This window comes from Pinus tabuliformis, chromosome 1_2, assembly GCF_031772625.1.
Source record: "Pinus tabuliformis cultivar Carrire ecotype Pingquan chromosome 1_2, CPIR1, whole genome shotgun sequence".
Classification (NCBI taxonomy): domain Eukaryota; kingdom Viridiplantae; phylum Streptophyta; class Pinopsida; order Pinales; family Pinaceae; genus Pinus; species Pinus tabuliformis.
This window is the reverse complement of record NC_142298.1, coordinates 513,898,184-514,474,899: the sequence shown is the minus strand read 5'-3', so window position 1 is coordinate 514,474,899 and position 576,716 is coordinate 513,898,184. Positions and strand designations below refer to the sequence as shown.

Sequence of the window (576,716 nt, the reverse complement as noted above, 5' to 3'; positions counted from 1 at the left end):
GCCTTGAATGGGAATGTATTGTCAATCTTTGGTCTGGAATATTTTGGTGGATGAATGTTTGTTCGTTGGTGTTGGTTATATCATTGAATTGTTGGTACTGAGAATGGAAATGAGTTTGAATTCCCTTCATCTGGTTTTTGCAGCCTTCTTCCTAAGGTGACAAACTTACCTTGGCTTATCTCTGTATATCGATTCACCTGGGATCGGGGAGTTTAAATACGGTATTGTACATCGGTGGTGGTCTTTCCATTCACCCCTTAGTTTCTTTGAAAGGCTCGAGCCTAACATATTCTACATCTTGATTTCATGTCATGTTATTGTGTCAGGGCTTCAAAAATTTTGTAAATACCTTGACTGTGCGCATACAGTTTGGTTCTGGATCGTGGTTCGTTTTGTTCGGTTGACAACTTGGGGTTCTGTTGTTTGGTTGAAAAATCCTATGGCTCGTCCATCCCCCAGTGCCATTTCTTTTGGAAGAGGTGGTCGAGGCCGCAGTGGATAGTCGCGAAAATGAGGAGGCAGTGGCCCTTCCTCAAACCGACAACCAAGAAGAAGGGGTCGTAAAACTAATGCTCAAATCATCAGGGAGGCAGCCCAGGCCTATTAGATAGGCACTTCAGTCCAAGATAAGCAATTGATTTCTACATGGGAAGCCGAATTGAATCAACAGGCAGAAGCGAAAGTTCAAATTGAAGATTGGCGTGACTTAGTCCCTGACCTGAGACATACCAGAGGTCGCACCACACAATATAAACAAATTTCCCATCTCTATTGGCCAATGAAGAATATTGTAACCAAAGATTTCATGACCTCTCCAGCAAGATCTGTCAAACCCATAGTTTTAAAAGTCAATCGACATGAACCAGACACCGGTCAAACCGACCAGTTCATTAGGAAACCGAGTCGAATTGGGAAAAAACCTCAGTTTAAGGGTTGACTTCACAAAAAAATCACAAAAACTAGACCAAACCAGCCATTTATGGAACCAACCATTTTATGGTCAAACTGGTCCATTCCACCATAAACCGGTCAATTTATTACCAAGCCAATTGCAGACGCCACAAAATGCAGTTTTGCGAGTTTTGAAGTTGTTTTGAGGGATATTTGGGGTTGTTTTCCTCCAAAAACAACCGCTCCAAGAAAAGCATGCCTACCCTCTCATTTCCATGACACGTCTCAACCCTAACAATGTTGGCAATTAATGGTAATGTTAAATTCTTAAAGTGAAAGTGACATTTCCTTTATTTTTCATTTTCATCTTTTTACTTAAATTTTTAACATTACCATGAAATGACACAGGATGTTTGAGAATGGTTTCGACCTCATTGGATTCAATATAGAGAAACTAAAATTTTAGATTTCACTCAAAATTCAGCAGACTTAATGGTTTTCAGGATTTCATGGTTTGGGGGTTTGAATTGTTTCCATTTTATTCTATCATGCATGAGGGTATGAGATTGAAATTTGATCAAGAGCATGAAGCCCTTTAAGAACCTTGATGTTGGTGGCATTGATTGTTGAACTTTTTTTATGTTGGTGGTATTGATTGTTGAACTCCTCTACCATGGCCTTAATAAGAATGTACCCTTCACTCAAAGGAAAACAACTAGTTAGGCATGCTAATCTTTTTCTACCATATTACAAGGTTGAGGAGATGAACCCTTCACTCAAACCAAAATCATTGATTAGGCATGTTAAAATTTTTCAATTTCTACCATGTTATAAGGTTGAGCAATCCAAATCTGAAGACTTTGAGCTAAATGATGTTTATGTATCTCTTGTTGATGATCCCATTTCTAGTAGCGTTGAATCAATGATGAGTTTCATGAGTGACCATGTTGATCAGAGATTTGTAGTTTTGAATCTTGATGTCTATTTTTGCTACTACTACTACTACTAAAGTTGTAGAGGAGTTTTATGAGTCCTCAAACTCTGAGCCATATTATTTATGTAGCTCATGTTGATGATCCCTTGTCTAGTAGCGGTGATGAGTTTGATCATGTTGTTGGTCATTGATATGTAGACTTGTAGTAGGTTAGTGGCCCCATATATTAGAGCATTGTTTTCGGACTCTAGAGGCCATTGAGAGCCTCATTGATTATGTATTATATTGCTGATATGTATTGCACTTGATGCCATTTTGATATATTCACCTTTGCATGGTATATAGATGAGCAAAACTTGCATATTTTGTCTCTATTGGTTTGGAATCATGGTTTTAAATCTTAAGAATAGTTTTTTAACTAAAAACTAATTATTTCATGTATTTTTTTAAAGACTGGTTCATTTAGATCTGACCAGTCCCGGTTTGAAACTCGGTTTATTAGGTGGACCCATCCGATCACTGGTTTCGGTTTTTAAAACTATGGGACTCAAAACTGATCCAGGTAATCAGAAAATTCAAAAAGAATTTCAACACATCCAATTCCAAATTCAGCAATTGAATGTTCGCCTTGGCAAAATTGAAAAACACATTCTGTGTCTTCCTCAGTTTGAATTACCAAGTTCCAGTGCAAAGGATCCAGCTCCTGTGGAGTCCTCTAGTGAGTAGTAGTTTGTTTGGATATGGCAGTACTAGTTTTTGTTTAATTTTCTATGATGTATATGTCGACTAGTTATCTATACTATAATTATTTAGGTTGTAGATGGTTTCCAAACATTCAGCCCTATAAGGCACTCTTAGACTGACTCAAACAATTTCGTTTTTTGATGGCATATAATGTTGTTCAGTGGCCAACAAACTTGGTTTCCCAATGGGCAGGTTGGGGCCACTAAACGTCTTATCTATGGTTGTAACCTGCTTTTGATAAAAATAAATAAATAAATAAAATACTGCCAAATTTACAAAATTAATAAAAATAAATAAATTCATTTTTTAAATCAACCCCATTCGTTTATAAAGTATCTAATTTCCTTTAATAAAATATAATTAAAAAAAAATAACATCACCCTACACTCTTATACATATTGAATTTCTAAACATTATAAAGCATCTAACTTCTTTTAAAATATAATCAAGAAAAGTAAATGAATTCATTTTTACTTTTCCTACATACTATATGCATATTAAATTAAAATCTAAATTTATATGTATAATTTTAAAGTATTTTAAAATATTATTATTATTTAAATTATATAATATTATTATTTTTTTAATTATAGAATACAAACGATATTAATATAAATTTATATTTATAATTTTTAAATATATTTTTTAATTATAAACTACACACCACATTAATATAAAATAATTTTCACCCAGATGCGGGTGTTAATTCCAAGCATTAGAATGACAAGACGGCAAGGCGGCGGACGGGCTGGCCACATGGCCCCTTGCAACTTCCCCCATGCCACTCTGAATGGCATTCATGGCACCCTACAAAAACCATTAAATGACTGCACAGGCCGAGGCAGAGCCAATTCCCACATAGCCCAGGTGAGTTTAACCATTGAGCCTGCGAATTTCTCTGTTATTCCTCCCCCCTGGTTCATTGTGCATGTCCTCCGCAGGCGGGCGAGCCTAATGTGCGCATTGTCACTGGTAGTATATGCTAGCTTTTAAGCTGTATAGATCTGGGTAATGGATTCCACCATTCCCACACCAACCTCTGCACTCTTGCTCAGGACCATAACTCCTTTGTAATTTCCCTGCACTGCTCCTCTGTAAATTCATCCACTATCCTTGCTGCTTCTCCCCCTGTCACCATCCCTACCATGGTCCGCCATCGTATGCGCAGTAGAAGAGGAGGCACAAGAGGCGGCAACTCGCGCTATCCTGCAATGCCTAGTCCCAACTCGGTTTCCCCTGCCTCCTCCGCCGACAACCCCAACCCGATTAGTTTTGCAGGGCGTTATCCTAAGACTCAAAGCGGTAGAGGCAGAGCCCTGCTCCATGGCTCTGGTCATGGAGATGCTTCTCTCCGCACTACTACCTTCCCCCTTCCTCCGCACCCTGCTACTCACACCACGCAGTTCCACTTTCACAGTCTTCTGAATCGCCCAATTATCGTCGCCACCGTCTCAATTACCTTCGCGGAAGAAATTGAGCCGCAAGCTCCTCTGCTGATCATGCTGAGGGGGACACCAGAGCATAACCGAGCAGCAGGAGACGGGAATCTGGCAGTCAGCATGTTGAGGAAGGCAGGCTCGGTTACACGCAGGCCTCTGGTTGTTGCAGCAGAGACACGTCAGGCCCACATGTTGGAGCATGCAGCACTGAGGGAGGCCAATTGGTTCATGGACGTGGAGGAACCAGCCCCGGACGACCCTTACAAGTACGCGTGTCCGATTGTGGAGGAACCAACCCCGGACGACTGAGTGCCATGTGTCGCGTTGCCAGGTGGACGTTTTGTCATGTTGATGGTTCAGTTACTGTTCAGTCTTATGTGTCTCTTGGTCAGGATTATGTTTTGGTTCAACTATTTTTGTTATGTTGTGGTAAAACTAGTTACCCCTGTGTGGGCTATTTTTGGACTCATACTTTTCTGGACTGGTTTCCCCTCTGTTGGGGCAGTCAAAAACAGTTATTATGGATGTGTGATGAATTTTTCTAGGATCCTCTGTAATCGAGCCTCACTGTAATCCTTTTTTGTATCATATTAATAGATTAAACTTACTTAGAAACAAATATATATAAAATAATTTTCTCAATTTTTATTTTTTAAATATATTTTAGTTAAGTTTAATGTATGTTTAAAATGTTCTATATTTTTTTAATACTCATAAATAATTTTGTTTTTTATAAGATTATAAGCTATAAGCTATATTAATCATATTAATATAAAATAAAATCTCTAAAATTGCATTGCCTAAATATATCCTACTCTGGGCTTATACTTATCTTCTTTACTCTCAATCATTATTTACATATAAAATAAAAATTTCTAAAATTGCATTGCCTAAATATATTCTACTCTCTGCGTATACTTACATTCTTTACTTTCAATACACTATTTCTCAAGATGGATTTAGTTCATTTATAAATATTTATTATTTTCCATTAAATCAATAATTATTTATTCATGTGAACTTATCATTATAAAGTTTTCCCAAATAATGTTAAAGTATTAGTTACTATATTTATAAAATTGTAATTTCTTCTTTTTCTTAAAATTACCAATTTACCCATAATTAAATTATTCTTTTACCAAGTATATCTTTAATCTTGATCACATACACCAACTTTATATGACCTAATAATCATAAATTAATTTTTATTATGTTATAAATTAATTTCTATTAACTTGAGAAAGCAACTTACATCAAATTCAAAAATTTTCATAACATTTTTGGTGTTACACACTATAATTGTTGATGGATCTTTTTTGTTGTTGCCTTTTTCCCTACCAATGTCTACCCAACCAACAGTTTTATCATTTACAATTGAGGAGTAGACCCTATCCTCATTCTTTAGACAGAGCTCCATCACTTTTGTATCTGTCAAACATGGAATGTCTTTATCACTGTCTGAATGGTCGGACTCATGGGTTCGTTTATGCTTGCTACTTGCCGACATAATTATTATTGATGTTGTTTCCTTATTCTGAGCCTGAAAATTCTCATTTGCTGAGTAATGAGGTGGTGTCGCAATTGATTGCTTTGAATCTTGAGAAGCAGAGGAGGTTGGGCGTGTCGAGTTCTTACCACTTGAAGCGGTCTTCTAGTCACGCCAACCTCTATTGGGTTTTCGCTGCACTTGGGTGCGAGGGTGACCCTTTTGACGAAGGGAAAGCCTTCTGCAAGTTCCTTGGATGGTGACAGTTGCGATACCTAAAAGTTGTGTTTTCATAGTCCAACGATTGAGATAATTGCTTTCCCTCCCACTTGAGAATAATATTATTTGGCAGTCCTTCAGTTAGATCCAATTCAACACATATACAAACGAATTTTATGAAACCTGAATCCAATCTTTCGATGTTTGTTTTGTTGCAAAACGTCTAGTCGAATCCATTGTAGGGGTAAGTTTGGGAGCCTTACCCATACCAGTGTAGCGAAAAATTTCATGGAAAGAGGGTTAAAGTCCGGAAACCATGGTTGGAGTGAGAGACCTGCTCTTCCTCAGAACCATGGTCCTTGGTCAAAAACCCTTTGTCAGTCATCAAAATCTTTGAAGACTACCACAAAATATCCTTTTGAACAAAACAACAACTCTAAATTTTGGGACTAGTTCTGATGAACCCAATCCCAAAGAGTAGAAGTTGGGGACCAAAAACCATTGAAATGGCATATAGCAACCTGCTCCTTATAATCTGCTACCTTCATCATTGTTAACATGTCATCCACCTCGATTGATGGTGTGTTTGCTGAATGTTCCACTACGAAAGCCTGACCTGAGAGATTTTTTGGTGTTTGATAGCTAGAGTTTGGATTTAGAACATCTTTGAAAGATAAGGGTTTAGTTGTCAGAGATGCCTCACCACCTCTGGCCCCTCCCCTCAAGCATGCCACTACAAAGATAGTGCCATCCCTCATAAGTCCATAATCTCTGAGAGCATTCCCCAACTTCAGTTGTCTCCCTTTGTAGAGAAGCCTCACTTCTTCCTTCAGGATACCCATCCGCAATTGTATAATGTTAGCCAAAGCTCTCACAACCTCTGATGCTAAGACCATAAAACACAGGGAATCCCTAGATATGGATTAGACAAAAATTGGAAATTTTTGTTGTTCCAAGTCTCCAACTCCCTTCATTGTTTGTTCCAACACTGACTAGGGGGTTTTGTCAAACACTTTGTATGCTTTACCAAACCCTCTTTGAGAATTTCGTTCAAGCTTTTCAACAAACACTTTGCTGACATCCTTGCACCCCCAACACTCCATGAACCCTCCACCACCAATAGTTGACAGATCAAAAAAAATTCCAACTAAAGTCGCCTCTAAAGCTCCATTACCAAAGTCAGGGTGAGCTTCACCACGCTAACCATTATTCTCCACAAATTTTAGTATAACTAACCTGTCGACGTAATCGACAAGTCATGTTGCGCTAAAATGGCTCCCTCGCACATTATTGTTCGTTGACGTCGCTCTTGTCCACCTCCATTTCCTCTCTTGGTGGGTTTTCCTCGACTCTTGCCTCAAAATGTTAAACTTGGAAACAAGCTTAGGTGTTATAAAAAGAGACTTCGCAGTTGTAGGGGAAGAGGGTCTGTCAGTATAAGAAAACCACGGATCCTAAGCGCAAGAGACGACAACAGTGAAGGGCAAATCCTAAACGTGAAAAACAACAACATAAAAAGGTTTCAAAACATCATTATTCGTCATGATGATGCTCATTATTCCAATTTATTCATAGACCTTTAATTATATTCACATACACCACCTTTACATGACTTAAAAACCATAATAAATATTTAATTCTAATCCCATACACCACCTTTATCTCAACTAAAAAATCATTATTTCTAGTACAACCTCAATTGAAATCCAAATTCATAAAATATCTCACTCGAAAATAAGTGAGAAGATTACATATTATTCTCCTTATATTAATTTCCAAATCTCACCTTTAGCCAATTCCCTTGCATAGAGTTTTAATAAAATCATCGATGTCATTTAAAATTATCTAATTTAAACTTTCTATAGGTATGTATATTTAATTAAATAAGAATAACTTGTTATAAGGGGTTTGATTAAGTCTCCCACCATCATCATTTTTTATTTAAAGTTCACGAAAATCTAATTTGTACTTTAACTTAAACAAATAAAACGTATCAAAATAATGAATTTAGCAGTAACGTTTTATATTTAAAATATATTGAAATTCAAAAACATATTATATTTTTTTGTGGTTGTAAATTTAATATAAATATTTTATATCTTAAATATTTATAATATTAAATAGAATTTTAATTAAATTTTATTGATATATTAAATAACGATATTTAGTTTTATTATTTTAATATAAATAATAAAATTTAATGTGATATATTGTTTTATTCATAAAAATATTTGACTTTTCAAAATATTGTTAAGGAAAAAAAATATATTATATTTCCTTTCGCATAAAGTGTGGAGGTGAAAGTGGGAATGGAGAAAACATAAAATGTAATATTATTTTGTAAATAATTCTCCATTATTGTTTTTATCCATTAATATTATATTTTTTAATAATTTTTTTGGTTATTTTTTTATAAAATAATATTATGTTTTTCAATAATTTTTTTATTCTTATTTTTGTTTTTTTGTTTTCATTGCATGTAGAGACGTTCTCAGTTTAATATGGAAGAGATGTTTAATTTATTGTTTTATCCAATAGACATTTTAATTTGGTCAAATTATATAAAAATAAAAATAAAACTAAAATAATTATAATTATTAAGTAAAATATTTTGAGATCAAATTACAATTAAAATAAATAAAATTAATAATTATATTTATTAATTATTAATAATTAAATCAACGTAGATCCATCTTAACTTGGAATCTACCAAGGGCTGAGAGCGATAAAATCTCTTGAGGTGCAAACCTTTTTTAGAGTAAAAAGAGATTTCATCTCTCTCCACCCTTGCGAGATCCCAAATTTAAATGAATCTGGGCTAGTTAAATAATATTACATTTTTATCGGGGTGCTTCTTGGTTCCGCAGAGGGTTCTAGGGTTTAACTAAGAGAGTGACAAAGGGCAACAGGTACCCATGGAGGCACAGGGAGGAGGGAGCTCCACTCCCTCCTATAGTAATGTGGTTTCAAACAGAGGAAGAGGAGGGAATAAGAACAAGCCTACACAACCCTTGGAGGTCAAGACAAAAAACACTAAAACTCAGAAGGCGGAAGGCAGCAAAACCCATGCAGATCAAGGGACCCACGAAGAAGACCGACAGGAGGAGAAAGCGGAAGACAGAGGTCAGGGAACAGAGAACAGAGCCAAGATGGGGCCCTGTAAACCCAAGACCATAACTAAACCTCGGGTTATTCTGAATGATCCAGCTCTGCAAGCACACAGGGATCACATGGCAAACTATGCCATCATATGCAAATTTATGGGAATCTGGCCGTCAGAGAAAGCGTTGTACACCTGGATAAAATACAACTGGAAACCAAAGGGGGAGTTAAATATACATCTTGGATCCAAAGGTTTTTTTATAGTGGTGTTCACGAACATGGAAGACAGAGACATGATTTTTGAAGGAGGACCATACTTCTTTGTAGCTGTTGGTCTCTATATGCGGCCATGGACAATGAACTTTGTGCCAGAACGAGAAACCTTCACTTCGGTACTGGTATGGATTAGACTCTACTCCTTACCTTTAGATTACTAGATGCCAGAGTCTTTAAAAGCTATAGGCAATAAATTAGGTCATTTCTTAAAAAATTCAGAGGCAACTCTACAGGGAAAATATACCTCCTATGCCCGTATATGCGTGGAGATGGACCTATTAGGAGCCCTTCCAGATGAGGTCATTCTTGAAGTCTGTGACGAGGAATGGGTTCAAACAGTTGACTATGAACATATCCCGTTCAGATGTCACAAATGTCATGAGCATGGGCACCTATCTAGAGATTGTCCTCTTAATAGAAGGGAGGAATACCTAAACACCAGCAAAGGGAAAGATCAGACAGGTTTCACCAAAGTAGGAGGAAAAGGAAAAGGAGGGGGAAGGAAGACACAAAAGAACCCTATTGAGAATGATAACAAAACAAGAAGTTACAACAGTTTTGAGATCTTAGGAGAAAAAGAAGTAGATGGAGGTGATCAAGAGAGTACAGAGAATCAGTCAGCAAGGGGGAAAGGAAAAGAGACCAGCATGGAGTTCACTCAGGAACAGAATGAACACACGACGGACCCTTTGAGTACCATGGAAATAGAAAAAGACCAGGAAATGACTCAAAGTGAAAGTGGTATAGAGGACCAAGACTTACAGGAGATCCTGGAAAGGGAGAACCTAGAGCTGGAAAAGTTTCTAGAACAAGGAGGAAACCTGGGAATAAACTCCATCCCTCAAGAGGATGTGGACAAGGTACAATAGATATTCCTTAACAAGTCACATCAAACAGCTGCAGGAGTCAAAAGAGGACATGATAACCAGGAAAATAAAGGGACTTCCTCAATAGGATTAATAACAGGAAAACTAACAAAAAATCCAGGCAAGAGGAGGGGAAGAAAAAGACAGAAAGAACTACTGTTGGAGTGTGGCAAACTCATGATTGACTCAGGAAGGATGAAATACCTTTCCAGTTACTCCTTTAAAACCCCACCTCAATTAAAATCACAACCTAGAACATTAGAGGACTAGGGAACAGAAGAAAACAGAGGAATCTAGGTAACAGGATCAGAGAGGAAAAACCTGACATAGTATTCATACAGGAAACAAAATGCTCAGTGGAGAAGATCTGCGAAAAACATAGCAAATGGTTAAATAGATATGAATACCTTGAAGTTAAGGTAAATAAATCTGTTAGTGGCATTCTTACTCTATGGGATCCACAAAAATTTGGTGTGATTGATGTGAAGGCATCCAAACATCACCTTTCTCTGATTTTCCAACCGATGGGTGATAGACAATGTTACATGATCACTAATGCCTATGGTCCGCAGCCAATGGAGGACAAACTTTGACTCCTCACAACACTGGAGGATATGAAGAAGAGATACCCAACTCTACCCTGGATTCTTGGAGGTGATTTTAACATGACAAAATCACTCATGGAGAAGAAAGGAGGAACTAGAACACTTGGTAGAGATTCAGTTGCCTTCTATAACTTCATCACCAATATGAAATTCGTTGATATGGAAACAAGCAATGGAATCTTCACTTGGAATAACAAAAGAGGGGGCCCTACCCAAGTAGCCTCAAAATTGGACAGATTTATTATTTCAGAGGAACTTCTTCTCATGGGAAGCAGCATGACTACGCTCATTCTACCTTTTGGAGGTTTAGATCACTGGCCTATCCAATTAGAAGCTTCTCTTTTTGGTAAACCAAGAAACTCCCCCTTCAGGTTTGAGAACGCTTGGCTCACACATTCATATTTCCTCACAAACATTGAAAAATGGTGGAAGGAAGAGCTACACCTTCAAGGTACAAAGATGTTCCTTCTACACTGCAGACTCAAAGAGTGGAATAAAAAGGAATTTGGTAATATCTTCAAAGCTAAAGGAGATGTGGAAAAGAAACTAAAGGAAATAAACCATATTCTTATCATAGAAGGCTATACAGATGAAAGGAAAGAGATGGCAGAGTCACTTCAGCATGAATGGGAAAACAGATGTCTACAAGAGGAAATATTCTAGAGACAGAAATCCAGAGTACAATGGATTAAGGAAGGGGAGAGAAACACCAAATTCTTTCACAGATCCACCATAGCTCACAGAAACAACAATAGAATTGTGAAACTTACAGATCAGCATGGAATAGAAAGAAACACTCATGAAGAGATGGAAAAGGTTCTAGTCCAGCATTTTTAGAAAATTGCTAAGGAAACCTCACAAGACAGATATTAGTTTATGAAAAGATTTACTCAATACATCCCTAAATTGGTTTCTAGAGAAGATAATTACAATCTCAACAGACCAGTAATAGAGGAAGAAATTGAGGAAGTCATTAAAGGGATGCACAATGGGAAAGCACTAGGCCCGGATGGCTTCAATGTGGACTTTTTCAAATCTTGTTGGAGGATAGTAAAACAGGATATCCTGGAGGTAGTGGAAGACTCTCGACGATTTAAGACAGTCTTAAAGGCGCTCAATGAATCTTTCATAGCCTTAATCCCCAAACAGGAAAAGGCCACCTCTCCAGACAGATTTAGACCTATAGCATTATGCAATGTGGTATACAAAATAATATCCAAAGTGATTGCCAACCGTCTCAAACCACTCCTCCCAACCCTAGTGTCAGAGGAGCAAACGGGCTATGTGGAAGGAAGACAAATTCTTAATAACATAATTCAAGCACATGAAGTGGTTCATTCACTCATTACCAATAAACAGGCAGGGATGATAATTCAGCTGGACATAGCAAAGGCCTATGACAAACTTAGCTGGTCGTACATAAGAGCAATATTAAAAGCCTATGGCTTTGATTGCAATTGGATTAAATGGGTTATGGCGCTAGTTACCACTACCAGCTGTTCAATTCTTCTCAATGTCTCTCTCTCCAAAACCTTCAAGCCTTCTAGAGGTCTCAGGCAAGGCGGTCCTCTTTCTCCTTTCCTTTTCATTCTAATGATGGAAGGGTTAGGGAGAGCAATCAGAGCTGCTAAGGAGGAAGGGAGAATTCAGGGTCTGAGACTCACTCAAGGTGGGGACACGGTGACACATTAGCAATTTGTGGATGATACTATGCTTCAAGGCACACCCACTGTCAAGGAAGCCAAAGTATTTAAGCAAATTCTGAGTGAGTTTGCTAGGGCAGCAGGCACAGAGGTAAGTCTTACTAAATCAAAGATTTTCTTTTTCAATACGGATATTTCAATACAAATAAATCTTTCCAGAATTTTGGGCTTTCAAAGGGAGTCACTACCTGCGAAGTACCTGGGAGTTCCCCTCACCAACAAACTGCTACACAAGGATATTTGGGAGCCTGTTCTAAATAAGCTAAAAGATAATATTAGCAAATGGACAAATAGAGCACTAAATCTAGCAGGGAGATTGATTCTAACTAAGGCTATCCTTCAAAGTATCCCTATCTATATGCTATCAGCCATTCTGGCACCAACTGGTGTAATTACTAATATAAGAAACATTCAGAGAGACTTTCTCTGAGGGAAAGGTGAAGAAAAGAAGAAATGGGTCCTTGTGGCATGGGACAGGGTATGCAAACCAAAGTCCCATGGCGACTTGGGTCTTCATGACCCAAGAATTCTTAACAGAGTTCTTGGTTTCAAAATATGGTGGAGATGGCTAAAGGAAATACAAGCCCCCTCAGCAAAACTATGGAAGCAAAAGCATGCAAGAGTTTGGCAAGAGAAGAACCTCATCAGAATGACAGGACAAGTAAAAGGTTCTGCAATTTGGAATAGAGTATGGGAGAACAAGGCCCTAGTCCAAAATCACAGTTTCTTGGAGATCAGAAATGGAAATATAGCCTGGTTCTGGGAGGATAATTGGCAGTAGGACGACAATCTCTGAAGTGAAGAATTAGCAGACATTCACACCGATACCATCAACAAAGGATTAAGGAGGGTAAGTGACTATTGGGAACAATGGGAAATGGAGAACATGGAAACTTCGAGATTACAGTGGAATGGGCATGTTGCATACTCAAGCTATAGCCCTTAAAGGTCTTTTAGACCAGAGGCAAATCTTAAACTCAACCTTGGATGATCAACTAAGATGGGGAAAGAACAAGGCTGGTCTCTTCAACCTTAAGGAGGCCAAAAGGATAGATTCAGGGCTTAACCTTACAAACACTGATAAGACGTGGAAAGAAATTTGGGATAATCCTCATTGGATGAAAGTCAAAATGTTCAAGTGACTGGTTCAACAGGGCAAGATTCTAACATGGGATAACCTAAGAAAGAGAGGCTTTGTTGGCCCCTCAAGATGTCACTTATGTGGACAACAGGAAGAAACTACAAATCATCTCCTGAATAGATGCACTTTCACTACAATACTTTGGAATTGGGTTGGAGAAGTCTTCGAGCAGACAGACAAAAATGTAAATGACATCATTGCTACTTTGAAAAAATGGCGGAATTTTTTTCGGATAATGAGATCATTAACTCCGCCTGGACGCTGACCCTAGGATTCATAATCTGGAATGTTTGGAAGGAGCACAACAACAGGATTTTCAAGGATAAAGCGAGTCCGGTGAGCAGCATCCTTAAGCTAATCCTTAAACAACTCAAAGAGACTGTTCATATCCTGGGAGGTGTAGCTACTGGCAAACCCATCGGACAAAGAGAGGCCAGAATACTGGAGAAGTTAGAGCTCAAGGTTCATCCCCCTCAATGTTCTATGCAGATCAACAAGAATACCTCAGCAAAAAAGGCTTCATGGCAACCCCCTTCACATGGCTTTTTAAAATTTAACATAGATGGGGCCTCAAAAGGGAATCCGGGAGAAGCAGGTTATGGAGGGGTCATGAGGGATGAGGAAGGAAACATACAAGTCATCTTCCACAGTTATCTAGGAAAAGCAACCAACAATATGGCTGAGCTCATGGCGATGGAATTATGCTTGGAAATACTGCTCAAGTACAACATTCACAATGTCATCATTGAGGCTGACTTGGAATTAGTCATTAACTCGGTGAAGAGGATAAATTCTAGCGCTGCACCAGAGAAAATCTCAGGACACTGGCGTCTTCTGAAAGTCTACCAAAGAATCCAAGTACACCTGAGAATGCTGAGAACTCTTAGGTTGGTGCATGTCCGCAGGGAAACCAACAAAGTTGCGGACTGGCTTGCCAATGAGGGGGTTCGAAATAAGCATATCGACTTGTGCTGCTGGTAGGAGGAGGTAACGGATGACAAGTTGAAGGAGGAATGCTCATCCCGGGCCCTCAACGACAGACAGCAATATCAGGAAAAATCAAGAGAAATAATTTTACTTCATGAAAACGATGGATAAGTTCACTTCAGACGGCCTATCGAGACAGAAGATATCTATTCACAGGAGGAGTGATTCCATGGGAGACGAACGCCAAAGAGGCCACCCTTCTAGCTATGTCTTCCTTGGGCAATGCGTCAAAGGAAGAGATCACTGGGGTCAAAAACTGCCTGAGACATACCACCTGCTTCGAGTGACCTCTGACCCCGGAGAAGTTTTCCCGAAGGACAAGCGATGCCATTCAACAAGCGACGCGTGGAGGTGGATGGAAAGTGATTACGGCCTTCATCGCTGGGTAATCCGCGAGCAGTTGTGTGGTCCGAAAATATAAAACCACTAATGGTTTACCACCTTCATCGGGCGCCTTCCAAATCAAAGACGGTATTAATGAAAAGCTAGTGATTCCACTTAGGAAGCAACACATGGCGGAGGACCGAAAAAGCAAACCGCCTTCATCACGCGGTATTCAGCGGGCTTTTTAAGCCGCGTGATATGGACTCCAGTCGTTGGATCAGAAGGAAAAGATCAACGGTCAGCGTTGATCGTGCAACTTTAGGGTTTTTTGGGGGCTTCGCCCCTGCGCGGGTTGAATCTTGACCGCCAGATTGTTAGAAGACAGATCTTCTGTTGGTTTTGGGGAGCGGACTTTGGATCCACTTGCCTGCTCTTGGTTCCAGGGCAGTCTAGGCCTTGTCTCTGTTTGATTTTTGGAGGGTTTTTTGGGTACTTTGGGTATTTTCACTCCCCCTTTGTGGGAGTTAGCACCTCTGGGCATATGTTGTAACATGTGTAAAATATTTTTTTACCTAAGTTAATAGAAGGACCATCTCTTGCTTAAGCAAAAAAAATATTACATTTTTATCAATAGTTTTCCCTACTTTCTATTTAAAAAAAAAAAAAACTTGTAATATAATTATTTTATTTAAATAATGATTGTAATATAAATGTTAATAATATTTAGAATTTATTTTATTTATTTTTATCTATATTTATTATAAAAATAAAAATAAGAAATTAAGCTTAGTAAGACCTTTTATTCATTCATAAAAAGCAGATTATAGCCATAATAGACATTTCGTGGCCTCAACCTGCCCATCGGGAAACCAGGTCTGCTGTCCATCGAAGTGCGTTATATGCCATCCAAAATCTGAAGTTCTTAAGTCTGTCAAACTTAGCCTTATAGGCCTGAATGTCTAAAACCTAGTTCACTCTTAACCTACTAACAACAATACTACTTAATGACATATACAACATCAAAATTTAACAACAACCACAAAAAAAGAAGCATCTAGAGCTAGTCCTCCGAGGACTCCACTAGAGCTGGGTCCTTTGCACTAGAACCCAGAATCTCTAACTGAGGCGGGCACCTGATGTGTCATTCAATACAACCCAACCGAACATTTGGCAGTTGAATTTGGAATTTGACAAGTTGGAATTCCTTTTGGATTTCCTGAAATCCTGGATCAGTTTTAATGAAACCTGTTGTGTTCATAATTTCCCTGGCCACTATATTCTCCATCATCCAGTAGAGATGAATTGTTTGTTTAAACTATGTAATCCTACCACGAGTATTATCGGGATCCAAAATCAACAACCTCCATTCTTCCTCTTATATCTTTTGCTCGACACGTTGGTTGAGGTCTGCCTCCCAATCTATAATCATCTGTCTCACCTGAGCAGGGTGCCTATGACATAAGCTTGATCCGCGACACTGATATGTCGAGCCTGCGATTTCCGGCCAGTCCACCTTGGTGGTTGCGAGGAGGAAGCTCCTCTTCCCTCCCTAAGTGTCGCAGTTCGGCAACGCCTGCACCAGGCTCATCTATCATTTTCTTTTTTCACTACAGTTGGTCGAGCCATATTCGCCAACTCCCACATAACAACAAAAAAATCTTTGAGCCAAATCGCCAGTCGACCGGAAGCCCCCAACTTGCAGACTGGGCGGGCTTTCAACCTACTAACACCTGGGGTATTAACAAAGAACAGAAAGAGGGGACATATAAAATTAGGTTTATTTCTAATAAAAATACAGCGGAATTGGGCGTCCCCCTGCCATTTTCACTCTTCCCCATCTGCTAGCACCTCGTGCTCTAAAACCACATTGAAACAATACAAACCATGGTGGGTCGATCTCCTTCCGAGGAAGGGATTGCTAGCCCACTCCTCAGGCCATTTTCCACATTGAAATTCAGAGTAACAGTGAACCAAAACCAACATCCTAAAGGTCCTAATTGTAAGCCAATTTGACCAAATATAGAAACAATCATGCCCACCATGATAGATACCCTTCCCACAAAGACAGAAGGTCCATACTACGCCATACATTACCATGCGAAGTAATTAAATACAATACAGGATCGAAACGGTTTAGAAACAACATATTCAACCACATTCCCATCTAACGAATACACCATATCGAATAACACAGTCACCCATCCATGGGAGGGAACTAAAATCTTACGAACTACTGTCACATTCTTAGTATGTCTCTGGAAAGGGTTAAAGGGAAGAGACAACACATACCCTAGAACCATCGCCATGAAGCTTGTGCCGAGACCCTTCCACAACCGAGGCCTATAATACACCACAACCTAATTGCATGCAAAGAACTGGCGATATCCTACACCACCTGGTTGTTTAATTCTCGCCACGCCTTGCCGCCCAGCTTGCTCTCTCTCGCGCCTCCTCACATCACCTCATATCTATCATACACGTTGCGCATTTTCCACGGCCGCCCTCCCACATTAATAACCATAAGATCATTCATGGCTTGGGTCCCAAGTGGAACGATCCTCTTGCACGGACCCTGATCAGGGGTATAATAAAATTAATTTAATGATTAAAAGGTTATTAATATTATTAAATAAATCCCACTGGGTGTAGAATAGATGGTGATGGGTTGCACTGCTTATTTACTCAGTGATGTGAAGGTCACCAGTTCGAAACTCTGTGGGCAAAATTCAATCGTGTTAAAGGTCGGTGTGATCTCTAGGTGATTTTGACGACTTAGATGCCCCTGGGTCATGTTTCTCAAGCCAAAGGTCAAGCCTGTAGCTGTCATCTTAGAAAACTTGACAAACAAACAAATATTATAAATTAAAATTTGATTATTTAAATTTTTATTTAAATTTTTCTCTTGAGGAAATATCTCGCAGATCCACCCGAAGGAATCACATCTCGTAAGATTATTAGTAGAGCCTAACCGCAAAGGTGTCGAAGATAATTAACCTCGTGGTGTCCCATTAAAAGAATGCTTCAATAATAGAAACACAACCAATTAAACCAACCTTTCCATTTTTTATTTATTATTATTTAAATTCAATTAACATTATTTATTATTCATAGAAAAATAAAATTTTCAACAATTTAAATTTTTATATAATTTCAAAAGATTTAGATGGGGAAAATCTCTTATTCCTAGTATGATAAAACTTTACAAGCTAAAAAGATACTTATATTAAATACAGTTGATTTATCCCATTAACAAATAACAAGGCGACATAGTTAGCGTTCCCTAGTGCTTAGTTCAATTATTGAATTTTTAAATGTATGAACTAACTATTGTATTTGAATAAGGGCTACTTGTAGATATTCTTGCTTAGTTTAAGTATCCTTAAATTAGAGTAAGAAACAAATAAGACATACATGAATGAATGAATAAAGTGTTTTTTAGTAGCCATGAAATATTGCTAATGACCTGAGACTTAATACTTGAACGTTGAAACCAAAATTCTAGAACCATACTTCCAAACAAAAAAATGTTTCTACCAAAAGTGATAAAAAAAATATTGATATCGAATGTTGAAACCAAAATTCTAGAACCATAATTCCAAACTAGAAAACGTTTCTTCCAAAAATAGTAAAAAAAATATTGTTATCTTGCATTGGAAATCTCCTAACTAAAACTGCTAACATATACATATATATGACCTCTCATCAAATTCTATTTTTAAACAAATATTATATTTATAGGAATACATATGAATATGCTCAAGATAAACATCACAAATATATATGAATATACTAAATATGAACAAAAAGTATATGTTCTACACAAGTAAAACACTTAAGTAGAGATTTTTATCAAACACAATAAATGAACTAATAAGTTAAGAAAATATTGACGTCGTAATGTTTTATGTAGTAAATACACAATTACATTATTAATTTTAGGTGATATAATTTTTAACAAAATTATGATATATGTTTTTTTAATAATGTGTTTTTGAATGCATAATAATTTAAAGATATTTCAATTAATTTTTATTTCAGTTTACCCAAAATTCACTAGTGACAATTTGACCATGACTTACATAACTAGATTCCAATTTATTGTAAAAAATATAAAAAAAAATTATATTTGCATTAATTACCTTATGACATTTCAAAATGAATAAAGTATTTGGCAAAACTGATATTAAAAATGTCATTTAAACAATATAAAATTATAATTTAACTAACCACTATATCAAAGACTTTGAAAATAAATATGATTGGAATCTTTCTCGGTAAAAAATGGGTATTTCAAGGTGTATTTCAAGAACTCATAGATTAAAAGTTATTTACTCTAAGCAATGTAAAATAATAATTTAGCTAACTATTACATTTTTAATAATTTCTATATTTCTCAAAATAAAATGTATTCTTTATTATTTGATAATTTATTTTTTATATGATGTAATTTGTTATTTTATATGATGTAATATGTTATTTGATAGTGTATATATGACAATTTTATAATTGTATCATTTTAGAAATTGAAATTTAATATAAATTCTAAAACGCAAAACAATTAAATAAAAATTTAAAGATACAAAATAATTAAATACAACAAAAACTAAAAATATAAGGTATTTTAAAATTTTGATTTAAAAAAAAAAAATCCAATTTAATCATTAATGATTAATGTTTACCATTTTGTATTATTGGTCAAAGAGATTTTCAAAAAGAAAAAAAATAATTAAAACTTATGATTCAAAAATATTTAGGTGCAATTTGTAAAATAAAAAAATTATAACACCAAAATAAGAATAGAAATAAAGAAAAAATAATAATTTAGAAACCCTAGAAATAAAGAAAAAATAATAATTTAGAAACCCTTTATTTTAATTGTTGAATCGTATTATTTTAATTGATAAATCATATATGAAGAATTATTAATTATATACTTTCTAAAATTTTTATATTAAGAAAATAAAAATAAAAAATTAATTCAACCATCCATAATTTTATATTTTAAATTTTAACCATCGGAGTAATTAAAACCTTACCAATCCAACACGCAGAAATGACTTGGACGGGGCAATTTGGTAAAAGTTATATTGCGTACTCTAATTTATGAAAGGCACGGGATGCATTTAAATGGGATGCACGGCTTTGGAATTTTCCTATAAAAATAAAACCCAAATTCTTTTTGTAGAGTGTTCGCTGACGGTTGCATTAATTATGATTCTTATATTGCTGCGCAAATAGTGTGTCAGTATGAAATCATTATAAAAAAAATAAGAGCTTCACCAATAGATGAACAGAAAATTCAAAATTCAAAAAATCAAAAAATTATTTTTATAAAATTAATTTTAAACAAAGGTTTTTAATTTTTAATCAAAACATTACTAATTGAGTAGTCAATGGTTTTTTTTAATACGTTATACACCTGTCGTGCCGCAGGGATAATAAATCAATTTTATTTTATTTTAATTTCAGCCAAATAAATAAATGAATTCTATTTTATTATAATGTCATCTATATATTCAATGCATATAATATTTTTACTTTATAATTTTTAGATAAAATGTAATCCACAGAAGTAAATGAAATCATATTTGAAGTCACCTTTGCGGCCGGGATAATAGATAAATTATATTTTATTTTAATTTCATCCAAATAAATAAATGAATTCTATTTTATTATAATGTCATCCACATATTCGATGTGTATAGTATTTTAACTTTATAATTTTTAGATAAAATGTAATCCACAGAAGTAAATGAAATCATATTTGAAGTCACCCCACTAGATGGATATATAATTGCTCACTTAACATTAAAAGGTATGTAACTTCTTATGATAAAATGTCATTAAGAGAAGTAAATGAATTCAATTTAAGATCACCCACACACACTAGATGTATACAATATTTCTCACCCAATATTATAGAATATCTAATTTCCTTGATGAAATGTAATTAAGAGGGGAACATGAATTTAGTGGAAGGTTACTCACATATTAGATGAATATAAGATTTTCCATTCGTTATTATAAATGATCTAATTTCAAAAGTAATTAAGAAAAGTAAATGATGGTTGACTTTTGTGGATCTTAGATTGTCTGGGATGTTGGCCGAAGAACAAGACTTTTTTATAAAGGAATTGTACATTAATAAAGTCTGTTTAAAGGACACAAAAGATTCGGTAGTTTGGAGTTGGGATGTTTTTGAAGGGAAAGTGAAAGTTGAGTTAGTATATGAAGCAACTGCTCAATCTATAGAAATTTTGGGAAATAAATGATGGCAAAACTACATATGGAAATGGAATGTTCTAGACAAGTTAAAGTGTATTTTTTATTATCTCTCTAAAATAAAAAATAAAAATTATTTTGGAAAAGTCTTTACAGAAGAAGTTATTTCGGGTCAAATCAATGCGGTTTTTGTAGGATACAAGAAGAGACAATGGATCACTCTTCAGTAGTTGTTGCATCTCAATGGAAATATGGAAAACAGTGCTCCAAACATTAGGGATTAAAGAAACCTTCCCCCATTCCTCTTTTGAAGACTCCCTCCTCCTCTGGGTGGATAAGCAGAAATCCATTTGTACCCTTTCTAGTTTTGTCTTTTGGGGCATCTGGACTCTTAGAAATTGAGTCATTTTCAGAAATGAAAAAATAAATGTGCTCCTTCAATCCTCCAAAATTGTATCTCTTTTTAGAGAGCATCCTTCGATTCAAAATAGGTTACAACAAACAAGGATCATCTTCCCCTCCATCTCTCAAGACATGTTGGTGGGCTTCTTTGATGGAGCTGCCCAAGAGCATAAATGTGGCAGTGGAGGACAGATCAAGTTTCCTCGCAACAAATCTACCTCATTTCAAATCAGTCTAGGATTTGGAACCAATACAAAAATAGAGCTTATTACAGTTTGGGCTCTATTCTTGGTAGCATCTCGAACAAACATAAATTGTCTACAAATTGTGGGATAATCCAAATGCATTATAGATTGGCTAGTTGGAAAAACACACATGAAGGTTCTGAGCCTAATTAATTGGAAAAACAAAATCGATGAAGTCACAAAAAAATAAATAAAATATCAGAATTTAAGTTTTTTTCACATCTATTGGGAACTAAACACTTCTGTGGATCAAGTATCCAAACAAGGCCAATCTGGAGCCAGACCTCATATATGTTGAAGAGAGTGAGGGTAACTCAATCCAAAGTGGCCATTGGATGTGCATAATTTAGAAGGCCCTACAATCTTCTCCAACAATTCACGGAAGGCATTTATTGTTTTATGTTTTTATCTTTCATAAATCTATCTCAGAAAAGGCCAATTTTGCAATTTTTCTAGGAAATCTTTGTTAGAAAAGCAAAAAACTAGCTACAAAAAGGATGTATCTTCTGTCATAGTTTAACTTCCAGATCATCCCTCTTTATATGTTGTTTTTAAATCGGAATAGAGAACAACTAAAATCTTTCTCGAGAAATCTGTACTCCTTTAGCCAACAGAAATTTCCCATGTTTTCTCTCTGGCAATTTTTTTGTAAAAGATCAAAAATATGCAACTTCCTTCTGGAAACAATGCTCTAGAGTTGGGTTCTCTCTGAGAGTTATTAGAAATGGTGAATTGACAGAACAAACAAGATGATCTTGTACCTTTTTTTTATTCGAAAGAATAACAAAAAAAATATTTTTTTCCTCAAGAAGAAGAAGAAAGAAGAAGTAAATGAATTCAATTTTAACTTCATTCACATAGTAGATGCATATGGATTTTTTTACGCAACATTATGAAGTATCTAAGCCTGTCTCATGAAATGTAATTAAGAGAAGTAAATGAATTCATTTAACTTTACCCACACACTCGATGCATATAGAATTTATCACTTAACATTATGAAGTATCTACCTTCTTTTGATTAAATGTAATTAATAAAAGTAAACTAGCACAACCATATAAATTAAATGGCCAGTAAATGTTGATAGACATCAATTTGTAATAAACATCAAAACACTTGTTTCATGATACATCTCACGTTGCTTAAAAAAAGAACTAAACTGTAACTTTTTACATATTATTATTATTATTAATGAAAAAAAGTTAATATATAAGTTAAATATATATACATTTAAAAAAATAGTTAACAAGATTCTTAACCATGAAGATTCACCTCCATATTATCACAGAGATATCAGGCTTTGTTACAATACCATGGGCAATACATGGCTTATCAATACCACATGCCCAAAAAAGTATATCTCATTTCATATGACACTTGTTCATATCATTTTTTTTATCAATCAATTTAATTAAAAAGGAAAAAGGACATAACTCCTAGATGGGGGTGGATGTACATAGGGATGCGGGTTGGGGGGGAGGGGAGGTGAGTGTCGACCACGCAAACGTTACCCATGACATTTAAATGCAGGATGACATGGCACTCTATTAACATGCAAACACGTGCAAATGATATAGTATTGAATATGAAGTATGATGGTTATTTAATGGTGACCTTATTGGTTTGCAATGCCTTCACACTGTGGTGTAGTAGTGAGTCTGGTTGTTGGATGTGGGGACTTCAAATTTGTATGAGATGGGTGGGGGTGTACTCCTAATTCACTTGTGATTGATCAGGAGGTGACACGATTTGGAGCTAGTCGTCTGTTCACCCTACAAATGCCTAGGAAGGGACATAATTGCGATGTTTGGGATGATGGAAGTAGCGAGTTGTCGCCCTTGATATCCTTCAGTTGGGATCCTAGGATAGAATTGTGGGTTGGAGCTGCTCGGAGTAGTCATCAAGCAAAGTTTATCAGCCCCCATTGTTGGTTCAACAATTGGTTTCTCTCATTTTCTTTGTTCCCCCCCCCCCCACATTTGGATTTAGGTAATAATTCATGTGCTCCCTCTTTGGCTGGTCTTTACTACTCCAATAGTTAGTGGTTACAATGGTGTTTTTCAGGGTTGCGGGCTGTGGACTATAGGATTTGACAATAGGTACTTGATGTTTGATTTTTGGGTCTTTGGGGCATTGGTTTTGGTCTGGAGGGATGAGGGGCTTGAACATCGCATTACAAGCCCACTCTTTCCACCACTTGGTTGAACTCACTCTCAAGCCTTCATTGGTGAGTCCTTTTGGAATTTCTAGGTGTGGGGTGCAGAGAGGTTAACGCTGGCTAATTGGGCTTCGATACTGTTTGAATTGTATATGTGTTGTAGACTTGTGAGGTTTCGTGATACATCGAACCTGTAGTGGGTGCACCAAGCTCACTGGGATTTTACATTGTGAGCCATGCATCACCAACAAGGACATGTGAGAAGGGGTGTGGGCCGAAGGGGCCATCTTGATGCTCATGAAAGAGGAGAATGTGGCTTGGGCGAAACAGTGGATCCTGACCCTCAATTGTCTCTGGGTTCTGTAGAATTTCCACCTCCTCTAGACACTTTTGACAATAAACTCAAACAATACCATTCTTCTAGATTAACTTAGTTAAGATTGCCACGAGGACTAGAATGCAATTATTAACTTCATGAATATGTTACAAAGCGATTAGTGGAGAATGCAAGATAGTCTTGCCATCCTAGTGAAAGGACAAAGGAGAATGATGGAGAAACTGGAACGCTTAGAAGGAAGACTAACTCACATGGAGGCACACATTCACTCCTCGTTCATTCCTCCCTCCTCACCTGGTTCCACGCCAAATAACCTCTCTCCAGTTCACTCTTCAAACCCTTGATGGTTGTTGGTTGTTTCTTGGTTTTAAATGTCTTCTGGTTTTACTGGTCTTTCTGTTTCTGGTTGATACAATTTTAATTTGGTTTTATGTTTTGGTAGTTTTCTCCCGGTTAATAAATCTGGTAGGGGTGAGGCAAGAAGAATTATATGGAATTGTACTTAGCGATGTAATCTCCTTTTGAATTAATATAAGTGCTTAGATTCACAAAGAAAAAAGAATGAAAAAAGACATAACTACTTTGGAGATAAATCTTAACCTTTGATTTGTGAATACTAGTCAAAATATTCTATGTAGGTTAAATTTGTACCATCCACTTAATTATGCCAATATACATGTCTATTTCGGAATAGGCCTTCCAAAATTTTAAATTAATTATCAATAATTATTAGGTGGATGTGGATATTTAACCTTCATAGAATATGCTAGAATATATATATATATATATATATATATATATATTGTAGTGTTCACGGTTGTGCTAATAATTATTGATAATTAAATTAAAATTATGGAGCTCCTATTTCAAAATAGACATACCTATAGGCATAATAAATTTATTTTTATTTTTACCCCTAGCTATAATGCATATAGAATTTCTTACATATATATATAGATGGATTTGTAAAGTTGATATGTTTTGTAATGCCAACTAACAACAATTTTTTTTAAGAAATATCTATGCATATAGAGGTCATGCAAAAATCTTCAAGAAACCAAATTAACACCTTTTGCTTAAACCTCTAGGCTAGCGATTAAATGCTAGCTCCACACTTTTGTCACTATCCCTCTTCAAAACATACCTTATGTGATATATGTTGCATTGGTCCAAAACATAAAAAGCAATATAAACATTAGAAATGCCTACAAAGTGTACAGGCTAAGGTGCAACTGTGAATGAATGCAATGGGTTGTTTTGATGTTCAAAGCTACATGAGAAAGCATATATAATAGAGATTGCATCTGATTAGTATTTGCCTCTTCTTAGTCTATGCAAGAATTATTTTTAAGGAGTCCCTAAAAATAAAAAGAAACACAAACAAAAAGTGTGAGAGATTTAAATAATCACTTCCACAACCATAGATGTGATCAACTCTATTACTAGATTCACCACACTAAGGTGGAAAAACCATTTCTGATCCAAACCAACAACATGGAATTGCCAAATGGCACAAGAAATCACACTAGAAATTGCACCATTTCCCCAAAAACTGCAAGCCAGAAAAATAAGTAGAAATAGACCTCACAATTGAAAGTCAATCAATAAGGGAGAGGCGAACTTGAGGACGCGCAGCTAGGGTTACAGAGGGGCTCTAAGTTTGCTCCCTATGGAGCGCAGCAGAGGAGGGAGCTCCACTCTCTCCTACAAGGAAGCGGTTGCTAGCAGAGGCAAGTCACCACTAGGTAATGTCAGAGGTTCTGGTGAAGGGGGGGAGAAAAATAATGAAAAGGAGTCAGATGGGGCCAGGTCCAAGGAAAACAGCAACACAAAGGACAAAGAGGAAGAAGACAAAAGCCAGGGAACAAGGGACAAATATCAAAAGGGATCCTGTAGACCCAAAACGGAGATTTCTCCTAGAGTAGTGTTGAATGATCCTGCTCTACAGGAGTACAGGGAACATATGGGGACTTACGCGATAATCTGCAAATTCATGGGAATTTGGCCCTCTTAAAAGGAATTATAGACATGGATCAAATACCACTAGAAACCCAAAGGTAGTATTGATCTCCATCTGGGGTCAAAGGGTTTTTTTACCGTGGTATTTACTAACATCGAAGATAAAGACAGAATACTTGAAGGAGGACCCTACTTTTTTGCAGCAGCAGGCCTCTATATGCGGCCATGGAAGATTAACTTCATTCTAGAAAGGGAGACATTCACCTCGGTACTTGTTTGGGTAAGGCTCTATTCCCTACCTCTCGGTTACTGGCAAAATGTTTCGCTTGCTGCCATTGGCAATAAACTAGGTTGCTTTGTTAAAGCTTCGGAAGCCACAAGACGAGGTAAATATACTTCCTATGCTAGGATTTGTGTAGAAATGGATCTATCAAGCGCTCTTCCGGATGAAATAATCCTGGAAGTTTTTGATGAGGAATGGGTCCAAATGGTGGATTATGAGCATATCCCGTTCAGATGTCATAGATGCCACAAACATGATCACTTGATTAGAGATTGTCCTCTTAGTAAAGTAGACAACAAAGGAAAACCTAATACAGTGAAGGATACTGAAAACTTTCAGAAAGTGGTAAGTAAAGGAAAAGGTGGCAGAAAGGTATCAAAGCAACAACGCAGCGAGGGGCAAAAGATCAACCTGAATAGGTTTCAAGTACTGGAAGAAAATGAAGAAATGACAAGTGTAGATCAAACAATGGAGGAAGGCCCTAAGGAAAAGGAGAAGGAGGAAAACTACAACATAACACAAGAGATTGGTAATAGGAACGAAACTATGATTAATGAGATTGAACTAGAAATGGATATCGAAATGACCCAAAGTGAAACAGATCTGGAGGACCATGAACTACAGGAAATTCGAGAAAAGGAACACCTAGATCTGGAAGGGTTCTTGATGCAGGGAACCACGGGAGGGATAGATTCACTACCTCAAGAGGATTGCAACAAAATACAACAATTGTTTTTATGGAAGACTCAGGAAACAGGGTTAGAAACAGGAATAACCACTGACAAGCTAGAAAACAAAGGAGTGAAAACAATGAAACCAACCCCAGGACTAGCTCCTAGAAATGCTGGTAAGAAGAGAGGCCGGAAAAAGCAGAAGGAACTCTTGATGGAGTGTGGAAAGCTAATGATAGATTCGGGTAAGATGAAAGACCTAACCAGCTACTCCTTTACAAGTCTTTAAATATGAAATTTACATCTTAGAATATTAGAGGTCTAGGAAGTAAAAGAAAACAAAGATTGCTTAGTTGTAGAATGAAACAAGATATGTTGGATATGATTTTCATCCAGGAAACGAAATGTTCCATTCAGAAAATAAGACTCATACACAGCAAATGGCTCAGTAGATATGAGTTTCTAGAGGTTAAAGCTGAGAACACAGCGAGGGGTATTCTTACTCTTTGGAATCCCCAAAGGGTCAGCATTATGGATGCAGAGGCATCAAGAAATTATCTATCAGTGGTCATTCAACCTGTGGGGGTTTCGGAAACATTCCCAGTCACAAATGTTTACGGTCCTCAAAAATTAGAGGATAAAATCAAATTGTTAGAAGCCCTTGTTGACCTTAGGAGCAGACAGGCTGGAATGCCGTGGATCATGGGAGGAGATTTTAACATGATCAAATCTCTCTCTCAAAAAAAAAAAAAGGTACCAGAATGCTCAACAAAGACTCCTTAGCGTTCCAATCATTTACAGACAATATGAATTTGGTGGAGTCAGATTCAAGCAATGGCTTTTTTACATGGAACAATAAAAGAGGAGGAGAGGTGCTAGTAGCGTCTAAGTTAGACAGGTTCATGATATCAAAGGAACTGATGCTTCTAAATAGAGAAATAACAGCTCGAGTGCTTCCTTTTGGAGGTTTAGATCACTGGCTGATTCAATTGGAAATCAAGGGTACAGATTCTCCTAGGAATAGACCCTTCAGATTCGAAAATATCTGGCTCTCCCACCCGGATTTCATTAGTAACATTGAAAAATGGTGGTCTGAAGACTTGCAAATCCAAGGATCTAAGATGTACCTCCTTCATAAAAGACTAAAACACATTAAGTTCAGACTTAAGGAATGGAATAAGAAGGATTTAGGTAACAATTTTGAGGAAAAGCAATCAGTGGAAAGCAAAATTCTAGAACTCAACCAGGCTCTGATAAAAGATGGATTTGACAAAGCCAAAAGTGAGCAGGCTGATAAATACCATCTAGTTTGGGAAAATTTATGCAAACAAGAGGAAATATTTTGGAGACAGAAATCCAGAATTCAATGGCTCGAGGAAGGAGAGTGAAACACCATACGTTTTTCACAGATCCACAATGGCTAACAGAGCTCACAACAGAAACTCCATGATTAAGGATGAGGAAGAGGAAATTCGGACCACTCATAAAGATATTGAAGCTGTGCTTGTCCAACATTTCCGGAACATCACTCAAGAAACCACTCCAGACAGGGATCAGTACATCAGGGGAATCACAAGGCATATCCCTAAACTGGTGTCTAGAGAGGACAATTTTAACCTCAATAGACCAGTTGAGGAAGATGAGGTCAGCGAGGTTCTCAAAGACATGCAGAATGGCAAAGCACTAGGCCCAGACGGTTTCAATGTGGATTTTTTTAAAGCTTGTTGGCATATTGTCAAAGAGGACATTTTGAATGTGGTAGAGGATTCCAAGAGCAGCAAAACTATCCTGAAAGCTCTCAACACCTCCTTCATTTCCCTTATTCCCAAACAGGACTCAGCTCATACTGCAGACAAGTACAGACCTATTGCCTTATGTAATGTGGTTTACAAAATAATATCCAAATTAGTGGCTAATAGGCTCAAACCTCTCCTTCCCTTGCTAGTGTCTGAAGAACAATCAGGTTTTGTGGAGGGAAGACAGATTCTAGACAACATTATTCAAGCACATGAGGTGGTGCACACGCTAACCAGCAGAAAACAAGTGAGGATGATCATGCAATTGGATATTGCCAAAGCGTTTGACAAGGTGAATTAGAATTACATCAAGAAGGTTCTCACTGCCTTTGGGTTCGACCACAATTGGGTCAAATGGGTTATGGCGCTGGTGACCTCCTCCAGCTTTTCCATTCTGGTAAATGGCTCTCCCTCAGAAATCTTCAATCCTTCTAGAGGCCTCAGGCAGGGAGACCCTCTCTCTCCCTTCCTCTTTATTCTCATGATGGAAGGGCTCGGGCGTTCCATTAAGCAGGCCAAGGCTATGGGTAAAATTAGGGGTCTTCAAGTTTCAGAGAATGGTTTTGTGTTGACTCATCAACAATTTGTTGATGATACCTTACTGCAAGGAATTCCAACAGTCAAAGATGCTTTGGCCTACAAAAAATTAATTAAATATTTTGCCCTGGCTACAGGTATGGAAGTCAATCTCTCTAAATAAAAAATCTTCTTCTTTAACACTAACATTGCTATCCAAAGAAATATCTCAAGAATTATTGGCTTCCAAAGAGATTCCCTCCCCTCTAAATATTTAGGAATACCTATTACTGCCAGACCCATGCATAAGAGTATTTGGGAAGTGCCTTGAACCTGGCCGGCAGGTTAGTTCTGACAAACGTTGTTCTGTAATCCATCCCGGTTTTCATGTTATCATCTCTCCTAGCTCCCAAAGGTGTCTTAGAGAAAATCAGAGACATACAAAGAGATTTCCTGTGGGGAAAGGAGGAAACTAGAAATAAATGGGCCCTGGTTTCCTAGGAAAAAATATGCAAACCCAAAATTCATGGGGATCTTAGCTTGGACGATCAAGAGATTCTTTGTAAAGCTCTAGGAGCCAAACTTTGGTGGAGATGAGTGCAGGAACCAAAAGCTCAGTGGGCCAGGATATGGAAAGAGAAATATGCCAGCTCTTGGTACACAAATGATCTCATAAGAATGTCTGTAATTATAAGAGGCTCCTACATATGGAATAGAGCCTGGGAGAACAGAAGCATAGTTCAAAAGAACAATTTCTGGGAAATTAGAGCAGGAGATATTGCTCTTTTTTGGGAGGACAAATGGCAGCAAGAACCTGCGCTGTTAACAGAGAATTTTGAAAGCCTCAAGCAAGAAACAGATGCCAAAGGGTTATTCAGAGTTAAGGATTTTTGGGACCTTTCTCATACCTCCGAAAAGTGGAGAAGCTGGAGAAAAATTGAATGCAGATAGGACAGCCCCCTAAAAATCAAAGCAGAGGCTCTTGGGGACTTGCTCAAGCAAAGGATGATCTTAATATCACAGGGGCGGGATCAATTGGGATGGGGTAATAACAAGAGAGGAGCCTTTAATCTCAAGGAAGCAAAAGGTTTTCTACTTGGGCTGGGTTCTAGTGTTCCAGTCAAGACCTGAATGCATCTCTGGAGGTGGCATGGTTGGATGAAGATCAATCTTTTTATGTGGTTGGTTCATCATAAGAAAATATTGACTTGGGACAATATTAGGAGAAGGGGAATTATGGGGCCTTCTAGGTGCCAGCTTTGTGAGGAGCAAGAGGAGACAATGGAACATATTCTCAATAGCTACTCATACACAACCTGGCTGTGGGATTCATTTTCTTCAATTTTCCACTAGTCTGATAGGGACAGAGGAAGTATCACAAATACCCTGAACCACTGGAGAAGCAAATTCACAGAGAATGAATTCCTAAATTTGGCCTGGGCCTTCACATCCTGCTTTATTATCTGGAACGTTTGGAAAGAAAGAAATAAAAGAATTTTCAAGAATGGAAAGTCTTCAACACAACATCTACTTGATATTATCTTGAAACAGCTCAGAGAGACAGTCAGCTCTACTGTTAGTAATATCCCCACGAATCCCCCCTCAGATGAAGAGCAGAGAATTCTCAGGCAACTGGGATTGCAAGGGATAACTCCTCAAGGTATAAACAGAAAGGATAGAACCATGGTTACAGAGAAGGACCACTGGTAACCTCCACCGAAAGGCTTTCTGAAATATAACATTGATGGTACCTCCAAAGGCAATCCGGGAACTGCTAGTTATGGAGGAGTTTTAAGGGATGATGAGGGAGATATTATCTTTATCTTCCATTGTCATTTAGGTAGAGCACCAATAACATGGCGGAAGTGATGGCTCTGGAGCAGTGTCTAGAGTTTTTAGCACAGAACCATCACTCAAATATCATTGTAGAAGCGGACTCTGAGATAACCATCAACGCTGTGAAAAGAATCAGCGGTGGTTCTCGGCCGGAAAGAGTCTCGAATCATTGGAAACTTATCCAGGTTTATCAAAGAATCCAACTGCATCTACGGGGCCTTTGAACCATAATTTTCAACCATGTTCGACGTAATGCCAATAAGCTGGCCGACTTACTGGCCAATCAAGGTGTGTGTAGTGCAGAATGTAGAATGGCTATAAAGTGGCAAGAAATTCCTCCAAGTTGTCTAAAGGCTATCTGGGAGGATCAAGCTGTTGAGGAAAGGGAGGTTTTCCACTTTCGGGCTAGGTTGAATAGCACGAATTGATGTCGTCGGGGTGTCCAACCTCAGCCCAACAAGATAAGCCAGGAAGGCTAGAGAGTCAAGTTAGGTCTCACCGTCTCCCGGAGCATTTCAACCAGTATCCCCAGGTTTCAGGTTGGCACTCTGCGGATTCAACTCCCGAATAAAATCGGGATCGGTTTCAGGTTTCACGGTTCGAATAGGTAGAACGGGCAGTTAATGGTGTTCAGCAGTTGGCTTCCTCTTTCCGCTTTCGAGCTTGAAATCCTGGCAATAGACGGGTTTCCGATGATCGCACGTCTGCAAAGTGGAAAGTGGTTTTGCATTTTTGGGAGCGATCCCATAGGGCGCTCGACACGTGGCATGGTGGTAGTTACAGATACCGCCCTTCATCGCTCATTAAAGTTTGGTTGGGTTCGGTGCAACGATATCGCTCCTGGCCGTAGGATCCGACATCTTTGCTGGACGGTTCGGATGGTCCGCGCTGTGTAAGTGGGGCTCGTCGGGCCACATCTCCATTTACCGATGGCACGTCCTGTCCTTTCCTTCCTTTATGTTCATTGGGAGGTTGGGTATGACCGCTGACGTGGGTAGGCTCCGAGGGGGTGTTTTGACCAGTTTGTTGTTGTCCTTCTGGGTGTTGTCCTTTAGTTTTGGGCTTTTGAGTGTTAGTGGGAGGGTCCTTGTCCTTGGCAGGATTACCTGTTCTCTTGTGATCTAAATAGATAGGTTTTTGTACACTTTGTATCTTATCTTTTGAATTAATGAAATAAAAGGTTTGGCTCTTGCTTCAGCAAAAAAAGAAAGTCAATCAATAAGACTTTAAGCAACTGGGGAGAGAGCGGAGCGCAAACAATTAGAGTTACAAATTGTTGAAGAGTTTTTTCTCCATGGAAGGGCGCAGAGGAGGGAGCTCCACTCCCTCCTACAAGGAGGTCGTGGCCAATAAGGGCAAGAAACCTCCAGAAAATGGAAGAGGTACTGTTGAGGAAGGAAGAAGAAATAAGGAAGAGGAAATAGAAGGAACCAAAATGAAGGAAAATAAAAGCACAAAAGACAAGGAGGAAGATGAAATAAAATAGGGAACAAAAGACAAAAGACAGAAGGGACCGTGTAAATCCAAAGCTGAAATCACACCTAGAGTAGTTTTAAATGATCTAGCGCTGCAGGCGCACAAGGATCACATGCAGACTTATGCAATCATCTACAAATTCATGGGATTATGGCCCACTGAAAAAGCTTTACAAACATGGATCAAATACCACTGGAAGCATAAAGGAAGCATTGATCTACATCTGGGGTCCAAGGGATTCTTCACTATGGTGTTCACTAACATTAAAGATAAGGACAGAGTGTTCGAAGGCGGGCCCTACTTCTGTGCAGCAGCAGGTCTCTATATGCGGCCATGGATGATGAACTTTGTATTGGAGTGGGAAACTTTTACGTCAGTCTCTGTATGGGTAAGACTCTATTCTCTACCACTTGATTATTGACAAACGGAATCGCTAGCCACCATAGGCAATAAATTAGGTCGGTTTGTCAAAGCTTCTGAAGCCACAAGGAGGGGAAAATACACCTCCTTTGCAAGGATATGTGTGGAGATGGATCTATCCGGAGCTCTTCCGGATGAGGTTATCTTGGAGGTTTTTGATGAAGAATGGGTGCAAACAGTAGACTATGAGCATATTCCATTTAGATGTCATAGATGCCATGAACATGGGCACCTACTAAGAGACTGCCCTCTCAGTAAAGCAGAGAACAAAAGCAAAACTAACACAATGAAAGACACTGACAGCTTTCACAAAGTAGTACATAAAGGAAAAAGCGGCAAAAAAGGGCCAAAGCAACACCAAAATGAAGGACAAAAGGTTAGTCAAAACCAGTTCCAAGTTCTCGAAGAGGATGAAGAAATAACAGTAGAAGATCAAGCAATGAACGGAGGTCATGAGAAGAAGGAGAAAGAAGAAAACCATGATCATACACAGGAAAACAAAAAACAGAAAGGGATCATGATGAGTGATACAAAACTGGAAATGGATCAGGAAATGACCCAGAGTGAGATGGAAATGGAGGACCATGAGCTATAGGAGATTGTTGACAAAGAAAACCTAGATCTAGAAGGGTTCTTGATTCAGGGAACAACTGGCAGGGTAGAATCACTACAGCAAGAAGAGTTCAATATAATACAACACTTATTCTTATGGAAAACTCAGGCAAAGGGTTTGGAGGGAGAAAAAAACATTGAAAGACAGAGTAATGAAGGTGTGAAAACGGTAAAAACGACTCTGGGATTAGCACCGAGAAATCCAGGAAAGAAAAGAGGCAGGAAAAAGCAAAACAAGCTGTTGATGGAGTGTGGAAAGCTTATGATAGACTCAGGTAAGATGAAATATCTAACCAGTTACTACTTTACCAATCTTTAATTATGAAGTTCACAACTTGGAATATTAGAGGTCTAGGCAGCAAAAGAAAACAGAGAATGTTGAGCAATAGAATGAAACAGGCATCTCCGGATATAATTTTCATCCAAGAAATGAAATGTTCCATTCAAAAGTTAAGGCAAATCCATAGCAAATAGTTCAGTAGATTTGAGTTTCTAGAAGTTAAAGCAGAGAATATAGTAGGGGGTATCCTTGCTCTCTGGAATCCCCAAAAAATTGGCATAATTGATGCGGAGGCATCGAGGAATTATTTATCAGTGGTTATACATCCTGTAGGAGATAGGGACACTTATCTAGTCACGAACATTTATGGCCCTTAAAGGATAGATGACAAACTCAGGTTTATAGAGTCCCTAATGGATCTCCGGGTCAGACATGCAGGAATACCTTGGATCATGGGAGGGGACTTCAATATGATCAGATCTCTCTCGGAGAAAAAAGGGGGTACAAGAGCTCTAAGTAAAGATTCTTTAGCCTTCCAAATCTTTTCAGAAAAATATGAAGCTTATTGACATTGAGACAAACAATGGCCTCTTCACATGGAACAATAAAAGAGGAGGGGATTCCCAAGTAGCCTCCAAGTTAGATAGATTCATGATCTCTGAGGATCTCATGCTTATAGACAAGGAAATAATAGCAGGAGTTCTTCCTTTTGGAGGCTCAGATCACTGGCCAGTTCAAATGGAGATCCAGGGCATAGGCACCCCTAGGAATAGACCTTTCAGATTTGAGAATATTTGGCTTTCACACCCAGAATTCATCAGCAATATTGAAAAATGGTGGGCAGAGGATTTGCATATTCAGGGATCAATAATGTTCCTTCTACACAAAAGATTAAAGCACATCAAGCTGAGGCTAAAAGCTTGGAACAAGAATGAATTTGGCAATATTTTTGCAGGAAAGAAATCTGTGGAAAATAAAATTCAGGAACTCAACCAAGCTATGATCAAGGAAGGCTTTGATAAGAACAAAAATGATCAAGTAGAGAAGCATCATCAAGAATGGGAAAATTTGTGTAAACAAGAGGAAATTTTTGGAGACAAAAATATAGAGTTCAATGGCTAAAAGAAGGAGAGCGTAACACTAAATTTTTCCATAGATCCACCATTGCGAACAGGACTCACAACAGGATCTCTTCGATCAAGGACGAGGATGGGCAGATACATCAATCCCATGAGGAGATAGAAGCAGTGTTAGTTCAGCACTTCCGAGGCATAGCTCAGGAAAACAATCTAGTAAGGGAACCTTTCATCAAGGACTTAACCAAACATATACCTAAGCTGGTATCTAGAGAGGATAACTTTAATCTTAACAGACCTGTGACTGAAAAGGAGGTCAGTGAGGTCCTCAAAGAAATGCAAAATGGCAAGGCTCCAGGTCCGGATGGATTCAATGTGGATTTCTTCAAAGCTTGCTGGAATATTGTTAAACAAGATATTTTAAAGGTAGTGGAGGATTCCAGGCTGAACAGAACTATTTTGAAGGCACTCAATACCTCCTTCATCTCCCTGATTCCCAAACAGGACAATGCTCAAACACCAGAAAGGTATAGGCCCATTGCTTTATGCAATGTAGTATACAAGATAATATCCAAGGTAGTGGCCAACAGACTCAAACCTCTACTGCCTATGCTTGTTTCGGGGGAACAATCTGGTTATGTGGAAGGCAGACAAATACTAGATAACATCATTCAAGCTCACGAGGTGGTTCACTCGTTAACTAGTAAAAGGAAAGCTGGTATGATCATGCAATTGGACATAGCCAAAGCTTATGATAAAGTGAACTGGACATATATCAGGAAAGTGCTTACTGCGTTTGGATTTGATCATAACTGGGTCAGATGGGTCATGGCCCTGGTGACTTCTTCCAGCTTTTCAATACTAGTTAATGGCTCTCCCTCTGAGATTTTTCTTCCTTCTAGAGGCCTCAGACAGGGAGATCCGCTCTCTCCTTTTCTCTTCATCCTCATGATGGAAGGACTGGGTCGGTCCATCAAGCATGCTAGAGTAATGGGCAAAATTCAAGGACTCCAACTATCGGAGAATGGACAGGTTCTGACTCATCAACAATTTGTAGATGATACCATGTTACAGGGAATTCCCATAGTGAAGGAGGCTCTACCATGCAAACAAATTTTGAATGACTTCGCTATGGCAACAGGTATGGAAGTTAATTTTTCCAAATCAAAAATATTTTTCTTTAACACCCATATTTCCATTCAGAGAAATATCTCCAGAATTCTTGGCTTTCAAAGAGATTCCCTCCCCTCTAAGTATTTGGGAGTTCCTCTAATGGCTAAACCTTTGCACAAGAGCATTTGGGAGCCGTTAATCATTAAGATGCAAGATAAAGTCAGGAAATGGACCATCAGATCTTTAAATCTGGCTGGTAGATTGGTGCTAACAAAGGCGGTGCTCCAAGCTATCCCAGTCTTCATGCTATCAACACTCCCAGCTCCAAAAGGAGTCTTACAACAATTTAGAAATATCCAAAGAGACTTTCTCTGGGGCAAGGAGGAAACAAGGAAAAAATGGGCTTTAGTCTCATGGGAGAAGATTTGTAAACCCAAGGACCAAGGAGGCCTAGGATTGGATGATCAAGAGATTCTCAGTAATGTTCTAGGGGCCAAAATTTGGTGGCGGTGGGTCAAGGATCCAAAGGCTCAATGGGCAAGCATCTAGAAAGAAAAATATGCCAGCTCTTGGCATTCTTCTGATATCATAAGGATGTCTGGAAATATAAAGGGCTCACCCATCTGGAACAAGGCTTGGGAGAATAGAGGTGTTGTTCAAAAAAACAGTTTCTGGGAAATCAAAGAGGGAGATCTAGCACTATTCTAGGAGGACAAATGGCAACAAGAACCAACACTATTGAAAGAGGAATTTTTGGGCCTCAAGCACGAGACAGACACCCAAGGATTAGTTAAGGTAAAGGACTTTTGGGAGCATACTCACAATACAGGAAAATGGAGAACCTGGAGAAAAATAGATGGCAGGGAGAAACTAAACATGAGAGCAGAAACCCTTAAGAGAATATTGGATCAGAGGATGATTTTAGTAACTGAAGGGCAGGATCAACTAAGATGGGGCAACAACAAAGAAGGCAACTTTAATATTAAGGAAGCAAAAGGTATTCTCCTTGGGCTGGAGTCCCATGCTCCGGATAGGATTTGGCAGAATCTATGGAGGCACCAAGGCTGGATGAAGATTAAACTCTTCATGTGGCTGGTTCATCACAAGAAAATCTTGACCTGGGATAATATTAGAAAGAGGGTTGTGCTGGGACCCTCTAGATGCCAGCTCTGTGAAGCCCAAGAGGAGACAATGGAACATCTTCTCAATAGCTGCATTTTCACCTCCAGGTTATGGGACACTTTTGCCACCATCTTCAAACAGTCTGACAGGGACAAAGAGAGTATCACTAACACCCTAAGCAGTTGGAGGAAAAAAATTTCGAATTATGAAGTTCTTAACTTTGTTTGGGTTCTTTTTCCAAGCTTCATTATATGGAATGTGTGGAAAGAAAGAAACAAAAGGATCTTCAAAGAAGAGAAAAATCCCTCTCTTCGCCTGTTGGAGCAGATCTTAAAATAGCTTAAGGAGACGGTCGGCACCATAGTAAGGGATCTCCCCAAAAATCCTCCCTCAGATGCTGAAATAAGGATTCTCAAGCAGTTAGGCATGCAGGGTCTCATTCCACAAGGCCTGGACAAGAAAGTAATCATGATGGAAACGGTTAATGAGTTATGAAATCCTCCTCCAAAAGGTTTTTTGAAATACAACATAGATGGAGCTTCAAAAGGTAACCCAAGAACGGCAGGCTTTGGAGGAGTTCTTTGGGATGACACCGGAAACATTCTCTTCCTCTTCCATTGTCATTTAGGGAAAGCCACCAACAACATGGCAGAATTAATGGCTTTGGAGCAATGCTTAGAATTTCTGAAATAGGATAACTGCCTAAATGTGATAATAGAAGCTGATTCAGAGTTAGTCATTAACTCGGCCAAGAGAATTAGTCATGGAACAGGGTCGGAGAAAGTTTCAAAACATTGGAGGTTGATACATGTTCTCCATAGAATACAGGGTCATCTTCAGGGACTACGCACGGTTAGATTCAACCATGTGCGTAGAAAGGCCAACAAATTGGCAGACATTCTGGCCAACCAAGGTGTCAGCTGTAAGGATAGCAGAATTTCGATGGAGTGGCAAGTAATGCCTCAGGGCAACCTAAAAGTACTTTGCCACAACCAGGCGGAAGAGGATAAAGAAGTGTACCAGAACAAAGCTAAGGAAGCTAAGTCTCAATGAGCAGTTCTCTGCATGATTCACAAATTTTGGTCAGACAGGTCTATGGTGGGAGGCTGGCCACGGTCGGCCTCAGCAGCAATGGTAATTTCAACTCCAAAAATCCTCGGTGTTTGTCGGGAGGTTTTCTCAGTCCAGCGAAAGGTTATGAGAAAAAAATGTGGGAATCATAACTTTTACGGCGGCAACATTATCCAAATTTCCATAGTCGGGAGACAAAACCGCTTCCCGAGTGGTTTATGGTTGATCACACCGCTCTCAAGCAAAAAGTGGTTTTGGAGATTTGGCAGCGATGCCATACAGCTTCTGACACGTGGATGAGGGTCGGGACCAAAAACCACCCTCATCGCACACTAAAGTTCGGTGACTTTAAGTCGTGCGATATTTATCTCATCCGTCCGATTTCGCAAGGCTGATCAACGATCAGGAATGATCGTGCGGTTTGGTGGGGTCGGGGGGTTAATCAACATGCATCTTCCAGGGGCGATATGCATCTCCGGTGTTAGATTAAGAAAGGAGAATGGATGGCAGTGATTAAATAGGCAGGTTTGGAGATCGATTGCGCGGGTATTTGTGGGGATTGTTCATGTGCCCTGCTATTCTCGTAGCATAATTTTTGTATGTACTCTAAAGGGTTTGGAGCGTACATTTATAGGGTTGGATGGCTTTGTTTCAGGCGGGTAACTTCCTGTTTTGCTTGAGTCCACAAAGTCTGTTGAAAATTTGTATATTATGTAAAATAAGCTTGATTCAATGAAATAGAAGGTACGACTCTTGCTTTAGCAAAAAAAAAAAGTCAATCAATAAGTAGAAATTGACCCCACAGATTGAAATCCTTCAAACTATGGGTTCGATGATAACTTGTAAAGTTTCACTATTATGTTTATTTGAAGAAAATTGTAAGTATCAACTTTTGGATTTTTCTTGGCATGGAAATCTTTACTTGAAGATTTTCAAATTCATGGCATAACTCAGATAAATTGACTGCTACTAGTTACATGGAAAACTAAAGACAATTATGAATTGACTAAGATGATGACAAGGCAACAACACTCTCTACAAAGACCATTTCAGGGGAATCACCACATTGAGCCAAGTCACGGTAAACAAACCTGTTCATGTCCTCACAATCACATGGTTGTTCTAGTCAATTTCCAATAGCTACGTGACTAGCGTGGCTTTTAGCCTTATGCTTTGGTGTTGATGTTATATTAGAAGGATTATCTGTAGGCCCTACATGGTCATGGTTAAAATGTGTAGTAGCAAATTTTTGGGGTATCACACTCCCAGTTCTTAAATTTGGGACAATTGCTACAATTGCATGAATAATTCACATATTTTGGTGATAATTCATTCATGATGTTGTATTTATAACCACAAGAGAAACTTGCTACTTCAAGCACAACGATAAAAGACAAATCTTCCCAAATATTGGCAAGATGATCAACAAACCTAAAGATGTAGTGAGAGAGTGGTCATGTTGATGAGAAAAAAAGGATGGAGTCGATGGTTTGAAGTTTAGTGAAGGAGTTAGCATGTGATGAGAGCCCTAGTGGTGTGATAACACCTGTGGTTTGTGAACACCCTAAGGTTTTTGATCAAAGGTAGGTGTATTTTTCTAGGAAGTTATAAGACCCATTGTTGAGGCATGCATGTTATGTATCAGAACGAAGTAAAGCCTTAATATTTTGATCAAGCGTACATTAATTGCAATGGCGCATGGTCATCAAGTTGTGGAATAGACCACTTGTATAGGTACTAGGGTGGCAGGTGTACTGGTATCCTAGCTTGAGGGGACTAATGCGATATCTCATGTCAAATGGTTAATGAATGATTGAGACATAGTTAATCTCCTCGAGTCAATTTTAAGGTTGGGATTCTAGTGTGGTTTAGGTAAACAAGAGGCTTTCAAGCTCTAGGTTTATGAGAACCCATGGTTTTCCCCATGATATTAATCTCTAATGTGACCTATTTAATCCCTAATTTATAATTATTTATAATTTTTGAGAGGAATCGAATCTCTTGAGTTGTAATTTTTTTTCAAGATTTTCACTCTAAAAAAAGTTAACGGGTCAAAAAGACTATAAATATATATATATATAGGATGATAATATTAAGAACCTCATACCTTGCACTAACAAAAATTATAAGAGATTGTTAATATGGGCATGTGTCAACTCGATATTTTTAGAGTTTTTAATTAAAACTAATTAAATATGTATATTAATTTATTTGTTTTTTTTAATTACAAAAGACATTACTTCTTTATTTAGAGAGTATATTATTTTTAATTAAAACTAATGAAATATGTATATTAATTTATTTATTTTAATTATAAAAGACATTATTTCTTTATTTAGAGAATATGTTATTTTTATTAGTCCCTGCCGGGGACTATAAGCGATCGATAGATCGCTGACTTTGGGTTGACCGCGGCGATATTTGGAAATATTTGGCGTTTTTCCTAAGTCGAATTAAGGTTTACGGGGCGGAAAGGGTTGGGGGTCTTATTACGCGCTTCGCATGGTTCGAGGCGAATGGCACGTGGCGCGCGTGAGGGGCACGTGGTTGCATGCGGTCTGATGGTGTGATCGGCGGCCAGGTGTCTGTCCTCGAGATGCTGGAACGTTCGGGGTGTGTTTTACTGTCTTCGTGGCATTTGGGTTGGTATTGTTACTTGCTTGTTTGGTCTGCGGTAGAGTTCCTGCCTGCCCGGGTATTGTTGCTTGCAGTCTGTGCGATTTTTCGTCTGCGGTGGAGTTCCTGCCTGCTCGGTGTGCCTTTGGTGAGTTCGGTTACTGTGTGGCCTGCATGCAAGAGTCGATGGCATTCTGGTTGAATACTGAGGGTTTGTCTTCTGGTTAGATACTGAGGGTTTCTCTTACGTGCATGCAAGAGTCCATGGTTGGTTGAACATTATAAGTTAATGGCATTCTGGTTGAATACTGAGGGTTTGTCTTGGCTGTGGTTGGCATGCGCTATGGTGGTCTGATCGGCGGCCAGCTGTTCCTGCTCGACATGCTGGAAAGTTTGGCTTGGGTTTTACTGTCTTCGCGGCCTTTGGGTTTTACTGTCTTCGCGGCCTTTGGGTTTTACTGTCTTCGCGGCCTTTGGGTTGGTATTGTTACTTGCTTGTTTAGCTCTGCAGTCTGTGCGATTTTTCGTCTGCGGTGAAGTTCCTGCCTGCTCGGGTATTGTTAGTTGCTTGTTTAGCTCTGCAGTCTGTGCGATTTTTTGTCTACGGTGGGGTTCCTGTCTGCTCGGTGTGACTTTGGTAAGTTCGGCTACTGTATGGCATTCTGGTTAAATACTCAGGGTTTCTGTTACCTGCATGCAAGAGTCCATTGCTATTTGGGTTTTACCCTGTTCGCGGCCTTTGGGTTATTATGATTACTTGGTTGTTTAGCTGCGCGGTCTGTGCGATTTTTCCTTTCTATTTGTTCTATTGTCTGCGGTGAAAACACAATGCGGTTCCTGCCTGTTGTGTTAGCTGCATGCAAGAGTCCATGGTTATTTGAGCATTATAAGTTAATGGAATTCTGGTTGAATACTGAGGGTTTGTCTTAGATGCATGGGTTTTATGCAAATTTGGGTAAATGTCTGGATGAAGCTATGATTCTTAGTTGTATTGTTTAGAGGTTAAGTTCGGCTACTACATTATAAGTTAATGGCATTTGGATTATTATTGTGAATACTGAGGGTTTATCTTCTAGTTGAATACTGAGGTTTTGTCTTACGTGCATGCAAGTGTCCATGGTTATTTGAGCATTATAAGTTAATGGCATTCTGGTTGAATACTGAGGGTTTGTCCATGGGTTGACGGACGCGATTTTTGCAAATATTTGGCATATTTCCTAAGTCGAACTAAGGTTTACGGGGCGGAAAGGGTTGGGGGTCTTATTACTCGCTTCGCATGGTTCGAGGCGAATGGCACGTGGCGCGCGAGGGGCACGTGGTTGCATGCGGTCTGGTGGTCTGATCGGCGGCCAGGTGTCCGTCCTCGAGATGCTGGAATGTTCGGCTTGTGTTTTACTGTCTTCGCAGCATTCGGGTTGGTATTGTTACTTGCTTGTTTAGCTCTGCAGTCTGTGCGATGTTTGGTCTGCGGTAGAGTTCCTGCGGTAAATGTCTGCGTGAAGCTATGATTCTTAGTTGTATTGTTTAGAGGTTAAGTTCGGCTACTGCATTATAAGTTAATGGCATTTGGATTATTATTGTGAATACTGAGGGTTTGTCTTCTGGTTGAAAACTGAGGTTTTGTCTTACGTGCATGCAAGTGTCCATGGTTATTTGAGCATTATAAGTTAATGGCATTCTGCTTGAATACTGAGGGTTTGTCTTAGCTGTGGTCGGCATGCGCTGTGGTGGTCTCGTCGGCGGCCAGCTGTTGCTCCTCGACATGCTAGAAAGTTCGGCTTGGGTTTTAGTGTCTTCGCGGCCTTTGGGTTTTATTGTCTTCGCGGCCTTTGGATTGGTATTGTTAGTTGCTTGTTTAGCTTTGCACTCTGTGCGATTTTTCGTCTGCGGTGGAGTTCCTGCCTGCTCGGGTATTGTTCCTTGGTTGTTTAGCTCTGCAGTCTGTGCGATTTTTCGTCTGCGTTGGGGTTCCTGCCTGCTGGGTGTGGCTTTCGTAAGTTCGGATACTGTATGGCATTCTGGTTAAATACTGAGGATTTCTGTTACGTGCATGCAAGAGTTCATGGTTATTTGGCTTTTACCCTGTTCGCGGCCTTTGGGTTGTTATTGTTAGTTGGTTCTTTAGCTCTGCGGTCTGTGCGATTCTTGTTTTCTATTTGTTGTATTGTCTGCGCTGAAAAGACAATGCGGTTCCTGCCTGCTCTGAGGATTGCTGTTACCTGCATGCAAGAGTCCATGGTTATTTTAGCATTATAAGTTAATGGCATTCTGGTTGAATACTGAGGGCTTGTCTTAGCTGCATGGGTTTTATGGAAATTTCAGTAAATGTGTGCGTGAAGCTGTGATTCTTAGTTGTATTGTTTACAGGTTAAGTTCGGCTACTGCATTATAAGTTAATGGCATTTGGATTATTATTGTTGCTTGGTTGTTTAGCTCTGCGGTCTCTGCCATTTTTCCTTTGTATTTGTTGTATTGTCTGCGGTGAAAACACAATGCGGTTCCTGGCTGCTCGGTTAACTCTATCGCAAACGTTTGGTTGCAGTTGTGTTGTTCCAGGTGCAGCTTGTATCGCTCGACTGTGTGCTGTCGCTTTGGTAAGTTCAGCTACTGCATTATAAGTTAATGGCATTCTGGTTAAATACTGAGGGTTTCTGTTACTTGGATGCAAGAGTCCATGGTTATTTCAGCATTATAAGTTAATGGCATTCTGGTTGAATACTGAGGGTTTGTCTTAGTTGCATGGGTTTTATGGAAATTTGGGTAAATGTCTGCGTGAAGCTGTGATTCTTGGTTGTATTGTTTAGAGGTTAAGTTCGGCTACTGCATTATAAGTTAATGGCATTCTGGTTAAATACTGAGGGTTTCTGTTACCTGCATGCAACATTCCATGGTTATTTGAGCATTATAAGTTAATGGCATTCTGGTTGAATACTGAGGGTTTTGTGTGCAGAGTTCGTTAACCAATTTCGTCATTTGCACATTTTCTCATGGTATTGGCATAGGTTGCGTTGTGCATGCATATGGTCTAGACAAGAAGCAATTCGAACGCTCGGCTTCGTTGCAGGTACGGTGTTATTCTACTCATTGCTTTTTGTCAATTTTTGTATTACTTGCTTTTTTGTCAATTTGTTAGTGTTTTAATTTTTGCATTGTGTAGGTTTATGGTCCAGTTACTCTAGGTTTATAGTCCAGTTACTCCGTGATCCCTGCTGGGGACTATATGCGATTGATAGATCGCTGACTTTGGGTTGACCGATGCGGTTGCTGGCTGCCGTGATACTCTGGGTTTCTGTTAGCTGCATAGGTTTTATGGAAAATTCTGTAAATGTGGGTTTCAGCCACGATGTGACTTCGTTATCATTTGAGCCGAGTGGACCTGGACGAAGCTATGGTTCTTGGTACAGATTGAGTCGCAGTCTTTTGTAGTTTGAACTGTTTTTGCACATGAAGATCTAAATAAATTGGGGATTTTGAATTGTTTGAAATGTTAAAATATTAAAGATTGCAGTCTGTTTTGTAACTGCACGGTTTCCTATCTTAGGCGTGTATTCAACGTTTTTCGCTCGTATAATTTATGTATATGTTTACTTTGGTCCATAATGTTTGTTCAAGTTTGTAATTATGTTATGGATGTATGAATATTCGACTCTGATATTACTCCTAGAACAGAAGGTTGCTTTGTTAACGACTTTGTTAAGTTCATTTAGTTAGTGTTAAGTTCATTTGCTTTGTTAAGAAGTGCTGAATTGAAGGTTTGCTATATTGGTACTAGATGTTGTTCATTTGTTGTTGCTTATATATTAGATGAAATGTTTCGTTTGCGAAAATTATAAGCTTTTCTGTGATACTGAGGGTTTCTCTTACTTGCATGGGTTTTATGGAAATTCCCGTAAATGTCAGCTTCGAGCACCATGTGACTTCCTTGTCATTTGGGCCGAGATGGCCTAGGTGAAGTTGTGGTTCTTGGTACAGGCTCTGTTGTGCATGAATATGGTCTAGACGAGAAGCAATTTGAATAGTCGGCTTTGTTCCAGGTACGCTGTTATTCGACTAATTGCTTTTTGTCAATTTTTCTATTAATTGCTTTTTGTAAATTTGTTAGGCTTTTAATTTTTGCATTGTGTAGGTTTATGGTTCAGTTACTCTAGATTTATAGTCGAGTTACTCTGTCATTGTTTTAAAAAACATAGGTATTTAAGCTGTATTCAGTCATTTATATCTTTTCTGTCATTCAATTATATTGGAATTCAAATCTGAAATTGTCATTGTTTATTTTGTGTTTACATTAATATTAATATTAATATTATCAATTGTTATAATCATAACAACAATATTATTTGAGATGATCCCAACAAGTAGAAGTTGAGTAATGCATGCAACTAGCTCCGTAAAATAATGAATCAAGACATTTTGTCTATTTAAACCTTAGATTAAAATGTCATGTTAGCTAGTTATAACCAGATTGGTTCTCATATGATGTTCAACTACCTTATTCTGCTCAGACAGAAAAAATTATTTTATTATGAAAACAAAATTACATTTATTATATATGTTCCTGCATTTCACAGATATGCTTAAGCATAGGAAGTGATAAAAGTATTGCTGGGAACATATCTTGTTTCATAAACAGTTTCCAAAAATGTCAATATGACAGCTCTATCATAGTCATTCTAACATATATCGGAGCTTTGAAGCGAGTTTTATCTCATAAGAAATTAGCTGCTAGATATGTCCATAAACAGTCCCATAAAAAAATATAGATATAGAGATATGCTTAAGCATAGGAAGTGATAAAAGTATGGCTGAGAAGATATGTTGCTTCATAACCAGTTTTCAAAAATGTCAATATGACAGCCCTGTCATGGTCATTCTGACATACATCAGAGATTTGAAACCAGTTTTGTCTCATGAAGAATCAGGTCCTAGATATGTTCATAAACAGTGGCATAAAAAATTATACATAGATATTGGCATTTAAAAGACATTCCATCAGCTCTCCTTCCACTCTCTGTTGAATGAGCCAAGCTCATGCTACCAAGTGTAATCTTGCTTTTGACAGTCCATCAGTTTCCATGTTCCTGTCTTTGTAAACATGTTCAAACATAATGTGTTAAATACTCTGTTTAATGAAGTCGAATCTCCTGAAATATAGGTTGAAGTTTATAATTATCCAATCAATTTGTTCCATTCATCGAATTCACCACAATTTGTGAATCATCAAAGATCTGTAATTTTTGGGCATCTTCTTTCACATGCGACAATTGCCAATAGTCTTGGGACAATTTGCTTAGGCAGATTGTTGCTGTGTTTGCCAAACCTGCCCTTTGAATATATTACATGTTCATCATTTATATGGATCATACCTGCAGTGTCCCATAATGATGGATCTTCTTGAGAAGCGTTATGGAATTATGCTTATGCACTACTCGTATCTGGTTCTCAATGCCTTGTTTGGGTTCCTTGGTCCTTGAATTCTGTTTAGATCCATATAGTATAACCATATCCAAATGCCATTAACTTATAATGCAGTAGCCAAACTTAACCTCTAAACAATACAACTAAGAATCATAGCTTCACGCAGACATTTACCACAGGAACTCTACCGCAGACCAAACATCGCACAGACTGCAGAGCTAAATAAGCAAGTAACAATACCAACCCAAATGCTGCGAAGACAGTAAAACACAAGCTGAACATTCCAGCATCTCGAGGACGGACACCTGGCCGCCGATCAGACCACCAAACCGCATGCAACCACGTGCCCCTCACGTGCGCCACGTGCCATTCGCCTCGAACCATGCAAAGCGCGTAATAAGACCCCCAACCCTTTGTGCCCCGTAAACCTTAGTTCGACTTAAATGGAGACTTCAAAATTTTCAATTGCATCTCAAGTTGCATTAAGCATGAAGTAATGATTTTGATAAAGGAAAATATCATTATCCTTGAGCATACCCATTTTGAAGACTGCTTTGTAGAAGCATTGTTTGCAGAAATAAAAGTTGACAGATTAGAAATTGCAATACTCAATATATATGCATTGCCACATGCAAACCTAAACAATATCCTCAACGTCATTGCAAAATCCTTATACCAGTTAGATCTAAACAATATCATAGTTATACTAGGGGACTTGAATATTGATATGGTGCATTGCAATCAAAAAACAAAGCAGCTAGAAACCTACATGCAAAACTACAATCTTCATTTCCTAGTTGACAAAACTAATAGCATGCACAAATCATTGATTGACCATGTTTGGGCAAATCTAGGCAATATAAACTATAGAATTTTCGTATTGGATGCATATTGGTCTGACCATGATATAATATCTGTTGTCCTTGACCTATGATATACACATGAAACAGTTTACAAAATTCCAAATTTTGACATTTTTGCAATATCTCATTGCTTTTACCATATCTATGTTACTAAAGCATACTACAATATCTTTTTGTGGTAAACGAAATGATAACAGCATACATACTATGCATTCTATTCTACATTTACATATATGGCGTTCTGTATTGATCAATGCAACTTATGCCAGAGACAGCTTTTTCAATTAATCAACAGAACTATCCTATCATAAATTTGCAGATATGACCCCATCTATTTATGCATGCAGATTCTGCTAGTAAAACCCTTTTCAATTGAACAGAACAACCAAGAAAAAAGAACAACAACATGCAACATAAACAAACACAGTATATTCTTTTTGCCTTTCCTTTTCTATGGATCTTGTCTTCTTGTTCAAGTTTTACTTTCATATGTTCTTTTGACTTGTACTAAATATGTCTTGGTATTCTATAACATAGCATAAAACTTGAAAAAGGAAATGAAACAATTGAAGAAATAGAATGCATAAGCCAATTAGAAAGCGCAAACAAACCACTTGTTTTGCAAAGGTATGTCTATGAGAACTACACAAAAATGGTAATTTGTATTTAGAATATTAATGTCTACTATATATGCATTCTATTTTTATTTTTACATATGTATGGTTCTATGGTTTTAATGTTCTTGTTCAGTTTTTACTTCTAGTTTGCACTAAATATATGTTACTATTCTATAACATAGCCTAAATCTTCAGAGACGAAACGAAACAATTGAAGAAATAGAATCCATAACGCAATTAGAAAGGGCAAGCCAACCACTTGTTTTGCAAAGGTATGTCTATGACAACTATACAAATATGCTGATTTGTATTTAGAATAATAATGTTCAGCAAGGTATGTCTATGACAACTATACAAATATGCCAATTTGTATTTAGAATGTTAATGTTTAGTATATATCCATTCTATCTTTACATATGTATGGTTCTATGGTTTTAATGTTCCTTGTTAACTGTTTACTTCTATATGCTCTTTGAAATTGAACTAAATATATGTTCCTATTCTATAACATAGCATAAATCCTGAAAAAGGAAAACAAACAACTGAAGAAATATACCACATAACTCAATTAGGAAAGGCAAACCAACCACTTGCTTTGAAAACGTATGTATGGCAACTATACAAATATGCTATTTGCTATTTAAAATATTAATGTTTACTATATATATCTCCTCTTTTTACATATCTATATTTAAATGTATATATGTCAGATCAGGCCACCAAACCCCCCTGCAGCTTGTCAACGCCAAAGTCTTTCCCAAAGAACGATCTCCCTTTTTCAACGAAACTGCGAATGTTTGCATTGGTAGTTTTGTTGAAAAAGGGACATCGTTCTTTGGGAAACACTTTGGCGTTGAGAAGCTTCAGGGGGGTTTGGTGGCCTATCGATGACAGTCATGTTCAGTTTTTGCTAACTTCATTAATATTTTTTGCAAAGCTGTACAACACAATTGCAAAAGCCAACTCTGGTAAGCAATTGCAAATAATGGAAGAAATAATAGATGTTGACAATTACAAATTCAGATTGCAATGCATTTTGCCTGAGAACATTGATATTGTATTAAAAAGAAATGGTCTTTTTAGACTAAATGCATTTTCATATATTGTAGGAGATTGTCTATTTGACTCGTTCAAAATGCTTCTACATTTTCGTTATACTTCAAATGAATTGCGAAATGCGTTAATAGACCACTTTCTTTTTTGCTTAAAGAACAATGACGTTGAAGCAATACAGTCATATCAATATGAACTAGCACCTGAGTTCCTATACTAGTTACATCATGTTAATGATATTGGTACATATCTTCATAAAATGCGTTATTCTGCATCTACAAATATAAAGGAGTCTGAACGAGGTTTATGGAGTGATACCTTTTGCATACGTTGGTTAGCTAAATGGCTAGATATATCAATTGCATTAATGTTGGAAACCACTTTTATATCAGTTTGAATCTTCTGCTGCATTGTTGACGTTCTGTTTTACTTGGTGGTGCATCAGAAGAAAAACAGCTTCAATCAGGGTAAAAGGAGGCTCAAGTTAGCGTGAATCTGAAGTTTGATTGCAGATACAATTCTGTAACCAGCAATAGCATTGCATACGATAAAACACCTTTCAGCAGCTTGATCTTATATTGAAATTGTGTTCTTCCCTGCTCACATAAGGCAAGTGCAATCTGCAACTATTTGATGCTTCTTTCTGTTTGCAAGTATTTCAGGTTTTTTTGCAAATACCTTATCCAGACATCTTTGTTTTATTTATGGCTCAACATATTATTAGATGCAAAATTGAGTTGAGATGTTTTAGGTTACACTTCCATGTTATTTCAGTCTTGCATAATTTGACTACTGTTTTACCTCAACTAGTTTATTTGCATGAGCAAGTGCACTTGATGATACAAAGTGCAACTCGTCACAGAGCATCATGATAATGTTACATGTGTTTATTCTTTCCCAAATATTTTTGTTAGCTTACCTAAGTTGTCAAATTTTTCCATGGCATGGAGCACCGCATCAAATTCTGTTGGATTCAGATATAGATATAAATGACTTTTTTGCAATTCTTTATCTTCTAAAACAGAACCGCTCAGAGTTCAACGTGAAAGTACGTTTATTTTCTGCTTCACTTGCTTTTACATATATGTCTCTAAAACTTTGCTACGTCTTAGTCTGGATTCTGTGTGCATTCTGTTTTAGTTTAATTGCATTCATTTGACTCGAGAATAAAAAAACAAAGATCATGACACATAGTTATTAGTCCCTGCCGCGGACTATAAGCGATCGATAGATCGCTGACTTTGGGTTGACCGCGGCGATATTTGGAAATATTTGGCGTTTTTCCTAAGTCGAATTAAGGTTTACGGGGCGGAGAATAAGGTTTATTTGGCGTTTTAAAATAAGCATGATAAAGAATGTCCAAGCAGTAAGTTTACCTCAACCCATTTCATTTTTTATATCATTTGAAGTGCACTTCACACACAGTGTTGTGTATGCAGAAGCTACCTTTGGAGTACTTCGGCGAGGGGACTTAAAACTTTTTATGAAACCCGTGCCTAAAATTTCTAGTCGGTTCTTTGCATTTAATTGCCTACATCCTCAGCATTGTGCAATATTTTCAACCAATGTTTCTATTAGACCTCATTAAAAAGCACATGCTACAGGCCTTGTTCCAAAAGTTTATGGCTTTGTAGCCTCACACTTTTGATCTCTCCTTCTGCATTCTCATGTTTAGCTAGTTAGCATGAATCTGAAGTTTGATCGCAGATACAGTTCTGTAACCAGTAATAGGATTGCATATGATAAAGTACGTTTCAGCAACTTGATCTTATTTTGAAATTGTGTTGTCTAATTGGCAGGGGTGTTGTACTGACTTCTGATATGAGGCACACAACACCTGCCAATATTAGAATATTACAAAGAGAACAACTTCCTCGGTGTGCTTTGGAAACTGATCAATTGGTTGAGGTATGTACAATACTCACTTTCTAATAAATTGTTTTTGCAAATCAAAACAGATGTCGTCAACATTGCAAAGCTGCAACAAGCCATCTTAGGCATGTGTTTTAGTCTTATACAGCTTTAGTCAACAAAGCAACCTTCCGTTCTAGGAGTAATATCAAAGTCGAATATCCATAGATCCATAACAGAATTACAAACTTAAAAAAACATTATGCACCAAAGTAAACATACACATAAATTATACAACCGAAAAACCTTGAATACACTCCATAGCTTGACTCAGGTCGCCTCGTTGCAAATGCCGGTCGAAACCGACATTTACAGAAATTTCCATAAAACCCATGTAGCTAAGACAAGTCCACAGCATCACGGCCGGCAGAAACCGCATTGTGTTTTCACCGCAGACAATACAACAAATACAAACGAAAAATCTCAGAGATTGCAGAGCTAAACAACCAAGTAACAATAATAACCCAAAGGGCGCGAACACGGTTCGATTCATACCAACGTTACACAACGTCTTGGGAGTCATCGGACCACATGCCCTTCACCTCCAACGATGCGAGGCCCCCAATAACACCCCAAAACCTTTCCACCCCCAAAACCAACCTTTCCAACCTCCAAAACCTTGGTTCAACTTAGCTTATATCGCTCACAAAAGCCATGCAGGTAAGAGAAACCCTCAGTATTTAACCAGAATGCCATTAACTTATAATGCTCAAATAGCCATGGACTCTTGAGGCAAACGAAGAGACAATACTGCTAGACCTACGAAGCAGGCAAGACTGCACAGTTAAACAACCAAGTAACAATAATAACCCAAAGGGCGCGAACACGGTAAAACCCAAGTCGAGTAACTTTCCAGGATCTCGACGAGGGACAGTTGTCCGCCCACAAGACCACCACAGACGAAAAATCCCACAGACTGCGGAGCTAAAAAAGCAACTAATAATATCCAAGCAACCAGGAACTCCACCACAGACGAAAAATCACACAGACTGCAGAGCTAAACAAACAAGTAACAATACCAACCCAAAGGCCACGAAGACAGTAAAACCCAAAGGCCACGAAGACAGTAAAACCCAAGCCGAACTTTCCAGCATCTCGAGGAGGAACAGCTGGCCGCCAATCAGACCACCACAGCGCATGCCGACCACAGCTAAGACAAACCCTCAGTATTCAACCACAATGCCATTAACTTATAATGCTCAAATAACCATGGACTCTTGCATGCTCAAATAACAAGCTCAATTGTTGATGCCTTGCTATGAACACACTTTATTTACTGATCATGTTTTCTTTGTATGGTCAGATTTCTCATGCCAAAGTTAATCTTCTTGAAGTTAGACCAGGAAAATCTGAATCACTGATTGAAATTTCAGGCAATCCACAGCAAACAAGTGCACCAATTTTGTATGCAGTTCTTGATCTCCCTCCGACATTTTCCAACATTTGCCAACAATTCATCTACTGTCCCTCTGTTGCTGCTTTTTGATTTTGATTTCTTAGAACAAAAGCAGATTCCTTGATTCAATTAAATTTCTATTTAAGATAATTAACCATAAATCTGTCTGCAAACACGAACCCCTACCGTACTAACTATATGCTTTGTTTCAAAATTCAGTCAAATCGCAATATAAACAGTATTGGCAATTTCTCTGAGTTTGAGGACCCAATTCTTTGTCAACAGACTTATGCCAGATTTGAAAGGTACACAACATTTGCAAAATTTTGTCAATTGCTACTATCATAGTGTTTTTGTTGATCAGTATTTATGTGCTAATGTCCTTGGCATTGTATATCACCTTTGGCAGTGTGACAGCAGCTGGTCAGCTTATCACAAAAACTACAGTTGAAGTTGTAACATCTGAACGCATAGTTGCAGCCATTCTAGGAAAGTCTGGAAATGATCTTGTTAAAATTCAGCAGTTAAGCTAGTATAAAGAAGCATAAATTTCTGCAAATTCCATGGGATCCCCTTCAACTGAAATTTTTGAAACATGCAGACTTGGAATGAAGTGCTGTCATTGCTGGCAAAATGACATTGTATTGACAGAATGGCAAAATGTTACAGCACAAATCCTATGTTCTTAAATGATCATCTTGTATGTGAACATTCATCTAGTGGAATGTTGCATTAATTATTAGTTAATAAAAATTGGCATTGGCAGTTTTTATTTTGTCTCTATGGCTCTTGATTCATTATGCTAATGTTTAATGCATTAATTATTAGTTAATAAAAATTGCATTGGCAGTTTTTATTTTGTCTCTATGGCTCTTGATTCATTATGCTAATGTTTAATTAAATTTCAATATCTCTGCTCCAATATTTTTTCATTATGTCAATGTTTAATGCATTAATTATTAGTTAATAAAAATTGCATTGACAATTTTTATTTTGTCTCTATGGCTCTTGATTCATTATGCTAATGTTTAATTAAATTTCAATATCTCTGATCTAATATAAAAATATTATTATTATTTATTTTTATTTAATTGTAATATCACACTCTATCTTGCATTGTTTAAATAAATAATGCATTTTATAATTTAAATTACCCATATAATATTAAATACTGCTTATCCATTCATATTTAATTATAACTATTAAATTATTTATAGTTTTAACTAAGTATAAATTCCCTATAATATTTTTATTATTCAGTATTCATAATGGAAAGACTACACTTCCAATCACAAAGAAATAAAATTCCTTGAATAAAAAGATTCGCACATTGAAATGAACTGTTATCTATTTTTTATTTAAAACAGTAGTAATTGAATATGACTTTCATAATTTATACGATGTAATATCATTTCTCCCAGTTGTATTAACCTGCAATAATTAGCTTATGGCAAGGCAAGCCATTCTTGTCACCAGGTATAAAGTTTAATAACATAATAACTTTTAAAAAATCAAGCTGTCAAAACATTATTTCTAACTAATAAATAGTTTCTAACTAATAAATAAAGTAATTTGAAGTGTCAAAACATTATTTCTAACTAATAAATAGAGTAATTTGAACTGCTATACTCAATCTCCATTCTTTTATTATTTTCAATTATCCCAAATTTCGTCATTCTATATCTCATCATATCTCCTATGCTTATGTTATGTCAAATAAATGAATTATATTAAACTATACTCCCTAATTAAGATAATCACAAAATAGAAAAACAACTATGTTTAATGGCATGTGTTTATCTGTGATGTAAGTGCCTTCATTATACTTTGAAAAAATTTCAATAAGAAAACTAACTTGCTTAAATGGAACACAGATATTGCAAAAAGCAAGAGTATACAACACCAAAAGATAATGAATTTTTTCTTGCAGGTCATGATCAATTTACATTTCAACTCGTAGAGTTTAAATGTTTTTTTAATTTTAATCTGTTTATTTTAGTTTTTAATTTATAAAATAAACTTATCAAAATTGCTTTGCTATTGTACTTAGATACTATATTTACTAACCCAAAACTATAAAAAAGACCAAAAGTCATGTCCTTTTGCATCACAACAAATTACTAATTAAATGCAACAAATTACTAATTAGAAATTAGATGCAGGGTTTATTTTCTTTGCTAATTAGTAATTGGACAAATTTAAAGTTCACACTAAAGTTATCATAAACAATATTTTTAAATAAATATATCTTTTGTTCTTTTGACCATGGAATAATTCCCCAATCATTGACAATAACCCCAATGGAATCACTTATGTCCAAACATGTTACTAGATATCTAATCTTTCAATTATGGGTTCAAGACTCCATAATTTTTAAATGCTTAAGTTCTTCTTTGACTTTCGACAATCATTTATCTAAATATTGAACACTCTCCACCACGGATTTAATTAACAAATTTATATTCATAATAATGTTTATTTTCTCATTATCATTTTATGAATATTTCCATAATATTCAAATGTAAACAAATAACAAAATTCTATCTTTTATGCACCATGAATTCATTATTATGCATTTAAATATATTTTATACCCCATGCTTATTAAAATACATTACTTACTTTAACACTCTCTAATTCTTCATACATTATAATGCATTATTATTACCTTTTATAGTTTTTCCCCGTCAAGGTTTCCATGATTCACTCTTAAATTTTATTACATTTTAATTATTAATCTAAACACTTTCTAAATCATGACACATTGGAAAATTACGTCTAAAACTATTCTTACATTTATCACAATTCTTACTTAACAAACGCAAAGTTCATTATATTTCACTCTTTGCATAAAGTCAAAAAGTCCATACAACAATTCGCTATCCAATTCACTAAATCTTAATACAAATAAGCATGCCTACAACACACTAGTAATGCAAACCAGCTCTGATGATAATGCAAATTAAACACCTATTAAATCTCATCATAATAACTCACCAAACCCTTCTATTAACCGGCAGGGACTAGCGCCACAACAGTGGCTCCTTGTTTTAATATGGACGTGATAATTGGAAGTTGAGCATAATATGACTTACACATCTCTCTCTAGAATATTCATTTGAACATAATAACCAAAACAAATTATATTTCCATATTCTTGCAAAAGGATCAAAATGACTAATTCTATTTCTTTATTCAAAATGTTTGATGTCGATGTTGATTAATTTGGTTGTTAATTTTTGTTTCTTTGTTTATTTTCTTATATATGTGGGCTATTAGGCAAGTTTATACATATCTTTCTCACACTGAATTATAGTGGAAAATGTCTTTAGGCCAACATAATTCTTTAAAAAATATCCAAACATCATTTTTCGATGCAAACTCTCTAAAATGATGTACATTATTAATGTTATACTTTATTATTGTTTTACATTGCATTGCATTCCTGCAATTCTTGATTTCGTTATGTAGTGAAATTAAATTGCAGTTTTACCACCAATAAAATGATGTGAAAGATACCATAATAAAAATAAATAAAGAAAATCATCCTTGAAGAGGCCGTTCTCTTCTGGAAACTTCTATCCTTGCTGGAGAGGAGGCAGTTCTGGAAACTTTTGTCTTAGCTATAGTCTCTGGAACCATCATTGTTCACGATTCAACCAAATTTTGTCACGCTTATTATTTGTGTGAGTTTGTTTGCTTCATGTCAATGCAAGCGTTTAGTCTTTTGTTTTGATTACTAAGCTTTGCTCGATTTCCCTGTAACGATAAAGAGTCAAAAAATGCCACTGACTCCTCTCTTATGTCGATCTACAGCCGACAGGCTGTGGGATCGCAAGAGTAACTTGTTCGAGTCATGACTTCCTGTGTCTCGAGTATGGGACGCCTTTGATTTCAACACTACACTGGACACCCCAACCTTTTCTTTCTCACGGGACATGCAAGCCATCGCCAACAGAAGGTTTGACATGTAGATCCTATTATGCATCCTTGATGACCAGGAGCTACATATTGTGGATGGGAAACATTTACCAGTCCTGCACGACGTACACAAGCTAGGAGGGAAATTTACAGAGCATTGTTAGCTTGCAGTGTGTGACACCATTCTTTGGCAGATTTAACGATGGAAAACAAAAGTAAAATCAATGAATGAACAATGGAAAACAAAAGGGTTGACGATGGTTGGCAGTGAACAGATTCAAAAAGAAGCATCTTCGATGTAAATATTTAACTTTTATTTCATGAATTGTAACCAATAAAAGTAAATGATTCATTTTTAATATTATTTACAGATAAATTCTTGAATATAGATATCTTCACTTAACATGATAAATTATCTATTTTTTTAAATGTAATTAAACCAACCTAGATCCATCTTAACTCTGGATCTATCAAGTATCGAGAGGGACTAAATCTCTTGAGGTGCACACCTCTTTTTTTGAGTGCAAAACTTGAGGAAATGTTTGCACCTCGAGAGATTTGATCCCTCTTGGCACTTGATAGATCCGAAGTTAAGATGGATCTAGGTTGGTTTTAGTCGTGTGTGGACAAGGAAAATCTATCGAAGATATGATTAATTTTATCAATAATATGTAAATACATCAAATATTAATATAATCATTTTAAATATGTTAAATATGTCTGAGATTAATCTAGTCATTTTAATTTTAAATTTGCTTAGTTACCTCAGTTTGTTGAGAGGATAAATATTGTTAATAACTTTAATGATGAAAAATGATGAAATAAAAATTTTGAATGCAAAGTGACAATGCAATAGTGTTGAATGATAGAAAATGTGAATAATAAGAATGTAGTCAATTACAAATAGTCTTCATTGTGATCAATCTCAAACTATTTTCTTTTACTATTCTTATTGTCACCCTTGTTAGTTTTGTCATCTTTTCATATTGATTATATGAAAATGACAGTTGAAATCGTAAACTATTTAAATCTTTAGCTCAAGTTGTTGTAGTAAACATCATACATTATCTCTCTTGCTCTCCAATACTAATAGGTTGAATTACTATAACACAAAAATCAATGTACATTGCCAATAATTTTTTGTTCTTACACTGAAATCAATGCACATTGTTAATCCAAACACTTTAAAATTAATGTACCATCACAATTACATCAAATCAAAAATCAACATCTACACTTAAATCAATGCATCTAATGCAAGCAATCAAATAAGATTAGAAAACAACTTCTACACTGAAATCAATGCATCTAATGCAAGCAATCAATTACAATTAGAAATCAACATCTACACTCAAATCAATGCATCTAGTGCAAGTAAGCAAATAGGATTAGAAATCAACATCTACACTAAAATCATGCATTTAGTGCAAGCAAACAAATAGGATTAGAAATGACCATCTACGTTGAAATCAATGCATTTAGTGCAAGCAATCAAATAGGATTAGAAATCATCTACATTGAAATCAATGCATCTAGTGCAAGCAATCAAATATAATTAGAAACAAACATCTACATTGAAATCAATGCATCTAGTGCAAGCAATCAAATAGGATTAGAAATCACCATCTACACTGAAATCAACGCATTTAGTGCAAGAAATATTCTTCCATATCTCCCCCCAATCTATAAATATATCTCCCTCCATCTCTTATTTGTCTCTCTATCTCACCCCCCAAACACACACGCTCTCTCACTCCATATCTATCAATCTCTCTGTCCCTCCCTCCCTCTCTCCATCTCTCTCTTCTTCCTTCTCTTCACCTTCCATCAATATCTATATCTCCCTCTCTCTCTATATATATCACCCTCATAACATACACTTTCTTTCTCCAATCTATCTATCTATCCCTCCATCCTCCTCCTCTCTCTCTCTCTCTTGCTTCTATCTCTCTTTCCTCCTGCTCTCCTACTCTCCCTCTCTCTCCATCTTCCTTATCACTCCCCCTCTCTTTCTCCACCCTTCTCTCTCTGTCTTTCTTCTTACCTTCCTCTCTATCCCCCTCCAACTTCATCTTTATTTCCCTCCCTCTCTCCGCTCTCTCACATCCTATCTCTTCCCACCTCTCTCTCTCTCTCTCTCTCTCTCTCTCTCTCTCTCTCCACCCTCCAACTATATTATTATATCTCTCACTCTCTCCTTGTCTCCCCACTTCTCTCCATCTCTCCTTCTTTGTCTCTTTATCTCACCCCCAAACATACACTCTCTCTCTCCATATCTCCCTTATCACTCCTTCTCTCTTTCCACTTCTCACTCTCTATGTATTTCTTCTTCCCTCCCTCTCTCCCCCTCCAACTCCATCTCTCTAGCCCTCCCTCTCTCCCCCTCTCTCTCCCTTTCTCTCCTACATCCCTCTCTCTTCCCCCATCACTCTCTCTCACACACACTCTCTCTCCCTCCAATCCTATCTCTTCCCCCATCTCTCTCTCTGATACTATCTTTCCCCCCATCACTCTCTTCCTTTCTCTCCCTTTCTCTCCTACCTCCCTTTCTCTTCCCCCATCACTCACTAACTCTCTCTCTCTCTCTCTCTCTCTCTCTCTCTCTCTTTGCCCTCCAATACTCTCTCTTCCCCCATCACACACACACTCTCTCCAACTATGTTACTATATCCCTCCCTCTCTCCTTCTCTTTCCTTCTCCCCCCCCCTTCTCTCCATCTTATCCCTAAACATATACAACACTCACTCTTCCTTGTCATTCCCTCTTTGTCTCCACTTCTAACTCTATATGTCTTTCTTCTTCCCTCGCTCTCTCCCCATCCAACTCCATCTCTCTATCCATCCCTCTCTCCTCCTCTCTCTCAAGTCATCTCTCTCGTCCTTCCTCTCTCCCTTTCTCTCCTACCTCCCTCTCTCTTCCCCCATCTCTCTCTCTCTCTCTCTTCAATCCTCTATCTTCCCCAATCACTCTCCTCCTCTCTCTCCCTTTCTTTCCTACCTCCCTCCCTCTTCCCCCATCACTCTCTCTCTCTCTTTCTTTTCCCTCCAATCTTCTTTCTCCCTCTCTCTCTTTCCCTCTAATCCTCTCCCTCTCTTTTCCCTTCAATCCTCTCTCTTCCCCCATCACACACACACTCTCTCTCTCCAACTATGTTACTATATCCCTCCCTCTCTCCTTCTATCTCCTCTCCCCCCTTCTCTCAATATCTCTTTCTTTGTCTCTTTATCTCGCCCCTAAACATACACACTCTCTCTCCATCTCTCCCTTGTCACTTCCCCTCTCTCTCTACTTCTCACTCTCTATGTATTTCTTCTTCCCTCCCTCTCTTGCCCTCCAACTCCATCTCTTTATCCCTCCCTCTCTCCTTCTCTCTCTAGAGTCATCTCTCTCATCCTTCCTCCCTCCCTTTCTCTCGTACCTCCCTCTCTCTTCCCCCATCTCTCTCTCTCTCTCCGCCCTCCAATCCTCTCACCATCTCTCTCCCTCTCTCCTTCTCTCTCTCCCCCCTCCATCTTTATGTCTCCCACTCCCTCTCTTACCCTTCTCTACCTCTCTCACTCATCTCCCTCTCCCTCGCTTCATTCCTCTTCTCCCCTCTCCTTAAGTGTATCTCCATCTCTCCCTTGTCACTCTCCCTATCTCTCCACTTCTATCACTCTATGTCTTTGTTCTTCCCTCCCATATATATCTAGAGTTAATATATATCATGATATATTAATATATATTATAATATAACAAATTTAATATTGTATTATTCCAAAGTTATTAAATATAATAATATTAATTATAATATATTAATATGAATATTAGATATAATAATATTAATATTAATATTAATATTTTAATATTAATATTAGGATTAATAATGTTTTTTGCATGGTATTAATAATAATTTGGCCCATAGGCTTCACCTAAATAAAACTTTTTTTAAGTGTTCGTACATATAAAGAGGATTATGGAGTAAATATAAAAAGAAGTTTTATTTATTTACCATACCTCTTTTATTTTTTTTCCAATGGAAAAATCGTAATCTTTCATTATGTGGAAAAATTACATGTAGTAGATGTCCAAGGCATATGCAAGTCTGTTGGCCCACGGCCATTTCAAAAAACTGTATCAAAAAATATAGATGGCCAAGCCATTTCCTATAGGTTTGTTCGGTGTGATAAAAACATGTACATATTCCTCGTTGAGTATTCAGTCTGTTGTCTATATATCATCAAAAAAAAATATACATGGTTTTTTGAGAAGATAAACTAAGATAAAGCAGCAAAATGTATATATTTAGGGCCTTCCCACCCTATGGAACTCCTGATCTATATTTGGCCTGTGGTGATATTGATAGAAATCTGCTCCCATCTGTTCAAAGATCATCCACAAGCCTTGGGGTAGTAGCGTGCCCTAATTTGGAAATCCTGTCATCTTCATTATATTCCCTGTATATATGATTACAAGAGACTGTGTTAAAAACTTCTTTGAAAATGTTGACTTCATCCAAAATATTTCGAAGTGAAATAGCATGACATTGATTTTTATTGTTGAACCAGTTGATACTGATTTTTAAATCCCCAAATATCTGAATGGTAGAGAAGTCATTAGCTAGCGCAAAGTGGAGCAGATGTCTGAGGGTGATTAGCTCGGCATAATTGTTTGTTCCCTCCCCCAGTCCTAATTGGACCTTATAGAAGTGTTGATAAGAGATATATAAAATGAAACCCCCTCCGCATCCATGAGGTTGGGTTGTTCCATCGAAAAATGCCCATGGCCTAGATTTGTCAATTCGTCTGGGGGCAATATTTCTACGAATGTGGGAGTTTTCAAATTCAATGATGTCATGATAGGTTGCCATAGCCTTTGCAATGATAAAAGGCCATCACGCAGTTGCATCATTGAAAATTATATGATTCCGGGTGAGCCATATAGTCCAACAGAGGATGAGAGGAAGGCATTGTTTCTTTGAGCCCTGGTGTGTTGCGTTCCAAGTGTTATAGTCTTGTAGAATAGAGGTACCCTACCATGTGTTATGGATAGACAGTTGCTGAGTTGTAGATTTCCAAAACTTAGCGACTGTCGGACAGAGCAAAAACAAATGCTCGTTAGTTTCAGAGTATCATTTAAATAATACACACCAGATCAACCCATGTATGGATCTGTGCAATAGGGATTCACCTGTGGGGGTTTTGTTGCTTAAGACACTCCACATGAATAAGCGCGCCCATGGAGGATTTTTTAGTTTCCAAATCTATTGCCACCATTCTTTTGATTTCTCGGGTTTGTGATCCGAGAGAAGGTGGGTGTAGCCCAGCTTTGGAGTATATTTTCCATGCTCAGCTAGCATCCATACTAGTTCATCTGGATCGTCATTTATACGCACATGAGCTTCAGTCAATGCCGTTAGATATGTTTCCCAGGACTGTTGCCACTGTATAGGAATGCCCACTTCAGGGGCTGTCCTCCATTTCTGGCTGAAGACAGTGTTGCGCTCATGATCAACAATATGTGCAATCATTGTGGTATCTCTATGATGAAGATATTGTATCAGATCAGGTGGCAGCTGATACCTATTTCCCCCCCTATCCATGGATCAATACCAATGCGTACTGAGTTACCATTGTTTATGTGTCATGCCAATCTAGATCTGATGAAACACGAAAATTGTAGGATTGATTTCCAGACTATAGAGATGCCCAAATGAGGCCAATCTGGTAGACGAGCACAGTCCAAGATTTGTTGCGACCAGATGTATTTATGGTATGACATAGTGGTCCAAAGATTTTGTGAAGTGAGGAGGGTCCAGCTCATCTTGGCTGCAAGGGCTTATGCAAAAACAGATAGGTCTTCTACCCCCCCCCCCACCCCCATTTTTTTGGCAAAGCAATTTTCTTCCAACTCACCCAAGCAAAAGTTGTCCCTTCCTTTTGTCCATTCCATAGATATCTGTAGCATATTTGTTGAATGCGGCCGAGTATTCCCCGAGGAATCCAGGCGAGTGACATCCAGTATACAGGTGTGGCTTCCAGTACAAATTTTATAAGGACTAGGCGCCCTGCTCTTGACAGGAATCTGTGATTCCAAATTTTTAGTCTCTTCTCAATTTTAATCACTAACCAGATCCAGTCAACAATCTGGTAGCTGTGGGGTTTGATCCAAAACCCCAAGTATTTCAGGCCATCCGAGAGATTATGCAATTGATAATGGAAGAATTGGAGAGTTGTTCTATCCTCCTGAGGGGAGGTGTGAGACAGAGTGATAGTAGATTTGGACTGATTTGCGACCATACCAGTGGCTTTTTCAAAGAGTGCAAGGATGTCATGGAAAGAGGTAGAATCCTTGATGCTGCCATCTAGGAAGATCATAACATCATCAACGAAAAGGAGGTGGGTGAGGTGGAAAAGTTCATTCATTTTCAGTCCTTTGAGTCTGCCTTCCCTTTTTGCAGTGCCAATGAGCCTACTGAGTCCCTCCATCACTATAAGGAACAGAAGGGGAGAAAGAGGGCATCCTTGCCGGAGTCCTCATTCGGCATGGAAGAAGTGGGATGCAGATCCATTTATGAGTACACTGAAGGATGCCGAGTTTATGCAGCACATGATCCATTCTATGAAAGCGAGTGGAAATCCTAGATGGATCAGAATCATCTTAATGAAGAGCTAGCTGACAAGATCAAAAGCCTTTGCAAGGTAAATCTTGAGGATAATGCTTTTCATATTTCTTGTTTTGATAGAATGAATGGCTTCCTGGGTAATGCGAATGGCCTCATGGATCTGTCGATTTTGAAGAAAGGCGAATTTCTCTAGAGAGATGTGATGGGAGAGTATAAGATGGAGCCGATTAGCTATGATCTTTGCGATGATTTTGTATACGGTATTATAGAGAGAGATTGGTCAGAAATCAATGAAGGATGTAGGGGAGCCAGATTTTGGTATAAGAGCAATGAAGGTAGCATTGATAGCCTCATACATCTTTCTAAAGTTCCTGCACTCTTCAACTACATTGAGAAGGTCATTCCCAATGAGGTCAAAAAAGGCTAAGTAGAATTCAATGGACCATCCATCTGGGCCAGGGCTTTTATCATTGTTGAACCATTTTAATGTCCCTTCAAGTTCATCTTTGGTAACAGGTGTAGTTAGCTTAGCTGCCGCATCTGGATCTACAAAGCTAGGGAAGTTCCCTGCTACTTGAATGATATCTGCAAGGTTTGAGGATGGGGGCTCCTTATATAGGTGTTTGAAGTGTGAAATACCCAACTGAGATAGTTGATTGAAAGTTTTAGCAATACCTCCATCCTGCGAGGGCATTTTCCAAATGGTGTTGGAGGATTTTCTCCCCTTGGAAAAATTCTGAAAGTAACTTGTGTTCTCATCCCCTGCTTTGAGCCAGAGCGCTCTACTCTTGAGTCGCCAGGTTTCCTCTCTTTCCTTCAGAATTTTGACCCTTTGATTTTCTAATTCGATCAATTGTGACTTGGCTTCTGTGTTTAAGAAACCCCTACTTTGGTCATCCATAAGATGGGCCAAGGATAATTCAACAGAGGCAAGGGTATGGTCATCCCTTTGGGTTTTTTCTTTTGTACATTTGATAGCTAGTTTCTTGAGATGCAGAAGGTTATGACAGAACCCTTCAACCTGGGTGAGACCTTGAGTGGGAGGGTTTTGCAGCCAGAAATCTAAGACCAGTTTGGAGTAGGAGGGGTCCAGAATCCAAGATGAATTGAATTTGAAAGGGGCTTTGGGCTTAATAGGAAGGCCAAAGATTTATAGATAGATAGGCGAGTGGTTAGAGATACCTCCGAATCCGACCCACTGCCTATAATGGGATAATCTCTGTAACATCGAGGTTTTAAGGATGAAACGATCGAGTCTTCTGGCTAGTGTCGCCTCACCAACTCTTACGTTCCTCCATGTGGGCAGGGGTCTATTCATAGGGATATCCGAGAGATGTGCTTGATCAAGTAGGTTTTCCATGGTATCAGAGAGCAAGTCAATTTGTGCTGATGAACCCCATGACTCACTAAATCCAATAGAAAAATTTAGATCACCGTCCATAATGAGATTGTCAAATAAGGTAATAGAGAGGTTTAGGAGCTGATTCTAAAAAGCCTCCAGCCTCTAAAAAGGCCCATAAACATTCATGACACAAAGATCCATTCCCAGCTCAGCAGAAAAGATGTCGATACCAATGAAACCCTTTCCTCCCCAGGTCGAAGTTAGGTTTATGGATTGTGGATTGTACCCCAGAGCCAATCCACCAGATTGCCCGACTGCATCTAGGGCAAGGAATTCCCATCCCAGGTTCAGACTCCTCAGAATACAGATAATGTGTTGAGCTTCGCCAAGGGTTTCTTGAAGGAATATAATGTCTACAGGCTCAGAATCAAATAGCCTACAGAGGGCTAGATTTTTGGGCGAGCTAGCCATACCCTTGCAGTTAAATGATAGACACTTCATGGAGGTAACATGTCAAGGGTGTTCTTTGCTCTAAGAACCTGATCTAATGAAGATTCCCTTCCCGAGAACACCTCAGCATCAGCCGGAAGTATAGCATGTAAGCAATAAGATTTGCGCCCACGAAGGGGTTTGATAGACATCGAGGAGAGGGACAGACCGAGACCAGAGTGTATTGAAAGTGAACCCATAGAGGGGGGGTAGGATCACAGGTTGTAAGGGTGGGAGGGAACCATGGGAGAAGGGGACAGGGAGGAGGATGCCTCCGGAGGTAGGGATGGGGAGGTAGTAGAATAAACCAGGTGATGAGAGAGAAGGGGGCAGGGGATAGATGTAGGAGAGGTAGATCGATCCTATACAGATGAATTATGCTGATGATGTGCAGAAAATGCATAAGTAGAAGATAGAGCAGGGAGAGTGGGGAGAGAAATACCCGTAGTACAAGCCGCTTCAGCTACTGCCTTGGCTCGAGTCAGAGGTGGAGATGGGGGTCGCAAGGAGAAGCCTGTAGATTCCTGGACTGGCTGAGCTGGGGTCGGTTTCCGGGGTGGAGTGGGTGCTGCTGATGGTGCCTTCCTGGGGGTATATGAGGTATCCCTTCCATTGCCACCCTCTTTTTCCATAGTTGCTTCCGGGGGTTTTTGGACCAATGGGCATTCCTTATACAGATGCCCGACCTTGTGGCAGTGACAACATCTAAATGGCACCCCATTGTAATCTAGGATTTGAACCCTAGTAAAGTTATGCCATTGCAGAGTAATCTTTTCCTCCAAGCCCTCCCGAGTATCCAGATGCACTAGAATGCGAGCTAGAGTGCGATTCTTGGAATTTATTATGGATTTGTCATAATCCAAGAAGGTTTCGAGGGTATTCCCAATTCGCACAAACACTTCTTCTGACCAGTACTGGAGAGGTAAACCTGGTATCTGTACCCGTAAAGGTCCAGCTCCTATCTATTCCCTTTCAAGATCGAAGAGAGGGCTCCATCGTTTGAGCAACACAGGAGCCATTTCGATATGCCAATATCGTGCGAGTGCCATGTTTGTGTATTCTTCAAGGGTAAAATGAAGCACAAACCATCCTCGAGGGAGAATCTGTACATCTAGAGGTTGCATGAATATCTTCCCCCAGATTGCTTTAACCCACAGCCTCAATCGCTACGACGTGTATGTTCTTCCATGAACCCTACCCACTAGGACTTTCCCTGCCTTGTTTGCCACTTCACCCATGGTGAGTCCTTCCCCAAATTTGATGGTGTAGTCCTTGCTGGAGGCCTTAACGCACCTTGTTTTCCTTTTCCCTATTCTTGGCACAGTAGGATGATCCAACAATGGATCCAAGGAGCTTTTTATTTCAGGATGAGGTTGTTGCTCCGCCGATCTTGCTCGAATTCCTAGAGTGTCGAAACAACTAGAAGGAGGAGCTGAGACCTGGGTCGCCATGCAATAGACGGGGTGCCGTGGACCTTCTGAGCCTCTTCTGCCACATCATACTCGTTACCGAATGAGAGGGAGGGTTTTTAGAGAAGCAATGATCTGCAGGGGGAGAGGGGTCGAAGAGAGGGGATGAGCAAGCGGCCAGACGGTTTAGGGTTCCGGGAGACAACGGCTGACAGTCTAGGGCAGGTGAGTCAATGGAGAGAGTCCCAATGTGAAGGGTGGAGGCCGTAAGCCCAGGGAAGGAGACAACCGGTGATGGTTTCGAGCAGGATGACACTGAGGATGGAACGGGTGCCGATTTAGGGTTAGGGTGATAGAAAATAGGTTGCTCCGGGTAATGGTCCGGCGAATAATCCACGGCGTCCAGCTCCATTCCTTCCATGCTGAGCCTAGGAATGGTAAGCCATTACCATTGACAATTGGGAGCAGGTGCAGACGAAGGCACAGGTTGCGGAGGTAGCCGCGGAGGTTTATGGCGCCTGCGGCTCATACCGCAATATTTGTTAAAAAATTATATATTACAGAGCAATGGAACACATAAAATATATTGTAGAAATATAAACACATAAAACAAGAGAGACACAGATATACGTGGTTCACCCAATTTGGGCTACGTCCACGGAGAAATAGCCAGTCCTTCCTTTTATATTATCCAGTAAAATGAAGAGATGCAACCTACAGCAGATTCACTGTAATTCCCTCTTCTCTCTCAATATCCTTTCTCGTCCTCGCTTAGAATACATAACTACATAAACGTAATACAATTCCCTCATAAATAGCGAGGGTATTCCATCTAGGGAAAAAACCCCTAAATTAAACATAACTTCTACTGTCAGATCTCCACCTAATGAACGACCCTGATTGATTACGAAATTAAAACATTTTACAATGCAATTTTACATCTACTTTTAGCTTCGAGATCCCCCACCAAGGGGGGATCCAAATAGTCGTCGTCCCCCCCCCTCCTTGACTGCCTTGGCGGCGTTGCTGCCACATTACGAATTGGGGTCCAATGTGATGATACCTCTAAATAAAGAAGATAATTAAGCTCCACACCCAACAGTATTTGGGTTGGTATATAATTAGATATTGATTTCTAATCCTATTTGATATATTTTTAATTATTTGCCATATTTATACCTCTTTTATATTTGTTTATTTACCATACCTCTTTTATAAATATGGTATTTGGCCCATATGCTTCACCTAAATAAAATGTGATGTCCCCAGAAAATTGTAATTATTTATTTACTGCAGTAAAACAAAAATTGGATTTTATTATTATTTGAATTTATGCATTTAAGATTTTATAAGTTACGAATGAAACAATAATGGACTGTTAACAAATGTTGTAACTCTCACATGTCAAGAAGAGGATTAAGAGGGTAATTTTTGGTACCTGAGATAATAGAGGAGAAAGGAGAATGAAGGGAAAGTCTTCCGTGTTGATATGTCAGACAGTTCAAGAGCTAAGTCTGGTGGTGACCAGATAGCTGCAGATGGTATCACTGATAAGTCCTACAAGAAAATGGCTATCTTGTGAGCAAGAGCTTGGGGGGGGGGGGGCTTGGCTTGGAAGCAAGTCTCACGGTTGGGAAGAAAATTGTCAATGAATAGTTGATATTGGTTCAGGTGAACCATAGTAAAAGCAAATCTTCAGGATAGAGATAAGTATTAAACTCTAAAATATTCAATGCACTGTTAAGAATAGGACTCTATATTTCTATCAGAATTTGATGGATTGAAGTGTTACAATAGGGTTATATTTTTAATTCTGCAATTAAATTAAGTAATCTATTAGATAACCAGAGAATGAACTTCTGCCGAAAGCAAGGAAAAGGGGGCACTACTATAAGTAGTTAAGTCAGAATTTAGACATGTTAGCCTACTATAACTACTGAAGGAAGTAGGTGCAACTTCCCTAGCAAAATAATGTAGGGGAAAAACCGAAAGAAGAGCTAGGAATTCATTACGAATTAACACAAGCATGAAATACTCTGAAAATATATTCACTGTAGAAAAGAATCTTCTATTGAAATAAATGAAAGCTTTCAAGAAAGAACATTAGCATAGATTTATTAAGTTCTTTTCATAAAAAAATAAATAAAAATAAAAATAAATAAATAAATAACCCCGTAGGGATTAAAATTTCTCATGTCTAGCTGAGAGTAAAAGAGACAAAAATTACTACCTACGAGCCTATTACATTTCCATTGTTGTAGAATTCGAAAACAAAACCTACCATTCGGAAGTTGGTAAATTAGCAAGTAGCCACATCGTAAACTCATGCAAATATAACCATAGCAGAGTCAATTTGCAATACGTAAGCGGAAAAACAAGTTTGTCGAACCATAAAATACATATACATCCTTGATTATAGTTTGGGAAAAAAGTGAGGACTATCATAAAAATGCCAAAGAGTTAACTCTAGCAAAGAAAATGAATACACATGAAGACGAAATGCTAAATCTGGGTAAACATCAATCTCAAGATAGCAACATAAAGTATAGATAAATGAAACTGTCCAACTAGAAGAAGCACGCACCGCTTACCATTTAATAACACCTTAACACTGAGGGTATCATATATATTTCTCATTATTATCAACCAAACATAACCCCATAAGAGGGATAATATTAAAGAGGCCATAAACAGCGTATATTGTATCAATAATTACATAAAAACTCAAAAATATCAGAACCTTAAAAACGTTTGATTCATGAATTTACCCAAACTACATATGTATTTCCATAGAAAAAATTATATCCTTCATGGGTAGGCAAACCAACTAGGTTACTCAATCAACAACGACAACGACGGATCCGAACCAGAGGAATACATGCTATTGCCATAAAGTTTAAATACTCCGTGCAGTGTTCAATAAAACATTACGACGAACAAGATTCTTAGATAAGTTCGTTACATGCAATGAAAGCCCAAGAAACCAAAGACCGGAGCTCTGTGAATCTGAGCATACATTCATCTTACCCGGTAAGAGGAGGCGGCCTTAGAATGGTAAAGGAGCTGACCAGCTTTGCTTGGAAAGAACTTGATTGAGAAGGCCCTCTGTGCCCTGGTCGCCACCCTCGGCAAACAAATAGGGAACAAAAAATCTATGTTAGCGAAATTCTAAAGCCTGGAACTATATAACAAATCCTCAAGCCAAGAAATTGAAGCAAGAAAGAGGAATATGTATTAACCACTGCATACTCAATTACTCTTATAAGGGAGCCATGCAAAAAACCTCCTAAGATTGCTAATAGAGCCACCTAAAGCACCAAGCAACCAGCTAGAAGCTAGAGGATTCCGGAGCGCGTACAGGGAAGATGAGCCATCAGAGGGTTGGGACATGAGAAAACCAGAAGGGAAACTAGAGCCGAAAGTTGGAGCCACGATAGAGCCTTGCTACCGAAAAGAGAAATGTCGCAAATGCCAAGGAGTTCTTCGTTCACTAAAGAAAAGGAAGGAGTCGACGACCGTCCGATGGGGAAGGCCAAGGAAGACCGTCGATGGGGCACATATTCCCGTGGAATGGCGGACAACTGGAGAATAACTCGAACCCTCCGGAAGAAAACTCTCACCAGCCCTTAGATTGGGAATCCAAGCCATGAGTTAGTTTTTAATGCGGATAAATCATACTATGTACATTTTGTAATCATAATAATTGTGATTGCAAATAAACGATAATAGGTTAAGGTGTAATAGATAATAGCCATAATGTGTATTATGTCGTTGTAAGTTTTAACTTATTATTTTCATTTTCATTTTTATTTTATATAGTAGGAGAGATGTGACAAGTGGTATCAGAGCGCTCAAGTTACAAAGTTGAGGCCTTTAGAAACAAATGATTAACAATGTTTGTGATTTACACAGTGGAAGAAGGAAGAGCAGCTAACATGAGGAGGACAAGAAACACACCTCATAGATCCATGACAGGTTTAGGACCTGCATCTTTTCAAGAAACCAACCCTAAGGTATGGGTACAATTGGGAGAAGAACCATGCAACACCAACATTGCAATCCTAGAAACTGTGCAAGAGTTAAAGGATGAGATGGCCCGGTTGTGGGAAGATAACAAAAGGATGATGCAGGAACATGAGAAGATTATGAAGAGTCTGTCTGATAGAAAAAATCAGCGACAACCAATTCCCAACCCAGAACATGGGCATATGACTGGAGAGAAAGAATAATGGACATAATATTTAGAGATGAAAGGAGGGGAAGAAAATCAAGAAGAAAAATCTGATAATGCATCAGAACACAAAACGCAAAAAAGAAAAAGGATAGAACTGCAAGGAGAATTTTGGAAAATAAAACCGCCCCTCTTTGATGGTGAGCAGGAAGAGGCAGCTGAAGCTTGACTTATTAATATGAATAAGTACTTTCAGTTGTATGAATACGATCATAATTTAAAAGCTTGCTTGGCCATTTTCCAGCTGCAAGGAAAAGCCACCCTGTGGTGGGAAGAAGTAAAGACTGTGCGTGGAGTGAGCGAAATGAGCATAACGTGGGAAAATTTTCAAAGATATTTTAAGGAAAGATATTTAACTGAATGATTTCATGACGAAAAGGCAAAAGGGTTTCACGATCTACAACTGGGACAACTAACAATGGATGAGTTCATTACAAAATTCACATCCTTACTTCGGTATGTTCCCTACATACGGGAGGAAAAGGTGAAGGTGCATCAATTTATTAGTAGTCTGTTGTTGTTCATGAAGGAGTGCCTTGAATTCGATAACCCAAAAATCATGGATGAGGTTATACGGAAAGCTCAAATATGCTATCAACAAAACAGACAAAAGGGAGATGTGGGGAAAATATGGACTGACAAAAAGTGAATTAAGATCCCTGTTGACAGCAAGAGAAACAAGTTTATAATCAATAAAGGACAAGTAAACAGAAATCTGAATCATAGGAAATTTTAGGGGCGAATGTTTGCCCTTTGGCGAAATTAAGGGGTTTTAAATTTTTAGTGGGCGAATATTTTGTATCATAGTACATTTTTACAAATCACCTCAAATAGCCCACCTTATTTTAAGGGAGAGGGTAAAAAAGGTAAATTTAGCCCTTGATATTAGGAGTTACAACCTTCCATTCGCCCATTTTCAAGAATAGGTTTATTTAAGTGAATCATATGGGCCAGAGGCCCAAATACCATATTTATAAAAGAGGTATGGTAAATTAATAAAAATATAAATAAATGAAAGGTATGGTAAATAAATAAAACGTCTTTTTATACTTACTCAAAAGGTATGGTAAATAAATAAAAATATAAATAAACTAGACGCATGGTAAATAAATAAAACCTCTTTTTATATTTAGTCCATAACCCTCGTTCTATTTATGAAGGCTCAAGAAAGAAGTTTTATTTAAGTGAATCCTATGGGCCAAATACCATACTTGTAAAAGAGGTATGGTAAATTAATAAAAATATAAATAAACGAGAGGTATGGTAGACAAATAAAATATTTTTTTATATTTACTCCATAAGTCACCTTACAAACACTCAAAAAATGCGTTCTATTTGGGTGAAACCTATGGGCAAAATACTATGGGAAAAATACCATGGACTAGCTTGTTATTAATACCGTGGAAAAAAAGATTATTAACCCTAATATTAGTATTAATAAAAATAAAAATGGCACATGGTATTGACCCATGGTATTCACCTGGAATGTAGCCTATTTAAATGGGGGAATTAAACCAACATAGATCCATCTTTACTCTTGATCTACTAACCTCGGAGAGGTATCAAATATCGTGATATGCAAACTAGCATAGAGTGAAAAAATATTTGATCTGATCAAGAGTAAAAATGGATGTTGTAATTTAATGTATGTTAAAGATTTGAGCTTGGTTAAAATAAAAAATAAATAAAAATCAACTATTAATTTTATTAATTACTAATAGTAATTTTTAAGCTCCAGGTTTATGATAACCCATGGTATTGACCCATGGTAATACCATGGTATTCATGTGAGCATAGACTATTTAAAGGGGAAATTCTATCATCTTAGATCCATCTTAATTCTGGGTCTACCAAGTGCTCAGAGGGATAAATATATTTCATCCCCCTAAGAGTGGTAGATGTGGAGTTAAGATGGATATAGGTTGGTTTTTATGATAATGAAGATATTAAATAGACTTAGGAAATTATATTGTAAAAACATCTTAAGGTGAATGGTTAAAGCATAGACATTGGACAAGTATAATTGTATACTTCTGTTTTAAACTGAAACAAATCCAGGGCTGAAAAGAATAGATTGATCGCACTAGTCATCCTTCTATAACTTTCCAACATATGCTAGAGTAAACATATTGTAATTTGGGTAATTTTTCTAATTTCAAACAGGAACATACTTGTGTATAGGTAGGGTGGTTACGAGGTCCCTAGAAGTGATGAATTTGATTTTTTCTTGGTTTTATATATAGTATTAGATTTTTTCTCATACTTTCTGTGAATGGAATGGGTGAATTTTATCCTACACCCACTAGGTTATCGATATGTAATTTTGGTAATTTTGATTTCAAAAGATATTTTAAAGAAATGCAATGATTTCATTTGTGTATTCAATAAACACAACATTTTATAATTGAGTAAAATATTCTCCATGCCTGGTGAGAGATTCACCAAAAAATTATATATACATATCATATTATTGATAAAATCGCCTTCCATTTTTCCTATATACCATGGAGATTCGCCCATTTATTATACATGTAAATTTAGGGGGGGGGGTTCTTAAAATTCCCCTGATCTGAATAGAAACCAATCCAGGTTTAGACTTCCTAATGAACCCAAAACCAACGAGCAGTCAGGCAAAACTGAAGTTGAAATAGCAGCAAGACCCCCAGTACAATGTTGGGGATGTGGAGGACCACATTATGTCAAAAATTGTCCCAACCGCAAGGGTACTGATCAAATTTCACAGATTCAGGAGGCATCCACCATAGGAGAAGTGGCCAGAAGCATCCCAAAAATCAATGCTGCCCTTGAAGACCATCAGGTGGAATACCAACCAACCATGGTGGAATTCGAAGGTAAATTTTTTGACCAAACTATATCTATTTTAATTGACCTAGGAGCTACATTAAGTTATGTTAGTCCTAAGATAGTAGATCAGTGTTGTTTACAAGTTGTTAAGTTTAAAAATCCCTGGTTAGTACAACTAGCCACAGGGGCAAAAAGACGTGTGTTGGCCAAGGTCAGCGACTGCCCCTTGAAAATAGCAGGTCAGACCTAAATGTATTTCCCCTAGGGTCATATGACGTTCTAATAGGTATGGACTCGTTGGAAAAACATTGGTCCCTCATAAACTGTAAAACCAAAGCTATTTGCTACCTGGATGAGGAGGGAAAGAGGCAGGAAATTCAAGGCATATTAAGGCCTCTAAAATTAAGACCAGTAACCGCCTCTCAGTTAGCAAAGCATATCAGAAAAGGGTGCCAAATCTATGCAATTCAGGTGGGATATGCCAACACAAAAGAAAAATCTGCTTACTTAGAAAGTATACTTATAATACATGATTTTCCAGACGTATTCCCTGAAGAGATTCCGAGACTTCCTCCAAAAAGAGATATAGACTTCAACATTGAATTGATATCGGGAGCTGCTTCGGTATCCCGAGCTCCTTATCGCATGGGCATACAAGAGTTAACATAATTAAAAATGCAGTTACAAGAACTGTTGGATAAAGAATACATCCGCCCAAGTGTATCACTTTGGGGAGCCCCAATACTTTTTGTTAAAAAGAAGGATGGAACCCTGCGTATGTGCATGGATTACTGCTAGCTAAATAAGTTGACTATTAAAAATAAATACCCTTTACCCTATATAGACGAGTTGTTTGATCAGGTAAGGGGTACAACAATATTTTCAAAGATCGACCTACGTTCGGGATACCATCAGATCAGAACTAAGGAAGAAGACATAGCTAAAACAACCTTTAGAACTTGTTATGGACATTACGAGTTCGTTGCACTACCCTTCGGGCTGACTGATGCTCTCGCGACCTTCATGTGTCTCATGAACAATATATTCCATTAGTAGTTGGATAAATTTGTGTTGATTTTTATTGATGATATATTGATTTATTCTTGAAATATAGAAGAACATAAGGACCATCTCAGAATATTGTTGCAAACTCTCAAATAACATCAATTATATGTTAAGTACAACAAGTGCGATTTCTTTAAAGAGCAGATTCAGTATCTAGGACATATCATTACCAAGGATGGAATTGTTGTGGACCCAGAGAAGATAAAGACTATAATGGAGTGGCCAGTTCCAAAGGATGTGGCAGATATAAGGTCATTCATGGGTCTAGTCGGGTACTACAGGTGATTTGTTGAAGGATTTTCCAGAGTAGCATACCCCATTACCTCCCTACAGAAGAAAGGAAAAACCTTCAAGTGGACAATAGAGTGCCAAAAGAGCTTTGACCAACTTAAGAATTTACTAACCACTGCGCCTATCTTGAGCATCGCAGACCCAAATAAGGACTATGTGGTTTGTACAGATGCCAGCAAGGAAGGAGTTGGTGGCATTTTAATGCAAGAAGGCAGAGTGATTGCCTATGAATCTAGAAAACTTAAGGAGCACAAGCAGAAATATTCATCCTATGACTTAGAGCTAACAACTGTTATTCATGCACTAAAGATGTGGCGACATTATCTAATGGGTAAGAAATTTCTCTTAATGACTGATCATCATAGCTTAACTAACTATTTTAAGCAGCCCACTTTGAATGCCAGGCAAGCCCGTTGGATCGAATTTTTAAGTGGTTTTGACTTTGAGATCAAGCACTTGAAAGGTAAGGAGAATTGGGTTGTAGATGCTTTGAGTCGGAAGGTACACTGTATTTATGAAGTCTCTTATAGTGAGGTGTAGACTACCTTCAATGAGTTGATCAAAGAGGCAGCCGGGCATGATCCAAAATATCAATTTTTATGGCAGCAAGCTAAAGTTTCAAACAACCATGAACAACAACTGGGATATGAAATAAACCATGAAGGTATGTTGATTTATAAAGGAAGAATGTATGTGCCTAACCAGAAAAGTATTAAAGACTTAATTTTGGATGAATATCATAAGATTCCATATGCAGGCCACCCTGGATACCAGAAGCTGATTACCACGCTTAGAAAAGAATATTTATGGCCTGGCATGAAGAAGAATGTAGCCAAGTATTTGACTCGCTGTCTGGAATGTCAGCAAGTGAAAATGGAACATCAACATCCAACTGGATTACTGCATCCGCTACCAATTCCAGAATGGAAATGGGAGACCATTTCCATCGATTTCATTACAGGACTACCTAAGTCCAAAAAGAAAAATGATTCAATAATGGTGGTAATGGATAAGCTGAGAAAATCTGCTCATTTCATACCAGTGTAATCAACCTACAAGGCTATACAGATCGCTAACATATTCATGCAAAATATTTTCAGATTACATGGATTACCGAAAATTATAATTTCTAATCGTGATGTAAAATTTACATCAGTTTTCTGGAAAGATTTATTTGAGGGATTGGGCAAACAACTGCATTGTAGTATGTAGAAATTTTGAATAATATGACACTTATTCACAGAGATTATCCCGATTATACACTATTGCGGAATACATGCATAATACATAACCTCCTCTACGTTGATCATCAATTTTGAAGAATTAAAAACAATGAAACATCAATCGCATGCGCACATTAACACAGTATGTAACCCGGGGAAAGCATACAGCTGAAAACCCCACACTATCTGTATATTATAATGATATAGAACATGTAACAATACATAGTACAATACTCCTTACAAGTAATCAGTACTATCTCCACCTGTTACGCACAAAACTAGCTTAGATGTGAATCAATCACAGGTTCAAATCTCCTCCACTGCTTGCCTGCCTCTACTGCGCAATCCTGCATGAGAATAATGATGAATGGCTGAAGCAAACTCGTATTTCCTTGGCTGAACCACGGAATCCTCATTGGCATTACTCAATCCATTGATTGTGCAAGATCTCATGCACAACTATAGTCACAACTGATAGCAATATCAACCTCTAACACTTGTCTCCATTGAACTGTCCATGCACTGAGTTAACTGATGTATTCTTTAGTTGCTTTATGAGTTAATAATTAGTGAATTAATTAACAATTAATTCACATCACTCATCACTAGTGTATTCTGCAGTTATACTAAATACAACTAGTTTAACCAAGTCAAACTGAACATAACTCCATCAACTCCTCAATCAACTCCACCAAACTCAACCACATGAGTTCTAACTGAAGTCCACCATGCAATAGCTCAACTGACTCATAAGAAAAGCGTATTTCCTTCTGACAGCTGCATGTGCCACATCTGTAGCTCAAACTGAAGTGCTCCAAGAGGATAAGATAATGTTTATAGTCCAAATATTATTATGAGCTAATAATATTCGACTGTTCTATTTTTAGCCTGGCAGTCTAAAAATAGAAACCGCCCATATGTCTAAAATTAGAAGTCCATCTATTTTTACCAACATGACCAATCATCCACAAATAGCATCCTACAACTCATAGACCATGATCCATATGTCTAAAAATAGACTTTGCGCCAAAAATAGCCTGCGGGCCCACTTAGTGAAGGCGACTTCTTTCCACTAAGCTCCATCATCTTGTTGCATTCTCAACACAGTACATCATACCACCCTCAAACGAATGGGCAGACCGAGCGAGTAAATCAGGTAGTGGAGGACATGTTGCGAACTTACGTAATGCAGCAACCCTCCAAATGGGAGGATTACATACATTTGGTAAAATTCCTTATAATAACGACTATCATGCGTCATTACAAATGAACCCGTTTGAGGTTTTGTATGGATGCAAGTGCAGAACACCTTCGAGTTAGGGAGGGTTAGAGGATAAGTTGATGCTAGGATCCGAGGTGTTAAAAGAAATGGAGGAGATGGGCAAGAAGGTTTGTTCCAATTTAAAGGCCGCTCAAGATTGAAAAAAGAACTTCGTTGACCAAAAAAGGAATTTTCGGGAATTTCAAATTGGAAATCACGTCTCTGTACGGGTTGATGAGCCCCAACAATGTACAATTATTTGGGCTCATTCAACCTCCTAATTTGACTTAGTCCACCATTCTCATTTGTTTATTGCATGTTTTTGATTATTTTTATGTTAATAGAGTGAATTTGGTTAGTCATTATGCCAACAATTCTAATGGGTGCTTTGTGTAGCCTTGTTGGTCAACTTGGAGACAAAATTGAAGGTCTTAATGAGCACTTGGCAGCCAAATTCGTGGAAGAACAAGCTAGAGGATTTGTAGGAAGGTGTCCCCCTCATTTATGGGCCCTTACCTCGAATTCTCCACCATCAGCACGGAGTTCAATGGCCACCGAATCAATCAGCTCAAGGGCAGCCAAGCAAGTCAAGTTGGACTGCTGTTAACTCCAAGTCTTGGGCAGCCAAGTCCCTAACTTTTAGGAGGACTGTTGGGTCCTCAAAATTGTATAAATAAAAAGGCTTGGGGCCTCATTTTGGTTAGCTAGTTGGTAGCCATTTTTGTAGCTAGTTAGTCATTTTGTTTTAGCCATTAGTTAGCTAGCTTGTAGTTCGATTTTTAGGCCATGGATTAGCTTTGCTTTCAGCTCATTCTCAAGCTCTCCTTATGGACAGTTTTGATGTACCTTTCATTTCTTGATTAATAAAGATGGATCCAGCTTTGCACCAGCTCTAACTCTCTCTTGGGAGGCTGTAGTTCTTGGGGTTGGGCCCATCTCAAGCGCCCAGTACCTCCTTTGTTTATATTTATGTGTCTTTGCTGCATTCTCATAATAAAATCTGCTATTTAGATTTAAATATTGTGTTGTTGTTTAGGTTGCTTTTGATGATTAGAAAAGGTTTTTAATGTTCAGATTTGCTTGATAGGTTAATCACAGGGAATATATTCAGAAAAAGGCTACCAAGTACTTTGGATCTCACCTTCCCTTCAGTGGAATCATGAGCTGGGACCAATGTAACCTTGCTGCCAACGAAAACACTTTCTTTGCTTCACCATGCAATCATTAGTGTTTGAATCTCATTTGCAGAACTTGATATCAGTTTGGATGCATGTTTAGGTTTATAATCACTCAGTTTCATAATTGTTTCACATGGTTTCACTGCAAATAAACTTCTGTTCATTTCCTTTGCTGTTAGGTCAGATTAGAGTAAAGTAACTAGGTCATAAGTTTCCTAACTAGATCTTTGATTTCTTGCATGTCCTTGTTGGTTCAGTTGTAAACAATATGCAGGGCACCTTCATCATCTCCTCAAGTTCTATTTAACCTCTGTCTCACTCATTTACCCTCCAACTCTCTCATTTCCCACATAGCTCCATCTCCTTCAACTTTCGTTGGTTCCATCCTTCCAATCATCAAACCATTGCATACACTCTTCCTTCATCTGATTTTCCAGCTCCTGAGCCATCATCAGGTCCATCTCCATCTCACTTAGCCTCCCACACCACTCCAACACTCCATCATCTCCCAAAACCTCCACAGCCAATCATCCTGTAGAATTGCACCGCCTTCCTGTAGAAACCTCTGAGTATCCTGTAGGATCCCCTGCAGACATCCTGTAGGAGGCCACTCACTCGGTTGCTGAGCTTCTGAACGTGAGGAACCTCTGTGGATGGATGCTAAGGATCCCTAGGGACCTCTCCTAACCTCCCCAACCTTTCCCATGCTTTCCTTCCTTCTCCATCCCATCTGCACAACCAAACCCTAGTTAGCACAAAATCACAATCATTCCATACACTAAAAGGAAAAATACAAAAACATGTCTTTTATGATGCAAGTAGCTTAGATCCATGCATTTTCACTTATTAGAGGTAATGACAGCATTGGTAGAAGTTTTATTCACATTCTTTGCATTGTAGAGGTTAGACTAGTCAAATTAGGGTTTCCTAGGTTTACATGCTTTGATTTGCTTTCAGTTCATTTTTGTCAAGTAAAGTAGCTTTCCTTTGAGAATAGCTTTCGTCCATCAATTAGCAGGCTTCTTCTGAGAGCCTATAGAAGTTGGCTTGAGCCCTAGCGGACTTGTGCCAGCTGACCAAGTGACAGCTGCGACAAGAGCTAGTACTTGTGCATATAGCACCGCCGCTTCCAAGTTTGTATGAACTACCGGGTTGAGAAAATTAAGAGATAGGGAGCTCCAGGAGTTGTAGCATTATTGCTACAATACTGGAGCCCACCATCTTTTTGGCGCCGTTGCCGGGGAAGCGGCAGAGTATTGGTGATTGTTGCTATTCTTCTATTTTCTACTACAACCTTCTGCTAAGTAGTTTATTTCATTTCCATTATGCAAATTCATTTATGCAAAAGTAGATTAGCATTTCTTGCTTTCATAGATTAGCATTTCAATTCCGCAATTTCATTTCTGCAAGCGTAGATTAGAATTTCAATTCCGCAAGCGTAGCCTAGCATTTCATTCCTGCAATTTCATTTGAGCAAAATAGAATAGTCATTTCCTGCTTTCATTTCAATTCCGCATCTTCATTTCAGCAAGATAGTTAGTTGCAGTTCAATCTATTTCAGTTTTGCAAGTAGAAGTAGAAAAAAGAAAAAACAACCAAAAAGATTTCATTTCATGCTTTGTAGGAGTAGAGATAAGTTAGAAAAATGATTGCACAACCCCCCCACTGCTTCACATAGCCAACGTTCTTCTTCGATGGCTGTGATGAAAGAACCCATGGGTGGACATCAAGACATATCTGAAGAACCTCTAGGGGAGAAGAAGGAAAAAACACTCCTCTAAAGCAAATGGCTACAAGCAGAAATGATTGGAGCAGTCCCTTGTCCAAAGATGAATATGAAAATCAGATCGAAGGTTTCAAGAGTGATATGAGGCAGTTTCTTGCCATGCAACTGGATACCTTGCGGATCCAAAAGAAGCAAGAAGAAGCCAAGAGGGCTTTGGCCATTTTTTGTCCTAGGTGCACTAGAAAGCATCCTTGGAACGAATGTCCAATGCACTCTCTAGAAGTGTGTTTCATCTGTGAAGAATACCATCCTACAGATCAGTGCCCTTCCTTGCCCATAATCAAAGCTACATATCAGAGAGCCAAAGGAGCCACTGAATCACTCTATTATATGAACCAAAGGAGGCCACATGGACCTAGATCTTACCAACAGGAACTGCAAGGGATACCCGAGACCTGTTATGACCCTTATCAAGCCACTTTCATGCCTTCTTGGGATCCCCCTGCTCATCCTTCCTGGTCTACACCTCCTCCTTGGTCATATTCTCCTTGTTCCTTCATAGATCCATATTATGCCCAACCAGTTGCTCATTCATTTCACTCTTATGCTCAGCCACAGCCTCAGTGGAATGCACCTTATCAGGAGTGGAGGCCCCAGTACAACTCTCATCCCACTCATTTTCCTCCACCACCTGCTCATCCACAACCATCGCCTCCTCCTCCACCAAGGCAACCCCAAATGCCTACCCAACCACAATGCCATCCATCTCCATCTCAATTTCACACCTCCACTCAACTACCCGTACCATTTCCAAAACCAGACAATGGAGCAGCTCAACCCCATTGCAAATCTGAGGCACAACATATCCAAACAACTCCTCTTGAGCCCAATGATCTTCACCAAAGCTCAGGAAGAGTGTTGCAAAGCAGAGATTATCTTGAAAGCATTGAAGGACCACATCCGGAAAAACAAGATTCAAAAGAGGAGATCAAAGAACCATGGGCTGCACTTGGTGAAGAGAAGAGATCTAAATCAGAGATCGAGAGAGTTCCCTCATGGTTACCATCAAATCTTCCATGTATTCAAGAGAGAGATCAGCAAAGAGAGGAAGATGAGAAAGTCATGATAGAAGGTGACATGAAGAATGATCCAAATCAACAAGATGACCAAGGATATCAAATCTATATTGAGATATGGTTTTAGAAGGTCACTAAGTTGCAGCAGTACTCTCCTCCTCAGCTATGTTTTGTACTTTCAAAGTCAGATCATGTTGTCTTTGAAAGTTGGATAGTTGTCAAAGCATGCATTCCGAGCCTTTACATCATCTTGTCTCTAATCTCGATGTGCACATGGCTCCATTGGAAGTATTCTTATACTTGAAAATGATTTTGTTTTTCAAGTAGGGTAGGGTAGAAAAAAAATGAAAAAAAAAAGTAAAGAAATGAAAAAATGGAAATAAGAGAAAAAAAAAAAAACAAAAATCTAAGGTGAAAACCTCCTCGGAGGCGCCTTAGATTGGCTCATTGATTGAAAACCTCCATGAGGCGGTCAATGGGTTGGGAAAAAATAGAGAAAAGAGAATAAGATCTCTGGGTGAAAACCTCCCTTGGAGGCGCCCAGGGCAGGCAATTAGGGTGAAAACCTCCATGAGGCGCCCTAGTTGTTTTTCAAAAAAAAAGAGAAAAAGAAAAAGAAAAATAAAACTAATCTCCATTTCATGTTGCAGCAATGACATTGCAGGTTAAAGAAGGACGTTTCATGACAGGAGGAGCACTCAAATCCAAGACAAAGGAGTTTTTGTGCCTTCTACAGGAAGTTTCGTATCTTCTACAGGAAGCTTACAAAAAAGCCAAATTGATCTCCGAGGAGGACCTGAAGGCTTGGAATATGTCCATGAGGCCTACCCACATCCATGTTTCCATTCTTCACCCCTTTTTCATCATTTTTTTCATGTCATTAAGCTTCTTTCCTCAAAACTGTGTCTTCTACAGGAAAGCTCTGAATTTCTACAGGAAACATCCTATAGAACCTTTGGACGAGCCAAATCCAATTTCAAAAGTGAATCTGATGGTGGGAGTCTATTGGTCAGGCCTGCAAGCACTTGTATGTCCATCCCTTGCCTTTCTCCATCATTTGTCCACCTCATTTGCTTCTCATTGTGCTTCTACAGGAACTTCCTGTAGAAATTGTGGGAAACTAGGCATACATTTCAAAAAGTGGTTTGGCGAACATGCTAGCTTCCTCAAGGGTTCAGAGGTCCTCATGCAGTCTTCCAACTCATCCTCCATCATCTCCACACCTGCATCACAGCCAAAATTCATTTTGTCATACCATGCAACCAAAATGCAAAGTGCCTTGAAGCAAAAACACATAGAGCAGAATTTGTTTTTGCCATAACTTGAAAACCATGCATCCATTTGACAAACCGTTTTATGGGGAATTGTACAAGGTTGATGACAACATGCCTGAGCAGTTTCATGCAATTCCGATGCACGGTTTCCAAGAAATCAGCCTCCATCACCATCAGCCATTTTTGCATTTTCTCCATAACCGTGCATCCGTTTCAAAACCTGTTTCATGGGGAGATGCACATGGATGATAGTAGCCTACCCAAGCAGTTTCAGCCGATTCCGATGCACGGTTTCCGAGAAATCGACCTCTGAAATCTTCAGCCATTTTCCATTTTTCTCGAAATCCGTGCATCCATTGATCACGAATTTGCTATGGGAGATGCATAATGACGATAGAAACATGCTCAGCAAGTTTCAGCTCGATCCGCTTTGGCGTTTGGGAGAAATGTCGAAAACAAGTTCTGGTTTGGTGAAGATGCAGCAACAGCAGCTTGGACGTGCAGATATGAATGTGGAAACAATTGTCTGGAGCTTGGATCCGGCCAGAGGACGCCTGCACAAGAAAAAAACAACCATGAATCATCAATCAAGCCACCATGCAACTACATCAACACATGCATGCAGCAAATGAAGATCAACACAGGCATGCAACAAAGCAACCACGCACGACTTGCAGGTACGTGACTAAACTTGTTCCTCTGTTTGCATAAATCTAATCTAAAGCATTGCATGAATGGATGAGATGGTGAGATTCAGTTAGAAAGGTAGCAAGACACCCAGTTCTCTAGCACTCAAGGAAAAATCACGCAGCATACGTGTATGGTCATTCATGAAAATTTTGAAAAACACAGTTAAATGGAAGATTTGTTGAACTTCAGTGCACAGGGCTTCAATTGATTAACAAATAGAAGGAGACATACAGTTAATAAATAGAACTGCAGTCTGCATGTGGCCACGTACACCTGGCCACTTCACTCCCTCACCAAGAATCACGCAGCAATGTAAAATGCTCGGCTGAACCTCACACCACCTGCTGTCCATTTGCACTTGACTGAAGTATGCATCCTCCGATTCCAAAAGTGATGAACTAGTCATCCTCCACTGGTTTCTACCTGTTTTCAAAATTATCCCACGTATCAAGCTCGCTCAAAGGCGCAGAGACTCTACAGGCGTTTCTACAGGGACGCAGTTCTACAGGAACGCAGTCTACAGGAAGGCGTTCTACAGGAAAGTACAACAGAGCCTCCTAGAGCAGAAAAGCTTGGATTTTTCTTCGACAAATTGGAAATCCCGAAAGTGGTAGGCTTGAAGAAACACTCCTCCATGCATGATACATCTGAAAGGTGGTGAATTAAAACTATTTTTGAATAAGAAAGTATGAAAGAAATCTGTCTGTGGGTCAAAATAGCAGTTTACTTGTGGTTTCATGAAATTTCTTCGTTGGTTCTGCATCAATATTCTCCTCCATAGTTCCTGTTACAACATTTTTTCTCTTGTAGAAAAGATAAATCACTGTCAGGGCTAACCTGTGTGAAAAATGTGAATTTTAGAAGGTTATATGTATGATGGTGGGTGTGAAAATTAAGCTATACACTCTGTTTGTGAGAACCATATTTCATTTTAGCCGTCAAGTTTTGGGCAGCAGCAGCAATATAACCAGACAGACCACCACCGGAAAAGCCACAGGTAAAGCAACAGGAAAAGCTAGAGGAAAAGCAAGAAAAACGATAAGGTGCTGAGGCCAAAGCTATGGGTGAAGTAAAAACACAAACGCCAAAGGAGAAGCGGTTGCAAGCACAAGCAGAGAAGACTGAAAAAGGCCAACCAAGTGAAGACAAAACCAAGGCAACCACAGCAAAATTAAAGAAGAAGACACCCCCAGCCATGCAAGCCAAATCAGGAAGTGTAAAAAACGGCTTCTACAGGAAGCCAGAAATCAGCTACAAGACTTTCTACAGGAAGTCCTGAAAACACTATTTTGGCTTGGTTCTGATTGATTGTCTTGTGTCTCCTTATTTCACTGATGTTTGTGAAATTTATAAAAGAGGAAGGTGTTTTCAACTTGGGACTTGGGTGTGTTCGTATATTGCTATTTATTCCATTTACTAATATGCTTAAGCACAATAACCTACTTACCAAAGCCTTTGAAAGTGGGGTGATTTGGTGATGGCTTCATTCTGCTAACTGGTCCAACTTAGCATTTGAGGAATTGTTGGCAAGGTGTTCATCTTTGGTGATTTCTGTGAAGGTCTTACTTTGGAGCTGAGAGGTGATAGTTTGATGGTATATTTGCTTTCACACAAAATGCTGGTAAATTGTCTTTGACAGAGAAGAGGGCACCATTTCTTCCATACGATTGCATAAACTTGTGCACTCATAACAAGGCTGAGGATTCACTAAGAAAAGCTAGCAGACTGTTTCTACAGGAAGACAGAGACTGTTTCTACAGGAAGCCAGCGAACAGTTTTCTACAGGAAAGTCTGAAAAGCGGGAAGCCAAAGGAGAAATCGGCCGAAATGCTAGCCAAGGAAGTCACCAAGGCCATCAAAGACAAGGGGAGAGATTTGGTTGCTCAGAGGATGAGCAACACTTTCAGTAGGGGGGTGATGATGAGCCCCAACAATGTACAATTATTTGGGCTCATTCAACCTCCTAATTTGACTTAGTCCACCATTCTCATTTGTTTATTGCATGTTTTTGATTATTTTTATGTTAATAGAGTGAATTTGGTTAGTCATTATGCCAACAAGTCTAATGGGTGCTTTGTGTAGCCTTGTTGGTCAACTTGGAGACAAAATTGAAGGTCTTAATGAGCACTTGGCAGCCAAATTCGTGGGAGAACAAGCTAGAGGATTTGTAGGAAGGTGTCCCCCTCATTTATGGGCCCTTACCTCGAATTCTCCACCATCAGCTCGGAGTTCAATGGCCACCGAATCAATCAGCTCAAGGGCAGCCAAGCAAGTCAAGTTGGACTACTGTTAACTCCAAGTCTTGGGCAGCCAAGTCCCTAACTTTTAGGAGGACTGTTGGGTCCTCAAAATTGTATAAATAAGAAGGCTTGGGGCCTCATTTTGGTTAGCTAGTTGGTAGCCATTTTTGTAGCTAGTTAGTCATTTTGTTTTAGCCATTAGTTAGCTAGCTTGTAGTTCGATTTTTAGGCCATGGATTAGCTTTGCTTTCAGCTCATTCTCAAGCTCTCCTTATGGACAGTTTTGATGTACCTTTCATTTCTTGATTAATAAAGATGGATCCAGCTTTGCACCAGCTCTAACTCTCTCTTGGGAGGCTGTAGTTCTTGGGGTTGGGCCCATCTCAAGCGCCCAGTACCTCCCTTGTTTATATTTATGTGTCTTTGCTGCATTCTCATAATAAAATCTGCTATTTAGATTTAAATATTGTGTTGTTGTTTAGGTTGCTTTTGATGATTAGAAAAGGTTTTTAATGTTCAGATTTGCTTGATAGGTTAATCACAGGGAATATATTCAGAAAAAGGCTACCAAGTACTTTGGATCTCACCTCCCCTTCAGTGGAATCATGAGCTGGGACCAATGTAACCTTGCTGCCAACAAAAACACTTTCTTTGCTTCACCATGCAATCATTAGTGTTTGAATCTCATTTGCAGAACTTGATATCAGTTTGGATGCATGTTTAGGTTTATAATCACTCAGTTTCATAATTGTTTCACATGGTTTCACTGCAAATAAACTTCTGTTCATTTCCTTTGCTGTTAGGTCAGATTAGAGTAAAGTAACTAGGTCATAGGTTTCCTAACTAGATCTTTGATTTCTTGCATGTCCTTGTTGGTTCAGTTGTAAACAATATGCAGGGCACCTTCATCATCTCCTCAAGTTCTATTTAACCTCTGTCTCACTCATTTACCCTCCAACTCTCTCATTTCCCACATAGCTCCATCTCCTTCAACTTTCGTTGGTTCCATCCTTCCAATCATCAAACCATTGCATACACTCTTCCTTCATCTGATTTTCCAGCTCCTGAGCCATCATCAGGTCCATCTCCATCTCACTTAGCCTCCCACACCACTCCAACACTCCATCATCTCCCAAAACCTCCACGGCCAATCATCCTGTAGAATTGCACAGCCTTCCTGTAGAAACCTCTGAGTATCCTGTAGGATCCCCTGCAGACATCCTGTAGGAGGCCACTCACTCGGTTGCTGAGCTTCTGAACGTGAGGAACCTCTGTGGATGGATGCTAAGGATCCCTAGGGACCTCTCCTAACCTCCCCAACCTTTCCCATGCTTTCCTTCCTTCTCCATCCCATCTGCACAACCAAACCCTAGTTAGCACAAAATCACAATCATTCCATACACTAAAAGGAAAAATACAAAAACATGTCTTTTATGATGCAAGTAGCTTAGATCCATGCATTTTCACTTATTAGAGGTAATGACAGCATTGGTAGAAGTTTTATTCACATTCTTTGCATTGTAGAGGTTAGACTAGTCAAATTAGGGTTTCCTAGGTTTACATGCTTTGATTTGCTTTCAGTTCATTTTTGTCAAGTAAAGTAGCTTTCCTTTGAGAATAGCTTTCGTCCATCAATTAGCAGGCTTCTTCTGAGAGCCTATAGAAGTTGGCTTGAGCCCTAGCGGACTTGTGCCAGCTGACCAAGTGACAGCTGCGACAAGAGCTAGTACTTGTGCATATAGCACCGCCGCTTCCAAGTTTGTATGAACTACCGGGTTGATAAAATTAAGAGATAGGGAGCTCCAGGAGTTGTAGCATTATTGCTACAATACTGGAGCCCACCATCTTTTTGGCGCCGTTGCCGGGGAAGCGGCAGAGTATTGGTGATTGTTGCTATTCTTCTATTTTCTACTACAACCTTCTGCTAAGTAGTTTATTTCATTTCCATTATGCAATTTCATTTATGCAAAAGTAGATTAGCATTTCTTGCTTTCATAGATTAGCATTTCAATTCCGCAATTTCATTTCTGCAAGCGTAGATTAGAATTTCAATTCCGCAAGCGTAGCCTAGCATTTCATTCCTGCAATTTCATTTGAGCAAAATAGAATAGTCATTTCCTGCTTTCATTTCAATTCCGCATTTTCATTTCAGCAAGATAGTTAGTTGCAGTTCAATCTATTTCAGTTTTGCAAGTAGAAGTAGAAAAAAGAAAAAACAACCAAAAAGATTTCATTTCATGCTTTGTAGGAGTAGAGATAAGTTAGAAAAATGATTGCACAACCCCCCCACTGCTTCACACAGCCAACGTTCTTCTTCGATGGCTGTGATGAAAGAACCCATGGGTGGACATCAAGACATATCTGAAGAACCTCTAGGGGAGAAGAAGGAAAAAACACTCCTCTAAAGCAAATGGCTACAAGCAGAAATGATTGGAGCAGTCCCTTGTCCAAAGATGAATATGAAAATCAGATCGAAGGTTTCAAGAGTGATATGAGGCAGTTTCTTGCCATGCAACTGGATACCTTGCGGATCCAAAAGAAGCAAGAAGAAGCCAAGAGGGCTTTGGCCATTTTTTGTCCTAGGTGCACTAGAAAGCATCCTTGGAACGAATGTCCAATGCACTCTCTAGAAGTGTGTTTCATCTGTGAAGAATACCATCCTACAGATCAGTGCCCTTCCTTGCCCAGAATCAAAGCTACATATCAGAGAGCCAAAGGAGCCACTGAATCACTCTATTATATGAACCAAAGGAGGCCACATGGACCTAGATCTTACCAACAGGAACTGCAAGGGATACCCGAGACCTGTTATGACCCTTATCAAGCCACTTTCATGCCTTCTTGGGATCCCCCTGCTCATCCTTCCTGGTCTACACCTCCTCCTTGGTCATATTCTCCTTGTTCCTTCATAGATCCATATTATGCCCAACCAGTTGCTCATTCATTTCACTCTTATGCTCAGCCACAGCCTCAGTGGAATGCACCTTATCAGGAGTGGAGGCCCCAGTACAACTCTCATCCCACTCATTTTCCTCCACCACCTGCTCATCCACAACCATCGCCTCCTCCTCCACCAAGGCAACCCCAAATGCCTACCCAACCACAATGCCATCCATCTCCATCTCAATTTCACACCTCCACTCAACTACCCGTACCATTTCCAAAACCAGACAATGGAGCAGCTCAACCCCATTGCAAATCTGAGGCACAACATATCCAAACAACTCCTCTTGAGCCCAATGATCTTCACCAAAGCTCAGGAAGAGTGTTGCAAAGCAGAGATTATCTTGAAAGCATTGAAGGACCACATCCGGAAAAACAAGATTCAAAAGAGGAGATCAAAGAACCATGGGCTGCACTTGGTGAAGAGAAGAGATCTAAATCAGAGATCGAGAGAGTTCCCTCATGGTTACCATCAAATCTTCCATGTATTCAAGAGAGAGATCAGCAAAGAGAGGAAGATGAGAAAGTCATGATAGAAGGTGACATGAAGAATGATCCAAATCAACAAGATGACCAAGGATATCAAATCTATATTGAGATATGGTTTTAGAAGGTCACTAAGTTGCAGCAGTACTCTCCTCCTCAGCTATGTTTTGTACTTTCAAAGTCAGATCATGTTGTCTTTGAAAGTTGGATAGTTGTCAAAGCATGCATTCCGAGCCTTTACATCATCTTGTCTCTAATCTCGATGTGCACATGGCTCCATTGGAAGTATTCTTATACTTGAAAATGATTTTGTTTTTCAAGTAGGGTAGGGTAGAAAAAAAATGAAAAAAAAAAAGTAAAGAAATGAAAAAATGAAAATAAGAGAAAAAAACAAAAATCTAAGGTGAAAACCTCCTCGGAGGCGCCTTAGATTGGCTCATTGATTGAAAACCTCCATGAGGCGGTCAATGGGTTGGGAAAAAATAGAGAAAAGAGAATAAGATCTCTGGGTGAAAACCTCCCTTGGAGGCGCCCAGGGCAGGCAATTAGGGTGAAAACCTCCATGAGGCGCCCTAGTTGTTTTTCAAAAAAAAAGAGAAAAAGAAAAAGAAAAATAAAACTAATCTCCATTTCATGTTGCAGCAATGACATTGCAGGTTAAAGAAGGACGTTTCATGACAGGAGGAGCACTCAAATCCAAGACAAAGGAGTTTTTGTGCCTTCTACAGGAAGTTTCGTATCTTCTACATGAAGCTTACAAAAAAGCCAAATTGATCTCCGAGGAGGACCTGAAGGCTTGGAATATGTCCATGAGGCCTACCCACATCCATGTTTCCATTCTTCACCCCTTTTTCATCATTTTTTTCATGTCATTAAGCTTCTTTCCTCAAAACTGTGTCTTCTACAGGAAAGCTCTGAATTTCTACAGGAAACATCCTATAGAACCTTTGGACGAGCCAAATCCAATTTCAAAAGTGAATCTGATGGTGGGAGTCTATTGGTCAGGCCTGCAAGCACTTGTGTGTCCATCCCTTGCCTTTCTCCATCATTTGTCCACCTCATTTGCTTCTCATTGTGCTTCTACAGGAACTTCCTGTAGAAATTGTGGGAAACTAGGCATACATTTCAAAAAGTGGTTTGGCGAACATGCTAGCTTCCTCAAGGGTTCAGAGGTCCTCATGCAGTCTTCCAACTCATCCTCCATCATCTCCACACCTGCATCACAGCCAAAATTCATTTTGTCATACCATGCAACCAAAATGCAAAGTGCCTTGAAGCAAAAACACATAGAGCAGAATTTGTTTTTGCCATAACTTGAAAACCATGCATCCATTTGACAAACCGTTTTATGGGGAATTGTACAAGGTTGATGACAACATGCCTGAGCAGTTTCATGCAATTCCGATGCACGGTTTCCAAGAAATCAGCCTCCATCACCATCAGCCATTTTTGCATTTTCTCCATAACCGTGCATCCGTTTCAAAACCTGTTTCATGGGGAGATGCACATGGATGATAGTAGCCTACCCAAGCAGTTTCAGCCGATTCCGATGCACGGTTTCCGAGAAATCGACCTCTGAAATCTTCAGCCATTTTCCATTTTTCTCGAAATCCGTGCATCCATTGATCACGAATTTGCTATGGGAGATGCATAATGACGATAGAAACATGCTCAGCAAGTTTCAGCTCGATCCGCTTTGGCGTTTGGGAGAAATGTCGAAAACAAGTTCTGGTTTGGTGAAGATGCAGCAACAGCAGCTTGGACGTGCAGATATGAATGTGGAAACAATTGTCTGGAGCTTGGATCCGGCCAGAGGACGCCTGCACAAGAAAAAAACAACCATGAATCATCAATCAAGCCACCATGCAACTACATCAACACATGCATGCAGCAAATGAAGATCAACACAGGCATGCAACAAAGCAACCACGCACGACTTGCAGGTACGTGACTAAACTTGTTCCTCTGTTTGCATAAATCTAATCTAAAGCATTGCATGAATGGATGAGATGGTGAGATTCAGTTAGAAAGGTAGCAAGACACCCAGTTCTCTAGCACTCAAGGAAAAATCACGCAGCATACGTGTATGGTCATTCATGAAAATTTTGAAAAACACAGTTAAATGGAAGATTTGTTGAACTTCAGTGCACAGGGCTTCAATTGATTAACAAATAGAAGGAGACATACAGTTAATAAATAGAACTGCAGTCTGCATGTGGCCACGTACACCTGGCCACTTCACTCCCTCACCAAGAATCACGCAGCAATGTAAAATGCTCGGCTGAACCTCACACCACCTGCTGTCCATTTGCACTTGACTGAAGTATGCATCCTCCGATTCCAAAAGTGATGAACTAGTCATCCTCCACTGGTTTCTACCTGTTTTCAAAATTATCCCACGTATCAAGCTCGCTCAAAGGCGCAGAGACTCTACAGGCGTTTCTACAGGGACGCAGTTCTACAGGAACGCAGTCTACAGGAAGGCGTTCTACAGGAAAGTACAACAGAGCCTCCTAGAGCAGAAAAGCTTGGATTTTTCTTCGACAAATTGGAAATCCCGAAAGTGGTAGGCTTGAAGAAACACTCCTCCATGCATGATACATCTGAAAGGTGGTGAATTAAAACTATTTTTGAATAAGAAAGTATGAAAGAAATCTGTCTGTGGGTCAAAATAGCAGTTTACTTGTGGTTTCATGAAATTTCTTCGTTGGTTCTGCATCAATATTCTCCTCCATAGTTCCTGTTACAACATTTTTTCTCTTGTAGAAAAGATAAATCACTGTCAGGGCTAACCTGTGTGAAAAATGTGAATTTTAGAAGGTTATATGTATGATGGTGGGTGTGAAAATTAAGCTATACACTCTGTTTGTGAGAACCATATTTCATTTTAGCCGTCAAGTTTTGGGGCAGCAGCAGCAATATAACCAGACAGACCACCACCGGAAAAGCCACAGGTAAAGCAACAGGAAAAGCTAGAGGAAAAGCAAGAAAAACGATAAGGTGCTGAGGCCAAAGCTATGGGTGAAGTAAAAACACAAACGCCAAAGGAGAAGCGGTTGCAAGCACAAGCAGAGAAGACTGAAAAAGGCCAACCAAGTGAAGACAAAACCAAGGCAACCACAGCAAAATTAAAGAAGAAGACACCCCCAGCCATGCAAGCCAAATCAGGAAGTGTAAAAAACGGCTTCTACAGGAAGCCAGAAATCAGCTACAAGACTTTCTACAGGAAGTCCTGAAAACACTATTTTGGCTTGGTTCTGATTGATTGTCTTGTGTCTCCTTATTTCACTGATGTTTGTGAAATTTATAAAAGAGGAAGGTGTTTTCAACTTGGGACTTGGGTGTGTTCGTATATTGCTATTTATTCCATTTACTAATATGCTTAAGCACAATAACCTGCTTACCAAAGCCTTTGAAAGTGGGGTGATTTGGTGATGGCTTCATTCTGCTAACTGGTCCAACTTAGCATTTGAGGAATTGTTGGCAAGGTGTTCATCTTTGGTGATTTCTGTGAAGGTCTTACTTTGGAGCTGAGAGGTGATAGTTTGATGGTATATTTGCTTTCACACAAAATGCTGGTAAATTGTCTTTGACAGAGAAGAGGGCACCATTTCTTCCATACGATTGCATAAACTTGTGCACTCATAACAAGGCTGAGGATTCACTAAGAAAAGCTAGCAGACTGTTTCTACAGGAAGACAGAGACTGTTTCTACAGGAAGCCAGCGAACAGTTTTCTACAGGAAAGTCTGAAAAGCGGGAAGCCAAAGGAGAAATCGGCCGAAATGCTAGCCAAGGAAGTCACCAAGGCCATCAAAGACAAGGGGAGAGATTTGGTTGCTCAGAGGATGAGCAAAACTTTCAGTAGGGGGGTGATGATGAGCCCCAACAATGTACAATTATTTGGGCTCATTCAACCTCCTAATTTGACTTAGTCCACCATTCTCATTTGTTTATTGCATGTTTTTGATTATTTTTATGTTAATAGAGTGAATTTGGTTAGTCATTATGCCAACAAGTCTAATGGGTGCTTTGTGTAGCCTTGTTGGTCAACTTGGAGACAAAATTGAAGGTCTTAATGAGCACTTGGCAGCCAAATTCGTGGGAGAACAAGCTAGAGGATTTGTAGGAAGGTGTCCCCCTCATTTATGGGCCCTTACCTCGAATTCTCCACCATCAGCTCGGAGTTCAATGGCCACCGAATCAATCAGCTCAAGGGCAGCCAAGCAAGTCAAGTTGGACTACTGTTAACTCCAAGTCTTGGGCAGCCAAGTCCCTAACTTTTAGGAGGACTGTTGGGTCCTCAAAATTGTATAAATAAGAAGGCTTGGGGCCTCATTTTGGTTAGCTAGTTGGTAGCCATTTTTGTAGCTAGTTAGTCATTTTGTTTTAGCCATTAGTTAGCTAGCTTGTAGTTCGATTTTTAGGCCATGGATTAGCTTTGCTTTCAGCTCATTCTCAAGCTCTCCTTATGGACAGTTTTGATGTACCTTTCATTTCTTGATTAATAAAGATGGATCCAGCTTTGCACCAGCTCTAACTCTCTCTTGGGAGGCTGTAGTTCTTGGGGTTGGGCCCATCTCAAGCGCCCAGTACCTCCCTTGTTTATATTTATGTGTCTTTGCTGCATTCTCATAATAAAATCTGCTATTTAGATTTAAATATTGTGTTGTTGTTTAGGTTGCTTTTGATGATTAGAAAAGGTTTTTAATGTTCAGATTTGCTTGATAGGTTAATCACAGGGAATATATTCAGAAAAAGGCTACCAAGTACTTTGGATCTCACCTTCCCTTCAGTGGAATCATGAGCTGGGACCAATGTAACCTTGCTGCCAACAAAAACACTTTCTTTGCTTCACCATGCAATCATTAGTGTTTGAATCTCATTTGCAGAACTTGATATCAGTTTGGATGCATGTTTAGGTTTATAATCACTCAGTTTCATAATTGTTTCACATGGTTTCACTGCAAATAAACTTCTGTTCATTTCCTTTGCTGTTAGGTCAGATTAGAGTAAAGTAACTAGGTCATAGGTTTCCTAACTAGATCTTTGATTTCTTGCATGTCCTTGTTGGTTCAGTTGTAAACAATATGCAGGGCACCTTCATCATCTCCTCAAGTTCTATTTAACCTCTGTCTCACTCATTTACCCTCCAACTCTCTCATTTCCCACATAGCTCCATCTCCTTCAACTTTCGTTGGTTCCATCCTTCCAATCATCAAACCATTGCATACACTCTTCCTTCATCTGATTTTCCAGCTCCTGAGCCATCATCAGGTCCATCTCCATCTCACTTAGCCTCCCACACCACTCCAACACTCCATCATCTCCCAAAACCTCCACGGCCAATCATCCTGTAGAATTGCACCGCCTTCCTGTAGAAACCTCTGAGTATCCTGTAGGATCCCCTGCAGACATCCTGTAGGAGGCCACTCACTCGGTTGCTGAGCTTCTGAACGTGAGGAACCTCTGTGGATGGATGCTAAGGATCCCTAGGGACCTCTCCTAACCTCCCCAACCTTTCCCATGCTTTCCTTCCTTCTCCATCCCATCTGCACAACCAAACCCTAGTTAGCACAAAATCACAATCATTCCATACACTAAAAGGAAAAATACAAAAACATGTCTTTTATGATGCAAGTAGCTTAGATCCATGCATTTTCACTTATTAGAGGTAATGACAGCATTGGTAGAAGTTTTATTCACATTCTTTGCATTGTAGAGGTTAGACTAGTCAAATTAGGGTTTCCTAGGTTTACATGCTTTGATTTGCTTTCAGTTCATTTTTGTCAAGTAAAGTAGCTTTCCTTTGAGAATAGCTTTCGTCCATCAATTAGCAGGCTTCTTCTGAGAGCCTATAGAAGTTGGCTTGAGCCCTAGCGGACTTGTGCCAGCTGACCAAGTGACAGCTGCGACGAGAGCTAGTACTTGTGCATATAGCACCGCCGCTTCCAAGTTTGTATGAACTACCGGGTTGATAAAATTAAGAGATAGGGAGCTCCAGGAGTTGTAGCATTATTGCTACAATACTGGAGCCCACCATCTTTTTGGCGCCGTTGCCGGGGAAGCGGCAGAGTATTGGTGATTGTTGCTATTCTTCTATTTTCTACTACAACCTTCTGCTAAGTAGTTTATTTCATTTCCATTATGCAAATTCATTTATGCAAAAGTAGATTAGCATTTCTTGCTTTCATAGATTAGCATTTCAATTCCGCAATTTCATTTCTGCAAGCGTAGATTAGAATTTCAATTCCGCAAGCGTAGCCTAGCATTTCATTCCTGCAATTTCATTTGAGCAAAATAGAATAGTCATTTCCTGCTTTCATTTCAATTCCGCATCTTCATTTCAGCAAGATAGTTAGTTGCAGTTCAATCTATTTCAGTTTTGCAAGTAGAAGTAGAAAAAAGAAAAAACAACCAAAAAGATTTCATTTCATGCTTTGTAGGAGTAGAGATAAGTTAGAAAAATGATTGCACAACCCCCCCACTGCTTCACATAGCCAACGTTCTTCTTCGATGGCTGTGATGAAAGAACCCATGGGTGGACATCAAGACATATCTGAAGAACCTCTAGGGGAGAAGAAGGAAAAAACACTCCTCTAAAGCAAATGGCTACAAGCAGAAATGATTGGAGCAGTCCCTTGTCCAAAGATGAATATGAAAATCAGATCGAAGGTTTCAAGAGTGATATGAGGCAGTTTCTTGCCATGCAACTGGATACCTTGCGGATCCAAAAGAAGCAAGAAGAAGCCAAGAGGGCTTTGGCCATTTTTTGTCCTAGGTGCACTAGAAAGCATCCTTGGAACGAATGTCCAATGCACTCTCTAGAAGTGTGTTTCATCTGTGAAGAATACCATCCTACAGATCAGTGCCCTTCCTTGCCCAGAATCAAAGCTACATATCAGAGAGCCAAAGGAGCCACTGAATCACTCTATTATATGAACCAAAGGAGGCCACATGGACCTAGATCTTACCAACAGGAACTGCAAGGGATACCCGAGACCTGTTATGACCCTTATCAAGCCACTTTCATGCCTTCTTGGGATCCCCCTGCTCATCCTTCCTGGTCTACACCTCCTCCTTGGTCATATTCTCCTTGTTCCTTCATAGATCCATATTATGCCCAACCAGTTGCTCATTCATTTCACTCTTATGCTCAGCCACAGCCTCAGTGGAATGCACCTTATCAGGAGTGGAGGCCCCAGTACAACTCTCATCCCACTCATTTTCCTCCACCACCTGCTCATCCACAACCATCGCCTCCTCCTCCACCAAGGCAACCCCAAATGCCTACCCAACCACAATGCCATCCATCTCCATCTCAATTTCACACCTCCACTCAACTACCCGTACCATTTCCAAAACCACACAATGGAGCAGCTCAACCCCATTGCAAATCTGAGGCACAACATATCCAAACAACTCCTCTTGAGCCCAATGATCTTCACCAAAGCTCAGGAAGAGTGTTGCAAAGCAGAGATTATCTTGAAAGCATTGAAGGACCACATCCGGAAAAACAAGATTCAAAAGAGGAGATCAAAGAACCATGGGCTGCACTTGGTGAAGAGAAGAGATCTAAATCAGAGATCGAGAGAGTTCCCTCATGGTTACCATCAAATCTTCCATGTATTCAAGAGAGAGATCAGCAAAGAGAGGAAGATGAGAAAGTCATGATAGAAGGTGACATGAAGAATGATCCAAATCAACAAGATGACCAAGGATATCAAATCTATATTGAGATATGGTTTTAGAAGGTCACTAAGTTGCAGCAGTACTCTCCTCCTCAGCTATGTTTTGTACTTTCAAAGTCAGATCATGTTGTCTTTGAAAGTTGGATAGTTGTCAAAGCATGCATTCCGAGCCTTTACATCATCTTGTCTCTAATCTCGATGTGCACATGGCTCCATTGGAAGTATTCTTATACTTGAAAATGATTTTGTTTTTCAAGTAGGGTAGGGTAGAAAAAAAAATGAAAAAAAAAAAGTAAAGAAATGAAAAAATGGAAATAAGAGAAAAAAAAAAACAAAAATCTAAGGTGAAAACCTCCTCGGAGGCGCCTTAGATTGGCTCATTGATTGAAAACCTCCATGAGGCGGTCAATGGGTTGGGAAAAAATAGAGAAAAGAGAATAAGATCTCTGGGTGAAAACCTCCCTTGGAGGCGCCCAGGGCAGGCAATTAGGGTGAAAACCTCCATGAGGCGCCCTAGTTGTTTTTCAAAAAAAAAGAGAAAAAGAAAAAGAAAAATAAAACTAATCTCCATTTCATGTTGCAGCAATGACATTGCAGGTTAAAGAAGGACGTTTCATGACAGGAGGAGCACTCAAATCCAAGACAAAGGAGTTTTTGTGCCTTCTACAGGAAGTTTCGTATCTTCTACATGAAGCTTACAAAAAAGCCAAATTGATCTCCGAGGAGGACCTGAAGGCTTGGAATATGTCCATGAGGCCTACCCACATCCATGTTTCCATTCTTCACCCCTTTTTCATCATTTTTTTCATGTCATTAAGCTTCTTTCCTCAAAACTGTGTCTTCTACAGGAAAGCTCTGAATTTCTACAGGAAACATCCTATAGAACCTTTGGACGAGCCAAATCCAATTTCAAAAGTGAATCTGATGGTGGGAGTCTATTGGTCAGGCCTGCAAGCACTTGTATGTCCATCCCTTGCCTTTCTCCATCATTTGTCCACCTCATTTGCTTCTCATTGTGCTTCTACAGGAACTTCCTGTAGAAATTGTGGGAAACTAGGCATACATTTCAAAAAGTGGTTTGGCGAACATGCTAGCTTCCTCAAGGGTTCAGAGGTCCTCATGCAGTCTTCCAACTCATCCTCCATCATCTCCACACCTGCATCACAGCCAAAATTCATTTTGTCATACCATGCAACTAAAATGCAAAGTGCCTTGAAGCAAAAACACATAGAGCAGAATTTGTTTTTGCCATAACTTGAAAACCATGCATCCATTTGACAAACCGTTTTATGGGGAATTGTACAAGGTTGATGACAACATGCATGAGCAGTTTCATGCAATTCCGATGCACGGTTTCCAAGAAATCAGCCTCCATCACCATCAGCCATTTTTGCATTTTCTCCATAACCGTGCATCCGTTTCAAAACCTGTTTCATGGGGAGATGCACATGGATGATAGTAGCCTACCCAAGCAGTTTCAGCCGATTCCGATGCACGGTTTCCGAGAAATCGACCTCTGAAATCTTCAGCCATTTTCCATTTTTCTCGAAATCCGTGCATCCATTGATCACGAATTTGCTATGGGAGATGCATAATGACGATAGAAACATGCTCAGCAAGTTTCAGCTCGATTCGCTTTGGCGTTTGGGAGAAATGTCGAAAACAAGTTCTGGTTTGGTGAAGATGCAGCAACAGCAGCTTGGACGTGCAGATATGAATGTGGAAACAATTGTCTGGAGCTTGGATCCGGCCAGAGGACGCCTGCACAAGAAAAAAATAACCATGAATCATCAATCAAGCCACCATGCAACTACATCAACACATGCATGCAGCAAATGAAGATCAACACAGGCATGCAACAAAGCAACCACGCACGACTTGCAGGTACGTGACTAAACTTGTTCCTCTGTTTGCATAAATCTAATCTAAAGCATTGCATGAATGGATGAGATGGTGAGATTCAGTTAGAAAGGTAGCAAGACACCCAGTTCTCTAGCACTCAAGGAAAAATCACGCAGCATACGTGTATGGTCATTCATGAAAATTTTGAAAAACACAGTTAAATGGAAGATTTGTTGAACTTCAGTGCACAGGGCTTCAATTGATTAACAAATAGAAGGAGACATACAGTTAATAAATAGAACTGCAGTCTGCATGTGGCCACGTACACCTGGCCACTTCACTCCCTCACCAAGAATCACGCAGCAATGTAAAATGCTCGGCTGAACCTCACACCACCTGCTGTCCATTTGCACTTGACTGAAGTATGCATCCTCCGATTCCAAAAGTGATGAACTAGTCATCCTCCACTGGTTTCTACCTGTTTTCAAAATTATCCCACGTATCAAGCTCGCTCAAAGGCGCAGAGACTCTACAGGCGTTTCTACAGGGACGCAGTTCTACAGGAACGCAGTCTACAGGAAGGCGTTCTACAGGAAAGTACAACAGAGCCTCCTAGAGCAGAAAAGCTTGGATTTTTCTTCGACAAATTGGAAATCCCGAAAGTGGTAGGCTTGAAGAAACACTCCTCCATGCATGATACATCTGAAAGGTGGTGAATTAAAACTATTTTTGAATAAGAAAGTATGAAAGAAATCTGTCTGTGGGTCAAAATAGCAGTTTACTTGTGGTTTCATGAAATTTCTTCGTTGGTTCTGCATCAATATTCTCCTCCATAGTTCCTGTTACAACATTTTTTCTCTTGTAGAAAAGATAAATCACTGTCAGGGCTAACCTGTGTGAAAAATGTGAATTTTAGAAGGTTATATGTATGATGGTGGGTGTGAAAATTAAGCTATACACTCTGTTTGTGAGAACCATATTTCATTTTAGCCGTCAAGTTTTGGGGCAGCAGCAGCAATATAACCAGACAGACCACCACCGGAAAAGCCACAGGTAAAGCAACAGGAAAAGCTAGAGGAAAAGCAAGAAAAACGATAAGGTGCTGAGGCCAAAGCTATGGGTGAAGTAAAAACACAAACGCCAAAGGAGAAGCGGTTGCAAGCACAAGCAGAGAAGACTGAAAAAGGCCAACCAAGTGAAGACAAAACCAAGGCAACCACAGCAAAATTAAAGAAGAAGACACCCCCAGCCATGCAAGCCAAATCAGGAAGTGTAAAAAACGGCTTCTACAGGAAGCCAGAAATCAGCTACAAGACTTTCTACAGGAAGTCCTGAAAACACTATTTTGGCTTGGTTCTGATTGATTGTCTTGTGTCTCCTTATTTCACTGATGTTTGTGAAATTTATAAAAGAGGAAGGTGTTTTCAACTTGGGACTTGGGTGTGTTCGTATATTGCTATTTATTCCATTTACTAATATGCTTAAGCACAATAACCTGCTTACCAAAGCCTTTGAAAGTGGGGTGATTTGGTGATGGCTTCATTCTGCTAACTGGTCCAACTTAGCATTTGAGGAATTGTTGGCAAGGTGTTCATCTTTGGTGATTTCTGTGAAGGTCTTACTTTGGAGCTGAGAGGTGATAGTTTGATGGTATATTTGCTTTCACACAAAATGCTGGTAAATTGTCTTTGACAGAGAAGAGGGCACCATTTCTTCCATACGATTGCATAAACTTGTGCACTCATAACAAGGCTGAGGATTCACTAAGAAAAGCTAGCAGACTGTTTCTACAGGAAGACAGAGACTGTTTCTACAGGAAGCAAGCGAACAGTTTTCTACAGGAAAGTCTGAAAAGCGGGAAGCCAAAGGAGAAATCGGCCGAAATGCTAGCCAAGGAAGTCACCAAGGCCATCAAAGACAAGGGGAGAGATTTGGTTGCTCAGAGGATGAGCAACACTTTCAGTAGGGGGGTGATGATGAGCCCCAACAATGTACAATTATTTGGGCTCATTCAACCTCCTAATTTGACTTAGTCCACCATTCTCATTTGTTTATTGCATGTTTTTGATTATTTTTATGTTAATAGAGTGAATTTGGTTAGTCATTATGCCAACAAGTCTAATGGGTGCTTTGTGTAGCCTTGTTGGTCAACTTGGAGACAAAATTGAAGGTCTTAATGAGCACTTGGCAGCCAAATTCGTGGGAGAACAAGCTAGAGGATTTGTAGGAAGGTGTCCCCCTCATTTATGGGCCCTTACCTCGAATTCTCCACCATCAGCTCGGAGTTCAATGGCCACCGAATCAATCAGCTCAAGGGCAGCCAAGCAAGTCAAGTTGGACTACTGTTAACTCCAAGTCTTGGGCAGCCAAGTCCCTAACTTTTAGGAGGACTGTTGGGTCCTCAAAATTGTATAAATAAGAAGGCTTGGGGCCTCATTTTGGTTAGCTAGTTGGTAGCCATTTTTGTAGCTAGTTAGTCATTTTGTTTTAGCCATTAGTTAGCTAGCTTGTAGTTCGATTTTTAGGCCATGGATTAGCTTTGCTTTCAGCTCATTCTCAAGCTCTCCTTATGGACAGTTTTGATGTACCTTTCATTTCTTGATTAATAAAGATGGATCCAACTTTGCACCAGCTCTAACTCTCTCTTGGGAGGCTGTAGTTCTTGGGGTTGGGCCCATCTCAAGCGCCCAGTACCTCCCTTGTTTATATTTATGTGTCTTTGCTGCATTCTCATAATAAAATCTGCTATTTAGATTTAAATATTGTGTTGTTGTTTAGGTTGCTTTTGATGATTAGAAAAGGTTTTTAATGTTCAGATTTGCTTGATAGGTTAATCACAGGGAATATATTCAGAAAAAGGCTACCAAGTACTTTGGATCTCACCTTCCCTTCAGTGGAATCATGAGCTGGGACCAATGTAACCTTGCTGCCAACAAAAACACTTTCTTTGCTTCACCATGCAATCATTAGTGTTTGAATCTCATTTGCAGAACTTGATATCAGTTTGGATGCATGTTTAGGTTTATAATCACTCAGTTTCATAATTGTTTCACATGGTTTCACTGCAAATAAACTTCTGTTCATTTCCTTTGTTGTTAGGTCAGATTAGAGTAAAGTAACTAGGTCATAGGTTTCCTAACTAGATCTTTGATTTCTTGCATGTCCTTGTTGGTTCAGTTGTAAACAATATGCAGGGCACCTTCATCATCTCCTCAAGTTCTATTTAACCTCTGTCTCACTCATTTACCCTCCAACTCTCTCATTTCCCACATAGCTCCATCTCCTTCAACTTTCGTTGGTTCCATCCTTCCAATCATCAAACCATTGCATACACTCTTCCTTCATCTGATTTTCCAGCTCCTGAGCCATCATCAGGTCCATCTCCATCTCACTTAGCCTCCCACACCACTCCAACACTCCATCATCTCCCAAAACCTCCACGGCCAATCATCCTGTAGAATTGCACCGCCTTCCTGTAGAAACCTCTGAGTATCCTGTAGGATCCCCTGCAGACATCCTGTAGGAGGCCACTCACTCGGTTGCTGAGCTTCTGAACGTGAGGAACCTCTGTGGATGGATGCTAAGGATCCCTAGGGACCTCTCCTAACCTCCCCAACCTTTCCCATGCTTTCCTTCCTTCTCCATCCCATCTGCACAACCAAACCCTAGTTAGCACAAAATCACAATCATTCCATACACTAAAAGGAAAAATACAAAAACATGTCTTTTATGATGCAAGTAGCTTAGATCCATGCATTTTCACTTATTAAAGGTAATGACAGCATTGGTAGAAGTTTTATTCACATTCTTTGCATTGTAGAGGTTAGACTAGTCAAATTAGGGTTTCCTAGGTTTACATGCTTTGATTTGCTTTCAGTTCATTTTTGTCAAGTAAAGTAGCTTTCCTTTGAGAATAGCTTTCGTCCATCAATTAGTAGGCTTCTTCTGAGAGCCTATAGAAGTTGGCTTGAGCCCTAGCGGACTTGTGCCAGCTGACCAAGTGACAGCTGCGACGAGAGCTAGTACTTGTGCATATAGCACCGCCGCTTCCAAGTTTGTATGAACTACCGGGTTGATAAAATTAAGAGATAGGGAGCTCCAGGAGTTGTAGCATTATTGCTACAATACTGGAGCCCACCATCTTTTTGGCGCCGTTGCCGGGGAAGCGGCAGAGTATTGGTGATTGTTGCTATTCTTCTATTTTCTACTACAACCTTCTGCTAAGTAGTTTATTTCATTTCCATTATGCAAATTCATTTATGCAAAAGTAGATTAGCATTTCTTGCTTTCATAGATTAGCATTTCAATTCCGCAATTTCATTTCTGCAAGCGTAGATTAGAATTTCAATTCCGCAAGCGTAGCCTAGCATTTCATTCCTGCAATTTCATTTGAGCAAAATAGAATAGTCATTTCCTGCTTTCATTTCAATTCCGCATCTTCATTTCAGCAAGATAGTTAGTTGCAGTTCAATCTATTTCAGTTTTGCAAGTAGAAGTAGAAAAAAGAAAAAACAACCAAAAAGATTTCATTTCATGCTTTGTAGGAGTAGAGATAAGTTAGAAAAATGATTGCACAACCCCCCCACTGCTTCACATAGCCAACGTTCTTCTTCGATGGCTGTGATGAAAGAACCCATGGGTGGACATCAAGACATATCTGAAGAACCTCTAGGGGAGAAGAAGGAAAAAACACTCCTCTAAAGCAAATGGCTACAAGCAGAAATGATTGGAGCAGTCCCTTGTCCAAAGATGAATATGAAAATCAGATCGAAGGTTTCAAGAGTGATATGAGGCAGTTTCTTGCCATGCAACTGGATACCTTGCGGATCCAAAAGAAGCAAGAAGAAGCCAAGAGGGCTTTGGCCATTTTTTGTCCTAGGTGCACTAGAAAGCATCCTTGGAACGAATGTCCAATGCACTCTCTAGAAGTGTGTTTCATCTGTGAAGAATACCATCCTACAGATCAGTGCCCTTCCTTGCCCAGAATCAAAGCTACATATCAGAGAGCCAAAGGAGCCACTGAATCACTCTATTATATGAACCAAAGGAGGCCACATGGACCTAGATCTTACCAACAGGAACTGCAAGGGATACCCGAGACCTGTTATGACCCTTATCAAGCCACTTTCATGCCTTCTTGGGATCCCCCTGCTCATCCTTCCTGGTCTACACCTCCTCCTTGGTCATATTCTCCTTGTTCCTTCATAGATCCATATTATGCCCAACCAGTTGCTCATTCATTTCACTCTTATGCTCAGCCACAGCCTCAGTGGAATGCACCTTATCAGGAGTGGAGGCCCCAGTACAACTCTCATCCCACTCATTTTCCTCCACCACCTGCTCATCCACAACCATCGCCTCCTCCTCCACCAAGGCAACCCCAAATGCCTACCCAACCACAATGCCATCCATCTCCATCTCAATTTCACACCTCCACTCAACTACCCGTACCATTTCCAAAACCAGACAATGGAGCAGCTCAACCCCATTGCAAATCTGAGGCACAACATATCCAAACAACTCCTCTTGAGCCCAATGATCTTCACCAAAGCTCAGGAAGAGTGTTGCAAAGCAGAGATTATCTTGAAAGCATTGAAGGACCACATCCGGAAAAACAAGATTCAAAAGAGGAGATCAAAGAACCATGGGCTGCACTTGGTGAAGAGAAGAGATCTAAATCAGAGATCGAGAGAGTTCCCTCATGGTTACCATCAAATCTTCCATGTATTCAAGAGAGAGATCAGCAAAGAGAGGAAGATGAGAAAGTCATGATAGAAGGTGACATGAAGAATGATCCAAATCAACAAGATGACCAAGGATATCAAATCTATATTGAGATATGGTTTTAGAAGGTCACTAAGTTGCAGCAGTACTCTCCTCCTCAGCTATGTTTTGTACTTTCAAAGTCAGATCATGTTGTCTTTGAAAGTTGGATAGTTGTCAAAGCATGCATTCCGAGCCTTTACATCATCTTGTCTCTAATCTCGATGTGCACATGGCTCCATTGGAAGTATTCTTATACTTGAAAATGATTTTGTTTTTCAAGTAGGGTAGGGTAGAAAAAAAAAATGAAAAAAAAAAAGTAAAGAAATGAAAAAATGGAAATAAGAGAAAAAAAAAAAACAAAAATCTAAGGTGAAAACCTCCTCGGAGGCGCCTTAGATTGGCTCATTGATTGAAAACCTCCATGAGGCGGTCAATGGGTTGGGAAAAAATAGAGAAAAGAGAATAAGATCTCTGGGTGAAAACCTCCCTTGGAGGCGCCCAGGGCAGGCAATTAGGGTGAAAACCTCCATGAGGCGCCCTAGTTGTTTTTCAAAAAAAAAGAGAAAAAGAAAAAGAAAAATAAAACTAATCTCCATTTCATGTTGCAGCAATGACATTGCAGGTTAAAGAAGGACGTTTCATGACAGGAGGAGCACTCAAATCCAAGACAAAGGAGTTTTTGTGCCTTCTACAGGAAGTTTCGTATCTTCTACATGAAGCTTACAAAAAAGCCAAATTGATCTCCGAGGAGGACCTGAAGGCTTGGAATATGTCCATGAGGCCTACCCACATCCATGTTTCCATTCTTCACCCCTTTTTCATCATTTTTTTCATGTCATTAAGCTTCTTTCCTCAAAACTGTGTCTTCTACAGGAAAGCTCTGAATTTCTACAGGAAACATCCTATAGAACCTTTGGACGAGCCAAATCCAATTTCAAAAGTGAATCTGATGGTGGGAGTCTATTGGTCAGGCCTGCAAGCACTTGTGTGTCCATCCCTTGCCTTTCTCCATCATTTGTCCACCTCATTTGCTTCTCATTGTGCTTCTACAGGAACTTCCTGTAGAAATTGTGGGAAACTAGGCATACATTTCAAAAAGTGGTTTGGCGAACATGCTAGCTTCCTCAAGGGTTCAGAGGTCCTCATGCAGTCTTCCAACTCATCCTCCATCATCTCCACACCTGCATCACAGCCAAAATTCATTTTGTCATACCATGCAACCAAAATGCAAAGTGCCTTGAAGCAAAAACACATAGAGCAGAATTTGTTTTTGCCATAACTTGAAAACCATGCATCCATTTGACAAACCGTTTTATGGGGAATTGTACAAGGTTGATGACAACATGCCTGAGCAGTTTCATGCAATTCCGATGCACGGTTTCCAAGAAATCAGCCTCCATCACCATCAGCCATTTTTGCATTTTCTCCATAACCGTGCATCCGTTTCAAAACCTGTTTCATGGGGAGATGCACATGGATGATAGTAGCCTACCCAAGCAGTTTCAGCCGATTCCGATGCACGGTTTCCGAGAAATCGACCTCTGAAATCTTCAGCCATTTTCCATTTTTCTCGAAATCCGTGCATCCATTGATCACGAATTTGCTATGGGAGATGCATAATGACGATAGAAACATGCTCAGCAAGTTTCAGCTCGATCCGCTTTGGCGTTTGGGAGAAATGTCGAAAACAAGTTCTGGTTTGGTGAAGATGCAGCAACAGCAGCTTGGACGTGCAGATATGAATGTGGAAACAATTGTCTGGAGCTTGGATCCGGCCAGAGGACGCCTGCACAAGAAAAAAACAACCATGAATCATCAATCAAGCCACCATGCAACTACATCAACACATGCATGCAGCAAATGAAGATCAACACAGGCATGCAACAAAGCAACCACGCACGACTTGCAGGTACGTGACTAAACTTGTTCCTCTGTTTGCATAAATCTAATCTAAAGCATTGCATGAATGGATGAGATGGTGAGATTCAGTTAGAAAGGTAGCAAGACACCCAGTTCTCTAGCACTCAAGGAAAAATCACGCAGCATACGTGTATGGTCATTCATGAAAATTTTGAAAAACACAGTTAAATGGAAGATTTGTTGAACTTCAGTGCACAGGGCTTCAATTGATTAACAAATAGAAGGAGACATACAGTTAATAAATAGAACTGCAGTCTGCATGTGGCCACGTACACCTGGCCACTTCACTCCCTCACCAAGAATCACGCAGCAATGTAAAATGCTCGGCTGAACCTCACACCACCTGCTGTCCATTTGCACTTGACTGAAGTATGCATCCTCCGATTCCAAAAGTGATGAACTAGTCATCCTCCACTGGTTTCTACCTGTTTTCAAAATTATCCCACGTATCAAGCTCGCTCAAAGGCGCAGAGACTCTACAGGCGTTTCTACAGGGACGCAGTTCTACAGGAACGCAGTCTACAGGAAGGCGTTCTACAGGAAAGTACAACAGAGCCTCCTAGAGCAGAAAAGCTTGGATTTTTCTTCGACAAATTGGAAATCCCGAAAGTGGTAGGCTTGAAGAAACACTCCTCCATGCATGATACATCTGAAAGGTGGTGAATTAAAACTATTTTTGAATAAGAAAGTATGAAAGAAATCTGTCTGTGGGTCAAAATAGCAGTTTACTTGTGGTTTCATGAAATTTCTTCGTTGGTTCTGCATCAATATTCTCCTCCATAGTTCCTGTTACAACATTTTTTCTCTTGTAGAAAAGATAAATCACTGTCAGGGCTAACCTGTGTGAAAAATGTGAATTTTAGAAGGTTATATGTATGATGGTGGGTGTGAAAATTAAGCTATACACTCTGTTTGTGAGAACCATATTTCATTTTAGCCGTCAAGTTTTGGGGCAGCAGCAGCAATATAACCAGACAGACCACCACCGGAAAAGCCACAGGTAAAGCAACAGGAAAAGCTAGAGGAAAAGCAAGAAAAACGATAAGGTGCTGAGGCCAAAGCTATGGGTGAAGTAAAAACACAAACGCCAAAGGAGAAGCGGTTGCAAGCACAAGCAGAGAAGACTGAAAAAGGCCAACCAAGTGAAGACAAAACCAAGGCAACCACAGCAAAATTAAAGAAGAAGACACCCCCAGCCATGCAAGCCAAATCAGGAAGTGTAAAAAACGGCTTCTACAGGAAGCCAGAAATCAGCTACAAGACTTTCTACAGGAAGTCCTGAAAACACTATTTTGGCTTGGTTCTGATTGATTGTCTTGTGTCTCCTTATTTCACTGATGTTTGTGAAATTTATAAAAGAGGAAGGTGTTTTCAACTTGGGACTTGGGTGTGTTCGTATATTGCTATTTATTCCATTTACTAATATGCTTAAGCACAATAACCTGCTTACCAAAGCCTTTGAAAGTGGGGTGATTTGGTGATGGCTTCATTCTGCTAACTGGTCCAACTTAGCATTTGAGGAATTGTTGGCAAGGTGTTCATCTTTGGTGATTTCTGTGAAGGTCTTACTTTGGAGCTGAGAGGTGATAGTTTGATGGTATATTTGCTTTCACACAAAATGCTGGTAAATTGTCTTTGACAGAGAAGAGGGCACCATTTCTTCCATACGATTGCATAAACTTGTGCACTCATAACAAGGCTGAGGATTCACTAAGAAAAGCTAGCAGACTGTTTCTACAGGAAGACAGAGACTGTTTCTACAGGAAGCCAGCGAACAGTTTTCTACAGGAAAGTCTGAAAAGCGGGAAGCCAAAGGAGAAATCGGCCGAAATGCTAGCCAAGGAAGTCACCAAGGCCATCAAAGACAAGGGGAGAGATTTGGTTGCTCAGAGGATGAGCAACACTTTCAGTAGGGGGGTGATGATGAGCCCCAACAATGTACAATTATTTGGGCTCATTCAACCTCCTAATTTGACTTAGTCCACCATTCTCATTTGTTTATTGCATGTTTTTGATTATTTTTATGTTAATAGAGTGAATTTGGTTAGTCATTATGCCAACAAGTCTAATGGGTGCTTTGTGTAGCCTTGTTGGTCAACTTGGAGACAAAATTGAAGGTCTTAATGAGCACTTGGCAGCCAAATTCGTGGGAGAACAAGCTAGAGGATTTGTAGGAAGGTGTCCCCCTCATTTATGGGCCCTTACCTCGAATTCTCCACCATCAGCTCGGAGTTCAATGGCCACCGAATCAATCAGCTCAAGGGCAGCCAAGCAAGTCAAGTTGGACTACTGTTAACTCCAAGTCTTGGGCAGCCAAGTCCCTAACTTTTAGGAGGACTGTTGGGTCCTCAAAATTGTATAAATAAGAAGGCTTGGGGCCTCATTTTGGTTAGCTAGTTGGTAGCCATTTTTGTAGCTAGTTAGTCATTTTGTTTTAGCCATTAGTTAGCTAGCTTGTAGTTCGATTTTTAGGCCATGGATTAGCTTTGCTTTCAGCTCATTCTCAAGCTCTCCTTATGGACAGTTTTGATGTACCTTTCATTTCTTGATTAATAAAGATGGATCCAACTTTGCACCAGCTCTAACTCTCTCTTGGGAGGCTGTAGTTCTTGGGGTTGGGCCCATCTCAAGCGCCTAGTACCTCCCTTGTTTATATTTATGTGTCTTTGCTGCATTCTCATAATAAAATCTGCTATTTAGATTTAAATATTGTGTTGTTGTTTAGGTTGCTTTTGATGATTAGAAAAGGTTTTTAATGTTCAGATTTGCTTGATAGGTTAATCACAGGGAATATATTCAGAAAAAGGCTACCAAGTACTTTGGATCTCACCTTCCCTTCAGTGGAATCATGAGCTGGGACCAATGTAACCTTGCTGCCAACAAAAACACTTTCTTTGCTTCACCATGCAATCATTAGTGTTTGAATCTCATTTGCAGAACTTGATATCAGTTTGGATGCATGTTTAGGTTTATAATCACTCAGTTTCATAATTGTTTCACATGGTTTCACTGCAAATAAACTTCTGTTCATTTCCTTTGCTGTTAGGTCAGATTAGAGTAAAGTAACTAGGTCATAGGTTTCCTAACTAGATCTTTGATTTCTTGCATGTCCTTGTTGGTTCAGTTGTAAACAATATGCAGGGCACCTTCATCATCTCCTCAAGTTCTATTTAACCTCTGTCTCACTCATTTACCCTCCAACTCTCTCATTTCCCACATAGCTCCATCTCCTTCAACTTTCGTTGGTTCCATCCTTCCAATCATCAAACCATTGCATACACTCTTCCTTCATCTGATTTTCCAGCTCCTGAGCCATCATCAGGTCCATCTCCATCTCACTTAGCCTCCCACACCACTCCAACACTCCATCATCTCCCAAAACCTCCACGGCCAATCATCCTGTAGAATTGCACAGCCTTCCTGTAGAAACCTCTGAGTATCCTGTAGGATCCCCTGCAGACATCCTGTAGGAGGCCACTCACTCGGTTGCTGAGCTTCTGAACGTGAGGAACCTCTGTGGATGGATGCTAAGGATCCCTAGGGACCTCTCCTAACCTCCCCAACCTTTCCCATGCTTTCCTTCCTTCTCCATCCCATCTGCACAACCAAACCCTAGTTAGCACAAAATCACAATCATTCCATACACTTAAAGGAAAAATACAAAAACATGTCTTTTATGATGCAAGTAGCTTAGATCCATGCATTTTCACTTATTAGAGGTAATGACAGCATTGGTAGAAGTTTTATTCACATTCTTTGCATTGTAGAGGTTAGACTAGTCAAATTAGGGTTTCCTAGGTTTACATGCTTTGATTTGCTTTCAATTCATTTTTGTCAAGTAAAATAGCTTTCCTTTGAGAATAGCTTTCGTCCATCAATTAGCAAGCTTCTTCTGAGAGCCTATAGAAGTTGGCTTGAGCCCTAGCGGACTTGTGCCAGCTGACCAAGTGACAGCTGCGACAAGAGCTAGTACTTGTGCATATAGCACCGCCGCTTCCAAGTTTGTACGAACTACCGGGTTGATAAAATTAAGAGATAGGGAGCTCCAGGAGTTGTAGCATTATTGCTACAATACTGGAGCCCACCACGGGTACTGGCTAAAAAGAGTACATTACAATGGAGCGAATGTGCTAAGTTGGCACCCCAAGATTTTGTGGCCCTTTCCAGATCCTGGCGCAAATTGGTCCAGTAGCCTACCAGCTCACCTTGCCCAGCCATATTTTTGTGCATAACGTTTTCCATGTTTCTCCGTTAAAAAAATATGTTTATGATCTTAAGCATATAATCTATTGGCAAGATATGCAGGTAAAGTAATTTTAATAAATCTTTTTAAGAAGTATTAATGGTACAAGGGACTGACTAATTTTTTTTGTAGGTCGAACTGGAAGGCGAGTTCTAGGTCGAACCTATGGTTATACTCGATAAGAGAGAAGTAATGCTGCGAAAACGAGTATCACCCAGGTTAAAGTGCAATGGCAATGCTTTGGGTCGGATGAGGATACCTGGGAGGATGAGCGGGTTATGAGGGAAACTTGTTCGGATCTGTTTGCAACAAAAAACATGAGGACGATGTTTGATGTTGGGGGGGAGATGTGATGTCCCTAGAAAATTGTAATTATTTATTTACTGCAGTAAAACAAAAACTGGATTTTATTATTATTTGAATTTATGCATTAAAGATTTTATAAGTTATGAATGAAACAATAATGGAGTGTTAACAAATGTTGTAACTCTCACATGTCAAGAAGTTAGGATAGGTAGTTACCTAACCCTATCTACTATCCTGAATATGAATTCTCCAAGAAGAGGATCAAGAGGGTAATTTTTGGAACCTAAGATAACATAGGAGAAAGGAGAATGAAGGGAAAGTCTTCCGTGCTGACATGTCAGACGGTTCAAGAGCTAAGTCTGGTGGTGACCAGATAGCTGCAGATGTTGTGACTGATAAGTCTTACAAGAAAGCGTCTATCTTGTGAGCAAGAGCTCGCGGGGGAGACTTGGCTTGGAAGTAAGTCTCACGGATGGGAGGAAAATTGTCAATGAATAATTGATATTGGTTCAGGTGAACCACAATAAAAGCAAATCTTCAGGATAGAGATAAGTATTAAACTCTGAAATATGCAATGCACTGTTAAGAATAGGAGTTTATATTTCTGTAAGAAATTGATGGATTGAAATGTTATAGTAAGGTTATATTTTTAATTCTGCAAGTAAACTAAGTAATCTATCAGATAACCAGAGAATGAACTTCCGGTTGAAAGTAAGGAAAAGGGGGCACTACTGTAAGTAGTTAAGTCAGAATTTAGACATATTAGCCTACAATAACTACTGAAGGAAGCAGGTGCAACTTCCCTAGCAAAAGAATGCAAGGGAGAAACTGAAAGAAGAGCTAGGAATTCATTATGAATTAAAACAAGCATGAAATACTCTGAAAATATATTCATTGTAGAAAAGAAGCTTTTGTTGAAATAAATGAAAGCTTTCAAGAAAGAAAATTGGCATAAATTTATTTAGTTCTTTTCATAAAAAAAAATAACTCCATAGGGAGTAAAATTTCTTGTGTCTAGTTGAGAGTAAAAGAGACAGAAATGACCACCTACGAGCCTATTACATTTCCATTGTTGTAGAATTCGAAAACAAAACCTACCATTCGGAAGTTGGTAAATTAGCAAGTAGCCACACTGTAGACTCATGCGAAAATAACCATAGCAGAGTCAAGTTGCAATACATAAGCGGAAAAACAAGTTTTTCGAACCATAAAATACATATACATCCTTTATTACAGTTTGGCAAAAAAAGCGAGAACTGTCATAAAAATGTCAAAGAGTTAACTCTAGCAAAGAAAACAAATACACAGGAAGACAAAATGCTAAATCTGGGTAAAGCCCAATCTCAAGATAGCAACATAAAGTATAGGTAAATGAAATTGTCCAGCTAGAAGAAGCACGCATCACTTACCATTTAATAGCATCTTAGCACTGAGAGTATCATATAGATTTCTCATTATTATCAACGAAACAGAACCCCAAAAGAGGGATAATATTAAAGAGGCCGCAAACGGCCTATATTGTATCAATAATTACCTAAAAACTCAAAAATCTCAGAACCTTAAAAACATTTGATTCATGAATTTACCCAAACTACATCTGTATTGCTGAAGAAAAAAATAATACCCTTCATGGGTAGGCAAACCAGCTAGGTTACTCAATCAACAATGACAACGACAGATCCGAACTAGAGGAATACATGCTATTGCCATAAAATTTAAATACTATGTGCAGTGTTCAATAAAACATTACTATGAACAAGATTCATAGATAAATCTGTAATAGGCGAGGAAAGCCCAAGAAACCAAAGACCAGAGCTCTGTGAATCTGAGCATACATTCATCTTACCCGGTAAGAGGAGGCGACCTTGGAATGGTAAAGGAGTTGACCAACTTTTCTTGGAAAGAACTTGAATGAGAAGGCCCTCCATGGCCTAGTCGCCACCCTCAGCAAACAAATAGGGAACATAAAAACTATGTTAGCGAAATTCTAAAGCCTGGAACAATATAACAAATCAACAAGCCAAGAAATTGAAGCAAGAAAGAGGAATATGTATAAACCACTGCATACTCAGTTACCTGTATAAGGGAGCTATACGAAAAACCTCTTGAGATTGCTAACAGAGCCACCTGAAGCACCAAGCAACCAGCTAGAATCCGGAGGATTCTAGAGCGCATATAAGGAAGATGAGCCATTAGAGGGCCGAGACATGAGCAAACTAGAAGCGAAACTAGAGCCGAGAGTCGGAGCTGTGACAGAGCCTTGCTACTGAAAAGATAAATGTCGCAAATGCCAAGGAGTTCTTCATTCACTAGAGAAAAGGAAGGAGTCAGTGATTGTCCGATGGGGAAGGCCAAGGAAGACCGTCGATGGGGCACATCTTCCCGTGCAACGACAGATAGCTAGAGAACAACTCAAACCCTCCAGAAGAAAACTCTCGCGAGCTTTTAGATTGGGAATCCAAGCCATGAGTTAGTTTTTAATGTGAATAAATCATACTATGTATGTTTTGTAATCATAATAAATGTGATTGCGAATAAACGATAATAGGTTAAGGTGTATTAGATACCATCCTCCATGAAGTACAATAGATATTTAATCAATGCATAAATGATTAAAACAACAAAAGATTAGCCATAATGTGTATTATGTCGTGGTAAGTGTTAAATTATTATTTTCATTTTGATTTTTATTTTTTATAGTAGGAGAGATGTGACATAAAACCTCTTTTTTGAGTTTTCTTATATACAAAGAGGTTTATGGAGTAAATATAAAAATAGGTTTTATTTTTTTACCTTTATTTATATTTTTATTTATTTACTATACATCTAGAGTAAATATAAAAAGAGGTTTTTATTTATTTACCATATCTCCGATTTATTTATATTTATATTTATTTACCATATCTTTTTTTTTAGTGTTAGTAAACCTTTTATATTTTAAATTTATATTGTGTTTATACATAATAATAATTACATTGATTTTTAAATAGGGCCAACATTAAATTAAAAATGTTAAATGTTAAACATTAAACATTACATGTTAAATGTTTACATTTACATTTACCTGAGATCTACTCCATAATAATTGGTTTTTAATGTCTCCTATACACACACTAACACATTCTATCCATGTAAAATTTATCTTCGATACACCCTCAATACATAGTTTATCTCCCATACACACACTCGATGCATATAGAATTTATCTACTATACACACTCATGCATATAGAATTTATCTCCTTGATACATATAAAATTTATTACTTAACATTACGATAGATATTATAAAGAGTATTTATGAAATTTTATTTATACCATATAAACTTTATTACTATAAAGTATCTAACTTTTTTTAATCAAATAATTACGCTATACAGTGAGAAATTTTTTGCCATCTTTAATTTTTACTTTTATCTTTTTAATTTTAATTTTTGAATTTCAATACAATTAAAATTTAATAATATAAAAAATAAAAATAAAATTTATTTTAAATTAATTTAAATATAAACAAATTTCTAATGAATATTATTCTCAATACCTAAAACTTGAAACATGATAAAATTTACAAAAACATACTCTATATATTCTTTGGTGAAAGAGTTCTAGGCTCGGTGAAAGAGTTAAACACGTACTTTATATATTCTTCGCATATATTCTTCGGTGAAAGAGTTCTGAGGCTCGGTGAAAGAGTTAAAAACATACTCTATATATTCTTCGCATATATTCTTCGGTGAAAGAGTTCTGAGGCTCGGTGAAAGAGTTAAAAACATACTTTATATATTCTTCGCATATATTCTTCGGTGAAAGAGTTCTGAGGCTCGGTGAAAGAGTTAAACACGTACTTTATATATTCTTCGCATATATTCTTCGGTGAAAGAGTTCTGAGGCTCGGTGAAAGAGTTAAAAACATACTCTATATATTCTTCGCATATTTTCTTCGATGAAAGAGTTTTGAGGCTCGGTGAAAGAGTTAAACACGTACTCTATATATACTTCGGTGAAAGAGTTCTGAGGCTCGGTGAAAGAGTTAAACACATACTTTATATATTATTCACATATATTCTTCGGTGAAAGAGTACTGAGGCTCAGTGAAAGAGTTAAAAACGTACTCTATATCTTCTCCGCATATATTATTCGGTCTGTGGGCTGCGGTGGGCAAGGGTGATCTGCAGTCAGGTTTGTTGATATCAGGTGCACACATTCCTTATCTTTTTCTTTTTCTAATTCATATTTGCTCATATAATTTCAAGTATGAATATTTCACCACAGTTACCAAAGATTACCAAGGGCAGACCTAGCATAGTTACTCTACAAGGCCTTTATGAGTATATAGAGTCTTTAGATAAACGTAGAGAAGAAAGAGAAGCCAAGCTACAAAAAGAGTTAGAAGCCATGCTGGAAAATAAATTTGTATCTCTTGAAGACACGATCCAAAAACAAATAGAAAATAAAATAGAACTACTGGAAAATAAAATGGAGGCAATGGAGACTAGATTGCAGGTTATAGAAAAACAAAACCAAGATACTAACCAACCATCCCAACAAGGAGATGCTGATACTTTAGAGAGCCTTAAAATGAGAGACATGATTAAAGAACTAGAAGAAAAATTTAATAGCCGCCTCACCCTAAATAATGTGGTAGTTAAGTTAGATATCAAACCAATTAAAGATGAAATGAAAAAAATAATAGAATTAGACCACGAACGTAACAAAAGAGCCTTGAACCTTATAATCTTCGGTTTAAAAGAGGAAGTAGATGAGGATACTTTAGCCTTAGCCCAGACAGAATTACATAATATATTACAAATTGAAACTGTGTGTCTCACAGAAGCAACAAGGTTGGGGAAATTAACCGAGAATAAAGGAAGACTAATCTGCATAAAGGTGAGCTCCACTGATCATAAGTACGACATACTTAATAAAACCTCAAATCTAAAAGGAACGGGAATATTCATAAATGAAGATCTCATTCTAGAAGATCAGGCATGATTAAGGAAGGAGGTTCAAAAGGTAAAAGAAGCTAGAAAGGAAGGAAAATGGGCAATAATAAAAAATAGAAAAGCCTTTATTTCAAGATAGAAACCAGAAAGATAGTAATCAATAGCAATTAAACATGCTCTGGATCCTTTCTTGGAATTGTCGGGGCTTCCCATGGAACAAATGCCCCAAGCTAAGTTGGATTTCAAATGATGTTGATATTATTTTGCTTGTTGAAACTTGGGAGCACGAAGAATCTAAGGTCCCTAACATAGATGGCTTTACGCTATGGTCTACCTAGAAAAAGCGATCATGCCGTAGAGGCATTGGGGGAATAACTCGTTACATTAAGAAGAACATCTCCCCCCATGCTAGGATTTATAAAAACGACCCTCACAACCAACATAGTTGGATAGAGATCAGAGACATTAATAATAAAAAGTCCTACATAGCAATATGCTATTTTCCCCCCATCAATTCTAACTTCTATAAGAAGAAGAATCTAGATAAAACTAATCCTTACAATAGTTTATAGAATGATATTTCTAGCCTAAGGAATGATGGTAATATCCTTTTAATAGGTGACTTTAATGCTCGAACTTCAAACAACCAAGCTATTATTCTAAGCAATCATTCCAACCCCAATCCTCTTTGGTTAGACGAAGACCCTACTCTGGCTAGTAGGTACAAAAGGAGCTCTGAAGACCTTGGTGAAAATTTATTTGGGTCGAAGCTAGTCAAGCTTTGTAGTGCTCAGGATCTCATAATTTGCAACAGTCTAAAGAAGTGGCCCAATTCCAACAAGATGACCTGCATCCATGGACTTGGTAGCAGCATGGTAGACTACGTTATTTTCGATCTCTCATTATACAACGAAATAATAAATTTTGACATCTTAAACGACCACAAACCTAACTCTAATCATAGGCCTTTACTTATAACTATCAATTTTGTCATGCATAGAGTTCCCACATAAAATAATACTTACAACCAAAAGAACCTAATATTTGATAGAAATAAAAATGATCTCTTTCTAAATGAATTAAAAACTAATTTGCTTCCTTTATCTAGTATAGACAACATAGAAGACCTCTATCATAATTTTACTATAACCCTCTCATATTCTATTAACAAGTTCTCAATTGAAGTTTCAAATAGTAAAAGAAATAGCAAAACCAATCCATGGTATGACAAAGATTGTAAAAGTGCGAGGAGAGCAATTAAGAGAGCTGTTGATGAATCTCCTAAAATGGACAAGATAAAAATATACAAAGTCCTAACTAAAAGGAAAAAGAGGCAGTACATTCGTCAAAGACAAGAGAATCTCTTACACCTCTCTAAGGCAGCTCCTAAGAAATTTTGGAGGCAGATTTTGACTAGGAAGACTAAAGATAATAATAAAATTGCTCTTCACGATTGGAATTCCTATCTTAAAAAGCTTTATGAATCTCCAAATTTCATGGATAATTTGGAAACCCTGCTCACAACGAAAGAAGTTTTCTCTTTAGAAGACATTAAGTTTGGGGTTAATTGCCTCGCTAATGGGAAAGCTAAGGACATTGAAGGTTACCAGGCGGAAATCTTAAAAATTGGAGGTCCTGTCCTCATCCCCCACATTCACAAGCTTTTCAATCAAGCAATCAAGCAAGGGTTCCCTAAACCTTGGACTGAGAGCCTCATTATCCCTATATTTAAAAGTGGGGATACAAATAACCCCTCTAATTATCGGACAATTATGATCAGCCCTCTCTTAGCCAAGTTGTATGGTAGTATTTTGGAAAAGAAGTTAAGCATTTGGCTTGAAAGTGAAGGTAAGCGGGCTAAAGGCCAAGCAGGTTTCAGAAGGCATCACTCAACAACAGACCACCTCGTTACGCTTAGGATCATTGCGGAGGAATGTCGTAATGATAAATCCAATTTATTTTGTTGCTTTGTGGACTTTAGAAAGGCTTTCGATACGGTTCCTAGATACAACCTTTGGAATAGATTAGAAGAGCTAAAGGTTCCTTTCGAGTTGAGAGCTGCCGCTATAAGGTTATACGAGAATGTAATTGCCAAGCTAAAGAGCAATGAGGGGTGGTCAAAAGATATTAAGTGTAACATTGAAGTTAAATAAGGTTTCCCCCTCTCCCATACCCTATTTGGCATTTACATCAATAAGCTTGAAGGTTATTTAGAGGAAGCAGGATGTGATGGCACGATCTTAGCTGGGACAGTCGTCATCCTTCTTCTCTATGCTGACGATATTGTTCTTTTGGCAAGGTGGCCATCTGATCTTGATAAGCAACTCAGGCTTCTTAAGGATTTCTGCTCTACCCTGGGTATGACTATTAATACTGACAAAACAAAAGTTATGATTATCAAATCCAAGAAGGACACTTATGCTAATTTTATGTATGACAATAATAACTTGGAGGAAGTGTATTCTTACAAGTACCTAGGAATTGATATTCATCACAAGCTCAACTGGAACCATAGCATTGAGAAAAGGATTAATGGGGGGTGGAAAGCTTATTTTGGTCTTGAAAATAATTGTAAAACAACAAACCTCATAATGTGGGATAAAAATAAGTTCCTCTTTGAAACTTTAGTCACTCCTGTTATCTTATATGGCTGTGAGGTTTGGGGTTGTAGCATCTTCAGAGAATCATGGAGAAAGATTGAGCAAATCCATAAGCGTTTCATAACTTATAACCTGAAAATTAAAAGTAATACACCCTATCCTATTCTCCTTATAGAAGCAAGTCTTTCCCTTATTGAGAGCCTAGCTATGATTAGGTTTCTGCTGTACAAGCACAAATTCAATAGCATAGACGATCATAGACTTCCTAAGCTAGCTTTAAATTCTAGCCAAAACCACCTAAGGCTCAATCGGGGGTGGCATAAAGACACAAGGCCCTGGTTAAACTATTGGGAGATCAACGAGAATGATGCATTGAAAAACATAAATAACATTAAAGATATTGTTACTTCTAAGTTCAAAGAAAAAATGTGGTGTGAGAAAGATTTAGCAGCTAAAAGAAAATTAAGTTATTATAAGAAGGTCATCAACCCCACCCTAGAAGATCAAAAGTATCTCTCTATTTTAACTAACTCAAAGAAGAAAATTAATGTAGCAAATATTAGAACGAATTCTCATGAGCTCCATGGTGAAACAGGGCGTTGGGCAGTTCCTAAAACGCCATGGATGGAAAGGATCTGCCATATATGTGAGAATAGGAACATCGAGGATGAAAACCACTTCCTCTTACAATGCCCCGCGTACAACCACATTAGATCTCAGTTTCACAATCTTTGTTACAATACTGACCTTCCTAGCCTTTTACAATGTCAAAAATATAGCGAGCTCGGGAGGCTTCTCTCCAAGCTTTTTGAGCATAGGAATAAAATCTTAAATCAAAATAAATAATTTGTTTCTTTAGGTCCGATAGACCAATGTTTGGTCTCAGTGGACGTTAACCATCATCATCATTATCATAATCCCATTAAGTATACTATATATTATCACATATAAATATAATATTGTTATAAAATATAATATAATATAACAATATGAAATAAAAGAATCTATTTTTAACCTTATATATAAAATTTCTAACTCAACATTATAAAATATCTAGCTGCTTTACACATAGATATGATAATTTATTTATTATTTTATTTTAATATATTTAAAATTAAAATCTAAAAAGTAATTTATCAAAAAGAAATTATTTTTGAAAAAACATTATAAATCACAAAAGTTTATATTCCGAAATTTTATTAATTTAACACATTTTAATATTATTAATAATTAAATTTAAATTAAATATATTTTTAAATAAAATAACATTAAATATATTTTTTATTAATTTAACACATTTTAATATTATTAATAATTAGATTTAAATGAATCATAGAGTTGTGCAACGACACTGCTGCGGATCGGAGGTTCGAATCCCGCAGAGGGCATCCTTCGCGCCTGCAGCCCAGGCGCTAGCCATTGTCGCAGAGGTCAAGAAGGCCGTTGAATCCTTAGACCGAGGCTGTTGTCAATCTCTCGCAGGAAGACAACGACAGAAACAATAGTATTTGGGTTAGGTCAAAATTTTATTTGGTTAGAACCGCATCCCCGCATGGAGGCGCTGCTACTGACCTAGCAGCGCCAAGCTAGCCCTTTTCACTTCGTGCGTTTCAGATATGGATCCTGGTGGGGGCTCTGTGGCTACCCCCCCAATACCTCCAGAACTAGAAGCGTTCAGATCCCTAGTTGCAGCATCTGGGAAACGGACGACTGGCTCTCAGTCCAAGTTTGTCAAAAAACTAGGAAGTATTCCCACAGTGACACTGCCGGTGGAAGAAACATGTAGAACAACGTTGAATCTTGCCGAAAGAGGCCTTATCGGTCAGTTCACAGGGTTATTGCCATCCCCGAAAGCTGTTGAGGAATGGGTAAGGCGAAACTGGACACCTCTGGTCAGAGAAGGTATAAAAAGTCATTTCGTTGGCAAAGGTTTCTTTGTGTTTGTGTTCGAAAACGCTGAGGATAGAAGTCTGATATTTAGAAACGGGCCATACTTCATGGGCCCTCAAGGGTTCTATTTGAACAAATGGTCTCCTGACTTTGATCCAGCTCAGGATGTGCCCACGGCGGTACCTGTTTGGGTACGCCTTCCACATCTCCCCCTCCACTGCTGGAGTCAGAACTCGTTGCAATCCATAGGTAATGCTCTTGGCAGATACATAGATCAGGCGCCGAGGAAGGATCAATACTCCTGTGCCCGCATCTGCGTTGAGGTCGATCTTGAAGTTGATTTACCCAAAGCCATCAAACTCTCAGTAGCGGACTGGACCCATATCCAAGAGCTCGATTATGAGCAGTTGCCTTTTAAGTGCCAACACTGTCATGAATATGGGCACTTTGCAAGATATTGCAAGAAAAAAAAATGAGGAAACTGCAGAGAAAGAAAAAGGAGAGCAATGGAAACAGGTAAAGAAACCAGCAAACAACAGGCAGAACAACAAAAACAAAGGCAAAGAGAGAGGAAACAAATCAGGGCAAGAAAATGGAAGCACTCAAAACGCTGGAAGCAAGGAAACCATCAGCATAGAGGAGGACAAAAATCCTTTTGAATCTCTCATTCCATCCTCAGATCCTCCAGAGGCAGAAAGGGAAGAACCTCCCCAGCAGAACAACACCAAACCATCAGATCCAGGTAATACTTCAAATCCGAACCCATGCAATATTTCATCCCCCTCATATGCTGATATAATCAAACAAAAGAAGAAGAATGTTGAAAACGAGGGCTCATCGGATGAAGAGACCCTAGAAAGGACATCAAAGCGAGCTGGAAGGAAATCAAACAGAGAAACTAGGGAGGAAGAATCAGAAAGACAAAAAACCTTGGGAAGCCAAGCCACTATAGAAATGACTCTCGGAAGGAACACCAGACCAAGGGTCCCTAAGGGAGGTGGACCTATCCCAACAAGTCATAAATGATGCAGCTGGTCTCTTGGAACTGCAGGGGTCTGGGAAATCCCACTAAGGCAGAGGCTATCAGAGATTTACTGAGGATGGAAACCACAGACATACTCATGCTCCAAGAGACAAAAATAAAAGGGGAAACCCTTCTTAACACAAGCAATACAAGATGGAAATTTGATTCAGGAAAGGTAGTTAGCGCAAGAGGTTCGGCGGGAGGAATAGGCACATTCTGGTCCAAAAAATTCTTCTCTTTAGAAAGCTCCCATGTGACCCAGCATTGGATATATATATAACTGCGCCACATAGCAAGTAATTTTAAGCTTGCCCTATTTAATTTGTATTTACTTGTGCATAATGATGAGAAGAAAGATTGCTGGAAAACTCTCTTGGACTATTTGGAACTACATAATCCTTTGAATATAGTTATAGGAGGAGATCTGAATATAATCTTAGACCCCAAAGAAAAGAGAGGAGGGACCAATCTGAGAGACCCCTTCCTCGCCACAGTGGAAAACCTCATCCAACAATGGGACTTAGTAGATTTCAAACCAGTAAAAGGAGAATACACCTGGACTAATAATAGAACAGGGGAACACCACATCTCTGCAAGGCTGGACAGATTTCTCACCAGCAGTTCTATTATGCTGAATAAAAGAATAGTTTTCTCTAAGATTCTTCCGAAATTAACCTCAGATCATAAACCAATCTTATTATGTCTAAAGCAAGAAGAAGATCTCGGCCCTCTTCCATTTTGTTTCAGTCCTCTTTGGGCAGAAAGGGAAGGGTTCCATGAAACGGTTCAAACTGCATGGAGAATAGAAGTTTCAGGTTCCCCAAGTTACGTTTGGGAACAAAAAATGAAAAACATAAAGAAGGCATTAAAAGAATGGATAAAGAAAGTCACAGTCACTCCCACCAGCCAGAGAAAAGATGCAGTCAACCAGTTGGAAGATCTCCAAGTGGAAATGGAAGAGAAAGATATCTCATCTATGGATCTAGATAATGAAAAAACTGCACAAAGGAAAACATACAACTCTTTTAGAATCGAGGAAGAATATTGGCGCATCAAGTCATGCAACTTGTGGCTCAAAGCTGGGGACAAAAACACTAAGTATTTTCACAGACAATACAAAGCTTGTCTGTTGCGGAATCACATTGCAGAAATCATCACAACTAGGGGTCAGGTATGCAAAGGATTTGATCAAATCAAGGAAGCCGCTGTGAACCACTTCCAAAACCTACTCAGTGCAGATAAGGACGGGAGTGAGAAGGATATTGAAGAATTCCTCACAAATATTCCACAACTAGTCAGCGCAGATGACAATAACATTCTTTTGAGCCCCGTCACAGAGGAGGAGATTGGAAACATTGTCTGGTCCATGGAGCCAGAAAAAGCACCTGGGCCTGATGGTTTTTCAATCAACTTCTACAGAAAATGCTGGGATCTAATTAAAACTGACCTCATCAGAATGGTGCACGGTTTCATGAGGAAGGCAAAGATTGGAGGAGGCATAAATTATACCTTCATTGCCCTAATTCCAAAGGAAGCAAGCCCAAGCTCTTTTGACAGATACAGGCCAATCTCCCTGTGTAACTCGTCCTATAAGATTGTGGCCAAATTATTGGCAAATAGAATCAAACCCCTTCTGCAAAAATTAATATCCCCTGCCCAAGGGGGATTTGTGAAAGGAAGACACATTCTGGACAATGTCATTCAAGTCCAGGAAGCTTTACACTCCAGCCACTCACGCAAAGAACAAGGTATGCTCATAAAACTTGATATGTGTAATGCATTTGACAGAGTGAATAATTCCTATTTGTACATGGTACTTTCATCATTTGGCTTCAGTTAGGACTTCATTAATCTTATCAAGGCATGCCTGGAGAAGATTTGGATTGCGTCCATGATAAATGGTAGACCTGCTAACTTCTTTTTAGCCACCAGGGGCTTGAGATAGGGCTGCCCCCTCTCACCATTTCTCTACATTCTGATGGCAGATTTCTTGAGCAGAAAACTGACCCTGGAAAAACAAAAGGGTTGTCTACCAGGGATCAGAATTGTGAAAGGCATAGACCTAGTGAATCATGCTCTTTTCACTGACGATTCACTATTGCTTGGAGGGGCCTCTCCAAGAATAGCTAAATCCTTCAAAATCATACTACAGAAATATTGCAGCATCTCGGGAGCACTCGTAAGTGAGAGGAAAAGTGCTGTGTATGGATGGAACACAAAGCAGCACAAGATTGAGACAATTGCAAACGAGTTGGGGTATACAAGACATGCAGATTGGGAAAAAATAAAATATTTGGGCCTTCCAATAACACTGGGATCCAACATAAATCAACTGTGGGAGGAAGTTATCTCGAAATTCAAAAGGAAGATCACTACGTGGGGAGGCTTTTGGCTAACCACAGGGGGCAAATTGACGCTCATCAGATCAGTCCTCTCTGCTCTACCCACATTCCAAGAGTCTCTTATGCTGGCTCCAAAACTAATCTCAGATCAAATTTCCAGACTCATGTGTAATTTCTTATGGAACGGTGGGAGAGGAAACACAAATAGATTTCATTTAGTAAGCTGGGATATGGTGAAACGTCCGCTGGTAGAAGGCGGACTTCAAATCCACGACCCAGTCCACGCAAATTTAGCTTTGGGCTGTAAGCTGTTATGGCAGCTCCACGTAGAGCCGTCTCATACAGCGAGTCAGATCTTCAAACTGAAATACCTGAATAATGAGTCATTAAAAACATACAATATGGAGAAATCCCCAAAAGGAACGCAGGTCTGGAAGCTGTGTAATAGAAGCATCGATTTTTTCAGATCCCACTTGTATCGAATCCCCGGTAATGGTAAAAATACAAAGCTTTGGAGAGACAGTGTTATGGGACATTGCCCTCTAGCAGAAAACCATGAGATTGCAGAAGTAAGAATTTGGCTACAGTCTAAAGGTATAAGGAAAATAGAGGATATCTCCAGTTGGGACAGAAAAGGGAACTGGTGATGTTGGACTTTCCCCAGAATCCCAGAACATTTAAACGCTCAGTTAGACGCTCTTCAAGACGCAATCTCTGATTTTGCCCCAATTCACAAAGAAGATGAGGATGTTTGGGGCTAGGGTAAGACCGGGGAATACACAGCTAGCCAAGGATATTATCAGTTGCAGAGCAAATAGGATTCACTTCACCCGAAATCCGTGTGGAAGCAGATTCGGGACAGCTTCAGCATTCCCAAAATCAACTTCTTTTTCTGGACATTGTTCCACAACAAAATTTTGACAGGAGACAATTTGTGTAAAAGGAATATAGCTGGACCACATAGATGCGTCCTCTGCAAAAGAGACTCGGAAACATCAAATCATTTGTTTTTAGGCTGCGAATTTACAAAGGCGATCTAGTCATTCTTTCTCACCGGGCTGAATGTGCCTCCTCCAACTCAAAACACGATTGACACCATGTTCTCCTCCTGGAATGAGAGATATCCCTTCAGCATAGTCAGCAACTCACTTTGGCAAAAGGTGTGGATAGCTGTACCAAAGTATGTTTGCTGGAAACTTTGGTTAGCTCGGAATGAAACAATATTTAACAGCACAGAATTGCCCGCAACAAAAGTGGCAGAACAGGCAAAGAACCTCCTGTTAGAAACGTTGAACCACTCCTCTGTCAAAGACGACAACTCCTTGCGAACCGAAGAGAGGGTGTGGTTGGATGCTTATACAGGAAAGGCCAACCTACCAGTACCCAACCGCACAATGCACAAAGGAAAATGGCAGATTCGAGAATCAGAGGACAGCTTTCAGCAATGATGGAAATCACAGGCCAAGTGCACCATTTTTTTCGATGGAGCCTCAAAAGGCAATCCAGGGAGGTCTGGAGCAGGAGGGGCGATCTTCTTTCAAGACGGGAAAAAAGACGACTTCAGTTGGGGCCTTGGAATGAAAACCAACAATCAAGCTAAAATTCTCAGCCTTTTGAAAGCCTGCCAAATGGCCAGAAAAGGAAATCCAGAAGAAATTCTAATCTTTGGTGACTCCGAATTGCTGATCAAAACGATGGTAGACAAGAAAAGACTCAAGGACCCGGTGCTAAACAAACAACTTACAAGAGTGACCAGAATTCTGAAAGAATTTAAATCGATCCAATTCTTTCACATCCTCAGAGGATTAAACAAGGAAGCAGACAGATTGGCGAATATTGGATGCACTTTACAGGAAGGAATGATCGGCATAAATGCAGAAACAACCACCATGGATATCATCCCTTAAGCAGAAAAGAGAGCCAATGTAAATTCTAAATATTGTAATGGTTGATTAAGCTCTGCCCAACCTGTTATCTTTCAATAAAACATAATCGTTTCAGTTAAAAAAAACAATTAAATTTAAATTAAATATATTTTAAATAAAATAATATTTTAATTATATTTAATTTTGAAAAAAAATTATAATGTGAAATGCTTTTTTATCTTAACCTACTCCACATTTTAATATATAATAAAAGATATGGTGAAATGTACTACAAAATTACAATGAGTGTAAGTAAAGTTATAATTTACTTAGTAAAAGATAACTTTTTTTTTTATAAAGATAATCATATGATGTGGCAATTTAATATGAAATGTTTTTTATTTCAAAATATAGAATATATATATTTTAAGTAATGAATTAAATAAAAGCTTCACTTTTCCCAATATAATAATTATGCCCCCTATATTAATTAAATGAAGATATTTTATTTTTAATATATTAATTAATAGATAAAAATGAAGAAAGATATTGAGGTGGAGAAATTGTTTAGATAATTAGAAGTGGTTGAAATCTGGATAGCAAAATTATAAATTTTTTTGTAATATAGTGTTTGAATTATGTTTTTGATAGTGGAAATAAATTGAGCACCATAAATTTTTTTAAGAAGGACCCAAAATCTTGAAATTTTACAACTATAACTTGGATTTGCAAAACTCTAACAAATTTTATAAAAATCTTACCAAATTTTCCATAATTTTGAAAACAAAAACAAATAATCATTTAAACTACTATATCAAATAGAAAGTAAAATTAGCCAATCTATGCATTGAAAATAGAATTAATTAATTAATATATAATTTTTATTTTTATTAATTATTTTATAAAACTATAATATATAAAATATAGTTTTATGTCACATTTTTCAATGCAATAATCACATCTTTCAATGCATTACCTTTTTATTTTGATATTATTTTAATTCTTTAACTCATAATGTACATGTGAAGGAAGTTTTAAAAATAAAATGTCGATCAAAATTAAAAAATCAAATTTTATTTACTATATGAAGATTTTGATAATAAAATTTTATTATTTTAAAGTAATCATGAAAAATTTAAAATTTAATTTTTTTAATATTAATATTTGCATTCATTTTCTTTATTACTTAGTATTCTTAGTTTATTTAAGCTTTCTATGAAAAATCGGCGTTAAGCGTGAGCGCTTGATTTTTATGATTTGTTAAAATAGGGAAATTATTTCTGAATCATGACGTGGAAGATTGACATTAATTAATAATGTTAAAGCCCACACGCGAGCTTTCATTTCCGATATTATTTTATTCCCATTACTCCTCGTAAACATTGATACTTTCAATAATCATTTATTCCCTTGTCACCACCCTCTAGGTTAGTGTCATGTTCAAGGGGCATCACTCCTCGTCCACATTGATATTCTCAAATCATTTATTTCCTTGTTACCACCCGCTAGCTTAGTGTCATGTTGAAGGGGTATTTATGGTACAAATGCCTGCTCTGTGTTCATTGTTACGGTTTTCTCACTCAGCTGCTCTTTTTCTGTCTCTGAATTCTCATGAAATGGTCACACTGTAGTCTGCCTGCGGTTCCAATCCTTGGACGGGTTCTTTTTAGTACATTTCCGAGCTAGTTTTTTGGAATGTAGAGGCAGCTTTTTGGTTTTGATGAGTGTTGCTGCATGGGCTTTCATACTTCAATTGATGGAGCTTGAAACCCAAAAAGCTTGCGTGTAAGGAAACTGTTGTTTTCTCAGAGTGGTTTTGAGGTTACTGAGCGGAGCGTTGTAGACATTGCGGAGTGCTAGAACTTGGTTTGAGCTGTACATGCATGCTTGCTCTGAGAAGTTAGTGATACATCTACCCCAGCCAATACATTCTCCAAATGAAGTAATTCAAGCTCGCTGCATGGGGTAATTCTTGCTAATTTTGTCTGAAGGCAAGCCTTACAGTAGAATACCATATATTCCCTCTGCCGTTTGCTGTACATTGCGTCCAGGATGGCAGAATCTTCTACCAAGAAGAAAAGAAGCAACAATGAGGGCTACCTTGGAGCTGTGCCTAGGAAGAAGCTCAAGTCAGAGCCCGAAGTGAACAAATATATGTTCAGGGTTTTACTGCCAAATGGTCTTAACCTGACACTAGAGTTGGAGAACGCTGACGAGACTATGTCGGTGGCCGAGTTTGTTAGGACCGTACGACGCCAGGCTGAGAAAGAACTAGTCGAAAAGGGGTCAAGAAAAATACACTGGGGACCCCAGGTATATGTAGAGGATGCTATGGGGGAGCGAATTGAAGATGGCAAGATCATCGGCCAGGCTTCTCGCAACAAGACTATGATTGTAGCCCTGCAGGTTCGGCTCTGAACTTCCTTTAAGCTATTTTTTAGTGTTTTTTTTTTATAACTAAACCAAAATGTATTTATTTGTGTGCTTTGAAAAGAGTTCTGTGTTTTGTCCAAACTGCATTCTGGTATAACAAAGACTTCTTTGAAGTATTTAGCAGCATTATCTTTATATGGTAAGCATACATGACTCTTTCCTCTGTTTTTTGTTTTATAATGTTTGACAGGATGGTGGTATAAACAGTGTACACACATATCAGGTAAATCCCTGTATTTAGCATTTTTCTGTTTTAATTTATAAAATTTGTATGTAGTTTTCGTTAGAGCACAATGCCTAAATAAAGCTCGTCGAAAACAATACAAATTTCCACGCCAATCAGGTAACAGTATTTGTAAGTATAACATTCCAATGCGAGTTGATAATCTTCTGGAAGATCACTACTGGAATGATTGATTGTTGATTTTCTTCACAGGACATGTGGAATGTGACTCCAGAACCACATCTCTTAGTGGAATTGCCCCAGGAGTACACTTTCCAGACAGCATTAGCTGATTTGATTGTACGTGGAGTACTCATTGTATAAAAGTATTTTGAGTTTTTCCATGCCTGAGAAATGACTAATGACTTCTTGTGTATCGATCTAGGGTCTATTTAATTTATAAGTTTAATTGTTAACGAACACAGTGTATTTCCTTTGAATAGGACAACTCTTTACAAGCCGTATGGGCTAATGGAACTGGCGAAAGGCGATTGATAAGGTAGAAGGTTCTGGCAATTTTTTGTAGTCTATAGACTGTTTATTTCAAATATCTAGTTATTTATATATAATAGTATAATTCAACAGTGTGCTATCAAGTGGTATGAGCTCAATTAAATTTGGCCATGGGGCCATGTTTTCTGCATTGCCTATATTCTCATTATGTATTATTTTTTTATTTGTCTTGCATTTTATCTTGTATGTACTCTGTTAATATAACTATATAATTTTATGCTCTATTTGTAGGTATTATTTTTCTGATCTGTCTTGCATTTTGTCCTTTATGTACTCTGTTGTATAATATAATTATGTCATTTTATGTTCTATTTGTTGTTCATTTTAGCCTCCTCATCTTGTTTCCTATGCAATGTTTATACGAAAACATAAAAAGCATTAAATTAATTGTCTAAGCTTTGTTCTTGCTGTACCTCTTGCTGCTTTTGGCTGTTCTCTGCTCTCTCTGAGCATTGCCAGCTTCTGTTCGTTAACGATTTGTCCCCTATTTGAATTCTTTTTATTTTTCAGCTTTTGGTTCTATTTCTTCATTGCTTATATAAATGCTTATTCAAGTTCATGTTGCATTTTGATTTTCTACCAAAAGCTTGCAATTTTTTTGTTTCCGTTGATTTTCTATCAAAAGCTTGCATAGGAAACCTTATCGGGTTCATAATGGAGGCACTCTCCTATCCGCTAAAGCTTCTTCCAGTCTTCTCATAGGGAAGAGGAGCCCCAATCTTCAAAACCTAGTAAGAGCATTCATCTTCTATCTTCCACCTTTGAAGCTACCATATGTGGTGAAATTATGAAAGTGCAACCGCTTAATGTGGCATGGGAAATCTTTTAGGGGTTGGAGGTACATTTCTAGCCATTAAAGTTCTTCCAATTCTCATGAGGGGAAGAAGACCCTCAAGCTTCAAAATCAAGTAACAACTATTATTCTCTATCCTTGACCTCTAAAGGTATTATTTCTGGTGAAATTACAATATTTATCATGATAAACCTCTCGATTTGGCATGGGAATCCTTGTTGGGGTTGAATCAAAGGTACTTTGCTAGCCAATAAGCTTCTTCTAATCTTCACTAGGGAAATAGGAGCCTGAAGCTTCAAAAGCCTAGTAACAACATTTATTCTTTATCCATCACTTTTAAAGTTACCCTCCATGGTGACATTACCGACCACAACTACAATGTATCATGATGTTTTAGGGTATTTGATTCAGTGAATAGTTGGTGGCTTTTTGCTATTATTCCAACAACACAAGGTAAAGATTGAACTTGAAATTTGCACTTTCGAATCTAAAGAAGGTTGTCATTTGGTGGCAATTTTGCATCCATCCCCCTAAATTTATTGGTCAACATTTAGAGGAAATAACTTTTTAAATTTATACTCTCTATGGGATTTTTACTTATAAATACTACATGTTTTTTGGGTATTTGTGAACACTTGTCCCTCATTGAAATCATGAACATTACATAGTTTTAATCTTTATATTCCAATCATTTATGGAGATGGGCTTTGATCCACTTGAAAGCACACTAATTATATGGTAGACTTGTAAGCCTAAAATTAAATAAAGACATGTAATAATTTTTTTAATTATATTGAGCTCTTTTTTAAGGAATTGATATCAAATATATTTCTTGTTGCATTAATAGTTGTGTTGGTGAAGCTTATTTGGTTTGGATCATAATTCTTTTATGTTTCTTGTTATAGTGTTAATCTCGAAGATGGCGAGGTATCAATTTTTGATAGTGGCCAAGGAATGGATAGTAGCAAAGACAATTCGATTGCAAAATGGTATGTATTTTCCTCATTTTTGTGATTTTAATATATTGATTTCAAGGGATGAAAATAATTCTTTCTTTATGTTTATTATTTAGGATTTATACTTACTCGTAACTTCCAAGTTTTTAACAATGTCAGAAGAACTTGTCCACATATTCTTATTGTTTTATGCATCTCCTTTATAGCTTTTTGTGAGATGCAAAGGTTGGGCATTCATTCATTGTTTTCTCATTGAAGTGCTTTAGAAATATCACACTATTGCTTCTATCCATGGCTCTAAAGTTTGATAAAATTTTAATAAGCGTTGAATTTTTAAATTGTAGTTTTTGTTGTTTAGTTATTTTTGAAAATATGATTGCAAATGTGAGGGTCAAGTCCATTAGGTTCGATGGAAACTAATGCTTTAAAAGTTGCTTGGAGTCCATTTTCAAGTCATTTTATAGGTCATAATATTTGATTGAAGGTTGGCTCCTTAGCATGAATTTTCGCCAAATCCTACCATCCATAGACTTCCTTTAATATCATGTATTATGTTCGAGATGAGGTAATTGAGCTGAAAGGGATGATGCAACCCTTTGCTAACGGGTGATTATGCCTCGCAAGTCATTGCTCCTAAACTCGACAATCGAATATAGGATTGTAGAGCAGACTCAATAAGGGGGGTAGAGCACCTAACAAGTACTCCAATGTTTTGTTAATGGATATTTTAATGTGGACGCACTATTAATTTGTACACTAATTAATTTGTATGCAGTAGCTATAAATTATTGGTGTACATATTAGCTAAATTTTTATGCAGTAGCTATAAATTATTGGTGTGCATATTAGCTAAATTTGTATGCAATATTATTGGTGTATAGATAGACTTTGTTTTTTGTTACTATCATGCTCCATTTGCTTGTTGCTTGCATTAATATGATTGTTTGGCTTTTGCTGCAGGCCTCCTTTTGTTAATATACTATATAATTGTTGTTGTTATCATTTTAGAAAAAATAGAAACAATTATATTTTGTAGTGAAAGTGATCGTGGTTGAACTCGACAACATAGTAATGCAAAATTTAACGAGGTTGACCACCACTTGCAAGTATTTCACCTTCCAAAATGTAGGGAGGGATATTTTTAGTGGTTTCTCTTGGGTGTAAATTGTTTTCTAACTTCTTGCATACAAGGTTAAAGTATTACAAACCAAATACCTAATTGAATATAAAAGGGAACATTGTATTCAACTAGGTTGGAGCATAATCCCTCCCTTAAATAGAGAGTCTAAAGAGCTCTGGTATCCTAGAAAAACTTTTGTTTTTGTTTCCTTTTCTTGTCTTGTTTTGTTTACCTTCCCCTTGTGAGGTGAGGGGAAGAATGAGAGACTTTCTTCAAAGCTTTAGTACATGATGGGGATATACAAGACTCAAGCAAATGAACCTTATGCATTGAAGGATTTTCTTGAGCTTGGGCTTCTTTCTTGTTTGGGGGGATATTTTGATTTGGAACACTTGTTACCTTATTAGGAGCCTTTCAAAAATGATTTTTTTAATTGAGTCCTCTTATGCTTTTGGTTTGGCATTCTCATTATTGACCCCTTTTCTTGTTATACCCTCATTCATGGGGGTCTATATTGTTGTTTTTCCACGATACTAGAATCTAGGTTAGGGTCTTAAAATCCCTGACACTACCAACCCAAATACATCAACAAACTACTTTGCACAATGGAATATAAACAACAATAAATCAACACGTGCACAAAATATACAACTTTGTGCAATTTTCAATAACCCAACTTCGTTATATTATCAAATTGTAATATAACGGTCTAGGGATTTTGTACCAGGGATAATGAACCTTATACATCTACTGATACAAGAATACAATGTAGGGCTTGTTGCCAACAACTTTGACAATCAAACTGCCCTGAACAAGATACTCTGACTGTCTAGCTGATGTAGTCGACTTCAGAGCTTCTTTGATTGTACCTTGAACACATTTATTGGTCCTTCTGCTCCCAGTGTGTAGCTATGCCTCTATCAATGGTTTGTCTTCTTTAGATCACTAAACACGACATGCAAATCTTCCCTCTAGCTGATCATTCATCCATCAATGCATCAACAAATGGGGTCTTCTATTGAGTTGTTCACAACTCCGTTTGTGAGCAACTCTCAATAGCTCACTATTGCTCCTCAACTCCTTTGGGACTTATTCTCTCTAATGCCTTCCCGCACTACTCTAATGAAGACAACTTTGGGCAAGGGCTGCCACCTATCACTGCAAGATGTCCTTCTCCAATAATGAACTTGGGTTGACTCACTTAGATCACCTTTGTCCTTCAAGGTGTCAACCCTAGTGCCTCCAACCTTCACCCCTCTTACAATTGTCAATGTCCTTCTTGTTAACTGATCTAGGGCTACTTTGAGCACCTACTTGTTGCCCTCCAACAACCTTAAGATGCCCAATCACAAACTGGCCAAATTGGACTCTATCCTCTAGCAAAACATCATCAACAAAAGGAGACACACATACCTTATTACTGCTCCCTTTGTCCTTGACAATTGTGCACTTTTTTGAGCTTATGACAGACTTGGTTAAGGCACACGTCTGCCCTAACCTACTGTTGCGAACCCCTGCGTTTATCCTCCAAAACAGACCCAAATACTTCAATGCTCCTCCCTATGTATGCGACCTAGGTTGGGCTGCCTTCTAGGTCTCTCGACCCCCACCAAATAGAGATCCGAACCCTACAATATCCACAGAGGATCTGCAACCTGCAATAGAAGATATACACACCTCAAAACAATCCTCAAATTTGCACCTAACCTGCCTAGATATCCTCCCTACAACCTCGACCTCTTGCCTAGGGAACTTGGTCCTCCAAATAGTCTAGAAGAGACGCCAAACTTGCTACTCTTCACCTTCGTTGGAGTCTGCTTCCTTTTGTGGCTATTTCAGGGATAGATCTAGATGTGTTTTGCACTTTGGATGGTGCTCAAATGAGGTCTACAAGCCTTCTATTTATATGTTCTTGTGGGTGCATCTAACAACCCTTGAAGGGGCACCTCTAATCAGAAGGCCATCTTGTAATTCATGTAGCAAACCCATTCTTAACACATAAAAATTCATATCTCGCTTTCTACATGTCCTTTATTGGTGTTCTTTGTAGCCCCTATCTCCTTTTAGGGTCCTGTACAATCTCCAAAGGTTACATGTCCAAAACACCTTGTGGTTCCACACCCACAAACTTGGGTGCAAAGTCCACACCTTGGGTTTCTAAGCTCACAAAACACTTTTTTGGTGCCCATTCCTCCAAGATCCTAAACCCTAGGGCTTGGAGTACCTTCCAAGCTACAAATCTCAACATATAAGATTTTTCCACGGGGAAACACTTAAGCTTGTTCTTTATTGGTTGTGCCTTTTGGTAAATGATGCTGGCAGAGGCTGTTCATTCCACTGTCATCTCAGTGGTACCATTCCCTAACAATTCTTTGCATGGCTACAGATTGAGAAGAAACAACATCAATAGCAACATACGTACCCACCACTTTAGCAACAATAACATAAATAGTTTCAGCAATGCTAACCAATTTAGTAGATCCAATACTGGTAAATCAAAGAGATGAAACAAATAAGTCAGCAACAACTTTTGTTCGCATTAGGCAAGGTATATGAGAAAGAGAATCACATATAATGATGTTGGATTGATTCTTACACCCACTAGCTAGGAGACCGGTTGATTTAGGTATTGAAGGGGAGGGGGCGGGAAAATCACTTTTGGTAGTAACTAAGTAAGTATACCCATGGTATGCGCATTGGGTTCTTGTTTTTTGGTTGGATATGATATTTTCAATGCTTTCTCATATATCTACACTTTCTTTTAACTTCTTGCATACAAGGGTAAACCTCTACAAATTGAATACCTAATTGAATATAAAATAGAACGTTATATTTGAATAGGTTGGGCAATAATCACTCAATTAGAGAGTCCAAAGAGCTTTGATATTTGAAAGAAATATTTGTTTTTGTCTCTTTTTCTTGCCTTGATTTGTTTCCATTCCCCTTGTGAGGGGAGGGGAAGAATGAGATACTTTCTTCAAAGCTTTAGTACATAATGGGGATTTATAAGACTCATGCAACTGAACCTTATTCATTGAAGGATTTTCATGATCTTGAGTTGCTTTCTCGTTTTTTTTTTTTTTGGGGGGGGGGGGGTGGATATTTTAACCTCATTTGGATCCTTTCAAAAATATTTTTTTAGTTGATTCCTCTTATGCTTTTGGTTGGCATTCTTATCATCGATCCCTTCTCTCGTTATACCCTTGTTCATGGGGGTCTCAAAGATTTTCCTTTGGGGAAACACTTTATCCCGCTTGGGGATAACTAAAGCCTCCCCTTGATTCTTGATAGTTACATCTTCATTTACAACCCCTAAGATTTCAATCCGGTTGGAACTAGAGGGAATAGAAATTTTACGAGGATGATAGTGAAGGGGCCTAACTTTCTTCTTCTTTTTATCAACAACTTAGAAAGCATATTGATCACATTTCGAGGGTACTTTTAAGGGAGGAGGAGTTGGTGAAATAGGAATCTTAGGACAAGCTTTTGCAAACTGGCCATACTAATGAGAAATATTGCATTTAAAAGAATGGTGTTCATAAAGGTTTGATGATGAGACCAATCACCTACTTGATGTTGAATGGCTTATGGTAACCGTTTCTCCAAATCTACCTCTATGCTAGTGAGAACAAAAGAGAATAGGCCATTTTTGCGGTTTTGCTACTTCAATAAATTTCCCAAAGCTGCCCCCAATTTTTTGCAACATGGGCTTCTCTCAAAAAATCAATGAAGGTGTAATATACCAAATTACAAATATGCAGAGAATCTCAACCTTATTTGATTTAATATGGAAATATGCCGCTACAAGAAAAAAATTATGGCCGAGGTGATGGCCCCAAAGAGATCTACAATAATGCCGCATCGACCTCTGTAACAAATGATACGATGAATGCACTTGTGAATTTTGGATGAATTCACCTAGTGAAGAGAAATGGGTTCTCGCCCACTCCCACTAAATCACCCGAGGGTTTTTGTCTTGGGACTATAAAAGCAGAGAACTAGGTTCTCCAAACCACACCAAAAATAAATACTCAAATCCAAGATATCTCAAATGATCTTCTCCTCCTCCTTTTAAAAGCGCAATAAATAGATCTCCAGTGTTCTGGAAGTATTTTATTTTATTATTGTTCTAGAAGCTCCCCCTTGACTTCATCTAAGTGACTCTTTAATTTTATCTTATTTACTTAAGTCACTTTTGGCCTTTTCCCTTCAATTAATTATTGTCCCCATCTTTTATTTAATTAAGTGACTAATTAAAGTCACTTTTAATTTGGTAAAATGGTAAATCGCCCACCATATGTTCTCTGGCCGTTGAAAGTCACTTCTCATCATCCCATCTTGTAGGTCTTCTCGTTTCGGTTCCAATGAGCATTTACACTAAGGTGTTCCATCAAATTTTCCTCTCAGAATGCCACCTTAAGCATAATTAATTTAGGCTCAATAATAACCCCATTTTACGAGAATTATCAGAATGCAACGGAATCAAAAGCAAGCTGTACGTAACTAACCCTAATGATGGAATATGCTAGTTAAACACCACCAAACTCTAGAAAAGTTCTCAAAAACCCTCCGGGACTTTTGATGATGTACTTCTGCCCTTGTGACTTAGCCATCATATACTCTAGGAATCCATCCTAGTTCTACTACAGAGAAATTTGAAAATGGGAACATTACAATTACTCTCGCCCCAAGATTGCTTGTCCTCAAGCAATTCGTATCTGACCACTACAGAGGCAACTATATACCGATACTGGGATCCCATACAAACCATTATGTCACATGCCTTTGCGTCATCCAATCATGCATGGATCCCTTAATATCTGGATCCCAAAAAAATCTCCGACTCACCTTGCTACCAATAGATCCACTTGGATCCCAACGCCACCACGGCCAATCATCATTGCCCATACCCCATGGCTCTAACGGTGCTCTGTTTCTAGCTAGAGATGTTGCTCCATCAATAGGATACTAACTCAATCTCCCTCTAATCCATCCTGTGGGAAGGATCAAATTTTTAAATGCCTATACATGGAACAAGTCTATCATGTCGATGTCGCTCCATGTTTCACTAACGCTGCTCTACTTAGACAACTAATAGGGTTGACTCTGCCCCTTTTTCTCCAATGTATAAAGGTGAGCTGACAAAACTGCAAGCTCTATCTATGCACCCCCGAATAGGGCTACTCTGTAACTCTAGAATCTACTCTATTGGTTCACTAGTTAGGGATGTTAATTGCTCCCGAATGTTAGATATCTTGGCCCCTGATGTGTCACATGCCACTTGAAGCTCGTCGAGTGTACTAACCTCATGTAAGAGAATGCTTCAAAGTGATTTAATATACTTCTTCATTGCTGTAAGGTATGTCCTGATACACTCCATCTCCTTCTGGAGGCTAATATTTGAAAGTATTGCAACCTTGTTGGCTCGCTGTGCATCTGTTCGCTCTTCATCAATGGTTGGCCCCAAAGATGGCTGCTCATCCTCCTACACCATGGGCTCAACATGAGCCTCTAACTGCCTCTCCACAAAGAGTTTATCATGCATATCATCCTCATTTGATTTGTGTTCCTTCATGTGCTCTTCCTGTTTGGATCATCAGTGTTAGCTCATCACCTTGAATGTCTCCTCGTAAAGGCCTTTCCTCCTGATTGTCACTTATGGGGACAATCTATTGCTCATCATAATCATCCATTAGACATGGATGCATATCAGGGCTGCTGTTAACATCTCCACACCCTTGCTCATGCTCCTTCATGTGCTCTTCCTGTTTGGATCATCAGTGTTAGCTCATCACCCTGAATGTCTCCTCGTAAAGGCCTTTCCTCCTGATTGTCACTTATGGGGACAATCTATTGCTCATCATAATCATCCATTAGACATGGATGCATATCAGGGCTGCTGTTAACATCTCCACACCCTTGCTCATGCTCCTCCAAGGTTTCCTCATGAAAATTGATGGACTCAACTGTAAAAGAATCCTCATCAGAAGGGTTAGATGGAATCTACTCCTAATCTACTTCTGTCATCTCCTATGTGTTACTCGAGCATGAGTGGTTAGGTCCCCCCAGTGTTTCTTGCAGATGAAGTAAAGGCCTTTCCTCCTTAACTCATTCTTGCTGCATGGTCGGATTCTTGCTTCCTTGTCGTAACCATAAATCCCCAATAGGTCCTCCTTAGTCAACTGTATTCTAAACAATGTTATGTTTTGCTCAACCAACCTTTCTACTAGTTCATGAGCAACAGGTGAGACCATCTGTTCCTTCTTCCAAATGGCCAACAACATAGACTAAATCTGTTTGCTTATGGCATCACAGTATCCCATAACTAAAGACAAAATGGATTGCATGTTTGTTTTGACTGTGTTAGGATGATGTTCTTTAATGTTGAAGAAGCTTTGGAACATTTGGAGAATCAAACCATTACACTCTAGATCAAGCATGATGTCATATGTTTCAACCCTAAGCTATGTTTTCTAAAATCTTGAGCTTTTTCCTAAAGGTAGGAGTCAGGGCCCACGATGTTATCCAAGCTTGGAAGGTCTCTACTCTTAGCCATAAGACTTCCCTCATGATATCATCATTAAAAGGGGGTATAGGTGAGGTTAGCCTTATGATCTTATTGAGATAGGAGGCAATTGGAAGTTTGACCCCATAAAAAGGGTGCTCCAAGAACTTTTGATGTATTAGGGAAAGCATAGGTTGTTTTAGAACCCAAATTAAATTCTTCCAATTTGATTGGTTCACTTTGGAAATAAGTGAGTTTAGCTCCTCTAATTTAAAAAGGGTTTTCAATGTAACTTTCATGAACTTCAGATTTGTCCCAAGTGCAAAGATTGTGTGCCTCATATCTTGCCTTTCTTGTAGATCCCTTGGCTCTTCTTGTTGAAGAATGACATGGACCCCTCTTGAGAAAGTTCTGTTGTTCTGCCTAGTTTTTGGTCTATATTGCAGTTTGCTAAGGTACTACTGTGTTGGTTTAGGAGGCATTTTAAATACTCCATTATTATGTATTGCTGCCCACTTAATGTGTAACAATACAAGGCCATGACAATGTGCTTAAAAGCTACAATATCAACAGTACACTTGTCTAATGAGGCTATGAAAATAACAATAATGACCATCATCCATAATGAACAAAGAGCCTTGCTTATCTTATGGTTAGGTGTTTCCGCCTTTCCTTAATGTATTGGGTTATACTGCATCCCCTATGATTATTTGGGGAGAGAGAGAGAGAGAGAGAGATTATAACTCTTCGAAGGCTCATGATAGATTTGTATAATATAGAACAAAGAGCTTTGCTTATCTTATGGTTAGGTGTTTCCTCCTTTCTTTAATGTATTGGGTTATATTGCAACCCCTATGATTATTTGGAGCCATTGTTTGTGCAATTATCTTGTAATGAGTTTTGGGTAGCTTGGAATGTTTCATAACTATTTTGACTCTTGCTTTTGTAGATTTAGAAATTTACTTCCATTAAAGCATCATGTGCCATATCCATCATCTTTTTCTTAACCTCGTCTTTCTTTCCTTCTACTTTTTATTGCACATTTTCTCGTGTTATGTCTTTTTTTTTTAAATAGATATTACATATAGCTTTATATTCAAGGTGGATTTTTGTAATAAAATGTATTGAAAATTTGACAACATTAACACGTTGAATTATTAAATGAAGATGTGATAAAAGAAGGTTCAACCTCTTTGATATCCTCACTTTTGTGGTTTTAGAAATTTACTTCCTTCAAAGCGTTGTGTGTGTCGTATCCATCATCTTTTTCTTATCCTCATCTTTCTTCCCTTTTAGTTTTTAATACACATTTCTTGTGTTCCATGTGTTTTCTTTGGAACATTTGGAGAATCAAACCATTACACTCTAGATCAAGCATGATGTCATATGTTTCAACCCTAAGCTATGTTTTCTAAAATCTTGAGCTTTTTCCTAAAGGTAGGAGTCAGGGCCCACGATGTTATCCAAGCTTGGAAGGCCTCTACTCTTAGCCATAAGACTTCCCTCATGATATCATCATTAAAAGGGGGTATAGGTGAGGTTAGCCTTATGATCTTATTGAGATAGGAGGCAATTGGAAGTTTGACCCCATAAAAAGGGTGCTCCAAGAACTTGTGATGTATTAGGGAAAGCATAGGTTGTTTTAGAACCCAAATTAAATTCTTCCAATTTGATTGGTTCACTTTGGAAATAAGTGAGTTTAGCTCCTCTAATTTAAAAAGGGTTTTCAATGTAACTTTCATGAACTTCAGATTTGTCCCAAGTGCAAAGAGTGTGTGCCTCATATCTTGCCTTTCTTGTAGATCCATTGGCTCTTCTTGTTGAAGAATGACATGGACCCCTCTTGAGAAAGTTCTGTTGTTCTGCCTAGTTTTTGGTCTATATTGCAGTTTGCTAAGGTACTACTGTGTTGGTTTAGGAGGCATTTTAAAAACTCCATTATTATGTATTGCTGCCCACTTAATGTGTAACAATACAAGACCATGACAATGTGCTTAAAAGCTACAATATCAACAGTACACTTGTCCAATGAGGCTATGAAAATAACAATAATGACCATCATCCATAATGAACAAAGAGCCTTGCTTATCTTATGGCTAGGTTTTTCCGCCTTTCCTTAATGTATTGGGTTATACTGCATCCCCTATGATTATTTGGGGAGAGAGAGAGAGAGAGATTATAACTCTTCGAAGGCTCATGATAGATTTGTATAACAAAACAAAGAGCTTTGCTTATCTTATGGTTAGGTGTTTCCTCCTTTCTTTAATGTATTGGGTTATACTGCAACCCCTATGATTATTTGGAGCCATTGTTTGTGCAATTATCTTGTAATGAGTTTTGGGTAGCTTGGAATGTTTCATAACTATTTTGACTCTTGCTTTTGTAGATTTAGAAATTTACTTCCATTAAAGCATCATGTGCCATATCCATCATCTTTTTCTTAACCTCGTCTTTCTTTCGTTCTACTTTTTATTGCACATTTTCTCGTGTTATGTCTTTTTTTTAAATAGATATTACATATAGCTTTATATTCAAGGTGGATTTTTGTAATAAAATGTATTGAAAATTTGACAGCATTAACACGTTGAATTATTAAATGAAGATGTGATAAAAGAAGGTTCAACCTCTTTGATATCCTCACTTTTGTGGTTTTAGAAATTTACTTCCTTCAAAGCGTTGTGTGTGTCGTATCCATCATCTTTTTCTTATCCTCATCTTTCTTCCCTTTTAGTTTTTAATACACATTTCTTGTGTTCCATGTGTTTTCTTTTCAATAGATATTACATAGAATTGTATATTCAAGGTGACGCTTTGTAGTAAATTGTATTGATTTTTTTTTTTGCTTTAACAAGTTGGATTGTTAAATGAAGATGTGATAAGATAAGGTTCAATCTCTTCAATTTCTTAACACATTGTAAGATGATAACTTTGTTTCAAGGGCAACTAGACGTTTACTTTTGACTACTGATTAAGGACTTTATCTCTCTCTTACGTAAAATAAATGTATTGAAATCCTCACTGTAGTGCACTTGTTTCTTGGAAATGTAATGAAGAATTAGGTATTTTATTGCATAAATAAAAATCAAGCTTTGAAGAATTTTTGGGCTATTGTGAACATTGAATTTTTTAGGTGCAAATTTGATGCTCTTATTATGTGAGCATGCCCTTGGTCTATTATGTGATTCAATAATAGATAGCTTAGCATAGTTATTTTGTTGCATTGATTTTTTAAACTCATCTCACAAAATTAAACAATTTAATTCATTGACATTCTATCATCAATAATATAGTGAACATTGGGAAAAATAATAAATAGGAGACTGAAAATATTTCTAACAATGGTTTAAACTTTATACAAATAATTTGAAGTATGATTTCAATGCATTGAGAAATGGATAGTGGGGTTTTTCTTTCCATGATTTATTTTAGGATGCTAGTCTTGAGGGGAACAATATGAAATTGCAAAGTGCATTTTTAAGTTTAGTTTATTTATTTGCATGGAAATGTCAACTTAAAATGTCGACGATGCTTAAAAATTGTACTTTGATTATTTTGACAGGGGAACCATGGGCTCTTCTAACCACAGAGCTGTTAGATGTTCTGCAATAGGATTGAAGCCACCGTATTTGAAGGTGAACATGATAATTGTTGCAATTTAGGTTTTGTTAGGTTGCTTGAATGTTATAAATATAGATGGCTTATTATTTTAACATTTGACATGAGTAAACAAAAAATAGTCTTTAACATAAATTAAGAGTTGGCTTTTATTAGCAAATAGGCCTTGGGTATCAAATATATAACTTTAAATGCATTTCTTTCAATTAAAAATATATAATCCTAAGAGGGGAAAATCATAAAAGTTGAGGAGTTTTGGCATTATGTTACTAAGAACTCAACAACCTTAGATCATTCATTTAATCATCATAGCAAGTGGTTGAGGCATGATAGGATCTTCAATCTTCCTCTCTTTGTTAATGAAGGATATTCCAACCTTTTTCAATTATGGAATTTGCAATGCCCTTGGCTCTATCTTTCTTATGACAATTAAATTTCCTTGTCAACAATCACCAAAATTTTATCATTATAAAGTTTTGCATGTGAAGTAACAATGTTTCTTGTGTAATTAGCAACACCATATGTATAATGTAACTAGTTAGTTGGTTTTACTTTTCCTTATTGAGGTGGTTTATTGAAAAGCCATGTCATAGTAAGCCACTTGATCATAGTCAAGCTATTTAGCTGGTTAGCTGCAACAACAGAGTTCAACATCATCATACACTTAGGTCAAGCCTTAGATCCCAATTTCAGATTTGTCTATCCTTTGGGTTTCCATCCTGTCTTGATCCAAGTTACCAAATCTCTTTCTAAAGGCTATATGCTTATAAACTTCCCAATGATGGCGCGGTCTCTCATAAGTTGGATGTAATTGCCTATGCATGGGAATGTGATTTCATTCCTCAGAATAACTATTGCTTTGGCTAGACAATTGTTCTATAGTTGTTGAGTTGCTCTCTTCTTGATTGAATGTAGTGTTTTAACTTTTGGGTATTGTTTGCTATTGACTCCTCTGTGCCCCCCATTTCTTGTTTATTTGGGGTATAAGCCTAGATCCACCTACCATTGCTTGGCTATGTGATTTTGACTTAATCTCTCGAGTCTTGGCCTGATCTTGAGCTCATCCATTGGTTTTGGTTCTCCTATCTTGTTCCCTGTCTGCTGTATCTTAGTTTGTGCCTTGATTCTTGCCTTGTTCCCCTTCACTGGTACTTGAGCCATTGCCGTACTATGGCACTATTTCCAAGTTTGATGCTTTCAACACCAATTGCCTATTTTTAGAAACCCTAGGCTCCTCTTTGCTAGTATGTGTCCCTACCATTGCTTTTCTTTTATACGTGCTTGTGCTTGACTTGTGTGCTTTACTGAACTAGCCATTGCTAAATTGCATTCGACATGTGCTCTTGTGGTTTTTTGCTCACTCTGTGCTTCACTGCTTTTGCTATGCTTAGATTCCCCTTTACGATTTGTAACATTCCTTAATATAGCTTTGAACATTTAGGATGTCTAACTGTTTTGATGTCCTACAATACTCAACAAAAAATTTGGTCCTCCTGAATTTGTTCAAAAGCATGGGCATGCACTTCACTGTGTTTACTTGATTGATGAAGAATTGAATTCTTTGCCAACTATATAGTTCTCTGATTTTCCTAGTAAAGGTGAATATGATCGTCTTGTACTAAAATAGTGTATTCTAACAGTGTTCTTCACCAAACCCCTGCACATGAAGGTTGCTCCATCTTAATAATATTGCTTCAAATTCTTAAAACCATTGGATTTATTGAAAGTTATGCATTTATAGCTTTGCCTCTGTCACTTTTGCTTCCTTCCTATCGTTGCTTGCCTCTGCCTTTGTTGCGAAAACACTTTCAGATTCTATACCCCACTACATTTAGACTTGCTTCTTCCACCTTTCTTGTAATATACAATTGTATATTTTATGAGTAATATTAAGATCCTCAACTAGATGTTCGAGTTACGAAAATAGGGCTCGTAAGGAAATGAATACCATGCCCTCCTTGCCCACCTTCTTTGCCTATAACAAGTAGTTGATAATGAATGTTCTTTAGTTTGAGTAAGCGATTTGAAATTCAGTCCCATTCAATGCTTTATGTTTATTTGGAGCTTGATGTTATTCAGAATTCCATCATCCTCGAAGAAGCACCTTATTTATGATGAAAACTTTTCTCTGTATTATTTCTGGCTTGTTTTAGAAATCAAAATCTCACTATTGCTCCTTATATGTGGGATACATAACCACCTTGCTCTCACCACTCCCAACAATTGTGTGTACCAGAAAATTGCTATCATACGCGGCTTCTATACATCATGGTTATGTCCATTAAACTTTGCAAGGAGTTGAGCACAATTTTGTGAAGACTTGCCATAGTAGATTCTCTACTGACAAGCACTGAATCTTATTTTTTTATATTTTCATTAAAATAACATTGAGCTTAGTAGGCCAAAAGACAAAATCTTAAAACCTTACCTCCCATCCTCTCATCTCCATTCAACATTCTAGGCTCTCACTGATAATTTAATAATAACTTTCCAACATATCGCTCAATTATTTTCTTCACATTTGGGTTGTGTATACAACTACACCCACATTGTTGCGCTTCTCTCAATCTTCTTTTTCGCTTGAAAATCAAGTATTCCTTATTTTTGCCATGCACAGAGAGAAGTGGATTGGTGAGACAATGTACCCTTTCTAGTTTGCTGGATACCACCTACATCTGTCATCCCTCCCACCTGAAAATTAATTACTCTTAGTCTAGCCATGTGACATGAGATTAGTGAGACAAACCTTTCCCACCACTTGACAATGGTGTGGGATTACCCCCGAGTCCGCATTGTGTAGTTATGTGAAAATTCGGTGCTACAAAGTTATTCTACAGCTCAGTAAAATTTCGCTACAAAATTTTACTGTAACGACTGGAAATTATTCTTCTCACTGTAAATCAATTAACAATTTGTTTGTCCATACAAACAATGAATAATTCACTACCGCAAACTTCACAAATAAAATTGTGGAAGAAAATAACGTTTGAAACTGAGAAAATCTAGCACACATAAAAGTATGACAATTATTTTTGGACAATTGTACTCGGAAAAACCCAATTTGGGAAAGCCGGTGTAACCGACGAGGGTTTTATTATTATGCAACAATAAAATCTGAGTACAATCTATGGATGCCCAATTGGCAATCCAAACAAGAAGTGTCTGACAAAAATAATTAGAGAGAAGAAATTTTCTCACTCCACAAGCAATCCTGGCGTTGGCTCCTCCTGAAAAACTAGCTGCCTAAACCCAAACATTGGCCTTTTTCGCAGTCCTTGCGTTGCGTCTCACATGTGTGGTTTAGATCAACCTCCAAGCAAATTGTCTTGCCTGCCTCTGCTGCTCGAAGTGACTCTCCGACCCTCTAGAAGACTTTCTCGACCGTTGGAAGCTGAATTGACTTCCTCCTATCCGAAATTGAATTGCTTTGCTTAAGCTATTGCGCACTCGTTGCGTTGCTTTCGGATGGATCACTTTTGTCACTTGTTGCTGCCTCCCCGGTTTTGGAAATCTTCCTCCGGATCATTGTCCCTGCCTCTCACTGTCTCTGCTTTGATCTCTTGCTCTCTGGCAACTGCTGTTGCTCTTTGGCAATCGATCTGCGAAGGAAATCCAACCGCTCAAGTGTATTTTCCAAGTGCCCATCGACTTCTTCTTATAGTCCTTTGTTGGGGTTCCAACGACCAATATTAAAACTTAATCAAGGGAAAGGATCATATCATAGTGGATCCGTGTGAGTTTCTAGAGAATTCTCACGTTGACATAATTAATTCTGATTAATTAACCAGTTTTCCCGAGTTTAGACATAGGAAACATTAAAAAAATAAGTTAATAATCTAATTAAACCATCTTTTGGAGGAATATCCAGAAACGATTTCTATGTTATGGAGATCTCATGTATTCTAGACTCTCCACCAATTTTTGCGACTAGAACACATCCGATGTTACAAAAACTAACACTCCCTCTTAGCGAGGACTGTGTTCTAGTGCTGCATACCCTGCTACAACACTCTGTCTCTGTATCATCCTCTGTTACGCTACTAATGTATAGCCACTGCTGCCAACCAACCACTGCACAACTTTGATGCTGCATTTGTGTTGCTACTGACACTGCCATAATGCTTCCAACCTTGCATCTGCACTGCAACTCCCTCTCATTTGTTGTTGCTGCAACTGCAACTACTGCAACTGAGAAGCGTCCAAAATATTGAATCAATAGTGTTCAGTAATACATATGGTACCCAAGTCCTGACTGCTACTAACCTTTGCACTGTTTATTGAAGAATCTACGTCGCTGCCATCTCTGCACTGAGCCACCTGCTCTGCGATCAACACTGCACTACGCTCCTTAGAATTTGACTGCCACTAGCCTGCAATTGTCAATAAGAATCTGACTGCATCACTGACATTGATCCAACCTACTATTGAGTACTGTGGGCAACAAGGTAACGATCCATGAGGAGGACATCTCAAGGATCTTTCCCAATCTCTGCAATTTTTGGGACTACAACCCCAAATCGCCCCATCTCACTCTTGGAGGTATGGCTGCCATCATAGCGAAGTCTTCCTCCAGCTTGGAGGACAACTTGTCTATTTTCCGAAGCTGGAGGACAACTTGTCTATTTTCCGCTGACGCTGTTGCTTGTTCTTGCTTCTCCTGCTTGTCCTTCTTTCTGAGAGGACACTGAGTACTGTAGTGACCAAGCTCACCACATTTGAAGGACTTGACCTTTGATAGTTCCTCCTTCTTCTTCTTTTGTTCCCCTTTCCTTGGCTAGGACCCTTAGATGCTAGGGCCACATTCTCCTTTCCTACTCACTCTTCACGGCCTTGCTGTTGCTATCGCTGATGGTGCTGTTTACTAGATCTCACCTCAACTCCTCTTGCTTCAGATTGGTCCACATCCTGTCTCAACCAGGCAAAGTCTCTTTGCTCAATATGCTTTGGAAAAATGCTTGCTAGTCCTCTAAGAAATTGTTTAGTGCCAATCATACAAGCTCTGTGGGTTGGGGTGCCTCCCCAACGGCTGCTAGCTGATATTGGACCTCCTGAATCTGAGTGAGGAAGGGACCTATGCCTTCACCCTTCTGCATCTTGATGGTTCTCAACTTTTCTTGGACAAACATCTTACCTTGTTCAAAAGAACTTTGATATAGGGTGGAGAGAGCTCTACCCACATTTCCCTGTTAATATTCTTGCCAGGAATATGTGAGACTATATGATCTCAGACTCCATCCAAAATCATCCGCTCCGCCTTCGCCATTTCCTTTCTGTACTCCTTCAGCTGATCCACATTTTGGGGTGTACTGCTATAACATTGTGCACATAGGCTTTCAGGCCATATTCATCTAGAAGGAAGGACATAGTTGGAGGCTCCCTCCAATCTATCTTGGTCTTTGAGCCCTGTTGTAGCCATCTCTGAACCTGTCGAAAACTCCCTCTTTTCCTTTGCTTGGCTGCTAGATCTTCTAAACGCACTCCCTTCTGGAGTGAGGAAATCTGCACTCAGCTACTACCAATCTGCCTGGAAAAATCAAACTTTTGAAACTTGAAGTTCCCTGAGAAAAATTTTCTCTCGTGTGTGCAATTTCTCTTCCACCCGACGTTGCTTTTGTTGTTGCAAAACCCTCTGTGTCCAACCAGAAATCTGCTTAGCGAAAATTTGAGTTGCTATTGCTCCCTTTGACTGCTGGAATCACTATCTCGGACAAATCGACTTTTTTTCCAACCTGCTATTGAAAATCGAACTCCTGTCCCAACAATTCAAACTGTCAATTTGGGTATTACACAGCCTCTGAGAATTTTGGCATGCTGCTCCCTTTGAACAACGAAATTCTCTCCTCCGCTTCTTAGCTGTCTGGCTAATCACTCACGCTCTAAAAACATGTGAAAATTTTGGCACTACAAAATTATTTTGCAGCTCATAAAAATTTGCGACGACATTTTATTGCAACAACTGGAAATTATTCTTCTCACTGTAAATTAATTAACAGTTTGTTTGCTCATACAAACAACGAATAATTCACTATTGCAAACTTCACAAATAAAACTGCGGTAGAAAATAATGTTGGAAACTGAGAAAATCTATCACACACATAAAAATATGACAATTATTTTTGGACAATTGTCCCAGGAAAAACCCAACTTGGGAAAACTGGTGGAGCAGATGAGGGTTTTATTATAATGTAGTAGTGCAAATTGAGTACAATCTATGGATGCTCAACTGGCAATCCAAACAAGAAGTATTCGACAAAAATAATTAGAGAGAAGAAATACACACTCTACAAGCAATCCCAGTACTGGATCTTCCTAAAAAACTAGTCGTCCAAACCCCATCATAGGCCTTTTGCGTAGTCCTTGCGCCGCCTCTCACACGTGTGGCTTAGATCAACCTCCAAGAACGCTGTCTTGCCTGCCTCTACTGCTAGAAGTGACTCTCCAACCCTCTAGATGACTTTCCCGACCTTTGGAATCTAAATCGACTTCTTCCTCAGCTAAATTGAACTACTTTGCTTCAGCGACTATGCAGTCCTTGCATTGCTTCCGCGTGGTTCACTTCTGTCACTTGCTACTGCCTCACCAGATCTGGAAATCTTCCTTTGGATCATTGTCCTTGCCCCTCACTGTCTCTGCTGTTGAATTTTCTAAGTCTATCCGTTAGAAAATTAATTTGTATTCTGCTGGTTTATTTCTTCTACTAGTTTAAATTCGAACAAGTTATTTAATACATTTAAATACCGAAATAAACACAATACAACCACAACATCTACAGATCATCAACTGAAAGAAAACAAGCACACAAGTGACGCCATTATTTTTGGACAAATGTCCCCCTGAAAAACCCAATGCGGGAAAATAGGTGCAACTATTCTGAGGGTTATATTATTATGCAGTCTTTTTGAGTACAACTGGATGCCTAACCGGCTCACTCGACAGAGAAAAATACATGGCAGCAATACCTCTATATTCGGAAACAGGTATTCAGAAAACCTGTCTTACGAAACCCTCTCCGGCACAACTGAAGCTCAACCCCTTTGGCCACTAGGTTAGCCCCAAGACCTAGTGCGTCATTGCTTTGAGGCACTGTGCAGCCTCTGTGTCACTCGCTCTGCCTGCGTGGATGACGCAGTCCCTCGGGCTCTCTGCTGCCTTTGTTAGGCTCTGTGTAGCCTAGACTGGCTGCTTCTCTCGCTCTCTCTGCTTCTATGCTGGTCTCCTAGTATTGTCTCTGCCTCTCTCCCTTGTACTCACTGGCCCTCGATGCTAATCACTGATTCAACCTTGCTTAGCAACCCCGCTTTAACAAAATGAACGACTGATCACTCTGGTGTGTTCTCACACTAACCCTCAAGCCTCTTCTTATACTTTTCTCGTTGGTCCTTAAATGGCCAAGATTACATCTCTAATCAACGACTAAGATTAGATTTGGCTTAATCCGTGTCGTTTGGAACCTTCTAACCCAGTTTTATATTAATACCCATTAATATTTTATTTTTCCTAAGTTTAGACTTAGGAACTCCATTAAAAATATTAATTATTTTAATATCTCCCAAACCGGTTAGAATTTGCCCAAACCATTTTTGGATCTTGGATATCTCATGTGATTTAGCGTCTCCACCAATTTTCATGGCTAGAGCACATCTGATGCTACCCCAAATCAACATCTGCTTAGATCTCTTGCTCTTCGGCAACTGCTGTTGCTCTTTGGAAATCGATGTACCAGGGAAATTGAACTGCGCAAGTGTATTCTCGAAGTGCCCAAAGACTTTTTCTTATAATCCTCTGTTGGGGTTCCAACGGCCAAGATTAAAACTTAATCAAGGGCTAGGATCATATCAGTGTGGATCCATGTGAGTTTTCCAATGCGGGAAAATAGGTGCAACTATTCTGAGGGTTATATTATTATGCAGTCTTTCTGAGTACAACTGGATGCCTAACTGGCTCACTCGACAGAGAAAAATACACGGCAGCAATACCTCTATATTCGGAAACAGGTACTCAGAAAACCTGTCTCACGAAACCCTCTCCGGCAGAACTGAAGCTCAACCCTTTTGGCCACTAGGTTAGCCCCAAGACCTAGTGCGTCATTGCTTTGAGGCACTGCACAGCCTCTGCGTCACTCGCTCTGCCTGTGTGGATGACGCAGTCCCTCGGGCTCTTTGCTGCCTTTGTTGGGCTCTGCGTACCCTGGACTGGCTGCTGCTCTCGCTCTCTCTGCTTCTATGTTGGTCTCCTAGTATTGTCCCTGCCTCTCTCCCTTGTACTCACTGGCCCTCGATGCTAATCACTGATTCAACCTTGCTTAGCAACCCCGCTTTAACAAAATGAACGACTAATCACTCTGGTGTGTTCTCACACTAACCCTCAAGCCTCTTATACTTTTCTCGTTGGTCTTTCAACGGCCAACATTACATCTCTAATCAACGGCTAAGATTGGATTTGGCTTAATCCGTGTCGTTTGGAACCTTCTAACCCAGTTTTATATTAATATCCATTAATATTTTATTTTTCCCAAGTTTAGACTTGGGAACTCCATTAAAAATATTAATTATTTTAATATCTCCCAAACCGGTTAGAATTTGCCCAAACCATTTCTGGATCTTGGATATCTCATGTGATTTATCGTATCCACCAATTTTCATGGCTAGAGCACATCTGATGCTACCCCAAATCAACATCTGCTTATATCTCTTGCTCTTCAGCAACTGCTGCTGCTCTTTGGAAATCGATCTACCAAGGAAATCGAACCGCGCAAGTGTATTCTTGAAGTGCCCAAAGACTTTTTCTTATAATCCTCTGTTGGGGTTCCAACGGCCAAGATTAAAACTTAATCAAGGGCTAGGATCATATCAGAGTGGATCCATGTGAGTTTCTAGAGAATTCTCATCTTGACTTAATTAATTATGATTAATTAACCAGTTTTCCTAAGTTTCCTAAGTTTAGACTTAGGAAACATTAAAAAAATAGGTAAATAATATAATTAAGCCATCTCTGGGTGGAATTTCCAGAAACAATTTCTGGGTTATGGAGATCTCATATATTCTAGCTTCTCCACCAAGTTTTGCGACTAGAACACATCTGATGCTACAAAAACTAACACTCCCTCTTAGCCAGGACTGTGTTCTAGTGTTGCATACCTTGCTACAACACTCTGCCTCTGTATCATCCTTTGTTACGTTGTTGATGTTTGTCCACTGCTGCCCACCAACCACTGCACAACTTTGATGTTGGATCTGTGTTGCTACTTAGTATTGACACTGCCATACTGCTGCCCACCAACCATTGCACAACTTTGATGTTGGATCTGTGTTGCTACTTAGTAATGACACTGCCATACTGCTGCCAACCCTGCATCTGCACTGCAACTCCATCCATAGTTTTAAACAACGGCCGTTTCGAAACGGAAACGGCTGAGTTGATCCGTTTTGTTGCCCAAAAGAGTGACTCGATTGAAGAAACAGTTCGTTTCGCTGAGTAGCCATGACTCGGCCAACTCCACCGTTTTCGTACTGACTCTGCCGAGTCACAACCAGCGGCCCGTAACCCAAGTAAAACAACGATTTAACATTTTTTTAATGAAATTTTAAGGTGTTTGCTGATTGGTTTGGACTCCAATGTGGTTTATGAATTAGTTAAATGCTATTTGGGGTTCATTTCCCCCTCCCAAACCCTATTTAACACACTCAAATGCTCTCATTCTCTCACAACAATCTCATGCATTTGAGTGAGAACTTCTTTGAGAGTTAGTGAGCAGTTCTTGAGCTTGTTTTTGGAGCAACAGTGAGGAGTCTTGGGGGAGCATTGTAGCTGGAGTGAGGAGCTTCTTGGGCAGCCATTTGGAGCAGCATTGAGGTGCTGATTCTTGGAGCAAACTTGAGGAGGCAGTTTGTGCCTGGAGGAATTTTTTTTCACCTCTATAGATCTGTTTTTGCTTATTAAATTTTAGGTGCATATCTAGGTAGCCTAGAGAGTGTTTTTTTTCTTCCTTGTTAATCTGTTTGTTTTGTTATTTGTTCTCTTGTATTGATTTTTTTTTTGTTTCTTTTTCTATCTGTTTTTGGTTTATATATTTCTTTTTCTTCGTTTGTTGTTCTATTTATTTGTTTATTATTTATTCATTTTCAGATTGTTTGCTTTCATTTCCTGGTCAAAAAATGGCACCTAGAGTGAGAGATCCTGCTTGGGCATATGTTGAAATGGTTGATAGTCAAATGCAATGCAAATTTTGCCATAGGAAAATTAAGGAAGGTCCTGGGGGCATTAATAGGCTGAAACAACACTTGGTAGGGATTAGAGGCCAAATTACTCCATGTACCTCACCAGAAATTGGGGAGATTAGGAAGTAATTGTTGGCCAGCTTTGAGAAATTTAAAGAAGATAAGGCTAGGCAAAGAGACATACAGGCTGAAATTGGGAGGAAGAGGGAGATACAAAAAATGATGGCTACCAACCCCAATTATGATTTTGAGGGTTCTTCCGCTATCCCTCAAACTGATACATCCAACCCTTTCCAATATGTTCCTCCCTCTTTTGGTTCTTTTCAAGATAAGGGAAAGGGTAGAATGAAAAATGGTGATGTGACTATCAAAAGTTGTTTCACTCCCTCCTCTCCATTAGATGCACATGGTCCTCAAGTTAGTAAAAGTCAAATGCAGCGCACTTTAGATGACCATTGGAAGAAAGAATTGAGGGAGACTGCTTGTGAGTACATAGCTAGATGGTGGTATGATGCTGATATCCCCTTTAATGTTGCTCGTTCACCATATTATAAGCCCATGTTTGATGCCATACATGCTGCTGGAAAAGGCTTCAAAGGCCCTACTATGCATGAGCTAAGGGAGTATCTTTTGCAGAAAGAAATTCAATCCATTAATGAGTATTTGAAAGAGTTCAAGGACTCATGGGCAAGAACAGGATGTACCATCATATCAGATGGATGGACTGATCAAAGAAACCGTACCATCATAAACTTTCTTGTCTTCTGCCCACGAGGAACCATGTTTTTAAAATCAGTTGATGCATCTGATAAGGTAAAAGATGGCCACCTGTTGTTTCAGCTATTGGATCAGGTTGTTGAGGAGGTGGGGCCCTGGGGTTGGCTAATGGTTCAAGTCATCACAGATAATGCCTCTAACTATGTTCTTGCTGGTAAGCTGTTAGAGGAAAAATACAAGACCATCTTTTGGACCCCATGTGCTGCACATTGCATAGACCTCATGCTTGAGGATATTGGAAAAATAGATTGGGTCAAAAACACTATAGATCGTGCCAAAAGCATAACCAAATTTATCTACAATCATACATTGATTTTGAGCCTCTTGAGGAAACACACTGGGGGCAAGGATATTATTAGGCCTGCCATCACTAGATTTGCTACTCATTTTTTGACATTGCAATCTATGCTTTCCCAACATAGAAGCTTGCAAAAGATGTTTTCCAGTGATGAATGGAATCAAAGCAATTGGTCTAACAAACCGGAAGGGAAAGAATTGAAAAAGAAAATCTATGAAGAAAATTTTTGGAGAAAGGCAGCAGAGATTGTGAAGCTTGCTGAGCCACTAGTTAAGGTGTTGCGGTTGGTGGATGGGGAAAGGTTGGCTATGGGCTTCATTTATGAGGCTGTGGATCAAGAAAAGGAGCAAATAAAGATGGTATACAAGGATAGAGTGGCAAAGTATGGGCCCATTTGGGCAATCATTGATGAAAGATGAAACAATCAACTCCATCGCACTATACATGCAACTGGGTATTTTTTGAACCCACGGTATCATTATAAAGCTAAGGAGTCAGGAGCTTTGAGGGGGGAGGTCAGAGATGGACTTATTGATTGCATTGATCGCATGATCCCATTGGAGTCTGATCAGCTGGAGATACATCGACATGTCACAACCTTCACCAATGCCTCTGGTACCTTTGGGAAGAACCTAGCAAAGATTGCAAGAGAAGCAGATGAGCCAGGTAAACAAAAATTTCAATTTTCAAATTCTTAATAGTTTTACTTTTTTTTTTGTAAGTTTGTTAAATCGTTTATAATTTGAAAGTTAGATATAATTTGTAATTTTGTTGAGCTAACTCATTACACTCCTATGTTTTTTGCAGCACAATGGTGGGGAGGCCTTTTGTGGCCATTGTCCTGAATTGCAAAGGTTTGCAATTCATATTTTGAGTCAAACTTGCAGTGCAACTAGGTGTGAGCGCAATTGGTCTGTCTTTGAGAGGATTCACACAAAGAGGAGAAACCGTTTGGATAAAAAACGGTTAAATGATCTAGTTTATGTCCAATACAACCTCCGGCTCAGACGAAACCAATTGTTGAACAAAAGACTTGATTCAGATCCCATTGTGTTGGAAGACATTGATCCAACATCAGATTGGGTAGTGGAGAGTCGTCCAACAGAGTTTGATCCTAATGAGGATCTTGATTTAGATTTAGATATCGAGACATCAGTTGAACTTGAACATGCTGTTCAGTTGAATGCAGATCCCGATCCACCAACCTCAGTCTCACAGCTAGCAAGGACTCCAGTTGTAGGTGCTTCCTCTGCTTAGCCACGACAGAAGCGCAGCCGCATATCTACTCTATCTCAGCTTGCATCTGTTGCAGTTGCACAACTTGCTAGTGGTACCACTTCTACTGTTGCAGTTGGAGATGATGATGATGAGGAGGAGCCATGGGGCCCCCTGTCTGACTCTGATGATGATCTAGAGATTGATCGACATGATCTTGGCTCCTCTAAAAGTAGCTACTAGCCAGTAGTACTAGTACTGGAGTCTTGTCACAGTTTACTTTTGTTGTAGAGGCCATTTCTAGCCTCCTTGGTTATGTGTTTTTTGTTTTGAGTCTTTGATCATGTATGACCGTTGACTATGAGTATGTATTGCCATTGGACAGTGCACTGGGTGCCATTTTGATATAATGGATTGGTTCATGAGCCTACTTTGATCATATGTTGTCTTCCATCTATATTATAATGTTGTGTGTTTGGAAACATGAATGGACATCTTTAAAATTATGTTTTTTATTAAAAAAAAAACATTTAATGTATTTTTTACAACGACCGAGTCATTGAAATCGAGCTGGCCGAGCCATTACCGTTTTGGAGTCGGAGTCGATCCTCGGCTGAGTCGGAGTTTTAAAACATTGACTCCATCTCATTTGTTGCTGCTGCAACTGAGAAGCATCCAAAATACTGAATCAACTGTGTTCAGTAATACATCTTTCACCCAAGTCTTGACTGCTACTAGCCTTTGCACTGTCTACTGAAGAATCTGTGCTATTGCCAACTCTGCATTGAGCCACTTGCTCTGTGGTCAACGCTGCATTGCGATCCTGAGAATCTAACCGCCACTAGTCTGCAATTGTCAATAGGAATCTGATTGCATCACTAACATTGATCCATCCTGCTACTGAGTACTGTGGGCCCCTTGTAGCAAGGAAATGATCCATGAGGAGGACATCTCAAGGATCCCGCCCAATCTTTGCAATCTTTGGGACTATAGCTCCAAATCGCCCCATCTCACTCCTAGAGGTATGGTTGCCATCATAGTGAAGTCTTTCTCCGGCCTGGAGGACAACTTGTCTATTTCAGTTGATTCTGTCGCCTAGTCCTACTTCTCCTGCTTGTCCCTCTTTCTGAAAGGACACTGAGTATTGTAGTGATCAAGCGCACCACATTTGAAGCACTTGATCTTTGACAATCCCTTCTTCTTCTGTTCCCCCTTTCCTTGGCTAGGACCCTTAGATGCTAGGGCCACATTCTCCTCTTCCTTCTCACTTTTCACGACCTTGTTGCTGCTCTACCGTAGATGGTGCTCTTTACTAGAGTTCGCCTCATCTCCTCTTGCTGTAGATCGACCCACATCCTGCCCCAACCAGGGAAAGTGTCTCTTCTCAATATGCTTTGGACAAATGCTTGCCAGTCCTTTGAGACATCGTTTAGTGCCAATCATACAAGTTTTGTGGGTTGGCGTGCCTCGCCAATGGCTGCTAGCTGATCTCAGACCTCCTGAATTTGAGTGAGGATGGGATCTATGCCTTCACCTTTCTGCATCCTGATGGTTCTCAACTTCTCCTGTAGAAACATCTTCCGCTGCTTGGAAGAACTCTGATATAGGGTGGAGAGAGCTACCCACATTTCCCTGTCAATATTCTTGCCAGAAATATGCGAGACTATATGATCTTAGACTCCATCCAAAATCATCTGCTTCGGCTACGCCATTTCATTTATGTACTCCTTCAGTTGACCCACATCCTGGGGTACTGCTATAATATTGTCCACATAAGTTTTCATGCCATATTCATCTAGAAGGAAGGACATCCTAGCCTTCCAGATGACATAGTTGGAAAGTCCCTCCAATCTATCTTGGTCTTTGAGACTTGTTGTGGCCATCTTTGAATCTATTGAAAACTCCCTCTTTCCTTTTGCTTGGCTGCTGGATCTGCTAAAAGCACTCCCTTGTGGAGTGAGGAAAACTGCACTCAGCTACTACCAATCTGCCTGGAAAAATCGAATTTTTGAAACTTGAACTTCCCTGAGAGAAATTTTCTCTCGTGTGTGCAAGTTCTCTTCCACTCTACACTGATTCTGTTGCTTCAAAACCCTCTGCGTCCAACCAGAAATCTGCTCATCGAAAATCTGAGCTGCTGCTGCTCCCTCTGATTGTTGGAATCACTATCCTGGGCAAATCGACTTTTCTACCAACCTGCAACTGAAAATTGAACTCCTGCCCCAACAATTAAAACTGCCAATCTAGGTACTACGTAGCCTCTGAGAATTTCGGTCTACTGCTCCTTTGGAACAGTGAAATCCTCTCCTCCGTTTTTGAGCTTCCTTGCTGATCACTCACGCTCTAAAACCATGTGAAAATTTTGGGGCTACGAAATTATTCTGCAGCTCATAAAATTTCGCTACGAAATTTTATTGTAGTGACTGGAAATTATTCTTCTCATTGTAAATTAATTAACATTTTGTTTGCCCATACAAACAACGAATAATTCACTACTGCAAACTTCACAAATAAAACTGTGGCAGAAAACAATGCTGGAAACTGAGAAAATCTAGCGCACACAAAATTATGACAATTATTTTAGGACAATTGTCTTCGAAAAAACCCAATTTGGGAAAACCAGTACAGCAGATGAGGGTTTTATTATTATGCAGTAGCGAAATCTGAGTACAATCTATGGATGCCCAGCTGGCAATCCAAATAACAAGTATCTGCAAAAATAATTAGAGAGAAGAAATTCTCACTCCACAAGCAATCCTGGCACTGGCTCCTCCTGAAAAACTAGCTGTCCAAACCCCAACGTAGGCCCTCTGTGTAGTCCTTGCGCTGCCTCCCACACGTGTGGCTTAGATCAGCCTCCAAGCAAGCTGTCTTGTCTGCCTCTACTATTGGAAGTGACTCTCCGACCCTCTAGAATACTCACGCGGTCTCTGGAAGCTGAATCAACTTCCTCCCTAGCTAAATCAAACTGCTCTGCTTCAGCTACTGCACAGTCTTTGTGCTGCTATTGCATGGATCACTTCTGTCACTCGATGCTGCCTCTTTGGATCTGGAAATCTTCTTCTAAATCACTGTTCTTGCCCCTCACTGTCTCTGCTTCGATCTTTGGCTCTCCGACAATTGCTGCTGCTCTTTGGAAATCGAACTGCTCAAGTGTCTAAAGTTTATTCTCCAAGTGCCCATTGACTTCTTTTTATAATCCTTTGTTGGGGTTCCAATGATCAAGATTAAAACTTAAACAAGGTTTAGGATCATATCGGAGTCGATCCGTGTGAGTTTCTAGAGAATTCCCACCTTGACTTAATTAATTATGATTAATTAACTATTTTTCTATGTTTAGACTTAGGAAACATTAAAAAATAGGTTAATAATCTAACTAAGCCATCTCTGGATGGAATTTCCAGAAACGATTTTTGGGTTATGGAGATTTCATGTATTCTAGCCTCTCCACCAAGTTTCGTGACTAGAACATATCCGATGCTACAAAAACTAACAAGTTAAATGTCCATCTTTGGGTTTTACTCATCAACTTTGGATGTTAGGAGAGCTCCAACAACAGCTACGAACTTTATCTGCAATTATTGAGCTTGGTCCACTTGGTTGGGCCATTTGATAGAGGACTTGATCTGCCTTGATACCTTCATGATGAGTCATGATGACAACATGAACTTTCTCTTCCACATCTGGTGTACAGTAATAATTCTTTTCATGCATGTAGCAGTGCTTATTTATGTAGAAGTAAGTTTATTTAAAAACTTACCATTCCTGAGTCCTTTCTTTTTTCCATCTTTAGCTATGGATATTATGTGAGTCATTACAAGACAAAGATCCATTGTAAATTCAAACTCTATTTAAAGATCAGAATTCCTACCTTGACTTAATTAATTCTGATTAATTAAGCCATCTCTGGGTGGAATTTCCAGAAACGATTTTTGGGTTATGGAGATTTCATGTATTCTAGCCTCTCCACCAAGTTTCGTGACTAGAACATATCCGATGCTACAAAAACTAACAAGTTAGATGTCCATCTTTGGGTTTCACTCATCAACTTTGGATGCTAGGAGAGCTCCAACAACAGCTACCAATTTCATCTGCAATTATTGAGCTTGGTCCACTTGGTTAGGCCATTTGATAGAGGACACACTCTGCCTTGATACCTTCACAATGAGTCATGATGGCAACGTGAACTTTCTTTTCCACATCTGGTGTACAGTAATAATTATTTCCATGCATGTAGCAGTGCCTATTTATGTAGAAGTAGAGTTTATGTAAAAACTTACCATTCCTGAGTCCTTTCTTTTTTCCATCTTTAGCTATGGATATTATGTGAGTCATTACAAGACAAAGATCCATTGTTAATTCAAACTCTATTTAAAGATCAGAATTCCCACCTTGACTTAATTAATTCTGATTAATTAACTAGTTTTCCTCAGTTTAGACTTAGGGAACATTAAAAAAAATAGGTTAATAATCTAACTAAGCCATCTCTGGGTGGAATTTCCAGAAACGATTTCTGGGTTATGGAGATTTCATTTATTCTAGCCTCTTCCATATTTGGGTTTCGCTCATCAACTTTGGATGTTAGGAGAACTCCAACAACTGCTACCAACTTCATCTGCAATTATTGAGCTTGGTCCACTTAAACTAACAAGTTAGATGTCCATATTTGGGTTTCACTCATCAACGTTGGATGTTAGGAGAACTCCAACAACAGCTACCAACTTCATCTGCAATTATTGAGCTTGGTCCACTTGGTTGGGCCATTTGATAGAGGACATGCTCTGCCCTGATACCTTCACAATGAGTCATGATGACAACGTGAACTTTCTCTTCCACATCTGGTGTACTGTAATAATTCTTTTCATGCATGTAGCAGTGCCTATTTATGTAGAAGTAGAGTTTATTTAAAAACTTACCATTCCCGAGTCCTTTTATCCATATTTAGCTATGGATATTATGTGAGTCATTACAAGACAAAGATCCATTGTAAATTCAAACTCTATTTAAAGATCAGATCGGGAGGAGTGCTCATCTCTGTGTCTTTTTTCTTTATGTTTTCTCTTGTTACCTAAAGCATGACTCTATAAAGAGAACCTTCGTAGAGTCACAGTCTATGTTTTCAAATTGATCACACATTTAAATGTGTTGTGTCCTTTCTTTATGCTATATCTAGTTACTGAAATAAGTGATACGCGTTTGTGGCAAAGGAAAGGCATATGATATATCCAATTGAGACAAGTGCCTTAAAAGCCTTGTTTCTTTTATAGGCTTTCCTTTTAGTTCACTCCTTTGTAATCTTTATCTTTAATTGTATTCCTTTTTTTGCCTAGAGTTGCTTTCGTCACTGTCACACTACCATTTGACTTGTACTTTCTATTCCAATTGAGCTATTTTGGTCATTTGTTAATTTATTTGTTTCTTTTTCTCTCCATTCCTGATCCTGGAATTTGTCTTTGTCTACTCCATTATCAACCAGCTGTCAGCTGCCAGCTCACACAACCTGCCTACCAAAATCTGTTTTCAAAATTTTCTTTCTTGTTCTCACCTTGAGCTCTTTCTGATCAGCCTGAATCACTACTGCTCTCTGCCACCTTCCTGACGTGATTCTGACCAAACCACCAAAATTTATCAGATGGTATATGTACCCATTAAAACTGTGATTTGCTCTGCACAGAACTTTCCCTGCAAACTGCGGACCCTAGTCTTCCCTAAAGTTGTTGTTGTCTTCTGCTGGCAGCAAGCAGTCACAGTCCTTGACAAACCTGCAGGTGAGCCTGCACACTGCTGTTGCTGTTTGCAACCGTTGTCAAATTTTATTGGACCTACATGTGAGGGAGCTACTAATCTGCTTTTCGAACATATGCTGTATGTAGCATCATTGCTGCAGCCGATGCTGCCTTCTGCTATTTAGCCATCAGTCTGTCCATTTATTTAATCTGTTAGGCTCTCATTTGTCAGACAACCACCATCCCTTTTCCAGGCAGTTGCTTTTCCTTCGTCAGATCCCATTGACATTGTCTTCTGTATACCTTACGGTATGTCGAATTTTAATTTATCTATTACTTCCTAAATCTTATAACTCTAGTAAAAGTAATTGATATATTAAATCTTTTTGAATATATTAGTTGAAGTAATACTTGTGCTTTTTGTTGTGCCCTGCTGTGCATGCTGTCTCGTCCCTTCACAATACATGTAGAAATTAGAGGCAGAAATGTTTTCCTTCCGTTCATGCTTCTACCTTTTGCTGTCCTTGTGATTTATGGTTTCACACTTCAATTTTTCCTTCCTCTACATGCCTTTGATTCTGCTTCCCGTGTGCTTAAATTCTTTGCTTAATGCACTTGCTCTATTGCTGCGTGACAGATGCTAATTCTGTAGCTTAACATCAATACCATATTAAAGTTGCACATGCACATATCCAGAACACTTGTAATGAGAGGAGGGACATCCGATACAGTATTCAATGTTTAATTATCAATGCACAATGATATCTTCATGAGAGAGTGATGTAAGGTAGACCACTGGCACTGGACAATGCAGCCATAAAGAAAAGAAATGTGAATTAAATGCTTAAATCACTTCATAAATGCTTGTAACTCAAAAGTACTCAGTATCTGCCAGTGCAAGTCTGCTAGCTCATAGTACATACTGGTGGTTGGTGCTGGACTTACATTCTGTGCTTCTTCAAGGAAAACTTCAATGGTGTGCAGCTCTTCTTGGTGACTCGGGGTCCTTGTTTTTATCTCAGTTCTTGGTCAGGGCTTTGACCTCCCAGATGATAACTGTGTAGCTTGGCATTGTTACCATATCAAACTTGCACTTGCACATATGCAGAACACTTGTAGAGAGAGGGGAGACATCTGATTCATTATTAAATGTGTTTAATTTATCCATACAGAATGATATCTGTGAGAGAGAGATGTAAGGTAGAGAAGCACCACTGCATGATGCAGGCATGAAAAAAGGACATGCGACTCTATTAAATGCTGAAATCACTTTACTTCATTAAATGCTCATAATACAAACGCACTAAGTATCTGCCAGTGCAGTTTTGGTAGGTCATGCTGGCAGATGGTGCAGGAGTGATATTATGTGTTGCTTCAAGGACAACTTCATTGGCGTGCAGTTCTTCTTGGTGACTTGGAGTCCATGGTTTTCTCTCACTGTTTGGACATTTGGGGTTGTCTTTGTATTTCAGTTTTATTTACGATCTGGTGTTAGATGTATTTTTCATCTAACAAAAGAAGAAAGTAACAAGTATAATACACAACATGACCTTTAAAAAATAAACTCTCATTTTAGGGCTGAACAAGAAATATCACAAAAAATTGTATCTGGCTTGTGTTGGGAACATTCTGTCACCTTCCAAGATCCAGTTTTGGTTGAATGACGAACATGTCCTGAATTGAGGCAAAGTAGAAGCTGGAAAAAGCTATGGATTAAAAGAGTTGGAATCTATTCATAGTTGAGAAAACTAAGCTCATTTGATCCTCAGTACTTAGTATAAGACATGATATGACCACTAAAGCATAAACTATATAATTTAGTGGCTGAACCAGAAATATCACCAAAAACTGTATCTGGTCTTTGTTGGAGTATTCTGTCGCCTTCTCAGCTCCAGTTTTGCTTAATTGAGGAAGATATCCTCCATTAAGGGAAAATAGAAGCTGAAAGAATTATGAAGTAAAAGATTAGAATCAATTCATAGTTGAGAAAGCTAAGCTCTTTCAATTCTTAAATATCTCCTTTGGGTAACTCTTTGTTCTCTGCCACTTTGCTTGAAATGAAATTTGAGTTTCTAATGCTTTGTTTTTAATTGCTATTTTTCATTATTGGTGTCTACTGGTACTTAGGAACAATTTAAGGCTAAAATCTTCACATTGCTACTAGCTTTTTAATTTTATTTTCTACTCTGATTACCAATCTGGCTTTTACTGGGTGGCCTTTAATAAAATCATGTCAATTGGGCAGCCAGATTTTTATATTCACAGTATTTAATAGCTGAGTAGGTGCATGCAAAAGTTACATGTGCATACAGCTATGCTTGCGAAGGTAATATGCAATCATTTAGCTTGTATGAAGATGAGCCAATTACCTTATGTGGGGCTGCTTGGTAAGGCATTCTTATCACTATTGAACATTTCAAGGTAGAAGTTCAATGAATAATTGACAAACATAGGAATGTTAGTATGCATTTTGAATTAGAGTATCCTGACATCAATGATCTAACTGAGGAGCATAGTTTAGGATCAAACTATAAATGTAATTTTCTTTCAGACTTTTGTGACAATGTTGTAGTATTTTGGTTTCTTACTCTATTTGGTTTAGAAGTACATTACTTGGATTCAAAAATTTATTTTTACTGCAGCTTGCTGCTTGAGATTTCCTCTCATAAAATATTTTCCTTGCAGCCATACTTCGGAATGTATGGTTTCGGAGGCCTTGCTGCTTCCATGCATCTGGGAGGGTATGTCACAACATTTATAATTGTTGTAATTAGCAAGTTTTCTGTATGAAATTATGAAGATTATGTCTAGACTCAAGATCTGTGTTACAATATTGTTTCATTCTTCTTATACAATTGTTTGTCAGGCTGGTTATGGTATCATCAAAGACAAAAATGTCAAAGAAAGTGGTTACATTGAAGCTGGAAAAGGACACGCTTGTACAGAAATCCAAAGCGGATCGGATCTGGAGGGTGTGTATTTTTCATCTCTTATTCTAGCAGCAGCGTCTGAAAAGTTAAAACCTTATATGCATGTGTTTCTCAGATAAATACAAAAAAGGGGTTAGTTTGTCTCTTTCAAAATGGCTTGAAGTCAGCTAGATCAATGCGACTGAAGTATACATTACTATCTGTTCACCAATGGTTTGTTTACAGACAGCAGGAGACATAAGGGAGGTCTCACAGGAAGAACTTGGAATGTCTCCTCATTGGAGTTTTACAAAGGTATGTGGTTTGAAGTGTTTGTATGTTAATGTTTTCATGGCCTCTGTGTTTCATTCTGTACAAGGAATATGTATCTGGACTCTGGAGTCATGCTCTGTTGTGTAAGATTCTTTGGAAGCAGTTGTCTTGATTATACAACTATTTAATTTGCATTGTAGTGATTTAGTTTTAGCCTGGTTTTCAGTTCTGGATCTGCTTGTCCAGATTTTTGAAAATTGTTGTGTACAATCATACACTAAGAATGTCAAAAAAGAGTAAGATATTTGTTGCTATATGTAAATGCACATGCAATGCATTTTACTTATTCACAATTTGTCAAGGTGCACCATGAAACACTCTCACATAGGCCAAGTGGTTGTGTATTATAATGTCATTGCTAGGGTTCTAGAGTACTGGAATAAAAAAATTGATGATCGAAGAAGCAGTTTTGACTTTTGAGGAATGTCATTGATGCCAAAAGTGTATATTGATCTATAAAATTATGAAACATTTGAAGCAAATGTGAACACAACTAAGAGACAGTGAAACACCAGAGGCATCCTCAGTCCAAAAACTATAAAGTGTATCCTGGTTAGCGTGGTAAGCAGTTTGAAATTAAAAGCAAATTTCCCTTCGGCCTTTAGTTTATTTAAACATTTTGATGAGGATTCGACGTAGTCGAGACTCATTGCCCAAATGTTCGCTAATAATGTATTTGCATTGAGTTTTTTATGATGTTCAAAATAATTTGGATGAGATTACTAAATGTAATTTGTGGTTTCAATGACCCACAATTAAATAATTTTAGTGTTACAGTGCACACCCGACTTCTTTGGAAATTCTCATGATGGTGTGGGAACAATTCTTGTTTGTACTCTTTTTTTTTTTTTCTCAAACATGTAACCAAATTCCTCACTCTCCTACCCATAAGCTGGAGAAAGATATTCCTCATGGCTCATGAAAAGCCTCATTAAAAATCCGGTCAGGAAGAATGAACATGCCACAAGCAGGATTTAAACCCAGATGGGGAGAATAATTATTCTTCCTGTCAATAACCCAAGCTAAACCCAATTGACAATAATTCTTGTTTGTAATTTATGGAGCAAACTTGTGATTCCATTAGGCACCATGGTATTGTCTACGCAATCAAGGTTTTATTCTGTTCTTTTCAAAGCAATTGAATCTCATGAGCTTATATTATTGTTGAAATATCAAGCTGTGAAGAAAATTTGAGGACAAATTTACATCTTCTAGGTGAGCATCGTCAAGATGTAGTGTTTGTAGAAAATCTTTCTTCATGTTAGAATTGTTTAATGCTATTTGTAGTTTTTGAAATCCCCTTTTCACAGACTTAATATTGTGGTTGGCAATAAGTTGCATAACCTTTGAAGAGCTGGTCATTGGCATAAGATGAGCATAAAGAGCTATTTTAGTTTGAAATACGATGTGTATCTATTACAGTAGAATCTCTGTTCAAGGTGATGGCTCTTAGAAGTTCAAATTTAGGTCATAATTGCTAACGATTGGCATATTAATCTAGAAAGGATAATATATAAATATTTTGGATGATATTGAAGCAGAATGTGAAACTTATGGTGATTACTAATATCATAATCAAATGCAACGATATGTAGGTGTTTATGCATATGTCTTCAATATACTGATTTTTGATGAATAATGTACTATTTTGGAATGCTGACAGGTGCATATATCCAAGTTAAAGTCAAATTATTGGAATGAAGATCAACTTAAGTGTATGTTGAAAGACATCTACTTTCCATATATTCAGGTTGGACTTTTTGTCTTATATGCTATCATAATAGTATTGGTTGGTTATTGCATAGACGTGATAACATTGGGTGTGTAAGTGACAGAGATATGCCATCATGGATACTATTAGCCTTGACTTGCTCTCAAGGTTATTGTAATAGGGTATAATATTTTTTCCTGCATTATACCTGTTTGTTTTGAACTGGCATTTTTTTCGCAATACACTGAAGGTAGATCATGATAATTGTAAGCAAAGGACATAATACTGGCTGCACCTACATGATTATGCCATTCAGAGCCATCTTTTGTTATTTTTAATTTAGACACCTCTTCTTATATTGCTGCATCTTGTTGAATTTACATCTTCATCTGCAACAACTCTTATAAGCTTTGTAAAAATTGCCTAGTGATACAACGTGTGTAATCCTCATTTTGTTGTTTTCCCCTTCAATTGCTGGTTCATATTTATCCAAACATCAAAATCTATTTCATGGTCCAAAAATTCATCCTCCAAGAAGGATAGTGAAAATCTCTAAAAAGATACTAGTTCCAAATCCAAGTGATGATGAGAAATGAACTCTCATCATTTGTATTTATACACTCCTAATGAGTTCAATTTAGCTACTTGAGCCTACATTAGCCCTTAAAATAAAAATAATGTGCAAATAACTAACTCTCGGTGATAAGCCCACCAAACTAGCTCATAAACAAAATAACAAGCCTCTCAAGAGGTCGAATGATCAATAATACATGTCGTTGGGCCCTCTAAGAGGCTTGATGGATTCCATCTAAGAGGCTTGATGGAGTCCATAAGTGCCATAATGATGACTAAGACTACCAAAAGTAATGGACAAGGGGCTAGCCTCTTGTTCTCCACATAATAAACCTGTGGTGCTCCTAGTGGGTGTGAGGGCACACAAGTGACCTCACGGGTCTCCAAGTAAGTTAAAGATGCTTGTAGACCATCTGTAAGGGCCCAAATGATGGTGTAAGTGATGCCACATCAACGTACAAGTCCTAGGTCATCTGCCAAGTGTATGGTACAACTGTGGGGATGGTTGGGCAAAGGTGAACCAAGTGCATCTTTCTCATCCAATAGGTGAATCTCGAGCAATCCCTGAACATCTCTGGGGATCCATGGAGTGTTGTCTACTGCTGTGGAGGCCCATGGCTCTTACCACAAACCCTACATGTGCCAATGTAGCCCTCTGGAGGGTTAGGACCCCGTATAGGGAGACCAAACCCAAAACAGAGACCACCTGCAATACTGTATAAGATCCAATGTGTCCCCTAGCCTTCCAGTACAACAAGTCATCAAGGAAATCGAGTAAAAGAGCTTACAAACCAGGGAGAACAGGTGAGCACTTCATAATGGCATGCCCTTCCATAGTGGACTTTGGCATGTGCTAATGTTTCCAAGCTCCAAATGGGGTTAACCAAGTATCCTATTAGGTGGTTTCTACTTTTAAAGGTGATAGTATGTCCAAGGTATATCCTTTGATGGGTGGTGGCATGTGATAAAGAGATGAATGGAGTAGGGGATGAAAAGGCGTAACCCTGGGCCACATGCTGGGGTACAAGGGTAGCTAATAAAAAGGAAGCCCACGCTTGGGTATATGATGTATAGGAGGGAGTAATCGTGGTACATGAGGTACCACCACCTTATTTTTCCACCCTTTTTTATATGCCTTTCGCCTTTTATGATTTTGCTTTAGTTGACTGCTTGGGGCCCAAGGGATAAGAGCATGATGTGTGAGATATAGTAGTGGATACCCCCTTTAAGGTAGGGCAGTTCGTTGCACACCAAGGGTTGGGACAATCATGGGTTCCTAAATGATAAAGGAGGCTCATCTAGGGCTTAAAGGAACCAAGGTGATGGCCATGATAATGGGGTGGAGCTCATGTATTGACTTTTTTCACATGTGCTAAATGTGTTTGTCCCGACCATCTTTTGCATTTTGTCGTACATCTTCTTGTTGAATGTGGCCAATTATGCTTTCACCTTTCTTTTCAGCTGCATCAATCTTCGGGGCATCATTCCAGGCCCTATCGAAGGTGTGGGCAAGGGGGAGTGGAAGGCTAACCCCTATGTGGACCCAGTGGAGGAATGTGGACCTAGGTGGGAGAAATGATGAATGGTGTTGTAACGAGTGGAAGGGGAGTAATATATGTGGATGAAGGAGTGGGACAACACAACCAAAATCATGGTTTGCCATGTAGTACCATCGTTAAAGCCCAAAGGTCAGTAAAAGAGATCCCACATGGAATAGGGTCCAAGGTTAACATCCAAAAGAGGTCTAGGGACGAGCACAAGAGGTCTAAGGGACAAGAGCACAGACCTAGCCCACTTTTTCTGCCGAATACCCCCATTAATCCATGCCCAGAAGTGTCCATGATAAGCAAACTACAATACTCAATTACCAAATGACAAGGCATACTTTTAGGTTCGGGATGCCCACCTTCAAACATACGATCATAACAGATGGGTGAGGGACCACATGGCTAGCTCAGGTGGTGGAGAAATGGCACAACAAGCTAGTAGGTGGCTATTGGCTGCCAGTTGAGGACCATCTTGGAGAAATTTTTTCTCCTAGGGATATCACCCACAAAATGGTGGGTAACAAGAAGGAAGACTGAATATTCTCTGAAGTTGACTTTATATTTTCTCTCTGCGTTGACCAAAATATGCAGATTTTTTTTGCTTGTTGACTATAACAATTGGCCGAGAATTTTAGGAGGTTTGTTGACTGAGGTGGAATGTCTTCCGCAGGACAAAATTCAACCCTCTGTTGCGGGCATGTGTTGACCAAATTTGACCCTTTCTCTCTCTATTGACTGGTTTTGGCTTGGTTGACTTGGAGAGTTTGTTTGACTTTGACTAGTTTATGGATGTACAATTGGACTGATGTATCTCATTGTAAACATTGATTGACTAATAGAAGAAGAAGAAGAATTGATTCTAGGTTTTCCCCCTTGTGGGGATCTTCTCTGGTTTTTGACCAAAATCTCTGTCTCATTATGCTTGGTTTTTCTTCTATTGTGCATTACTGGTTACCGTTCTATCTGTAATTGCTTAACTGTTATTGGGGTGAATGAAATTGGAAAAAATTGTTTCAAGTGATTATATCAGAGGTTTGAGAGTTATGTCGAATTAAAGTTGGTGCCTCTATCTTGTGGCAAAGTCCCCAATAAAAGGATGATGTGTTAGTCTGTCATTAGACATTCATTTAACTCATGGGCATAAAAGTATTTTTATGATTATTGAAGGATTTACATGAATTATTTTTAAATCAATTTTGGTCCAAAGGTTTTGTCTCCAAGTCAAATTCAAATATCAAATTGAATTTTATTTGGCTTCCCTCTAAAATATTCAAGTTGGCTACCTCTTAAGAATGTCTCTCCAAAGCTATATAAAGCCACTAATTTTCATCACAAGAGTATGATTTGAACGCTACATATTTAATGTTTTGTCCAAGATATATGACTTAGCACAGTCAATCATATCTAAAGAAGCAAGCCGAAATTGGAGAAGGGTTTGGGCATATAATTTTTGATTATGGTTTTCATAGCAAAATCAAAGGCTTATCTTCTTTGACGCTCTTAGGGCATCGAATGTGGCACATAATTTAAGATTACTTATATGCTTATAATCTGATTTGTTGAAGCTACATTTGTAAAGTTTGGAACAGAGTCTGAGCTTATCCAAAGACTGGACATCTTTGCAGACCGTTCTTTAGAAATAATTCAACACAAACCTGGAATTGTTCAAGCTCTTTTGAAGATTAATAACATCATTTTTTGGCAAAACTGAAGTTCCAAGACTCTTCCTGTTCTATTTGATTATTGAGGCGAATTTGAATTTCAAGGACTCATCTCATAAGAAACTTGTGGGACCACTCCTATAAAAAGAGTACAAAAAGTTGGAGAATTGGTACAGAAAATGCTAGAACGCAGAATAGATATATAAATATTTATTAAAAGATATGAAAAATGACAGATGATGTCTGATTACAATGGGGCTCCTGGCTTAAATACTGCCATGGACACCCTTTGGGAAAGGGCATGATCTTATGATCGTGCCCTTTCGCCTAACTAAACCTAAATTAAATTATAAACCTAAAATTAACTATTTTTTACATAACATTGCCTTCCTCTCGAAAGAATGCTTTGTCCTCAAAGCATACGTAACGACGGATGTTGTTGACAAAATACTTCATTCTCCCAAGAAGCTTCTTCTTCGGGCAAGTCCTTCCACTTGATCAGATATTCCTTGATAGTACGATAACAAAGCTTTCTTTCTCTAGTAGACAAAATACCTTCTGGTTCTAAAATGACTCTTCCCTCATCATCTAGGGATGGAAGTGTTGTTTGCGCTGTTTGATTGTTACCTAGGGCCCTTTTAAGGCAAGATACGTGGAAGACGTTGTGAACACGACTTGTCTCTGGAAGGCTTAAACCATATGCAACTTGGCTAATCTTTTTGTTGATCTGATAAGGTCCATAAAACTTTGGTGCCAATTTGTTTTTTCCTTTCTGTTTTAAGGATAATTGTTTGTATGGTTGGAGCTTAACAAATACCCATTCTCCAACTTCAAACTCTCTTTCGGTTCTGTTACGGTCTGCTTGTTGCTTCATACGATTCCTTGCATTATTTAGATTTTCTTTTAATATTTGGACGATTTTCTGGGTTTCTTCTAGTTGATCTTTAACCGCTGGTAGATTTGTTTGGACCATAGCTAGATCTTTCCATTTCGGGGGTTCATATCCATATAGGGCTTGAAATGGCGTCATTTTCGCTGATGTATGATAGGTGGAGTTATACCACCATTCAGCAAGGTGTAACCATTGAGCCCATTTATTTTGTTTTTCTGTAGCATAGCAACGTAGGTAGGCCTCCAAACATTTATTGACAACCTCTGTTTGGCCATCTGTTTGCGGGTGATAAGCGGAACTCATATTTAAGTAAGTTCCTACATGGTTGAACAATTCCTTCCAGAAATTAACTTTGAACTTGGCATCTCTATCACTTACAATGACTTTTGGAAAACCGTGCAACTTATATATATTTTTGCAAAATATTTCAGCGATTTCTTTTGCTGAGTATGACTTCTTTATTGCCATAAAGTGAGCATATTTGGTGAGTCTGTCGACTACTACGAAAATCTTGTCCTTGCCTTCAGATACTGGTAATCCTTCAATAAAGTCCATCGAGATTTCCTCCCACTTCTGATTTGGAATGTTTAAGGGGTGAAGTAATCCTGGTGTCGTAATATTTTCGCTTTTATTCCTTTGACATGTATCACATTTTGCTACATACTTCTGAATATCACGATTCATTCCCTTCCAAAAGAAGGATTGACGTGCATTGTAGTAAAGTCTTAAAGAATCCTACGTGTCCAGCTGACGGTGAGTCATGTAATTCTTTGAGTATCTTAAACTTAAACTTGGAATTTGTACTTAGATATATTCTTCCTTTATACCATAGGATATCATTCTTCCACTCAAATTTTGAGTTATTGGGAAGGTTATTGATTATTGCTGTTACTTCTGGATCCTTGGCATACTCACTTTGAATTTCGTTAAGCCACTTAGGAACAACAACCGACATTGCAAGTAGTGTTGGTTCTTCATCTTTCCTGGATAAGGCATCGACTACTACATTGTCTTTACCTCTTTTATGTAGTATTTCCAAGTCAAAAGCGACAATTTTTTCAATCCATTTTTGTTGTTCTTCGGAAAGCGTTTTTTGTTGAAGGAGATGTTGGAGACTGTTATGGTTTGTTCGAATAGAAAACTTACTTCCCAAAAGATATTGCCTCCACTTAGCTAGTGCGTGCATGATAGCTAGCATTTCTTTGTTGTATGTGGATTTGAGGCGCTCTCTTTTATTGAGCTTCCTACTTTCAAACGCTATGGGATGTCCTTGTTGCATTAGTACTACACCTATACCGAATCCAGAAGCATCACACTCAATGATAAATGGTTTAGAAAAATCTGGTGTTGCTAATACGGGAGCATTAGACATAATTTCTTTTAATTTTTCAAAACACCTTCCTGCTTCCTCATCCCATAGAAACGAATTCTTCTTTAAAAGATTTGTTAGAGGTGTAGTTATATGTGCATAGTTTTTAATAAACCTTCGGTAATATCCTGTCAAACCTAAGAACCCTCTTAGCTTGGATATATTAACGGGTTTGGTCCATTCTTTTATGGCTTTGATTTTGTTAGGGTCCCCCTTTACACCTTCATGGGATATAATGTGTCCAAGGTATTCTACTTCTTCCTTTCCAAAGGTACATTTGGACTTTTTTGCGTAAAATTGGTGTTCTTTAAGTAGTGTAAGAATCTTATCCAAATGTTGCAAGTGCTCCTTCCAAGTTTTACTGTAAATTAGAATATCATCAAAGAATACTAATACAAACTTTCTGAGGTGTGGGCGAAATAATTCATTCATAGTTGCTTGAAACGTTGCTGGTGCATTGGTTAATCCAAATGGCATTACTTTAAATTCATAATGACCTTCGTGTGTTCGGAATGCGGTTTTTGGTATGTCTTCTAATCTTATTCTAATTTGATAGTAACCTAATCTTAGATCCAATTTTGAGAAATACCTTGCGCCATGTAACTCATCCAACATTTCGTCAATAAAGGGAATTGGAAACTTATTTTTAATTGTTATTTTGTTTAATCCCCTATAGTCAATACATAGCCTGAATGACCCATCTTTCTTCCTTACCAACACCACTGGAGCAGCGTAGGGACTTTTACTTTTCGAGATGATTCCACACCTTAAGAGGTCTTGGATTAATCTCTCGAGTTCTGTTTTTTGGTGATTTGGATATCGGTATGGCTTGATGTTAACCGGGTCTGATCCTGCCTTGACTTCTATTGTATGCTCAATTTCCCTATTAGGCGGCATCTTTAGAGGTAGATCGTGAAATACTTCTTCATGTTTCTTAATTAGTTCTTGTATCTCTGGTGACTCTTCACTGGCCATATTTGCAGATAATATTTCTAACTGATGACATTGTACTACATAAGCAGGTGCTCCTCTTCGAATCATCTTCATCATCTGAGATGATGATACAATTTGATTTTCTGGTGCTTGGAACCCATGTAATTTGTACTTTTGACCTCCCCATTTGAATTTTATAAATTGTACTTGGTGGTTAGCGGCATAAGTACCTAAGGTTCGTAACCACTGGACACCTAAGACTACATCTACTCCTCCTAATGGTACTGTGAAAAACGAAGATTCTAAATTGAAGTCTTGAATTTGCAATTTAACCTTATGACATTTCCCCACTTTTTCAATCCTCTTACCGTCTGCTACCATTACCTTCATGTTTGGTAAAGGGAATGAAAAAATATTGAGTCTCTTGGCCATGGTTGCATCCAAAAAATTGTGTGTGCTACCAGAGTCAATGAGAACCACCACGTTGTTCTTCTTTATGTGTCCTTTTAATTTTAGAGTCTGAGGTTGTGATATACCTGTCATAGCTGATAATGACACTGGCGGCATACTTTCGTCATCTAGTTCTGGTGAGAATTCTGGGGCATCTTCTGTTTCTTCAATATCAGACTCTTCACTGTTTGAATCATTGGTTGCTTCACAATTATATAGGTTCTTTGGTTCCTTTCCTTTAACACACCTATGTTTGGGATCCCACTTTTCACCACAACGCTTGCATTTACCCTCGTTTATCCTTTGCGCTTCCAAATTAGATTTTTCATCTTCACGACGATGTGGTGGAACATATCTTGTATTTTTTGCGTCTGCATACTGAGGTGTTCTTCGCCTTGCATATGTTTTTTCGGCCTTTGACCAAAATATTTGTTCGAATTTCTTTTCGGCTGTTTTTGCTTTTCGTCTTGCTACTTCTATTGATGAAATGTCATGCATCTCAAGTTCTACTTGTAAATGGGTTTTAAGTCCCGATATGTATGACTGAATTAAACGAGATTCCGATAACCCCGGCACTCGAGTTACTAAGGTCTCCCATTCTTGAGTGTATTCATCCACACTTCCTTTTTGTCGTAATTTGATGAGTTTTGAAAAGAACTCTTCTTCCTTCACACCTTGGAATCTTTTGAAGAATGCATCTTTAAATCTCCTCCAGCTAATAACGTGTGTTGTCTTTTTCCACCACATATACCAGTTATATGCTTCTCCCTCCATTTTCATGGATGCATGTCTGAGCTTTTCGTCATCGTCAGTGATGTCATATATCTCAAAGTATTCTTCTGCTTTATTTATCCATGCCACATTGTTTTTTTCGTTCCCATCGAATTTAGGCATCTCAACCTTTACCCTCTTCTGGAATGTGGCTAATGGTTGAGCAAAAAGAGGGTGTTGATTAGTAAGGGTATCCCAAAGTTGCTTGTTTGTAAAGGCAGTGTTACTTGCTTCTTGGTGGTGTGTCGCTGATTTTTTTGGGGATTCAACCTTGTCATGAGAGTCTGTGGACTTAGTTGACTCTGACGAGATGTGTTCTTGATTCTCTTCACCTTCTTTTAATAGCTCTTCGGGTGTACAATTCGACTTTTTACACAGACTTTTCAGCATTGTTAAGACTTCTCTGAAGTTTACTCCTGTTTGGACATGTTGACTTTCCATCTTTATCTCTATTCGATTTGTCGTATCTTCAAGATTTTTGATTTTGTCTGCTTGCTCCCCAAGCTTGCTCTCGACGTCATTTAATCTCTTACTGACCTCGTCGTGGTTGTTATTTATCTTTTGCTCTGCATCCAACAACCTTTTCTGGAAATCCGCCATGGTCATTGTCGACATTGAGCGGGTCTGCGGAGGCGTGTATTTATTTGCCAGCGAAAATATTTTTCCTTCCCTTTTTTTTTTTTTTAAAATAATTAAATTAAATTAATTTAATAATTTAATTTAATTAATTATTATATATATATATATATATTAAATTAAATTAAATTAATTTAATAATTTAATTTAATTAATATTTTTTTTTTAATTATAAATTATAATAATTATAATTTATAATTATTTAATTATATATATATATATAATTTTAAAGTTATAAATTATATAACTCTTAATTAAATTATATATATAATATATATAATTAAAATATGATATATATATATATATATATATATATATATATATATATATATATATATATATATATATATATATATAACTAAATCACGTGTTATAACGTTTCAGATCTCTTGAACCCGTTTCAGATCTCTTGAACCGTCTTTTTATATATATTAACTTTTGAACCGTTCCAAAAAAAAATCGAATGTTTACCGTAACCAGACCTGGCAGCACGTTGAAGTCGGAATACAGCAGGCCGCACAGAATTACCGAGTCCTTCGTCCCCGTCGTGATGGAATGGAGGTGGCAGTGCGGTTTGGAGAACGGATTATGGTTGACAGATGACGGTGGCAGTGAGAAACGGATTACGGTTGACGGATGACGGTGGCAGTGAGAAACGGATTACGGTTGATGGATGACGGTGGTGGCAGAGTGAGGGCGGAAGAATGGTGCGATAGTTTGAGCAGCGGATGGATGTAGCGCAGTGGTGGCTCTGATACCAGATGGTACAGAAAATGCTAGAACGCAGAATAGATATATAAATATTTATTAAAAGATATGAAAAATGACAGATGATGTCTGATTACAATGGGGCTCCCGGCTTAAATACCGCCATGGACACCCTTTGGGAAAGGGCATGATCTTATGATCGTGCCCTTTCGCCTAACTAAACCTAAATTAAATTATAAACCTAAAATTAACTATTTTTTACATAACAAGAATACAACACACAGTTGTTGTTATGGACAATTCGTGCTTGATCACCATTGGTATCATATATGTGGGATGAAATAATATGGCGCAAGTCTGAAGGAGTCAGCAGACGTTCCATAGAATGATCATTTTGAAAGCTAGTCTTTAATTGTGGTGGATCTGTAGTTCTGGCAGTCGCACTATTCCATAGCAAATTGCATACATATCGAACCTCGTTCCAAGTGACCAAAGTTTTGACGAATGGGATGATATAATTGTTTTGTATTGAAATGTTAGTTCGAAGTCAGAGTCTTTATTTGTGACGGAATTCTGATCTATGTGATTTCCAATTGAGGGCATCGTTTGTGGTGACTAAATTAAATGTGGTTCAACGCTTGCACAAAAGGGTTGCTTAGTCACATTTTGTCGTTTGTTACCATACGCAAAAACGTTACTATTGAAACACATAATGCTCAACCTTCGATCGCAGATTGGTTATCCAGTTGTGACAAAAGTGGAAAAATTCGATTTTAGTCTAGTGCTATTACGTAGGCAAGCTGATAATGCTGGCCTATACGTAATTAATAGAAGTCCTGTTCATAAAATCTCTCTCTTCTAGTTATATTGAAGTCTCATGAAAATCAAAGGAGCCTTAGCTGAATACGATGATGATTGGAATGTGCGGAGCATAAATTGTATAATATGCATGTTTATTAATCAAAGAACACTCTGATAATGCTTCTGTAAATGAAGTTTTGGGTTTTATCTCTTCGCTGAAGATGAGGGTTACGTTCTATAGGTGTTATTGTTAGGGTCTATTGTGACAATAGTCAAATTGAAAGATATTGAACTCTATAAGCAAATCATTTTGAAATGCCCAGAATTTCCAGTCACTAAACACCTTTTATAATATTAACATTGCGACTAATATTGGGCTGCTCATAAAGTTGGCAATGATCTATGGACAAGTCTAAGTACGCTGCTAATCTTCGATAGTAAGGTGTTTATGCAAAGTTTCAGTGAGTTACATAGGATCCTTGTTAAGCCTTTGCAATGTCTATGTTCTAATCATATGAGGTTGCTGCAATGGGTTCTTGAGCATTATTAGATGTTGAAGTCTGCTAGGGTTATTGACAACTCTGAGAGTGAGATTGCTGAGTGTTGAAATGATTGTTGCGATCTAAGAACAAAAGTACTGAGCTGCTGCCATGTATAGGTTGTAAATCAATGTTTCCATTACTGTTGTGTCTTGAGGGTACTGCAGCTACTGCTATTATCTGCTAAGATTTACATGCAAGTATAGTTGTGTGTATGTTGCCAGCAAATATATATTGCAGAAATTTTCTAACCCGAGACATTGTGTTGTTAGAGCAAGAAATAGAGTAAGTGCAATGAATTGTATTGTAGAAGAACAAAACATTACCGAATATATTACTACATATTTTACACTGTTGGTTATATCATTGTTGAGAATAATATAGTGAGGATATTGTTCCTAGGTTTTGAGGTATTGTTGAGTATCCTATAGTTGGGGTTCAACTTGACATGCAACTACTACAGAGGTTAGAATTGTCAATACTTGTTGAACAATAGTGCATGTTGCCTCTAGGGCATGACTTGAGCTCTTATGAGGACAAAATCTGCAGAAGTTTTTGATTAAATGTACATTGAGTTAGCAAAAGGTTGGGAGCAGAGAAGCGCAGAGCTACTTATGCAGGTTGCAGTGACAGTGACAGTTTGTGCAATAGATTGCTTATTATGATTCAGTGTTGATCGTGGATCCAGTGTGAAAATTGTGAAACGTGGTCTGTCGTGGTGCACCTGAAGGTTGGACTTTGGAGCCTTCAGGGCAAGTAGCAACTTGTTGAAAAAGGTGGTAAGATGGTGTAAGGCAAGAGAGTGGAGTTTCCTTTAGGTCGGAGCCTGAGAACACTTTAGGGCGATGGGGTGGTGCTAGGGCAGGTTGGAGAGCCCGCACAGGGCGTTGGAGCATTCTTCTTGTGAGCTTTGGTAAACAGGGTGTTGGAGCATCCTTCAGGTTGGAGGTTGTAATCCAGGGCGTTGGAGCTAGTAAACCAGGGTGGTGCTAGGGCAGGTTGGAGCCCGTACAAGGCGTTGGAGCGTCCTTTTAGTCACCGTAGGTAAACAGGTTGTTGGAGCATGCTTTAGGTTGGAGCCTGTAAACCAAGGCGTTGGAGCTGGTAAACCAAGGGGTTGGAGACTCCTTCAATTGAAGCTGAAAATATTGGAAGTTGGAGCTTCTTAAGTGATTTAAATTATTGAAGACAAATATTAAGAAGTGTTTGATGATTTTTCTCTCGGAAGGGTTTCCACCAACAAATATTTGGTGTACTGTTTTTATTGTTATTCATTGTTGAATGGTGTTGATGATTTCTCTATGTTTATTTGATGCTAATAACAATTAATGCTCTGTGAAGTTAAAATTAACTTATTGAAGAAAAACACCGATTCACCCCCACTCTTAGTATTTCCAACATTTCTAATGAATGAAAAAACTTATAAGCTTTGAAAGTCGAAATTACATACCTTGGATTTTAGTAGTATCCAACTGCATGTAAAGGTCATATGTTGACTTTATTTGTTCTTCCGCTCGATCCATCGCCTGCTAAGCAAAACCCATGGCAGGTTTATCACCATCCACCATTTGCAACACTCACGTGAGACTCCCTAAATAGCACAATCTCTTCTCTTTCAACCAAATATTTTGTCAAACACTTGTTCAACTATATGTTTCCTTTCAAGCTTTCTGCTCCATTGAGATTCATTTTATTAATTACAAGAAAACATCTTTTACAAGTTGGATTTTTGTTGAATAAGGGATTGCAATGAAAATAGTTGTTGCAATTTGTGTAATTGCTGATTGAACAAGCTCCTTACCACTAATGTTCCTTGTCATAAGGTTCATAACCCATGAGTGGTTGTAAATGTACCTAGTTATGGATTTTGCTTCTTCCACACACTTCTTCACCCACTCAATTTTGCCAATATCCTAAAGCAAGAGGTCCAAACAATGGGTTGCACATAGAGTCCACCAAATGGTGGGGTGTTTTTCCTCCAACATCCTTCCAGCTACAACATAGTTGGAGGCATTATCTATGGTCACCTGTATGACGTTATCTACCCCTATTTCCACAAGAACCTCATCAAAAAGGTGAAATAATATTTGTGCATTCTTCATCAACATATTTGAGAAACATGGTGCATTTTGGGCAAGCAATTAAGGAATTTAAAATGGCGTAGGATTTGCCATCTGTCCATCCATTAGACATAATTTGCACCTTGTTTTCGTCCATGATTGCTTGAAATCTATGATGTACTCATCTATTCTTTGAACATCATTTTGTAGAAGTGGCCCTTCAATATCATGGAAGCTAGGGCCTTTGAAGTCTCGTCCACATGAAACTAGAGTATCAATCATAGGATGCTAATATGTAGAATTAGTGGCATTAAAAGTTATTTTTGCATCATACCACTATCTAGCAATGCATTCATATGAAGCCGCCTTTATCTTCTTCCATTTAGTATCAGTGGTGGGTTGGGAACTAGGGGTGGTGCAGGGTACAAAGAAAGAGTCAATCCCTTTACGTGCCCTCTTCAAACTAGTTGAACTAGGCCCAAAAGTATGTTCATCTCCAACTCTAACAAGAAAATTGGAGGAATCTCCAAAACTAGGTATACATTCTTTAAAGTCATGGTCACTAAGAGCATCATCATCTTTTTGACTTTTGATTATTTCCTTAGGAGTCTTTTTTTTTTACCCTTCTTTGGTTGGTAGGCTTCAACTAGACTTAACATCTTTGCTTTGAGGTTATTAGAAACTTTCTTACAAGGTTTTACTTCTCGTCAATGTGCTAGATGTTCCTTAACCCTATGTATCACCCACCTTTAACTTCCTTCCCATAATAGTTGCATAATTTTATCCCATGTTCATCTAAATGGCAATGAAGCCATGCTCAATCATTCTTGTTTTTGGGAGTCATAGCAACTTTTATAGCAACAAATAAAAATTTGCATAGAAAACCCTAGGATTTTTTAATATTTAGGGGAAAACATTTTTTTTGGAGAAAAATAGAAGCCATGAAATACCTTGAGAATATCTCCAAATATTGATAAAATATGAAGCTCCAAACAATTAAAAAATCAGATTTGTAGCAGTGCCCACAAATCTGAAAATTGCCCCTTCAATCAGCTACAAAATCTCCCTTAGAAATATGGCCAAGAACTCTCTCAGAATAACCCTACAAAACAATAATTGTTTAGAGAAAAATATGAGAAGGGGGCCATGGAAACTTTTACAATACAAAATAAAGCGTTGCATAGAAAACCCTAGAATTTTTAAATTTCTCGAGAAAAAAGAGCAGTTTTTAGAGAAAAAAGAGGAAAAATGGATGCCATGAAATACCTTGAGTTTCGCTTCAAATTTTCAGAAGAAAAACATCTCCAAACAATAGAGAAATCAGCATTTTAGAAGCCTCCACAAAATCTGAAATTTTCCGCTTCAATTAGTTCCGAAAACCACCTAACAATACCCTAATATATTTGGAAAAAGAAGCCCTTGAAGCAGCTCCAAAACCTCCCTTGGAAATTAGCCAGTAGCTCTCCAACGAACTCTTTAAATCTTTCCAAGAACTCCCTTAAGTCAGCCCTGCAAAACTCCTCTAATTCTCCTCAAGAAACTTAGATCAAGAATTTTAAGAAGCTGAAATGAATAGTGTGGGTGAAATAGAGAAACATCTCCAAACAATAGAGAAATCAGCGTTTTAGAAGCCTCCACAAAATCTGAACTTTTCCACTTCAATTAGTTCCAAAAACCACCTAACAACACCCTAATACATTTGGAAAAAGAAGCCCTTGAAGCAGTTCCAAAACCTCCCTTAGAAATTAGCTAGTAGCTCTCCAACGAACTCTTTAAATATGCCCAAGAACTCCCTTAATACATTTGGAAAAAGAAGCCCTTGAAGCAGTTCCAAAACCTCCCTTAGAAATTAGCCAGTAGCTCTCCAACGAACTCTTTAAATATGCCCAAGAACTCCCTTAAATTAGCCCAGCAAAACTCTCTAATTCTCCTCAAGAAACTTATCTCAAGAATTTTAAGAAGCTGAAATGAATAATGTGGGTGAAATAGAGAAACATCTCCAAACAATAGAGAAATTAACATTTTAGAAGCATCCACAAAATCTGAAATTTTCCGCTTCAATTAGTACCAAAAACCACCTAACAACACCCTAATATATTTGGAAAAAGTAGCCCTTGAAGCAAGCGCCAAAACCTCCCTTAGAAATTAGCTAGTAGCTCTCCAACAAACTCTTTAAATCTGCCCGAGAACTCCCTTAGATCAGCCCCGCAAAACTCTCTAATTCTCCTCAAGAAACTTAGCTCAAGAATTTTAAGACGCTGAAATGAATAGTGTGGGTGAAATAGTGGCGCTGAGTGTGTTTAAATAGCTTTAGGGGGGGCTAGGGTTCCATTAGATGCGGGGCAACTCAACAAAAAAAGAAGAAGAAGAGATTTTTGGCATTCTAAGCCACGATGTATGGATCCATATGAAACAGGTTGGGTCGGTGAAATAGGTTGGTTTGATACCAACTAGCTAGTCCAACCGGTCTGAGACCCATACTGGTCTAGTTAAAGGGTTAAAACCATAATAGGCTAGTTCAATACCAAATCGACCTATTCTGGTTTTAACCCTTTAACCAGTCCAGTTTGGATCCATGTTGTTGGTTTGATACCAATTGGGTAGTCTAACCGGTTTGAAACCCATATTGTTTGGTTAAAGGGTTAAAACCATAATAGGCTAGTTCAATACCAAATCAACCTATTCTGGTTTTAACCCTTTAAGCAGTCTAGTTTGGATCCATGAGAGCCTTAGATTCACGACACTGATTAAAGACCTCATCCTTGGTCCTCATGAAGTAGATTCGTGTCCTCTTAGGGAAATTATTGATATTCACATAGTAATTGTAACCACGAAAGGATGTTATTGACATAGGACCACACACATTTGTATGTGCAAGATTCAAGACCCCCCTAGACCTACTCGCTACTAGGAAAAGCCACCTTAACAGATTTCCCAAGTGCGCATCCATTACATAATCCTTGTTGCTTTATTCTGAATTTCGGTAGACCATTGACAATCTCTCTTCGTATTGGTAAAGCTCTGTGATGCAAGTGACCCATCCTCTTATGCTACAACTTACATAGGTTGTCACCATCTTGAATTAGGTTTGCACAGGCTAAGCCTTCGACATGTACAAGTTGCCCTCTTTACCTCCTGTTGTTGCCTTAATCCACACCTGGGATTATCGTGTAGAGAGTCCTTAACTTCACTTGGTGTGGCCTTGGGGGCAAGTTTCGAGTTGAGGCTATCACTCAATTCTCAACTCTTCTCTGCTGTTACCCGCCACCTTGTGGGTGGTAACCACTCGATAAATTTTTTCTCCTAGATGGTCCTAAACATGTAGCCAACAACCCCTTGCAGCCAACAGATAGCTCGATTTGCCATTTTCTCCGCCACCTAAGCCAACCATGTGGTTCCTTGCTCATTTGTTATGATTGTATGTTTAAAGGCGGGCCTTCCAACCCCGAAGGTATGGCTTTTTCATTGTGTGATTGGGTATTTTTGTTTGCTTATCATGGACATTTTTGGGCATGGATTAGTGGGGGGGGTGTTTGCGGAAAGAGTGGACTAGGTCTGTACTCTTGTCTCCTCTACCCTTTTTGGTGGTTAACCTTGTATTCTAGTCCCGTGGGATCTTTTTGCTCGCTGCTAGGCTTTAGGGATGGCACTACATGGGAAACCCTGATCTTGGTTGTGTGGTCCCACTCTCCAACACCATATATATCATCCCCCTCTGCTCATTAGAACCCCATTCATCATATTTCCCATCCAGGGCCACATTTGTCCCTTGGGTCCACAAGGAGTTAGCCTTCCTTGTTGACGAATGCAACTAGTTTTGCCATTTGGTCTTCATAATTGTACTTGTCAAAATAAATGTTATTATTAAAGAAAATGCCTTATTAAAGCATGGGTTTCATGCTTGGGTCAATGTGTTCTAGGTCAAAGCCTCCATTGAAGGCTTCTAGGTTTTGTTTCGAGTCATTAGAGTCATCGTCATTTTTATTAGACCTTTCTTGTGCTTTTGTATCATATAAAAAGAATTATTTTTGAGTCAACAAGGTTATTTGTCACCTTCACACCAAGTCGACCCTGTCCCCATGAAGTCAGCCTACATTAGGGCAATTTGACCCAACAAAAAAGCTATATAAAGAGAGGCAATTCAACCTATTTGGAGCATTGACTGAACAAGTTCGATCTTCAAGGAAGAAAGGCAAAAAAGAGAGCGAAGTAGTTGGTGGATGAAATTTGTTGGGAAGACCTAATTCGAGTTTCTGGGCTATCTATCTCTCACACACGCGAAGTTTCTTAGCAGTTGCTAGGGCCGAAATTTTGTGTCTACTACCGGTCCGAAATTCCGTTGTTGGGGGTCAAAGTTCTGCTGTTGGGGAACAAAATTCTGCATTGAAGTTGCTGTTGGGGAGTTGTCAATTAGAATTTTTGTCAGGGATCATCTATTGAAGGGAAGGGTTGACTTGGTGGTTGGAGGTCTTTGTCTAGGTCTAAGATCTCTGGAAGTGTCTCATCTTGATTTGAATCTATTGAAGAAAAAGTTTTTCCTTGGGTTTTGTGTTGAATGAGTCCCTACATCTTGTGCATCTTGTTCTTGTGGTCTTCATATACATATAATTTGGTAATTGCTTAATGAAAGATAAACTAATTAAGAAGTAAAAGAAGGCAACATAATTCACAAGTAATTGTCAAGAAAGAGCAATCAAACCCTAATCCCTATAAACATTGATTTCTCAACATTCCCCCCTCCACTCGTCCGCACCTTAGTCGGGCCTAGAACGATGCCCCGGAGGTTGATGCAACTAAAAACAAAAGAAAAAGCATATTTGGCCACTCTCAATAGAAAATTGTACCATAAAATGCAAAAGATTGCTGGGGCATAAACATTTAGCACGTGGGTAAAAGCCAAACATGAGCTCTAACCCCTATCATTATGGCCATCACCCTGGGTCCTAGGGCCCTATGCGAGCCCCTTCCATCATAAAGAAACCCATGATTAACCCAATTCTTGGTGGGTGATGAACTACCATACCAAGAGAGGGGGATTCATTGCTATATCCCACACATCGTGGTCTCATCCCCTAAAGCCTAGAACAATTATAAAAGAAAGATCAATAAAAGGCAAAAGGCATATGAAGAAATGTGGAAAAACAAAGGTCTGGGTAACTCATGTACCATGATAGCTCCTTCCTAGGGTCATGTACCAAAGTGAGGGCTTCCCCTTTTTTGGCTACCCTTGTACCATGTCCTGTGGCCTGAAGCTTCCCCTTCATGTGCGACTCCATTATATCACTATAACACATGACACCCACCATTCGATGGATATACCATGGACATGTCACCCCCTTTAGAGGCTGAAGCCTGAAACCACTTAACAGGGCCCTTGGTTAACCCCCTTATTGAGCTTGGAGACACTTGTACATGCTGGAGTTCACTATGGAGTCAACCTAAGCAACACCAAGGATGACCCTGAACTTCCATGGCACATTGGGCATCATCATTCATTGTTTCTCGTCTCATAACCATTATAGGAATACTCCAGTCAAAAATATCTTTATATCGATATATAACTCTCCTCGTAATTCCTCACGGTTTGTAAGTTATTCAAGATTGAAGTTAGTAACCCCAATTAGTGGGCTAAAACCCCATGGGGTTGTGGCATGGCATTTATCATTGATTTTGGTCATTGAATAGTCAATAATTAATAATTTTTTAAGCTCCTAAAATCCCTCTAACATTATCTATAGAAGCCCCTCTCAACTCTATAAAAAGAAATCTCATATATCCTCCAAAAGTAGTGATCGTGGCATTTTCGCTATAACTTTATTTCTGCGAAGTCTTAGATGTCGAAATTAAAATCCATTTGAGCCGAAACCCTGATGAACTTCATGTCCGAATTTTAGATCTTGGTTCGCTATATTTTCAGAGATATGATCTGTGGAAGTTAGGGTTTTTGCAGGGGCATGAATTTCATCTCAAAGAGGCGAGCTTGGGAAAATCGTCATAACTCTCTCTCTGAGAAGCGCATTGGAATTCTGTAAAAGTGGTAGATAGTGCACGGATTGTAGTTTTGTGTATCAATTTAAGAGCTAAAGGAGGAAACAGTGACACGTGGCATGCTGTACAAGCTCGCTCTATTGAACTAGTCCATAATCAGGTCATTGTGAGAGATTGGGCATAACTTTGCCTTGAAGAATCGAAATTGGGTCAGACCGTGGTGTTGGAAAGAAGACTCAGAGGGCTACTACAGGACCGAATATCACATATTGGGGATCTGAAATCACAGAGATACATTAGATTCAATATCGTGCTCCTAGAAGGCAAAAAAAAAACTAGATCAAGTGCTTTCAACGGGTGCAAATGACCAGACTTTCTAGGGCAGCAAAGAGTAAGGTGCATCAAAATGATGCAACAGAGGTAAGCTCTAGGTAAGTATCTTTTGTATATGCATGTTCATCTCTTAATTGCATTAGTTTCTTTGTATTATAATTTGTTGTTTTTGTTTAACATTGACATATGCCTTGCAGGATGAGGTAATTTTTGCTATTATCATGTCATGGGTATTTCCTTGAATATTTTTTGCAGGTATTATATATTCATCAAGAGAAGACTCGATGCATAATCTAATGTTTTGAAGAGTGAGAAAGGGTAGCATGACAAGAGCAACAATCAAGGTGTAGAACAACAGCAAGAAGTTCACCACATGAAGTCTTCAAGTGCGCAGCATTGCATACAGTGATTGTAAAAGTATCATTGTACAGAGTCATTGTAAAAGCATCGTTGTAAAAGTTGTACAAGTGTCTATCTGCCAAGAATTGAAGAGGCAGTGTCGGGACGTCTAGGATCATCATTAGGTGGTTGTGTCATAGTTGGGGTTATGGTCTAGTGTGTCTTCTTCTTCTACATCATTCTATATCATTGTAAAGTGGACCATTTTCCCTCGTACTGGAGTCAATTCTTCTTTTATTCTTCTATAGGGTGGTAGCGTGGTGCTAGGCTGGTGCATGAAGTCACCAACAAGTTCAAGCTTTTGAAAACTCCAGGGTCGTAGGGTGGTGCTAGGGTGAATTGTAGCTCATTGGGTGTTGGGGCATCTGTTCAGTTGACTACTGAAGAAATTCGGACGTTGGAGCGTCCATCCAGTGGGAGCTGGAGAAGAATGTTCTTCTAGATTCTAGGAAGTTGGAGCTTTCTTTTCAATTGGAGTTGAATATTAAAGAATTATTAGAAAAGAGTTTAGGTGGTTTTTGTCCCCGAGGGGGTTTCCACCTTAAAAACTGTGTGCATTTGTGTTCCTTTTGTTTACTGCTATCGTTGTACAAACACTGATAATAATTGAAGATTAACTTATGCTTTGAAAGATTAATAATAATACTAATTGAAAGGAATACTGATTAATAATAATACTAATTGAAAGGAATACCGATTCACCCCCCAGTATTTCCAACACATGCCACTATGAACTGTCCACTTTATTCCATGATTTGTAAGATCTTTTACTCGATTACTCTAATTATTTGTTGTATTAGAAGGTGAGGAGATGCATTGGAGCTTATACATGCAGGTGGGTCTCCATTTGGGGTTTGCTCTCCCTATATGTGGTCCAAGTCCTCTAGAGGGTCACATTGCCACTAGTAGGGTGAGTGTTGAGAGATGTGGGTCTCCAACATAGCAGAGAGTAGATTGCTACTTCATGGATCCCTCAGCACCATTCATTGATTGCTCGTGTTCCACCTTTTTGGATGAGGATGATGCACCTGGATCACTGTGCCCAACTGGCTTCACAGTTGCACCATACCCTTGGTAGATGTTCCAAGGCCCAAATGAGGACGTGTCTCACCATGGGAGATGAAGGGAGGGCTTATGTCATCATTCTAGCCCTTACAGATGGTTTACAGGCATGATCAATCCACTTGGAGACCCATGAGGATGTCATTGTGGCCCCACATTCTCTTGGGGACACCACATGTGATTTGCTTGGATATAACGGGGCCAACCCCTTGATCACTATGTTTGGAGTCCATTCTCTCAACTTGACACACTTTGGACTCCACTAGGCCTCCTTAATGGCCAAACAACTCATTATGTTTACTATTTTGCCCTCTTTAGAGGCATATCTTTCTATTTTGGCGCTGTCTTGGTGGGCTTGTCGCCAAGTCATGTCACTATTGTACATTATTTTATTATTTGGGGCTTAGTTATGCCAATTAGGCTATTTGAACCCCCTATTGGATTGTATAAATAGATGAGAGACTCATTCATTCCTCTCTTCATCACTTGGATTGGATTAGTATCTCTTGAGATTTTCACACTTGTTCTCTTGGACAAAATTTGGAGTTTCTTGATGCACTATGATGTTTGGATTTTCACTATTGTCTTTGGAGCTTCTATTTATGCAAATTTGATGAATGGATATACTCTTTCTCTCTTGTAAGTAAAATTTAATGTTATTTCGTTTTCTTACTTGTCTAATGCATGAGATTTTTGTATCATTGTTCTTCTATGGGCCATAAGTAATGCAAAATTCTTCTTAAAACGTTGAATAATTGATATACTGCATGCGTTGTCATCGAGAGGGAGGGTGAATGTTCCTAGAGGCACCCTAATAGGTTAACAAGCCTTGAAACTTCATTTTATTTGCAAGTTGAATTATAAATGTCTAATGACCTAGTTGTTGCACTTGGAAGAGCTAGCAATGGTCAATTAAGGCTCCTTAGCATATGAAAATTATTGATCTAGGTGTATCTTGACTCCATTAGCTTCGCTTTCCTTTGGTGATGAAAATAACCCTTCTTTTCTTCCCTTCTCCCAATTCTAGGCCTAACCTTAGAAGGCCTCCTAGGGCATCACACAAAATCATTTGTAACCATAAAAACCCTCGAAATTCGATCTAGAAATGTGTTGGGGTCTTCTCAAGGGGTCCTCCAATTTTGAGCTCAATCTGACGATGGAATCCTGAGATATTGCAAGCCCTAGCTCAAAGACCGTTCTTCTCCCTAGGCCCCCTTGGGTTAGTGTCTTCATTTGGATCATTGCATTTAAACTCCAAGAGAAAATTATTCCTTTGATCCTATTCTCCTCCCAAACCTGGTCAAGCCCATCTATTGATGATCAACCCCACACCTTTGACCTAGTTTGGGTCGACTTGGGTTCTTTGTGTTCTCGCAACTTTGTGACACAAATCCCACGAGGATTACATAGAAACCTTTCTCTTTAAGGATTCTTAGCTCTAGAATACCTATTGTCCAGCTACCTAGGTCTAAGTGCCCCCTCAACTCTTCTAAGAGAGCTCGTCACGTTGCTTCAAAATCAAGTAAGCCATTTATCTGAGTCTCTCTTGTGAATAGGCTTTATGAATCACTCCTTATCACATCATTGATCTATCCATCCTTGTGATTCCTCTTACACCGAGTCTCCTCCCATCGTTGAAAGTCCATAAAGAGCAGGGAACTTTAGCTAAGGTGATAATGGGCTATTGTTCCATTATTGCCACTTGACCTCGTAGTTGTTCTATGGGATCCCCTCCTTGTCCCCTTGCTACTTTGACCGGTAACACATCCATGCTTACTTTTGGCGAAACCAAGGGGGGTAGACTCTAAAGTTGTCTAAGGTTCAACGCACTTCAAGCTAGCAAATTAGTTTTCCTAGGAGTTAATTACAAAATTGATACACTTAAAGATATAACATCCTAGTAAATGTACAAGTTCAATGAGCACATAAATAAATATAGATTCACAAGTATTGAGATGAGAACTGTGCCAAGGAGTAGATGCTTTGCTAAAGATTCCAAGTATTGAGATGAGACCAGTGCCAAGAAGTAGATGCTTTGCTAAAGATTCCAAGTAAAGATACAACTTTGCAAAACAACTTGGAAAGTAAACAAAAAGCCACAAGATAGATGCTTTCAAAGATAATGCTAACAAGTAACAAGTGCAACAAATGAAACAAGTGCTCAACAACCTAAAAGAATATTTGAATGATAAATAGGATGTTCTAGAATCAATGAGATCTATCCAAGCTAAAAGCCCAATTCCAAAAATGAACACATGAAACCAAACTTAGATTATGCTGCCTTGAAATGTACCTACTTCGTGATGTGTGTGTTGCCACAAAATCTAGCAGGGCCCTAGGAGGGGAACCTATGGGACAACAACTAGACCAAATGACAAGAATGGGACAAAGACCCATTGTCACCATAGTGAATGTCCTCTATTCTCTACGAACTTTCTCCGATGGGAGGAGTCCCGGTACGAAAGAAAACACTTGTAATGATAATGTCAATGACAAGGTGTGAAGTGATCCCCAAGGCCCATTCAAGGAGAGACACAATAAAAGGCGCAATACTTCGAGGAAGCTTATGGGCTCTCCAAGAAAGACCTAGGATGGGGATCAAGCCTAAAGTTTGAAATATGCAATGATGATAGATATGCTTAGAGTTTGGACTCCAAAGGAGAGATATAACCTCTCAAGAAGCTTTGCAAGATGATTTGTTACCTTAAATATGTTTTTCGCTCTTTTTGAGAGACCTAGAAAGAGCTAATGCTAGACCTAGGGTTTAAGAATAATCGTGGGAGAAATTCCTCCAAGGTATTCTCTAGGTCAAAGTAAGGGAGAAGAGAAGGTCTCTTGTGATATATTTCACCAAATACTAGGTTAATATGACCCTTAAAGAAGGCCACCTTATCCATGGAAAACTAGCTAGGGCACACCTAGGGCACAAAAAATTATGGAGAATTCACTGTGGGAACTCAACCAAAATTTGAAATCATCAAGAGAAAACACAAAGGAAGAGTTCTATCCAAATGAAATCCCTAAATTCTCACTCCAGTAGAATTCGCAAGATGCCCTAACTAGCTGTATTATGGAGAGGGGTCGAAATTTTTGGGAGAAGAAAAGAGATGGAAAAGAGAGGGTGATCACTAATGTTCTTGGACTAGTGCCTATTTCCCTTGGCTATGGAGTCTAAGATGATTCAAAATTTGCCAAAATTGTCTTCAAGGAGGCTAAAGATGGATGCCCTAGCAACCAAGCTTTAACATTTACCCACCCAAGATCTATGGATTTTCATGGAAGAAAATAAAATTCATCCATTGGAAACATTTATCTATTGTCATGCAATGAGTATCATATGCAATTGCCAACCAAAATAGCTTTTTACAATATATTCAATAAAGTAGGGCATAATAACATTAATTAGTTGTAACAATTCCATACATTAGACATCATTTTAAAAGAATTTTAATCAAAAAGCACTTACAAGATGACAATGGGATATATCCAACCACAAATCAAGAAGTAGCTCCAAGAAAGATCGAAATTCTAGCTTCCAAAGATATCGAAATGCATCAAAGAGTCTCCAATTCGTCCAAGAGAAAAAGTGCAAAATTCTTTTTACAAGAGAAATCCAAGTGATGATGATGCTCTCTCACAATGAGAGCGAGTTCTATTTATATGAGACCTTTAGAGGTCGAATTCCTATTCTAAAGCCCCTAACATTATTTTAATGTGCAAAAATAAGGCCTTGGTGACAAGCCCACCAAGTAGCTTAAAAGATTATGAATAAACCATCTAATAGTAGGCTAAAATGACGACATCATGATGATGTGAGTCCGTTGGAAGGCCACATTGAATCCTCCAAGTGCCAAAGTGAGAGAGAAGGATCCATAAATGATGCACAGGGGGATGACCCTTTAGTGTCCATGTAAGTCATCATGTGGTGCTCCAAAGTGGTTGTGGGGCAGAAATATCGGTCTCATGGGTCTCCTGCTGAAAGATAAACCAGTGGACTACTCCAAATGTGGGCACTGACAATGGTGCTTGCCCTCCCATGTCTCAAGGGTGAGACAAATCTCCTCTAGGCCTTGGATCAACCGAATGGAACAATGCTGGTCCAAGTGCATCATCTCGCAAATAATGCTGGGCAATGAACACCCTGTTGAGGGTGCCCATGAGATGAAATAATGCTCCAACACATGGAGTCCCATTGGTTCTCAACACATCTCCTACAAGTTTCAATATGATCCTTTGGTGGGCTTGTGCCCTAGTTAAGTTGCCCAACGCGTGATGAAACCAACTACTAATTACATATAAGATCCATTGCGTCTCGTCACCATCAGGTACAATCTCTGAAACCATATTCATCCCCCCCCCATGTGTCTCGAATCCTGCTTGTCGAACATGATTCTCAATGGACACATGTCCAATTTGTGGGTTGAGCATGTTCGAACACGAGGGATTCATGGACCTAGCGAATCCGATTCTCCTGAGCAATGTGTCCCAATTTTGGGATACGTGTCCCTCTCGAATAGTATGCCACAACTCTTTAAAATCTCGATTTGGGCCACGTTCTCTTCATTGTAATGTGTCTCTCTTGTTATGGATGTGTGGGAGCGAGTAGCAAAGGGTTTGGGAGCGTTTTGGAGGTGATTCAAGCAACCGACAAGTGCATTTTTCTTTCATCCTCTTGTTGTGAGAGGAATTGGAGCACATATGGGTATTTGTATAGTTTGAAGAAGAGTAGACTTGAGCAGTCCAGGGTAGAGACAATTGTGTACGTGCACACTAACCTTCGTCTTATTTATAGGCAGAGGATGAGTGGTTGAAGGGAAAGACAAAGATGTGGGATGTGTTTCTTAATGATATGGCTTTGGATAGCAGTGTTGAGTTGGCATCGACCAACTTGTATTTTAATGATCCATTGCTAGAGCTTGTCACTTTTGATGATGGTGATACTCTCGAGGGGTCATCCTCCACACCAACAAATGTAGAGATTGTGAAAATTTCTAAATAGAAATCCAAGTGCAAGTGACTGATATTATTTCTTTTACTTATTAATTCAGAAATAAGTTATTCATAGTGGTTCTACAACAAATATCGAAATAAATTCTATTGCGGCGTTCACAATTAAAATACTGCGGAAAGTAAATGCAAGGAAAAATACTAGCACAAGTATAATCACAATGACATAGTTATTTTTGGACAATTGTCCCCGGAAAAATCCAATGTGGATAAACCAATGTAGCAAATGAGGGTTTCTTTATTGATCTTCAGCAAAAATCTCATGTACAAGATATAACCAGAAGAATAGAAGAGGAATTTTTGTGAGAAATTTTATAGACAATATTCTCACGCTTCTCAGTGAGATTTTGACTCTAGAGAGGACCTACTGGCCCCTCTGGGTCTCACCGCATCAGCTTCTACGTAGGGACTACATGGTCCCAATGTCTTATCCCTCCTCTACTCTGCGTCTTTGTTTTGCTCATGCACTCTTGAGTCTTGACTGATGTTGATACCCTCTTTCCTTCTCACTTGCAACTCTCCCTTTGATTCGATTTCCTCTTGTTGAACTTCGACTAGTGAGAAAATCGATCTTACTTGGGTCACTGAGTATCTGCTTGGTGTGTGTTCCAAATGCCCATCGAAGTCCTTGTTATAGTCCTCCAGTTGAGTAATCAACGACCCAGATTAGATTCTAATCAATGGCTCAGATCATATTGACTTGATCCTCGTCTTCTTCTAGAAGTTTCACCCTCAGTTTAATTAATACCCTTTAATTATTTTAATTTCCTAAGTTTAGACCTAGGCACCCATTAAAAATAATTAATTATTTTAATAAAATTGCCTTCGGGTGGAATTTCTGAAAACGATTTCTGGGTATTGTGGAATGCATGTGTCCTAGCCTCCCTGCAAATTTTGAGGCTTAGAGCACATCCAATGCTACCATAAATCAAGAGAGATTACATTGGATATAGAGGAGGATGCAGAGGAGAGCAATGGTGACTGTGGCAGTGATGCTGATTCTGGTGATGATGATTGATGAGCTAGCTACTAGTTTGTAGTTGTTTTGTATTTGCTATTTCTATTTGCCATTGGCATTGCTAGTCAGGAGTCCTCAAGACTCAGTACCTATGTAACACATTTTTATTTTGATGACTTAATGATAAAACTATAGTTTATTGTTAATTTCTTGTCTTTCTCGTATTGGATCATTGATGAATCTGGCATGATTGTATTTGTATGCATAATGTTACAAACTTACAAATTTCCAATGTAGAACCTAGATGTATGGCTGAATTTGTATCATGATGAGAATGTGTAATATGAAATCTCTCTCTCTCTCTCTCTCTCTCTATATATATATATTTTAATAAAATATATAACATGTCCTATGTGTGATGTTCAAGGGGGGGGGGGCCTACGTGCCCCGTGTCGGACGGGGCCTACGTGCCCCGTGTCGGACACTCAAATTTGCATGTCCTGCATGTGTTGTGTCCCCTTTTAAGGTGACTTAGGGCACAAACTAAGTTATTCACTTAATGTATATAAGTGAACCAAGCTTGTTAGTCAAGGGTACAAATGAGACTTCATAATGGGCTTCCCTTCCAAATTTGGGTGTTTGGGCATGTAATAGTGTTACCTCCCTAGGTAGGAGTGGTTAATTGTTCCTAGCCCCTAAAGGGAAGGGCATGTCCGAGGTACATCCTTCAAGTGATAGGGGTCATGTGGATAATGATGAAGTGGATTGGGACACAGGAGTCTCAAGGCCAAATGCCATGTGTTCAAGGGTGGTAATGATGAGGGATGTACACATATTTGAGTGTATAGATGTAGGAGGGAGCAATCGTGGTACATGAGTTACCTCGACCATTGTTTTTCCACCCTTCTTCACTTGCCTTTTACCTTTTCTTGATTTTTCTATGTTATATTGCTCAGGGCTCTAGGAGGTTAGAGCATGCTGTGTATGATATAAGTAGTGATTACCCTCTTAAGGTGGGGCAGTTCATCACCAAGGAGGGGTTGGGACATGCATGGGTTCTTTAATGATGCAAGGGGCACTTATGGGGCCCTAAGAACTAGGGTGATGGCCATAATGAAGGGGTAGAGCTCATTTTTGGCTTTTACCCACGTGCTAATATAATGTCGCCACCATCTTTTGCATTTTGTTATATATTATTTTCTTTTATATGTGGCCATGATATGTTTTTATCTTTTTTTTAGCTACATCAACCTTTGGGGCAACATTTCCAGGTCCTGCCCAAACATGTGGACAAGGGGAGGGGAGTACTGGAGCCTTGGGGACCCAGTGGTCATGTGGACCCAGAGAGGGAAGGTGACGAATGTTGATTTGGGGTAGCATCGGATGTGCTCTAGCCATGAAAATTGGTGGAGGCTAACAAGAGATCTATAATACCCAGAAAGGGTTTGGGTAGATTCTAAACAGTTTGGGAGATATTAAAATAATTAATATTTTTATTGGAGTCCCTAAGTCTAAACTTAGGAAAAATAAAATATTAATGTGAATTAATATAAAACTGTGTTAGAATGGTCCAAAAGTCATGGATTAAGCTAGATCTAATCTTTAGACGTTGATTAGGGGCTTAATCTCGGCCGTTGATTTGTCAATGAGAAAAGTATAAGAGGAGGCTTGAGGGTCACTTGGAGAACACACCAAGGGATCAAGATTTCGACTTTTTGGCGCTGGGTTTGCTAAGAAAGTTGAGAGAGTGATATGGAGTTGTAGCTGAGGGGCAATGAATACAGAAGCAGAGTGGCAGAGATAGTGCAGGGAGGATCAGCGCAACAGCTAGGAACGCTGACGCATAGGGCAGAAGCCGGAATTGCGGGAACTGCTGGGAAAGCTGACGCAGAGGGCAAAAGCCGGAACTATTGGGAAAGTTGATGCAGAGGGCAAAAGTTGGAATTGCCGGGAACTGACGGGAACGCTGACGTAGAGGGCAGAATCCAGAACTGCGGGGAACTGCCGGAGTGTTTATTTGGGGTTTCAGCCAGAGCATCTGTCTCCGAACGAGAGTACTACTGCCGAGATTTTTCTCTGTTGGGTGTGACGGATTTGGCACCCAGATTGTATTCTGAAACTGCTTAATAAATCAAACCCTTAGATAGCTGCACCGGTTTTCCCGCATTGGGTTTTTCTGGGGACATCAGTCCAAAAATAACAGTGTCATTTGTGTGCTTGTTTCTGTTTCCTTCAATTGATGATCTGTAATGTGTTGAGCATGTACTTGTGTTTATTTTTGGTATTTACGTGGTAAATAACTTGTTAATTAATCAGAACAAGCAACCTAAGCAGAAGGAATAAATCAGAGTACATGGAGGGTTTCTAACTGTTAGACTTATAAACTCCAACATGGTATCAGTGCGTGGTTACAGATCACAGGAGAACTGAGGACATTAGCCGAGCAGAGCAGAATCAACGAAAAACAATTGTCTTGAGTGACAGAAACTGTTCCTAGCAGAGAAGCAGCAAGGAAGAGGTGATGCAGTGCCCTGCGTCATCAAGTTCAAGCCAAAAAGAGGCAACGCAAAGGCTAAGGGAGGCAAAGACAGGGTCACGCAAAGCCAAGCAGAGCCCAGGAGGGCTGACACAGTTGGCTGAGGAAGTTGATTTGCCCGTGCCAGGATTGCGCAGAGCCTAGGAGCTCTAACCTTCAGGTTGCTGGGGTTTAGGAGGCTGTGGGTAAGTTGCAGAGTGGAGCTGGTGGGGTGTTGTAGTCAGAACAATACCGAATAGGGGAAGGCCAAGGTAGAGGGAGTTGTTGTCGTGGCGGATTTCTAGCCAAGGAATTCGGATCAGTGTTGCTGTTGCATAGACGATCATAGAGAGGCAACTTGATGTTGGCAGAAGGATTTCCAGGTGGGAAATGAGGACTCAGAGGGAGTCCAGAAGAGAACTTCCATACGAGAAGTAGAGAGACTCAGCAGGAGTCGAACCGAGAACTTCCATACGTGAAGTAGAGAGACTCGGAGGAGTCAACAAGAAGAGCAGAGAGATGGCCATGAATGGGCTGAGGGATCAGGATAGGTTAGATGAGGCATCCAACTTTGTCATCTGGAAGGCCAGGATCTTTTCTGTTTTGTGTGCCATGAGTGCACACACACCATTTGAGCAGAAGTGGGGAGACATCGCGCTGTTGTCAGACGGGCTACAGGTGATGAGGGGCAGGAGCCTTGAGGTACCCAACCTCTTGGAATATACCTTCCTACGGGAGCCTTGAAGAGGAGCAACAGTACTGGCGATGTGAGTAGAGACAGATGCGAATGGAGCGATAGAGGGAGCTACAATGCAGAATTACAATACGAGGTGTGCAATGGTGCGAGATGCATGGAGTTGTTGCAGCAGTGCAGAGTTTAGAGAGGGAGAACTTGTCAGTGATAGAGGGAGCTTCAGCATTAGGAGTGTTCTAGCTTGACAGAGATGTCAAGGTTGAGAGATTAGTTACTTACTTCTTAGTAATTGAGTTGCAGTGCAACAATTAGCAGTGGTAGTGCTATCGACAACACGATGCAACACGAAGAGAGGGGTTGCAATGCATATGCAGCAGTGGCAGTGGCAGGGCTATGGGCAGCAACAAAAATGCAGAGGGAGTTGCAGTACAGATGCAGCAGCGGCAGTGGTAGTGGCAAGGCCATGTGTCGCAGTACAAGATGCAACAATGCAGAGGATGTTGGGCGACAGATCTAGCATCAGCACAGGGACCGATGCGGAATGAACAAAGTGATGCTCAGTGAGGAGTATTACTAGAGCACAGTCTTCGCTAAGAGGGAGTGTTGATTTGGGGTAGCATCGGATGTGCTCTAGCCATGAAAATTGGTGGAGAGGCTAAGGTACATGAGATGTCCAATACCCGGAAAGGGTGTGGGCAGACTCTAAACAGTTTGGGAGATATTAAAATAATTAATATTTTTAATGGAGTCCCTAAGTCTAAACTTAGGGAAAATAAAATATTAATGTGAATTAATATAAAACTGTGTTATAATGGTCCAAAAGTCATGGATCAAGCTAGATCTAATCTTAGCTATTGATTAGGGATTTAATCTCGACCGTTGATTTGTCAATAAGAAAAGTATAAGAGGAGGCTTGAGGGTCACTTGCAGAACACACCAAGAGATCAAGATTTCGACTTTCTGGGACTGGGTTTGTTGAGAAAGGTGAGAGAGTGATTTGGAGTTACAGCTGAGGGACAGTGAATACAGAAGTAGAGAGGCAGAGATAGTGTCGGGAGGATCAGCGCATCAGCCGAGAAAGTTGACGCAGAAGGCAGAAGCCGGAATTACCGGGAACGCTAATGCAGAGGGCAGAAGCCGGAACTGCTGGGAAAGCTGATGCAGAGGGCAGAAGCCGGAACCACTGGGAAAGTTGATGCATAGGGCAAAAGTCGGAACTATCGGGAAAGTAGACGTAGAGGGCAGAAGAGGCTGACACAGTCGCTAGAGGTTAACGCTGGGGTTTTTCGTGGGGCAGATTGGAGCTAAGGAGCTGCCAGAGTGTTTATCCGGGGTTTCAGCCAGAGCATCTGTCTCCGAAGGAGAGGTACTACTGCTGAGATTTTTCTCTGTTGGGTGAGCTGGATTTGGCACCGAGATTGTATTATGAAATTGCTTAATAAATCAAACCCTCAGATCGCTGCACTGGTTTTCCCACATTGGGTTTTTTCGGGGACATTAGTCCAAAAATAACGGTGTCATTCGTGTGCTTGTTTTTGTTTCCTTCAGTTGATGATCTGTAATGTGTTGAGTATGTACTTGTGTTTATTTTCAGTATTTACATGGTAAATAACTTGTTAATTAATCAGAACAAGTAGGAAGCAATAAATCAGAAAGTACATGGAGGGTTTCTAACTATTAGACTTGCAAACTCCAACAACGAAATAGGGCATGTAATGTGTGGAGGTGAGTGAAAAATATGAAATGGGAAAACTGGACCGCACTACCAAAATCAAGATTTCCTGAAGTGGTGCCCATCTTGAAGCCACAAGCAAATAAGGGAGATCCCATGGGACTAGGGTTTAGGATTAACTTGCCATTTAAAGTGAGGGAACAAGACTATAGTTAAAACCCTTCCTCCTTCCAAGTCACCCAATAATCCATACCCAATGTGCCCAAGGAGAAACAAGCATAAGCACCTTATTGCACAATGAAAGACATACCATTAGGATTGGATGGCCCACCTTCAAACATATGCTCTCGACAGATGGGTGAGGGGACTTATGACTGGCTCAGGGAGTAGAGATCAACTGGTACAATATCTCGGCTATGTTGTCGCTTGTCACACACACATAAGTTAGTGAGAAAAGCCCTTAACCCCACAAGTTGTGGTTCGTGGCAAATTTAAGAGATATCCCCAAATCTTTTCGTTTAAGCTCTCTCCTAGGTCAGCTAAGGGTGGTGGAAAATTTAAGAGATGGGACTGTCACCTGTCCCCAACTCTTTTCGTTTAAGCTCTCCCCTCGGTCAGCTAAGGGGGGTGATACCTAAACGGAAACTAAGTTAGAAAGGATGTGAGGCTTCTAGGAGATGGTAGAGTGAAATGGACTACTTCTAAGATTATGAGCAAATATAATGTGAGCAATATGAAATAAATAAATTTTAATAAGCATCAACACATCAGATAATGATAAGCATATATAAAAGTAGTGCCTTCAAATATTGCTTTAAGAATAAATAATACTTGCTCAAAATAAAATGAAGTGTTTCAAATTGAAACACAAACAATTCTGCCAATCAAACAAAAGACGTTAGCAAGATATGATACCAATGCAAGATGTAAAGTATGCTTTAAAGAAATACTTTTAAAATATATGATCATTCATAAATTCAAAGAATGCAAGGAAGAAATATGGAAATGGCTTGCAAAGGAACCAAGTTAACTTTACTTGCAAAAATAAATAAGATGATACTTGCCCAAATAAAGTATTCAATTCAAAACATATTCATCAATAACAAATACATGGATAATTTGCAAGTAAAATAGTAAAGTGTATTAGCACGAGAGGCACCTAAACTAAAATTGATGCAATTATCTTGGCTACTTTTAATGTAAATGCCTATTCTAGATGTGGCTTTTCTTCCGACTGTTTTGAAACAAGTCTCTTATGTGAACTATGGAAGGGGTCCAAGAGAACGACAACATCGATTATATTAATGATAACTTCCTTGGATTACCCAACACACTCGATGCCTCTGGTGTTGTAGAGACTGTGGCTCTGATGAATGCAAGGTCACCATGTTAACCACATAAGAGGGTATATGTCCCTCAAGTTGATGGAAGAAAGGGGTCCCTAAAATTGTCTTTCAACCAAGCTTATGCTTGGAGGTAAATCAAGTTAAGAATGCCTAATATGGTATGCAAGTAGGTTTTCCAAATAGAGATTTGCAATGCTTTCAATTTAATGGAAATAATGCTCAAAGTAAATTGCAAATATAAACTCAATTGGAAAAGAAAATTAGCCTGCGCATGAATTAAGTTTACTAAATGATTTGAGTCAAGTAAATGGAAATGTGCTCAAAAGAAAAGATAACTTGGATAGTTGCTCAAGATAATGCAAGATACATAAGCTTCATGAACATATAAGATTACAAGTTACTCAAAATAATTGCTTTGACAAATGATAAACCAATAACCAAGTAAAGCAATGAAGCTTGAAATTTATATGCTTGCAAAATGAACAAATAAAATAAATGAGCATATAAGCAATAAGCCTATTGTGAGGCCAACATGAAGCAAATTGTTAGACTAACTAAATCAACTTTTCTACTTGAAATAAGATGTCTTGCATAAAATAAATTGCTTCCAAAAGTAAGATTTAGAATTGTACTTGACAGCTGAACTTGAAATGACAAAGCATGAAAATAAGTAACAAAAGCAAATTAGCTTGTGAAAGTGATGTTGTAATTTTAAGGCATGCAAGACGGAAACTAAGAAAATACGCTCAAGATCAAACCACCTACATGTTCCTCCTTTTGCAAAAGGGAGAAAAGGATGCCTTTGGTGAAACTGAAAACCCAAGCTCCCACAAGAAAAACTAAGCTTTTATTAGATGTTACAAGATGAGGAACTTTCAAGAGGTCTCGAGTAAATCTTCAAGAGGAGTCTTTACAATATGTGAGGCTTCCCAAGCTCTAGATCTCCTTCTTGAAAGTCAAATTCAGAAAATGAAGTAATGAGGAAAGCTCTCAAGATTGAAGAAGTTAAGTGTCTCTTGATGCCCCAAGGCTTGACCTCCAAAGGTGAATGGAATGTTGCACAAAAATAGGAGCCAATCCTTCTCAAAATCCCACTACCTTGCCAAATAGGAACCCTCCTCTTTATCCATAGCCTCTTAAAAAAAATTAGACTTTGAAAGGGGTTGAGAGGTCCTACAAGAAAATGTTAAGAGTTCGTGTGGTCATTCCTTGATGCTCTTATTCCCAACACTCTACCTATGGGCTGCAAGATCAAGAAACAAAATTAGTGTAGAGACCATATGAAAGCAATTAAATAAAATACAAATAAAATACAAATAATATACAGTAAACCAAATCAAGTGATGGGAGTGAACCCCATCACTTGGTTTAGCTTAGAAAAGCTCCCAAATAGCTAATATGAATCAGCAAAGCACTATTTCTGTAAGATTCTTGTCTAGAAAATTCCCAAAAATTTGCCTAGAAAATTCTGAACTGGTGGATTTATTTTAGTGAACTCTTTTGTCAAACAATTTGTTTGTTTACTGCTGTAGGTGATGATATTAAATTTAAATTTGCATGACATGTACAGTGTGCGTTGAAGATATATTAAATGCTTCAAATGTCCAAACAAATACCCTTGCAAACTCATAAATAAGATTGTCACTGCTGATTATGTCTGAAATGAACAGTCATTTATTTGGATTGGACATAAGTTTATACAGAGAAATAAAGATAGATGGAACCTGGTACTGCAACTTCGTTAATGAGGCTCAAGATTACAGTCTTCATAGTAGGCATTGCCCAAAATACAAGACTTTCATGAAATTAATTTCAGCTGCAACTTCTTTGAGGATATGTTCCAGCCAAGAGGAGGAATTAACTCAGCTCCCATTTGTATTTAGTTCTGAAAGATGCACGTATACCCAGCTTGTTCCAGCTCCAATTAAAGAATTACACCAGCAATTGATACACCTTCCAGCATGGATTAAACATGCCCTGGTGCCATATAAAGTTCCACTAAGCACGTCCAATAGTAGAAGGAAGAATAGTGTGGGCCCTCCTAGTAACCATTAATCAAACAACTAACAATTTGTGGTCCCGACATTATCTTTCCACTCACAAAGGTAGATCCCCATCACGTATAGCAGCAACACACGGACTCACCAAGGTTCAATTGACATTCAAGTACATTATGAGGTGACCAGAACCTTCAGCTAAGTAATACGTCTCCCCAACAGTGGTACACTGTTAAGTTTCCTTCTTCACTAGCCGCATGTCCAAGTCGCACGAAATTGAGGGGGGAAGAAACTAGATTGTGAATTTTGTGGAAAAAATGCACGCCCAACAATTAGAAATTACCCATGGCCCGAGCAATTAGTATGAAACACGACTTTTTGAGCACAAAACTCTATTTCTGTTGACAGAAATTTGTCTCAGGAGATGTTAATTCGCTTCGTCATTAGAAGGAGGCAGCTTGACTCCTTTCTGCTCATAGGAAAAAATTGACCCAACAATAAGTCTGTCCAACTGATAATTATATGACATGAACCCCTTGAATTATCACAAGAACTCGTCCAACAGCTCCATAACACTCGTACCATGTAATTGTGTATGGCTCAGTCACATAATCAACCTCAATTTTGGCATTTGGGCTGTGACTCTTCACATGCTTCCTCAACCTGTCAAAATAAAATGAAGAGCGTCAATTAAGCTTTTAAAACCAACTCATAACGCATGAATACCTTGTTAAATTGGCAACTAGGGCCAAACTCCATGTGGGTCAGCTTATTTATGGTAGCTAATATTTTTATTGGATCCCTCTCGTCGAGAGGTGTAGGATTGATCCAAAGATCATCTGATTCTGATAAGTATTTATGGAGATATGAATTTATTTTGTTTATGTAATTATTATCAAGCCGACCAACTCTTATGTAGGCTCTAGAAGCCCAACCGACGTGTCTATTCATCATCCTCGTTGTGGTATAAATAAATGAGGATTTGATATCATTCACACACTTACTCTTGATGTGATCTCCTCTCCACGTCTTGGGTTTTTGGAAAAGGAGAGTCACAAAAGGAATACGCTGGCCTAGTTTGAGGATGCCCTAATCCAACGTAGTATTGAAGACACTTAGCCGCAGTAAGGAAGTCATTATTACGCTGTTCATGATGGAGACTATTACGCTGTTAATAGAGACACATATACAGTGGCAAACAATGAGGATATTACGCTGTCCAGGAAGCAGTTTATACGCAGGTCATGAAGGTCCCTATCCGTTGTAAGTGGAGACACCTTATCCACAGTAAATGAAGACACCATATACGCAGACAAATGGAGATGTATTAGGTGCAATCATCTATGAATTGGGCCAAGGTAACAAAGCCACAGTCATGATAACCTAGCCGCAGTAAGCAGCAGGAAGATGATCTACATGCGCTGTAATGGGAGTCAATCATACGATGTAATAAAGACATCTAAACACAACATGAAGACTCTATACATTCCTGGTGACACAGTCTATACGTAGCCATGGACTGATCTATACGCAGCCATGGAATATGCGGCCTTGGAAACATTGAAACGTAATCATGAACCAACACAGTCATGAAGATGGATCCAACGCAGTCAACACGCTGTTATGAAGACTCATTCGCAGGTCATACGTAGATATGGAGACACTATTATACATTGGAAGACCTTATACGCTGCAATGGGAACCAAACGCACAACAATGGAAACATTCCCTAATCCGTTGTCAATGGAGACATATATATGCAGTTATAGAATCTATACACACAGCGTGGACAGTCTATACGTTGTCATTACACGCAGCAATGGAAACTCTTTATACATAGCCGCAGTGATGAAGAGGAATCACTGTAAAGGCATGAAGCCGCAGAGAGCCACAGTCAGGCAAAGTCATAGTCAAATGGAGTTACAATCAAGGTCATGGAGCCGTAGTGAGTTCAGTCTCCTCGGATGGATTAAGGAACTAAAGCCTATCCATTCTCGGCATGGCAATCTTGATATGAGAAGGAGCAGTTCTGATTTCGGTGGCAGTCGTATAGCAGACTTGTTATAGTCTTGCTATAAGAATTCAATGAGAAGATCCTTGGCATACGTATCATCACTGCAATCAGATCTAGCTCAACATGTTTCGAAGAAGTGGCAAGGACAACATGATGATGAATGAGATCATGATGTATGGGCAACATAATGTAGATCATGGGCAGCATGATGTATGGGCTGCACAGTGATGCATGAGATCAAGAGTAGCATGATGATGCATGATGCAGCATGATACATATGCAGTGGTGCAGCTTGAGAACCTGATGTAGGATGATGATAGGTGAAGGAGTCACCTTGGAGGATCAGTTGAAGCAGAATGTATTCAACTGATCTCATCGTTATAGGAGATGATCTATGCTCAGATCTAGACAAGTCAAAGTGTTGACTTCTGTTGTAAATGTACTCTCTCTCTCTTTCTCTGCCGAACTTTGAAGATAAAAGAAGAATTGATCAAGGGTTTCCCCACACATTGTGGGGTTTGTCCCTGGCTTGCGCCATATCTTGTGTCCTCTTGTCTTGGCTTGTCTTCTGCGTTTTACATTTATGTTCTATCTGCAGTTTATCGTAATGCTGATGTGATTGCTAACTGTGAAAATTTAAATAAATTGCTCTAGCATAGAACATACCTAAATTTAACATACCTCCATATTTTTATGGAAATCTTGTTCTCCATTGAATCCCAACACTGAAATTTGAGTGATTTCACTCACAAATCCCAAACTAGAGTGTCTCGTTGCAACACCGAAGTCTGTTATGGCAGTTAGGGTTCCAAACTCTTAGCTTCTCCTTTGAACTCTCTCCAAGAGCACTTACTCCAACTTACAATGCACAAATGAGGAGAGTCTCCTCATTTTCCTTATTTAATGGGTTTAGGGTTGCGTTTTCACCATCAACTTCTCCTTTTTTTTTGTGTTTCTTTTTTATAACTAACTTACCTTTTCCCTCCAATTAAATATTTAAAAGCACTTTTCCTTTTTTTATTTAATAAAGTGACTTTTATAAGCTAATTAAAGTCACTTTTAATGCCAGAAAATGCTTAATTCACCTTTGTGGTCACACTGGCCACTTAGAGCCCTTTTTATCAATATGACCTGTAGATATTTTGCCCTCGATTCCAACGAGCTATTACAATAAGGTGTTTCTCCAAGTAATCAGCTTGAAACAACACCTTAAGCATAAATAATTAAAATATCCCTGTTATTAATGCCATTTTACGGAAATCATTAGAATGCAATGGAACCAAGAGAAAATTGTGCGGAATTGATCTTGATGATGAAATATGGTAAGCGATTCCATTTGGAACCATAAAACTCCTCTAAAACCCTCTGGGCCCACCAATGGAGTAATCCTGCTCCTATGACCAAGCTGACACAATCTCTAGAAAACCCTCCTAACTACCTCGCCTAGTAATCCAAAATTTGGGGACATTACAATTTCAAAGATTTAAATTTTTAAAATAATTGCTTGTATACAAGCTATGCCCAAATGAAATCCGGCAAGAAATTTTTCGTAAGATAAACTAATTGAATCCAAATAACAAATGAGAGTTCCTTTGAAAGTGCTCCAAGAGTGGGTTGGTCTCCCTAAGACTTCCCCTCATGCTTGATCCAACAAAATCTTTTCTACAACATACTCAAATGATGCCTTTGTCCATATAGATTTAGATTAACAAACAATGAATTGAAACTTCTAGAAATATTTTTTAAAATAAGCTAAAACTTTCAAACTCTGAAGTCTACTTTCAAATCGAATGCTAGTACAAGATAGCTTTGCACTAGCAAGTTTATAAGAATATATGGAAAATGAAATAATTCAGATCATAGAAAGATTATACCAAATTACCAATAGCTTACAATGCACCATGCTCCAAAGGAAAAATACCCATGAATGGACCCCCAAAGATTTTTTATTGAAGCTTTTGAAAAGTATACAAAATAGAAGTGCTTCCGCAAGCACAATAGCTAGTAACAAAAGATACAAAAGGACAGTTTAAAGCTCCATTATATAGGAGAATGGGAGCAAATCCCAATGAAGAACCATGTGCCAAGTGTGATGATGACAACAGTTTAAAGCTCCATTATATAGGAGAATGGGAGCAAATCCCAATGAAGAACCATGTGCCAAGTGTGATGATGACAATCCCAAGGCTCCCACATGCAATTCGAATTCCTCCAGAGAGGCCCATGCAATCCTTGAAGAGGCCAACTCGTTGTTGAAGAAGGGACAAGTGTATGTGGGAGACCTCTCTCCACTCATCTCTAGTGGAACTCCAAGTCCAAAGCCCACCAAAAATTGGCTCCTCATGCAAGTTCAAATTTCTCTCATTAAATACATCTTCCCTTGAGAAATTCGTTGTCCCCTGCAAGAAATTTGGTTTGTTTGGAGCACATATTTTCCTTAAATTTAGGAGTCCACATCATCTTGGGATTTCATTTTAACTCTTCAATGGTTTTCCACCTCATTTCCACACATTTAGCATGTGTGGATATTTAATTTTCTCCATTTATTTAATTGTTGGCTTAATTTATTGCCACATTTTCCAATAAACTTGCCAAAAGTGGGTTTTGAGGGTCTAAAACACATTTTTTACTCCTCAAAGTGTGTCATTGTAGAAAATGAGGGTGAGAGGTGTAATTTAGAGCACACATACCCCTTACAACTTCTCTAGACATCACTTATTACACAAGACATTCAAAATTTATTCCAATTTCCACACAGCGAGAAATTTTAAAAATTAAAAAACGACCCCCATACCTAATCAAATTCCATGAAACTTTACGAGTGATTTAGTATGGTAATATACAATGAGTCTACACTAAGACTCTCACCCAAGGACTCGCCACCAAGCCGTACTCCGACTTTGGGGGTATGCTTGGAGGAAAATAACTCAATTAATTCTTAAATTCTTGGAGGAAAACCATCTGTTACGAGTGGCATTGGAGCCACCTGCAATGCGCCACAAAAGTGTTTTTGAACAAATTATTGAGGTTAAGATTCTATGCATGATATTTAATAGGTTTCTTCAAATATTCTGTATTTATTGTCATTCTTGATTGTTTTTCAACTATGAACCATGTTCTAATAAAATTATTGATGTATATGTCTGTTGTTATAGAATGATGATGGATTTAATGAATCTGTTCGGACAAGCACTCCAGTAGAATTTGAGGTAAAAACTGCAGCAGGTGCCTTCTGACCTCTTAACCATTTATATGGTGAGTTTATATTTTGTTTGTTTTTGCTCAACATTTCAGGGCTCTATGATATCACTACTGTGAGTAACATCAATTTCTGTTTAGGGATAAATATAATAAGTCTAAATGGACAAATTGTAATGTTTTTAAATGCTGCCACCACCCTTCTTTAGATTTTGGAAAAAATTGCATGGTTGTCTAATCCCTGTGAAGTCATCATGACTCGTTAACTCTCAACTGAAAGCCTCTAATGATGACAAACCAATGTTGATGCATGGTGGATGCAAACATGTGAATTTGTTGTCATTCCGAGTCTTTGTTAGTTGCCCTAAGATTAATATGTACAAGCACACCACAGGACACCTTTTTTCATTTATGTGGATTCTGGAATAGTTTATGTTATTCATAAGGTTCTATTTCATATAGAGTTTATGCATTGGAGAATTTGTATTTATATTTTTGCAGCTGTTAGTTAAAAAGTCCTGCAATACTTTGATCTATGGTGTCATTTGGGTATTATAGATTTGAGAATGCTGCTAGAGGAATCATCCAAGATCCATTAAACCATCATGCAAAGGTGGGATACCATTTGCGGTTTCAATGTGAAGCCAACCAGCCCAACTTAACAGCTGTGATGGTTCTACCACCTTTTGAACACCCTTGATGGAGCTAATTGGCAACTTTTGTGAGATTGAACCCTGGTGGTGGCTAATACAATACAGTACATTCATCAACCTGGTTGATCTCTAGTGCCTGCCATGTGAATATAATGATAAGGAAGTAGACTTGTGAATGTTTATTAATGCTGGATTCTTAGGGCTGTGAAATAGGCAGGAATATGAAGACTGCTTGGTTTTCCAAGATTCTAATTAGTAGGTATTGAAGTGTTAGAGGATGCTTTTTGCAAGTACATTAGTCTTTTATTATTCCTTTTTTACGTAATTAATTGCTGAAAATTTCAGGTAAATGGTGCAAACCTGACTGAGGTAGCAGGAGGTGAGGTCGTTGCAACAAATTTGGCAGCTTGTAATGGTCCGCCATTTGTTCTGGAGCTTCACTTAAGGAAAAAACATGATTCACAGGGACATGCAAAATCTGGTAACCTAACTGGCTACTTCATTCAGTTGGGATTGAAAAGCTCTTTTTACTTCCCCTTTACCTTTTGTATAGGGGCAAGTTTTGTGAAGGATAGGTGTAAAGGTTATTGCAAAGAAAAATAATAAGATAAATATGTGGTCAAATTTCTAAATATGATTTAGTTCTTGAATCTGATAATTATTAGCATTCTGGTTATTGACAGAGGCAAACAGGAGTGTTGCTGAAAACAGTGCCAATGCAAGGATCACATGCTTTTATTTCCCAATACTTCAGGTATCTATGCACAGATGTAAAGCCTATTGGATGTCTATATTTCTGTTGTTGTACTGATTCTATGACTCTCAGGGGAAAATACCTCGGGTATCTGGGGAAAGATGTTAAGCATGTTGGATGTCTATATTTCTTTTGTTTGAGCACTGACTGTATGCCTCTCAGGGAAAAGAAAGTATCGACACTATTTTAGAGAAGCTTGATGCAGAGGGTTATAGTATGGGAGAGAACTTCGAGACGTTCTGCCGTGTTGCCATACGTCGATTAGGACGTTTACTTCCTGATGCACGCTGGGTCAGACACTTACCTTTATAATACATTCATAGCTTGTTAGTTTTCTGTGTATTCTATTGGTGACTGAAGTGGATATCAACCTTGACAGAAGCTAATTTGATATTCTTGAAATGTAAACATGTATTTGAAAGGGTGTTTGCATTGTGTTGGTCAGCCATTACTTACTTGTAAGTTGTGAGATAAGAATTTATGAGAAAGCTAATAATTTGAATTATCTCAATTATGATATCCCAATGGATCTTCATAAAATATCTAATAGTGCTTGTCATGGCAAAATCTAGCATTCTAGTGCAAATCCTCAGTAGGTAACCTATATCAAGTGCAACAATGGTAGTGTTAGGATTGCCACCTTAGTGATAACCAATTGTATTAGAACTTGATCATCTATCAAACTAGTAAACCCCAAAACTGGGAACTGAGAAAAAACTGGGAATTGGAAAAAACTGCTCAACCAAAAAAATACGTATATATGAAAATTTTGAAAAAAAAACCATATACATAATCATGTGCATATATTAATCCAAGCCATTATACACAAATGTGCAAAGTTTCACATATATATAGCAATGGTGCGTATAACCAAAATAGTACCATGTGTAAGCCATCTTTGAACCAAATATACATCACTAAAGAGTCCGAAAAATCATGCTACAACAAGTAGCTACATGTCATTAAAGTCATTCCCTATATTGGGATCCTCATTATTAATATCATCATCTAAGCACTGAAATAATATAAAAAAGACTTAACATGTGAAATTGTGATCCTTTTTGAGTGATGGGTACATTTTTACTATGGGCATGATAGAAGAGTTTAACAATGAATGCCACGAATGTTGAGGTACATAGAGGGCTTGGTACTCTTTTAATTAAATTCTAATCCCATACCCTCATACATGACAGAATCCAATGGAAACATTGCAACCCCCACAATCCCACAAATTGTTAAGGCTATTGCACTTTGAGTGGGATCTGAAACTATACTTTCTCCATATCGAATCCAATGAGGTTTTAACCACTCTCAATCACCTTGAATCGATTAATGGTAATGTTAAAAATTTAATTACAAGTTCGTAACATTCTCCTTTATCTTTCATTTTCATCTTTAAAAAGTGGTTGCCATTATCCTTTATCTTTCATTTTTCATCCTTGAAAATTAACGGAATGAGTTAGTGACATTCTTTGTTATCTTTCATAATGATCCTTTAAAAGTGAGTGCTATTTGTAGAAAATTAATGATCGGCACCCTAACCCCACTTTACAATTTTGCATGTGTTTATTTGACTCAACCCACATGTTTTTCCATGCTGATATAAATTTCATAATGCATTATTTGTAAGCATTCAAATAGTATTTCTACTATTTAACACATTTCCTATCAGCTGTAATTAATGCTAAATTTATGCAAGCATTCAAGCATGAGAGACACTTATTTTTGGTCAAGGTGACCCCGGAAAAACCCCACAGCATTTTGGGGAAAACCGGTCTTCAAAGGATGATTTTATTGCTTGAGAAAATTAGTCTAAGTACATAAAAATTAACCATAGTACTTATCTCCTTCAGCTGAAGCATTTAATTCAATTTCTGGAAATTTGTGCCCACTGAAAATAATTTCGAGATTTACAAATTTCATGCCCAGAAATGCTGCCTTGATATCAGTGCTAAATCTGCCTTGTTTTTTATGCAAATTCAGCCTTGAAATCTGTGCTGTAGATGCCTCAAATTTGTGCTTGAATATGCCTCTCGCTTTCTGCGCTGGAGGTGACTGCTGTCCCTCGATTTTCGTGCCTGGAAAACACTTCAAAATCTGCACTGCCTGTAGTAGCAAACCCAAGATTTCTGCCTTGAAATTCAGGCCCAAAGAATGGAGGAACAATCCTCGAATTCTGTGCACAACAGCCTCAAAACTCGTTCATTTGCCCTTGATTTCTGTGCTGCTGCTTTCTCAAACTGCGTGCTAATTGCCCCCTTGATTTTTGTGCTTGCCTACTTGAAAATTGCGCTTCTCAATGGCCGCCTCCTAGAAATTCGTGCCACCTTTTCCTAGCTGCAGACCCTCATTGAATATCTCTTTTCTCCTCTCGTCTTGCTCTCTCAATAATATCATGAGTGAATAATAAGAATGAACTCTCCCTTTTCCTTTTATCTCTTAGAGAAGAGTGAATCCCTAAACCTAGGATTCAATGGATGAGATTTGATCTCCAAATCTCAAGATGTGTGGTTGAAATTAGCTTTCCCAATTGACCCCCCCCACACATTGGCCCCATTACTTAAAAGCCTCCTAGTACCTTTTTCAAGTTGTGTGTCTTTTTTCTATTTTCTCATAAAGTGATTTTCTCAACTCGCTTTAATATTAGAAAAAAGACTCACTTTGATATTAGAAAAAAGTGAATATAGTACTTTACACATAAAGTCACTTTATAAAGTGCAAGTGACTTTAATATTAGAAAAGTACACTTAGTTCTCTACACATAAAGTCACTTTATAAAGTGCAAGTGACTTTAAGATTAGAAAAATACATGGTACACCACTTTTAAATATCTCTTCCATCCATGACATTAATATAACTCATAAATGTCACCAAGATAAAAATCATTAATGTGTCTACTAGGCTAAAAGGGATAAATACCTAGTAACACCTCTCCTTGGTATTATTTTTAACACTCCCTCTTAACAAGGAAGGTGTTGCTCACCACTCCCATCCTGTCTCTTAAAAATACATGCTTGCCTCTTGGCGAAGGCTTGGTTAGAATGTCTGCTACCTACTCATCAGTAAATATATACTCAAGCTTCATAGCCCCTTGCTGAACCCAATCTCTGATGAAGTGGTATCTGATCTCTATATGCTTCGACCAATCGTGAAAAAATAGATTCTTATAGAGTTTAATACAACTTTGATTGTCACATTAAATCGTAGTTGGTATCAGCATTTGACCAAATAGTCCATGAAGCATCTTGCGAAGCCATAATGCCTCACATCTTCCCTGACTAGCTGCCACGTACTCTGCCTCTGTGCTGCTCAATGCCATTGACTTCTATTTCAACCTGAACCATGACACAATTGCCGAGCCTAATGAGAAACAACATCCGGAAGTGCTCTTCTGATCAATGACACTGCTAGCCCAACTTGATTCTGTGCAACCAATCAATATGACCCCATCACATCTGACATAGTCCAACCCATAATCCACTCTACCCTGCAAGTATCTCAACACAGAGGTTTTGCAGCCACCCAGTGTACTCTCCTGGGTTCCATCATAAACTGACTCAATGTATTGACTGCAAAACAAATATCCGGTCTAGTGTTGACCAGATACATTAATGGACCGATCAACTGGAAATACAAGGTGGGATCCACCAACTCGGAATCAACATCATGTAGCTTCTTATAGTTGGTGATCATAGGAGTAGCCATAGGCCTCCAATCATCCATATGAGATCTCAAGATATCTCCTGCATACTTGCCCTGGCCCATAAAGATGTGTCCATCCTCCTACCAAACCTCTATCCCCAAGAAGTAATGCATCAGCCCCATATCAATCATATCAAACTCTGAAGCAAGATCTCTCTTGCAATGATGTATGAGTCTGCCCTCCCCTGTAATAAACAAGTCATCCACATATAGTACTAGAATGAGTGGATCGTCACCTACCAAAATAAAGTATAGGTTCGGATTTGCATCACTCTTCTGGAAACCCAGCTGTTGCAAGTAGGCATCTATCTTCATACCAAGCCATCAGTGCCTGCTTCAATCTATACAAGGCTTTCTTCAGCCTACACACAAGACTCACTCCCATGCAACTCAAAGCCCTCAGGCTACTAAATTTACACCTCCTCTTGTATAACACCATTGAGAAAGGTGGTTTTCAAATCCATCTGGTGAATCCTCCATCTCGTCTTAGCTACTGTAGATATCACTACTCTAATGGAAGTATAACGAGTAATCGGTGCAAAGGTCTCTGATAGTCAACTCCCTTTACCCGTGAGAACCCCCGCGGCATAAATTGAGCATTGAACTTCTCAACGTTGCCATTTGCAACATGCTTGGTCTTGTAGAGCCACCTGGAAGTCACAACTCACTTCCCATTAGGATGTGGCATTACCTCCCAGATATCATTCCTCTACCATGGCATCCCTCCAAATCTGTTGTCTAGCGGCCTCCTCAAAATTAGCTGGTTCTGTCTCTACAACATTTGCCATGAAGCCACCCAACCTCTCTGGCGTTCTGGTTTCCCTCACTGACCACTTGGGTCTCCCCACTGCCTCCTTAGCCTCCTTCAATGTCTCTCGAAGCCATTTTGGCTTCCTATTCCTTGTAGTAGTCTCTCGTGGAGGTATGGGAAAATCCTCATCTGGTGCCTCACCTCCTGGTGAGGAAGGCTTTGAAATAACCAAAGGAGATCCTAAACTCTGAGATATTGTGCCTGATGAACCTGCACCAGGTGATCTGATAGCAGGGAAAGCTATGCTCTATGAACTTGTCACCCCTGAAGAAGGTGAACCTCCTAATCTTGGTGTACCACCTAATGCTCCTGAAACTTGTGGCGTGGTCCCGTGCTAAGGAGCTCGCTGCCTACCTGATCAATCTCTTGAGACATCCTCAAAGCCTTCCCCTCCTCAAATCTCACATGTCGCCTAAAGACAATCTTCCTTTGTGCAGGAAGGTATATACAGTAGACTCTGCAAGTCTCACTGTAACCCATCAATATACCTCTCTCTACTGTGGGTTCCAACTTTGTCCCCTTCTCTTGAGGGATGTGTGAATATGTAAGGCACCCAAATATCCTGGTGTGCCCAACTTTCGCCTTTTTGCCGTTATATATATCCTCAAGAGTCTTGCTACCTAAGACTCTGTGTGGGCTCCTGTTTTGCAAGTAAACAACAGTGTTAAGTGCCTCGGCCCACAAGAAGTAAGTTAAACTTTGATCATGCAACATCGCTCTAGCTGCAACCATAATGGTCTTGTTCTTCCTATCTGCCACCCCATTCTTTTGAGGGTTATAAGGCAGGCACAATGAGCTCCCTCTTTGTGCCAACACTTCCACAAAAGTCTCTGATCTTTGCTGAAGTGTACTCATTCCCATTGTCTGATCTCAACACCTTCATCTTCCTCCCTATTTGGTTCTCCACAAGAGCCTTAACTCTTGGAATCGCCAGAAGACCTCATCCTTGGTCTTTAGAAAGTGAATCTAGGTCCTCTTGGAGTGGTCATCAATGAAAGTCACATATTACTCATATCCGCTCAATGAGACATGGGACATAGGACCACATACATTAGAATGAATCAAATCAAGGACACCTGCAACTCTGTTGTCACTGCTTTGGAAGAGTGTTTTGGTGTACTTTCCCAAAGCACACCCCCTGCACACATCATGATGTTCAACGCTGAAGTTTGGCAACCCGGTAACCATCTCCCTCAACATCTTGAAAGCTCCATGGTGCAAGTGGGCCATCCTCCTGTGCCATTGCTCACATAAACCACTACTACTGGTCCGCACCAACATAGTGCAAAGAGGCTGAAACATGAGTCTGTATAGTCTCCCACTATGAGCTCCAATCACACGAGCATACTCAATACTAGATCCTCTAGGATACAATAACACTTGTCCCTTCCGAAACAGTTCCTCATACCCCCTGTCCTCCAAGCAGGAAATTAATATCAAACTCTTCTTCAACCTTGGAACATAAAGAACATCTGTCACCTTTAGAGGAGGTAATGTCTCCCTCTGAAATGATACTGTCCCCAAACTTGCTGCCTTAACTTTGGATTTGTCACCAAGCACAACCTCCAAGTCAATGTCATCCTCCTAAAGGCTAGAGAAGTGCTCTTTAACTCTGGTCATATGGTAGGATGTTCCACTGTCTATGAACCATGCATGGGAAGATGTGACATGAGTGGCTAAACTCACCACCAAAGCATACTTTGAATCAAACATAGCTGCAAACTCATCTACATCTCTGTTGTAGCTGCAACTCCTTGTTTCTTCTGACCCTTGTTGTTGGGACACTGAACTGTATAGTGACCCACCTTCCCTCAAGCAAAGCATTTCACTTTGCTCATGTCCTTCTCCTTAGCCTTTTGCTTCCCCTTATCTTTCTTTGCTCTACTAAAAGACCCCTTCTTGATTTGATTTGTCCGCTTGCCTTTTGCCGCAAGAGAAACATTCTCCTCTTCACCTCCCCCGCCACTCTTGCTGCCACTGCGCATGCTTCTCTTGATCCCCTCCTGAAGGAAATTGTCCCACATCCTCCTCCATCTAGGAAGAAGCTGTGGATAAAACTTTCCCACTTCTCGGTGAACCCCTCTAAAGCAATGCGTACTAATTGTTCCTCTAGAATAGTCTCTCCAATAGCAGCGAACTCATCTTTCACCTGTGAGACTCTGGTGAGGAAAAATGTCACATTGTCAGTGTTGGTCATCTAGGTGTTGCGTAATTTTTGCCTCAACACCATCTTCTTGTTCTCATTAGAACTCTAGTGCAAAGAGACCAAAGACTCCCACATCTGATATGCATAACTCATCCCTAAAACATGAGGGAACAAATGATCCTTGGTGGCATCAAGAAGGATCCTCTTTGTCTTCACATTTTTCTTGGTGAGCTCTACCAATAGAGCTGGATTAGTGGGCAGTTGTACAACTGCTTGTACAATATCCCACACTTCCACCTCCTCTAGTAAAAGCATAATCCTCTCCTTCCATGGGCCAAAGATTTCGACCCCCATCAATTTGTCCTCTACTTTCAATCCAGTAGCCATGACCCCACAACCAACCAATTGAAACAAATCTAGAAGCTGGAACCAATCTCCCTTTGAACTGCTGAATTCTTTAGGTTTCTAGCAAAGTTTCAAGGTATAGTTCACTGTTTGAAGACTTCGGTAGCTTGCTGCTCTGTTTATTAACTGGATGAAAATGAAGATATAAGCCTCAACTTGGCTCAACTAAGCTCTGATACCATGTAGATTTGCACCTTAACCCTAGTTTACAATTTTGCATGTGTTCATTTGATCCAACCCACATGTTTTGTCATGTTGATATAAATTTCAGAATGCATTATTTGTAAACATTCAAAGAGTACTTCTACTATTTAACACATTTCCTACCAGCTGTGTTACCACTAAAATTAGTAGGGGACCTAAAGGCGATCCCTAAAGTGCAAATACTAGGTCAAGGGAAACAAATGGAGACTTAGCCCACTGCAACCTTAGCTAAGGCTTCTTTCTATTTATGAACTTTAATGATGGGAGGAGACCAAGTATATTATGGAGTCACTGACGAAGGATAAGTCAATGAAATGATGTGGAGTGACCTAAACAATCCCTTTCCCAGAAGAGTTAGAAGGATAAGGCTTGCTTGCTTGCTAAGCAAAGTACAAGGTCTTCTAGTGAAAGGAGAGGAGGATTCAAGGGTTAGGTTTATGGGATATGACTTATGAATGAACTTCCCAATCTCTAAAATCCTTATTGTAATTGGTGTTGCAGATGGTTCTTGAAGAATTGTCTTTTCAAAGAAATGGGACCACACGGGACCAAGTGGACCCGGTCTAGGATAGGGGGAATGCGTATAGCAACCAAGGATGTTCTTACCCTAGACAAGGTGGGGGAAAGGATCAAAGAAATAATTTTCACTTGAAGGTGTTGATTTTGATCCTCCTACGAGGTACTGGCCTTGGGGATGCTAAGGCAAAGTTTGATCCTAGAGCTAGGGCTTGGCTTTCCTCCCAACTCCACCATCGGAATGACTTCAAAATTGGAGGAGACCTTTGGGAAACACCAATGTAAGAGACTCTAGGAGATCAAACTTTTTGGAGGGCTAGCTTGTCGGGAAATTGATGCCCTAGGTGCCCCAACTGGGCTAGACCTGGAAGAAGGTGAAAGAATGTGATTTTTGGTGACCACCTTTGGTAGACCGATGCCTTAATCTTTGGGAGAATGGAGTCTATGATGAATGTGAGTAGGATTTCTTGGTTTCTAGTCAAGGAGGCCTCAAGACCAATTTCCTAGCCTTCTAGGTCAAGCAGAAGCAATATTTCAGCTTTTATACTTCGATACACAAAGTGAATGGCTTATAAAGGTCAAATTCTTTAATAGAATTACCCTAGGAGATTTCGTTCGTATTACATGGCCCATATATTGAGAGATGCCATAATAGAGACAAAATTCCACAATTTTAAGCAGGATATCCCAGTCCAATGTATTTGACAAAGTAAAACAAGAATAACATTTAAGGCATGTACATACATGTAATAGAATATATCCATCCATTCACAATTGACAAGAGAGAAGCTCTAAGAGAAGATAAACAAATATCCACACATCAAAATTCATCCATAAAGCTCCAATTCACCCTCTATATAAAGTGCGAAAATCTCAAGAGAGAAAAGATCCAATCCAAAGTGATGATGAACAAATGAACTCATCTCGCTTGTATTTATACACAACTTAGGAGTTCGAATTAACCTCCTTGACCTACATAAGCCCCAAAAATTAAATAATGTTCTAATAATTGAACTTTTGGTGACAAGCCCACCAAACTAGCTCATAAATGAAAAAGTAAGCTTCTCAAGCGGTCAAATAATAATCTATGCATGTCTTAAGGCCGTCTAAGAGGGGCCTAATGCGGTCCATGGGTGCCACAATGAAGAATAGGACTCTCAAAAGTGGTGGACAAGGGGTTGGCCCATTCTAATAACCTCTGGCGCTCCAAATGACATGTGGGGGCACACAAGTGTTTTCATGGGTCTCCAAACAAATTGAAGATGCCTGTAGATCGCCTGCAAGGGCTAAGATGATGATGTAGGTGGTGCCACATAATCGTGCAGGGCCTGGATCATCTGCCAAGTGTATGGTGGAAATCTGGGGCCAGCTGGGCATTATGGAATAGGAGTATCTTCCTTGTCCATTAAGTGAACCATGAGCAATCTTTGAATGGCTGTAGGCACCCATGGAGTGCCATCTGCTGCTGTGGAGGCCCATGGCTGTCAACGCACACCTTACATGTGCAAATGTAGCCCTCTGGAGGATTAGGACCTCGTATAGGGAGACCAAACCCAAGATGAAGACCATCTACAATCTTGCATAAGATCCAATGTGTCCCCTAGCTTTCTAGTACAACAAGTTATTAGAGAAATCAAGAAAATGAGCTTACCAATCATGGACCATAGGTGGGGACTTCATAATGGATTGCCCTTCCATAATGGGCTTCGAGATGTGTCAGTATCTCCTAAACTCCAAATGGGGTTAACCAATGATCCTATTAGGTGGTTTCTACTTCCAAAGGGGATGATATAGTCAAGGTATATCCTTCAAAAGGTGGTGGCATGTGACAGATGGGTGAATGAAATGGGGAATGAGAAGGGGCAACCCTAAGTCACATGCTGGGGTACAAGGGTATCTAATAAGAGGGAAGCCCACACTTGGGTTTATAATGTATAGGAGGGAGAAATCGTGGTACATGAGGTTGCCCCGATGTTGATTTTTCCACCCTTCTTTATATGCTCGAGTCTCAAGGGGTGGGAGCATGATGTATAAGATATAATAATGAATACCCCCTTTTAAGGTGGGGCGGTTCATTGCCCATCAGGGCTTGAGACAATCATGGGTTCCTACATGATGGAGGAGGTTCATAGAACCTGTAGGAACCAGGGTGACGGCCATGATGATGGGGTAGAGCTCATGTATTAGCTTTTTCCCACGTGCTAAATGTGTTTGTCCCGACCATCTTTTGCATTTTGTGGTACATTATTCTGTTGAATGTGGCGATGTATGCTTTTATCTTTCTTTTTTAGCTGCATCAACCTCCTGGCTTCATTCCAGCCCATGACCCAAGGTGTGGTAAGGGGAAGGGGCATGCTAACCCTATGTGGAGCTAGTGGAGGAATGTGGACCCAAGTGGGAGAAATGATGAATAGGGTAATAACGATTGGAAAGAGGGTAATAAAAGCGACTAAGGGAGCGGGACCATACAACCAAAATCAAGGTTTCCCATGAAGTACCATCCCTAGAGCCAAATGGTTAGTAAAAGAGATCCCACGAGACTAGAATCCAAGGTTAATACCTGAAAGGGGTCTAGGGGACAAGGGCACAAAACTAGCCCATTATTTTTGCCGAATCTCCCCATTAATCCATGCCTAGGAGTGTCCATGATAAGCAAACTACAATACTCAATTTCCAAATGACAAGGCATACGTTTAGGTTCGGGAGGTCCACCTTCAAATTTACGATCATGTTAGATGGGTGAGAGACCACATGGCTGGCTCAGGTGGTGGACAAATGGCACAATGAGCTAGCTAGTGGCTGCCGACTGAGGACCATCTTGGAGAATTTTTTTCTCCTAAGGATATCACCCACAAAAAGGTGGGTAACAAGTTGTAATTAATGCTAAATTTATGCAAGCATTCAAGCATGAGAGACACTTATTTTCGGTCAAGGTAACTCGAAAAAACCCCACAGCCTTTTGGGGAAACCAGTCTTTAGAAAATGATTTTATTGCTTGAGAAAATTTGTCCAAGTACGTAAAAATTAACCACAATACTTATCTCCTTTAGCTGAAGCATTTAATTCAATTTTTGGAAATTTGTGCCCATTGAAAATAATTTCTATATTTACAAATTTCATGGCTAGAAATGCTATGTTGATATCAGTGCCAAATCTACGTTGTTTTCTGTGCAAACTCAGCCTTGCAATATGTGTTGTAGCTACCTCAAAATTCGTGCTTGAAGATGCCATGATTTTTGCGCGGAGGTGACTGTTGTCCCTTGATTGTTGTGCCAGGAAAACACCTCTAAATCTGTGTTGCCTGGAGTAGCAAACCGTAAATTTTTGCCTCGAAATTTAGGCCTAAAGAATGGAGGAACAATCCTCGAATTTTGTGTAGAACAACCTCGAAACTCGTTCCTTTGCCCTTGATTTTTGTGCTGCTGCTTCCACAAATTGCGTGCGAACTGTCCCCTTGTTTTTTGTGCTTGCCTACTTGAAAATCGTGCTTCTCAAAGGCTGCCTCTTAGAAATTCGTGCCTCCTTTCTCTAGTTGCAAACCCTCCTTGAAGATCTCCTTTTGTCCTCTTGTCTTGCTCTCTCAATAATCTCATGAGTGAATAATAAGAATGAACTCTCCCTTTTCCTTTTATCTCTTAGAAACTATTGAATCCTAAACATAGGATTCAATGGATAAGATTTGATCTCCAAATCTCAAGATGTGTGGTTGAAATTAACTTTCCCGATTGACCTCCATCACATATTTGGCCCCATTACTTAAAAGCCTCCTAATACTTTTTTCAAGTTCTGTACCTTTTTCTATTTTCTCATGAAGTGATTTTCTCAACTCACTTTAATATTAGAAAAAAATGAATAAAGTCACATTATGAAGTGCAAGTGACTTTAATATTAGAAAATTACATGGTACACCACTTTTAAGTATCATTTCCATCCATGACATTAATATAACTTGTAAATGTCACCAAGATAAAATTCAATAATGTGTCTACTACGCTAAAAGGGATAAATGCCTAGTAACACCTCTCCTTGGTATTATTTTCAACACCATTATTCTTCTATCTTTTACTTTTAAGAGAAGAAAATGAAAGATAATGGAGAATGTCACTTTTATTTAGAAATTTAACATTACCATTAATTACATAGTATTAGTAGGGCCCAAGGGTTGAATATTAGGTTACTCCACTCATAATTTCTTTTTTATAAGACCACATTTCCAAGGTTTTTTAGTCTAGTGTTCCATGGCGACGTGTCCACAGGTGGGTGCATGCACCACATGCTTCCCATGCATTGGGATGGGGGGACGTTTCCCCATGTCCCCCTTTTTGGGAGACACTAAGGGAAATGTTTCCCTAGTATGTGGAATACGACTTTCCCCAAAAGGGGTGCTTTGGGTGTCTCCCCTCAAAAGGGCGACGCCTAGAAGAATCCCTTTTGAGGGGGGATGCCTAGAACCAACCCTCCTCAATTTTGTCTAATAGCGCTTAAAATTGAAAAATATTCAATTAAAAAAAATAAAACTAAAAAGAAAAATACATAACAAATATCAAAACATGAACTAATTTGCAATCCATATCAAAAACATGAACTAATTTTCAATCCCTAACTCATTCATTCGACTTACCAAGCTTACCTCTGCGCAGCTTAGCACGCAGTGCTATCTCACTTACCTGTTAGCTGTTGGCTCTCCTCCTCCGCGATACTCCTTCAATGCTCATTGCCCATTTTTAAATTTTAGTTTCAACTTTTGAATCTTGACTCTAGATATTGATGACCTCGGACTAATTCTGACTCATCACTCCACTATTTTTGAGTTTAAGTTATATTAATTTTTTATTCCAATCCCCAAACTTTAGTATTTACTATGCTTAGTACTAGTTAGGTTTTGGAATGACGAATGATGAATTTAATTTTTAAATCAATGTAGATTCATGAATGATGAATATGGATTAATGAATTTCATTATTGAATGTTGTGGTGTATGGATGAATGATGAGTATGGATCAATGTATTGCATTATTCAATTCAATTATCTATGGATAAATGCATTTATGATTTCATTATTGAATATGAATTTGAATTATATATATATATATATATATATATACACCCCAATGTTCCTTCGTTCCACCTAAATTTCCCTTGTATGTCTCCTCGCACCTGCGTCCCCCATATCCAGAGTCTTCTTAGAACATAGCTTTAGTCACATTGTACGACACTGGTTGGTTTGATATCAAACCGCCTTTTTCCATTTTAGTTAGGAATTGAAAGTGGTCGGATTGGCCAACTCAGCTAGTTCAGGTTGGGTTCTGATAAAACTAGTGACAACTCCCCTCATTTTTTTAGTGATGGACACAATCCAATGCCAAGTAGGCTACCTTAGTAGATCTTAGGGATCAAATAACCCAATTGTTTCAAGACAAGTGCACCTAAGAGTTCAAGAATAATTTCTACCTGGAGGCAAGTATATAGAAATTAAGGTTATGGTGGATTTAGGAGAAACTTCAAAATTTGAGTTCAAAGGTTTATATGTCTGAATCTAAAGGTTTGGGTTTGACAATAGAGTCTCAGATAAATCTTGCCCTCCCCAACCAACGCATAGACACACGCACACAATCTCTTTAAATCACTAATTGCAACAATACAATAGTTTATAACATTAGCAAAATCATCCCTAGAATATACGATAAAAAGTGTAAAATAAGGACTAAAATTATGAGTAAACAAGATCTTGATTGCAACAAATTTTCTGTGGTTAAAAGACATAACGACACTGTAAACCCTATATGTCAGCCCTAAATTAGTGTTGGAAAATGGATGTAAAATGACACTTTTGATTTTTCAATTAATTGCAAACAAATAGTAACCCTGTGACAATGTCATTCGAGATAATAGACGCTGAAAATTTATTCTGTAGTACATAAACCCTAATATATCATAGAACAAGTAAATGAAATAATTTTAGGGTTTTGAAGATTGACACAAGAGATATGTCTAATACCTTTCTCAATATAGGGCTAATGGAGTATAGGAGTAATAATCCTTTATTAAATTCAAAGAAATCAAGGGAGACAAACTAGTGCCCCTTAATTCTTCAACCTTAGTGTCGTATTTTCTTGGAAAAGTAAAGGGAGGGTGCTCACCTATAAGAACTTGATGAAAAACCTTTTATAGTGAGAATTTAGAGATATAAAACATGAACAAAACTTTTTTGGATATTAAATAACCCTAATCTATCAACAAGAAACAAGATTGGAAGAAGATAAGTTATGTAGCATAACACATATCATCAAAGATCACCAATAATTATCCATGAAAAGCGAACCATCCACAAAACTCTATTAAGAGAATATTACTCAACTAGTGACCCATTATGCATGAGAGAAAGGCATTTATCAAAGTATGAATTTATATGTGGGCTTTTAAGCGGTTTACGAGAAAGGTGCCCAATTAAGGATGGTTCAATGGTGATGGAAGGTCTAATGATTGAAGGAAAGGTACTAGCAACGCCTTGGAAGGTTGAGATAAGAGTTGCCTAAAGTTCAAATACACTTCCCAAGGATTGTTATAATTTAGAGTGGAGATGTTATAAGTTAGGGTTTGCAAAATATGCAAATTTAGGGCACACTCTGGCATATAGATGCTCTATAAAAGGGTTATGAAGGATGCAAGCTAGGGTTAAATCAATAATGGCTTTAAATGGTTGAAAATGCATATGACAACAATAAATATTAAGGTATCGCCGTAATTTAAGGGTTAAAATATGCAATTAATGTTATTACTTTTTTATTATTTATTAAATGCAATCTCGTTAATAACGCATGGACATAAAATTGCTATAAAATGTATATTTTAATTTAAGCCGAACCATAGTTAACATAAAATTAAAGAAGAAAGAGAAATTTATCAACACCTATTAGATAAGTACCTTTAGAGAAGAGAAGAGAAGAGAAGTGTGATGAATGATGATGAAGAGTAATGGAAAGTGCCTCCTTTTTATATGAGGGTAACCAAGTAAGTTTTCCATAATTTTCTAAGCAAAGCACTAAAAAGTTCGCTTGAAGCATTCAACTATGCCAAAGGTCACACGCGGAACTTGATATAGCTCAAAAACATAATAATAGGAACAAAGTAACCCACCCACGTGGGAATAAAGACTATCCACCATAATGTCATCCTCCAAGAATGATCAATCTCCATCAAGGAAGTTATGAAATGGTCCATGAGTGCTTCTCACTCCAAGAAATCATCAAATTGCATGGGTACATCTCCAAAAGGTAACTCCTCCACCATGGCTTCATCCACAAAAAGGATTATGCCACCCTCCTAGGGCACATAGGGATGATGTGGCATCATCTGGGGTGAGCATTGGCATCAAGGCATGGTGTGGTAGCCCTCCCAAGCTTAGCTCGATGACATCCATTCTCATTTTGGGCTCTAGAACAAGGTAATGTAGATCAAATGGGGTCAAAGCCAACTTAGGGGCATCATCAGTGATTCTGGGCACATCATTAGGTAAGCCAATGCTCAAGCTTCATGCTTAACACTTCAACATCTAGATGTACATCAAGAGGTGTGGAGCAACGTGGAATTTGGTCAAGGCCCAACACTCATCTTTGGAGGGGTAATGTTGGGTCTCTAAAGTCACATCTACTCTTAGAATGGGGAAAACATTCTCTGGAGTGTGCTGGAGAGGAGTCAAGCCATCCCTTAAGGGATCTCTGCTGAATGTGTGATACCCCCGAAACAAACCTCTGAAATCAAGTGAGATCGACATCATTAGGGACAAAAAGCCATTAAAGCATCGTAGTGGGCCATATCTAATGCTAGGGTCACACAAAACATACCGTCAAATCTCTTACTAGCTCAAGATTTGTAAACAAGTTACCTCACTTATGTTAGGGATGATTAGGTCAACAACCCAATTAGGTGTTTCCAACCCCCAAGGGGAATGACATGTCCTAGGTAAGTCCATCAATCCATAGTTGCATGTGATAATGTGGTCAAGGAGTGGGAAAGACTTCAGGGAAGATTGCACAATTGCGAGACTAGCTAATGGAGGCCCAACATCCTGACAAGTGAGTACAGTGATGTGAGAGAGCAATCGTGGAGGCATGAGATACTACTTTGCTCAGCTTGATTTTTCCACTTTTTGGTTCACCTTTTATTTTAAAGATTTATCTTTCTTTGGTGGATAGATTGGGAGACCAAACTTCCTTTGTGTTAATCAACTAAACTTTGATGTATAATGAAGATATCAATTCACAACTTGAGCTCAATAACGAGTGTTTTAATATTGAGATCAAGAAAAAACAATTTACAAGACTAAGTTTACCATCATGCATTGTAAGATTTGTCGTGTTAATCAACTAAGTTACAATAATTGGGTTTACTTTGAACAAATATGTTCAAAGTAATTGAAATTGAAATATTTATGTTTCTTTCTTGAGTTTCACTTGGAGTCATAATTAGAGAATTTCCATTTGATGATCTTATTAATAGATGTTTTTGATAATAATTGACTAAGGATAGATTGATGATACTAAGGATAGATTGATGATTTCACAATGCGGCTACAACGTTTGGTACTTTGATGATATTTTCATTTAGTTTCCTTAGGTGCTTTGAAGATGAAGCCTCCCTAAGTAAGAGGGCATGTAGTATACCTATATAAATTAGTATTAATTACTTGTATTTTTAGTATGTAAGGTCGTATCCCTTGGCTTGGTGGTGGTCATGTATGTTATGGCACATAAATATGCCAATTTTCTTCCATGCATAACATCATTCCATGTACATTCTCATTTATTTGGTATTATTTCTGTCCTTTTCATATGAATGCCTATGGCATTCCATTATTACCAAAAGGTATGCCACAAAGAATGACACATGGCACATAGGACACATTTTAGATTTACGAAGTAGACTTCAAATTTGTAGGTATACATTGCCTCTATTGTCATATTTCATATTTAGTGAAGCATTTGTGGTTTACATGGCATGTCCCCTCTAGTGGAGCTTTTGTAGTTGGATGTGATCTTCTAGGGATCATTGCACTATATATTCTTTTTTCGGTCATGGGCTATTTTCAGGCTTATTTTAGTTTTCAAAGGTTTTTTTATATGGAAATGATTAGGTTATAAATGTGCTTAAACAAGGAACTACTAATCGCCAACAATTTTCCAAGAGAAAGCTATTTCCAAATAATCGTTTGTGGTAGTAACATTTGAAAGTATAGCTGCTAGCCACCTTCTTAACAAATATATTATATACTCTTAGAGAGGAATTCCTTGAATGATTTAATGTACAAAATACAATTGATTTTTTTTTTTTTTGTTTCTCTAAATGTTGATAACTATTCAAATTTAATGTGTGGTTTTTACATTCAGAAGATATGCTTGTAACTATTCTAATGAGTTGACCCATACAAAAAATATGAGCTAGCCTTTTTGCATCTTACCCTTTGTGTTCATTCTCTGTTCAATGAGTGTTGGGTTGTAAGCATGCTTTTTTGTTTATTGAAACTTAAATTAATAGACTGTTCATTGCAGGGACGTCTTCCCTTTATGGAACCAAAGCGAAAGCGAGGAGAGAATGTTCAAATTCCACAACGTTGTTTCAAAAGAGTCAAATGTTTTGTTGGTATGAGCCATCACTAATTTGTCATTTTGACATATTTGTTTTGTTTCCTGTTGTATAGACTATCTTTTATTCGTATTGTATAAAAAGGTCATGGAATTTTTATGATATTCTATGCTTTATGCAAGCATGTTGTGTGTGATTATTGTATCATTTTGTTTATAGCTTGTCAAATCATTAGAATGGAGGTGATATCCACGCAAGGGAATTATTTATGATCTTTTATGCTTTATACCGCTATATTTCGTGTGATTATTTTGTCATGTATCTTGTAGCTTCTCAAAGCATTAGAATGGAGATGATATTCATTCAAGGGAATTATATACTCATTGGTTATTTTTTAAATGGGTGTAGAATCGGATGCTGGTTTTGCGCCAACAACATCGAAAGTGAGTTTTCCAAATATATATGTTAATTTATTTGATCGTTAAAATCAATTTTGTGTCTTGTACTTATTTAAAATTGCATTTTACTAGTAGTTAGTTAACAATACTTAAAAGGATTTATAAAACATTTTTGTCAAAAATTCTATCTATATGGACATAAAATTTCTTTCCTTTTTTTTGGGGATATATATATATATATATATATATATATATATAATTTTTTTTTTAATCCACAAAATAGGAACACAACATTTTACAATAATTTGGAACTAATTACTTGCTATTACTTGTAAAATAATTAGTTTTATTTGCTAGACTTTACTTGTTGGTTTTTTTAAATTTAGGATGATTACTTCTAATAAGTTTATTCTTCTTATTTAAGATTCCTTTTCCAATTTTTCACTTAAGATAAGATGAGATAATTTATTCATTTATGAGTTGGTGCCACATTATTAGGGTGGGGAGTGTTAAGGCAAATTTAAAGTGCTGGAAAGAATGATGACAAATAAAATGTGTTTAGAATTATAGCTTGGGCAAGAATTTCCATGCATTTTCAATGTGAACATGTGAGAAGTAGTTCAAGATATTTTTGAAAAAAAAAAGGGAACAAGCGAGAAGTAGTTCGAGATATTTTCCAAAAAGGAAAGAAAAACTTCCACAAAGTAATTGTGTTTTTTTTGAAAAGTAATGCCATTGTAATATTAATAGTGCATACCAAAACAGAGCTTGGAACAATAAAATAAATAAAAATCACAACCACAAATCAGTACACAATTGACACCAACAAAACACTCTGAGCCATTTTATTAATAATCTGGAATTGGGTGCATAGAGGAAGATGAAATGATAGAACCTGGGCTTGCCAAACAAGTTGAACAAAACCCAGAAAGATGTCTTGACCCATGTGAGAAATGGTTGGAAAAGAGAAATGCGCACCGCCAACCGAGATGGAGGTTTTTGCTCTGAATATTGCTCGGATCAACTTGAAACTCCACCCCTAGACTCCTCTCCCAAAACCTAGAAAAACTCAGAAAGGGTTTGCCTCCACTCCAAGCAGTGAGGAAGCCCTCCAACAAGTGTGTATGCCCAATGGCTAACTGGTGCGTTCTTCTGCGAGAAATATGCCTGCTGGAAATAACCCCCAACTCTAGCTCTAAGAAATACTTCCCGAGTTAGAAAATTGGCCTCCGGAAGTCCCAACTCCTTGGCTCCACAAGCTCCCCAACAACCCTACTCGAAGGCTTGCGTAGTCTTTACCCAAAGGGCTCACACACTCCTAAAAAATGGGAAAAATTGGTCCTCAAGAATGGCCCAAAACTACCCCTACAAAACATCACGAAAACCCCGACTCTAATATGGGGAATATTCCTGCAAATCTTGCCCACCCAAATAACTATGTTGGCCCAGATAACTGATAAATCGAATTGCCTCTGTGCCCAACAAGTGCATACCACTGGTTAATTTGGTGCAAATAATACCTTGTGGAAGCTTTATAATGGACTCTCCAAATTTCCAGCTATGGAGACACTCGAAGTTCTCTGAAACTGGTGTGGAGTTCGCTTGAAATCCTCGTGCTCAACAACACTTCAACCCTTACATTGAACAACTCCAAGAGAGATACAATTTTGAAGTGTAATAGTTAGAAGATAGAAGGAAATGCCTCCCGTTTCGCCTTATATACTTCTGGCCCATGCATACTCTTGGGTGGCCCCCACTTTCCACTAATTTGCACTCTCTCTCTCTCTATCTCTTTATAAGGGGTGTGTATTGCCTCCTTTCTGGGCATGGGCCCCATTTCCCACATCTCCTAAGTTCTCAAAATGCCAAAAATTTCCTCCAATGCCAAAATTGCAAAAATTTGCTACACTTATCAACTTTATGGAATAGGGGATATCAAGGCTATTTTGTAATTCACTTTAGTAAAAAGTTAAAGCCTTATATTTGCTTGTTGAGTCTAAGATTGTACTCAGACTAGGAGTAATTTTAAAATATATTCTTCCGTAAAACTATAAATATAGGGCAAGGTAGAGGATTTTACATACACTAGTTGAGTGAGAGAGAGAGTAGGCAACCAGGGATGAGGCATTCCAAAGCAACATATAGTTTGAGGCAACAATTGTGTACATTTGTACATATCTGTAGTCACACATAATCTCTACAATTGCATCGTACAGTGGCTGTATAGTTTGTAATGTGGTGTTGTGTAGTAGAGAACTCTAGTTGCTGATTTTCTTAGCAGCTCTACCTCTCAAACAACTTGGAGAAGCTCAACTCAACTTCAACACATCTTTGGTATTAAGATAATCATCCCAATGTTAGGAGCCCTAGATAGATGTGCTAGGTAATTATATCATGTATAAATGTGCTAAGCTCCAAACAAATGGAGTGCACCACTTGTTTAACTATTAAACAACAATGAGATGCTAATGAATGCAAAAGATAACAAACTTAGTTAAGGCACTTAATGCGATAACCAACTCTTATAAGAAAGGTTCTTAGGAGTAAGGAGAAAGAGTGGGAAACATAATTTTCAAAAGATTCCAAGAGCAACTTTTAGGGAGTGTATTTTTTATATAATATTTATTTTAATATATTTTCATACATTTATATTCAAAAACGTAGTGTTGAAGTAGTTGCATAAAACATGAAAACCCAGATTTGATTATTGTATTAATGATGATTTTAATACATCAACCCTTTAGTAGAGATATAACATCAATGGTGTAGTAGTTGGAACTTCTGACATTGTCAACAAATGATCAACCAAAACATGGATTATTGGATTAATGATGATTTTAATACATCAACCCTTAGTATAGTTATAACATCAATGGTGTAGTAGTTGGAACTTGTGACATTGTCAACAAATGATCAACCAAAACATGAATATTGAAGTTTCAACATATAACATTTTTCATTAAGAAATTGTAGGTTTGTAACAGATAACATTAACCATAAAATGAAGCAAAGCATCATATTGATATTGTGTTAGACTTTAGGCTTCTGTGGTAGTTTTTTGAAGTATCATTATCCGGATTCTCCACAGTATTATGCTTCTTATGTCGACATTTCGAACCCCAAAGGGGATCCATCCTCAGGACCAAATTTGATAAAATATGAATGACAGTTAATTTTTTTTTTCGTTGTTTGTTTGTGTGTTTTGTTTCTTCTTTTGTTTTTTGTTCTTTTGTTGTTTTATTATTATTTCTTTCTTGCTTTTTGTTTCTTTTTTCGTTATTGTTTATTTTATCAAATTTGGTCCTCAGGATGGATCCCCTTTGGGGTTCGAAATGTCGACATAAGAAGCATAATACTGTGGAGAATGCGGATAATCATATTGATAATCAAATAGTTGTGATATGCATTCAACCTTTAAAACTTCAAAGGTATGTTCAAAGTTCAAACATAAATTGTCATATCATTTTTATAGGATAGGTCATAATGGTTAAGGCTAAATTTATCCTTGGTGAATTCAAAATTCAAATGTTACCTTCATTATTGTTCATCAACACATTTGGGATCGACGATTCATGGACACATTCTCCATGGGTTCTATGACCATGCTCCTTTACATTAGAGTTATTAGATTTCAATTTCTAGTGTTTTGGATACATTTTTTCCTGAAGAAAAAAATCGTATTTTTTATTCGAGGTGAAAGAAAAATACATTATTCAGTTGCTTCCAACATAAAAAGGAACAAATTCTTAAACATTGAGGCTTTACTGTTAAAGGGAATAAAATAGACTGCAAAGGACTAGATAGTACACAAAACTATTGGTTTCCATGCTATCAACGGTTCGTGATTCTGAACATACCAAAATTACCATAGTTTGTAAATTATAATAGTTATCCAAATGACCAGAATTTTTTTATAAAAGTCATCTAGAGCGTCAAAGCATCTGTTTTGTAATATGTATTTGCGAAATTATTCTATCATGTATCCATTGTGATTTAGAGATAAACTTGCTTTGGAAATCCCATTGTCTTTTGTATTATCCTCCCTAAAAGGATGAGCAAAGTCAATTTGCCGAAATAGTGATACCTACCTCTTTAGGTTGCATGCCAGTGAGTGAAGCATGTGTTTGAGAACATGTGCTATGCCATTCATCGAATTGATGGTTAGTAATGAATCTCCCATAATCTATAATGAAGAAACATGAAATTTCAAAGCAAATTTCAATAAATAAACGAGTGAGTTGAACTCACTCAAATTGTTTGTACCACGACCATAATTTGCGTTGAATCGAAAGATATGAGAATACATGAGATAGAGTGGCAAGACCAATTACACAACAATGCTTGGATCTCTACCTCCGCCATCAGAAAAGGCCATGATTTGGACTTGCTTGTACATAAATATTTTTGGATCTAAGGTGCTTGCTACCCACCACCAATGGGCGACCCCACAAGAGAATTTTTCTCCTAGATTTGTCTTCAGCCAACAACTAGCAGTGCTTTATAACCACTAGTGTAGTTGATGTCTTGCCAGATGTCTCTGCTTCCCAAGCTAGTGATATGTCCCCTCACACATCTGTCGAGATCGTATGCTTGAAGGTGGCCCATCCAATCCTAAAGGTATGGTTTTTCATCATGTAAACAAGTGCTTATGCTTGTTTTTCTTGGGCGCACTTGGGTATGGATTATTGGGTGATGTGGAAGGAGGAAGGGTTTGGATTATAGTCTTGTTCCTTTGTGAAAATTTCAAGTTTGAAATCCTATTACGACAGCTGGAAATTATTTTTGTAATTGTTAATTAATTTAACAATTTATTTGCTACGACAAACACCAAATAATTCACACTGCAACCTTCCCAAATAAAATTGCGGAAGAAAATTGCGTCGGAAACTGAGAAAATGTACTAGCGCACATAAAAATTAACACAGTTAGTTTTGGACAAAAGTCCCCTGAAAAACCCAACTTGGGAAAATTGGTGCAACATCTGAGGGTTTTTAATATTATGCAGTAGTGAAAAATTCTGAGTACAAGGTCGATGCTGAAAACCGGCAATCCTGCAGAGAAATTACTGGCAAAAATATTGTGAGGAATTTTCCTCACCCCCACTGGAAATCTGGGCTCTCACTGCAGCTCCAAGTGAGCTGTCCAGACTCCAAACAGCCTTTACGCAGACCTGCGTAACGCTTGCGCAATCCTTTCTACGCTCTGGTTGAATCAACTGCTCCTGTAGCTGTCCTGTTTTCCACTGGCTGAGAAACTATAGCTTCGACCTTCTGGAACCCTTTCTCGACCTCTGGAACTGAAACTCGACTTCTCTTCAGCGAAATCGAATTGCCTCTGGAAGTTTTTGCGCAGCCCTCGCGTCAACCTCATTGTGGCTCTTCCTGCTTCTCTACAATGCACTTCATCGAATTTGGAAAACTTCCTACAACTCACTGTTCCTGCCCCTCTCTGCCTCTGCTTCCTTGCTGAAGCTTAAACTCTTCCAACGCTGCTGGCTCTTTGGAAAATTGAACTCTCCAAGGAAATCGAACTCTCTATGGTTCTCACAAGTGTGTTCTCCATCTACCCATCAACTTCTTATAATCCTCTATTGGTCCACCAACAACCAAGATTAAAACTTAATTTTCATAATTTTCACACGAAGGAACCATCTTCTCATGCAGTGGAATTCGGAGACAACAAAAGCTATGCTGTTAGAGAACTGGGATCAACATCTTTGATGTTGGAGAATGGAGCTAAACTACATCTCAACAATATACTATATGTTCCAAGTTTGAAAAAGAATTTGCTTTCAATTTCTTGCTTAGAAGATAAAGGGGATAGAGTTGCTTTTGTTGATGGAAAGGTTTTGGTTTGGGGAAAAGATTCAAGTATTGATAAAGCTAGGGTTATTGGAGTTCGTGAAGGAAGCTTATATAGAGTCATTACACAACCTCCCCAAGCCCTAGTACTTATGGAAATCCATCCCATTGAGCCATGGCATAGAAGATATGGTCATCTATACTACAAGGTTATTCCCACTCTTAATCAACTAGTTCATGGCATCCCCAATATCAAAGAAGATCGTGAAGGAGTTTGCAAGGGATGTTCTTTGGGTAAACATACAAGAAAACCATTTTCAAATAGTGAAACAAGGTCTAAAGAAATATTAGACCTCATTCATTTTGATGTGTGTAGGCATATGTCTGACAAATCACTTGGAGGTTATCTTTACTATGTAACATTCATTAATGATGACTCTAGAAAGGCTTGGCTCTATCTTCTCAAGAAAAAGGATGAAGTATTTGAAAAATTCAAGGAGTTCAGATTTAAAGTGGAAACCCTAATCGAAAGGAAAATAAAGACTTTGAGATCCGACAATGGTGGGGAATACACTTCTAAAGAATTGATTGCATATTGTAAAGTAGGAATTAAGAGGGAGCTCATTGTTCCCTATTAACCTGAACAAAATGGAGTGGCCAAAAGAAAGAATAGGATAATTGAAGAAGGTATACGAACAATGCTCCTTGATCAAGACTTACCAAAATTTCTATGGGGAGAATCAACAATGACAATAGTATATATTCAAAATAGAAGAGGAAGCATTCACAGGGAAGAAGCCAAGTGTAGACCATCTCCGAATCTTTTGAGTGTCTTGCTTATGTCCACATTCTAAAGGACAAATGAAGGAAGTTAGATTCTACAAGCATCAAAGGGATTTTTGTTGGCTATAGTCTCTCCCCTTCGTTGGCTATAGTCTCTCCTCAAAGGCATATAGAATCTACACCAAAGGAAGGAAGACATAATGAAGTAAGCAGGGACGTTATATTTGATGAAAATCATGCCTACAAAAGATCCAAGGACATTCCTATTGATTCTGATGACAAAGATGTACCAATATTTGAAGAAGAAGAAGAAGTACAAAACGACAATCCATCTACAATTCAAGAATAAGAAGAAGGACCAAGTGAGCCTATTCAACCTGTCATCATATCGAACACAAGGGGCCAAATTGGTTAAAAGCTACTCTTGAAGACACTGAAGGACATGGAGCTACGAAAGGAACCTTTAGAGAAAGAAAGTAAAAGGCCGAAAAGATATTCTGGATATGCTACGTATATGCCAAAATTGATTGAAGTTGAACCATCTACATTTGAAGAAGCTACTCATTAAGAAGTATGGAAGAAGGCAATGCAGGAAGAATATCAACCCATTGCGAAGAATGGGGTTTGGGAAATCATTCCTAGACCTAGTGACAAATCGATTGTCGCCTCCAAATGGATCTACAAGATCAAGCATGTTGTTGATGGAAGTATAGACAAATAGCAAGCTAGATTTGTTGCAAGGGGTTTCTCTCAAAAGGAAGGCAAAGATTATGAAGAAACCTTTCCACCCACTGCAAGGTATACTACCATTAGTTCTTTGGTTTCATTGGCTGCTACAATGGGATGGAATATCCATCAGTTGGATGTAAAGACAACAATTCTGAATGGGACCATTGATGAGGAAGTATACATTGAACAACTCGAAGGATTTTAAATAAATAACAAAGATACTCGCGTTTGTCGACTCAAGAAGGCCCTATATGGTTTGAAACAAGCACCTAGGGCATGGTATGCAAGAATGGATGCATACCTTCTTAAAAGTGGGTTCGTGAAGAGTATTGCTGATTCAAATCTCTACATCAAGGTCGTGGATAATGAGCCAACCATTATTCTACTATATGTGGATGATCTATTCATTACAAGTGTGGAGCAAAGGATACAAGAATGCAAGAAGATGCTGGCAGCTAAATTTGAGATGAAGGATCTAGGACTAATGCACTATTACCTAGGTCTGGAAGTATGGCAGAAGCCAGGGGAGATATATTTGGGGCAAGGAAAGTATACCATCAAGTTGTTGCAGAAATTTGGGATGATGGACTACTCCTATGATCACTAATCTCAAGAAGTTGAGGAGCTCTGACTCAAGTCTTGTAGACCCTACCTCCTATTGTAAGTTGGTGGGTTCTTCGATGTATCTGATAAATACTAGGCTAGATATATGTTTTGCCGTGAACATTCTTCGTAAGTTTCATTTGGAGCCTCGTCATGATCACTGGATAGTTGCTAAGCATATATTAAGATATCTTCGTGGTAATATACATCACTGCCTAAAGCACGATAAAAAGGAAGTTAAGCTCATTTGCTTCACAGATTTTGATTGGGGTGGCAGTGAGACTGATGGGAGAAGCACTACAGGTGAATGCTTTAGTTTGGGATCTGTCACGATCTCATGGATTAGTAGAAAGCAAGATCCTGTTGCTTTGAGTAGTGCTGAAACAGAGTATGTCGCTGCATGTGAAGTAGGAAAGGAGGTTGTATGGTTAAGGGAGCTTTTGACAGATTTGACTGAGAAGCCTTTGGGTCCTACTGTGATCAATTGTGACAATCAAAGTTGCATCCAGATGTCTGAAGATCCCATGTTTCATGCCAGGACGAAGCATATCAACAATAAGTTCCACTACATTAGGAACTTTGGTGCAGAATGGGATTGTGAAGCTACAATATGTCTGAACAGACGATCCGGTAGCTAATATACTAACAAAGTCTCTTCCTAATAAGAAGTTTGAATATCTTAGAAGCATGCTTGGTTTAGTTAATATTGTTGATCTTGTTGATGATGATAAAAGTTTGGAAGAGATTTGTTGAGGCTTTGTGTGTGAGACACATTGAATGGGAGGACATCTGGCCGACACTGCGTTGATGTTTAGGTCTCGAAGTAGATCTCGAAGTCATTATGTAATGTACTTGTCAAAATAATGAAAAAGAATTATTATTATTATTATTACGATGACTTATTAAAGCATGGTTTTCATGCTTGGGTCATATTTTATTAGTCAAGTCCCCATTGTGGACTCCTAGGATTTATATTGATTCATTAGAGTCATTATACATTTCATGACACCCTTCTTGGGCTTTTGAATCATGTAAAAAGATTTATTATTGAGTCAAATTAGGCATTTCAAATAGGGCAATTCGACTTCACCTCAAGCCTATATATACAAGTAGATTAAATTCATTTGGAGCATTCATTCATTCTCACACAAGTTCGATATCCAGAAGAAAGCGCTGGAAAAGTGCGAAGTAGGAAAGAAGGCTAAAAGGAGTGCGAAGTTGGAGAAGAAGGCAAGATCAAAATTTTGGGCTATCTTTCTCTCTCTCGTGTGGGTTCCGCTAGGAAATCGAAGTCTTTCTTTTCAAATCGAAGTTGCTGCTGCCATTTGTTGGGTCAAAGTGTTGCTGCTTCAAGTTCAAAGTTATGGGTTGAAGTTGTTGAGGAGGATGCTGATTTGGTGGTTGGAGTAGGTCTGTGTCTGGGCAAGAAGTAGAAGTCTGTAGCACTAATTTGCCTAGATCCTTCATCTCAAATTTAGCTGCCAGCATCTTCTTGCATTCTTGTATCCTTTGCTCCACACTTGTAATGAATAGATCATCCACATATAGTAGAAAATGGCTTGGCTCATTATCCACAACCTTGATGTAGAGATTTGAATCAGCAATACTCTTCACGAACCCACTTTTAAGAAGGTATGCATCCATTCTTGCATACCATGCCCTAGGTGCTTGTTTCAAACCATATAGGGCCTTCTGCTTCTTAGTGCTACGGACTTCTGCTTCTTGCCCATCCAAAATATCATGGCAAATCCAAGGCTAAAACAACATCCAAACGTACTCTTCCTGTCGACAACATTTCTTGCCCATTCAACGTTGGTATGTCCATGAAGTTGAACATCTCCGACAGGATATCTCAAACCAAGGGTGATCGTCCCATGCAGATATCTCAAAATGTGTTTGGTAGCAACACAATGTGCATGGAGAGCTCGGTCATGAATTGAACCAACGTGTTCACTTCATAGCATATGTCCGAACGGGTGTTCACTAAGAACATCAAAGCCCCAATCCACTGCCCATACTCGGATGGATTCACCAAATCGGGTCTTGCAGCTTCACATAACTTCTTGAAAATCATTTCCATCTGTGTGGGCAGAGACTTGAATTCTGTCATTCCAATTCTCTCCAACAACTTCACAATATATTTTCCTTGTGAAAGGAAAATCTCACCAAGCCTTTGCCAAATGTCAAGGCCTAAAAAGTAGTGCATGAGTCCAAGGTCCTTCATCTTGAATTCAGAGGCTAACTCCCTCTTACACTCAATCATTAGGGGCTCACTACCTGTCAAGAATAAATCACCAACATATAAAACCAAAATTAACGAAATACCTTGGACTCGACATTGCTTCTTGTAAATCACAACTTCAACAAATAACTGTCTATGTGGGTGTACCATGCTCTGTTGGCTTGCTTCAAACCATATAATGTCTTCTTCAACCTACAAACGTGTCTTTTTCAATCCTCTACTTCAAATCCCTATGGTTGTTCAACATACACTTCTTCCTATAACATGCCATGAAGGAGTGTTGTCTTCATGTCCATCTAATGAAGGGTCCATCCTTTGACTTGTGGCAAGAGCAACTATTGAACGAATGGTTGTATATTGAGCCACAGGTGGAAAGATGTTGTCATAATCTTCAACCTCTTGTTGGGAGAATCCTCGGGCCACGAACCTTGCCTCATATTTCTCATGCTTCCATCAAATCCATGCTTGATCTTGAATAGCCATTTTGAAGTCACTACAGATTTCCCCTTCGGTCTCGGCACAACATCCCATACGTAATTATTCATAATTGGTTCATATTCTTCAGCCATAGCATCCTTCCAAACTTGTTATTTTACGACTTCAAAGTTGGGAGGTTCGACCTGAATCATAGTGCTCATGGCTGCAACATATCCCTAGTACTTGCATGGCTTCTTGCTTTCTCTAAATGATCTTCGAATGGGAACGTGTCTCTCGTCATCCTGTAATGTGTCATGAAACCAGGGTGGCCTCTTCCTAGCAAGACGATCACATGGAGGAGGATCTAAGGGGTCCATTGGCTCCATGGGATCATCAACAATGTCTGTCTCGGATTCAGGCACGAAAGGACCATCTATCATATCCGTATCATCATTATTTTTCTCAGGAGAAGGAGGTGGAGGATGGTCCCTTCCTTTTCCAAGGGAAACATCTTCATTGAACATTACATCCCTACTAATTTCAACCTTCCTTTGACTTGGAATATATATTTTAAATGCTTCAGAATTTTCACAATATCTAACAAATATACCTTTTCTTTGTGTGGCTTCTAGCTTTCTATTTTCTCCTTGGCACATGGAAATATACGGGGCAACCAAAGATACAGAGATGGCCAACATCGGGCTTGACACCTGTGAACACTTCTTCGGGGGTCTTGTTGTCCAATGCTTGATGAGGTACCCTGTTTTGAACATATACGACAACATTCGTTGCTTCTCCCCAAAGGAACTTCAACAACTTTTGGTCATGGAGCATGGCACGAGTGACTTCTACAATAGACTTGTTCTTTCTTTCAGCTACTCCATTTTGTTCGGGAGTATAGGGCACAATCATCTCTTTCTTGATACCTTCCTTCTTGCAAAAATCGATGAACTTATTCGAAATGTACTCTCCATTGTTGTTAGACCTGAATATCTCAATTTTCTTCCATGTTTGATTTTCGACCAAAGCTTTGAACTCCTTGGAACAATTTGAAGGCTTCATCTTTGTGCTTCAAATAATATTTCCACATCTTTCTTGAGAAATCATCAATGTGGGTGATGTAATAGAGATGGGCACCAATAGAATGTACAGGCATCAGACCACATATGTCGGAATGAATGAGTTGGAGAATGTCATTTGTCTTGTTCTCACTAGAGGGGAATGGTCCCCTTGACTTCTTTCCACTGGCACACGCTGGACATACTCCATCATGTTGGGCTTGAACGTCGGGAATACCAGAGACCAATTTCCTCAATTTCGGAAGATCATCATAATGTAGATGGGCCAATCTTCGGTGCCATAGCTTGCTTAGTGGTCTGGACTTATGCAGGAAAGCAACAAAATACAGATATAAACATAAACACAGAGATGCAGGAGGAATAAAAACTTCGTTTCATTAATATCAAAGAACTGAAATATGCTTACAGAATGGAAATAAACCAGCTCTGGCGATGGTAGATTATCTCTGAGAAGAGATGTGGCATCTACATGCCTCTGAACTGTGTTACAATGAGGCTTAAAGGCCTATTTATTATTGAGAAAAAATGGAAAATTTTAAACATCCAAAAACCTAACCCTAAGAGATGAAGTGCCAAAGCTATGGCCCCTCATTGGGGTAAATTGGTACATCAACTTTTCGGGGTCGTAACTTTGGCATACGATCTCCATTTGACGTGCACGATACCTCCTTAGAAATATTTATCCGAGGACTATAACTTTTGACAGCAAACGTAAGTCAAAGATATATGTTTGCTTGTTTTCCAAAAAATGACGTTTAGGGCCTCAAAACGACTCCAGAAGTTCAAGACCTTAAAAATTGCCAAAGATAGTAAATTGTGCTACAATTAAGGATACTAAAAGACTAAAAGAAACAATGGTGGGTGTCCAATTGGAATAGGCATGTGGTAAACAATATCCAATTGGATCAGTCCCCCCAGGAAGCAATGGTCCCATTGTGCTGAGTGCCTCCATGAGATGGGGAAACTTCTGCTGAACTTGGTCCTTGGTGAGCTACTGGCCTTGGTGCAGGAGTTCACTAGCTTTGACAACCCGATACAATTGGATCTTTTGCTGGCGAATGTTCTTGATCTGTGTGTCCATGATCCGATCAGTTGTGGCCTGTTCCATGCAGTTTTGGTTTAACTCTGTTGGTGTGAGTTTTTTTGCAATGTCTGATGTGTCTAGTAATGGTGGAAAATATGGTCGAAGGCGGTCCACGTTGAACACTGGGTGCAGGCCAAAGAATGGGGGAATGTTGGAGCTCAAAAGCATTGTCTCCAACAACCTTGGTAATGGTGTAAGGCCCATATAGGAGTGGTCTGAGCTTCTAATGGGCTTCGATAAGGTGTTCTTTCTCCAAATGCAACCAAAATTTGTCGCCCACTTGAAGGCTGAAACTTGTGTGACATCTGATGTTGATCATGTCGTTGCTTTTACTTGACATTGGACTTCTCCAAGATGTTTTGAACTTGTTGGCGGATGTGCTGGATGCGTTCAATAAATCTGGTTGCTTTATCTGTCTCAGACACTGCATGTGTGGATTTTGTCTGTAGTTGTATGAGGCACGACAACATCAATCCCACAAAATGGTTGAAATCCTAGACCCACTTGAAAGGGACTGTGATCAATCAAGCTATGGAGAACTTTGCTATAACTGCACTGTACATAGGGAAGGCTCTCATCCGAGCTTCGTGGATGCTTAAAGTTGTATGTGCAGAGTATGTGCACTATCCTCCTTTTGACGACCTCTGTCTAGCCATCAGTTCGGGGATGGAATGCAGTTGACTTGGTGAGTTTGGTGTCCAATAGTGTTTAGAGGTTTGACCAAAATGTGCTAGGAACCTGCTATCCTGATATGATATAATGGTCTGCGCTATCCCAAAATGTACCCACACTTGTTCAAAGAAGAGTTCTGCAATGTCCTTTGCTGTGATACTCTTCTTGTAGGCCGCCAATATAGCCATCTTAGAAAATCTGTCCACAACCACAAATACATAGTCATTACCATGCTTGTAGAAGGGAGGCTAGACGGATAGTCCATGGAGATAGATTCCCAAGGCTGGCTGGGAGTAGGTAGAGGACTGTACGGGCCTTGCTTCTTGATGGTTGGCTTGGCGATGGTGTAGACAATGCAGAATCTGATATATTTCCCAACATCTTGTCAGAGTTTTGGCCAATAAAAGTAATTTTGTAGTACGACCGTAGTTTTCTCAACACCAAAGTGTCTTGTGACCCCACTGTAGTGCTCCTCCCAAATTAGCTTGGCATGCTCGCTTGAAGGAACACAAAGGTGGTCCAGGTGGCATGATAATGCGCCATGGAGGTGGAAATCAAGAACTTGCTTGCCATCTACTAGCATCTGGTATGTGGAGGCGAACTCTAGATCATTTTTGTATAGTTGCGGCCATCTAGAGGTCTCGTGGGCACAAGAGTTGAGAACAGTGGTCAGTGTTGCAACGGGGGGCCGACTGAGGCAGTTTGCAACATGATTGTTGTTGCCCTTTTTGTATTTAATGTTCAAGTGGAATTTTTTGCAGATGTATAGACCACTTCTGAGGGCAATCGTTTTGCAAATCCCTTGTGTTTGTATATATTGAAGAGGTCGATGATCGGTTTGGATGATCGTCTCCTTCCCCATAATGTAATGCGACCATTTCTGGCAAGCCTGCACGATGGAGTACATCTTTTTGTCAATGGTGGGGTACTTCTGAATTGTGTCAGAAAGTGCCTCACTATGATAGGCCACTGGATGCCTGTGCTAGGTGAGGACTGCACCAATATCATAGTCAGAGGTGTCTATCTCAATTTCAAATGGCTGCTGCAGGTCTGGCAATGTAAGTACCAGTGCAAAGCAGAGGTGGCACTTCAACTCAACGAACGCCTTCTATTGGGACTCAGACCAGGAAAACTTTGCTTTCGCTCCGCCCTTGGTAATTTGACTCAAAGGCTAAGTGATATGGGAGAATCCCAACACGAACCTCTGATAAAAATTTGCAAGGCCCAAAAAGTTGCGAAGCTCTGTTAGAGTGGTCGGGGTTGGTGAATCTCGAATGACTTGGATCTTAGTTGGATCCACATGCACGCTTCGCTTATCTATGATGTAACCTGGATATTGGACTTGGCTCATGCCATAGGTGCATTTCTCCAAGTTGTCGCACAGTTTGTGCTGCTGCAGGTTTTGAAGGCCTATTGAATGTGTTGCAAGTGTTCTTCCCAACTCTTGCTGAAGATGAGGATGTCGTCCAGATAAACAACCACTAATGAGTTGGTGAAGGGCTGCAAGATGTCATCCATTAGTCTCATAAAAGTAGCAGGGGCATTTGTCAACCCAAACGACATAGCCAACCATTCAGAAAGGTCTTCTTTGGATTTGAAGGTGGTCTTCCATGCATCTGTGGGCTCTATTGGAACCTGCTAATAGCCAAACTTCAGATCGATCTTGTTGAAATACTTGGCCCCCTTGAGTTGGTTTAGAAGGTCATCAATTCATGGGATTGTATACCTGTTCTTGACAATGATTTTGTTTAGTGACCGATAATCAATGCAGAGCCTCCAAGTCCCATCTTTCTTCTGTACATGTACAATTAGGCTCCCATAAGGCTAGGGACTTGGTCGGATGTGCCCTTTTTGCAACAACTCTTGGATTTGCCACTTTATCTCTTCATTTTCCAGAATGGAGCGGCGATATATAGACCCGTTGCATAGAGGTGCTCGGGGAGTCAGATGGATCGAATGCTGGACCTGATAGTGCAAGGGTACCCTTTTGGGTGAGGAGAAGATGACCTTGTATTCTTCCATGACCTTATCCACTTGCTACTGCTGTGTAGAAGAACCCTTCCCGGGGGCCATGGATGTGGCCATGATCTTCCCCTTACTTTGAGAGCGAATTAGAAAGAAAACAAATTTCCTGGTCTAGGAGATGATCTTACTGCATTGCTTGGCATAGATCAAAGAGATGGCGGTAGGTGGGGCTATGTCCAGTATCTTGTTTAACTTATTACCCAAAGAAATAATAACAATGCGAGGCCTAGACTCATATACAACATGACGCTTGCACAAGTATCAGGAGCAAAATCACACAATACCTCATTCGTGAAGCGCTTGATGCTGTAGGGAAGGTGACACTGCTAGCTGATGCAAAGATATCGTCCTTGGTGAAGCCACCCGATGGTGTATTGCAATGGGTGTGGTGTGGTTTGTAGGCCCAACCGCTTCACGACCTCTGTTGAAGTGAGGTTCTTTTGGCCCCATTTAAAGTAAGGCAATCCTCTGATAGGTCCTTACCCTTCCACCTATCATGCTTTGGGCCTTGGCTTCAACCTATCAACAAGGCTCTTCATCTATGACGCAATGTCAAGTATGCATAAATGGTATCTCAAGGTGAAATATGTCTTCAAGAAAGCCATCATAGTCATATTCTTGCCTTAGGATGATGAATGGTGCTTATACAAGATAAACTAAGATGTATGACATTTAAATTTCTTGCAACTAGTGACCACCACTAAACTCCAAACATCTACTATTGAATTTGGTGGAATATTATTGTATTTTCGTGGGGTAAGTGGATGCGTGCATGTATGTCTGGATGGTTGACTGGGGGGAAGAGATTGTGGACATATGCAAGGGTGCAAAGTGGTGGATGAAGTAAAAGCATGGAGAAGATGCTATTTTTTGTATAGAGATATATTGAAAGATTTGTTTGTATGCGTATATGGATGTATGTATATACGTACGTATGCTTGGGTAGGAAGATTGATGGACAAATGCAAGGGTGTAGGGTGATGGACAAAGCGATGGGAGGATGAACCTCTTATCTTTGTTTGACATTCTCAAACCTTTGTGGAACAATTCTCTCTATTTATCCAGTTTCAGTTCATTCAAGATGGGACACCTACGTGAGTTAGATTGTGATGTAAATATTTCTGAGCTCAGCCCAATCCTTAAATACTAGATAGGGTCAGCCTACACTTGCTCATCCTTTCTCTTTGACTACGGTGCAGTAAAGGAGGAGAACTAATTGTGGGATCATCCTATGATCTATCCTTCGGGGGACCCCTTTCTGTGCATTGTGGCATGCATGGCCCTTCCTTCTTTAACTTCAGCCTAGTGACCAATGGATGGGCAATTGCTCCTTCATTCACTGGCATACCGAGAACCTGGTTGTTCTTCTTCTTTCCTGATAGCAAAGATTAATACTTTCTAGTGCAATGTAGGTTATAACCTTCCCTTCATTATTGTTGAGGTAGAATTTTACAGCTTAATTACATTCAAAAGGCTTTGAAGCTTCCCTTGAAGGACATAACAAGAAGGAATTCAAGTATATTAAAATATATAGGCATGATTTGATTTGGAAAAGAATTATACATTGGTGAGATTGTAGAGTTGGGTTGTGGAAGTTGTTGGTGGAATCTAGATAATGGTAAACAAGGGGAGTTATTGAAGTTGCGACCTGCAATTGTGTATCCAGCAAGAACAATTGATTTCAAGTGTCTAGGACACGTCTTATCTAACTCCTATTAGAGTTGGAAATCATTGGAGTAGGCAGTCAATGAGATAAAAGGAACTGGTGAATGATCAGCTGTCTTACACTAAGCTCTATAAAGAACATGACAAGAAGGGAAGCAGGTATACTGAAGATATACGCACAGTTTTATTTAGAGAAGAAATTAATACGCAATCTGAGTGGAGAGTTGTAGGCGATGACATGGAAAGTAAAGTGGCTGGCAGAGTGTATCAGAAAGAACCATTAATTTCAGGGTTAAGGACACATCATATTTATCTCCAATGGAGCAGACAAGAACTGGAGATGGCAATCGAGGGGGTAAAGAGAATGGGTGAATTTATCCGCTGTCTTATGTGGAACTCCAAAAGATGATGCATGGAAAAAGAAAATGAAAAGTATCACTAAGCAATTTGAAATAGCTGACATATGATAATTTCTCAAAAGCACTTTTCACAGTGTTGTGGTTCAGTGAATCATCTTTCAAGTGGTTAAGCTTTTCTTAAGGTTCTCTATTCATAGTCATCATCTATCCTTTTGATTAAATTTGTGCGACTCTTCCCTTGAAAGTCCTTCATTTTTCCAGTAAGAGAACATCCATTGCCTGAAAAGTGCATGCAAGAGAAGAAGGAATTGACAGAGACACATCAGTTCTTCTCAACTTTCACAACAGTTTGTTGGTTCCCTCGTGGAAGAACCGCATATTAAATACAGATTAGTTAAAATATCCTAGTTCAGGTGAGATTGGTCATCTAAATTACCTTTGTTTATTCAGTACAGATTAGTTAAAACATCCTAGTTCAGATGAGATTGGTCATCTAGATTACATTTGTTTATGGTATGTCATAGACATGTTAGATTTCCAAGATCAACCTGCTTTCAGATTGATATTTGGTTTTGAAGTTGGGTACTTGTGATATGGCTTATGGTTTAGAAAGAGAGTCTTTCCCAAACATTAATGATGTATCCATCAAACATTGTTTATCTTGCAGACAGATCTTGCTCACAAGCATCCGTTTACTCTTGTATTGAAGAACTTAGGACGCAAACCTGATGTTAGTGACCCTGGTAAGTGTCTTGGCTATGCAATTATTTTGATTTTAATTTGTAAAAATTGTGTTTCATTGGTCTGATATATATTCTTTGATATCTCATCTTTAGTTGCAAAATATGCGATGTTAATGCCATTAGTATTTAATATGGTCACATCTGCAGCAATATGTATGGAAATAGAAAGAGAAGGCAGACAGATAACACCAGTTCAACTTGAGAAGGAGTACCAAGATTGGTTAAAAGCTATGCATGAAAGCTTTGATGAAGAGGTTGAGTGTGGTGATGGAGAGGCTACACTGATATTAAATCCTAGCAATGGGAAGGATCTTGGAATTTCCAACAAGGGTAAGAAGCATCATCAGTTCATCGTGGATGGTTAATTTTATAGATTGAAATATAATGGCAGGTTGATTGTTTTCTGGAAAGTTTTGATAGGTAAATTTTTTTGGTTTGTAGTAATGCCTAAAATCATATTGCGGTGTAGTGTTTTTGCATATGGAACATCTGAACAAGTTATGTTAGGAAAAAAATATTCCTGACCGGAAAAAATGGTTGTCAGAAGTCAGTTTGGTCAATTTTGCAGAGGTGATATGGCAATAAAATATTGCACATAAATAACTAATTGTTGGAGTTATTTGTTGTTATAACACAGCCTCTTGCTAACTGATCCGTAAGACACAATTATTGTCAACTCAGTATGCTAAAAGGATTGAAGGAGCAATCTTCATCTGAACCAGGAGAATTTCAATGAAGTGGGGGAACTTTTGTGATTACTTTTCATTTGATCTGGGATGGTGTCAAATATATTGCAGCACGAAATTTTGTTCCTTTTGAACTGAGGACAAAATTTCAAATTCCTTTTAACTATAATAGTCTACAATGTGGGTCAGTAGATTGCTAATATGACGTCAAGAAATGACACTAAATGACAAGTGCATCTTTTTAAAGTTAAGTGATACCTTTATGGTACGAAAATTTGAAGGTAATGGATAGATAAACTAGGCCTGACCCCAATATCTAATTGTGATTGATATAGGGGCCCAAATATTAAGCACAGTAGAGTTCATTCTTGTGATGAAGGTCAATCTTGTATTATTTTGCTATTTTTCAAAATCTTGAGTGGGTGTGGTGATCTACATTTTCTGACACAATGACAAGTTCATCTTTTTAAAGTTAAGTGATACCTTTATGGTATGAAAGCTATTTTTCAAAATCTTGAGCATGTGTGGTGATCTACATTTTCTGACACTAAATGACAAGTGCATCTTTTTAAAGTTAAGTGATACCTTTATGGTATGAAAATTTGAAGGTAATGGATAGATAAACTAGGCCTGACCCCAATATCCAATTGTCATTGATATAGGGGCCCAAATATTAAGCATAGTAGAGTTCATTCTTGTGATGAAGGTCAATCTCATATTATTTTGCTACTTTAAAATCTTGAGTGGGTGTGATGATCTACATTTTCTGATGATTTAAAATACCTAAGAAGAATTGTACAATCCATACTATTATTCTTTGAGTTTGAGAAGGAGCAATTCTTTCAATCATTTTCCTCACATTTGATTGTTCAGTACAATAATGATTTCAGAATCAGAATATCTGGTCATACTAGGTTCTAGTTGATATTGAGAACATGTAGTGTTGGTGTTTGTTGTATACTGTCAAAATTTTAATGTAATAGGAGCGAAGAAGGCATTTTTCGATAGTTATTTGAGATGACAAAGAAACCTTGTGATACAGCATTGATGTTTAAATATATTTTAAAATGGCAACCATTTAAATCTGTTTCTTTTGTTTGTTATAACTTGTTAATTTTTCTTGGGGCTATATTGTTCTTTGCTTTAGATAATTGCATTTCATTATTTACACATTGAACTCACCCCACAAGATTATAACATTATTTAGTAACATATTCAATTATGTATAAAGAACAATATCATCAATACTGCAGCGGAACATAAAGGAGCAATAGAAGAAAAGCATTCACACATAGAGACACCAGGATTGGTCGGAGACCAAGGAAAAACCCCACAAGGGGGAAAACCCTTTCAAATTCATACTTCTTATTAGATTGTCATTGAATGTTTCAGCAAAGAGAGAGTACAATGATCCATATCTTCAACCACAAAACTATCCAGCAAAATCAACTAAACAACATCCAAGAGATGAACCCAACAATGCTAATAATCAAAACCCTGATTCAGAATCTTGCGGTCAACTGTCATCAATTGTCAGAATCTGCGTGTCAACTATGGTAAATTGTCGAAATCAAACCCTAGGTTCCAATTGCATGGAGAGAGAGATGTCCGTGTGGTTGAAACCCTCCAACTGCACTCATAGGGTTGCGTGCCTATAGTTGCAACTGTAAAATATCTTGTAGCATCCCTATGGCTGAGAACCAAAAACCTTAATCACACGTGTGAGCTTCATACACTGGAATTTCGGACCTGTGCGAACCAACCTCAAACCTGTGCGAGCCAAAACAAACAAAGAATAATGATAATTATATCCAAATGAGTGTCACTTGACTCGTATTTATAGCCATCCAAGGGTGTGTCCAATTTTAATAGAGGGCCGACCTGATCAAAATTGACATTGTGGGCTTCACTTCATAAGTACACTTTCCCTTGTCCAAATCCAGTGCTTCAAAGGTCAAAATTGGTCCTCTCGAAAAGAGGAATCTAGTCCCATTATTGGAGTTTGTCACTGAGCTGTCCAAAGGAGGGAATTTGTCCTTGAGCTGCCAAAATTAACACTCCCTCTCAGCTAGGGATAAATTAAGACTGCAACATGTCCCATCACATGTATCTTGTCGACAAATGTCGTCCTTGTATATTGTGCTCATCTTTGCTAATTTTCCTTATGCTACTTTGATCATTATCTCCGCTCATAAGCTAAACACTCTCGAATCTAAAAGAAGAAGAATTTGACATCGGAGGGGAGTCTAAGCTACCACCCTCTATTCATCGGAGAGCCACTGCTACCACCTAAAAAACTCTGCCAGTGGGGAGCCTAATGCTACTACCCGGGAAACATCAGAGAGGTTAACGTCAGGGAGCCTTGCTCAACTTGGAACCACATTGGGGAGCACATCTCAAACCAGAATCCAATGACAATGAAGAAAGTCCTATGGGGTACTCTCGTCTCATGTCATCTCATAGGGGAGCATAACGTCTTTCACCCTATATCAAGCAATAGGCGAGATACCACTTACCAAGCAAGGATCACAACCATCCCATTTTGTAATCAATGGGTTAGATACCACTTTATATATGAGGTAAGGATCACAACCATCTTATTTCCTGTTGATCTTCCCAACAATGACCCAGAGGAGTCATGTGGTAGAACACCTGCATCATAATCCAACTTAGGTGAGATACCTGACTTACCAAAGGTAAGAATCACACACCCCCAAGCTCTCTCAACCCGTTGGCTAGATGGGGAGCGACAATCCCAATTGGGGTATACTCTGCATAGACCAAGATAGGGGGAGATATCTGACTTGTCAAAACAGACAAGGATCACACACACCCTATGGGTAACAATAGGGGATATAACCGACCTATTGCAAGAGTAGGGATTACGCACCTTATTGTCCGGAGTACCCTCCACCCCTAAAGCTCGCCGGCTCAATTCCTCACCCTGGGAGCTCAGACAGGGGAAGAGCTAGCCCAATGTCCTCGATCAAACCTGCTCTCTATAGATCAAAAGCATATCAACATGCTCATATCTGATACTTGCTTAAACAAAAAGTTCAATCATAATGCCTCATACATTACCAAGAGAAACAATCCTCTGATCTCCTGTTCATGCAATACATTACATCAAATTTTATGTTATAATAAATACGTCACAAAAGGATACCTTATTCATCCTCCTCTCTTTGAGGTAGCAACCACAAGCCTAAGCTTGTCTCATATAACAACACTGTCTCAACACAAGGAGATATCTCAGTCCCAACAGTATACGTGATGCTCTTGTTAATAATGTTTCTAGCCCAAACATCATCAATGCATCCATGTAATCGTACATCTCATAACGTATATCTTAGACCAAGATTGATTGTCCCATGTAGATTATTTCAAAATGTGCTTAGCAACAACTCAGTGTTTATGAAGGGACTCAATCATGAATCGACTCAGGTTGTTCTCTGCAAAACATATATCGAAATGGGTGTTCACAAGGAACATCAATGCTTCAATCAACCTTCGGTTGCCAAGTCAGGTTCAACAATATTTTTGCATAACTTCTTGAAATTCAATTCCATTGGGGTGTCCAAGGATTTGTATTTAATCATGCCAAATAAATTTACGACATCTTTTCTTTTTCCAAACTTCTAATCCCATAAAGTAATTTATCATGCCAAGATTCTTCATCTTGAATTTTAGAGGCCAACTCCCTCTTCCTTTGATCATTAGAGGCTCATTACCTATCAAGAATAGATCGTCAACACATAAAACCAAAATCAAAGGCATACCCTGGACCGCCTTTGAAGTAGAGGTTCGAATCGGCACATCTTCCAGGCTTCACTAGGTAACTGTCAATGTGGACATGTGAGGCTAATGCTTTCTGCAATCATAATATTGACCAAACCAATATGCTCAACCTCAAACAAATTAATACCGTGCAATCAAATCAACTAAGTCTATTTATCAAGCCTTAAATGCCAAACCAAAACTAATATTAAAGCTATTAAAAGTTTCTACCAATATCACTAACAAACTCTTCAGACCAGGTGCTAGGAAGAGCTCACACCCAAATACTAGGTTACAACTTTATCCATTGTCATGTCAACAACTTTTTGTTTATCAAGCAATATCCAACCAAACTCTATCAAGCCATCCTCATGATCATCATTTTTGTCCCTAGATGCGAATGCATACACCAAGGATAACTCATATAAGTTTTATCCATTCATCGTGAGATCACTGCATACTGAATCATAATTGATTACACTTCAATCAATGTGTCGAGTGCCATTGATGCCAATACAAAATCAAGAATGAATACCAATATTAGTCACTAAAAGTCATTGTGCCCATATAGCACTGTCATTTCACATCAAGGCAAATCACTATTATTAATGACCAAATCAAAACCCTAACTTGTTATAACTGTAAATTCAATCAATCGAAAAGCCAAAACATATATATGAATTGTCAAGCATAATGACAAAATTCCAATACTACTCATCTATATTAAGTCAATTCAATAAGCCAAATCTTGTCAAACCCTTGCGACTATTACCAAATACTATCATATACTAGCTGAAGTAATCAAGTTAAGGAAAACAACATATCGATATGCATATTTCAACCCCTTGCCAACACAAGATAAGCCAAGACATTCACGTTATTTATAATAAGTCAATCATTATGTAGATCTCAAAAACTTCCCTTCTCATAGAACTCTCCATCATCTGTTCCATGTCTATAGGTCTATAATATTCCTGGTGTGCTCCTTGTTTCATGCATAAGACTTTCGTTTTTGTATGCTAGAGGCTCAACCACACCCATAGGCCTTCTTCTATGTGGTTGTGAGGCTTATAACCGCACCCTTAAGCCTTTCTCCCAGCGGTTGACACTTGGATTATCAGAACTTGCCAAAACCTTTTTCTAGAACATCAGATGTTTATTGATGTCTAAAATCCTTCCTTCAACAATCAAGTGTCTTCTATTCATTTTCCGCAAATAGGTGTTGGGATCTTTTGGAGAGTTTCTCCCTCTGAATGGGAAGCACTTTAATTAACATTAATCAAGACATCAACTAGTCTATCATAATACTGTGATGCATCAACAAAACTGTTAGATCATGAAATCAAAATATATCATATTTCTTAGACATATATGCATCATAGTCATAACATATTAACATCACATATGGACATGACATCAAACGTTCATTAAGGGTGAATGTCATGTAATTAGGGCAGCTGACAAGTGTATCGTCATACTTCAGGGATCATAATCACTTCTTTATCAAATCAGGGAATCCATTCCTCTTTTCTAAGCTTATCAGAAACTAAACAGGGTCAACAAGAAGATCTTGAGTATCCATCTTATTGTTACACTTTCATCATCAATGTTACCATGCTTATCACAAGCATTAACAATAGTATCAAATCACAATATATCAAAATCAGTGCATCTAGGAAATTCATCATGTCCAAAATGTAAGATTCTTGCCAAACATCAAGTGCATTAATATATCTCGTGTACTAGAGATTAAACTCACTTTCATATGTATGCACGAGTAATTTATGAAGGTGATATTCCCATCACACCTTAGGGCTTAGCTTGCCTTCCAATCTTCCAACTGAAATAATATACCATACATACCCTGTAGAATTCAGATACCTGTGTAACATGTAGCTCTTGTTTGTCATTGGAAGTTGTAGTACTTGCCTATTGTAATTTTCAGATGCTACTTTGAAAACACACAAGTGCAAATACTTAGTGGTCTGGCCAGTTCGATTTTGCAGTGCAGGTGATTCAGCAGCAAGATTGAGCCAGTGGTAGAGTAGCAAGTGGCAGAGGGACACCATAGTAGTATTTCGGAGGAGATTCTAGTTTCGTAGAGTCAGAAAGGGGAGGCCGAAATTGATTTCGAGGAGGCTACGCAAGGGTAGCGCAAAGCCTTAAGTGAGCATTTCGATTTTGATGAGGAGAAGCTCGTTTTTTAGTTCTAGAGGTCGAGAAGATTTTCTGGAGTGTTGGAGAGAGAGTTTCTCAGTGAACAACACACAAGACGACTAGATTGGCAACAGTTCCAGGATGTGAGCATGAGAGGGTCTATGTTAGGGTGACGCAGGGCTTACGCAAAGTAGGTTGGACAACTTGCTTTTTAGAGGCAGTCAAGTGCAAGGATTGTTCAGAGAGGGTTTATCCCTTAGTATATTTTTGCCAGTATTTCTCGTGTAAAATTGTCCGTTTGGTGACATTTTATTGTACTCACAAATACTGTTGCTGCATAATAATAAAAAACCTCATTGCTGCATCGATTTTCCCACATTGGGTTTTTCCGGGGACTTTTATCCAAAAATAACAGTGTCATTTTTATGTGTGCATGCTAGCATTTCTCAGTCTCCAATGGTTTTATTTTCTGCAGTAAATTTTTGAAGATTGCAATGTGATTAATTTGTTGTTACCGTACCAATAAACTGCATAATTGATTTATAGTTAGAAGGATTAATTCCAGTCGCTACAATAGAAATTTCATACAAATTTTCACATGGTATCAAAGTGAGTTTGACAGAAAGGAAGCTTAGAAGTGGAGAAAGGAAGCTCAGAAGCTCAGAAAGGAAAAATCGTTGTTGAAAGGGAACAAGAAGACAAATTTTCTGGGGTTGCGCAGTGCCTAGCCATGTAGTGCAAATTGCTGGGCAATGGTTCGATTTTCTAGTTGCAATTGCAGGAAAGCTCAAATTGTCCAGAATAGTAATTCCAATACGCAGAGGGAGTAGCAACAGCTCAATATTTTCGCTGAGAAGATTTCTTGTCTGGGCACAAAGGGTTTTGTAGCAGTTTCTAGGTTAGAATTAGTGTCGGGTGGAAGTGAAAGTGCACACACAGATCGAGGACTTTTTAGATTTTCTTACAGGGTTTCAGTTCATGTTTTTTTGGGGGAGATCCATAATTTTCCAGTTACAGAAGGCAGTTCGAGTATGCCAGACTAGCCAATTTGAGTTGTCGGGGTTACAGTTTGCATGCTTGTTTTCAAGAAAAGGACATTCAGAAAGGCTAAGCGAGTAGTTCGAGGAAGCAGCTGAAGTTAGAGTGAGGTAGACAAAGTAGTTTTGCGCATTCCAAGAGCGAGTGCGAGTTTCAGAATAGGCAGTTGAGCAAGAAAACAAGAGGAGATTCTAGTTTTGAGCTTTTGTAGAGATGGCCACAGTGGGGCTTAGAGATCAAGACGGATTGGACGGTGCCTCCATGTATGTCATTTGGAAGGCCAGGATGTCCTTTCTCCTTGATGAGGATGGTTTGAAGACTTGTGCAAAAAACCTTGTGGCAAAACCTATGATGCAGATCTGCCAAAAGAATTCAAGAAGGAGATGGGCAAGATGAAGCGAATTATTCTGGATGGAGTCTGGGACCATATATGCTCGCATATATTAGCCAAGTATACTACCAAGGAGATGTAGGATGCTCTCGTAAGGTTATACTAGAATCTTTCTGAGCAACGAAAGATGTTCTCGAAAGAGAAGCCGAGGAACATTAGGATTCATAGGGGTGAAGACATTGATCCCTTTCTCATCGGAATTTAGGAAATCTGAGATCAACTTGAAGCTGTAGAAGCGCCTCAAGATACAAAGCTTATTCATTTGGCCTTGAATAATGTATCAGAGGATTGGGAAATCTTTGTCCAAGGTATTCTGGGATGATATACATTATGAAGGTGGGACAGGATGTTGTTAAACCTGTAGCAGGAGGAGATGAGGCGAGCACTATTGAAGACCTCCATCAGCGACAGCAACAACAAGGGATTGAAAGGTGTGAAGGAGGAAGATAATGTGGCCCTTGCATGAAAAGGTCCTAGTCAGGGACAAGGTTCGTAGGGGGAGAAGAAGAAGAAGAAGGTTTGTCCAAGATCAAGTGCTTTAGGTGTGGTGAGTTTGGCCACTACAGTATTCAATGTCCTCAAAGGAAGAAGGACAAACATGAGAAGTAGGACCAAGCCACAACATCAGTAGAGATAGAAAAGTTGTCCTCGTGGCTGGAGGAAGATTGTTCTATGTTTGCAGCTATACCTCTAGGAGTTAGGCGGGGCAATATGGAGCTTTAGTCCCAGAGCAGTGCAAAGATTTGCGCAGGGTCCCTTGAGGAGTGCATCTGTAATGACCGATCTCTAATATAGGGAGCACAAGAATTTGGTATGTTCTATGCTTAAGAGCAATTTACTTCAATTTTCTTGTTAGTTCAATATGAATGACCAGTTAGCAATCACATAAGCATGATAGTAAAATGTAGATAGAACATAAACATAAACAATAGAAAACAACCAAGACAAGAGGACACAAGATGTGGCACCAGCCAAGGACAAACCCCAATGTGGGGAAACCCTTGATCAATTCTTCTTATATTCTTCAATAGTTCAACAGAGAGAGAGAGAGTACAAATATACAAAACTGATATTTATGACAACAGTAGAAATGTCCATCATTTTGCTAATGATGACTGTTTTAAGATGCAGCCCTGAATTCTTGTGACAGTCTTCAAACATTCACAAAGAGTGTTGTAGCACATCCTTTTAGTAGCTCATCAATCTAGTAGCCATCAGCATAACGCTGCTGCAACATTCCTTTGATTGCTCGCTGCTCTTGCAATTCTAGTTAGGGCACAATATGCAACCCTTAACCTTCCACATTGTCAGCAAACTAAGCCCTTCTAGGGCTGCGGTCCACCTAGGAGAGTCTCCTCTTTAGCCACGCTGCCTCCTGTAAGCAATGTACACCTCAATGCTGCCTTGGAACAACCTTAGCTGCTTGCTATGGCTTGCAGCCTAGCAAAGCAACTAGCTATAGCTGCTGTCTCCTACAACTGGCCCAAACAAGTCCTTAACTCATGGCTAGAACAACTTCCTTTGTCATGCTGTCACCTACAACAAACATTGTCCAGACAACTCATTGAGGAGCTTCTCCAACCATACAGCTTCACACGAGGCCATACTTGCACCTATGTATTCAGCGTCAACGGTGTTCAAAGAAACCGACTTGTGCTTCCTACTCATCTAGGATATCAAAGCAGAACCCAAAGAGAAACAACACTCAGAAGTGCTTTTGTGATCCACCATAATGCCTGCCCAATTCACATGCTAACATGCTTACTATGCTCCTGGTACAATTATGTGGGAGTTTGAATGGCGTTTGCTATTTTGTCGGTTTTTCATTAACAAGCTATTAAACATGCTTACCCTTCATCTTGAAGACAAATAGGTAGAATTTTTAGAGGAATGTGGTATGATAAGGAGGTTGATTTAGCTTTATGGATTGTTGTTTGTTGTGTCACGTAATTTTTTCTCATTTTTTAGAATTTGGGGTAGATTGCTCTTGTTTCCTGTTGGTCATATGTGATTTTAATTTCTCTACATGAACGTGATTGGTTTTGTGAGTATGAGAACCTAGGAAATAAGACTTAAAAGCCATGTGATCCCAAGGAAATATAAATGGGAAGAGAGATATTAGCAGCTGCAACATGACATACTCCATATGTTTGAAGTGGAAAAGTACAAATATTTCTTGATTTTTTAAAGGAAAGTGATATGATAATTAGGAGGATTTACCCTTTGAGGATTACTATCTGTTGTTTAATGTGACATTTTTTTTTGTTTCCCTTCTTCCAGAATTTGGGGTAGATCCTTGTTTTGTAAGATTGATCTTTTTTTTTTTCCTGTTGTTCATGTGTTATTTTTTTTGTATAGATAGCAGGTATTGACTATGAGAAACTTAGGATATCTATTTTATGTCTTGAAAAGAATCTTGTTCGATTGAGATATATTTTGTTGAGGAAATGTTAAGAGTTGCAACATACTGCCATTTTCCAACGACAAAGTACTTACCTCCAAAATTTTTAATTGGCAGAGTACATGCATTCAATTGGATTTGAGTCCTTAGTAAGGATTGTATGTTTAAGTATGTTGTGTTTATCATAGACTAGTGAAGGAGTAGACCATGAAGGGTGAAATCTAGCCCATTGGAGACATTGCTTTAAATTGTGAAAGGCATGTTGCTTCTATTCTTTAGGACCGTTACCACTCAAACTATCAGGGGACTTAAAGGGGTTCCTGAGAGGGCAACTGCTAGGTTAAGGGTAACGGTGGAGGCTTAACCCACTGTCACCATAGCTAAGACTTCCTGCTCTTTACATACTTTTGTCGATGGGAGGAGTCCCGGTAGTGTTGGGATCACTTGTAAAATATATGTCAATGGATAGGTGCGAAGTGACCCTGAAAACCCTTTCCCGATGATGGAGTGAAGAATGGAGCTTGCTTTCTCTTTAAGCAAGGGACTTGGTCCACTAGGGATAAGGGGTGAGGATTGGAGGGTTGAGGGAGAAATGATAGGCTTCTAACGAGTTTCTCAATCCCTGTAATCCTTGGGAAGTTTGGATTCCCAAATGGTCCTTGACAAATAATCTTTATTGAGAAGTGGGACCACATGGCGCCAAGTGGACCTAGCCCAAGTTCGGGATGGAATGTAGCGACCAATGATGTTCCTATCTTGGACAAGGTGAGGGGAAAGGACCAAACAAGAATATTTGCTTCAAAAGGTTGAATTGGTCCTATTAAGGTCTAGCCTTGGGGATGCCTAGGCACAATTCGATCTTAGAGCTAGGGCTTGGGATTCCCGCAGATTCCATTGTTGTAACTACCTCAAATTTGGAGGGAGGGAGGGGACCCACCAATGTAGTAGCCTATAGGAGATCGAAGTTTTTCCTTGGGCCAATTCCTGGGAAATTGATGCCACAGGTGACCTAATGGGGCTAGACTTGGGGGAAAAGGGGAAAATGATAAAGAGAGAGTTAAAATGATCACCCTTTTTGAGGGATCAGTGCCTAGTTCACTTGGGGATATGGATTCTGTTAGTGTCAGTCACTTTAGCTTGTCACCAGTGATCAAATATGCTCTTACAAGGTGTTGTTAGGGTGTCAAGTCAAATTTTTGTCATTTCAGTGAGTCTTCAAATAAAAATTTGGTCACCAGTAGTTGTGTCTAGGTCACTGCTACTCCCTTCACTTACTCATGGTTCTCATCAGTGATCATGGTCATTGTCTTCTTCGAGGTATCATATCTTCATTTCAGTGTCTTGGGTCATGAAATGGTCAAATTCTTCATTTTAGGTCATGGTCTAGGGTTTCACTCCATGTGTCATCATGATACCATAGGTCAAAACAAAAGCATGTCCATTATGTAATTCAGTGGGTAAAGGGAGTTAGCAGCTTAGGGAAAGCAAAATAAAGGTAAAGGTAATGTTTTATTTCAAGTAAGATAATGCTGCAGTACACTACCTCGTCTCATCATTTCTCATAGGGACAGTTTTATTCAAATTATGTTTCTGAGCAGCTTAGGGAAAGCAAAATAAAGGTAAAGGTAATGTTTTATTTCAAGTAAGATAATGCTGCAGTACACTACCTCGTCTCATCATTTCTCATAGGGACAGTTTTATTCAAATTATGTTTTTGACCAAATGGAGAATCATTTTACAAAAGTGAAAGAGGTTTTTGTCAATGATAGGCCAAGGAACAACAACCTCCTTCAGTTTATGCACGTGTTATAACTTGAGAGAAATGCCCAAACTACACTTGCTACAAGAGAGTCGCTGTACTTCTAGACAGTTTGACTTCAAGGCAGTTTTTTAGGGATTTGTAGAAGGTGTTGGCAGTGCTCAAGAACTCTATTGTGTAGTAGACATCCTAAGCTTTCCGATGGTACCTTCAAATTGTAATTTGGATTAGTGGAAGGCATCGAAAAATGCTCTGCAAGTTGGCGCTACACTTTTGTCAAAGACACCCTAGGTTTTTGGAATGAACTTGGGAAAATCAATTTTTCTCCCTGATGGAGTGTCCAAATTACATGCTTGAGGTGTCTGTCTTGTAGCAGACTTCAAGATCTCTCCAATGAGCTATCAAGTTCGCAATTTGGAGCAACTTAAGGCCTCCAAAAGTGGTTTGCAAGTTGGTGCTACGCTTCTGGATACACCTTGGGAGAATGGATTTTTGAAGGCCTTCCCATGGGTCATTTTCAAAAATTCAAGGTGTTTTGGAAACTAGACTTGAAAATCTAGTTGTCCGTTCTTTCAGATCTTCATTTTGGACCTCAGGAAGACACCTTAAAGTGGGCTCAAAGACGGCGCTGCGCTTCTACAAATTTTTGTGTTTTTCATTTAAATTTCACTGTGTAAATTTCCTAGTTTTCAGTTTGACTTTTTCAAGTCAAAACTCTTGATATAATTGAAGTTACTTCAAGGTTAGATGATGTAAGCATGAATAAATAGAGATGATAGGTTGTTTTTATGGTTTATTAGGCCACATTAAGGAAGCAAAATCCAAAACAAAGTCTACAAGAAGTGTTTGTATTTGACCTTCTCACTCTCACTTGTTGGTTGAGAGAATCTTGGAAACAATTCCATCACCTAGGAATTCGATTCCTAAAGATGGGGAAGTGGTTCAATTGAGTCTATATGTAGCAATTCTCATTCAGAGAAAGGGGTTGGAATTTTGTGGAGCAGGCTTGTATGCTTATGTTTTCTTTAGCTAATACAGGAGCAAAGTCAACTATATTTCAGGAACTCTAGTTCAGTGAGTCTATGGTGTTTGTTTCTTTTTTCTATCAGTTTTAATGGATAAATCATCTCTCTTTACATGCTTTATGTTCTTCCTATGAGTTTCTTTGCAGTTATATAAACAAGAATCTTGAAATTAAGCTTTGTTTATGTGGAATTCATAGTTGTGTTTCCCTTCTTCTAAAGCTAATGAATTCATGCCTTCACATGCTCATTAGTCTCTTTTAAACTCACAAATTTATGCTACATTGACAAACACTCAAATTGCACCAAAACATACAGACATCTAGCTCCTATTATACTTGTTTCTGCATACTGGAAGCCTAGACCTAATTACTTGTTCTAAACCCTTGTCCAACAAACTTAATTCACAAGTACTCAGAACAAACTTGCATATCAAGCCTAAAACCTTGTTCTTTACAACTTCGCATTGACAAATCTTTTTTAGAGAACCTTCTTTGACTCTGTACGGCTAGCTACTAAGCTGAAAGTGGTTCGAGGTTACAGTTTTTGGTTTGCTCCTCAACCTAGGAAATTATAGGGGATAACAGATTCAATGATAATGATGAGTAAGAACTTGGTTTCTTGATCAAGGAGTCCCGGAAAGTCAACCTCATCCAATGTTGAGAGAAATAAAAGAAAAGTAACCTTCAAGCATTTATACTTCAAAGCAAGTGAAGCAAGCTTCTTGAGATAAATAAATCTCTAGGACATTTCATTCATATAACATTGGCCCACACTGGTCCATACATTAAATTAGCTAAAACATGCTCAATTTTAGATTTCAATAATGCAACACCTAGCCCTAATTTTAACAGTATGCAGTAACAATAATAATAGAATTAAAATTTACTTACAATGTTTTTTTCCGAAGAAAAAGCAAACTTTTTATTAAGAAAATAAAAAGTTACATTGCATATGCTGTGAGCATTTCAGTTGCTTCTATTTGACTGCTCATGCAATCAAAAAAGTGACAACCTTTCTGCCATTTGGATCAGACTGTCCTCAAAAAATTCAGCTGTAAAATAATATCATAAACAACTGATATATATTGTTCAGATTTGTTCATCTTAAGACCATCCTCTCCTACAAGAGAGCATCCAAATAAAAACCAAAAAAAGTATATTGGGTCTCCTCAGTGTAGAGAGGAAAACAACGCATTACAATACGTATATGATCATAGTGTCCAAGAGAAAATAAGAGAGCATAGTTTTCAAAAGAACTTTTTGTTGCTGATATAGAGTCCGTAAAATAAAACTGTAGCTGAACGAAAAAGAGTAAACATAAAACAGTCATTGATGAAATGCATAGGGTGGCTGATCGGATGATTGAATCTGTCCCTGATGGTCTTCTACTATTTTCCAGACTCCCATAATCTGCTGCAAACCTTCCTTAGAAAGCTGGTCCGCTGAAGCATTACTGTCCCTGAATATATGACATATGGAGAGGCTGTTGAAAGATGTTTTTAATTCCTGCAATTCTTCCAGTAAAGGCTTCAGAATTTGATTTTTGCATAAACTTTTTCCATTAACCCAATTTATAACGTTAAGGGAATCTCCAAAGATCTGAATTGTGAAGATGTTTCTTTGTAGAAGCCAGCAGAGGAGAAGTCTCAATGCCGACAACTCAGCAAAATTATTTGATCCTGTCCCTAGGCCTACAGAGGCTTTGAGAATGTGATTTGCTTTTAAGTGAATAACAATACCAGCTTCTACCCTGTTGTTTTGAGAAGCTCCGTCAAAAAAGGCCCAGGGGATGCCTTCTTTAATGATTACAGTCTTGTTTTGGGCTTGGGATTTTTTAGTTTCTGGGACAGGGATGGACGAATAAATGGAGACACAATGTATAGCAGTGACATTTACCAGAGTTTCCTTATCTTGAAAAAGACTCCTGTTCCTAGCAATCCAGAACCCCCAGCAAAAATTAAGGGGAAGGTTTCTCATGTTCCCATCAGGGTGATTTTGCCACCAATTTGCCCAGACTTCTTCCAAGGACCCATTTCCCCATTCTGCCTGAATGTTTAGCAATTTCTCTACCTCCCCCCATATATTTTTTGTTTCATTACAGTGGATAAAAAGGTGATTAATAGTTTCTGCATCAGATTTGCACACAGGACATCTCCCTGGGCCGTACATATACCTTGACTGAAGTATATCCCAGGTTGGGATTTTGAGTTTTAACAGACACCAGAAGAAAAGTCTAGCCTTGGCCGGACACCTGAGCTTCCAGAGGTGCTTCGACCACCATTCTGGGTCTCCCCATCCCTTCCTCGACATAATGTAATTGTATCCACACTTAGGAGAGTATTCTCCAGTTTCGCCATGAGCCCATATCAGCGAATCCGGACCATCTTTTAACCTGACATTTGATCTGATGAGTTCTTGTATGTAAGAGTTCCATTCGTTCCTCCATCTGATATTCATTCCTAGATCTTCCCCATCTTTCCAAGCCTGTCCCCACATGGTAGATTGGCCTTCCTTTTCCACCTGATTTAAAGTAAAAATGCTCTTACTCTCTAAATGTCTGATAAGCCTTGGGGATAGGGCATACTTTTCATTGCAACCTATCCAGGGGTCCAATCCTGTCTTCAGGTTCCTTCCATTCCCTATCTTCCACGCCAGTCCTTGTTCTATCACCTTGAACGACTCCACCGTTGCTTTCCATATGACTGAGGCATTCTTCTTATTTTTTACCGGGTTCCTTATCCAATCTTCCAAAGGAACTAGATCTATATATTTCCTTTTCACCACTTTGGTCCATAAATTTTCCATCGAAATTAAGCGCCACCCTGATTTTGCTGCCAGAGAGAGACTAAAGTCGGGTAGACTTTTTATCCAATGTTTTACAACTCGGACTCGGACTCGGACTCGAGGATCGACTCCGACTCGGTAATGACTCGGCCGGCTCGATTTCAATGACTCGGTCGTTGTAAAAAATACATTAAATATTTATTTTTTTTATAAAAAAACATAATTTTAAATATTTTAAACATAATTTTAAAGATTTTCATTCAAGTTTCCAAACACACAACATTATAATATACATGGAAGACAACATATGATCAAACTTTCAAAGTAGGCTCATGAACCAATCCATTATATCAAAATGGTACGGTGGTACCCAATGGCAATAGTAAATACATAGTCAACTGTAGTCTGTCATACATGATCAAAGACTCAAGAGTCAAAACAAAATACAAATAACCAAGGAGGCTAGTAGCTACTGCCAGAGGAGCCAAGATCATCTCGACCAATCTCTGGATCATCATCATCAGAGTCAGACAAGGGGCCCCATCAATGACCAGTACTGGCTACTGCTAGAGTTGCCAACATCATCTAGCTCAGTGTTACTTGGGAGCAGGAGCGGAAGTGGGGAGCGAGAGCGAAAACGGGAGCAGAAGCGACATTTTCAGAAGCTCCAGGTTTGAGAGCGAATCCCAGAGGAGTTCAACAACCAATGTCACTAACATCAAGGTACACAGAGGGATTGGTGCTCTTGATTAAATACGAGTTCCATACCCTAATACATGACAAAATTCAATGGAAACATTGCAATCCTCCAATCCTAAAACCCTGAAAAAATGATAAGTCTGCTGGATTTTGAATGAAATCTAAAATTCTACTTTCTCCATATGAAATCCAATGAGGCTGGAACCACTCTTAAACATCCTGAGTCATTTCATGGTAATGTTAAAAATTTAAGTAAAAGGATGAAAATGAAGATTAAGGAGAATGTCACTTTTACTTTAAGAATTTAACATTACCATGAAATTTGAACATCATATCAATACTAGGAGAGGGGAATGGACCCCAAATAGCACTTAACCAATTTAGAAAACACCTTGGAGTCCCCAACAATCAGCCAAATGTTAAAAAGTTAAAAAAAAATAGAAAAATTGTTGTTTCTTTGGGTGACTGGCTGAATTTAATGACTCGGCCGAGTAGATGTGCAAAACGGCCGGGTTGATCGAGTCATGACTGACTCGGCCGAGTCATGCAATAACTCGGCCGAGTCAGTCATGACTCGGCCTCCCGGACTGGTTTTTCTACCGGGTCACTCCTCAAGGCTTCAACTCGGTTCGACTCGGCCGTTTCGGTTTCGAAACGGCCGGTTTGTAAAACAATGTTTTTATCCCCCATCCTCCCCATTCCTTTGGCCTTGCCACTTTGTCCCAGGCCACCCAAGGAAGCACCGGGTTCTCTTTTGAGCCATCCCACAAGAATTTGCAACATATTCTTCTAATTTTCTCCATAACTCCTTTAGGTACCCAGGTTAATGCTGCCCAATAGACTGGGATGGCCAAAAGCACAGATTTAATAAGGGTCAATCTTCCAGCTCTGGAAAGCCATTTAAAACTCCAATGAGAGATTTTGGATTCTATCTTTGCAATCAGCGAGTTCTCGTCCTCTTTTTTATATGCATTTGGTTATAGCCAGAAACCGAAGTATTTGAAGGTGGAGTCCATAGAGCTATATTGAAAGGGAAACAGAGCTTGCAGATGAATCCTCTCCTGTCTGTCCATACCTGCCACTATCAGCTGAGATTTTCTGGGGTTAATCTGCATTCCAGTTGCTTTCAAAAACAGGTCTAGAATGGTTTTTAATTCCTTAAGTTCATTAGAAGCTCCGTTTGAGAAAATCAAGATATCATCAACAAAAAGAAGATGAGAGATGAATAGATTGATTGCTACCTCAATACCTTTTACCTTTCCCTCCCTTCTGGCCTTTTGGATCAGCCTGCTTAAGCCTTCTGCCACTAAGAGAAAAAGCAGAGGAGACAAAGGGCATCCTTGCCTTAAACCTCTCTGTCCTCTAAAGAAAGGGGTTGCTGCTCCGTTAATTAGAACTGCATAGCTGATGTTGGAGATGCACCCCATGATCCAACTGATAAAGTCTGGTTTGAAGCCCAAGTGAGTTAGAAGCAGCCGAATGTATATCCAATTAATTCGGTCATATGCTTTGGATAGATCTATTTTTATTACTGCACCCTTCTTGTTCTTTTGTCTGACACTGTGTAAGACTTCTTTGGTTACTCCGATGGCCTCATGAATTTGTCTTCCATTTAAAAACCCAAATTGCTCCATTGAGATGTGGCTCGCCAGAATAGGTTTGATTCTGTTTGCTATCACCTTAGCAATAATCTTGTATATACAATTGCATAAGGAAATCGGCCTGAAATCCTCAAAATTCTCAGGGTCTTCCTTCTTCGGGATGAGGGCTATGAAGGTGGCATTGAAAGGACTGTAGACTTCTCCTTTCTTTCTAGATTCTTCTACTACTTCGGTTATTTCTGCACCAATCAAATCAAAAAAATGAAGGAAAAGCTCTATAGTCCATCCGTCCGGCCCAGGACTTTTTTCTTTGGCCATGGATTTCATTACTGACTCTACTTCCTCCTTAGATATCGGGCATAACAACTCCTCTGCTTCTTCCTCCTCAACAAATCTTGGGAAGCATTGAGCTGTTTTTATTACCTCAGCAATGGTAGCCTCGCCTGGGTCTGCAAATAAACTCTGGAAGTGCCTCTGTCCAAGGCCTGATAATGAATTGAAAGACCGAAACTCCCTCCCTTCTTCGTTTTTTAGGTTCCATATGGTGTTAGGAGATTTCCTCCCTTTAGCTTAGTTGTGAAAAAAACTGGTGTTCTCATCTCCAGATTTTAACCAAGTCGCTCTACTCTTGAGCCTCCATTCCTCTTCTTTTGCCAATAGAATTTGGTTCTGAAGTTTCTCAAGGTGGAGAATCCTTTCTTTTGAGACCTGGGTAGCGTATCCATCCTCCTCTATGCTTTCCAGCTTTTTCAGTTCTTCACTTATCCTGGATTGTTCCTCATTCTGCTTTGCCTTCCTATCTTTTGCCCAGAGAATGGTCACTTTCTTCAATCTTTTGAGGTTTTCCATAAACAGGAAGCCTTTATCCTCAATTGAGCTATTATCCGGGTGTCTCCAGGTTTCTTTGAAGAGATTGGTAAAAGAAGTTTCTTGCAACCATGAAGAATTAAACTTAAAAGGTGCCGGAGGCTTTAGAGGGGGAATGGAGAGGTCTAAAAAAACAGGGAAGTGATCAGAAGACCCCCCTTCTTCAACCCATTGTCTGAAAATAGGGACCTTTGAGGCTAATTCTTCAGAGATGAGGAAACGGTCCAGTCTTTTCGCCACTCTAGCCTCCCCTGCTCTTCGATTCCTCCAAGTCGGCTTTAGCTTTAACGGGTTAACATCTATAAATTTGTTGACCGTTAGGAGGTTTAGGAAAAAGTCCGTCAAAGGATCTTCCCTAGCCGATGGTCCCCATGCCTTCGCTCTCCCTACGGAGAAATTTAAATCTCCTCCCATCACCAAGTGTTTTGTCCTCAGCAGCGATTTGGACATCAAATCGTTCCAGAAAAACTCCTTCCTTGACAGGGCCCGTATACATTGAGAATAGTAATAGGCAATGCAAAATCTGGGGATTGAATTTCCATACCCATCACCTGCTTCATCCCCAACTGATTTGGCACCTTTATTCTCCCTTCCTTGAAACCTATTGCCAATCCCCCTGAATGACCATCTGAATCCACTGCTGAGAATTTCCAGCCTGGGAGGAGAGCATTTAGTCTCAATTCTACTTCTGCTCCGTTCCCTAAAGTCTCTTGCAGAAAAAGAATCTCTGATTTTGAATTTTGAATCATCTCTCTAAGAGCCAGTCTTTTGGGTTTATTGGCTAAACCCCTACAATTCCATGATGTCAATATCATTTTATAACATTTTCAGGGGTCTGCATTGCTCTAAGAACCCCAGTGATGGACTGTTGTTTCCCATCAGCTACATCAAACTTTGCTTTTGTCTTGGCCTTGGCTAGGTTAGACTTCCTACCTCTTTTATTTTTGTTTTGGCTTTGAGAGGGGAGCTGACCTATACCGCCTACTGATTCTGAGGATACAGGCTTGCAATCATGGGATCCGAGATTGTAAGGGCAAGGAGTATGGAGGACCGAGGATGCAGGATGAGGCAAACCATCTTCACGATTCAGATCTAGGGAGGGCAAGGCTGTCGAGATGTTTTCCATTGCTCTTTCGCTTTCGGAGGGTTTTGGAGAAGATGCCGGCTCCCCAAAGCTCTCCTCTTTTGCTTTGACAGGTTTCGTCTCCAGGTCCTTGCCCGAACCACTGAGCAAGGCTGCTTCCTGAGTCTGCCCTTCCTGATGAACCTCTGTCTCCAGTCCTTCAGCATTCTGATCCACAAAAGCCTCCTTCTATTGATTGAATTGAGATTGTCTGATGTCCTTCTCCCAATAAGATGATGTCCCCTGAAATCGTCTTCTTCTTCTGCCCAGAGGACATTCCTTGGCAACAAGAATAATAGAGTTAAAATTTACTTACAATGTTATAGAGTATATCCAACTACCATTTCATTTGTTTAATAAAGCTCCAAGACGAGAAATAGCACAAATCCATACATCAAAATTCATACATCTCCAAAAAATATCGACCAAGGTAAAAGTGTGAAATTCTCTATGGTTAGAGAGATCCCAAGTCGAGTGATGATACAAATTAGTGTATCTAACATGAATATATAGCCTCCTAAGGAGTTCAAATTAGCCTATGGGCCTACATTTGCCCCTAATGATAAAATAATGTGCAAATAAAACCCCTATTGGTGACGCCCACCAAACTAGCTCATGAGTGTAAAAATAAGCCTCACAAGGGGCCAAAAAATAATATGTGCATGTCTTAGGGCCCTCCAAAGGCTCAATAATATCATGAAGTGCCATATTGAGGAATAAATTCCTATATGATGGACAAGGGGGTGGCCCCTTGTTCTCCAAGTAGTAGATCTGTGGTGCTCCCAATGGGTGTGAGGGCACATAGATGAACCCATGGGTCTCCATATGAATCAAAGATCCTCTACGAGGGTCCAAGTGGTGGAATGAATGTGACCATGACATCGTACAAGTTTTGCGACACCTGTCAAGAGTGTGGGGCTCCTGTGGGGGCCTGTTGGGCATAATGTACCACGCATATCATCATCATCCAAAAAGTGGATCACTCTTAATCTCTGAGCATCCATGAAGATCTGTGGAGTGCTGTCTGCTATTATGGACGCCAATGCCTCTCTATGCACACCCTATATAGGGAGACCAAAACCAAATGGAAATCACCTGTAATCCTGCATAAGATCCAATGTGTGTCCTAGGCTTCCAATACAACCAGTAGTTAAAATAATTGGGTAAAAGAGCTTAAAAATCATGGATAACAACGAGGGCACTTCATAATGGCATGCCCTTCTGTAGTGGGCTTTAGCATGTGCTAGTGTCTCTAGGCTTCGAAGGTCGATAGCCAATTCCTCATTAGCTGGTTTAAGCCCTTAAATGGGATAGTATGTCCAATGTACATCCCTCTAATGGGGGTGGCAAGTGACAAATAATTGAAATGGAATAGGGAATGAAAGGGGCAGTCCTGGGCGACATAGTGGGGCATAGGGGTAGCCAGATAAGGGGAAACCCACAACTGGGTATGTAATGTATAGGAGGGAGCAATCGTGGTACATGAGGTACCCCAGCCTTGATTTTTCCACCCTTCTTTATATACCTTTTGCCTTTTATGAATTTTCTTTAATTAACTATTTGAGGCTCAATGGACAAGAGCATAATGTGTAAGATATAGCAAGTGATTACCGCTTTTTAGGTAGGGCGATTCATTGCCTTCCATGGGTTGGGACAATCATGGTTTCCTGAATGATAGAGGAGGCTCATCTATGGCCTATGGAACTAGGGTGATGGCCATGTATTGGGGTAGAGCTCATGGAATGGATTTTTCCCACGTGCTAATTATGTTGTGCCGACCATCTTTTGCATTTTGTGGTACAATTAACTATTAAATGTGGCCAATTATGCTTTTCACTTTTTCTTTTAATTGCTTCACCCTCCGGGGCATCATTCTAGGCCTGACGCAAGGTTTGGGCAAGGGGATAGGGAGGCTAGCCCTATGTGGACCCAGAATTGGAATGTGGACGCAGGATGGGAGAAAAGATGAATAGGGTTATGTGTATATACTATAGTGAGTGGAAAGGGAGTAATATGTGCGGGTAAAGGAGCGGGACCAAAGTCAGGGTTTCCCAAGTAGTACCACCCTAGAACCAAATGGTCAATAAAGGAGATCCCACAGGACTAAGATCCAAGGATTACAACTAAAAGAGATCAAGGGGAGAAGAGCACAAACTAAGCCCACTCTTACCGCCAAATCCTCCTGTCAATCCATGCCTAGAAGTATCCATGATAAGTAAACCCAATACTCAATTACTAAATGACAAGACATACCTTTAGATTCGGGAGGCCCACGTTCAAACATACGATCTATACAGGTGGATGAGGGACCACATATCTGGCTCAGGTGGCAGAGAGTTGGCACAACAAGCTAGTAGAAGGCATCAAGGGGCTGCCTGCTGAGGTTCATCATGGAGAAAACCTTTCTCTTGGGGATATTACACACAAAGTGGTGGGTAACATCTAGCTCCAATTGGGATGTGCTCTCTCTCGAAGTGGGCAAGGCTGTTCGAATGGGAGGTCACGGTAACTCCAACAATCTCTTTGTCACCGTAGACCTGTTATTTGCACATGTCAATATCAAAGCCACGTGGCAACATGTTTTTCACAGTGTCTGATGATCATCCATGCCTAATGTTAGCTCAGGATCCAATATATATATATATATATATATATGTATGTATGTATATATATTGTTTTTTTTGTTTTTTTAATATATGCAATCTAACATGTTATGAGAAACATGATATGTAGTTAGTTCTAATGCAAAACTCATTATGAAATGCATCTTACCCTTACATGCATATAGTACAATGTCAAGTATCAAGGAAAGGAGTGATGCGACTTATTTTGGTCGGTTGAAGACAATGTTCGTCATTAAGTTTGGCAATGTAGTAATAGTCATCCCCGACTTTCCCATGAATCTTGACAGGAACTAACTCTTTGTCCACTAAGACCAAGTCCCCTATTTTATATTCTTTCTTTGGTTTCCACTTCTTGCGTGGCTTGTGATTTGGTCTTTTAAGGATACAAACCTCTTGTGAAGGGAGAATGGGGGAAGGCTTTTCGATGTTATGTGCTTCATAATAGGGACCAGGCTCAATTACATGAGATAGGTAGGTAGGTTCGATGTGAAGGGTGAAGGGGGTCCCATCGGATTGAGGTATGTTAGCATATGATAGATTCATTTGAACGTGACCCCCAACAGTGGCTCCCCATTTCCTAGATAGAAACATCCCCAACACATGAGGAATATAAATAACAACAATGTCCATGAGGAGAGATATGTTGGGGTTCCTAGCCAGAGAAACCTTAAGATTTTTAATGACACCCTCCACTTCCACAGGTTTGGCATTAAATCCACACACCTTTTTGTATTTTCGGGTGATGTTGAGACCCAACCGCTTCATAAAAGTTAAAGGCATGACGTTTGCGGAAGCCCCTGAGTTGAGCATACAATTATGGAGGTAAAGGTCATTGACAACCAAAGTGAGCATAAAATGTTCGTGTCTAGGGTTACGATTGAGAATGTGGATGTTTTGCAAATCCTCAAGTAATTCTTCCTCTTCAAAACCTAAGGACTTCTTAATTTTTTGTCCTTGCTTAGGAAGTTTAGCAATCTCCTTTAGAGGGACAGATTCAATCATCTTTCCGATAGCAACATCCATGTCAATGTTAAGCCCAACATGTTTTCCCTTTTCTTTGTTTTTGGTGTTTTCTCCCTTTTGAGGGCCCTTTTTTTGGTTCAACTTTAGTTTGGGAATCCTTTTTCGGAAGATTCCTCCAAAGGGCTTTCTCTTTGGGAGGCTCTTTAGAGGGGACATTTTTGGGAGGATCTTGCTTGGGAAAAGTGTCCTCTTTGTTAGGTCCTTTGGAGTTTGTGGGGTCTTTATTATTGTATTTGTGGGAATATTGGACCCCTTTGAATCTTCCACTACGCTGATCGGTGTTTAGCATAGACTTATCTTTCTCATCTTTGGCTATGACCTCATTGATGGGAGGATGAGTGTATGAACCTCCAAGTAGAATGTTGAATATATCAGATTCTACAAGGTTAGTTTGCTCATTTGTTTCATCATCATCACTCTCATCACTCTCACTAGGCTCATCTTCAGAGGATGAATCTTGGTCCACTATATTGGTTAGGGCTAAGGTATTTGGGACTTGAGATGAGCTAGGTTTATCCTCCTCACCTTGCTTTCTTGGAAGAGGCTTCCCTTTTGGAACAAAATTTGACTTTTGGGCTTTCTCCAAAGTGGTGATCTTGTTCATAGCGATTCGATCTCCTGAATGAACTTCACCACTAAGTTTGTCCATTTTCTTGAGGATGGTGCAAAGGGTTTCTTCATGTTGATCTTTTGACTTCCTTCTTAGTCTCAGTTTTGGCTTTAGGGAGTTCATCGACATTAATTTTTGAGATATGAAGGTTTTCCTCAACCTGAATTGCCATTTCCTTAGCTTCAACCAATGTGGAAGGTTTCTTATCTCTTAAGGCATAGGTTAGGTGACCCCCAACAACTTTGACAAACTTATCAAGGATGTTGACATCAGAAGGCTTTTAGTGATCAGGGATATCCCATACAACCTGATCAAACGTTTGATTGAATTCATGGAGGTCTTCCCTTCCCTTGGATATCTGATAAAACTTCTTGATGTTGAAGGTTCCCTGGGCATTGCAAGACCGCCTTTTCATGAATAGGTCTTCAAACTCATCAGAATCAGAAAAGCAACGAGGAGGAAGAGTAAGGTACCATTTTCTAGCTTGTCCCTCAAGTGATAAGGCAAACAACATCATGATTCTATCTTCATTGAAGATAAACCTAGGGGACAATTGCCAATAAAATTGTTCAACAAATTCACGGGCACTCATGGTGGCATCTCCCTTGAACTTAGGTAACCATCAGTTGTATTTTTCAGGTAATGGGTTGGGATCATTACCGATCTTCAAAGGAGAAAATACACTAACCAAATGTCTTTGACTTTTGGTCATATTATTGTTGCTAGTGCTTAAAGTATCTATCGTTTTTGGAGTGGAGTCACTAACTTTTTCAAATTCAGGAAGGAGAGCGGTGCCAATAGGTGATGGTTCGCGGTTCCTTCTTGTAGCAACCCTAGTTAATGGAGGAATGTTGTCTCCTTCAAGTAGACTAGGGGTTTTGACAATGAGTGGAGTTGCCAGAGGAACAATGAGAATGTCGTTAATGAATCGAATCCTCAACGATTCACTACGGAGGCAGACCTGCTTCCTCCCCGGCAAGGATGCCAGAAATGTTACCACTCAAACCAGCAGGGGATCTAAAGGGGTTCATAAGAGGGAAACTGCTAGGTTAAGGGCAACGGTGGAGGCTTAGCCCAATGTTACCATAGCTAAGTCTCCTTGCTCTTTATGGGCTTTCACCGATGGGGGAGGCCTTGTAGTGTTTGGATCACTTATAAAGTATATGTGAATGGATAGGTGAGAAGTGACCTTGGAAACCCTTTCTTGAGGATGGAGTGAAGAATGGAAATTGCTTGCTCTTGAAGCAAGGGACTTGGTCCACCAGGGATAAGGGGTGAGGATTGGAGGGTTCAGGGAGAACGAATAGGCTTATAAACAAGTTTTTCAATCCCTATAATCCTTGGGAAACTTGGATTCCTAAATGGTCCTTGATGAATAATATTTATTGAGAAGTGGGACCACACAGAGCCAAGTGGACCCAACCTAGGTTCGGGGATGGAATGCAGGAACCAATGATGTTCCTATCTTGGACAAGGTGACGGGAAAGGACAAAACAAGAATATTTGCTTCAAAAGGTTGAATTGATCCTATTAAGGTCTAGCCTTGGGGATGCCTAGGCACATTTCGATCCTAGAGCTAGGGCTTGGGATTCTCGGAGATTCCATTGTAAGAATTGTCTCAAATTTGGAGGACAGGGAGGGGACCCACTAGCGCAGTAGCCTATAGGAGATCAAAGTTTTTCCTTGGGTCAATTCTCGGAAAATTGATGCCATAGGTGACCAAATGGGGCTAGACTTGGGGGAAAAGGGGAAAATGGTAAAGAGAGTGTTGAAATGATCACCCTTTTTGAGGGATCAGTGCCTAGTTCACTTGGGGATATGGATTCAAGTTTAATGATGAGTAAGAACTTGGTTTCTTGATCAAGGAGGCTCGAAAATTCAACTTCATCCAATGTTGAGAGAAAGAAAAGAAAAGTGACCTTAAAGCATTTATAATTCAAAGCAAATGATGCAAGCTTCTCGAGATAAATAAATCTCTAGGACATTTCATTCATATAACATTGGCCCATACATTAAATTAGCTAAAACATGCTCAATTCCACATTTCAATAATGCAGCAACTTGCCCTAATTTTAACAGTATGTAGCAACAAGAATAATAGAGTTAAAATTTACTTACAATGTTATAGAGTATATCCAACTAGCATTTCATTTGCTCAATAAAGCTCCAAGACGAGAAATAACCCAAATCCATACATCAAAACTTATCCATCTCCAAAAAATATTTACCAAGTAAAAAGTGCAAAATTCTCTATGATTAGAGAGACCCCAAGTCAAGTGATGATACAAATGAGTGTATCTAACATGAATATATAGCCTCCTAAGGAGTTCGAATTAGCCTATGGGCCTACATTAGCCCCTAATGATAAAATAATATGCAAATAAAACTCTTATTAGTGACAATCCCACTAAGCTAACTCATAAGTGTAAAATAAGCCTCACAAGGGGCCAAATAATAATATGTGCATGTTGTAGGGCCCTCCAAAGGCTCAATAATATCATGAAGTGCCATATTGACGAATAAATTCCTCGAAATATGATGGACAAGAGGGTGGCCCCTTGTTCTCCAAGTAGTAGACATGCGGTGCTCCTAGTGGGTGTGAGTGCACATAGATGATTCCATGGGTCTCCATATGAATCAAAGATCCTCTGCAAGGCTCAAGTGGTGGAATGAATGTGGCCATGACATCGTACAAGTCCCGGGACACCTGTCAAGAGTGTGGGGCTCTTGTGGGGGCCTGCTAGGCATAATGTACCAAGCATATCATCATCATCCCAAAAGTGGATTGCTAGAAATCTCTGAGCATCCATGAAGATCCATGGAGTGCTATCTGTTGCTGTGGAGGCCAATGGCTCTCTATGCACACCCAACATTTGCCAATGTAGACGTCTGGGGTTAGGACCCCATATAGGGAGACCAAACTCAAATGGAAATCACCTGTAATCTTGCATAAGATCCAATGTGTCCCCTAGGCTTCCAATACAACTAGTCATTAAAATAATTGGGTAAAAGAGCTTACAAATCATGGATAACAACAAGGGCACTTCATAATGGCATGCCCTTCCATAGTGGGCTTTGGCATGTGCTAGTGTCTCCAGGCTCCAAAGGGGAAGGGGGTTAGCCAAGTACCTTGTTAGGTGGTTTCAGACCTTAAAGGGGTTAGTATGTCCAAGGTACATCCTTGTAATGGGGATGGAAAATGACAAATAAGTGAAATGGAATAGGGAATGAGAGGCGCAGTCCCAGGCCATAGAGTGGGGCATGGGGGTAGCTAGATAAGGGGAAGCCCACACCTGGGTATGTAATGTATAGGAGGGAGCAATCGTGTTACATGAGGTGCCCCAACCTTGATTTTTCCACCCTTCTTTATATACCTTTTGCCTTTTATGAATTTCCATTAATTAACTGCTCGAGGCTCAAAGGACAAGAGCATGATGTTTAAGATATAACAATGATTACCCCTTTTTAGGCAGAGCGGTTCATTGCCCTCCAGGGGTTGGGACAATCATGGGTTCCTGGATGATAGAGGAGGCTCATCTAGGGCCTATGGAACCAACCATGAATTGGGGTAGAGCTCATGGAATGGATTTTGCCCACATGCTCAATATTTTGTCCTGGCCACTCTTGCATTTTGTGGTACAATTTCCTGTTAAATGTGGCCAATTATTCTTTTCACTTTTTCTTTTAATTGCTTCAACCTCCAGGGCATCATTCTAGGCCTGCCCCAAGGTGGGGCCAAGGGGATAGGGAGGCTAGCCCTATGTGGACCTAGAATGGGAGTGTGGATCCAGGATGCGAGAAAAGATGAATAGGGGTATAGTGACTGCAAAGGGAGTAATATGTGCGGTTTAAGGAGCGGGACCACACACCCAATTTTGGGGTTTCCCAAGTAGTACCACCCTAGAACCAAATGGTCATTAATGGAGATCCCACAGGACTAAGATCCAAGTGTAACAACCAAAAGATATCAAGGGGACAAGAGCACAAACTAAGCCCACTCTTTCCGCCAGTGTTGTTAAAATCGCGATTTTATCGGAAAATCGCGATTTTTTCGCCCAGCCGATTTTATCGCGATTTTTACACCAAAAAATCGGCAATTTTTTTTATACACGATTTTTTCGAAAAAATCGCGAGTTTTTCGAAAAAATCGCGATTTTTAGCGAAAAAATCGCAGAGGGCGCGGGCAGCGGGCTTTTAATAGGCAAAACACGATTTTTTTTATGTCATTTTGCTGTCTGCGCGCGGAGGAGGAGGAGAAGAGGTGAGGGAGAGGAGCTGAAGGGTTTCCGGCGGATTTGGGAGCGAATCCAAGCGTTTTTAGGAGGAATCCAAGCCAAGATCACCAATTTGTCCGTAAAAAAGGTATGTAGATTAATTTTTTTTTGTTTTGCTTCTATAAAAACTTTGTTTTTCATTGTTTTTAAAGAATTTTTTGAAATTTTTCATTGATTTGGGATGGGTTATTTGTTATGACTATGAGAACCAATTTTTTATTTTTATTTTCTCATTTTTTTTAAACATTGTTTATTTTTTTTGAATTTTCATTGTTTTTTGGCATTTGGTTGGGTAACTTGGGTTTAGAAATTGGGATTTTGGAAATAATTAACTTGTAATTTTGTAAATGCTAAATTGTAATTTGTATTTTGTAATCCTAAATTCCTATTTCCTAATCCTTATTTTTCCATAGGTTTGCAAATTCAAAAACAAACATGCCAAGGAAATTGGATCCTTTCTGGGAATATGGTGACCCTAAAACTCCGAATGATAGACAAAACTTGTATTGCAAGTTGTGTGGAAAGGAAATATTCGGGGGGGTGTACAGGTTGAAGTTCCACCTTGCACAAATCCCTGGACATGATGTGGGGCCCTGTCTAAATACAAATGCTGAAATTATCCAAAAAGCCATGAGAGCATTGGGAGAATTAGAGCACACTAGAGAGGCCAAAGAAGAACTCAAAAGGCAACTAAAAAGGTCAGCTGAAGGAAGTGGGCCAAGTGGCACTGGTTCTACTGCAGCGTCAGTCAATCCGGTAGCTGCATCATCATATTTTGTTCCTCGAACCACACCTGGTTCACAACCAACTATTGGTTCAATGCTAAAAAGAACTGAAAAAGAACAAGCTGACAAGTTGATGACAAAATTTCTCCTCTGGAGTGATATTCCTTTCAGCATTGTAAGGAATAATCCATTTTTCCAACCTACTGTTGATGCTATTGCCAGTGTTGGCCCGGGGTACAAAATCCCTTCTCTTTATGATTTCAGAGGCCGGCTTCTTCAAGATGAAAAGCGTGACTGCACCCAAAGATTGGAGGATTTTAGGGAATCATGGGCACAAACAGGATGCACTGTTATGTCAGATGGTTGGACTGACCAAAAGGGGAGAACCCTTATAAACTTCTTGGTTAGTTGTCCCAAGGGGACTATGTTTATCAAATCTGTTGATGCAACTGATCAAATCAAAGATGCAAAAACTTTATGTGATTTGCTGGATGTGTTTATTTTGGAGGTGGGTGCAGAAAATGTTGTCCAAGTCATAACGGACAATGCTGCAAATTATGTTGCTGCTGGTAGAATGCTTATGGACAGGCATCCTGCTTTATTTTGGACACCTTGTGCTGCCCATTGTATTGATTTGATGTTAGAGGACATAGGGAAAATTCCCTTTGTCAAAGAGGTTGTTGACTCATCAAAAAGCATCACAAAATTTATTTACAACCACACATCTGTGCTTAGCTTGATGAGAAAATGCACCAACAACAAAGAGTTGGTGCGCCCCGCCATTACACGGTTTGCGACGAGTTTCATATCTCTTCAATCCCTCTTGAATTCTATGTGGGATTTGAAGAGAATGTTTCTTTCAGAGGAGTGGCGTGCTTCGTCAATGAGCTGCAAACCAGAAGGAGAGGCCGTCTGCAGAGTAGTTTCATACCAGGAGGACTTCTGGGCGGGAGTGCAGGAGGTGTGCGCTATTACTGAACCTTTGGTAAAGGTTCTTCGGTTGGTTGATGGTGAGAAGCCCGCAATGGGCTATTTGTATGAAGCCATGGATAGGGCCAAAGAAGCCATTCGGTCCTACTATGATGACAAGGGAGATGATGGGTTCCAGAGACAACTCCTTCTATGGAACGTCATTGATGAGCGATGGAACAACACACTCCATCGTCCCATTCATGCTGCTGGGCTTTTCCTGAACCCTGCATTTTCTTATGCATGTGGGTTTAATTTTGATGTTGAGGTCGTGGAAGGATTATTAACCTGTGTCCAGAAGATGGTGAGATCTTCAGAAGAACGTATGGAGATCTCTAGACAAATTGAGCAATATAAGTTGTCAGGTGGCTTATTTGGCTTTGAGATGGCTGTCATTGATAGGACGGTTAAAATGCCAGGTATTTTTTAGTTTGTAGTATGTACTTTGTAACTTTGTTTCAAATTTCATTGTTTCTTCAAATTCCATTTTTTTCTTATGTTTATTTAAAATTTTATTTGTAATTTTGTTGTAGACGCATGGTGGAAGATGTATGGTGGCAGAGTACCCCTTTTGCAAAATCTTGCCATACGCATCCTCAGCCAAACATGCAGCTCCTCGGGATGTGAGCGCAATTGGAGTGTATTTGAAAAAATACACAACAAGAAGCGCAATAGGTTAACACTTAAACATTTAAAATATTGCAAATTTCCAAATAAATTTTTGAATTCATTAAAGTTTTAAACAATATTTTTTTTATAATATTAATTATTAATTATTAATTTATTATTTCATGAACTTTGTACAGGTTGGAGTCCCATAGACTTAATGACATGGTCTATGTCTACTACAATCTTCGATTGTGGGTGAAACAACTAGAGAAGACACCTGATACGGAAGCCATCTCATTGGATGGGATTGACACCACTGCTGAATGGAGGGTTGAGACCGAGAGGCCTCTCATGGATCCCACTGAGGATTGGTTAGTGCAGGATGAGGGGGAGGAGGAGGGGGAGGAGGAGGAGGAGCAGGAGCAGGAGCAGGAGGAGGAGGAGTTGGAGGAGCAGGAGGAGGAGGTGACACCGCCTACCCGGGCTACCCGGGCTACCACTACCACCAGTAGAGGACGTGGTCTCCGTCCACCTAAGCCTCCTGTAGCTGCTACTACTAGTTCTTCAGCTTCTAGAGCACGTCAGACTCCACTGCCATTTCCACCAGCACAGGCACCAGCTTCTACATCTAGAGGGAAAGAGAAAGCTGTGCCATATTCTCGCAAGAGGGGCAGAGGAAATCAATAGGATTAGACTTTCATTTTATTGTATATGACATTATGACATGATGAGATACATTATCATATTTTTTGTTGATATTTTGAGGCTGAGTTGGACTTGGGACTCAGGACTTACTATTCAGGACATGATTCAATGTTATGTGTGATTTTAGCGCTAGAAATGATATTAAACATCTTATATATTAGTTTTTTTATCATATTTATGTGTCAATGTATTTATTTTATGTTGTAGATGGTTTAGATATTAAAAAAATTGAAAAAATATGAAAAAAAATGAATATTTTTGTGCCAAACGATTTTTTCCCTCTTTTTTCCGATTTTTTCCCGATTTAAACGATTTTTTCCGCTTTTTTCCCGGCGCCGATTAAATCCCGATCGCGCTTTTAACAACATTGCTTTCCGCCAAACCCCCCCATCAGTCCATACCCAAAAGTATCTGTGATAAGTAGACGCAATACTCAATTACCAAATGACAAGACACATTGTTAGATTCAGGAGGCCCACCTTCAAACATACGATCAATACAGGTGGGTGGGGGACCACATGGCTGGCTCAAGTGGCAGAGAAATGACACAACGAGCTAGTAGAAGGCATCAAGGGGCTGCTGCTGAGGCTCATCATGGAGAATTTTTTTTCTCCTAGAGATATCACCCACAAAGTGGTGGGTAACAAGGACTACAAGCCTTATGATGTAGGCAGATATCCTTGAGGGAACTTCAGGTTTGTGTGGAACTATGACAGTTTAAATTTAAAAACTGTAGCTTCTTTGAGGTTTGAGTCTGATTTGGACTCAAATGCTTCCTCTGCAGATGCTTTGTCAAAGCTGATTATAAAACTGTAATATGATAATTTACTGATTATTAACATAGCTACTCAGTGTTAGGTTTTGACTGATTAGTCACTTGCATCTTTTCAGTGGTATGGATTGTAATTGAGATAAGAAAGGATCATCCATGGAAAGCTTGGGGAAGAATTCATTTTAATATAATGGCTGTAGAAATTATGTGCAGTGGATCTCTGACTTATTTGTGTTGCTTTTACTGTTCAAGTGATACGAGTTCTTACCCAGATAAAGAGGAAAGGCTATCTTTGGAAGGCTTCTCAAAAGATCAAGATCCTTAAAGGAGCTGCTGATCCACGGAAAGATCTATATGCAACTTTGGAGTATATCTTGTGTGAGGGTCTCGATGGTGATCCAGGTAACAAATAATATTGTAATTGTGATTATATGTTGCAGAAGATTTGTAGATGGTATCTAAATGTTTTATGCTTTGAAATGTGGCTATTATACTTAGAATATAGGCTTAGGAAAACCCCTCTATTCTTATTATCTGAAACATATAGAGCTTTTATTGTGCCATTACAGGTGAAGCACGTATGATCTGCAGGTTCCTATCCTCTCAACCCCTGGTTTTGTCTCACTCTTCTATATAATGCAGCAGTTTAAGCAGAGGCTTTATGATATATTAAACATTTTTAATGTACAGGCCAATGGAATGTCCTGAAGTGGAGGGTAGCAAATTGTTATTCACCAATGGAAATGCAAGCTTTGAACTTGGGAGTTCCAGATCTCTTCCCCTGGATTTGATTTCGTCTGGAAAGGTGCATAGTTGTTTTCTTAGCTGTGCATTATACAGGCTTCTTTATTAGGTTTGGTAATCCATCGTATAATACAAAATCTACTTTCGACATAAGGATTTGAGTTTGTCTGGAAAGGTGCATAGTTTTTTTCTTAGCTGTGCATTATACAGGCTTCTTTGTTAGGTTCGGTAATCCATCGTATAATACAAAATTTACTTTTGACATAAATGGTGGAGCATTTTTTATTGAATTTGCATGCATTGGACCGTTGTTGGATTGTTGTAGTTACTGTAATTGGTATTATTTTCAATGGAAATAGTGTCAGGCTCTGGATGACGATACATGGAAGAGACAGGCTGACAGGAAACGGCTAAAGACTCCTGCATTTATTGATGTATTGCGTACAGATCAGGTCCTTAAATTTGATGCAGATAAGGTCAGTTTGTCTGCTTCTAAATTATAGAAATAATATACTCTTTTATGTTCCATCTTTCTATACAATTGTCTGTCAAATTTCTAAACCATTTATTTTTCTTCCATTTGTATCTGAACCACTGTAACTTGGTATTTTGTCGGCTGTCGTAGTTCATCTAAATCATATTTGGTTATAATTTGTTCGACAGCTTCCAACACCTACATAGTCACAAAGGCTATGCAGTGGATAAAGATCCATTCAGTATCTCAGCGATTATATTATTGGATGCAAATATATGTAAGCTTTTCAAGCATTACTTATATTAGTGCTACCTGTGTCTTGTATCATTCAGGGATTTCCCAAAGGAGAAACCGTGCAAGCAGGATATGTCTTGCCAAAGGAGATTATTGCAGTTATAAGGCCACATGCTTTTAAAGCAGATAATATAAGTAAGAGCTCAGATGACTTGGATCAGAAATCAGTTGTTAAGGATAACATGGAAATGAAGATGGATATTTTCCTTATCCCTCAAGATGACTCTGCTCAAGACAGTTCACCTGCTGGTGATGTGAAATTCAGCATGCAGACAAAGGCTTGTTCCCGTAACGGAATTCATGGTTTGTATAGTTTTCGTATGGAAGGATCAAGACTAAATGAAATGTTTGAGAAGGCTGGAAGATACAGGTTTAAATTTTCTATGGTAAGCTTTGATGTCTGTTCTTGTTTCATTTTTACATTTGTGACTTTGAAAGCAATGTTGGAGCTTGAAATTACTTCAAAATTCATGTAGGCTTAACATGTTTGCATATATATATATATACACACACACACAACTTCAGGTGCTTGCAGGACTGAAGGAATGATAGTTTGCTTTTATCCAAGATCTATGTGGATTCAAGTGTTGTTTTCTGATCAGCCTGAATTAAAAACTGTGATTAATGCAATAATAGAATATGAGTTCACACATTTGTGGTAGAAGATGATCAAATATTACTGAAGTATTTAGGTCAACTGAAGGTTAATTAATTTGTTTATGCCCATAGAATTGCTGATCAAAGAAATCTGTAAAGAAATCATAAGCAGCACCTTCTATTGAAATGACATGCGCTTGTAGGCTATAGAATGGTTAAAACTTATATTAATGATCAAGAAAGTCTATAATGAAATAATAAGCAGCACTTTCTAGATAAATTACATCCACTTCTAGGCTATAGAATAGTTAGAGCACATTGCTATATAAATTATTGTTTATTGTTGTGGAACTAAAAATTTTTAGTCACGTGTCGATATATTATAGATGCATTATCAAAACGGTAACAAGTAGTGAATAGATAGCCCAGTAGATGACCCTGTTAAAATGGGACCTTTTTGTAATATATTTATCTAAATGGAAGCTTGATGGGTTAGCTCAAGCGGTTGAGTGTTGTGAATACCTGGGCTGGCTGCCTCTATGGACATTGTGGGCCTCAACTGGCTGGTGTACCTTGGGGACTGGTACCTGCAAATTCATTTGTTCACCATGAAAATGGGTTGGAGTTATTTTGAAGGCCAACATTGCTTATCTGTCAAAGAGTGGATGTGTAAACAGGCTGTACCAGATCAAGTCAGACTTTAAGTACTTATCAGTGTTGAAAATATCAGTATCGGCAAAATATCGACGAGGGTCCAGAAAACAACTTATCGGCGAAAATATCGGCAAATATCGACAAACATAAAAAATGCATAATATATTCATTTTTTCCAGATTTTTAAACATATAAAGCAATAACAACATGAAATAAACACATTGGCACATAAATATGAAGAGAGCACTAATATATATGATGTGTGGTTGTAAAATAAAAATGATACATCAATGGTGACACCAAATCCTGTTGATCCCTGATAATTGTCCAACCAAGGACTCAAATGTGGAGAACCAATACAAAGTAACATCACATATATAAAAGTATCTCATCGTCATGAGTTGTATGTAGCAAAACAAATAGAACTAGCAGCTATCTATATGAGATCAGTGCCCTCTCCCTAGCAGTTATCTTTTTGTCTTTTTCATTAATTGCTTCAAGAGCTTTTTGTGTAAGCTCCGGACTAGGAACCGTACAAAACATTACATCATGTCCAAGGAGTCTAGCCAGATGGTATTTCAATCGCGTAACCCCTCTTTCCATCTTGATTCCCACACAATTTGCATGATAGATATGTCCGATTTGTCCCACTATCATGCTCCCCATACTCCCAAAATGGGTCCAAGACTTTTGGCATATTTGTAGTGAACTAATTCAAACCTAGGGCACAAAAAAACAAATAATTGTCATTAAACACCCGAACACAAAAAATAATAAGTAATAAGCACCTCATTTTAAAAAATGTTTTTCTTTACTACATTATTTGCAATGTGAATGAAAAATGGCAATAAGAGGGTGCATAAGAAAGTTGAAAAAAAATGAAGCTTGCTTTCCAAATATGGGGAAAACACTTGCATTGGCTCATGGGCATGGAAATCATAGGAAATGGAAAAAAGAAGAAGCAATATGTTGGTAGGCAAAGAGGCAAGCAAGGATAACCCAAAATCTATGAAAAAGATCATTAACATAGGGGTTTTTAAGAACATACTTGTTAATGGAAGAAATGAAGTTTGTTTCACTGTTCTTCAATCTTTGATCCACAAAAAATCCTTAGTTGGTGGTGATAATTGCTGTTTGATCCTCAGTCCCTCCTCGACAACCACCACAAAGCTCTTTCCCGTCCTTCTCCAAGACTCGAAACCCAAAATGAGCAAATGAAAAGACCAAAATTGTTTTTTCTAGCCGTGTCCTAGCCTGCTTGGCGAATTTTAGGGTCGTCGCTTGATATTTTGCCGAAATATCGGCGATATTTCAGAAATATCGCGATATTTTAGGTAAGGAAATATCACGATATTGTGGATATTTTAGTCAACATTGGTACTTATAACTTGTCAAAGGATTTAAGTTTTATTTCCTGCTACTGCTGAAGGTAACATTCGATTGAAGATCACTTTGTGGAAGTATCATTAATGAAATATGTTGAAATTATTAAAATGATGTTACATGGAGATCATGCAGTAGACTCCAGTGCAAATAAAGTAAGAGGGAGAGCCCCCTCACATTGCTTTAGTCCTAGATGAATGAATTCATTACTAAGTCTTTATAAAAGAATGTTAACAAGAAGCATCTACAACAAGAAGACAATATGAACAACAATTGAAGAGTTTAAATAAATCATACTATAAAGTGGATGAATACCTTGATTTTCTATTATTGTTCAAATTTGATACACAAAGGAGTTGAACATCATCATCTCCAAGCTCCAATCTAAGGTGCACTACCACTAGGGGATTATTATATCAAAATTCATCATCCAACCTTTAGGAAAAGGTTATATCACCATCAAATTATATGTAGTACCTCGCCTTCAAACTCAAGCATGGGAATATCATATCAACAAAGGGTAATAACATCACGAAGAAAAAAACATCATAAATTTAAATCACTGAGAAAAAACCCATAAGGCAACATTAATCATCTTACTAGAGCAACATGATAATGAAAGGAGACAAATAAAAGTTAATCCAATCCAATCATCAAGTGTGTTCCTATTAACCTCTAAATTTTCCACTTGCAAATTTGGAATGTTAAAGAACAACACATTTCATCAAGTTGGAGGTTTAGAAAGAAAGTTTGTTTGGGTTAGGGGCTGGTTCCCAAGTAGACTAGTTGCATGATGGATTCTGTGATGATTCAGACATAGTTTTTGCACAGATTGGAGAGAGTTGCCATTTATGGTAATTACTCTACTTTGTAAGAGACAAAGTTCCAGGGCTTGTATGGTGTACTGATTACATATTTGGGGTCTTTACGAACTCGGGATTTGAGTGAGGCTTTCTAGGTGACATGCATGGCACTTACTATTTTTTCAGTGTTCCACAGGGATGCGTCCCCCAAGGTCGGGTACATGCACCCCACACACCCCATGCACCTAGGACAAGGGGACGTCTGGGGGATAGGGGACGTCTTGGGTTACATTTCCCCATGCACCCCTTTTGGGGAGTCATGGGGAGACGCAAAGGGGTGCATTCCCAGTGGGGAGGACGCGACTCCCTAAAAGGGGTGTGCGTCTAGGTGTCCCCCGTCGATTTTTTCTAATAACACTTAATGTAGAGGACCAATCATTGAGATTGACTCCTTAATGTTGGTTTTATTTTTAGTCCTCATTGGCCATTTTTTACTTTTCAGTTTTATCTTTTGAGTCGTGACACTAGTTATTGATGACCTCAGGCTAATGATTGACTCCTCACTCTTAACTATTTTTGAGTTTGAGACTTTGAGTTATATCAATTTTGAATTTAGTAATTTAATTTTTTAGTGTTCAAACTTTAGTACCTACTACTCTGTTTTGCTTTTAAAATTTAATTAAGATTCTAGAATGATGAATGGTGAATTTATTTTTAAATCAATGTAAATTATAGAATGATGAATGATTAATGATATGGATCAATTTATTTGAATATTTTATTATTGAATCTCATGGTATGGATGAATGATGTATGTATCAAAATGAACGATGAGTATGGATCTATGGTTGCCATTATTTAATTCAATTACGAATTTAAATTTTATTTGTGGATCAATGTATTTACCGTGACTATTATTCTATTTGTACTTTCATTAGTGAATGTGAACTTGAATTATTTATATATATATTTATATAGCTCGATGTCACCCCGCACCCCCAAAATTTCCCTAAAATGTGAGATTACTCCCACACGTCCCCCTTTTGCGTCTCCCCGCACTAGAGTCTTGGTGGGACATAGCTATTTTTAGAAGTTTTTGTATGGATACTTGCATGTTAGATATAAAGGTATATTTAGAATCGTTGCTTGATTCAAAATCCAATGAGCTGCTTTCAGGAGACATTGAAGCACTTCCTGTTTTTAGTAATACTTTCTTATAAACTTTGATCATGGATTTAGATTCCTTATAGAAAGATGAATGAAATGGTTATGGTTTCATGAGAATCTAAGCACTTTCCATTTTTAGTAGTGGATGCATGTCATATCTGGTTACATTTTGAAACTCCCTAGTGAGTTTTGACTCTGATCAGGTGATTTTGTTAGAATTCCAAAGATTTCTATTTTTGGCAGCGTTTGCATGTGAGTGCTAACATCCTATTTGAATTCCCCAGAGATTCCAAGTCTAATGAGTATAATGATATGGATGTGCATGCTCTTTTTCTTTTGAGCAATGCCTATTTTAGATGTACTAGATACTACTATTGTTGTACCCATAATCCGTCCTCGTCCTCTTTGCACGTGTGACTATTTCTAGCCCTAAAAACAATCCTCTATCTTTGCTGAGCTTCCTCCTTCCTTCACTGCAGTTTTGGGGACCATTTAGACTTGCTTCTCCTTCCTTTTCTCAGCTTATCTCTTCGCTAATTTCAGAGCTTGCTTTGTTGACTTTATGAGGGAGTGGGCAACCTCTATATATAGAGGACTGTCCATCCTCTAGCCGACATTATGTAGACTTGACCATATCTTCATTATTTTCATCGCTTTGCTTCTTTTTGAGGACGTTGCCGCATGGAGAGGACTTGCACTTGTCTTGGAGGTATTCCTTTGACCTTATACATAGTGTAACATGCCATCTAAGGGTCTTACATAAATGAATTGACCTTTTGACTTCTTAGAAGCACTTAACCATGTGCTTGACCTACTTCAATGAGCAAAAAACTCATTGAGAAATAATATAAAAATAATATTTCTTTTCTTGAATAAATACAAATATCAAAAGTACATCTCTGAAGACTGAACCTAGTTACATTTCCTTCAACACTCCCTCTTAACTAGGGAGGTATTCATACAACATTACAAGGTGTTTGGCTATGTTTCAATCTTGAAGAATTCACATAAGAGAAACCAGATTGGTAATCCATCTATTATAGCATCATAGTAACCAACATTGTTTCCACAGCAAGGCCTTGACTAACAGCTCTATCTCTCAATAGATAAGAGCACAATGTTGGCGAGACCAATGAATTATAGACACCTTAGTCATTGTCTCTCAAGGTACATACCCACTCGGGTGCTCACTGAGTATGACCTTCTAGGATTATTCTTATCTTGGGTTCCCAGCCCTCAAAGAATATCGATCGTCTTGACTACTCTTGTCTTGGATGCCGTACACATCCTCAAAGAGTATCGGATGCCAGATGATTACCCAATCCTCCCATTCTTTCTTCCCAAGTGAAGACAAGAATGTTGTGTTTATCTCTTCCTCTTGAATGAGGAAGACATGCCCAAATATCTTTTGACAAAGTACTTGTCCAAGCTCCTTTGTAATTGGGAACTTGTTATAACTCCCTCTTAGCTAGGGACTTGTCCATTCATCATCAACTTCTTCTTCGTGGGTCCTTCTGCTGCTTGATCTCCTTCCTTCCTTTGATGTTATGAAGTCTTTGGTCAAATTTCTTCCTGGTAGGGCACCATTCATCGATCACTTTCTTGTTGGTTTGTCATGTCATTGCTTCCTTCCTGGAAAGTGGCCTTATTATCATATATTAGGTTCTCTTGTCATCTGGTTATTCCTTGTCATCTTGTCTACGCTACGCTTCAGACTACTCTTCACATGGATTCTTCTTTGTACTTGTTTGTTCCCATGCTTTGATCTAGTAGCCCTTCATGACTTCATCTTGATATTGCTTCAACATTAAATGTTGCTTTTGCTGGATGGCTTCTTCATCAATACATCTTCGTAGAGTAGAATCAATTATCTGCACATTTCATATCTCCAAGGCCTTAACAGGGGTCAAGGGTCCTTTGATCTTTCTCTTCCTTTGTTAGAGTTGTCATGCCTTCTTTCGGGAGATGTCTTCGAAGTATCTTGTCAGATAGTGATTTTTGATGATCATGGTGTTCTTCACATGCTTGATCTCTTTCTTCACTTGCTTCTTCTTCGATAGATTGGTCAACCACCTTATGCTCCTTGTGAGAGCACTTCTTCATTGCTTGCTTCTAGGACTAGTCAACATTCCTTCTTCACTTGCTTCTTAGTTAACAATCTTATACTCCTTATGTGAGTATTTCTTTTGTTGACCTTCATTGCATTGTAGTACATGCCTTTGAGCATGTCATTGGTGAAAGAGATTCTTTTCTACTTGACCATATCATAGAACTATTCCCATGACTCAATAATATATATATAATAACATGACTAAACTTTGATGCATACATACCTCATCTTGATTCTCCTTTGATTATCTTAGCTTCATTTGGTTGTCCTTGGTGTGGTCCTTCTTGCTTCATCTTAGTTTCCCTGCATATCACCCTTTTTTTGAATCCCATGAATGGGATTCCCAATGAGACATCTGTTTTTGTTTATGAATCTTCTTTTGAAGATTACATCATAGGATCTTGAAGACCCTTACCCTGCAAATGTTTCTTTCCTTTTGATGATGGAGTTCTTCTAAGATTCTTAATCATGATCAATTATATTTCATTGTGGATGAGGTCCTATTCTAGGTATGCTCCTTTTACATGAATATCTTGAGCTATATCTACCATGTTCCTATATTCTAGAAGATATTTCTAACCATGCATTTTGTTCTCATCTATAAATGCTCTTTCTACATGAGTATCTAGAACTCTATGTACTTGATGCTTCTAGATTCTAGAAGATGTTTCTAGCCATGCAATTTTATTCTATTCCTACATGCTCCTTTCCTACTCAAAACTTTGAAAGAAGACTTAAAGTAAAGAGTTTTAACTAGTCATAGTAGAGATCCAGAGGATCTTCCTTCTTTTGCTTCTTTTCTTCGTCTTTCACCTCTTGAGTCATATGAGCTTCTTCCCTTTTTCTTTCGTTGTTGTTGTCCTTCTTTAGTTTAGGACAATTCCTTTTGTTGTGTCCATATTCTTGGCATCCATAGCATTGGATTTTGGACATATCTTTGTTGTTTTTTTCTTCGTAGACCAAATTTGCCAAATTTTCCCTTTCTCTTGGCCATGGTAGCAAATGCTTGCTCCTTTGATCCCACATCCTCTTTTGCTTTGAGTCTTGTTTTCTCTATCTTGCGTAGAGACGACATTTCACTTAGTGGGGTGGCTTCCTTCTTTACATATATGCTTGATGTAAAGTTGCCCCAATTGTCAGGTAGATCATTGAGTATTATAGTTGTTATTTCTCTGTCAGACATGACTTCACCTAGCTCTTGAAGTTGATCCCTCATCTCAGAGATCTTCATGAAGTAGGGAGCTATTCTTTCTTTTGATATATTCGTTTTGTACAATTCATTTCGTAGATATATCACTTCTCCAACTATGCTTACCGAGAATAACTCTACTAGTTTATCATAGATTTCTTTCAATATTTCAAGTTTGGAGACATAAGGAATGAGAGTCTTTGATGGATTCTATTAGATTCCTTTGAGCTCTTGTCTCATCCTTATTGTGCTTGGATAAGGCTTGAGTTTGTTCCTTAGCAGGAATAGTAACATTCCCTTTGATGTGTTCTAGGAGTTAATTCTCATTGAGAAGTAAATCAATCCTCTTCTTCCATGCAAGAAAGTTATTGGTACCTACCAAGTTGTTTCTTTCCTTGCAAAAAGATATTGAGATATATTTAGAAGGGGACATATACTTACTTGATAGATTTTGAGATGTAGTAGACTTGCTTTCTCCTTGAAGACTTGATGGTTTGCCTTCCTTAGATCTTGATGTTCTTCAAGTTGCTTTCTCCAAGTGAACTTGCTTGACGATGAGATTTGCTTGATGACTTGTAACTTGATGTAGGCCCTTCTTTGATCTGCTCTTCTTGTAGGTGCCTTTGTGTAAAGCTCTTCTTCTTGCTTTGTAGTCTTTCTCGATGAAAGATAGATGGTAGACCTTCTTGTCCTTGATGTGATAGGGACTTCTTGGCCAGATGCTTAAACTTTTTTAGATGTTCTTTGTTGATGAATGTTCTTGAGATGCCCTTTCCTTGATGTGTCACCTTAGCTTCGATACCATGTTGAAGAATGAAGGGCGCTGATGTTTGTTAGGATTCTTCACTGCTTGATAACAATTTGTGATGCACTTTTACAATTATTTTAGCATGATCTTCTTATTATTATTATAATGTGTGTTTCATCAAACTGCTATCAAAATAAAAAAGTCAAGAACACAAATGTTGGCTTTCTGCCAGGGCCAAAGCCTCTCTCTGTTAGAGAGGAAAACCCTTCGGTAAGTTTCTCTTATTGAAGCTTCTTATTGCCTAATGCCAAACCCCAGACCCTTGACTAGGATGTCCTCCATGCACAAGTCAAGTCCTTCCACTTTTCCGCACTATGTTCGCCGACACTAGAGTTCCTTCTTTTGGCACTTTGCTCCCCAACACTTCGCCCTTCTTCTTTGCTGCTCGTCTAGAGATAGACCTTGCTTATGTGAACTTCTTGATGAGATATGTTTCTTCTTCTCTTAGAGATGTTCTCTACTTAAGGAGACACCCTTCTCTTGATTCAACGAGATACTTCTTGAGATATGTCGTCACACTGAAGTGACTGTACAAAGCCCCTAATTTTCCCATGTGTGGATGGTTCCATTGGACAATAAGGATCTTTTTCTCTTCGATAGATAGAGGGACTTCTTCGCTTGACTTGAGAGACCCCTAGTAACTAGCCCAAACACCAAGGAAACTTGAACTGTGATACCACTGTTGTTGTACCCGCAATCTGTCCTCCTTCTCTTCGCATGTGTTATTGTTTCTAGCCCTAGAAATAATCCTCTACCTTCACTGAGCTTCCTCCTTCCTTCGCTGCACTTTTGGGAACCTTGTAGACTTGCTTCTCCTTCCTTTTCTCGGCTTATCTCTTTGCTGATTTTAGAGCTTGCTTCGTTGAATTTATGAGGGAGTGGAAAACCTCTATATATAGACGACTGTCCCTCCTCTAGGCCGACATTCTGTCTTTAGGCCGACTTGACCATATCCTCATTAGTTTCATCGTTCTGCTTCTTTTGGAGGATGTTTCTACATGGAGAGGACTTGCACTTGTCTTGGAGGTATTCCTTTGACCTTATACATACTGTGACATGCCCTCCAAGGGTATTACATAAATACATTGACCTTTTGACTTCGTAGAAGCACTTAACCATGTGCTTGACCTACTTCAATGAGCACGAAACTCATTGACAAATAATATAAAAATAATATTTCTTCTCTTGAATAAATACAAATATCAAAAGTACATTTATGAAGACCGAACCTAGTTACATTTCCTTTAACAGTTCAGGCCACAAAAAATTAAAAAAAGGGTCGGCCTTCACAGAACTGCTTGTCGGCCCTCGGATCTGCCCGGATCCGTGCTCGTTCCACCATTGTTCCTTGTCTGTAACCACAGTTCGGAATCTAGAACTGAGAATCGGGCCCGCACAGTACCAAATTTCTAGGAACCAGCCCAATTCAGTGGAACCACGGATCTAATTTTCAGATCTGTGGTTCCGTCGGAGGAATCCCCATGAATCTGTACAAGACGCGGTTCCACCCTTGGAACCTTGGGTGGGGGTGGGGGGGGGATCGTGCAACACTGCTTGGTCCAATAATACTTTTCTCCAACAGTTGTTGCAATTGCTTGTTCACCTCATTTGTTTCTAGAACAGACTTTTTGTACAACGTGATGTTTGGTAATGGAAAGTATGACAGCAATGGGATCTTGTGCTACACATTCCTGTTGGATGGTAGCCCTTTAGGCTTGTCGAACACTCCCTTGTATACCTATATCAACTCCTCCAAATGCTATCTATTTTCCTTAATGCACCTCTCTAGGAATGCCTTTGATCTCATTAACTCTTCTACCCACTGAGTTTCTCTTAAAAACAGGGAAACATGCTTCTTGCTATCATTGATCAATTTCTTGGCTTGGTTGGTACTTACCAATGAAATTTTAGACTTGCCCTTGTGCCTATTGATGTCAAGAGTATTTTTTTCCTTGATGAGTTTGTACTGGTCGGCTATTTGCATGAAGATTGCATCCCACATGTACATATAGGGACTCCCAAATACAACTCACATGCATCAAGCGGAACTACACCCAATTCTATTTCAACAATAGAATTGTCACTGATAGAAAATTTTATTTTATGCTATTTTGTTAGCTTGAATTTTGTATCCTTATTTACCCTTACCAATGGATATGCCCTAGGATGATCCCTCCAATCCTAGTTTGTTGACTAACTCTATTGCAATGAATTTTGCTTGTGATCTTGAGTTGAACAAAGCATCAAATGCTGTCTTATTGACTTGTATTTTTATATAGAGGAGTTTGGTCTGGATTCCCGCTCTACTGATGTGCAAACAATCTTCTCATCCGTGTTTGAGTTGATTTCCATTTGAATGTTTGAATCTATGGATATGAGATTTTTCTTCTTGCCATCCTCCTTTTGGTTCTTTGGTTTGAGTTCTTGATGTAATTTCCAACACTTCTCCTTTGTGTGACAATCAATGTAACAATGGTTGTAGTGGTTGCTAGGATCTTTGCACTGGTGTGTTGTGGCTACTATCTTCTTTTCGCCCATACCCCACCGCCTGGCCCCTCCCCCGCCCTTACCTAAGGTAATGCCTTCAGATGCATTCATTCTCTACATATCCTATAGTGTAGAATTGCGATTTTATAAAAGATTTAAAATCCTCCCTCTTAGTTGTTGGCGGATCGCCCTATAGCTTGAGGGTTTCCTTGTGGCTTTGCCACTAGGCTAGGGCATGACACTCTAATTTGTAACGAGTAAATGAAATTCTGTTCCTCATCTATGTGGTGAACACTAGAGTAAATCTTTAACTGCTGTAACCAATGATTCCTCATCTATGTGGTGAACACTAAACTAAATTTTTAACTGCTGCAACCAATGATTCCTCATCTATGTGGTGAACACTAAAGTAAATCTTTAACTGCTGCAACCAATGACTCCTCATCTATGTGGTGAACACAAAAGTAAAACCTTAACTTCTGCAACCAATGATTCCTCATCTATGTGGTGAACGCTAAAATAAACCTTTAACTGCAGCAACCAATGATTTAGTTTCAAAGCATCAATCTCACCTTGGTACGGCTTGATGTCCACCTTTGCTTCCATCTTGAAAAGAGACAGTCAATGGTTCACAATGCTCGAAGTCAGCTGCTCTCTTTGGGGTTTCTTGGATGCTCTTGGTTCTTCTAGATGCTTTGATTTCCCCTCTGTTTTGACTTATTTGTTATAACTTCCATCTTCTTCAAACAACTTGAACTTATTGGTTTGGGTTGCCATGGGGAGCCTCACGTTACAGTTTACATGTGTGGCTTGCACTTCCAATGGTGAAAATCTCCTGTGTCAGATCTCGAGGGTTATCATAAACTAATTCATCGACCATGGCTGGGGTTTTATGGCGTTATGCTTAAACTGATCTGATCCCATGCAATCTACCACAAAAATACCCGAAAAAACATGCATTGATGTTAATGTGATCCGTAAATTACCTGAATATTCCACTGAACTGTTTATCACTTTAGTTCTATTAAAATGAATTGAAATCTATACTATGAAGGGGTAATTCCTTTATCTTTCGGATGTGTTATAACTGTTTTTGTTATTTATGCATGTAATAGAGAAATCCAAAAAATAGAGAACAATGAAATACAAACACACAAACCACAAAAAACACCAAGATATGCTCTAGGAAATCCATTTTGGAGAAATCCCAGTTGGAAGGTGACACTGCTCTGCTCTCTTTTGTTTGGAATGGCAATGATGCAAATACAAAGGAAAAGGCTCTCCTTATGGAGTTGCTTGAGACTTGCAGCGCATGGGCTGCTACAGGGCACAAACCCCATGTTATGCTCTCTTGTTATCCACTCTCAGTGATTGTGTTCTACTATGGAACAAAAACACAAACAAATAGAATGGAATGTCTTTTCCTCCTAGTCGCCCTGTTATAACACAACCAGATAATTGACTAGGGGTTAAATTTGACCAATTTAACACTCAACATGAGTTACAACTTGATGCTTCTAGAGTTCTCTTCATAATCCGAAAGTGGCTAGCTCTTTTTCCATGAGTAGCATGGGCTGATGTGGCATCCTTTGAAATTATGGTGGTCAAACAGGATAAGTCCACTTATGGGAGCCATAACTTTTGCATGCAAACTCCGATTGATGTCATTCTTGCACCATTGCAAAGTTCTTTGAGTGTAGAATAGCAGAAGGGGGTGTGGCATTTCAGAAACAAAGTTTTACTGCCAAGGCCCGCAATTGGACCCTGAACCTCAATTCCCCACATTTGGTCATGTCACTAATAGTACTCTTGTAAGGTGATTTCTTTGGTTTTTCCACCCTAAGAGCATCAAGAAGTATGGCAAACGGTATAATGATCCAATCTGGATCAAGCTGATTTGATATGATACCACTTAATGGTTTGACCTCAACTTTACAAAATCTGACATTCATTATTGTGAACAACGATTCTTTTAGCTACAGTACATATGTTTGCTTCCATACACGTCGGGCATGATTCCTAAATTTCCATTTTTGCCCATTGTCTATCAGATGTCACAAAAGCTTCACCCAATAACGTATCTAAGGCCTAGCTTCCCCATTTACATTGGTTTGTGTAAATCTGTACCCTTTAGGAGGGATCTGAGGTGTAACCTTCTGATCTAGATCCATCACCAGGTCAACCTTTATTGTTATTCTTATTTAATGTTTCTTTGTATATTTTATGTTGATTATTGGAAAAGTGATAAACAATAACCTATCGTACAATTTGATTTTGATACATTAACATGTCTGTGGTTTTGTTTTAAAATAAGCAAATTACCTTTACAAAAAGATGCCAGATGTAGACAATTTTCTATAGAATATAGTATTGTGGGTATTCTATGGTTCTTCTTTTTAATAGATAATTAGATGACAGTGGAAGGGTGTTTATTTGAAGTATTTTGAAAGGTTATTTATATAATATATTTTTTATAGTGGTGGCTCACATGACTAAATTGCCAAATTCCTAGAAAATAAGTGTGGATTTCTTTACTAATCTACTATTGAGACAATTTAGATGGAAGGCAAGTCATCCTTCGAATATAAAAAATCAGTTAATAAATTTGGGATTTTTGCAATGACATGGACAGGATTGTCTATTTAGGATCATATAGCATTCACTTAAATGGAAAGCAAAACTTCCAATTTTTTTTGTTGGTTTGACCCAAGGGGATTTGAACTTTGAATCTCATGCATTACATATTACTTCCTTACACATATTACTTCCTTACACGGCGATCACCAATTGAGCTGCCTCCATGCCCTTAAAGAGAAATTTCCATTGAGCATACAAAATTAGTCGAAATAATTTTGGGATTTTCCTAGTGATATGGTGAGGTTTGTCTATTTAGGGTCACATAGCATAGATCTTAATTTGATTCTGATAACATTTATACGAAACTATATTTGTTATAAACAAACTACCTCAACAATGAAAACTTTAGTCAATTACACAAATAGAAAATTCCTCAGATGGGAAATTAATTACAGAATATAGCATTGTTGGTAATTTACTGTTTTTTGTAGCCAGTTATTTATAGAATATAGCACTATTGGTATTATATGACTCCATTTTCTAATTGACATAATACTTAATTATCTGCTCGTTCAAGGGTGCTGATTTAAATTATTGACATAATAATTAATTAGCTGCCAGTTTGAGGGCATTGATTTAAATTATTTTTCTTTATATTGGTGGCATCAGAATGTTTCTCATATGATCTAATTGCCACAATTTTAGGTGAACAATCAGTATGCAAATTTGATGCCAACAGAAGAAGAGATACTTGTGGAAGCATCAGAGAAAGTTGGGAAGTTGAAAATTGGTTTTCAATTGCCAGATGCTGAGTGTAGTGAAATTAAACGACCTAACGTCAGGTAAGATTTTTTACTTTAAAGGGATTCAACTTTTGTTTGGATAATAGTGGTTATTAATTTCTATTCAACATGTTTTTGTTCATTAAGGTAAGCTTTTTTGTATTTTTGCTTTGATGGTTTCAAGTTTTGTTTGATTAATAGCTTTTGTTAATATCTCTTCCACAATTTTTCTCAAATAGATTGTGCTTAGTAGTAATATGATACATGAAGCTTAATGCCATTGTTTGATTATATTATACTTTCTTTTAGCACTAGATGGTTAACATGCATGCATTGCGTTTGGGATTCTTGGGTAGCTAGATTTTCTGGCACGAGTGATTTGAAAAATTTCAGAGTCCATAATTATTAATAATGAAGTTGATAGATATTTTGAGCTGGGGTAGCTTCTCGTAATCTCTTGCATTTTGCACAATGTGTAAGCTATTGAGAAGATGCACACATTAGTTGGACTCCTCATAACTGAGCAATTTCTAACAATAGATAGTGGTCTATTTTTATGACACTAAAATTTGATATAACTTTTATTGTTGACATTTATTTATTTAAGGGTTTTTACTCCATTTTCCTTTCAATTACAAAGAAGGAAACTTTACGAAAAGATGAATGGATTTAAAAAATTGACATGCAAACTGCATATTGGTATACTTATGTCAACATTTGGGAAATTGGTGAGCATTAGTAAAGCAACTTGGATACATGCTATAACTTTAATAGTTATTGTCCAAATCTATCATCACTGGTCCTTTTGGTTGCCAGCACTCTCATGCTGAAAGTATTATTCTGTTGAATTACTATAGAAAACCATCCATGATTGGGATCCCTATAATGTTTATTCCAAGTATAAGTTCATCGAGAGTCTACCTTTTAAGGCACTATCCAAAATAGGTAGTAATTATTAGTTTTATTCTCAAGGATGCTCGTGTTTTTAGTAGTGTTTGGTATTGTGAATGATGGCATTACTTATCTCATAGGCAATTCTAAACGCTATACTGTGATATTTTTGGTATAAATTATCTCATGATTAATTGAGACTTAAACTTTGTCTGTATGCTGGCTTATAATGATATTTTCAGTATTTGCCATTTGGTCCATAAATCTTAAAATAGCTCACTAGTAATATTATGTTGTTCTCTATTAGACTCTAGGTGTAGGTGGTGGTTGAGTATAAATGCTATACTGTGATATTTTTGGTATAAATTATCTCATCATTAATTAAGACTCAACTTTGTGTGTATTGACCAACCCAAGCTTACCTGAACACACCAACCCAAGAGAAACTCAAAGCTGCTATAAACTAGGGTTTTAGGTCAACAAAACTAAAGTTTTCAATATCAGAAAATTTAGCTATTAAAAATGTACAAAAGTGACATGGAATGATGGCTAAATTTAAGAGCGAACTAAGGATAAATTTACAAAAAATTTTAATGTTTAGAATAACATGTAAGAGCAAATAAAGAATGATATGAGCTTTAGAAAATCCCTGAAAATGCATGAAAGCATTTAAATTAGCTTCTCTCTTGCACTTTTAAACAAACCTTATCAACAATTCATGAAATGCTAATAACACAAGATTTTGCTGAAAATTAGCTCTACTTTACCATGAAACAAATTAAAAACGAATTTTGGCATTTCAATAAAATGCTGCAACTGATAAAGGCCAATGCCTTCCCCATTTGGAGCAAATGGAGTCTAGGGTACAAACCAATGTTGTTAAAAGCGCGAGCGGGATTTAATCGGCGCCAGGAAAAAGCGGAAAAAAGCGGGAAAAAAGCGTTTGGCACAAAAATATTCATTTTTTTTCATTTTTTTTCATTTTTTTTCAATTTTTTTCAATTTTTTTAATATCTAAACCATCTACAACATAAAATAAATACATTGACACATAAATATGATAAAAAAACTAATATATAAGATGTTTAATATCATTTCTAGCGCTAAAATCACACATAACATTGAATCATGTCCTGAATAGTAAGTCCTGAGTCCCAACTCAGCCTCAAAATATCAACAAAAAATATGATAATGTATCTCATCATGTCATAATGTCATATACAATAAAATGAAAGTCTAATCCTATTGATTTCCTCTGCCCCTCTTGCGAGAAAATGGCACAACTTTCTCTTTCCCTCTAGATGTAGAAGCTGGTGCCTGTGCTGGTGGAAATGGCAGTGGAGTCTGACGTGCTCTAGACGCTGAAGAACTAGTAGTAGCAGCTACAGGAGGCTGAGGTAGACGGAGACCACGTCCTCTACTGGTGGTAGTGGTAGCCCAGGTAGGCGGTGTCACCTCCTCCTCCTCCACCTGCTCCTCCTCTTGCTCCTGCTCCTGCTCCTCCTCCTCCTCCTCCTCCCCCTCCTCCTCCCCCTCATCCTGCACTAACCAATCATCAGTGGGATCCATGAGAGGCCTCTCGGTCTCAACCCTCCATTCAGCAGTGGTGTCAATCCCATCCAATGAGATGGCTTCCGTATCAGGTGTCTTCTCTAGTTGTCTCACCCACAATCGAAGATTGTAGTAGACATAGACCATGCCATTAAGTCTATGGGACTCCAACCTGTACAAAGTTCATGAAATAATAATTAATAATTAATATTATAAAAAAAATATTGTTTAAAACTTTAATGAATTCAAAAATTTATTTGGAAATTTGCAATATTTTAAATGTTTAAGTGTTAACCTATTGCGCTTCTTGTTGTGTATTTTTTCAAATACACTCCAATTGCGCTCACATCCCGAGGAGCTGCATGTTTGGCTGAGGATGCATACGGCAAGCTTTTGCAAAAGGGGTACTCTGCCACCATACATCTTCCACCATGCGTCTACAACAAAATTACAAATAAAATTTTAAATAAACATAAGAAAAAAATGGAATTTGAAGAGACAATGAAATTTGAAACAAAGTTACAAAGTACAAACTAAAAAATACCTGGCATTTTAATCGTCCTATCAGTGACAGCCATCTCAAAGCCAAATGTGCCACCTGACATCTTATATGTCTCAATTTGTCTAGAGATCTCTATACGTTCTTCTGGAGATCTCACCATCTTCTGGACACAGGTTAATAATCCTTCCACGACCTCAACATCAAAATCAAACCCACATGCATAAGAAAATGCAGGGTTCAGGAAAAGCCCAGCAGCATGAATGGGACGATGGAGTGTGTTGTTCCATCGCTCATCAATGACTTCCCATAGAAGGAGTTGTCTCTGAAACCCATCATCTCCCTTATCATCATAGTAGGACCGAATGGCTTCTTTGGCCCTGTCCATGGCTTCATACAAATAGCCCATTGCGGGCTTCTCACCATCAACCAACCGAAGAACCTTTACCAAAGGTTCAGTAACAGCGCACACCTCCTGCACTCCCGCCCAGAAGTCTTCCTGGTATGAAACTAGTCTGCACACGACCTCTCCTTCTGGTTTGCGGCTCATTGACGAAGCACGCCACTCCTCTGAAAGAAACATTCTCTTCAAATCCCACATAGAATTCAAGAGGGATTGAAGAGATATGAAACTCGTCGCAAACCGTGTAATGGCGGGGCGCACCAACTCTTTGTTGTTGGTGCATTTTCTCATCAAGCTAAGCACAGATGTGTGATTGTAAATAAATTTTGTGATGCTTTTTGATGAGTCAACAATCTCTTTGACAAAGGGAATTTTCCCTATGTCCTCTAACATCAAATCAATACAATGGGCAGCACAAGGTGTCCAAAATAAAGTAGGATGCCTGTTCATAAGCATTCTACCAGTAGCAACATAATTTGCAGCATTGTCCGTTATGACTTGGACAACATTTTCTGCACCCACCTCCAAAATAAACACATCCAGCAAATCACATAAAGTTCTTGCATCTTTGATTTGATGAGATGCATCAACAGATTTGATAAACATAGTCCCCTTGGGACAACTAACCAAGAAGTTTATAAGGGTTCTCCCCTTTTGGTCAGTCCAACCATCTGACATAACAGTGCATCCTGTTTGTGCCCATGATGCCCTAAAATCCTCCAATCTTTGGGTGCAGTCACGCTTTTCATCTTAAAGAAGCCGGCCTCTGAAATCATGAAGAGAAGGGATTTTGTACCCCGGGCCAACACTGGCAATAGCATCAACAGTAGGTTGGAAAAATGGATTATTCCTTATAATGCTGAAAGGAATATCACTCCAGAGGAGAAATTTTGTCATCAACCTGTCAGCTTGTTCTTTTTCAGTTCTTTTTAGCATTGAACCGATAGTTGGGTGTGAACCAGGTGTGGTTCGAGGAACAAAATATGATGATGCAGCTACCGGATTGACTGACGCTGCAGTAGAACCAGTGCCACTTGGCCCACTTCCTTCAGCTGACCTTTTTAGTTGCCTTTTGAGTTCTTCTTTGGCCTCTCTAGTGTGCTCTAATTCTCCCAATGCTTTCATGGCTCTTTGGATAATTTCAGGACTTGTATTTATACAGGGCCCCACATCATGTCCAGGGATTTGTGCAAGGTGGAACTTCAACCTGTACACCCCCCCGAATATCTCCTTTCCACACAACTTGCAATACAAGTTTTGTCTATCATTCGGAGTTTTAGGTTCACCATATTCCCAGAAAGGATCCAATTTCCTTGGCATGTTTGTTTTTGAATTTTGAATTTGCAAACCTATGGAAAAATAAGGATTAGGAAATAGGAATTTAGGATTACATAATACAAATTACAATTTAGCATTTACAAAATTACAAGTTAATTATTTCCAAAATCCCAATTTCCAAACCCAAGTTACCCAACCAAATGCCAATGGCAAATGCCAAAAAACAATGAAAATTCAAAAAAAAAAAAACAATGTTTAAAAAAAATGAGAAAATAAAAATAAAAAAATTGGTTCTCATAGTCATAACAAATTACCCATCCCAAATCAATGAAAAATTACAAAAAATTCTTTAAAAACAATGAAAAACAAAGTTTTTATAGAAGCAAAACAAAAAAAAAATAATCTACATACCTTTTTTATGGACAAATTGGTGATCTTGTCTTGGATTTCTCCTAAAACCACTTGGATTCGCTCCCAAATTCGACGGAAACCCTTCAGCTCCTCTCCCTCACCTCTTCTCCTCCTCCTCGGCGCGCAGACAACATAATGACATAAAAAAAATCGTTTTTTGCCTATTAAAAGCCCACTGCCCCGACCATCTGCGATTTTTTCGAAAAAATCGCGATTTTTTCCGAAAAAATCGGTATAAAAAAAAAGCCGCGATTTTTTGGTATAAAAATCGCGATTTAAGCGGGTAGGGGAAAAAATCGCGATTTTATCGCGATTTTAACAACACTGGTACAAACCAATCTAAGATTTTTTTAGGAGCAATTCTAAATCCAAACAAAAACAATGTTGCTGACATTAGCATCGGGATAAATTCAGAAAGGGTTTATAAAAGATTTTTGTTTGTTTGTTTGTTGTTTTTATTTTTTATTTTTTCGTGTTTTTTGTTTTTTTGTTTTTGTTTTTGTAAAAATCAGGTAAATATAGAATAAATTCAACAAAGGTCTAACAAAAATCATAAAAATCAGGAAAATATTGACAAACAAAATTCAGAAAGGGTTTATAAAAGATTTTTGTTTGTTTGTTTGTTGTTTTTATTTTTTTATTTTTTCGTGTTTTTTGTTTTTGTTTTTGTAAAAATCAGGTAAATATAGAATAAATTCAACAAAGGTCTAACAAAAATCATAAAAATCAGGAAAATATTGACAAACATCAACAAGTTAAAAAAATACAAAAATATTCATTTTTTTTCATTTTGTTTGTTTGTTAACTTATAAAGAAACCCCAACGTTAAATAAATGCATTGCCACATAAATATGCGAACAAGAGTAATATATAATGTGTATTATGTCTAGTGCCATATCACACATCTAGTGAATCATGTCCTGAATCTTGAGTCTTAACTAAGCTTCCAAATATAAAAAAAATAATAATAAATGTATCCCATCATATGGAGGCATCTACAATGAAATCAGATACAAAAGCTAGTCATTTGCTCTGCCTCTTTTATGGGCAAAGGTAATGGCTTTTCCTCTAGATGAAGGTTGTTCTAGGGTTGGCATTGGATTCTAACCTCCTCTAGAAGTAGGAGGTAGACTTTGATGTCCTCTACTGATGCCCATGCTACTGCTAAGTCCAACTCGCTGTTTGAGTCTGTGAAGGTGGTGGTGTCACCTTTTCCTCCTCCTCCTCTTCTACCTCTCCTTCCCTTGCTAACTCCTTTGGTGTCCCTTTCTAACCAATCAGACACTGATTTTATGACAGGCCTCTCGGTCTCAACTCTCCATGCAGTAGTGGCGTCAGTCCCATCTGGTGCCAGTCCCATCCACTGAGATGGTGTCCACGTCAGGTGTTTTCTGGAGTTTCCTCACGTGCAAATGGAGATTATAGTAGATGTAGACCATGGCATTCTGTTCAGCTTGGCATTGGAAGATAAATGATTGAAAACACTGATGAATCAATGGCTCAGTAGAAGTTGTTACTACTAAATGTTTTCCTGTCTAAAGATTTAGACATCCAAATGATGATTTAATCTTCATCATTAATGTAATATTTAAATCTATGTTTTCATGTTTTTTGCAACTAAGTTGGCATTCTGCATGCTATGATTATTCAATCATCATCATTAATCCAATATTTAAATCTGTTTTTTTTTTTTTTTATGTTTTTCCAACTAACTTGACATGCTTTCATTTGAACACACACACACACATCAAAGAATAATAAAATATAATTTATATAAAAAATGCTCCCAGATTGTTCCATTCATGGAAGCTTTTGAAAATTGGTGCTTCTCGCCCCACTTCTCTCTACAACTTCCCTTTGGTTTTGAACAGTGTAGCTGCAAACATCGTGCTTGCTCAAAGTTATTTTTGTTTTTGTTTTTGTTTTCTATTCTTGGTTTTTCGAACAAGCATGTAAAATGACCATTATGGGAGTGTGTTAGAGATAGTGTTCATAACTAGGACTGAGGTTTAATAAAGTCGCACTAGTAAAGTACTGCAATAAGGAGTTATTTATGTAGTAGTTAACAAGTGATGTAATAATGAGTTATTTTAGGTATTTGAGGGTTACATAACATCTCTTATTCTACTATGTAATGAGACATTGCATCAGCCAGTTTCATATGAATCAACCCATTAATTGTTATTTGAAAGTGTAGTCCTGTGCATACTTTTGTGTGTAAAACTCACTGTAATGTTTGGATCTGTGCAATAAAACCTTAAGTTGTAGTTTCTGGATTGTTACAAGGTTTGTCCTACAATTTTCGACAAACTCTGCTCTATGTATACAACATAGTATTCAAAACTGGAACTGGTGACCGGACCGGTCCACACCTATAAAACTGGTTTTTGAACTGGAACTGGACTGGTCAGATCTCAATGAACTAGTCTTTAAAAAAATACATGAAATAATTATTTTTTAATGAAAGAAAACTATTTTTAAGATTTAAAACCATGATTCCAAACCAATAGAGAGAAAATATGCGAGGTTTTCTCATCTATATACCATGTAAAGGCGAATATATTCAAATGTCACTGAGTGCAATGTTGAATTTGTAGCTATAGTCGGTCTTCATATTGATATATTTTGTTCATAAGAAATTCAAATTTTGTATTTATCAAAAGAACAAAGTTTAAGTTTTTGAATATTGATTTTTGGCTCCGAAGGCCCTACATATCCTAGAAGGTGGCTCAGCTAGCATTCACACCCATTCAACCTCATGAAGTGGCTATAAATAAGAGTTCTTCGCCCTCTTCAAAGGCTAACTCGTCTGAGCATACATAAGACAATTCTGGGCACACAAATTAAGTTTAGAAGCAGATAAAAGGTGAAGAAGTCTCCTTGGAATAACAAATCATCTCTGTGATCCATATCTGTTCAAGAAGGTCAAAGTTTTTGACTTGTACTCTGTGCATGAGCTGAATTAAATGACATATTATTCTGTGATTCCTTTCTTGGAGAAAGGTTCAAACTCTGTGACATATTACCTTTGCAAAAGGGTCCAAACTTGTGGGTGCCATTTGTGACAGCAGACTGAACCTGTGGATGCTTGTAACAGAGATCTGAACCTGTGGATGAGTGACAGAAGACTGAACCTGTGGATGAGTGTGACAGAAGACCGAACCCGTGGATGAGTGTGACAGAGGTCTAAACCTGTGATTGATAATAGTGTTGGAGGGCATAATGATTCTGAGGGAAATCTTCTATGTTCAGGGGTCTGACTTGGACACTTGGTGAATGCTAGTTAGGTTGACCATAATCTTTGACTTTGATATCTCTTGTTGGATTTGTTCTCCAAGGATTGCTGGGTTTTCCCCTTTGTGGGTTTTGCTCAGGTCATTGACCTAAAATTTCTGGTGTCTCTTTGTGCATTGTGATTTCCATTTTCTTTATACTTGGATAATTGAATGTGTAATTGCTTGGTGAAATAATTGAATGAAATAAATGCTGAAAAGAAAACATATATATGAGTCACAAGTAATTATCATGATAAGAACTTCTAGTTTGCACTTGAATTTCAACATGCAATACATATCAGGAACAAAATACATAATCAATGATGCTCTAAATAGCCTCTAGAGTCCACAAACAATGTACAGTCCACAAACAATGTACAAGCTATGGGGCCACTCGCCTACTACAATTCTACATATCAATGATCAACATGATCAGTCCTCATCATGATCAAACTCATCACCATTACTAGACATGGGATCATCAACATGAGTTACATAAATCATCTGGCTCAGAGTCCGAGGACTCGTCAAACTCCTCTGCAACCTCAGTAGTAGTAGTAGCAAAATTAGACATCAAAACTACAGATCACTGACAACATGATCACTCATGAAACACATCATTGATTCAATACTACTAGAAATGGGATCATCAACAAGAGCTCCATAAATATCATCTAGCTCAAAGTCTTCAGACTTGGATTGCTCAACTTTATGATATTGTAGAAATTAAAAAAGTTTAACATGTCTAACTAATGATTTTGTTTTGAGTGAAGGGTTCATCTCCTCAACATTATGATATGGTAGAAAAAGCTTAGCCTGCCTAACCAATTATTTTCCTTTGAGTGAAGTGTACATTTTTGTTAAGACCATGGTAGAGGAGGTCAACAATCATTACAACCAACATCAACGAAGTTCAACAATCAATGCCACCAACATCAAGGTACTTGAAGGGCTTCATGCTCTTGATCAAATGCCAATCTCATACGCTCACGTATGACAGAATCAAATGGAAACATTGCAATCCCCTCAAATCTTGAAATCCTAAAAACCATTAACTATGCTAAATTTTGAGTGAAATCTAAAATTCTAGTTTCTCGATATGAAATCCAAGAGGTCGAGACCACTCTCAAACATCCCAAGTCATTTCATGGTAGTGTTAAAAATTTAAGTAAAAGTGACATTCACTTTTACTTTAAGAATTTAACATTACCATTGATTGCCAATGTTGCTATGGTTGAGATGTGTGAGGCAAATGAGTGGGGAGGCATGCTTTTAAAGGCTTGGAGGGGCTGTTTTTAGAGGGAAACAGCCACTAGTTTCCCTCAAAACCACTCAAGCATGCCCAGAAGGTATCCTGTGGGGTCTGCGGCCACACTGGTAATGAACTGGTTGGTTTATGATGGAACTGTCCAATTTATGGAAAAAAAATGGCCGGTTCCATCATAAACTGGCTTGTTTATGGCTGGTTTGAATCAAACCCTAGGCCTCCAGGACTACTAACCAGGTTTAATGACTGGTTTGAACATGGCGGCTAATCAACTGGCCGGTTTGACCTGGTCGGTTTTGAATACTATGGTATATAATTGGATGATTAATTTATAGGTAAAATAGATCATTTTTTTTTTTTTTTACTAGTAACACCCTTTGCACCCAAAAATAGAAGATTTAGACCTGAGCAGCATCTAAATTACCAGCTTAAATTCTATGGCAGTAATTCTGGATGCTATTCATGCAGTTATGCTGTATGTTGTATATGTTTTTGAAATTTGTTTGATATACATGCACACAATTCTTTTTTTTTCCTCATCGAAATACCTGTCTGTCAGATGTCTGGACTCTGGACTTTGCAGTGCCCTTATTGGTTTAGAAATATTTTGATTTAACTAATATATGAATTATTTGTAACAGGTTGGGTTCTGGAATGGGACCTCTTTATATCTCATGTTATGATATTTATTCAAATCGGATGGCTTTTAAGGTTTATCCGTCGCTTAATGTGCGTGTTTATAAGATGGAAACACCAGTGAATATTAAGATAGAGAAGCCATCTGGATGTCTCATACAAGGAAAAATGTTTCTGCAAGTTCCGGTACACTTAAGCCCTTTCCTGCAAGGACTTAATGAAGTTGCATTAAGCACACATTCCTGAAATTTTTCTTTTTCAGAAACATATTTCAATTATCCATCTCTGTAATGCAAGTTTTCTTAAGAATTTGTTCAAGGGAAATTTGCAATGTTGGATAGCGAACCCAATTTTGAAATATGGACAATTGAGTGACATTATTTTCCATATTCTACAGTTATTGAATTTATTTTGCCTCATGCAACAGAAAATTTTGTTTGGGGGAGGCAAACTGGATGAGTTGCGGCCTAGTTTTGAAGCAACCTTGCGTATTGGTTCCAAGGATTCTTGTTTTGCTGAACTGCCTATAGCAGGTAGAAGTTCTGCACTAATCTCAGTTGAATATCTAGTGAAGATATAGCTGTGAGGTCTATTATTGGGGTCATTGTCATTTATAGATCTAGCCAACCTGCAATGTTTTTAAAGGACTAATCAGTAATCAATGATATTTTTTTTCCTTTACTCAGTTTTACCAGGAGAGATGTGCTCTGTGAAGTTGAGTAATGCTGAACTTGATAACTGCTTGCGTCCTGGAGATGTTATTCATAAACTTAAGCTGCAGGTAAGACAGTAGAATATTAAGCTATTATGAGGGATTTCAAGCAGTAAAACATTGTATACAGTCAGCATAGAGCGCAATATATGAATATTTCCAACAAATGCGAGTGTGTATATCATAATATGTTTTATACAAATAAACATAGACATCAAAGAACACTGTTTTACAATTGCTGAACTAACATGACTTCCGGGTTCCAGATCTAGTTTCAAAATGCTGTTTTGATAAAATAAAGACCTTAGTGGTGACTACTTGTGTAATTACTATTATAGTCATTTGCACTTTAGCAGTTCTGTGATGCTTGTTTTTAGAACATCAATGATATAAATCCAATTCTAACAGGGAATTCCTGACAATAAAGTGTAAGTGTTGCAAAAGGTAACGGTTAAGGCTGATATGATATAAAACTGAAACTTTAGTGTTAATATTCTCTCTTTGTAGATAAAAACTGTTCTGGTCAATACTAAGGAATTGTTTGGACCCCTGAAAGTGGAAATGTGTGAGTGATTCAGTGGGAAAAGAGAGATGAGATAAGATAGGACAAATATATAAATGTCGAACAAATGACTACATAAGGTCAATGGGACTGCTGAGTACATAGATGTGAATACAAAATGTGAGTACTAAAAGGTCTCCTATACAATGAACAAGAAGTAAAGAGTGAGCATGAAGTATACATGCGAAAACATGAGGGTACGAAAACATGAGAAACCCTCGGATCCAAGTGTGGGGAGCTGCAATGGCAAGGAGATGTGTAGAGGAAAAGGATCTAGGGATTGGGCCGTGATCCACTAGATCTACCTTTTCCTAACATGAGGAAGAATGAGGAAAAATCAAGATACAATGATGCCCTGAAGAAGAGCTAGGGGAAGATTTGGACCCTCTACAACAATATTTCCTGGATGCTATAACTAGCTGCTGTTTTCTAGGTGATTTGATTTTCTTGCTGTTAAAGGATTTGGTCTAGTGATGTCTCTGAGGTCTTGGGGTGGGGAAATGGTCCCTCTAGATTGTGTTATGACTCAAATTAGTAGTGTTGTCAAGGTTCAACCAAAACTGTTGTATGGTAAGCACTGTTAGGAGCATGCCCAATGTTATGTCAGCATATTTCTCGTGCTTTAGGCCAACTCCCACTAAATGCCACAGGTGGTATCCCTACACACAACTCAACCATGACATGATAGACCAGTGCCTAAAAGGAAATATATGGAAGAGGTAGGAGTTAGTTAAATGACCAACTTATTATTTGTAAATATAATTTATAAACAAACTAATATTGCAGACTAGTGGTGAGAAATTACTAAATATGATAAGAAAATGAGCTTAAAACACCACAAGTTGAGTATGATAGCTTCTAACCACAATAGAAGATAACATAAAACTCTTATACCTGTTATATATGGCTGTATGAAGAAAAAAATTGCTGTTGAGAGATGTTACTTTAATATCTCTGAAAGTTGTGGCAGGCCAACAAGCATAGGGCCACTTCACGGGCTTGAAAATAGCCTTTAGTGAACCTGAAATGCAAGGGGCTTTGTTGGAGATGTTAGTACTGTTGCCTCAAAACTTAGCAGGTCTTGTAAGACAAGGTAGACCAAGGGACAACAATATGAGGTGTGGCCCTCTGTTACCACAACCACTACCTCTGCTCTTTGGTGGTCTTTCACCACAAGGGAGGCTTCATTATGCTAGGTCACCTAATGAAATATCTAGTCCAAGGGAAAAGGTGACAATATAGGCCAAGGAAGGATGATCTTTTTAAGAACAAGGTTGAGCTAGCAAGTCTAGGGCAATGCACATTTTCCATAAGGCCCAGTTAGGGCACAATGTGACCTAGGCTTAAGGAATAAGCAATGTCAAAAGGCTTATCTAGAATCACAACTACAAAAAAAGGCTTACAATCAATATATATATATATATATATTCAATTTATGGCACAAGAAATGTTTTAAAACTCGGACTTTGGTTCTGAAACAACTGAGGGTTGGCTTCGACTTCGACTCGGTATCGACTCGGCCAGTTTGATTTCAATGACTCGGTCGTTGTCAAGAATACATTAAATATTTCTTTTTATAAAAAAACATAATTTTAAAGATTTTCATTCATGTTTCCAAACACAAAGCTTTAGAATATAGAGAGAAGACAACATATGATCAAAGTAGGCTCATGAATATATCCATTATATCAAAATGGTACCCAGTGCATTGTCCAATACAAAGTTCATACTTAGCCACCAATGCCAGGATTCTTTTCTGCCTCAGCGTAAGGACAATCACTAGAATACAACAACAATAATACCAATTCTCTACCCCTAATGAAGTCTCGAAGCCCTTGATTTAATTCTGGTCCTGTCAAGTTCCAGAACAATTAGAGGTAAATATGTATTTATTAGTCCATTGCCAGAACGTTTGGAATTTTAAAAATATTGTATGGCTCAATGCATTGTTTCAGTTTTTTAATTCATGCTGCTAGGATAACCATACTTCGGCCTTGTAATTTTCAAAACTTTCTCACAGTGATAGATTACTTTAGGGCTATAAATAGGCAACAAAGAACAACCCAACAATCCATATGCAGGAGGCGGAACAACTTTAGACAAATGTGCTTTAGCATTTTTGTCAAAGCGCCGAGCCGACCGAGTTGTTACCGAGCTGACTGAGTCATTACCAAGTCGGCCGAGTTGTTACTGAGTTGATTGAGTCAATCACTGGCTTGGTAACAACCACGCCAGTCATTCCGTTTCCGCTGCTGAGCGACCCGGCCCTGTATTAGCTCAGTCTGACTCCGACTCGGCCGTTTTTTAAAGAAATGGGCACATGAAGCCTTTAACAAGCCTCAAGTTGAAGCCTAGGAAAAACTAGGGCTTTCCTAGGGCACAATTTATCTATGGAAAATTATGTTAGCCCTAAAATTGAGAAATTAGGCACAAGAAAAGGTTGACTTTGAGGAAAATACCTCCCTACCAAGTGTTGAATCCTTGCACAATGCAACACTCTCTGCCTTAGTTGAAATTTATGCCCTAATCCTAGTTAGCAGCTTTCCTTAAGAGGTTGAATTTCAGGTTTTGGGATGAAGAATGTGTTTTGAAGTTGAATTTAGGTGTGATCAACAATGTGACCAAGGCCATTGCCTTGACCTTGGATGATGGAGTCTATGGGATTTCAATCATAGGAGAAAATACCAAACCCTAGCATAGAGTAAGAGAAACATGAAACCCTAGGTGTCAAACTTTAGCTATCTTTTTTGTGAGGGATCAAAGTCAATGAGGAGAGCTCGCTGAAAGATTCAATCATGGGATTGTCAGACAAACTCTATAGTGGGTAATGCATACAATACTATTGCTTAGATTCCATCGAAGGATTTTCAATAATAATTAGCACATAGAAACCCTAGAAAATTAGCCATTCCATACAGTAGCCACAATTATAAAGATTTATCAAATACAAGGAAAACTTACAAGAAACAATGCATGGATCGAGCCTTTATTGCTTCAAAATGACATCTCCAATACCAAAGAATAGCTCCATAACCAAAAATATTCCATTGATCACTTCTCCACAAGAGACTTGGTACATTTCAGCGAGGTCAAAATATCTGAGAGGGCTGAATTAGATCACAAGTGATGATGAAAATGAAATTTTTATAACCTCTATTTATATGAGGTTTAGCTCACTTGTTTTAGCCTAATGAAGCCCTTGAAATCAAGTTTGACATTAAATGGCCTTGGGTTACAAGCCAAACCATTAGCTAATGATAAAATAGACCAATCTAAACCGCACATGTGAGTCATAACTTCTTTAAAATCTGAAGTCATGCCCAATTAGGGCTCAAGATGCCATCCTAAAGTTTGCTGAGGTGTCAAATTGTGAGTAGATTCCTGGATGATCCAAAATTTGAGGGATGGCCCTCAAATCCACCTTGATGTCTCTTGTGGGGTCCGAAGTTTCAGCTGGGGTGCCATCAAGTGGTCTCTAGCAGTAGGGCTTCCTCTGGCTCAACAAGCCCTCCCTAGTCTCTTAGTGGGAGACCATCTTCTTTTAGGCTCTGAATCAACTCCTACCCATTCGGTCGTGTGAAGGCCAGCCTCGGGGCATACTGGGTAGTGGCGTCATCATAAAAAATCCTCAAAACCAGGTCAAAGTTGACCAACATCTTGTGTCTTGGAGGTACTTTGGGACATGTGTCACTTGCTAGTGCTATTAGTAAGCTCCAGCTTCTCAACGCTATGCACCTGCTTAAACCATGTACTTCTATGAAATGCTCAAGTGCTTATGGAGTGGTTGCCCTTTGGGGCCTGGCTATAGTGTTCCACCTGACAAAAGCAACATGAATTCTAGTGAAAGCAGGCATCCATCAGAGACTAAGATAAATAATGCATCTAAGTGAACCAAACGTGAATATTAAAGGTGTATTGGTACTTCAAACAAAGATCACCTTCCCAAATCAAGACCAAGTCCTCACAAAGACGTTTTCTCTCTTGGCAGGGGTGGCTAATGGTCAACCCTATTAGGTGCTTATAGCCCCTAACGGGAGGTGACATGTCCTTGATCAACCCCTCAATTGTTAGGTGTTAGCATATAATTATGTGGTAATGGAGGGAAGAAGACTTCATGGTCAAGTTCCATGGTCAAAGGGACAAGCTTATGGGAGTGTCCACATCCCGAGTGTATGGGTGTGAGGAGGGAGCATTTGTGGATGCATGAGTTACGAGCTTAGCCTGATGTTTCCACTCGTCTTGTGCGCCTCTACTACTTGATTATTCCTTGTATTTCCACATATAGCTCAAGGGTTAGAGTTTGCTTTTTATGATGTAGCTGTTTTATTACACCTTAAGACCAGTATGCTTATTGCTCATCGGGGTTGGGACATGTAAGGGTTCCTTTTGATGTAATGGACATCTCATGTGCTCAAAAATTGGGTGATGGCCATATGAGGAAGGTAGAGCTCATGATAGGCTTTTGCCCATGTGCTAATCTCTATGTCCCAACCACTTTGTTTTTCTTTCTTTTGTTTTGTTGTGGGCCGTGGCCATGATATGCATTTTCTTTTCTTTTAGTTGCATAAACCTCCTAGGGAATTTTTTTTGGGCCCCACTCAAGGTATGTGAACACATGAATGCCAAATCCCCAAGAGTGAATGACAAGTTGTGAGAATTGACGTGAGATATGGGGCTTGTAATGTGGCATGGAAAATGTTATGTATGGTATAGGGAAAATGGAACACGCTATTTCAATCATGGCTTTCCATGTAGTTCCCTTCTTATAACACAAAGGGTCTTAATGGAGGTCACACTAGACCAAGGCTATTTGGAAGCGGGAAGCAAAAGGAGGAGCAGGGAGCGAAAATTTTCAAAAGCTTCTGGGACCGAAGTGAATCAGGAGTGATTTTTTTTTTTTATGCATATATGTGTGTGTGTGTGTGCGCCAACAAAAGCATGTAGAATGATGAATTAGTTATAAAAAACATAAAAACATTGATTAAACCATATGACATCAATCATCTAGTAGTTATAATCTTCATCAACCACAGGTCCACAAGTTACAACATCTCGATTCTCATCATGTTGGGTGTGAAGCATGATTATCTTCCTAATTTAGAGTTCTTGTTTCGGTCGCATTTGGATCTGTTTTTATGAGGGAATTGTATTGTGGCTGGGTATTATTCTATATCTATTCCTATCTTTTGCTAGCACTTGATCACAAGTTTTGACTCATACAATCTTATTTTCATCACATGGCATAATCTTGTAGATATGCTTTCTTACACAAGTATATGAACTAGTGTAGGTTGTTTTACATTGGGAGCATGTAAAATTTAGCTTTGTCACATACTTTTACAAGTGTGTTGAACAAAGAGTGAATTTTTTTTGTGAAGAAAAGCTAGGGAGCAATTTTTTTTTGCGGAAGCACGCTCTCGAAAATTTCTCTCAAACGAGAGCAATTTGGGAGTGTGCTCCCAAGGTCACTCCTTGAGCACTTCAGTGCGGAGCACACTTTAGGTGTGGAGGTTGGGGGGACGCTATCCTGCATCATTGCAGTAGACTAATAGTGTCAAAGATTAACCCCCTTGGTAAGGTGAGAGAACAAAATTACAGTGAAGGTCTGTCAACCTTCTAAATCACCACATTGTCCATACTAAATGCACAAAACAAACACGTATGCACTTGATAGCAAAATGATCAAAGTACATTTTCAGTGGTAGCCCACCTTCAAGCAAGTGTCAATGCTGAATGGTGATAGGCACATGGCTAACGCAAATGGCGAAGGTGTTGTTTCAAAATCTAGCAGGCCTTGGAGAGGGGTGCCCTACAATGCTAAAAGTAGACCAAGTGACAACAATGAGGTAGTGGCACATTGTCACCCAATGGGAGGAGTCTTGGTAAGTTAGAAGGTCACCTAATAGGTGTTCTAGGATTGAGGTGCAAGGTGACTTAATGAGGTCTTCTACAAGAGAGACACAATTTAGTTTCAAGGCTCCAAGATGAAGCAATTCACCATATTTCTAGAGGCCTAGATTTGAAGGTGGAAGACTTAGGGCTTGGTTGATAAGTTGAGTGTTGGGTGGCCATAGGTCAACGCGAGAAGAAAGGGCTTGAAAATGTATCTATCAACAAGATTCATGCACATGAAACCCACAAACAAGCCCACGAGTTGAAGCAACACCAAACTAGGGTTTTCCCTTTAGGCAAACAACTAGGGCAAAGTAATTTATGGACAAGATTGAAGTGGAAGCCCACCAAGAGAAGGGATTTTGTGGAAAATACACTCTTCTTGATGTTTAAGCTCTTCAATACCAAAATTTTACCTTCCCTAGGGATTCACACCAAGCCCTAGTTGGTGGGCTTGGTCAATTAGAGAGAGGAATTTATGGAGAAAGGAAGTGTTTGATCACCAACAAAATAGGCCAATGCCTTGTTCCTCGGGAGTATGGAGTCTATGATCTGATGGATCGGCCAAAGGTTTTCTAAGGAGGTCGATGTCTTGATGCCCTAACACCAAAGCTCAAGCAATTATCTATGCAATGTGCAATGAAATTTTCATGGGAGAGCTAGTTAGAGTTCATCACGAGGACATTCATTTGCATGTTACTATGAGTAATGCATGCAATAGATCATTTAGATAACATTCAATAAATTTTCAATAAATTAGGGCACAATAGAAAGACCTAGATTCAACATTATTCCATACATTGGAGATGTGGAAAGATAAATATTCAACAATGGGTGCACTCACAAGATAACATGCGAAATATTCCATCCATTGATTCAAAGAATAGCTCCAAAGACGAACGCTTTAGCTCCAAATATTAAAATGCATCAATAGATCCAAATTCTCCACAAGAAAGAAGGCCGAATTTACTAGAGAAGTTGAATTTCTCAAGTTGTGAGGATGATTTGATTCAAATGAGCCTCCCTCTCTTTATACGAGGGATTCAAGTTCCTATTTTAGCTAAGGATCCCTGTAAAATCATAAAATAATGTGAAATAACAAGTTAGGTCGCAAGATGACCTAATAACTGATGATAAAACATCAAAATAGGCCACATGTGTGAGCTTTAGGAGAGAACATTCGGAGCTTATACATCCATAGGGCTGTTTTGAGCAAGCATTGAGGGCTAAGGTTGCCAATATGTGAGTAGAAGCCCTCTAAAATCATTTCCTAAGGGTTGGCCCTTAGGTCTCTATCAATCTCTGTTGACCCCAATTTTCACTTGGGCCACAAAAGTGGTCTCATGGGTCTTTAGGTGGTCGAAATGCTTGTGTCCGGTCCGACTCCCAAGGTGGTGCTAGCCCTAACATGTGTTAATGTGTGAGATCGTCATCCTCTAGGGTCTTAATCAATTGCCATCCCTTTAAAACTGCTAAGTCGATAGGGGGAACGTTAGGTCCATGTGCATCATCCCTAAAATTCATCGATGAAAGACAAAGCGCTAGAATGTTGTGGGTGCTGGAGGTGCACACAGATGTGTATGATGCTCTATTGTTGCTTTGTTAAATTATGGTATGTTCTATGCTTAGAGCAGTTTACTTATTTTTCTTCTTATTAGCCACAGATTAGCAATCACATATACATTAAGTAAAGTGCAGATAGAACATTAAATGATCAACAGAAGACAAGCCAAGACAAGAGACACAAGATGTGGTGGCTAGCCAGGGACAAACCCTAATGCGGGGAAACCCTTTGATCAAGTCTTCTTTTATCTTCAATAGTTCAGTAGAGAGAAATAGTACAAAATCTGAATTATGTAATTTTATATCAGTAGTAGCAAACCCTAGATCAACAAAGTCAAACTTGGTCAAACTAGTTGAAATTGACCTCTAAAATACTTGGTCAATTTCCAGTCAAATTGTCCTCGAATAGCCTCAAGAAACAACCCTTGAACAACCCCAAAAGTTCAGTGAATTTGCAAATTTCTGAAGTCAACTTGCAGCCCTAAACTAGGGTAGTCAATATTGGTCAAACTAGAGGTCAGATCACCTCGATTTTTGTGCCAAAAATTTCGGCCTGCCTAGGAGAGGCAACCACACCTAATCTGCACTTCTGGAAGGTCAACGCTGGTCAAAGAGATGACCTGCTGCCCAAACGTCCTTCTTTTTGCATCTTCCTTGCCTTAGGACGTCTTCCTTTCAGCCACATGTGAGAGAGAGAGAGAGAGAGGCTCCTTTTATGCGTAGGGGAGAGAGAGAGAAGATGAGTGAATTGAATTGTCCAAACGAGGAGAATGCTCCTTGTATTTATATGCAAACATTGAGGTTGAATAGACATGACTGTTGGGATTTTGAGCTTACATAAGTTTGTTGGCCAACCTTGACAATTTGTCCATGACTCCATAATCAAAATAAATTCATATCTCCATAAATACTTATTGGAATCGGCTAAGTTGCACGAAACGGGGAAACGCGGAAGCGAAACGAAACGGGGAAGCGAAACGAAACGCGACCTCCCCAAATTTTGGAAACGGGGAAACGCGAATATATATAATATATATATATATAGAGAGAGAGAGAGAGAGAGAGAGAGAGAGAGAGAGAGAGAAGACACAGCTTAGAAACCCTAAAACAGCTTCTAGAACAGCTTAGAAACCCTAAAAAAATTTCTAGAACAGCTTAGAAACCCTAGAAACAGCTTCTAGAACAGCTTAGAAACCCTAAAAAAATTTAAAAACTAATTAGAAAAATTTTTTTTTTAAAAAAACAAGTCATTTTTTTGGGGAAACGGGGCCCGTACGGCCTGGAAACGCGTTTCCGGCCGTACGGGCACGTTTCCTGCAACTTAGGGAATCGGAAAACCTGCCCGTACGGCCGGAAACGCGTTTCCAGGCCGTACGGTACGCGGAAACGCGTTTCCGTTTCGTTTCCGGCCGGAAACGGACCCCTAGGGCACGTTTCCTGCAACTTAGGGAATCGGATGATCTTTCGATCAATCCTACACCTCTTGATGAGAGGAATCTAGGAAAAATATCATAAGCCATAAATAAGGTGATCCACATGGAGTTTGGCCCTAGTTGCCAATTTTAACACTCCCTCTCAACTAGGGAGAACTTCATCTGCAATCTGTCAGACTGTCGCTGCTATCCATCCTGCATTGTCCTGTACAGTTTGACCCCACTCTGCTTTGCTTCTGCTCGAACTATGAAGAAGAAGAAATGATCGAGGATGTATCATACCATCCTCCACTGACCCGAAGTTAGCCTCAGAGTGTGAAACACTCTCACTGATCCCAAATCAGTAACATTGATCCCAGATCAATGGAGGTAATCCTAGCATAGGGAGTATAGGAGATACATCGATGCGTCCATCGATAGTACTACTATGGTTCCTATCCTCATTTCCCTGCTCATTGATCAGATGAGAGGTACTTCCCATAAGTCCCAGACTGCATGGGTAGGATGCCTCAACAAGAGAATTAATCATCTTGCCCACAGGAGAACAAATCATCATGTCCAGTGGATGCCATGGAGAACTAATCATCCTGGCCTACAGGAGAACTAATCATCCTGCTCCACAGTCGCCACGGAGAACGAATCATCTTGGCCCATAGGAGAACTAATCATCTTATTACACAGTCGCCACAAGGTGTCATAGGGGAAGGTTGAACCTTTACCCTGTACATAGTGCACCACCAGGGGATGGTGAGTCGCCTTGTGGTCACATGTCGCTCCAAGAAGTACCCCGCGCCCCTCCTGGAGCTCCCAAAGCTCAATACATCATACTCCACCCTCATAAGAGGGTCTCTGAACAATAGCAAGTCGTTCTCGGAAAGTCAGGAATTTGACCTTTCCTAAAGGCTTTGTCAAAATGTTGGTGACTTGTTCATTTATACTGAAATGTTGGAGCCTTATTGCTCCTTGCTGCACCATATCTCTGATATAGTGGTACCTTATATCGATATGCTTGGAGTGATCATGAAATACAAGATTCTTTGATAAATGGTTCCCGCTCTGGTTGTCACACAGAATCACTGGTATCCAATGTAAATCCAAACAACTCACTGAAGAGCTTTCGCAACTAGACTGCCTCACAGGAGGCCATGCTAGTAGCAATTTACTCTGCCTCAGCGGTGCTCAAAGCCACAAACTTCTGCTTCCTACTCATCCAGGATATCGAGGCAGATCCCAAAGAGAAACAACACCCGGAAGTGCTCTTTTGGTCCACCACACTGCCTGCCCAATCAACATCAGTATACCCAAGTAGTCTCACATCTCCAACACTGTATCTCAACCCATGAGTGATTGTGCCACGAGGATATCTCAATAGATTCTTGGCACAAATCCAATCTGAGTGGTGAGGCTCAACCATATGTTGACTCAATGTGTTGACTGCAAAGCATATATCTGGATGTGAGTTCACCAAGAACATTAATGCTCCGACGAGTTGACGATACTCTGTAGCATTTCGTAAAACAGGTTTGGCAGCGCTACCGCTTAACTTCTTGAAGTCAAGCTCCATCGGGGTAGTTACGGGCTTGCAGTCCACCATGCCAAATCTCTCTAATATCTTCATCACATATTTTCCTTGAGATAGGAAAATCCCCCCTGGTTTTTGCAAGACTTCCAGTCCTAGGAAATAGTGCATAAGTCCTAGGTCTTTCATCTCGAACTTAGAAGCCAGCTCCCTCTTACATTCGTGAATGAGAGTGTCTGCACCTGTTAGAAAGAGGTTGCCAACATATAGCACCAGTATGAGAGGCTTGTCATCTATAACCTTAAAGTAAAGGTTAGGGTCAGCTTCACTCCTAGTGAATCCCAACTTCATCAAGTAGCTATTGATCCTCTCATACCATGCTCAGGGTGCTTGCTTTAGCCTATAAAGGGCTTTCTTCAACCTGCACACATGAGATTCTCGATCATAAATCTCAAATCCTTCAGGTTGCTCCACATAGACCTCCTCTTTGATCAAACCATGTAAGAACATAGTCTTGACATCCATCTGATGTAGGTTCCATCCTTGTGAAGCAGCAAGGGCTATTGTCGAGCGGATGGTGGTATATCGGGCAACAGGTGCAAATATCTCGTCATAGTCTATACCTTCCTTTTGGGAGAAGCCACAAGCGAAAAAACGAGCCTTATACTTTTATGCACTTCCATCAATTGCATGCTTTATCTTGTAAAGCCATTTTGAAGTGACAACTGCTTTGTCCTGGGGTCTAGGGACCATATTCCAAACATCGTTTTCATAACTGACTCATATTCCTCGGTCATAACATCCTTCCATACTTGATGCTTGACGGCATCTGTGAATGACAAAGGCTCATTTTGGATCGTGCTCATGATGGTCAGGTATCCCTGATACTTGTTTGGCTTCTTACTTTCACGGAAGGTTCCTCAGGGTGCAATGTGTCCTTCAGCATAATCAAGTGTCCCCCTAAGCCATGAAGGCATCTTCCTAGAAGAGGAAGGCTCTTGCGGAGGAGGATCAATAGGATCCATAGGTTCTTCCACATCGAGCATCGTCTCACCTTCTTTTTCCTTTGGTTCCCCGGTGTCAGCTTCTTTAGATCCCCTTAAAGTAGGAAGATTGTCTACTTTACTAAGAGCCATATCTTTGTCAAAGGTGACATCATGACTAATCTCGACTTCCCTTTGACCAGCTACATAGATTCTATAGACCTTAGTATTTTCACTATAGCCCACGAAGATTCCTTTCTTTCTAGATGCACCCAATTTATTCCTTTTTTCTTTAGGCACATGAAAATATATGGGGCTTCCAAAAATTCTAAAATGAGATACGTTAGGTTTCTTACCGGTGAACATTTCTTCGGGAGTCTTGGAACCCAATGCTTGATGAGGGCATCGGTTTTGTACATATACGACGGTATTTGCAGCTTCGGCCATAGAAACTTCGAAAGTCTTTGATCATGGAGCATAGCATGGACAACTTCCACAATGGTACGATTCTTCCTTTCCGCCACACCATTTTCTTTAGGAGTGTATGGTGTAGTAGTCTCCCTCTTAATGGCAACCTCTTTGCAAAAGTCATGAAACTCATTGGATTCATATTCAGTCCCATTATCAGTCTTTAAGATCTTGATCTTCTTTTCGGTTTGATTCTCGATCAAGGTTTTGAAGTGCCAAAACGAGGAGAACACTTCATCCTTATTTTTCAAGAAGTATATCCAAGTCTTGCGAGAATAATCATCTGTAAAAGTGAGGTAATATAAATATCCTCCCAAGGAGTTCACAGGCATCACACCGGATATGTCCAAGTGAACCAACTGCAATATATCAGAGGTCTTGCTTTGGCTTGAGGGGAATGGTCCCCTTTTGAGCTTCCCTTCGGCACATCTTGAACATACACCTTCTTGCTCTAATCTGAACTTGGGCATCCTGGTCACCATTTTTCTTACATCGGGTAGAGCTTTATAATGAAAGTGAGCATCAACAAACCTTTGATGCCATAGTTCAGACTGAAGAGACATGTCACAAGACATGACACCCAACAGACTTCCACTGACCTGATATAATGAATCAACTCGAAACCCAAGAGTAAAAGCATCTTTAAAGTTCTTTTTCCATACATGTACCTTGCCATCGCTGAAGGCCACCTTGTAGCCTTTGTCTTCCATTGCTGAAATGGACACCAGGTATTTTTTGAGATCAGGTACATATATACATCTTGTAAGTGGATGGTATTACCCTGATTCAATTGAAGAGTGACATTTCCTACGCCTTTCACGGGATATTTTCAATTATCTCCAAGAACAATTTCCAGGTTGGTTTCCTTCTCTATCAGATTATATAGAGCTTCTTTGTAACCAGTGAAGTGCCTTGAGGCACCACTATCAATAAGCCAATTTCCCAGTGAGTTCGGGGAGCAGTAGTAGATAGAGCTGCTGGTAGATAATATTCATCTTGCTTATTGTTAACAGTGTTAGATTCATACCTAAAATTTCTTGCCTTCTTGAATGGTTGTCCTCTTCCTTGATTTCCAACACTTCTTTTATCCCTGCCATTTGACTTGCCATTCCTTTGATTTCCTTGAGAGGGATTTTGATCATTGTCTCGGTGTGAGTCCCTTTTATCAGGGCACTCCCTTGCATAGTGACCCGTTTTATTGCAATTGTAACATCATCCTTTTCTTCCACCCTTCGGTCCAATCTTTCCTTTGAATTTAGCCCTGGAATTGTTTCTTCTTTTAGTATGACAATAAAAGGCAGAGGATGGCCTTTAAGTATGGGCATTTCTTGCTCTTCCATCCTCGATTCTTCTTGAATGCATCTGGCCATTAATTCGTCAAATCCAGGAATTACGTTATCGTTGAGAAGAGTAGTCCTGAATATATAGCATTCAAATGGCAGTCCTCCAAGAGTTGTGAGTGTCATTTCCCTGTCAGGAATTACTTCCCCAATAGATAGGAGATTGTTCTTGATCTTGGTGATCCTTAAGAAATATGCTTTCATACTCTCATCTTTTCCCTACTTAATTTCCTTCAGCTTATTTCTAAGAAGCAAGACTTGATTTGCATCATTAACTTTAAATAAACTCACCAGTTTATCCTAGATTTCCTTGGAGGTGTTTAGCTTGGAAACGTAGGCCACCAAGCGCTTGTCGATAGAGAGTCTTGGATGATCTTCCTTGCTTTGACTTCTCCCTTGGTTCATTTGTTTCTAGCAACAACGGATGCATTTGATGGAGGCTCAACTATCCCGCCTCTCACATGGTCCAACACTTCATGCTCTTCTAATGTTAGATCAAGAGACATCTTCCATCCATGATAGTCAGACTTCTCACGGAGTTTGTCTTCAGCACGGAAGTGTGTTGAGGACCTCATGATTTCTTTTTAAGATAGCCTTGCCAACTTTCTCTTCGGTGATTGCTCTTGCTCCTGCTTTTTCTTGGGTTTTGTCTTCACCTCAGCTCCGATACCATGTTAAATTATGGTATGTTTTATGCTTAGAGCAGTTTACTTATTTTTCTTCTTATTAGCCACAAATTAGCAATCACATACACATTAAGTAAAGTGCAGATAGAACATTAAATGATCAACAGAAAACAAGCCAAGACAAGAGACAAGATGTGGCGGCTAGCCAGGGACAAACCCCAATGTGGGGAAACCCTTTGATCAAATCTTCTTTTATCTTCAATAGTTCAACAAAGAGAAATAGTACAAAATCTGAATTTTGTAATTTTATATCAGCAGTAGCAAACCCTAGATCAGCAAAGTCATACTTGGTCAAACTAGATGAAATTGACCTCTAAAATACTTGGTCAATTTATAGTCATCTTGTCCCCGAACAGCTTGAAGAAATAGCCCTTGAACAACCCCAAAAGTTCAGTGAATTTGCAGATTTCTGAAGTCAACTTGTAGCCCTAAACTAGGGCAGTCAATATCCGCCAAACCAGAGGTCAGATCACCTCGATTTCGTGCCAAAAATTGCGGCCTGCCTAGGAGAGGCAACCACACCTAATCCGCACTTCTGGAAGGGCAACGCTTGGTCAAAGAGATGACTTGCTGCCCTAGCGTCCTTCTTTCTGTGTCTTCCTTGCCTTATGACATCTTCCTTTCAGCCAGGCGTGAGAGAGAGAGAGAGAGAGGCTCCTTTTATGCGTAGGGGGGAGAGAGAGAAGTTGAGTGAATTGAATTGTCCAAATGAGGAGAATGCTCTTTGTATTTATATGCAAATGTTGAGGTTGAATAGACATGACTGTTGGGCTTCTGAGCCTACATAAGTTTGCTGGCCGACCTTGACAATTTGTGCATAATCAAAATAAATTCATATCTCCATAAATACTTATCGGAATTGGATGATCTTTAGATCAATCCTACACCTCTTGATGAGAGGAATCTAAGAAAAATATCAGAAGCCATAAATAAGGTGATCCACATTGAGTTTGGCCCTAGTTGCCAATTTTAATGTGCTTGGAGTCCCATGGCTCTCAATTCTTCCCCTGTGGGTGTCAATATATTCCTCTAAAGGACCTGGACCCGAATTAAGTTACCCATACCATGATGTGAAACCAATTACACACAATATCTAGTTTTGCAACCTTTGCTAAATTTTCTCAAGTTCTATGCTGTTATAATTATTTAAAACAATGTAGCATTCAATTTCATTCACCCCAGTAATACTTAAGGAATTCTCGATAGTAAACAGTGACAGAGCTGCTTGGGAGAGGGTGCGGGGAGAAACATTTTCAAAAGCTCCCGGGTCAGGAGCGACCTTTTATATAATATAAATTTGTATATATTTTGATGCATATATGTCAACAAAAATATGTAGAATAATGAACTAGATATAAAAAAGCATAAAAACATGGATTAAACCATATAGCGTCAATCATCTAGAAGTTATAATCTTCATCAACCGCATGTCCTCAAGTTACATGTTACAACATATCGAGTCTCATCATAGATGATTCATCAATATTAAAGTTTCAAGCTTTCAAAATTCAAGATATAACATTTGTCATTAGTGATCACTAAAGTTGTACTTGTAACCAATCACCATTACCAAACTATAACAAAGAATATCTAACATGAAATGAAGTGTTTCAACTTTCAACTTTCAACTTTCATGAAGCATCATATTCATAATTCATTGCCAACTTCAAACTTCGAGCTTAAATTGTCATATATTGTTTACAGAAAATATCATAATAAATATCAAAAAGTCAACAATTATAAAAACTACTAGAAACTAGAAAAGACAAGTAAATCTATTATCTATTGCTTCCTCTGGCTCTTGCCATGAGAAACGTCTAATTTCCGAGAAGGTCATGGTCTATTGGGAGTCCCCTCCCGCATAGTTGGACAACCATGTCCAAAACCAAAAGTAGAACTAGAAGTCACATGACCTCCGCGTTAGGCTATTGGATGATGGGGGTGGCATGGCTGCTATTGTTGTTGCTTTTGCTTCGTCATCATCTTTCAAAAGTTTTGCTTCCAATTCTTCTAAATGTATAGCTCTATCCTCCAAATTATCTTCCTTTGGGTTGTTGTCCACACAAAGCCTAATTGACCAATTCTCTTTTCTCACTATAACTAAGTTAGAGTGCCATTTTATCATCTTTCAAAAGTTTTGCTTCCAATTCTTCTAAATGTATAGCTCTATCCTCCAAATTATCTTCCTTTGGGTTGTTGTCCACACAAAGCCTAATTGACCAATTCTTGTTTCTCACTATAACTAAGTTAGAGTGCCATGTAGAATGCCTAGTATGAGCAATAATACTAGCCTTTAACATCTTTTGTAACTCCTTTTGAACCAATGGGGCCAACATAAGATAAATATGCCTAAGTTTATGCCGAAATGGTTTAGCATTTCTATCCTTAAGAGGGATAGTATGTTCCATAACATCCTTCCCATATCCTTTCAACTCATCATAAGAAAGTGCTAATACATCTCTAGATTCAAAAAATAAATTAACTAATTTCTTTCTCTCTTCTTTAGTGGTACCCTTACCAATCTTATAATATTTGGATCATGAGTAGTACCAATGTTTACTTCTATGAATTCCCCTGGATCAATCTTTTTCTCTTCTTTCCTCATTGTAGCATTATGCTTAGCAAAGAGTCGTTCCATGGCTACAATATTCATAGGAGTGGGATTTGTCACATCTCTACACACCGTATAATTACATCCTGCTTCCTTGTGGCTAACCTCGAAATCCGTGAATTCCTCTATATTATTCAAGAAACGAATCACATGACTTTCATCATTAAATGCTGGCCAATATTCAACATTATCAGGAATTGATGTTCTAAAGATTACTTCCGTCTTCACTTTATCGTCCACTAAATTCTCCGCAAGCTGCAAAGTAGATGTAGATAGTGCTAGCTCATCAACTTGCTTATTCTTTCCTCGAGGAATTGTTTGAATACTCAATGCATCAAAATATTCCATATTATCCCAAACCGTGTTGCAATATTTCTTCAATTTATCATTCTTACAAGCAAATTGATTCTTTACTTGAAGAATGATCAAATCAGAACCCCCATTGATGCTTAGCATTTTGATTTTCAAGTTCTTTGCTAACTCAAGACCCAACAACAAAGTTTCATAATCCACTACATTGTTGGTTGCATGAAATTCTAATCTTTAAGAAAACTTGAATATACGACCAAGGGGCGAGGTAAGGACAATTCCTGCACCCTTACAAAACCTCGAATGGGCCCCATAAAAGTTCATATGCTAAATCTAGTCACTCTTGTTTTCAACCTTTTCCTCTAAGGTAGCAAGAGAGTTAGCCAAAAATACATAACTACTCAAATCATTAGATTCATAGACAATTTCATTGTAAGGCTTCTTTGGGTTTTCCACATGATATTTTCTCTCTAACTCTCTAGAGTCTATACAACCTCACCATAATTCGTTGGCTATTAGGGATGGTAGCATAAGTTAAATCCATTTGTAATCTACCCCTTATATTAGGTCTCGACATCCTTGACAACAACATACCCCAACCATCAAGCACATCAATCACCACAATATCCATGGTGATCATTATATTAGGGTGCACTTCCAAGTGGACTTGAAGATCATTGATCAAACTATACACTTGATTATCTTTGAGTCCACTGCACAAATGTTGTGGTAAGGCCTAGAAATCGTCAGATTTAGTTGGTTCATGACTTTCTTGGTCATGACACAAGATGATGTCCCAGAATGAAATATACAATTGTGTAAAAACAATCCATCAACCATTAAAGTGATAAAGAAAGGTTGGTTATCGCTGTTACTTCTACACATCATTACTTTGCAATATTATAGGTGCATCATCAATGCCATCCTTGGCAAAATTTGACATTTCTTTCTCGTGAGGTGCATCAATGGCTTTTAATATCTTGGACTTTTGGGAGGGAATCCTTAGGATCTCAGTCACAGGTACTAAGATCTTTGCATTATTTATCCAACCTCCCAAGTCAATATTTAAATCCGATGTAGTTGAGTGAAAGTTCTTGGGGCACTTTGATTTCTCTCTTGTTACTTGTCACTTCTTTGATAAGCTAAACCTCTATCTTTGGCTATCCTAAAAATTTGACTTGATGAAGGCTTCATTCCATACAACTCTGTGATCATGTTTGACCTACCAATGTTTTTCACACTATAAGAGGATGTGGACTTCTTATTAACTCTTTGACTATTCTCCGTAACTTCTATCCAATTATCTATGGGCAAATGATGTTCCTTGCCAACCAAATTTATTTGCTCACTTGTCCCTACCATTCCACAATCTATGATCCTTTTGGACAAGTGGCTTCCTCGTGCATATCATCACAAGGTCTATAATAAGGAAGAGAATCCTCAACCAAATTCGTGGATTCAAGTGGGTTAGGTGGCTTATGCTCATGGGGAGGTCCTGTTAACGCTTGAAATTTCACCTCAGGCTGAGAAAGGTAAACCTCAAGGCAACATCAAACAACTTTGCCTTGTAGCTAGCTCTACGGGGCAGGAGAGGGCTCTCTCCGGTCTGTCTCGGTGAGATCTTCAATGGATGAGATGACCAATAGGGTAACACTGATTTTAGGCTAGTAAACTGATCAAAAGGGTTGATTTGGGGTTTTTAGGGTTTTTGGTGGCAAATTGAGGGGATGGCAATTTTGGGTGCGGGGATTGGACACAGTTTCTGCAGGGGGTTCTTTGGGGCGAGGTAGGAGACAGTATTGATGCCTTTGATTGCGGTGGATGGTCAGGAATGACAGGTGAGGAGCTAAGGAGAGCAAACATTAACTTTGAATTCTCCTTAAACAGTAGAAAACATTGAAATTAAACAAACTTAAAAGCAGAGCATGACAGTCATGAATTCTTACTTTAACACTTCGTTTGCTTAATGTGCAGAAGGAAAAGAAAGGAAATGATTCACATAACACACTTACAGGTACATAGAGAAACACACCATCAATACATGTAACCACAAGAATCCCAAAAAGGACTGCAAAACCCTGGTCTTCCTTAGCCAAAAATTGCAGAGATACAGTGAATAATACAATGATAGCTTCTCTCTCAAGAGTCCAACCATGAAAATGAGCAAGAAAGTACATAATATAGATCATCTAACCTCTTTCCCTGCCTCCATGGGTCGAGCTCACTATCCTAGGCGCTGTTTCAACCACTTCTAAACTAAGCACTACAAACTAGGCAGTCAAAACAACTTGCCTCTATAAACTAGGAAACCAATTCATTCATTTAATTTTCACTTTTTACATGAATGAATCTTCTAGAAGAGGTACATAAGAGTAAAAGTGTCAATGAAGTACATTAATTACATCAAATAGGATAATAATCCACCCCAAAAAGTCAAACAGGGTCAAACTGCGTTTTTCTGAGCTGTACACTGAAATCTGGAGAAGTTTGCCTGACGGGTCGCGCGCCTTTGGGACCACATTTGGGGCACTTCTAGGTGGCCAAATTGAGCAAGAGTAGGCTTGTTGGAAAGGTCTGTGAGTCTACTTTCCAACCCAACTGGAATTTCTGAATCTGGTGGTCATTTGCCCCTCCAAAATTGCAATCTCCCAAGACTGCTTTCTGCAACTCAAAAATGTGGCAGAAAGTCATTTTTTGCTTGTTTTTTGACTTTCTGGAGGCCCAAAACTTCATAAAATCTCAAGTCCATTGATGAGCATATGTAACTTCTCATGACAAATCTGGAAATGCTGAGTTTTTGTAAAATGGAGTTGCCATGATGAAGGGTCGTGCGGGGGTGAGACCCGTTAATGGAGAAAACCTGTAATTGCCTGAAAAAACCAAAATTTACCCAAAACGCTCAAATTTTTTTGGGATTTGTGCTGTGGCTAGGGTATTTAGTGCCTTGGTCCTTCAGTGAAGCCTCGGCCAAGATATGAAGGTGATCGGGCCTCTTTCTCCTTTTTTGTGCCTTGGCCAACCGCCTTTGGAACATCTTCATCTTTGCCTTGCACACGTGCATTCTCGCCCAATAATGGTTCTTCATGTTCCTCAGCAATTTCTTCTCTTGGTTGGCCCTAGCCAACAACCTCTCCAAGTATGCATTGACCCGGATGAGCATGGACTCTCGTTCAGCGGGAAATAGATCACCGGGTCTTCTCCGGTTCAAAATGCGGTCACTACGAATCCTCCACAGGTCATCAAGAGCTTGCTCATCCTCCAACTGTTTGTTGCGCTGCTCCAGGTATGAGATTGTCCATTGTGCCCCCTCTAATCTCCTCTGCAAGGAATCATTTTCAGCTCTAAGGTGCTGAATGATCTCCTTTGACTCTCGGCTAGGAGAACTGACATCAAGATCAATAAGCTCTATATCCGGAACACCTGATGGTCCCTCATCAATCTTGGGCGGTTTGCCCCTCCCTGGTACCTGTGCTGCTGAAGAAAGCGAGGCCCCTTCCACCTGATGTGGAGATAACACTCGCTGAGCCGATGAAGAAGGCGAGACCCCTTCCACATGCTGTGGAGAAAGTACTCGCCGAGCTGCTGCAAATAAGGCCCTCTGGCCTCTCTGATAAGTAACCAAAGGTGAGGAGCTGACATGTCTAGTGACGGGGATGTCATGCTGCTGTGATGGTCCTCGCTCCTCATGAATAGCCTCAGGATGTGGTGGTGGTGGTGCTGTGAAAAGCTCACGAGAGATGAACTCCTCCCATGAAATGCCCTGCTGAGCCAACTGATGTAATACCACTAGCTGAATCAAACCATAATGGTAAAGGCTCCTGTACTGCTGTGCCGGGCTCTTCCTCTGCATCGTGGAGACCATTCTCTCAATGTTCTGATAGAAGAAAACAGGGATGTTCATCATCCTCATTCGGGTGAAGTGCATCAAGAGGCGAATATGGTATGAATATACCTGTGAAAATCTACCCTCACAGGTAAAATAGAGCATGATGAGCCTCATCATGGGAGCATACTCACTCCTGAGAAATCTGAAGGGAAACACTCCTGTCAAGTGTCTCATGAGTGCTGGTCTAACGAAAGGCTCAAAATGAACACTGTCCAACACCTTGCGCTTATTCCATACCTCTCCGACATTAGGTATCCCTGTGGCCTGTGAAATCACCTCGGGTGTCAATGTAAAGTCCACCCCGGCAAGGTTGACATGTCCATCATGCAAGTGTAAAACAAATAGGCGAGCCAACTCTCTGTGGTGCTGAATCCGAGAGATCCTCTCACAAAACTCATAGCAAGACATGTACTGGAAACATGAGACTGCCATAGGACAAGCTTGTAAAGCTGTCAAAGAGGTGGGCTCCTCTTGCCTATGATGACCACCCTTTCCACCCTTATGAGGTCTCCTCTGTATCTCAATCTCTGAAGCTGATGCCTGGTCATCACTCTGCTCATAGGTTTCGGTTTCTGACATTGTTTAAGGAGCAGAGTGGCCAAAATGTACTGCTGTTTCTGCTTTGTAAAATGCTGATTTGTATGCTGTTTCAAGGGGGACAAGGAGCATGAAGGGAATGTTAGGGGAGGGACAGTTTTAAAGGGAAAATGGGAATAAATATATAAAACAGGGATTTAAGGGAAAAACATTGCAAAACTCATTGCATATGCATCATTATATACATTGTTTACATGGGTAATGAGAGATAGGGTTAGGGCTTAATTTTTCATTTTTTAGGGAAGAGGGGTAGGGTTTGGATTTTTCTTTACAAATTCAAAAGGGAAATTTATATAGAAAGATAAGGAAAATGACATGGGAAATGGGGAAAATGATTACAAGGGGAATACCTTTCAAACAACATAAAACCCTAGGCATATTTTACAAATTTAAAATGCAGCAACATGGAGCTTTTCTCTTGCACATGGAGATCCTTTAAAAAATGCAATTAAGATTCCCATTGACCATAACAAGCAACCATTCTTAAGTTGGAGAGCCTACCTTAGGCAATTTGGCGATTTCGGAGGGTCCTTGGATAAATTTGCAGTCGGTTTGGTAAGGAGGGCACTGACGGGTCGCGCACCTCACCCAACGGGTCGCGCGCCACTGATGGGTCGCGCCCGTTGAAAAATTACACTGCCGGAACGCTGCTGACGAGTCGCGCACCTGGTCTGACGGGTCGCGCGCCTGTCCAGCTCCCAAATTCGCTCAAACTTTCACTCAATCACTCTTGCAAGTTACTTGGATGCACAATGAGGGTCGATGGAGGGAGATTGGGCCTTTATAGCTTTGATTTGAAATAATTTCATGCCCAAACCCACTTTATAATGTTTTCCTTAGACACTTTATACAATTGACCATTTTGGTTTCCTTTATCCCGAAATTGACTCATTTAATGCTTTTGCTTGATATTTTTTTGCAGGGACATCATCTGAGGGATCTTGGCAAGGGAGCCAGGGTTTCATACTGTCCTTGGAAGCTTTTTGAAATTTCATCACTTTTTACAAAAATTTGAAAAATGACCTTGGCTTTAAAAATAGGGTTTTTAAATCCAAGATGAAAATTAACTGTACAAGATTGAAATTTGCGAAGAAACATCTTTAAAATCATCCCTTTGGCTTGCTGAGCACTTATTGACCTTCAGAGACATGACCTTGTAAACCATCTTGACCAAAACCCTAGACCTAGGAATTTGATCTCAAGACAAGACAAGACAAGCTTGAAAGTGACTAAGGACTGAAATGACTTGATCCAGCAATGCCAAGAGGGGGACAAAGACACCAGCTCCTCCATCAGGGTTATGGCATGCCTAATGGGATGCAAAAATTGACACTGATGAGACACCTACTTATGCAAATGCAAAGAGCTTTGATCGCTGATGGAGGGCGACAAGACTGACTCTAACAAGTCCTATTTTCTGCAATTTATCATTCCCTCTATTTTGGAATCTCTTTGCTTGATTTCTCTCGATATCCACCAACCTGTTTTGGATGGCATTAATTTTAGTGTGATTAATCTCAATAGTGTTAATGAATTTAGTTAATTCCTTGATAGGATCATGGGAAACCTCTTTGAGAAAATTCCTCTATTGCAGCAATTAGAAATTATTCTTCTAATTGAATATTATTATGTGCAGTTTATTTGATATTACAACAAACAACGAATAAAATCACTATTGCAATTTTCACCAAAAATAAAATTCACTGCGGAAGTAAAACTGAACTGAGAAAAATAGAGCGCACACACAATAAAATTAACATCGTTAGTTTTGGACAAATGTCCCTGAAAAAACCCAAGGTGGGAAAACTGGTGCAATTGATGAGGGTTTTATTTTATTATGCAACAGTGAAATGTGAGTACAAAAATTTGGTTGCCAAACTTGCAATCCTCAGCGAAATAATTTGGCCAAAAATTAGTGAGACAATTTTTTTCTCACCCGACACTTATCTTAGTGTCGAAACTGGCTCAAACTCGCTAGTCGAACACCCTTGCGTTAGGATTTGTGCAGGCCAATTCGTTTTACCTCTATAACTGCTCTGATGATGTCGTTTTACCCAACTCAGCGTTTGAGAATGACTCGCTTGGCCTTGTGGAAATTTTGCCAGCCATTGAATAAACTCTCTCTTCAGCGAAATCAAAACCACGTTTGATGCTGCCTGTGCAGTCCCTACGCAACCTCACTAAGGAAAATTCAACCCTCTTGCTGCTCACTCTCGGCCACTATAAATCTCCTCTGGAATCACTTTCTCTGCTCCCTCTCTATGTCCCTTCTAGGTCGAACTCTTCTTCCCTACTCGATCTCTATAGTTGGATAGCTTATTTGCCAAGGAACTCGTTCTCCCAAGTGTATCTTCTCCATCCTCATCGACTTGCTCTTATAATCTCTTGTTGGTGAACCAACAACCATGATTAGATCCCCATCAACGACTAAGATCATTTAAAACTCAATTTGTGTTAGTTTCTAGAGCATTCTCACTTTTCTCAATAAACTCCATTTAATTAATCGATTTCGCTAAGTCAGACTTCGACATTTTTTAATTATCGATCAATTAATTTAATCGAGCTGTCTCAGGGTTTTTTCTCCTGAAACTTTCTCTGGGTTTTGGAGACCTTGTGTTTCTTAGCCTCTATGACCAAAGTCTAGACTAGAACACCTATCCAATGCTACAAAAGCTCCCTCTTAGGGAGGAAGGCATTCTCTCCCATAACATCTTCCCTCACGCTGCTTATGTCTAACACCTATAGCAACCTATCACTGTCCATCAAGCTACTGCGCATACTCTGTTTCATCTTCCAATCCTCTCGCTGAACCATCCTGCATCTTCACTATTGTTGACACTGCACTATGCCTTCTGCACTGCTGCCAACTCTGCCATGCGCTGCAATTGATCTCATGTTGTTGCTGCCGCAACCACTGCAATTGAGAACCAAAACTTTGAATCAACTGTGTCCTTGTATTAAAAATTTCTCTTGAGTTTCTGATTGCAACTAGTCTCTGCATTGTCTACTGAGTATCTATCTACGCCTTGACTAGTTGTGTGCCCCTCGATAACTGACTTCAACTAGCCCTGCAACCTTAGTCACCAGGTTCGAGTTCGAGTTCGAGTTCGGCGACCATGAAATTCGAATAAAGTTCGGCAACTAAAATTTTGTCGATAAAATTCGACATATAGAAATTCGAAAAAAAAATGTATATTAAAGATAGATATGCATATGAGAAATGGTATGGCAGCAAGTCCTGTGAGCAACCATTCATAACTGTTCAAAAAATAAAATACATCTGAATCTTAAAATAATTCAATCTTTTAAAGATAGATTGGCATAAAAAAATATACAAAAACAGTTTTAAAGAATTTTCATTGTCCAATATGGGTGATACAAGGTTTCCAAACTCAAATTAAAAAAAAAAAGCTAAGAGTTAACACACAACAATGAGCAATTTGAATCTATCGAATTAAGCTTTTTGTGGTTACTGACAGCCTGTAGGTTTTAGTACCTATTTCCTTCTTGTTTTACGATTCAGTACTAATATCCAATCCCACAGAAACTACATAATGGGCAATGCATATTAATCCATTCACATAGATTACACAAAATTTAGTTGATGAACGGTTCACTTACACCATGAAATACAAAAAATCATTATAAGACTTCAAAACTACATAACGAGAAAGCCCTTTACGTGACTGTTAGCCCAGACCAGCCCTTAACACTATAATTACAACTGTGTTTTGTTGTGAGTCGTGACTGGAGTATGGAGTCTGGTGAGTCTGGACCGCCGGCGCCAACGAAATGAAACCCTTCGCACAAGTTGTAACCCAAACAATGGAACAATGAAACCGGCGAGCAATAAAACCCGCGGGCCGCAACCTAAAGCCTAAAACGCGCGAAAAAAAAAAACGAATTTAATCGAACTGTAGGCGAATTTAATCGAACGTCCGGCGAATTTCAACGAATGTCAGGCGATTTTGTTCGAAAAAAAATCGAATTCGGCTTGAAATTCGAGTTCGCCATTAAATTCGGCGAACTCGAACGAATATGTTCGTTTGTCATTGAAATTCGCCGAATTTCGAATTTAATGGTTGAAATTCGGCGAATCTGGTGACTAAACCTGCAACTGTCCCTCAAAACGGATTACGCCATGCTGAACACTGATCCATGCCAATATGTTTTATTATACATGCCAATTTGTGATACTGGACCATGCAATCTTCTGCTAGTCGAGCGAGCCAAAATTACATAGACAATTTAAGCGATATAGTATATGTGCGATACTAGCCATAGAGCTTCATGCGAGCCTGTATAGACAAGCTCACTGAAACGAGTTTACCACCAAATCTTGTGTGACTAGAGAATCATCAGTTCAGGTCGGACCTTTTGACTAGGGTTTCCACATAGTTATTAATGCCCAAAAAAGTCACAGATAAGTAGATTTTTCAAGGACTTCGATCCAAAAAATAAATCAACCAAGACGTGATCTTCAATCGTCCTTGTACAAACCTCAAGCTCTGATTCCATGTTGGAAATGAGGAGGTTTTCAATCTTATCATTAGATTTCCATTACATGATTAATTAGTTGTGAAACTATTAGCATTTTGTTATTATGTTCTCATTCTTCATCAAACATTTATCATAAGACATGAAGATCACAGAAGGCAATAGAACACCAGATATATGCTCCAAGCCAGGGAAAAACCCCTCCAAGGGGAAAACCCAGAAAAATCTCTTCTTATAGAATTGGATCAAATGAGTTGTCTATGACCCATAACCGCAGAAATTCCAGCTCTAGATGCCAAGCCAATCCATCAGATTCATCAGTAAGAGACCAACAACAAGAGATATATTAAGGCAAAACATCCACAAACCCTAGCTCCAAGAATAAACTCTTGCTTTCAATTTTCTGCCTTCCTCATCTTCTCTATCTTCTGTGCGATATTTTAGACTAAAAACATCCAAGTATGTGTGTCCAAATGAGCTTTGTCTACCCTCTATTTTTATATATTAGAGGCGGTGGAAATAGACACATACATTGGGGTGAAGCCGACTTGACATGTCGGATGACTTGGCATCTAAAGGGGTTTCTGTCCCAAACTATACATTTAAAAATGTCTTTCTTTTTCTTTTATAAGAGGTCCAAAATAGGACTTTGACTCTTTGACTCAGAAACCTAGAAGCATGAAGAACATGCTTATCTAGAAAAATAATAATAATTTTCTTTTGCGTTTTTACATAAAAATACATAATGGTACAAGTTATGAAGACCAAAACTAGTTACATTCTCCAACACTCCCTCTTAACTTGTACACCTGGTGCAAGGATATTCTCAAACTGAAATATTCTCATTAGAAGAGTCGGATTGATAAGCCATTTGTAAACATCAACATTATAACCAACACTGCCTTTTGAGGTCCAACTAGACAAGCTCAACTTCTTTCAAGAACATTATGCTGGGAGGCTTACTTGTGATACCGCACTACCTCTAAGGCAAATACCCCATCCAGAAGTTCACTAGGTATGTCCTTTTAAGACTATTCTTATCTTGGATTTTTTAGCCTTTAATCTTGAAAGGATATCGGTCCTCCTTGACCACTCTTATCTTGGATACCTGTCATATCCTCAAAGAGTGTCGATACCTTTCTTTTCAAGAAATCCACAGATGCTTGTCCAATCCTCCACCATTTTCTCTCGAAGGCCTTCACTTAAACTTATGGTTGTTAGTCTTGGTCATGAGCATGACACATGAAGAAGAGAATGCATATGTGATGTTTTACCATCACTCCCTCTTAATCAGAGAGGAGATCCATATTCCCACTTGGAATAGATCCTTGCTCCTTCACAGATTTCTGGCTAAGTTGCAGGAAACATTGGAGAAGGGTCCGTTTCCGGCTGAAAACAAAATGGAAATGAGGAAACTCGTACCGTACGGCCTGGAAACATGTTTGCAGCTGTACTGGCCCATTTCTCGAGGAGGAAACGTGGCTAGTACGGCTGGAAACACGTTTAGATGCGCTGACTGAAAATGAGTATACCACTGAATCTTGTGTGAATAGAGAATCATCCGTTCAGATAAGACCTTTTGTCTAGGGTCTCCACAAAGCTATTAATGCCCAAAAAAATCACAGATGAGTAGATTTTTCAAGGACTTCAATCCCAAAAATAAAAAATCACCCAAGACGTGATCTTCAAACCTCCTTGTACAAACGTCAAGTTTTGATTCAATGTTGGAAATCGGTTTTCAATCTTATGATTAGATTTCCATTACATGTTTAATTACTGGTAAACTTGTTAGCATTTGTTATTATGTTTTCATTCTTCATCAAGCAATAATCATAAAACATGAATATCACAGAAGACATTAGAACACTAGATATAGGCTCCAAGCTAGGGAAAAACCCAGAAAAATGTCTTCTTATAGAATTAGATCAAATGAGATGTCCAAGACTCATAACCACAAAGATTCCGCCTCTAGATGCCAAGCCAAATCTACCTTCCTTCCAGCAGATTCATCAGTAAGAGACTAGCAACAAGAGATATATCAAGGCAGAACATCCACAAGCCCTAGCTCGAAGAAGAAATCGTTGCTTTTAGATTTCGACCTTCCTCATCTTCTCTATCTTCTCTCCGATATTTTAGACCAAAATCATCCTAGTGTGTGTGTCCAAATGAGCTCCATCTACCCTCTATTTATATAGATTAGAGGGGGTGTGAATAAACACATCTGTTGGGGCGGTGCCGATTTCAGATGCAGGTTGACTTGGCATCTAAAGGGGTTTCTGACCCAAAATTTACATTTAAAAATTTCTTTTTCTTTTTCTTTTACAATAGCACTTTAACCGTTTGACTCAAAAACCTTGAAGCGTGAAGAACATGCTTATCTAGAAAAATTTTAATAATTTTCTTTTTCTTTTCTTTTTCCTTTTTACATAAAAATACATAATGGTACAAGTTATGAAAAACCGAAACTAGTTAAATTCTCCAACAAGAGCCACTTTGGAGCTCCACATGATGATCTTCATATAGATTAAGCGGCCAATCCCTTGTCCACCATTTATGGAGCTCTCTCTTACATCATCACACCTTTAGGACTCGATGAGGCCTTCCAACGACCCTTCTACTCCGCGATTTCATCATTTCGGCTCACTTATGGATGGCTTCTTCTTCACTCTATGAGCTACTTGGTGGGCTTGTCACCAAGGACTTGTTATTTGCAAATTAGTTTATAATTGCAGGGGGCTATTAGGCTAATTCAAATTACTAGAGGGTCATAAAAATAAATATGACTCACTCTTGTTTGTGAGAGATCATCATCATTGCTTGGATCCCTCTTGTAAAAAGACTTCACACTTTTTGTTGGATGCTATTGGAGATTTCTATTGATGCATTTTGATATCTTTGGAGGCTGAAACTTCGATCTTTCTTGGAGCTACTTGTTCTTCTATGGTTAGATATATCTTGTCATTTTGTATGTACTATTTTGTTGAATATTTTTCCTAAAAAAAATCTAATGTGGAATTATTGCAACTAGCTAGATATCTTGTGCCCTAATATATTGAATATTATTGTGAAAGATGGTTTCGTTGTAAATTGCACATGTTACTCATTGAATGATAATAGATGAATTTTCCTAGTGGATGGAGTAGTGAACACAACCTAGGAATTAGGCATTGGTCCGAGTAAATTTGATGGTTAACCTCTTTTTCCTTCTCTTTTCTCCACTTCAAATTTCAGCTTCTTTTCCTACACGATCATCTAGGGCGCCCTACGAAATTCTATAGGGGATGAATTTTTCAAATCTATTTGAATAGAAAACTGTGCTGGTGTCTCCTTTAGAGGATCTCAAAGTTTGATGGTGTTCTCATGATTAAATCTCTACAAATCTAATGTCCTAGTTGTGCCCTTGAAATGGGAAGCATAGTTAGATTTCTTGGATAAGGTGGTCTTCTTGAGGGCTTTATGAACATAGTATTCAGAGGAATAAATCTCACTGGAGCCTTTCTTTTATCTTACCTTGACTTAGTGAGCACTTAAGAGGAATCTCTTCAAATGAATATCCTAAAACGCTAGGTCTTGCATAAGCCTTAATTAAGGCTCTCAAGGATAGTGAAAGCCCATTTAGAGTGATAAATCGCCTTGCAAAGCTGGTTGGGAGGTCCTATATCATCTTGGAAGTCTTTACCTTAGGCATTCTCATCATCATTGAAGATCTCAAACCCTAAGTCTAGATTTTCATCCTAGGACTTTCTCGGAGAGCCTTAGCTTCTTGAGAAGCATTGAGCCCTTAATTGAGTCTCTCCTTGAACGGGCCTTTGAAATCACTTTATATCCTGTTATTGACATCATCATTATAAGTGATTTCTTTCATACTAAGACTCCTCCCATTGGTGAAAGTCCGTAAAGAGCAGGGGACGCTGACTGAAGTGACAGTGACTCTGTGTCCCATAGGTTCCCCTCCTAGGACCCGAGCTAGATTGTGTGGCAACATTTTTGGCACTATTGCCGGGGAAGAAACATGCCCTTTATAAAATATCTAACCTCTTCCCTAACAACATAAATGATTATTTGGGCAATTCCATTGGAAGAACAAAGCCCTTGTTCTTCATTGAAACTCAATGGTAATGCTTGTAGGGTGAAGCAAGCATCTCTCAAGGCATTTTGAATTCGTCGTGGCGACTGTGCTTTTTGTTGTTATTCGAAGCTCGAGGAAATGGCCCCTTGGGATGTACATGATGTTGATATTTCTGAATTCTTACATATAGAAGAAGGAAAATGGGATATTGGTGATCGTTTTGAAAATGATCCAATATATGATATTGTTGATGATGATCTTATCTATCTTACCTTTACCTCATCAAATCTTTCCCAACATGTTCTTGAGGACAATGATGAGAATGATATCCCTGAGGTTACTCTTCATCGAAAGTTCATGAGCTTGATTGTTGATATCTCCATCTTTTGGCTGGAAGTGAGGGTCCAATGGTGCAAGATGCATCCCTCTCTTCCTTACCCATGATCTTTCATATATGGTCACTTTATTTTCCCACCTCCCACCCTTGTGACCTAGCGCATGAGTACCATGATTGTCATGTTTGATCTCTTGTATATATCATAAAAGATCATAGGGGTAGGAAATCTGATATTGATTTGATGATATGTTGGTTGCATTGACTCTATGATGACACTTAGCATTTGCATAATATAATATGCATGTTAGTGTACGGTGCATTGCATATTGATTTTTTCATAACTAATATCATCATATCATGTTATCATGCTAGATTAGATGCATTTAGAATAGATTTTATTTTCTGCATGGTTTTATTATTATGTGATGAAAAGATGGTCGATAAAAGTACACCCAGAACATATGCTTCCAACAATTGTTTGTGATGTGCAGGATACTCTATGATGACACTTAGCATTTGCATAATATAATATGTATGCTAGGTAGGGTGCATTGCATATTGATTTTTTCATAACTAATATCATCATATCATGTTATCATGCTAGATTAGATGCATTTTGAAATATATTTTATTTTCTGGATGGTTTTATTATTATGTGATGAAAACATGGTCGATAAAAGTACGCCAAGGGCAGAGGCTTCCAATAATTGTTTGTGATGTGCAAGATACACGTTTATGGTCCTAGTGTTCTCATGACCTCCCCGTTTGAATACATTGATTCGTGCACTTTATAGACAGCTCATGTCCCAGTTGGAGCCAGATGTTACCCAACAACAGTGGGTGACCCTATAGGAGAAATTTTTTCTCGTAGATTTGTCTTTAGCCAGTGGCCAACAACCCTAGAAAACCACCATTGCAGCGGATGTTGTGCTAGTTGATCTCCGCTCCCTGAGCCAGTCATAACTCCCCTCTCCCATTTGTCGAGAGCTTATGTTTGAAGGTGGGCAATCCAATCCTAAAGGTATGCCTTTCATCATGCAATCAGGTGGTTATGCTTGCTTTTCTACTAGCACACTTGGGTATGGATTATTGGGTGACTTGGAAGGAGGATGGGTTTTGAGTGTAGTCTTGTTCACTCACCTTAAATGGGGGGTTAATCCTTAACCCTAGTCCCGTGGGATCTCCCCTACTATCTTGTAGCTTCAGGATGGACACTACTTAGGAAACCTCGATTTTGGTAGCGTGGTCTTGTTTTCTCGTTCCATATTTTTCACTCCCCTCTGCACATTACATGCCCTATTTCATCATCAATCCTCTCTAGGTCCACATGATCACTGGTTCCACAAGGCTATAGTACACCTCCTCATCTTGTCCACATGTTTGGCCCGAGCCTGGAACGTTGCCTTGGAGGTTGATGCAGCTAAAAGAAGAAGAAAGATAAAAGCATGTCATGGCCACATAGAAAAGGAAATAATACTCCAAAATACATTAGCACATGGGAAAAAAACAAACATGAGCTCTACCCCCATATCATTATGGCCATCACCATGGTTCCTAGGGCCCCTATGAGCGCCCCTTGCATCATTAAGGAACCCATGCATGTCCCAAACCTTGGTGGGCGATGAATTGCCCCACCTCAAGGGGGTAATCACTGCTTATATCATACACAACATGCTCTCATCCCTTGCAGCCTAGAGCAGTATAATAAGAGAAAAAAGAAAAAAAAGAAAAAATGAAAATTAAGAAGGGTGGAAAAACAAAGGCCAAGGTAACTCATGTATCACAATTGCTCCCTCCTACATCTATACACTCAAATATGTGGACATCCCTCATCGTTACCACCCTTGAGCCCATGGCATGTGGCTTAGAGACCCTTGTGTCCCAATCCACCTCATCATTTTGCACATGACAACTACCACTTGAAGGGTGTACCGTAGACATGTCTTTCCTTTTAAGAGTTGGGAGCACATAATAGGGTTGTTTATTAGCCACTCCTACCTAGGGAGGTATCACCATTACATGCTCAAAGCCCCAAATTTAGAAGGGAAGCCTAGTATGAAGTCCCATTTTTTTTCCCTTGATTAACAAGTTTGGTCCACTTAGATGCACTAATGAATTATTATACCTAATGGTGAGGAGACGCATTGGATCTTATGCGTAATTTGGTAGGTGGTTTCATCATGCATTGGGCAACTTAACTGGGGCCCAAGTCCACTAGAGGATCATATTGACACTTGTAGGGGATGCGTTGAGAGTCATGGGTTTCCATCATGTGACATATCATTATCTCATGGCACGTGTTGTGAATCACGATTGCTGTTAGACGAAAAATCGCAGGTGTTAGTCAATGATCACATCGCCAGAGACAAGGATTGACGAGGGGCGGTTAGTCCATGTTGCAAAACACACAGGGATTGTTGGTTTATCCAATGTCCAACAATCTCCCCCCCCAACGCGAGCCGGGTTTGTATTGAACTTGTGATCTATGCTCTGATACCACTTGTTGGGAATCATGATTGTTGTTAGACCAAAACTTGTAGGTGTTAGTCAATGATTGCATCGCCAGAGATAATGATTGACAAGAGGCGGTTAGTCCATGTTGCGAAACACACGGCGAGCGTTGGTTTATCCAATGTCCAACACCATGGGAAGACTCAACACCTTCAACAAATTATTCATTGCCCCACATTATATATGAGATGATGCACTTGGACCAACAGTGCCCCCAAGCAACTTAATAGTATATTCAGGGTTTGGCAGCTGATCGAAGGCCCAAAGGAGGTTTGTCTCATCCTTGAGACACAAGAGGGACAACACCATCTTTCATGCACTCATTTGGAGCAGTGTACATGCTTATTCTTCATAAGAACACCCATGAGACCAATTCTTGTGCCCAAAGCCACCACTTTGGAACACCTCATGAGGATCTTCATAAAGATTAAGGGGCCAACTCCTTGTCTACCATTCATGTTGCCCTCTCTTACATCATGGTAGCTTGAGGACTGAATGAGGCCTTCCAACGACCCTTCTACACGACAATTTCATCATTTCGGCTCAATTTTGGTTGAAGAGTGGTTGCTAGGGCATCATTCTTTGACCTCCTTGAAGACAAATTTGGCCTATCTTTAATCATGATAGACTCCATAGCGCAAGAATTAGGCACTGGTCCGAGTAAATTTGATGGTCAACCTCTTTTTCCTTCTCTTTTCTCTACCTCAAAAATTTCAGCCCCTTTTCCTAGATGACCATCTAGGGCACCTTGCAAAATTGTTTAGGTGATGAATTTTTCAAATTGCTTCCCTAAAAAACTACGCTAGTGTCTCCTCTAGAGGATCTCAAAGTTTGATGGAATTTGTTACCCACCATTTTGTGGGTGATATCCTAGGAGATTTTTTTTTCCAAGATGGTCTGCAGTCAGCAGCTAGCAACCCCTTACAACTACCAACTAGCTCATTGTGTCATTTCTCTGCCCCCTGAGTTGACCATGTGGTACCTCACCCATCAGTCATGATCGTATGTTTGAAGGTGGGCCTGCCAAACCTAAAGGTATGCCTTGTCATTTGGTAATTGAGTATTGTAGCTTACTGATCATGGAAACTTTTGGGCATGGATTAATGGGGGAATTTGGCAGAAAGAGTGGGCTAGGTCTGTGCTCTTGTCCCCTAGACTTCTTTTGGATATTAATCTTGGACCCTAGTTCCATGGGATCTCTTTTACTGTCCTTGGGTTTTAGGGATGGTACTATATGGGAAACACTGATTTTGGTTTCGTGGTCCTGCTCCCTCATCCACATATATCACTCCCCTTACGTTCATTATAGCCCCATTCACCATTCCTCCCACCAGGGTCCACATTAGTCCACTAGGTCCACAAAGGGTTAACCTCCCTCCCCTTTGCCCACACCTTGGGTCGGGCCTGGAAAGATGCTCGAAGGTTGATGCAACTGAAAAATAAAAAGCATAATTGGCCACATTGAACAGGAAAATATACCCCATTCCCATGGCCATCACCTTGGTTCCTATAGGCCCTAGATGAGCGTCTTCTATCATTCAAGAATCCATGATTATCCCAGCCCCTGGTGGGCAATGAACTGCCCCACCTCAAAGGGGGTATCCACTGCTATACTTTACACATCATGCTCTCATTCCTTGAGCTCCTAGCAGTTAACCAAAGAAAAATCATAAAAGGCAAAAGACATATGAAGAAAAGTGGAAAAATCAAGGTCAAGGCAACTCATGTACCATGATTGCTTCCTCGTATACATTATTTACCCAAGTGTGGGCTTCACTTTATCAGCTACCCTTATACCCTGGCATGTGACCCAGGATTGCCCTTTTCATTCCCTACTCCATTCCATCACTTTATCACATGCAACCACCATTTGAAGGATGCATGAAGGACATATTACCCCCTTTAAAAGTAGAAACCACCTAATAGGGTACTTGGTTAACCCCCCTTGGAGCTTGGAGACACTAGCACATGCAAAAACCACTATGGAAGGGCATGACATTATGAAGTGCCCACCTGTTGTGCATGGCTTGTAAACTCTTTTAACTTGATTTCTTTAATGGCTTGGTGCACTGGAAAGCAAGGGGACGCATTAGATCTTATGTAGGATTGCAGATGGTTTCCAACTTGGGTTTGGTCTCCCTATAGAGGGTCCTAACCCTCCAAAGTGCTACATTGGCACATGTAAGGTGTGTGTAGAGAGCCAAGGGCCTCCATAGCAGCAAACAACATAATGTGGATCCCTAGAGACATTCAGAGATTGCTCATGGTTCACCTATTGGACGAGGAAGATGCACTTGGTTCACCATGCCCAGCCGTCCCCACAGTTACATCATGCACTTGGCACATGACCCAGGACCTGTATGATGATGTGGCATCGCTTATACCATCATCGTCGATTTGTTTGGAGACCCACGAGGACACTTGTGTGCCCCCACACCTATTTGGGAGCACCACAGGTTTATTATTTGGAGAACAAGGGGCCAACTCCTTATCCACTGCGCTTACTCTTTTGATTTTGAGCTAGTTTATTATTTGGAGAACAAGGGGCCGACCCAACTCGTTATCCACTACTTTTGAGAGTCCTATTTCACATTCTGGCACCTATGGACTTCATTAGGCCTCCTCTAAGGCCCAACAACATGTATTATCGATCAGTTGACCTCTTGAGAGGCTTACTCTTTTGATTTTGAGCTAAGGCCGAACAACATGTATTATCGATCAGTTGACCTCTTGAGAGGCTTACTCTTTTGATTTTGAGCTAGTTTAGTGGGCTTGTCACCAAAAGATTGTTATTTTGCACATTATTTTATTCTAGGGGCTCAATTAGGCCTCATTAGGCAAATTGAATTCATTTGGACGTGTATAAATACAAGTGAGATGATTTATTTCATCACCATCAGTTGGTTTTGGACTTGTATCTCTTTAGAGAACTTCCTATTCTTCTTGGAGGATGAAATTTTGGAGCATGGAATGAATTCTGTTGTTTGGATTATTCTGCTCATGTCTTGGAGCTTCTTGATTGGCAAATTTTTGGATGGTTGGATATATTCTTATACATGTAAGTGCAATTGAATGCTCTTCCTTCTTTATTTTTGTCACATACATTGTCATTGGGAATATCTCTATAGCAATTCTTAATTACTGCATTCATTATTGCGAAGTTGTGGAAATTTTGTTTTTAGATAGTGCAACTTCATGTATGGGCCATGTATAATGAACGAATGTTCGTAGGGATATTTCATTGTTGAAATTTATCTTGATAAGCCATCTATTTTGCAAACCGAAGTATAAAGTCTTTGATCCTACTTTTCTTCTGCCCTAATGCTAAGCGAAGCTGTCTTTAAGGCCTCCTTGACATGGCAATTCAAATCCAAATTCATAATCATTTTTGACTCCAATCTCACCAAAGGATTAGGCACTGATCCACCATAGGTGATCACCTTCTCTCTTTCTTTCCAGGCCTAGCCTACATAGGTCAGCTAGGGCATGAATTACCTCACAATCCAGCCATCCAAACTCTTTGATTATTGGTCCACAACTACGCTCGGGTTTTGCTCTAGAGGCCCTCTAAGTTTGAAGCACATTCGACGGTGAGATCTCAAGATATTGCAAGCCCTGGCTCAAGGACTGTTTCTTGACTTAGGTTTCCCTTGGCTAGTGACGTCATTGGGATTATGGCATCAAATTCAAATAATATTTCTCCTTTAATCCCTTTCTCTCCCTCAATTAATTCAAGCATACCCTTGGTTGATCAATTCAATCCCTTTGACCTAATTCTGGGTCCACTTAGTCCCGTGTGGTCCCACACCTTTTGAAAGTAATTCCACAAAGACCACTTGGAATCCAAGTTTCGATAAGGATTTTAGGAGCTAAGAATCTTCTTGACAAGTCATATACTCTAACCCCAGCTCTTAGAACTCACACAAGCCCTTCCTAGAGAGCCCTTCATCTTGCTTTCGAAGCAAGCAAGCCATATATCTGAGCCTCTATTGTGAATAGGCTTCTAGGATCACCTTTCATCCTATTATTGATCCATTCATCTCTGTGATCCTTATTATACCGGGTTTCCTCCCATCAGTGAAAGTCCGTAAAGAGTAGGGAGCCATAACAGAGGTGACAGTGGGCTATCGCTCCATTGTTACCCCTGACCTAGTAATTGCTCTTTTAGGATCCCCTCCTAGGACCCTTGCTCGTTTGAGTGGTAACAAAATTCTCACGGTTAAATCTTTAAAATCTAATGTCCTTGTTATTCCCTTGAAAATGGAGCATAACTGGCTTTGTTGGACAAGGTGGTCTTCTTGAGGGCCTTATGAACATAGTATTCAGAGGAATAAATCTCACTAGATCCTTTCTTCTGTCTTACCTTGACATACTGAGCACCTTAGAGGACTTTCTTCAAACGAATATCCTAAAACGGTAGGTCTTGCATAAGACCTAATTCAGGCTCTTAAGGATCGCGAAAGCCCATTTAAAGTGATAAATCATCTTGCAAAGCCGCTTGGGAGGTCCTATATCATCTTGGAAGTCTTTACCTTAGGTATTCTCATCATCATTGAAAATCTCAAACCCTAAGTCTAGATTTTTATCTTAGGTCTTTATCGAAGAGCCTTTAGCTTCTTGAGAAGCATTGAGCCCTTAATTGAGTCTCTCCTTGAATGGGCCTTTGAAATCACTTCAAACCCTATTGTGGACATCATCATTATAAGTGATTTCTTTCATACTGGGACTCCTCCCATTGGTGGAAGTCCGTAAAGAGTAGGGGACACTGACTGAGGTGACAATGAGTCTTTGTTGTTTGATTGTTGTCATTAAATTTGGTAGTTGTCCCATAGGTTCCCCTCCTAGGACCCCTGCTAGATTGGTTGGCAACAAGGCACACCGCGATACCTAGTATTGTTGGTCCAGTAATTTGATTCACATATAGAATTTACTCAAGTCTACAGAGGTATAGATTCCTTACAAAGTTACTATATGGTTACAGTTCCCTTCAGTCGATGTCCCTTGCTCTTTACAGACTTTCACGGACGGGAGAGTTCCTTGTATGAAGGAAATCAATAGAGTGATGAGGTCAATTATTAGATATGATATGATTTCCAAAGCCCATTAAAAGGAGAGGCTTTGATAATAGGTTGCTTGTCTTAGGAGCAAGGGAATGGCTCTCCAATAAAGGCTTTGATGGTAGGAGGCCTAGACCTAGGTGAAAGGGTATTCAAGACAAGGAATGCACCCAGAGAAATGATTCCTAGAAAAAGGGAAGTGACCTCTCTCAGGGTTTGTGAGATAACAAACATGCAAATATTTGGGACCACAACAGAGAGCTAGGTGATCCAAGCAAGACGTGGGATTTTGGATGATCATCAACAATTTTGTCAGGCTAGGTAGTAACTCCAATAGGCAGTAAAACTGATTCATATTATTCCATAGGTAGGTCATTATTATATACAATAGGGACTGACTGTTCAGTTCATCTCCTGATGACTGTTCACATTCCTAATTTAATTATTTACATAAAATTCACCCAATCATGAAGATTAGGTGTCAACATTCCACCCCTTAATCTGAAGGGATGTTGGTGAGTCCAAGCATCATTCTGAATCGTTCAAGCTTTTCCTTTCCAAGTGCTTTGGTGAAGATGTCTGCAATTTGCTCATTTGTGGAACAATGATGAAGATTAATTGTTTTGGCCTCAACATGATGTCGAATAAGATGGTATTTAGTATTGATGTGCTTCGTTCGATCATGGAACTTTGGGTTCTTGGCCAACTTTATTGCAGAGGTATTGTCAATCATGAGTGGGGTTGATTGTACTTGTTTTACCTGCAAATATTCAAGAATTTTCCTGAGCCACACAATTTCTTTCGTTGCTTCAGCTGCTGCCACGTATTTTGCTTCTGTTGTGGAATCTGCTGGAATTGATTGTTTGCGTGATCTCCAGGAGACAGCTCCTGATCCAAGACTCATAGCATATCCTGAAGTAGATACCCCAGTTTCTTTGTCTCCATTGAAGTATGAATCAGAGTATCCAATCAAGCTGAAGTCGTCCACCTGTGTATACTTGATCCCAAGGTCTTGAGTTCCCTTCAAGTACCTTAGAACTCTTTTTGCAGCAGACCAATGTCCCTCACAAGGCTTTTGCATAAACCTGGAGAGGATTCCAACAGCAAATGAAATGTCTGGTCTGGTAGTAGTGAGGTAGATGAGACTTCCTACAAGTTGTCTATACTTTGTTGCATCCTCAAATTCCTTTCCTTCAATAGATGTGAGCTTTAAGTTTTGTTCCATTGGAGTAGTAAGAGGATTGCACTCTGTCATGCCAAATCTGTTTAACAAATCTCCAATGTATTTCTTTTGACAAAGAAATATGGACTTTGGATGTTGGGTTACTTCAATGCTAAGATAGTAATGACCATAGCCCAAATCAGTCATTTCAAAACTTTTCCCTAATTCCTTCTTTATGGATGCAATGTAGCTTTCATTGTTCCCTGTCATTAAAAGATCATCTACATATACCACAAGATATACAACTGTTTTGCCAACTTTCTTGACAAATAAAGTTGCATCATCAAGATCAAAATGATTGAAGTTGAGTTTCAGAAGATACTCAGTTAGTTTTTCATACCAGGCTCGCGGTGCTTGTTTGAGGCCATACAAGGACTTCACAAGTTTGCATACTTTATGTTCATGTCCTTTCACAGCAAATCCTTCAGGCTGGGACATAAAAACATTCTCTTTTAGATCTCCATTAAAGAAGGCAGTTTTTACATCCATTTGATGGACTTTCCAACCGTTCTGAGCTGCTAGTGCAAAGAGTGTCTAGATGGTGACCCATTTTGCTGTGGGGTCAAAAGTTTCCTCATAATCAACCCCTTCCTTCTGTGAAAACCTTTTGCCACAAGCCTAGCTTTGTGCTTGTCAAGTGAGCCATCAGCTTTGTACTTGTTCTTGTAGACCCACTTGCAGCCAATTGGTTTGATTCCAAATGGAGGATCAACCAGCTTCCAAGTGCCGTTTTTTATGAGGGCATCAAACTCCTTTTGCATCGCTTCTTTCCATTCATCATGAGAAGCAACTTCTTTGAAGGAAGTTGGTTCAAAATCTGTAGACAAGTTCAATTCACAATCATAAGAAACATCCATATCAACAGGTGAGTTAGAGTCATCTACATCACCTCCATTTTGTCGGTTTGAATTTCTGGTTCCTTTTTTTCCAATTTCATCAGGATGAACACTTTCAAGTGTCTTTGTCAGCCACTTTGGGGGACCTTTCTGAGATGGTCCAAGCTGCTCTGTTGATTGAGTTGGGACTTCACAAGTTTGCATACTTTATGTTCATGTCCTTTCACAGCAAATCCTTCAGGCTGGGACATAGAAACATTCTCTTTTAGATCTCCATTAAAAAAAGGCAGTTTTTACATCCATTTGATGGACTTTCCAACCGTTTTGCGCTGCTAGTGCAAAGAGTGTCCAGATGGTGGCCCATTTTGCTGTGGGGTCAAAAGTTTCCTCATAATCGACCCCTTTCCTTCTGTGCAAAACCTTTTGCCACAAGCCTAGCTTTGTGCTTGTCAAGTGAGCCATCAGCTTTGTACTTGTTCTTGTAGACCCACTTGCAGCCAATTGGTTTGATTCCAAATGGAGGATCAACCAGCTTCCAAGTGCCGTTCTTTATGAGGGCATCATACTCCTTTTGCATCGCTTCTTTCCATTCATCATGAGAAGCAACTTCTTTGAAGGAAGTTGGTTCAAAATCTGTAGACAAGTTCAATTCACAATCATAAGAAACGTCCATATCAACAGGTGAGTTAGAGTCATCTACATCACCTCCATTTTGTCGGTTTGAATTTCTGGTTCCTTTTTTTCCAATTTCATCAGGATGCACACTTTCAAGTGTCTTTGTCAACCACTTTGGGGGACCTTTCTGAGATGGTTCAAGCTGTCCTGTTGATTGAGTTGGGACTGAATCAAGATTGAGTCTCCCAATTCTATCGATTACATCACTTAAAGCATCATACGTTGTTGGAGTTTCATTCGAGGAGGGTGTTCTTCCGAAGAAGATTCCACATGTTGATCTAGAATAGGAATCCCCCCTTCAAGATGTGGAATCTGATTATCAAATTCTTGAAATGATTTCGTTTTTACGAATCTATCCAAGCGATCAAGTTGCCGCTCAAGAACATTGTCAGATTTGGATGATTCAAGAAAAATTACATCTCTAGATACAACAAACTTTTTATTTACTTCATCATAGAGGCGGTATGCTTTGGAGGTGTTTGAATACCCCAGGAAGATAGACTTACGACTTCTAGCAACAAGTTTGTTTCTATGTACCTTTGGTATCAAAGCATAACAGGTGGAACCAAAGATCCTGAGATGTTTTACTGAAGGAACATGTCCATACCACAATTCATAAGGAGTCTTGTTTCTTATAGCATTAGATGGACATCTATTCTTTATATATGCAGCACATAGAACATCATCAGCCCAAAACATTATCTTTACATTTTTGAAGAAAAGCATGGATCGTACCATATTCAAGATTGTTTCTATTCATTCTTTCAGCTACACCATTCTGTTGGGGATTATAAGGCACAATTGTTTGATGTTTGATCCCATGTTGGCGAAGATAGTTTTCAAATTCTTTTGATGTATATTCTTTTCCATTATTAGTGCGAATAGACCCAATATGAGATTGTGCATCATTTTCAATCCATTTATGAAAATTCTTGAATGTTTGAAAAGCATCAGATTTGTTCTTCAATAAATAAACCAAACACATTCTGGTGTAATCATCAATAAATGTCATGATATATTTATTTCCATTTGCAGAAGGAACAGACATTGGACCACATAAATCTGAATGAATGAGTTCAAGCTCCTATGTGCTCTTGAATGTGAATCATGAAAACACTGTTTGCTATGCTTTCCTAGAATGCAAGCATCACATTGCTTATGTTTCCTAGGAATTGTAGGCAAACCAGCAACACCATTTTTCTTCAATAAGCGGAGACTGTCATAGTTTAAATGTCCAAATCTAGCATGCCATGATAAACTTGATGGAAGTGTACCTTCTTCATGATGAGAAATATATGAGAAATGTTGTGCATGAGCAGAGGTTCCTTGCAGTTTGAGAAGCCTTTTTTCTTCTATTCCCCTCATGACAAGTGAGTGGTCAGATGCTTTTCTTACCTCAAGCTTGCCATCAAACATATGAATGGAGTGACCTTGCTGGCGGATGTGGACCAAGGACAACAAGTTTCTTTAGAGCTGTGGGAGATATAGAACATGATCCAGAAGAAAGTCTGGAAGACCAGGCAGTTTAAGCTTGATTGTGCCAAGCCCTGATGGCTTGATTTTTGACTGATCTGCAAAGTATGCTGCTCCATCAACATTGTCAGTGAAATCTTCAAAAAGATCTTTTCTATGAGTCATGTGACATGTTGCTTCTGAATCAAGCAACCAATCATTTTTCGAAGAAGCAAGTGAAGCATTAAATAAATCTTCATTTACTCCAATGTTACATTGTGCCTCAATATAGTGAGCGGATTCAGGTGCTTTACCTTTGTCTGTATCATCAATTTTACCTTTTTGTTGGTTTCTTTTCTGCTCAATTTTGTCCCATGGTAGCTTGCATGTAGAGGCATCATGTGATCCATTTCTTTTGCAGCGAATGCAGTGTAAGTTTGCCTTTTCTCCTTGAGAATGTCTGCCCCCCCTGCCTCTGAAATATCTTCCTCTTCCTCTTTGTCCACCTCTTCCTCTTGTAGAATCTTGAGCAGGATGCTTTTCTTTATGAGCAAGGCACACAGTCTCTTTAGAAGATTCAGGGGCTGTCTTCTTTCCAAAGGCTTTCTCTCTTTCAACAAACTTTTCACAAGAGAGTCAAAGGTTACATCTTTAAGATTTCCATTTGCTTGTAAAGACTCAAGATAATTGGAGTAAGTAGGATAGAGTGCCTTGAGAAAAGCAATAAGAGGGATATCCAACTCAACCTTAGTGGATTTGATATCATGCATTATAGACTTACTTAAGATGCAAGAGCAAGAGGATCATTATTTTTCAGTTCAAGAGTGAAGAGTTTAATCATGAGCTAAACAACTTCAAGTGCAGAATGTGAGTCATAGAGTTCTTTCAGCTTTTGTAAAGCTTCAAAGGAAGTTGAATATGATGAAATATGGCTACTCACCTCTTTATTTGCAGATGCCGCGATTAATGCATAGGCTTTGCTGTTCTTGTTTTCCCAAATGACAAGCTCTTTGTCTGAGGTAGGCTGTACTGGGTCATTGTCTCCTTCCCCGACACACACTCCTTTCCACAACTCATTGAAGATGAGGGTGTGTTTTATCATCCGGGACCATTCAGGATAGTTCTCCTTGCCAGTGAGAACTATTCCTACCATGGATATGATTGAATGCATTCTGTAAAAAAGAAAATTTTGCGGAAAGAAAAGAATACTTTTGCCAATATACAATAAAAATGTACTCAAAAATTTCTGTGGGAAGCGATTTTGGTTGTTTAATTCATATCACAGTCAATAATCAATCATTCCCCGCGAGCTCCCCGCGAGCTCTACAAAGTTGGAGCAGCAACGACATCAACCGCGAGCTCTACAAAGTTGGAGCAGCAATGACATCACAATTTCAAGCTCTGATGGCAGACATCTCATGTAATCTGAGAATGTTTTAAACAAAACATTAAACATCTATATTCTAGAGTTGTTGCTTACAATTTGCGGCAACATAATAGTAGAACTAATGAAATCCGCAAAGCTCACTGAAAAGACTAAAAAATCACCATAAATCCCTTTGATTCTTTAAACCTTGAAGCCACGACTGTTTCTCTTACCACGAGCCATCTCAGAGATCTACTAGTATTTACTCGATGTCTGAAATGAACGTATCTGGTCAGCCCATACAAATCCACCAAATTTCTTTTCAAGATTGCAGCATTACCACATCACTAGTTGAGTAGTTATGAATAGAAGAAAAAGAGCGCCACCGCATCAATGTAGACAGATATGAATAGAAGAGTATCACCGTATCACTGAATAGGTATAAGAGTGTCACGACATCACTGGATAGTGCGAAAAATACAATCACAGGTTTGCAGCAAGTCGTTGTGAACCTTTTTTAATTCTTTTCTAGAATGCCTATCATATTTTTCGTATTCCCTCATTCTATGCATAGAATCTCTTCATTTATATGGCAGCGTTCCTCAAAGTGCTTGACAGCGTGTTTTTTTTAACAAAAAATATGGGACAACGTTTTAAACAATAATGGGACAGCGTTAACAAAACAAACTGATCAACCTCATCCCACCATCGAAATTCCGATTCAAACTTGTTCCGAACAACATTATAAAAAGAGTCGGATAAAATAAGACGCGGGCACCTGCTAGACCTCGAGCAATGGCAAAAGTCCGAGTTAGAAATCGAGTCTGCTCTGATGTCAGTCCTCGAACTGGTAAAAACTTTGTAATTTACAAGCGAGCCATGGCAAAAGGAAAAGATCCTGCGGAATAAAATGATTGAGTTTTAGAACAATGTTGTTGATCGATGGGGTAGGATTGAGGTGACTGAGCCAGCGGAATTCTCCGTGAAGAAGGAGAATAATCTCTGTCAAACGCTCAAGAAACAGTGGACAGATACTATGGCAGAGGCGCGTTATGTAAGGACTGAGGCAGCGCTGGTGCGCCAGAGAATGTTTTGGACAGATGGGTTATGGCAGAGGCAGATGCGTGGACAGAGGGAATATGGCAGACAGAGGAGTTACAGGAGCATAATAGCTAAAACAAGGAGCTGGCTCTGATACCATGTCAGGCCAGGTAGTAACTCCAATAGGCAGTAAAACTGATTCATATTATTCCATAGGTAGGTCATTGTTATATACAATAGGGAGTCACTGTTCAGTTCATCTCCCAATGACTGTTCACATTCCTAATTTAATTATTTACATAAAATTCACCCAATCATGAAGATTAGATGTCAACAAATTTGACTAAGTCAAGCAAGGAGGAGAAGAAAGGGTCAACAAAAGATGAACTTCCTTTGAGTTTTGAAATATAAAGACCCTTTACTAAGATGTTCAAGATGAGTTTTAGGGTGCCAGCTAGGGCTTGAGTTTTCTCACTGTTTGACTGTTGGAAATGGCTCAAATTCGGAGCAGAGCCAGAGGAAACATCATCACAGAAGGCTTTCCAAGTGGTTTTGTGAGAGCTCTTCTCTATTGCAATTTGCACCAAGCCCTAGTTAGTCGTCTAGGTTTACAACTGAATTTTTGGAAAAGGGAGAAAAAGAGAAGGGAAAAGGTTTGATCACCAAGGCTTTTCAAGTGGTTTTGTGAAACCTCTTCTCTATTGCAATTTGCACCAAGCCCTAGTTGGCTGTCTAGGTTTAGGGCTGAATTTTTGGAGAAGGGAGAAAGAGAGAAGGGAAAAGGTTTGATCATCAAATTGGCTTAGAGCAGTGCCTTGTCCTTGGGTTGTGGAGTCTATGGGCTTCGAAATTTGGCTGAAATCGTCTTCAAGGAGGCTAGAAAATGATGCTCTATCAAGCACTCTCTAACATTTACACACCCAAGATTTATGGAATTTCATTGTGAGAAAAATTCATCTACTTGTTATGAATAAGTAACATGCCGAAATTTGCGTTCTAACATTATTGTACAATGATATTCAATAATTAGGGCATGAAAGAACAAGAGCTAGTTGCATAATTTCCACACATTAGACATTATTTCATAAGCAAAATTTACTTACAAGATAGCAAAAGATATATCCAAATCCAAGACCAAGAAGATGGCTCTAAGAGAACGAAAATTTCAGCTCCAAAAATATCGAAATGCATCAAGAGATCTCCAATAGACAGCGAAGAAAGAAGCGTGAAATTCTCAAGAAGAGATATCCAAGTCCAAGTGATGATGATGAATTGAATGAACTTGTCATCATTTATATAGTCCTATAAAGGATTTGAATTGCGTAATTAGGCCTAATAATGCCCCTACAATAAATAATGTGCAAAATAACATCCTTTTGGTGACAAGCCCACCAAATAGCTCCACGATAAGAATAATTAGTCTCTCAAGTGGGCTGAAATGATAGACAAATAGCTAAGAGGGTCGTTGAAAGGCCAATTGAAGTCCAACATGTGACAAAATGAATAAAAGGACTCCAAAAATAGTAATGAAGGGGATGACCACTTGATCTCCAAGCAAATGACCCGTGGTGCCCCGAAGTGTTTGTGGGGGCACAAAATCATCCTCATTGGTGCATGTATCCCATTTGCAAGGGCTGGAACAATGATGTAAGCCCTCCCTTTGTCTCCCATGGTGAGATACAACCCCATCTGGGCCTTGGATGAATTGTCAACTGTGTGGTGCAAGAGTGTAGCCGTCTGGGCAAGGTGGTCCAGGTGCATCATCATCATCAAATAAGTGGGACACGAGTAAGTAATGAATTGTGCTAAAGGATCCCATGGCATGGTTGTTTGCTCTCTACTATAGTGGAGGCCCATGGATCTCAGCGCACACCCTATAAATGCCAATATGACCCTCTTGATGGTTAGGATTCCGTATATGGAGACCAAACCCCAAGACGAAAGCCCACCTACAATCTTGTATAAGATCTAATGTGTCTCCTTACCTTCCAGTACAACAATTCGTTAATGTAATTGAGCAAATAAGCTTACGAATCATGGAACCAAGTGGGTACTTCATAGTAGCATGCCCTTCCATAATGGGCTTTAGAGTGTACAGGTGTCTCCAAGTTCAAGGAGGAGGTTAATCAAGGACCCTATTAAGTGGTTTCAACCTCTACGGGAGTGATAGGGGTCCATGGCACATCCATCATATGACTGGTGTCATGTGATATAATGATGGAATGGAGCGGGGCATTAGAGGAAGGCTCCAAGCCACATGACATGGTATAAGGGTAGCTATGATGAGGGAGGCCCATACTTGGGTGTATAGATATAGGAGGGAGCAACCGTGGTACATGAGTTACGCCCAACCTTTGTTTTTCGACCATTCTTCATATGCCTTTTGCCTTTTATTGATTTTTCTTTTATAATTGCTCAGGGCTCTAGGGGATGAGAGCATGATGCAAATGATATAACAATGAATACCCCTTTTAATGTTGGGCAATTCATTACCCACTAGGGGTTGGGACAATTATTGATTGATTAGTGATGCAGGGGGCCAATATAGGGAACCTAGGAACCAAGGTGATTGCTGTGATGATAGGGGTAGAGCTCATGTTGGATTTTGCCCAAGTGCTAAATTATGTCTAGGCCATCTTTTGCATTTTATGGTACATTTCCTGTTGTAATTGGCCAAATTATGCTTTTAGCTGCATTAACCTCTGGGACATTGTTCCAAGCCTGATCCAAAGTGTGGAAAAGGGGAGGACAAGGCTAACTCCTTGTGGACCCTAAAGATAAATGTGGACCCGGATGGGAATATTTGAAAGGGGTTATAATGAGCAGTGGGGAGTGATGTACATGATGTCGGGAAGTGGGACCACACAACCAAAATCAGGGTTTCCATTCTAGTGCCACTTCTAAAGCTTGTAGCCAATAGAGGAGATCCTACAAGACTAGAATACAAGGTTAACCACCAAATTGCACAATTGGACAAGAGTATAGAAGCCCATTTTTTCCACCGAATTCCCCCACTAATCCATGCCCAAAAGTGTCCATGATAAGTAAGAAAAAATACCCAACCACATAATGAAAGCCATACGTACGGGGTTGGAGGGCCCACCTTCAATCATACGATCATGACAAATGGGCAAGGGTGCATAATGGTTGGCTTAGGTGGCGGAGATGGTGGCTCATCGAGCTATCTGGTGGATGCAAGGAGTTGCTGGCTTTCGGTTGAAGACAATCTAGGAGAAAAATTTCTCCTATGGGTGTCACCCACAAGTGGTGGGTAATAGGACCCAATCAAACATGGAGAAAAAGGTAAGAAAGGTTGGATGTCCATGTAGGGTGTAATAGATCTGACCTGCAAATATATGATAATAGAAATATACCCAAAAATAATAAGATTTGAATATAGAAATGCTTCTCTTTATTAATATGAAAACCCTTAAGGTAGGGTAACACCATACAATCACTCCTTAAGGAAGGAGAACACTCCACAAGCCATATGCTTGTCCATACAATATTTCTTGACATCACTCAACGGGGAGTGTCTAGCCTCTATATATGATTCATACATACAATACCATGGTTCATTACCATGGTTATCTCAATACCATATATCTAATACCATGGGCTTATCACATTATTGTTAACTACTTGTGGTCCCTTACATGATGCGGGTTAACCACTTTATTTATTAACTATGGCCCATTCCATTATTACATTATTCCCTTGGGTATCTCCCTTTGTACCCCATACTATCCCCCTAGGTATACTACATAGGGTACACCACAATGTCTAGTTTTGTTGGTCCAATAGTTTGATTCATGTATAGAATTTAGTCAAGTCTACGAAGGTATAGATTCCATACAAAGTTACTATATGGTTACATTTCACTTCTTGAAAAGTTTATTGTTCCAAGCATCAAATTTTGGAGTGAAGTAATACTTCATGATTGTTTAGAAACATTCCTAGAGAATAAACAACTATATCGATATGTAACTATGTTTTCCTAAAAGTGGTCCCAATAAAAAATGGAGATACATTGACTCAAATATGTAGAGAAAGGTAAGAACTATGCCACAGGGTTTTCCGAATTTGAACCTTGAGAATCGAATTTTGGCGAACCCAAAAAAAAATTTCAAATTCGTTCAGGTTCGCCAAACCTGATAGTCGAACCTCAAATTCGAACCTCAACGAATTCGAACCTGAAGGCAAACCTAAAGATGGACCTGAAGCCAATTTTATAATTTTTATAATTTTTTTTGGGGTTTGAGGTTAGAGTTCGGGTGATTTTTGTCAGTTGTTATGTGGTTTATAAGAAAAACCATGTGCAGCAGATGGTTTTCTCTTGTTTCACTTCCCGCCAGTTAGTTTCCCGCGGTGGCCACTTGTTTGGCTTTATTTACCATGGCTGTTGATAGATTTTCACAAGCCAACAACAGTCTGAGTGTACTCGCTCTATTGTGCTTAGTGTTGCCACTGTGTGTTGTATTCTCTACAATTTCCTGAATTCAATTTCTAAATGCTGCTTGTGCCCACTTCCTAGAGCATGAAGTGAAAAGTGGTCATGATTTGTGGCTCGTGGGTGCTCACTACTACTCATATAGTTTTATTGATTGATTTTTATTTTTTATTATTTTATGTCATATATATATATATATTGAAAAATATGAATAGTCGAACTTAATGTCAAACCTCATACGAACCTCATTGGAAAATTCGAATTTGAATCGAACTTAAATGTTGCTGAACTCGAATTTGAACCCGAACGTAAGAAGGGTTGGATGTCGATGTAGGGTACACCACAATGCCTAGTTTTGTTGGTCCAATAATTTGATTCTCGTATAGAATCTAGTCAAGTCTATGGAGGTATAGATTCCTTACAAAGTTACTATATGGTTACAGTTCACTTCTAAAAAACTTTACTGTTGCAAGCATGAAATGTTGTAGTGATAGTGATATTCCATGATTGTGTAGAAACATTCTCAGAGAATAAACAACTATGTTGATATGTAACTTTGTTTTCCTAAAAATGGCCCCAATCAAACATGGAGTTACACTGACTCAAATGGTTTAAACAGGCATTGTGTGCATATCAGGATTCAGAACACATTTACAAACCAGATATATCTTTGATCTTGTCTCTTAACCCTTCTTATCCCATATTTATTAACTTGGTTTATAGGTAAGTTGCAATCTTCTTTTCTTGCAAATTGCTTTGGCGTGGATTACTAATGGACAGTTATCCTGGATCCAGTTATTCCATTTTTCAGTTAATTGTTAGTTGTTGCAAGGTATTTTAATCAGGGGAAAGTTCAATGAAAGTGATATGGTTTTTCAATCCATAGGTATATACATGCATATCACTATGGTAGTGTATGGACTGGGATTTATCTAAGACTGAATGAACTTGAAGACACTAGGGGACTTCGCTTCTAGGGAGGTTGCAGTGTTGTTTCCTTGCAAATTGGTTAGGTATGGATTACTAATGGATTGTCATCTACAGAATGCATGTTTTCATCAATTGTTAGTTCTTGAAAGGGTTTTAAATAAGGGGAAAGCACGATGAAAGTGATATGGTATTTCAATTTCTAGGCACAAACATTCACATTATTATAACATTATACTAGGATCTAAGACAGAATGAACTTAAAAAATTTGTTGATGTGTTTTGTCTTATTTAGTTATTGTGCTAAGCCTTGTTAGACAAGGGATTTGAAGGAGCAATACTATCTTGTATCTTTTTCCTCTTATGCATGGGTTTTTCTTTCTGATTGGCTTTCCTGGATCGGGATTGACTACAAAGTATTTTTGGGAAGTTGCTTTGAATTTTCTTTCCATAATATAGTTTGTATGTACTATGTAGATCTGGTCTTTTTAATTACTCTTTTGCTATTGTTAGAGAGATGTGGGTTTTCGTGAATGTTTGCAAGGTTAGTCTATATATGATGGATTATTTTTTAATTGACAGTTCTTACCAGAGGATACGTGTTTTAACATATTTCAGTTTTCCCCTTTTCTTTCAAGTAAGATGAAAAATTTAGCATAGATGACCCTTTCAGATCTTTTTCAGACTTGAATAGTGTCCTGCAATTCTATTTGTAATTTGCAATTTTTTGATTTTAGTTCTTTGGTTGTTAACAAGGTGCTGGACGCTTATGAAAATCCTGTTGAGAAAGGACGAAAAATAAAGGTGGAATTGACAGGATTAGAGCTCCAAGATCAGGAGTTCCAAGACCAGGATGACCCATATCGAGAGTATCGGGAGGTATTATGTTTATCTTGCTTTAAGAATTTTGAGATGATTATAAATTTATACTTTATATTGATATTTCTGCATGCTTATGGATATGGATTATATTCTCTTTCTGTATATTAATTACACCCATATGATAGAATATACATGCAAGATAAACAAAAGGAATTGTAAATTTATGTTTAACACATCTCTTATCTGTGAAGCGTGGTTGATTGGATTAGAAATTTGACCGCTTCTACATCCTACCTGGGTTTCAATTTTCCTAGTGCTTCTCTATGCCCATAAATCTGTTATCTCTCAGATCTAAACCTGGAAACAACTGTAAGTAATTGGGCTAAGGTCACTGCTAATTACTCCATTTGGACTGCTGCTGTTCCAGTCGCTGGAGAGGGTGGGGGGTGCCCCTAGTGTTCATGCTCTGTGTATTCTTAGAAAATCTTTGTGGTTAGTATGAGTGACAACACACAAAATAGTTGCCCTTGATGTGTGTGCAAGCAACCAAGGGCACAAGAAAGTTTAAGTTGAATAATATGGGAGAGATTTCAATTCATAAAACAGTAATCTCTGAAAGTTCAAAGATGTCCATACTACTGTCCAAAAGCAAAGCTATTCAACCAACAGACTTGAAGAGCTGGAGCATATGGCATAGTCAAAGCCTATGTTGTATTGACCAAAATATTGTCTCCATCATGATGGTGAGTGCAAAACTGGGTGCATAATAAGCATTCTACAGAGTGGAAGCCACAATGAAAGAAGGAACGAAAGAAAAGAAAGACAAGGCTGCCTTGATGAAGATGACTACTCTGTGGACTCTCCTCCATGGTCTGTCCTCACTGATCTCTTTTAGAACCTCAAAAATCAAAATCTGTATGTCTTCGCCATGCATTAGTTGTAACTGCTGTTAACCCCCAACACATGCTAGAAAGAGTGAGTTATCTGAGCTACTAGCTAGCTGTCAACCATTAAATTGATTTGCTGTATAAGTATAACAAATAAATACACAAACAGCTGCTAGGGCAAATTTCTATGCATGGAAAAACTAGCAACAGGTTGAAAAAAGCTAAGTCTGCTCATAACTGTAGGCTGTTAACTCAAAATCACTTGCTGTTTGGCTTGTATATGTGACATATGTGCTCTAAATAGGCTCTGTTTCAAGGCCAAATTTGTGGAGGAAGGTTCTGGATCCATAAAACTGCTGGCTGATCTGCTTGTTGACTGTCAGTACACTGAGAACTGCTTTTAATCGACTGCGATTTCACCAAATATGCCATTAAAGACTGCTGCCCTGCCCACCGAACCATTGAAATTGTGATTCAATGCAAAGTCTAAACTGCAATTCCAATTGTAAAGAGGAGGGCAATCTAGTTTTTAAGATGGAAAGGATGCCAAGTCAACTCGCATATGCTAGATAGCAAGCTGAAACTAGGGTTCCAGGTTTAGAACAACAAGAATGCTGAATAAGAATGTTGACTTCTCACATGCAAGAGTGTTGACCCAAAAATAACGAATTGAACCTGAGTTCCAATTTACCAAAGAAAGCAGAAGTATCTAGGCGAATCAAGTTTCACATTTTTTTGTTTCTAGAGGAATCAACAACTAGGCTGTGCTCGTACTTGTGTGACATGGGGTCGATTCCAAACACTACCACTATAACCTCTAGGCACACTGCACGTCCCCAAAACACGGACATGGGCCAGGTGAGGTTTGAACCAGTGACGCCACAAGGAAGGCAGTACACTATCGCCAACTGATCTGCACCCCAGGGGGCTAGTTTTATAAGTTTGGTAATGCTCATCCACTTACAGTTTTTAGAACTGAAGTCATGAGAGAGCAATATTAAGAAACTACCAAATATACTGAGAAGGTCTAATTGCTTCAATAGACATCCTTTTCAATGGCTGCCACATTTCACCTGAAACATTTCTACTGATTTGAATTTGAACCTTAACAATCCATGACTGTACATTGTAACCAGGAGTCTAGGGCCCATACTTGCCAAAGAGTAATGCTAAAAATAGCTGTGCCAAAAATAGTAGTCTGAGTCCTACAAAATAATAATGACAGACAATGAGGGGAACTGCTATGACACTGCTGTCAACTTTAGCATGCGTAAACACAGGCATTATTAACAATGTTATCCTATCTCATGTCAATGGATCATTCTCATTGGACTCTTTCTGAAGAAATTCAAATGTATGCTCAATATCAACATGCAAGCCCTAATACCAACTTGATGAAGGATAGCTGGATCTTAACCCTCAAGTTGCACAGGCAAATCTGCAGGGTTAACAAAACTTTAATTGGTGCTTCTTCAAAGTCTAATTGTGTTTCAATTAATTTGTGTTGTCAACATGTTTGTTTTTTACTTGTTGACATGTCATTGACTATTGCTTGTCATTCCAACATTACATTTGCCGACATCTCATTTTAGCATCTTTGTTGACATCAACTTCTTGTAGGGTCGATCTGCACTGTTTTGGTTCTCACGATCTACTCGAGGAAGTTCATGTTTCGTTACGTCCATTTTTTGTGGTTTTGTGAACTTTTGTTACTTTTAATATCCTTATATCAATCCTGTGCTAGATGAGTGTTTTCCTGTTGTAATTATTTATAGTTCAATTGTCAAAGATAAAAAAAAAAATGTAGCAAGGAGAAGTGTTCACAAGGCTTGGTGTCTAGCCTAGGAAAAAGTGTCCTAACATGACCCCTTTGACTTAAGTTTATGAAAAATAAAGTTTCAAGTGACTTTATGAGACATAAAACCATAAAATGTTTTTTGATTTAATTGATGAAAAAAATTCTTAGGGTATAAAGTGACCTAAGGCTCAAAGAGAGATTAAATCCCCACCCTTGATCTAAATGGCTAAAATGTAATCTCAGCCATTGGATCTGAGGGTTAGGTCTCTCTTCATTAAGAGAGACCAAAAAGGAAAAACAAAGGGAGAAGAGGCACCATTTGCATGTATTCTTCATGAGAATTGGAGAGAAGGAGAAAGATGCTGAGAGGGCAAAGTACAACAGAGGAAGGAGAGTACAGCAGGTACAGCGGCAAGGCTATAGGCATGAATTCCAAGGCAGAGGCTCAGCCGGCTGGAATGAATTTTGAGAAGATTCAAGGCATTATTGCTGCTGCCAGAGTGCAGATTTTGAGGCATCCTGGGCTGATTTTCAAGGGAGTCAGACCACATCAATTGCTCTCAGAAGTGTCGCATTATATGCTGTCAGAGAAGTGTGATTTTCGAGGAGGTAGACATAGAATTAGAGGAAGTTTGATATGGAATTCATTGGAGCCTATTAGTGGTGCAGACCAGCACAAAAATCGAGGGAGTGAGTGCACTTTTCGAGGGAGGTTTTGCTGGGAAATTCATGCAGCTGGAACTAATTTCAAGGGTGCTGTTAGGCATTAATTTCTTAGCAATTCTGGGTAGAGAAATTGAGACAGATAGGCACAGAATTCAAGGAGGCATCTACAGCATGAAAATGCAGGAAATCTGGGCACCATTTCCATGCTATCAGGCTGCGTTAATTGCTGTAATAAATTTTGTAATAATTTCTGTCAGAAATAAGAATCTCTCTCTCAGACCGAAAATTTCGGATAAAAAATTGTGTGATTGATTGTATTATTCTCAGCAAAAGTGAAAGAGTAAGAGTAGGCTCATGTGTTTCTTGTTTGAAAAATATTCACGCTTATGATGACAGAATAAAACTTGTGGGTTGGGCATTACATTTGCTGTGATTTCACAAAACCTGAAAACAGGTTGGGCCCAGACTCCAATTTTCTACATGGTATTAGAGCCAAGTTGGAAGATATGCTGAGAAAAGTGACCAAACAGAAAGCATAACAACAAACTAAACAGGGTTTTGTGGTTGAGAGGGAGCAGTGTTTGCCGTTGGACAGATTTGGGATTTTGTGTTGGGTTGTTGAGGTCAATGGCTACAGGTTTGAGGGTTGAGGACATGCTGAATGGGGCTGATAATTTTAGCCGATGGAAGGAGAGGTTTGTATTGGTGCTTCAGGAATTTGAGTTGTGGGAGATTGTTGAGAATGCAGTAGTACCTCCCACTGATCCAATACTACTGGCTGATTTTAACAAGAGGAATGTTAAGGCCAAGAGACTCCTTCTAGCTGCTATCAAAGACCACCTCATTCCCCATGTTTCAGGGAAGAGAAAGCACTAATGAGAATAGGAAAATGGTGTTGCGAGAAAAACTAAGGCAAATCAAGATGTCCAAAGCCGAGACAATTTCCTCATACCTCACCAAGATCACTCAAGTGAGAGATGAATTGGCAGCCGTGGGAGAAATCATCTCTGATGAGCAATTGGTTAGATCAGCTATGAATGGTTTTTCCAAGAAGTGGGATGCTTTCCTTGATGGGATAGTAGCCTGTGAGAAACTTCCAAATTGGGGAAGAATGTGGGATTATTTCCATCAAGAGGCAGTAAGGTGAAATGCCAAGAGTGGAGGACAACATGGTAGGGAAGATGGAGACTGTTGCTCTGGCAGCAGAGGGCAAGAAGTCGTCCAAGAAGCGTTCCGTGAATGGGACGTGTTGATTTTTGGGTAGAATTAGATGTGCTTTAGCTCCGAAATTTTGTAGAGGGGCTAAAACACATGTGATCTCCAAGACCCAGAAATCGTTTGGTGAAATTCCACCCGGATTGTGTTTTATTAACATAATTAATATTTTAATGGGGGTTCTTAAGTCTAAACTTAGGAAAATAAAAATATTAATGGGTAATAATGGAAGTATGGGCGAGAAGCTTCTAAGTGACGAAGATCAAGCCTGATTTAATCTTAGCCGTTGATTAGGGAGTTAATCTCGACTGTTGATTCATCAATAGGAAAAGTATAAGAGGAGGCTTGAGGGTCAGTTGGGGATACACCAAGTTGATTAGTTAGTTTGATTTTTTCTGGATCGTGGTTTGTTGAGAAAATCGAACAAGTGATTTGAGTTGCAGTGAGAGGAGCAGAAGCAGAGATTTGGATTGGAGAGGAAGTTTCGAGCCAAAGAGTACATAGCAGAGAGGCAGCTTGAGCACCAGGGAGGAAGCGTAGAGGCCTATGCAGTGCAGGAGGGGATCACGTAGAGCTGACACAGTCCATAGGGTCTCTTGCAATGGCATTGCAGAGTATTCGTCAGTAGTCCGAGATTTTGCTGGAGAAGCGAGGTTCTCAGCGAGGAGGGCTGAACAAAAGTCTTCATCCAGCAAATCGATCCAACAAAAGGGGTGACGCAGTCCTCTAGAGGCAAGACGCTGGCCCATGCAATGATTGCATAGGGACTTCGCAGTGTTTGTCGGGAGGGTGTTAGATCACTCATTGGATTAGCTGTGACTTGGGGAGCAAGGTAGACCCTCGAATATATTTCTTGTTGCCGTGACTTCTCTGCAAGGTTAGCCGGTGTGAGAGGCAACCTGTTGTATTTAGATTTTGCTTGCTTAATAATACAAACCCTCTATTTGCTGCACCGGTTTTCCCGCATTGGTTTTATCCGGGGATCTGTTGTCCAAAAATAACGATGTCCCTTGTGTGATTGGCTCATCTATTGTTTCAGTTTATGATCTGTATCCCAGATTACTCTGTAGTAGTGTTTACATCACTGTTTATCTAATTAAATAACTTGTTGAATGAAATAACAAGTAGGATATGTTAAACAAATAACTGCAGTAAGATTTCTGTTTGTAAAGATTTAGAAATTTTCACAGGACCGAGCAGAAGAGTAAACAAAAGGAGAAGGACATGAGCAAAGTGAGATGTTTTGCTTGTCAGAAGATGGGACACTATGCTCTTATGTGTACTAACAAGAAGAAGGGTGTTGCAGCTTCAACTAACGTGGGTGAGTTTTCCACCATGTTCGATAAGAAGTTTTCTTTGGTGGTTTGTCGTGACATTAGTGTCACATTGTCTAGTATATCGTACGTTGATAGTGGAGCATCAAACTGCATGACAAGTGTTAGGGAGCACTTCTCAGGTCTTATGGAGAAGGGTGTAGATCTAGAGGTGGTGCTTGGTGATGACTTTACAATTAGGGAAGTTGTTATTGGGACTATATCCTTTCAGAGGGAGTCATAACCTCTTATGAAAGTGACAGAGGTCTTATATGTTCCGGGGGTGAAAGAGAACTTGATATTAGTGTCCACCATTGAGGACAAGGGATATGCGGTGGTGTTTCATGATGGACATGTTCTCATGTATCCCAGGGGTTTCGGTAACAGTTCGGCCAAAGTGATTGGAATATGCCATGGGAAGTTATACAGGATCATGTTTCAGCCTACTAGAGCATTGGTTTTGACCACTAGAAGTAGTGATCTATTTGACTTATGGTAGAGGAGGATGATTTGCTTACACCATGGGACTTTGAAAGTACTGAGAGAGATTGTTATAGGGTTACCAGAGTTTAGTACTGAGCACCAGGATGCATGCAGGGGGTGCACTTTGGGAAAGTACACCAAGAGTGCTTTTCCAAGTAGTGACAGTTGGGTAGCAAGTATACTTGATTTGGTTCATTTTGATGTGTGTGGTCCAATGTCTTTGGTATCATGGAGCTGATATGAGTACTATTTCATTTTTATTGATGACTACTCGAGGAAGACCTAGATTTTCTTCATGAAGACCAATGATAAAGTCTTCAAGAGGTTCGAAGTGTTTAAAGCTCTTGTGGAGAACCAAATGGGTAAGAAGATCAAGGTGTTGAGGTTTGACAATGGGGGTGTGTATACCTCCAATGAGATTGAAAGAATTCTGTGCAAGAGTAGGGATCAAGAGGGAGTTGACTATTCCTTACAACCCACATCAAAATGAGGCCGCAGAGAGGAAGAACATGGCCATAGTTGGGGCAGTGAGAGCCATGCTTCATGATCAAAGGCTACCATTCTTTCTTTGGGCTGAGGTGTGTAACATTGTAGTGTATTTGCAAAACATGTGCCTATATAGAGTTTTGGGGAAGAAGGCTCATGGGGAGGCATTTTTTGGGAAGAACCCTGATATTGGGCACTTCAGGATTTTTGGGTGCATAACTTATTGACGTCCCCGAGGGGAAGGGGACAAAGCTAGAACCGACGACTGAGAAGGGTATTTTTGTGGGGTATGGTGATTCTTCAAAGTCTTACTGCATATATATCCCTGTTAAGAGGAAGGTTGTTGACTCTTGAGAGGCGGGATGTGAGATTTGAGGAGGAGGTCAAAGAGAGTTGGAGTCACGAGAGTTGGAATAGGTAGAGCAACAAGAGTCCTCAACAGGGAAATTCACCATAGGGTAAAGGATCATAGGAGTTTGGAGGATCATATACATCAGGAGTGACAGGTCCACAGGTGACAGGGTTGCATGGCACAAGTTTCTAGGGTACAAGTACAACATCAGCCATAGGGGCATTATTATTAGGGGTACAAACTTTAGAGGAGGATATTCCCACCCTAGTATAGGAGGCTATTTTGTGGAAGAGGAAGCTAGGATGGCCTCATGATACCTTGAAGAAAGCCCAAGTGGTTAGTTAGGGAGATTAGACCACCAAAGTGGCTTGGTGGCTCTTTGGCAATGGTTAGTAGCATTGTTGAGACCGAGCCTTTTAACTATGAGGAGGTTGTAGGCCGACAAGTTTGGATGGATGCCATGGTGGAAGAGTATGCTTCCATCACATAGAATGATGTTGGGGAGAGAGTGCCGAGAGTTTAGGGGAAGTTAGTGGTGATCTTTTGGTGGCTCTATAAGATCAAGTATGCTGTGGATGGCAACATTGAGAAGTACAAAGCTTGGTTTGTGGCTCGAGAGTTCTCACATGTTGAGGGAGTCGATCACGAGGGGACATTCACTCTAGTTGCTTGGTATACTTATATTAGATTAGTGGTCTCTATACCCATAGAGATGGGTTGGAAGATCCCACTAGATGGATGTGAAGACCAAATTTTTGAATGGTATTATTTAGGAGGAGGTGTACATTAAGAAACCATAGAGTGTTGAGATGTGCTGCCGTTTAAATCCACACTTGGGATATCGTGGAAAATTCTTTAATCCACTTGGTGTGGCGTTGCTGTCACTCAATTCTCAACTCCTCCGTCTAGGCTGATTCCTAGCGAACCTAGGGGGGTGGACCCTATGAGACAAACACTAAGGCTTGATTAAGTTAAGCTAAACAAAATAAAGTTCTAGGAGTTAAATGGATTATACAAGAAATATATCCACCATCAATATACAAGTTGCAACATTTCACTGTATAGCATGTAAATGATTACACAAGTGCATGAAATGATCATAAGCACATACAATCATCCATAAACAAGAGATGTAACAATGATAGCATCAAATGAATGGAAAATCTTAAGCAAATGATATAGTAGGTAATGGAAACCAATGCCAAGTAAGATAACTTGTGAATGTAAATAGTTGAAAATGAGATGCTAAAAGTAAATGTACTTGAAAGTAAATGGTAGTAACCAAGTTGAATGCTGTAAAAAGAGAGTATGATGAATGTTCTTGGTTGATTTTAGTTAATATTAGATTTCACATGGGTTTAAGTTAATTGAATGTGTGAGTGCACAATGAAGCGTATGACCCATGTGAAGCAAAAAAATAAATTTAGCTAATTGTTTTTTTCCTCATCTAGCCTTATCCTTCTTGGGTCAAGGAAAGTTGCTAGGGGATCCTACGGGAGGAAGCTTTTCTTCAATGAGTACTCCTAGGAGCCCACAAGTCAACCTGTCCACAAGGAGATCCAACACTAGGGGTAGCAAACCCATAACTTGATTTCGCGAGTTAGATGTTTACCAATTTCCTCCAATCTCACAATAAGAAGATATAGAAGATGTTTTCCTTATTTAGTCTAATTCAACCAACAAGCCCTAATGCTTGATGAAGGTACGTTACTTTGCAAAGTGAAACTAACCTAAAGTGCATAAAATGAAATCTATTCTAGATAGCATAAAAGGAAATCTATTTTAGCTATTGAAATTAGATTAATCTAATGGAATGAAAATTAAACTAATCTAATTGTTAGGTGTTTAAGCTACTCTAAGGTTAATTTAATCGAAGAGAAAATGAAAACCACGAAAAGGGACACCATACACAGAGATCTACATTGGGTAGGGGGTATGCTTAGCGGACTCCCCTAACTCTCAAGATGATTACAATGCATTTGAGTCTGTTGTGAATAAAGGGAGCAGGAAAATGAAATCCCTTATAAAAAAAGGGAGAACAATGATTGCTCTTTGTGAAGTTACAATGGTGTTATATTAATGGTTTTACAAAGGCTTCAATGTAGGTTGCTTCTGGGTGCTTAAAATATTCGAGGTTGAGTAAATTTCAGCAGCACCTCCCCTTGTAAAAGCACGGGCCTGCTAAAAATAAGAAAGCTAATTTGCCTACAATATGATGAAAATGAGTTTGAAATTATCAAACAAAGTTAGAGTGTGAAAGCCCAAAATACTATAATTAAAATACTAACTTCCTGCACTAGTTAGCGAAAGAAAAACCAAGAGAACTTGGTTATTTCTCAACGAATATGACTTTTGTTAGGACAAGACAAGAAAAATCTAGATAAAATTGACAAATTGTGATTTTTTTTGGCCGATTTTTTCACATTAGAAAAACTCTTGATAAAATTGAGAAAATAATGATTTTATCATGAGTTGAACGAAAAAAATAACACGAGGGGCAGGGAAGGGGGTTGAAAACATGGGATTAAATCGTAAAAGCGAGGATCAAATTGTAAAAAAATTTGATTAAATCATAAAAAATTGGAATCTTTTCGAAATTGAAAAAAATGGATATTTCTATAGTTTTTTAATTTTCTAGAGTTTTTGCTGTTTCTTAAAAATTTTCTTGACTTTTATGACTTTTCAATTTTCAGACCCTTGCCACTTAATTCTCGAGTTTGACTTTCTCAACATTGGTGAGAATCCTCTCATGCTTGTACTGTATGTGGAAGACTTATGTTTTAGAGGTACAGAGAGACTTGTAGAGTACTGCAAGTGAGACCTTGCTTCTTAGTTTGAGATGATAAACATTGGATTGATCCATTATTTCTTGGGACTAGAGGTATTGCAAGAGGAGGGTCATACCTTTCTGGGATAGGGCAAGTATGCAACAAATATTTCGATGAGATTTCATATGGAGGACTATAGGCCCATGTCCACCCTAATGATTACCAACTGGATGAAGCTTCATTCTTCTAAGTCCTAGTTGGTTGATCCCACAACTTATTGTCAGTGGATATGCTCATTAATATATCTAGTCATCACAAGACGAGACATCTGTTTTGCAATCAACACTCAGTCAGTTTATGGTGGCGCCGAGGAGAGTGCATTTGGTGGTTGCAAAACATGTACTTCGGTATTTGCAGGGGACAATAGATTATGGTCTAGATTATGTTTAGGGGGATGGAGTCAAGATGACTGTTATATAGACTCAGATTGAGCATGATGTGTTGGTGATAGGAAAAGCAGTTTTGGATGTTGTCTCTGGTTGGGTTTGGTAGTTGTATCATAGTTCAGTCAGAAACAATGTTCAATGGCATTATGTTTTGCAAAGGCAGAGTATATTGTAGCTAGTCAGGCTAGTTGCGAGGCTATTTGGATTCGCAAGATGTTGGTAAGCTTATTTGGTCATTAGTTCAGGGATACACTGTTTTACTGTGATAATTAGGGTTGCATGAAACTCACAATATCAACTTTTCATGACACGTCAAAACACATAGGGATTAGGTACCAGTTCATTCATGACTGTGTTCAGAAAGGGGCAATGCATCTTGCATATTTATCTACTGATGAGCAGGTGGGTGATGTTCTCCCGAAGTCCTTGCCAAGAGGCACACATTTCTACTTTAGAGACAAGGTGGGAGTGGTGAGAGACACTTTCCTCGGTAAGAGTGAGTGTTAGAAAAAATGTACTGGGACAAGTGTTTCTAAGGCTTGGTATCTAGCCTGGGAAAAAGTGTCCTAACATGACTCCCTTAACTTATGAGAAATAAGGTTAAAGTGAATTCATGAGACCCAGTGATCAAGTGACTTTTTGATTTAATTAATGAAAGGGGGCTTAGTGGATAAAATGACTTACAATCCGATGAGAGATTAAATCCTCACCGTTGATTTCAATGGTAAGATATAATCTTAGCCATTGGATCTTAGGTTTAGGTCTCTCTTCATTAAGAGAGAACAAAAAGGAAAAGAAAAGGGGGGAGGCACTGTTTGAATGTATTCTTCTTGACATTTGGAGAAGAGGAGAAGGAGGCTAAGACGACAAGGTACACTAGAGAAAGGAGAGTACAACAGGTACAACAAGAGTATAGGCACAAATTCCAAGGCAAAGGCTGAGTAGGCTTACACAAAATTTTAGGAGAAGATTCAATGCATTTATTGCTGCTGCTTGTGTTAATTTGGTAGCTCAAGGATAAATTCCCTCCATTTGATAACCTTTGTCATCAAGAAAGACTGCTCCTATCCCTTGGAATAATTTAATTTTGGTTTTAAGGAAAAACACATTTTTCAAGGTGAAATCCTCAAGTGCACAAAAGTACAGCTCGACTTTAAAGACAGATTAGGTCTCCTCCAACGCATATAGAACAGAACTAATGTCACATCACTTTGGAGCATCATCATCACACAACACATCTTCTCTCTGTTCTCTTGTTTGGTTTGTATAGGTTTGCAATTGGAGGGTCGAGCTCACATGTGCAAAGGGAAGAAGGGCATATCTAATTTTTGCGTTGACTTTTTTGTTTGGGATAGTTTGACAAGTCATTGACCAGTTTTAACTTCATGTTTTGACTTGGAAAATTCTGATTTTTGGAGGTTGAATTGACTGGTGAAGGAACCAAACTTTTCTGGGCAGTTTGACTTGGGTTGACCACAACCCTCGATTAAAATTGATCGCAGAATTTCTCTCTCCTTTGACTGAACTTTTGAGGACTATTTTGACTATGGCTTGACCAGCAAAGAAGGTCGATTTGTTTGACTGTTTGACTTGTGGACTGTTAGGGCATCATTTGATGTTGTCGACTTTGATAGAAATTTTAGATTTGACTTTGGGGCTCATCTTTTGTACATTAGTTGGTTGGTCTCTTGGATAGTCAAAGGTTTGAATTTGACTCTTTTGTTAATGAATTGGATCATTTTATCTCTCTATTGAACATTTGATGACAATCTAATAGAAGAAGAATTTGAAAGGGTTTTCCCCCTTGTGGGTTTTTTTCTGGTGTTTGACCAAATTTTGTGTCTCTTGTTATTGCGCTTGTCTGTCTTCTATTCTGCATTGGATTTACTGTTTTATTTACAATTGCTTGCTGCCATTGGAAGATTGAATTTATTTAAAAAGTGATTGTTAATTGAAGTTCGGTTGGAATAAGTGATTGTCCTAAGCATAAAACATTAGAAAAATTAACATGGTATTAGAGCTGAGGTGAAGACAAGCCCAAGGAGACATGAGACAAAAGAAATTACCTTTGAAGCAATCATCTTTGTAAGAAGTTGAAGGAGCCTATTTGACTTTGTCAAGATGTCTACCTCATGCTTCAAGGATTCAAAGAAGCTGAATGACTCATCAAACTTTGTCACTTGGAAGATCAAGTTGGAAGTAACTTTGGATGAAAATGATGTTATGAAATATGTGGAAGGAAATGTACGTGAGCCTTTGGAGAATGCTTCTACTGCTGTCAAGGCCAAGTACAAGAAAGGTGAGATCAAAGCAAAGAAAGTTATTATAGATTCTTTGAAAGATCATTTGATTACTGAGATTGCTAAGTTGAAGAAGTCCAAGGATATCTATGATAAGCTGGTTGGGATGTAGGAGGTCAAAAATTTGAATCACATTCTTTCCTTGAAGAAGCAATCATATTTCATGAGGATATGCCAACTGATGGATCAATTGCAGAATGTTGGAGAATCTATGTCTGATAGAGAGATGGTGCTCGTTTCTCTTCAAGGCCTTCCTACTATTTGGAAACCTTCATTACTACTTTTGATGAGCTCTTTGGCAAGTGCACTCAAGAAGAAACTAGGATGATAGCTAGAGGCAGGATTCAAAATCATGAAGATGGAAAGTCCTTTGCATTTGTTGCTCAAGACCAGAAGAAGAAGGGAAGAGGAAGATCATATAATACTAGAAAGTCTTCTCCCAAATCCAAGGACTCCAAGAGAAGGTATAGAAAAGAGAGGCCTTAAGTTAAGCATGGTCACTATGCCCGAGACTGTCCGGAAAAGGTAGATGATCCAAGGTCCAACGACAACAACAATCGTGGCTTCAACAACAACAACCAGTTTAATGATAAAAGAAGATGAGATGCTCTTGATGATTGTGAAGAAGGCTATTGTTCTCAAAAGAGATCAAGAAACTCAAGGTATGGAAATAAAACAACTGCTACTCAATTTGAATATATTCTTATTTCTGCAATTTCTAGTTCCTCTCCTCCGGATTCATGTGATGTTTGGTAGACAGTGGGGCCTTTAGACATTTCTCTGGGTATCATGAAGTTCTCTTAAATCTGGTTGAGAGAGAGACTAATCTTGATCCGGATTGGATCATTATATTGTTTGTCATCCATCTCGATGTGATTCATAGTGGAAAAAGTGGAGGAATCAACTCATGGGACTGTTTTTATCAACCGGATCTTGTTTGGCAAAATAGGGTATGAAACCTTCTGTGAGCATTTTGAGGCATCAAATGACCTTTTTTGGGGGTAAAACTTTGCCTCTTTAGAGCTGCACCTTTTCATGCTATTCTACACAAAGGTATTTCCTATGGCACAAGAAGTGCATCAATCAAACGCGTATGCAAAAGTTATGCCACTTTGACCTTCCTGTTTTCACACCCATAATTCGGGAGGATGCTGCGTTAGCTGCCATTGTTCATGGAAAAGTGGCTAGCCACGTCATTATGATGTAAAAGACTTTAGAAGAGTCTATATTGTAACATTGGTTAAGAGTGGATGTAGTCAAACCTAACCACTAGTTTCTCATTGCTGGGGTTAACAACATTTTCCCATCATATCATCATTTTCATTAGCTTGTCAAACTACACTTTTTCTTGCGCCGTTGTTGGGGATATCTCATTCTCAACACTTCAACGACATTCTTCTTAATCTTCATAATCTTCTAATCATCTTAGCCAACAATTTCACAACATTTTTTGGCACCTTCCTTTCATCATTCTTCATCCTTTAATCACCTTATCCTTTTTCCTCTCACTAATCCTTTAATCTTGTTTATCCGCACCTTTAGCACTTGGACGTTTAGGTTGGTTTCCAGTTTGGGTGGCGACTCGACTTATTCATCCATTCACAAGAGCTTACTCTAGAAGGAACCCTATTAGCTTGGTTAACCCTGCTCCTGATCTTGAAAAGGTTCTCAGAGCTCGGATAAACAAATTACATTCTAGAGAGAATTATTATTTATCGGATAGGAAGCTCTTCCTGATCTCCATTTGCTTTTCGTTAATCCTCCCAATCAAGACTTCATGGCTGATTATTACAAGCCTTGCAACTTCACCAACATCCAAGGATATCCGCATGATCTGCCAGATGACTCTACTATGAACAAACTTTCGATCTTTCAAGGGAACAATGCCATCAATGCCGAAGTTCACATAAAGAAGTTCAACACTTTCATATAGTTATATTTTCATGCCACTGCATACAACCATAAAGATGTCAGAATGAAGCCATTTCTTTTGTCATTGGAAGATAATGCACTAGAATGGTTTCATGACAAAGCGGATAATGCCCTTGATTCTTTAAGATCCCTCATTTATGCATTTAAAGATAAATTTGGTGATAAAAGAGAAGGAAAGTATTTGGTTAAAGAGCTTAATACCATGGAGAAGAGGGAAAATGAAACAATTGAAGAGGTCAACCAAAGATTCAATGGCCTTCTAAAGGATATGACTCAAGACTACATACGTCCTGACAAAACAATTTAAAGCAATATCTTGAAGCTTTCAATGGTGATACTCAATATGAGATTAGACGTGCCAAGCCTGTTACTTTAGCTGCTGCCCAGAGTACAACTGAAGAGTTAGAAAAGGATAGGAAAGCTTCAGGTAAGTCAGAGATCCTAGGTTTTGAAAGAGGTTCGGCTAAATCTAAGGGAAAAGAAATTAAGGAAGAAGAACCAAAATCAGTTAAAGAATTGACTCGAGTAATTAGGGAGATGAAAATTGAACATGCCAGACAAATAAGTGATATGCAAAATCAGCTAATACAGATGGAAAGAAGCCGAATGCAGAATATGCAGCCTAAAAATAACAATAATAACAGGGGTAACAATAATCCATGGCCAAGAAGGAACCCTCCAAATGATCAAAGGCCTCCTACTCTGCTTGAATCTGCTAATGTTGTTGATGAGCCTATCCCTTTCTGTAGACCTTATGAAAGTTTCCATGAAGAAAGTGCATGTGCCTTAGCTAAAAAGATCTTAGATGAAGTAGCAAATGAACGAATAAATCATGTCGGTCAAGATTCATCTAGGGAAATTCGTTGTGCAGATATCAGCTATGTAAACATTCGAAATCAGAAATTGACAAAATCAATGTTGACAAAAATGAAGAAGTTTCTCGATTTAAAAACCATAGCGAAAAATTACTATCGCAAATTAAGAAACTTAAGAAGGATAAGAAGTCATTAGAAAACAAGGTACAACAACTTATCGAGAAAGAAGCATCAAATGTAGGAATTCAAGTTGATGACAAAACAACAAATACCGGTAGAGTGAATATAAAAACTCAAGAAGACAAGTCAGTTAAAGAAACGACACACTTAGATATTGCAAATCAGACAATGGATATCCCAAGTGAATGTTCCATAACCAATTCAACAACATCTTTGCCAGAAGAAAATCAAACCAGAAAAGTTCCCTATCGGCATCCGAATAATGAGAATAGACAAATCAACCACGCTACGTATCGGGACCATTCAGAATCAAATCAACAAACTGATGTTCCAGATAATAGTGATGTAACTTCAATCTAGTCTTATGGTAACAAGTTGTTACAAAATTCCAGTGATCAAAATACTAGACAGAAGATTAATCTGGGATGGTCTAATCCCTTCTCAGTGCGACAATTTTGTTTGTCACTAAGAAGATCATATCAACTTGTATCGACGAGGATGACTATTTCGAGAGAGAAAGACGTTTGAAGCTGAAAAAGAGATCAAGCCTCTTTTCATCAACAAGCTTTGAGGACAAAGCTCTTTGAGGGAGGAGGCAATGTAACGAATAAAATATATATAAATAATGTAAGATAATATAAATGATAATAAGCATAAATAATTATTAGTTAAGTAGTAATTAGGTTGAAGAGGCATGTCTAATTGAGACATGACTCTTCATGAAGAGACACTTGCCTGATATATAAGCAAGCCTCTAGTTCTCATTGTAAAACATTATCATTCTTATTCTTCTTCACATATTTAATATAATATTTATATTCTCAATGGATAACTTCATATTCCAAGTCTTTTGGAGTAATTAAATTGTAGAAGGAACTTTGTTCGCTTCAGTTTTCTCCCTGGTGGGGTTTTTCCTTGGTCTTTGACAAAATCTTGTGTCTTTTGTTATTGCTTTTGGTTGTCTTCTATTGTTCATTGGATTTACTGTTCTATCTACAATTGCTTATTGTCATTGGAAGATTTAATTTATTTAAAAAATGATTGCTAATTGAAGAAGAATTGGAATAAGTGATTGAGCTAAGCATAGAACATTGGAAAAATTAACAACGTGAGTATAGATTTCGAGGTAGTCTGAGCCAATTTTAAAGGGAGTTAGACCACGTTAATTGTTGTCAAAGCAACGTGATTTTTGAGGCGGCATGCACAAAATTTGAGGTTGTATGACAGGACATTTATTGTAGCCTATGAGTGCTTGTTAAAATTGGCAACTAGCGCCAAATTCCACCTTGGACAACTCATATGATGGAGATGATATTTTTGTTGGGTTCCTCTTTCCGAGAGGTGTAGGATTGATCTAAAGATCATCTCATACTGACAAGTATAAATGGAATTATGAATTTATTTCTTCTATGGACAAATTGTCAAGGTTGGCCAACAATCTAATGTAGGCTCAGAAGCTCAAAAGTCACATCTCTTCACCCTAAAGCTTGGATATAAATAGAAGGAGCATCTACGTCACTTGGACGTTCATCATCTCATACATCTCTCTCTCTCTCCTCATCTAGTTGGGTCGTACAAACATCATGCAACCTTCTTCTCCTCCACACATGCGAAAGTTTGACTAGGGTTTTTTGATTTCTGCGTTGACCAAGTTGCAGTGGGTTTGACCAGCGTTGATCAGGGAACGTTTGACCTTGTTTGACTACGATTTTTGTGGGAATATTTTTTTTTGGGAAGACCGTATTCTTTGGCACAAAAACATAGATTTTTTGTGTTGTTTGACCAATGTTGATCGCAACAAGTTTGATTGTAGGTTTGACTGTGCGTTGACCAAGTTTGATCGATTTCTTCAGGATTGTTTTGGGTTGATTTGGACTGTTGTTAGGGACCGAATTGACTGGGTATGAACGAACTGATTTGGAAGAGTAATTTTGCTCATTTGACTAGCGTTGACTTTCTGGTTAGGGCATCCTGTTGATTGCAGTTTGACTATGTTTGGGCAAGTAAATTTTGTATATTATACTCTCTCTCTCTCTCTCTGCTAAACTTTTGAAGAATAATAAGAAGACTTGATCAAAGGGTTTCCCCACATTGGGGTTTTTCTCTGGCTTCTCTGGCATCTGCCAAATATTGTGTCCTCTTGTCTTGGCTTGTCTTCTGCTTATTGTTTATGTTCTATTTGCATTTACTATCAATGTTAATGTGATTGCTAATATGGAAATTGATATTGGGCTAATAAGAAAAATTGAAGTAAATTGCTCTTAAGCATAAAAGATACCATTGTTATCTAAAATTAACATGGTATCAGATTTGAGGTGAAGACAAAGCCTAAGCAAGAGTGAAAAGAGCAATCACTGAGACTTGTTAGACAAGGACAAGATTCAATGGCCTCCGCATCTTACTTCAAACTTGATGACAAGCTCAATGAGAAGTCTGATTAACATGCATGGGAGATGTCTCTTGATTTGACTTTGGGAGAGCAAGATGTTATGGACTATGTGCAAGGAAAAATTACTGAACCTCGTTCAAATGCACCGACTGCCACAAAGTATAAGAAAGGTGAAGTCAAAGCTAAGAAGATCATCAGGGATTCTATTAACAAGCATTTGGTTGCATACATCTCTGATTTGAACACATCTAAGGAGATGTATGACAGGTTGGTTGGCATGTTCAAAGTTAGCAATGCAAACCAAGTTCTCTTTCTCAAAAACAAGTTGAAGGACATAAAGAAGGGAAGAGGTGAAGATATCCAATCTTACTTCATGAGGATCACCGAGATAAAAAATGATCTTCATTCAATTGGAGAAGTTATTGCTGATAGGGAGCTCACTCTCGTTTCCCTTGTAGGTCTCCCTTGTGAATGGCATGTGTTCAACACTACTATCCTCAACAATGACAAGATTCCAGGTTTTGATGAATTGTTGACTAGATGTACTCAAAAAGGGACAAAGATGATGGAGAGAGACATACCTTCAAATAGGAATGAATCTACCGCATTCTCTGCTCATGCTAAAAAGAAGAACAATGCAAGTTCAAAGAAGCAAAGTCAAGGAAGACCGGGATTCAAAGATGGAAGGAAGGGAAGATGCTTCATTTGTAACATGTTTGGTCACTACGCTATGGAGTGTCCTAATAGAAGGGATACACCTCGTGATGATGACAACAACAACCACAACAATTTCAGGGGCAACAACAATCAAGGGAATGGTAGATTCAATAACAAAGGAAAAGGAATGCTCTTGCTACTCAACATGGAAATGGTCGACCTCCCAAAAGATCAAGAAACTCTAGTTATGATGAATCTAATATTGTAGATAACAACCAAAAATAATTTTTATCTTATATCTGCCCTCTTTATTGCCACTCCACCGAATACCTTGGGAAATTGGTTGATTGATATTGGTGCCTCAAGGCACTTTACTAGGTATAAGGAAGCTCTTTCAAATCTGATAGAAAAGGATACAAATTTGGAAATCATTCTTGGAGACAATGCTACCTATCTCGTGAAAGGAGTTGGGAATTTTACTCTTCAATTAAATCAAAGTAACACCATTCATCTGCAAGAAGTACTCTATGTACTCGATTTAAAGAAGAACCTGGTATCTATCTCGGCGATGGAGGACAAAGGATTCAAGGTGGCATTCATTGATGGAAAGGTACGTGTTTGGAAAAGAAATTTCAAAGAAGCATTTACTCTTGGATTAAGGGTTGATAGCCTATATTAAGTTGGAGGAAGTGCATTGGGAGCTAAGTCTTGCAACACATCTCTTCAATCCGAATTTCGACACTAGAGGTTTGCTCATCTACATTATAAGGCTCTACCCGATGTGAGGAAGATAGTGATAGGTATGCTCGAATTTAAAATAGAACATGGAGGTGTTTGTCAGGGATGTGTCGAAGGAAAAAATACAAGGGGAACATTCCCCTCAAGTGATAGCAAGACTACCGACATTTTGCAATTGGTTCATTCTGATCTATCTGGTATGTTGCTCGTGACATCCTTGGCAATATATTTATATTATGCTATCTTTGTCAATGACTTCTCTCACAAAACTTGGATTTATTTCTTGAAGAAGAAGGACAAAGTGTTCACATAGTTCCGCTCTTTCAAAACCTTCGTTGAAAATCGAACAGAGAAGAAGATCAAAATATTGAGGACTGATAATGGAATCGAATATGAATCAAATGGGTTCAATGAATATTGTAGAGAAGTTGACATTAAGAGGGAGACCACTACTGCATATACTCTTGAGCAAAACATTGTTGCTGAAAGAAAGAACCGTTCTATTATAGAAGCCACCACTCGTGTCATGCTTCATGATCAAGGCCTTCGGAAGTTCCTATGGGGAGAAGCTGCCAACACTGCTGTTTATGTTCAAAATAGATGCCCACATCAATCATTGGACTCTAAAACTCTCGAAGAAGTTTTCAGCGGTAAGAAACTTGATGTTTCTCCCTTTAGAATTTTTGGTAGCATCATGTATTTTCATGTGCCGAAAGAAAAGAGAAGCAAATTGGATGCATCTGGGAAGAAAGGAACATTTGTGAAATAGAGTGAAACTTCAAAGGCATATAGAATCTATGTGCCTGGACAAAGATAATTGGAAATATGTCATGATCTGACCTTTGATGAAGATGATGCCATTGGGAATATCAGGAACCTTCCTATTCCAAGGAAGGACAAAGAAGCAGATACAGGGAAGCAGGGAGAACTGCAGGATGAACCAATACCTGATGTTGAAGAACCGATGGATCCCATTGATCCACCTCCTCATGAGCCCTCCTTGTTATGAAACCAGCTCGCAAAAAGATAGAAAAGATAGATCAACGCCTTAGAATTTAGCCTCTTCGAGGGGGAAACCTCCTTTACATTACACAAATGAACAATTCTTGGATGATACAAATGACAAGACCTCCTTTCTATATATAGGAGTCTAAGGGGTCATAATATAATCAGAGCCGACATAACAATAATAATGTAAGGGCACAATAATAACAATAGTGGGCTTCTATGGGACACAATAGTAACAATATGGGGACTACATGGGTACAACAATATAATAAGGGGGTTTTACTAATAATAATAAGGGGTTACACTAGTAGTATAGGGGCCTAACACTTATCCTAGAAAAAGAGACCCACATGGCCTAGGGACACTCTCGAAAATGCGGAGAGACATTGCACCAAGGGGGACATTTCGTGAAAGTAAGAAGCCAAATAGGTACCAAGGGTACTTAGTTGCCATCAGCACCACTGTTCAAACCAAGGCTTGCACATTGGAAGAAGTTGTGAAGTACCAAGCTTGGAAGGATGCTATGAATGAAGAGTATGAGTCGATTATGTAGAATGATGTCTGTGATGTGGTCACTATACCCAAGGACAAATCTGTTGTCACCTCGAAATGCCTCTATAAGATCAAGCATGGAGTTGATGGATGTGTTGAAAAGTTCAAGGCCAGGTTTGTTGCTTGAGGCTTTCTATCAAAAGGAAGGTTTGGAATATGATGAAATATTTGCACCTGTTGCTCGATATACCTCGATCATTGTCCTTGCTGCCTCCCAAGGATGGAATTTACATGAAATGAATGTCAAGACCGTGTTCTTACATGCCTCACTTCAGGAGGAAGTCTATGTTGAACAACCCGAGGGGTTCGAAGTTCAAGATAGGGAGACATATGTATGCAGGTTGAAGAAAGCCCGCTATGGGTTGAAGTAAGCTCTCCAAGCTTGGTATGAGAGGACCGACAATTATTTTATAAAGTTGGGTTTTGCAAGAAGTGAAGCTGATCCGAACCATTACTTTAAGGTTGAAAATGGTACGCCTCTCGCCTTGGTACTTTATATCAATGATCTCTTTCTGATAGGTGCAGACCCTCTTATTTATCAATGCAAGAGGGAGTTGGCTTCCGAATTCGAGATGAATGACCTAGGATAGATGCACTACTTCATAGGCTTGGAGGTCTAGCAAAAGCCAGGTGAGATTTTCCTTTCTGAAGGAAAATACATTGTGAAGCTACTTGAAAGATTTGGGATGGTGGATTGCAAGTCCGTGACTACTCCGATGGAAGTTATCTTCAAGAAGTTATGCAAAAGTGCTACTGGGCTCGATTTGGGAAATCATTTCGAGTATTGTCAACTCATGGGGGCCCCGATGTTCTTGATGAACTCCCTTCTGGACATATTCTTTGCAGTGAATACATTGAGTTAGTTTATGGTCGAGCCTCATCACATACATTGGATTTCCACCAAGAATATTTTGAGATATCTTCGGGGCGTAATCACCTATGGATTGAGATACATTGCTAGGAATGTGAGGCTCCATGGTTATTTTGATGTTGACTGCGCTGGCAGTGTGGTGGATCGTAAGAGCACATCGAGATGTTGCTTCTCACTAGGTTCTGCTTTGATATCCTGGATGAGCGGGGAGCATAAATCGATTGCTTTGAGCACCGTCGATGCTAAATATTTTGTTGCTAGTATGGCCTCCTTTGAAGCTATATAGTTGAGTAAGCTCTTTAGTGAGCTGTTTGGACATGTGCGTGATCTTCTGCGACAACCAAAGTGGGATTTGTCTTTCTGAGAATCCCGTGTTTCATGACCACTCCAAGCATATTGATATCAGGTACCACTTTATCTAGGACATGGTACAACAGGGAGCAATAAGTCTCCGTCACATTGGGACTAATGATCAGGTTGCAAATATTCTTACGAAGCCCCTGGGGAAGGTCAATTTCTTAACCTTCCGTGAACGACTTGGAGTTGTGGAGAGACCCTCTTATGAGGGTCCCATGTGAGTTGGATATTGAGCTCTGGGAGCTCCAAGGGGCTTGGGGTATTTCTTGGAGTGATGAACGACCATAGGGTAAGTGGTTCACCTTCCCCTAGTGTTGCGTTGTGTACAGGGTGAGTGGTTCACCCTCCCAGTCATACCCCATGATGGTTGAGATATGCATAGGATGAGTGGTTTAGCTTCTCTTATGGCATATGAGCAGGATGAGTGGTTCACCTTCTCCTGGCGATACATCCTACCCATGCCACCCGGGACTCATGTGAAGGACCTCTCATCTGGCCAATGAGTTGGGAAATGAGGATAGGGACCATAGTACTATAGATGGACGCACCGTGCTCCAAAGGGCTTGGGGTATTTCTTGGAGTGATGAACGACCATAGGGTAAGTGGTTCACCTTCCCCTAGTGTTGCGTTGTGTACAGGGTGAGTGGTTCACCCTCCCCTGTCATACGCCATGATGGTTGAGATATGCATAGGATGAGTGGTTTAGCTTCTCTTGTGGCATATGAGCAGGATGAGTGGTTCACCTTCTCCTGGTGATACATCCTACCCATGCCACCCGGGACTCATGTGAAGGACCTCTCATCTGGCCAATGAGTTGGGAAATGAGGATAGGGACCATAGTACTATAGATGGACGCACTGTACTCCCTATGCTAGGATGTTTGATATTGATCTAGGAGCAATGGAGATTGACTTTGGGTTAGTGGAGAGTAGTATGATACACTCTCGATCATTTCTTCTTCATTATTTCTTCATAGTTCAGCAAAGCAGAGCTGAACAGGGATGACAGGGTTGGTATAGATTGTCAGATGGTTTGGCAAGTGGAGTTCTCTGGAACTAACAAAGTGAATAAAGTTCATCCTTCAAGTTAAATACTCCAGAAGACTTGGAATATGTAGATATCCATTGAGATACAAAAATATATATTAAAATGTATGAGCAAGAATGATTTTACAATGAGAACGAGAGGCTTGCTTATATACCAAGTAGGTGTCTCTTCATGGGGAGTCATGTCTCATTTAGACATGTCTCTTCAACCTGGGTCCTGATTACTAATTAACTAATAATTATTTATGATTAATGTCATTTACATTGTTTCCTATATGCTTATTCATAACATTCTCCCTAGCTGAGAGGGAGTGTTAAAATTGGCAACTAGGGCCAAACTCCACCTTGGACAACTCATATGATGGAGATGATATTTTTGTTGGATTCCTCTTTCCAAGAGGTGTAGGATTGATCTAAAGATAATGTCATTTTGACATTTATAAATGGAATTATGAATTTCTTTCTTCTATGGACAAATTCTCAAGGTCGGCCAGCAATCTAATGTAGGCTCAGAAGCCCAAAAGTCACGTCTCTTCACCCTCAATGTTGCATATAAATAGTAGGAGCATCTACCTCATTTAGACATTCGTCATCTCACACTTAGCTCTCTCTCTCCTCATTTGATTGAGTCGTACAAACTACAGGCAGCCTTCTTCTCCTCCTCCGCACGTGCGAAAGTTTGGCTAGTGTTTTCTGATTTCTGCATTGACCAAGTTGCAGCAGGTTTGACCAGTTTTGACCAGGAAGCGTTTGACCTTGTTTGACTGTAATTTTTGTGGGAATATTTCTGTTTGGGCAGGCTGCATTCTTTGGCACAGAAACTGTGTTGTGACCAAGTTTGACTGATTTCTTCAGGACTGTGCATTGACCATGTTTGACAAAGTTTTGGGCTGATTTGGACTGTTGTTGGAGGCCAAATTGACTGGGTTTGACCGAGCTGGTTTGGAGGAGTAGTTCTGCTCATTTTACCAGCGTTGACTTTCTGGTTAGGGCATCCTACTGACTGCAGTTTGACTGGACAGATTTGAATGTGTTTGGGCAAATAAATTTTGTATATTGTACTCTCTCTCTCTCTCTCTGTGCTGAGCTTTTGAAGAATAATAAGAAGACTTGATCAAAGGGTTTCCCTACATTGGAGTTTTTCACTGGCATCCGCCAAATATTGTGTCCTCTTGTGTTGGCTTGTCTTCTGCTTATTTTTTATGTTCTATCTGCATTTACTATCAATGTTAATGTGATTGCTAATCTGGAAATTGATAGTGGGCTTATAAGAAAAATTGACATAAATTGCTCTTAAGCATAGAACATACCATTGTTATCTAAAATTAACATGCTGGCTAGTGTGAAAATTGAGGGGGAGAGCGATTTTTAAATGAGGTTTTGGGCACGATTTCCTATGAGATAAGTCTGCATTAATTGCTGCAATAAATGATGTAATAATTTCTGTCAGAAATAAGAATCTCTCTCTCTGTCTCTGGTTTTCCCTTCCGGGTTTTTCCAAGGTCATTCTACCAAAAATCTCGTGTGAAAGATTGTGTGTTTTCTTGTATTATTCCCAGAAAATGTGAAAAAGTAGATTAGGCTCATGTGTTTCTTGTTTGAAAAATGTTCATGTTTTTGACAACAACATAAAACATGTGTGTTGGGCATTAAATTTGATGTGATTTCATAAAACTTGAAGCTGGTTTGGGCCTAGACTCCAATTTTCTACATAACTTCTCACAATACTATTCTCTCAATGGACCTTTAGAAGATAATGTTCACTAAAGGCCATGTCTTCTGGTTTTGTGAACATTTGCTACTTTCAAAAGTATCCTTTTATTAAGCTTTTGCAAGATGAGTTTTAAATCTGAGAGTGTTGACTTTCATTGATAGAATTGGTGTCGCTAGAAAGTTTTGGAGTTGACTGTGTGAAATTTATGAAACTTCCATTGTTTTGAGTGGACACTCCACCCATAATCAAGAATCGAAAAGCTGTAGTAACTAGTAATGACGAAGCAAGTGCTTGTGATGTAATATAAGGGTGAAAAAGGAAACGTGTGTTAGAGGAAGCTGTTGTAAATTGGTATTTAATCATCATAAATAATTATTATTAATTACTACATTATTGTGCTTGATTATAGCCTTAATCGGGGAGAAAAGGATGAACGAGGAAGAATAAGAGGAATGATGAAAGGTACAATCTTTTATAATCAAGGGAAATAGAAAGGTCGAATTATTATCACGGAGGGAATTAAGGTTAAATTAAAGAAGATTTGGGTAGAAAAGGTAAAATGTTTTTCCAAAGAAAAACATAAATCAATGAAAATGTCAAGGATTTAGAGGGGAAGGATGAGGCAACTAAGATCTAAAAATATGAAGGCAAGAAATGGATTATAAAGAATTATAAGATGTAGAGAAGGAAGATAGAATTATAAAGGAGGACTATGACCAATGTGTAAACATTCTAGGAGGAAAAAGGATTAAAGAATTAAAGGAAAAACCAGACAGAAAAAGAAAGGATGGGAGGAGAGGTTTGCAAAGTGATGAGAATAATTTAGTGATTATGATATTTTTTGAGATAAATTAAATATCAATTCACTATGGTATCTTCTAATGGTCATTTCCTTTTTCACCCTTGTATTCCATCAGAAGCACTCCTTTCATGATTACTATATTTTTTTGATCCTTTATGATGGGTGGTCTTGCATTTTCAGAGTCTTGTCAATGTCCTTAGAAGATGCTAAGATTGCACACCTAAGACAAGTACCCACTATCACTTCGGCACAAGTCCCCACTCTTCAAGCCCAACTTCTACTTAAATGCCTATGTGAAGATTGCCTAATCAAGTTGCTTCACCCAAGAGATTAATAGACTGGTGCCTAAAAATGGGCTCTAGGATGCTGAGGGGCATTACATGGGCAAACCCAAACCTTTATTATGGTGGGGGCATTCCACGGAAAAAATGGAAGATAGGAGTTAATTCTTTCTAATTTTGCTAATCTGGAAATGATGTTAAGGCAGACCAGCATTTAATTTTTCTCAAATCTTATGATATTAAACTTGTGAAAAGCCCAAAAGAGTAAACAAGCAATGTTCTTACCAAATATGGAAATTTTCCTTGAAGTGTACCTTTGGTAAAGGGGCTGTACTGTGCTAATCTGCATGTTGCCTTCCGACCAGAGATGTGGAAAAATGCAGAAATAACAAAGTAAATCCCTATTTGAGGCTACCAAAGAGTGTATGTACACTCTAGATGTATGATCTAGGGGTTGGGGAAGCTAGGACAAAAATAATAGATACATTTATAGCTTCCTGAGCTTCAAATTTGCATCAAAATTCCTGTTTTGAGCAAGCTGGAAGATTGTTGCAAAGGTTTTGGGGTCAAATCCCCCTTGGTGAAAACTCTGAAATTTATTCCAGTTGATGAATAAGCCTTCTAATGGTTGGAATAACTCGTAATTTGTGTTCGAAAAAAAAAAACTTGAATAACAAATCTGGAAGCCTATGCAAGGGTTTGTATGCCATGGTAAAGAGTTACTTAGAAATGGCTCTTGTACTTGGAAAATTGCTGGATCTGATGTATGATTTGCTGTAAACTAATGCATGTCTGCAAAATAAAATTCATATACCTTGTGAAATATGTGTGCTAAGAGCCCCAACACATAGTATATCTCTCCCTTGGATAAAATATAAAAATGTAGCTGAAAAGCCGAATGGTAACTAACTATCTTGAGATAAGATTTTAATAGTGCAAGCTATAAGTAGTTTTATTTTTCATTTTATAAAACAATAAAAAGAAAAGAATTTATTTTTTAAATGGGTTGGTTGTTGTAAATGAGACTTTCCCTCAGCCCAATATTACCTTTGTACTTGCTAGGTTGCAAATTGCAACTTTCTCTAAGCTGGCCTTGCAATTTGGACAAAAGTGTGCTTGCAGTGAAGAAGGCTAATTGCCCCAACTTTTTTAAAGACAGATCTACAGGGTCCCAAGCTCAACTACAAGCAATATTTAATAAAATGGGTCCAATCTTTGTGTCAACTATGGTATTTGTTGAGATATTCTCCTTGTTGAAGATATCCCCAATAAGGATTTTTCCTACCACCTGGATTTGATAACTCCAACCTGCAACAAAGGAGATAATGAAGACTAGCGCCTTCGTTATCCCTTCCATGTGATGGTGTAGCCCCTCAATGGTTCAATGCTCCAACCCCTGTGTAACCTGAAATTACATGTGCCTATCTTATTAAGAACTATTGCTACAAGTGCCAAGAAGATGAAGAATGAAAAGAATCGCGCCACACAATCCATATTGTTTGCAAATGGAAAAGTCTTATCATGGTATAAAATGATGTCACAATTCAACATCAACCAAAACGAGAGGAGGGGCTAGCCTTATATAACTTCTCTTAGTAATAGCTAGTTGGACCTCACACTGAAGAAAATAATCTTTTACTTGTAATCCAAGACTTGGAGACTAAGTAAATTCAAGAGAAAATTTTTATTACATAATTTTTCCTCGTGAAACATTTGGCTTGACTTGATTTGACTTTGAAAGTAGTGTGAGGAGGCAAGGTTCCCTTTTGATTTCGCCTTGAAAAACCATAAAATGACAAATAATAACCATAAGATGCTTAACATCAAGCTTGGCTTGACCCTATGGCTAGGTGAGGTGGCTCAACTTGCTTAATTTAGCTTGATTTGGTCCATAGGAGGTAAGGTCCAACCTTCCACCTTTGACTTCAAATTAACTCGACGTTCCTCTTTTTGACTTCAAATGGCTAGTTGGAGGGTGTCAAATTGCTTCATGTAGATAGATCTTTATTGCCCTTACTCTTTTGGAGTCGTTGGCTTGAGTAACCTTGGAACCTTGACCATATTGAATGTTTTTTTTACCTCCCAATGGTTATAGTAACCTTTAGAATGGCTCTCTTAACCCCTATATGACACTACGGAGAAGGTCGCCTTGCATGGAATCTAGATATCAAATGTTAGAAAATCAGAAAGGCAAATTTTTTTTCTCTAGTTGATAATTACTTGTGATATCTTTGAATTCTTATTATTTTTTTATGTTCTTTTTATCTTAGTTCATCAAGAAATTACCAAAACCAAAACACAAAGATCAGGGACACCATATATAGGCACTCAACTAGGGCTAAAACCCCTATATAGGGGAAAACCCAGTCAAGAACTCTTCCTTTAGTGATTCAAATTGAGATGGAGAAAGACCCTAGACTAGTAGACCTTCCTCCTCCACTAAGTCAGTGTTCCAAGATGATGTAGTAGTTTCTTCTTATCTACTAGCTTCTGTCCAACAACAATCCAACAATTCGACTTCTAGTTGCAGAATTTCTACCCCCTGTAGCAGAATTGCAGCCTATTAGTTACTGCATAATTTCAACCCTCTTCTAGCAGCTACACAACTTCACACATGTGGGAAAGGGGAAGAATTTTTTTACTTTTATGCTTGAAAGAGTCCTGCGCCATCCTTTTTCTCCTTCTTCCTTGAATTTCACATCTTTTCTTGGCTTAGTGATTGTAGATCGTACTTTTTGTGAGTGAGTGACGAATGAGGTCAAGTTGCTGCCTTTATATAGTGATCTCATTGCATAGGTTTAGGCCCACTTGTCCGGTTTTGAGGCCGACTTGGTGGAGGAGGCCGAGAATACTTATTTTAATATAAAATAATTTTTTTTCTTGACAAATAATTCCCAAGAAGGGTTGTTTACATTATGACATGGACAAGGACACTTGAGACAAACCCTATAGCATGCAATGGAGGGTTTGACCTAAGATCAATTGACCCAAGCATGAAACCCATGCTTTAATAAGTCAATTTTAATAATAATAAAATTTCATTTTCTTTATTTTGACAAACACATTATATTGTGACTTAAATACATTTATGAAGACTGAATCTACTTACATTCTTCAACACTCCCTCTTAACTAGGGAGGTATTCATAATTACAACTATATAGAGGTACATGGAAGATCTCCAAAGTGAACTACGAAGAGTTCAGACACACTCAGTGCCACGAACTAGATACTTGACCAATGTTATCTATCCAGGTGGGACTAAAATGGACTAAAGCTTTCAGCTAGTCTAGGTAGCATCAGGGTTACTAACTAACCATCAGCCTAGGGATCTAGGCGCGTATCCAAGGTCAGAGCTCCAAGACCAACTCACCATCCCTCTTCGGGATCTAGACATCAACACACAGGCCGACCATATGTCCTCCCAAGCGTCTGCCATTAGATGCTTCAACTCTCCCTAATAAACTAGATATATCCATTTGTCCAAATTAGATATATCCATTTGTCCAAGCATGCTTGTCAAGTGTTCATACTTCTTTATCGAGGAATTTCCCTCTACAAACCCTAATTAGCAATAAACTTTTGAATGTATATACAAGTTAACACAAACCTTTGGGGTCCTCAATAATCCTAATCCTCCTTGCATCATCAAGTTGTTCATATATAATTTGTTTGAATTTTCTTCTTCTTTTATTTCTTCAGTAGCACCAAATACATCCTTAGATCTTCTCAAGATCTTAGCACCAAATACATCCTTAGATCCTCCCTCTTAACTGGGGAAATATACCTTTTCTTCTATCCTGGCCCCCTCTCAACTTAGGGAGATCAATTGCTTCCTTCTTTTATAACATTGGAGAACCTTTCATGGCTCATCCCTTCTTATGACATCAAGGTTAACTTGATCATCATTATTTATATAACTTCCTTCATCATGTTTATTCATATCATCTGAGCATCTTCATCATATTGAAGATTATGTACCTGTAAAACTTTAATAGCAAGTACAACCAAATACAAATATATATAGAAGCATGAAGTTAAACATTCAAACTTTTGACATCAAATACTTGAACCTAGTTACAAGAAACATAAGCTAGACATCAACTTCTTGCTAGGGTTTTGTCATAAACCCTAGACTTCATCTTCGAGCAAATTAATCAGGATATCAATCTTATTATATCTAGGGCCTCAATATTACTTTCAAAGATATATGACAACCTCTTTCATGATATATTGCAAACCCGAGAGTCCATCTTTGAGGATCAACTTCTTGCTAGGGTTTTGTCATAAATTGTAGACTTCATCTTCGAGCAACTTAATCAAGATATCAGTTTTATTATATCTAGGGCCTCAATATTACTTTTAGAGATATATGACAACCTCTTTCATGATATATTGCAAACCCAAGAGTCCATCTTCGAGACATGAAGCCTTAGATGTCAGTGCTACAATGCATCTAAGGGATCAACAATTTTTCAGAATTTATATGTTAGACTCTAGTAGGGTTTGTTGGAAACTCTAAATTTTATCAGCAAAACTAAGTCATATTGGAAAGAATATCATTATATCCTAGAATAATAATCCTCAAATCCTAGAATTCACAAGCTATGGGCATCAATAATTAGGTTAGCATACTCACATATACATATCTAGTATTTCATAATCATGCACTAGCATATCACAACAATACCTACTAGGTAAACCCAAGACATAAACATTAATGCATAAAAATTAGGTATACAACAATTTCATTTAGACTAGGGTTTTGATCAAACTAATATATACTTAGGGTTTTATTCCTAGAATCTTACTTACAAGGACTTTGTTCACCAACACTAATTCACCAAACCTTAAATATCTAGGGTTTCAATACATAATATAGATATTAACAGCAAACCCTAAAGCGCTAGGGTTTTTATCATAACAATACTAAAACATCAAAAGAATAGGAATTCTAGATTTCATCAACAAACCTAAGTAGACTAATATTAGTATCGAGATACCCTTAGGTTAGGGTTTACAATGAACCTTTTTAGGGTTCCACAAGAATGATATTATAATGAGGGTAGATTCAATCTAATGATTAATCTCCCTGAAAATAATCTTTGTGATTCAAAAACCTAGAGATAACGATGTTAGTCATGTAAAGCAAATTTAAAATAGAGGGAACATACCTTTCATGAAGAGAACTTTCTAACAAACTTTATAGTCTAAGGCATACCTTTGAGTTGTTCCTTAACAAACCTTTGTAGGACATCAAATCTTGATGCGCTTCAATAGAATTTCTTTCATGCTTCAACTCTATCCTTTGAAGTCTTCTTCATAACCTTTGAGCATTTAGTAGGCTTTCCTAACTAGGATAAATATAAGAAAAAGGTTATTAGCTTACAATACAAGCATATTATGATATGAGAGAGAAACCAAACATAAGGAGGAGACAAGGAATAAGATACTTATCTTTTGGTAAAATGGTGAATGCTCCCTCTTAATATAATCTTTGAGGGATGTCTACAACTTATCAAAAATAATTCAAAAATATCCTAACACAACATGTTAGACCTACAAATTTAGAAATCAAAAGTTAAAACATAAAGGAAATTCAAAACTTAGAATAAGAGACCAAGGAAGGATATGTGAAATGGAGGACTTAGTAGTATATGTCCTTGACTTCCGATTCTTCTTCAATATTGTTTTTCTTAGATTGAGCTTCATCAGTGACATTTGCTTGATCCCTAGTTCTCTTCTTATTTCTTGGATTCTCAGGACAATGACTCTTGTAATGTCCCATCTTGTGGCAATTGTAACATTCAACCTTGGATAGGTCCATTTTCTTCTTTGGTCCTCTGAACTTCTTTAGGTTCCCTTCTTCTTGTGATGAGTAGAATAAGCATTCAAGGTGTTTTCTTCTTCATTCTCTTTCTTGTTGTTTACCATCGATATTTCAACGTCTTCTTGTCTACATGCATTCCACATTTGTTCAAATGTTGGAGTATCCTTCCAATTGTTAAGCCTTGATTCAAAAGCACTCCAAGATTTAGGTAGTCCTATAAGAGCAGTGATTACGAGTTCCTTTTCTAGAACAACTTCATCTATTTCTTGGAGTTCATTCTGATTATAGATATCCTTATAAAGTATGATGGAACATTATCATCATTTTTTATCTTAACAATTCTTACTTCATTCTTGAGGCTTGCTATTTGATCAATGTTCTTGATTGTCAATAACTTGGAGAGAGCCTCATACATTTCTTGAGCAGAATTTATGTTGGATATGTATGGAATCAGGTTATTCTTAACTCCATCCACTATTAGATTCATAGCCACGATTTCAAGTTCTATAAACTTCGCTTTCTCTGCATTACTTGATTCATCAGTAGGGTTCTTGAGTTTTCCTTGAACAAGATCTAAAGCTTTGTTCTTTTCGAGAATGAGATCTGTTCTCTTTTTCCAGGCCATGTAGTTGGAGGCCTCTTCTAATTTGTTTTCTCCGTTCATTGATTTTGTCATTGTTACCTTATATAGTAGGCTTGACTCTTTATATGATCCCTTTTCCTTAGTGACCTTTCTTTGATCTCCTTTTCCTTAGTAGATCTTTGAGATGCGTTTTTCCTTTTTCTTTACCTTAGCTCTGATACCATGTTAGCAAATCACAAAGGAAGAAAGATTTTCTCTATTAATAATTACTTGTGATATCTTTGAGTTCTTATTATTTTTCTTATGTTTGTTGTTTTGTTTTGTCTTTTCTTTTTATCTTAGGTCATCAAGCAATTACCAAAACCAAAACACAAAGATCAGGGACACCAGATATAGGCTAAAACCCCTATATAGGGGAAAACCCAATAAAAAACTCTTCCTTCAATAATTCAAATTGAGATGGACCAAGACCCTAGACCAATAGACCTTCCTCCTCCACCAAGTTAGCCTTCCAGGATGATGTATTAGTCTTCTTCTTATCTACCAGCTTTTGCCCAACAAAAATCCAACAATTCGACTTCTAGTAGTAGAATTTCGACCCCCTGCAACAAATTTTCAGCGTGCCAGTCACTGCAGAATTTTGGCTCTCTTCTATTAGGTGCACAACTTCACATGTGTGGGAAAATGATGAAATTTTTTGACTTTTATGCTTGAAAGAGTCCTTCGCTATCCTTTTTCTCCTTCTTCCTTGAATTTCACACCTTTTCTTGGCCCAGTAATTGCAGATCAAACTTGTTGTGAGTGGGTGACAAATGAGGTTGAGTTGTTGCCTTTATATAGTGATCTTGCTGCCCAGTTTTAGGCGGGCTTGTCTAGTTTTGAGGTTGACTTGGTGGAGGAGGCCTAAAGACATATTTTAATATAAAATAGATTTCTTTCTTGACAATTAATTCCCAAGAAGGGTTCTTTACATTATGACATGGACAAGGACACTTGACATAAGCCCTAGAAGTCTACAATGGAGGCTTTGACCTCAAAACAATTGATCCAAGCATGAAACCCATGCTTTAATAAGTCAATTTTAATAATAATAAAATTTCATTTTCTTTATTCCGACAAATTATATTATATTGTGACTTAAATACATTCATGAAGACCGAACCTGGTTACATTCTTCAATGTCCAACACCCTAGAGAATTTGAGGATCCTATCACCTAAGTTTTGCCCACCTTAAAGATTGCTTGTTCATGCAATGTAAAGATGTAAATGTTCCTTTCTTTAGAATTCTAGAAGATGTGAATATATAATTCTTGTTTTCGTTGTGTATATTTAGCATGTGGTAGGGAGATTTTAACAAGGATTTGTTATATTATCTCTTTTTTCTTTTCGTTAAGGCTAATAATCAAATTCAAAATTGGTCTTTAATGTTATTAAATTATATACTCAAAATTGAGTATTGATATGGATTCCAGTTTAGTTACTTTATGTTGCATCTTTGTACCAATGGAATACTTATTGTGTACAGGTGGATGATCAAGGTTGGATAAACTTTGGAGGGCTTCTAAAAGTTACGGGAAATTATGGTTCAAAAGGTGCTTTTGAAGACTATCCACTTTATTTTTCCCTATTTGTCTTAAATTTTCTTTTTTGATTCATTATTATCTAAAGATGTGATGAGTAGGTAACTATTCTTTTAGTAAACAAAAGATTTGATATTAATGTCGTAGCTAGTCATTTCTTTGTATGCAAACTGTACATATAGATTCAAATGATGTGACTCTTGACAAAAATATCCTGTTGGAAGGATTTTGTTATATTGATTTAATTATAGGAAGTGTCGAATAACTGGAGGAACTTAAGATGGAACTCATTTAGTAGTTGATTCATATGTTGAAGTTTCTAAGTCTACTTAGTTAGAAACCCTCCATGCACTTTATCTGATATATTCCTGCCTACTTGTTCCGTTACTTAACAAGTTATTTACATTGTAAACATTGAAAATAAACACTAGTGCATGCTCAACATATTACAGATCAACTGAAAGAAACAGAAACAATCACGCCAAATGACATTGTTATTTTTGGACCAATGTCCTCGGAAAAATCCAATGTGGGAAAATCGGTCCAACTTTCTGAGGGTTTTCTTATTAAGTAATATCATAGTACAATCTAGGTGCCGAAACTGGCCTACCCAACAGAGGATTTCCTTGGCAGTAATACATCTCAGTTTGAGACAAATCCCCTGGCTGAAAGATAATCCATTCGGCAGCTCCTTAGCTCCAATCTGCCCCAGAAACCCTAGCGTCAACCTTTTCTGGACTGCGTCAGCCCCTCTCTGGCTAGCGCTGGCCCTGCGTCACCCCGGATGGGTCTGCGTAAGTGTTCTGGCCCTCTGTGTCAACAACCCTGGCCTCTCTAAGGCTCTGCGTAACTCCCGACTACTTCTGCGTGGCCTTGGCCTCTCTCCTCGGCTAATGTGCTCCTCTCCCGGCACTATATCTACCTCCCTGTCTCTTTGTACTCAATTCCCCTCAGCTGCAACTCGCGATCACTAATTCTATCTCTCTTAGCAAACCACGCTCTAGAGAATAGAATGACTGATCACTCTGGTGTATTCTCCAAGTGACCCTCAAGCCTCTTCTTATACTTTTCCCGTTGACATATCAACGGTCGAGATTAAGTCCCTAATCAACTATTAAGATTAGATCTGGCTTGATCCATGTCTTTTGGACCATTCTAACAACAGTTTCATATTAACTCACATTAATATTTTATTTTCCCCGAGTTTAGACTTAGAGACTCCATTAATTATTTTAATATCTCCTGATTTGTTTAGAATTTGCCCAAACCCTTTTTGGGTATGGGAGATCTCATGTGCCCCAACCTCTCCACCAAATTTCGTGGCTAGAGCACATCCGATGCTACCCCAAATCAACGCTCCCTCTTAGCGAGGACTGTGCTCTAGCAATACTCCTCACTAAGTATCACTCTGATCATCTAGCATCAGTCCCTGTGTTGATGCTAGGCCTGTTGCCCACCATCCTCTGAACTATTGTATCTTGTACTGTTGCCCATGGTTTTTCCATTGCCACTGTTGCATCTAACGACAACTCCCTCTGCATCTGTGCTGCTGGTCGTCCTTTCTCCCAACACTGCATCCGCATTGCATATCCTCTCATCATGCTGGCCATCGCTGCACTGCAACTCAGTTACTTAGAAGCAAGTAACTGATATCCCAACTCTAACCTCTCTTTTGGGCTAGAGACCCTCCTCATGCTAAAGCCCTCTCTAGCATTGACAAGTGCTCCCTCTTTGACCTCTACGTTGCTGCAACAACTCCCTGCATCTCGTACCGGTTCACACCTATCTCTGTCATCCTGCACTGGTGCAACACTCCTGTGCCTCTCGCATCGTTGCAACCTGCTAGCCTCGCGCTGTCTCGGGGTTTCTGCATTGTAGTTCTCTCTACCTCTTCATCTACATCCATCTCTACCCGACTCAGCCAATCCTGCTACATCTCTTCGGAGCTCCCGTAGCAAGGTCTAATCCAAGAGGCTGGGTACCTCGAGGATCCTGCCCCTCATCGTCTGTAGTTTGCCTAACTACAACTCGATGTCTCCCCACTTTCGCTCAAGTGGTGTGTGTTCACTCATGGCACAGTCATTGTCTGTCAAAGCTTCCTTCTCGGCCCTTGTTGGCATTGCTTTAGTCTCAGAAGACTCTCCCTTACTCTTCTTCCTTGGACACTAGGTCGCATAATGACCGAACTCCCCACATTGGAAGCATGTGATCTTGGAGACATCTTTCTTCTTCTGCGTTGCCTACTTTCCCTCAGATGCTAGGGCACCGTCTTCCTCCTGCTTGACTTTGATCCCCTTGTTGCTGCTACCCGTCTTCGACTGTAGTTTAATCTCTTCTTGGCAAAGAGTAGCCCACATCTCATCCCAGGGTGGAAGAGTCCCTCTGCCCAGTATACTCTGGACAAATACTTCCGAGTCCTCTAAGATTGCATTCAGGGCCGTCCTCACCATCAATCCTTGATTCGACGTGGCTTTTATAACAGTTAACTGATCTCGGATCTCGTTCAGTCCTCCAAGGAAGGTGTTAATCGGCTCTCCCTTCTTCATCTGATACGACCTCCACTGATTCTCATGTAACATTCTTCTCTGCACAGAAGTATGGTGGTACAATTTCTTGAGGGCCTCCCACATGTCATATGTCGTTTCCTTCTCAGCAATGTGTGGTACTACATGGTCCTTGACCCCGTTAAGGATGATGCTCTTGGCCCTCGCCATTGCCTCTTCATACTTGTTGTTATCATTGGGGTCGACTCGGATAGCTATAACCTTCAAGGCGAAGTACTTGACACGATTTCTGTCTAGTACGATTAAGATTCTGGCCTTCCAGACTGCGAAGTTCGACGCTCCATCCAGTTTATCCTATCTCTTACTCCGTTTAGTGGCATGATACTCTTCTACTTCCCTCCTGGAAGTTCTTTCTTCCACTCCGAGTTTCTACTGCCCATCTGGAAGTTCTCTTTCGGACTCCCTCTGAGTGTAGATTTCCCTGCCGGAAATCCTTCTGCCACTGTCGAGATGCCCCCTACTTTGATCGTCTTGTGCAACCACACCACTGATCCAGGTTCCTCGGCTCAAAACCCTGGGTAGCAACTCCCTCCTTTTGGCCTTGCTCTGTTAGGTACTATTCTGACTACAGTACTTCACCAACTCCACTCTACAATATTCCCACAACCTTCTAAACCTGCGCAACCTGAAGGTGGGAGCTCCTAGGCTCTACGCAATCCTGGCACTAGCAACCCGACCTCCTCAACCAACTGCGCCAACCCTCCCAACTTCTGCGTGGCTCTGCGTGAGGGTCCCTTTGCCTTCCTTAGCCTCTGTGTTGCCTCTTCCCGACTCACCCTTGATGACGCAAGCACTGCATTCTCCTGTGATCTGCAATCACCCTCTCATACCATGTTGAAGTTTCTAAGTCTACTTAGTTAGAAACCCTCCATGCACTTTATCTGATTTATTCCTGCCTACGTGTTCTGTTACTTAACAAGTTATTTACAATGTAAATACTAAAAGTAAACACTAGTGCATGCTCAACATATTATAGATCAACAACTGAAAGAAACAGAAACAGTCATGCCAAATGACACTGTGATTTTTGGACCGATGTCCCTGGAAAACCCAATGTGGGAAAACCGGTGCAACTATCTAAGGGTTTTCTTATTAAGAAATATCAGAGTACAATCTGGGTGCATAAAGTGGGCTACCCAACAGAGAATTTCCTTGGCAGTAATACCTCTATATTTGAGACAAATCCCTTGGCTGAAACCCCGGATAATCCTTCCGGCAGCTCCTCCGCTCCACTTTGGCCGAGAAACCCGAGTGTTAGCCTTTTCTAGATTGCGTCAGCCCCTCTCTGTCTAGCGCTAGCCCCGTGTCACCTCGGATGGGTCTGCGTTAGCCTTCTGGCCCTCTGCGTTAGCGATGCTGGCCTCTCTGAGGCTCTGCACAGCTCCTGGCTACTTCTCTGTGGCGCTGCATGAGCTCTGGCTGCTACTGCTTCACTCTCCCCGGCTATTCGCTCCTCTCCCGACACTATCTCTGCCTCTCTGTCTCTCTGTACTCAAAGCCCCTCTGCTGCAACTCCCGATCACTAATTCTATGTGTCTTAGAAAACCCCGCTTTAGAGAATAGAATGACTGATGACTCTCGTGTATTCTCCAATTGATCCTCAAGCCTCTTCTTATACTTTTCCTGTTGACATATCAATGGTTGAGATTAAGTCCCTAATCAATGACTAAGATTAGATCTGGCTTGATCCATGTCTTTTAGACCATTCCAACACAGTTTCATATCAATCTACAATAATATTTTATTTTCCCTAAGTTTAGACTTTAGGGTCTCCACTAATTATTTTAATCTTCTCAACTGTTTAGAATCTGCCCAAACCCTTTCTGGGTGTTAGAGATCTCATGTGCCCCAACCTCTCCACCAAATTTCGTTGCTAGAGCACATAACACTGGTCAAATTCAGCCCTGGTGTTAAGTTGACTTTAGACAGGCTCTTGTGTGTTTTGTTGGCTTAAGCTTCCTTTGCTTGGATCATATTCGAAATTATTGTTTTGTTAAGTATATACTATAAAGTAATTTGTGACTACATCTTTTGTAGTTTCATTACACAATTATTTTCTTGCATTGTATTTTTCTTTTTCTTTTTCATTGATTAAAAGATGTCAGTTATCTGTGGCTTCATCTTTTGTAGTTTTCTTACATAATTATCTTCTTGTATATATTTTTTTCTTTTTCCTTGATTGAAAGATGTAGGTAAGTATATGAAAAGTTTACAAAAGGACATGGTATTTGTGATCTACAATAGGACATGATTTTTATGAGGAGAAAATTTACTCCTTTCATGAATGAATACTATAATGGTAATAAATTTGTTGTTTGAAATCTGGACGCTAATCTCCATATGTGCTTTCCTCCTATTTTCCAATAGTCTTACTTTTTGAAGATAAAACAATATGTGCTTGCTTCACGCTTGATTAAGAAATCAAATATAAGAAAAATAATTTAGTAGGTTAAAAATCTAATGGCAAACCTAAATCTTGTTAAAGTTTTTATCAATTTATTGTAAGCATAATTCATAGGGGTTCCTGTCTACATATATTTTGTTAATTTTTCTTCACATTATTGATGTAAACTTTTACCTTGTATGATAAGATGTGTTATTTCCTTTCTTTGAGTATTGTGGCTATTGAATAATGTAACTAGTTTCGGTCTTCATAATTGTCATTTGAATCATGTAATTATGTAGATCTTATTTGGAGGAAGAAAAATGATGTAAAGAATAAAAGAGAATTATTATTGAGCATGAGTTTCATGCTTAAGTTATTGGTCATTAGGGATCCTAGGGTTCTCCTAGGGTTTACATGAGTTAAAGAGTCATTGTTATATTGTAAAAGATCGTTTCGGGCATTTGTGCCATTAAAAGGAAAATTATTTTGTATATGGAAATGTCTAGAAGGCTCCTAAGAACCAAGTCGGCCAACTTGGAACAAGTTGACCTTGTGAGGGCTATTCGAGCCCTAGGAAAGGCTATATAAAGGAAGTCATTCAGCCTATTGACACACATATCACACAAGTATCTTCTTGAGTTCGATCTACAATGGAGAAGAAATGTGAGAGTCCTAGAAGACAAGCGAGAAGGCTAGTGAAGGAGGAGGAAGCCCTAGAGAGAATGCGAAGGTCTAAAATCTTGCTATCTGCTGCTCAGACGTGTGAGTACCCTAGGAACTAAGAAGTCTAGGCTTACCTCAGGTTCGAAAATTGCAGTGAGTGCTATAGGTTGTCTTGAAAGGGACGAAAGGCTAGAAGAGCCTGAATTCACTTTGAGGTCTTGTCTTGGACGATTGGCTGGTTGGCTTGGTTCTTGGTAGTAGCTTGGGTCTAGGGTTTGGTCTTGTAAGTCTCGTTTGAAGTTGATTCTATAATAAGAGAAGTTCTTTTGGGTTTTCCCCTTGGAGGGGTTTTTCGCTGGCTTGGAGCCTATATCTCGTGTTCATTGTGTATGGTTGTGATCTTCTTGTTTTGGCATTTATTGTATGCTAAGAACATAAGCATAATAAACAAGAAAAAGAATATAAATCACAAATAATTGTCATGAGTGGAAAAGAGTAAATTGAATGCTTCCCTTATCTATTTTACAATAGTGGCTACCTCTCGTTTGAGACGAGTGAGTGAAAATTCGCATTTTTAATGCCAATGCTTTGAAAATCACTGGTAGGGTTTTACATGGTGCCTTACATGGGCAAATAATATATTTTCAAAGGCTAATAGCAATTCTTCAATTTCATTTATGATTGTTGATGTCACCCGATCTACTATGGCTTTGTTTTTGTGAAGTTTGAGGCACTGTATATGCAAATATCAAATTCTCGCCTCTTTCAATTCTAAAATGTTCATGGCCAAACCATAATGTCTTTCATTACATGTGTTCCATCTAACAAATAATGTACAATATTTGTCTAGGAACTTTTGAACATAGAACCATAGTTCACCGTTGAAAATATTGTCGTAACAAAATCACATAATGGCAATAGTTGCTTAGAAAAAACAAAGAATGACTAAGTGACCAATTGAACCCAAAGTGGGTGTTAACATTCAGATCCAACTCTCTATTCATGTTTCGAGCCATTTCGGTAGATGCAATAAGTGGTCTAGTTAAGTTTTGTTATCATGAGAACCTGCACTTACAAATCTACCTAATAATTCTAGACAGACAACCCCGTCACAATTAGAAGGTTCTCCATTATAACAAACAAAAATGATCGAGATTCCCTGTCTCCAAATATTTTATTTATTTTTCAATACATGATTGATGTAAGATCTATTATTTCTTTTTTTCAAGTATGTGGGTAGCTGTCCTTTGAGGCAAGGGAGTGAAGATTCTAATCTTTAATACCAATGCTTTGCAAATTGCTTGCAAGCTTGTTTGCATAATGCTTTACATTGGAAGATAACATCCTTTCAAAGGCCAACAAAAACAACTCTTCAATTTCATTGACGATTGATTTGCGTGAGGTGTTGGATATTGGGTGCTTTCCAACATGTAAGGCTTTAAAGTGTTCCATCTCTTAATGTATGGTATGAATAGTTTGTTCATCATTTGAAAAGCCTTGTCTAGTGGTTGGTCCCTTTTTCAATCAAGGGAGAATTGGCTTTATCAATCAATTTAACAACCACTAATTATTGTACTAGTCCGTTAAATTTATGCAGATTAATTAACAAGGGATGTGAAATTTCCTTGAAATTGCAGCAACTGGAATTTATTCTCCTAACTGATTAGTAGTTTATTTGTTATACGAAAAATAATGAATATGTCACACTGCAATTCTTCCCAATAAAATTAAATGTTGCGGAAGTGAAATCAAGCACTGAGAAATAGATGTACTCATAAAAATCGACACAGTCATTTTTGACTAATAGTTCCCCAAAAAAAGTGACTGTGAAACTAGTGCAACAGATGAGGGTTTATTTTATTATGCAACAAAATAGAGAATTACAACTGCTGACCTTCTTGGCTCAGGTCCAACAATTTTTCTCAAGTGGAAAATATACTAGGAAAATCTTTTCCTTGATAGCAACTCTCTTGGCCCCTCTTGAGAAAACTCACAATTCCCAACTAATTCGCATAGTTGGACTGGGAATGCACACTTTCTGCATAGATGAGTTTGATCTGCCTTTGGAACTCCTCTAGATGAGTTGTCCTGCTTGTCTTTGCCTTTAAAAACAATTCGCTAGGCCTCTCGGTGTTAGATCTGGGTACTGGCAACTGAATCGAACTTATTTGGGCAACTCACTCTAGCAATTGGGCAACTCGCACTGTAGAACTCGACCTCTTTGTTGGGAAATTCGGCTTGCCTTCCCTAACGCTGGAAACTGGAAAACCACTAGAGAATTTCTCTGGAAATTCTCTGTGTTGCAACCCCTGCTACACTCTAGCTCAAATTCTTCCCTCGCTGAATACGACGTATTGGGAAACTCGCACTACCTTAGCTCACTCGCTCTCCCTCTTGTTTGTTTTTCCATTCCATCGACTTGCTATTATAATCTCTCACTGGAGCATCAACGACCGAGATCTAATCTTGATCGATGGCTAAGATCATCTTAGACTTTATCCATGTCACTTTCCGGAAGTCTCTAGAGCATAACTAAATTTTCTCAATTAAATACCATTAATTAATCAATTTTCTTAAGTTAAAAATAAGGGTTTTCAATTATTGATCAATTAACTTAATTGAGTCGTCTCAAGGGTTTTTCTCCTGAAACTTTTTATGGATTTGGAGATTTCGTGTTCCTTAGCCTCTTAAACAGAAATTGAGACTAGAGCACTTGTCTCATGCTCTACCAATAATCTAACAATCCCTATTAGTGAGGAAGGTGTTCTCCACTATACCCATCTGTGCTCTGAAATAGACGAACTTAGCTCTCCCTAGAGTTTTTGTGACTATATCTCCCACCTGTTGCTATGTGGGAACATGTTGTAGTTGGACTCCCATGTTGTTGATGTCTCACATTTCTGATACAACTAGCTCTCGTTGTCCATCATGTCGCTGCGCATACTTTGATCTACCTCACACTGCTGTTGCTAATACTGCACTGCTGCTGCAACTACTGCAATAGTGAGTCTGGAAAGTCCTTTGTGGAGTCTCACTCAGGTTGGAACTGCTCCTGCAACCTGCAAGTGGGAAATTCACACTACCTCCATTAACTATATGAATTCCCTCCTCCTGAACTAGAAACTCGATCTCTCTAGATTTACTGTGTTCGTGCAACTAGATCTGCAACTGTACCTCGAGTCTCTGACTGCAATTAGCTCTGCATTGTCTACTGAGAAATTGATTGAGCTTAACTGTCTCTGCACCTCTCTAGTATTTGATTGCAACTGGTTCTGCATTGTCCCTTAGGATCCGATTGCACGTGTTGAACATTGATCGTTCTGCTATTGTGTACTATGGAGCAACATTGATGGCCAAAGACAAAGCACAACTAGAGCCATGGGGAATGGGCGATGATGATTGGGCATGGTGATTTTGGGATTCAAGTGGATCCATTGATGGAAGATTGAGTCAGCAACTTGTGTGGGATCTAGGTATCAAGGCACTGATTCAATTTTGTCTAGCACAAAGGCATGATGTGACCTAGTGGTTTGTATGGGATCTTTCTATCAATGTGCATATGTCTCTGTAATGGAAAAATACGGATTACTTGAGGGCAATCAGTCTTGGGGTCAGAGGACTTGTAATGTCCCCATTTTTATGGTACAACCAAGATTGATTTTCCTGGTATGTGATGGCCAGGTCACAATAGTAGGATTACATAAACAGGAACCTCAAAGGGGTTTTGTGGTGTTTTTATGGGATCCGACGACGTTTATTTGGTATATTCACCATCAGTAACAATTCCACACCACTTTTTTTGGTTTTGTTGCTTTATGATAATTCCCATAGAGAGAGGTTATTATTGAGCATATCTTAATTAATTACGCTTAAGGTGGCATTCTTGGGGGAATATTTGATGAAATCCCTCAGTGTAATAGCTCATTGGGACTAGAATGAGAAGATCTACAGGATGGGATGCCGAGAAGTGACTTCCAATGGATGGATAAAATATGGTGGGCGATTTACCATTTTCATGGATTAAAAGTGACTAATTAGTCACTTAATTAAAATGGGAGAAGATTAATTGGGGGAAGAGGCCAAAAGTGACTTAAATAAATTAAAAGTCACTCAAGATGAAGTCAAGGAGGAGCTTTTAGAATAATAATAAAATAATAAAATAAAATACTTCTAAAAGGTTCGAGATCTATCTTTCAGGCCTTTAAAAGGAGGAGATCATTTGGGGACACCTTGGTTTTGAGTATTTGCCCTTGGTGTAGATTGGATAATTTAGTTTGTGGCTTTAGTAGCCCTAGGATGAAAACCCTCAGGTGATTTAGTGAGAATGGGTGAGAACCCATCTCTCCCGTTGGTGAATTCATCCAAAATTCTCAAGTGCGTTTATTAGTTTAACTTTCATTTTTGAAGGCCAGTGTAGTATTGTTGTAGATTTCTTGGGAGGCCATCATTTCAGCGATTTCCATGTTACTGTACTCACATGTAATCTCTGCAGCATATTAATAAAATAAGGCCGAGGATTTTTCATATATTTCTTGTGCATTTTAAGTTGCAGTTTATGTTTTGTGGTTTGCAGTCTAAGTCACATGACATGACGACATGGGACATGAAGGACATGTAAATATGAGTATTCAACCCGAGACATAACAACCCCAAAAACATGACATAGGGGACATGTTCTATATATATATATATATATATATATATATATATATATATATATTGAAAAACACTGAAATATAGTGCTTGATCCATATTTTTTAGAAATTTGAACATCGACAGATATGAATTGTGATGATATCTATTTAGTAGTTTACTAATTTAGTATTTACAATTTCACAGTTTTAGAACTAGTTAGTTTATTAATTTACTATATCATTGATGTTCACAATTCGATGTTCATTGTTCATGTTATTAAGAATTGTTCAAGCACATAAGAAACTAGAAATTTAGAAGTAGAACTTAGATATTAAAACCATAAATTGCAGATTTGTCATTAAGTCATCAAAATCAAAATGTATTACATAGATACTGATTGAATGCCACTAGAAAATACAAAAGGGAGTAGATACAAAATAGGTAGGAATATCATAACTCGTTAGTGGTACTGGTCATGCCTCACTAATCACGACTCTATCAATAGTCCAGGTCCTCCTCCATGTCATAATCACCATCACTACCACTGCCATCTGAGTCTGCTCCATCCTCTTCCTCTATGCCCAATCCAAGATCTCTTGTTGCATTTGTTGGTGTGGAGGATGACCCTTCAAGAAGCTCGTCATAAAAAATCACTGGCTCTAGCATTGGGCCATTAAGATCCATGTTGGCTAATGCCTCATGAATTAACACGAAATTGACAGAAAAATGAAAAAAAATCAAGACATGACGCTTTTTACTTCAGGATTTAGTGGGACACGTGTCTTAAGATAAGGACACATTAGGGCATGTGTTTGAATGGCCCAAACACGTGTCCTGATTTTAGGACACGTTGGAAAACGTATCGGACATGTTTTATGGGTCGTGTTGTTTTCGACACATGAAATATGGGACACGGGACACCCAAAGACGTGTCTTGTGACTTAGTTTAAAGTTAATTTCATGGTAAAATTTTCTTTAATTCGATGAATGAATTTTATGGCAGAATTTTAAAGAAACTCCACTGAAATGAGTCAAAAATTAATTCGGGATATTACATGTGCATAGTGCGGAGGAGAAGTAATAGAAGAAGGTACAAGTTGATTGAAGATCTCGTAAGAGATTTGTTTTTCTCTGTGCAGGTGGAAGTTGAGGAAGGTGAGAAGATTTGCAGTAGCCTAGAGCAAGAAGTGCTTGCAGGGTTCCAAAGAAGAGAACTAGGAAGCTGCCAAAAGCCCAAACACAGGAGAAAGTTTGGTGTGGTATCGTGTAGCAACGCCTAGACTTGTTACTGTAGAGGTGTGTTGTAGCTGACGAGTTGACGCTGTTATGAGAAGACCAAAAAGCATATGACCAAGAGGTTATAAATTTTTGTACCTTGGGAGTCTGATGCAAGAGCATTGACGCACCTCCAAGAAAATCAACAAGAACGAGTTTTGGAAGGCGCAACTGTCAAAAAGCAAGGTAATATCCCAAGTCACTTGACATGGGGACACAGGAAACACATGACACACAAATACGAGAGTCCGATAGGGGACATGGGGACCCCCCAGAACATGACACTAGGACACGTTATATATATATATATATATATATATATATTAAACAATTAATAGATAGTACATAAATTCTCATGATGATCCAAATTCGATCATACATGTACATTGTAACATTATGCATACAATCATGATTCATCAATGATTCAAGTTTGCAACTAGCACTTACTACTACATCAATGAGGAATACGATAAGTTGACATTGGACAAACACAAGAAATCAACCATACGCTGCAGTTTTCTCAAGTCATCAAAATTAAAATGTATTACACAGGTTCCAAGTCTTGAGGACTCTCGACTAGGAATGCTAATGGTAAATAGGCTAATATAAAGTACAAAACAAAGTAGAGACCGGTGAAGCATGACCCTTTTTAAACTCGCGGGTAAGGGCGGGTCTATGCCTGGGCTAAGTCACCTGGATAGAACCCACGGTCTAGACTCGGACCCGACGAGTTTTGTATAAGACCCAGCTAACTGCATCAAACCCGCGGCTAGCCCATGAAACCCCCATCAGACTCATATAAGACCCTTCACGCATGAAAACCCACAAACTGTCCAAAAATTTGATTTTTTTATGTATTTTTTTTCTTTTCTGGAAATTAGGTGGAGGAAAAGGGAAATTGGAGGGAAAAAAAGCTTTATAAGCATCTCTCTCTCTTCCATTTCTCATTCACTTGTCATTTGAGTGTTTGGATAATTTCTTTGAGTGTTGAGAGTGAAGCTAAAGGTGCGTGAAGGCGCTGTTGGAGGAGGGGAGCGTGAAGGAGCTGTTGGAGGAGGCTAAAGGAGGCCAAAGGAGGCTTCATCGAATCGGACTAAGCTTCATGAACCTAGTTAGAATGTTTTCCATGTATTCATATTTGTTTTTTGTTTTTTGTTTGGTGCTGCCTGTGGCTGAGTTTCTCATACACACAGGGCCGTTGTGTGGCTGAGAAACTCGGCTACACAACCAAAAACATTTGCAATTAAAAAAAAATTCAAAACAAAAAAAAAATAAATTTAAAACCATTTTTTTTTAATTTATTTATTTTTCTTCTAGATTTTGTCACCATGCCACCAAAAGGGTTTCAGATAGTCTCGTGATCCGATATGGGCACATGGTCAACGAATCATTCTTGGTAATGCCCACAATATCAAGTGCAATTATTGCAATGCCACAATGCATGCAGGGATAAACAAGCTGCAATACCAGCTTGCCAGAATTCCTTGGAATGGTGTGGGATGTTGTCAAGGTTGCCATGATGAAGTCACTACTGAAATGGTAGCTGCTTTGGAATCCATTAAAGAAGCAAGTTCTAAGAGGGAAAGAAGGAAGGATGAGATTGTTGGGGTAGGTAGATTTTCATCTTAGAGTGAAACAAAGTTTCAAAGTGTAGGTATTGGTAACTCGTCTTCAAGTGTTGTGGCAAACAAGAGTATAACCGCTTCTTTCTCCAGTCCTTGTACAACTCCAGGATCTCCACCCACCTAGGATAGTTTCAATGAAAAGAAGAGGAAGGAGGCAGATATGGCAGTGAGGAGGTTTTGGTCCCATAACAGTGTTTCATTCAAATATGCAAAGTCTTATTTTTAGCAGCCCATTGTGGATGCCATTGCATGTGCTAGCCCTGGATACAAAGCCTCGTCTTATAATGCACTTAGGGGGAAAGAGCTAGATGAGGAGCTTGAGTGTGTCAAGGAACAATTGGAGAGCATTAAAAGCTCATGAAATTTACAGGTTGTACACTTATGTTTGACGGGTGGACAGATCAGATGGGTAGAATAATAATAGATTTTGTTGTAGCTTGCCCTAAAGGAACCATGTTCCTAAAATCCATTGATGCATCTGCGAATGTAAAAGATGCACATTTGATTTTTTTATTGTTGGCTGATGTGGTGGAGGAAGTTGGGGTTGCAAATGTTGTCCAAGTAATCATGGACAATGCAGTAGATAGAAGGTTGCTTTGTGCCAAATATCCCACCATTTTTTGGACTCGGTGCACTGCCCATTGCATAGACTTGATGCTAGAGGACATTGGGAAGTTGGAGTGGGTGCAAGATGTTGTGAAATAATGCAAGGTTATTACCAAGTATATTTGTAATCATGCTTGTGCGTTGAACCTTATGAGGGAGTTCACAGTGGGTGAGCTTAGTCGCCCAACTGTCACATGGTTTTCTACAAAGTTTCTTTCCCTTCAAAGGCTTTTGTATGAGTACCAAGCTTTGAGAAGAATGTTTTGTAGCCAGCAATGGGTTCTAGAAAGATAGCACAAAACCATAAGCAATGTTTGTGAAAACCTCTGTCTTTGTTGATAGTTTGTGGGACAAAGTGATAGATATTTTCAGGTTGATTGAGCCCCTTGTGAAAGTCTTGAGATTGATGGATGGAGAGAAACTTGGAATGCGATATATTTACGAGGGCATGGATAGGGCCAAAGAGGCCATCAAGACTTTCTATAAGGGAAAATTATTGATTCCAGCTGGGACATGCAACTACATTCACCATTGCATGTAGCTTGAGCATATCTCAATCCGAGCTTATTCTATAATGAGGGGTCTAGCATTCAAAGAGATCCCGAGGTGATGAGAGGTGTCATGATATGCATTGAGAAGATATTCCTGGATCAAGATATTCAGGACAAAATCAACATCCAACGAGATATGTACAAGGAAGCATCCGACATGTTTGGATTCAGCTCAAGCTAACGTCTCAAGGACAAGAAAATGCCTTGTAAGAGCAAATAGTTAGAACTTAGCTTGTAATTTAAGTAGTTCTATTTTATATGTTTGGCATTGCAAACTGATAATCTTTGTTGTTATTTTTTTACAGTTCATTGGTGAATAGATTGTGGCACTGAGGCACCATAATTACAAGAATTTTTCATCAGAGTTTTGAGTCAACCCTGCAGTGCTTCTTCTTGTGAGTGCAATTGGTCAGTATTTGAGCACATCCACAACAAAAAGAGAAACAAGTTGGAGCATGAGAGGTTCGAGATGTTGGTTTTCATCTACTATAACCTTCGAATGCTCACAAAACAAGTGCAACCAAAGGATACATATCCAATTTTATTGGATAGTATTGATTTAGAGTTTGATTGGGTTGTGGAGGAGGAGGCCGCTGATTTGAGTTGGCTTGATAAAGAGACTGAGGATCTCTCTAGTTTGCCATCTCAAATGGAGATGCCAAATATACCTACCTCACAGTTGCTTCAGTCTTCTGATGTTACCACTAGCTCCATGACGGCTTATTTTAGGCGTGGTTGTCCATGAGTGATGAGACTCAAGATTGTTATGAGACAATGATTTATCATTTATGACATATGTATTTGAATTTTGAACTTGCTGACATTTTTGATTTTAATTATGGAATCATGAGTCCTTTTCTTATTCAGTATCCTAATGTTTTGCTTACAAAAATCGAATATGTTATGTTGTACTTTTATGGATATGAGATGATGTTATGAATTATTGCGATATATTGTGGTTTTTATAACTTATAAGGATTGGAATTGTCATTAGTTTCTTGTTTGTGCATAAAATTTACCATATTTTAAGTTTTTTTTTTTTTTTTTTTTTTACGTGTCTTAATTGAGTCTTATAAGGGTCATTCTCGAGTCTTATACAAGTCAACGAGTCAATGCCGTGACGAGTCTTATATGAGTACAAGTCGTGCAACATTGGTAGAAACTAGAACCCAAAACAATAGAACAAGAAGGAAGAATCTCATAGGCTGCTGCTAGCAAGCTGTAGGGTAAGTCTATAGCTCATCAACATCAAACTTGGCATCAATATCACAATTTCTCTCTTCTGCATCCTACTCCTATGTATCTAATGTAATCTATGCATCTGGTGGTGTGCAGGATGACCCCTTAAGAGTATGACTGTCATCCAAAACACTCCTATCTCCTTTTCCGATCACTCCTATAGTCTTACAACACCCAAACGACAAATGCAAATGGACAAATGCAGCCCAATTTCGGTGGAGACGTGCCCAAAAATTGTAATTCTCTCTGGGCAGGAATCAAAGACCTTCTTGACACGAATCCCAAACTTCGGACACTCACTAGTAGTGAATTGAACACGTGTAAGTAGAGAATTGCGTTTGACACGCTGGATTCGTGACATGTGAGGGGGAGGGACAGATTTGGCGACTTAGGTAAATCTATTTTATAAAGGATTAAAAGCGTGAAAAATCTGATGTGTGAGGCATCTTAGGGATTATGTTGAGAGCTTTATGGATAAAATCATGTATACAAAGTGATCCATGAAAATGTAATTTCCTTTATAAATTGTAGCCTTCGGGCAGTGAAAAGAGGTGACCATTAGAATTGAGATCAGGCTAGCCAAGGCTGCAAGAGATGCCATGTAAGAGTATAGTAGTTTTAATTAACGAAATTTGGTCCCTGCGTAATTTTGCTTGTGTAAACCTCATAATTTATATTTCTATCTTGTTGTGTGAGCCATTGTGTGACGTTGCATGTAGTTGTGATTTGATGGCGTAAGGAATTAGTCGACCATGCATGCATGGATCAAAGGTGCACTGGGAGCCTAGTGGGCCCATACCAATAGTCTAGGATCGAGACTAACAAAAACGAGGAAAACGACAAACCCATAAATCGTTTTCATTGTTATAGGTGTCAAACTTGATGTAGATGCATCTAAAATTCATTCTTTGAGGGTTGGCACTCAAATCTTTGTCAATGGATCACTATGGTCCTAGAATTCAATGGGGGCACCATAAGAGGGGTCTCATGGGTCTCCATCTGCTCAAAATGTCAATCTCTGCTCCCATGTTGAGGGATTTCAAGGTGATGTTATCCCTCCCATGTTTGAAGGGGTGATATAATCCTCATCTGGGCCCTGGATCAATTGACATTGCTCCTAGTGTGCTAAGGCTAGCTTGGGGGTGTGTTGGGTCCAAGTGCATCATCCTAAAAAGTCATCAAATATAGGGCAAAGCGTCAAAATGCTCTAGGTGCAGAAGGTTCCCAAGGTCATGTGTGATGCTTTGTTGCTACTTGGAGGCCCATGGCTCTCAACGCTTCACTTGTGGGGTGCCAATATGCTTGTCTTAAGACCTGGGTACTTGCGGGTCCCTAAGTCATGGCTGAGGAACCACCTGACAATCACAACATAAAGTGTAGTGCAAGCAACCAAATCATCGAGGACAATAATCATTATTGCATGTAAGTGGACCAAGCTTGAATGTAATGGTTATGGGTTATTTAATACTTCACATAAGGTTTCCTTTCCAAAAATGGGGCTTTGAACTTGCAATGGTGTTTCAGCCCTAGGTAGGAGTGGCTAAAGGTCCGCCCTATTAGGTGTTTCCACTTTCTAGCCCCTAAGGGGAAGTAACATTTCCTCAATCCACCATTTAATTGATTGTTGTTGGTGAATAGTAATGATGGTTCGGAGGGGAGAAGACTTCATGGCCAAGTGCCATGGTCAAAGGAACCAACATGATGATCCACATCCTGAGCATATGGATGTGAGGTGGGAGCAATCGTGGATGCATGAGTTACCAACTCTACCTTTGTTTTTCCATGCCTCTTATGCATCTTTTACTTTTGTTTGATTTCTCCTTGTATGACTGCTCATAGCTCAAAGGGTTAGAGCTTGCTTTGAATGATGTATAACAATTGTTTTAGCTCTCAAGGATGGTTCATTTCATTTCCCATTGGAGTTGGGACTTGTAGGGTTTCCTTTTTATGATGTAATAGGGAAACATTGGCCTAGGAATTGAGTGATGGCCATACGAGTGAGGTAGAGCTCATGCTAGGCTTTTTCCGAGGTGCTAATTTGTATGTCCATTCCATCTTTTGCATTTTTTTATTCTTTTGATTTGTTTTGTGGCCATTATATCTTTTCTGTTTTCTTTTAGTTGCATTAACTTCCTGAGGCAAATTTTTCGGGCCCTACCTAGGTATGTATGGATGTATGGGTGCAAAATCCCAAAGAACCATTGGTTAGTGGAACTCGAAGAGTGGATGTGAGATAAGGGATTGGAATGTATGAAGGAAAGTGGTAATTATGGAATAGGGATAGATGGAACTACGTTGTCTCAATGTGGATTTACCAAGTAGTGCCCCCCTATACCCATTGGGCCATTAGAGAGGTACCATTGGACTAATGTTGAAGATTAAACCCCCATTTAAGGTGAGGAATCAAGATCACGGTCAAAACCTATCCTCCTTGCAGGTCACTCCATAATTCATATAAAATGCTCGAAATACAAACGAGCATAAGCACCCGATTGGAAAATGAATAAAGTACCTTTTGATTGAAAGCCTACCTTCGTTCATGTGCTCTTGCCCGATGGTTGTGAAACATATGACTAATGCAAGGTGCAGAGATGAATAGTGGCACAACATCAACTAGTGGTAGTTATTAGGGGATGCTAGTTAGCCGACTAGATGGAGAAGTATGGGAGGATAATTTTTCTTCTATAGGGTTACCCATTTTGGTGGGTAACAAGCCCATGGATTGTAGCTGAGAAAATATGTATTTATATATCAGTGGTTAGAAAATAAATTCGAAAAAATCAGCAAAAACTTGACAAAATGGAAATAGTCCAGTTAAAAAACAGGGTTGGTTGGAAAACTCACGATTTGGGGGTTTTATCGAGATTCTATTAGGGTTTTGGTGACACTGATAGTTAACCTAAAATATAGCAGTTAAAACTACATAGAGTTTATAACCACCACATGGGAATTCAATAGCACAACGACGCTGTGAGGTTAGGAGAGGGGAAGAAAATGGGTAAGTAGAGATGTAATATATTTTATCGCTGTCATAGTTCTATTGTCTTATCTGTCTATCTTTTGTACTATGATTTATTGTGCCAGCCCTTCTATAACATGGAAACTGAAGCCATTAGGGTTAGCTCAGTTGGTCAAGTCCCCATTATTAAAGTACCTTTGCTATTGAGAGGTTACAGGTTCAATTCTTTCGACACCCTTGGGGCCAGGTTTCGTGGTTGAGCAGCAAGAAATGATCTCTGCGGGTGGATCTACTTGGTACAAATATTCCATGGATGTAGTAGTCACTGATCTTTGGGGTCCATGATGCACAAAGAAAAAGAATGTGGAAACTTTTTCTTTGATTCTTTTAATTCAGGTTGAAATTTATGTGTCTTCTCCATTTTTGTATCGTTGAGCCCTTTTTTAGAGCAAATTTTCAATTTTTTTCTTATGATATAACTAGGGGGCCATATATGGTGTTAAAAATTGAAATGTATATGATATGACCCCAAGGGTGACATATATGGGGTTGTATATATTAGATGATTTAACACCATATATGCCATCCTTGGGGTCATATCATATACATTTCAATTTTTAACTATATATATATATATATATATATATATATATATATATATATATAGGTGTAGACAAAATTGAAGAAGTCCGGTTGAAAAATAGGTTTGGTTGAAAAACTCATGATTTGGGGATTTTATCGAGATTTTATTAGGGTTTTGGTGACACTGATAGGTAACCTAAAATATAGCAGTTAAAACTACATAGAGGTTTAACCACTACATGGGAATTTAATAGCACAACGAATCTGTGAGGTTAGGAGAGGGGAAGAAAATGGGTAAGTAGAGATGTAATATTTTTATCGCTGTCATAGTTCTATGTCTGTTGTCTTATCTATTTATCTTTTGTACTCTGGTTTATTGTGCCAACCCTTCTATAACATGGAAACTGAAGCCCTGAGGGTTAGCTCAATTGGTAATCAATGGAGTACCTGTGATCGAAAATTGACAGCAATTCTAGCTCTGTAGACTGTGGTATGAAAATAGGAAGTTTGCGGAGGGTTTGAAATGAGTTTATAACAAACTTATTTTCAACTGTTGATGGCACGGGGTTAGCGGGAAATTGTAATAAATGAATAACGAGAGTATGGAGGGAGGTGATTTAATTCGTTAATGAGAGGCTACGTGGCAGCGATAGGATGGCAAAGTAATCAGCGGTTAATGGTAAGTTGTTTTGGAGAAACAACTTTTGGAGGGGGGGGTGAGGATGAGCAGAAAAATAATCAGCTTTTAATGGTGGGGCTTGAAACCAGATTAAAACTTTTAATCCAATGTTCACATGATGAGATATCTGAGGTAAAACATAATGTGTCGGGAGTATAACTTAGGAAAGTTATATGGTAGAGAGGTGGGGAATGAAACATAATGTGTCGGTAATAAATTATTGGCAAATAAAACTTAGGATAAAACTATGAGGGGAGTGTGTAATGAAGAAGGGAATTAGGGAAACGAATGTATAGGAGATTACTATGTAGGAAGGGGATTTTTAGTGTAAGAATGGGAACATGACATCCTTTGATAATTCTTCCTTACATGCGGCATAGGATCAACATGATGATGGTGCATTTGAGCTAGCAACCTTATGTATTCCAAAAACGTTTAAATGAAGCTTCTTTTTCTTTTAGCTTGCCTAACATTTTATACTACCTTCTTTGTTTAAAGCAACTAACACCTAACATTTTATTCATGTGGATGCCTATTATAATCAAGTTTTCCTAACATTTGCGAAACAAATTTATCCACATCCTACCATAACATTTTCTAAATTCATATATCTAATTCTTTTTCACGGTTTATGCTCTTGATAATTATTTGATGAAAGGAATTTCATAAAGGACACAAAAAAGCTGAGTAAAGTTTACAAATAACTATTAAAGATAAGGAGAATTGTTTAAATAGTTTCCCTACTAGATTCTCCAACATGTTATTAGAGAGGTGAAGAAGAGAAGGCAACTAGAAGAATCATTTGCAAAATTACACAAGGAACGAAGAAGAAGACCTATTGACCTAGAAGGAAAATTACTACAACGAGCTTTCATTGAAGACCTCATCATCTTAAGAAGGATCAAGCTCTCACTGAGGGAAGGAAGGAAGGATAAGCTCTTGTTGAAGGCTATCTAGTAATTTTGAATAAAAGGAAGCATAAAAAAATCTTGGGATCCTCATCCACTCTTTGACGTTGTTTGATGGCACTATTGTAGAAGGCCATCCTAGAAGTCATCGTTCCAAGGAATCTTTGAAATCTCTTGAAATGTCTTGAAAGCATCAAGATAGTTGAAGGCACTCTTAGATAGCTGAGCTGAAAAGGAGTAGAAAAAAGTGATGATTTTTGGTCTTTGTTTGTGGTTTGGTTTGGCGCAAGTTTAACGAGGACAACTTACTGAGTTTTGGGCACATTTTAGGAGGGATTCTCCTTGTTATGCAGGATGAAATTTTGTTGTGATTACGGGTAGGGGGAAGCACCATTTTGGAAGGATGAGTAGTCTAGGAAGCTACCTAGGCTAGGTTGTATCCTTTTATGGCAAAAGCACAACAAAAGACGGATTGTGGGAGTGTTTGGACATAGACTATGAGTGTTGCAAGATGCCCTAGTTAGGGATGAAAAAGCTCAAATGAGTGTGCTCAGATTTGAAGATTTTAGAGGTCTAGTTGGACATCCTTACAAAGAGAAGAGTGTAGGTTGAAGGTCCTAGTTTTGGACAGAATTGAAGGTCACCTTAAGGTTGTTGGAGGGCCACAAATAAGTGATCTTGGGAGCCTAAGTGTAGACCTTTGAATATCTTATGAATATCTCACAAATAAGGGACTAGTTGCAAGGGCTTGGGGAAGTCGTTTTTGATTTAGAAATGAAAAATGTGTGTTAAATGCCTTGCCACATGATTGGAGCAGTTTCAGAACTAGTAAAGGCTACTACTCCTTTTGATGAACTATGGGCTCAATGTATCTTGGAAGAAACAAGGATGAAGGAAATGGATGACATCAAATCAAATGAATAACCTCATGCTTTTGTTGCAAGGTCTAGGAAGAAGAGAGGGAAGTTTGGAAAGTTGGAAGGAAAACAAGATATGTCCAAGTTATAATGCTTTGGATGCAATTAGGTGATCATACGACATCGTGAAAAACATGTTGCCTCGTGGCTTTGATCTTTGACATGTGGAGATAACATTTCTATGTTGACCAAGAGATTGTTGGAGTTCTTGTGACCTCCCATTAAGCAACCCCGTTCACTTCTTCTAGAGATCGCGTCCCAGTTGTAGCCAAATGTTTGCCACCACTTCGTGGGTGATATCCCTAGGAGAAAGTTTTCTCCATGATGGGTCTTAGTCGGCAGCCAACAACACCTTGCAGCGTCCTGTTAGCTCATTGTGCCATTTCTCTGCCACCTGAGCTAGCCATGTGGTCCCTCACCCACCTATATTGATTGTATGTTTGAAAGTTGGCCTCCTGAATCTAAAGGTATGTCTTGTCATTTGGTAATTGAGTATTGGGTTTGCTTCTCATGGATACTTTTGGGTATGGATTGATGGGGGGGTTTGTCAGAAATGGTGGGCTTAGTTTGTGCTCTTGTCCCCTTGATCTCTTTAGGATGTTACCCTTGGATCTTAGTCCCGTGGGATCTCCTTTATCGATAATTTGGTTCTAGGGTGGTACTACTTGGGAAAACCTGACTTTGGGTGCGTGGTCCCGCTCTTTTATTTGCATATATTATTCTGTTTCCACTCAGTATACCCCCATTGATCATTTCTCTTACCTGGGTCCACATTTCCATTTTGGGTCGATAGAGGGCCAGCCTCCCAATCCCCTCGCCCCCACCTTGGGTCAGGGCTAGAAGATAACCCGGAGGTTGAAGTAGCTAAAAGAAAAAGCAAAAGCATGATTGGTCACATTTAACATGAAGTTGTATCACAAAATGCAAAAGATGGTCAGGACAAAAATAATTAGCATGTGGGCACAAGCTATTGCATGAGCTGTCTACCCCAATTGATGGCCATCATCCTAGTTCCATAGGCCCTATATGAGCCTCCTTTATCATTCAAGAACTGATGATTGTCCCAACCCCTAGAGGGTAATGAACCACCCTACCTAGAAGGGGGAATCACTGCTATATCTTACACATCATGCTCTTGTCCTTTGATCCCCGAGCAACTAGTTAAAGAAAATTAATAAAAGGAAAGGCATATAAAAAAGGTCGAAAAAATCATGGTCGGGGCACCTCATGTACCACGATTGCTCCTTCCTACACATTATATACTCGGGTGTGGGCTTCCCCTTATCTAGCTACCCCTATGCTCCAATATGTGGCCCACAATTGCTCCTCTCATTCCCTTCTCCATTCCATCTGTTTATCACTTGCCACCCCCATTACAGGGATGTACCTTTGACATACCATCCACTTTAAGGGCTAAAAATACCTAATAAGGTACTTGGCTAACCCCCTTTGGAGCTTGAAGACACTAGCATATGCCAAAGCCCACTACGGAAGGGGCATGCCACTATGAAGTGCCCACTTTGTTATCCATAGTTTGTAAACTCGTTTACCCGATTATTTTAATGACTAGTTGTACTGGAAGCCTAGGGGAGGCATTGGATCTTATGCAAGATTACAGGGGGTTTCCATTTGGGTTTGGTCTCCCTGTACGAGATCCTAACCCCAGAGGTCTCTCTATATAGGGTGTGCATAGAGAGCCATTGGCCTCCACAGCAACAGACAACACTCCTCAGATCTTCATCGATGCTCAGTTATTGAGTCTTGTCTTTGCTAGGTTTAGTAGTTTCCCCAGTTACATATTGTTTGGTAAATTAATTCTTTTTAATTTACTTCATTAATTGTCAACCAGGATTCATGTACTTGTCAAATTTATGTGCGCTATAAATGATAAGATTCTTATTGTGAACTAATTGATTCTAGAAATGAAACTAGTCCTAAGCATGGACACAAATTGGAGAGTAGTTATGCACATATTCTTTCAATCTAAATTTATATTAAATCTTAATTCTGAATTGAAAACCACTTCTTTGCAGAAATTGAAAATCTATCTTAAGTTGCAGAATTCAAAACTTTCCTTTAATTGTATGAAAGGAAAATGCTTAAAAGGTAGATTTCAAGAAAGAAACAATCTAGCTGTATTTTGCAGAATTCAAAGCATTCTATACTATCTTGCAGAAGGGAACTCTCATACTAAATTGCAGAAAAGAAATTCAAAATTAATTGTATGAAAGAGAAATTGCCATAAAAGGATCTACTACGAAAAATGAATTGAAAATCTTTACAACTTGAGAATGATTACTTGTGTGCGTATTTATCCTCTAAAGAGTGTTTCATCAACAATTAAGAAATCAATTTAAGCTATGAAATGATTAAGTGTTGGAAAGAAGATGCATTCAACAATTGAAATCTTTTTAATGCTTTTCTGTTTATGAGTACTTTGCAATCAAAATGAGAATTGTCAAAAATGCAATTATAATGGAAACAAATTCTGAAAGAAACTAGAATACTAAAGATAAGCAATGCAAAATGAAACTAAAAACAAAGCCTCACAGTTCAACAAGTGGCCCTCTTGTGAGTGCATGTCAGCTAGTAATCATAAAATCTTTATGCATGCATTGAGAAAAGTAGCTTATATTAAACTGAAAGAGAGTATATCGGTCTTCACAGTAAAATGAGTATAAACTTCAATATTCCATACTTATCTCTCAAATTGTGGCTTACAACCTGTATACAATTTTCATAAAACAATTTTGGGAGATATATGCCTACACGACATGTGCCGTTTTGACATCTACTAGATAAATTTGATTTAAAACTCAATCTCTTTATGACTTGCTACTGAAAGAGCAAGTCGTAGGACATTTATCTCTATCCAAAATCTAACAGTGGAACAGGTCATCAATCTCGCTCGCTTGATGTTGTTTTATTCCTCCGCTTATTTTGCTTGATTGCTACACTTCGTTTTCAGAGTTTGACTTCCAAATCTCTCGATCCTCGTAGCTTGCCAAGTTTCTCTGATAGGTGGTTATCATATGGTGGATAATTGTCATCTCCATGTAGTCTTCATCCCTTATTTGAAGTGCTTTAACCTGTCTAATAATGAACATTTGGAAACTAATATTAACTGTAGAATGTTTATAATTGTAAGAATAGTTTCATTATAATTCATTAAGAAGTAGAGATTCTAATTATGGATGATGAATACCTTTCTGGGAGTTGACCTTGACCTTAAACCAGTGTTCCACGGGGACACGTCCCCAGGGTTTGGTGCACGCACCCCTTGCATCCAACACTCCCGGGACGGGGAGTCTCTTGGGGGTGCGTTTCCCCACACACCCTTTTTTGGGAGTCTCAGGGAGACGCAATGGGGTGCGGTTCCCCAGTGTGGGAGTCTAGACTCCCCAAGACTCCCCGAAAAGGGTGCTTCTGGGCGTCCCCCTTCAGTGTGGGAGTCTAGACTCCCGAAAAAGGGTGTGCCTGGGCGTCCCCCTTTAAATTTGTCTAATAAGACTTAAAAATTAAAAATTAAAAATCAAAAATTCAAAAATCAAAACCATTAATTTTTTTTTTTTAAACTAAAATTAAAACTAAATAACTAAAACTTAAATGTCTACAAAAAAAAATAAAATTAAAACTAAATAACTAAAACTTAAAAGCCTAAACCTAAAAGTCATGAAAGGCAAAACTTAAAGTTAAAAGCTCATTTCATTTCAACCCAAAGTCATTTCCATTTCCACACAGAGGCGTTTCTAGGCACCGCTAAAATACCATTTCCACACACAGATGAAAGTGTGAACAATGAACACGCCCAACCAACCTCCCTGCTGCCACTGCTGAGCCAAGACTTTGAGTCAGTCGCCTCACATTGCTCCAACCCGCTGTTTGCCTAAATGTTGAGACGCTGAGCTGAGGGACGGTGAGCCGAGTCATTGCTGTTGAGAGAGCGTGCTGCGTCCCCTTGCAGGCTTGCTGTTGGCAGTTGCTCCAGCGGCCAGCCCCTGTTGTTTAAAATTTTGATCACGACTTTCAAGTTTCAGCCGTAGCGCAACATCCTCGGACCTTCGGAGTCCTTTACTATCAACCCTCTGTCCCTGACGCTGTGCGTCTCCACCTCCAGGTAGACATTAAAGCCTGAAATCTGATCTGTTTTAATTTTGTAGTTAAAAAAAAAATGTTGTAACAGTGAACATGCAGCGTGCGGCCTTGCTGTAATATTTAAAATTTTTTAATTTTTTAATATTATTTTTTTTCTTATTTAATTTGATATCATTTGTTTAAACTATAATTATAATGTTTTATACTAAAAACTATTATATATTGGGGTTTAAGTTCCTCATTCAAATTATCTAATTCGGTGATAAATTTATACCCTCGGATCTATGTTATATGGCCCAGCCAGTCACACATTTATGATGGAATGGTAATGCACCTGTGGATGTTCAGTTAACCACTGATAAAAGCTCGGACTGCAGTCCTATTTGTGTTACATCGAATCTGTGATAGAAAAAGGGGCTCAGATTTATTAGCTCGGGTAGACTGCCTAAAAGCTGAGTGTTGACATCTGTTGCTACTCAGAACTGTTCCGACAGTCATCTAACTTGAGGACAGTCCTGTAGTGACAGTCACTTGTAGAGCAAGCATTTGACTATGGAGCTAGGACATGCAACATGTTTATGAAGTTCAAATTCCTACTTGTAAAGGAGCTCGGACTTGGTGCAGGTTACAAACCTCGACCCAACTTTTAAATTTTAATAATTTTTAAATATAAACTTTAATGAAAACTTCAAAATGCTTCAAAACACAGTCACTCGAGTTTAATTTTTATTTTTTGTTTATGTTTATGTTTTTAAATTTTAATAATTTAATTTTAATTCTACCATATTTGCATTGTAAATTTTAATTTACATGATGGATTTTTTTTTTTTAAACTCTTCCTGCAGGGCAGAAAAACAAAAAAAAAATTGCAAAATAAATTAAAACAGTGGCACAACACGCTGCAACCCTGCAAATTTAAGATTGTTGATTACAACATGAGCAGTCACAGTGACACTGATGGTGATACTGATAGTGATTATGATGTTCAAATAGAGAGTCCTCTTGGATCTGAAATCCCATCAACAATGAATGAAACCCATGGCAGCAGTGCAGTGAGTGTTTCTCCCAGTGCAACTGCAACTGCAACCCCGCCAAAGGCATTGGTTGAATATGCAAAAGGGACGTTTAATCTAATCAAACGTATTTTGTTATATGTTACCAAAATGGCTGACTCTTCAACTCAACAAAAACCAGGAAAATAAAGAGGTGGGACACGCCATTGGAAATGCAATGTTTGTGGTCATTCTTGGGTTGGGAGTTATAGTCGGATCAAGATGCATCTTTTGGGTGTAGGTGGCAAAGGGGTTCATATATGTTCAACATTAACCATATTGCAAAAATCAGAGCTCTTGAGGATGCAAATGGCAGCAGATGCAAAGGGCAACTTCTCAAGTAAAAATTTCATGGCCCAAGCTCACCAAAATATTGATGAAGCCACAAGCTCCAAAAGAAAAATGAAAAATATGCCTCCACCATCTGCTGTTGGGACTAAAGGTTCTCGTTCTTGTGCAGTGGGACCAACTCTTATAGGAATGTATGGTAAGTTGAACCGTAATGATATGGATGATGCCATTGGAAAATTTCTTTTTGTCAATGGCATTCCTGTCCATGTTAGTCGTTCTCCTTACTACAAGGAGATGGTGAAGGCAATTGCAGTAGCAGGACCCTCATATGTGCCCCCAGGTGAACATAAGTTGAGGACAGTGATATTAGAAAGGCAAGTGGCCAATATTAATGTGCAAAAGGAAAATATGAGGCAGACATGGGTGAGGGAAGGTTGTTCTATCGTTATGGATGGGTGGACAGACATTGCCAAACGTCCACTTATCAACATCATAGTTACTTGCCGAGAGGGGCCTTTCTTTTTTAGAGCTATTGATTGTTCTGGAAAGCGCAAAGATGCAACTTTCCAATTTGAGCTTCTTTGTGATGCTATGGAGGAGGTTGGATCTACAAATGTTGTACAGGTTGTGACAGATGCAACTGCAGTGTGTAGATTAGCAGGATTAATGATTCAAAGTAAATATAGGCATATTTTCTGGACCCCTTGTTGTGTGCATGCGCTCAATAATGCATTGAAATACATTGGCAAAATTGAGTGGGTATCTAACTTGGTGATAGCTGCAAGAAATGTGTAGATGTTTATTTGCAATCACCATACCTCTTTAGCCATGTACAGGTCTCAGGCGAGGAAGGAATTCCTGAAGCCCACTGATTCTAGATATGCTAGTTATTTTCTTTTATTAGAGAGGATGTTGGAGGTGCAGTCAGCATTGCAGGCCATGGTTGTAACTCCAGATTGGAACAATGGGCAAAATCCAAGACAGAGGAAGGAAAGAAAATAAGGATTCAAATACTGGATAATGATTGGTGGACAGATTGTGGTTATTTGATGTCACTTTTACATCCTGTAGGTGAGGTCATTCGCTACACTAACACATATTCTCCTTCTCTTGGAGAAATATATGAGACTTTTGATACTATGTTGGATCAAGTAAGGGTGGCCATTCGTGAGAAAGATCCTTCCTTAGAGTTCTATATGACCCAAATTCGACCCATTATATAGCGTAGGTGGGATCGAATGAATACACCTTTGCACATGGAAGCATATGCACTCAACCCAAAATGGTATGTGGCAAGGACTGGTAGAATTCTTCCCATTGAAGATCTAGAGGTCAAAAAGGGATTTCGAGCTGCCATTACAAAGATGTATAGTTCAGAAGAAAGGAGAACAATTAGGAGACAGTGGATGCAATTTGCAAGTCTCAGTGGTCCCTTTAACAAGCATGATGCAAGGGAAGATCGCAATGATTTAGGCCAGACTGACCCCATTGGTTGGTGGACCATGCATGGGGATGATGCTTCAGAGATCCAACACCTTGCTATTCGCTTATTGTCTCAGATTGCTAGTTCCTCTGCAGCAGAGAGGAATTGGTCCACATATAGCTTCATCCACTTTATCAAGAGGAATAGACTTTCCTCTAGGAGAGGATCGAAGCTAGTTGCAGTGCACAGTTCTCTACGTATTGCACATAGGAAGACACCAGAGTATCGGAAGGGACCAACAACACGATGGGATGTGGATCTAGAGGATAGTGCACAGATAGATGACGAGGATGGACCAGATGAGCTGCGACATGGTATGGTTGGAGTTTCATTGGTTATTGAAGAGAGTGACTCTAACTTGGACACTGACATTCCCATTGATGGTCCTGATGAGTTCATGCAACAGATAGATGTAGAGGACCAATCATTGAGATTGAGTCCTTGATGCTGATTTATCATTTTATTTTCAGTGCTCACTATCCATTTTTCATTTTTGAGTTGCGACACTAGATATTGATGACTTGACTCTTCACTCTTAACTATTTTTGAGTTTGACTTTGAAACTTTGAGTTATATAAATTTAATGTTCAAACTTTGAAAATATAGTATATACTAGTATGTTTTGCTTTCAATTTAGATTCTAGAATGATGATGAATTTAGTTTTTAAGTCAATGTAGATTGTAGAATGATGAACCATTGAATGATGAATGATATCGATCAATGTATTTCAATATTTTATTATTGATTTTTATTTTTGTTTTTCGAATCTCATGGTATGTATGAATAATAATTAATTCAATAATGGGACTTCTCACTTGAGTATGTCATATGAATGATGTATGTATCAAAATGAATGACGAGGATGGATTAATGGTTCAAATTTCAATTGTCTATTTAATATTTTTATGCTTTCATTATTGAACAGTGAACAATGAATATGAACTTGAATTATATATATATATATATATACCTTGACGACTCCCCGCACCCCTCAAATTTACCTAAAATTTGAGGGTACTGCTACACGTCCCCCCTGTGCGTCTCCCCGCACTGGAGTTTTGTTGGAACATTGCCTTAAACATGCTGAGTTTGCTACAAAATGGTGATAAGAAGGTAAAATGACTATAAACTTCATTATTCCATACTTATCTCTCAAATCGTGGCTTACAGCCTGTATACAATTTTCATAAAGCGATTTTTAGAGATATATGCCTACACGAAATGTGCCATTTTGACATCTACGAGAGAGATTTGATTTAAAACTCAATCTCTTTATGACTTGCTACTGAAAGAGCAAGTCATAGGAGATTTATCTGGATCCAAAATCTAACAGTGGAACAGGTCTTCAATCTCACTCGCTTGATGTTGTTTTATTCCTCCGCTTCTTTTGCTTGATTGCTACACGTCATTTTCAGAGTTTGACTTCTAGATCTCTCAATCCTCATAGCTTGCCAAGTTGTGTTGATAGGTGGTTATCCATATGGTGGACAATTGTCATCTCCATGTAGTCTTGATCCCTTATTTGAAGTGCTTCAAACTGTCTAATAGTGAACATTGCCGTGGAAACTAATATTCATTGCAGAATGTTTGTAATTTTGTGATTGTAAGAATATTTTCATTATAATTCATTAAGTAGAGATTCTAATTATGGATGATGAATACCTTTTTAGGAGTTGACCTTGACCTTAAACATGCTGAGTTTGGTACAAAATGGTGATAAGGAGGTAAAATAAGAGGGAAAAAGGGATATTAAAAAGAAACAATTTCAGACTTCAAAACATATTCCATTACCTCATGTTCTATAAGTACCAGGGCAATCCTTTTCTTGCATGCTAGGTATTTTGATGCTCCAACGAGCTTATTGCTCTCCTTGTAGAAAGAACCCATATGACTTGTAGATTCAGACATAGAGTAATAATATGATACTCCTTGAAAGATGTTTCCTAGGATTCTTCCAACAACAACTTTCAAGAGTGATGAATGATACCAAGATCCTTTTGATGCTTCCTTCAAAGATGCCTTTCAATGAGCCTTTAAAAAGATCTCCTTCTCTTAAGAGACAACCTTTCTTGTAGTCTTCCTCTCAAGCATTCCTGTGATGAGAGCTTGATGTAGTCTTGATATTCTTCAATGTAGAAGCCATGCTTCTAGATTAATAGGTCGTCTACATTTTTTCTTCCACAAACGATTCCCCTTGACAAGAAAACCCTTCTTTGTGTCCACAAGATGATCATTTTAGCTGCCTTCTTGTTTACCTTAACTCTAGAACCATGTTGAAAAATTCAAATTGGCAACTTATTATAACAATTTCCTTAACCTTAATATTTACTTGTGAACTTAGTCTTCTTTTGTTCTTTTAGATCTTTTTATCAAACAAATATCAAGAACAAAAATAGTAGCGATAGGACACAAAAATTAGGCTCTCAGGCAGGAAAAACCCCTCCAAGGGGAAACCTAGGAAAAATTCTTTTCTTCTTATAGAATTTACTTTCAGTGAGACAACAAAGATCCAAACTGTAGACCAAGTCGCTCTCCAAGTACCAAGTCAGCCCTTCCAACAAGTCCTTTCTTGATCCAGCACTAACCAACTTCAACCTGCAACTTCGACCTCCCAGCTTTAGTTCCGCTCCATCGATTTGCAACTTCAGGGCTTTAGCAGTTGCAAAAATCCTAATCTAGCTTCTTCTTGAGACCTTCCTTGAGCAAGACAACTCTTTCCAAGGTCAACAGGTTAAGATAGAGTACTCTTCCTTCTAGAAACAAGAGACTGCACTTTGTCCTACTACAACTCAGATCTGCAATTTCGGCCTCCTTTGTCAGTGCAAAAACCCTATACTTTTGCACGTGAGAGGGAGATAGCCCAAAAACAAGTCTTCTTCTTTTAGACCTTTGCTCTTCTTGGCTTCTTGCTTCCTAGCTATAGATCAAACTTGTTCGTGAGTGGGTGACAAATGAGGTCAAACTGCTCCTTTATATAGCCTTTTTGAGGGGTCGAATTCCCCCTCCTTTAGGCCGACTGTTAGATGCAAGGGCTGAATTGTACTTTTGGTGTTTCCATGACTTTCTAGACTAAAAATATTTATTTTTTCAATTACATTTTGCCTAGAAGGGTCTGATTGTTGAAAAATGTAACAGATTTGGTCTTCATAATGACATGTAATTATGATTTTATGTAATTGATGAAAAGAAGAAAATAAAATTATTTTATAGTTAAGGCTCTCATTGCGAGCCTTTAGGGTTGGTCATCAAGTCATAAATGTCTAGGAAGTTAATGTCATGTATTGAAGACATGTTACATATTGTAAAAGGTATTTTTGATTGTGTTAATAGCCGTCCAAGACCTTGTCACAAGCTCTCCTTGAATTCTCCTTACAAAAGGGAATAAGGATGATTCCAAAAGGGTATGTCGGCCTAGGCCCAAGATCAAGTCGACCTATGTCATGAACAAACCACTATATATATCGTAGAACTCGGCATCATTAAGGGCAGAATCTTGTCAAGAAATCTGAACCGAGATGAAGTGTGAAGATCACAAGAGAAGAGCCTCACCACCAAGTGAAGGAAAGAGGAACATAACTGAGCCATTTTTCTGATCTCTTTTCGGGCTAACACCTTCACACATGCAAGGAAAGGATTGTCTACTGCAGAAAGGGGTGAAGGCTTGTACAGTCCATCTTGAAGTCAAATCAAGGGAAGAAAAGAAGATACTTATCAAACCGAGTTGCATAAGGAAGTCCTTCTATCCAAGCGAAAGAGATCAAGAGAAGCAACTAAGTCAAATACAACAACTAGGGTTTCTAAAGAAGGGTTGAGAATTACAGATTTCTACTAGGGGATTGAAATCTGAAGGATTGCCAAAATAGTGGGAGTAGAAGTTTGACCATCATTGACTCAAGGAAGGAGGAGTCAAGCTTTTGACTTGGTCTTGGAGAGTTTCTTGTATTAAGGGTCTTGGTCTTGCTACTCGTCAATTGAAGTATCTACAAGAAGAAGAATTCGTTTGGGTTTTCCTCTCAAGTTGGAGAGTTTTTGTCCCGGCTGATCACCTATATTTTGTGTCTCTTGTCTCTTTATTGTTTATGCTTTGGTGGCTCTTGGATGAAGAAGAACACTATAATAATTTGAGTAAAGAGAAGATCCTAATCTAAAGAAATAAAAAGAATTCACAAGCAATTATCATTACAAGAGAAATCACCTATTCTAATGCCCTAGATTTCTCAACATGTTATTAGAGCCAAGGTGACAAGTCAAGGAAAGGGCATCACATCAAGGGACACACAAGCACTCAAGGCTCAAATCTCAAAGGACATCATAGCAAAGTCAAGATCTACAAAGAAGTGTTAAAACCCTAGATAAAAGAAGAAGTCTACACTAGGAGCCTTGGGATGCTTAAAAGACTAGAAAGACCCTACTCAAATTGAAGAGACCTACAAATCAAAGTATCTTGAAGACTATTCATATAAGAGAAGCAAGATCAAGGACATTGTCATCATCTTCAAAAAGTTCCAAGGCAATCTCCCTTTCGTTGAAGTAAGGTCCTTACAATTGAAGAAGATCATCCAAGAAGCATCAAGACGTCATCAAGAAGTCGTCATTGATCATCATCTACAAGGACATCACCATCAAAGGATCTAAAGTGATCTCCCTTTTTGTGGAGTCAAGGATCATTCTTGAAGAGAAATATCTTCATCATGGAGAAGTTTTCTATTATCTATATCATCTTCAAATTCAAGGAGGCAGCGAGTGGAAGAAGCATCTTTACAAGTAAGTATATTTATGTCTACATCTGAATTTGTCAAAATGTATTTTTGTAAGGAAAACAACAAATTGGTTGGGGCTTCAAACTTTCTTGCATGGAAGAAGAGGACAGATCTTAATCTCATTGAAAATGAGGTCATGGAACATGTCAAAGGCTCAATCACCAAACCATTGAAAGAAGATGCTCAAGCACTTGCAAAGCTTATGAAAGGGAAGTAAGGGCTCAAGGGTTTCTCATAGAATCCATCAAGGATTCCCTCATCCCATATATAGCTAAACTTGAAACTTCAAAAGAAATATATGACACACTGGTAGAGTTGTTTTCCGTAAGCACTGCAGGAGAAGTTATCTCATTAAGGCTAAGGATATCAAAAGAGGAAGGAATAGCCTCATACTTTTTGAGGATATCTAAAATAAGGGATCAACTTCAAGATTTGGGAGAAATAATGGCTAACAAGGATATGACCACCGTAGTGCTAAATGCACTACTAGAGGTGTGGGGTAACTTTACTTCAAGCATTTATGTGAAGAAAGAAGCTACTCTGTTCCAAGATCTATGGTAATTATGTGAGATTGAAGAAACCAGGCTGAAAGCAAAAACTAATGGAGGATTTAATGAGCAAAATCAAGCATATGCCGCTATAGAAAAGAGAAAAGGAAAGTTTGGGAAATTTGTTTCTCAGAAAAGGAAGAACATGGCTAAGATTCAATGCTATGGATGTCAAGAATATGGACATTACAAGAGAGATTGTCCTAAGCTCAAGCAGGACAATAATAAGGAGAGAAGAAGCCCAAGAAGCTGAAAAGAAGAAGTCCAAGAAAGAGGAAGTAAAGGATATCCACTATGATTGAGATTGTCTTCCTCACCTAGTTCTTTCTAAGTTTTTGTTTTCCAATTTTTGTTGTTGTGAGATATGGCAATCATGATTCACTAAGGAGCATGATAGGATGCATCATGGCATCATAGAAGAGCATTGAAAGCAAGAGCTTGTGAAATCATCATAGAGAAGCTTGAAAGTTAGAAGTATGTGGAAATCACCTATGGAAAGATATAGCCCTTGGTAACCTCATGAGAAGCATAAATGGTACTTATGAGAAAAGGAAAAAGTCATCTAGTACAAAGCACATCATACATCAATAAAAAAGGAAAACATTTCCTCAATGAGGATACTTAAGAACCTCTGTTGGAATCTTCATTGACTAAAAGGAAGCAAGTGTTTCATTAATAATTCCAACTTGTGGGAATTCATGGGATAGTGGAATGATGTCAAAAGAAGTAAAGCCGATCAAGGAATTGAAGGTCGATTCAATCAAGGAAGTTACTGAAGGGAGTTTAGATTACCTAAAGGAAAAATGAGGAATGCTCTACCCCGAGAGCTATCTCAAAAGGAAGGATCTCTTTCTTTGAAAGGATTCAAGAAGGCATGGGTCACACATCGACTAGATGAAATCAACATAATATGTCCTCATGTGAAATATGATGTGGTTGACAATAGTTGTAGGAACTCTGATTGGAAGTTCTTGGAAAGGAAATGTGTGAAGAAAGAAAGGAAGAGATCATGAAAAGTGCAACCATGGAAAGAGGGCAATCAACATCCAAGGAATAAAAGATTTGACTATGAAATCTCCATGAAAGATAAGAAGACTTTGAGTAAGTCTGAAAAAGTAAGAAACCCTTGACAAAATATATATTTTGGAGATATATGTATGCAGGATGCTGATGCAAACTGGAAGATGTCATGATGAAAGGCCATTACAAAGGTAATTTTGATTTAATGTTCATTTCTTATTTTTTAATAATATCTGGATGGGCTTATGCAGGGCTGCCAAGGGAAGAGCCGTGGATGTCTTCCACCACTGATGACCATGAAGCAGGATGAAAGATCCTTAAGGAAACATGGCATCAAGAAGGCAACATGTAAAGGAACACCAGATATGGACTAATGGATCACTTTCCAATGGAAAGAATGATCACATGGTTGACTCATGGATGAAAGTGATGGATGCTTTGTGCCCTACTAAGAAGTCTCGAAAGATGTAGATCCTATGACAAAGAAAAAATTCATGACATCAAAGGAAGGAGTTCTACAAGCGGCTGGTTATCCGATGATCTCCACCTGAAGAGCTGTTGGAAGCAAGTCCCTAGTCAAGAGGCAGCTTGGTCAAGTCCCTGGCTAAGAGGGAGAGTAGACACAACATTCTTGTCTTCACTTGGGAAGACAGATTGGAGGATTGGTTAAACATCTTGCATCCGATACTCTTTGAGGATGAGTGAGGGCATCCAATTTTGATTTTTGGTAGCATCGGATATGCTCTAGCCTTGAAATTTGGAGGAGAGGCTAAGGCACATGAGATCTCCAAGGGGCCCAAAAATCATTTTGAGAAATTCTACCCGGATGAGGAATTATTAAAATACTTAATATTTTTAATGGGTTCCTAAAGCTAAACTCATGAAAATAAAAACGAGGATCAAGTCTGTTTTAATCTTAGTCGTTGATTAAGAATCTTAGTCATTGATTAGGGACTCAATCTTGGTCATTGATTCGTCAACAAGAAAAGTATAAGAGAAGACTTGACGATCATTTGCAGAGACACCGACAGATACTTAATATCTCAAGGAAAATTGATTCTAGAGTAAAGGAGATCAATTTCAGAGGGAGAGTTGCAGGGTGGAGGAAAAGGGGAGCATCAATAGCAGGCAACGACAGAGGTGGAGGTGACGCAGGGACAGTGGGAGACAGCGCAGAGAGAGACACAGTCCAGAAGAGAGACACAAAGCCTATGCAAGCTAACGCAGAGGGATGCAAAGCCATGTTGGGCCACGCAGAGTGATGTAGGGGTGATGCAGAAGTGGGACCAGGGTCTCCAAAGTGTCAGAAGGTCTCAAGGGGAAAGTCCCAGGTGTTTTCTTTCAGTTTCTCTGTAAAATCATTCATTGTAAAAGCAATCACTGTTGAAGATTAATAAAGCCCGCATCTGTTGCACTGGTTTTCTGACATTGGGTTTTTCCCGGGACAATTGTCCAAAAATAACTGTGTTGATGTGATTGGTTCTTGTGCATGTATTTTTTTTCTCTGGGTGATTGTGTGATAATTGTAGTAGAATTTATTTTAATATTTACTGAAGGGATTCCGTAAATAACTTATTGTGAATAATAAGTAGGTGAAATAAATTGGTTGTAGTAGTAGAATTCTAGTTTAGTAATTTTCACATGGTATCAGAGCAGAGATCCGACAACAGGAGTGGAAAATCGATTATGGGTCAAGAGCATGATGTAGAGGCATTCACTCAAGGGGACTCGTGCAGATTTCTAGAAGAATGCACAAGGGACATAAATTACGATTATTCTATGTTAACTTCTAGATTGGAAGAAGAAGTCGCTTGCTTGGCAAGCTCTGCCTCTTCGGAGGTTTGGTATATAGAAAATGGAGTTTCCTGGGATACGATAGGAATCCGAGAATGTTTTTCAGATTATTAGGAAGAAAGAATGAATTTTCAAATCACCACGGGAAATAAGTGAAAGTGTACCCCAGTAGGAAGAGGTACTATATTTTCAAACCAAAGCAGGAGAGCAGCTTCGAGCAACCAATGTGTTGCATGTGCCAGGATTGGGGATGAACTTACTTTCCGTATCTCAACTTCAGAACAAGGGCTATGATGTTTCCTTCATTAAGGAGAAAGTCTATGTCAAACCCCTGAGTTGGGAAAAGAAGGTCCAAATTAGAATAAGAGGTAATAGTTTGTACAAGTTGCAACTAGAATCACCAATGGCGCTAATAGGTAGTAATGGAGACAAAGATTTGAATGAACTATGGAACAAGAGGATTAGACACTTACACCATGGGGCTCTGAGAATTCTCAAGAAAACAGTGTTAGGAGTTCTAGAACTAAGTACTGAACGAGATGATGTATGTAGAGGGTGCGCTTTGGGCAAGTATGCCAAAGCAATGTTTTATAGAAGTAACAATAGGGCTAAGAGTGTGTTAGGATTGCTCCACTCAGACATCTATGGACCGATGTCCACAAAAGCTTTTAGTGGTGCTGAATACTTCGTCACCTTCATGGATGACCATTCTAAGAAGACTCAGATCTACTTTCTGAAAACCAAGGATGAGGTTTTTGGTTGATTCGAAGAGTTCAAGGCTCTAGTAGAGAATTTGACGGGAAAGAAGATAAAAGTGTTGTGCTCAGACAATGGTGGAGAGTATGTTGACAAAGACTTGACCGATTTTTGTGCTAAGGAAGGCATCAGAAGAGAGTGGATAGCTCCGTACAATCCAGAGCAGAATAGAATTAAGTACTGAACGAGATGATGTATGTAGAGGGTGCGCTCTGGGCAAGTATGCCAAAGCAACGTTTTATAGAAGTAACAATAGGGCTAAGAGTGTGCTAGGATTGCTCCACTCAGACATCTATGGATCGATGTCCACAAAAGCTCTTAGTGGTGCTGAATACTTCGTCACCTTCATGGATGACCATTCTAAGAAGACTCAGATCTACTTTCTGAAAACCAAGGATGAGGTTTTCGGTTGATTCAAAGAGTTCAAGGCTCTAGTAGAGAATTTGACGAGAAAGAAGATAAAAGTGTCGTGCTCAGACAATGGTGGAGAGTATGTTGACAAAGACTTCACCGATTTTTGCGCTAAGGAAGGAATCAGAAGAGAGTGGATAGCTCCGTACAATCCAGAGCAAAATGGAGTAGCAGAAAGGAAGAACAGGACTATTATGGAAGCAGCTAGGGAAATGCTGTATGACTAGGATATGCCTAAATTCTTGTGGGCAGAAGCATGTAGCACTGGGCAAAATCACTCCGGAGAAGGTTGTTATTGGGAAGACATCTGAAGTCAGAGATTTCAGGATATTTGGGAGTTTAACGTATTGCCGTATACCGAAAGAGAAGAGAAAGAAATTAGATCAAACTGTTGAGAAAGGATATCTAGTGGGATATAGCGAGAATGATAAGGAATATAGAGTCTATCTTCTAGGGAGTAGGAAGGCAATAGTTTGACGGGATGTAAAGTTCATGGAGGATAGAGCTTTCAGGAAATCTCGAGAAATGCCTTTTGAGGAGTAGATGAAACTTGAAAGACGAGCCGTTGGTCAAACCACTTCAACCAACGGAAACTAGTACCATAAATTCTCTTGAAGACAAAGTTTCAAAACAGGAGAAATCTCAGGAAGAGGAAGAGCTGATAGATGTGCCTATTACTAGTGGAAGAACGAGCTGGGAACTCCGACAGATTCTACATGATGTAGAAAACTTCATTCGTGCACCCAGGAATAGTAAAAGGGAGCGAAGACAACTAAACAGATACCAGGGCTTAGTAGCTTAGGTTGGGGGACCTTCTAGTTTTCAAGAGGCCATTCAACATCAAGTATGGGTGGATGCTATGGTAGAGGAATAGAGCTCTATAATGGTCAATGATGTCTGGGAAGTGGTACCTAGGCCTCAGGACATATCAGTGGTAAGTTTGAGATGGATCTACAAGGTCAAATATGCTGCAGACGACAGTGTTGAGAAATACAAAGCCAGGCTTGTGGCTAAGGGGTATGTTTAAAAGGAAGGGATAGACTACGAAGGAACCTTCGCCCTAGTAGCCAGGTATACTTCTATTAGAACCGTGATATCTCTTGCAGCACATATGGGGTGGGAGATTCATTAGATGGATGTCAAGATGGAAGTCTTGAATGAGGTAATAGAAGAGGAAGTATACATTAAACAACCAAAAGGTTTTGAGACACATGAGAAGAAATCTCATGTATGCAGATTAAAGAAAGCCTTGTATGGGCTTAAACAAGCACCTAGGGCATGGTATAATCGAATTGATGGCTGCTTGCAGAAGATGGGGTTTGTTAAGAGTGACACAGACCCTAATCTCTACTATCTGGTTGTAGAGAATGAGCCTCTAATCTTAGTGTTATATGTGGATGATCTCTTCCTGACAAGATCATCCAGGCTCATCAAAGATTGCAAGAAGAACCTAGCCACATAATTCAACATGAAGGATTTGGGACAGATGCGTTATTTCTTGGGGTTGGAAGTTTGGCAGCAGAAAGGTGAGATCTTCCTTGGACAAGGGAGATATGCTACAAAATTTTTGAAGATTCAGGATGCAGAACAATAGACCTATGGCTAAGGGGTATGTTTAGAAGGAAGGGATAGACTACGAAGAAACCTTCGCCCTAGTAGCCAGGTATACTTCTATTAGAACCATGATATCTCTTGCAGCACATATGGGGTGGGAGATTCATCAGATGGATGTTAAGATGGCATTCTTGAATGAGGTAATAGAAGAGGAAGTATACATTAAACAACCAAAAGGTTTTGAGACACATGAGAAGAAATCTCATGTATGCAGATTAAAGAAAGCCTTGTATGGGCTTAAACAAGCACCTAGGGCATGGTATAATCGAATTGATGGTTGCTTGCAGAAGATGGGGTTTGTTAAGAGTGACACAGACCCTAATCTCTACTATCTGGTTGTAGAGAATGAGCCTCTAATCTTAGTGTTATATGTGGATGATCTCTTCCTGACAAGATCATCCAGGCTCATCAAAGACTGCAAGAAGAACCTAGCCACATAATTCAACATGAAGGATTTGGGACAGATGTGTTATTTCCTGGGGTTGGAAGTTTGGCAGCAGAAAGGTGAGATCTTCCTTGGACAAGGGAGATATGCTACAAAAATTTTGAAGATTCAGGATGCAGGACAATAGACCTATGGCTAAGGGGTATGTTTAGAAGGAAGGGATAGACTACGAAGAAACCTTCGCCCTAGTAGCCAGGTATACTTCTATTAGAACCGTGATATCTCTTGCAACACATATGGGGTGTGATATTCATCAGATGGATGTCAAGATGGCATTCTTGAATGAGGTAATAGAAGAGGAAGTATACATTAAACAACCAAAAGGTTTTGAGACACATGAGAAGAAATCTCATGTATGCAGATTAAAGAAAGCCTTGTATGGGCTTAAACAAGCACCTAGGGCATGGTATAATTGAATTGATGGCTGCTTGCAGAAGATGAGGTTTGTTAAGAGTGACACAGACCCTAATCTCTACTATCTGGTTGTAGAGAATGAGCCTCTAATCTTAGTGTTATATGTGGATGATCTCTTCCTGACAAGATCGTTCAGGCTCATCAAAGACTGCAAGAAGAACCTAGCCACATAATTCAACATGAAGGATTTGGGACAGATGCGTTATTTCTTGGGGTTGGAAGTTTGGCAGCAGAAAGGTGAGATCTTCCTTGGACAAGGGAGATATGCTACAAAAATTTTGAAGATTCAGGATGCAGGATAATAGACCTATGGCTACTCCAATGATCAACAACTGGAAGAAGATTGATGCTTCAAAAGATAAAGAATTTAATCCCACCTTGTATAGACCACTTATAGGGTCCCTGATGTATCTGGTCAATACTAGGCCAGACATTTGTTATGCTGTCAACAGTCTCAATCAGTGCATGGTGGAACCTAAGAGGGCGCACTGGGAAGCATCCGAACATGTTCTCAGGTATATACAAGGAACAATCGAGCATGGACTATTGTACACCAGAGGTAATGGAATCAGGGTGAGTGGGTTCACTGACGCAAATTGGGCTAGAAGTTCAGTAGATCGGAAAAGTACAACATGGTACTATTTCAACATTAAATCAGGAATGACCTCCTAGAATAGTAGGAAACAAAAATCCATGGCTCTGAACTCAACTGAAGCAGAAACCATATGGCTTAGGAAATTGCTTGTGAATCTATTCAGGAGAAGATGGAAGCGACCAGGTTCATGTGTGATAATTAGAGTTGCAACAATTTCTTTGAGAATCTAGTATTTTATGATCGGTTGAGGCACATTGATATCAGGTGTCACTTTGTTAGAGACTGTGTCCAACGAGGGGAAATATAGTTGAGATACACTCTTACAAGAGAATAGGTGGTGTACATCCTCACCAAGGCTCTAGGAAGAACAAAGTTTGTTTATTTCAGGGAGAAGATGGGGATGGTAAAGAATCCATTTCAGTAGTAGAAATGGATAAGTGTCAGGAGTTGCAGTGGCAGTGCTATGGGCATCATGATGCAGCATGTTGGGAGGGAGCTGTAGCACAGGTGCGGTAGTGGCAGTGGCAGTGTCATGGGTAGCAGTACAGGAAGCAGTAGTGCAGGGGATGTGAGGCAGCAGGCCACGCATCAACACAGGTACCGATGCGGAAGATCAGTGTGATGTTTCTATAGTGAAACATTGCTAGAGCACATTCCTCGCTAAGAGAGAGTGTTCATTTTTTGTAGCATCGGATGTGCTCTAGCCTTGAAATTTGGAGGAGAGGCTAAACCACATGGGATCTCCGAGACCCATAAATCGTTTTGAGAAATTCCACCTGGATGAGGAGTTATTAAAATAATTAATATTTTTAATGGGTTCCTAAGTCTAAACTTAGGAAAATAAAAATATTAATGGGTATTAATAAAGATAAGGGTGAGAAGGTTCTAAGAGACAATGATCAAGTCTGTTTTAATCTTAGCCATTGATTCGGGACTTAATCTCGGCCGTTGATTCGTCAACAAGAAAAATATAAGAGAAGACTTGAGGGTCATTTGGAGAGAGACCGACAAATACTCAATATCTCAAGGAAAATCGATTCTCAAGTAGAGGAGATCGATTTCAGAGGGAGAGTTGCAGGGTGGAGGAAGAGGAGGGCATCAACAGCAAGCATCGACAGAGGAGGAGGTGATGCAGGGACAGTGGGAGACAATGCAGAGAGAGATGCAGTTCAGAGGAGATATGCAGAGCCTAAGCAGGCTGATGCAGAGGGACGAAGAGCCACTCAGAGCCATGTTGGGCCGCGCAGAGTGATGCAAAAGTGGGAGCAGGTCTCCAAAGTGTTAGAAGGACTCAAGGAGAAAGTCATAGGTGTTTTCTTTCAGTTTCTCTGTAAAATCATTCCTTGTAAAAGCAATTGCTATTGAAGATTAATAAAGCCCACATCTGTTGCACCGGTTTTTCGATATTTGGTTTTTCCGGGGACAATTATCTAAAAGTCACTGTGTCGATGTGATTGGTTCTTGTGCATGTATTTTTTCTTTGGGTAATTGTGTGATAACTATAGTAGAATTTATTTTAATATTTACTGAAGGGAGTTCGTAAATAACTTATTGTGAATAATAAGTAGGTGAAATAAATCAATTGCTGCAGTAGTAGAATTTCAGTTTAGAAATTTTCACATCCAAGATAAGAGTAGTTGTAGAGGACCGATATTCTTTGAGGACTGGGAATCTAAGATAAGAATAGTCCTGGTGGAACAACTCTGAGAGAACCCGGGTGGGGTATATTCTGAGAGACAATGATGAGGGTGTCTATACATCATTGGTCTCACCAACATTGAGCTCTAATCTTGTGGAGAAATAGAGTTGTTAGTCAAGGCCTTGCTATATGACAATGCTGGATGATATGATGCTATACAGATGGGTTATGAATCCGATGCTTCTCGTGAGAATTCTTCAGATTGAGAATGTCCAAAGTACCTTGTATGGATTATGAATACCTCCCTAGTTAAGAGGGAGTTTTGGAAATTGTAACTAGGTTCGATCTTCGTAATAACATGTGTAATTATGATTTTATGTAATTGATGTAAAGAAGAAAATAAAATTATTTTTGTAATGCTTGAGTCATGGGTTTCATGCTTGAGGAATTTTATTTTATATTCAAGGATCCCATTGTGAACCTTTAGGGTTGGTCATAAAAGTCTAGGAAATCATTGTCATGTATTGAAGACATGTTACATATTGTAAAAAGTATTTTTGATTGTGTCAATAGCCCTCTAAGAGCTTGTCACAAGCTCTCCTTGACGCTGGTCTACAAAAGGGAATAAAAATGGTTCCAGAAGGGTAAGCCAGCTTAGGCTCAAGATCAAGTCAATCTATATCATGAACAAACCACTATCTATATAGGAAAAGTCGGCATCATCAAGGGCATAATACAATCAAGCAATCTGAACCAAGAAGTGCGAAGATCACAAGAGAAGAGCCTCACCACCAAGCGAAGGAAAGAGAATATAACTGAGTCATTTTTCTGATCTGGTTTTGGGATAACACCTTCACACGTGGGAGGAAAGGATTGTCTACTGTAGAAAGGGGCCAAGGCTTATACATTGCATCTTGAAGTCGAACCAAGGGAAGAAAATAAGATACTTATCAAGCCGAGTTGCATAAGGAAGTCCTTCTATCCAAGCAAAGGAGATCAAGATATCAAACTAAGTCAAGTACTGCTACTAGGGTTTCTAAAGAAGGGTCGAGAATTACAGATCTAAATTAAAGGACCAACATATGAAGGATTGCCAAAATAGTGGGAGGAGAAGGAAGTTTGACCATTGTTGATTCAAGGAAGGAGTCAAGCTTGTGACTTGGTCTTGGAGAGTTTGTTGTGTCAAGGGTCTTGGTCTTAGTATTCGTAAATTGAAGTCTCTATAAGAAGAAGAATTCGTTTGGGTTTAGCTCTCAAGTTGGAGAGGTTTTGGCCCTGGTTGATCCCCTATATTCCGTGTCTCTTGTCTCTTTATTGTTTATGATTTGGTAGCTGTTTGATGAAGAAGAACACTATAATCATCTAAGTAAGAAGTCGGGTTTGCCAAAAGAGGTCAAGCGAGTTAGAGGTTATTCGACTTCCATAGAAGCATATATATAGAAGCTGCTCGACCTCATTTGGGACACACTTTTGCAGTTCAATCTCAATTAAGGAGAAAAAGAGAGCGAAGGTCTATTTGAAGGAAGCATCTCAAGAGGAAACCAGAATCTGAATTTTGTGACCATCTTCTCTCACATGTGTGAAGTTGTTAGGGATTTTGCAGTTGTTGCAGGGTTGAAGTTGCAAACTTGATTTGAGGGTCCAGACTTATGATTGGAGTAGATTGAGGAAGGTTTAACTCTCGTTGACTTTGAAGGCTTTGAGTCACTGGAAAAGGTTTTTGGAGGGCTGCTTGAAGGAGGCTTTGACATTGGTTTTTACGTCTTGTTTTTTCTCATTTGATCATTCTTTTTGGGTTTTTCGCTTGGAGGGCTTTTGCCCTGGCTTTGAGCCTATATCTTCTATCCTCTGTGTTTTATGGTTTATGTTATTGATAGTTATTTGATGAAGAGACTTTCATAAAGAACATGAAGAAGCTAACTAATGTTCACAAGTACTTATTAAAGATAAGGAGAATTGTTTAAATAACCGGCCTACTAAAATGTCCAACAACGTGGAGGCCTAGATGAGCAGTGTTGAGACCTCATGTGCTAAGGATGAGAGTGAGGGCCTAAAAATGATGAACAAGAGGGGTATGCCTTCATATGCTGCAAAACGTCTACAAACACCCAATTTGGGCTTATGTGGGCTCCAAATGGGTCTCATGGGTCTCCAAGTGGCTCAAGATCAAGTCAATGCTCCATCAATGAGGGCTAGAAGATGACACATGCCCTCCCATGTCTTCCTAAGAAGGACATAATCTGCTCCGAGCCCTGGATCAACTGCCAAGTGTCATGTGCAATATGTAGTTGGCTGGGCAACGTTGTCTAAGTGCATCATCATCTCTGTATAACTGGGGCACACAAGTAAGTGGTGGTGCTCAAGAAGACCATGGTGTGGCAACCAATGCTCTGCATGGTTGGAGGCCTATAGCTCTCAATGCTCACCTTACAAATGATATTGTGATCCTCTAGAGGGTTTGGATCCCGTATAGGGAGGCCAAGTCCAAGATGAAAACACACCTGCAATCCTGTATAAGATCCAAAGTGTCTCCTCACCTTTCAATACAATGATTCATTAGTGCAATTGAGTAAATAAGCTTGCTAAACAAGTGCAGAAGTGGAAACTTCATAGGGGGTTTCCCTTTCAAATTTGGGGCTTTAGGCATGTCTAGGTGTTACCTTCCTCAGGAAGAGAGGTTAATGAAGGAACCTATTAGGTGTTTTCAACCTCCAAGGGAATGATAGGTCGAATGCACACCCATCAAGAGGCAGATGTCATGTGAAATGATGATGGAATGAAGCAGGGACAAAGGGAAGGCTCCAAGCTACATGCCATAGTACAAGGGTATCTATTGTGAAGGAGGCCCACACCTTGGGTGTATGAATGTAAGGATGGAGCAATTGTGGTACATGAATTACTCTGACCTTTGTTTTTCCTCCCTTCTTCATTTTCCTTTTAACTTTTATTGATTTTTCTTTAGTTTATTGCTCGAGGCTCAAGGGGATGAGAGCATGATGTGTAAGATATAATAGTGATTTCCCCCTTAAGGTGGGGCAGTTCATTGTCTGCTAAGGGTTGGGACATTCATGGGTTCCTTAATGATGCAAGGGGCAGTCAGAGGGGCCCTAGGAACTGTTACACACCACTTTGTGGGTGATATCCACAGGAGAAATTTTTTCTCCATGATGAGCCTCAGCTGCTAGCCAGCAACCCCTTGATGCCTCCTACTAGCTTCCTGTACTATTTCTTTGCTACTGGAGCCAACCATGTGGTTCCTCACCCACCTGTATTGATCATCTATTCGAAGATGGGCCTCCAGAATCTAAAGGTGTGTCTTGTCATTTGGTAATTGAGTATTGGGTTTACTTGTCATGGATACTTCTAGGTATGGATTGATGGGGGGATTTGGTAGAAAGAGTGGGCTTAGTTTGTGCTCCTGTCCCCTTGATCTCTTTTGGTTGTTACCCTTGGATCTTAGTTCCGTGGGATCTCCTTTATTGACCGTTTGGTTCTAGGGTGGTACTACTTGGGAAACCTCGACTTTGGGTGCGTGGGCCCGCTCTTTTATCTGCAAATATTACTCCTTTTCCACTCACTGTCCCCCCATTCATGTTTTCTCCCACCTGGGTCCATCATATTTCGAGGAATTTATGCCTCGATATGGCACTTTAGGATATTATTGAGCCTTTAGAGGGCTCTACGACATGTGCATATTATTATTTGGTCCCTTGTGAAGCCTATTTTTAGACTTATGAGCTAGTTTGTTGGGCTTGTCATCAATAGGGGTTTTATTTGCACATTATTTTATCATTAGGGGCTAATGTAGGCACATAAGATGATTCGAACTCCTTAGGAGGGTATATATTGATGTTAGATACACTCATTTGTATCGTCACTTGACTTGGGACCTCTCTAATCAGAGAGAATTTTCTCACTTTTCCCTTGGTGGATATTTTTGGAGATGGATGAATTTTGACGTATCGATTTGGGCTATTTCTCTTGTCTTGGAGCTTTATTGAGCAAACAAAATGTTGGTTGGATATACTCTTTAACGTTGTAGGTAAATTTTGATGCTATTATTCTTGTTGCTACATACTGCTAAAATTAGGGCTAGTTGCTGCATTGTTGAAATGTGGAATTGAGCATGTTTTAGCTAATTTAGTGTATGGGCCAATGTTATATGAATGAAATGTCTTAGAGATTTATTTATCTCGAGAAGCTTGCATCATTTGCTTTGAAGTATAAATGCTTGAAGGTCACTTTTCTTTTCTTTCTCTCAACATTGGACGAAGTTGACTTTCTAGGCCTCCTTGATCAAGAAACCAAGTTCTTAGTCATCGTTATTCTTGACTCCATATCCCGAAGTGAACTAGTAACTAATCCTTCAAAAAGGGTGGTCATCTCAACTGTCTTTTAACCATTTTCCTCTTTTTCCCCAAGTCTAGCCCCATTAGGTCACCTAGGACATCAATTTCGTGGGTATTGACCCAAGGAAAAAATTTGATCTCCTATAGGCTACTGCGTTGGTGGGTCTCCTACAACTCGTCCAAATTTGAGGCAATTCTAACTGTGCAATCTCGTGGAATCTCAAGCCGTAGCTCTAGGATTGAATTGTGCTTGGGCATCCCCAAGGCTAGACCCTAATAGGATCAATTCAACCTTCTGAAGAAGGTATTCTTGTTTGGTCCTTTCCCCTCACCTTGTGAAGAATAGGAACATCATTGGTTGCTACATTCCATCCCAGAACTTGGGCTGGGTCCACTTGGCCCCGTGTGGTCCCATTTCTCAATAAAGAATATTTGTCAAGGACCATTTGGGAATCCAAGTTTCGCAAGGATTATAGTGATTGAGAAACTTGTTCCTAAGCCTATCATTTCTCCCCCAATCCTCCAATGCTCACCCCTTATCCTTGGTGGACCAAGTCCCTTTCTTAAAGAGCAAGCAAGCTCCATTCTCCACTCCATCCTTGGGAAAGGGTTTTCATGGTCACTTCTCACCTATCTATTGACATATACTTTAAAAGTGAATCCCTACATTACTGGGACTCCTCCCATCGGTGAAAGTCCGTAAAAAGAAGGGAGACTTAGTTGTGGTGATAATGGGCTAAGCCTCCACAGTTGCCCTTAACCTAGTAGTTGCCTAGTTAGGAACCCCTTTAGGTCCCCTGCTGGTTTGAATGGTAACATTTTTGGCGTTGTTCCCAAGGACGAGACATGTGTTTTGTTCCTCATACGACATACGACATATCGTTATTGGCGATTCCATTGGAAGAACGAAGCCCTAGTTCTTCATTGAACTTTAAATTCGATGGTTGTAGGGTGAAGCAAGCATTTTTCTAGGCATCTTCAATTTCACTCTGGCGATTTCTACATATGTTTCATGTATACCTCAAATAGGTTGTCGTTCTTTCGTAAATTTCCCGCTTTGGACATTGCTAGTATCCCTGGACATCCTAATCTTGTCGTAGGAAGAATGCTACGTGGGATGCCCGTGTTTGATGGTAATACACTCGCCGCAATTGACCGTGTAGAAAGATTTAATTCACATGTTTCAAAGGAGAAGGTTGTCCACCAAGGTGTCCTTATGTATTTATTCATGGGATCTCTCGGTGGTCATAACTCATGGCAGCATGATCGTGAACCTAGAAGCATCTCATCTATGGAAGAGTTCGTTGATGGCTTTCTTACACATTTTCAAGTACACCCTGAATTAAGAATCCAAGAGGAAGCCTTCATCAAGCATCATCAAGAAATTAATAATCTAGGTAATGAGCAAGAAGATGAGTCCTCCTTGGGTCTACATAATGAAAATGATGATTTTGAGGACACATGTGCTGGGAAGGGTGAATTTATGGAAAGAGAAATTGAGACCAACCTTACCTTTCTCAAGGATATTACTCTTGATGAAACCTCTTTTGAAAACCCGAAGAGAGATGATCCCATTAACCCCTTGGAATATGACAGTTGAAGATTATTTCAACATTGAAAAGGAGAAATGGGAAATTGTTGATGCTCAATTTGATTGTGCTCCCATTTACGACACCGATATGGAGGATGAGGATGAAATTGAGCTTCCTTTCCCCTCAGGCACTACTTATGATAACATAACCATCGATACCCTTGGGAAGGAGAGTCTTCATTTTCCTTGGCATAAAGAGGCACAGTTGGAAGTGATCAACTTTCCTTTTAGAAGGGACCTAATCTTTGGTGCTAAGGACATTGATAGAGCTCCCACTTCCCTTGAGTATGATACTATGTTCAAATCGCTTTAACGTTTAGATTATGATTTTGGGAAAGCGCATCTTGTTGAACATAATACTTATTTCTTCCTTTTTCCTATTAGTCATCATCTAGAGTCCTCATCAAGTGATTCCCTCACCCCTGGTAACACGATTTGAAGTAAATGTGAGCATTTCCCTCCTGAGTATAGTGTCAAGGAAAATCCCTTCATTGAATATAGGTCATGTAGTGAAGACCTACCACTTGATGTTTAGGCTCTCAAACCACCAAGAACCACCCTCCCTAGACTTTCCCTACAATCCCTTGTTTTTCTTCCTAGCCTTAAAAGCATTGAATTTAAGTAGAGAAATTTATGGAGGAGATTTAGAGATAATCACCAAATACTTGGACTAGTGCCTTGCCAAGGAAGCTCTAGATAAGCCTAATTCATTTCCAAGGAGGTCAAAATTTGATGCCCTAGGTATCAAAATCCTAACATTTACGCACTCAATGAAAATGGAGTTTCTTGGGAGAGCTTTAGAAATATTCACCAATCGAAACATTCATTACATGTTATGCAAGAGTAACATTTACAACATTCATCTAGATAGCCTTCAACATTTATTTTCAAGAAATTAGGGGACAAACTAGCATAATCTAGAAGCATTAGTTCCGTACATTAGACATTCAAAATGATGACATTCAACATAGATCACTTACAATATAGCATGCAATATATCCATCAATTTGCCAAAGAATAGCTCCTAAGACGGTCCAAATTTCGCTTACATACATCAAAATGTATTTCAAGAATCTCCAATAGCCACAAAGAAACAAATGCGAGTTCCTCTAAGAGGTCCAAAATATCCAAGTTTGATGATGAGAGAGATCAAATGAGGTCTATGTAATATATGTGTTCAATGATGCGTAATTTTAGCCTGTTAGCCCCTCAACTAATAAAATAATGGGCAAATATTAGGTAAGGTCACAAGGCGACCTTATAGCCAATGTGAAAACATAATAATTAACCCATAGGAGGGCATAAATGTTGACGCATGCATGCGTAGGCCTCCTTTAGGCAATTGTTGGGCTCCTCTAGTGCTAAAATCAGTGTAGAGAGCTCCAAAACTCAAGGTCTAGGGGTTGGGCCCTTAACTTCCATGCAATTGATCTTGTGGAACCCAATTTTAGGTTTGGGGCACAAAACCTGGTCTCATGGGTCTCCTGGTGGTGAAATAGCCTGGCTCTGCTCTAATGTTGAGGGCTTTGAGGATGGTACTATCCCTCCCATTTCTCAATGGGTCAGACAAACCTCATTTCGGCCTCGAATCAACTGTCAAACCATGTGATCACTGCTAACCCGACTGGGGTACGCTGGTCCAAGTGCATCATCTCGTGAATAATATGGGGCAAAGTGCAAGCTTGCTGAGGTGTTGGGGGTCCCTTCGAATATGAATGATTCTCTACAAGTGACAAGTGTCCCATGGCTCTTAATGCTTCACTTGAAGGGTGTCATATGCTACTCTAGTGGGCTTGGGTTCTAGTTAAGTTACCTAACCCATGCTGAAAACGACGTTCCAATCCCGCAAAATATTCAGTGTTGCATCTTTACCATTAGGTACAATACTCATTAGTGCATATAAGTAGCCCAAGCTTGTTAATCAAGGGAAAAATGACACTTCATTACAAGGCTTCCCTTCCAAATTTGGGGCTTTGATTACATAATAGTGTTAAATCGCTAGGCAGGAGTGGCTAATGGACAACCCTATTAGGTGTTCCCAGCACCTAAGCGTAATGACAAAGCTTTGGTACATCCTTCAATCTATTGGTATCATGTGAATAATGAAGGATTAGAGGGGAAAAGCATCTTAGGGCCAAATGCCATGGTCAAAGGGGTAACAATGATGACGAATTCCACATTCCGGGTGTACATATGTCAGGAGGGACGACGACTCACAACTCATCGCTCTATTCCCATGTCAATTGCTCCTTGGTTAGTTCCGATAACATCCAATCTCGTCGGTGCAACAAAGATTCTCCGCTCTTCTGTGGCTTCATCTGGACCATTGATCTGGAAGGTCAAATGGCTCCTGTGTATGCTCTCGTCGTTCTGATGGAAAGTCTAGGCATGTATATATTAGTAGTTCATTTGATTGCCATCAAATGAATTCCTATATGCTCTGATAGCTCCGATAGCTCCTCCGATGGCTCCTCTTGCTCCGATATGCTCCGATAGCTCCTCCGATGGCTCCTCTTGCTCTGGCACTCCTCCGATATGGTCTGCTCCTCTTGGCTCCGATATGCTCTGTCTACTCCTCTTGAATATTGCCATATTGACATCAATGACAATCTGTGTCCAACAATCTCCCCCTTTGTTATTGATGGCAATATTCTTTTGCCTTCTCCCCGTTTGACATCATTGGCAAAGGAATGCATACGAACTCCCCCTGTCAAACTGCTCCCCCCTGTCCTGCTGCATCTTTATGAATGAACTTGAGTGATGATAAAGAAATAACCCCCATCTTTTGTTGCAGATGTTTGAATGCTTCCCGAGGAAGAGGTTTTGTGAAAATATCAGTTATCTGCTCCTTAGTACTGATATATTCCAGAGCGATGTTTTGTTCAGCTACTTGCTCACGGAGGAAATGATACTTGATTGGTATGTGTTTGGTTCTTGAGTGCATCACTGGATTTTTGCTGAGACTGATAGCACTAGTGTTGTCACAATAAACGGTAATTGGTTGATCTGTACATATGTTGACATCTTTTAGCGCTTCCTTCATCCATAGTATCTGAGTACAACAGTCTGCTGCAGCAATATACTCGGCTTCGGTTGTGGATAATGATATGGATGACTGTTTTTTGCTGAGCCAGGATACCAAACAGTGTCCTAGGAATAATGCATTTCCACTAGTACTTTTCCGATCATCTATATTTCCAGCCCAATCAGCATCGGTGTATGTAGTTACAGTCAATGTTGAGTTCCTTGGGTACCAAAGACCGAAATCAGAAGTTCCCTTCAGATATCTGAGGATTCTTTTTATAGCTAATAAATGGGATTGTTTGGGAGCCGATTGAAATGTTCCCACCATTCCTACTGCTTGCATTATGTCTGGTCGTGTAGCTGTTAAGTATAGAAGGGCTCCAATCATTGACCTGTAATGAGTTGCATCTACTAGAGGGGAGTCATCATCTTTGCTCAGTTTGCAGTTTGTGGTCATGGGAGTGCTCATGGGTGCACAGTCCTCCATTCCATATTTTTTGAGCATGTCTTTTAGATATTTGGCTTGAGATATACACAATCCTGCTCTGGTTTGAGATACTTGAAGTCCAAGGAAGTGGGACAGTTCTCCTATCATTGACATCTCAAATTCTTTTGCCATGCTTTGAGAAAATTCATGGCTCATTTCATCATTATTACTAGCAAAAATCAGATCATCGACAGAAACAAGAGCAACTAGTAACTTACCTTGATCTGTCTTTATGTATAGATTGCTTCCAGCCACTCCCTTTTTGAAGCCTTGTTGTTGGAGATAGTTATCCAGTCTTGCATACCAAGCTCTAGGAGCTTGTTTCAACCCATACAAAGCCTTTTTCAACTTACAGACTAGGTCCTTTCCTGCTGTCAGATCAAAACCTTCTGGCTGCTCCATGTAGACTTCCTCCTTGAGTTCCCCATTTAGAAATGCTGATTTCACGTCCATTTGATAGATTTTGAATCCTTTCGAGCAAGCAAATGCTAAGAACATCCTGATAGCTTCCATACGGGCCACTGGTGCAAATGTCTCTTCAAAGTCAACTCCTTCGATTTGTGAATGGCCTTTGCAGACAAGTCTTGCATTATTTCTGATAACCTGTCCTTCCTCATTCATTTTATTTTTTAACACCCATTTGGTTCCTATTATGTTTTTGTCCTTTGGACGAGGTACCAGATCCCATGTCTTGTTCTTCTCAATCTGGGACATTTCTTCTTCCATTGCTTTTACCCAATGAGGATCCTTACTTGTTTCTGTGAATGTTTCTGGTTCTATCATAGATAGGAGGGCAACGGCTTTTCTCTTGGGTGAGGTTGTTATCCTTCTTCTGGTTTGCACACCTTCATCTCTATCGCCAATTATCTGTTCTTCTGGATGGTATCTTTCTACATGCTTCATCTTTGAAGGGGTATGAGGTGGTTCTCTTTTCTCTTCTTCTTCTTCATCATCTATCTCTTCTTCTTTAGTTTCTTCTTCTTCAATGAGAAAGTCATCTTCCTGTTCTTCAATTTCCTTTTCTGGAAGATCTTCATCAACCTTTACATCGATGCTTTCCACTATTTTCTTCAGTCGAAAATTGTAGCACTTGTAAGCCTTGCTCCGTGGAGAGTATCCAAGAAATATCCCCTCATCAACCCGAGAATCAAATTTTCCAGGTGAACCATCATTTATTTTTATGAAGCACTTGCTTCCAAATATTTTGAAGTACTTCACCGAAGCAGGTCTCCCTTTCCATAGCTCATAAGGAGTTTTGTCACAATTTGGTCTTAATTGAGTCCGATTCAGTGTATAGACAGCTGTCCCTACTGCTTCCTTCCAGAATTTTGGCTGGAGGTCTGCTGCTAACAGCATGGTTCTTGCCATTTCTTGGACAGTTCGGTTTCGTCTTTCAACTACCCCATTTTGCTGAGGTGTTCTGGCAGCCGAGAATTCCCTTTTAATTCCATGAATATTGCAGAACTCACTGAACTCGTTTGATGTGAATTCTCCTCCTCTGTCTGTTCTGAGACACTTAATTTTTGAATCTTTTTCGTTTTCTATAAGGGCTTTTAGATTCTTAAAACACTCAAAAGTTTCAGATTTATACTTTATGAAATATATCCACATCATTCTAGTATAATCATCAACAAATAACACAAAGTACCTTTCTCCTTGGAGTGCTTGATTTCTAGTTTGCCCACACACATCAGCATGGATGATCTCCAAGGGCTTTGATGTACAGTGTTCCTTTGTCTTGTGGCTGGTTCTGGTCTGTTTTCCATGTTGACATGGACCACACACTGCTTGCTTTGGTTTGAACAGCCTTGGGATGTCTTGTACAACTTTGATCTTGCTGATATTGATCAGATTTTCGAAGCTGGTATGTCCAAGTCTCTTGTGCCACAGCCAACTCTCATCTGTCTGACTCAAGTAGCATTTATTTTCCTGAATCTTGTTCAGAACGTAAATATTGTCTGGTGTTCTCACCCCTTTTGCCACAAGTTTCCCTGAGGCAGAGTTCCTTATTTCACAGTCTTTGGTGCTGAAAACAACCTTATGTCGTTGATCACAAATTTGGCTGACACTCAGAAGGTTGTGTTCGAGTCCGTCAACCAGCAGAGCATCTTCAGCTTTTCCTTTTCCATTGATCAGAGTAACTGTTCCTCTTCCTGCAATTTTGCCAGTTCCGCTTCCAAAGGACACATTCCCTTCCTTTTTGCTCAGTGAGATAAATTTCCTTCTGTCTCCTGTCATGTGTCTGGAGCACCCACTATCCACAAACCACTGGTTTCCATTATTTTGTGCAAATAGAGCCATGCCGCATTTGTCCATTGCAGAGTTCTTGCTACTCGTCTTTCTTCCTTTGAGTGGGCAGTCTTGTTCATAGTGTCCATTATTGTAGCAAAAAGAGCAAGTCAGATTAAATTTAGTCAAGGGATCGAATGAATTGAAGGTTTTGATTTGTCCCTGTCTTTTGGGAGCATATGAGTTGATTACTCGGCTCTTTTGCATTGTCTTTTCACTTCTGCGAGCGATACAGTGTCTAGCTTGGTGATCGAAGTTTTTACAGTGAAAACAGTGTCAAGAAAGATGGTTTTGAAGCAACCACGATTTGATTCGATTTCCTTCCTGAGAATTACTCCTTCCTCGTCCTTTGGATTTTTGATGGGCCCTTGGTGGAGTACAGGTTTGTATTTGCTGTAGTGTTCATGATTCGACTCCACATTCTTCTTTGGAGTAACTCTTTCTTTATTCTTGGAATCTGGGATGCACTTTTGATAACATACTTTTTCATCTTTTGGGTTGCAGGAAAGTGCATCGGCATAGCTTTTCGCACTATTCTTAGTGCTTGAGGATTCTCCCTTGAAACCTATTCCAGATTTATCATGTTGAGGTTTTTGATCTTTCAGAATAGTATCATGTATTTGAGAGCTTTTACAACCCTTTTTAATTTGCTCCAATTCCTTTCTCAGAGATACTACTTCGGCCTCACGTTCTTCACAGGTCTCTTCTTTTTCTTTAAGCTTTGTTTCCAGGAGATCTTCTCTCCTTATTTCCTCGTTTTCCACTTTGAGAGAGATGATTTTGTTCCGTAGTTTCTCGTTCTCTTCAATGGCACTTATTAATAGTTCATCCACATTTCCTTCTGGCCCCGAGTCATCCTCATCTGTGAGTGCCATGAATAATGCTTCTTGGCTTTCATCATGATCGCTTTCCTCATCTGATTTCTTTTTGATGACCATAAACTCATCCTCATCAGACTCATCTTGCTTGGAGAGGAGGTTTTTCTTATTGAACCCTTTCTTTTTGTGTGTCATTCTTTTAGGATTTCCTTCATCATCACTGTCATGCTTATGAGGACATTTTGCCGCATAATGACCTATTTTACCACATTTAAAACAGATAAAAGGATACTTGCCTTTAAGCTTAGATCCTCTCTTCAGCTTTCGTACATATTGAGCCAATTCGGATTCCACATTTGACTCATCACTACAGTCATTCCTTTCTTTCCCTTTCTTTGACTTTGAGGCCTTGAATGTGCATCTTTGGAGCTAGGACCACCTTTCCTCATTTCATAGGCAGTGAGAATTCCATGGAGTTCATCCATTTTGAGGGTGTCAAGATCCTTTGATTTTTCTATAGCACTTATTTTGGAGTCAAATCTGTCTGGAAGAGACCTTAATACCTTTTGAACAATGGTACTTTCTTCAACTTTTTCGTCCAATCCTTTCAGGGAATTTACCACTTCAGCTACTCGGAGGAGGTATGCTGCAATGTCTTCTTCCTCTTCCATCTTCAAACTTTCAAATTGTCTTCTATGAGTATGAAGCTTTGCCTTTTTGACTTTTGAGTCTCCATCGTACAAGCCAACTAGCTTCTCCCACATTTCTCTGGCAGAGTTACAGTGCATGATTTTTGTAAACTCGGAATTAGTGATTCCACTAGTGATAGAGTTCATGGCTTTTGCATTCGCAATATAGGCTTTCCTCTCGTCTTGGTCTGTTGGAAGAGTGGAAGTCGCTCGGTATTCAGTTTGACAAAAATGCCAGACTTCAGGTCCAAGGGACATTAAATAGTAAGTCATTCTTTTCTTCCAAAACCCAAAGTTAGTGCCATCGGACAGAGGAGGCTTTCCTGATGCTTCATGATTTCCCATCATGGCTGCTGATCCTTCTTCAAGCTGTTAGGCTAGTATGAAGAAGCCGGCTCTGATACCAATTGTTGGAAATACTGAGAGGGGGGTGAATAAGTATTTCTTATTCCCACTATTGTTTTACTAGTTAAAACATATATATTCAGAGCACAAAATGAACGACAAGAATCAATGCTTTTATTAATATAACTGTGCAGTAAAATAAATACAATAAATAGATGGTCACAATCAGTTGCCAAGCTCCAACTTGGACTTTGGTGAGGCTCCAACCTCCAGAGCACCAACTCTATTTTGGCAAGACACCAATCTTGGACTTAGGAGCACCAACTCCCAAGGACTTCAATCCTGTTTAATTCTGAGGCTCCAACCTCTTTGGTATACACTGGTGTGCTGCTGCACTCTTTTCAGCTTCCACTGCTTTTGCTGCCCCCTTTGCTTCTCCTGCTTCCACTATCTCATACTCGGGTTATACCATACACCAACGACTCCTTCAGTTCTCTGTTTTTGCTGCTTTTATATGCTCCATGCCCCTGTCCATTCGTTTCCTCTTACATGCTGGCTCTTTGGCTTCCTCCTCACTTGATCGCTTGACACTTCGGCTTCCATTCCTTTGCTTCTTCTGTCTATACAAGTGTTCCAAAATCTGAGTAGAAAAACCCAAACTCCCCTTTCTTAAATAAAACTCGGCCCTTGACCTGTGGTTAATACCTTACAGGCTTTATCGGAAGCGTTCTTTAGGCCGAAAGCCTTTTATAACCATGGACTTACTAGGAATCGAAGCCACCTTTTATTGGCGCTTTATAACCACCCATCGGAAGCCACCACCCGAGCGTTTTTATCAACCAACAGAAGCCACCACCCGAGCGCTTTAAAGCCCGCAAGCCTTAACCCCTGCGGCCATATATCATATAATATATCAATACACGAAAACCATATAATCCCCGCTCTACTTCCAATGCTCGGATTCCAAATCTTTATAATTCCGCCTTTATAAATTTCGGCGGGTCCGGATTTCGGCAGTCTCAATAAACCCTTAAGCCCTGACCTCCGACGAGGTGCGGACCCGACGCCCTTTTAGACTCCCTTCTATGTTGGTTTCGGGTCCGATGTATATCGGCACTCGCTGTAAACAATAGTCCCAATCCTCCGACGGAACGCGGACCCGACGTCTTCTTATACTCCCGTCTCTATATTGAATTTGGGTCCGGGATATCGGCAGGTTCGCTTCGGCGGATTTGTAACGCGAAGGTTTAGCGGACCCGATCTCCCTTTAGGCTGCTCTCTAATATGACTTCGGCTCCGGATATCGGAGCTCTCCACTTCGCAAGCAATTCTTTATCGGACCCGACACCTTTCACCACTCCTCCCTATATGGATTTCGGATCCGGAATGGTTTCGGCAAGTTCTGTCGGCGACCTATTAAGTAATGATCTATCCCGCGGACCCGACGAACCCTTCAGCTTGGCTTTATGATCTTTTCGGCTCCGGCTGTCGGAGCTTACACTTCGCAGTCCCGAAAGGCTCCACTCCTCCGATCTCCCGATCGCCGATTAGATCGGGACCGTCGATCCGGATTAGTGATCGGACGACTCACAGCTCATCGCTCTATTACCATGTCAATTGCTCCTTGGTTAGTTCCGATAACATCCAATCTCGTCGGTGCAACAAAGATTCTCCGCTCTTCTGTGGCTTCATCTGGACCGTTGATCTGGAAGGTCAAATGGCTCCTGTGTATGCTCTCGTCGTTCTGATGGAAAGTCTGGGCATGTATATATTAGTAGTTCATTTGATCGCCATCAAATGAATTCCTATATGCTCCGATAGCTCCGATAGCTCCTCCGATGGCTCCTCTTGCTCCGATATGCTCCGATAGCTCCTCCGATGGCTCCTCTTGCTCTAGCACTCCTCCGATATGGTCTGCTCCTCTTGGCTCCTTTTGCTCCTCTTGGCTCCGATATGCTCTGTCTCCTCCTCTTTAATATTGCCATATTGACATCAATGACAATCTGTGTCCAACATTTGGTTACTAAATATTTCACACATGTTTTCCATGCCCGTGACTACGAACAAAATGCCAGCAATCTGTTGCCAGAATGGATGCCTGTAACTACAAACGAAATGCTTGCAATCTGTTTCCGTAATTCCATTGTTGTAAGTGAGCAAGACGATGGATAAATTTTCAATTTGCAATTTGTGTGTGTATTAGATTTTGGAACCTGCGTATTGCTCTACTAGCTCAGATCTCTACTGTGCATCTCTCAAATTTTCCGTACTTGTAAGGTGTTGCCACATCATCAGCTTCTCTACCATGTCATCTTCCCCATGTGGTGGTTCTCTAAAGCTCTAGTTGATCTTTGAAATTTGACTCATGGGTATTGTTCGTCTCATTGTGCTGATTACATATTGCATTTCTGATTCTTTCCAATGCTTCACCTGTTTTGCCACCTAAAAATCTGCTCTGACCTGTTGACTAAGTTTGACCAACTTGTAAGTTGTAACAGGCCACTTCCCCCTCTAATTCGAAAAGTGGCATGTGGCATGGACTCCTCTCATCAAGATGAATGATCTGGGAGGAACATGATTGTTTGACCACCCCAACCACTTTGCATTGAGAACCATGGACTATGTTGGGTTTTAAATGAGGTTGCCATGCTTTGAGAGATATTTGAGGAATACTGCACTAAATTCAAGGCCACCTACAAACTCTATAGACCATAACCATGTGGAATGACATAGGTGAATCATGATGCGGGCTGGACTAAGTCATAGACTGGTGATCATCCTTACAAGTGCAGGCTCCCATAAAACCATAAGTTCTCAAGTAAGTTCACTTGACCTCCTCAAATCCTATACAGGATGAGAGTAACCGGAAGTGAAACTTCAAGGGACCAGCCATGGTCTAACCAAGAAAACAAGATACGGCTGGAAAAGACAAAGGTCTACGATACCTAACACAGGTCCTCACATGGTCATTACATCTCTTTTGAGTTGTGACCTTTGGCTTATAGTGGTGGTGATACATACTCAAACTGTTCATATGTACCCCTGCTGACATGAGGGTTAACAGGTCCAAATTAATCTTTTGGGGTCAATCGATCCGGTTCTGATAACATTGTTGATGATGCTGTTATCTTTTTCGATCAAGCAAACAAGGGGAATCAATTTTTTTCATTATGCTGTTTAATCTCATGATCTCATTGTTTTTGCTTTGATGTGATTTTGTATCATCATGTCAGTAGTTATTACTCAGGTCAACTATCATAATTCAGTATCGATATCTGATGTAGCTCTTGATGTTTATACATCTTATATATGAATTTTTATTGTCATAGCTATGTGGCAATGTGTTTGTTGTGTTGATGTTGCTTTAGAAGTTTAACAAATTGAAAAAAAATGATTTTCTTCGTATTTTTTAAAAATTTCTCGATAATTTTCGATATTTTATTTTATTTTTTTCCCGATATTCCTGATAAGTTAAATTTCAGACCTCCGATGTTAAATTTCCAATAGAAATAGATTAACGTTGATTTTTAGCATTGTGTATTGGACTGTGTGAGAGTTACATGCGATAGATAGATATCTCTTTGCCATTATGGTTCCATAGCCCAGCTTTGGGGTGGCATCTATAACAGACATCTTCAGTTGGGTTGTGAATTACTCTTTTGCCTCCGAACTGCTCGGACAGCCTGGCTAGCACATGTTATCCAGCTCAGATGCCTATGGTTGAGTGGTGAATTATTTTCAGCCAGTTTGGTGATCAATTTCCAGTAAAAGATAAGTGTTAAGTATTTACTCATGTTACTAGTTATTCATTTGTGTTATGTATTTTATTAGTAATCTGAGTGCAATTTCAGTTGGGATGAATGTATATGAAATTGGGTATAAAATCTGTGATATTTAATGATTAATCTCTGAGAAGAAATTGTGCATTTGTTTTTGGAAATTGCTGGAAACGCGAAGGAGGACTTGGAGTGCTGAAGATTTGATGGGATTCTCAGTCTCATTCTTCTTGATTTTGTTTAGTTTTTATTCTTGCCCCCAAATTTCCTTAAATTCTATTGTTACGTGAATTCTGTTTATGGAAAGGGAGAATGGTAGACTTCTGTTTTATAATTGGGTATGAATGGCTTTTTGAATTCTCAATGTGATTGAACATGGGCGTTTTATAATTATTTATGTTTTCTTTCTTTATATGTTTTAAATCTGCTCTTTGCATTGAATTGTGTCTTAGTATGCATTAGCATTTGATGAATTGCCTTTGATAGCCAAAAGTCTGCTCACTGTTGGCAAATTTGAGTTGGTAGTGGAGGATAAAAATGTAAATGGGTTCCCTGATGGCCAAGAAGGGGGATCTGGGCATGCTGCGTGTATAACTATATTAGAGAATAGCCGGGAAGAACATGAAAACGTTGAAGAGAGGGGGGACTACAGTTAATTGTAGTCACTTTGAAATTTAGCAATGTTGTTGTTCACAGTGATGTCCCTGATACTGGGCCCTATTAAATTATCTGAAGAGTGCCTATGGTTGAGAGGATGTGGTTGCACTAACTAGGGGATTGTAATGAAATCCCACAGCAACTCTCCTACTATTGAAGGTAGGAATATTTGTGGAGGAGGGGGACTTTTTTAGATGGTTTGTCCTGTGTGGCTTGGAATTAAGTTGGGAAGGATCATCGTAGTTATACAGTGAAGTCTGGAACTGAAGTGATGTGAAGAACATGAGGGAACACATATGAAGTTTCAATGCCCAATGGTTTTACTATTGTCCTACTTTCCAAGCATCTTTGCTTCTCACTGCAACACATCTTGGAACCCTAGAAGAAAATCCTCAACTAATTGTCAATGTAGGAATGCCAGCCTCAGAACTAGTGAACAAAATATGACACAGTTATTGATTATTGCAAACCTTTGATACTGCTTGGTGTGAACTGCTGTAGGATAATTGGAGTCGTGTTGATAATGACATGGTTGTAGATTAAGATAGTGAATGTGATTGTGGTTATATTGAGCACACCTTGTATTTAAATTTTATATTGTACTGGATGGGTGGAGTTCCAGAATGTTCCACATCAGTGTTGCGAACATCTTAATAACATCCCGATTTTATCTCGAAATCACGATTTTTTGGCCTAGCCGATGTTTGTCGATTTTTACCGATATTTTGACAGTATCTTGATTTTGCCGATGTTTCCAATTTTTACCAATATTTTCCTGATCTTTATGATTTTTTGTTTTTCCGAACCCTTGCCGATATTATTCTGATGCCTATGTTCGCAACATTTGCAACATTGGTCCACATAGACTCTTGTTCACCCAAATAATGATCATTCAATAAAAAATAATTGTGTTCATAAGAATTTTTTTGTTTGCTAGTTATTCTTTTAATATTTGCAAAACATGGGAACACTAGCAAGGTGCATTTGTTTTAACTGGTGTATATGGTTTTGTTTTTACTGTATGTGGTCAAGCTAGCAGATTTGTTGAACAATGGGTTTGCAAGATGGTACTTTCTACGTCACTAAATGACCATCTCACTGTTTACTGTTGATTTATGCAGGTTGCATTCGTGTGTCCTCAGATACAAAAATGTTGCTTAACAAAGAGTTTGACCTTCTATCAAGGGAGCTCAAAGTCGTATCCGGGGTAGGGTATGAGCATTATTGATGCCTTGTAGTTTTTCGGAAGTCATATATGATCTCATATCATAAACCATATGAGATGGGTTATATCATAATTAGTGATCTAACATGTGTTCATTTGCTTGCATTATTTTGATTAACCTTTTCCAATTGGCTTCGAGATGCAGATTCCAGAGCATTCTTATGCTGGTTCTATTCTAAAGAATGTTGTGTTTGGAATCTTTGATGATGAAGGGAATCTTGATTCCAAAATGGATGGTTTCCAGCATACATTGACAGTTGATTTGTGTACTCTGAGTTCTGTTCAATACAAATTCAGTCAGGGAAAGTGTACGGTGCCCAAAATTATGCTTCCAGAAGACATTAGACTGTTGCAATTTAAAGCTTTCCATTCCTGGCATACCGAGCTCTTTGTGCATATTAAGGTAAGAACAGTTATATCTGATTAATAGGGATTCAACCTATAACTCTCCACAATGTGCTGTGATTTAGCAGTTCCTACATGTTTTGTTTTTCATTTAATTATATGAGATTCACATTCAGGAATATTATTATGCTATTTGACAAGTACAATTCTTGTATCTTCTAGGTTGATATTCTTCCAAATCGACGGCTGGAGATTGTTAGTGTTCCGGAACAAACTTTTGATGATGGAGCAATCTGTCATGCTTACGATGAGAGCACAGCAAGTCAATCACAATTAAGTAATCAAACTATGGTGAATGATGTTAGATTGTTCATTGAGAATTTTATGAGTGAGATGACGGTGAGTGATTTTTCTTTCTCTAGGTACTAAAGTTTCGAATTGTTTGGGTTTATGGTTGTATACCAATTTTCATAATCAGCAAATGCTACAGTAAATATTGCATTCAATAAAAGTGCGTCCATGCGGATGTACATATAACATTATCATTGAAAAAAACTTGGAAAAACTTATTTTTACCAAGCTGAGTTGGAATGGCAAGGATTTTTACCAAGTTGACCTGGAATGGGATGCCCTAACAGATTAAGATAATTTCCAGATGATCTTTTGTTGTTGTGCTTTGTATTCATTGGTGTAGAGGCTATGAAATTCTTAGGGTATGTATTTTGTGATGAACATTTAAAAAATGATTCTAATCCTCCAAATGAATTCTAGTGATGTCAATTAATACCCAAAGTGTGTGTTACCACCCAAAATAGCAGGTGTTGCAAAGGTCCTGATGAGATGCTAAGGTGGTAGCACGCATAACAAGTGTTCCCTATAACCTTAGCATGAATCCTCACTTTTTAAGCCAATTCCTACAAATCCAACAAAGACATCCCTACACTAAATACCCTCAGGGGGGAGGAGCCGAGAAGGCTTTATGGTACCTTGAAGGAAGCACATGAGTCAGTGAAGGAGAGTAGACCACCAGGGAGGTTGGATGGTGATGTGGCGAGCAATGTCACATGGTTTGGGTTTGAATTCGGATTCGACAACAATTAAGTTTGATTCAATTCGAATTTTTTAATAAGGTTCGAATGAGGTTCGCCAATAGGTTAGATATATATATATATATATATATATATATATATATATATATATATTTATATTTTATATTTTTTTTATGTTTTATTTTTTATATAAACTTATCTTAAATGTTTTATATAATTACTTTTCAATATATGTAATTTTAACTTTTACATCATCCAATAATGATTATGGTAAACTATATTTTAATTTTAAATTTTTATATATAAATTTAAAATTAAAATACAACTAACAAAAACTTCAATAACTGCATGTAAAATTAAACCTCTTTTGCTGTCTATTTTTCACGCGACCAAGCGATTGAGTGTTGTAAAAATTAAACCTAAGTCGTTATCTATCTTTCATGCGACAGAGTGATGGAGCGTTGGTTATCTGCTAAGTCCATAAACTGACGAAGTTCTGTTCATTGTGTAGCAGAGTGTTAACACCTGTGCAACGAAGATTTTAGCCAAGCGGAATATGTCAGCACTGAATGAGATTTCAACGATGCAACAAACTCATGGAGTGAGCCATTGAGCTATTTGGTGACATGAATTGATCAAGGAGATGTGGCCAGCTGAGAGGATTGATCAATATTACCCTTTCTTACTTAATTAAAACCTGTAAAATTGGAAAGTGAACATCATGGCCAACGAACCTCAAGGCGAACTTTATCAAACATGCAATATTTTTCGAATTTCGCCGAATTCTGAACCTGAAGGTTCAAATTTGGTGAACCTTGTGACTTAGGTGGCAAGAGTAGTGGATGATAGGATGGTACCAAGAGGTGAGCACATCCACTTCAAAGATGAAGTTGGAGTGGTGGGAAACAACTTCCTATGGCAAGGTTACTTAGGAGCGGGAGCGGTGAGCGACATTTTCAAAGCTCTTGGTTTGGTAGTGAATTTTTATATAATATATATTTTTATATATTTTGATGCATATATGTTAACAAAATCATGTAGAATGATGAATTAGATATAAAAAGCATAAAAACATAGATTGAACCATATTGCATCAATCATCTAAAAGTTATACTCTTCATCAACCATGTCCACAAGTTAGTAACATCCAAAATATTGAGTCTCATGATTCTTCAATCTTAAAGTTTCAAGCTTTGAGAATTCCATGCATAACATTTATCATTATTGATCACTGAAATTATATAAAAATTCTAACATGAAATGAAATGTTATAAAATGAAATGAAACAAAACAACTTCCAACTTTCACGAAGCATCATATTCATAATTCATTATCAATGAGTTATAATTGCCAACTTCAAACTTAAATTGTCATATATTGTTTACAAAAAATATCATAATACATATGAAAGAGTCGACAATTATAAAAAGTTAAAAACTACTAGAAACTAGAAAAGACAAGTAAATTTATTATCTATTGCTAATGCTTGGGCCTCTTGCCGCCACGAGAATTGTGTAATTTCCGAGTCTTGTTGGAAAATCATGATCTTTGTCATTAATATCACCCTCTACACATTAACATACGATAAAAAAACATAGCATGTCAAGTCAACATTTTGTTTGAGTGATGGGCACATTTTTAGTAGGGTCATGATAGAGGAGTTCGACAACCAATGTCACTAATGTCAAGGTACATAGAGGGATTGGTGCTCTTGATTGAATACAAGTTCCATACCCTAGTACATGACAAAATCCAATGGAAACACTGCAATCCCTCCAATCCTGAAATCCTGAAAAATTGATAAGTCTGTTGGATTTTGAATGAGACATAAAATTCTACTTTCTCCATATGAAATCCAATGAGGTCGGAACCACTCTTCATCCTTTTACTTTAATATTTTAACATTACCATGAATTGAATATCAATACTAGGAGTTTAATCTTTTAACATTACCATGAATCAAATATCAATACTAGGGCCATAGGTTTGATCATTCGGCTGCCCCACTCAAAAATTATTGTTTCTTTGAAAAAATGCGTTTGGAATGCTTTTACAAAAAAAAATTGCAAAAAGGGCTATGTAGCGAATTTTTTTTGGGGAGCGTGCTCCCGAAATTCACTCCCCGTGGGAGCAATTCCGGGAGAGCAATTCCAGGAGAGCGCTCCTTGGGTTGGTCCCTAAGGGAGCACACTCCTGGAGCGGGTTCGAGGGGGGGAGCCGTTCCCCTGTAACCTTGGCCTAGGGAGACACATTACTAACCTTTTTGTCATATGACATTATGTGTTATTAATGTCATGGGGTAAAGTCACTTTATGAGGAGGTACTTTTTAATTAAGTCACTTTATGTTTTAATTGTGACTTAGGGAGAAAAAGTACAAAGTGCACTTTATAATATTAAAGTGACTTTTATGTTTTAAAAGTCACTTTATAAGAGAAAATGTGAACAAGGTCAATAACATGTTAAAGTGAGTAGGAGGTTCTTGAAATGAGGGGGACCACATGAGAGAGGGGGTCAGGAGAGGGATTGATCTCCACCCTGATCTAATGAGCTGAGATTTAATCTCAGCCATTAGATCATTAGGGTTAGGTTTCTCATCTTATGAAGAGACAAAAGGGAAAAAGGAGAGAAGAGAGTATCATTCTTCTCACAAGGACTTGAGGAGAACGTAGGAGAGGAAGGAGTTGGTCAAGGAAGTTCAGATTGCAGGGAAAGAAGGTCTGCATACAATCCAAGGAGAGAGCCCAAAATTTCAGGGAATTCAATGTCACGAATCCTGAAAATTTCAGGCTGTGCTTGCAGGCCGAGAATTCTTCCAATGGACTGTGTTGAGCTGTGGCAAGCCTGAGTGGGAAACTCAGCGAGTTTCTAACTGTCGGAAGAGGTAGCTATTTGTAGCTCTGTTTAGAGCCAAATATGCAGGTTTCCAGGCCGAGTTAAAGCTGGAAAGAAGTACTTTTTAGGGCAGAGTTTCAGAGGGTTTCTAGGCTAAGTTAAAGTTGGAAAGGAGTGCTGGTGAGGGCCAAGTTTCAAAAGGTTTTCGGCCAAGTTGAAGCTGGAAAGGAGTGCTGGACTCAGGCCAAGGTACAGTGAAGTTAACAGGCCCACATTTAACCAGCCTCTCTGCATGCTTTCTGAGCATTCTGTAGACCAAGTTTTGAGGAGGAAACACTTGTGGTTGAGAGTGTATTTTCAGCTGAGAAAAACTTGTTTTTCAGAGCATACCATTGATTGTTCATACGTTCAGTTTCCAAAGAAGAAAAGCTGATATGCAGACATATTCTTTGATTGATGAGAGCTGATTGTGTGTGTGTAATATCAGTCCATAACTCAGTGTAAAGAGGACTTCAGAAGCACTTCTAAAGGGAAGAGAAGGAAATACGATCCTCCCTTAGAACTAGTTTTCCCCTCGTGGGTTTCTCCAAGTCCAATTGACCAAAAAGAATTGTGTTCATTGTGTAAAATGTGTGGTGTGAGCTTCCTTTTTATTTCTCTTATCAGCTAAAAACTAAATGGTAGAGGTAGCTGTATAATGTTTCCTTTAGAATTTGCAAACATTTAATATCAAACCATAATAGTTTGGGATTGTGGTCAATAAATTGATGCAAAATAAATTGAAACTGTGAGGGAAACAACGCTGAAAGTTTTCTACACAATGGCTAGAGTTTTTCCCACTTCAGGTCTGACATTCACTTCGCTTGACCTTTACAACTTCAACGCTCACTTGGGGAAGGAAAATGACTAGATAGACGAACCTGACTTGGTCCATAAATCTTGACTTTCAATGTTCTTCCACCTTTCTGCTTGGAGACTTTACTTTATTTGAGTGATTCACCATTTTCAATGTTCACTTAGCTCAAATGGCTAGATTTAAGCCTTAAATAGTCTCCTTGCTGATAAAATTAGCAGTTTTTCTAAGGTCTTGTTAATTTGTTAGATGGGCACACTCAAGGCAGGGACCCATTGACACCTCGGCCTAAGACCCCGCTATTTAGGCCCAACACCCCCTAAACAACCCAACACCCCCTAAACAACCAAGGGAGGAGTCCCTAAATTATCCTTAATAACTTTGGTACAAGACCATTGCCTTATGTGGAGTCAATTGAGGTGGAGATGTTTACTTTATACCTGCTGTCTAGCTGTATAAAACGTCATTGTAGTATTAGGAGTCTAAATAACAAATATAAAAATGTCACTGTACTAGCAGAAATTAAACATATAACATGCAACCAATGGATTTTGCTCTACAATGAAAATCCTAATAGGAAATGATGCTATCGTTTATTTTGGCTGACTAGTTTAGGGGATATAACTTAAAACATGTTGCCGTCTTATGTAACTGATTGTAATGTTTATGTAAAATGTAGGGACAACAATCTGATTTAACTGTTACAGTCACCCCCACAAGTGTGTAAACACTCCTGGAGGGTTAGTCTAGGGGGCGGAAAGGTTAGAGGGTTGATATATAGGCATTTGGGGCATCCCCTCTACAAAAATTTGACTGAAAACACAATTTTTAGTAGGGTAGAAATTAAATTTCAGATATCTGGGTGAAAGATTTGTGTTGTTAAGCACCTAGAAATTTTACGATATAAAATGTGCAATTAGTTATGGTTGGAAATTGAAGAAAATTACTCTAAATAATTAAAATAATGTTTTTTAAACAATTTTGAGAAAATGGAAATTCTATAATGAAATTGTCTACTTGGATAGCTATAGAACTTTTGTGTAATTTATGTAGATCACTTTGGTACAACAACTTAATGTTGATATCTACACATGCTAATGGCTAGATATAAGTGTAAAATATTATGAAATGGAATCTTGTACCCTATCTTGGTAAGATCTATCGATTAAATTAAATATCCCAAAGATTTAGCTTGTTAAAAGATACAAAAAAGAGAAACCAACAAAGCTAAAATCCTACTCTTACAGTTACTGCAAAAATGTAAAATAAATTCTTAGATTTTTGCAAATAAATGGTTCCTGTGATATACCTGTGCCATTTATGGGTTTTACTTTTTGCTGGAGTTTGAAGTCAATACTTCTTTAAATCAATATAGGTGGCTATTTCCAGGAGATTCAGTTGGGGCTGAAATGGAAGTCGCCATCGCTATTGCGTAACCCTTCCTGGTGACTTTCGAACTTCCAAAGAGTGGCCTCTCCTTCAAGTGGTGTGTCCAACCTTCAATTTCTGTGTGCGATAGAGTATGAAATTCTTACGACAAAATGAAGCTCCCCCAATGAGATGATTCAAACTCTTGGATTGACCTACCTACAGAACCAAGAAACTCAAGTGGTGTTGCCCTCGGATTGACTTTCTCCACGTGTCTAGGTAGTCCCTCAATTGCAAAAATTCTTAGTCTTGAAATTGCTTTATTAATCACCAAAAACAAGCTAGAATTATTATGCACAAATATATAAAGAAAAAGAAAAAAAGCTACTCCAGCAATGTACAAAACAAATTATACAAGGGTTTCAGAAAATATAGCTCTATATTATGATAGCATTTGTCTCAATTGACAACGAGATCATTACAAATTAGGAGAACTTAGCCTTCATATAAAAATTTGTAATGGCTAGTGCAACACTCCTTGAATGGAATATTTCTAGTCATCCACAAGTTGGAGACTTGAACATATTTTAATTCTTGAAATATTACAAAAATATTTAGTATTTCTCTCAAGGGGGTTTTGCTAGGTGGTTGAGAGTCAAAGTTTGGACAGTTGTTTGGGCATCGTGTGGCTGATTGGAGGGCAGCAAGTTGGTGTCCAAAGGGTGTCATCAGTGCAGACCTTGAAGGACTATTAGGTCTGCTAGAAGTAGCAGTGGTTTGGTGCTCAAGGGCTGATACTTGAAGGACAAAAGAAAGCAGCCAAGGGAGCAGTTTGACCAGCCCTATGTTGACTGTTGGAGGACTTTTGACAATGATAGGGAGCAACCTCCATGCCCTAAGTTTGTCTTCATTGGAGCAGCACAGGAAGGAAATAGTGGGAAGAAGTCCCAAGTATTGAGGAGCAGCAGTGGGCAGCCTAGGAGTTGTTCACAAACGAAGTTGTGAACAACTCGCAAGACGACCCTATGTGATGATTCGTTGATGGAGTAATGATCAGCTAGAGGGCTGATTGATGAACCATGTTCAATGACTTATGGGAGCAAGATTCATTGATAGAGGCAGATTGGTGTTGCTGCAGATCTGGAGTAGGACCAACATATGTGTTTAGGTACAACCAAGTGGAGCTGTGAAGTGCACTACATCAACTAGTAGGTCAACTGGAATCTTGTTGAGGATAGATTGGTGGTCATAGATGTTGACACCAAACCCTAGTTTGTATACTTGTATTAGTGATTGTATGAGGGCCATCATCCCTAGTACAAGAGCCCAAGACAGTTGTATTATAGATTGATAATATAATGAAGTTGGGTTGTTGAAAAATTGTAAAAAGCTGTCTATTTGTGCACTAGTTGATTTACTATTGTATTTATTTTGCTATGCAAAGTAGTCTGTTGTGCCATTTGAGTTGGTTGTGTCAGAGATTCTAAGACCCTAACCTAGATAATCCAGTGTTGTGGAAAAACAAGAGTTATTGTCTAGAAAATGGGGTGTTACTGTGGGAGGTGAATTCCAAATGGAATTTTCCTATGCCACTATCCCACAAACTAATGGAACCCCATTCATTCTTTATGGAGAGCCTTTATATCCAACTCATGTGGTAAAACCTGGTCTTGTCCCATATCACAATAGGTTCTTGAAGACTAAGGACCCTAGTCCCATTCTTCCCTCCCAAGAAATTCACATCCTTAAGAGACCTGATCCCAGGAACCATAAGCATAAAAAGAAGTCGGTGCAAAAGCTTACGAAAGAATTTGAGGTTGGGGATGTAGTGTTGGTATACAAGAAGCCTATGTGCGTCAAGATCCATGGTAAGGTTGGTAAGGGATATTACAATATTGTTAGACTTGATGATGAATTTTGGCCATACCCGGTCAAAGCTAGTCATATCACCCCTTTCCTTGATACTTGATATTGTATATTATATGCATGGTTGATTAGGATGCCATTGTATATTGATTCTTGCATAGGTATAGTCATTATATTATGTTCTCATGCTAGATTAGATGTGTTTAGAATAAATTTTATTCCCTGTATGATTTTATTATTTGATGAATGCATGGGCGATCAAAGTATGCCCAAAACAGATGCTTCTAATGTTTGTCTGTGATGTGTGGGATAATAGGTTTGTAGTCCCAAAGGATTGCTGGTGTTCTCATGACCTTCTTGTTCGAGTACATGGTTCGTGCACTCCACAGAGAGCTCATGTCCTGGCTGGAGTCAGATGTTACCCACCACCAGTGGGTGACCCTATAGGAGATTTTTTCTCATAGATTTGAAGAGGTGGGTGACCCTATAGGAGATTTTTTCTCATAGATTTGTCTTCATCTGGAAGCTAGTAGCCCCTGACAACCACCAGTGTATTTGATATCGTGCCAGATGTCTTCACTCCATGAGCCAGTCATATTTACCCTTGCCCATCTGTCAAGATCGTATTGTTAGAGTTTGGTAGAATCAAACAAGTGTTCTAGTCTCGATTTGTGCCTATGAAACTAAGGAACATGAGATCTCCAAAACCCAGAAAAGATTTTGCAAGATAAGCTTGCCAAACAACTTGATTAAATCAATTGATCAATAATTAAAATATGCATAAGTCTAACTTAAAAAAATTGATTAATTAATGGGAATTAGTAAAAGATGATCGAGAATGCTCTAGAGATAGATAGATTGAGCCTAAGGTGATCTTAATCGTTGATGAGGATGTAATCATGGCCATTGAAGCTCCAACGAGAGATTATAAGAGCAAGTCAATGGGATGGAGATAGACACAATTGCAAGAGAAAGAGCAAGCCAGATCGAGCTACCTAGTGTGTAGAGATTCAATGAGAAAAGAGTTCAAGCTAGAGGTAGAAGCATCAGTGATTGAGGGAGTAGCGGGGGAGAATTTCCAGAGAAATTCTCTAGTGGTTTTCTAGTTTCCAGCAGTAGGGAAGGAAGGCCAAAATTTCCAGTAGAGAGGTTGAGTTCCGCAGAGCGAGTTGTCCTTGCCAGAGTGAGTTGCCCAAAGATGTTTGATTCAACTGCTAGTGCCCAGATCTAGCATCAGGAGGCCTAGAGAATTGTTTTCGCAGGTAGAAACAGGCAAGACGACTCAACTAGAGGGGCTTCCTCGATAGATCAATTTACTCAGGGGCAACAATGCATATTTCCAGTTTGGCTGAGCGAATTTTCTAGGGAGTGTGAGTTGCCCAGTGAGGGCCAGATTGAGTTGGGGAGAGGGAAAAATAATTTTTGCAGTTGAGATAAAAGTTTTGGAGTTGAGCCAGGAAGGTCAACAATTGTAATCCTTTATTTTGTTGCATAATAAATTAAACCTTCATCTGTTGCATGTGTTTTCCCTTTAGAGTTTTTACGGTGACGCTAGTCCAAAAATTATTGTTTCGATTTTTTTATGTGTGTGCATTAGTTCTAGATCTTATTTTCTGCAGCGTATTTTATGGTGAAGATTACAATTGTGAATTATTTTTTAATTGTCGTAAACAATTAAACTACTAATAGTTAGGAGATTAATATCCAATAATTGCAATCAAGGAATTTTCACATGACATCAGAGCATTGAAGATCAGATTAGATGCTCAAAAGCCAGAGGAGCAGGATTGTGTAGTTTCAAAGGGAGATCTAAGCACAATTTCTCCAGATGTGCGTGTTGAAATTTCTAAGTCTATCCATTAGAAATTTAATTTGTATTCTACTGGTTTATTTCTTCTAATTGTTAATTCTGAACAAGTTATTTAAAACATATAAATAGTGAAATAAACACAATACAGTCTCAACATCTACAGATCAATAGCTGAAAGAAAACAAACACACAAGTGACACTGTTATTTTTGGACAAATGTCCCCAGAAAAAAACTGAATGTGGGAAAACTGTTGCAGCGATTATGAGGGTTTATTATTATGCAGTATTTCCTCGAGTACAACTGGCTGCTAAACTGGCTCACTCGATAGAGAAAAACCACTGGTAGTAATACCTCTCTATTCAGAAACATGTATTTAGAAAACTTGTCCCACGAACTCTCTCCAACAGCTCTGAAGCACTGCGCTGGCCCTTCTGGGCTTTGCGACATCCTCAAACCCCTCTGGCCTCTGTGCTGTCTCTGTTGGGCTTTGTGTGGCTTGATCTAGCTGCTGCTTCTCACTCTCTGCCTCTGCGCTGGTCTCTCGGCACTATCTTTGCCTCTCTGCCTAGTACTCACTTCCCCTCACTATTGATCACTGATTTGACTTTGCTTAGCAACCTCGCTCTAGCAAATCAAATGACTGATCACTTTGGTGTGTTCTCCAACTGACCCTCAAGCCTCTTCTTATACTTTTCATGTTGGTCCTTCAACGGTCGAGATTACATCTCTAATCAACGACTAAGATTAGATTTGGCTTGATGCATGACTTTCGGAACCTTCTAACCCTGTTTTATATTAATACCCATTAATATTTTATTTTTCCTAAGTTTAGACTTAGGAACTCCATTAAAAATCTTAATTATTTTAATATCTCCCAAACCGAGTACAATCTGCACAAACCATTTTTGGTTCTTGGAGATCTCATGTGTTTTAGCTCTCCACCAATTTTCATGGTAGAGCATATCCGGTGCTACTCCAAATCAACACTCCCTCTTAGTGAGGACTTTGATTAGATGACACTAGTACCTGTGCTGATGCTAGGCCTCCTTGCCCAACATCCTGTGCACTGCTACATCTTGTACTGCTGCCCATGGCCCTACCACTGCCACTGCTGCATCCGTATGACAACTCCCCTTTGCATCCGTACTGATGTTGGTCCATCCTCCCAACACTGCATTTGCACTACATCCCCCTCTCATCATGCTGCATTGTGCTATTGCATACTGCTACTGCACTACAGCTCAATTACTAAGAAGTAAGTAACTGATCCACCCAACTTTTGACATCCCTGTTAGGCTAGAAACACTCCCGGTGCTGAAGATCTCTTTGTCGCTAACAAGTGCTCCCTTTACTGACCTATTCGGTACTGCGACAACTCCCTGCATCTTGGACCGTTGCAAACCTCTCTGTGCCATCCTGCACCGTTGCAACACTCTCCGTGCCTCTCGCACTGTTGCAGCCTGCTAGCCTCAGGCTTCCCAGGGACTCCTGCACTATAGCACTCTCCGTCGCTTCATCCACATCCGTCTCTACTGTCATCACCAGTCCTGCTTCTCTCTCTTCGGGGCTCTCGTAGCAAGGTATAATCCAAGAGGTTGGGTACCTCAAGGATCCTGCCCTTCATCGCTTGTAGTCTTCTTGACTAAAGCTTGATGTCTCCCCACCTCTTCTCTAGAGGTACATGAGCACTCATGGCACAATCGTCATCCTCCTCGACTTCCTTCTCTGCCTTCACTAGGACTGCCTTAGAGTCAGAGGCCTCTCCCTTGTTTTTCTTCCTCGGACACTGGTTCGCATAACCCAGTTCCCCACAGTGGAAGCACTTGACCTTGGAGAGGTCCTTTTTCTTCCTTTTCTCCTGCTTTCCCGCAGATGCTAGAGCTGCATCCTCTTCCTCTTCCTTCCTGATCCAAACTCCTTTGCTACTATTTCTCGTCTTGCTTAACCGCTTGATCTCCTCTTGGCGAAGAGCTGCCCACAATTCTTCCCAATTTGGAAGATCCGCCTTGCCTAGTGTGCTCTGGACGAATGTCTCCCACTCCTCAGAGATTGCGTGGCCCCTATGGAAGTCAGTGGGTCTCAGATCTCCTTCAACCGACCGAGGAAGTGATCTATTTGCTCCCTATTCTGTATCTGGTATGACCACAGCTGATTCTCAAGTAACATCTTCCTCTGTGTGGAATATGTTGCTACAATTTCTTCAGGGCTTCCCACATTTCATTTGCCTTGTTCTCCTCGGCAATATGTTGGACCACATGATCCTTGACCCCATCAAGGATGATGCACTTCGCCCTGGCCATTGCCTCCTCGTACTTTTCATTTTCAGCTGGGTCAACTGGGATCGTCACTGTTCTGAAGGAGAAGGCCTTGATGCGATGTCTATCTAGAGTGGACAAGATCCTAGCCTTCCAGACCACAAAGTTGGACGCCCCATCTAGCTTGTCCTAGTCCCTCAACCCATTCATGGCCATCTCTTTGCTGTTTTTGTCGACTCCTTCTCTCTACTTCCCTCTAGAAGTTCTTTTTTCAACTCCTGCCGAGTCTCTCAACTTCTCGCTTGGAAGTTCTCCTTTCGACTCCTGCTGAGTCTCTCTACTTCCTGCCTGGAATTTCTTTGCTAGACTCCCTCTAAGTCCCGATTTCCCTTTTGGAAATCCTCTTGCCAATTGTTAAGTTGCACCTCTCTGCCCTTTTGTGCACCTACAAGACTGATCTCGATTCCTTGGCTAGAAATCTGCCTTGGTAGCAACTCCCTCTACTTTGGTTTTGCCCTGTTAGGTATTGTTTTTCCCACAGTACGCCACCAGCATCACTCTCACAACTTGCCCATAGCTTCCTATGCCCCAACAACTGAAGGACTATGTCTCTAGACTCTGCGCAATCCCGACACTGTCAAAACAACTCACTCAGCCAACTGCATCAACCCTCATGTTCTCTATTTGGCTATGCGTGAGCCTTTTCTGCCCTCCTCAGCCTTTGCGTTGGCCTCTCTCTGGCCCGAATTGATGATGCAGTCCCTCTGCGTCAACGCTTCCTCTGTTGCTTTCTGCAAGGATCGACTTCTATCACTCGAGACAACTGATTCTGCTGCAAATGTTCTACTTAGCTGATGCCTTCAACTCTCCTGTGATCTGCAATCATGATCTGATACCATGTTGAAATTTCTAATTATATTTGTTAGAAATTTAATCTGTATTCTTTTGGTTTATTTCTTCTACTTGTTAATTTTGAACAAGTTATTTAAAACATATAAATAATGAAATAAACACAATACAATCTCAACATCTACAGATCAACAACTGAAAGAAAACAAACACACAAGTGACATCGTTATTTTTGGATAAATGTCCCCGGAAAAACCCAATGCGGGAAAACTGTTGCGACTATTATGAGGGTTTATTATTATTCAGTGTTTCCTTGAGTACAACTGGGTGCCAAATCCGACATAGAAAAATAACTGGTAGTAATACCTCTCTATTCGAAAATAGGTATTTAGAAAACTTGTCCCACGAAACCCTCTCCAACAGCTTTGAAGCACTGCGTTGGCCCTTCTGGCCTCTGGGACAGCCTCAAACCCTTTTGCGTCATCCCTCTGAGGCACTGCGCAGCCTCTGGGACCCTCTGCGTCACTCCAGCTACCCTCTGTGTGGATGACGCAGTCCCTCTGGCCTCTGCGCTATCTTTGCTAGGCTCTGCGTGGCCTGATTTGGTTGCTGCTTCTCGCTCTCTACTTTTGTGTTGGTCTCTTGGCACTATCTCTGCCTCTCTGCGTAGTACTCACTGCCCCTCATTGCTGATCACCGATTCGACTTTGCTTAGCAACCTTGCTCTAGCAAATCAAATGACTCATCACTCTGGTGTGTTCTCCAACTGACTCTCTAGCCTCTTCTTATACTTTTCATGTTGGTCGTTCAACGACTAAGATTTACATCTCTAATCAATGGCTAAGATTAGATTTGGCTTGATCCATGACTTTTGGAACCTTCTAACCTAGTTTTATATTAATACCCATTAATATTTTATTTTTCCTAAGTTTAGACTTTGGAACTCCATTAAAAATATTAATTATTTTAATATCTCCCAAAACGCGTACAATTTGCCCAAACCATTTCTGGGCCTTGGAGATCTCATGTGCTTTAGCCTCTCCACCAATTTTCATGGCTAGAGCATGTTGATTTTGGGTAGCATCAGATGTGCTCTAGACACGAAATTTTGTGGAGAGGTTGGGGCACATGAGATCTCCAATACCCAGAAAGGGTTTGGGTAGATTCTAAACAAATTAGGAGATATTAAAATAATTAATATTTTTAATGGAGTCCATAAGTCTAAATTTATGGAAAACAAAATATTAATGTGTATTAATATGAATCTGTGCAAAGAACCTCTTTCAGAAGTAGTGTGTTAGTAGCACGAATGAAGAGGGAGTTGCAGTGTTGGGAGAAAAGAACAACAATAATATAGATGCAGAGGGAGTCACAGTGCAGATGCAGTGTTGGGAGAAAGGACCAACAGCAACACAGATGCAGAGAAAGGTGCAGTGTGGATGCAATACTGAGGGAAAGGACCAATGACAACACACAGATGCAGAGGGAGTTGTCGTACAAATGCAGCAGTGGCAGAACCATTGGCAACAATACAGGATGCAGTAGTGCAGAGGATGTTGGGCGGGGATGCCTAGCATCAGCATAGGTACCGATGCCGGATGATCACAGTAATACTCAATGAGGAGTATTGCTAGAGCACAGTCCTTGCTAAGAGGGAGTGTTGATTTGGGGTAGCATCGGATGTGCTCTAGCCACAAAATTTGGTGGAGAGGTTGGCACACATGAGATCTCCAATACCTAGAAAGGGTTTGGGCAGATTCTAAACAGATCAGGAGATATTAAAATAATTAATATTTTAATGAAGTCCCTAAGTCTAAACTTAGGGAAAATAAAATATTAATGTGTATTAATATGAATTTGTGTTAGAATGGTCCAAAAGACATGGAGCAAGCCAGATCTAATCTTAGCCATTGATTAGGGACTTAATTTACACTGTTGAGATGTCAATAGAAAAAGTATAAGAGGAGGCTTGCGGGGCAATTGGAGAACGCACTAGAGGGAGACTAGTCAGTTCAATTTCTGGAGCGGGATTTGCTGAGAAATTGAACCAGTGGTCTAGAGAGTAGTTAGGAGGCAGCAAGCATGGAACAGAGAGACGGGAGATCAACGCAGAAGAGGCAGACAGAGAGCCAGAGGAAGCCACGCAGAGGCAGCAGAGACTGCGCAGCGCCAGAAGGCCCTGTGTCATCGACGCAGAGGCTGCAGGAGTGACACAAAAGCCCAAAGAGGCTGTGCAGAGCCTTAGTATGTTCACGCAGAGGGTTTCAAGCTATAGCAGAGGTCAGTAGGGCCTACGTTGGGTTTAGGAAATTGCTGGAAGTTTGTCTATCTGTGGGTAAGCTAGTTTGGCACCTTGTTGTACAAGAAAATTGCTGAATAATAAAATCTTCCCTTGCTGCACTGGTTTTCCCACATTGGGTTTTCCCAGGGACATCAGTCCAAAATAATTGTGTTAATGTGTGCATATTTTGTTTCTGTATTATGATGTGATATCTGCAACAATATTTATTTTAATGTTTGTTGAAGTAATTTCATGAATAACTTATGATGAAATAAGTAGGAAAAGTAAATCAGTTGCTGCAGTGATGGGATTTTCATAGAGCACATCCGATGCTACCCCAAATCAACACTGCACAGGGTAGCCAGACAGTGCTGATTGCTGGGCAAAAATCGATTTCCGGAGGTAGAGTGCAGGAAAAGCTTGATTTTCCCATAGTAGAATTCTAGCAAGCAAATCAGTTAGATCGTTGAGCAGATTTGGGCGCAGAAGTTTTGCAGCAAGGGTTTTAGTGGTAGATCTGTGCAGGGTCAGGAAGAAAGAAGCACACTAAAGAGAAATTTCCTGAATTTCTCAGATGGTTTCTAGATCTTGTTTTGAGGAGGAGATCTTAGATTTCAAGTTGCAGTAGGTCATAGCGGTTTTGCTAGTCAGCCAGTGCGAACTTCAGTAGCAGCAATATGTGTGCTAGTTTCTAGAGGAGGACTTCTAGAAGGTAGAGGGAGTTTCCTAGTTGAGGTAATAGACAATGCGAGTGTCGGATAGGACATTCAAAGGCAAGTAATAGCAAATCTACGCATTTCCGAAGGAAGTTCGAGTAGCAGAAGCAGGGCCACATGAAAGAAAGGAGATTTCAATTTCTTTTCCAACTTTTCTGAGTTTTCGCAGGGATGGTTGCATCGGATTTTAGAGATTAGGATAGACTTGACGGAGCCTCAAATTCTGGCATCTGGAAAGCCAGAATGCAGTTTCCATTAGATGAGCATGGCTTGAAGGATTTCGTCACAAATGTCATGGAAAAACCAATAGATCCTTGACAACTGGATACCTTCAAGCTAAGTCACCAGGTTCGTTTTCGAGTTCGAGTTCGGTGACCTTGAAATTCGAATAAAGTTCGGCAACCAAAATTTTGCTGATAAAGCTCGACATAAAATTCGACATATAGAAATTTGAAAAAAAAGTGTATATATATGGCTTTGATTTTAGAAGTGTCTAACAGATGTATAATCCTTTAGTTTTGCTGGAAATCTTCATGTCTTTCTGAACAATTTTTTAAAGAAGTATTGCACATGGCTTCGTCTAAATATCAGTAATCATCATTTCAAAATTGCTGAGAACTCTTCTGCTACCATCTTGCTAAAGGTTGAAAATGCCATCTAAAAAGCTTAGGGTCATGGACGTAATTTTCAAGAGCTATAAATTTAGAGCGTGGATTAAAGTGAAGGAGCTTTGAATACCCTAGAGCATTTAATTATCCCAGAAAATAGCATTGGCAATAATTATAATAAAAGACTGGTGTTTACATAAAGCAACGAGTTATTTTCAAACTTTACAAAGTTTCAACCTCTCTCTAACTTAAAACTTGTTATGCTCTTAACCTGCAAAGTAATACCGAACATAGAATATGCGAAGAAAAAATACCCAGAACACAGAATATGCGAAGAAAATATACCCAGAACACAGAATAACAATGATTTTATTACTCAGAGAGAAATGTTCACAAGCCTCTTCGAGGGGGCAACCTCCAATAGAGCAGAGCTCGATTACAAAACAAGACACGATACTCCTCGCAGGGAGTCTCTATCCTTTATATATGACTCATACATGCAATACCACGGGCCAGTACCGTGGGTTTTATTAATACCATCTATCTAATACTACCACCCATTTACCATCTATCTAATACTATCGCCCATTTGCAACTAACTGTGGTCCCGTCATTAATTGCGGGTTAACCACTTACAAATATTAATATGGGCTTTATTGACTCTTGACTATGACGTGATCCCATGACATAAATAAGGGGGTTAGGGTGGGACCCTAACATGCCCTCCCCCTTAAGACTAGCCTTGTCCTCAAGGCTGAAGCTGCGGAAACTGCTGAAGAATAGTGGCTGGTTCCCAAGTTGCATCTTCCGGAGAGGTGTCTTTCCATTTGACGAGGACTTCCTTAATCATGCGGCCGCGCAGGTGCTTGTCTCGTGTGTCTAGAACCTGTTCAGGTTGAAGCTAGATTGACCCTTCTTTGTCCAATTCAGGTAGACTGGTTTGAACTCGGCAATTGTTCCCAATCACTTTCTTGAGGCACGATACATGGAAAACTGGGTGGATTTTTGCTTTAGGTGGCAAAGCCAACTTGTAAGCCACTTCTCCAATGCGCTGAAGTACTTGGTATGATCCGTAGAATTTTGGAGAGAGCTTTTGACAACCCTTGTCTTTGAGTGATGTTTGCTTATATGGTTGCAGCCTCAAAAAGACCTGATCCCCTTCTTGAAATTGGCGCTCTGAGCGATGTTGGTCAGCCTGTTGCTTCATACGGTTCTGAGCTTGATGAAGATTCTCGCGCAGATGGGCAAGCATGGTTGCGCGGTGTTGTAGGATTTGATCCATGGCTTGTACTTTGGAGCACCCCGTGAGATAAGAAGTAGGGGAAGGCGGAAGTTGTCCATAGACTGCTTCATAGGGAGTCATTTTGGTGGTGGCATGATAGTTGGTGTTATACCACCATTCCGCCAGAGGTAACCACTGTACCCAAAGGTGTTGCTTTTCTGAAGTGAAACACCTAAGGTAGGTTTCTAGACATTTGTTGACGGCTTCGGTTTGACCATCTGTTTGCGGATGATATGAAGTACTGAGTTTGAGTTGAGTACCTTGTATTCTGAAGAGCTCCTGCCAAAAATTACTGGTGAAGATTGGGTCGCGGTCGGACACAATAGAAGTGGGCATGCCATGCAATTTGAAGATCTGATCCATGAAAGTTTGAGCAACAAAAGTTGGTGTAAATGGTTGGGGTAGGGCGCAGAAATGAGCATACTTCGACAGTCGGTCCACAACGACCATGATGATTGACTTGTTCCCAGACTTTGGAAGACCTGTAATGAAATCCATGGAGACCTCCGTCCAAATTGACGTCGGAATGGGCAATGGTTGTAATGTGCCTGGTGTGTTGATGGTTTCCCCTTTGTGGCGTTGACAGACGTCACATTCTGCTACGAAAGTAAGGATGTCCTGTTTCATGCCGGCCCAAAAAAATGATCTTCTGGTGCGAGCATACGTCTTCTGAAAGCCCGAATGTCCTGCAATGGGAGATGAGTGCAATTATGCCAAAATGCGACTTTTGAGGGTGGATGTTGGTGATATTACGACTCTGTCCTTGTAGCGAAGAATATCATTCTGCCACGAGTAGCCCTTGCTGGAATTAGGATCTACCTGCAATTGAGAAATGAGTTGGGAGAGCCCGGGATGTGAAAACCATTCCCGGCGAGCCTCTTCAATCCAGTCTGGAATGGGGAGGGAAATTGCGAGCAGAGTACTTTCCTCCTCAAATTGGCGCGACAATGCATCTGCTACCCTGTTGTCTTTCCCTTTCTTGTAAATGATCTCATAATCATATCCCAGCATTTTGGCTAACCATTTATTTTGTTGTGCGGAAGATAGGCGTTGCTCTAAAAAATATTTAAGACTGTGATGATCTGTGCGGATTTGGAAACGTCGCCCCAACAAGTAAGGTCGCCAGGTCTCGACTGCATGTAAGATGGCCATCATTTCCTTCTCGTAGGTAGATTGGCCCAGATTCCTCCCACTGAGTTGTTGGCTAGTGAAGGCCAATGGTCGCCCTTCCTGCATTAAGACCGCTCCAATACCTGTTCCCGAAGCATCACATTCAATGACAAATGATTTGGTGAAGTCCGGTAGTGCTAAGACGGGAGTGGAACACATGGCGGTTTTGAGAGCGGTAAATGCCTGTTGTGCTTCCTCGTTCCAGAAGAAGGAATTTTTCTTTAGGAGTTGCGTTAGGGGCTTCGCTATGCGGCCATAGTTGCGGACAAATTTACGATAACAGCCTGTGAGACCCAAAAATCCTCTCAAGCTTTTCAAGGTCTTAGGTTGAGGCCATTCTTGCATTGCCTGGATCTTTTTGGGGTCCACCTTGACACCTTCATGCCCCACAATGTGGCCCAAATACTCAACTTCTTCCATGCCAAATGAACACTTAGATATCTTGACAAATAATTTATGCGTGCGGAACAGTTGCAAGAGTAGATCTACATGCTGAAGATGTGCCGCCCAATTGCCACTATAGATGAGGATGTCATCGAAGAAGACAAGGACAAATTTTCTGAGATATGGTTTGAGGAGGTGATTCATAAGGCTCTGAAAAGTAGAGGGGGCATTACAGAGACCAAATGGCATGACGAGGAACTCATAATGGCCTTCATGAGTTCTGAAAGCTGTCTTGGGAATGTCGACTTCCTTCATGCGAATTTGGTGGTAACCTGAGCGAAGATCCAACTTAGTGAAGAATTGAGCCCCATTGAGTTCGTCCAGCAAATCGTCAACCACCGAGATGGGAAATTTATCTTTGACTGTTAACTTATTGAGGGCCCTGAAGTCGGGACACATCCGCCACTCCCCATCTTTCTTGAGGACCATGACCACTGGTGATGAATAAGGACTAATGCTGGGACGAATGACACCTGCTTCCAAAATTCCTTGATGATTTTTTCTATTTCATTCTTTTGGGTGAACGGATATCTGTATGGCCGCACATTTGGGGGTTGGGCCCCTGGGACCAATGTGATGCTATGATCATGTTCCCCTCGCTAGGGTGGAAGCTCATGAGGCTTGTCAAAGACCGTCCGATGTTTATTTAAAATCTGTTGCATCTCAGGATGAGTTGGCAGAGACATGGTGTCTACTACCTGGATGGCATTAAATTGAGCTACCACTCCATGATGGCCCTTTTTTAACAATTTTTCCATCCTATGCAAGCTGATGATAGAGGGGGCTCCCGCCTGTAGTCCACGGAGGATATGTGTGGAGTTGTTCTGCTTAAAACTCATATATAACTCCTGGAAATCCATTGTGATTGGCCCAAGAGTGCGGAACCATTCCGTGCCTAGGACAATGTCGCAACCCCCCATGTGTATTGCAAACATGTGGGTTTTCAATTGATAATCCCCCATTTGAATTTTGACATTTTCACAGTGACCTTCACATTTCATTGTGCCCCCATCTGCAATCTGGACTTGGAAGTTAGAAACTGCCCGGACGAAACAATGTGCTGCTTCAGCAATCTTTTGATGGATGAAATTATGGGTACTTCCACTATCAATCAAGACTACTACTGGGCGATGTTTAAGAAAACCCCTGATTTTGAGAGTTTGAGGGGAAGAAATTCCTGCCAATGCATTTAGCGAAATAATTGGTTCATCAAATACAATCTCCTTTTGGTTATCTTCTTCAATCGCCTTCGGTTCCTCAAGTAGTGGATCTTCCTCGGTGGAGCTGTAGTCAGTGGCATCTATTTGAAAAAACTTGTGCTCTTTGCATTTATGACCCGGGGAATATTTTTCATCACAGTAGTAACATAGTCCTTGCTTCCTTCTTTTGGCCATTTCCGCAGGTGACACCTTTTGAATCTTAAGTGTCTGAGTTGTATGGGGAGCCTGTGAGGGACGACCTTTAGCGGGGAAGTTGGGGCAGCTGGATTGGGCTGTTAATGCACGTTCCACCTTACGGGCTACCTGGCAAGCCTCTGTCCATGTGGGAGGGTGGTGGAGTAGAACCTGAGCTTTGATGGCTTCTTTAAGACCGCTGATAAAGCATTCCATGTAGAACTCATCTGTGAGACCCCTAGTGCGGAAGGCTAAGGCTTCAAAAGCAGTAATATATTCCTCCACTGTACCCGTCTGTCGGAGCTTAGTGAGACGCCCCAAAAAATAGTCTTCCTGTTCAAAGCGACTGCGAAGAGTTTTGGCAAATTGGGCCCAATTCTGAAAATGTCCATTGCAACGCTGATGCCATTCCTTCCATTGCCATCATTCATTATCCAAGTACATGGTGCCCACCATAAGCTTAGTCCCCTCATCTATGATATGATTCAATTGGAAATACTGTTCCATTTGTGCTAGCCATGCGGACGTGTGAGAGCCGTCAAATTTATGCATATCCAACTTGGGAGGTCGCTGACTGGGTGGTGGATGGGTGTGCGAGACGTGATGAGAGTGGCTAGACTCACCCTCATGGTATTCATGGCCATTATACGCCTCCTCGTGGGCTGGCTCCTTGCCCTTTGGGAGTGCATCATGTATCTGGTGACTTATTCCTTTAAGCTCAAGTTCGATATTCTTCACCGCAGTTTGGAGGGAGTTCACATGGTCTTCAAGTTTGTCGATCCTTTCATTGGCCATCGCTTGAGCGCGAGTTTCTACCATAGACCAACCTGATGAAAAATTGGGACCGCCTAAAAGATTTTTACTAAGAAATTGAATGGTACCACCTTGCTCAGCTCATCGTCCTGATTCTGATGGGCTAGGTCACCAATAAGCACCCCGGAAGATCTCAGACTTTTTTTTTATTTTTATTTTTTTTTATTTTTCTTTGGAAAACTCCGAACGGAGTTTTACTCCTTCCTGATCAATACTGCAGTCGCCAAATCCTCAGAATGTCAATGCCGCCAAAAGTCCTGCGAAAATTATATCCAGGGACGGGAACCCTTCACAACTGCTCCGATCTGGTGGATCTGAGAGATCTGAATGGTGGAACAACTACTGCTGCTGATCTGATGGAGCTGCGGGACTGATGTCGGTTGCTGCTGCACTTGCTGATCTGGAATAGGTGATGTGTGATCCCCCGATAGAAAGGGAACTATGGTCTTGAGGAGTGTCAGGTGCTACAAATCGCAATATACGTAAGGGTCTGACAGCAGTACTCGACCCAATGTTTCAGGGCTCTAACTAAGGAGGATCGACCGTACCCTTAGACGTACAACCCGACTACCCTATCGTACGGGCGAGTAATCTCTCCGAGTGCTATTCTCGGTGTACTGTAGCCACAAGACGGTCGAAGGTTTATCTATGGCGAGGTTTCAAGGGAGCTAGGGGGCTTCCTATATACCCAAAGGGTACGTGGAAGACAGTCCGTGCGCGGTTCTGTCTAATGCGCTACTACTCGAAGGGGTACCCACAAGGGTTACAAGGGAGTCCAACAGACGTGACCACCTATTGTATTTCCTGCGTGCATGCCTCCCCAAATCCGCAGGTTTATGCGCTTAACGACAGATCCTGTGGTTTAAAGACGCCGGAACACGTCTCTAGCCAAAAAAAAATTTGCTAAAATTTGGAGATCCCACCGAGCCCTGGAAAGTGCTCTGATACCACTTGTTATGCTCTTAACCTGCAAAGTAATACCGAACATAGAATATGCGACGAAAAGATACCCAGAACACAGAATATGCGAAGAAAATATACCCAGAACACAGAATAACAATGATTTTATTACTCAGAGAGAAATGTTCACAGGCCTCTTCGAGGGGGCAACCTCCAATAGAGCAGAGCTCGATTACAAAACAAGACACGATACTCCTCGCAGGGAGTCTCTATCCTTTATATATGACTCATACATGCAATACCACGGGCCAGTACCGTGGGTTTTATTAATACCATCTATCTAATACTACCGCCCATTTACCATCTATCTAATACTACCGCCCATTTGCAACTAACTGTGGTCCCGTCATTAATTGCGGGTTAACCACTTACAAATATTAATATGGGCTTTATTGACTCTTGACTATGAGGACCCTAACAAAACCCATGAGAACCTATTGCCATGTTATAGGTATATTTGTTTTCTTTGATTCACAACTTTGATGTATAGATCCGACCACCAGTCACTTTACATGTATTCGGCCATGGTGTTCTCACAGTGTTGTGTTATTACCTTCCGTAATAACATGGTATCGAAACACTACACTTGTTATCGAAAGTTGAAACACTAGGTAGATTTTCTAGAACGAACATGGTATCGAAACACTTGGCAGAATTTCTGGAACGAACATGGTATCGAAACACTTGTGAATAGTAACAAGCCGTACGGATAATTTTAGTAGATAATAAAAGTTCAGGCACGCAATGGACATTTCGGGATAATGCCAAAGACGGATTAAACTCTTTTTGAAGGGTTCTCCTTTAAAGGGCTTGAAATACAGAAACAATAGACGTTATCAAACACAGAATGAGGGTCTCAACTGAGAAATTGGGTAGTGTGTTCTTTGTTAATAATCTTTTGTTTATAATGGCTTCGGGTTCATTTATCCACTGTTATTTTCCCATTCATTTTATATAAGATTATGCTAATAGGCATTGACCAGAAATGAAAATGAGCAAACTGGGGCCTCATTTGATCATATAAAAAGTATGATCATCAATTTTTTTAATTCAGCTGAAAGTTAAAACTGTGACGCAACATGCAGCTCAAATTGCGAATGGAATGGGCGTTGGCATTTCTAGGGCCCACTGTGTCCAAATTTTCAAAATTCACAGATAGAAAAAACAGTATAGCAGAGTCGCCGATCTATGAGGGTTAGAAACAAAGGCCCCAAAACCAAACGTTTGAAATGTAATCAGTAAAGAATTTAAAAAATTTGTACCTGAAGCGACAATCTTGCACAAGAAAAAAGCGCGTTCAACTCCAAATTCAAAGCCAATCACACTTATTAGCTTAATGCTAACAACATTGTTTACTTACAACGATCTTATTATTTATTAATCAACGAGGGCCTCGATGTTGAGGCCCACAACTCATCGAAAAAGCTGTCAGAAACTCCAAAAACCTGTTGAAAACCCTATTGAACAATGAAAACCCATGGGCCGTCACTGTATCATGTATGCTATTGCTCACGCGGACTGGTAGTGGTCAGTGGTCGCCGGTTGGTTCAATGCCTACAATTTGCAAACAAAGAAACCTAACCCACTGCAAACAATGAAACCAAAACCAAAACGTGCCCCCAATTCATTTCGAAATTTTTTTAAAATAGAAAAAAAATAGAACCAAAATGAATTTAATCGAACCGAAACGAATTTTAACAATTTTGTTCGCCTTTAAATTCGAGTTCGCCTTTCTGTTCAGCGAACTTGAACAAATAAATTCGAATTCATTTGAAGTTCGGTGAATTTCGAATTTATTCATTCAAATTTGCCGAACCCGGTGACTAAGCCTTCAAGAAAGAGATGGCGAAGATGAAGAGGATGGTCTTTGATGGAGTTTGAGATCATATCATCATGCATATTGCAGAAAAAGAAAGAACAAAAGGACATGTGGGTTGCCATTATGACCTCTACCAAGATCCATCTGAGAATTGGAAAATTATTCTCAAGGAGACGCTAAGGACGACAAAAATGTAGAAGGGTGAAGTTGTGACTCCCTATCTCACCAGAATTTAGGATGTCTGTGATGAGTTAGCAATAGTGGGTGAGAAGCTTGATGACAAAGAACTTGTGTGGGTTGCTATAAATGTGTTTTCCATAGAATGAAGGACCTTTGTTCAGGGGATCACTAGACGAGATTAGCTACAAGATTGGGAACACCTTTGGAGCGAGTTCATGCAAGAGGAGATCAGGTTCAATCTAGTCGAAGGTAATAGTAGCAACAACAACTGAGGATTGAAGGTTGAGAAAGAGGAAGAGGAAAATGTAGCACTTGTAAGTAAAGGGAAAGTGAGGAAGGGTCCCGTTACCAACCACCTTGTGCGTGATATCCCCCGGAGAAATTTTTCTCCATGATGAGCCTCATCTGGCAGCCAGCAGCCCCTTGATGCCTCCGACTAGCTCGGTGTGCCATTTATTTGCCACCTAAGACAACTATGTGGTCCCTCACCCACTTGTATTGATTGTATGTTTGAAGGTGGGCCTCCCGAACCTAAAGGTATGTCTTGTCATTTGATAACTGAGTATTGGGTTTACTTAACATCGATACTTCTATTTATGGATTGATGGGGGGATTTGGCGGAAATAGCGGGTGTAGTTTGTTCTCCTGTCCCCTTGATCTCTTTTGGGTTGTTACCCTTGCATCTTAGTCCCGTGGGATATTCTTTATTGACCATTTGGTTGTACGGTGGTACTACTTGGAAAACCCAATTTTGGGTGCGTGGTCTCCCTCCTTTATCTGCACATATCACTCCCTTTCCACTCACTATACCCCCATTCATCTTTTCTCCCATCGAGGTCCACATAGGGCTAGCCTCCCTACTCCCTTGCCCCCACCTTGGATCAGGCCTAAAATGATGCCCCAGAGGTTAAAGCAATTCAAAGAAACATTGAAAAAGCATAAATGGCCACATTTAATAGGAAATTGTACTACAAATGCAAAAGATAGTCAAGAAAAAAATAATTAACACGTGGGCAAAAGCCATTGCCATTGCCATTGCTTTTGAAATTATTGTTGTTGTTATTGTTGTCATTTCTTGGAGAATTCTTGTTGTGAGGACACTATAGCTTAGTGGTTGAACCTGTTGCATTTGTAGCACCTTCCTTTTGTTCCTTCTTTGAATCCCTTCTTGAATCCTTGACCCTGTCTCCTTGGACCAACATTATTCTTCCTCTTTGCATGAGTTGAGAAGGTAGTAGGTTCATTTCCATTTGAAGGCTTGTCTCTCTCCATCGTCCTAGTCTCCTCTTGAGTGCTTCTAGCCAATAATTCATCGAAACTAGGTATCTAATCATTATTGAGAATGGTAGTGACAAATACATCCCATGGTCTTGAAAGACCTCTAAGAGTAATGAGTGAGAGCCTCTGTCAGAGATAAATTCTGCAATAGATAGCAAGTCGTTCTTGATTTGTGTTATTCTCATGAAGTAGGATTGAATAGACTTCCCTTTATCCGTCTTGATATCTTTCAACTTGTTTTTGAGAGAGAGGATTTGATTTGCATTGTTCACTTTGAACATCCCATCCAGCTTATCATATATCTCATTAGAAGTTCCCAAATGAGAAATATAGGCAACCAAATGCTTTTGAATAGAGTTGATCAAAATTTTCTTTGCTTTGACCTCACTTTTTCTATACTTCGTCTTAGCAGCAGCATGTGCATTTGAAGGAGGCCCCAACACTTTTCCCTGCACATAGGCCAATACTTCATGCTCCTCCAAAGTCAGGTCCAAAGTCATCTTCCGTGCATGATAGTCAGATTTGTCATTGAGCTTGTCGTCAGCCTTGAAGTAAGATGTAGAAGCCATTGAAACTTGTCCAATAAATCTCTCTTGGTGATTGCTTTTCTCTCTCATGCTGGGTTTTTGTCTTCACTTGGGCTCTAATACCATGTTGATTTTAGTTAACAATGGTATGTTCTATGCTTAGCACAATTACTTCAATGTCCTTTTAGCAACCCAATGACAATTTCCAATTTAGTTTCCAATAGCAATCACATTAACCATAAATCAGATTGACAGTAACTGTAGATAGAACGTGAATAATAAAGTGCAGGAGACAAGCCAAGACAAGAGGACACCAGATTTTCCGAATGCCAGGGAAAAACCCCAAGATGGGGAAACCCTTTGATCAATTATTCTTATTATTATATCAAATGTTCAGCAGAGAGAGAGTACAAAAGTCAATTGACTTGCCAAATCACATTCAAAACAGCCCTGTCAAATCTGCAGTCAACAACCGAACAAATTTTGCCTGAACCAGAAAGTCAAAGATGGTAAATGCAGCAGCAAAACATCCTCTTTGAAGCTCGGTCAAAGGCAGTCAAGCCCGGCCTTCATAAGTGGTCAAAGTCAGCCCAAAACAGTCCTGAAATCAGTGGTCAAACTTGGTCAACCTGAAGTCGACCCTGTGGTCAAACAGGCCTGCGATCAATGCAGGTCAAAGAGGCCAAAAAATATCATTAATCAAATGACTTTATCTTCATCAATCACTGTTATAGGCTGGTTTGGAGGGAATTATTTGACTAATGGAGTAATTACTTGATGTTCAACAAAGCTTTTATTTATTCATTTTAGAGGAGTTTAGTTTGAGTGGTGGCCTAAGTTAGGAAAGGTTTCGAGTTGCCCCTCACATGTAAAACTCAGTGGAAATAACATCTGATTTTTATGTTTTTGATGCAGAAATGGGAGAATGATTTGAAGCAACTTGGGACCAAGGTTAAAAAGCATGAGGATGAACTGAGGAAATTAGAAACCAATTTAAGTGAAGTGAATAGTTCTCTGACTGACTTGGAAAGTAGGTTCTCTTCAACTTTTCTCAGTTTACTAGTCGAGTGGGAACAGTTCTGCAATGTTTTTATCCTAACATCTTAAAAGCTTCCTTTATTGCTTCATTTCTTCCTAAAATTCACTATTTTGCTGAGTATTGTAGCTATATCAATATGCATCTGGGTTATGTGATATAGGAGAGCTCAACAAACGTACCTTTTCTTCAAAAACTGATGGGAAGGCAAATTCAAATCCATATTCACACAGTGTTGAAGATACTATAGAAGAAATCAAAAGACAGGGAATCACTGCAGCGTCCCTCTGGCTTCACTTAAGTAGGGTGGATGTTCAATCAAGAAAACTACCTATCATACAGGACGTGGTTGGAGTTGTTGCCTTGTTAGGGAAAGTAGAGGATGATGCCATCAGTCGGTAAGATTTTTAATGATATTCCTATCTTATAGGAAAGCAGATGGATTTAACATTTTCTAGTTTTTATTTTGTGTACACTTTCATTTTGTAGGGCACTATCTGAGTTTGTGGGAAAGGAGAATATGCTCGCAATTGTCTGCAAGTCTCGTCAAGGGGTTGAAGCACTTGAAGCATATGATGGCTGTGGTAACATAATGACAGAAACAGGTCTTCGTGGGCTAGCAAGTGCCCAAAAAGCAAAAATTAAAGGAAGGTTCCGTGTGATTTGCCTTGAGGACTTAAGGTAAAGGAAGATTCACGTATTGATTATCAAAATACACTCAAATTGAAATGAAAAGACAGAATGTTGGGGATAAAGGGAGAATTATTGCATTGAAAATAATGCTAAATGGGCAGGTTATACATTCATGATAGTAACATTTCCATATAAAATACATTATGGAGAATTTCCCTTTGATTTTTATTGAGTAAACTTTGTATATAATCTGCCACAATATTCCGACTACACTTGACATTATGCACATGCAAATATGATTATGTGATGGTTGAATGCAGGTCTTATGAGGGGGGATTCAATGTCGGTGATCCACAAAAGAAACTGATTATGGAGGATCCAAAATCATCAGATGGAATCCTCCCTGAAGGATATATGGGATATGCTGTAAATATGATAAAGTTGGATCACGAGGAGCTATACCCTTCAACTTCGTCAGGGATTGAATTGAGAGGAACATTATTTTTTAATCTGTTCTCATATCTGCAAGTCTACGAAACAAGAATGCACATGAATCAAGCCATATCTTATATAAGAGACGGGGCTATCTCATTGGATGGAGGCATGCTAAGGAGAAAAGGTTTTATTGAATGTGGAAATAGGTAACTGCTGATACAGATACTCAATCGTCTAGATGAAATCCTATTGGTTTTTTGTGTCATTTCATAAGAGCTAATTTTTGAATGTTGTTGGCTAGAAAATATTTTTCATATAAGTACTTATTTTGCATCATCTTCTTTAGTAGACAACATGGCAGTGGCTTGACTTTAAGATGTTTGATTCTCTTCCGTAGGCTTGACAAATGACATTTTCGGTATAGAGGTCACTAGTTTAGGATCTTAATATTTCAACCACTAGATCAGAGGAGGTATTTCGTTAGATCAGAGATTATTGAATAAATCTATTCATTTTTCCTTTAATTTTGGAAAGTTTTGAATCTTAGTTTCTGTAAATAAAAGGAAGAGCTTATAATGGAAGATTGTTTTCTATGTTGTGGGAAGGAGTGATCTCACAACCCCGATTGTGAGTAGGGATGGCCATGCAATGCTTAACTGCGAGGAGAAAGGACTCCACAAGCACATCTAATTATTGCAGGAGAGATAGCCTTGAACTCACTATGGATAGTTAATTCGTTTCCTCTCTTTTGTGAAGTTCAGGTTTGTAGTCTCACATAATTGTTGCTTGAGATATAACCCTATTTGCAAGTAGGGAGGTCCTTGCATTTCTTTGTTGTGAGAGCAGTAACTTTTTAATAACATAATTATTGCAAGAGGTAAAGCTTCCCAACCCCCCAATTACGACAATGAAGATCTTGAAACCTGCTTTTGCATGGAGTGCAGACCTCTTACCTGCAATGAAATAGTGGATGGAAATGGAGTTGTAGCCTAAAAATGTGAGTTGTAATCTACGTTTTTGGAAACCTATATTGCAGTCAGGATAGATTGCTAGGAGGTATGACTATGGCAGGGAATTTCCTCATTCTTAAGGACATTCCATGAGACCTGGGGACATTCCTAACTTCCTCGGGAATGTTTTGCTGTTCCTGTACTGTCCTAGATATGTTTAAGCATTCCATTTTGGAATGACACCTAAGTGGTTTTGGTTTCATGCGTTAGTGGTGTGAGGGGACATTGGTGTTAAGGGCTGAATTTTAAATGGTATTAATTGAGTGGAATAGCTAATGCAAGTTGTGTTCCATAAATATGTTTATCATAGCATCATCTATAAAACATAACTAAAAATTCATTCATGGTTAGGGGGAGGATGTTTTCTTTTTCTATGTCACATTTGGGGTAGCTTAATGGTGACAATTGTGTAAAAATTAGTAGAAAAGTTTGTTATTTCTAATCTTCAACTCATCCAATAGAAAGTGGTACCCACTAGCCATCATGAAAGCACATCTCTCTTATTCATCATTGTGTCCTCGAATCCCACAGAAACATAGTGAAAGAGAGATGTAGATTCTATACGATGCTTACGAAAAAGATCAATCCTACAAGAATTTGTGACATAACATGGTGGGAGGTGGAATTGATTTATTGGTGAATGAAGTGATAGAAATGATAAAGAAGTTTGATTGGATATGTTTGTTTGATGGGCTAACATGGGGCATGTCACTTCTTGGGCGCGAGGAACACCTAATAATATTGTTGACCTTACTATCCCTAAAATAAGGGAGGTAACTTGTTTACATGACTTGATCTAGCTAGACATTTGAAGATGAGCTTTGTGTGAAGTATTCTTGCTACCCTAACATTAGGTATGGCCCATTATGATGCATTTATGGCTATTGTCCCCAATGATTGTTAATTTCACTTGATCTTGAGAGGGTTTTGTTAGGTGGTAGTATCACAGCTGTGGAGGCCTCTTCAAAGCTGATAAAGTGGCACTACAAAGGTTTTTTTATCCATTCTAGTGAGTAGTTCTGACCTTGATGGTGCAACATTTCCCCTCCAAAGGAGAGTGTTGGTCTATGAGATGGTTCCACATGGTACTTGACTCACTTGAGTATCTACAGACGCTGAAATAGTGAGCCATGGTGGCTTGGTGTTGGATTTATTGATCATGTGCCCAGATGGACGTAGGAAGCTCCCAGGATGAGATTAATACTGTTTAATGGGTGTTGCTTGTTCCAGAGCTTGAGTGATAATGGTTATCCTTGAGATGACAGGGGAGGATTTGTGCATCACTAGTAGGCCCCAAAGCTTGAGCATATTGGTGCCACGTCACCCCTTTGTACCCTTAGAAGGGTGACGTAGTGCACCTTGGTGATGATGTCATGGTTTTTGAGGCAATTTTGAAGGCATACCCATGTACCTTGTGCTATTCCATGGATTATGGAGTACTCATGACCCATTTCACTTGCCTTTGGCATTTTGAACACTTACAGAGGATGACATCATTTTTGAATTTTGTAACTATGGTTGGTTTTCATAATGTATATTTTGTAATGTTCCATAGAGTTTCTGGGACGGGGAAATGCGGGAGCGAGGATACAGACAAGGGTGATGTATATAAGAAACCCTAAAATTTAGGGAATTTTTGGGGAAATGTGGGGATGTCATAGTCATAAAAATTATAAAATTATAAATTATTAAAAATTTAATATATAAATTAAAAAAATAAAATCCCAAAAATATGTCAATAACTAAATAGAAAATCTTGATAATTATGAAGTGTACATCTAAAGACTAAATATGATATCATTACTTATTAGACTATTATCATTTATGAATTATCATTTGACATTTCTGCATTGTAAATCTAAAAGTAAATTGTTAAATTGAATCCATCCTTTCACATTATGCAATGTTCCTTTTAAATTCATCATTTGGCATGATGCTTAAGATATAGCAGTGAACACCCCCTTTTAGGGTAGGGTTTTTCCTTGCCCACCAGGTGTTGGGACAATCATGGGTTCCTATAAGAAGAAGGACGCTGATCGAACCTATAGGAACTAGGGTGATGGCCATGATGATGGGGTAGAGCTCATGTATTGGCTTTTGCCCACGTGCTAAATGTGTGTGTCCCGACCATCTTTTTCATTTTGTGGTACATTTTCCTGTTGAATGTAGCCAAATATGCTTTTGTATTTCTTTTTAGCCACATCAACCTCCGGGGCGTCATTCTAGGTCTGACCCAAGGTGTGGGCAAGGGGAAGGGGCGAGCTAACCCTATGTGGACCTAGTGGAGGAATGTGGACCCAAATGGGAGAAATGATGAATGGGGTAATAATGAGTGGAAAGAGGATAATATAAGTGGATAAGGGGGTCAGACAATGCAATCAAAATCGAGGTCTCTCTTGAAATACCATCCCTAAAGCCAAATGGTCAGTAAAAGTGATCCCACGAGACTAGAATGCATGGTTAATACCCAAAAGGGGGCTAGGGGACAAGAGCACAAACCTAGCCCATTATTTCTGCTAAATCCCCCCATTAATACATGCCTAGAAGTGTCCATGATAAGCAAACTACAATACTCAATTATCAAATGACAAGGCATACCTTTAGGTTTGAGAGGCACACCTTCAAATGTACGATCATGGAAGATGGGCGAGGGGCCACATGGCTAGCTTAGGTGGTGGAGAAATGGCACAATGAGCTAGTTGGTTGCTGGAAGGGGTTGCTGACTTAGGACCATCTTGGAGGAAAAAAAATCTACTAAGGATATCACCCACAAAATGGTGGGTAACATCTGGCTCCAACTGGGATGTGGTCTCTTGAAGAAGTGGGTGAAGCTACTCAAATGGGAGGTCACGAGAACTCCAACAATCTCTTGGTTACCTTAGACTTGTTTCCTGCACATATACTTGATGAAAAACACGACACAACATGATTTTGCTGTGTCCCATGATCACACATGCTATATGTTAGGCCATAAAATCAATAAAAAATAAAATATGCAAATATGCATCTATCTACCATGAGAAATATCATATGAAGTTAATTCTAAAGCAAAAATCATTATGTGATGCATCCTACCCTAACACTCATATGGTACAAAATTAAAATTAAGTGTAATCATAAAGCCATGGCAACCAACATATCATCAAATCAATATAAATATGTCGGCCTATATGATTATTCATGTAGCAAATACTAAAGCGAATGTGGGCAGAATCACATGGATAATAAGGCTAGCTGGAGGTAGGAAAATAGAATTTCCACACATGGATGATAACCTACGAAACCGGATTCGTCCAAACCCCTGGACGAATCCCGAATCGGACGAATCGGACACGATTCTGTCCGGACACGTGTCATATTTCCATGACTCGTCGTGTCATATCGGGATTCGCCGTGTCATGAGCGAGTCAGCAAAAATGGAAAACGTGTCGCGATTTTGGAGAGGAGTCCTGGTTTCGGATTCGTTTTTCCGCCGGCTGTAGGTTTAAGTTCGCTGTTATAGTTCCCATTTGACCGCATTTGCAACCTTAACATCCATTTGGAGCGATTTGGAGCGAGTAACAGCGATTTGGAGCGCATTGCAATTTGCAGGTTTAAACTTTAAGGTTAGTTTGCTGAACGATTCACGCCATGGCCAACTAGTTGCAACTTATCAATAGCCAACGATTGATAACGGAATGGCCGCATCTCCAGCCATTATTAAGGATATTTACTCCACAATGTTTATTCTATGATCTTTCTTTGTATGATATATTGACAAGTGAAGGGAAGCTCAAATCATAATGTAGTTGCCTAAAGTCTGTCATACATGAAGGGAAGTTGAGAGATTTTACTTGTTTTATGCTGCCAGGGAGTGGTTACAATATACACTATTTTGTTGGGGTTTGCGTGGTCTCAGAAACCAACAGGTTCAGATAAAAGCATTTTTTGACATCATACTCTCAGTTGTGATTGCATTTTTCATCTAACACTTGCAGTGCCCGCCTGGAGTTCCACGAACTATACCCTCGTACAAGAATATCTGCCTATGACATTACAAACAAACACTTGTGTAAGCTCAAGCGGGCTATTAGCCTTCAGAAATTTAGCTGTAGAGCAGGTTCCTAGCTTTATTACCTTACCTTTTGTGAAGAAATACACTGTGCTCCAAAATATCTGAGGTTTAAATTGCCCCCCACAACTCGGATTTCTGAGGCACATTGAGCATCCTTAGAGCGAATTCTGGGCAAAGTCTTGGCCCTCTTTCCTTAAGTTTTTTCACTCTTTCACAGGGTCACACATCTGAGGTTTTTCTGTGGTTTTTTGGCCACCTCAGAGGCTGATTTTCAGCCCCCTCTGATGGTATATTTCTCTGAATTAGATGTAGGTCCTGAGGCCTAAATTTTGGCCCTAGAACAGAAGCAACACAGTGGCAAGCTGAGGCATCTATATAAGGCAACTTGGCTTGTCTTTCCAAGGCCTAACCCGACCTTATCTGAAGCAAGCTCTGAGATTTCATTGAACTTGATTCTTGTTCATTTCTTTTGCTGTTTGCATTTTAAAATTTTTACAGCAGTTTGACTGTTTGTTCAATTTTTTTACAGGTTGAGGTAACATGGCTCAATCAACGACAGGGGCAGCAAGGAAGGGCAAGAATGTCATGGGTAGAGATGCTCTTCCTCCCCCAATATCATCAGAGTCTGCTGCAAGTAATCTTGAGGGAAGAGGAGTTAAAGACAATGAAAAATATCCATTGTGGAAATATGTCGCAAGAGAGGATGGGTCAAACAGCAAGGGAAAGGGAGGAGGCAATGTGCAATGGAAATGCAGCTTTTGTAACATTTCTTTCACAAGCACATATCACCGTGTGAGAGCACATTTGTTGGCTATACCTCGTAAGGGGATTGCAGCTTGTGAAGGTATTCCTAAACCAAAGAGAAAAGAATTGGTAAAGGAGGCCAATGTTGGTATGGAACATGTGGCACTGGCTTCAAAATCAAAAGCACCCAAGGGCAAGAATGAAGACCCCCTTCCATTTTTGAGGAAAGCCACCTCCAAATTTCCATTTGAGAGTTCTACTTCTACTGGGGGACAAGCATTAAAAAGAAGATCACTTGGTCCAATGGACAGGATTTTCCAAAAAGAGAGACGGGACGAGCTTGATCTCACCATTGCCTTCTTTTTCTATCAAAACTTCATATCATTTAATGTTGCACGTTCACCTTTATTTGTTGAGATGTGCCGAGCTCTAACTCAAGGGGCTCCAGCAGGGTATGTGCCTCCTGGGTCAGAGAAGCTGAGAACCACATTGTTGACGAAGGCAAAAAAAGAGGTGCAAAAAATGCTCGAGCCTATTAAGGCATCATGGCCAACATCTGGGGTTAGCATTGTTTCTGATGGATGGACAGATCCAGCACGACACCCAATCATCAACTTCATGGTGTCTTCCTTGAATGGTCCAGTTTTCCTGAAAGCAGTGGATACACTTGGCGAATACAAGGATGCACAATTTATGGGTGAGTTATTTATTAGAGTTATTGAAGAGGTAGGTGTTGATTCTTGTGTGCAAATCATTACAGATAATGCACCTGTTTGCAAGGCGGCTGGCATGATTGTGGAAGCTAAATATCCACAAGTGTTTTGGACACCTTGCATTGTCCATTCATTGAACTTAGCACTGAAATCCATTGCTTCTGATGTGCTTTGGATTGGAAGCATTATTGAGGATGCAAGACATATCCGTAACTTTGTGCAAAATCATACAAATGCCCTCACTATCTACAAGGAGTACAACAATCTATCATTGTTGAAGATTGCTGATACACGGTTTGCATCTTCATTCATGATGTTGAAGAGGTTGAGGGAGGTCAAGACTGCTCTTGGGTCCATGGTTATTTCTGAGTTTTGGTCTTTTTGGAGAAAGACAGATCAGGCAGCCTCTAAAAGAGTGAAGGACACGGTACTAGATGATGCTTGGTGGGAGAGGGTAGATCTAATTATTCGGATCATGGACCCTATCATCTCTTTGCTTCGAGTTGCAGATACAGACAAACCCATCCTAGGAGAGGTTTATGAGGGATGGGATTCCATGATTGAGTCTGTGAGGAGCATTATTCTACAGAGTGAGTGCCCCCCGTATGAGACATCACCAGAGGCCTTCTGCGATACCATACATGATATTCTTGTCCGCAGATGGAACAAGAATTGTACACCTTTACATTGTTTGGCTCACTCATTGAACCCCAAATACTACAGCCATGAGTGGTTGAATGGTGGACCTTCCCGCAGATTCCCTCCTCACATGGATGGTGAAATCTCACAGGGGAGGAAAGAGGCGCTTCAGCGGATTTTTCAGGATAGTGCATTGCTTGCTGAGGTGGAGGATTCCTTTGCAGAGTTTTCCACTAGCACTGGTGGGTTTGCAGGTTATGATGTGATTAGAGACAGGGGGCTTAAGAAGCCCTACTCTTGGTGGGCATATCATGGGGCAACAAGCCGTCCTCTTCAGCAGTTAGCCATGAGGCTCCTCTCTCAGGTGACTTCATCCTCTTGTTGCGAGAGGAATTGGAGCACATATGGGAATTTGCATACTGTGAAGAAGAACAGGCTTGAGCAGTCCAGGGCAGAGACAATGGTGTATGTGCACACCAACCTTCGTCTTATTTACAGGCAGAGGGAAGAGTGGTTGAGGGGAAAGACAAAGATGTGGGATGTCTTTCCTGAAGATATGGGTCTGGACACCACTGTTGAGTTGGCATTGGCCAACATGGATCTCGGTGATCCAGTGCTAGACCCTATTAGTTTTGATGACTCAACCTCCATACCAGCAGATGCAGAGGCGACTATGGATACAGGGGAGGAGGAGGATGCAGAGGAGAGCAGTGGGGACCATGATGATGGGGACAGTGATGCTGATTCTGATGCTGATTCTGATGCTGATTGATGGCTTGAGGGCCTGAGGCTTTTATACCTATAGAGTCTAGACTTATAGTTGTTTTATATTTTCTATTTCTATTTGCCATTGGCATTGCACCAACACTACCTATGTAACAGATTTTGATTTGATGACTTAATGAGAAAACTACAGTTGTCAGTGTGTTTATCTTACTATCTTAGTATCTTGTAGTTGTAAGTTGTCTTTCAGTTATGAATTATGAATCATGATTTAAATTTTTAATAGATTTATCATTTATCATTTATGTGACCAGTACCACTGACATTTATTTGAATTTTGTATGTACTATGCATGCTAATAGCTATAGATGAAGATCTATGTTTGAAATCAATAAATTTGTATCATTAATTAAAATTTGTGTAAGAAATATGCTAATAACTAATTTTTAAGATATATATATATATATATATATATATATATATATATTTTTTAATAAAATAATATATAACGTGTCCTAACCGTGTCTTGTTCCGGGGTCAGTGTTTCCCGAATCCGACACCACGAATCCCGAATCCTACGTGTCCCGAATCCTCGTGTCAGGTGACTTAGATGATAACATGAGAAGGGGAAAGAAAATGATGTAATCCAGTCCATGAGATCCTCTGTTCAAGCCAAAATATAGAGATGTCAATGGTTAGGCTCATAAACTTTTGATAGATGGCAACCTCGGGCATATTATTTCCATTATGGTCCTTATCATTTATGTCATATTTTATGGCCTCTACAGGATTATGATTAGTAGGCAAGGGATACTGATGAGATGGAAAAACACAAGTAGGTTGCCCATGATGATTATATCGAAAAGGGGGGATTATAAATTGATCATGATCTTGAGGGTGTGTCAAAGGAGATAAAGTATAGTCAATGAGGGGTTCTTACTTGACACCATATTCAGAAGGGGGAAGGGCTCATGGTCACTCGAGATCATTTGGAAAGGGGTGAGGGAATCACTCATGGAAGACTTGAAGTGATGAACAAAAGAATAAGGCAACATTATTGGTGGGAAAGCCTCCCCTCCCTCGTTAGGGATTGGGATCTTTTGTCGCTCAAATTGTACAGACACAATGTGGCAATGACTCAGGGCAGGGGTTGTCACTTTGATCCCTGCCGTCTTCGTTCTAGTTCTCTCTCAACAACGGGGAATGGGTGGTAGTCCCTATGGAATGTGATAATGCAAGGCTTGTTGGCAACTAACGAGTCCAGGAGACACGATTGAATGGCCTAGCCACATGGTTTATTTAGCAAGTTTATGGACTAGATTAGATTATTATGTGAGACCAATGCCTTATGGAGTCAATTACTTGCTTTATATCGATTAAGTACCAAATATTCAGATGAACAATCGTTGCTTAAGATATGCTTTGCTCTCCTATATGAGATGGACATCCTATAATCTAGGTGAGATGCAAAGTCTTGGTTTATTTTAATTAAATGCGTAACTGGGTGTATTCCTTAATCCTCAGTTGTTTTGAGGCTAGCCTATAAAGAAGGTTGTAGAGAGAAGTCAAGGCTATGCAAACAAAGACTTGGTTAACAATACCTCCCCTTGAAATCTAACCACCCGGTCCCTTCGACACTGCAGAGACCATGGCTTTGACGACTGCAAGGTCATCGTGTTAACCACTAGAGAGGGTCTATTGATGTAGGAGCATGAGGCTTGGAGGAAAAAGGCTTCAAACTTGTTCCAAAAATACAAAAAAATCTACAAGCAAAGGAGTGGGATCTTTTAGCCATCAATTTACCAGCTTTCTAGATAGGATTTTGAACTAGAATTTAGGATTGAACAATTATGTAATTAATTAGAATAGTTTTGATTTAGTTGAGAGCCTTGAGGAGGATATTGCTCAGGTTTGATTTTTGTTTAAAATACACAGATTTGATCCATTATTTGAGGATCTGATAGTTAGAGTGGAGTTGTATTAAGGAATGTTTCGAATGATGTAAAGTGGATTTTGACCGATTGGATTTGTATTGTTTTGATTAAGGAAAGAAGAAATATATCTCTGTGTATTAGTCAATCCCGGAGGGATTGCGACCTCTGAAATCTTCCTATGCATCGTTTAAATATAGTTTGTCTTTAAATTTCAGAGTTTTGTCAGACTTGGCATATTTCACATTTTTGTTTCCATAAGTCTTTGTTAACAACACGATTGGCTTGGTTTTCATCCAATGTATTAATGCAAGTCCGCAAACAGAGATTTAATGTTAATTGATATCGGCGTTGGCCTGTGTTTTCAATTTATACACTGATTAAGTCCCGCAAGCATAAATCCAGTTTCTATTGGAAATCGGTGCATAACACAGAACCGGATCCGAAATCCGGACCTGAAATTCTATAAACGGTGGCCTATAACCTTATCGGGTTCGTAAGGCAATAACGACTTACCATAGTCGTCCTACACTGTTTATTTCTTTAATTAACCTGCTCGCTAGTGTAATTCCAGAAGGCATAGAACACTTGGGCCTCATTATCTAACACATTTCGGGTTTAAAAAGTGAACAGGTGTTAAGCGAGAGATCGGACCCAAACTTTCTTAGATTGGCAATTTTTAATCTCCATCGGGACCAGAATTTGATTAAGTGTCGTGCAGTTTGCGCGCCCGAAATCGCTATTGGTCGTTGGATCAATTGGAGGTTTGATCTACGATGGAGGAACACCGAGCAACTTTATTGATCAGGTGAGGAGTTGACCGTCGGGTTAGGGACTTGATCGGACTGTGGAGGTTGCGTTGCGTCGTTTAAAGGTTTGATATTCGCTGGTGGTTGTGATATGAAATGATATAGTGTATAGTGGAACCGCTATGGTTGGGGGTGATATTTGGTGACCCTGCTAAACTAAAAGAACAAACAGTCTTTACAATAGATGATTGATACTCTACTTGCGATTGATGAAGGGATTCCGCCTGAATTAGAGGAAATCGTATTGGGTTTTGAACGGTTATCAATCACGCCTGCACCTAGGCCACCATTTGTTGTATCAGAGAAAATTATTGACGTTGAGCAAGATCTCAAGGAGCAGAAGAAGAAATCCAACATGGCTTTTAGGGTTGGAGGAAGAGGTGGTGGTCAAAGAAGAGGACGACCAGTTGCAAATATGCTGAAATGTTAGAAGCTGTGCAACAGATGCAAGCTAGATTGGAAGCTGTGGAAATGGGAAGAGATGTAGATGCTGGAGATGTCAGTGAACCTGAAACTGGAGCTGCAGAAGATGAAGAACCTGTAGAGGTAACTCCTGAAATGAGATTTTTTAAGTCTATATTGAGATCAACATCCAAGCCTAGATTAGAAGTCTCGATCTACATAGGAAGCTTAAGCCCTGAGGAATTGATTGATTGGATAAATGATATGGAGAAATTCTTCGATTATGAAGAAACAGATGAAGGGAAAAAGGTAAAGTTTGTTGTCACGAAACTGAAAGGACATGCAACACTTTGGTGGGATGGAGTACAGGCAGAAAGGAGAAGACTTGGCAAACAACCAATTAAGAATTGGAACAGGATGGTGGCAAAACTGAGAGGTAAGTTTCTACCAAGTGACTATCAGCAAACATTATTTAGACAGATGCAGAATCTTAGATAGAGGTCTATGACAGTAAAAGAATACACAGCATAAGAGCAGGACAAATTCAAGATACAAATGAGAAGGTTGCTAGATATGTGAATGGTCTTAGAATGGACATTCAAGATGAGATAAGTGTACTGTCTCCTAAAATAGTAGAAGAGGCTTATCAGATGGTACTGAAGGCTGAAGAAAAACTCTTGAGGAAGCAATCTGCTAGGAATAGAGGTACTTTCCGAGGAAGGGGAAGACAAGGTGGTAGAGGAAGATCTACAACACCTGGAGATGGAGCTAGTAGCAACTCAAGTTAGATGTTAGAGATGTAACAAACAGGGACATAGAGCCTATGAGTGCCCAGAAAATGTGAGAACGAATCAGAGGAATGCAATTGTTGCAAAAACTGAAGAGGAAGCAACAAAGGTAATTGATGAAGAGAATGTACCAGAGAAAGGGAATTTTTAGTAGTCAACAAAGTTTTTTTGAAACCAGCTAAGGAAATTGTTGAACCAGCACAAAGGAAAACCTTGTTCAGGACTGTGTGCAAAGTTCAAGGGAAGTGTTGGCAGATGATAATAGATGGTGGTAGTACAGACAACCTGGTCTCCACAGAAGTGGTGGAGAAGTTGAAGTTGAAAACAAAGAAACATCCAACACCTTATAAGGTGTCATGGCTTCAAAAGGGATAGCAGTCGATAGTAAATGAACAGTGTGAAGTGGAGTTGTAGTTGGGGAAATACAGAGACAAAATCCTGTGCGATGTGATGCCTATGGATGTGTGTCATGCATTGTTGGGTAAACCATGGCAGTATGACAGGGTAGCTCTGCACGATGGAAAGAAGAATACATACAAATTCAGCAAAGATGATGTGAATCATACATTGTTGCCACTAGAGGAAGAGGATACATCAAAGAAACCTGATTCAAAAATGCTTTTGCTGAGTGGAAAGGAGTACTTACAATAGATGGAGGAAGATGAGGTAAGTTATGCGTTGGTTTGCAAACCCAAGGTAATATTTACTTACACAAAAGTTTCTGATTTACCAATTGAAATTCAAGAGATGTGGGAATGAATCAGAGGAATGCAATTGTTGCAAAAACTGAAGAGGAAGCAACAAAGGTAATTGATGAAGAGAATGTACCAGAGAAAGGGAATCTTTAGTAGTCAACAAAGTTTTTTTGAAACCAACTAAGGAAATTGTTGAACTAGCACCAAAGGAAAACCTTGTTCAGGACTGTGTGCAAAGTTCAAGGGAAGTGTTGGCAGATGATAATAGATGGTGGTAGTACAGACAACCTGATCTCCACAGAAGTGGTGGAGAAGTTGAAATTGAAAACAAAGAAACATCCAACACCTTATAAGGTGTCATGGCTTCAAAAGGGATAGCAGTTGATAGTAGATGAACAGTGTGAAGTGGAGTTGTAGTTGGGGAATACAGAGACAAAATCCTGTGCGATGTGATGCCTATGGATGTGTGTCATACATTGTTGGGTAGACCATGGCAGTATGACAGGGTAGCTCTGCACGATGGAAAGAAGAATACATATAAATTCAGCAAAGATGATGTGAATCATACATTGTTGCCACTAGAGGAAGAGGATACATCAAAGAAACCTGATTCAAAAACACTTTCGTTGAGTGGAAAGGAGTACTTACAACAGATGGAGGAAGATGAGGTAAGTTATGCGTTGGTTTGCAAACCCAAGGTAATATTTACTTACACAAAAGTTTTTGATTTACCAATTGAAATTCAAGAGATGTTGGATAAATACTGTGATATCATTGTAGATGATTTGCCTGATGAGTTACCAGCGATTAGAAAAATCAGTCATCACATAGATTTGATTCCAGGAGCAAATATAGTTAATTAAGCAGCGTACAAGATGACTCCCACAAAGAATTAAGAGATCAGGAAACAGGGTCAGGAATTGTTAGACAAGGAATGGTTAGAGAGAGCTTGAGTCCTTGTGCAGTGCCAACAATGTTGAGCCCAAAGAAAGATGGAGGTTGGAGAATGTACACTGATTCGAGAGCAATCAATAAGATAACAATCAGGTACATGTTTCCTTTACCTAGAATTGAAGATTTGATGGATTGTTTGAGTGGAGCTAGATATTTTACAAAGTTAGATTTAAAAAGTGGTTATCATCAAATCAAAATTAGAGAGGGAGATGAGTGGAACACTACTTTCAAAATCAATGAAGGATTATTTGAGTGGATGGTAATGCCTTTTGGATTTTCAAATGCTCCTAATACATCTATGGGACTTATGAATGAAGTTTTAAAGGAATTTATTGGTAAGTTTGTAATAGTATATCTGGATGATATATTAGTATACAGCAGATCCAGGGAGGAGCATGTGAGACATCTGCATTATGTCTTACAGAGGCTACAACAAGAGAAATTACTGTTAAATTTAAAGAAATGTTCATTCATGAAGGAGGAGTTGGTGTATTTGGGTTTTGTTGTTTCTGTTGAAGGATTAAAAATGGATCCAGAGAAGATCAAGGCTATCATGGAGTGGCCTTCGCCAAAGAGTGTCTTTGAGGTAAGAAGCTTTCATGGACTTGCTAGTTTTTACAGGAAATTTATAAGAAATTTTAGTAAGATCAATGCTCCAATTGTTGACACAATAAAGAAAGACAGACAACCATTTAGATGGACTGCTGAAGTAGAAAAGAACTTCCAGCTATTGAAAAGAAAGATTACTGAGAAACCTATTTTAATTTTGCCTGATTTTAATAAACCTTTTCAAGAGAAGTGTGATGCCAGTGGAGAAGCCATTGCAGCTGTTTTGAGTTAAGAGGACAGGCCGCCTGTAGCTTATTTTAGCGAAAGCTAAATGAGACAAAGAAGAAATATTCTTCTTATGACAGAGTTTTATGCAGTAGTACAATTTTTGAAGAAGTGGAGACATTACTTGATGTCCAAAGAGTTCATATTATATTCGGAAAACCACATTGTAGTACATTATGAAGTAACCAAAGCTTAACCAAAAGCATGCAAAATGGGTAGAATACCTGCAAAGTTTTAATTTTGTATTAAAACATCTAATTGGTCACTCAAACAAAGTAGCAAATGCCTTGAGTAGGAAAAGCTTTTTAACTCAAGAAAGTTAATTTCAAGTGTTGGGTTTTGATTTTCTTAAAGAGTTATATAGAAAGATCTAGATTTTAATGAGGCATTTGAAGCTTGTAAGAATCTTGTTTTGCTAGACAAAAGCAAGTGGCTGGATTATTTCCTGCAAGAGGGATTGTTGTTTAAAAGGAATCAACTGTGCATACCAAGTTGTTCCATGAGGGAGAATTTGATCAAGGAGAAACATAGTGGAGGACTTGGAGGGCATTTCGGTGCAGACAAGACTTATGAACAGTTGAGCAGGTTTTATTTTTGGCCAAAGATGAGGGCTGAAGTGGAAAAGTATGTGAAAAATTGCAAAGTCTGTCAGTATGCAAAAGGAAGGAGCCAGAACACAGGTTTGTATGTTCCATTACCTATTCCAGATAGGCCTTGGGATATGGTAAGTATGGACTTTGTTTTGGGTTTACCAAAAACTCAAAGAGGAAATGATTCAATTTATGTAGTAGTTGACAGATTTTCAAAAATGGCACATTTTATTCCATGTTATAAAACCAGTGATGCTACTCATATTGCTAATCTGTTTTTTAAGGAGATTGTAAGATTACATGGGTTACCTAAGAGCATTGTTTCAGATAGAGACACTAGATTTGTTGGACATTTCTGGAGGACATTATGGAAGAAGCTTGGAACTAAATTGAGTTTCAGTTCTGCTTATCATCCTCAGACAGATGGACAGACTGAAGTTGTGAATAGAAGCTTAGGTAATCTTTTGAGAAGTCTTGCAGGCGAACATCCTAAACAGTGGGATCGAATATTGGCACAGGCGGAATATGCATATAATGATTCTCCTAATAGGAGTACAGGGCAGAGTACATTCCATATAAATTATGGAATGCACGCAAGAGGAGTGACTGAATTGAGAAATTTAGGACAAGCTGAGAGGAGAAGTGCCAAAGGATAAGATTTTGCTACAGAAGTTCAAACAATACATGAATAAGTAAAGCAACAACTACAGGGCAACAACATCAAATACAAGGGCAGAGCAGATTTAAAGAGAAGAGAAATTAATTTTGAAGTTGGGGATTTGGTTTAGCACCCTAAGGAAGGAAAGATTTCCAAAAAGGGAGTATAATAAACTGAAGTTTAAGAAAATTGGTCCATGTAAAAAAAATCTTGAGAAAATTTTCTGCAAATGCATATGAAATTGAATTACCTCCTGATATTGGAATATCTCCAATATTTAATGTTGCTGACTTATACAGGTATGAAAAGGAACAGGCAGAAGACACAATAGAGGATCAAGAGGAACAAGAGGCTATAGCAAAGAAATTGGAACCAGAGAGGATATTGGACAAGAAATTGTTGAAGAAGACCAGAGGACAGGAGTACTTTTAGTATTTGGTCAAATGGAAGGAACAACCAATTGTTGAAGCTACTTGGATGATAGATGCCATGCTACATAAGTTGGGCAGTTCTGTAGAAGAGCTCATGGACAGGAGCCCATGAAGAATTTTGTCCTCGAGAGTCTGATGTAGGAGCATGAGGCTTGGAGGAAAAAGGCTTCAAACTTATTCCAAAAATACAAAAAAATCTACAAGCAAAGGAGTGGGATCCTTTAGCCATCAATTTACTAGCTTTCTAGATAGGATTTTGAACTAGAATTTAGGATTGAATGATTCTGTAATTAATTAGAATAGTTTTGATTTAGTTGAGAGCCTTGAGGAGGATATTGCTCGGATTTGATTTTTGTTTAAAATAGGCAGATTTGATCCATTATTTGAGGATTTGATAGTTAGAGTGGGGTTGTATTAAGGAAAGTTTCAAATGATGTAAAGTGGATTTTGACCGATTGGATTTGTATTGTTTTGATTAAGGAAAGAAAAAATATATCTCTGTGTATTGGTCAATCCCGGAGGGACTGCGACCTCTGAAATCTTCCTATGCATCGTTTAAATATAGTTTGTCTTTAAATTTCAGAGTTTGGTCAGACCTAGCATATTTCGCATTTTTGTTTGCATAAGTCTTTGTTAACAACACGATTGGCCTGGTTTTCATCCAATGCATTAATGGAAGTCCACAAACAGAGATTTAATGTTAATTGATTCGGCGTTGGCATGTGTTTTCAATTTATATACTGATTAAGTCCCGCAAGCATAAATCCAGTTTCTATTGGAAATCAGCGCATAACACAGAACCAGATTTGAAATATGGACCTGAAATTCTATAAACGGTGGCCTATAACCTTATCGGGTCCATAAGGCAATAGCGACGTACCATAGTCATCCAACACTGTTTATTTCTTTAATTAACGTGTGCGCTAGTGTAATTCCACAAGCCGTAGAACACTCGGGCCTCATTATCTAATGCATTTCAGGTTTAAAAAGTGAACGGGTGTTAAGCGAGAGACCCGACCCGAACTTTTTTAGATTGGCAATTTTTAATTTCCATCGGGTTCGGAATTTGATTAAGGGTCGTGCAGTTTGCGCGCCCAAAATCGCTATTGGTCTTCAGATCAATTAGAGGTTCGATCTATGACGGAGGAACACCGAACAACTTTATTGATCGGGCGAGGAGCTGATTGTCGGGTTAGGGACTTGATCGGACGGAGGAGGTTGCGTCGTGTCGTTTAAAGGTTTGGTATTCACTGGTGGTTGCAATGTGAAATTATATAGTGTATACTGGAACCGCTATGGTTGGGGGCGATATTTGGTGACCCTGCTAAACTAAAAGAACAGACAGTCGTTACAATAGATGACTGATACTCTGCCTGCAATTGATGAAGGGATTCTGCCTGAATTAGAGGAAATCGTATTGGGTTTTGAGTGGTTATCAATCACGCCTGCACCCAGGCCACCATCTGTCCTTCGCAAGCTACAAGATGAAGGGTGTTCTTAGGCTTGGAGGTCAATTTATTAATGCAAGACTAGGCCTAGAATGCAAGATCGAGTGCTTTTGAGTTAAGATTAGCTATGACCTCAAGTACTTAGTTATAATTGATCTTTAGTTATGACAAAAGAGTACCTAATTGACAAATGAAGGACAATCTCAACCACAAGATAAAGTGCTCAATTTCAATAGTTCCCAAAAAGATGTATCCAATATGACGAAGAGATAATTGCTCAAGTATTAAATAAAAGACAAGATTAGTGCTCTTTATAACAATTCACCAATATGTCAAAGATAAAATTATCATCCACAATAGATATTCAATTTAAAGACATTGCCACAATGATGATTAAAACAATTAGATCTCCAAAAGGAACAAGTGACTAAACATTAATATGCCCAAGTCGAATATCCTTTGAATTACCAACTCAAGCAATATCAACCATTCAATAAGATATTCAACTCTTGAGATTGATTAGTCAAGTGCTTTTATGAATGAGTTATTCAGTTCAAAATTATAACCTCTTAGACTATGAAACTCACAAGAAAGCAATGTGTTAGTATTCTTATTAGAGAGCATTACAACAACTTAGCCAATTTATCAATCTCTTTAACAATCCAATGCTATCAATGTAAACAATCCTTTTCACAATTTTCTATGTTTGTCAATGGAGCATTAACCCATATTAGAAACCTTCGTGCTCTTATGCCCAAATTTTATGACAATAGTAAGCTAAATTCAATGAGAGCACTTAGAATGCAACAAGTGAAATGCTTATTAGTGCAAAAATGCAACCACTAAATGAAATGCTTATTAAACCACTTTTCCAACACAAGATTCTAAACAATGATGCAAGGGAAATAAGAGATGAATGCTTGGTGAGCTTATAATCTTTCTAAATGCCAATGTCACTGTTATGATTAGACCTTGTTATGTTACTTTAGACAATATGACAATCATCAAAATTCATGACATAAGCCAAACACCTATTACCCAATTGATGCAATGATTTTTTAATGTATTTAGGTGTCTTATGAATTAGATTTATGTCACTTAAATGAGTTTTTTACCACTATAAACAAATTGATCGAAGGATGTTAGTAAAACACAGATGAAATGAGGGTTTGAGGAGGCAAACCATTAGGCCTTTTAGTCCTTGAAAATAACTAGCGTGCTTGCACAAAATTCCTCCAATGAAGTAATATCATGCAACAACAATTGTTAGCCCAAAATCTCTTGAAATTCCCTGCAACCACAAAGTATTAGAAGCAAAACCCTCAATTATAACCCAAGTAATGACTAAAGTGAGGAAAATAGGGCTTGCAAAGGGCAGCCATGAAGGCTAGAGGCCCAAGAAAGGGTTGCGACTAAGGGAAGAGGCCAATTTGGCCCATGACAATGAGGGAAAAGGCCAATATGCTTGTCGTCAAGGTCAAGGAGGGGCTGCAGCCCCTAGGGTAGGCCTCTTAGAGGCTGCCGCAAGGGGGATTAAGGCTGCCGAGGCGACGAATCAAGTCCAACAGGCCTGCGACTTCAAGGAAATAGGCAGCGACAGATGTAAGGAGGTCACGGAGGGAGAAATGAAGGCAGGAAGAGGCTTACGGAGGACGACCGAGAGGTAAAGGAGCCTGCGACAAGGGAGTATATGGTCACGACAAGGCCTAGAGGGCCTATCTAGGCCTACGACCCGTCACAAAATGAAAAATGGGATTGTGGCTTGGCCTATGGAGACTTCCACAAGGCTCAAGAGACCTCAAAACCAATTAGACCCCTACAAAACCAAAATTTCGCCACAAAAATGCCAAGAATTCACCTCCAAGGGCTAGCGAGTTCTCTTCTTACTTGAGCGTCTAGCTTGGAGGTTAGCCAGAGGCTAGATATTGCCTTCCTAGACCTAGATTTGCCTCAAAACCCCAACGACTTCCTTCAAACGGGCTAGACGTCTCACTTGGGTGAGAGAAACTCTCATAAAATTTTGAAATGGCTTGAGAATTCAGCTGCACAAATGAAACAAAATTTCTCGAAACCCCAATATATACAAAATTTGTAATAAACCCAAAGAACCCCAACTGCTGCAAACAAGGGTTAGAAATAATTTACAAAATTATTTTACAATAAATTATATACAAGATATTTACAAATATAAAATGCTTGTAAAATAATTATTTTGAGAAATAAATTCCAAATAATGGCAATGGATAAATGTATTTTTCAAAAATTAGAATATTGGCCACACCCTTTTGCAAAGTTAGAATACCATATAAAAATTCCTAGAGCCCAAAGAAGGTTAGATCATATAATCCCTAGGGCTAGTTTACTTGCAGATCTCTATAATTTTCCTCAAACCAAATTGTTAAATCATATGATGAATCAGATCACCTAAGATAAAAATATTTTTTTACGAATAGAATGTCCTATCACCAACAAATGAAATAACAATTTATATAACAATTAAGCACAATATAGTATTAACACATAACTGCACGTACCACAGATCAATGGAACAAGAACACCATGAATTGAACCCCAAAGTCTTTTTATTAGGATATTAAAATGTTACCAGTAGAGCAATGGCTCAATACCAGCATTACAAATTTACATCATCCAGAGATAGCGCAAAATCAGAATTTGACTTGAGAAGCAAAATGGCTTCTATTTATAGAGAAATCCTCCAAGTGTAAAATAACAGCTAGTTGGCTTGATCCTCATCAAAATAATCTTGACTATTGATAATAATTTAATCATTTTTTAATCTCCACTGTAAAAAATATTTATTTTGAGGAAAATTTCGAATTTCACTTAAAACCCATTTTTTATTAATCAAAAAATTAATATTTTGGATTAATTTCCTCAAAATTTTGTCTTTGACTTAACAACCAATGTCCAAGCGCTTAATTTTTCCTAAAATAGCCATTTTTACCTTAGTGGGGGCATCCAAAATTTGACTTTTCTTTGACCCATGAATATTTTGATTATTTTTCATTTGGAGAAATTTAATCTCTATAATTATTTTTGACTCTAAATTAATTAGTCTTTTGGCTTAGGATTTAATTTTAATTCAGCCAGAAAAATTAATTGATTGACATAAGAAGAGATTAATATTTTTTTTGTTCGACACTCAAATACTTTAGCCATGGTGTCTAAATATGAGATACTATGCACTCAATTTTTTTTTTATTTTTTTTTTACATCAGGTATTACAAATAATTCAAACCTCAAAAGGGGGAATCCACATTTGTTATAGACCATCATGACATTACCCAATTCTGCGCGACAATATGATCTAGTATAAACCAAGTGATCTGTAATAAAATAATTTAGCCAAATAGCTTAAATTATTCTCAAACCACTTCTACAAAGACTTGATATAACACTAGGACTCACCTAAGACTTTGTTGATGAATTCCACCCTAAGTTTGGGGTTTACGGTGGAGGAAAAACTCTATCGATTATCCATGTTTAGAAACACACATAATTTGGTGAGGTTAAAAAACCTCCTAGGATAAAATTCGTTGCCAAAATCGAAGGCTTACCTAGTTGTTACAAAATTAAATGGTCATACTAGCATCATTTACATTAAAACTTGCAGAAATTGGGTTTACAATGATACAATGTGCTGGATGATGAATCTGAATTTTGTAAAAATTTCTTCATGTCTTTGGATCTTGCTTCCTTGGAATGTTGACAAAAATGTTGTCAACAGGGTCCAAACATGACTGAAACATGATCTATAAATTGGGAAGATAATTAGGCTCCACACCCAACATGATGAGAACTAATATGTAGTGACTTGTGGACTTGTGGTTGGTGAAGATTATCACAACTAGATGATTGATGTTATATGGTTTAAACCATGCTTTTAAGCTTTTTATAACTAATTCATCATTCTACATGCTTTTATAGACATATATGCATAAAAAAATATAAAAATATATGATATAAAAAATGCTCCCAAAGTCACTCCCAACCTAGAAGCTTCTGAAAATTGTCACTCTCGGCTCCCACTTCCAAGCAACCTTGTGTGCAAAAGCCTCATAAATAATTATTTCGTATCCTCTTTAAGGACTTGGGGCTAGAAATGTGCTTTTAATTTGCAATTGACTAACTTTAATAGTAGAATAAATGTACTTGGGTTGTAAAATGGGAAGTCGTGTGGAAAAGCCTCACAAATAGTGATTGTCGATACTCTTTAAAGACGGGCTAGAAATGTGATTTTGAGTTGCAATTGGCTCACTTTAATTGTGGGAAAAAAAAAGGTTACTGTGCTTGGCTTGTAAAATGTGTGCATAAGTGAAAATGCCTTGTGAAGAGTGATTTCCTCTCCCATTGTCTATTGAAGAATTGACCTTTGATTTATTTATGTTTAATTTTCACGCGAGTGTTTAATGACATGGGTGCAAGAATATGGTTTTGGTTGCAAGTGGTTCACCTAACAAATAAAAATGAATCACAAACGCCAAGGATACATGTCCCTTCTATCTGACTGGAAATTAGATATGGCAACACAAGTGTTGTTCTTGATGTTCCTATGGTTTGCTTGTTGCGTCAAAAAGATCTATATCATCAAGAACTCTTGTAGCAGTGAAACCATTAGAAGTGTCATCAGTAGATTCATCACAAGCTCTATCACTCACAATGCCAAAATCATCTTCTTCTCCTTATGCAACTAGAACAACCTTCAAACTAGGAGTAAAAGAATTTGATGACTTTAGCTACATTGGTTAAACCCAACTACAGATTATTGTGAACATAAACAACAACTTCTAGTTTTCCATATGGAAATCTATTTCTTTCTTAGAATGAATATGGTCAAAGGCACTCTAATTCCTTTCACATGATGATGCTCTTGATCCTTAGCTCTAGACATGAATTGTAAAATTTTGCAATTTTGGGGTCTCTAATGCATAAAAATCCCACCATACTTCCAGAGCACTTTTAACATTATCATATTCGCTGCCTTTTTTCATAGTATCCCTTCTTCTAACTAGTATCCCTGAAGTTGTGATGTAATCAAAGTTGCAATTGCTAATATGGATTTAGCCTATCAATTGTTAGTTTATGTAGCTCGGACAGGTGTTCTAGTCTTAGATGGTGCCTATGAAGCCAAGGAACACATTTTATCCATTATCCATAAAATGTTTCCAAGGAAAATGCCTTTATTAGAGTTAATTAGCTAGTTTATTAATTTTCCCAAGTCTGACTCGGGAAAATGGCTTAATTAACAATATTAATTGATGTAAATCAATTTTCCTCTCGTCACTTCTAGAAAAGTCATGAGAATGGGTCAATATGATCTTAGCCATCGATTGATATTAGATTATGGCCCTTGATTCGTCAACGAAAGATTATAAGAGGAAATCAATGGGCATTTGGAGAACACATCAACACATAGTTTTGTAGTGATAGGAAGGGTGCAAAGGCAGCGTAGGGGCATCGACAGAGCAAGATCAACAATTTTTGGAGTTAGAAGTGTTGGAGGCATCTATCATAGTGATTTCCAGAGATATTTGGAGATCGATTTTTTTATGCAAAGAGAGGCCGATTTTGCAATGGTGCGAATTGCTCTAGAGAAGGGTGCAAATTGTTGGAGCAAGGAGACAGATTGCAGGAGAGATTGATTTGCAAAGGAAAGCTGATTTTTCAAGTTGAGGTCAAAATCCAGAGGGAGGTCAAGTTATTTCCTCAACAGTGTGAGTTTGCCAGAGCCAGGGCCAGGGCCACACGTGTGAGTAGATCAGGAGCTAAAGGAAGGTTGAATTGCTTCCAGCAGGGTAGATCAACTTGTAGAAGTGGTAGAAATAATTTTCCAGAGGTTTACTAATTTACAACAAACGATTGTAATTTCTCCATCACAGACTCACCCACAAAACTAGTTTTCCCTTTAGGGTTTTTTGAGGGTCGCAAGGACATTTGTCCAAAAAGGACAGTACCGCAAGGACAATTGCGGTACTGTTTTGTTCAGTATTTGTTGCAATTATTTGCAGACGACAAATAATCAAGTGATATGTAAATAATAACCAGTTAACTGTGACAATAATTAAAATTTCACATGGTATCAACGTAGATCTGAGGCTAGCAGGATCTACGCAGGCACAAGAAGAGAAAGTTTGAGGGTTTCTGAATGCAATTTATATTCTCCTGTTTATTTGGGTTTTGCTATATTTCTTGATTTTCAGAAATGGTTGCAACTGGTTTGAGAGATTTGGATAGATTGGATGGAGCCTCCAACTTTGGCATTTGGAAAACCCTGAATGACATTCCTATTGGATGAGTATGGATTGAAGGAGTATGTGGAGATTGTCATTTCCATATCGATAGGTCCACAACAGTTGACAACCTATAAAAAGGAGATTTCCAAAGCCAAGAGGATTAGCCTTGATGGAGTCAAGGACCATATTGTTTTGCATATCATAGAGAAAGACACAATGAAGTAGGTGTGGGATGCGATTGTAAATTTGTACCTGTTTAGGGTATTCACAAATCCAAGGTAAAAAACGCATTTTTCTCTCTTTAGAATTTTGCATGTATAAAGGAGCAGATCCGCATTATGAGAAGATAATTGGTCAATGGGCTTGACTGCACCTCGGATGGGTATAAGGTGCAGGCAGGCTAGATCTCGATGGATAGAAGGAGCAGAAAAGACTTCGGATGAAAAGAACAGTAAAACAGTGTCAACATAAAAATGGTCTCAAGTCTTCACTAGTCCTAGATTTCTTTGCTCTTTCGGATAATACCACAGAGGTATAGTCTTGGTGTAATGAAGAGCCGCAGTAACAACAGTGACAAAGATGATCAGTTTCGGAATCATGAGAAGAAGCAGTAATGACAGTGAAAGAGGGTTACACTCTCGACATAATGAGAAGCAGTAACCATTACAGTGTCCGCTTATATGGAAGGTAAGGATCTCAGTATCGCAATCTCGGTAGAACTACCTCATAGCAGTCAATGTATGTATGTGATGGAAAGAACCTTGAAACCCTTGCTGTCTTTGCATAATCTCAAGTTTCACTCTCTCGGCTTAAGAGAGATCACAATGATCCTATCATTGCAATCTTCGTCTCAACATATTTATCATAGAACACACTCAACATGATGGTGATCTTATCAAAGGGTACAATGATGATCCAAATACAGAGGGAGACATGGTGCAACAATCATCATGATGATTGTCATAATGAAGACATAGAATCAAGCTCACAATAAAGATCTCAATGAAGTTAAGAGATCGTAGTGACATGATGAAGAAGCAGTAATGAAGATGTCAGTGATGTTGTAGTGATGGCTTCAATGGTGCAGCAATGAGGATGACCTCAGCAATGACAGAGTAGAGGATTGATGTCTTGGTCTTGGAGAAGCAGAATGTCTCAAGGGTGATGGTCTTGGTATTCGTCAATTGGAATCTCTATAAGAAGAATTTCATGCAGGTTTCCCTCTCCAAGAGGGAGAGGTTTTGGCCTTGGCATAATGCCAAACATCTTGTGTTCTCGTCTCTTTTGTTTTTGGTAGCAGTTTGATGAAGTAAACACACACACTAATAATGGAAAGAAGATCAAGCTAAGATAAAGTGTAAAAACACTTCACAAATTGTTATCATTTTAAGAAGAATCACTTTAATTTTGTTTTCCCTAGATTTTTCAACATGGTATTAGAGTGATTGGGTTCAGAAGTCAAAGGAAGGGCAGAAAAGAGACATTCAAGGATCAAGTTTCTACAAGACATCAAAGCAAGTTGAAGGATATCAAGATCTACTAATCGTGATCAAATCCTAGATCAGAGGATCAATCTTCAACAATAGTATTCAATAACAAGGGTTACTGTCTATACAATCAAGGAGACAATATACAACAACAAGACCTTTTTTAAAGCCTCTAAGACTCTCATCAAATGAAGCTCAAAGGACCTCAAATCAAAGTCTACATCAATGCAAAGAAGGTCCTAGAAGCAGTCTTCATCTGAACTACAATTGAAGGTAATAAAACATGAACATTTTCGGAGGATCATTTCCTCACCCTAGAAGGAAAACAATCAAGAGAAGTAGCAAAGTATTCAAGAAGAAGTCCTCATACATATTCTTCTACCAGCATCAAAGCAATCAAGGTGAAGACTTCATCTTCACAATTAAGTATCTCTTCATTTTGTAATCAAGTTTGGTTCAATGACTTCATGATTGCAAGGATGTTTATAGGATAGATGGGTTATCTAAGGTCATCGCATAGAATAAGAAGGATTGACAGAATCCTTATGAAGAAGAGAAGTCAATGAACAGGTCTCCTTTGAGTTCATGAGAAGGAACTCTTGAAGGTTCTCTCATCTCTATGTAGCAAGAAAGGAGACAGATAAGAAATACATGAAATGCTAGAAGAGGTACTCTCTGAAATGCAGTGAAGAAGGTATCAAAGAATGAAGAAATATCTTCATAAAATCTCAATTGTGAGATCTGGGAAAAATGATGAAAGGATAATCATCATTGATATTGATATTGATAAGCAAGGTAACAATTGTCCATGAACAAGAAGGCTACTTCAATCAACAGTTTGTGGTCTCTATGCTAGATAGAGAAAGACAAGTTGAAAGGACTCAAATATGTGCAGAAAAGAAAAGGTAGGTTGACAAGACAAAATAGTACTATGGAAGAGGAGCTCATATCGCCAGAAGGGTGGAGGAAGCTGAAGAAAAGGACCAAGGAAAGAGGGAGTAACAAACCTATACTATAAGTGAGATGGTGTCCCTCATAAAAGGATCCTATCATAGGCTTCAAAATCCCTTGCAGATATGACCATGATAATAAGATGCATTGTGGCATCATGGAAGCATTGGAAACAAGAGCTCGTAATATCACCATGGGAATCATGAAGGACAAAAATCCATGGCACTCGAACATGAAAGACATAGCTCTTGGGAATCTCATTAAAGGAAAGGAAGAAGTCATCCAGGCCAAAGGAAACATTTGCCAGATGGGGATATGCAAGATCCTGAAGGTTCTCTGATAGAAACCTCAAATGAAAGATCCCCTAGTCTGGGAAGGCAACAAGTGTTTCATCAGGAAATCCAACTTATGGAATTCATGAAATGAAGAATTGATGTCATGAGAAATGAAATAGTTTAGGACATTGAAGATCTTTTCAATCAAGAAAGCTGTTGGAAGAAGCCTGAATGAAGAATGAGGTATGTATGCTTGTACTTGTATTTAATATTGTGATGTCGTGACATATGGTTGCAAGGAGTGTAGATAATATCGACGAAATATCAGCGAATAGCGTAAATATCGCGATATTTTCGGTGAGCCGAAATATCATCGAGAAAATATCGGCGATATTTAGGCAAAATATCGCACAACGATATAAAATATCGCCGGGCGTGTTTTGCTGTAGCTAGAAAAAGGAAAAATTGGTTTTTTTTCTTCATTTTTGTTTCTAAGTGTTGGAGAAGGAATGGGAAGAGTTTTGTGGTAGTTGTCAAGGAGGGTTTGAGGATCAAACAACGATTATCACCATCAACTAAGATTTTTTTTGTGGATCAAAGATTGAAGAATAGTGAGACAAACTTCATTTCTTCCATTAACAGGTATGTTCTTAAAAACCCCTATGTTAATGATTTTTTCATAGATTTAGGGTTATGCTTGCTTGCCTCTTTGCCTACCAATATTTTGTTTCTTTGTTTTTTTCCATTTGCTATGATTTTCATGCCCATGAACCAATGCAAGGGTTTTCTCCATATTTGGACAGCAAGCTTCATTTTTTTTTCAACTTTCTTATGCACCTTCTTATTGCCATTTTTCATTCACATTGCAAAATGCAAATAATGTAGTAATTTTTTGAATGAGGTGGTTATTACTTATTATTTTCTCATTTTGTGTTGGGGGGTTTAATGCCAATTTTTTGTTTTTTTTGTGCCCTAGGTTTGAATTAGTTCACTACAAATGTCAAATATGCCAAAAGCCTTGGACCCATTTTGGGAGTATGGGGACGCTGTTGGTGGGGCAAATCAGGCATATATATCATGCAACTTGTGTGGACCAAGATGTCAAGAGGGATTACAAGATTGAAATATCATCTGGCTAGACTCTCTGCATATGATGCAGATGTAATGCCTTGTATGGTTTCTAGTGCAGATGTTATACAAAAAGCTCGTGAAGCAATTGCTGAACAAGATAGAAAGAAAGCTGCGAGGGAGAGGCCAATGGTCTCAGATAGATAGCTGCTAGTTTTATTTGTTTTGCAACTTTTGCTACATATAAGTTTATAACTCATGATGATGAAATACTTTTAAAGTTTTATATATGTGATGTTATTTTGTTTGAGTCCTTGATTGGACAATTATCACTTTCAGGTATCAGCAGGATATGTGATGTTATTTTGTTTGAGTCCTTGATTGGACAATTATCAGGGATCAGCCAGATTTGGTATCGCCTTGAAGTTTGATGTATCATTTCTATTTGACATCATATATATCAGTGCCTTCTTCATATTTATGTGCCAATGTGTTTAGTTCATGTTGTTATTGCTTTATATGTTTAGAAATCTGGAAAAAATGAATATATTATGCTTTTTTTATGCTTGCCAATATTTGCGGATATTTTCGCTAATATTGCTGATAAGATATTTTCTGGACCCTCACCGATATTTTTCCGATACTGATATTTTCAACACTGGTTGCAGGTAGCATGGATTAGGCATGATCAAAAAGAAAAAGGATCTTCTCCTCTGAAAGGATGCATAAAACGTATGAGGTGGTTGACTACAACTAAAGAACTCTGATTGGAAGCTCCTGGGAATGGAAGGTGTGAGGATGGAAGAGATCGTGAAAAATGCAACCATGATGAAGGCAATCGACATCCAAGGAATCATGAAGATTTGACCAGGAAATCTTCCAGAAAGATATGAAGACTTTGATGGAAGTCTGAAAAGATGAAGGCCCTTGAAAACATATATCTTTGGGAGATATGTCAACGTGTATGAAGGGTGTTGATACCTACAAGACGATGTCATTGGAAAAGGCCATCACCAAAAAGGTAATATGTGATCTGCTTTTGGTTCTTGACCTCTTGGAGAAAGTCTGGGTATGTGTGCAGGGCCATGGTAAGAAGAGTTGTGAAGGATGTCACAACTATGTACCTCATGATCTAGAGCAATCACCGTTGAAGAAAAGATGGCCCTATGAAGGAAGCCCCAGATGTAAAGCTAAGGACACTTTTCGGGAAAAGAATGAATGACATGATGAAGGAAAGTGATGGATGGTTGAACCCTACATGTGAAGAAATTGATAACATCAAAGTCTTGGATCGTCAGTCAACTAGAAGACCCTATAAAGTACTAATGATAGAGTCCCTGGGTAAGAGGGAGCTCTGGGAGGTTCTTATGAGTAAAGGGACTCGAGTAAGTTTTTGAGTAAAGATAAACTTGGAACTCATCCTTGGTTGAGAGGGAGAGGTAGACACGACATTCTTGTCTTCAGTTTGGAAGAAAGAATGGAGGATTGTGTAATCATCTCGCATTCGACAATTTTTGAGGATGTGGTAGGGCATCCAAGACCAGAGTGGGCAAGAGGACTGATATTCTTGAGAGCTGAGAACCCAAGATAAGAATAGTCCTAGTAAGGCATACTCGGAGAACACCCGGGTGGGTATGACCCTAGGAGAGACAACGATGATGCGTGTCTATTAGTGATTGGTCTCAACTACATTGTGTGCTCTGATCTATGTGAGAGATAGAGCTGTTAGTCAAGGCCTTGCTAAATGAAAACAATGTTGGTTGAAATGATGCTATAACAGATGGATTGCAAATCTGATTTTTCTTATGAGAAATTCTTCAAATTGAGAATGACCAAGTACCATTATAAATACCTCCCTAGTTAAGAGGGAGTGTTGAAGAAAGTGTAACTAGGTTCGGTTTTCATAATGACATGATCTTTATAAATGATGTAGTAAAAGAGATTAAATTATTTTGTATGCCTTGCTACATGGGTTTCATGAGCAAGAAGTGTCATTAGGTAAAAGACTTCTTCTTGATGTCTTTAGGATTTATTAATAAAGTCAATGAGTCAAGTCATGTACGAAGGAGCTCTTTAAGAACCTATGTAAAATGTATACAAGTCAAAGCAACCCTCCAAGACCAAGAACAATCCTCCATTAGCAAGCACAAGAAGACTGTAAGAAAAATGTTAAGAAGGATATCATGTCAGCTCCAAAATGAATTAAATACATAATTAAATGACATGTTGGCTTGGATAAAAGACATGTTGGTTCACAAGTTCAAGTCGACTCATTTTTGGAGCACAAACCGCTATAAATACTCGTCTAGGGTATTTGCAAATCGAAGGTACAGAACTCGTTTCTCTCTCTCTGAAATTTCGCATTTATAAAGGCGCAGATCCGCATTATGAGAAGATAATTGGTTAAAGGGCTTGACTGCATCTCGGGCTCCTAGATATGCCTAACTGCTAGATGCACTTCCTTCGAATCTGATTATCTACAAAAACCCAATCCTCCTTTCTTTGGGGTTAAATACCTAAAAGCTTTATATATTATATGTATGAGAGGAAAGCCAAAACATGAAGTATACAAGTGGGTATAAGGTGCAGGTAGGCTAGATCTCGATGGATAGAAGGAGTAGAAAGGACTTCGGATGGAAAGAATAGTAAGACAGTCTTGGCATAAAAATGGTCTCAGGACTTCGCTAATCCTAGATGTCTCTGCTCTTTCGGATAGTACCACAGAGGTATAGTCTTGGCATAATGAAGAGCTGTAGTAACAACAATGACAAAGATGATCAATCTCAGAATCATGAGAAGAAACAGTAATGACAGTGAATGTGGGTAACACGCTCAAGATAATGAGAAGCAGTGACCATTACAATCTTGGCCTATGTGGAAGGTAAGGATCTCAGTATCACAATCTCGGTAGACCTACCTCATAGCAGTTAATGTATGTATGTGATGGAAAGAACCTGGAAACCCTTACTGTCTTTGCATAATCTCAAGTCTCATTGTCTCGGCTTAAGAGAGATCACAATGATCCTATTGTTGCAATCTTAGTCTTAGCATGTTTATCATAGAACACACTCAACATGATGATGATCTTATCAAAGGGTACAATGATGATCCAAATACAGATGGAGACATGGAGCAACAGTCATCATGATGATTGTCATAATGAAGAAATAGAATCAAGGTCACAGTAAAGATCTCAATGAAGTTAAGAGATCTCAGTGACATGATGAAGAAGCAGTAATGAAGATCTCAATGATGTTGTAGTGATGGCTTCAATGGTGCAGCAATGAGGATGACCTCAACAGTGACAGATCAGAGGATTGATGTCTTGGTCTTGGAGAGACAGAATGTGTCAAGGGTCATGGTCTTGGTATTCGCTAATTGGAATCTCTATAAGAAGAATTTCGTGCGGGTTTTCCTCTGCAAGAAAGAGAGGTTTTGGCCGTGGCATAATGCCAAACATCTTGTGTTCTTATCTCTTTTGTTTTCGGTAGCATTTTGATGAACTAAACACACACGCTAATAATGCAAAGAAGATCAAGATAAGATAAAGTGTAAAAGCACTTCACAAATTGTTATCATGTTAAGAAGAATCACTTTAATTTTGTTGCCCTAGATTTTTCCACATTTGGTATATAGATAGTGGAGCGTGCTGGAAATTGGTTGTTGAGGGATGAATTTCCCCATTGAAGAAGCCCAACAATCCCTAAGGAGGCCCCTCTTCTACTCGAGAAAAAATAAATTTGCACATGGAAAATTATTATTATTAATGTTGGTCCAAGCCAACGTGATTTTGACAAGTCGGCTTAGAGAGAGAAATTCGACCTCCTAACTCCCATATAAATACATGTTCATTGACGTCACTTGGAGACCATTCCACACATCATATCATTCATTCATTGATTCGTATGCTTCTAAAATTACAGGGTTGGGTTGACACGTGTGAAGGAGAGAGAGAGGAGTTCTGACTGGTGTTGACTTTTTGTTTTGGGCATTCTTTAACTAGCGTTGACTTGGTTTGACCAAATTTTGATATGTTTTGGAAGACCTCATTGACTAAGGTGTTCACCGAATTGTTCTAGGCACTTTGACCATCTTTGAGTGCAAATTTGAGCTAGGGTTTGACTGAAGGTTGACTATGGACTTTGATTGAATTGTAGGAAGGATTTTTTATTTGTTTTGATTGGGTTTGTTTGAGGAAAGAAGGCCACATTCTTTGTTGGGTTGACCAAAATTTTTGAGCATTGTTGACCATTGACTTTAACTAGTTAGGGTTGTCGTTGACGACTATTGACTATACATTCCAAAAATTACAGACTGGTACTTAGACCAAATTTGACCTTATGTCTCACCATTGATTATTGGATTGATGACTTGGAATGTCAAGGCATTGACCTTTGACTTTTTGATGCATGTATTATTTGTTGAACATTTGATTATCTAATAGCAGAGGAATTTGGTTGGGTTTTCCCCCTTGTGGGGTTTTTCCCTAGTCTTTGTCTTTGTGTCTCGTTGATCTTTGTTGTCTTCTATTATACATAGTATTTAATGTTCTATCTACAATTGCTTATTGTTATTGGGTGATTGGAAATAAATTGAAAAAGTGAATGCTCTAAAGAAAAAATTGTTTAAGTGATTGTTACAACATAGAACATTCTGAAAAATTGACATGGAATCAGAGTTGAGGTGAAGGCAAGCCCAAGGAAACTAGAGCAGTAACCCCGTGAAGATATCTTATTTGAAGGTCAATTGACTAAGTTAAGATGTCTACATCATACTTAAAGATTGAGGAGAAGCTGAACGACTCTGACTTTTCTACTTGGAGGGATAGGTTGGATTTGACTTTGGAAGAGAATGATGTTATGGAATATGTTGAAGGAAAACTAGAAAATGCAATCGTTGCTGTCAAGTCCAAGACGAAGAAGTCCAAGAAAATGTATGGCCAGCTGATCGGGATGCGTGAAGTCAACAACTTGAGCCATATTATTACTTTGAAGAATCAACTCAGGGACATCAAGATGAACAAAGGTGAGACCATTTAAGCATACTTTGAGTATATCTAAAGTCAAGGATCAACCTTTGTCTATTAGTGAAATTATACTTGATAAAGAGTTGGTGTTGGTCACACTTGGAGGCCTTCCTATGTATTGGGAAATGTTTACCACAACTATTAGCAACAATGACAAGCTCCTCACATTTGATTTTCTATTAGGAAAATGCACTCAAGAGGCGTCCAGGATGATGTCTAGGAAGAAGCAAGAAGAAGGATAACCCGCTGCCTTTCCTGCCTAAACCAAGAAGAGGAAAGAAATAGGAGGGCCATCTAATTCAAGAAAGCCTGCTCTAGCATCCAAGAACTCCAATAAAAGATTTAGAAGGGACTTGACAAAAATTCAATGCTATAATTGCCACAGGCATTGTCATTATCCCCAAGACTGTCTAGAAAATAGAAATGCTCCAAGGTCCAACAACGACAATCGTGGCAACAACAACAGGTCTAACAATAGAAGACGAAGAGAAGCTCTTGTTGCCTCATCAAGGAACCCAAGGTATGATGATAATGTAGCTGAAACTCAATCTCAATACTTTCTTATCTCTGCTCTTTTGAGTTCCTCTCCTCCAGATTCTTTTGATAGTTGGTTAGTAGATAGTGGGGCTTCTAGACACTTCACTAGTTATCATGAAGCCCTCTCAAACCTGGTTGAGAGGGAGTCCAATTTGGAGATTATTCTTGGAGATAATGCTACATATCCTATTAAGGGGACTGGGTTTGTTTCCATTCATTTGGATTTTGGTCAAACTATACATCTACAAGATATTTTGTATGTGTTGGGATTGAAAAACAATCTTGTATCTATATCAGCCTTGGAGGACATGCGGTGAGACAAAGGGTAGCTATAATGGGGGAAGCCCACACCTAGGCATTTGAGTGTAGGAGGGAGAAAATCATGGTACATGAGTTACCCCAACCATTGTTTTTCCACCCTTGTTCATATGCCTTTTGCCTTTGACTTTTTTTTTTAATAGCTGCTCGGGGCTCCAAGGGATGAGAGCATGATGTGTAATATGTAGCAGTGGATACCCCCTTAAGGTGGGGCATTTCATTGCCTACCAAGGGTTGGGATGATCATGGGTTCCTTAATGATGAAGGGGGCTCATTTAGGGCCCATAGCAACCAGGGTGATGGCCATGGGTAAAGGGGTAGAGCTCATGTTTGGCTTTCACCCACATGCTAAATTTGTATGTCCCAACCATATTTTGCATTTTGTGGTACATTTCCTGTTGAGAGTAGCCAAATTATGCTTTTTCTTTTCTTTATAGCTACATGAACCTCCAATGCATCATTTCAGGCCAAGGTGTGGACAAGGGGAAGAGGAGGCTAACCCTATGCGGACTCAGTGGAGACATGTGGACCCAGATGGGAAAATAGATGATTGGAGCTAAAATGAGTGGAAGTGAAGTGATGTACATGGTATCGAGAAGCGGGACCATGCAACCAAAATCAGGGTTTCCCATGTAGTGCCAACCTTGAAGCCAATGGCCAATAATGGGGATCCCACCGGATTGGGATACAAGGGTAACTAGAGAATTGGGTAGTCGAGACAAGAGTACAGACCTAACCCACTCTTTCACCCGAATCCCCCTGTTAGTCCATGCCCAAAAGTGCCCATGAAAAGTAAACAAAATTACTCAACCAAACCAATGAAAAGTCATACCTTGGGCGTCAGAAGGCCCACCTTCAAACATACAATCTTGACAAGTGGTGGAGGGACCGCATGGTTGGCTAAGGTGGTGGAAACAATGGCACATTGAGCTATTTGGTGGCTATAAGGAGCTGTTGGCTGCCGGCTGAGGACCATCTAGGAGAAAACATTTCTTCTATATACACTACCCACAGGTGGTGGGTAACAAGAGCTACATAGCAGGTGCACCATGCACTACACAATAGTCTATAGTCTCAACTCTTAGCTCAAGTCTGTAGTCTGTCGCGCAGTGATGAGTCAACTCACATAAAGGATCCATTGGGACTGTTACAACTGCGTGGTGAGAAATCAAGTTGACACGTGGGTGGGGGCATTGGCACAAACAAGAAAGAGATTACAACCATGAGCACAAACAAATTGTTATGAAAACCATGGGCACAAACAACAAAAACACACATGGAATTAGCTTAGGGTTTTTTTGTTTCCCTGAGTTTTAATCTCCAGTCAAATTCTTTAGGGTCCAACTTCAAAAAATAATTGAATCCTTTTTCATGAAGTCTGAATTTGAATTTATTTGCTTTGGGTTCAAATTTGAATTTATTTGCTTTAGGTTTGAATTCAAAATTTGAGTTTGCTGAATTTTATTTGAATTAATTCGCCTCATCTTGAGATTCAGTGAATTTTAAATTTCAAGCTTGAAATTTGTTGAATGCTCTGGTGACATACGTCACAAGAGAATGAGGGGATCAAATGGATCCAACTAGCCCACCCAAAAACTTGCAAGAATAAAGAGAAATGAACACCAAATAAGTGTGGTAGAGTTGCCTAAAAGATGCAAGAGAGAGGGAAAAACATAATCATAAAACAAGAGAACATAAAAAATAGAAGATTAATCACTTGAAGCAAAGAATTATGCGTATAAGCAAAATAATGATGATAAGGTCTCATAATCGAACACGATGATATTGGAAATGAGGTTTAAGTTCTGTATTTGCATGCGAGTGAATTAGGGTATCCATAGTTCTAAAACTTTGACTCTAACTCCGAATTGGCTGAGGGTTGACTTCGACTCGGTATCAACGTGGCCTAATTGTTTGCAATGACTCCGTTTTTGTAAAAAATACATTAAATATTTATTTTTTTGTGAAAAAACATATTTTAAAGATTTTCATTCGTGTTTCCAAACTCAAAGCATTAGAATATAAAGAGAAGACAACATATGATCAAAGTATGCTCATGAATATATCTATTATATCAAAATGGCACCTAGTGCACTGTTCAATACATGTAATATATAAAGATCAAAAGAAAATCACATAACCAAGGAGGCTCTAAATGACCTCTACAGTAAAACATCACTAGTCACTACTGCTAGAAGCCAAGATCATCTGGCTTAGACTCTGAATCAGAGTGAGACAGGGAAAACCATGGCTCTTCCTCTTCACAAAGATCTCCAACTGCAACTATAGAAGTAGTAGCACTAGCATGCTGAGATAGACGAGCTATGCGCTTGCATTGTGGCTGAGTAGAGGAAGTGCTTGCAACTGGAGGACTTGGGGTTCGGCTCGATACTAGTGGATTTGCATTTAACTCAACATTATGTTCATGTAATGCCTCCATCTCTAAATCCAAATCAAGACCAATATCTTCATCAGGGTCAAACTTCGTTGGTTGACTCTTCACTACCCAATCTGATCTTGGTTGAATATCTTCTAACAAAATGGGATCTGTATCAGGTCTTTTGTTCAACTATTGGTTGCGTCTTAGCCGGAGGTTGTATTGGACATAAACTAGATCATTTAACCATTTCTGTTCCAAACGATTTCTCTTCTTAGTGTGAATCCTCTCAAAGACAGACCAATTGCGTTAACACCCATAAGCATTGCAAGTTTGATTCAAAATACAAATTGCAAACTTTTGTAATTGAGCACAATGGCTACCAAATGCCTCTCACCATTGTGCTGCAAAAAACATAGTTGTGTAATGAGTTAGCTCAACAAATTATATCCAACTTTCAAATTATAAAGTTATAAACAATTTAACCAGTAGGGGATTTTTGAGGTCTAAAATGGGTCTCCTAAGGAAATTATAAAATAATAGTGGAAATAATAAAATAAGATTAGATTACATCATCAAATTTTAGAGGGAAAAAAGAAAAAACTATTTTTTTCGAATTGTATTTTCAACTTATCTCCCTATGGATTTACTCAAATTACGAACGGAAACACTTGTTGGATGCATAATTTGATTCTTCATCCAAGAAGTACCCATGTTGCATACTTTCGATGGACCCCGCTACATGAAAAATGAAAAATACATGAAAAACGTGATTGAGCCGGCCCAGGCAAGGGCTCAGCTTGGTCAACTAGGCTGTTTCCATTTCTGTTTGGCCATTTTTTAGAACACCTAGGTATCCTTTGAAGAGGGTTTATGGGCTTACATAACTAGGGAGGGAGCACTCCTTGAGAGGGTTATTGAGAATGCATATTAAAGTTCACTGGCCCAACCTTAACCATAACTTAACATTAGAATAAATGATGGCCTTAAGCTATAGTTTATGCCTAACAAAGGCATTAATGACACAATATTTGATGTTTATAGCCATGTAAAGATTACACCATTGTCAACACTTGCAAATCTCATCTCATAGTCAAATTGTTTGTGAAACAAAATAGGGAATTGATGTCATGTCCATTGTGTACCCATGAATGATAACATGGAACATAGGGCAAAGAAAAATATGTTAGTGCAATCAGGTGAAGTGTGAGAATGTAAGGAATTGACACAAACTCAATAAACCCATTGTTGGTAAATAAACAATAGGTTCATGTCGAAGGAGTTTAGCTCAAGTGGTTGAGGCACATATTGTGTTTCTGGCCTTGGCAGGTTTAAATCTTTGGAGACATGTTCTACGTGGTGAAAATTGTGGAAAAAACTCGTATAAATGAGTTCTACTAGGTAGTCCCATAATCGTTTTGTTGAAAAATACCCATTGTTGTAAATAAACAGTAGGTTCATGTCGAAGGAGTTTAGCTCAAACAGTAGAGGCACATATTGTGTTTCTGGCCTTGGCGGGTTTAAATCTTTGGAGACATGTTCTACGTGGGGAAAATTGTGGAAAAAAATCGTATAAACGAGTTCTACTGGGTAGTCCCATAATCGTTTTGTTGAAAAGAAAAAATTTCAATGGGTGCTTAGCTTGAGTTGTTGGGATGGTGGTTTTCCATCCCATCCATCCAAGTTCAAGTCCCCTGAGACGTTGTCCATCGTAGTAAGGCCGGAGGGATAGGCGTCCCGTTGGAGTTTGGGATCCTAGCTCTAGTACAGGTGGTCTCTAGACATCTCGATCCCAGGTTGAACTATGAATTCTTGACATATGTGGCTTGCAGGCTGTTGCATATATCTAGGGAGGTTGCTAGTTCCCTATCAAAATTTTCATTGAAAAAATAAACAATAGGCTCATAACTACCTCCCAACCACTTTTTGTGAGTCAGTCACCTAAGTAAATGAGATCTTACATCAAGTTGAACAACTCTTTAAAAAATGTCATATTTGGCATTGTTCTTTGCCATTCTGCAGTCAATTATGTTGGTTTTAGAGGTGGTCGGCACATGGCACATGCACATTGACTATGGGGTCCTAAACAAAATGTTAGTGAAAAGTTGATACCATGTGCCTCACATTGTTCTAGTCACTGGTTCTAGAGGAGAAAAATTATTTAACATGATATCTCTTTAATTGAGGTACCACTAACATAAATCCATCTTAAATACAGATCTAAAAGTAGCCGAGAGGGATCAAATATCCTCACATGCAAACTCCTTTAGAGTGCAAAATACAATTGGTTATTTTTCGTTGTTTACATTTTATTTTTGAATGCAATAGAGTATATAGGAACAGATAAAAGTTTTAACCATAAAAAACTTAATTTTTTCATCTTATATACATAATTGTTTTTAAGTAGTATATAATATATACTTAATTTACATTAAAATATTTTACATCACATGTACATCGATTTTTATTATTAATATATTTTGAAGTATATTTTAATATTAATTTTTATTAAAATATTTTATTAAAAACCCACATTGAATATTTTTTTATATACAATGTTTAATATTTTTTATTTTAACGTGTATATATATATATATATATATATATATATATGAAGTTGATATCGGTATAAATTAGTTAACATAGATCTTCAAATAGTTTTAGTTAAATCTCTTGTTGAAATATTTTTGAAAATATAAGATTTAGACATCTTACTCGTACATTTTTTTAATTTCTATTCATTCTTTTTATTATACCCGACATTATTTTTCTATTTAGAAAATATTTTTTATTTTTTATTTTTATTTTAAAGGGGAAGGGACTGACAAACTTGTTTTTATTATTAATATATTTTGAAGTATATTTTAATATTAATTTTTATTAAAATATTTTATTAAAAACCCACATTGAATATTTTTTATTTTAATATATATATATATATATATATATATATATATATGAAGTTGATATCAGTATAAATTAGTTAACATAGATCTTCAAATAGTTTTAGTTAAATCTCTTGTTGAAATATTTTTTAAAATATAAGATTTAGATACATTTTTTTATTCTATTCATTTTTTTTATTATACCGGACATTATTTTTCTATTGGGAAAATATTTTTTATTTTTTATTTTTGTTTTAAAGGGGAAGGGACTGACAAACTTACACACCTTCTTCACATTGGGTTGTAGAATGAGCCTCTTGGCTCAGTGAGCCTTTTGGTTCAATAACATGCTAATTAAAAACAAAGGATGTTTAACTTGGAGGATGTTTGGAGAAGAACATTCAAGATGAACCGAGATCTGTTTAAATGGTTGGCTATATACCCTTAATAGTCTTATCTTTGTTTGCATAAGACAGGAACACTTGGAGCACGTCAAGCAAGTTCTACAAACTCCGGAGCAACAAGTTGCAAGCCAGGATTGATAAATGCTCATTTTCCATAACTAGTATTCGGTTTGGGCTTCCTTATGGATGAGCTCTAAGTATATGTCAATCGTACGAAGATCCATGCTATATACCACTGGTCAACACTCAAACTTTTATCGTAGATTGGTAGCAGGATTTTCATGTATAACGGGACATGAACAGCCTTCTCAAACGGAAATAAAAAAGCCATACCTACAATCAAGTAGCTACATACTTTTGGCACTGCCTCTGACAATTTTGCCCGGAAAGTTATTTTTCCCGGGAATCCAGCCATTTTTTTCAAAAAATTCAATTATAGGAGTGTTTAAATTGTTTTTTTTGAGGTGGAAATGGATTCAGCATCATCAAAAACCCCTGACCCCATGAGACATCATCAAAAACCCATCTCAAAAACCACCCCTGAGACACCCAAAGCCTGAAACTTGACAGCTGCAACACAGATTTCCTAAAACTTCTGCCAGATTTGGGTGGCAGAATTTCCACTATTTTCAAGGCAGAATTGTGGCCTTGTTAGACTACTCTCATACTTTTTGACAAAGAATTCCTCTATTCTATACTAGTACTAGTGTTTTGAGATCCACATAAATGCTTTCAAATAAGTTATCTTACGCAACATTGCATACTTTTTAGGAACCTTGAACTATTCTTTACGATTGAAAGAAGTGTCAAATATGTAGGTCATCGAACATAGAATGCATACTCCCCGGGTTGTGGGAAAGGAATCCCCGTTACAATTCATGCAATTTTTTCCTACGTCGAGCGTTTATAGATCTATGTAATTAATCTGCCATACTTATTCCTCATTTGCATGCTAGGAATTTAGAATAGGGGTTAGTACTTAGTAGGTTATGGAATTGTGTAAGGATGATTCCTGAGTAGGTGATCATTTCTTCAAATTTTAGATGACATCTTCAGGGCAGATTGACTCTCTACTGTAACGGTACTTTCTTGTCTGGCTTTGGTGAAAAAGCTCGTCTTCCTACTTTGACTGAATTACTTTCTAATTCTCCTAGTTTAATTCTCTGAAATAATTTTTATTTGTGAGATTATACTACTCATGCCGTGTTCTATTTCCTGATTTGGCTTTCTACATGTTTAGATAAAAATTACTTTTATGCTTTGATTTTATTTTGTGCATGCTCACAACAGACATCTTACTGTCGAGCAGGGACGAAGTTGCTGTGAGCTTTCCGACTACTTCAGCGAAAACATCGCCCTTTACCTCAGCAAAAGCAATGCCGTCGCGCTTTTATCTGCGAGTTGATATTGAAGAAAAAATTGCAAAGAAGAATGAAGAAAAAGAGATGTTGGAGAAACAAATCTGTCGTGTCCGTGAGAAACGGGAACGTTTAAGGAAAGAATTTGATAATAAAAAGAAAGAACTTGAAGAGAGGGAAGTTCGAAAGAACTTGTTTCTGGAAAATGTACAGCAGCAAGGCTTATTATTGGAGCACCACGAGCAGTCTGATTAAATCGTAGATTTTTTGATATGATCTTCTGTCTGGAATCATATATTTTGGTCTTACTTTTGCAGTGAACAATTCAGAAAATTCCTCTGACTGATTAAATATTGAAATGTCCTTAATCTTTAGATAGAGAATCAAGATACATCTCAAGGTCAGACAAAATTGTAAAAGCCATATCAGAAAATTTGGAGCGTTAGCTGGCGTGATTAATGTGTGTTTTTGACTTTATCGGAGATAAGAATATAGTTTTTTGTACAGTTACGTATGTTCAAACATATAAATTTTCACAATGTTTATTTATATATATTTTCTTTGCTCAATTGTCTCTGTCAAACATATAAATTTTCACAATGTTTATTTATATATATTTTCTTTGCTCAATCGTCTCTGTTTGAAAGCTCGACCTTTTATATTTTTACATTTTGATGTAGCTTCTATGTTTTTTTCTCTCTAACAAAGACAAAACGCATTACTTTTCTGTGTAGATATTTTTGAAATGAAATCTCCAACGTTGCGATCTTTGAATATAACAGAATGAAAACTATTTTTTCTTTGGTACACTACCAATGATACAATGTTAAAAGGAGAAGGAACACGTCCTGGTTATACAACATGCATGTATATTATAATTATGCTATGGGATTGGCGGTGGAATGGAAATGATCTGGTCGAATTCGTATCATGTTATAGTGATGGTATGGGATTGATGGTGAAATGGAAATGATTTGGTCGAATTGAATTTGTTTTATTGGGCAGTTTTCTGGATTGCAACAATCTAGTTTAGTGTTTAATTAGATTTGTTATGTCATTCAGTTCTATCTGTCCAAGTCACCATGTAGCACTTCAGAGCTTTGTTATCGGTCTTTTCGTATTTAAGTGAATATAAATATCCGTTGTATTTATCTTTTAAGTAATCATAAAATAGATTTGTAGTGCTTCATGATTCAACCGTTTTAGTTATGCCAAACAATTAACCGAAATTACTATAGTCTCTTCAGAGCTTTGTTATCGGTCTTTTCGTATTTAAGTGACTATAAATATCCGTTGTATTTAACTTTTAAGTAATCAAAAAATAGATTTGTAGTGCTTCATGATTCAACCGTTTTAGTTATGCCAAACAATTAACCGAAATTACTATAGTCTCTTATTCTACTGTTTCCTTGCTAAAGTTTCTCCAATATTTGCCATAAATCCATAAAAACTGTATTGCATCTAATCCTTCCATTTGTGGCACTTCCACTTAATTCATTGCATTGCTTTTGGTATTTTCACGCCTGGTTTTTCCAATACTGGCCATAAACCTACCTTAGCTGTTCTGGATCTAATCCTTCCATTCATTGTGTTGTATCTATTCCCTCCATTCGTTGCACTGTATCTAATCCTTCCACTTAATTCAGTGCATTGCTTTTGTTATTTTCACGGCTAGTTTCTTCATTACTGGATATAAATCCGTCTCAGCTCTTTTGCATCTAATCCTTCCATTTAATTCACTGTATTGCTTCTCTTATTTTCATTATTTTTGTGGGTGGCTATATTGCAGATATAGCTTCATAGTTAAGAATGTGTCTTCTTTTCCTTAAACTTTCAGGTTCGAATGAGGTTGGTTCAGAAGGGGTAGGGCGTGAACACTTTCGGGAAGAATGTCTTTTTTTCCTAAAGGTTATAGGTTAAAAATGGGTTATGTTCCTGTTAGAAGGGGTAAAAATGGGTTATATTCCTGTTAGAAGGGGTACAGTATGGACACTATGAGAAGAATGTCTCTTCATTGAAAGTCACAGGTTCTAATTAGAAGAGGTAGGGCTAGGGTATGTATACCTTGGGAAAGCATATTTCGTCAAGGGATAGCCTTCCTTCCAATTAGAAGTGGTGGTAAAATATGTACACCCAATTAGAAGGGGCAGGGTGTACGGGGCAGGGTATGTACACCCTGGGGAATGAGTCCCTCATCTTACAGTCGATTTAGCAGAACATTTCATTTGTAAGGGGGGCTAATCCTTTCTGTCCAAAGCCTTGCTCACTTTCTACAAACAACCAATGTTTTCTAACCAACCCTAATCCTTGTAGCTTTGACCGCTGGCTGGACTAATGCACCATCCTGCATGCAAGATCCCCGCCCAGAGGGCTTTTTATGATTAGGAAATTTTCGGCTGTTTATCTATTCCTATGTAAGATCCAAGCCCAATGGGCTTTTTATGATTAGGAATATTTCGGCTGTTTATCTATTCCTATTTAAAGGCTACACTATATTGATTGAAGGAAAAATGAAAAAGATATTGCTCAAATGCATGCATGAGCCATCACCTCGTAGTATCGTAGGAGCATCACATCGTTGTTGCAGTTGCACGCACGGGAGCAACACGTTTGCCCGCCGTCGGGCGCAGGTGGTTATCATCATCATGCATGTGGGCGAGAACGACGACAACAATACTGCATTGGCACTTGGTCCAGAAGAACAAAAGGATGGCCTAGAATTTCAAATTGATTTATTTTGCGTGGGCCTGGAATTTCAAATTTAATTTATTTTGCCTTGGAAGTGAAAATTTAATGACATTTCATTTTAGTTTATATAGATTTATGAATTTCAAACTCTTATATTCTTATATAAAAATTTTACTATCACAAACTTTTTTTTATTTTATTTTTCTAAATCAAAAATAAAAAAAAATCAAAAAATATATTAGACTACTTTGTGAATTCTCAAGTACTTAATTTGTCATAATCAATTTTTGAAGATGTTTTAAAACCAGATTTGAAACCAGATTTGTCTCTAAACATCTTAAACGGATTTGTGTCTAAAAGCAAAGTGAGACAATTAAAGTATAAAATAGCATCCCTTTGAATACCGAAGTTATCCAAATGTTCTTTGATTATAAATTCTTTCTCATATGAGAATAGTGTTTATCTGAATGAAAACCTGGAAAGTCCTTACAGATCAATTTTTTCTTTTAATTTTAAGAAATCTTCTACTAATTTACAGTTTCATGACTTGTTTTTGTGAAATGGATTTCTAATACTGTGAATATGTGTGTCACAAGACAAGACCACCCAGATTCGCTTTAAAAACAAGAAGATTGTAATTTGTACATATTGGATAATTGTTTTCCAAATGCACTCCCACATAGTGCATGTGATAGGGTTTAATTGGTTATCCAGTCATAAGAAATCCACAAAAATCAAATAAATAATTTAATGGTGATTGAATTCCACTCGGACCAACCCACCCAATGGTGATTGAATTCCACTCAGACCAACCCACTCAACCCACCCACCAAACAATGAAGATTTATAGGGTTTAATTGGTTATCCAGTCATAAGAAATCCACAAAAATCAAATAAATAATTTAATGGTGATTGAATTCCACTCGGACCAACCCACCCAATGGTGATTGATGGTGATTGAATTCCACTCAGACCAACCCACTCAACCCACCCACCAAACAATGAAGATTTATAGGGTTTAATTGGTTATCCAGTCATAAGAAATCCACAAAAATCAAATAAATAATTTAATGGTGATTGAATTCCACTCGGACCAACCCACCCAATGGTGATTGAATTCCACTCAGACCAACCCACTCAACCCACCCACCAAACAATGAAGATTTATAATGTACACTATGTATGATAAAAGGTTTAATTGGTTATCAAGTCATAAGAAATCTGCAAAAATCAAATAAATAATTTAATGGTGATTGAATTCCACTCGGACCAACCCTCTCAACAACCCACCCAATGGTGAGTGGAATAACCCACCCACCAAACAATGAAAGTTATAATGTACACTATGTATGATAGGGTTTAATTGGTTATCAAGTCATAAGAAATCCACAAAAATCAAATAAATAATTTAATGGTGATTGAATTCCACTGGGACCAACCCACTCAACAACCCACCCAATGGTGATTGAATTCCACTCAGACCAACCCACTCACAACCCACCCACCAAACAATGAAGATTTATAATGTAAATGGTTATATTTAAATGACATTTTCATTTAAGAATAATTTATTTACGGTCATCATTATTCAATGGTTATATTTAAATGACTTTTTCATTTAAGAATAATTTATTTACAGTCATCATTATTCAAGTAGTCATGGTTATATTTAAATAACTTTTTCATTTAAAAATAATTTATTTATAGTCATCATTATTCCCACCCACCAAACAATGAAGGATTTATAATGTATACTATGTATGGCTATATTTAAATAGCTTTTTCATTTAAGAATAATTTATTTACAGTGATCATTATTCCCACCCACCAAACAATGAAGATTTATAATGTATACCATGTATGGCTATATTTAAATAGCTTTTTCATTTAAGAATAATTTATTTATAGTGATCATTATTCAGTTTGTCATCGTTATATTTAAATTGTTTTTTCATGTAAGAATAATTTATTTATAGTCACCATTATTCAATTAGTCAGGGGAAATTAAGTTTAATGCAAAGGCAATGACATCTCTTTTCAAAGACTGAGAAGATTTTTTTATAATCGATTATACCTTTTCATCATAAAATTAATTATCAAGCTTTGATTTATTAACATCAGAAGTGATAGCACAAGTAGGAGGGACATATTTGCTATTTAGAACATCCAAAAACAAACTTATCTTAAAGCACTCACCATGACTTCCATTTTCAACTAATTTAATATATATAATTTCATACTCGATTATTACGATACAAAATATAAAAATTTCATTCTCAGCAAGAGTAATTTTTGAGAAGTTTTCAAATTGTGACAATGCATGCTTTTTTCCCTATTTAGCTAGCTCTAAAGCATTGTAAGTTATGTTTATTATAGTGGAGAAACAAGATGACCATGTGTTGACGGCGCTGGAGAAACAAGATAGACCTCCCTTCTATGCAAGTCTTGTTCTTCCCTTAGTTGTTTCTCCACCCCCTGCAACTTCTTCTCGCCTCCTCTAGTCTTTGCTTCTCCCTTTGTCTTTGCACAATTCTTTTGTTGCGTTGTCACCTCTTTGCTTCAATCTCCAAAGCTACTCTTTCTACAAGTGGATCTTCCTTAAAATTGTAGCTTTGCTCTGCCTCTACGCTTTCATCAATCTTCCTCTTACCTTTGTCTTGCACAAGTCTGCTGCTGCTGTTGTTTTTGCTCTTTCAAGTGTTGCTGCTAACCATTCTACAACCACTCTAACTGGTTCATTAAGCCTTGAGTAGTTATATCTGTATCTCCATGGGTTTTCCTCAGGCCAATGGCATGCCCCATGGATCCAAGGATGACACACTCTCGTACAGTGGTCCTTCACTACACACTGCGGGTCGTATGGATTGAAACTTTTGGTGCTAAAGGTGAATCTCTTGAATTCCTCTGCCTCGACCTCAGCGTGCTCGAGACTCTAGGTCTCGTACAACCTGATTTGTAAAGGAAGAGCGGGCCAAAGTGCCTTCTTCATGTGCAGTCTCGCTAAGAACTCTGTTGAGATGGGGTATGCAACCTCTTACATGACCAATTTGTCCATGGAAAACTTCGGTAACACACGCGGAGCTTTCTCCACATTGTACATTCGGATGAAGGTGCCAAGGGGTGAAACATACCAATCTGTTATGTTAACCAATGCCTCCATCGCTGCCTGTGACATGCAAGGCAGATCCTGCTCAAAGATCATCTTGTACATTGGGGTGATGAAGTGGTCTGATAGCTGTAGTATAACTCCACCGAAACTGTACTCGGAGAACAACTTGCAATAGATGTGCACAGAGTGTTATGAAGGTGTCCATGCCCAACCTAAGCCAGGGCACTGTTGACGGACACAGATTGCATCAAGAATGTAGGTGGACATGAAGAGATTTTCTTGTTGACCCTTGGACGAATGTTGGGCATTTGTTACTTGCCCCTTCAGCTGGAGAGCCAACATGTCGGACTAGTTGAAAGGTCTTCCTTCGTTCACTCTCTAATCCAACACAATCACCCAACTCTGTGGGAAGGTCTCTGTACTCTCCTGGTCGTATAAGTAGCATGTGAAGATGACCAAGAATTGATAAGCCTTCTAAAGCGTCTTTGTCTTGTATACTTGGTTAGGTGTCGTCCTAAACTTAGACAACTCTCTCACCCAACTCTTTAAGATGTCTCTTGAGTTTGTGCTGCTGCTGGGATTGGTGAAGAGTGCATCCATTTTTTTCACCGACTACGGCAAGTGATATGTCTCCTGGAAGTTCTCTGCCCTGAAGGTAACAAGTTCTGTTCCACTGACACTGCTCAATACGATTGTCTCTGGACCAATATGCGAGACAATCTAGTGGATCATGTTCGCACATGGAAACACGAGATACCTATATGCAACCCAGTACAAGCTAGACTTGTGTATGTTGACATAGACTCTGCGGTCCTCCAGATTCTCCTCAAAGGTGCCTAAAAAGATGTCATTGATGTCTTGCCATGTGATTTTGATCCCCTTGTATATGAAGAACATAGTGTCTTCATAGATGGGCAAGCTCATAGACACTTGCTCGACCACATCTTCAGTTGTGCTCTCAATGGTGTCCTTTGACCTTGCTCTCTTGGAAGCCATTGTACCTGTACTATTGAGAGACTGATTAAAACCTGTGTTACCTGGAGATAGAGCAATTCTCATGGTAAGAAAAATCTCAGTTGAAAGCCAAAGGCAACTCGATCATTGACATGCAACACACCTGGGTGACTGCTTGAGAAAATTGCGCAGTTTTCTCTGGAAGAGGTTGGGACACTGACTGCTGGAATTGCGCAGAGCATAGTTCAGGCTGCCAATGAGCTGAATGACTGCTGAAATTGCGCAGAGCACAGTCCAGGCTGCAAGTGAGATCACTGACTGCAAAAACTGTGCAGAGCACATTCCAGCTTGCTCTGTTGAGCACTAGAACTAAGCAATGTGCAATTTCAGTTAGCATGATTGCTACCCAGGAAATTGCTCTGTGCAATCCCAGGGGCCAACTGAGGCACTTCCTCTCAAAACTGCGTAGAGCACAGTGTAGGACGCCACTGTGAGGCAAGCTATGTGCAATTCCTGGGAGCAAGGCAAGGTGTCACGCTTCTACACTGACAGTACTCTTCCAACCGCACTATAGCCAGGTGCGGCACTACCAACCGTTTTCTTTTCACCAATACTTACGATTGTAGACTACGCCTAACATTCCATACTTAGTTTATTTTTTATTATCAAGTATTATCTTTATCCTTTATACAGTGAAAGCCCATAACATTCACATAAACATCATTATACAATAGAAATGCACAACAATATAAAGGGAGGGGCAACTCCCTGCAATATGAGTCTGCCTGAATCAATATATATAATATTTTTATAAGTACAAGTTAAATCTTAGGAAACCCAAAATTTACACTTAGCCAAATTTCCAACTTCCGCAAACTCGATTGCCTAGCTCGTCGGCGCTTCCGCACGACTCACCAACCCTTCGTTCACCTCGTTGCACGATCGTGTTGTTTTCCCAACTTGGGCGCGCCTCGTCGTAATCAAGTCACCACACATGGGCGCCTCCACACAAGTTACACCTTCGTTCACAACCTCAACACTTCACCGTTTCCACCGTTTCGTCGTGCACGGCGCGCCCTACCCAAGTCGTCCGTCCGCACGATTCTTCGTTTCAGCTTGCCCTCGCCCGGCTGCCCTTCTGCATGTCCACCTGTTCCCCCAAACTCGTTCACCCGAACAACTTCACCCGAGTCGCCACACAACTTCACCCGGGTCGCCACACGACTTCACCTAGTTTGCCCAAACGATCTCACCCAGGTCACCACACGACTTCACCCGGCTCGCCCGAACGACTTCACCCGAGTTGCCCGACGACCTCCCCTGGCTCGCCCGAACGACCTCACCTGGTTCGCCCGAACGACCTCACCCGAGTTTTCTGCTCGACGACCTCGCCCGAGTTCTACCTGAACGACCTTGCCCGAGTCCTGCCTAAATGACCTCACCCGAGTTCTGCCTGAACGACCTCGCCCGAGTTCTGCCTGAACGACCTCGCCCGAGTTCTGCCCGTGACCTCGTCCGAGTTTTCTACACAAGTTCCTGCACGAGTTTTTCGCCCGAGTTTCTCACCCGAGTTTTTCACCCGAGTTCTTCCCATTGTGCGGGCTCATCCACGCACTGCATAACTCCTTGATCGAACTCGTGATGATCGAATGATGATTTGCCTTCACAAACCGTCCACTAATATATACGAGCAGGTGGTGGATTATGTCACCCGGCCGACCCACACCCAACGCCCAAGCCAACTCGTTCACAATGTGTTGTCTCGCCCAAGAGGAGGGTCGGCCCGCCCAACTCATGGGATTGCCCCCTCAACTCGCCCAACACCTTATAAACTCATCTAAGGTTCATTTCGTTTCACATTTCACACGTCATTCGCATGGTAGAGTTGCCCTGCCTGTCGCACAGACCGCAGGTCCATACATCCTCCCCCACTTGAAGTCATTGTCGCCTTCGACAATATCTCATCCCGGCAACCACCTGTCACCAAGATCACCATACCAAGGTATACACCCCATCGGTATGTCATATATCGGAAATCATCTCAATCCATGACCATCAACCACCCCGTCACAATCTCCACATGCTGCTCCCCATCGTGGAACGCTGGCCCCTCCATTTCAAGCTATATGCTTCCTACAACATATTGTGTTGACCTCATCATGTATCGTCCTCATGTGAACTGCTGCCATGATAATCCAACAAATGCTAACACATCTCTGCACACCGCTAGCCCCCATGTTCGAACTAGTTGGGTAGCTAATCCAATTGTCACGCCCAAACCATGAAAATGTCTATCCACATGCCATCATCAGTCGTTTCTCAAAACATCCCGTCACATCCTCAACTCGATCAAGAATCCATCTCCATACAAGTATATGCCATGCTTAGGTCCATGAAGTAGCCCTCATCTCATCTGCAACATGCTGTCCATGATGTTTTCTATCCAACATCATCATCCATTTGCAAAACATCCATCTCCTCAAAGTGAAGAGATCATCTCATCAAACTCCAACTCTCGATGTGCCACATCCAGGTCCATGAAGCAACCTCCATCATATCTGCAATGTGTCATTCCTCAAGTCTGTCATAGAAACAAGTATATGCTTGTCTCATCTCCCATGTGCTTCCCATGATCATAGATCAATCAGCTCCCATGTGTCAAAAGTGGTTAAGTCTCGGCTCAACCCATGCCCAAGTGTTGCCACCAAGGCATCATCATCATTGTAACTCCAAAAGTCACAACAATCTCATGTCATCACGAGCTCCATGTGTCATCTCCAACCAACATCTCAACAAGCATACAAGTCTCGGCCCAAAGGTCTCTGCAATATGCCTCAGCTTTCTATGTAGTAGGAATGTTCCATAGTCTGCTCACAACTCCATCCAAGTCCATGGTCTTTTGTACAAGAGTGCACAACCTCTCCATCGACTCATAAATAATAAGTCTCCATGTCACACTAGCAAATCCACCTGCACAACATCCCTACCTTGGCACTCCTCATTAGATGCCCATAAGTGACACCTCTACAAGTGCTCCCACATAATGTCCCTGCATAAGACTGCCATGCTCCATGTCTCCAGTCTGATGTCCATGACTAATTTGCCCATATAGTCCAACCAAGTAGACCCATCACAACAATCAGTCATCCTCATCCAAGTCTGCAATCTTCGGTCTAGTGAACTCGGTCACCCAACCATATCATCATCATCACGAGTCCCTTCCATCATAGCTCCCCCACTGAAGGCTCCACCAAGACTTGCTCTTGGTCTCGGCCATGAGAAGTCCACCCAAGCATCATCATACCCAATTGTGTGCCCTTCAATCTGTCCATGAGTCATGCCGGGCACTTAGCCAATTCTTCATGTGGCTAACGCATGACCTAATTCTCCGCAATGATCATCATGTGCCTCCCTTGTCATGGGCCTTTGCACCTTCTACCATAAGGTCACAAACAACCCCAAGTCCTGCCACAATCAACAACCCGTGCTTCTCCATACAAGGTCTCATTGTAGACATCCATGGTAAGATCCTCCCTAGCATCGGCAAACTGATTTTGCCCTTCCCTGCATACGTTCCATCTACCAAATGCTCAAATGAAACACAATTATCAATAGTTCTTACATCATCATCATGATCATGAGGCTCCTCCATGTGAGTGTCCCCATCCATCCATGTCTGCAAACTGCACGATCCTGGTCCAACTCGATCAATCTTAAGTTCATCCTCCATCGTTGTCATATCTGCAACATCCTCAATCATCACGGCTTCCTCTTCCTTGTTAGCACAACTTGAAACTTCATCTTGCTCCATTGTCCAACCAAGTTGAAGAAGTTCGTCTTCAACATTCTTTTCCAAGACTTCAAGTTCCTTTCGAATCCGGGGATTCTCTTCTTTCAACCGCTTCAACCTGTATAGGTAAGCAAGAGCTTCCCTTCACATTCTTCCAAACTTGCCATGCCTTGTCGTTCAGCTTGGCCCTAGCACTAAGCTTCACCTCTGCTAAACCTGTTTCACCATTCACCTGAATCACCCTGATATTCCACCTATCACCTGCAAAAATTGAACTCCCTTTCAAGTCTTCGGTCTTCGTAGAATCAGCGCCTTGATTTAGTTCACTAGCTCTGATACCACCTGTCACGAAGTGCAGGTGTGTATTAGCTTCAATGCTTCAACACTAGCACCAGCTCCCCGGCACTAGCTTTGATACCACCTGTCACGCCCTTACACTGGCGGTACTCTTCCAACTGCACTATAGCAAGGTGCGCACTACCAACCGTTTTCTTTTCACCAATACTTACGATTGTAGACTATGCCTAACATTCCATACTTAGTTTATTTTTTATTACCAAGTATTATCTTTGTTCTTTATACAGTGAAAGCCCATAACATTCACATAAACAACATTATACAATAGAAATGCACAACAATATAAAGGGAGGGGAAACTCCCTGCAATATGAGTCTGCCCGAATCAATATATATAATCTTTTTATAAGTACAAGTTAAATCTTGGGAAACTCCAAATTTACACTTAGCCAAATTTCCAACTTCGGCAAAATTGGTTGCCCAGCTCGTCGACACCTCCGCATGGTCGCCGCATGACTCACCAACCCTTCGTTCACCTTGTCGCACGATCGTGTTGTTTTCCCAACTTGGGCGCGCCTCGTCGTAACCAAGTTGCCACACACGGGAGCCTCCACACGAGTCACACCTTCGTTCACAACCTCAACACTCCACCGTTTCCACCGTTTCGTTGTGCACAGCGCGCCCTACCCAAGTCGCCTGTCCGCACAATTCTTCGTTTCAGCGTGCACGACGTGCCCTCGCCCGACCGCCCGTCCGCACATCCACCCGTTCACCCAAACTCGTTCACCCGAACAATTTCCCCTGAGTCGCCACACGACTTCACCCGGTTTGCCCAAATGACCTCACCTGGGTCGCCACACAACTTCACCTGGCTCGCCCGAACGACTTCACCCGGGTCGCCTGACGACCTCACCCGACTCGCCCAAACAACCTTACCTGGTTCACCCGAACGACCTCACCTGAGTTTCCTGCCCGACGACCTCGCTTGAGTTCTGCCTGAATGACCTCGTCCGAGTTCTGCCTGAACGACCTCGCCCGAGTTCTGCCCCCGACCTCGCCCGAGTTTTCTGCACGAGTTTTTCGCCCGAGTTTTCTGCATGAGTTTTTCACTCGAGTTTTCTGCATGAGTTTTTCGCCCGAGTTTCTCACTCGAGTTTTTCACCCAACTTTTTTGCACGAGTTTTTCACCTGAGTTCTGCCCGTCATGGGGGCTCATCCACGCACTGCAGAACTCCTTGATCGAACTCGTGATGATCGAATGATGATTTTCCTCCACAAACCGTCCAATATTATATACGGGCGGGTGGCGGGTTATGTCACCCCGCCGACCCACGCCCAACGCCCAAGCCGACTCGTTCACAATGTGTTGTCTCGCCCAGGAGGAGGGTCGGCCTACCCAACTCATGGGACCGCCCCCTCAACTCGCCCAACACCTTATAAACTAGTCCAAGGTTCATTTCGTTTCACATTTCGTACATCCTTCGGATGGTGGAGTTTCCCTGCCTATCGCACGAACCGCAGGTCCATACATAAGGCCTTCCATCCTAGAAATGCGCAGTGCAAGCCGAGCAAGGCAAAGTCTGAGCCAAGGCAGCTTAGACCTACCGACGTGCGACGGAAAATCACTAATGAATGAATGCATGTGAAAAAGTGGTGTAGATATGAGTGAATGAACATGCATGTGATTACATTCAGTGCAAGATTCAGTGAAAAGGGAAAACGGTGAAGTGTGTAAAGCGAGTTGCCGGAATGACGACCGTTAGTGCAGAAACAGTGTTATGCATTCGACAAGAAGGAAATGCAATGCAAAACTCAAAACAACGTTTTTACAAGCTAACATGCATTGAAATGACAACAAGTGTTGAATAAAAGGAAGCAAATAACATTCACGCAAACCGAAATGTAAAAAGCGACAGAAAAGTAGCAAAAGACATGAAAATCGGACTTCCCCGAAAAAAGTTGTTATGAGTGTGCCGAAGGTTCCTAGATGCATTGGGAATGCCAGAGCTACAAGATCGAAAGTGAAGAATGAGCTTTGAGACATGGAATAAATAGTTTTGTCAAGATCTAGGCTTATGATGCGCATGCCACAAATCTAGGAAAAAAACACTTGGCGAGAGGTTTCTAAAATGGATTTTGTATGTAACTCCCCGCTACCAAAAATGGATCCCTAAAATCTAGGGATGATTTTTTCTTTTTGTTTTTTTTGCTTTTTCGAGAAAAACTGCACATGTATGTAAGACAAGATTGCATATTCCTGGAGGGAACTGGTCAGCCTGTGAGCACATGTAATGTTCAACAAGCCATCAGATGCCTTCTGCGCAGTTTCTGGGTTGAGTGGCTCTGGATGCCCGTCAAGCTCTGCAAAGTTTTTGCACTAAAGCCAAGGCTGCCAGTTAGAACTGCGCAAATTTTGAGAGCAAGCCTAGTGATGGGTTGCTCTGCTCAGTTTTCTTGGGGAAGGCAACCTGTCTACTCTGCGCAATTATGGAGAGCAATGTTGGCTACCAAGATGCACTGCACAATTCTGGAGAGCAAGGCTAGTTACCTTCCAGTGTTGTGCACTTTTCCAAGCTAGCACAAGAACCGGTTTGAGACCAAGTCATGGGAGGTCAACTTGTGGGCAAAAGAAAAACAAGTTAGCGAACACAAGCTATTAAGCCAAAGAAACTCAACTGAAAGCATAAGGACCTGAGAAGTGCAAGACATGCTAATAAGGATGGTTGGTAGGGAGGCTCCAAAACGAAGCTAAGGAAATTTTTTGGAGGAATGTTGTAGCTGCTACAACACCATGTTTAGTGGCTAACTGAATACCATTTTCGAAATTATATAGATTAGCAGTGCATCTTATCCTATTATGTGGCAAACTCAAAAAAAAATGTGTGAATGATTAAACAAGCTTAAAAGTACTCCTATGAGTTGTACTCCTTTGAATTACTATGTTGGACGAGTTGTATTCCTCCAAGTTTACAATGTTGGAGTTAGTAGCTCAACTATTGTGCATTATATAAATAATAGAGAAAAAATTAAGATCTCGGGTTGTCCTCTTTCCTTCGCATTACCTTTATGTTGGAGTTGGCATTTCCTTCCTTAGGGGATTCTATGCGGCATTTTCTCTTTCTTTGCTAAATTGGGCTACACCTTCGAGCTAATTTGAGTAGTCCACAAGATAATGGAGTGGGATGGGATCTAAATGGAGGTAGAACTTGGAGTGGGGCCTTCTTATTCTCTTAAGGGACCTTCTAGCTCAAGTTGGCCATCAACAAAAGTAGTATGACTTATAATTGGGATAACATGCAAAGCCCTATGTACCAGATAATATGAGGTAGTGACAATAAGGTCTATGACCATTGGACAAGGGATCAACCATCGAATAGGGAAGAAAAAAAATGTTTTCCTCATTATTTGAACACACTAATGTGTAAACAAAGATGAAATAAAAATAAATACTCAAGAAGGAAAAGAAAAGATGTGTGTTGCTCTGATCTTCACCCAAATCTGACTGAATAAGAACCCAACTCTTTCTTCCGAGGCAATAGAAGAGAAGGAGAATTGGCCTTTCATAAGGATGCTCACTTGCTTGAAGTGAAAAGTTTCTCTAATAAAGAATTTTTTCATTAATTCTCTATCTAAGAAGGAGTGTATCTCTAGAACCTGTGACTTTCAAGCATTTCAATCAAGCCCTACTTGGCTCAATAATAAAATTGATATTTCGCTTTGGTTCCCACCTTGTATAGAGCCCAGCTCTCACGAGGCAATAGAAAATAAGAACACTACCTTTAAACAAAGATAATATAATCACTTGATTGAAAGAATGGAAGATATGCACTTACGTGAAAGGAGGGTTATCATTCTATGTCTTCAAGACTTAGCATTCTAGCTCTGTAAAGGAATTGAAGGGAAAACCGATCTCAATCAAAGGAAGCTTACACAAAAACGACTAAGTGAACAAATTCTCTGATGGAAAGGTGCCTCTTTAAAACCCACCTGTGACTTCTTTCAAGCAATTAAATAAAGTGACGCTCATTCGGGTGTGCAACAATGTGAAAGGAAGTGTACACAAAAAAATAATGAAAAGGCTAAAGTTACCTAAGGATGTGATGTTCACTTCATGTTTCATGTTGAGAATGCAACAAGATGATGGAGCTTAGTGAAAAGAATTCTCCTTCACTAAGTGGGCCCGCAGGCTATTTTTGGTGCAAAGTCTATTTTTAGACTATGTCTATTTTTAGACATATGGATCATGGTCTATGAGTTGTAGGATGCTGTTTATGGATGATTGGTCATGTTGGGAAAAATAGATGGACTTCTATTTTTGGTTCACAGCGGAGTGATCAGAGTCTATTTTTAGACTGACAGGATAAAAATAGAAACAGTCAAATATTATTAGTCCTTAGTAATATTTGGACTCTAAACATTATCTTATTCTCTTGGAGCACTTTAGTTTGAGCTACAGATGTGGCACATGCAGATGTCAGAAGGAAATGCGCTTTCTTTGTGGGTCAGTTGAGCTATTGCATGCAGGACTTCAGTTAGAACTCATGCGGTTGAGTTTGGTGGAGTTGATGGAGTTGTGTTCAGTTTGACTTGGTTGAACTAGTTGTATTTTAGTCTAACTAAAGAATACACTAGTGATGAGTTGTGTGAATTAAATATTAATTAATTCACTAATTATTAACTCATAAAGCAACTGAAGAATACATCAGTTAACTCAGTGCATGTACAGTTCAGTGGAGACAGGTGTTAGAGGTTGAGATTGCTATCAGTTGTGACTATAGTTGTGCATGAGATCTTGCAAAATTAGTGGGATTGAGTAATGCCAATGATGACTGCACAATGTGAGCCAATACCAAGGCAATTGTAGCCTTTGCTCACGTGATTTTCACTTTAGATTGTGCAGTGGAGGTAGGCAGAGCAGCAGAGAGGATTTGAACCTGTGACTTGTTCGGATTTGAGCTATTTTTGTGTGTAACATGTGGAGATAGTGCTGGATACTTGAGAGGAGTATTGTACTATGTATTATTACATGTTCCCAATCAATATAATATACAGATAGTTGGGGGTTTTCAGCTGTATGATTTCCCCGTGATATACTGTGTTGATATGTGTGATTGATGCTTCAATGTGCGCATGCGATTGTTTCTGAATTCTGCAAAATTGATGATCAACGTAGAGGAGGTTATGTATTATGCATGCATTCCGCAAATAGTGTATAATTGAGATAATCTCTGTGAATAAGTGTCATATTATTCAACATTTCTACATATCACATTTCGAAAATTTGTGCTAAATGATGTTCATTTATTGGAAGAAACAAAGTAGGGGCTAATAAAAATACTAGAAGCCAACCAACATACTCATTTTTTCTTATGAGTGTACAGATGTAAGGAAAGCAGTAGCTGCTTGAAGAACTCAATGACATTTACCTAAGAATAGCTTATAAGGGGAACAGTCTATAATCATTTCCTCCATGAACATGCATGTGAGTCTTACTGGAACTTTGGCCTTGAATTTAATAGAAATCCCTCAATCTTATCCATTGTTGGATTAAAGCATTTCAGTCCTAGAAAGAGATTCAACCCAGTTTCAAATTCCCTTGTGGCTACCTTCTTACACATATAGGAGAGACATAAATTGTTGAAGAAGAAGAAATGGCGAAGGTTTTTCTTCCCCAATCCAAAACTAAATCCAAAAGCTCATTACTGTGCTTGGTTTCTTTAGTCATGCTCCATGCCTTATCAAGGTGTGTTGGTTGTACATCCCTAACTTCTCACATCTCTGCATTGCCACAATTTCTTACTTCCTTGAGCTTATGGCTGAGTGTTTGATGTGAAAAGGTCATTGAGCTCGGGTGAACTAGCAACAAGAACACCAACATGGAACATCGAAGGCATTATTTTCTAGTTGGTTGGCATAGTATTACTAGGTTGCTCCTCACCACCTTGTCTTAGTAGCTTCATTAGGTAAATGAAAACATGTAGAGCTTAATGAAGCTCAAAATATATGCATTTCTCTTTGGCTTATACCATACCAACTAGAAATTACATGACCACATGGAATATTGTGAGTTGGAAAACTTGTGAGGTATAAGGTGAACAATCAAACTATATTTACTATCCCCACCTTGCTTTGATTTTTTATGGGTATCAAATAGATTTAAATGTCAATCCGACAAGCTCCATATTTTGTAGCATGTCATAGTTGACATGTAATTTTAATGTATGCTTGTCAAATATGGGTTGCAACAACAAATACATATTATACTTCATCAAATTCCAAGCTTGATTGGAGTGGAAAGGGAGTTGCTACTGGAAAGAAGGCACACATTCCACGTAAAATAATCAATAGTTACCTTCAATTGCATGCAGATTCGTCGTTGAGCATGGATACATTTAGAAGGCGTCTTGAAGACTATTTGGGGCTATGGTAGAGTTGGATATTCAAATCACATTTTTCGTTTTTGCGGAAAGTGGAGAGGCCATCAAATTTTGTGTAGAAGCATTGCATAGTAATAAGATGTAAATATAATTATCACAAAGTGATGGTAATCTTTGTGTTGTGTTAAAATATTTTGGATATTTGTTTTATTTAAGTTGAAGTGTTGTAATATGTGTTGCAAGGTTGCATTATCAATTGTACCCAACACTAAAGTTTTGGTCCAAGTTGTAAAAGAGTAAGTTGATTTTACTAGGTGTTTTGTAAGCCATGTTGATTCAGGTTTACATACATTAGTTTGGTAGCATACATAATCATGTAGTGTGTGTCTATCACACATAAAGAGGATGTGGTGTCAAATTGTTGAATAAATTATTAGGTAGGTTTGAGGGTGGTAGGTGTATTTGTATACTATCTTGATGTGGAATTGGAGAAGTTGAGTTTTCGATTAAGGGTGGAATGTGGGATGGAGTAATCTCATAATATGACATGGTTGGGACCAAATTATTATTAAGAGAGAGTTTAATATGTTGATGAATCATGTAAGTGAAAATGATTCTTAAAGAGATGATAAGTACAACGAACAAGACTCATGTATCTTGATAGCTAGATTTTTTTTTATATGGATATTGATGGTCAATTGCTTGTAGGAAGGGGAAACATGTTCAATGATGAATTCCAAGTGAAAAGAATGCATCAAAATGAACATTGAAACAACAAACACAAGGAAGTAGGAATGAGGAAATTGCAATAGAAACGTAATGGACATGGAAGTGATCTTGGATGCAACAAAGAAAAAAACTTGATAAAAATGCATGTGGAAGTCTTGTGGCTTCAATGGAAGTGAAGAAACAATGGAGGACAAACAAGCTAAAATTTTGAATTATGTGAAATAATAAGAGTCAAGAACATATTGTAATGTCAATTACGCATCGTATTTGTTAGCAAGTTTATGGTGTCATGTTTGATTTGATATGTTGATTCTAGAGAATGTTTGAGTATGTACCTGGTATCTCTACAAGTGGAGTTTGTAATTGTATGTACTTGAATAAATGATGAAGTCTGATGATGAGTGTATACCAACATAATTTTTTATGTTGAAAGTTTGTGGTACTCTAAAAACCACTTTGTAGTGAAAATTTTGTGGTCAACTGAAGCCACTTGTCATGATTGAGGAAGGTTTGCGTCCAACCAAAACCACTTGATGTGATATATTGCTTGTGGTAAGAAAAACCCACTTGAGGTTATAGGCAAGCAATGAAAATCTAGGATAATGACTAATGATGATGTAGGAGTTAACATTACAAATATGAAGATATATGATTCATGGATGGTTGAATGAATCATCTACACGAAAGGACATCTTATTAGACTAATGGATATAATGATTGGTTATCCATGCATTTTGATGGATGGTTATTCCTCAATATTGTGGTGATTTTTGCATTATAGGGGTATGACGTGCTAATAATAAACAAGATATATACTTTGTTGATCAAGAGGTTCTTCAATTCATAGTTAATTATGTGTTGTAGAGGATAACGTATTGATGAAGACCTCAACTAATGGTGATTAGGACAAGTTGTAGTTAAAGAAGCTATTACGGGAGCTTTGAGGTCTAAAATGGGCCTCCTAAGAAAAATGTACAACCAAAATAAACTTTATAAGAACCAATAAAATTCAAGATGATGATGTCAACCATGGGGGATGATTCACCATTTTTGGAGTAAAAAAGTGAAAAAATAATAAAATAATAAAATAATAAAACCAATAATAATAATAATAATAATAATAATAATAATAAAACCAATAATAATAATAATTCAAGAACCAATAAAATTCAAGATGATGATGTCAACCATGGGGGATGATTCACCATTTTTGGAGTAAAAAAGTAAAAAAATTTAAAAAATAATAAAATAATAAAACTATTTTTTCAACTCGTTTTATCAACTTATCTTCCTAAGGTTTTACTCAAATTTCGAGCAGGAGTACTCGTTGGATGCAAAATTTAATTGCTCATCCAAGGAGCACCCATGTTGCATACTTTTGATGGACCCTGTTACACGAAAAATGAGAAATACATGAAAAAATGTGATTGCAATCACGTTTTTCATGTATTTCTCATTTTTCGTGTAGCAGGGTCCATGGAAAGTATGCAACATGGATACTCATTGGATGAGGAATCAAATTATGCAGCCAATGAGTGTTTCTGCTCGAAATTTGAGTTAATCCATAAGGAGATAAGTTAAAAATATGAGTTGAAAAAACAATTTTTTCTTTTTTCCCTCTAAAATTTGATAATGCAATATAATCTTATTTTATTATTTCCACTATTATTTTATAATTTCCTTAGGAGGCCCATTTTAGACCTCAAAATTCCCCTAATGAGTATAGTAATGTGTAACTCCTATTTGTGTTAGATGTGATTATGTTGTGGAGTGTTGAGGTGATTGGTCATGTAAGATGATTGGTCATTATTAGCTAGAGTTCATCTCTATGAGAAGAGCCTATTCTTAGCATTTAAGAAGTGGTGAGATCTAACTTGTTTAAGAGAAATTTTCGAATTAGTTAACTTCTGATATTATTTTGTGGTTGTGACCAAAATAATTTGTCTATCTTGAAACATAATGCATTTACATGTATATTATTAAATTGTTTAGTAAAAAATCAGCATATTTGTGTGTACAATAATGTTTGGTCAGACTTGTAAGGAGTTCTCCAAAAATATGGGTATTGTTTTTTTATGGGAATTGCAAAATGGAGTATTTATTTTCTTAATTTTTATATATTATGTAGTAGGAATTTTGGTAGTGCAAAACATATTCAACTACAAGGTTTTCTTTGTACGTGTGGTTTCTTTGTTGTTTTTGTTGTTTATTCTTCCTACGTCTCGGGGTTGTTAGGTTCAATTTTTCACTCGAGGAATTTATTACTCAGGTGGTTAACGTACTATTGAATGGTTGTTGATAGTGTGATTTGAATTGGAAATTAAAATTAGCATGCATCTACAATTTCCTAGTTCTTTGGCTATTAGTCCAATAGCCACCACTTATTTTTGAAGATTCCGTATCTCTATTCATTTAGGATAGGGGCTAAACCTATTACATTGAATCGAATATCATCTATCGTTCCTGGTCGTGGAAGAAGTATATCCTCACACAAGATATTAAAACTCCAGTTGTGGGGATATGGAATGGTGCATGTGGTAGGGCAGATGGTCATATATGTTGCATCCATTTCTATGGCATATGTATAGATATAATAACATCACGTTGATTATATGCTTAGGAGAATAAAACACTCAACCAATCTAGTGTTTAATATAATATTTTATAAATTGTAAACATGGTTAACGTAATAGTGTTTTTAAATATAAAAAATGTAATTTAGCTATGTACAAATTATTTTCTTTGGTAATAGCATTAGGGCACAGGGACTTATGTCCTAGTTTAATAAGGTTCTTTTTTCTTTTCTCAGAATTTGGGGATAGGATTTTTAGTGAGATTTCAATGTTCTGATATTTAAATTGCAGTTATTTCCCATGGGGTTTGAGGAAAAGATTTTTAATGAGATCTCAATGTTTTGTTATTTAAATTGTATTTTCAAGACAAAAAAGGGTTTAACGTTTTAGAAAACCTTTTGAGTACTCAAGAATTTTCAAATTATAATAATTTAAAATTATATTTTTCTAAAAATCTACAAAAAATTTGACAAAAAAAGTAGAAAAGAAATAAAAAAAATTTAAATTGCTTCATTAGATTGATATGAATCCAAAAAGAATTATATTTATAATTCCTCTTAGATTTATAAAATTTGGATTTGAAACATGCTTATTGTATATGTATTTTGTATTAACCATAAGTTGACCATTTGTACGAACCGTGTTTCATTTGGTATAGTGCCACCATAAGCAGGGCATCTTTGTAATATGTTGATCATGATCCCTTCAACGTTAAAGTACTCCCTACACTTTACTCCCTTAAGTATTAGAATATTGCAATGATGATAAATAATATTTTACAACAAATGGGTCATTTGGATGGCTATCAACTTGTCATTTAGTTTATTGTATGTTATTATTATTGCTTAATTAGGTAATGTTTGACTTTCTAAAATAAATTTTGGGCTTTGTTTATTCAATTGAGATGACCAACGTGATTACTTCATCATTAATGACAATGGATGGAGTATCCCTTTTGCGATGGCAGCCACGGGAGAGGTTAATAACATCCTAATAGTCTTCTAATATAAATGCATGGGAAATGTATGTAATACCATTGTTTATTTAATATGCATGAATTAATCACTTATGAAATGTGGATGTTTGTGTGCGGTTTAGTCCTCATTACGTCATTCATACAAATCTTACAGGTACAAGATGGAGAGATTGAGGGTGGAAACCCCTTTGGAAGATAAAATTTGTCTTACATGATGTTCAATTTAATTATATATTCAAATGCACAATCTTATGTTATGGTATTTATAACCTATTTTGCAAGTGGATCCATGGTTGAAGGTGTCAAAGCACTTTAGGGGAACAAGTTGAATATTGTTGCACATGTGATGCTAGAAGAGTTGTAATTTAGAAGTTAAAATAATAAGGAATTTTATTGTGTAGCTTCTTAAATATCACATGTGAGAAATAATGCTATTTTTTTGAGATATCTAAGCCATGTAGATTAATGTGGGTTCTTTCATGTACAAGAAGATCAATATTAGAAATTAAGTAAATGAAAACATGTAAAACCACTTGTTTTGGTAATAAAATTTGTATGTGCGAGTAAAGATAGTTTCAATGCACGTTCTTCTCAAAGGCATTTTAGTTTTCAAACTTCAATATACAAAGGATATAATGGTAGTGAGTGAATCAATGATTGTTATTTGATCAATTTAGAGCAACCATATTCCCTCTCATCCTCCATATTCTTACTTGTAGAAATAATCCATGAAGAAAATGAGCGTTTTGACAAGCTTTCCTTCTATGATTTATAATAGTAATTCAAGCAATTCACAGTAAACATCCTCCCTCTCACCCTCCTTAATCTTACTTGTGAAAATAATCCTCCCTCTCACCCTCCTTAATCTTGTGAAAATAATCCTCCCTCTCACCCTCCTTAATCTTACTTGTGAAAATAATCGATGAAGAAATTTCAGGTTTTGACAAAGTTTTCTTTGATTGTTTTTTTTGTTTGGTCACTAATACTATAACAATCAAGAAGTAAATTTGGGTATCAGTTTAAGTCTTAAGCCTTGGGAAGCCAAATAAATGAACTGAATGTTGCCTCAAAATATGGTGGGTCTTGTGAGATGCCTCATAAGACAAAAGCTAGAGTAAGATAGAACGATGATGTGGATGCAACTGTCACCTTAGCACTCCACCTCTTATTCTTTAGTGAAATTTCACCATATGAGAGGCTCCCCAATATAGGTCACCTAAAGGATATTCTAGGTCAAAGTTTCAAAGGTGATGATTCAATAGGCTTACTCAAAAGGATTAATTTCATTAGATAAGAAGCGTACCTAGAAAGAGGTCCATAAAGATGGGCTTGGTAGCCTAGGGTGTTCAATGTATAACTAAAAAATAACACAACTAAGCATACACAAAGAGATGAAAGGTTTGATTTAATGATATGATGAACAAAAAGAGTCACAAACCTTCAAATGACCTTAAATTTAAGCTTTAATGCAAAATTAGGATTTTCTAGCCCTAGAATTGCCTAGGGTTGATGACATAAGCCCTAGGGAAGGACTTTCAACCATGGAAATTGCTATATTTTTACTTTTGAAGGCTTAGTAAGGTAAAAGGGTCTCCAACGCATTCAATGTTCATGCTCTAGTTCAATTCAACCCCAAAACCTAACCCTAGCAACTTTCCTTGAAGGACCAAATGTTTAGGGGAGAGAGGGAAAGTTAATTTTTATTTTTTATTTTTGACCATCAATATGGATGTCAATGCCTTATATTAACTTGGATGATAGAGTCTTAAGTAATTTAACCACGGAAATATCAAATCATTGAATGGAGTAAGGGAGAGCCCTAGGTTTTCACTTGCTAACCCCAACTATTACTTTATGAGGGGATAAATTTTCCAAAGAAAGGATTTTTATGTGGTTCTCTAGGGATGTCCAAGGATACCAATTAAAGCACACAAAATTTACCAAGTACTTCATATAAAAATAATAATTTAGACATGGAACATAGAAAACCTAGAAATATCCATTACATGCAATAATCACGAAAGACATTCAATAAAACATACTCACAAGATATCCAAGAACAAACCTTATTTATCCCAAAATGACATCTCCGCAATAAGCACTAGTTTCCAATAGTCAAATATCCAGAAAATATCACATCTCCACAAAGAAGTGAAGTACAAAAGGCTAGGCCAAAATCTCTCAGTGAACTTGAGTTGCTAGTGATGATGAACAAATGAAAGAGGTGACTCTCTCTTTATATAAGGTCTACCTCTCTTAATTGTTGACTAAAATCCCCTACACAAGCTTGAATTTTTAGCATATGATAACTAAATTTGAGTTACAAGACAACTCACTAACTTTATAACATAATGTGCCAAGATAATCCCACATGTGTGAGATGTAGGCTGAAGAATGTGATGACATCATGCCCTTTTTGGGCTCCAAATGCCCAATTAAGAAACTGGCAAGGTTAGGAAAACCTCCAAGCATCATGATCATCCTTGATTTGAGGAGAATATCCAAATCATGCATCAAAGCATCTCTAAGGGTCCAAAATCCAAGTATGGGTGCCACACCTCATCTCCATGGGTGTCATATGAACAATGTGATGCCTCCTCTCAACAACGTTAGGGCTCCATCAGGTGAAACAATCCCTCCTTAATTTTCCTAAGGATGGCCATCATCATCTAGGCCCTAGATCATGGCATGCCCATTAGGTAGTGTCAAGTACAACTTGTGGGTATGCTAGGTCCATTGGTACATCATCAAGAATTCTCCATGCTAGGTAAGTGAAGTCCATCCTTCTAGCTCCTGGTGGTGCTATGAGATGTATATCAATTGACTAAGTCATCAAATGGCCCAACACTCTACCAAAATTGTGCAACGATACATCTACCAAGTCACCATGGTCTTTGAAATGTAGTGTATGGCATGGGAATCATGTGGAATTAGGTGCCCTAAAATCCTCTCCTTCTCTATACCACTTGGAAAAACCAATTCAAACTCAAGTGAAAACAACCATCCATTAGATGCTAAGATCATAAATGCATCTAAGTGGACCATACTTATTTTTTAGGGGCATATTAATAATTTAAACTGGAATCACATTCAAATATCGGACTAGACCAAGTCTCATAAAGGTGTTCTCTACCTTTGTGGGGGTGGCTAAGTAGTCAACCCTATTAAGTGCTTCTAGTCCCTAAGGGGAGGTGTAATTTCCAAGGTTAACCCTTCAATCAATGGGTGTTGGTGTAAGTAAGTGGAAATGGAGGGGAAGAGTCCATGGCCAAGTGCCATAGTGAGGGGACAAACTGATGGGAGTCCACATCCTAAATGTGTAGATTTAATGGGGGGAGAAATTAAGGATGCATGGGTTTCACTATTAACTTTTATTTTCCCCACCCCTTTGGTTCACATTTTACTTCTTTTTGATAATGCTTTCTATTTTGGTGCATAGCTCAAGGATTAAAGCTTGCTCTTTATGATATAGAATTTAATTTACCATTTAAGATGAGGCAATTTATTACTCATCAGGATTTGGATATGAAAGATTCCTTTTAATGTGATGGAGCATTAATTGCTCAAAAGTTGGGTGATGGCTAATGAGGAGGGTAGAGTTTAAGCTAGGCTTTTTTCCACACACTAACTTTTGTCCCGACCATTTTTTTTCTTTTGACTTTCTTTTTCTCTTATTGTGGTCATATTATGATTTCCCATTCTTTTAGCTGCATCAACCTAGAGGGAAATGTTTTCCGGTCTTATTCAAGGATGTGGATAAGAGAGTGCTAAAACCCAATGAACCAATGACAATTTGAACCTGAAGAATGGACATGGTATAAAGGACTTATAATGTGAAATGGAAAGTGCGAATTATGTGAAGGGAAAATGAACACGCTATTTCAGTCAAATATTCCAAGTAGTTCCCCTTCTATAACCTTATGGCCTTAAGGGAGGTTCCATTAGATTAGGGATAAAATTAACCCCTTGGTAAGGTGAGAGACAATTTTACAGTCAAGATCAATCTATTATCTAGATCACTTATGCTAAAAATATTAAAATGGTAAGTAAAAGAATATTTTAAGTAAAAGTGGTAAGGTGTGGTTGTATCTTTATGATCCTTATGCCATTTTGTTTTTACTGTTGAGTTCCTCATTATAATTTCTTTATGGTTAAAAGGATCACAAGAAAATAGTAAACTAATGAAAATCATAAGAAGTAATTATCTGAATAGAGGATGCCCTAGATTTTCAACGAAAACAAGTTTATTTATTATTTTTATATAATATTATAAAGAAGAAGTTGTTTTGGAAAACAAAATAATAGGATCTAATAACTAAAAGATAACATCTATCCTTGTTCCGATCTTATGCTCCTAGTTGTGCTCTTCTCTTGGGATTCTATTATTGAAGTTAAGAAATTCGTGGGAGAATAGTGACAATTCCATCCCACTCAACCCTGGATGGATATGTATATGAGATTAGCTTCTTTTAAGTTTCATCTAATTCGCTCTTCTAGAAAGTATGCTTAATTGAAAAAAGGGATCTCACTTCAAAATGAAGGTAGAAATCATCAATTAATTTATTCGACACTTTTTCACCTTTTAAAGGCCCTATCAAACCAATAAATTTACTATCATCCATTCTACAATAATTTAACTACTTCTTATATTGATTTAAAGGAATAATTTTCCCTTCTGAGTTCCAACATAATAACTTGCCTCTTTGCTGCAAAATATTGAATTTGGTGTTGAAATTATTTACTTAAGCTTGTACTGATTTGCACTTGTCTTTTATCTATCTTCCAAAGCTTCTCTTAGTTAATACTTTCTTAATCTCCATTATTGCAAGAGTTCTTTATGTAATTTCCAGTTCTCTAAGCTACAACTTTCCTCTTGAATTAAGGAGCTTGATAAGTATATTAGTCAATGCTAGTTTATTTCCTGATTCATTCTCAATCCGCTTAATCACTTTACTAATAATATTCAATATGTTAGTTTATTCTCTAATAATTTCAAAGGACACCCATATTTTAGAAACAAAAAAAAATAAAATTTTCCCATAAAATTCTTCTAGCTTCAATTAGAGGTTGATTACCAATCACTTGTTTACTGTACCATTCTACTTGCTTTTGCAAGGAAGTATTTTACTAAATCTCACCAGTTAGAAAATGATAATTTTTTGATAATTATATGAGTTTGATTTAACGTTGTCTTCAAACTTTTGATCTGTTGATCTTTTATAGTTAGAGATGATAGAGTTTCTGCGAATTTATTAGAAGTCTCCTCCTCTACATTGCTGATTTGAGAGTCAAAGATTACTATACTTGAATATTCGACTCTTTGTTTTATCAATTGCTCAACCTACAATTCTTCTATTCCATGTGTTTATTTTGTTCAATCATTACTGAAAGTAGTCATTCTTTTTCCTTTTCCATAACTTCTAATTCTTGAGTTTGAGCATGCTCTATGACTGGCAATTTGAGCTTCTTCCTCAACGTTTGAATATTTTCATCTTCGATCTTAATTAAATTTTGAAGTGAATTAACATGATCTTGATTAGTTCCTAACTTCATAATTATTCCTTCTAAATTTTGAATCTTGGTATCTTTAGTAAGAGAAAAAGTATTCTCCCTTTTTAGCTCATTGATTTCTTTCTTCAATGATTTTTCGAAATTTGCAACACTAAGTTGAGTTTATTAGGGTACTATATAACATTTCCCCTATTTTCTTGTGGATAACTATTTGATCAATTGGATGAACCATGTTTGCATGAAAGAGAACATTGCAGTTTTATAGTCTTTTACATCTTTAGCATTTTTAGTTTTTGGCTCTAAAAATGATAGCTGAAATTTTCCTTTTTTAGCATTTAAAGTTGACAATAATCTATTTTGTGTAAAAGAGCCATGTTTCCAAAACTCACTATAAGTTATTATTTTAAGCGTTGCATTGTTTCTCTTAATCTCTATAAATTGTGTGAAGATTTCTTGGCTAGTGGTTACAAATGATGATCATTGTTCATGAGTTGATGGTAAAGTTTCCAAAGTAAGCATGGGGTTACATGATGTGACAATCTCTCTCGATGTAACAATTTTTTTGATATAATATTTGACACTGAAACCTCTTATTCCTTTGTTCTTTGTCTCTTTAATACTCTGAAATTGTCGCCTTTGATCCTGAACTCGACTGTTGAAGATCCATGAAAGTTCTTCTTAATTCCTTCTCTTTATGCTAAGCAGTAGCCAATGCACTAGGTTTAGGAGTCTGTTTCATATCTTTCTTATATTTCTCCCAAGTTTCCTTTTTGGCATACTATTCAATTGAAGGCTTTGATAAATGTGCATAAGTTGATAGACATTGTTCAAGTCTTAAGATTGAAATTTTGCCAAAAGGATCATAGTTCCAACTTTGCCCCTTTGCTAGCTTCATTTCATGCAACATAATTTCCACCTTTTTATCAATTGCTATAGTGTTCACCATAAAAGGTCCACCTTATGCCTTTAATTTGAAAAGTGGAGGTTTCTTTCTTAGCAGGAAATGAAGTCGGTCTACATTTAAACTTTGTCTAGTGAACTCTGATGCAAAAATACTTAAAGGGAGAAATAGTGGTAGTCTATAGGGGGATAAGCCACATCTATACAATCTAATTGTAAAGCTTTCAAATAGATACCATCCCCTACTTTAATATCCACATTGAACTGCAAAATTGATTTAATTTCTAGCAAAATCTGTGGAGATTTTGAATCATTTAAAAGACTGAAACATACTAATAAAAACTTATTCACATAGTTTGAAAATGAAAAGTATTTAGAATTCATTCTTACTAAATAAGTCCAATAAATCACTAACAATACATTTCCTTCAAAAATTTTCTTCTGTAGTTGGAGATGGAAAAATATGTCAGATTAAAAGTATAGGAATAAATAAACCAGGACTGATTGATACCTAAAATACCTAAGAAGGTTGAATTTTATTAATTGGTCATTAATGGTGTCAGACATATATTCGATATAATTAAAGCTAATAGAATACTTCTTTACTAGAGAAATTGTAGTAAAAAACCCTAACACAGTCCCATTCATAGTTTAATCATCGTCATACTCTAATAAGAAGAAAATCGTTGAGATGATTTGTCTTGAAATCTATGGAAATATACTTGAAGGATATGGAGGGTTACTGTAAGGAACTTTGGCTATATAAGGTAGAAAATATTGAAGAAGGGAATATATCTCATCAGGGGCCAATTGTTGGAATAATTGATTTAAAACTTGATTAGATAATAGTTGAGTTTGATTAGGAAAAACAACTTTGAGCGTTTATGAAAAAGCCTCTGGAGTAATATGAAACAAAAAAACATCATATTTAGATATAATAGCTTTTTTTCTAGGAAAATATTTCTCAAAACACCATGCAACTTATTCGGGGAAGAGATGGGTTAGAGGAATAGTAAACTAAGAAAGTAACGATTCCTAGACTGAAAATTCATTGTTGAGATCTTGAAAACGTTGAGAATCCAAATTCCTTAGCTAAAAGAGATCAAATTCACATTTGGTTTCATGAACACCAATGTTTCTATCAATTGAGGGCAATTCATCAAGGTTTACAAAACCTTAAGCAATGGTTTGGTCTCTAACTAAAATTTATCTGTTTTCACTTTCTTTGTTTAATTTTTCTTCAATAGACTATAGAAATATAATAAGAAATTACCTGGAGAATGATGAACTTGGCTGAATCTTTAACCTTTGGCTTGAATTTATTGTTTAAATTGAGATTTAATCTCCTCCTTCTCATATAAATGAACCATGCCGATAATGAATCCCCTTTAACCTTTTTATCTTGGAAAAAATTCAAAGACGGTTGGCGACAAGAAATTTGATAAACCTCGACACGTTGATGGGAATTGTTGGGTCCCTTAGCCATGCAATAAATGACGCAAGCATGTATGTGAAGTGAAAACCATTGGAGTAATAGCAGGGGCGAGTGCTATTTACTACCGCCCAACACATTACCACAAATGTTTTGGGAAAACAAAAAATCACTGACCCCCTCCCCCTTATACACCTTGAATACGTTGGGGGTGGTACGCATTTAATTATGGGCCCTCCATTTTCAAGTGTTATTTCCCATCATTAAAAGTTGCAAACACTTTATTCATTGTGAATTTATCAACTTTTCTTAATAAAATAAGATTTATTAAAAACTATAGTTTATATAGTAATGAAAGATTACAATATAACCTTTACAAAGAGAAAAAATGATCTGAATTAGATCATTATAATTTTTTTCATCCATCTCAATTCATTTGGAGTGGGAAAAGTGGAGGAATTTGCTCATGAGACCATTTTTACCAATGAGACCCAGTTTGGCAAAATAGGGTCTAAAACCTTTCGGGAGCATTTTGAGGCATAAACAATATTTTTTAGGGGTAAAATTTTATCTATTTATTTTCACACCTTCTCATGCTATTCTACACAAAGAGAACTTTCCAACGACGCAAGAAGTGCATCAATCAGAGTCCGTATGGAAAATTTATGCCACTAAGAAGTTGACCTTCCTGTTTTCACACATATAGTTCGAGAGGATGTCGTGTCAACTCCAATTATTCATGGAAAAGGGATTATCCACATGTTTTTGATGTAAAATACTAGAAGATTCTATTTTTTAAATTTAGTTAATAGTTTATGTAGTCAAAATTAACCACTAGTAGGCTATCAGGTTGTCTTATAACTAGGCTAGTAGGAGGAAGAGACATTCCATTATTTCGAGAGCATTTTGTTCCATAGCTAAGAAAATTTAGCCAAGAGAGATAGGAGGCAGAGCACACATACAAAATTTGTGCATTGTAGCAACCCACAAACCATATGAATTACTTCTTTGTACCTACAACCATATTTCCAAAGAGAGAAAGAGAGTGAAGCGACCTCACCTTCCAGCTATGTTTTCTCCCAAAAGGGTTTCCTAGAGAGAACATATTGTTTCTTATGCGTGTGTGTGCTTAGTTTGTCGTTCTCTACTTTTTTTCATAATTTTCATTTGCATGCATGCACTAATTACAATTATATTCACATATCTTAAAGTTTAATAAACTGTAATAGTGTAGAATTTTCAGTTTTAATATAATATTATTATATCTGTTGTGACGAAATATGTAGTGGAATATCCATGACAATTTGCAGATCATTTTGTATCAGAGTAGGTTTATTTGGGTATTTGTGGATATTTTTAGGGGATTTATGTCGGCGGGATCGAAAATCGTAAAACCCTAATTATGGTCGACGAATCTGTAAATGAACCTCGTGATCCTATAGAGATGAGGCTTTCATGGCTTTAACAACAAGTCACCGATATAAACCACAATGTAAACCTCCTCATGGCAGCCCTAAGAAATAAGTTGGAGAAATTTGAAGAATATGGGGGTTCAAATGTAGAGGACAAATCAGAAGGGGGATCGGGAGATCAGGAAGACATAAAGAATGAGTCGAAGAAAGAACCTGGAAAAGATCTACACAGTTTGAGTGTCGTGAATCAATCCCTATTTAAAATGGAAGTGAAAGTAGATATCAAGTTGTACCATGGTGAGATCGATGCTCTGATGCTGAACCATTGGTTTTAGGAACTAGAAGTTTATTTCAGCTTCCATCAGGTCGATGAAGGGAAAAATATCTCATTCACGTGGTTGAAATTAGAGGGTCATGCAATGACTTGGTGGGAGAGCCACATGGAAACCCTGAGGTTGGAGGGAGAACCTCCAGTGACTAAGTGGGAGGATTTCAAAACCCTCATTGTCACAATTTTATCCTATTGGGTACATTGAGGACCTGCGGATCTAGTGGTATTACTTCAGGCGAAAGTCGGGCCAAAGCGTGTAGGAGTACACAACAAAATTTAGAAAGATGGCTATAATGTTGGGTATCTCTCCAAAGAATCTAGATGTACTCCTCAAGTATTTTGGGGGTTTCACCGCCATCTATGTGAGAAAATGATGTTGTTCAAGCCCAAATTGGTGGACGAGGCTTGTGTATAGGCACAAAACCTAGAGAACATAGGCCTGAAAAGAGCGCAATCAAGTGGATCGAAGCAAAAGGAGAAACAAGAAGATTCTAAGGAGGGGAGCAAGAAGAAAAGGGGGGAAGATAAAAATACGATAGCCACAACACACCTTTGCAGAGATCCTAGCAACCACTATAACATTGATGGCCATACAGAGGAGAAGTGTTGGAAGTTGCATCCAGAGCTAAAATCGAAGAACAAGAAGAAAGAAAATAAGAAAAATAATCTCATGGCCATTGATTTGAGAAACCAAGTTGAAAGCAACTCGGACGTGGATGAGAAGATCGCCTGTACATTAGTGCAAAAGGAGGTGAATCTAAGTAGCCTTCAACAACAAGAAGAGAAAGAAATGACCAAACTCTTCCATATAAAGATACAGGTCAAGAAGAAAAAGGTTGATGCTCTATTTGACTCAGGATCGTAGGCGAATCTCATTGCAGTAGAGCTGGTCAAGAAGTTGGGACTGGAAGTTCTTGATCATCCAAACCCATATCCACTGGGATGGGTAAATAAGGATGAAGATCTGAAGGTAACAAAATAGTGCAAAATTAGATTTGCTATCAATGTTGATTTTATTAATGAAGTAGATCTAGATGTGGTTCCCCTTAATGTATGTGGAGTCGTGTTTGGGAGTCCATACATGTACATGTATGATGCAATATTTAGGAGGATAGGTAACTAGTATCAAAACATTAAGGATGGAAAATCGTTGATCATCAACGTGCACAAAGGCAAGTCGAAAATTTCACTGGTAAGTGCCAACCATGCCAAGAAATTGATCAGTTCCAGTAAGAAGTATGTTTTATTCTTTTTAAGAGAAATTCAGTCTGAAGAGGAGTCAATAAGATGCAAAGAATCCTTTGTGGGGTGTACTAAGTGTTAAAGATTTATTGTAGAACATAAATAATTACCGAGAGGAATGAATATAAAAAGAACCAGCAACAACCATAAACACATAAACACGCATGTTTATCTGGGAAAACCCCAAATCTGGGGAAAATTCAACCCAATGAGATCTCATTATCATTAGAAAAAACCCTAGACAATCTGACCAAGTGAGACTTCACCACTCACCTCCAGGCCTACAATTACAATGAAGTATTCCCAACCTTTTATAGGCTCCATTACATGCAATACCACACACCATAATACCATGGGTACACTATACCATGTGGCCAAAACCACTACTATTTAACCAGGTAAACCTTGACTCAAACCCTGAGTCAATTTTACGTAACAATGCCCTTGTTAAACTTGACTTGGGGTTCCTTGACTAAATCCAGCCAAAACTGGCTAAGTGAGACAATCCCGCTCACTCTAGCCCTTACCCCCCTCAATTTTTTTTTACCAGGGATATTTTTAACTTGGCATCCCCCTATCACCTAGGTCTAACCCATACTTTACCGACGATTACCGAGGGGTACGCATGCCTTACTAGGTCTTACAACAGTATGCCCATTTACATGCAATTAACATTGTATGACTCCATTGCAATATTTTTTTTTGTTTACCAGGCTTGTTGTTGTCTTTCTACATATGACATCAATGTCCATATAAAAATAACCCATCTACCAGATTACATGGGTCACCAGTCACTGTAACCTTTAGTCCTCTAGGAGTTCTCTTCAGGTACATGGTTCATTAATATATTAATCCATGTGCACATATGCTCTCTCACTTTTACGTTCTTCAAATCATTGGATTGACACATTCTATCAAATACTTTTCATGTTCTTATCTCCTCCATTACACACTGTAGCCTTGTATCCATATTTCATTGAACACTTGCCTTTTCATTTGCAATGACTACGTTCCCAAAATTCAATCTGATTTTCTAACGAAAAATTTCAATGAAACACAACATAACATCTATAACGATATCAACATGGATCTGATCTTTTAGAACTCATGTATTAGACATATTGCTCTGGGATCATCCTGCAACTTTGCACTTCTTATTCATTGCAAATGCAGATCTCCTCTGCATCCTCTCATCTCACTGCAACAATGATCCTATCCGACACACTGCTAGCACTGTTGCAAAACCCCCATCTTCTTCACTATCACTGCAGATCTCCTTTGATGCCCAAAATTGCTTTGATCACAACCACATTCGCCTTCATCGCCTTTGGCGGCATAACTCCTTTGATCATCGTAGCAACCCCAAAATTTATATACCTGTGCTTCAACAAAAAACTATAAGAAGAATTCACCAAAATCTTATGTCTTCTCCTGATGGATTCCATGGCATGATCCTTGTGAAGCCAGACATTCACATTCTTGTGCCACAATGCAAGTATATGGTTCCTTACGACAATGTAATTGGCCCTGCTCGATCCCTCCAATGGATGAAACCACGACAAGTTCGATCTCCTCTTCCGTCAAAGAATCGACTGGGAAACCGACAGAATAAGCAATCATGGTGTCGACTTGCTTCGCCGTGTCAAAATTTTTATTGCGTCGACCCCCTCTGGAATCCGACGGCTCGTCTACCAACAATGAAAACCAGCAACGACAATGATTTGGCAGCAACACTCTCACGACACTCTGTTGCTTCTTCATGTCCATGGTCTTCAACATCGATGCCTCATGCCAGAATATCTCTTAGCAGTAGATCCTGAGATCCACACCAAATCTTACTAGATCCATGTTGATATAGTATCTTCATTCATATATCTATGCTTATTTTACGTAGATCTATCCTTCTACTCTTGCAAATATTTTTACGAACAACATCATCCTCTTTCAAAACAATGCCTTGCTCTTCTTAATCTACCCAGACTCACCAAACTCACCTCTGATACCAGTTGTTAAAGATTTATTGCAGAACATAAAAATTACCCATAGGAATGAATATAAAAATAACTAGCAACAACCATAAACACATAAACACACATGTTTATCTGGGAAAACCCAAAATCCGGGGAAAAACCCAACCCAATGAGATCTCATTAGCATTGGCCAAAACCTTGGCCAATTCAGCCAAGTGAGCCTTCACCGCTCAACTCTAGGCCTACAATTACAATGAAGTATTCCAAGCCTTTTATAAGCTCCATTACATGAGATACCACGAACCATAATACCATGGGTACACTATACCATGTACCCAAAACCACTACTATCTAACCAGGTCAACCTTGACTCAAACCCCGAGTCAATTTTACCTAACATTAAGAAACAAAAAAAAACAATTGAAGGAGTTGTTATAGGCATACAAGGACGTATTCCAAGAGCCTAAAGCATTACCACCTAAGAGAGAAGTGGAGCATGAGATCCGACTATTGTTAGACTCGCCATTTCAAAATATTGGGCTGTACAGGCAGTCTATTATAGAAACAAGTAAGGTGAAGAAACAGTTGCAAAAACTACTGGAACATGATTTCATTCAACCGAGTACATCACCATGTGGGTTACCCATCATCATTATGCCAAACAAGGATAGGAATTTGCAGATGTGTATACATTACATGGCGTTGAATAAAATCACACTCAAAAATAGATACCCCCTGCCCAGGATAGATGATTTTTTGGATTAGTTGCAGCAAGAAAAATACTTCACCAAGTTGGACTTGAAGTTTGGATATCACCACGTTCGAGTCAAATAAGAAGATACATGGAAGGCCACCTTCGAAACTAGACAAGGTTTGTATGAATGTTTAGTTATGCCATTTGGCCTATGTAATGCACCAACTACATTTATGAGATTAATGAATAATGTACTGCACAATTTTATAGATTCATTTCTATTTTTTATTTGGATGATATATTGGTATATAGTATTACCTAGGAGGAACATATTTCACATTTGACGTAGGTGCTATAAATATTGAAAAAGCACCCGCTCCTAGCAAATCTCAAGAAGTGCGAGTTTACACAATAGTTCTTGGTGTATTTGGGCTATGTGATCGGTGGAGGAGAGATGAATGTAGATCCTTCCAAGGTGGAGGCCATCATGAAATAGTCAGTGCCTACTGATGTTTATGAGGTCAAGATTTTCATTGGGGAAGCACAGTACCTGAGGAAATTCATAGCCTCATTTTTAGGGGCAGTATCACCGCTCGACGCCATAACAGCAAGTGGCAAGAGTTTCCAGTGGGAAAAAGGTCAACATAATGCTTTCGAGGAGCTAAAGAAGAATATCAACCAAGCACCATTTCTGGCAAACTTGCAATGACCATTTGAAGTGGAGACAGATGTGAGTGGGTAGGATATGGGAGCTGTCATGATGCAAGGAGGAAGGCTCATTCTACCATTCTGAAGTATTTCATGGGGCAGTTCTTAACTACCCTACCTATGTTAAGGAGCTCTATTCCATGGTGCAAGCTGTGAAGAATTGGAAGAACTATTTGATGGGAAAGGAGACAATGATCCACACAGATCACCAGCCGTTACAGTAATTGCATGCCCAGAGTAAGCTGCAACGTACCAAGCATTACAAGTGGATGGGGTTTTTACAACAATTTCATTTGGTGATAAAGTATAAGAAGGTGAACACAAAAAAGTTAGACGATATGCTTTCAAGGCCACCCACATCAAAGATTATATCTTTGGGGACTCTTATGCAGATGGAGCCATTCACTCATGATGCATCCAAAGAGGCGTATTAAGAAGATGAGGACTTCAAGGAGGTGTATCAACAGTTGTAAAGTCAAAGTCATGTGGACAATGGTGATAACACCATTGACTACCATCTCTAGGATGGGCTACTTTATAGGCTGGATAAGTTATGTGTTCCTAAAGGCGAGCGTTTGCAACTGATTAGAGAGGCTCACACCTCCAAGGTTGCAGGGCACTTTGGTGTAGGGAAGACCATGGCTAACTTGCAGAGGTATGTGTATTGGCCCAAGATGCAAGAGAAGGTATCTAGGTTCATAAGAGGATGCATGCTTTTTATCACCAGCAAACCTAACAACAGGAAACAAGATCTGTATCTTCCTTTACCTGCACCTACTCGTCCTTGGGAAAGTATTTCCATGGACTTTGTGGGAGGTTTACCAACAACCAGGAAGGGACATGGCTACCTATTCATGGTACTTGACAGGTTTAGAAAGATGTGTGTTTTGATGCCCTACAAAAATACCATCAGTTGACAAAAAGCAAAAAAAAATTTATTTAGATAGTTTTGGGTGCACTTTGGGATACCAAGGAGCATCATTTTGGATAGGGACACAATATTTCTCAGTACATTTTGGACTACATTGTGGGATAATATGGAAACAAAGTCGAAGATATCTACAATGTTCCATCCATAGTTAGATGGGTAGATAGAAGTAGTCAACATGACTTTGGTGAAGCTTTCGAGGGGATACAAGTAGAAGCATCCAAAGACCTGGGATGGAAATATGTTATATATACAATATTCTTATAATAGAGAATTCCACACTTCTATATGAAAGTCCCTATTTGAGACTTGTTTTGGATATTTGCCACCTTCATCTTTGGATAATGCATATGGGAAACAAGGAGGAGTGAGGGAAGCTCTTACAGGAGATGCTTTAAGGGCTAAAAAATTTATAGATAAGATTAGGTAGATCCATCTACAGGTACAATAAAAACGACATAAGTCATAGGAGAAGTATAAGGCTAGGCATGATCAACATAGAACAGTTAAAATATTCAAGGTGGGAGATCGAGTATGACTAGAGTTGAACAAGGAGAGGCTGCAAGGGTCTGGTAAGAAAAACAAGGATCTAGGGTATGGTCCCTTTGAGATACTAGAAAAGGTGGGTGATAATGCCTATCAACTTAGTTTACCACCATATATGCACATTTACTTAGTTGTGAATGTAGAGAATTTGAAACTCTATGAGCCTTCCATGCTAGATCAAGAAGAGGAACAAGTCTTACCTTCTGTGGAGGATTTGGCACCAGACACTCAGGTAGAGTTCGAAAAGGAAAGATTTTTGTAGAAGAGGTCCAGAACTACAATATAGGTGTAGCACGACCCTTGGAAAATTGGGTTGAAGGGACAACTCCCTGGAAAAGTTAAACGGTACATCAAAGAAAAGGTGGACGAAAAATTTATTCACCTCATTCAGTAAAATATTTTTAGGACCAAAAGCCTGCCGAAATGGGGAGATGTGATTCGAATTGGATCATTATATTATTGTTCATCCATCTCGATGCATTTGGAGTGGTAAAAGTGGAGGAATCAGCGCACAAGACCATTTTTACCAGCGAGACCCAATTTGGTGAAACAAAGTCTGAAACCTTCCTGGAGCATTTTGAGCATCAAACGACAGTTTTTGGGGGTAAACTTTGCCGCTTTAGCGCCACACCTTCTCATGCTATTCTACACACAGAGGCCTTTCCAACAATGTAAGAAGTGTGTCAATGAGAGTCTATGCAAAACTTATGCTACTTAGAAGTTGACCTTCTTGTTTTCACACCTATAGTTCAAGAGGATGTCACGTCAGCCCCCATTATTCATGGAAAAGGGGATAACCATGCATTTGTGATGTAAAAGACTCTAGAAGAGTCTATTTTTAAACTCTAGTTAAGAGTTGATGTAGTCCAAATTAAGCACTACTAGGCTATTGGGCTGTGTTATAACCGTGCCACTAGGAGGAAGAGGCATTTCATTCTTTCGAGAGCATTTTGTTCCATAGCTGAGAAAAGATAGCCAAGAGAGATAGGAGGTAGAGCACATAGAGAGGATTTTCACACTTTAGCATCCCACATGTTATCACTAGATAGCACTAAGGCCTCTTCATAGAAATGAGATGAGATGTTGTCTGCATAAAGGTGCCAAGCAAGGTTAGAAGTGATCACCTTAACCTACAAAAGTTAATAATCACGTGTCCACAGGCAGATAATATGATGATCCAAACTTGGGTGATGAGCTAAGGTCTAAACAAATGATGCGGGAGAAGCTGCAGTTTAAATGATTACGCCCTTAAAGGTCTAGCTCCTCTCCCCCCTGCAATCTACATATGATCGCATCCAAGCGCAGTTCCGGCAGCAAAGTTACAAGTGGCTTAACACCTCCACAAGCCCCCGACGTTGAATAAGTCGATGCCCAATGAACAACCTTGATTAACTCTGGCCCATGATAAAAGATTCCTCAACGTCGCGATACACTTTGCCGAAACAGGTAGGGACCACTCGACATGTGGCCTCCGCTTATTCGCTGCTCAAAGATTCAGGTATCAGGTATGATGGTGACAACTGCACAAATAGTGAAAGGTACAATTTCTTTCTGATTGTATGAGCTCATCCCTTGTCCTTCCGATCTAACCGATAACCATCAGCTGTCATCCCCTCATGCCTTTGTATCCCACCACCTGGGCACACGTCTTTATCTCTGCATAAATCACATAAAACCCTAAGGTCATTACCTAAAAATGATTCTTCATCCCGATCAAAGAATCTCTCGCCTGGACAACTATGTAGGAGCCTTCTGTGCACTCTCCCAAACATCATGGGTGCCCTCCCAAGTCGCTTTCATTCCCCTGCAAGCTCCAGGTAACTTGACACCTCCCAGCCTCCTTATTTGCTTCTTTTGTTTTATTCGAAGGGATGAAGAATGCGACCCCCATAATCCCCAACACTCATGAGGTCAAGAACCCCGGTGCCAGTCTTCTAACCGATACTGAGGCCGATATTGCTGACCCTGTCTGTCCCTTTTCTCTTGCTGACCTCCATTATGAGATATTCTCAAACCATGTGAAGAATGAGGACCCGTTTAGAGTTGTGGCTTCTGGGTTATACTACCAAATTTCTCCCCCAGTTCATCATCTCCTTGAATTCATAACTTGGTTGATGGATTCCTACCAAACTGAGAAGAACCATTTTGTTTCTCCTTTAGGAAGCGTAATCCTTGAAATAACCCCTCTTTTAATTCAGAGAGCTCTCAATTTCCCCGCATCTTCCTCTATGTGCACCTTCACTGATTCAACCCTAGATGGGCATTTTACGACACTCCCTGTGAGAGAACTGCAGTCCTTCCTAAAGAAAATTCTCGCTCTCGAAGCCAAAACCTTGCCTTCAGATATTCAACTCCCATTAGCCCTTTTTAAACCCTCTTTTCAACCAATCTTAGTTGCTATCATTGGTATTTTGGGAGGACACTCCACTATACAATTAAAAAGGGTGGCCTTCAGGTGTTTACATAAGATGAAACAACCCGGATGTCAGTTAAACATCCCATAATACTTCTCAGATTCCATTCGCTTTCAACTCAACTATTTCAGAGCCACTTCTTGCTTCTGTTACTATTCACTGTTGTTTTATTTGTTTCTCCATACTCACATTGAAGAATTCCAATGTCTTCACTTTGATGTGTTTACCCAAGTTAAAGAGAGAAATTTGGTCTTCAACTGGAATGTATCTGTAAGAAAGAGGCTAGGATTGGGAGGTATTTCTCAATTCCTCTCATCCTTCATGGCTATTTCCTACCGAATCATTCATGGAGTCCCACCCACTAGAATATTCCCTGAGAAAAAATAACTCTTCCAACTCCATGAGCAAGTTTCCATTGGAGACTGGTACCTCTATGAGGACTATATAGAGATCTAGGTTTACGAGTCTGATCTTCCTCCTTATCATTTTCCAGTGTTCCTGCCAATGAGGGTGTTCGCCCTTGAGTTTATCAGGAAAATCCTCAATGTGGCCATGCTCCACTTTGTATCGACGAAGAAAGGTTACATCTTTAAAATGGGATAGCGGGTAGGTCCCTTTGTGATAAACATCACGAAAGCCTTCAAAATAGTTGAAACTATACTCGAAGCCATGAAATTCGAGAAAGGTCAAATCTGGCATTACAATCCTCAAGGTCTCCTTGCTCGGAGAATGGAAAATATTAAAGACTCAACCTATGTGCATGATCTTAAGCCCGAGGTCGAATGGAAATATAACTTTGATTCCTAACCTCTTAATACATACATGGAGACCGAGTCACCAATCAGCACGAACAAAACACAAAAGAGAACTGTTGGAATTATGATACAGGTGTTGTCCTTGATGGCAACTCACACAGATGACAGTTCACAGTGCAACAAGTTAAACAGCAAAGGATTACAGATCAGACTCCAGAGATTGAGGAAAGAGAGGTATACGTTGGTTCACTTTGACCAAGTAGCGTGTACATGCAGGTATACAAAACAAAAGGAGCGTATACGTATACACACAATTTCATAGAATGAAAAGCACGTATGGGACGAAAATTCAAGGTTTTGGTCCAAGGTATTTGGTTCTAGGTATTTGGTTTGAGGTATTGGTCCAAGGTATTTGTTCCAAGGTATTGGTCCTAAGTGGTTTTGGTCCGATGTATTGAGAAAGGCCTAAAAATGTATAAGGAGGAGAAGGTTTAGGCCAAGGGGGGAAAATATTGAATAACTTATGAAGTGTTAGATCAAATATGTAGGTTATGGGTTTTAGATGCTTTGCTTGATCTGAACTAAGGATGCACCTATGTGGTTGATGATGGATGATGGATTGGGATCATAATACCTAAAATGAATTATAATTATGTGGGTTGATCATGGATAGTCTAGATCTGAATACTGACGCATGTTTTATTCTGTAAATGTTATGATCTGGTTATGACTAAAGTCTGGAATAGCTGTGAAGTTTTTAAGTTAGTACTTGCAGATCTGTATGCTAGTTCGCTTTGGTAAAAGTGCATATACATGCTGGTTCGACACATCGAAGTAGCGTATACATTATGAAATATGATGTTTGAAGTTGTAGTTGGTTCTAGTTGTTGATGCAGAGTTCTAGGTTCTTCTTTGTGTTCTGGTGACAATGTTTTGATTGTTCAAATTGATTGATTTTGATTTGCTTCAGTGATGATGGGTTTTCAATGATTGATTGAGTTGTGGTTGATTCAGAGATTGATGATTGAGTTTAAGTGATTGGTTGATGCAGATGTATTTGATGGTTGTATTGCAGTAGTGATTTATTTTGAGCTTTAATGTTACTGATGGGTCCAGTATGAAAATTGGATTAAACGAGGCCTTCAGATTGTGGTGTTGTGTTCTAGGGGTATCCTGTTTGAAAATTTATGAAACATAGTCCCTGGAGGAAGAGACAAGGTCGTAGCCTTCTATAGGCCAGCTCCTATGTACTGGTAAACATATTGGCCGATACAAGAGCCAGGGGGTTGGAGCTCCCTTCCAGTAGCAGCTGGAAAACGAGTGAAGGTTGGAGCCTTCTATAGGTTGGAGCCTTTTATAGGTTGGCGCCTACGTACTAGTAAATGGATCAACTAGTACAAGAGCTAGGGGTTGGAGCTCCCTTCCAATAGCAGTTGGAAGACGAGTGAAGGTTGGAGCCTTCTGTAGGCCGACGCCTATGTACTAGTATGAGTCTGCACTAGTACAAGATTGTAAACAGGTTTTTCTTATATTAAAAGAAGACAGGAGTAGGTGGTTTTTGTCCTGCATTGGGTTTCCACCTTAAATCTTGGTTTTCATGTGTGATGGTTTGTTATGTTATTACTGCATGGTTACTATTTATATGGTTAATGAAGTACCGATGCGCTGATTAAAGATGAACATATGATGAATTAACTGAATCATAAGTTTGCTGGATATACGTTGGTTGCCTTAAATACAGTTGCATGCACACGTGAGTTCCCTTTATTGAAGTAGCGTATATAAATTTGATTATGGAAATGAAAAAGTTATTGATTTGTAAACACTGATTCACCCCCCCTCTCAGTGTTATTTCCAATAATTGGTATCAGAGCAGGTCCTTTGGCAGAATCTTGATCGCTTGAAGGAGATTCGTAGAAACAATGGGAAAGAAGATAAAGAATAAAGCGCCTCAGAAGAAGAAGACATCTCAAAGGAATAGTGACAACAAGAGAGACAATGGGCCATGAGGTGGAAGCAAGTATTCAGATTCAAAACAAGCAAAATAAGTATCAGGTACAAATTTTTTGTCTTCTGGTGATACTTTTCTCTATTCATGAAATATTGAAGATATTGAAATTGATAGTGAAAGAAATATAGAGGCAGAAGTTAAAAGACTCACAGATAAAATTAGAGATCAAAAAGATCTCTTTAACAAAAGGGAGTGTGCCTTCAAAGAAGAAACTACCAGGCTAAAAGCTCAGCTGGAAGAAGGAAACAAGGTAAGGAAGCAATACAAGGAAAAGGAAGATCAATGCAAAAAGATGCAGGATGAAGTGAAATCATTAAGAAATGAAGTAAATGAAAAGAATACAACAATCAAGAGACTTAAAGATATATCCACTTACTATGAAATTCTTGAAGCTAAGATCCTCTCTTTACAAGAAGATATTGAAAATAAGCAGAATGAAGAACTACCTCAAGTAAATGAAGAACAAGAAAATGAGATTCTCAAATTAAGGCAACAAGTGGAGGAAGGATGAAAGGCTGAAGAAATCTTGAAGAAGAAATATTTCGAAAAGGAAGAGAAATATCAGGTCGAGGTAAATATCTTAAAAGGTAAATTAGAAGAAAAGAATAAACTATTATGATTTCAAGAAAATACTAAGATTTTGGATAATATTCTTAGTAGTCAAAGGTCTCCTACAATCAAAATTGGTCTTGGTTTTCATGAAGTTGTTGAAGGTCAATCTAGCTGTCAAGATGAGGCAAGGAACTCTAATGAAAAATCTGAAATGCTCAACAAGGAGATGAGAAGTCAACCCCATCAACAACCAAGGAAAGAAAGACTTCAAAGGAAATCATTTACTCTTAACTATGGAAGTACTAATTGGTTATTTCCTATGATGAATAATTTTGAATGTTTTATATGTCATAACTTTGGACATGTTGCTGCCAACTGCAAAAGTAGAATGGTTCAAGCTAATAATCGTCACATAGAAAGATCATCAGCTTCTAGGTACTTTAAGGGATATTTTTTTTCTTGCAATATGTTTGGTCACAAAGCCATTGACTGCTATAGAAGGAATATGAAAGAGTAAGATGTTATGAATGTAACAAGTTTGGACATATAGGAAAGGAATGCAGGAGAACATTTTAGGCACCATACCAAAAGGAGAAAACATGATCTCACTTGAAGATATGGAAGAAGAAGGGAGTACAGTTAGAAAGATGTCGCGTAACACAATATACAAACATAACAGACTCAGGGGGAGCTCAAAGTATGAAACTTCAATGTTATAAATCTCATATGCAGTTATCATGAAGACAAATCACGTATATACGCGAGTTCGAATTTGCACAGTCATGTATATGTTGGTTTGAGGAAAAAGCAGTGGGATAGACTCAGGAAAAGGGGTCTGATATGGTTCAACCAATTATATGCTCTGTTTGATGATGGTTACAATCTGTTGATGATATGTGGAAATGTGTTGGTCCTCATAAGTTGTTAAAAAGTTGATGTATATTTGATTAATGATGATGCCTTGATGATTCTTACTGATATTTGCAATGATCAGATCTGATAATAAATAGTTGACACAGGTTCAGGGGGAGCATATGCTTCTAATAATGCATTATTGGCATTATGTTAGAAGACCTTGGTACATGATGATAATTATATTTCTTGATCCACATAGTTGTTTGATTTAGGTGACTCTTTTGATGATGGACATATACAGGCTGTTGATCTTGATGTTGCTGACAAATGTTGATGGTGCAGATCAAATATGGTGTATGATAGTTGATGATCACTATCATGGTCTTGTTTAGATTGTTAGTCCTTGTTATAACTGTCATGTATATCATTTGATGTAAAGGTCATGAAAATACCTAATTTGTAACCCCACTATGCATGGGAAGGATGATGTAATAATTTCTATTTCAGTCATGTATAAACATTTGGTATATTCCCACTTGGTTGGGTGGATGAGTCAAAACTGGTGTATCCCCACTTGGTTGGGAGATTGATGTATGTATGAGTCATTGGTGATAGGAAGGTCATACTTAGTTGAGTTATAGAGTCAAGTTATTATTTTGAAAAACATTTTTGTAGACTCTGCTGGTGCTCAGGGGGAGCATGGACGGTTTAGTGCATCTAAGCATGTACAAAGGAGGAGCTTAATCAAAAAATTCAGCATGTACTCAGGGGGAGCACGGACAACATAATGTATATCAAAGGGGGAGAATATATTTGCCTGCCCTTTGCCCTTGATGTTAAAGGCGGAGAGTGTCTTGGTGTTGTTGTTTCCATCAAGTCCAAAAGGGGAGATTGTTGGCATTATGATACAGGTGTTGTCCTTGATGGAAAATCACACAGTTGACAGTTCATAGTGCAACAGGTTAACAACAAAGGATAAAAGATCAGACTCCAGAGATTGAAGAAAGTGAGGTATACGTTGGTTCACTTTGACCAAGTAGTGTGTACACGTAGGTACACAAAAAAAGGAGCGTATATGTATACACACACTTTCACAGAATGAAAAGTGCATATGGGATGGGAAATGAAGGTTTTGGTCCAAGGTATTGGTCCAAGGTATTTGTTCCTAGGTATTTGGTCCGATGTATTTGGTCCGAGGTATTGGTCCAAGGTATTGGTCTTAAGTGGTTTTGCTCTGAGGTATTGAGAAAGGCCTAAAACTATATAAGGAGGAGAAGATCATTAGGCCAAAGGGGGCAAGTATTGAATATCTTATGAAGTGTTAGATCAAATATGCAGGTTATGGGTTTCAGATGCTTTTCTTGATTTGAACTAAGGATGCACCTATGTGGTTGATGATGGATGATGGATCAGGATCATAAGACCTAAAATGAATTATCATTATGTGGGTTGATCATGGTTAGTCTAGATCTGAATACTGAAACATGTTTTATTTTGTAAATGTTATGATCTGGGTATGACTGAAGTCTAGAATAGCTGTGAAGTTTTTAATTTAGTACTTGCAGATCTGTACGCTGGTTTGCTTTGGTAAAAGAGCGTATACATGCTGGTTTGACACATCGATGTAGTGTATACATTATGAAATATGATTTTTGAAGTTTCAGTTGGTTCTAGTTGTTGATGCAGAGTTCTGGGTTCTGCTTTGTGGTCTGGTGACTGTATTCTGGTGACAGTGTTCTGATTGTTCAAATTGATTGATTGTGATTTGCTTCAGTGATGATGGGTTTTCAATGATTGATTGAGTTGTGGTTGATTCAGAGATTGATGATTGATTTTAAGTGATTGGTTGATGAAGATGTATTTGATGGTTGTATTGCAGTAGTGATTTATTTTGAAATTCAATGTTGCTGATGGGTATAATATGAAATTGGATGAAACGAGGCCTTCAGATTGTGGTGTTGTGTTCCAGGAGTATCCAATCTGAAAATTTATGAAACGTGGTCCCTGGAGGAAGAGAGAAGGTCATAGCCTTTTGTAGGCCAGCGCCTACATATTGGTGAACATGTCGGCCAATACAAAAGCCAGGGGGTTGGACCTCCCTTCCAGTAGTAGCTAGAAAACGAGTGAAGGTTGGAGCCTTTTGTAGGCTGGCGCCTAGGTGCTAGTAAATGGATCAGCTAGTACAAGATCCAGGGGGTTGGAGCTCCCTTCCAGTAGTAGCTAGAAAATGAGTGAAGGTTAGAGCCTTTTGTAGGCTGGCGCCTATGTACTAGCAAACAGATTGGCTAGTACAAGATCTAGGGGGTTGTAGCTCCCTTCTAGTAGAAGCTGGAGAATGAGAGAAGGTTCTAGCCTTCTGCATGTGGGTGCTTACGTACTGAAATGAGTCTGCACTAGTACAAGATTGTAAACAAGTTTTTCTTATATTACAAGAAGTCAACAGTAGGTGGTTTTTGTCTCGCATTGGGTTTCCACCTTAAATCTTGGTGTTCATGTGTGTTTCTTATGTGTGATGGTTTGTTATGTTATTATTGCACATGGTTACTATTTATATGGTTAATGAACTACCGATGCACTAATTAAAGATCAACATATGATGAATTAACTGAATCATAAGTTTGCTGGATATACACTGGTTACCTTAAATAAAGTTACATGCACATGCGAGTTCCCTTTATTGAAGTAGCGTATATAAATCTGATTATGGAAATGAAAAAGTTATTGATTTGTAAATGCTGATTCACCCCCCCTCTCAGTATTATTTCCAATAAGAACTGCTAACACTTCAGGGACAACTGACATGGTAGAAGGACCAACTCATTAAAGGGCCAAAATTCAAGGGCAAGGACAAGAACAGGAGCATGAACAAGAACATGAAGAGGAGGAACTAAGCATCTAGCTCCAGAAGTATGTGACTGAGAACCTAGGCTTTAAGGTTAATTTGGAAATACCTCGAGAAATTTCAACAACACCCTCGACTGAGGTAGCCATCCCAGAGTTTGAGGAAAGTCTCTATGCATCAGGAACAAGTTGGTTACAGGGCAGGAACATCCAAGTGAAAAACATAAGGGAAAAGGAGAAGATACATCAAGACTAGACTTCACGGGTCACCCCTGGACATACTCGGTTATTAGTTGCAATGGATCTAGAGAAGGAAGAGATGAAAATCAGGATGAAGCACCCATCTAGCCAAAGCCTACCTTCAGGTTCCAAGTTTCAGGACCTAGATGTGTCTCTCGACTTGACCAGTATCCCTCTGTTGGATACGATCAACCTACATAGGCAGGTAGGAGAAATTATGTACAATGACATCAATAAGAATCAAATGACTATTGATTGGGCCTAAGACTACATAGATAAGATTGTCGAGAATGTAAAAGTTGAGAAGATCAAGTTTCGTTCTCTCTTCAAACAGAAGGAGTATTATAAAGAGATGATCATGAAAATGGGATTGGAACTTGCAGCCGAAGCAATAATGGAAACAATATTAAAGGAAACCAAGATGGAGAATGTAATCTTGAGAAGGCAGCTAAAGATGACCAGAGGTGAGCATGTTCAAACCCCTGAGATAATCCAAAGTGAAAAGGAAAAGGAGATGGTAACATGGGAATTAAATGGAAGCAGAGAAGGAGTTAAATCCTTGCAACAGATGATGGATGATTTATAGAATCATATCGATTCCCATGTCCGTATTGTACTTGTCCAAGACAATCCTCAAAACCCCACTGATCGCCTCACTAAGGCATTAAAAAATCTAATTTTTTTTAAGAATTAGTTGGGGAGAGTTCAAAGGGAGTTAGATACAACCAAATCCCAGGTGACCCAGAAAGAGAGACAACTCCAAGCGGAAAATTCGAACATTGAAAAGCTCACAAAAGAGTTTCGTAGTGCAACTCAAGAGATCGAGTTGAAGACGAAACTAAAAGGAAATCTAGCACTCATAGAAGCTAGGAAAGGGTGTGGGACAAGATCATAGTGCAAGTTGAGCAATGCTGGGAGCAAGTAGCTCTGATACATGATAAAAAGAAGCTTTGCAAGGAATATTCCCCTTCTCTTCAAAGCGACAAGCAAATTAGTATTAACAACTCCCAATATGCTAAGAAGTACATTCAGTTTTTGACAAAGAGAACAATCAAGGAGCTCAGTCCACTCGATATATTAGATAGAATGGAAACAATAATTGATATTTCTAAAGTTATCTCTAAAGAGGAAGCCAGGGCTAAGGTGGAACAAAGTCTGGCTAAGCTATAGAAAGAGTTGTCAAGCTCTGATGTCACATTCAATCAGCTTCCGGAGGCCGGGTTACTTAACTGTTGGGAGAAAATGGAGAATTTCTCACGCAGGAGGTGTATAATTAGAAATTGACTGAGGTTAAGAGTAGGACAAGTGCAACTCCTGAAAGAACGATAGTCCTTAAAGGAAAAACCATTACCAAATTCTTAGAGAAATAATTTACCCTTCTCGGGATGTTTAAAAGTATCTCTCAATTCAAACTGGATTATGCTGGGGTGATCAATCTGCGACTCCTCTACTCACAATTCAGTTCTATTCCACCTCCTCCTCTAGCCATGTGATAGCGATGCAAGTAGTTTTCCAATACTCATATTCTTCAAATGGTTCACCCACAGGGTTCTGCAGCTTCTCACCAAGCATCCACATCATCTTGTCGACCATGAATATCTTGTTTATTTTTCCAGTGATGGCCTTTGATTTTAATTTTCAATGGTTTGTACCTTATGATTGTTATGATTTTAACAAGATGTTCTATTATGGTTAAGAGAGCGGTGCCTTTGTGCATGCTCAAATTTTGATTCTTAACTTTTGTAATGATGATAAAGATCAAGAAGGAATATCTTCTTAATAGCCTATCCTTCAGATGTTTTCTTTTTTTTGGGTATATATACTTTCTTGAAAAAGGAAAAAAGGTTCAGAATCTAAAATAAGAAACTCTATGTTATTTTAAAGAATGTATGACTTTGAGATATGTATATTTCAGAATGTTAATGAAATCGTGGTGATTCTTCGTTCCAGTATTACAGTATGTTATCTCTCTATTTAAATTCCATTATGTTCATTTCTCCTCTTTGATTTCACGTTATTGTAGCTTCCAGAAGTGTTTCATGTGTTCGCACATGTTCATTTTTATTAACGCATTAATGCCTATTTCTGTATGAATCTTCAAAACTAAATATTTAAATTGTGCTTCGTGAATCATCGCACCCATTCCTCCCTAATCCATTATGTCTTTCTTAACTAAGATAAGTATAGAATTCTTGATGTTACAAGCTTTATGCCATGAGTTATCCTTTCTCTTTATCTACCTTCATCGCTTTGCTAAAGCAAACTTAAGATGTAAGTCCTTGAATTGGTCGGCCTTCACGAGTTAGCATATAAGAATGAACCAACCCATTGTTGTTTATCATATATGTATATGTGTGTATAAGAAAAATATATGTGATGTCTCTAGTCTTCGAAGAACTATCTAAGACACCTAAGATCTAGATGTTCTAGGCAATGGTGTTGTAGCAATCCAATGTTGTCTCTAGAATAAACAATATCTTTTGGCACTATTGCCAGGGAACGTATTAGAGGATTTCCCCCCCAGGAAACGACATTTCAGGAACTCTTTGTGTAGGTGAGAAAAGACGTTCTAATTGCACCTTCATCAACTTGGCGACTCCACAATTCTCATTCTCATTCTCATTTATCATCCTGGATTTTAGAAAGCCCTACACTTGTTTAGATACCTCTCAGTAGAAAACCCCATCTGTATCTGACCCAAAGAAGCTAATTTTCAGAAGATTCTAGAAGGAGAAAATCCCTGCTACCAACACTACTGTCTCATCATTCTTTGAAGCCTCCTCATGTAGCTCCCTACATGCTATCATTCACTGTTTAGATTTTACTCCTAAGGTCCTTATATAACCTGCAGAAGATGACCTAGGACATCATATCCTCCAATAAGAAGTTAAGGAAGAAGAAATTTTAGTTACAACTCCTTTTGTTTCATTTCCTCCTCCTCCTGAGATTGGAAAAGGTAAAGCTATACTCACTAACAACAATATTCAATGTGCATTCAATCACACTACTCTCAGCCTAGCTACTCCAACCATTGTGATCCTAACCCAAGTTCCTCCAACAAATATCAATCCTACTCCATTAATTCAGATGGATGTTTCAGGTTTCTTACTAAATAAGTATGCCCTCTTGATTTGCCTCAACCCATGAGTTCCATGCCTCAGGACTACCTAAAGATTTTGCCTAGGTTCAATGGGGAGGACGAGAACACTACACAGAAACATATTGAAACCTTTTGTGCTTTTGCTAAGAACCTAAATGTAGAACAATTGGATGTTGTCTTGAGGCTCTTTGTTCAATCCCTTGACGGGGAAGCTAGAAAATGGTTTAAAGCCTTGCCTGATGCTTCCATCACCACCTAGGAAGAACTTGAAAACTCTTTCACACAAAAGTGGGGTGAAAAGAGAGATCATGAGTATGTCCTCACAGAATTCAATGCTATAAGGAAGAAGCCAGAAGAAGATATTTCAGAATTTATAAAAAGGTTCAACAAGCAATATAACAACCTGCCTATTGAGATAAAACCTCCTCAAGTTGTTGCCCATGTAGTATTTGTGGGAGCCTTTGAATCAGAATTTGGTTTTACCCTAAGAGAGAGGAAGTCTCACACTTTGGATCAACTCCAGGTTGATGCTCTTGAGGTAGAAGAAAATTTCACCTTGGTAGGGAAGTCAAGAGGAAAGAATGATTCTACTGAGAAGAAAAAGGGGAAAGAGGAAACATCCTCCTCTGGTCAAGCTAAAGAATCACCAGATCTGAAGTGGGAAGAAATGGATAAACTAATTAAGAGTTTATCACATAAGTTGGTGAAGTTTGAGCTTGAGAAAAAGAGTCCCCCGAAACTGAACACTCAAGATAACAATCGAGGCTATAACTCACAATACAGAAGGCCATATTTGCAGATACTTCAAAGGGAAAGAAAAGATCAACTTGATTAGATTCCCCCTCCTCTATATATAGAAGATGACCCAAATGAACAACCATAAGATACCCATGAGATGCAGGGTAACTTGTACTCCTCCTTCTCTGAAGGAGAACAAGAAAACATAATTCACCATGAGACATGTCATGATAGGGAAGAAACAGTAAATGAGGAAGACATAGGTGACTATTGTAAACAATTTGCTGATTTTATGCAAGCACAACTACATTGAAGGTACGATATCAGATATTCAAGAAAGAGGTCGAGGGAACCTGAATAACAAGAGGGAGCCTCTCCCCAAGATACTCCCACAACGCTAGATAAAGGGAAAGGGAAGCTGAATCCTGGATCATCCAAGGTAAAAGCCCCCTTAAATAAGGAATGAAATAGCTTTGAGGAACACACAGAAGAGAAGGCACCTGTTCTGATAAAAACTACCTGTGAAAAGGAAAGAGAAGTAGAACCAGGAGGTGTAGAGAAAGGCTAATCTACATTCAATCTTCAGAGGGAACTCGAAAAGGTAAAGATCCATGTTCCTCTAATTGAACTTATAAAACAACCCACTTATAAAGCCCAAGTCTCCCAGTTCTTACTTCCATCCACCCTAGTATCGTCTCATGACTGTTTAGATCTTCAAGAAGAAAGACCAATGGTTGTTTCTGGGCCTTATGTTGAAGAACTTAATCCTTCCACTGCACCCTTCTATGTGACCTTGGTAATTCATGACCTCTTATTGCATAACTGTATGTTGGTCTCTGGAGACTTGCATAACCTCATGCCTTTAGCTATGATGGAACAAATTGGTTTACAGATCACCAAATCTTACAAGGACCTATACTCCTTCGACTCTAAGAGGGTAAAATTCTTGGGAATGATAAAAGACCTGGTGGTGAATCTGGCTCAGATCCCTATGAAGAGTGTAGTGATGGATATAGTAGTAGAAGATATCCCTGCTTGATTTGGCATGCTCTTATCTAGGTCTTGGGGTTCCAAGGTGGGGGGTTCTATCAAGTTAGATCTAACTTATGCCACTATTCCCACTTTTGGAGGTGAAGAAAGGAGGTTGTATAGAGAGTCAAGATTCATAAAAATAGTGACCCAAGTGGAAGGTTCCAAGAATTCTCCTATGTATGGGAAAGAAAGTGACCTCTCCTTCCTGCTACTAGAATAAGATGAGACCATTTAAGAAGAAACACAAGTACATCTAACGATGCAGTTAGATGACCAACACAAAGATAAAGGAAAAGTATGGAAATTATACTTTGATGGGGCGAATTCCAAAGAGGGAAATGGAGCAGGGGTATTGTTGGTATCCCCTAAGGGTAGCTTGATACCCCTCTCATTTAAGCTAGAATTTGAGGCAACCAACAACGTGTTAGAGTATGAGTCACTTCTCCTTGGACTAAAAACAACAAGGAATATGAATATTGAATGCTCAACCGTATATGGAGACTCTGAGCTAATTCTAAAGAAGATCAGAAATCAATGCCAAGCTAAGCACCCGAGATTGAGGACTTACTGAATGATGTATGGGACTTGATTGATGACTTATTCATGGTCTTTAATATTCAACTTCTACCTAGGGAAGGAAACATAATTGCCGATTCCCTTGCACTGGTAGCAAGAAATTTCAAACCTCCTCAAAATCCACTTCTCAGGTATGAGGTGGAGGTCATACATAGACCCTCTATACCCGATAATGTCAAGTACTGGCAGGTGTTTGAGGATGATGAACAAATCAAATGCTTTATAGAAGTAGTTGGGGAATTCGCTAGCTCAACTATTGACCAAGAAGAGAAAAAGAGGCAGACCAAGGACCAACTTCGTGGGAAGACACAATGGTTGGACATAAAATTTTACAACTGAAAGGGAATACCATTCCTCGTGGGCTAGTTCCACTGGAAAGATTATTTAATAAGAATGATGTGGCTTCCAAACCAACAGCTCTGGAGATGGATGAACAGGTAGAAGATTGTAATATTGGCTCAGAAGATGAACCCCAGATGGTCAGACTATCAAAAGGGATCCCCTCACAATATAAACAAAGGTATTTAAATCTCTTCAAAGTCTATAAGGATGTTTTTGCTTGGTCTTATGAGGATTTAAAAACATTTGACACTAACATTATACAACATAAGATTCCTTTAAAGAGTGGAATGAAACCATGCAAACAGAAGCTCAAGCAGATTAATCCTCTCTTACTCCCCTCTATTGAAAAAGAAGTGAGGAAGCTTCTATAGGCTAAAATCATAGTGCCTTTAAGGTACTTGGAATGGGTGGCAAACCTAGTCCCAGTGTGAAAAATAATGGGGAAATAAGGTTATGTGTAGATTTCTGGAACCTTAACAGGGCATCGTTGAAAGATAACTACCCACTTCCTAAGATGGATTACATATTGCAGAAGGTTCTTGGATCAGCTAGAATGTCCATGGTGGATGGGTTCTCTGGTTATAACCAAGTGGCAATCCATGTTGAAAAATGTGCAACAAGAAATTCTTGTTGAGAATGCAAAAAGATGATGGAGCTTAGTGGAAAGGAGTCACCTTCACTAAGTGGGCCCGCAGGCAAATTATGGCGCAAAGTCTATTTTTGGATCCAACAGGAGTGATCACAACAGGAGCAATCACAGCAGGAGTGATCACAGAAGGAGTGACCACAGCAGGAGTGATCACAGTAGGAGTGATCACAGTAGGAGTGATCAGAGTCTATTTTTAGACTGCTAGTCAAAAATAGAAAAGTCAAATATTATTGTCTCATAATAATATTTAGACTATAAACTTTACCTTATTCTCTTGGAGCACTTCAGTTTGAGCTACAGATGTGTCACATGCAGCTTTCAGAAGGAAATACATTTTCTTATGTGTTAGTTGAGCTATTGCATGCAGGACATCAGCTAGAACTCATGTGGTTGAGTTCTGTGGAGTTGGATGAGCAGTTAATGGAGTTGTGTTCAGTTTGACTTAGTTGAACTAGTTGTATTTAGTCTAACTGATCAATAGAATAAGTGATGAGTTGTGTGAATTAGTTATTAATTAATTCACTAATTATTAACTCATAATGCAACTGAAGAATACATCAGTTAACTCAGTGCATGTACAGTTCAGTGGAGACAGGTGTTAGAGGTTGAGATTGCTATCAGTTGTGCATGAGATTGTGCACATGCATGGATTGAGTAATGCCAATGAAGACTGTGTAGTGTTGGGGCCAATACCAAGAAATATAGCTTGTGCTCACGTGATTCCCAGTGTGGGTGATTCTCTTGAGGTAAAAACGAGTTTGGTTCAGCGATTCTCATTCATTCTCAGCAGGTATTGTGCAGTGGAGGTAGGCAAGTAGTGGAGGAGATTTGGAGATCATATCTGAGCTGTATTGTGTGTAACAGGTGGAGATAATACTGAGATACTTGTGAGGAGTATTGTACTATGTTTGTTACATGTTCTCAATCAATATAATATACAGATAGTTGGGGGTTTTAGCGAGATTCTTTCCCCAGGAAAATACTGTGTTGATATGTGTGATTGATGCTTCTATGTGCGCATGTTATTGTTTCTGCTTCTGTAAATTGATGATCAACGTACAAGAGGTTATGTATTATGCACGTTTTCTGCAATAGTGTATAATCGGGATAATCTCTGTTGAATAAGTATCATATTATTCAAAATTTCTACATGGTATCGGAGCGAGCTGATTTGTAGAAGAAGTTCTACATGATATCAATGCTGTATTGATCATCAGATCTATTATTCAGAAAGTGTTTACATTTTATTTCTTCAGGCAGAGTCTGTGATCAGGCCAGGTAGCCATTGGATTCATCCTTCTTTTGGAAGGTGAGATATCCGGTGAATGCCCATACAGTCGATCTCTGTACGAGAAATACTTTGTTCTCACGAATTTTAGATCAGAAGTGGTTGAGTTTTTTTTGAGCTGGTGGAATTCGAATTTGCAGCAGTGTTTTCTTGGTGTCAAAGTTGAAATTTCTTTCAATAGATTGCGATTGGAGTATGCCCTTGAGGGCAGCTCGAACTATATTGCATGGAAGGACATGATGGAGGCGGTGTTAGATGATAATGGGTTGAAGGAGTTCATAGATGCGGATGTCCCAAAACCTATTGATGCTGCTCAAGTCAGGGATTGGAAAAAGAAGACAACAAAGTGTCGAAGGATTCTGTTGGAGGGCGTGAGGGATCACATTGTGTCTAGCCTTCATGGAAAGGCTTCTCCATATTTGATGTGGAAAACGTTGACAGAATTATTCCAAAGCAAGAGCGACCAGAGGAAGTTGGCGCTCAAGGATAAACTCAGAAACATTAGGTATGAGAATAGACACAGTATGCCCCAGTATCTCACGAAGTTCACCCAATGCTGGGATGAGCTGGGAAGTGTGGGGGTAACTGTTGAGGATGAGGATATGGTGAGTCTAGCACTCCTTAGCCTTCCTAAGAGTTGGCATAGCTACCAGGACTCGATGAATGGAAGGGAGAAATTGCCAGGATGGGAGAGACTTTGGTCGGATGTTGTGCAAGAGGAGATTAGACGGCGCACCAGAGATAGTTCTTCATCTATGCATGATGAGGAGAACTGTGCCTTAGCGAGTAAGGTGAAGAAGGGGAAGGGGAAGGTTTCTCTTTCCGAATCCAGTTCTTCCAATGATGGGAAGAAGGTTGACAAGTCGAAGGTGAGATGCTTTCGTTGTCATGATTTGGGCCATTATGCTACTAATTTCCCAAAGAAGAAGTCCAAGAAGGGATCCGAGGAAGGATCTGAAGGTGAGGCACTTGCTTCACAGTTTGAGTTGGATTTCACACTCTTTGCATGCATGGTTTCATCCATGATGGGAAGTGGTTGGTTTCTTGACAGTGGAGCTTCTTTCCACATGAACGGTGACAAAAGTTTGTTCAGTACTTTGGAGGAGAAAGATCTCCATATACTCATAGCGATGGGTAATGATGAGAAGTATAGTGTCTCAGGTGTAGGAACGGTTATTTTTCAGACGGAGCATGGAGCTCGCCTTCCCTTGACCGATGTCAAGTATGTACCTGGATTGAAGAGAAACTTGGTGTCGATCATGATGCTGGAAGACAGAGGCTATGATGTAGTCTTTAGTAAGGGAAAGGTTTTCCTTAGACACATCATCACTAGACAGGTGAAGCAGATCGGTTCATGGGTCAAGAACCTGTATGCTCTTGAGGTTCAAGTTGCATGCGAAGCCTTGAGCAGCAAGGCAACTGATGGAGACTTGGTGGTTGAGAGGGAGCGTATATTACCTCTTAAAATGTAGAGCCAGAAGAAGTCTCAGACGATTGTGGAGGAGCCACGATTGGCGCAACAGCTTCAGGAGGTTGTGGAGCAGCCACAACAAGGGAAGCTGAGAGGAGATCGAGTAGAGACATCTACTCATGCAGAGACCTCCAGTAGGGGGAAACTTCGAGCCAGGTTGGCAGAGGGTTCGTATGCAGCCATACCTCCAGGTAGGAGGTGGGGTGATGTGGATTGATCGTCCCAAGGAGGAGGGGCAAGATCCTTGAGGTACCCAACGTCTTGGATGAGACCTTGCTACGGGAGCCTCGATGTGGAGTAGCAGGAACTAATTGATTGGGTAGAGACAGATGCGGATGGAGCAACAGAGAGAGCGATAGTGCAGGGAATCCCAGAACAGTACATAGCATGCAGGCTGCAGCAATGCGAGAGGCACAAGTGTTTTGCACAGTGCTAGGTGGCACAGAGAGGTGTGCAATGGTGCGAGATGCATGGAGATGTTGCAGTAGCACAGATGTCAGAGAGGGAGCACTTGTCAGCAGCAGGTAGAGCTTCAGCATCACAGTATGTTCCTAGCCCAACAGAGTGGTCAGTTGGGAGTGTTTTTGTTCCAAGTGTTGTTGGAGCAAAGTGGACCGGGCAGATGTGTTGCATGCAGAACATTCTAGAGTTACAGGATCGGGTTTGAGAGGAAGCCTTTCTTGTTGAGAGGGAGTGGTGAAAAGTGTGCAACAAGAAATGCTTGTTGAGAATGCAACAACATGATGGAGCTTAGTGGAAAGGAGTCTCCTTCACTAAGTGTGCCCGCAGGCAAAATATGGCGCAAAGTCTATTTTTGGATCACAGCAGGAGTGATCACAGCAGGAGTGATCACAACAGGATTGATGACAGCAGGAGTGACCACAATAGGAGTGATCATAGCAGGAGTGATCACAACAGGAGTGATCACAGTAGGAGTTATCAGAGTCTATTTTTAGATTGCTAGTCAAAAATAGAAAAGTCAAATATTATTGTCTCATAATAATATTTAGACTATAAACTTTATCTTATTCTCTTGGAGCACTTCAGTTTGAGCTACAGATGTGGCACATGCAGCTGTCAGAAGGAAATACGTTTTATTATGTGTTAGTTGAGCTATTGCATGCAGGACATCAGTTAGAACTCATGTGGTTGAGTTCTGTGGAGTTGGATGAGCAGTTAATGGAGTTGTGTTCAGTTTGACTTAGTTGAACTAGTTGTATTTAGTCTAACTGATCAATAGACTAAGTGATGAGTTGTGTGAATTAGTTATTAATTAATTCACTAATTATTAACTCATAATGCAACTGAAGAATACATCAATTAACTCAGTGCATGTACAGTTCAGTGGAGACAGGTGTTAGAGGTTGAGATTGCTATCAGTTGTGCATGAGATTGTGCACATGCATGGATTGAGTAATGCCAATGAAGACTGCGTAGTGTTGGGGCCAATACCAAGAAACATAGCTTGTTCTCACGTGATTCCCAGTGTGGGTGATTCTCTTGAGGTAAAAACGAGTTTGGTTCAACGATTCTCATTCATTCTCAGCAGGTATTGTGCAGTGGAGGCAGGCAAGCAGTGGAGGAGATTTGGAGATCAGATCTGAGCTGTATTGTGTGTAACAAGTGGAGATAGTACTGAGATACTTGTGAGGAGTATTTTACTATGTTTTTTACATGTTCTTAATCAATATAATATACAGATAGTTGGGGTTTTTAGCGAGATGCTTTCCCCAGGAAAATACTGTGTTGATATGTGTGATTGATGCTTCTATGTGCACATGTTATTATTTCTGCTTCTGTAAATTGATGATCAACGTAGAGGAGGTTATGTATTATGCATGTTTTCCACAATAGTGTAAAATCGGGATAATCTTTGTTGAATAAGTGTCATATTATTCAAAATTTCTACAATCCACCTGTTAGCGTTTGAAATTTCACCTCAGGCTGAAAAGGCAAACCTCAAAGCTACATCAAACCATTCAGCCTCGTAGCTAGCCCTACGGGGCAGGAGAAGGCTCTCTCCGGTCAATCTCGGTAGATATTCAATGGGATGAGATGACCAACAAGGTAACACTGATATTAGGCTAGTAAACTGATTTAAAGGTTGATTTTGGGGTTTTTGGGGTTTTTGGTGGCAAATTGAGGAACTGCAATTTAGGGTGCGGGGATTGGACACAGTTTCTGCAGGGGGGTCTTTGAGGCAAGGTAGGAGCTTGTGTAGATGTCTTTATCTGAATTGGATGATCAGGAAGAGAGATAAGAAGGCTAAAGAGAGCAAACAATGAATTTGAATTCTCTTTAGACAGTAGAAAACATAGAAATTAAACAAATTTGAAAGCAGAGCATGGCAAGCATGAATTCTAACTTTATCACTTCATTTGTTTAATATGCAGCATTATAGAAAGGAAATGAATCACATAACAAAGCTTACAATGACATGAAGAAACACACCATCAACACATGAGTCCACAAGAATCCCAAAGATGACTGCAAAACCCTGGTCTTCCTTTTCCTCAAATTGCAGAGATACAAGTAAAATATACAATAGGAGCTTCTCCCTCAAGAGTCCAACCATGAAAATGAGCAAGAGAGGGCACAATATAGATGATCTAACTCCTTTCCCCACCTCTAGGGGTCGAGCTCAGCTTCCTAGGAGTTGTTTCAACTAATTCTAAACTGAGCACTAGATAATAGGCAGTCAAAACAACTTGCCTCTAAAACTTAGGAAACCTATCCATGCATTAAATTTTTACCATTTACATTCAAGAATCTTCTAGAAGTGATCAAGGAGAGTAAAAGCATAATAGAGCCATGAAAATTACACAAAAATCCATCATTTACATGCCCAAAACATTAAACCAAGTGAAAACAGTGTTTTTCTGGCCGAACTGGTCAAAACAGGCAAAATTCCCTGACGGGTCGCGCACATGTGCCTCACGGGTCGCGCACATTGAGAGGCCTGTTTGGGGGCCTTCCCGGTGTCCAAATCAGGTGAAAGATAGCTCATTGGAAAGGTCTGCGAGTCTACTTTCCAACCCCACCAGAATTTTGGAATTTGGAGTTGATTTGACCCCTCAAAACTCAATTCTCCCAAGACAGCTTTCTGCAACTCAAAATAGGGGCAGAAAGTCAAAATTTGCATGTGTTTTGACCTTTTGGAGGCCCAAATCTCCATAAAAACTGAAGTCCATCCACAGGTAGGTGTAACTTTGCATGAAAATTCCAAAAATGCTGAGTTTTCCCCATTCTGAGTTGCCCCCATGTAGGGTCGCGCGCGGGGTGAGA

The 576,716-nt window shown here is 38.9% G+C and overlaps 3 protein-coding genes across 4 annotated transcripts; all 3 read left to right on the top strand.

The window, feature by feature from the left end:
- Positions 1–119,360: 119,360 nt before the first annotated feature.
- LOC149206583 (uncharacterized) lies at positions 119,361–120,110 on the top strand. The gene has a single exon (XM_089397734.1). It carries the CDS (start codon positions 119,361–119,363, stop codon positions 120,108–120,110), a length of 750 nt encoding a protein of 249 aa, XP_089253860.1.
- A 6,210-nt stretch (positions 120,111–126,320) lies between these two features.
- GMI1 (gamma-irradiation and mitomycin c induced 1) lies at positions 126,321–517,970 on the top strand. Of its 2 annotated transcripts, XM_089395476.1 has the most exons (37): positions 126,321–127,271; positions 127,489–127,521; positions 127,735–127,821; positions 127,965–128,020; positions 129,733–129,816; positions 140,968–141,040; positions 161,942–161,997; positions 162,123–162,228; positions 162,412–162,480; positions 164,162–164,248; positions 204,290–204,343; positions 205,331–205,466; positions 205,669–205,739; positions 205,902–206,030; positions 223,072–223,162; positions 223,514–223,548; positions 241,630–241,705; positions 241,853–242,035; positions 274,576–274,725; positions 274,893–274,914; positions 275,014–275,128; positions 275,427–275,543; positions 275,875–276,222; positions 290,317–290,453; positions 300,610–300,790; positions 301,032–301,137; positions 301,291–301,385; positions 352,362–352,484; positions 386,422–386,488; positions 448,130–448,215; positions 448,379–448,636; positions 448,801–448,977; positions 475,850–475,964; positions 476,134–476,368; positions 476,460–476,651; positions 476,924–477,244; positions 517,353–517,970. In XM_089395476.1, the coding sequence occupies exons 1-37, from the start codon at positions 126,918–126,920 to the stop codon at positions 517,654–517,656; spliced, it is 4,929 nt and encodes a 1,642-aa protein (XP_089251602.1). In that variant the 5' UTR covers positions 126,321–126,917; the 3' UTR covers positions 517,657–517,970. The 2 variants fall into 2 exon arrangements, with proteins under 2 accessions (XP_089251602.1, XP_089251603.1); XM_089395477.1 differs by lacking the exons at positions 126,321–127,271; positions 127,489–127,521; positions 127,735–127,821; ... (6 more) ...; positions 164,162–164,248; positions 204,290–204,343 and adding an exon at positions 204,953–205,106.
- LOC149206582 (uncharacterized) lies at positions 272,300–273,700 on the top strand. The gene is made up of 2 exons (XM_089395478.1): positions 272,300–272,912; positions 273,044–273,700. The coding sequence occupies exons 1-2, from the start codon at positions 272,785–272,787 to the stop codon at positions 273,531–273,533; spliced, it is 618 nt and encodes a 205-aa protein (XP_089251604.1). The 5' UTR covers positions 272,300–272,784; the 3' UTR covers positions 273,534–273,700.
- Positions 517,971–576,716: the final 58,746 nt, after the last annotated feature.

Bases quoted from the DNA above. Each gene is read 5' to 3' on its own strand.
- LOC149206582 (XM_089395478.1), top strand. From the start codon at position 272,785: ATGTATGGTGGCAGAGTACCCCTTTTGCAAAATCTTGCCATACGCATC. The intron at 272,913-273,043 runs GTTAACACTTAA...AACTTTGTACAG, and splicing joins CACAACAAGAAGCGCAATAG to GTTGGAGTCCCATAGACTTA.
- LOC149206583 (XM_089397734.1), top strand. From the start codon at position 119,361: ATGGATCCTGGTGGGGGCTCTGTGGCTACCCCCCCAATACCTCCAGAA.
- GMI1 (XM_089395476.1), top strand. From the start codon at position 126,918: ATGGCAGAATCTTCTACCAAGAAGAAAAGAAGCAACAATGAGGGCTAC. The intron at 127,522-127,734 runs GTAAATCCCTGT...TTTTCTTCACAG, and splicing joins ACAGTGTACACACATATCAG to GACATGTGGAATGTGACTCC. The intron at 275,544-275,874 runs GTCAGTTTGTCT...TGTATCATTCAG, and splicing joins TTAAATTTGATGCAGATAAG to GGATTTCCCAAAGGAGAAAC.